General features: G+C 47.4%; 137 protein-coding genes across 137 annotated transcripts; 69 read left to right on the top strand and 68 right to left on the bottom strand.

Annotated features, from left to right (window-relative positions):
- Positions 1-6,083: 6,083 nt before the first annotated feature.
- On the bottom strand, positions 6,084-6,257 carry P170DRAFT_351010 (uncharacterized protein; the record flags this gene model as incomplete). The annotated part of the gene is made up of 1 exon (XM_024843831.1): positions 6,084-6,257. A coding segment is annotated over one exon (174 nt), but the record flags the coding sequence as incomplete, so codon positions are not given.
- A 31,971-nt stretch (positions 6,258-38,228) lies between these two features.
- Positions 38,229-39,460, bottom strand: P170DRAFT_422603 (uncharacterized protein; the record flags this gene model as incomplete). Its single annotated transcript, XM_024847448.1, has 5 exons — positions 38,229-38,384; positions 38,436-38,463; positions 38,502-38,855; positions 38,910-39,129; positions 39,418-39,460. The coding sequence occupies 5 exons, from the start codon at positions 39,458-39,460 to the stop codon at positions 38,229-38,231; spliced, it is 801 nt and encodes a 266-aa protein (XP_024706909.1).
- Positions 39,461-47,774: 8,314 nt separating this feature from the next.
- Positions 47,775-48,867, bottom strand: P170DRAFT_443783 (hemolysin III family protein; the record flags this gene model as incomplete). Its single annotated transcript, XM_024850583.1, has 3 exons — positions 47,775-47,933; positions 47,992-48,219; positions 48,307-48,867. 3 exons carry the CDS (start codon positions 48,865-48,867, stop codon positions 47,775-47,777), a joined length of 948 nt encoding a protein of 315 aa, XP_024706908.1.
- Positions 48,868-50,383: 1,516 nt separating this feature from the next.
- Positions 50,384-53,412, top strand: P170DRAFT_352002 (uncharacterized protein; the record flags this gene model as incomplete). Its single annotated transcript, XM_024843902.1, has 5 exons — positions 50,384-50,626; positions 50,710-51,158; positions 51,239-52,333; positions 52,386-52,671; positions 52,780-53,412. The coding sequence occupies 5 exons, from the start codon at positions 50,384-50,386 to the stop codon at positions 53,410-53,412; spliced, it is 2,706 nt and encodes a 901-aa protein (XP_024706907.1).
- A 32-nt stretch (positions 53,413-53,444) lies between these two features.
- Positions 53,445-54,442, bottom strand: P170DRAFT_433514 (uncharacterized protein). The gene has a single exon (XM_024848507.1). The coding sequence runs from the start codon at positions 54,331-54,333 to the stop codon at positions 53,503-53,505; it is 831 nt and encodes a 276-aa protein (XP_024706906.1). The 5' UTR covers positions 54,334-54,442; the 3' UTR covers positions 53,445-53,502.
- Positions 54,443-54,863: 421 nt separating this feature from the next.
- On the top strand, positions 54,864-55,976 carry P170DRAFT_349784 (uncharacterized protein; the record flags this gene model as incomplete). The annotated part of the gene is made up of 2 exons (XM_024843759.1): positions 54,864-55,140; positions 55,267-55,976. The coding sequence occupies 2 exons, from the start codon at positions 54,864-54,866 to the stop codon at positions 55,974-55,976; spliced, it is 987 nt and encodes a 328-aa protein (XP_024706905.1).
- Positions 55,977-58,523: 2,547 nt separating this feature from the next.
- P170DRAFT_433512 (uncharacterized protein) lies at positions 58,524-62,817 on the bottom strand. Its single transcript, XM_024848506.1, has one exon. The coding sequence runs from the start codon at positions 62,658-62,660 to the stop codon at positions 58,650-58,652; it is 4,011 nt and encodes a 1,336-aa protein (XP_024706904.1). The 5' UTR covers positions 62,661-62,817; the 3' UTR covers positions 58,524-58,649.
- Positions 62,818-63,114: 297 nt separating this feature from the next.
- On the top strand, positions 63,115-64,671 carry P170DRAFT_422597 (uncharacterized protein; the record flags this gene model as incomplete). The annotated part of the gene is made up of 3 exons (XM_024847447.1): positions 63,115-63,177; positions 63,958-64,111; positions 64,286-64,671. 3 exons carry the CDS (start codon positions 63,115-63,117, stop codon positions 64,669-64,671), a joined length of 603 nt encoding a protein of 200 aa, XP_024706903.1.
- A 2,866-nt stretch (positions 64,672-67,537) lies between these two features.
- On the top strand, positions 67,538-67,735 carry P170DRAFT_352433 (uncharacterized protein; the record flags this gene model as incomplete). Its single annotated transcript, XM_024843923.1, has 1 exon — positions 67,538-67,735. A coding segment is annotated over one exon (198 nt), but the record flags the coding sequence as incomplete, so codon positions are not given.
- An 8,242-nt stretch (positions 67,736-75,977) lies between these two features.
- Positions 75,978-76,136, bottom strand: P170DRAFT_351444 (uncharacterized protein; the record flags this gene model as incomplete). The annotated part of the gene is made up of 1 exon (XM_024843869.1): positions 75,978-76,136. A coding segment is annotated over one exon (159 nt), but the record flags the coding sequence as incomplete, so codon positions are not given.
- Positions 76,137-87,798: 11,662 nt separating this feature from the next.
- Positions 87,799-88,347, top strand: P170DRAFT_471531 (uncharacterized protein; the record flags this gene model as incomplete). The annotated part of the gene is made up of 4 exons (XM_024852850.1): positions 87,799-87,844; positions 87,923-87,990; positions 88,057-88,148; positions 88,218-88,347. The coding sequence occupies 4 exons, from the start codon at positions 87,799-87,801 to the stop codon at positions 88,345-88,347; spliced, it is 336 nt and encodes a 111-aa protein (XP_024706900.1).
- A 347-nt stretch (positions 88,348-88,694) lies between these two features.
- On the top strand, positions 88,695-90,363 carry P170DRAFT_443778 (uncharacterized protein; the record flags this gene model as incomplete). Its single annotated transcript, XM_024850582.1, has 4 exons — positions 88,695-89,006; positions 89,066-89,189; positions 89,221-89,850; positions 89,942-90,363. 4 exons carry the CDS (start codon positions 88,695-88,697, stop codon positions 90,361-90,363), a joined length of 1,488 nt encoding a protein of 495 aa, XP_024706899.1.
- On the bottom strand, positions 90,361-92,280 carry P170DRAFT_433511 (uncharacterized protein). The gene has a single exon (XM_024848505.1). The coding sequence runs from the start codon at positions 92,256-92,258 to the stop codon at positions 90,468-90,470; it is 1,791 nt and encodes a 596-aa protein (XP_024706898.1). The 5' UTR covers positions 92,259-92,280; the 3' UTR covers positions 90,361-90,467.
- A 1,764-nt stretch (positions 92,281-94,044) lies between these two features.
- P170DRAFT_320658 (flavin monoamine oxidase family protein) lies at positions 94,045-95,711 on the top strand (the record flags this gene model as incomplete). Its single annotated transcript, XM_024843310.1, has 5 exons — positions 94,045-94,220; positions 94,310-94,489; positions 94,530-94,673; positions 94,717-94,761; positions 94,811-95,711. Coding segments are annotated over 5 exons (1,446 nt in total), but the record flags the coding sequence as incomplete, so codon positions are not given.
- Positions 95,712-96,075: 364 nt separating this feature from the next.
- On the top strand, positions 96,076-97,125 carry P170DRAFT_422593 (translin family protein; the record flags this gene model as incomplete). Its single annotated transcript, XM_024847446.1, has 2 exons — positions 96,076-96,281; positions 96,489-97,125. 2 exons carry the CDS (start codon positions 96,076-96,078, stop codon positions 97,123-97,125), a joined length of 843 nt encoding a protein of 280 aa, XP_024706896.1.
- Positions 97,126-97,157: 32 nt separating this feature from the next.
- P170DRAFT_81418 (uncharacterized protein) lies at positions 97,158-97,474 on the bottom strand. Its single transcript, XM_024855397.1, has one exon. The coding sequence runs from the start codon at positions 97,345-97,347 to the stop codon at positions 97,189-97,191; it is 159 nt and encodes a 52-aa protein (XP_024706895.1). The 5' UTR covers positions 97,348-97,474; the 3' UTR covers positions 97,158-97,188.
- On the bottom strand, positions 97,415-98,160 carry P170DRAFT_376163 (RPEL repeat-containing protein; the record flags this gene model as incomplete). Its single annotated transcript, XM_024845355.1, has 3 exons — positions 97,992-98,160; positions 97,727-97,827; positions 97,415-97,587 (listed from the first exon to the last, which is right to left on the bottom strand). Coding segments are annotated over exons 1-3 (417 nt in total), but the record flags the coding sequence as incomplete, so codon positions are not given.
- Positions 98,161-99,170: 1,010 nt separating this feature from the next.
- P170DRAFT_376160 (uncharacterized protein) lies at positions 99,171-100,909 on the bottom strand (the record flags this gene model as incomplete). The annotated part of the gene is made up of 4 exons (XM_024845354.1): positions 100,839-100,909; positions 100,444-100,659; positions 99,354-100,379; positions 99,171-99,304 (listed from the first exon to the last, which is right to left on the bottom strand). Coding segments are annotated over exons 2-4 (1,281 nt in total), but the record flags the coding sequence as incomplete, so codon positions are not given.
- Positions 100,910-101,259: 350 nt separating this feature from the next.
- Positions 101,260-102,272, bottom strand: P170DRAFT_471524 (sulfurtransferase; the record flags this gene model as incomplete). Its single annotated transcript, XM_024852849.1, has 2 exons — positions 101,260-101,314; positions 101,371-102,272. 2 exons carry the CDS (start codon positions 102,270-102,272, stop codon positions 101,260-101,262), a joined length of 957 nt encoding a protein of 318 aa, XP_024706892.1.
- A 282-nt stretch (positions 102,273-102,554) lies between these two features.
- Positions 102,555-103,221, top strand: P170DRAFT_376156 (anaphase promoting complex subunit 11). The gene is made up of 4 exons (XM_024845353.1): positions 102,555-102,790; positions 102,844-102,875; positions 102,930-102,993; positions 103,041-103,221. The coding sequence occupies exons 1-4, from the start codon at positions 102,649-102,651 to the stop codon at positions 103,070-103,072; spliced, it is 270 nt and encodes an 89-aa protein (XP_024706891.1). The 5' UTR covers positions 102,555-102,648; the 3' UTR covers positions 103,073-103,221.
- A 53-nt stretch (positions 103,222-103,274) lies between these two features.
- Positions 103,275-104,634, top strand: P170DRAFT_433507 (uncharacterized protein). Its single transcript, XM_024848504.1, has one exon. The coding sequence runs from the start codon at positions 103,319-103,321 to the stop codon at positions 104,519-104,521; it is 1,203 nt and encodes a 400-aa protein (XP_024706890.1). The 5' UTR covers positions 103,275-103,318; the 3' UTR covers positions 104,522-104,634.
- Positions 104,618-108,698, bottom strand: P170DRAFT_453254 (putative kinesin family protein (BimC)). The gene is made up of 4 exons (XM_024851351.1): positions 108,151-108,698; positions 107,457-108,103; positions 105,907-107,410; positions 104,618-105,858 (listed from the first exon to the last, which is right to left on the bottom strand). Exons 1-4 carry the CDS (start codon positions 108,613-108,615, stop codon positions 104,914-104,916), a joined length of 3,561 nt encoding a protein of 1,186 aa, XP_024706889.1. The 5' UTR covers positions 108,616-108,698; the 3' UTR covers positions 104,618-104,913.
- Positions 108,699-108,877: 179 nt separating this feature from the next.
- Positions 108,878-114,398, top strand: P170DRAFT_376149 (isoleucine--tRNA ligase ISM1). Its single transcript, XM_024845352.1, has 4 exons — positions 108,878-109,101; positions 109,157-110,601; positions 111,106-111,185; positions 111,289-114,398. Exons 1-4 carry the CDS (start codon positions 109,038-109,040, stop codon positions 114,314-114,316), a joined length of 4,617 nt encoding a protein of 1,538 aa, XP_024706888.1. The 5' UTR covers positions 108,878-109,037; the 3' UTR covers positions 114,317-114,398.
- Positions 114,399-114,565: 167 nt separating this feature from the next.
- On the top strand, positions 114,566-116,386 carry P170DRAFT_433502 (opsin family protein). The gene is made up of 5 exons (XM_024848503.1): positions 114,566-114,946; positions 115,000-115,066; positions 115,130-115,617; positions 115,694-115,828; positions 115,895-116,386. Exons 1-5 carry the CDS (start codon positions 114,792-114,794, stop codon positions 115,974-115,976), a joined length of 927 nt encoding a protein of 308 aa, XP_024706887.1. The 5' UTR covers positions 114,566-114,791; the 3' UTR covers positions 115,977-116,386.
- Positions 116,387-117,007: 621 nt separating this feature from the next.
- Positions 117,008-118,746, bottom strand: P170DRAFT_376142 (uncharacterized protein; the record flags this gene model as incomplete). Its single annotated transcript, XM_024845351.1, has 4 exons — positions 118,411-118,746; positions 117,865-118,337; positions 117,515-117,786; positions 117,008-117,419 (listed from the first exon to the last, which is right to left on the bottom strand). Coding segments are annotated over exons 1-4 (1,281 nt in total), but the record flags the coding sequence as incomplete, so codon positions are not given.
- A 338-nt stretch (positions 118,747-119,084) lies between these two features.
- On the bottom strand, positions 119,085-121,304 carry P170DRAFT_461788 (cytochrome P450). Its single transcript, XM_024852063.1, has 4 exons — positions 120,808-121,304; positions 120,714-120,748; positions 119,849-120,667; positions 119,085-119,797 (listed from the first exon to the last, which is right to left on the bottom strand). The coding sequence occupies exons 1-4, from the start codon at positions 121,199-121,201 to the stop codon at positions 119,276-119,278; spliced, it is 1,770 nt and encodes a 589-aa protein (XP_024706885.1). The 5' UTR covers positions 121,202-121,304; the 3' UTR covers positions 119,085-119,275.
- A 1,337-nt stretch (positions 121,305-122,641) lies between these two features.
- Positions 122,642-123,500, bottom strand: P170DRAFT_433499 (40S ribosomal protein uS5). The gene is made up of 2 exons (XM_024848502.1): positions 123,216-123,500; positions 122,642-123,038 (listed from the first exon to the last, which is right to left on the bottom strand). The coding sequence occupies exons 1-2, from the start codon at positions 123,480-123,482 to the stop codon at positions 122,712-122,714; spliced, it is 594 nt and encodes a 197-aa protein (XP_024706884.1). The 5' UTR covers positions 123,483-123,500; the 3' UTR covers positions 122,642-122,711.
- Positions 123,501-123,778: 278 nt separating this feature from the next.
- P170DRAFT_461786 (Mpv17/PMP22 family protein) lies at positions 123,779-124,928 on the top strand. Its single transcript, XM_024852062.1, has 5 exons — positions 123,779-123,911; positions 123,983-124,037; positions 124,095-124,200; positions 124,276-124,581; positions 124,632-124,928. Exons 1-5 carry the CDS (start codon positions 123,901-123,903, stop codon positions 124,673-124,675), a joined length of 522 nt encoding a protein of 173 aa, XP_024706883.1. The 5' UTR covers positions 123,779-123,900; the 3' UTR covers positions 124,676-124,928.
- A 389-nt stretch (positions 124,929-125,317) lies between these two features.
- On the top strand, positions 125,318-126,832 carry P170DRAFT_376130 (eukaryotic translation initiation factor 4E). Its single transcript, XM_024845350.1, has 3 exons — positions 125,318-125,704; positions 125,760-125,831; positions 125,891-126,832. Exons 1-3 carry the CDS (start codon positions 125,516-125,518, stop codon positions 126,359-126,361), a joined length of 732 nt encoding a protein of 243 aa, XP_024706882.1. The 5' UTR covers positions 125,318-125,515; the 3' UTR covers positions 126,362-126,832.
- A 107-nt stretch (positions 126,833-126,939) lies between these two features.
- On the bottom strand, positions 126,940-127,695 carry P170DRAFT_81226 (uncharacterized protein). The gene has a single exon (XM_024855396.1). The coding sequence runs from the start codon at positions 127,631-127,633 to the stop codon at positions 127,184-127,186; it is 450 nt and encodes a 149-aa protein (XP_024706881.1). The 5' UTR covers positions 127,634-127,695; the 3' UTR covers positions 126,940-127,183.
- A 4,314-nt stretch (positions 127,696-132,009) lies between these two features.
- P170DRAFT_471511 (peptide MFS transporter) lies at positions 132,010-133,934 on the top strand (the record flags this gene model as incomplete). The annotated part of the gene is made up of 4 exons (XM_024852848.1): positions 132,010-132,044; positions 132,144-132,457; positions 132,511-132,728; positions 132,780-133,934. The coding sequence occupies 4 exons, from the start codon at positions 132,010-132,012 to the stop codon at positions 133,932-133,934; spliced, it is 1,722 nt and encodes a 573-aa protein (XP_024706880.1).
- Positions 133,935-135,800: 1,866 nt separating this feature from the next.
- On the top strand, positions 135,801-136,648 carry P170DRAFT_422579 (uncharacterized protein; the record flags this gene model as incomplete). The annotated part of the gene is made up of 3 exons (XM_024847445.1): positions 135,801-135,849; positions 135,945-136,414; positions 136,472-136,648. 3 exons carry the CDS (start codon positions 135,801-135,803, stop codon positions 136,646-136,648), a joined length of 696 nt encoding a protein of 231 aa, XP_024706879.1.
- Positions 136,649-137,310: 662 nt separating this feature from the next.
- Positions 137,311-138,056, top strand: P170DRAFT_461781 (uncharacterized protein; the record flags this gene model as incomplete). Its single annotated transcript, XM_024852061.1, has 3 exons — positions 137,311-137,400; positions 137,527-137,799; positions 137,857-138,056. The coding sequence occupies 3 exons, from the start codon at positions 137,311-137,313 to the stop codon at positions 137,917-137,919; spliced, it is 426 nt and encodes a 141-aa protein (XP_024706878.1). The 3' UTR covers positions 137,920-138,056.
- A 61-nt stretch (positions 138,057-138,117) lies between these two features.
- On the bottom strand, positions 138,118-138,951 carry P170DRAFT_461780 (uncharacterized protein; the record flags this gene model as incomplete). The annotated part of the gene is made up of 4 exons (XM_024852060.1): positions 138,118-138,414; positions 138,494-138,612; positions 138,660-138,770; positions 138,915-138,951. 4 exons carry the CDS (start codon positions 138,949-138,951, stop codon positions 138,118-138,120), a joined length of 564 nt encoding a protein of 187 aa, XP_024706877.1.
- Positions 138,952-139,614: 663 nt separating this feature from the next.
- On the top strand, positions 139,615-141,064 carry P170DRAFT_400511 (o-methyltransferase; the record flags this gene model as incomplete). The annotated part of the gene is made up of 5 exons (XM_024846331.1): positions 139,615-139,800; positions 139,864-139,987; positions 140,054-140,177; positions 140,227-140,678; positions 140,741-141,064. The coding sequence occupies 5 exons, from the start codon at positions 139,615-139,617 to the stop codon at positions 141,055-141,057; spliced, it is 1,203 nt and encodes a 400-aa protein (XP_024706876.1). The 3' UTR covers positions 141,058-141,064.
- A 159-nt stretch (positions 141,065-141,223) lies between these two features.
- Positions 141,224-142,242, bottom strand: P170DRAFT_352188 (oxidase ustYa family protein; the record flags this gene model as incomplete). Its single annotated transcript, XM_024843910.1, has 4 exons — positions 141,224-141,553; positions 141,616-141,734; positions 141,810-141,932; positions 141,987-142,242. 4 exons carry the CDS (start codon positions 142,240-142,242, stop codon positions 141,224-141,226), a joined length of 828 nt encoding a protein of 275 aa, XP_024706875.1.
- A 532-nt stretch (positions 142,243-142,774) lies between these two features.
- P170DRAFT_471506 (uncharacterized protein) lies at positions 142,775-143,095 on the top strand (the record flags this gene model as incomplete). The annotated part of the gene is made up of 3 exons (XM_024852847.1): positions 142,775-142,841; positions 142,896-142,970; positions 143,019-143,095. The coding sequence occupies 3 exons, from the start codon at positions 142,775-142,777 to the stop codon at positions 143,093-143,095; spliced, it is 219 nt and encodes a 72-aa protein (XP_024706874.1).
- Positions 143,096-143,307: 212 nt separating this feature from the next.
- P170DRAFT_506552 (uncharacterized protein) lies at positions 143,308-144,206 on the top strand (the record flags this gene model as incomplete). The annotated part of the gene is made up of 3 exons (XM_024854403.1): positions 143,308-143,515; positions 143,575-143,804; positions 143,877-144,206. The coding sequence occupies 3 exons, from the start codon at positions 143,308-143,310 to the stop codon at positions 144,204-144,206; spliced, it is 768 nt and encodes a 255-aa protein (XP_024706873.1).
- A 50-nt stretch (positions 144,207-144,256) lies between these two features.
- P170DRAFT_453242 (monocarboxylate permease-like protein) lies at positions 144,257-145,662 on the bottom strand (the record flags this gene model as incomplete). The annotated part of the gene is made up of 3 exons (XM_024851350.1): positions 144,257-145,011; positions 145,071-145,444; positions 145,490-145,662. 3 exons carry the CDS (start codon positions 145,660-145,662, stop codon positions 144,257-144,259), a joined length of 1,302 nt encoding a protein of 433 aa, XP_024706872.1.
- A 417-nt stretch (positions 145,663-146,079) lies between these two features.
- P170DRAFT_443758 (uncharacterized protein) lies at positions 146,080-147,240 on the top strand (the record flags this gene model as incomplete). Its single annotated transcript, XM_024850581.1, has 5 exons — positions 146,080-146,232; positions 146,295-146,667; positions 146,732-146,849; positions 146,922-147,106; positions 147,137-147,240. 5 exons carry the CDS (start codon positions 146,080-146,082, stop codon positions 147,238-147,240), a joined length of 933 nt encoding a protein of 310 aa, XP_024706871.1.
- Positions 147,241-147,939: 699 nt separating this feature from the next.
- On the bottom strand, positions 147,940-149,292 carry P170DRAFT_433493 (endonuclease/exonuclease/phosphatase family protein). The gene has a single exon (XM_024848501.1). The coding sequence runs from the start codon at positions 149,098-149,100 to the stop codon at positions 148,072-148,074; it is 1,029 nt and encodes a 342-aa protein (XP_024706870.1). The 5' UTR covers positions 149,101-149,292; the 3' UTR covers positions 147,940-148,071.
- A 1,776-nt stretch (positions 149,293-151,068) lies between these two features.
- P170DRAFT_471501 (syntaxin) lies at positions 151,069-152,320 on the top strand (the record flags this gene model as incomplete). Its single annotated transcript, XM_024852846.1, has 5 exons — positions 151,069-151,074; positions 151,197-151,332; positions 151,400-151,872; positions 151,921-152,200; positions 152,253-152,320. 5 exons carry the CDS (start codon positions 151,069-151,071, stop codon positions 152,318-152,320), a joined length of 963 nt encoding a protein of 320 aa, XP_024706869.1.
- A 711-nt stretch (positions 152,321-153,031) lies between these two features.
- On the bottom strand, positions 153,032-153,608 carry P170DRAFT_471500 (BolA family protein; the record flags this gene model as incomplete). Its single annotated transcript, XM_024852845.1, has 3 exons — positions 153,032-153,206; positions 153,350-153,456; positions 153,561-153,608. The coding sequence occupies 3 exons, from the start codon at positions 153,606-153,608 to the stop codon at positions 153,032-153,034; spliced, it is 330 nt and encodes a 109-aa protein (XP_024706868.1).
- Positions 153,609-154,847: 1,239 nt separating this feature from the next.
- On the top strand, positions 154,848-156,645 carry P170DRAFT_349603 (MFS transporter; the record flags this gene model as incomplete). Its single annotated transcript, XM_024843749.1, has 8 exons — positions 154,848-154,985; positions 155,039-155,121; positions 155,170-155,267; positions 155,318-155,438; positions 155,485-155,869; positions 155,918-156,048; positions 156,112-156,445; positions 156,502-156,645. Coding segments are annotated over 8 exons (1,434 nt in total), but the record flags the coding sequence as incomplete, so codon positions are not given.
- Positions 156,646-156,947: 302 nt separating this feature from the next.
- On the top strand, positions 156,948-159,412 carry P170DRAFT_400492 (acyl-CoA synthetase; the record flags this gene model as incomplete). Its single annotated transcript, XM_024846330.1, has 5 exons — positions 156,948-157,299; positions 157,357-157,658; positions 157,705-158,609; positions 158,657-158,883; positions 158,934-159,412. The coding sequence occupies 5 exons, from the start codon at positions 156,948-156,950 to the stop codon at positions 158,972-158,974; spliced, it is 1,827 nt and encodes a 608-aa protein (XP_024706866.1). The 3' UTR covers positions 158,975-159,412.
- Positions 159,413-159,765: 353 nt separating this feature from the next.
- P170DRAFT_348549 (glycoside hydrolase family 7 protein) lies at positions 159,766-161,049 on the top strand (the record flags this gene model as incomplete). Its single annotated transcript, XM_024843685.1, has 1 exon — positions 159,766-161,049. The coding sequence occupies one exon, from the start codon at positions 159,766-159,768 to the stop codon at positions 161,047-161,049; it is 1,284 nt and encodes a 427-aa protein (XP_024706865.1).
- Positions 161,050-161,944: 895 nt separating this feature from the next.
- P170DRAFT_348801 (uncharacterized protein) lies at positions 161,945-165,856 on the top strand (the record flags this gene model as incomplete). The annotated part of the gene is made up of 5 exons (XM_024843698.1): positions 161,945-163,438; positions 163,499-163,895; positions 163,971-164,647; positions 164,846-165,294; positions 165,526-165,856. Coding segments are annotated over 5 exons (3,348 nt in total), but the record flags the coding sequence as incomplete, so codon positions are not given.
- A 1,104-nt stretch (positions 165,857-166,960) lies between these two features.
- On the top strand, positions 166,961-168,298 carry P170DRAFT_443752 (putative salicylate synthetase; the record flags this gene model as incomplete). Its single annotated transcript, XM_024850580.1, has 1 exon — positions 166,961-168,298. One exon carries the CDS (start codon positions 166,961-166,963, stop codon positions 168,296-168,298), a length of 1,338 nt encoding a protein of 445 aa, XP_024706863.1.
- Positions 168,299-168,785: 487 nt separating this feature from the next.
- P170DRAFT_471495 (uncharacterized protein) lies at positions 168,786-170,549 on the bottom strand (the record flags this gene model as incomplete). Its single annotated transcript, XM_024852844.1, has 4 exons — positions 168,786-169,846; positions 169,910-170,108; positions 170,165-170,224; positions 170,280-170,549. 4 exons carry the CDS (start codon positions 170,547-170,549, stop codon positions 168,786-168,788), a joined length of 1,590 nt encoding a protein of 529 aa, XP_024706862.1.
- Positions 170,550-171,237: 688 nt separating this feature from the next.
- P170DRAFT_400484 (uncharacterized protein) lies at positions 171,238-172,318 on the bottom strand (the record flags this gene model as incomplete). Its single annotated transcript, XM_024846329.1, has 4 exons — positions 171,238-171,816; positions 171,867-171,923; positions 171,979-172,204; positions 172,275-172,318. The coding sequence occupies 4 exons, from the start codon at positions 172,316-172,318 to the stop codon at positions 171,238-171,240; spliced, it is 906 nt and encodes a 301-aa protein (XP_024706861.1).
- Positions 172,319-172,866: 548 nt separating this feature from the next.
- Positions 172,867-174,180, top strand: P170DRAFT_461770 (uncharacterized protein; the record flags this gene model as incomplete). Its single annotated transcript, XM_024852059.1, has 2 exons — positions 172,867-173,040; positions 173,103-174,180. The coding sequence occupies 2 exons, from the start codon at positions 172,867-172,869 to the stop codon at positions 173,712-173,714; spliced, it is 786 nt and encodes a 261-aa protein (XP_024706860.1). The 3' UTR covers positions 173,715-174,180.
- P170DRAFT_506542 (uncharacterized protein) lies at positions 173,537-174,634 on the bottom strand. Its single transcript, XM_024854402.1, has 2 exons — positions 174,196-174,634; positions 173,537-174,138 (listed from the first exon to the last, which is right to left on the bottom strand). The coding sequence occupies exons 1-2, from the start codon at positions 174,476-174,478 to the stop codon at positions 173,819-173,821; spliced, it is 603 nt and encodes a 200-aa protein (XP_024706859.1). The 5' UTR covers positions 174,479-174,634; the 3' UTR covers positions 173,537-173,818.
- A 512-nt stretch (positions 174,635-175,146) lies between these two features.
- P170DRAFT_433488 (uncharacterized protein) lies at positions 175,147-176,226 on the bottom strand. Its single transcript, XM_024848500.1, has 2 exons — positions 175,776-176,226; positions 175,147-175,704 (listed from the first exon to the last, which is right to left on the bottom strand). The coding sequence occupies exons 1-2, from the start codon at positions 176,219-176,221 to the stop codon at positions 175,194-175,196; spliced, it is 957 nt and encodes a 318-aa protein (XP_024706858.1). The 5' UTR covers positions 176,222-176,226; the 3' UTR covers positions 175,147-175,193.
- Positions 176,227-176,457: 231 nt separating this feature from the next.
- On the bottom strand, positions 176,458-177,692 carry P170DRAFT_351023 (glycoside hydrolase family 131 protein; the record flags this gene model as incomplete). The annotated part of the gene is made up of 4 exons (XM_024843833.1): positions 176,458-176,719; positions 176,771-177,351; positions 177,406-177,539; positions 177,587-177,692. 4 exons carry the CDS (start codon positions 177,690-177,692, stop codon positions 176,458-176,460), a joined length of 1,083 nt encoding a protein of 360 aa, XP_024706857.1.
- An 839-nt stretch (positions 177,693-178,531) lies between these two features.
- P170DRAFT_351036 (type I polyketide synthase) lies at positions 178,532-186,502 on the bottom strand (the record flags this gene model as incomplete). The annotated part of the gene is made up of 7 exons (XM_024843835.1): positions 178,532-179,413; positions 179,492-179,785; positions 179,848-181,011; positions 181,102-184,508; positions 184,571-185,108; positions 185,181-185,706; positions 185,763-186,502. The coding sequence occupies 7 exons, from the start codon at positions 186,500-186,502 to the stop codon at positions 178,532-178,534; spliced, it is 7,551 nt and encodes a 2,516-aa protein (XP_024706856.1).
- A 639-nt stretch (positions 186,503-187,141) lies between these two features.
- On the top strand, positions 187,142-188,002 carry P170DRAFT_443747 (uncharacterized protein; the record flags this gene model as incomplete). The annotated part of the gene is made up of 2 exons (XM_024850579.1): positions 187,142-187,187; positions 187,323-188,002. 2 exons carry the CDS (start codon positions 187,142-187,144, stop codon positions 188,000-188,002), a joined length of 726 nt encoding a protein of 241 aa, XP_024706855.1.
- Positions 188,003-188,905: 903 nt separating this feature from the next.
- P170DRAFT_461768 (exoribonuclease II) lies at positions 188,906-192,426 on the bottom strand. Its single transcript, XM_024852058.1, has 3 exons — positions 192,225-192,426; positions 191,818-192,164; positions 188,906-191,746 (listed from the first exon to the last, which is right to left on the bottom strand). Exons 1-3 carry the CDS (start codon positions 192,405-192,407, stop codon positions 189,133-189,135), a joined length of 3,144 nt encoding a protein of 1,047 aa, XP_024706854.1. The 5' UTR covers positions 192,408-192,426; the 3' UTR covers positions 188,906-189,132.
- Positions 192,427-193,109: 683 nt separating this feature from the next.
- Positions 193,110-194,720, bottom strand: P170DRAFT_422559 (uncharacterized protein; the record flags this gene model as incomplete). Its single annotated transcript, XM_024847444.1, has 4 exons — positions 193,110-193,693; positions 193,757-194,366; positions 194,436-194,531; positions 194,676-194,720. 4 exons carry the CDS (start codon positions 194,718-194,720, stop codon positions 193,110-193,112), a joined length of 1,335 nt encoding a protein of 444 aa, XP_024706853.1.
- Positions 194,721-195,860: 1,140 nt separating this feature from the next.
- Positions 195,861-198,126, top strand: P170DRAFT_471485 (Hsp70 family protein; the record flags this gene model as incomplete). Its single annotated transcript, XM_024852843.1, has 10 exons — positions 195,861-195,909; positions 195,970-196,568; positions 196,628-196,672; positions 196,725-196,791; positions 196,848-197,094; positions 197,152-197,242; positions 197,307-197,416; positions 197,471-197,666; positions 197,731-197,866; positions 197,918-198,126. 10 exons carry the CDS (start codon positions 195,861-195,863, stop codon positions 198,124-198,126), a joined length of 1,749 nt encoding a protein of 582 aa, XP_024706852.1.
- A 461-nt stretch (positions 198,127-198,587) lies between these two features.
- P170DRAFT_376090 (FAD-binding oxidoreductase) lies at positions 198,588-200,596 on the top strand. Its single transcript, XM_024845349.1, has 7 exons — positions 198,588-199,142; positions 199,218-199,331; positions 199,391-199,476; positions 199,530-199,784; positions 199,842-199,870; positions 199,954-200,149; positions 200,234-200,596. The coding sequence occupies exons 1-7, from the start codon at positions 198,626-198,628 to the stop codon at positions 200,546-200,548; spliced, it is 1,512 nt and encodes a 503-aa protein (XP_024706851.1). The 5' UTR covers positions 198,588-198,625; the 3' UTR covers positions 200,549-200,596.
- A 1,706-nt stretch (positions 200,597-202,302) lies between these two features.
- Positions 202,303-203,042, top strand: P170DRAFT_422556 (uncharacterized protein; the record flags this gene model as incomplete). Its single annotated transcript, XM_024847443.1, has 3 exons — positions 202,303-202,461; positions 202,560-202,888; positions 202,952-203,042. The coding sequence occupies 3 exons, from the start codon at positions 202,303-202,305 to the stop codon at positions 203,040-203,042; spliced, it is 579 nt and encodes a 192-aa protein (XP_024706850.1).
- Positions 203,043-203,507: 465 nt separating this feature from the next.
- On the bottom strand, positions 203,508-207,352 carry P170DRAFT_443743 (cystathionine gamma-synthase; the record flags this gene model as incomplete). The annotated part of the gene is made up of 3 exons (XM_024850578.1): positions 203,508-203,786; positions 206,172-207,134; positions 207,191-207,352. The coding sequence occupies 3 exons, from the start codon at positions 207,350-207,352 to the stop codon at positions 203,508-203,510; spliced, it is 1,404 nt and encodes a 467-aa protein (XP_024706849.1).
- Positions 207,353-207,462: 110 nt separating this feature from the next.
- On the bottom strand, positions 207,463-211,579 carry P170DRAFT_80734 (uncharacterized protein). Its single transcript, XM_024855395.1, has 4 exons — positions 208,371-211,579; positions 208,109-208,306; positions 208,006-208,057; positions 207,463-207,957 (listed from the first exon to the last, which is right to left on the bottom strand). The coding sequence occupies exons 1-4, from the start codon at positions 211,159-211,161 to the stop codon at positions 207,573-207,575; spliced, it is 3,426 nt and encodes a 1,141-aa protein (XP_024706848.1). The 5' UTR covers positions 211,162-211,579; the 3' UTR covers positions 207,463-207,572.
- A 3,906-nt stretch (positions 211,580-215,485) lies between these two features.
- Positions 215,486-219,956, top strand: P170DRAFT_453230 (uncharacterized protein). The gene is made up of 3 exons (XM_024851349.1): positions 215,486-216,526; positions 216,592-217,975; positions 218,062-219,956. The coding sequence occupies exons 1-3, from the start codon at positions 215,964-215,966 to the stop codon at positions 219,631-219,633; spliced, it is 3,519 nt and encodes a 1,172-aa protein (XP_024706847.1). The 5' UTR covers positions 215,486-215,963; the 3' UTR covers positions 219,634-219,956.
- A 376-nt stretch (positions 219,957-220,332) lies between these two features.
- P170DRAFT_433480 (phosphatidylinositol-3-phosphate-binding ubiquitin-protein ligase) lies at positions 220,333-222,548 on the top strand. Its single transcript, XM_024848499.1, has 2 exons — positions 220,333-221,573; positions 221,643-222,548. The coding sequence occupies exons 1-2, from the start codon at positions 220,647-220,649 to the stop codon at positions 222,255-222,257; spliced, it is 1,542 nt and encodes a 513-aa protein (XP_024706846.1). The 5' UTR covers positions 220,333-220,646; the 3' UTR covers positions 222,258-222,548.
- A 542-nt stretch (positions 222,549-223,090) lies between these two features.
- Positions 223,091-225,966, top strand: P170DRAFT_353064 (putative C6 transcription factor (War1); the record flags this gene model as incomplete). Its single annotated transcript, XM_024843958.1, has 4 exons — positions 223,091-224,475; positions 224,527-224,807; positions 224,854-225,395; positions 225,448-225,966. The coding sequence occupies 4 exons, from the start codon at positions 223,091-223,093 to the stop codon at positions 225,964-225,966; spliced, it is 2,727 nt and encodes a 908-aa protein (XP_024706845.1).
- A 1,110-nt stretch (positions 225,967-227,076) lies between these two features.
- Positions 227,077-229,620, bottom strand: P170DRAFT_376073 (putative MFS transporter Fmp42; the record flags this gene model as incomplete). Its single annotated transcript, XM_024845348.1, has 3 exons — positions 228,854-229,620; positions 228,641-228,803; positions 227,077-228,595 (listed from the first exon to the last, which is right to left on the bottom strand). Coding segments are annotated over exons 1-3 (2,091 nt in total), but the record flags the coding sequence as incomplete, so codon positions are not given.
- A 2,658-nt stretch (positions 229,621-232,278) lies between these two features.
- P170DRAFT_487586 (Zn(II)2Cys6 transcription factor) lies at positions 232,279-234,773 on the top strand (the record flags this gene model as incomplete). Its single annotated transcript, XM_024853958.1, has 8 exons — positions 232,279-232,315; positions 232,415-232,609; positions 232,693-233,009; positions 233,094-233,361; positions 233,418-233,876; positions 233,934-234,037; positions 234,088-234,187; positions 234,362-234,773. Coding segments are annotated over 8 exons (1,614 nt in total), but the record flags the coding sequence as incomplete, so codon positions are not given.
- Positions 234,774-242,396: 7,623 nt separating this feature from the next.
- Positions 242,397-244,311, bottom strand: P170DRAFT_422549 (uncharacterized protein; the record flags this gene model as incomplete). The annotated part of the gene is made up of 3 exons (XM_024847442.1): positions 242,397-243,129; positions 243,178-243,688; positions 243,762-244,311. The coding sequence occupies 3 exons, from the start codon at positions 244,309-244,311 to the stop codon at positions 242,397-242,399; spliced, it is 1,794 nt and encodes a 597-aa protein (XP_024706842.1).
- Positions 244,312-245,145: 834 nt separating this feature from the next.
- P170DRAFT_376064 (putative acetamidase) lies at positions 245,146-247,164 on the bottom strand. The gene is made up of 4 exons (XM_024845347.1): positions 247,076-247,164; positions 246,605-247,008; positions 246,073-246,543; positions 245,146-246,022 (listed from the first exon to the last, which is right to left on the bottom strand). The coding sequence occupies exons 1-4, from the start codon at positions 247,114-247,116 to the stop codon at positions 245,199-245,201; spliced, it is 1,740 nt and encodes a 579-aa protein (XP_024706841.1). The 5' UTR covers positions 247,117-247,164; the 3' UTR covers positions 245,146-245,198.
- A 7,385-nt stretch (positions 247,165-254,549) lies between these two features.
- Positions 254,550-256,659, top strand: P170DRAFT_351552 (peptidase S41 family protein; the record flags this gene model as incomplete). Its single annotated transcript, XM_024843874.1, has 4 exons — positions 254,550-254,718; positions 254,772-255,026; positions 255,076-256,091; positions 256,147-256,659. The coding sequence occupies 4 exons, from the start codon at positions 254,550-254,552 to the stop codon at positions 256,657-256,659; spliced, it is 1,953 nt and encodes a 650-aa protein (XP_024706840.1).
- A 474-nt stretch (positions 256,660-257,133) lies between these two features.
- P170DRAFT_453224 (uncharacterized protein) lies at positions 257,134-258,123 on the bottom strand. The gene is made up of 2 exons (XM_024851348.1): positions 257,619-258,123; positions 257,134-257,538 (listed from the first exon to the last, which is right to left on the bottom strand). Exons 1-2 carry the CDS (start codon positions 258,070-258,072, stop codon positions 257,315-257,317), a joined length of 678 nt encoding a protein of 225 aa, XP_024706839.1. The 5' UTR covers positions 258,073-258,123; the 3' UTR covers positions 257,134-257,314.
- Positions 258,124-258,267: 144 nt separating this feature from the next.
- Positions 258,268-259,435, top strand: P170DRAFT_433472 (NAD-dependent epimerase/dehydratase family protein). The gene has a single exon (XM_024848498.1). It carries the CDS (start codon positions 258,482-258,484, stop codon positions 259,382-259,384), a length of 903 nt encoding a protein of 300 aa, XP_024706838.1. The 5' UTR covers positions 258,268-258,481; the 3' UTR covers positions 259,385-259,435.
- Positions 259,436-260,563: 1,128 nt separating this feature from the next.
- crmD (putative copper transporter crmD) lies at positions 260,564-261,178 on the top strand (the record flags this gene model as incomplete). Its single annotated transcript, XM_024847441.1, has 1 exon — positions 260,564-261,178. The coding sequence occupies one exon, from the start codon at positions 260,564-260,566 to the stop codon at positions 261,176-261,178; it is 615 nt and encodes a 204-aa protein (XP_024706837.1).
- Positions 261,179-261,666: 488 nt separating this feature from the next.
- Positions 261,667-263,498, top strand: P170DRAFT_349878 (putative rhamnogalacturonase; the record flags this gene model as incomplete). Its single annotated transcript, XM_024843768.1, has 3 exons — positions 261,667-261,868; positions 261,944-262,521; positions 262,605-263,498. 3 exons carry the CDS (start codon positions 261,667-261,669, stop codon positions 263,496-263,498), a joined length of 1,674 nt encoding a protein of 557 aa, XP_024706836.1.
- Positions 263,499-263,897: 399 nt separating this feature from the next.
- Positions 263,898-264,977, top strand: P170DRAFT_487573 (SDR family oxidoreductase; the record flags this gene model as incomplete). The annotated part of the gene is made up of 3 exons (XM_024853957.1): positions 263,898-264,442; positions 264,504-264,853; positions 264,930-264,977. Exons 1-3 carry the CDS (start codon positions 264,001-264,003, stop codon positions 264,975-264,977), a joined length of 840 nt encoding a protein of 279 aa, XP_024706835.1. The 5' UTR covers positions 263,898-264,000.
- A 12-nt stretch (positions 264,978-264,989) lies between these two features.
- On the bottom strand, positions 264,990-265,983 carry P170DRAFT_80589 (uncharacterized protein). The gene has a single exon (XM_024855394.1). It carries the CDS (start codon positions 265,731-265,733, stop codon positions 265,173-265,175), a length of 561 nt encoding a protein of 186 aa, XP_024706834.1. The 5' UTR covers positions 265,734-265,983; the 3' UTR covers positions 264,990-265,172.
- Positions 265,984-266,830: 847 nt separating this feature from the next.
- Positions 266,831-268,739, top strand: P170DRAFT_376057 (sugar porter family MFS transporter). The gene is made up of 7 exons (XM_024845346.1): positions 266,831-266,876; positions 266,925-266,976; positions 267,026-267,101; positions 267,149-267,335; positions 267,396-267,922; positions 267,970-268,260; positions 268,316-268,739. Exons 1-7 carry the CDS (start codon positions 266,852-266,854, stop codon positions 268,694-268,696), a joined length of 1,539 nt encoding a protein of 512 aa, XP_024706833.1. The 5' UTR covers positions 266,831-266,851; the 3' UTR covers positions 268,697-268,739.
- A 177-nt stretch (positions 268,740-268,916) lies between these two features.
- Positions 268,917-269,706, bottom strand: P170DRAFT_471464 (GNAT family N-acetyltransferase; the record flags this gene model as incomplete). Its single annotated transcript, XM_024852842.1, has 2 exons — positions 268,917-269,167; positions 269,253-269,706. 2 exons carry the CDS (start codon positions 269,704-269,706, stop codon positions 268,917-268,919), a joined length of 705 nt encoding a protein of 234 aa, XP_024706832.1.
- A 1,076-nt stretch (positions 269,707-270,782) lies between these two features.
- P170DRAFT_487561 (uncharacterized protein) lies at positions 270,783-272,299 on the top strand (the record flags this gene model as incomplete). Its single annotated transcript, XM_024853956.1, has 3 exons — positions 270,783-271,665; positions 271,748-272,058; positions 272,219-272,299. 3 exons carry the CDS (start codon positions 270,783-270,785, stop codon positions 272,297-272,299), a joined length of 1,275 nt encoding a protein of 424 aa, XP_024706831.1.
- P170DRAFT_433470 (uncharacterized protein) lies at positions 272,254-273,975 on the bottom strand. The gene has a single exon (XM_024848497.1). It carries the CDS (start codon positions 273,560-273,562, stop codon positions 272,321-272,323), a length of 1,242 nt encoding a protein of 413 aa, XP_024706830.1. The 5' UTR covers positions 273,563-273,975; the 3' UTR covers positions 272,254-272,320.
- Positions 273,976-275,516: 1,541 nt separating this feature from the next.
- On the top strand, positions 275,517-276,337 carry P170DRAFT_461755 (glycoside hydrolase family 75 protein; the record flags this gene model as incomplete). Its single annotated transcript, XM_024852057.1, has 3 exons — positions 275,517-275,612; positions 275,663-276,022; positions 276,080-276,337. 3 exons carry the CDS (start codon positions 275,517-275,519, stop codon positions 276,335-276,337), a joined length of 714 nt encoding a protein of 237 aa, XP_024706829.1.
- Positions 276,338-276,385: 48 nt separating this feature from the next.
- Positions 276,386-278,234, bottom strand: ugd2 (putative UDP-glucose dehydrogenase Ugd1; the record flags this gene model as incomplete). The annotated part of the gene is made up of 4 exons (XM_024845345.1): positions 276,386-277,350; positions 277,399-277,533; positions 277,593-277,930; positions 278,003-278,234. 4 exons carry the CDS (start codon positions 278,232-278,234, stop codon positions 276,415-276,417), a joined length of 1,641 nt encoding a protein of 546 aa, XP_024706828.1. The 3' UTR covers positions 276,386-276,414.
- A 2,994-nt stretch (positions 278,235-281,228) lies between these two features.
- Positions 281,229-283,131, top strand: P170DRAFT_461753 (putative amino acid transporter). Its single transcript, XM_024852056.1, has 4 exons — positions 281,229-281,693; positions 281,739-281,919; positions 281,969-282,432; positions 282,492-283,131. The coding sequence occupies exons 1-4, from the start codon at positions 281,283-281,285 to the stop codon at positions 283,047-283,049; spliced, it is 1,614 nt and encodes a 537-aa protein (XP_024706827.1). The 5' UTR covers positions 281,229-281,282; the 3' UTR covers positions 283,050-283,131.
- An 87-nt stretch (positions 283,132-283,218) lies between these two features.
- P170DRAFT_471458 (uncharacterized protein) lies at positions 283,219-283,677 on the bottom strand (the record flags this gene model as incomplete). Its single annotated transcript, XM_024852841.1, has 1 exon — positions 283,219-283,677. The coding sequence occupies one exon, from the start codon at positions 283,675-283,677 to the stop codon at positions 283,219-283,221; it is 459 nt and encodes a 152-aa protein (XP_024706826.1).
- Positions 283,678-283,970: 293 nt separating this feature from the next.
- Positions 283,971-286,220, bottom strand: P170DRAFT_400433 (uncharacterized protein). The gene is made up of 4 exons (XM_024846328.1): positions 285,912-286,220; positions 285,124-285,854; positions 284,676-285,074; positions 283,971-284,619 (listed from the first exon to the last, which is right to left on the bottom strand). Exons 1-4 carry the CDS (start codon positions 286,069-286,071, stop codon positions 283,987-283,989), a joined length of 1,923 nt encoding a protein of 640 aa, XP_024706825.1. The 5' UTR covers positions 286,072-286,220; the 3' UTR covers positions 283,971-283,986.
- Positions 286,221-287,310: 1,090 nt separating this feature from the next.
- Positions 287,311-289,735, bottom strand: P170DRAFT_352162 (uncharacterized protein; the record flags this gene model as incomplete). The annotated part of the gene is made up of 4 exons (XM_024843907.1): positions 287,311-287,665; positions 287,728-287,779; positions 287,837-288,034; positions 288,091-289,735. 4 exons carry the CDS (start codon positions 289,733-289,735, stop codon positions 287,311-287,313), a joined length of 2,250 nt encoding a protein of 749 aa, XP_024706824.1.
- Positions 289,736-291,989: 2,254 nt separating this feature from the next.
- P170DRAFT_443720 (uncharacterized protein) lies at positions 291,990-293,203 on the top strand (the record flags this gene model as incomplete). The annotated part of the gene is made up of 4 exons (XM_024850577.1): positions 291,990-292,072; positions 292,124-292,586; positions 292,640-292,834; positions 292,904-293,203. 4 exons carry the CDS (start codon positions 291,990-291,992, stop codon positions 293,201-293,203), a joined length of 1,041 nt encoding a protein of 346 aa, XP_024706823.1.
- Positions 293,204-296,285: 3,082 nt separating this feature from the next.
- On the top strand, positions 296,286-297,971 carry P170DRAFT_376043 (acyl-CoA dehydrogenase family protein). Its single transcript, XM_024845344.1, has 3 exons — positions 296,286-296,648; positions 296,702-297,678; positions 297,746-297,971. The coding sequence occupies exons 1-3, from the start codon at positions 296,462-296,464 to the stop codon at positions 297,905-297,907; spliced, it is 1,326 nt and encodes a 441-aa protein (XP_024706822.1). The 5' UTR covers positions 296,286-296,461; the 3' UTR covers positions 297,908-297,971.
- A 1,067-nt stretch (positions 297,972-299,038) lies between these two features.
- Positions 299,039-302,486, top strand: GbpA. The gene is made up of 3 exons (XM_024845343.1): positions 299,039-299,502; positions 299,563-301,212; positions 301,278-302,486. Exons 1-3 carry the CDS (start codon positions 299,055-299,057, stop codon positions 302,066-302,068), a joined length of 2,889 nt encoding a protein of 962 aa, XP_024706821.1. The 5' UTR covers positions 299,039-299,054; the 3' UTR covers positions 302,069-302,486.
- Positions 302,122-302,497, bottom strand: P170DRAFT_80549 (uncharacterized protein). The gene has a single exon (XM_024855393.1). It carries the CDS (start codon positions 302,382-302,384, stop codon positions 302,175-302,177), a length of 210 nt encoding a protein of 69 aa, XP_024706820.1. The 5' UTR covers positions 302,385-302,497; the 3' UTR covers positions 302,122-302,174.
- Positions 302,498-302,635: 138 nt separating this feature from the next.
- Positions 302,636-304,260, bottom strand: P170DRAFT_506516 (Zn(II)2Cys6 transcription factor; the record flags this gene model as incomplete). The annotated part of the gene is made up of 3 exons (XM_024854401.1): positions 303,658-304,260; positions 303,537-303,577; positions 302,636-303,487 (listed from the first exon to the last, which is right to left on the bottom strand). The coding sequence occupies exons 1-3, from the start codon at positions 304,229-304,231 to the stop codon at positions 302,636-302,638; spliced, it is 1,467 nt and encodes a 488-aa protein (XP_024706819.1). The 5' UTR covers positions 304,232-304,260.
- Positions 304,261-304,667: 407 nt separating this feature from the next.
- P170DRAFT_487532 (MFS transporter) lies at positions 304,668-306,271 on the top strand. The gene is made up of 5 exons (XM_024853955.1): positions 304,668-304,862; positions 304,915-304,929; positions 304,978-305,379; positions 305,433-305,789; positions 305,865-306,271. Exons 1-5 carry the CDS (start codon positions 304,677-304,679, stop codon positions 306,198-306,200), a joined length of 1,296 nt encoding a protein of 431 aa, XP_024706818.1. The 5' UTR covers positions 304,668-304,676; the 3' UTR covers positions 306,201-306,271.
- A 3,766-nt stretch (positions 306,272-310,037) lies between these two features.
- Positions 310,038-310,988, bottom strand: P170DRAFT_443715 (ankyrin repeat protein; the record flags this gene model as incomplete). Its single annotated transcript, XM_024850576.1, has 1 exon — positions 310,038-310,988. The coding sequence occupies one exon, from the start codon at positions 310,986-310,988 to the stop codon at positions 310,038-310,040; it is 951 nt and encodes a 316-aa protein (XP_024706817.1).
- Positions 310,989-311,726: 738 nt separating this feature from the next.
- Positions 311,727-313,537, top strand: P170DRAFT_471448 (serine/threonine protein kinase; the record flags this gene model as incomplete). The annotated part of the gene is made up of 4 exons (XM_024852840.1): positions 311,727-311,736; positions 311,785-312,462; positions 312,549-312,776; positions 312,834-313,537. 4 exons carry the CDS (start codon positions 311,727-311,729, stop codon positions 313,535-313,537), a joined length of 1,620 nt encoding a protein of 539 aa, XP_024706816.1.
- Positions 313,538-313,880: 343 nt separating this feature from the next.
- On the bottom strand, positions 313,881-315,554 carry P170DRAFT_376027 (FAD/NAD(P)-binding domain-containing protein; the record flags this gene model as incomplete). Its single annotated transcript, XM_024845342.1, has 6 exons — positions 313,881-313,950; positions 314,013-314,340; positions 314,395-314,541; positions 314,592-314,730; positions 314,778-315,423; positions 315,495-315,554. 6 exons carry the CDS (start codon positions 315,552-315,554, stop codon positions 313,882-313,884), a joined length of 1,389 nt encoding a protein of 462 aa, XP_024706815.1.
- Positions 315,555-315,785: 231 nt separating this feature from the next.
- P170DRAFT_461745 (FAD binding domain protein) lies at positions 315,786-319,181 on the top strand (the record flags this gene model as incomplete). Its single annotated transcript, XM_024852055.1, has 10 exons — positions 315,786-315,794; positions 315,843-316,018; positions 316,084-316,444; positions 316,509-316,565; positions 316,615-316,769; positions 317,131-317,205; positions 317,269-317,443; positions 317,520-317,883; positions 317,946-318,256; positions 318,312-319,181. 10 exons carry the CDS (start codon positions 315,786-315,788, stop codon positions 319,179-319,181), a joined length of 2,553 nt encoding a protein of 850 aa, XP_024706814.1.
- Positions 319,182-319,329: 148 nt separating this feature from the next.
- P170DRAFT_471444 (HET domain protein) lies at positions 319,330-322,051 on the bottom strand (the record flags this gene model as incomplete). Its single annotated transcript, XM_024852839.1, has 2 exons — positions 319,330-319,383; positions 319,559-322,051. The coding sequence occupies 2 exons, from the start codon at positions 322,049-322,051 to the stop codon at positions 319,330-319,332; spliced, it is 2,547 nt and encodes an 848-aa protein (XP_024706813.1).
- Positions 322,052-325,198: 3,147 nt separating this feature from the next.
- Positions 325,199-326,969, top strand: P170DRAFT_348571 (MDR family MFS transporter; the record flags this gene model as incomplete). The annotated part of the gene is made up of 5 exons (XM_024843687.1): positions 325,199-325,306; positions 325,362-325,455; positions 325,507-325,784; positions 325,841-326,278; positions 326,331-326,969. The coding sequence occupies 5 exons, from the start codon at positions 325,199-325,201 to the stop codon at positions 326,967-326,969; spliced, it is 1,557 nt and encodes a 518-aa protein (XP_024706812.1).
- Positions 326,970-327,536: 567 nt separating this feature from the next.
- On the bottom strand, positions 327,537-328,778 carry P170DRAFT_349503 (NAD(P)-binding protein; the record flags this gene model as incomplete). The annotated part of the gene is made up of 5 exons (XM_024843741.1): positions 327,537-327,838; positions 327,892-327,991; positions 328,047-328,219; positions 328,270-328,450; positions 328,512-328,778. The coding sequence occupies 5 exons, from the start codon at positions 328,776-328,778 to the stop codon at positions 327,537-327,539; spliced, it is 1,023 nt and encodes a 340-aa protein (XP_024706811.1).
- Positions 328,779-329,209: 431 nt separating this feature from the next.
- Positions 329,210-330,376, top strand: P170DRAFT_453209 (uncharacterized protein). Its single transcript, XM_024851347.1, has 2 exons — positions 329,210-330,000; positions 330,061-330,376. The coding sequence occupies exons 1-2, from the start codon at positions 329,263-329,265 to the stop codon at positions 330,124-330,126; spliced, it is 804 nt and encodes a 267-aa protein (XP_024706810.1). The 5' UTR covers positions 329,210-329,262; the 3' UTR covers positions 330,127-330,376.
- Positions 330,377-331,577: 1,201 nt separating this feature from the next.
- P170DRAFT_487503 (nucleoside-diphosphate-sugar epimerase family protein) lies at positions 331,578-332,583 on the bottom strand (the record flags this gene model as incomplete). Its single annotated transcript, XM_024853954.1, has 2 exons — positions 332,302-332,583; positions 331,578-332,228 (listed from the first exon to the last, which is right to left on the bottom strand). Exons 1-2 carry the CDS (start codon positions 332,551-332,553, stop codon positions 331,578-331,580), a joined length of 903 nt encoding a protein of 300 aa, XP_024706809.1. The 5' UTR covers positions 332,554-332,583.
- Positions 332,584-333,839: 1,256 nt separating this feature from the next.
- P170DRAFT_349090 (MFS transporter) lies at positions 333,840-335,470 on the top strand (the record flags this gene model as incomplete). The annotated part of the gene is made up of 5 exons (XM_024843718.1): positions 333,840-334,002; positions 334,116-334,730; positions 334,795-335,031; positions 335,083-335,166; positions 335,244-335,470. 5 exons carry the CDS (start codon positions 333,840-333,842, stop codon positions 335,468-335,470), a joined length of 1,326 nt encoding a protein of 441 aa, XP_024706808.1.
- A 1,155-nt stretch (positions 335,471-336,625) lies between these two features.
- On the top strand, positions 336,626-338,056 carry P170DRAFT_422515 (glycoside hydrolase family 5 protein; the record flags this gene model as incomplete). The annotated part of the gene is made up of 1 exon (XM_024847440.1): positions 336,626-338,056. The coding sequence occupies one exon, from the start codon at positions 336,626-336,628 to the stop codon at positions 338,054-338,056; it is 1,431 nt and encodes a 476-aa protein (XP_024706807.1).
- A 590-nt stretch (positions 338,057-338,646) lies between these two features.
- Positions 338,647-339,889, bottom strand: P170DRAFT_443704 (lignocellulolytic auxiliary activity family 14 protein; the record flags this gene model as incomplete). Its single annotated transcript, XM_024850575.1, has 7 exons — positions 338,647-338,678; positions 338,751-338,825; positions 338,881-339,046; positions 339,114-339,198; positions 339,267-339,756; positions 339,808-339,812; positions 339,852-339,889. 7 exons carry the CDS (start codon positions 339,887-339,889, stop codon positions 338,647-338,649), a joined length of 891 nt encoding a protein of 296 aa, XP_024706806.1.
- A 522-nt stretch (positions 339,890-340,411) lies between these two features.
- P170DRAFT_506509 (uncharacterized protein) lies at positions 340,412-341,188 on the bottom strand. Its single transcript, XM_024854400.1, has 2 exons — positions 340,732-341,188; positions 340,412-340,662 (listed from the first exon to the last, which is right to left on the bottom strand). Exons 1-2 carry the CDS (start codon positions 340,962-340,964, stop codon positions 340,557-340,559), a joined length of 339 nt encoding a protein of 112 aa, XP_024706805.1. The 5' UTR covers positions 340,965-341,188; the 3' UTR covers positions 340,412-340,556.
- Positions 341,189-342,721: 1,533 nt separating this feature from the next.
- Positions 342,722-343,517, top strand: P170DRAFT_471435 (uncharacterized protein; the record flags this gene model as incomplete). The annotated part of the gene is made up of 2 exons (XM_024852838.1): positions 342,722-343,301; positions 343,369-343,517. The coding sequence occupies 2 exons, from the start codon at positions 342,722-342,724 to the stop codon at positions 343,515-343,517; spliced, it is 729 nt and encodes a 242-aa protein (XP_024706804.1).
- A 206-nt stretch (positions 343,518-343,723) lies between these two features.
- P170DRAFT_376014 (xanthine dehydrogenase) lies at positions 343,724-348,456 on the bottom strand (the record flags this gene model as incomplete). The annotated part of the gene is made up of 5 exons (XM_024845341.1): positions 347,950-348,456; positions 347,769-347,862; positions 345,557-347,704; positions 344,326-345,505; positions 343,724-344,257 (listed from the first exon to the last, which is right to left on the bottom strand). The coding sequence occupies exons 1-5, from the start codon at positions 348,200-348,202 to the stop codon at positions 343,724-343,726; spliced, it is 4,209 nt and encodes a 1,402-aa protein (XP_024706803.1). The 5' UTR covers positions 348,203-348,456.
- Positions 348,457-348,611: 155 nt separating this feature from the next.
- Positions 348,612-353,221, bottom strand: P170DRAFT_376010 (MFS transporter/fungal specific transcription factor domain-containing protein). Its single transcript, XM_024845340.1, has 10 exons — positions 353,158-353,221; positions 353,074-353,114; positions 352,789-352,954; positions 352,658-352,742; positions 351,765-352,613; positions 351,549-351,718; positions 351,327-351,343; positions 351,136-351,304; positions 350,655-351,050; positions 348,612-350,589 (listed from the first exon to the last, which is right to left on the bottom strand). The coding sequence occupies exons 1-10, from the start codon at positions 353,204-353,206 to the stop codon at positions 348,680-348,682; spliced, it is 3,852 nt and encodes a 1,283-aa protein (XP_024706802.1). The 5' UTR covers positions 353,207-353,221; the 3' UTR covers positions 348,612-348,679.
- Positions 353,222-353,673: 452 nt separating this feature from the next.
- On the top strand, positions 353,674-357,406 carry P170DRAFT_453206 (Clavaminate synthase-like protein; the record flags this gene model as incomplete). The annotated part of the gene is made up of 10 exons (XM_024851346.1): positions 353,674-353,918; positions 353,977-354,455; positions 354,539-354,866; positions 355,458-355,551; positions 355,602-355,653; positions 355,720-356,036; positions 356,106-356,252; positions 356,321-356,709; positions 356,782-357,091; positions 357,169-357,406. Exons 1-10 carry the CDS (start codon positions 353,693-353,695, stop codon positions 357,404-357,406), a joined length of 2,580 nt encoding a protein of 859 aa, XP_024706801.1. The 5' UTR covers positions 353,674-353,692.
- Positions 357,407-357,618: 212 nt separating this feature from the next.
- On the bottom strand, positions 357,619-359,775 carry P170DRAFT_349731 (glutamine--tRNA ligase; the record flags this gene model as incomplete). Its single annotated transcript, XM_024843757.1, has 6 exons — positions 357,619-357,705; positions 357,753-358,591; positions 358,638-358,868; positions 358,912-359,187; positions 359,234-359,329; positions 359,400-359,775. 6 exons carry the CDS (start codon positions 359,773-359,775, stop codon positions 357,619-357,621), a joined length of 1,905 nt encoding a protein of 634 aa, XP_024706800.1.
- Positions 359,776-360,526: 751 nt separating this feature from the next.
- On the bottom strand, positions 360,527-362,020 carry P170DRAFT_453203 (O-methyltransferase; the record flags this gene model as incomplete). Its single annotated transcript, XM_024851345.1, has 5 exons — positions 361,745-362,020; positions 361,564-361,690; positions 361,391-361,514; positions 360,893-361,344; positions 360,527-360,840 (listed from the first exon to the last, which is right to left on the bottom strand). Exons 1-5 carry the CDS (start codon positions 361,928-361,930, stop codon positions 360,527-360,529), a joined length of 1,203 nt encoding a protein of 400 aa, XP_024706799.1. The 5' UTR covers positions 361,931-362,020.
- Positions 362,021-363,161: 1,141 nt separating this feature from the next.
- On the top strand, positions 363,162-364,690 carry P170DRAFT_400388 (uncharacterized protein; the record flags this gene model as incomplete). Its single annotated transcript, XM_024846326.1, has 5 exons — positions 363,162-363,305; positions 363,361-363,742; positions 363,797-363,914; positions 364,081-364,131; positions 364,222-364,690. 5 exons carry the CDS (start codon positions 363,162-363,164, stop codon positions 364,610-364,612), a joined length of 1,086 nt encoding a protein of 361 aa, XP_024706798.1. The 3' UTR covers positions 364,613-364,690.
- A 352-nt stretch (positions 364,691-365,042) lies between these two features.
- Positions 365,043-366,495, top strand: P170DRAFT_443697 (putative protein kinase; the record flags this gene model as incomplete). Its single annotated transcript, XM_024850574.1, has 6 exons — positions 365,043-365,269; positions 365,324-365,670; positions 365,716-365,780; positions 365,878-366,036; positions 366,091-366,259; positions 366,314-366,495. The coding sequence occupies 6 exons, from the start codon at positions 365,043-365,045 to the stop codon at positions 366,493-366,495; spliced, it is 1,149 nt and encodes a 382-aa protein (XP_024706797.1).
- A 1,257-nt stretch (positions 366,496-367,752) lies between these two features.
- Positions 367,753-369,085, top strand: P170DRAFT_443696 (Gfo/Idh/MocA family protein; the record flags this gene model as incomplete). Its single annotated transcript, XM_024850573.1, has 4 exons — positions 367,753-367,774; positions 367,840-367,860; positions 367,929-368,459; positions 368,565-369,085. 4 exons carry the CDS (start codon positions 367,753-367,755, stop codon positions 369,083-369,085), a joined length of 1,095 nt encoding a protein of 364 aa, XP_024706796.1.
- A 301-nt stretch (positions 369,086-369,386) lies between these two features.
- On the top strand, positions 369,387-370,629 carry P170DRAFT_506502 (uncharacterized protein; the record flags this gene model as incomplete). The annotated part of the gene is made up of 3 exons (XM_024854399.1): positions 369,387-369,684; positions 369,790-370,191; positions 370,268-370,629. Coding segments are annotated over exons 1-3 (999 nt in total), but the record flags the coding sequence as incomplete, so codon positions are not given.
- Positions 370,630-370,684: 55 nt separating this feature from the next.
- Positions 370,685-371,277, bottom strand: P170DRAFT_422501 (uncharacterized protein; the record flags this gene model as incomplete). Its single annotated transcript, XM_024847439.1, has 2 exons — positions 370,685-371,194; positions 371,254-371,277. 2 exons carry the CDS (start codon positions 371,275-371,277, stop codon positions 370,685-370,687), a joined length of 534 nt encoding a protein of 177 aa, XP_024706794.1.
- Positions 371,278-372,499: 1,222 nt separating this feature from the next.
- Positions 372,500-373,886, bottom strand: P170DRAFT_80390 (uncharacterized protein). The gene is made up of 2 exons (XM_024855392.1): positions 373,404-373,886; positions 372,500-373,182 (listed from the first exon to the last, which is right to left on the bottom strand). Exons 1-2 carry the CDS (start codon positions 373,672-373,674, stop codon positions 372,557-372,559), a joined length of 897 nt encoding a protein of 298 aa, XP_024706793.1. The 5' UTR covers positions 373,675-373,886; the 3' UTR covers positions 372,500-372,556.
- A 3,281-nt stretch (positions 373,887-377,167) lies between these two features.
- Positions 377,168-378,974, bottom strand: P170DRAFT_453201 (DUF3433 domain-containing protein; the record flags this gene model as incomplete). Its single annotated transcript, XM_024851344.1, has 2 exons — positions 377,168-378,762; positions 378,959-378,974. The coding sequence occupies 2 exons, from the start codon at positions 378,972-378,974 to the stop codon at positions 377,168-377,170; spliced, it is 1,611 nt and encodes a 536-aa protein (XP_024706792.1).
- A 743-nt stretch (positions 378,975-379,717) lies between these two features.
- On the bottom strand, positions 379,718-381,694 carry P170DRAFT_471421 (MFS general substrate transporter; the record flags this gene model as incomplete). The annotated part of the gene is made up of 6 exons (XM_024852837.1): positions 379,718-380,411; positions 380,492-380,881; positions 380,955-381,161; positions 381,216-381,339; positions 381,388-381,521; positions 381,591-381,694. 6 exons carry the CDS (start codon positions 381,692-381,694, stop codon positions 379,718-379,720), a joined length of 1,653 nt encoding a protein of 550 aa, XP_024706791.1.
- A 2,074-nt stretch (positions 381,695-383,768) lies between these two features.
- P170DRAFT_422498 (uncharacterized protein) lies at positions 383,769-384,640 on the bottom strand (the record flags this gene model as incomplete). Its single annotated transcript, XM_024847438.1, has 5 exons — positions 383,769-384,277; positions 384,326-384,403; positions 384,458-384,476; positions 384,545-384,572; positions 384,627-384,640. 5 exons carry the CDS (start codon positions 384,638-384,640, stop codon positions 383,769-383,771), a joined length of 648 nt encoding a protein of 215 aa, XP_024706790.1.
- A 1,800-nt stretch (positions 384,641-386,440) lies between these two features.
- On the top strand, positions 386,441-394,943 carry P170DRAFT_453200 (polyketide synthase module; the record flags this gene model as incomplete). Its single annotated transcript, XM_024851343.1, has 12 exons — positions 386,441-387,402; positions 387,586-387,704; positions 387,746-388,287; positions 388,346-388,466; positions 388,519-388,678; positions 388,726-389,731; positions 389,793-391,130; positions 391,184-391,516; positions 391,576-391,637; positions 391,707-391,795; positions 391,851-393,613; positions 393,671-394,943. The coding sequence occupies 12 exons, from the start codon at positions 386,441-386,443 to the stop codon at positions 394,826-394,828; spliced, it is 7,653 nt and encodes a 2,550-aa protein (XP_024706789.1). The 3' UTR covers positions 394,829-394,943.
- A 202-nt stretch (positions 394,944-395,145) lies between these two features.
- On the bottom strand, positions 395,146-396,291 carry P170DRAFT_352901 (phosphatidylserine decarboxylase; the record flags this gene model as incomplete). Its single annotated transcript, XM_024843945.1, has 1 exon — positions 395,146-396,291. One exon carries the CDS (start codon positions 396,289-396,291, stop codon positions 395,146-395,148), a length of 1,146 nt encoding a protein of 381 aa, XP_024706788.1.
- An 834-nt stretch (positions 396,292-397,125) lies between these two features.
- Positions 397,126-398,031, bottom strand: P170DRAFT_461733 (alpha/beta hydrolase; the record flags this gene model as incomplete). Its single annotated transcript, XM_024852054.1, has 1 exon — positions 397,126-398,031. The coding sequence occupies one exon, from the start codon at positions 398,029-398,031 to the stop codon at positions 397,126-397,128; it is 906 nt and encodes a 301-aa protein (XP_024706787.1).
- Positions 398,032-399,011: 980 nt separating this feature from the next.
- P170DRAFT_487416 (2,3-butanediol dehydrogenase) lies at positions 399,012-400,332 on the top strand (the record flags this gene model as incomplete). The annotated part of the gene is made up of 3 exons (XM_024853953.1): positions 399,012-399,733; positions 399,783-399,901; positions 399,950-400,332. Coding segments are annotated over 3 exons (975 nt in total), but the record flags the coding sequence as incomplete, so codon positions are not given.
- An 844-nt stretch (positions 400,333-401,176) lies between these two features.
- Positions 401,177-403,280, top strand: P170DRAFT_400377 (flavin-containing monooxygenase; the record flags this gene model as incomplete). Its single annotated transcript, XM_024846325.1, has 4 exons — positions 401,177-401,468; positions 401,520-401,937; positions 401,999-402,605; positions 402,657-403,280. 4 exons carry the CDS (start codon positions 401,177-401,179, stop codon positions 403,278-403,280), a joined length of 1,941 nt encoding a protein of 646 aa, XP_024706785.1.
- A 274-nt stretch (positions 403,281-403,554) lies between these two features.
- On the top strand, positions 403,555-406,007 carry P170DRAFT_471414 (Zn(II)2Cys6 transcription factor; the record flags this gene model as incomplete). The annotated part of the gene is made up of 6 exons (XM_024852836.1): positions 403,555-403,627; positions 403,654-403,771; positions 403,825-404,963; positions 405,015-405,147; positions 405,224-405,547; positions 405,605-406,007. 6 exons carry the CDS (start codon positions 403,555-403,557, stop codon positions 406,005-406,007), a joined length of 2,190 nt encoding a protein of 729 aa, XP_024706784.1.
- Positions 406,008-406,628: 621 nt separating this feature from the next.
- P170DRAFT_453197 (uncharacterized protein) lies at positions 406,629-407,744 on the bottom strand (the record flags this gene model as incomplete). The annotated part of the gene is made up of 3 exons (XM_024851342.1): positions 406,629-407,012; positions 407,087-407,315; positions 407,374-407,744. 3 exons carry the CDS (start codon positions 407,742-407,744, stop codon positions 406,821-406,823), a joined length of 792 nt encoding a protein of 263 aa, XP_024706783.1. The 3' UTR covers positions 406,629-406,820.
- On the top strand, positions 407,580-408,428 carry P170DRAFT_506493 (uncharacterized protein). Its single transcript, XM_024854398.1, has 2 exons — positions 407,580-408,066; positions 408,144-408,428. Exons 1-2 carry the CDS (start codon positions 407,870-407,872, stop codon positions 408,355-408,357), a joined length of 411 nt encoding a protein of 136 aa, XP_024706782.1. The 5' UTR covers positions 407,580-407,869; the 3' UTR covers positions 408,358-408,428.
- Positions 408,429-409,677: 1,249 nt separating this feature from the next.
- P170DRAFT_422490 (amidase family protein) lies at positions 409,678-411,774 on the bottom strand (the record flags this gene model as incomplete). The annotated part of the gene is made up of 3 exons (XM_024847437.1): positions 409,678-409,876; positions 409,925-411,726; positions 411,769-411,774. The coding sequence occupies 3 exons, from the start codon at positions 411,772-411,774 to the stop codon at positions 409,678-409,680; spliced, it is 2,007 nt and encodes a 668-aa protein (XP_024706781.1).
- A 1,611-nt stretch (positions 411,775-413,385) lies between these two features.
- Positions 413,386-417,201, bottom strand: P170DRAFT_348526 (sensor histidine kinase/response regulator; the record flags this gene model as incomplete). Its single annotated transcript, XM_024843682.1, has 5 exons — positions 413,386-413,624; positions 413,678-413,786; positions 413,835-414,066; positions 414,128-417,058; positions 417,110-417,201. 5 exons carry the CDS (start codon positions 417,199-417,201, stop codon positions 413,386-413,388), a joined length of 3,603 nt encoding a protein of 1,200 aa, XP_024706780.1.
- A 2,499-nt stretch (positions 417,202-419,700) lies between these two features.
- Positions 419,701-420,831, top strand: P170DRAFT_422488 (uncharacterized protein; the record flags this gene model as incomplete). Its single annotated transcript, XM_024847436.1, has 3 exons — positions 419,701-419,978; positions 420,037-420,737; positions 420,809-420,831. 3 exons carry the CDS (start codon positions 419,701-419,703, stop codon positions 420,829-420,831), a joined length of 1,002 nt encoding a protein of 333 aa, XP_024706779.1.
- Positions 420,832-421,524: 693 nt separating this feature from the next.
- P170DRAFT_400370 (nonribosomal peptide synthetase) lies at positions 421,525-439,517 on the top strand. Its single transcript, XM_024846324.1, has 3 exons — positions 421,525-422,148; positions 422,188-432,642; positions 432,766-439,517. Exons 1-3 carry the CDS (start codon positions 421,822-421,824, stop codon positions 439,411-439,413), a joined length of 17,430 nt encoding a protein of 5,809 aa, XP_024706778.1. The 5' UTR covers positions 421,525-421,821; the 3' UTR covers positions 439,414-439,517.
- Positions 439,518-441,028: 1,511 nt separating this feature from the next.
- Positions 441,029-444,270, top strand: P170DRAFT_80243 (Pfs, NB-ARC and Ankyrin domain protein). The gene is made up of 3 exons (XM_024855391.1): positions 441,029-441,060; positions 441,135-441,426; positions 441,576-444,270. The coding sequence occupies exons 2-3, from the start codon at positions 441,306-441,308 to the stop codon at positions 444,038-444,040; spliced, it is 2,586 nt and encodes an 861-aa protein (XP_024706777.1). The 5' UTR covers positions 441,029-441,060; positions 441,135-441,305; the 3' UTR covers positions 444,041-444,270.
- A 1,073-nt stretch (positions 444,271-445,343) lies between these two features.
- P170DRAFT_422485 (uncharacterized protein) lies at positions 445,344-446,238 on the bottom strand (the record flags this gene model as incomplete). Its single annotated transcript, XM_024847435.1, has 5 exons — positions 445,344-445,376; positions 445,445-445,714; positions 445,759-445,831; positions 445,875-446,097; positions 446,184-446,238. 5 exons carry the CDS (start codon positions 446,236-446,238, stop codon positions 445,344-445,346), a joined length of 654 nt encoding a protein of 217 aa, XP_024706776.1.
- A 675-nt stretch (positions 446,239-446,913) lies between these two features.
- On the bottom strand, positions 446,914-448,098 carry P170DRAFT_443680 (kinase-like protein; the record flags this gene model as incomplete). The annotated part of the gene is made up of 4 exons (XM_024850572.1): positions 446,914-447,129; positions 447,181-447,521; positions 447,575-447,900; positions 447,956-448,098. 4 exons carry the CDS (start codon positions 448,096-448,098, stop codon positions 446,914-446,916), a joined length of 1,026 nt encoding a protein of 341 aa, XP_024706775.1.
- A 3,932-nt stretch (positions 448,099-452,030) lies between these two features.
- Positions 452,031-452,923, bottom strand: P170DRAFT_422482 (lytic polysaccharide monooxygenase auxiliary activity family 9 protein; the record flags this gene model as incomplete). Its single annotated transcript, XM_024847434.1, has 3 exons — positions 452,031-452,220; positions 452,285-452,528; positions 452,596-452,923. 3 exons carry the CDS (start codon positions 452,921-452,923, stop codon positions 452,031-452,033), a joined length of 762 nt encoding a protein of 253 aa, XP_024706774.1.
- Between the last annotated feature and the right edge of the window lie 2,141 nt (positions 452,924-455,064).

The raw sequence follows: 455,064 nt of genomic DNA, 5'->3' as shown, positions 1-455,064 counted from the left end.
ATATAAGTGCGATGATAATTATTTTTAAGAAAACTATAAATGCAGGTATCTTTTTTTCCTCTATAATAGTTAATAGTATAAAAGTAAAATTTTCATGTCTCTTAAATACCCTTTTTTTTTATTGTCAGATGACCGGGGTCACAACTGTCAAACGTCGAAGGTAGGCTAGGATCGAATAGGAAGGTGGTAGTCACCTGATCTTAGAGCAGTACCTTATAGAATGATAGCTCAAAGGTTTCTATTATTCAACTTTAATTGAATTGATAAGAAAAGGTGAAATTGATTAATGAATGAATAAATCAATAAGTGAATTGAATAGATGAAATCAACTTGTCAAATTGAAACAATAAAATCAACTTGTCAAAAAGAATGAAAATATGCAGGGGATCGACTGCATATTTATAGACATTTGAAATAAATCAAACATTGCAAACATAAAAGAATAAACTTTTAATTTCCAAATTAGGAAATAGATAATAACTGGTTTTCTAATTATCATATGATTCTTGCGATCAGATATTTCCTAAATAGGAAACAGTTAGGTATTCCTTAATTAGGAAGTAGTCAGATGTTTCCTAATTTAGGTGTTTCCTAATTTAGGTGTTTCCTAATTATGAAGTAGTCAGGTGTTTCCTAAATAGGAAGGTAAGCTAGTCCAAAATAGGAAATTCTTTAGAAATCTGATCTTTTTAATTTTCACTCACTTTGAGCTCAGTTTGACCTCACTTTTCCCATACAATTTGGTGGTGGAAGTGAGAGTTCAATAAAGTGAAAGTAAAGTCGTAGTGAATTTCGATTATAGGGGTAAATCAGGTGATTCCGGTGAATCATATGATGTCAGGTGACCCCATTTTACAATAATACCCTCTGCATTACAAAGTAGACCTTGCCATGACCCTGATATTGGGTCCCTCCTACCGACTCGCGACCCGGACTTGGACAGTTCCGGGTCTAAGCTTTATAACCTACACTAACTCTTAGGGTTATAAAATTTTGTTAAAGTTACCTTGATTATAACCTTAATTATTTTAAATTATATAATTCTTTTATACTTTTTTGATTAGGATGGATAAGTTTACTAATATAATAATATTAAGCATGCCCTTGTTTGGGCCTAAAATAAATATTATAATATATTATATAAAAAGTTAATAAAATAAATATATAAAGATATAAAAATATATTTTAAATATATAATATAATTATACTATATCCTGTAAAACTTAAATATTATCTATATTTGTCCTCTAAAATATCTGAAAAAAGCTATATTAAATGAAATTATTATTATTATAATTATTATTATACTGTTTATATTTTATCTATATAGCAATTTACTCTTTTATTTAGCTAATATTAAGACTATTGGAGTATAATTCCTATAAAATAAGATTTAGGAAAAAGAATTTCTTTTTAACTGTTTGCCTAATTACTCTATGGGTCACCCTAATTACTTTAAAGGTCACCCTGACTACCCTAAGGGTGACCCTGACTACCCTAAGGGTAATTTTAATTACCCTAAGGATTATTTTAACTACCCTTAGGATTATCCTAACTATTTTAAAGATTATTTAATTAGTTTAAAAATTTAAATAAAAAGTAGGTCTTAAATATAATTTATTAAATAAATAATTAAATAATTTAAAATTAATATATATTTTTATCTTTAAGTCTCTTCTCCTAATCCTAAAAGAAAATCTTAATAAGTCTTTTTTTTATATATAATTTTAATATATCTTAATTATTTAATATATTCCTCTCCTCTAGATATAATGCGCCACTATCAGATTTCTTTAAATATATTATTAATTTTATACTTTAGCTTTTCTCCTGTTACGGGACGAGAAGAAGCTTCTGTTCTAAACGTGCCTTGGACAAGAAGGAATAGCTGGAGAGCTATTCCTTGCGTCCGTACGAATCTTTTCATTATGTGGTACGCTAGTGCTAGTGGCCGCGAGGCCTTAGGCACTAAAAGATACCTTAGGTAAAGCTTTTATATCTAAGGGTAGTCCTATAATAATAGCCCTCCTTTTCTAATATTTTTATACTATAAGGTGTGCTGTCTTTATACAAGATAATTAAATTAACTTATAAGTATAAAATAAATCTAATATAGTAGTCCTTTCCTTAATACTATTATTTATACAAGTCAGTCTCTTTTAACAGTACTGGCTGTCTAAAAGGAGCTTTATTATATAAGCCGCATGATAAATATTATAAGAGCAGCCAGGCTAGTCTCCTAAGATTATATATATTATATAATATTTTATATAAGAGGGGCCTCCCCCCCCCCTATTATATTATTTTTTTTTATTAGGGTTATTATTCTTTTTTTTTTTAAGTCTAAAATATCTAATCTCCTCGTATAAATCCCTTCTCGCTAATTTAACTATATCTAACAAAGAAGCCTATGAGGGCAATACTTTTATTTTAATTTATTATAATTTATTTATAATTACTGTTAATTCCGCTGGCCGTAATTCTCTCTTCTAAATTATTTATAAATAATGTCTGGGGGTAATAAGTAATTAATAGTTTTCTTATTATCTTTAACAAATCACATACTCTTTTTTATATATAACTAGTAAATTACGTGCTATAGTCTAATATAATTATTTTTAGGAGACTATATTATCTGAGAATTATGTTTATTAAAGCTTATATTATTACTTCTGAAGTAATTTCTTTTATTATATATAATATAATTCCCTTTATAAGTTTGTTTATAACTATTAAAAGATTTATATGAGACTTACTCTTAAGTAAATTAATAATAAAGTCTATTATTATCTCTTATTATAATTAATTAGGTACTAAAAGAGGCTTCAGTAGACTATATTTCTATTCTTGTTATAACTTTATATAATTACAGGTATTATAGTTTTATATAAACCGCCTAACATTATAGGATATATTTGGCCAATAATATTACTTACTAAAATTAAGATATATCTACTCACACCCTAGATACCCCACGATTAAGGGATCATGATTTACCTAAATAAATTATATATAAAGTAATTTATAAACTAGCACCCACTAGCGTCCCTAAAAATAAATAAACCTTCCATCTGTTATACACTCACTGGGGGAAACCTTAAAACCTAATTATAAAGGGAATTTATAGCTACCCAGCCATACAAGATCTTATAAAGCTTAATATTTAGAGTCTTATATAAATACTTATCCCTAATTATTAGTTAAATTATTCCTTAGTTCTTAAGGATCTTACTTCTATAAAATTTATACAGAGGCTGCTTCAAATATTCTTATTTTAAACCTTTTTTACCCTCCTAGTATTTCGTAGAAAATCTATATTATATAAGAGAATATCTAAGAATTATAATTATTAAACATATTTTATTCACGCTAAGAGAAAGCATTTATTCTTTAATTCTTAGTTTTTTCCCGGTAAATTAGTTTAAAGTTAAACTTACTTAAAAATAAGCTTTACTATACATATCTCTTAGTTAATTTACATAACTTAAAGAAATACTATAAATTCTTATAATCTATTATTATTTTAAACTCTAATATAGAATATAACTTAATATCCTATACTTTAAAATAACATATAACTATTAAAAGCTCCTTATCATAAATCTTATAATTATACTCTATTAAAATATTTCACTTAGAGAAATACACGCAGGGATATAATTCTCTATTCTTATTTATCTATAATAACATGCTCCCTATATTATAGCCTAAGGAATCTATTTTTATAATTATTATATATTCTAGATTAAAAGGCTAGAGTACTAGTTCTGTTATAAATTTCTTCTTTAAGATTTAGAAGTTTATTTCACATTCTAAAGTCTAAAGAAAGAGCTAGTCTTTCCTAATCAGATCTATAAGGGGTTATATAATATCTGAGAATTTTGAAATAAACTATTAGTAAAAATTTATAAACCCTAGAAAGCTTTAGACCTTTTTAACTAACTTAAGGCTCTCTTATAAAATAATTATTTTAATTTTTTTAGGGTCTATCTTGACCCCTTCCCCTGCTTATATAATAAATCCTAAATAGAGAATTTCTTTTTATTTAAACTTGCACTTCTAAATATCTAGAAAGAGTCCCGCATCCTTAAGTTTCTGTAGTACTTTTTATATATATTTATAATATTTTTTAAGACTGCTATCTATATATATAAGTATATTATTAATATAGACTAAATAAAATTCATTAAGATATTCACGGAGCACCTAGTTAATATATTTTTAAAAAATATTAGAGGTGTTTATTAATTTAAAAGATATTACTAACTATTTATATAATCTATATTATATATAAAATATAATTATCTATTTTTATCCTTCCGCGATACGGATCTTATAAAAAGCAAATAAAATATCTAATTTAATAAACTACTTTACTTTCTTAATCTAGTTTAATATCTCATAAATTAAAAACAAGGGGTACTAGTCTTTTTTAATAATTATATTAAAAGCTTAATAATTTACACAGAACCAAAGTCCTCCTCTTAATTTTTATACAAATAATACTAAGGCTACTACAAATAAATAATTTACTTAAATAAAATTCTTCTCTAGTAATTTAATAAGTTCTAAATAAAGGACTATTAATTCTTCTCAAAACATATTATATAAAAATCCCTAGAGAACTTCTGGCTCTTTTTTATTCTATTATATAAGCTTAATCTTATAATTAACCCCTTTTCCTTTATATAATAATAGTTTTTCCGCGTTCTCTAGTTAGAACAATAGTAAAAAGTCCTTATAATAATTAAAAAATAATATATATAAATTAATAGTTTTCTTAAGATACAAAGCTTTTTAAATATCAGCTAATAAAATTATAAATACTTCTGTTTCTTTTTTAATCCTTTAACACATGTACTTCTTAACTTCGGAACTAAATACCAGTTAAATATCTAGTTTTGTATATTATAAGTATAATAAATCTTTTAATCTTATTCTAGTTATATGGAGAAATAACTATTCTTATCTAAGTTTAAAAATTTTATTATAACAAATTAACTAGCTCTTGCCTAAAATTAAATTATAACCTAAATTATTAGATATTATATAAAAATAAGTTCTTTTTTTATAATATTACTTAATATCTATCCTTGTTTATATAATAAAGTAAATTATAAATTTATTACCTAAAATATTTTTTATTAATCTTAAATAAATATTAATAGCAGCTAGTTTATTCTTTTATGCGAAGATTTTACTAATAATATTATAAGTAAGATATCCTGAGTTAACTAGTGTATAAGTAATTATAGTTAAATTAAGGATTATTTTTATTATAAAAAATAGTAAAATTATATATTTTTATTTAAAATAGTTTTATTCTTCTTTTATTTTAACAGGTATTTTCTGCTTATATATATAATTTTATATTAGGCTTATTTTTTTCCCGAGTTTAAACTTTTATTTAAGAAGGTAATTTATTCTTCTTATTTTTAATAAGTAATAACTATAACTGTTACTTTTATTAATTATATAGCAGATTTAAAAGAATAATTCTAAATAAGATATTTATTTTATTTATAGCAGAAATAGCTATTAGCTTTTTGTCTTTTTTATAACTTAGTAAGTAATATTTATTATGTTTCTCTTTAAGTACTATTAATTTTTATATATAGGAGATATTATCCTTATTAGGCTATTATAACTTAAATAGGTACCTAGTCTATTAGTTCTAGGCTAGATTTTTATCAGATCAGGATAATTCAAGCTTTATATCTTTTAATTAAAAAGGATATTCTGGCCAGATCATAATTTACTTAGTATAATTAATTATAATAATCTTTATATATAAGCTTTTAGGAGATTCCGACTAGCCCTTTAATAAGTTCTTAGTTAATAGTAATATTTAATATAACTTTTTTCTATTTATCTAACCAGCTATAGCCTCCTACTTATAATAAGGCTTTATTAAAATTATCTAAAAATTCTTTTAATTTTATTTTCTCTTACTTCATCATATTTACTTAATTTAAGGCTTTTTATTGTATATTAGAGTCCCTAAATATTTTATCTATTATTATAATTATTTTGTTTAATATAACTGTTTTAGGATTCTGGGCTTTTATCTAAGGGAGCATCTATTATATAGTTTGTCCGCGTAATTTATTATAAATATAAAAGACCTGTTCTAGTCCCGACGGGTAATAATTACTATTACTAACTAGTTTTGTACGTATGTTTAGTTTAAACAGTTTGTAGTTATATTTATCTTTTTTATTAAATAATTCCACGTCGGGATACCTGGCGCGAGGTTTATAGTATAGCTTATATAATTATAGTAGTAGGCTTCTAGTTTTTTTGTTATTTAAGACAGGGGTTATATTATTACTTTGCAGCTTATTTAATTATTCTTTAAAATTTAACTTCTGTTTTGCTATCTCTGTATAAAGGTTTATTAACTTTTATAATAGGAGTTAAATATTATTATTTATTAATATAAATACTGCGGTCAGTTATAATTCTTCTGGTTCTATTTATTTTATTATTATTTCCTAGTATTTTCTTTTAATTCCTTTCTATTCTGTTCGTATACCTAGTCGAACTCTGTCTAGGACTTTTATTATAATAAGCTATTCTTAATATTACAGGACGAGAAAAAGCTTCTATTCTAAATATACTTTAGATAAAAAAGAATAGCTGGAGAGCTATTCCTTGTGTCTGTATGAATCTTTTTATTATGTGGTACGCTAGTGCTAGTAGCCGCGAGGCCTTAGGCACCAAGAGGTGCCTTAGGCAGAGCTTTTATATCTGGGGGCAGTCCCATAACATCTCCCCTATTCTATTAGGAAGTTAATAAATCTTTTATAAGTTTTTAAAAGCTTTTAAATATCTTATATATATTTATCTTAACCAGATCAGAATATATATTTTATATTTCTTAAAAATGAGTAATAAATTTATGACTTAGTAGCTTTAGACCGACTTTAAAAAAAAGAAATAGATAACTTAAAATAAGAAATATATAAAATATTAAAAATATTTTGATTAGGTCACTTTAAATAAGAATAAAAAGTTAAAAATGATATACTAGTAATATTAAAAAGTTCTTAATTACCCTGGTTAGGCTTATAATAGAATGATTTCAATAAATAAATATTATAATAAAGTAACTTATCAGAAAGCCGCTTTAGCTAAAAAATAAAAGCTAAATATTAAACTTACATTAAAGCATTCTATATATTTAGGATTTTATTATCATCTTTATTATATTAGTTTTTCTATATTTAGGCTTAAAATACACCTATATAAAAATTTAATATATATATTTAATAGTAAAAACTTATAAAACTTCTTATTATATTATATCTTTTATTTTTTTTTCTTTAAATATCCTAAATTCTGTAATTTTATTTTTTATACCCGGCTTGCACCATTAATACTAAATATTTTATCTGCTAAGATTATATATTAGCAGATTTATAAATTAATTTATAAAAAATTAAAAAATTATTTTTTAAATATTTCTTTCTAATACTAAATTATTATTTATCCTTAATTACTGGACTTCTCTATTTAAGTAGGCATTTATAACTATCACTAAGTACTTTATTGTCAAATGGGGTCACCTGACATCACCTGATTCATCAAAATCACCTGATCTAACCCCACAACCGAAATTATTCAAAATTTACTACAACTTTACTGTCACTTCATTGAACTCTCACTTCCACCACCAAATTGTATAGGAAAAGTGAGGTGAAACTGAGCTCAATGTAAGCGGAAAATGAAAAAGAAAAATTTCTAAAAAATTTCCTATTTTGGACTAGCTTACCTTCCTCTTTGGGAAATCACCGGTCGCTAGAATCCTATAAAAGTCAGAAAACATAAGTCGATGAATTTCCTATTTAGGAAATTAAAAGTTTATTTCAACCACTGCGATCAATGGCTTTGTTCAGATAATCAATATAAAGGGTCCAGAATATCTTGCCTATTCATTTTATAAGCCATAAAGTGAATATTGCTACCCTGGTCATTCTGATATCATTTAAATGATTTTATTATGATTTATGTGTTAAATCTCGATTGTTCTAATTATTCTGATCATGAAATCCTGATCATTTGATCATTTAAATGATTAAATATTGATCTAATGATGATCTATGAGGTTGATCTTGAAGGCCTAGATTAATGATATGACTCACAGGTAAAGGCCTAGAAGAATTTGATGATTTCATGTTTGTAATATTTGCTTAGGGCCAAATTAAATTAGCCCTGATTTTATTGTCTATAAATATGCAGTTAATAACCTGCATTAATTCATTTTTTTCAACAAGTTGATTTTACCGTTTCAATTTGACAAGTTGATTTCATCTATTCAATTTACTCATTGATTCATTCATTCATTAATCAATTTCACCTATCTACATGCATAGTGAATGGTAGGACCTCTGGTCTATCATCAGATCTAGGTGGTCCAGGTGAACTGTTTACTTCATCTGACTGATCGATTTCCTTTATTCTATCTAGTCATTTAAAATTTCTATTCAACCCACGTGACCTACCTACCCCATCTGATAGTTATAAGCCCAGATTAGCATTTCATCTGACAATAATTTAAGTAAACTAGCTCAGTTACTAAGTATAGATCAGAATTTCAGCAAACCATATCCCATCTAAATTAAGATAATAACACCTATATCGCACGATTCGAAGAAGGCCTAAAAAATAAAGTTTAAGAAAAATTAATCTAGATAAAGAGACCAGACATACTTAGCAAGATAATTAAGTAAGTAATTAAGATTAACAACCAGCTCTATGACTTTAATATTCAAAAAAAAGAAAATTAATCTAGACTTTAATTCTAGGGAAACTTAAAAATAAACAGTTACTGTGTTAATAATAAATAATCAGTATAACTAAGAAGCTAAGGATACAGTAATCCTTATAAGCTATAACTAATAAAGTTAGATACTACTAATAAACAACAGCAGAACGTACCGAAAGACAAGATCAAACATTAACAAAAAGAATAGTTATGCTTTAACTGCGGAAAAGTAAGATATATATCTTAATAATACAAGGCTCTAAAAAAGCAGAGTAATAATAAAAACAAGAAAAATAATTAAAAAGAACTCCGAGCCACAAAAGAATTCAACAAACTAATTATTAATATCCAAGGAGCATATAATATAAGCAAGTTACTAGCATTCGCGCTATAGATAGCTCAAACACTATACGACGAAAAGATACTCAATAAACTAAATAGACTTAAGAAAAATAACTAACGTGCAAGATTAGCACATAATACCCACGAACTATTAAATAATATAGAAGAGGCTAGAGTTTTAAACTCACTATAACTATTTATAAAGGAAGCAGGGAAGCTTCTTAATATAATATATTATAATAATAATTAAGTAAAAAAATAACTCCAAGACCTACATATATCAAACAGTAATAATTATAATTAGCCTATTAAGTAACAGACAAATAAATCTCTTAAATCTATTAACAATAAGCCAGATCCAGTAGACTATAACTTAACTATAGTATCAAGAAGTTTTAATCCTTTAGACAAACAATACGGGACTTAGTAGATTAGCTGTAATCCCAATACAAAGAGACTCCCTAAAATACCTAAGATATCTAATAAAAACCTTTACAGAATTATACCTAATCAGGACAGCACTAGCAGTACTAATACGGAAAATAATTAAGCAAGCAAAAATACCTCTAATTATAACTAAGCAAAAAATAAAGCCTCTAGTCCGGGAGATAATATTATAGCCAATCAGCATATTACCTAATTAATACAGGAAATCGAAAAAGAACAGTAGATAAACTAACTAATCTAAGAACTAAAGAAAAATCCAACATAATTTACCAGGGAATTATAAAGTATCTTTATATAATATTTATATTAGAAAATAGATTATTAAAACCCACAGATTGAAAACTAGTTAATATATAATTTAAAATATATAAGATATAAAATCTCATGCAACATATATAACTAGTAAAACTATAACTATAATTAGGCTATAGTATTATAAAGCAAGATTATTAAATATATTTAGTCACCACACGCATGCAGAAGAGACAATTATAAATATCTATATTATAAGTTATACCTAAAATATTATTATGTTCCATAGATTATATATTATAATAACAACTATAACTACCCAGCACACAAAATATTAAAAATAATTACTTAGAAATATCAGAACTCAGAAAAACGCGAATGCCCTTATAAAAAACTAAAATATACTTATATTAAATACTTAGCTTACCCGAGGCACAATACATAATACTAGAAAGGATGTTACAAAAACTATTATCTAATTTATTATAATACTAAATTAGGATAATACTTTCCACAACAGTTACAAAGATTACAAAAACCTTATTAAATAATAAGTTTATCAGCCATAACACAGAAAGGACTGCATCTAAAGTTAATAACTAAGGTTTTAAACTAAAACACTCGAGTTATAGTAGACTCTAGAGCAACAGGCAACTTTATAGACCCAAGATTTCAAAAGAGACTAAAGATCTTAAAAATTATAAAAATAAGGCTAGAGCTTATTTCAGGACTAAATAACAAGTTATTAAAAAATAGCCTCACAGTTAAATTAGGACTAATACCCATGGTTATAAAAGATTATTTTAAGTAAATAAATTTCGACATAACACCTTTAGGACAGTACAATATAATATTAGGGATTTTATAGCTTAAGAATTATAACCCGGAAATTAATTAAAAAATAAAAAATCTTTAATTTATATAATATAAATATCTACAACAAAACTAAATAATAAAAGCATCTAAGACTAAACAGCATACTCAGGACAAGAATTACCAAGTCGACACTAAGAGATTACAGGATAAACCTATAAATATACTAACTAATAATAACAAGCACGATGTTACAAACACAGTTATAACAGTAACTAATTCTACTAACAAAGAATAATTAATATAATTATCTGGTTAGACACCAGACATAAAAAAATAATATACTTAAATAATAATTATTATTAAATATTACGCAGGCTCTCACGAAAAAATCAACTTATAATAAATAATTAACACTACAGAACTAGCAGCTAACAAAGAACCAAGATTACCACGTAAATACAAGAGATTTTAGGAATTTTTCGAACAACCAAAAAAACCTAAGTTACTAGAGTATAACAAACACAACTACTATATCCTACTTAAAGATAAGGACAAAGTTACATATAAAAAAATTTACCTAATATTAAAAAAAAATTACAAGTCCTACAACAGTATATTAATAAATAATTAGCAAAAGAATACATTTAATTATTAACATTACCAGCAGGACACAGAGTCCTATTTATGCTAAAGAAGAATAATAGCCTATAATTATATATTAATTATTAACTATTAAATAAACAAACAATTAAAGATCAACACCTATTACCGCTTATTTCAGAAATTCAAGACAAAATTAGAGAAATAAAATAATTTACCAAGTTTAATATCACTAACACATATAACAGGTTACAAATCGCAAAAGAAGATAAATAAAAGACAGCTTTCAGAACAAAATATAAATATTTCGAGTATATAATTATATTATTTAGGTTAACCAATGCATTAGCATCATTCTAATAATTTATTAATAAAGTTCTTAGAAAATTACTTGACACGTTTATCATCACATATTTAAATAATATCCTAGTATTCTCAAATATTAAGGAAGAACATATCCGACATATAAAACAAGTACTACAGAAGCTACACATTACTAAATTATAATTAAAACTTAAGAAGTGTGAATTCCATATTTATAAAATAAAGTTCCTTGGACATTAGATATCTACTAAAAGGGCACAAATAAAAAAAAACAAAATACAGATAATCAGGGATTAGCCTACACCGAGAAGTCTGAAAGAAGTTTAGCAGTTTACAGAATTAATTAACTATTACTAATAATTTATTGACAGTTACGCAAGCATCATAACACTAATATTCAACCTAATAAAAAAAACAGAAAAATTTAAATAGACATCACAGCCATAGGGAGCTTTCGAAGAAGCTAAAAAAAGAATTACTATTACACTAATTCTTATATAACATAATCTAAATAAACCAACTATAATTAAGACTAACACATCAGATTATACTATCAGAATAAGATTAACACAACTAGACAAAAATAACAAAATAAAACCAGTTATATTTCACTTACGAAAGCTTATTCAAGCAGAGATAAATTATAACATCTATAATAAAGAATTACTAGCTATAATAACAGCATTCAAAATATAAAAAGTCTACTTAGAGGGAGCTCAGCATTAGATCCTAGTAAAAACAGACTATAAGAACCTCACATTCTTTACTACGACCAAGGAATTAACCAAAAAACAAGCAAGATAATCAGAGAAACTATTATAGTTCAACTTTAAAATTAAGTATTATAAAGGAACAGAAAATAAACAAGTAAATACACTTAATTAATAACTAGATTACAAGATCACTAATCAGATTATAGAACCAGTAATCCTTAAAAGAAACAAAAATAATTTATTATTATATAACAAATAATATTTAATCTTAGCAATAATCAGCATCAGCGACAACCTAATTAGTAAAATTATTAAAGTAACCAAAAGTAACACATTAATTTAAGAAATCCTGGCTAATTTAAAAAATAGCAACAAAATAACCACAGACAAGAATAGGATAGTATATATATATAGACTTATTTATATACCTGAGTATATAAGAAGTAAAATTATTATAGCATATTATAATAATCCACTACACGGTTACTTCGGAACAGAAAAAACCACTAAATAAATCTTAAGAAACTATTACTTTCTTAATATTAAATAAAAGGTTCAGGAATACATCAAGAAATATAAGACTTATATTAAGGATAAGCTAGTAAGATACTAGCCTTATAAAAAAATATAGTTAACAAACACACTTTCGAGACTATAGAAGTAAATCATAATAGATTTCGTGGGACCTCTATCTAAATCTTAAAAATAAGATATAATTATTATCATTACAGACAAACTAATAAAGTACATATACTTTATGCCTAGTAAAGCTATAATAATAACTAATAATATAACTTATTTATTAATTACGCATATTATTACGCAACATAAAATACCATAATAAATCACTTCAGATAAAGACAAGCTTTTCACATCAAAGTTTTAGCAATTAATTACAGACCTAATAAAGATTAGTCACGCACTAACTACGGTATATCACCCATAAGGAAATGGTCAAACAGAATAAATAAACTAAACAATAGAATAATACCTAAAATACTATATAAATTACTAACAAGACAATTAGACAGGACTATTACCCATGGTATTATTTACATACAATAACGCGATACACTCGACAACAGAAGTTATACTATTTTACGCAAACTACGGTTACAATCTTATCCTGACTAGAGAACCAAGAAAGAAGGCATTAATTATAATAAAAATAAAAAAAACACTTAACGCGCTTAAATATTTTTATACATAAATATCACGAGACATCAATTTCTTTAACCTTAAAGTAATAATTTATTACAATAAACACCATAAAAAAAGACCTAACCTTAAAAAGGGGAAAAAAGTATTCCTACTTCGTAGAAACATTAAAACCAAGCGACTAAGTCAGAAACTTGACTACCAAAAGATTAGACTATTCAAAATTAACAAGAAAATCGGAAAAATTAATTATCACTTAAAGCTACTAGAATTAATAAAAATATATCTAATATTTCATATCTTATTATTAAAACCCACACCAGAAAACGCCCAGATCACAGAAAATTTGGAAATTATAAATAACACAGAACAAGAATACGAAATTAAGAAAATCCTGTAACACAAAAAAGTCAGAAAAAAGCTATACTACTTAGTAAAGTAGAAAAATTATAATATCTCAGAAAATACTTAAGAACCTATCAAGAACCTAATAAGATACTACTAACTAATTCAGTAATACTATCAGCAGTAGAATCAAAGTTCGCCCAGAAGGAAAAATTATTTATTAACTAATATAATATAGTATTATTAGATATTATAATAAATTAAAATATTTTATACTTATTAATAGTACACTTTAACTTACAGAGATCCTCAGCAGTCAGAGGATCCTCCTTATCTAATATATTTATCACGAGAGAGTTATGATCTAATATTTTCCTATTATATTCTTTTAGAAATTTATAATATTTTCGCAATTATTTTAGTTTAGTAAATAGTTATTTTATTTACTCTTTAGCTTATTTAATTTTAGTAAATAATTAGTCTTTATCGCGTTTTAGATAATCCTATTCTTATTTATTATAAAATCACTTTTTATATTTCTAACTATAACAAGTGCACACGGCACAGTTCTAACTTTTTAAATCTATAAAACAAGACAGACCACGGGAAAAATACCAGGAGTAAAAAAGTTTAACTTAGATATTATTACAAGTAATATAATTAGCCTGTTAATAACACTCTTTATAATAATCACACTGAGGCATGGTGGAAGGGCATAATAAAAAAAAAGGGATAGTGACTCACCCAGGAAAAGTAAAAAAGAGACAGCTATCTTATTTATTCTTTAGGGACAAAGGACCTAAAAAAGAAGAGTAATATTATAAACCCCTGCTATATCAGAAGCCGCAGGGTAAAAAATAATAAGTTAACAGCAACCTAAGACCCGTGATACTATAAAAAAGGATTTAGTCACGTGATATAATATACTAATACTATATAATATATTATATACTATTAGGTATGTTGCGACTAAATGGTACAGGGAGGACTAGATAATATATTAGATAATATATTTAAGGAGGACTATATAAAGATATTTATTTATTTACTTATTAGATAATTCTTATTTAGTTCTTTATATTTAATATAATTATTATCTTTAATAGTTATCTTTCAATAACTGCTAGTATAATTCGTCCATACTTTATCATAGAAAGATATACATACTAATCTGGCTCTACTTCTTCTTTAACTGTTTAGAATCTTTTAATTATTAAGTTAGTTCACTGGAACCTCTGGGAGGTTCATCCGAGACACCATTAATTACTTCAGAGCTTAGAGCTCTTAGGCAAGTATCACCTGTTCCCAGGAATAGTTAGACTATTCGCTGGAAGGCTCGAACTATAACCAATCTAGCAGTCAGCACAGCTTAAGCGGATCCTAGGGTTTGACATTAAGCTCAGTTTCACCTCACTTTTCCCATATAATTTGGTGGTGGAAGTGAGAGTTCAATAAAGTGAGAGTAAAGTTGTAGTAAATTTTGAATAATTTCAGTTGTGGGGTGAAATCAGGTGATTCTGATGAATCAGGTGATGTCAGGTGACCCCAATTGACAAGAGCTAAAGCTAATTCTAATTTAAGATATTATTATTTAATAAAATTTTATATTTTTAATATTTATATATATAAAGAAACTCTAGCAGGCCTTTAATACTTTTTACTCTTAATATAATTAAAGGTATTTTACCTTAAGCTAGAAGCAATAGTGGTAGATTGATTATTTTTTTTATACTTTTAAGCGTTTTTACTAATTTATAATACTTTTATATAAAATAAAGAATATTATTATTTATTAGGTTTTTAAAGTCTATAATAAACTATTTAATTACTTTAAAAAGTCAATTAACCAGCTTTAATAGAAAAAAGTTATTTAAAAGCAGATAATACTTATATCCTTTAAAGTAATAAAGCTTAAACTCTTAACTTATTATAAAAACACTAACTAAATCAATAGTTATATTTATATAATTAATATAAATTTTTTTTATAAGATAAACTTAAGTTCTTCTCAACTTCCGACTGGGATCTAAATCCAGAATCTAAAGTTAATTACTAAGTAGCCTATCGCCAGAGCCTTAAATCCTTTTTTAAAAAGTACTCTAAGAGTTTTACTAAAAATTATTAGAAATTAGATATTTTAATAATAAGCTTAATATTAAATAAATTTAATTTAACTTATACATTAGATAAATTATAATAATCTTAAATTATATAATTAATATAATTAGACAAACTTATAAAGTATCTTAGCAGTAATAAATATTCTTTAAGCTCTATTAGAGAAAGTAATTATTAATCCTTTTTTTAAATATAGTTTTAAATGCCTAGCCTCTGACCTGGTAGAGAGATTATTAAAATAAATTTTTTATAATAATAAGAGTTATTCGCGATATATTTTCTATCTTAACCAGTAGTATAAAAATAGAGTAGCTTTTTAATTTTATATAAAATATTTATTATTATTATTAAGGATCTCTTTAATTTTAAATAATTTTAGACTTTATAATATATATATATATATCACAGTTTAAGATTTATAAAGAGTAGTAAATAATACTTTCTAAATATCTTTTAATTTAAAAGATATAGGCTGCAAAAGAAGAGAGAATATAGTAATAATTTATTATTAATTTAATTAATAATAATAAAAAGGATAAAAAACTTATAATATAATTTTAGATTACCTTATAAGCTGTTTAGGGTCTATTTATAAATATACTTAATAAAAGATATTTAAGTAATATAGCTCATGATATAAAAGATAATAAAAAGGAAAATAATAATTAAAAATTTAAAAAAATATTTTTACTAAAAATACAGCACTAAATATCAGGCAAAGTCTATAAGTATTTAAAATTATTAAATAAATATAAAATATTTAATATTGTCAGATGAAATGCTAATCTGTGCTTATAACTATCAGATGGGGTAGGTAGGTCATGTGGGTTGAATAGAAATTTCAAATGACTAGATAGAATAAAGGAAATTGATCAGTCAGATGAAGTAAACAGTTTACCTGGACTACCTAGATCTGATGATAGACCAGAGGTCCTATCATTCACTATGCATGTAGATAGGTGAAATTGATTAATGAATGAATAAATTAATAAGTAAATTAAATAGATAAAATCAACTTGTCAAATTGAAACGGTAAAATCAACTTATCGAAAAGAATAAATCAATACAGGTCATTGACTGTATATTTATAGATAATAAAATTAGGGCTAATTTAATTTGGCCCTAAGCAAATATTATAAACATAAAATCATCAAATCCTTTTAGGCCTTTACCTGTGAGTTATATTATTAATCTAGGCCTTTAAGATTAACCTCATAGATTATTATTAGATTAATATTTAATTATTTAAATAATTAAATGATCAGGATTTTATGATCAGAATAATTAGAATAATTAAGATTCAACATATAAATTATAATAAAATTATTTAAATGATATTAGAATGACCAGAGTAGCAATATTCACTTTATAGCTTATAAAATAAATAGGTAAGATATTCTGGATCCTTTATATTAATCATCTGAACAAAGCCATTGATCACAGTGGTTGAAATAAACTTTTAATTTCCTAAATAAGAAATTCATCAACTTATGTTTTCTGACTTCTATAGGATTCTAGCGACCAGTGATTTCCCAAAGAGAAAGGTAAGCTAGTCCAAAATAGGAAATTCTTCAGAAATTTTTCTTTTTTATTTTCCGCTTATATTAAGCTCAGTTTCACCTTACTTTTCCCATACAATTTGGTGGTGGAAGTGAGAGTTCAATGAAGTGACAGTAAAGTTGTAGTAAATTTTAAATAATTTCGGTTATAAGATTAGATCAGGTGATTCTGATGAATCAGGTGATGTCAGGTGACCCTAATTAACACACTCCTTCAGTTTAAATTAATAAAAGTATTAATTAAAACTATAAATGTTTAATAATTAATCATTATTCAATAAGATGTTGAATATTAACCATATTCAGTTGTTCGGTAAATTTTGCATATTCCTGCTTAGTCAGGCATTTAGTAAGGCCGTCTGCAATCATTTGATTAGTAGGGACCCATTTTAATTCAATGGATTTCTTCTGGATTTCTTAACTGAGCCAATGATTACTAATATCCACATGTTTTAATTTAGTTTTATAAATTAAATTAGGCTTAGTAAGCAGGTTAATTGTTTGACAATTATCACAATAAATATATAGTTTTTCTTCAGGGTTAAACCCTATAGCAGTAAATAAGCATTTCCACCATAGAAAATGCTTACTAGCCGTAGTTAGGGCTAATAATTCTGCTTCAGTAGTAGATAGGATAATCGTTTTTTGCTTTCTAGCTGACCAATCAATAGGTCCGCTAAATAAGCAGCATATAAAGCCTTCAGATGACTTTCTTTACAATAAGTCTGCATAGGCTACATTACTAGCCATTTTGAAAATAGGTAGTGATTTCAATTAATCTATTAAATTAAGACTATATTAAATTGAATTGAATCGTGTTCCATAAATAAATAAAATCAGGTGATTTACTGCATTTATATGGTTTAAATAAGGTTTAGCCATGTATTCTGCAAGAATTTCGCAACTTTTTGCAATATCTGGCCTAGAAATAACTACAGGATATAAAACTAAGCCAATTTTCTTTTAATAATCCACATAATAGGGCTTAGTAAGCGGCTGCCCTATAGATTCGCTTAAATTACCAGATAGTAAAGGTCTTTTAGGTGAATTCTGATTAGCTAATTCAAAGCGGTGAGCAACTTTTTCAATATAATCCGCTTAATTAAGCCAAATTGTTCGATTTTGCTGATTTCAAATAACCTTTATATTTAGGAATTGGTAAATTTCACCTAAATCCTTTAGATTATATATCGAAAATAATTAATCTTTCAATTCGTTAATTTTCGATTGATGATTTTAATTATATAGTAGAATAATATCATCCACATAAATCATCAAAATCATATAATCATTCGTAAATAGGCAGGGATCTTCAGGCACTAATTTTAGGCCTAATTTTTTTAGAGTATTCCCTATTTCTTGTTGCCATAGTAATGGAGATCGGCGTAGTCCATATAAAGCTCGTTTTAGCTTAAAAACCTTATTTCGTTAACTAAATCCGGGAGGCGGTAAAACATAAATGAATTCATTTAATTCACTATTTAGAAATACATTCACTACATCCCATTAAGCTGTTTCAAGGTCAAAAGCAGCAATTAGGGCTATAATAGTCCTAAATATTCGCGTGGCTAGGGTAATGGCCCTAGAATCGAGATCATTGATTAATTAAAGATCTCCACGGACGCATATTCTTACTTTAAATTTTGATAATTAACCTTAATCAGTAAACTTGTATTTCCATACCCACTTCAATAGTAGGATCTTTTGAATTAAATTATCCGTTTTAGGGATAGCTTCCCAGGTGTTCATTTTTATCAATTAATCATATTCAATTTTGCATGCATTTAGCCATTCATCGCGAAAGGGTGAATTTATTATTTCATTCTAATTAGTTGGCTCAATAGGCAAATCATTTCGATACAATTTATTATTGCTAATTTGAGCCATAGAGAATATATGATTTAATGCAAAGTTTCGAGGCATTTTTAAAGGTCCTGGGTCAGGTGATTCTGACCTATTCCTTTTTAGGGATAATAGCTCATGAAAATTATCATAATCATCAAAATTGAATAGCGAATTATCAATAATGACTTCGGGTGATTAAGAATATAGAATAGGAGGTTAATCTCCTAAAATCTTATCATTTTAAGTATTCGATTAAATTAAATCATTTTGGTCATTTTAATTATTTAATTTAATAATTCGATTTTCATGTTCGGGTTCATAGTAAATAGGATTATATTTACTAGACAGTTCTGATTCACCTTGTTCGGGTTCAGAATAGATATCATCAATAATTTCATCCTTGGTAAACCCTAATTCAGTGGTTTCAGGTAAATCAATCAAAATTAAAGAGATTAAATCATTAATTTCTTCGAAACTAAGTGGTTCGGGGTTTTCTAACCCAATTAGGTCTAGTTCAAATGTTTAAACATTTTGTTCATTTTTATAGACCTTTGTTTCATCAAAGATACAATCACGTGCCGAAATAACCTTATTTTAACCGGGTATCTATATTTTCCATATATTTAGGGCAACGTACCCTATCAGGTAGCTAATCAGAGCTCTCGGTTTGAGCTTATTAAGCTTAGGGATATTTAAAATCCTTATATAGGCTCGGCAACTATACCGCTTTAGGTTAGAGAGGTTTGGCAATAGTGTTATATATAATAGAGGCTGATCAAGATGTTTGAAGAAGGTTTCATACAGGGTGCTCCACTTTAGTGAATAAGTGGGAGTGCGATTTAATATATATATCGCTGCATTCAATAATTCTGGCCATAAATATGGCAGTAATCCTGAATCAATAAATAAAATCCGCATTTTTTGCATGATTAAGGCACCTAAACATTCTGCAAATGGGTTCTGCTCGGGTTACCCAATCAGGCTAGTACTGCAGATCACTCCTTCAGATCTCGCGTAATCATAGAAATAAGCTAGATTTCTATCTTGATCTGAATGAAATCGTTTGATAGTCACGTGATATTAACATTTAATAAATTAAATCATTTCAATGATTGAATTGCTCACATGATCTTTCAATAAAATTGCCTTAGCCATATAAAACTTTGAATAGGGGCAATATATATGGCTAATATATCGTTTTTAGTAGATTCCCTGATTCAAATAAATAAGGTCCCAATAAATAGTTTCGAATGGTTTGGTCCCTAATTAAATCAGAATTCGAGAAATTTGACATTTTAATATTAATAATCAACAAATCGGGCAATAATCTTCAGTTTTAGTCGATTTATCATTGATTTTCACTCCATTTACTGCTGAATCAAGATGTTTTAGGGCTTCAGAGCTTAGGTGCCCTAATCTTGAATGCCATAGTTCAGCTGTTCCATGGGAGATAACTGGTTCATTCGAATTTCTTGCTGAATAGGCCTCTAATTCATTCACTTCAATATTCGGTAGTGAATTCGGTAGTGAATTCGGACAGTGAATATGATCATCTTTAGGAGTTAATTCAGGTGACCATTAGATATGATCATTAGTACTCCATTTGATCAAATGAATGCCTGCAATTTCGAGGACTTCACAAATCGGGCGGTGATTAGGGCTTTCTAGGCACATAGCCCTAGAATTAAGGTAAATACCCGATTGCCTTGCCTTTGAGGCAGATAAAACATTGATGTGAAATTGTAGAATATAGGCGCAATGATGTAATTCGAATGTTGTTTTATCTTTATAGGGGTTTGAAGGTTTTAAATTCACTGTTCTAAAATCTTCAATTAATGTCTGCGTATTCCCTATAGAGATCGACGTAGGTGATTCATAATAATCACTGAATAGGGATCAATTATTGCAGATATGGGTATCTGCCGCAGTATCGAATGCCTAATTAGGACTAGCGTGTTTTTCAATTAGTCCTATTGAATTTGAAGCCATTGCAATTAAATTAGTTTAAAATTTATTATTTTAATTTATTACTTGATTTATTGATTTCAAGCGATTTTTCGTGGCTTCAAGCGCTGCGCGAAATTTGGGGTTCCTAGAGACTCTATTAAATCGTTCAATAGCCTCAGAATCACGTGACCAATTTTCTGGTTTCTTCAAAGAATCATTAATATAGAAACATTGGTCAAATTTATAATGGCCTCCATTAGGGTCTGATTGACAGGGGCAATTTCGTTCCTTTTTAGGAGTTCTAGGGTTAAACCTAGGGCTTGGGGTATTTTCCAAGACGTCTCCTTTAAAGATTGCCTGAGCAATTCGGCTGGGTTGGTTTAAGCATTTGAATATTAGGAACATCTTCACGTGATCTCTGAATCATTTAGTCATATTAAAAAATGATAGTATTTCATCACATAATTTAATTTTATTATTTAATTTTTCACTCCAATAATTTGCAAATATTAAATAAGACCCATAAATGGCTTCAATAAAGTCATATTAAACTCGGTATAGATTATTTATTTTGCTTATTTCAAGCAATTTTGCTTCAGTATAGACGTTTTCCTATAGTGAAATATATAAATCAATTAAATATTTATTCTGCAGATTTTTAAGCATATGATATTGCTTAATAATATCGCGTTTTCTTGATTCATTGGTGGGAGCTAGTTTTGTTTGAAGGATCCGCAGCACGTGATATAGGGTTTCTTTATCAGATACTAGAACCCTATTAGCTGATAATATCAAGTTCTTAATCAGGAGTAGAATTAGGGCTAAGCCCTCATCCACGTGATGATATTCTTGAAGCGCTAATTCATAATTGTGTAGAAGGTCTCAATAAAGCGCTCGATCGTTTTAGGTTAGATTAATAATTAATCTAGCATTCCTATCAAGGTCACATGGTTCCGGGTGACTAGGCCGTACAGGTTGATTAGGCATAGTTATGTGACTGGGATTAATGAATTCCTAAATATGTTTGCTTTTAGCAATTGTTTTGATCGTGTTAAACTAGTGTATCCAGTCATGTGACTGGTTTAATTGAAAATTAAGCTTCGTATCTATGTTAGTAAGCTTAAATAATCAATAAAGTGATTCAAATCATTTGACCTTTGTATTACCTTGCTTTCACCTCACTTTTATTATATAAATCAGTAGTAAAAGTGAAAGTTCAATAAAGTGAAAGTAAACTAGGTAAGTAGGGGTCAATTAAATCAGACAGGTAGATAATTCACTGTAATAGTGAATAGACAAGTAATTGATTAATTCGCGTGTGTGTGAATTTAATCAATAAATCAATGAAATAATTCAAATCAATCAAACACTTCAGATAGGTGAAATAAAAGACTTGAAGTGAGTACACGGGTTGAATAAATTAAATCAATATAATAGACAGTTCACTGCAATAGTGATTAAATGATCAATTCACGTGTAGGTTGAATTTAATTAAGCAAACAAATGATTAATTCAGGTGTAGGTATGAATTTAATCAAACGTATGTGAATTCAATCAGACAAATAAATGATTAATTCACGTGTATGCATTAATAGTAGGAACAAAGGGCTAGACCGGGCTCATAACTGTCAGATGAAATGCTAATCTGTGCTTATAACTATCAGATGGGGTAGGTAGGTTACATGGGTTAAATAGAAATTTCAAATGACTAGATAGAATAAAGGAAATTGATCAGTCAGATAAAGTAAACAGTTCACCTGGACTACCTAGATCTGATGATAGACCAGAGGTCCTATTATTCACTATGTATGTAGATAGGTGAAATTGATTAATGAATGAATAAATTAATGAGTAAATTAAATAGATAAAATCAACTTGTTAAATTGAAACAGTAAAATTAACTTGTTGAAAAGAATGAATTAATACAGGTTATTGACTGTATATTTATAGATAATAAAATTAGGGCTAATTTAATTTGGCCCTAAGCAAATATTGTAAACATGAAATCATTAAATCCTTCTAGGCCTTTACCTGTGAGTTATATTATTAATCTAGGCCTTTAAGATCAACCTCATAGATTATTATTAGATTAATATTTAATTATTTAAATGATTAAATGATCAGGATTTCATGATTAGAATAATTAGAATAATTGAGATTCAACACATAAATTATAATGAAATTATTTAAATGATATCAGAATGACCAGGGTAGCAATATTTACTTTATGGCTTATAAAATGAATAGGCGAGATATTCTGGACTCTTTGTATTGATTATCTGAATAAAGCCATTGATTGCAGTGGTTGAAATAAACTTTTAATTTCCTAAATAGGAAATTTATCGACTTATGTTTTCTGACTTCCATAGGATTCTAGTGACCGGTGATTTCCTAAAGAGGAAGGTAAGCTAGTCCAAAATAGGAAATTCTTCAGAAATTTTTCTTTTTTATTTTCCGCTTATATTAAGCTCAGTTTCACCTCATTTTTCCCATACAATTTGGTGGTGGAAGTGAGAGTTCAATGAAGTAACAGTAAAGTTGTAGTAAATTTTGAATAATTTCGGTTGTGGGGTTAGATCAGGTGATTCTGATGAATCAGGTGATGTCAGGTGACCCCAATTGACAAATATATAATTAAAAAATAATTATACATTCTTAGTTAATTTATTAATTTTAATTTATTTTAATTTAATTTATTTCATATTACTAAATTAAGAAACTACTCCTCTGAATACTATAAATAAGATACTTAAAAATATAGCTAAAATCTATATAATTTATACTCTGTGTAACTTACCTAAGTTTACTATATTTAATAACCCTAAGAGTAGATTCGCGACCCTTAAGATAGATTTATAACTTTTATAAACCTATCCTGACCTTACTTTAAGGTCTAATATTATAACCTTAAAACCTATATAGTCCGGGTTGCGGTCTGGGTCATCAGAGTCACCCGCGGGTCGTGGCGAGGTCTATTACAAAGACAGATTTGCAATTAACAAAATCTTACAGCAGACCGGAACAACTTGAACTATAAATAGATAGATATAACTATAAATAGATAGATATATTATTATTAATAAGTGTATGCCTCAACCGCAGTAGAATAAATCCTATTCCTTATCTAATTAGCGCCCGTAGAACTAAGCCATAAGATTATTCATGGCCCACTACGGGCTTTAACTAGGCTGCGGCAGCATCGGACGGATCATATGATAATATCATATCATATTGTATTGCAGCTGACATCAATATAACTATAATATTTAGATTTTCTGTCTGATATAACTATGATATTTAACTTAAGTTATTAGATAATTATCTGATATCTATCTAATAATAAATATTATAAACTATCTAAGACTTTTAACCCGAACGAGTTAGCATAAGTTATATATTTTTTATAGTATTTTTGGAGTATTTAATATATAATTAATTTTATATTTACTAGCGCGAATTAATATCTTATAATCTTTTTTATTAATTAATATATTTTGTTACTTTTTATTATAATAATAAATATTTAATTATTTAAGATTATATTACAGGTTATTAAACTTAAATCTATTTAATTACTTTAGTTTTTTCTAAATCTTCCCTAATTACCCCTGTGTATATTCTTTAGTTAGTATCTTAGAAAATAAAAGATTATTATTATTATTTTTTTAAGGCTTAATAGTATTATAAGGCTGTTTATGCTGTAATTATTTATCCTGGGTTATAATAAGTATAAAAGTTGCTTACTTAACTATATAGTTATTATCTAAGTTATTATATAAATTATCTAATATATCCTCGGCTTGGTAGCCCTCTTCTTTATTATTACTAATTAGTTTAATATTATTAAGCGACAGAGTTAGCTTCTATATTTAATTAAGTATAATAATCTTACTGCTAGAGAGATACTCTTTGATTATTTTAAGTTTGGTTTATTAAAGCTCGAACTTTAATATAAATAAATAAAGTATTAAAGATTAGATTATTTCAGGTTTAAACTATCCTTAGTAATAATAACAGACATCATAAGCATAATTAAAAAGCTACTTAATACTAGCACCACTAGCAGGTGTTACTAGAATATCCTATGCTATTACTATAAGTATTAGATACTTATATTTATATTCTTTCCAGAATACCCTTAGCTTATCTTTAATAAAATCTATTAAATAACTTAGCTAAAAAGCTTTATAATAAAGTAAGGGAGTATACAAACCCTTTATAAAATATTATATAATTTTATCCTTTAACTGGTTAACTTTATCTTATAAAATAGTATATGAGTCTATTATAAAATTAAGCTCTTCTTCGTCAGGTTCTTGAGTGATTTAGGCTTAAGAGGGCTTGTTTTAAGGGATAATATATTATTAATATTAATTAAATTCCTTTTATAATTTATTCTAATAAATTAATATTTAATAAATATTTTTTTTGTTTTTTTTTTCCAGTTATTATCTTTAAAGAACTAAAGTTTCTTTAAAGAACACAGAATAGTTATAATTATATAAACTATATTAAATAATTTAGTATCAGTTACTTTATAATACTTTAAGAATTTCTATTTTGCTACCTGTAATACTTAAAATATTCTTTTTTTTAAGAAATAGTCTTATGTTCTAGTAACTTCTTAATATTATTAATATAGCCAAAGAGCTTATTATAAATACTAAAAATAGAATAAATAATAATATTTTAAGTTTTTAATAAGATTTTAATATAATAAAAGAAAGGTTTTATGATTAAAAGAAGATATTTTATTTAATATTATTCCTCTAGATCGAGCTAAAATTAAATATACTAGTAGGTTAAATAGTACTAGCCGAAAACTTCTTATAGCCTCTTAGCATATTCTAGTATTAGGAAAGTAGAATTCTAGTATATATAAATATCTTAGATAGGTAAAAGCTTTAACTTTATTATTTAAAGCGCCCGAAAAGTCTCTTGGTGTTAAAAACTAGTATTAATAAATATAGTAAGCTCTCGAATCTAGAATATTTTAGTAATTATAATCCTATAATATAATATGATATACTTATCTTTTTTAATATAGCTATAATATTTCCTGAAGAATGACACGGAGCAGCTTATAATAATTTTATATATTTATTTAATTATTCTGATTTAGCCTCTGTATTCTTTGGGTTTACTTTAATTTTTTTAAGAAGGTCCTTTAGGCTAAGCTATATAATATATATAATGTATAGTACCCGGAAGATAGAGGTATTATAAAGAGTCTGGGACTAAACTATCTTTTAAATGCTTTTAATTATTATATTATTGTTTAATATATTATTAGTTATAATTAATAATACTTGATCGGTAATATTATGCTCCTGGAGGATTCAGATAATAATCTTACTTAATTAAGTTTTAGTATATAATCTCTATATATACTTAAATCTAAAAAAAACTTTATAGTAATTTTAATCCTGGTTAAGAAAGTATTTAATAATTATTATAAATATCTGACTAAAAGGAGAGATCCAGTAATCTAGTGTAATAAAAAAATAATTTTTAGATAAAAGCTTATTAAGAATACTCTGCTGCTGTTTTTGGACTTTATTATTTAAAAGCTATCTTATATTACAGGCAGATAAAATATTAAACTCTAAGTTAATAAGTCTAATATATTATAATAGCTCTTTGAACTCCGGGTGCTTAATAGTATGGAATAAAAAATAAATAATTATAATAAATTTAAGGATCTTTTTCTGGAGAGTAATCTGGCTAAATTCTGTGCTTATTAATTAATATAGCTAAATAGAAATAAAAAATATTAGTATATAATATAAATTAGATCTAGAGATAGACTTACCATCTCTTATAATAAATAATTAATACCTTACTTTATAGTCTTCTGTGGCTTAATATAAATTATACTAGTAAAATAGGCCTTTATCAGAGATAAACCAGCACGGTTAACCCCTAGGTAAATAATTATATTCTAACAGTATTTATACATAATCTTAGGCTTGCTAATCTTAATATTTATAATTTAATTAAATAACTTTTAAATATCAGATTTTTTAAAGTTACTATTCTAGTAAACAGACTTCTGAAGTTCTTTTTTAGTACTAAACTTAATTATTAACTATTATTCTACAAAGTACTTTTATAGTTCGTCTATTATTTAATTATTTTTATTATTATTATAAAGTATATAAGTCTACTGGCAGGATTTGCAAACAACACGCGTAAGTAAATTAAGTATATAAAGATATTAAGGCGGAGAGCGGAATTTAAAAAAAAAAGTTAATTATATTATAATCTAATTATTTGTCGTGTCTAGAAAACTATCTAATTATAGAATATTTGGATTAATAAATAAATTAGTATATTAAGATACTATATATTAGCTCGAGGATGCTTGGGAATAAGATATAATAGATATAAAACTAAATAAAAATAATAAAATAATTAGATTCACGAGTAGGAGCCTTATAAGGAATTTAGCTATAAAATAAAACAGGGTTATAGGCAAATATTTGCGTGATTTTAACATATTAAAGATAATACTTAATAGTAATTAGGTATAATTAAGCAGAAGTGGATATTTATTAATTAATCTATTTAATATCTAACTAATATCGGATGATATTGTCCAATATCGTCTGATATATATTAGATATCGGATAATTATCTCGCGATTATTTAAACTGAGGAAAATATTTAAGTCCGCGAGTTATAAACTTTAAATATAAATTATGCTTTACTTTTATATATAAATATATTAAATAAAATAACTCTATAATAAGACAAAGCCCTCATAAATCTGTGGGTATTATTTTAACTATTAAAACTATAATATTTATAGATTCGGATATTATATTAAAGCTTTATAGGAAAGCGTACTATATTACCTATATATTAAATATATATTTCTATCTAACAACCACCTATTAATTAATAATTGTAAAATTACAAGCGATAATAATATGCTTATTATCTAAATAAAATATATAATTATTATATAACTGATATTAGCTTCTGAATATAATATTGTATTTTATTATTTTTAATAATAAGTAAGAGAAATAAAGAATAAGTATTATTATAACTAAATATATAAATATTTAGTTGTAATATAATAATTAATTAACTTTATAACTATCACCTGATTGTTTAGGATAGGATAAATTAGCGAGTTTTATACTAGTGCGGATATTTATACAATATCTATTAATATTATCTGATGTCTGTTAGATATCGTATATACGATAATGATATTGGAAAAAATCCAATATCATATCGGTTGCCAACTACGATATTGAAAAAATGTTGATGTCGTATGACCTGCCGCAGCCTAGCTTTAACTCTCTTAAAGATTAATAAAGTAAGAGAAGTTATAAAGTTAGATCTAGTTATACAAGAGAAGCTCCTTAAAAGACCTTTAAGAGATCCTATAATTATAACCTTATAGGAAGGATTATTATATATACTTAAGAAACTGGCTACTATAGCCCTTAGGCTATTCACCAGTACCTAAAAAATATAAATAGAATATTATATATTCTTTATTATATCTGCTATTTAAAAGTAATCTTAGCTTTAGAATCTTTTTAGACTTCTGGTAGATTATATATAATTAATAGGTGTCAGATGAAATGCCAACCTGGGCTCATCACTGTCAGATGGGGTAGGTAGGTCACCAGGGTTGAATAGAAATTTCAAATGGCTAGATAGAATAAAGGAAATCAATCAGTCATATGAAGTAAACAGTTCACCTGGACCACCTAGATCTGAAATAAATAGACCAGAGGTCCTACCATTCGCTATGCATGTAGATAGGTGAAATTGATTAAATAAATAAATAAAATTTAATTAAATGAATTAAGTGGATAAATTAACTTAATAAAAAGAATAAATTAATACAGGTTATTAACTGTATATTTATAAATAATTAAATGAGGGCTAATTTAATCTGGCCCTAAATAAATATTATAAATATAAAATTATTAAATCTTTCTAGGTCTTCACCTGTAAGTTATATTATTAATCTAGGCCTTTAAAATTAACCTCTTAGATTATTATTAAATTAATTAAATAATTAAATAATTAAGATTTCATGATTAAAATAATTAGAATAATCAAGATTTAACATATAAATTATAATAAAATTATTTAAATAATATCAGAATAACCAGGGTAGCAATATTTACTTTATAATTTATAAAAATGAATAAGTAAGACATTCTGGACCCTTTGTATTTGTTATGGGACTGCCCCCAGATATAAAAGCTCTGCCTAAGGCACCTCTTGGTGCCTAAGGCCTCGCGGCCACTAGTACTAGTATACTATATAATAAAAAGATTTGTACGGATGTAAGGAATAGCTCTCTAGCTATTCTTTCTTGTTTAAAGTATATTTAGAATAGAAGCTTCTTCTCATCCTGTAATATTAGGAATAGCTTACTATAATAAAAGTCCTAGATAGAGCTTGACTAGACGTATAAACAGAATAGAAAGGAATTAAAAGAAAATATTAGAAAATAATAATAAAATAAATAAAACTAGAAAAACTATAACTAATTATAATATTTATATTAATAAATAATAATACCTAACTTTTATTATAAAAGTTAATAAATTTTTATACGGAGATAGCAAGACAGAAGTTAAACTTTAAAAAATAATTAAATAAGTTATAAAATAATAATATAACCCCTGTCTTAAATAATAAAAAGACCGGAAGTCTACTACTGTAATTATATAAGCTATATTATAAATCTCGCGCCAGGTATCCTGATATAGAATTATTTAATAGAGAAAATAAATATAACTACAAATTATTTAAACTAAATATACGTACAAAATTAATTATTAATAATAACTACTACCCGTCGGGACTAGAACAGGTTTTCTATATTTATAATAAATTACGCGGATAAGCTGTATAATAAATATTTTTCTAAATAAAAGCTTAGAATCCTGAAATAATTATATTAAATAAAATAATTATAATAATAAATAGAGTATTTAGGGACTCTAATATATAATAAAAAGCCTTAAATTAAGTAAATATAATAAAGTAAGAGAAAATAAAATTAAAAAAATTTTTAAATAATTTTAATAAAGTCTTATTATAAGCAGGAGGCTACAGCTAGTTAAATAAATAAAAAAAAGTTATATTAGATATTACTATTAACTAAGAATTTATTAAGGGGCTAGTCGGAATCCCTTAAAAGCCTATGTATGAAGGTTACTATAATTAATTATACTAAGTAAACTATGATCTGGCCAGGATATCCTTCTTAATTAAGAGATATAAAGCCCGAACTATCCTGATTTAATAAAAATCTAGCCTAGAACTAATAGATTAGGTATTTACTTAAGTTATAACAGTCTAATAAGGATAATATCTCCTATATATAAAGATTAATAGCGCTCAGAAAAAAATATAATAAATATTACTTATTAAACTATAGAGGAGACAGGAAGCTAATAATTATTTTTATTATAAATAAAATAAATATTTTATCCGGAATTATTCTCTTAAGTCTACTATATAACTAATAAAAGTAGTAGCCACAGCTACTATTTATTAAAAATAAGAAGAATAAATTATCTTCTTAAATAAAAGCTTAAACTCGGGAAAAGAACAAGCCTAATATAAAATTATATATATAGGCAAAAAACACCTGTTAAAATAAGAGAAGAATAGAACTATTTTAAATAAAAATATATAATTTTATTATCTTTTATAATAAAAGTAATTCTTAATTTGATTATAACTACTTATACGCTAGTTAATTTAGGATATTTTACTTATGGTATTATTAGTGAAACCTTTATACAAAAAAATAGGCTAGTTATTATTAATATTTATTTAAGACTAGTAAAAGGTGTCTTAGATAATAAATTTATAATTTACTTTATTATATAAATAAGGATAGATATTAGATAATATTATAAAAAAAAAGCCTACTTTTATATAATATCTAATAATTTACGTTATAATCTAATCTTAGGCAAGAGCTGGCTAACCTGTTATAATAAAGTTCTTAAATTTAAACAGGGATAGTTATTTTTTTATATAACTGGAATAAAGTTAAAAGATCTATTATATTTATAATATATAAAACTAGATATTTAACTAGCATCTAGTTCTAAAGTTAAAAAGTATATATATTAAAGGATTAAAAAAGGAACAGAAGTATTTATAATTTTATTAATTAATATTTAAAAAATTTTATATTTTAAAAAAACTATTAATCTATATATATTATTTTTTAATTATTATAAGGACTTTTTACTATTATTCTGACTAGAGAACGCGGAAAAACTACTACTATATAAAAAAAAAAAGGATTAACTATAAGATTAAGCTTATATAATAGAATAAAAAAGAGTTAGAAGTTCCCTAGGGATTTTTATATAATATATTTTAAGAAAAATTAATAATCCTTTATTTAAAACTTATTAAATTATTAAAAAAAAACTTTATTTAAGTAAGCTATTTATCCATAATAGCCCTAGTACTATTCATATAAAAGCTAGGGGGAGGATTTTAGTTCTATATAAATTATTAAGCCCTTAATATAATTATTAAGAAAGATTAGTATCCCTTATTTTTAATTTATAAAACATTAAACCAGATTAAAAAAGTAAAATAATTTACTAAGTTAAATATTTTATCTGCTTTTTATAAGATCTGCATCGCGGAAGGATAAGAATAAATAACTATATTTTATATATAATATAGATTATATAAATAGCTAGTAATACCTTTTGGGTTAGTAAACACCCCTAGTATTTTTTAAAGGTATATTAACTAGGCGCTTTATAAATATTTTAATAAATTTTATTTAGTTTATATTAATAATATACTTATATACATAAATAGTAGTCTTAAAAAGCATCATAAACACATATAAAAATATTATAAAAACTTAAAAATATAAGACTTTTCTTAGATATTTAAAAATACAAGTTTAAATAGAAAAAAACTCTTTACTTAGGATTTATTATATAAGTAGAGAAAAGGATTAAAATAGACCCTAAAAAAATTAAAGTAATTATTTTATAAAAAAGTCCTAAGTTAGTTAAAGAGATCTGAAGCTTTCTAGGGTTTATAAATTTTTACTAATAGTTTATTTTAAAATTCCTAGATATTATACGGCCTCTTATAGACCTAACTAAAAAAAACTAGCCTTTTTTTTAGACTCTAGAGTATAAAATAAACTTTTAGATCTTAAAAAAAAAATTTATAGTAAAACTCGTATTCTAGCCTTTTAACCCAGAATATATAATAATTATAAAAATAGATTTCTTAGGCTATAATATGGGGGGTATATTATTATAAATAAATAAGAATAAAGAATTATATCCCTGCGTGTATTTCTTTAAGTAAAATATTTTAGTAAAATATAATTATAAAATTTATAATAAAAAGCTTCTAATAATTATATATTACTTTAAAGTATAGGATGCTAAGTTATATTTTGTACTAGAGTTTAAAGTAATAATAGATTATAAGAATTTATAATATTTTTTTAAGTTATGTAAATTAACTGAAAGATATATATAATAAAGTTTATTTTTAAATAAGTTTAATTTTAAATTAATTTACTAGAAAAGAACTAAAAATTAGAAAGTAAATACCCTCTCCTAATATAAATAAGATATACTTAATAATTATAATTCTTAGATATTCTCTTATATAATATAGATCTTTTATAAAATATTAGGAGGGTAAAAAAAACTTAAAATAAAAATACTTAAAATAGCTTTTATATAAACTTTATAGGAGTAAGATCTTTAAGAACTAGGGAATAACTTAATTAATAATTAGGAATAAATATTTACATAAGATTTTCAATACTAAGCTTTATAAAATCTTATATAGCTAGGTAGTTATAAATTTTTTTTATAATTAGGCTTTAAGGTTTCCCCCAGTGAGTATATAATAAATAAAAGGTTTGTTTACTTTCGGGAATACTAGTAAATACTAGATTATAAATTATTTTATATATAACTTATCTAGGTAAATTATGATCCCTTAATTACAGGATACTTAGGGTATAAGCAGATATATCTTAATCTTAGCAGATAATATTATTAACTAAATATATTCTATAATATTAGGTGGTTTATATAAAACTGTAACGCCTATAATTATATAAAATTATAGTAAAAATAAAAATATGGTCTGTTAAAGCCCCTTCTAGCGCCTAATTAATTATAATAAAAAATAATAATAGACTTTATTACTAATTTACCTGAGAATAAGTCTTATATAAACCTCCTGGTGGTCACAGACAGATTTATAAAAGAAATTATATTATATATAATAAAGGAAATTATTTCAGAAATAATAGCGCGAGTTTTAATAAAAATAGTTTTTAGATAATATAATCTCCTGAGAATAATTATATTAGATTATAATATATAATTTACTAGTTATATATAAAAAAAAGTATATAACTTGTTAAAGATAACAAGAAAACTGTTAATTATCTATTATTCCTAGACTGATGGAGCTACTGAGCGTGCGAATAATACTATTAAAATATATTTATAAATTTATATTAATTATAATTAAAAAAACTAGGTTGACCTACTATCTATGGCTAAATTAATTATTAATAATTATATAAGTATAATTACTAGGTTCTCCCTTTTTTTTCTAAGCTATGGCTATGAATTAAATATAATATATATAGAGATTATTTAAAGCTTAGACTCTAATATTATAGCTTTAAGCCTAATAAAATAAGAAGATACTATTATACAAAAAATCTAAAATATATTAAATAAAGCTTAGGCTACTATCGCGTATACTTAATAAAATATAAAAAAATAAATAAATTAATCCTATCAGGCAGTATTATTATATAAGATTAATAATAAAGTCTGGCTAAATCTAAAAAATATTAGTATAAAATGCTCTAATAAAAAACTGGACTAAAAAAACACAAAATATATAATTATAAAATTAGTAGGCTTATATACTGTATAATTAGATATATTAAAGGGTATTCACCTAGTTTTTTATGTTAATTTACTCCACCTAATATTAAATAATCTACTCCTATCTTAAGAATAGGATAATCTATAACCACCTGCTATTATAATAAATAGTTAAGAGGAATATAAAATTAATAAAATCCTTAATAAATAAAATATACAAAGATAAAGGAAAAACTAATAATAATATTTTATAAAATAAACAGGCTATACTAAACTAACTTAAGAATTTATAATAATAATAAATAATATTAAAGCTATAGCCAGATAATAATACTAAATTATAATTATATTTAATTAATTATTATATAGCTTACAGATATTAGTTTTTAGATAAAAATATTTTTAATTTTTAGTTAATTTAAAAGAAGGGCTTACCCCGCCTTAATAATTATAAAAAAAAAAAAAAAGAAAAGACAGAAATAATAATATTATTATATAGCTTTTAATTATTATTTAACTCCTTAATAATATTTCTGGGGAGGGCGATAATTATTATAAGCTTATATTAATCCTCCCCCAGAGTATAATAATTATAACACGCTTTATAGTCTCAGAACTTATACCTAGTATAAGTCCTACCTTATTATTCTAGTAATCGTATAGTATACCAGAACTTTATATAGTTATTATATGAATAGGCAGTTAATATCACTAGCCCACGAGATATAATAAGAAGGGTGTTAATATAGAATAGACGGCTAGTATATAATTACTTTAGTTATTAATATATTATATAGTAATTATACCTGTCTCTCTTACTTACGTAGTAAAGATAGATCTAACCTGTATTTTAAACTTATAACAGGGAAACTGCTATATATACTGCTAGTCCTTTATATAATAAAGCTATAATAAAACCTTATTGTCCCGCGTGGTTAGATAAACAGTGACCTAATAGTCAGATAGGCCGGTATTATTATTATATATAATTTATTTATAAATAGTTTAGAAGAAAGAATTATGGCTAGTAAAATTAATAATAATTATAAATAAATTATAATAGACTAGAATAAGAGTATTACCCTTATAGGCTTTTTTATTAGATATAATTAAATTAGCGAAAAGAGATTTGTATAAGGAGATTAGATATCTTAGATTTAAAGAAAAAAAAATAATAATTTTAATAAAAAAAAAATAATATGATAGGAGGGGAAGGCCCTTCTTATATAGGATATTATATAATATATATGACCTTAGGAGACTAGCCTGGCTGCTCTTATAATACTTATTATATAGTTTATATAATAAAGCTTCTTTTAAACAGCTAGTGCTGTTAAAAGAGACTAATTTATATAAATAATAGTATTAAGAAAGGGATTATTATGTTAGGTTTATCTTATACTTATAGATTAATCTAGTTATCCTGTATAAAGATGGCACATCTCATAGTATAAGGATGTTAGAAAAGGAGGAAGGAGGGGTTATTATTATAAAACTACCCCTAGATATAAAAGCTCTATTTAAGGCATCTCTTAGTGCTTAAGGCCTCGCGGCCACTAGTACTAGTGTATTATATAATAAAAAGATTTATACAGATGCAAGGAATAGCTCTCTAGCTATTCCTTTTTATCCAAGGCATGTTTAGAACAGAAGCTTCTTCTTGTCCCATAACAGTATTAATCATCTGAATAAAAACATTAATTACAGTGGTTAAAATAAACTTTTAATTTCCTAGATAGGAAATTCATCGAATTATATTTTCTGATTTTCATAGGATTCTAGCGACCAGTGGTTTCCTAAATAAGAAGATAAGCTAGTCTAAAATAGGAAATTCTTTAGAAATTTTTCTTTTTTATTTTCTGCTTATATTAAGCTTAGTTTTACCTTGCTTTTCCCATACAATTTGGTGGTGGAAGTGAGAGTTCAATAAAGTGAGAGTAAAGTTGTAGTGAATTTTGAATAATTTCAGTTGTGGGGCGAAATCAGGTGATTCTGATGAATCAGGTGATGTCAGGTGACCCCAATTGACAATAGGTTTTATTTTATTACTTTTAAATATATTATTACTTATAAAGCCTTCCTAAACTATTTTTAACTAATTAATATTATATCTTAAATTAAATTTTCTTTTTTTATTCCTATAATGTTCTGAAGCTAATCTTCATAGTTTATTAATAGTTTCTTATACTTTATTTTTAATAATTTTTATAATCTCTTCCTGAACTATTCTGATATTTTAATAAATTTTAAAAAGGATATTTATATTAGTAAGACTATTACATACTAAAATTATTATAAACTATTTCCTAGCTAGATATCTTAGCATAACTTAATTACCTATCTGAATAGCTGCCAGATAGAGTCCGAATAAGTAACTTATTTCCCATTATATGAGTATTAATGCAGCTGATGCATAAATATATTAAAGGTGATAAAATAATCAAGATTAATAATACTAAGTATTAGAAAAATAACTCGGCCTTAGCTACTATAGAATTCCTCTCCGCGAATCATTATAAAAATACATGTGATTTTACAGATTAAATTAAATAACTGCTAACTTAATTATAGTTTTACTAATTATATCCAAAAACACATGAATAATATAAGGGCCTTAAAGATTGGAAAACTAGAACTTAATATTTATATTTAAAGGCTATGGATGTCCTTAATATAACTCCCTTACACAAGTGCATCTTATGTAAGACAGATAAATTATAAAAATTATATTTTTAATCTATTAAATGCCATAATTTAAAATACTTTTTTATTTTATTATAGTCAGAGTATGCCTTAGGATATCGGAAGCATACAAATGTTTGCTTTGTATTTAGGATATTTATGGTGCCAGAGATACATTCCTTTTCTTATAATGTAATTAGCAGCGCACCAGTCTTTATCTTGCAAGCTGGCGGATATAAAATTATATTATTTATATATATGTAGTAATTCGCATCCTAACTTTATATCAGGCCGCAAAATATTATTAGGAAGCTGCTGGTCCAGGTATCAGATAAGGATTATCCGGCTTACTTGATACTGATTAACCCGGTATTTAGACATATTAAGATATTTCTGATCTAATTTTTTTCCTTAATTAGGCTTATAAGGCCTTTTTGTGTTTAATACCGCCGCGACTTACTTTTAGAGTGTGATCCTTGCGATCTCTGTATTGTAGGTAAAAATAAAAAGACTGATAGAAGATAAAGGCAATGTTCTCAAGGTTGTTGTAGACCTAATACGTTGGGATTAAAACCATCTCGGCCTAATTATGAGTTTACCACTGTCAAGGGTCTTATCTCCAACCATCTCCTGAAAGCGTCCGGACAGACGGCCGTCTCCAATAGAGAATCACCGCTAATCTTCTGGAGTGGATTGCAAACACGGTAAAGAAGTAGCCGGGCCGCGTCGGTATAGACATCTTCGCCAGATGCTACTAGTCTGATGAGCATGGTTTGTCCGATAGAATGACCTCGCATAGTGCTCTTGGGATACTTTTCAATACAAGGTTCATAATTCGATTCGGGTCCAAACCACATTCCACACTTTTGGCTCCTGGTGGGAGGTTGAACCGTCAAGGAAAAAGTAATTCGTATTCCAACCAACTTCTTGCACGTGAACGGAGGTAATGGGAGGAGTTTATATTCGGGTTCGCCGGGGATCGAAACTCTCGATGAGCTTCTTGAGCTTCTCGACGAGATCCTCGTTCTGTGCCGCGGGACCTGCGTCCTGGGTTCCTGTACGAACAGAATGTTGAACCCCTGCATAATTAAGGCTTCGATGCTCTGCTCTCAAATCACCGGGCCTTGGTATTGCCTGATGATTTATGAGATTTTGAGATCTATTCTTCCTGGCTGAGTCTAACCCGCTGAGTCAGTACAGAAGAATCAGGTGTGAGGAACTATGAATTTTACCTTCTGATCGTACAGAAGGCTATATTCGCGTCTCATTCAAAGCTCGGTCTCGCTTTGGCTCAAAGTGCGCAATGTAAACAAATCCGCATTCTCCTTCATAACACCATCGAGATACTGTTTCAAATTTATGTGTCACTCGCGTGTTTGTCGAGGCGTATTGTCCACAGTATCATCTTTCACGACTGGGTGCGTGTCAATATATCTGATTTCATCCACGGCCAATACACCTCTTCGGCATATAATGACAGCTTGTGAACAAGATTTATTAGCTTGAAAATCCCGTAGTATGTGCGTGTACTGGCGCTGAGGCTTTCGACGGGTCCGTCCACATACTATCACAAAGTGTTAGTACGGTATGAGAATCTTGTATGGCTCCTACTCACGATTCTGTCTTGCCCTTCAAAGCAACCTCTAAAGGCAATATATAAATTCCAGTCATGTCCTATTACTGTCCATCCGATGCCTGGTAAGAGCTCCTATCTGATTTCTCCCCGTGGAGATCCCGTAACCGTGACAACTTCTCCAGCCCAGCAGCCAACCAGATAGCAAGTTGCACCAGTGCCTCCGTGTTACCGCCATTTGATTGTTTCACTTCAATGCCTGAAAAGAGAGCAACACGCTTTGTAAAGGGGTCTGTGGTCTGGCTGACTGTTTGATCTGGAAAAGCGTTCCAAAAGTTGTTGTAGGTTTCCTTCACTTGCGGGTCTCGGACGGAAAATGCAAATGTGTAATCAACCTTCTTGCTGACTGCATTCTTGTGCGGTAGGCGTGGGAGAAGACAGGGGTCGATATTCTTTGTTTGTCTGTTCTTTAGTTAATAGCGAGCCTCCTGCCATAGACTGACATTTGACACTAACACGTTTTTCACTTGAAGAATACGGCGCTTGACGCCTCTTTGGAGGACTGCCTGGATTACTCCAGAGCCCCAAGCATTCTCATCCTGCCCATGTTCCTCAGCCTCGGCAGCCTCATTATATATTTCCGTGACGTCCTGCCATAAGGCATAAAGTTCCTCCGGTGTCGAATTGGCGGCGTCGTAAAACGCGGCGTCTGGAATATCTATGGCTTCGTCAGGGGCTTCGGTACGGATTTTATCATAAAATTATACGAAGCCATGTTAGTAACTGCGCCAGCTATTATTTTGAGGAGCAGTCTAGGATCACCTTAAGCGGAGCCAGAATCAGCTTGAAGCCGAAATCAAGGCCAAGAGCTTGCCGAAGGAAACGGACTGAATCAGGAAGTGGTACGTTTTTGGGCCGACTGCAGTGAATGGATGGGCTTGACAGAGGGAGTTCGTTGAGCAAGTCTCGCACGGGGCTTCGTTGTCGTGAGGTTCCAGATGAGCTCTGAATGGAAGGATCGAACCTTGTGCGATCAGTAAGATCAGTGAGCGAGCTAGTTGTGTCATCATGAATCTTGCGTTTCCGGGACGTTGATGTTCCCCTGTGTGACATCTTTCGTCGCTTCGTTTGATAGCCACCGTCGATGTTGGCTGGTGGAGTTGCGGGAGGGGTTGGGTTCTGTTCCAGAACCCCGCTGAGCCAGGAATCGTTGTCTTTTCGCTTCATTCAAGTCTCGTACAAAAGGTGCCTAAGGACGATAATCCCGCGTTCGTTGTCCGGGATTATTCAGTTGCTGAGGAATCCAGGTACTAGAATCATGTGGAATGGCTTGGTCGACGCCATCGTGGTCATGATGCGAACATGTCCGTTCGGCGGTAACTCTCAGCAGAAATCCCGACCACTCCCAGCTAGTTCCATCGAAGGGGCAGAGAGGGCTGAAAAGGAAAGCAAAGCCACTGAACGTGGCGGCAGTACGTGGCTTGATAAGCAAGCAAAACAGAAGTCGAGAGACTGACTCTACTTCTGACGAAAGTTGCAAGAAAAGACCACCTCAGCTAGACAGGTATGGCGGGTGAATTTTAGAGGGCTTCAGGGCGTTCAGGTGAACGACGGAAGACAGGACGGCACGCGCGCTAAACTAAACGAGTCGCAAAGAATGGGTAAACTGTCTACATTCACAGCCGCGAATCGTTGGTGGTCACCCACCCAACTACTAACTGGCCGGCCGGTGGCTTTAACACGGCCAGAAGCCGGGTGTGTGCCGCCTGGGTGAGCTAGCGGGTGAGGCCGCTTTACCGTCGCCCAACCGGGGTGAACTGGGGGTAAGTGCGGCGTCAGCCCATCCAACTTGCCTTAATTTCCACTGACTTGTTATTTTGGATCAATATTGGTTACTAACGACCACCTCTTCAAACACCGGTACGCTAAGCAGGAAGACGTCGCCACTAAAATTGCGCAAAAATATCGCTGCCTGGAATAGCTTCGAGTACAGTACAAAATAATCAATGTGGCTAGACTGCGGCACTATCGGCCGAACGATCGATAATTATCATCGGATTATTATCAACCTAACAACGATCCAATCGGTAGTCCGGTCATCGGACTACCGATCGATAGCAAAAAGAATTATTATTAAATACGATATTTTATAGAGTACAATCTCTGTTAATCATAAATATTATAAAAATGCCAAGATCTAGCACTTAATTTAGAAGGCCTGAGTTATATATTTTTTAGTAATATTTTCGGCGTTTCCGCCGTGTGATATCCAATCCAGAAATAATAAACAAGCACATCTTAGTGTTTAGATTACTTTAATAATAGTTTCTTTAATTTCAGTATTACAAATATTATATAAAGGCTGTAGCATTCTAGCTAAGGTCCAGTTAGTGTTTATATTATTCGCTGTATTTGCTCTGTTTGTCTTTCTTCCCCCGCCTATTGTTACGGGACGAGAAGAAGCTTCTGTTCTAAACATGCCTTGGACAAGAAGGAATAGCTGGAGAGCTATTCCTTGCGTCCGTATGAATCTTTTTATTATATAATATACTAGTACTAGTGGCCGTGAGGCCTTAGGCACCAAGAGATGCCTTAGATAGAACTTTTATATTTAGGGGTAGTTCTATAATAATAGCCCCCCCCTTCTTTCTTTCCTAATATTCTTATACTATAAGGTGTGCTATTTTCGTACAGGATGGCTAGATTAATTTATAAGTATAGGATAAATCTAATACAGCAGTCCCTTTCTTAATATTATTATTTATATAAGTTAGTCTTTTCTAGCAGTACTAGCTATTTAAAAGAAGCTTTATTATATAAACTATATAATAGATATTATAAGAACGGCTAGGCTAGTCTCCTAGGGTTATATTTACTATATAATATCTTATATAAGAAAGGCCTCCCCCCCTATTATATTATTTTTTTTTATTAAGATTATTGTTTTTTTTTTTAAGTTTAAGATATTTAATCTTCTTATATAAATCTTTTCTTACTAATTTAACTATATTTAATAAAAAAACTTATAAAGGTAATATTCTTGTTCCGGTCTATTATAATTTATTTATAATTATTATTAATTCTGCTGGCCGTAATTCTCTTTTCTAGATTATTTATAAATAAATTATATATAATAATAATACCAGCCTGCCTAATTATTAGGTTATTATCTGTTTAACCGCGCGAGGTAATAAGGTTTTATTATAGTTTTATTATATAGAGGATTAGTAGTATATATAGCAGTTTCCCTGTTATAAGTTTAAGATACAGGTTAAATTTATCTTTATTATATAGGTAAGAGAGACAGGTATAATTATTATATAATATACTAATAATTAGAGTAGTTATATATTAGTTATCTATTTTATATTAATATCTTTTTTATCGCGTCTTATAAGCTAGTAATATTAACTGTTTATTTATATAATAATTATATAAAGTTCCAGTACACTGTATAATTACTAAGATAATAGGGTGGGGCTTATGCTAGGTACAAGTTCTGAGACTATAAGGCATACTATAATTATTATATTCTAGAGAAGGATTAGTATAAGCCTATAGTAATTATTGCCTTTTCTAAAAATATTATTATTAAAAAGTTAAATAATAACTAAAAGCTATATAATAATAATATTATTTTTATTTTATTTTTTTTTTTTATAATTATTAGGGCGGGGTAGACCTTTTTTTTAAATTAATTAAAAATTAAAAATATTTCTGTCCGGGAATTAATATTTATAAGCTGTATAGTAATTAGTTAAATATAATTATAATTTAATATTATTATTTGGCTGCGGCTTTAGTATTATTTATTATTATTATAGGTTTCTAAGTTAGTTTAGTGTAGCCTGTTTATTTTATAAGATATTATTATTAATTTTTCTTTTATTTTTATATATTTTATTTATTAAGGATTTTATTAATTTTATATTTCTTTTAATTATTTATTATAATAATAGATAGTTATGGGTCGTCCTGTTCTTAAAATAAAAGTAGATTATTTAATACTAGGTAAAGTAAATTAATATAGAAAATTAGGTGAATACCCTTTAATATATTTAGTTATATAATATATAAGCCTACTAGTTTTATAATTATATATTTTATATTTTTTTAGTCTAGTTTCTTATTAGAGTATTCTATACTAATATTTTTTAGGTTTAGCTAGACTTTATTATTAACCTTATATAATAATATTATTTAATAAGATTAATTTACTTATTTCTTTGTATTTTACTAGATATACGCGATAATAGCTTAAGCTTTATTTAATATATTCTGGATTTTTTATATAATAGTATCTTTTTATCTTATTAAGCTTAAAGCTATAATATTAAAGTCCGAGCTTTAAGCAGTCTTTATATATATTATATTTAATTTATAGCTGTGGCTCAGAAAGAAAGGGGAGAATCTAATAATTATACTTATATAATTATTAATAGTTAATTTAGCTATAGGCAGTAGGTTAACCCAGTTCTTTTAGTTATAATTAGTGTAAGTTTATAAATATACTTTAATAGTATTATTCGCGTGTTTAATAGCTTTATTAGTCTAGGGGTAATAAGTAGTTAATAGTTTTCTTATTATTTTTAACAAGTCACATATTTTTTTTTATATATAACTAGTAAACTATATACTATAGTCTAATATAATTATTTTTAGGAGATTATATTATCTGAGAATTATTTTTATTAAAGCTTATATTATTATTTTTAAAATAATTTTTTTTATTATATATAATATAATTTTTTTTATAAGTTTATCTATAACTACCAGGAGATTTATATAAGACTTATTTTTAAGTAAATTAATAATAAAATTTATTATTATCTTTTATTATAATTAGTTAGGCGCTAGAAGGGGCTTCAGCAGACTATATTTTTATTTTTATTATATTTTATATAACTATAGGTATTATAGTTTCGCATAAACTATCTAATATTATAAAATATATTTAATTAATAATATTACCTACTAAGATTAAGATATATCTACTTACGCCTTAGATACCCTGTGATTAAGAGATTATAATTTATTTAAATAAGTCACGTACAGAATAATTTATAATCTAGTATTTATTAATGTCCTTAAAAGTAGATAAACCTTTTATTTATTATATATTTACTAGGGGAAATCTTAAAGCCTAATTATAAAAAAAATTTATAGCTATCTAGTTATATAAGATTTTATAAGGCTTGGTATTTAAGGTCTTATATAAATATTTATCCTTAATTATTAATTAAATTATTCCCTAGTTTTTAGGGATTTTACTCCTGTAAAGTTTATATAAGAGCTATTTTAAATATTCTTATTTTAAGCTTTCTTTGCCCTCCTAGTATTTTATAAAAAATCTGTATTATATAAGAGAATATTTAAGAATTATAATTATTAAGTATATTTTATTTATATTAGAAGAAGGTGTTTGCTCTCTAGTTCTTAGTTTTTTTTTAGTAGATTAATTTAAAGTTAAATTTATTTAAAAATAGCCTTTACTGTATATATCTTTTAGTTAATTTGTGTAACTTAAAAAAATATTATAAATTTTTGTAGTCTGTTATTATTTTAAATTTTAGTATAGAATATAATTTAGTATTTTATATTTTAAAATAATATACAACTGCTAGAAGCTTTTTATTATAAATCTTATAATTATACTCCGCTAGAGTATTTTACTTAAAAAAATATATATAAGAATATAATTTTTTATTTTTATTTATTTGTGATAATATACCCCCTATATTATAGCCTGAGGAATCTATTTTTATAATTATTATATATTTTAGATTAAAAGGCCGGAGTACTAGTTTTATTATAAATTTTTTTTTTAAAATCTAGAAGTTTATTTTATACTCTAAAATCTAAAAAAAGGGCTAATTTTTCTTAGTTAGATCTGTAAGAGGCTGTATAATATCTAAAAATTTTAAAATAAACTATTAGTAGAAATTTACAAACCCTAGAAAGCTTTAGACCTTTTTAACTAATTTAAGGTTTTTTTATAAAGTAATTACTTTAATTTTTTTAAAGTTTATCTTGATCTTTTCCCCTGCTTATATAATAAATTTTAAATAAAAAATTTTTTTCTGTTTAAACTTATACTTCTAAATATCTAAGAAAAGTCCTGCATCCTTAAGTTTTTATAATACTTTTTATATATATTTATAATATTTTTTAAGACTACTATCTGTGTATATAAGCATATTATTTATATAGGCTAAATAAAATTTATTAAAGTATTTACGGAGTGCCTAGTTGATATATCTTTAAAAAATATTAAGAGTGTTTATTAATCTAAAAAGTATTATTAACTATTTATATAATTTATATTATATATAAAATATAGTTATTTATTCTTGTCCTTCCGCGATGCAGATTTTATAAAAAGCAGATAAAATATCTAATTTAATAAATTATTTTATTTTCTTAATCTAGTTTAATATTTTATAAATTAAAAACAAGAAATACCAGTCTTTCTTAATAATTATATTAAAAACTTAATAATCTATATAGAACTAAAGTCCTTCCCCTAGTTTTTATATAAATAATATTAAGGCTGCCGCGAATAAATAACTTACTTAAATAAAGTTTTTTTTTAATAGTTTAGTAAGTTTTAAATAAAAGATTATTAATTTTTTTTAAAATATATTATATAAAAATCCCTAAGGAACTTCTAGCTCTTTTTTATTCTATTATATAAGCTTAATCTTATAGTTAACCTTTTTTTCTTTATATAATAATAGTTTTTCTATATTCTCTGGTCAGAATAATAGTAAAAAGTCCTTATAATAATTAAAGAGTAATATATATAAATTAATAATTTTTTTAAAATATAAAGCCTTTTAGATATTAGCTAATAAAATTATAAATACTTTTATTTTTTTTTTAATCCTCTAACATATATACTTTTTAACTTCGGAACTAGATACCAGTTAAATATCTAGTTTTATATATTATAAATATAATAGATCTTTTAATCTTATTCCAGTTATACAGAGAAATAGCTATCTCTGTTTAAATTTAAAAACTTTATTATAACAGGTTAGCTAGCTCTTACTTAGAATCAGGTTATAACCTAAGTTATCAGGTATTATATAAAAATAGGCTCCTTTTTTATAATATTACTTAATATCTATTCTTATTTATATAACAAAGTAAATTATAAATTTATTATCTAAGACATCTTTTACTAATCTTAAATAAATATTAATAGCAGCTAGCCTATTTCTTTATATAAAGATTTTGCTAATAATATTATAAATAAAATATCCTAAGTTAACTAGTATACAAATAATTATAGTTAGATTAAGGATTACTTTTATTATAAAAAATAATAAAATTATATATTTTTATTTAAAATAATTTTATTTTTTTTTATTTTAACAGGTATTTTTTATCTATATATATAATTTTATACTAGATTTGTTTTTTTCCCGAGTCTAAGCTTTTATCTAAGAAGATAACTTATTCTTTTTATTTTTAATAAGTAATAGCTGCGGTTATTACTCTTATTAATTATATAATAAGCTTAAAAAAATAATTTTAGATAAAATGTTTATTTTATTTATAGCAGAGATAGCTACTAGTTTCTTATTTTTTTTATAATTTAATAAGTAATATTTATTATATTTTTCTCTAAGCGCTATTAATCTTTATATATAAGAGATATTATTCTTATTAGGCTATTATAACTTAAGTAGGTATCTAGTCTATTAATTCTGGGCTAGATTTTTGTCAGATTAGAGTAATTCGGGCTTTATATTTTTTAATTAAGAAGAATATCCTAGCTAGATTATAATTTATTTAGCATAATTAATTATAATAATCTTTATATATAGGCTCTTAAGGGATTCTGACTAGCCTTTTAATAAATTTTTAATTAATAATAATATTTAGTATAATTTTTTTTTATTTATCTGACCAGCTATAGCCTCCTGCTTATAATAAGATCTTATTAAAATTATTTAAGAATTTTTTTAATTTTATTTTTTTTTATTTTATTATATTTATTTAATTTAAGGCTTTTTATTATATATTAGGGTCCCTAAATACTTTATTTATTATTATAATTATTTTATTTAATATAATTACTTTAGAATTCTAGGCTTCTACTTAAAAGAATATCTATTATATAGCTTGTCCGTATAATTTATTATAAATATAAAAAACTTATTCTGGTCCCGACAGATAGCAGGTATTATTAATAACTAGTTTTATATATATATTTAGTTTAAACAGTTCATAATTACATTTATTTTTTTTATTAAATAGTTTTATATCAGGATACCTAGCATAAGATCTATAGTACAGCTTATATAATCACAGTAGTAGGCTTCTGGTCTTTTTATTATTTAAAACAAAGGTTATATTACTGCTTCACAGCTTATTTAATTATTTTTTAAAGTTTAACTTCTGTCTTACTATTTCTGTATAAAAATTTATTAACTCTTATAACAGAAGTTAGGTATTATTATTTATTAATATAGATACTATAATTAGTTATAGTTCTTCCGGTTTTATTTATTCTATTATTATTTCCTAGTATTTTCTTTTAATTCCTTTCTATTCTATTTATACACCTAGTCGAGCTCTGTCTAGGATTTTTATTATAATAAACTATTCCTAATATTACAGGATAAGAAAAAGCTTCTATTCTAAATATGCCTTAAATAAAAAAGAATAGCTGGAGAGCTATTCCTTACATCCGTACGAATCTTTTTATTATGTGGTATGCTAGTGCTAGTGGCCGCGAGGCCTTAGGCACCAAGAGGTGCCTTAGGCAGAGCTTTTATATCTGGGGGCAGTCCCATAACACCTATATATTATAATCGCTCCTACTGTAGCGATACCATTCCTACTCTCAAGCTTAGTATTCTCGTTAGTTATCACGCAAAAGATCTTTTCTAGACTAGTTACATCTGGCTTAATAAATTGCTAGGCGTTCTGGGCTATTGTAATTATCTAGAAACGCGTTCATCGGGGTGAGGCTGGCCGGGGAAGAAGCTTCTAAATCCGTTGAATCCAGTGTTGGCGATAACAGCAGTGGAGTTTGGTTTTAGCGCTAAAGATACTGACATCCGTCTGATCACAACGGCATGCGGCGTGCAATGGGATATAACTGCTCTCAGTAAAGCCTAGGGCAACCCGGGTTCATAACTATCATGTTACGAGGACCCATTCGCTTGATGAATTGAAGGAGGTTGATTTTATATCTAAAAAAACGACGAAAGTCGGCTTCTAATACCTGTTTTTAGTCACAGGCAACAAAGAAACCTGTAGGTAGGAGCTGTGCTGCCTTGTACTAGTGCTGATCACGCTATACATGAATCCGTTTAGGATATTCGACTTTGACAATACTTGAAGAAACCCACACTAGGAGAACAGATTTCAAATAGATGAGCAAGTAAGGTTTGTCTGCGCATAGTCGTAGGCATCTAGATACCCCATCAACTGGACTATAGCGGCGCATACCACTAGGATGTGAAAAATCGAATGGGAGCCCCATAAGTCGAATTTGCCCGGATATTGACTTTCAGGAAACCTGGTCTTTAGAACCGTGTGTTAAGATTAATTTCTCTCTTATGTGAGAATTTAGGAGACTTACTGCATAAAACGCAGTCCCAGATAGAAGACAGCCTGCTTTTGCCATAGTGTAGGGGAAAGCTTTTCTCATCATCTTTGACATGCCGAATACATTAAGTCCATGGACCAAGGGAGCAATACCGGACAAGCCAGTCGCCACGAACATCAATGCTCGGAAGAGGCGATATTTTGAGCCCTGAAGCTTGGGATGCATTGTCATGAAGATGGTTAAAGTCCCGAAAACTCCAATCTATTAACCGAGGGAAGAAGAGTGTTAGACTCAAGTACCAGGTCTGGGATAAGAAAAACAAAACTGTGTATATGAATATTAACTAACCATAGACCAGTAGATATTGCGTGGCAAAGGTTCACACCAGAAAACCATGTATATTCCCAATATAAGATCGCCTAGTATGAAAATTACTATACCCAGCATGTCCAGTCGCAGGCAGAAATGTTCAACGTGTTTAGAGTGGTTCATCAAGGTATGGTACGTCGCCGACAATGATAGACACGTGACGGCCGTCAACATAAAGATGGAGAAAGCAATAAAATCGGCGCCAGTAAACCCGGAATATCTGCTAGTAAAGTACTGCTGGATGTACCACTCGCCGAGTAGGAAAAAGATGGCTGGGATGAGGTGGGAATAAATGTTGACTGACTCGTTGTGGATATACGACCAACTGGAGAATGAAGCGTGAGCCGAGCCTGAGATAGGCCGATAGCCACGGAGAATCCACGGGTTGCATTCACGTCGGAACCATTCCGGCATCTCATCGAACGAGAGAAGAACTGGGTACCCTGCGTTACCAGCCTTGTATGCGGTGGTGGTACTAATGGATTCCATTCCCTCTGGGGACTGCAGGGGCGGAACTCGAAGACGGGGAGCGGATTCCATTTACTGACGTGCCTGATGATAATGTTATGTGGAAAAGCCAGACTTTGAGAGTAAGTGAAAATAAAAGATGAAAGGGGTGTGTCTCTTGCTTTTTTTTTTTGCACCACTGCCCTTTTATTAAGCGCCAGCCTCGTTAGCTGCCCTGTACAGAGCCCCACATGCAGCAGTCAGGCACGACATCCAGGAAGAGGGCTCCAGAGACGGTCAGGGTACCGTGTAGCCTATAAAATACATGTCAGTGTTCCCTGGCAAGAGCCGGAGTCCCGTATTGGTCTTTTCAGTTTACTCCATGACCCTAGAGCTGTCCACTGTCCTAGCACATGATTGCACCACTCTAACAACCTAGCCATGCTGATTTTACTATTGCTGACCGCACATTACGCAGTCCCGACAGAACATGCAGGAACCAACCAGATCAGGTTGTTCAAGCCAGGATGTTTAGCCTCAAATTATGCAATTGGTCCTCGCGACAAAAGCGGGGAACCCGTACGTGTCCTGTCCAGCACTTTCACAGGGACTCGTCTGTGCCTGTGCTATTCTCTAAATCCTTTCACCAGAAATTAGCTGACTGCGTACGTGCAGTGCGCCTGCTAGTGGCTGCGAGAAATTCTGGTTAGCCTAAGTGGCAACTAAGATATAGCTAAGTAGGTTGAGTATATTACTTACTCTGTAGGCAAAGGTTAGAAAAATATTGAGTAAGAACCTGCCTCTCCTGTGGTATATTTATTACTATATTCTTTATTTAAGTAATGACTATCATTACCTATAGTTAAGTTAATCTCGTACTAAAAAGGTACAGTACAGGTTTGCGGAGGTCACGCGAAATAACGATGTACCGCTTGCAGGGGAATTGGCGCAGCTAATGTGGGTGGGCTGGCGACCCCTGTTGTCTCCTCTTCCTGATGGGCCTCAATTGGGTGTGCGCAGTTGGGGGTTCGAAGTCGTACCCCAAGACCATCCTTCCCCTCTTCTATATTTTCTTTTAGTGTGACCCGACCGTACCTATCCCAGCCAATAGAACATCGCTGTGCTCCATCTGACACTAGGTAGGCACTAAAGCCCTCCTCGCGGCTGCCTCGGGTTTGAGGTGGAGGGGCGACTTTTACAATGATTTGTGTGATACAAAAGTACCTGGCGCCCAAGAGGGACTGATGGTAAATATCCGGGACCATTCATTAGTTCTGGCACATGCTCGGCTCGGCTGTAACCGCCAGGTTGTAGCGAAAGGTCCACAGGGCGTGTCAGGAAGCACACCACGTCCCTATTGGGCAACTAATTCCTAATATACGCGTACTGCGTACAGCTGACTACATCGGGGCGCAAAACCTGCAGGAGGAGAGAGAATCCTAACAGGATTGGAGGCCAAGCACGCTAAGTCGCTTTTGATATTGCACAGCCTGATCCGACCCAGCCTGGTCTGATCAATACACAGCACACTTTTCATTGATCGACCCATGTTCTTCCAGCCGAAGGATCCCAGTGGAATCCTCAACGCCATCAGTTTAGATGTGCAACTATGGATGACGACACTGATTCTCAAGGCCTGCTGCAATACGTGCTTGGATTATTCGCTCGAAAGCGACCACAAAGGTCGGCGAAGCAGGCGTCACTGGGGTCACGGAAACGCGAGGCCTGGCTACGGACGGATGCATTTCTGCAGCGCGATGATATTAGCGAAGCTGACCCAGAGAGTGTTTCAAGGACTTTGCGCGCATTTGAACATCTCGTTCAAGACGACTCCGATGGAGGGAGAGATTTTGTAGGTATCTTTCACATATAGTAAACCCAGTGTTTCGGTCTGATGGCCTTTCACTTCCTGCCTACTAACGATAATTCGCGGAGCAGAACTTCCAACAAGCCCGACATGAGCGGTATCCGAAGCTTCGCCGCATGATCGAGGGTCCGAATCGCCATCTAAATGACGACCCAGACACTGTCATTCGCGTTAGTAAACGGAGACGAGAATATGACGACGCCATTCAGGAACTTTTACATTTGGACCAGGAGAGAAAGAAGCGCCGAGTTCTGCCTCGTGAAGAGCCAACTCTTGAGTCCAACCTCAAAGACCCTGATGCCGAATTTGCCGTGCTGATGAGAAGACATCTGGTATCCTTGGACAATGCGTTGCGAAGACAATGGGTATGCGTTTGCCAGAAGTGCTCAGGTTTGAGCGTGAGATTGTCGCTGCCACGACACAGAAAAGATCTTGAGGCTGAAGCGAGTTTCGAAGTATTCTTCGGCGTGCGGTCCGTGCCTGCAACTGCATTGCAAGAAGCTAAAATCACGGTCAAGTAAGCTCTCGAAGCTTTATGTGCTGACTTTTATTCTGCTAACACTTTCGGCGCAGAGACCTTCAAAACTGCACATTGAGACGCTCATCTGAGCCTATAATTAGCCACCCACCTGACTTTGCCCACATATGCCAAAGCGTCACAGAGTCCCTCGATCAGCGAAATTGCTTGCATTTCACTCTTGAAAACGGGGTATTTCAGAGGCTTCGCCCGCAACCAAAGACATTTGGTAGCGACCGCATGTCTCAGACAGTATCCTTGTCGGCATTTTTCAATCGCCAGCAAGAATTACTTCGTGGTGAATCGGTGCTGCCACTCAAGGGGAAGCGAGTCTTGGCTGTTACACTGGCATCTGCACTACTTCCCTTCTTGGAGACGCCATGGCTGCAGTTTTCCTTCAATCACTCGAAGATCCAGTTTTTTGAGCCACGGCAGGGCGGAGAACTCCCCAACATCACAAAACCTTTCCTAACACTGGAGCACGTTCCAATGATGTCAAACCGCAGTACACACACCGGAGACAGCTCTGGAGCCACAAAACACATGGTTCATCCCAACGCCAGTGTGCTAGCTCTGGGCATACTATTGTGCGAGCTTCACTATTGTACACCTGTGGAGCTGATGGCAAAGGACCCGCATGTCGTCAGGAAGGTCAACGATGATTTTTATACCTGTCTCGATAAGCTTCAGACTCTGGAAGACGACGCTGGCGTGGACTACTATCTCGCTACGAAGGCATGCCTCACTGGGGAGTACTATCCCCTTGGACAGCACGCTGACTTCGAGGATGTCAGCGTTCAGCGGCTTTTCTACCAAAACGTCGTCAAACGGCTTGAGACCGTGATATTCAAGGCATGGGGTATTCGATTAGAGGACTTGGGTTCATTCGATTCTCGACAAAATGAATCCTGCTGGGGCTCTATCGGCCGAGAAGTTGTCCGCCTCCATACAGGCAAGATAGATTCCTCTAATGCAAACAATACAGCAAGGGCAGCTCTGCCTCGTTCAATGTCTGACGCCGTGCCCGTGAGCCACGCATCCCTTCACTCAGATATCACGCTACGAATATCGGCACAGCGTTCTTCAGGATCACAAGCTCATAGACAACTCGCCGAGCCTTCACAGAAGAGCTTGCACTTTTTTGATGCAAGTCGACAGACGGGTCCTGTACAAGAGTGAGGTATTTCGTATTGGCGACAAGACTTCGTCGTACTAATGACTTGCCAGGAATCCACTCTCGGAAAAATGGATGAACAATCTGCTGTCCTCGATTCATGCCTATGTTGACCCCGATTTCGACCTTGCGGAACCGGTGCGAATAGCGATCTTGGACTCTGGACTCGACCCTGAAAATCCATTCCTGGTTGCGGACCAGCAACGGACTAACCCACAAATCAAGGACGCACGAAGTTTTGTATATGGAACAGAACCGCACGACATTCAAGACGAGATCGGGCACGGAACTCATGCTCTTGGCCTTCTTCTCAAAGTTGCCCCAGGCGCTGAGATCTATGTCGCCAGAATTGCGCGACGAGAGACTCTGGATCCCAATACCTACGATGGCATTGCAAAGGCAAGTCTGTCTATATACCATAGCATACTTTTTGAGCTAACCTAAAAGCCTGTTCAGGCCATCGATCACGCAGTCAACGAATGGAAAGTGGACATTATATCAATATCATTCGGCATTCGTGAATATCACGAGCTCATGAGCACAGCTGTCTCGAACGCACTGAATAAGCAGACTCTGTTATTCGCGGCAGCATCGAATGATGGAGCAAATCTTGGCAGAGCTTTTCCAGCTCAATATCCCAGCGTCTTTTGTATACACTCAACCGATGGAAATGGCAATCCCTCCAAATTCAACCCTACAGCAAGCGAAACGGACGTCAACTTCAGTCTACTTGGGGAGGATGTCTCTTCTCTCTGGCCGGCTGGTATGGACGGATACGACGAGATCGTCAATGTTATGTCAGGAACATCGGTCGCAACACCGATCGCCGCTGGCCTTGCCGCATCGGTCCTATCTTTTGTCCGGCAGCAGGATCAGCACATAACTGTAGAAGGTGAAAGGCTGGGACAGTGGCTGAAAAGGAACAATTCCATGGATGCGGTCTTCAAGCGTATGGTTAAACGTAGGCGGGGGGTAGGCTACGACTACATCACACCTCATGTGCTCTTCGATATGGGTTCGACAAGGGAGGATGTTTACGGACGAATCAAGGATATCAAAAGGAACATGTACAAATACTAGAAGAAGCCTAAGCATGGCTAACTCAACCTATAATCACACAAGGTTCATTGATAACTATCTCAGCTGTAGTCCAAGATTCGTTTGGCAGGATTAAGCGGGAACGCAATATACGTTGCCATTGTCGGTCACATCTGGAACAGCCTCAGCAGTCCTGATATCAGCTCCATCCACGTCCTCAACCAAAACACAATCCTCGTCATCTTTTGTCGCGCCAACTGTCATAAATGCGCCCTTATTGAACTCTTCGAGCTTCAGTCTGCGCCCAAACCTGAGCCTCTTCACGCGGAACGCAAATACAAATTCCGATTGGCGATTGGACTCCGTCGCATCATCATTCGCACTAGTCCATTGGCCTCTTGGCCCAAAGATCGTGCCCAGCGTGTTCACGTCGATGCCGAGGTTCCCCCTAACCGTCGTGCTCTGTGAAGTCGAGTATTTGATCTTGGCGCCCTTGACGAGCTTCATGCCCGTAACGACGAAAAGCTCGCTGACGAGTGCGAACTTCTGCCTAGGCTCTCTCAGCCATGTCTGCACGGCTGGTGCTTTGATAGCCTCTTCCACGTATTCCTGAGTCGGCTCAAACGCCAACGTCGTCACCGTGTCGAACGCAAACATATTTGCCGTTTTGTTTGAATGCCCAACGTGCACCTCAGGACCAAAGGGTAGTCCACCAGTAGCCAGCTGCAGGAACTGTGCATAGACACCCAAACCGAGCCCCGTCTCGGTTGAAACAGTCTTCTTCCAGTCGGTCTCCACGACAGGTGGGAGTGCATTAGCTACAGTAACAACGCGCCCTCTGTTCAGAGGGTATTGCGGTGCTGACGTGGAGCGGATTATAGACCCAAGACATAGCGGGCCACTTGGTGGTGGAGATATGAAATCGGACGTCGGACACAGGAAATATGTCTTGGTAAAGGACATGGCTTCAAAATTCAGGTTCAGATACCGGACTCTTTGGACCAAGTGAAATGATCGAAAGACCAGAAGAAGAGTGTGTTCAGAGAGGCTAGGTTCCTCCAACGTAACCGGCGTATTTTCTAGTGCATGTCCACGGCGACATCGAATCCCGCACGGGCGCTTACTTCTCCTCTCTTCTGTCAGACTGCCACACCGGCCCCAAGCTGGCAGGCCAATCGAGTCGTGCCAGTTGATTAACCTGGCCGCCAGGTAAACTAGCGCAGCCGGGCCTCTGATTGCGAGCGGATAGCGTGCTTTAGGCTCGTAGCCCGGCACCGAAGACACATTCTGCTTTCGCATTCTCCGACACTTGCAATTTGTGCGATAATTTTATCGCCTCAGTGGAGATTTGCTTACCCAGGACCTTTAGACCGTCATTTCCATGCAGAGAACAGGATCGGATTCCTGGATATTTGCCACACTCAGAAGGTCTCGCGACCGCCCGCACTGCGCCGCTCATCATGGAAAGCCACGAGTGCGCCGAAGACGAGTTTATGGAAGATGTCTTCCTCCAAGAGGATCTTAGCCCGACCATTGCAGAGCATGCGACACAATGCCAGTCTCTTTTCCACAAGTGCATAGTCATACCAGAAATTGTGCCAGACCCTACTATCATGGACGACCAGCTGGCCCGCTTTGCGCTATGGGCATCAAATATGGATGTCTACGGGCCGCCCAATGTCTCGCTGGACTACAGACTCCGGTTCAGCCCCGTGGCTGCGGATATCATACATCAGCTCCTGGATATTATCTACGATACCCTGCTGTCTTGTAAGTACTTTCCGCACCACATTCGGATGGTTTGAAGATCAAGGCTAACGGGGGTCTCGACAATAGTGAAGCCAATCGACGACCGACCACCACAAATCTCGAGCAGGAAGAGACAACGCATTTCAGTAAATGGCAATTCTGGATTCACGAGGAGATCCGATGACGATACAAGCGATTCAGAGAGTGATATCGATCCAGCAGAAGAGAACATGCTAAAGATCACCGAGACAATCGGCGGAACATTGACGCGGCTCTTCCGTCTATCCAACGCCGTCCGAAAATCCGCTAAAACCAATCGAGCTCGCAAGATCGAAAGGTATAGAGACGACGAAGAGGCAAACAAGGCAATAGATGAGTTGCGACTCTATACTAAATGCTATATTGAATTCCGATTCCCAGAGGCGCCGGAGGCGCTCCGCTCAGCCCTGGTCGAAGCCAACGCGCTGCGACTTCGACGGCTGTATTATCAGCGCTCCCATAGAAGGCGCATTGATCTAAGTATTCAGATCCCGGAACCGACTCCAGCCGTTGTCCAACTCCCCAAAATGACGGTGAATGCGCCAGCTGTGCGGTTTGCGCCGAGCGCGCTGCCAAAGCCTGCGAGGACCAACACAATGCTGGCCCCAGTGCCAGCGCCAGCAACGAATGCGACTACCGCCCGACAAACTGCGGTTGCGGAATTCTACGCTAAATCCACAACGGAGATTCCCCGGGCTAAATCTGTTCTTGTGAACGACAAGTTGCCGTTTCCTCCGATACCGCCGACGCCGCAGTGTCCATACTGCGGTGTCATTGTTGAGTTCAAGAACAGTGCAAGGTCACTACTGTGGCAGTAAGCGGGCAATTTCTGTCTTCATGGGAATATGTGGCTAACATTCACCAGAAATCATGTCATTGGGGACCTAGAGCCCTTCATTTGTGTTTTTTCACACTGCCTGCAAGGAGATCACCACGGGCACGGAACCGGTCCGCTCACATTCGAAACGTCGAAAGCCTGGGTCGGTCACATGCAGACTGCTCACGGACATACCTGGGAGTGCAGGTCCCCTTCTCATGATCCAATCGTCTTTGACCAAGAGATCCTGTACCAGGAGCATTCCATCAAGGAGCACGGCGTGCCTGAAGCGCACGCTGGGACCCTCAGCAATGCCGCAAGGAGGTCAGTTCTCGATAAGGTTCTGGAGTGTCCATTTGGCGACGATTTCCAACCCTCGGGAAAGGCCGAATCCAGCACTGTCTTCTCGAGTGAGGCTCTCCAGTCACACGTCGCCGGTCATATGAAGGAAATTGCTCTGCTTACACTGCAAAAACTACCCAGCGATGATGATGAAAACGTGGAGGACGTCGATAGCGATCAACCGTTAGAAGATGATGGGCCGGGCGGTCCTTATGGGATTACACGTGCGTCCATGAACAGCGTACTGGACGACGAGGGACTGAATTTCCAAGACGACGACGCTGAGGCTGCGGATGGCAATTTAGGACACCGCGAAGAGGACATCACTGCACGGGTGACCGAACTCGCTATAGAGGACAAAGGCGACTTGGGGATGACAAAGTTTCACCACGCGATGCAGGCCGGCGATCTGGGGTTGGTTGAGTCCTTGCTTCAGAGCGGCGCAAGTGCAAATTTGAGGGACGAAAATGGCCAAACGCCACTGCATTACGCTGCGGAGATGGGCTTCATCGACTGTATAGATGTCTTGCTCAAGCACGGCGTGGATTCGCATATTATTGACAGCTCTGGATTTTCCCCATTTCTCTGGGCTGTGGTGGCAGGCCAAGAAGGCGCCACTACGGAATTGATTTCCATGGACGCTGATGTCAATTCATTCAGCGCAGATGGAAAGTCTGCGCTCGCTTGGGCAGCTAGCCTGGGATGGTCTCCAATTGCTGAAATGCTTGTTAAACAGGGTGCCAGCATATATGATACCCGAACCACTCAGCAGACTTTGCCTTTGGAAGAAGCGACAGCTTCTGGCAACCTTGCCACTGTTCAATTGCTACTCGAATGTGGCGCGGATCCGCATCATCGTGATCGCGATGGTTGGTCTGCGATACATTGGGCAGCAGAGGAAGGCTATCTGGAGGTTGTGCGTTTGTTGCTGATCGCTGATGCCAACCCTAATGCTGTTAGCTCTTACGGTACGTCCCCGTTGCACTGTGCTGCAAATGGAGGGCATGTTTCCATTGTGAGCTTGCTCCTCCTACACCAAGCCGACCCACTCAAGTCAACATGCCACGGTTGGACTGCACTACACCATGCTGCCTTCATGGGACACTCCCAGGTCGTCAAGCGCCTCTTAGAAGACAGCCGTATACGGTCTACTGCCTCTCAGCAAGACAACCACGGCTGGTCCGCTCTTCATTTGGCCATCCACAGTCAAGATGTAGCCACCGTCCATATCCTGCTCGACGAATCCGTCATTGCAGAGCCTCAGACCCTATTCGACGAAAGCGGCCTCACTGCAGAAGATTGGCTGGATCGCGAGCCGACAAGCCATTCCCAGAAAGCCATCAGCAACTTAGCGTTCAGCAAGTCGCGCTGTTGCCGGGCCGTCACAAGCCTTCGCCAAGCTGTTACCATGGGCAACGTTCCTATGATCAAACTTCTTATCAAATTAGGTCACGACATCAATGGCATAAACTCTGGAAGGAGGACTGCGCTCTACTATGCCGCAAAGAAGGGCATGCTTTCCATCATGGATCTGCTTCTTGACCTGGGTGCGGATCCCAACATTATCCCCACAGGGCGAAAGAACTGGGAAGAATTTATTTCGGCTGGTGACGTTTTACTGCGGCTCAACCGAGCAGGATACTTAAAGCGAGATACCGACCATGAGGTCGAGCGCCAGATTCGTCATTTGCTTAGAATGCAAAGTCAGCCGTCTGTGCCGAATCAACCAGCCGGGTTCATATCGGATGAGTCGACTTTACCAATGCCGGACCAATCTGTCTCCCATGGGCCAGACCGGCTGTCCTCATCTATTCTAGTTTCTTCTACGCCACCTTCTACAGATCATTCATCTTCAAGTAAACTGACACATTCGCCGGCGCCTACACACCAGATAAATGACAATAAGCGTAAGGCAAGGTCAGGCCCGACAAATTGGTGGAAACGGCTCATGGGTAGAAGATAGCGACCTCAGTCCTTAAATACGAGAGTGAAGAGCAACAGAATGGTTACGGGCTGTTCTGGCCTTGAATTTTGACGAGGTTGGGAATGTGACATGGCCCAGTCTAACTAAAGCAGCAGCTTCGATTCAGTAGATTCAAAACCTACGGATTGGATGTCCTCTGAGCAGAAAAAAGGCACATACCTCTGCACTCATGATGCCTGTGAATGATAGGTCAACGGTACTTTAGATGCTTTCCGTGTAAATGAATTCCATTCGACTAGAAACGTTTTTAACATTAATGCCAAGGGCAATACGTAAAGCGCAATTATGAACACAGGCTCAAATTTTCCTCGTGACTTAGCTCTGCCACTGCGATTATTGCGCAATGCTTTATGAACTACTGGTAAGGATGCGATCCATCATATGTCCGATATCCGGCAGGGACTGTAGATGCTGTTCTACTCTTTGCCTCGGTAAGCCCCTAGATGATGCCAAACCATACTGCTTCCCAATGATTAGGCACTCCACAAAAGTCTTGCAAGCCCGCTTATGAAGCGACCCCGGAGGTTCCTTTGCTATCAGCGCCCCTATTTCTTCCATTATGGCCTCACCAATCAGCCACCGGTGAGCGCTGGCATTCTCCCGGCAAAGAATCAAGCATGCTGCTGGGGGTATGTCGAGAAAGCGGTCTTGTCCCTTCTCATGGGCCTGTCGTGCGAATTGGAAAATACTGGTCAGAAAGAGACGTAATTTGGTAGAGTCGCGACTTTCGCTCATGATGAATAGCTCATTAGCGCATGCTTGGTTCGCATCGCTAAACAATTCAACCTCGTAGATGCTGCCGATGTATCCTTCGAAGAACTCCGAGACGACCCGGGAGAAATACCCGATCGGCTCTGGTTCCTGTTTGTCGATTATGGCGAAGTGGCCTGTTATGAGTAGGGTCGTCCGATGTACGTTCTCTTCCCGGTTCCCATTCCGAACACAGCCATCGAAGTCGCTCAAAAACTCGCGGATACCGAAGTGGAAGAACTCCAATGCGCCCCTGTCGCAGCCGATGGCGGCCCAATCTGAAATTGCCGCAGCTGTAATAGCATCTCCTTCTCTCCATCCGTGCCGGACTGCCGTGAGTTTCGTTTCCATGCCGGTGAAGACCGTGATGGCCAGAAGTGCCTGAAGATCTCTGGGTGCGACCTTCTGCAAGATCTGCGTCGACAAGTCGCCCATGGCCTTCAGCTTCTTCGGTTTCCTGGCAACAACTATCCCCAAAAAGAACGTATTGTACAGTTTCGTCCATGCTCGCAGTTCGTCCGTTTTGTTCTCCTGGACGAGCTCCTGCAGTACCGACAGACTGTCCCAGCGGTTCAACGCCACAAATTTGAGATAAAGGGACATCAATTCGAGAACGAGGGGAAAGCGAAGAGAAAGGCCCAGCCCTTTCATGACCAGGCCGACAAATCGCGATGAACGCTTGAAGCGTGCGAGGAAGACCTGGTCCTGGAGCCCAAGTAGCTCTTTCACCCGCTCGTCCATTGGATCCGTAGGTCCCCTCAGGGAAGGAACTCCCAGCAAAGCAGGCAGTTTGTCCACCCGTGCCCCGTGCTCAAGTAATTCCTGCGTCATTTCTCTCGAATTCGCCAGAATGGCTCGCATCAACGGAGTGTCCGTGTCGCCATACTCCGCCGTGGCCTCCAGACGGGCCCCGTGTTCGAGTAGCACAGAAACGACGTCCCTGTGCTGTCCGGTGACCGCGATATGAAGTGCCGTCAACATGCTTCGATCTTTGAAATTGACACGCGCACCATGGTCAAGCAGCAGTTTCACCAATTCTCGGTGCCCTTGGTTGACGGCCCAGGAGAGCGGCATCCGGCCATAGTTGTCCTTGCGCGAAATGAGGCGGGGATGCTTGCTAATTAAAAGCTTGGCCCAGGGTACATTGCCGAAGTATGAGGCAAGATCCAAGAGTGTAAAGGAGGGAGGGCTTCCGCCGTTTTTCTCCTGCTCCCAGTAGGCTTCCCACCATTCCTCCCGGATCGGTGAGTCGTCTCGGAAGAACGGACGTGAGAGCTCGGACGGTATATCGATCACATGAATAGCGTGGTGGAAATGCACTGGCCAGTACTGACTGGCATAAGATAAGAAGGGATTATGGCCAGACATTTCATGAATCTTTCCGGAATTTCTGTATCCGCGTTCGACGTGTGCTAAACAGGTCTGCATGAGAGTCCTGTGTGTATCCTGGCTCATATAGAACATGCTGATCCCTTTGATGTTGACTTGATCGCTCTGAAAGAATTCCTTCGCCGATTCGTGAACCAGGTTTACGATACCTCCTTCGACCTTCACGAGCAACCCGCCGAACCTGAGCCGATTCCTGGTCACCTGCGTTGCTGAAAGAGTGCCAGCCGCCTTAATCCCTGCGGCCACGGTCAATTCTTCTAGTGTGAGGGGCCTGGCTGCAAGAACAACCCATTGAAGAATGGGGACCAATGCTTCCTTGTCGTTAATCTGCTGAAGAAGCCGCTGATAAATTCCACCCAGGCCTTTGGGAACATGGCGGAGAACCTCATTTATCCTACTCCAACTCCTGCCCTGAAGCTCATTGGCAACGAATCCAACCCACAGAAAGGTCCCATCAGCGCCAGCTAGCAAGGTCTGCTGAACCTGCGCGACCATCTCTTCAGAAAGATTTTGCTCGGATGCCAGTTCCGCCACTTTAGCGAAGATGTACCTCTCGACATCATGTGAAACTCCCGTGTCGGAAGTGTCTAACTGGATCTGATGATATTGACCGAATTTGCTCTCCAAAACTGCCGGCTGGGGTCGGGAGAGGATAATGAGCTTCAGTCGTGGCCTTGCCTTTTCCCCAGACTTCGACAAGTAATTCCTAACAGCATCAAGAAGCTGCTTGAGTGATTCCTTTTCGCATTCATCCAGGCCGTCTAGAACACAGACTACCTGGGAAGACGTGCTCTGCTGAAGTAGGGTCAGGAAGACCCTCCACAACGAGACAAAACTGGAAATCGTATATTTGGTTGTTTCTGTCCCCTCGAAGGAGTTCTTAATTTCTTTAGCCAGATGCGGATGGAGATCAATCCATTGATGCAGGATGCCTCTCATGATGGTCAAAGCGGTGTTCCGATTCTTGTCGCGGTTACTGCAGAAGTAGTACAAAAGGACATTATCGGCGGCGTCAACCACAGGCTGTAGCACCTCGGTAATATAAATCGCCAGCATGGTCTTTCCTTTTCCAGGGCCACCCGAGATCCAGAGGAGTGGGTGATTCGCATCTGCTAGCCACTCTTGATAGTGGGGATGCTGTATGAGCCATTCGCAGGTGCCGTCAACCCTGCGTCCTTTCAATGCAATGAGGGACTTCCGATCAACCTCGGGTCTTGTCAGAAGCAAAGCATCAAGAACAGGCGCTGCCTCGATATACGACGTTTTCGCCAGAGGCATCGTCTTAGACACCGTGGGTATAAAAGAGAGGACCTCTTGCGCGTATGCTGCCGCAGCCGCTGCGGCGTAGGCGTGCCAGAGCCCGGACCTATGCGAATCTGCATAGTTGTAAATTCCTCGGATGATCAAATACTTGGCGGTACCCCTCAGTCCGGCTGCGTCCGTATCGAAACAGAGAATATCATGTTTGTGTGCGAACTTGTCCCGGGTCGCTCCGTCGCGCATCAAGTGATAGCTGGAGGCAATCAGGCCATAATGAACTATGGGGTCCTGTACCTCGCGAGGCTGCCGGGATCGGATCATATCCGGATTGCAATGATTGCATCCGCTTTCTTCGGATTCGAAGGTTACATGATCATAATTCGGCTCGAAGACGATGTCTTGCTCTGGGCCAGGATGGGCAAAGGTGACGGGATCTTTCTGCACGATCTCGGAGACGTACTGGGCTACCTTACTTTCACCAAAAATTGCGGCTGTCTCGGCCTTCCCCATAGCTGTGAGAAGCAATGGTGTCGGCTGATCTGACACTCTGCCGCGAACAAACTGATCTTCTATTCGCTCCCCGTTCATGTCATACTGGACGACACCTGACCACTCAGCTTTCGACTTGCTGACCACAACATCACCAAGACGAATATCCTCCTTCGTACCTGGCACTCCTCCCGCAATGCCGACCATGAGATTGAACCGGACAGATGGGTAGTCTGTGTGCAACTGTGTGGCCACGTCGGCTATCGATGTTTTCCCACACACCCCGGGATTCGGATACGCCACAACGACATTGTGACCTTGAAGACTCCCCAGAATGTAGTTATTGTTGCCATCTGGATTCTGATCCGGCAGTAGATTGTCATGGACGCGATCAAGCGTTGCTTTGGCTGCGGCGACCTCTATAGGCCGTGCGCAAACCCACCCGACTGCGTAGTCATCACCGAACGCCATCTCCGGCTTGGGCGCAGGTCAAGAAATGAGAGACTCCAGGAACGTCGGTGCCGAGGCGTTATGTTAGGTATGTCGAAGCTGCCTGAACTGTCTATGTATTATTGGGAACGAGGTCGACTTTCTGGAACATTACACAAAGTATTATGGGCGAGCAAAGCAATTGATCAAATTAGGATTACGTCAACAAACATACGCCGGATGACAGGATAGACAGGCTTTTTAATTTGCATTCCCCTTTAGCCTGTGTGTGAGCAACTTTCTTGAGCCCACTCACAGCTTAACCCCTTAATTTCCATTAGACCAGAGAAACATGCTCAGCCTGGAACCTACCCAATCAAACCCTTAAAAACCCTGGTCTGTTTATGCAAGCTGTCGCAGTGGAGGGATTTGGAGAACGGCTCGAGCGCGCACTAGTACCCGTGATGGTGCCTGATAGGATCCTTGTCGCGCCATGATGGTGCTTCTGGCGCTAAATGACGGGCTCTCAATGGCCCTGGCCTTGTCCTTGCCATTGCTGGTATGATCGCGCACCCTCCATGATCCTTCTTGATAGGCGGTACTATTCACTGTCACTCGTTTCCAGCAGTCTATACTTTTCATCCTTCTTATAATAAGGTATTTTATTGTAATCTCCCTTATTTTCCTTACTGAAAGAAAGCTGGCCTTTCGGAGAAAGTCCAACGCCGTTATTAAATCTCAAAATCACCCATTAACTTTGTCTAAGCGCAAGACGCTGGACAGCGTTAGATATAATACCATTTCTTCCCTGCTAGTCATTATCTCACTGTATTTTATCATTTTTATTAGCATAGGTAGCGTTGGCGTTGGCAGGTGGCTTGAGGCAAACTAACCTGGACTGATACAGAATAATAAACTGACACCATTCTGGGCTGGAGCCTTTTTTGCTGTCTCCGTTTTCGTGAATAGCGGAATGTCTCTTCTAAATACGAATAACGCTGTTCTGCAACAAGATACCTTCCTCTTAAATTTAGGTATTCTTATCCTCGCTGGCAACACGTTCAACCCATGTTTCCTGAGGTGTATTATCTGGATTATACGATTGATACTGCCTGATAGGCCTGCATGGAGATCATGGCGGGTGACCCTTGATTTTATTCTCGACCACCTTAGAAGGGTCTATACAAACCTGTATCCTACTCGGCATACATGGTACCTTCTCGGTGCTATCATTATTCGGAATAATGTTAGCTGGATGGCGTTTGAAGTATTGTCTATCGGGAATAAGGGGATTGAATCTCTTACCACCTAATATCGGGTACTGGATGGACTATTTCAGACATTAGCTATCCGCCGAGGAGGTTTCTCCGTCGTTGACATCGCGATTCTGCGACAAGGTCTTCTCTTTCTCCACGTTATAATGATGTATATCCCCGCATTTCCTATGCTAGTGACGATGCGCAATACCAACGTCTACCAGGAACGCTCGCTCGGTATCTATGCCCACGACGAAAGCCCCCAGGCACCAGAGCATGCTATTCGCCTGGGAAACACCATAATAGACTTATTATAGCATTATTCAGGCCGGCCTGTCCTTACGGAGTCCTCACGCTTCTAGTTTGTGCTCCAAAAATTACGCTCACAGTTGAGCTACGATATCTGGTTAGTCGTGCTGGTGGTGCTTTCAATCACAATTGCCGAGTATGACCACTATCAAGAAAGCTCGGTCGCATTCGGTACATTCAATATTATCTTCGAGGTTTTTTCTGCTTATGGCCGCGTGGGTGTGAGCATGGAAATCCCAGGGACGAACTACTCGTTCTGTGGATCGTGGCCTACGATCAGCAAGTCAATATTAGCTGCTGCTATTCTGTACGGATGGCATCGAGAATCACCTGTTGCTATTGATAAGGCAATAATGTTGCCCAGTGAGTCATTAGCGTGGGCCGAGGAAGAGAACGCTGCGTTACAGAGGGAGATATCCAGGGCACCACGTATGGCAAGTATGGCGAATATGCCGAACGAGGGATCGGCGTGGGTCGATAATGATTAACAGAATATCTGTCGCCGGGAGACGCACACGGCTTTCCCTATAATAAATATACCTCTTAAATCGGTTTAAATCCGCGTTCGATACTGCCAGAGCCATAATTTCTAACGGCACTTAGCGGGATATATTTTATTAAATGGGAAAATGCTACTCCCGTGGTAATCAGAATCCAACAGGTGTGTGTGCTATCTCTGGCGATAATTTTGACTAACAAATACTTATTTAATATGGGATGGTTACTGGTTTTCGTTATTACATATAGCCCTATCTAGGTACCCCCGCTTTAAATATCCTCATGCTCTGATCGAGCAAAATACGACTAACTGCTCGGAGTCACTCGTGGGGTAGACATATGTAGGTTGGCGGGGCGCTTCGTCGTAGTCTGAGCATGTATGCCAGCTCCAGAGTAAGTATTAGGATTCTGCCATCCCCTTCGGGTTAACTAGCTCCGTAACCTGGTCAGTGTATTAGTAAATCTCCCTTTCCACTAACGTAATCCACAAGCGAGCCGCGGATACAACCGAACCGCGGATCCTTCGCCATGGCCATTACTATTTGAAGCTATTCAATCACAAACTCCATTAAATTTACTGAATAAATATATGAAAATTCAGCTATTTACTAGGACAGCTCCGAATTGTATGTCCAACTGTTCCACAGCCACTGCAGCGTGGCAAAGCCCGTTGACGAGGTACAGGAGTAGTTTGCTCAGGCTGCTCATTAAGCTGCGTATTTAGCTGCTGAACGCGATTTTGGCCTTCCTGTACAGATAAAAGGGTATCATTCCCTAGTAGAGCACGCCTTCTTGCTTTCTTTTTATATTTTCGCTCATTTTCGGCTCGTAAAGTCTTGATTTCTTGCTGTAAAAGGAGGTTGGTTTGCATCGCCATTTGAGCAGCCTTTTCAAGATGTTGAATATGAGCAATTGGGCTACTAGAAAGCTTTTGTTTAGCACTAAGACTGTTCTGTAAGCTGCGTATCTCTCGATCTAACTGGCGAGTATTCTGTGGAGTCTGGAAAGCAGAGGAAATTGACCCTTCAACTAGTGACGGTGCAGGTGTAGGTGTATGTAGTTGAAAGGTAAGCTTTGAAAGAACTCGTTCTTGATTAAGTGGCTTAAGCCCTGCTCCTGCGAAACCACTGCAGATATTTGTAGAAGTAAAGACTTGAGCCCGTGCGTCTGGATATAGTGATAAAAAGTCCTCTTTATCAATATGGTTGTTACCCGCAATTATACGCCCTTCAAGCAGTTTTCCGTATGCGCGTTTAAGCGGGCCAAAAACACCCACATCAAGCGGTTGAAGAAGGTGCGAAGCGTGAGCAGGCATATAAAGATATATTATTGTATTTTGTTTGCAAAAATTGTCGAATTCAGCAGTCAAATGACTACTATGGCCATCCAGAATGAGCAGGCGTTTTGCCCTAGTCATATAACGCCTAGAGGAGGGTTCAAAGACATTCTTTAGCTAAAGAAGACCTATTTCATCGGTAGTCCAGCCATTTTGGCTTGTTGTAATCCACTAGTCTCCGGCAAGTTTAGGTTCTTGAAACCATGCGGCCTGTTGATTGCCTGCTTTAAGTATAATGACTGGTGGTATATGTACGCCGCTTGAGCTGACTGTTTCGATGATTGTAACCTATTCACGATTACCCTGGATAACCCTGCGTGGCCGCTCACTACGCTCTACTGCAGTAATAACTTTAGCAGCTGAGTAGAGCCCCATTGCAAAGCCAGTTTTATTAAAATTCCAGATATCGTCTTCGTGTATGCCGTGTTCTTGGATAGTCTCGTGGACAGTTTGAAACTATGGTATTATAATCTTCGGATCTTCTTGTTTTGCGCGTTGATATGTAATCCGTCTGTTGTATCGTGTACGTAGTTGAGGATGGCGTTTAGTAAAATTATATGACCAGTTAACTCCAATTATTGCCGTAGGGATTTGAAGACGCGAACGAAGTAATATCTCTGCTATTTCACGTAGGAATTCGGGGCGAATTGGAAATCCTCGTGTATCTGCATCTAGTAATCGCTTAACAAGGATTTCTTCTTCAAATTGAGAAAGTTTATGGCCATTGGCGCGCGTTTCTGATCGTGGTTTTACACCGCGGAGTTGATCGCGTAGAGTATTTTCAGGGATCATAAAAACCTGTGCAGCGCGTAATATAGATTTAATTTGACCCTTTTGATAAGCTGAAATAGCTATCTGAATACGCGATTCTTTAGAAGGAGGCATATTGCATTCAGTGTTGAAGATATGACGCGTTGAATAAAGGGGGTGGAATGCTGATTGAGGATCCGCGGTTCGGTTGTATCCGCGGCTCGCTTGTGGATTACGTTAACTAACCCCGTTCTGACCCTGGAGCCTTGGGCAGGACTTCCCGTGCTGTATTTTCTACCCAGAGCACTATAAATGGCGCCTCTCGGCTTCCTGATAGCAGGCTTGAACTTCACACGAGAGGCGGATTGCGCGTAGCCGAACAAAAACAGGGACCATGTTTGGTTTGCCGCTACTCTTTTCTCCACCTTAAGAGTACTACTACTTTGATGGATGCTGCATATTTTCCACCACACGGGCTTTCGTTTACAGGACAACTCACGCTTCCCAACTTTGTTGCCCTCATTCAGTTGGCCGTTGCAGGGTCTTATGTTGGCTTCCGCATGGACTAGGTGGCAAGAATTTATTGGTGGATTCATACCGAACCCCCTCACAGGGATATATGTAGTGCTATTTAGCGCAGGGCCTCACCAAGCCTGCCCTCGCCTGCTGTAATCTGTTGTTAAGCGAGTTTATGAAGCTAATTCGAGATAGAAGATTTCAAAGAGTATGATCACTGCTCATTCAGTCCATCACTTACTAACTGCCAAAGACTCATTCGATCTCCAGAATTTTATTTTTTTATTGGACATGATCGGCGGAAGTTGACAATCCACGCCGGGCTTGCCCATAACCTATCGGCCCCGCTGGATGCTCTCATGAACAATGGTTGCATGAAAGAAGCGGTATCCCAAACTGCCACTATAACTGACGTGGAAGAGGAAACTTTCGTTACATCATTTATAATATAATTGGTTTATCAACCTTTGCTCAAGCCATGCGATCAAGGTATTATCTCCGTAAGTATTCCATATTTACACAGTATGCAGTATTAAAATGTATATAGTGTTAATTAGGCTATATTTCTAACTAGCTACTATGAAACCCAGTTTAGAGTTGGCATCGGTGCGGATTCGGGCGGTGGAAGGCCATCTCGGGACCGCCCGCAGCGGGTTTCGGGCTCAAAATCGGGAACCCGCAACCGTTGCGGGTTGGGGCGGGTTCGGTGCGGTTTTTACTAAGAAATTTGCAGCCTAGCCTATTTTAGTATGTGTAGCAAGATCTCTATAATACTAAACTAACTATAGTTAAATTCGGTATAGCTTTAGTATAGATTTAATATAAATTATAAACCTGTTTTTAGATATAGATTTATTGCCTGATTAATTAAAAAAAATTATATATTATAATTTATTTTAATAGATTTTCGGAGATAAAAATAAAATATATAATATATTTTATATTAAATTATTTATTTTTATAATAAAAATTATAATTTCTTCTATAATTAGCAAGATTAATTAATTATACTAAATATTATTATAATATATATCTAATATATATATATCTTATAAGTATTTCCTGACTAGTAGCCTAGTAAACCTCTTATTTAATCTTTTAATATATATAAGATAACTTATTACTTTATAAAAAACTAAGAAAGCGAGCTAATAAGTAATTAAATTATAGTTTAATTATTTTATTATCTAAATTATCTTACTCTTATTCTTTAATACTAACTTAGTCTTTCTTATTAAGGATTTTATTTTATTATACTAAGAGATATAACAGGCCACAGATTATTATATAATCCTACTTAATTAATTATATATTTTTATTAATATCAGAAAAATAGTAATATTTATTATTAATAATTTATATAAATAATTAAAATAAAATCCTCTATTTTATTATATTAATAACTGTTTTTAATTGCTGGTAGACTAAAATCTGCTAGAAATATTACTAATTAATTAAATTATAGTATATATATATAATTTTTTTATTAATTATAATATTATTTAACTTTCTTTTTTATTACCCTTATCTTTTGTAAATGGCCTCTTTTATAAAAGTTTTTTATAAAAGCTATTATTTATAAAAGCACCCCCCTCCCCTCCCTTTCACCCTAGTAAGTAGTAATTAGACTATAGTTTAATTATACTTTATTAAATTTATTATTTATCTTTAATCTTTTTTAACTTTTATTTAAATCTTTTATTCCTCTACTTAGTTAATTAAACTATAATTTAATTAATTTTAATTTTAATTATTATTTACAGACTATAATACTTACTAAATAGAAGAAAACCCTTAAAAAAGAAAAAAAAAAAAATAAGCTAATATTATACAAGATAATAAAATATAATACTAATTAAAAGACTAGTTTTTTAATATACTAGTTCTTAATATATATCTATTAATTATAAAATAGTCTAGTAATCTTTATTAGCATTAACTAAATAAAAAATTTATAAACTAATTATAAAAATCCTTCCGAGCAGATATTCGCTGCTAAAATATTAAAAATTATTTAAAATATATTATTATAAATATAAAATATAACTTTAATAAGCTCTTAAAAATCCTTTATGCTTTTTATAAGAATTCTAATAAAAAAAATAATAAAATATTATTAAAAGCTATTAATAATCAGATAACTACTTATATATAGAATCTTACTATAATTTAATTATAAAAAAAACTAACTTTCTTAAAATAAAATATTTTTTTTAATTAAGTCTGAATTAGAATACCCTGCAGTTATTAATACTGGAATTTATATACTTTTAATTATCTTATGTAATAGCTAGCACCAGATAATAATAATAAAATAAATACTAAAATAATAAAAATTATATAATTCTATAGGAGTTAAAGACCTGTGTGATAATCTAATCCTAATATTAATTAATTAAATAGATAATTATTAATTATACTATAATTTAATTATCTTATTAAACTAATTATAGGATTATCTCTAAATATATAATATTTATAATATTAATAAGCTTAATTTTTTACTCCTTTAAGTACTTATTAAAAATATAATATACCCTTATCAGGCAAATAATAAAAAATATTTTATTTATAATCTTATTTTATTACTTAAGAGTAAATTAAAATAAGAATAAAATAATCTACTTAATAAAAAGTAACTTTAAATCTAGTACTAGCAGAATTATAATATTATAACTAACTTAGTTACCTATATTTATATAATTCTTAGAAATAATACTTTCCGCCCGAAATTTTTATAATTCTATTTAACACAGTATAGTAAAGTAATATTTTCCTAGATATTAACTAATAAAATTATAACTTTTAAAATTAATTAAGTAAAAGTTTAATAAAACTTACTAGGAGAATAAAAAAAAACTAATTATAATTAAATTTAGCTTAATAAGTTTTATAAATTTAAACTTTTTTATAAAATAGTATTTTTATAAATAAAAACTAATATTTTATATTATAACTAGTTAGAGATTATCAAGCTCAAGACTTAATTAAAAGATAATTATACTATATATTATCTGCTTTTTTTTTTAATATAAAATAATTATTAGCACGCTAATAGCCGTCTAAAAAAAACTATATAATTAATAAATAATTTATATAAAGAAGTCTAATATTTCCTAAAGCTGGGAAAGCCTTTTTATATAACTAGTAAAGAAAATAATCCTTTAATAAGAAAATTTAAGTATTATTATTCTAGATTCTTGTTCAAATTATTAAATAATTAATATATTATAATATTTAACCAGATATCTGCTAATACCTATTTAGAACTTCTTATATAATAAATACCTAAGAAAATTAATTATAGTTTAATTAAAATATTAAATAATAATAGACATGGCTAGGCAGTCTTAGAGAAGAATATAATTTAAATTATAAAAAGTTTCTTAAGATATATTATAATATAAGTTAAATATTAGATGAATATAGCATTTTATCTTGTAATTTTTATAGGTTATAAGCCCGGAGATTTAATTAACTAAGTTTTTTATTCAGATCCCTAGAATCCTTAGAACCTTTATTTAGGGCCCCTAAAACAGATTTTAAAGTAATTAATTATCTTTAAGATAAACAAAACATCTTAACGAAATAGTTATAGTATCTAGAAAGTATATTGTATCTTAACTTATATTAATAAAGAATTACTAGGATTAGATTAAAGATCTTAATATAGAACTATAAATTAAAGGTATATTTTATATAGTTAGTAATAAGTTCCCTTGCTTTGAGGCCCCGGTATTAATTTTAAAAAGACTAGTACTATTTAATATGGTCTAAAGAGCCTAGAATAGGCTTTTTAAATAAAAAAATAATAATACTAAAGTAATAAATATTATTTTCGCTTTATTATTTAAAGCTATCTACTATAAGTTTATTTATTTTTATATCGCTATAGACCTCGTGAAGGCCCTGTCTAGAAAATATAAAATTATATATAATATTTAATTTTTTAAAGAGTTTTAATTAGCAATAATAATAACTTATCTATAATATAAAAATATAAATAAGTATATTAAGAAGATATCCTCAGCGCTAGATTATTTTAATAAAAGTCTAAAGAAAGAAGTCATCTTTAATAAATTAGTTTATATTTAGTTTCTTCTTTGTAATTTAGGAAAAACATAATAAATCTTTTTAATTTTTTATTTTAACTCGTGCTTTAATAAAGATATTATGATTTATACTAAGATATCTTAGGTCCTGATTCAGGAAGAAATGCGTGTGAAATTTAACTAGGAATTAGTAAATCTTATTAAGATTAGAACTAGTAAAAAGCTTAGTAAAGATAAGGATAAAAATTAAAAAAATAAAAAAAAAAAGAAGAACTCTAAGAATTAAAAGAATAATAATAATCTAAAATTATCTCTAGAGTACTCTTACTGCAAGAAATTAAGCTATAAAAAAAAGAATTATTAAAAAAAATACCCTAAGAAAGTCCTTTAATAAGTAAAAGACTAATAAGAAAAAAGAAAGTAGTAAAGAAAAGAGATAAAGTCCTCTAATGTTTTACTTAATAATAATATTATATATATAGCTTTTGAGAGAGGTGGCCCTGGTAATTTAGAAGAAAAGGTAATTAAAATTAATATTAAAAAAATTTATTATATAAGCTAAAATAACTGGATTATTAATTTAGGGTTAACTTGTTACTTTATTAATAATCCTAGTAATTTTATTATAGGGACCGCGCAGCTATCCCACTGTGGGATTTATATAGTAACGGGTTATTTAATTTATTTAATACTTACTAAAAATGTTAAGTTGCTTTTTAAATATCTTATAAAAATTTAAAAAATAATCTTTATTAGTGTTTTTTATCTTCTAAAGATAAAAGTTAATTTAGTAGGAATTATTAAGATAAACTAGAAAGATCTTAGTATTAATTTCTTCCTAAATAAAGTTATTTTTATAAAAATATTAAATAAATTAGTTATTAGATACAGAGATATTCAGAAAGACACTTATATTATAAAATTAGTTAAGGGTTATAATTTAAATTAGATCTTATTTTAGTAAAATAAGACCTCTTTTATAAAATAAATAGTTAAAATTTAGTACGCGAATTATTAATTAAAACCTTACTATATTCAAACAATAAAGAAAACTCGTGTTAATTTCAGAATATAGTACTGTTGACTTACTTATTTTTTAATTAGAAATATAAAATATTTAAATAAGATAATTAATAGGTTAAATATTAAGGGTTTTATTATACTAAAACACACCTATGAGCCCTGCCAGAAGGCCTTAATAATAATAAAAAATAAATAAGAAATAATCACTCCAGCAAAGAGATGTAAAAATTATGTTTTTATAGATTTAGAGGATAATTATTTTAATATATTATTTATTTATAAAAATAGAGCAAAGTATTAGATCTTATTTTATAATTAATATAATAGATTTGCTTCGGTTAAATTCTTAAAGATAAAAGATTAAGTATATTTAATAATTTAGGTATATACTAATTTTGAAAAAACCGCAGGATACTTAATTTAATATTTTTATTCTAATAATAATAAAGAATTTACTAATCATAAAATATTAAAATAAGTAAAAAAATAAAAGATTAAGTAGGAATTTACTTCTGTATATATTTATAGCTAGAATTTACTTATTAAGCGCCTTTTAAAAACTATTTTTATAAAGGTCCGCGTTATTTTAATTAATAATAATTTACTCTGTTATTTATGAGCTAAGATAATAAAAATAATTATTTTTATTTATAATATCTCGCCCGTGCGCGATAAAGAATTAACTTTATATAAAATTAAAAATAATTAGAGGCCTAATATTAAAGGATTAAAAATTATTAATTATAAGATTATAATTATTATTCTCCCTGAGGTCCGGTCTCGTGAGAAAGTAATAAAAATTAACTTTAAAGTATTTAACGCGAGACTTATTAAATATATATCTTTAGGCAAATAATATATTATCTAGATTCTTTTAATAAAGGAGTTAAAGCAGGTCTGTAATGTATAATTTAATAAAGGATTAGATCTAGACTTATATAGAATACCTGATAATAATTATAAAAGTTAAAAGGTACTTTTATTAATTAATTTATTATTCTAAAACCCCTATAAAATTAAATTAGATAATAATTTTAAAAATAAACTTATTTAATACTTTTTTCCTAAACTAATACTTATTAATTATATTTTTTTTATCTCTGAACTACCAGTGGCAAACTAGCTGCTAATTATTTATTTTTTTTATAATAATATCTTCTTGACTAGTAATTATTATAGAGATTATAATAAAATAATTAAATCTTTTTTATTTAATAAAGCTATTGCCTTTCTATATACAGATAAATAATAAAAAGTTATAAAGTCGGAATTTAACAGCCTAGTTAAGTAAGAATTATAAAAACTTGTAAATCTGCCCCCTGGTTATAAAGCACTTTATAATTATTAGATTTATAAGCTAAAATTAGATATTAATAATTAAATTTTATATTTTAAAGCTAGATAGGTTACTTAAAGCTTTATATAAAAATATAGAGTTAATTTTTGGGATATTTTTTCACTTATAATATATTTAATAACTATCTAATTATTCTTTACCTTAATAACAGCTATAAATTTTAAATATTTTTAAAGAGATATCCCGCTTATATTCCTGTAAAATAATTTCTTTAATAATAAGATTATTTATATAAAACAGCTAAAAGGATTTAAAAATAATTTTAAATATATTTATTAATTATTTTAACTGCTTTATAGCTTAAAACAAGCTGCACGGGCGTGGTATCTTACTTTATAATAAAATTTAGCTAAAATAAGCTTCTTCTTAACCTCTGTGGATAAGTATCTTTTTATTAATATGAATAGGATCTTCTTAATTATTTATATTAATAATATCTTAATGGCTAGTAATTATAAGGCTGTTAAAGGGATAATAGCGGTTATCTGAGATATTTTTAATAGTGCTTATTTTTAGGAAGCTGCTTATTATCTAGAAGTAAAGATAGAAAGAAACAGAGAGAAAAGAATACTTAAATTAATTTAATCTATATATATATAGTATGTTCTTAATGATTTTGACCACAATTTAAATAAGATCTTATTTATTTTAGCCCGCGAAAATATTAAATTAACTAAATTAATTACAGAGAAACTGAATTTTAATTTTTTAAAGTAATATTAAAAGTTATTTAGCTTAATTATATATATTATTTTCTAGACTCGCCCTGATATTTTATTTAAAACCAGATAACTTATGTGATTTACTTTAAATCCTGATAACTTATATACAAGAAACTTAATTTACTTTTTCTGATTTTTCTGATTAATAATTAATTACGGTATTATTTTTTGCTTATAAATTAAAGATAAAAAGATAGAAATAGTAGAATAATTAGGAATAGTAGAAGAATATGTGGATACAGATTTTGCTAGTAATCTTAATATACGGAGATCTATTACTAGCTTTATTTTTATATTAATTAGTAAACCTATTTCTTGGACCTTAAAGCTATAGATTATAATAAGCTTATCTATATATAAGGCTAAATATATTATAATTAGTATAGCAGGCAGGGAAGTAATTTAGATTATTTAGATATTTAAATTAATTAGTTTTAGTAACGTGAGGCTAATAATTATTTATACTAACTTAGAACCTGCTTTAAAACTTATAAAGAACGCCTAAATATATGCCTGAAGTAAATATATTAATATTTAACTTACTAGATTCGCGAGGTGATTTAACGTGGTAATATTAAACTTTAATACTTAACTATAGATAGAATAATCGCGGATATATTAATAAAGGCGCTCTTGCGTGTTAAATTTGAATAATATATTAAATTAATAGGTGTTAAATAATTATAGCTAAATAAGAATATTTAAATAGAATACTTTAGTTTTAAGATAACTATTATTTTAAGAGGGTGTGTGGGAACTCCTGGTATCCTAGATAGGTATACTAGAATATTCCCGCTAAAATAAGGTCATCTGTAGTAATTTACCGGAGATCTCCTAAATTAAATAGGAACCCCCAGTAAGATTATGAGATATAAAATAGGGTCCTCTAGTGTATTTAGATCTTCTCTTTATTATTATCTTAATCATCAGAAATTGAATGTTTTATTTAAGACAAATACGGTGTCTTACCTCGTAATTCCTACAAATATACTTGTGAAGATAGTAGGCCCGACAAAGTATTAAATAAATTAAATTTTATCAGGTTTTATAATTAAGAAAAAGAAGAAGAATATTTTTTTTATAATATTAGTATTACTGATTAAATATATTTAAAGAAAATAGAATTATTCTTGTTATTAGGGATTTATATTAATATATTATATAATTTTTGAATTTAATAACTTATAATTAGCTATAATTAAACTATAGTTAAATTTATATATATCTTTTTTATAGTCTTTAATAGACTAGATTCTTAAAGCGTAGATTTATTATTATATTAAATATATTAAACTTTATTATCTAAAGATTAGATTTTAAGCTTATGTAAAAATGCTTTAACTAAAAGCTAGATAATATAAGCTAGATAAGAAAAATAATAATAAGATTTAAGATTTTTTTAAAAAATAAAATTAAATACTATTTCTTAAAGAAAGTTATTATTTTTAAAAGAAAATTTAAGTTATTAAAATAAATGTTAAAATATAGTCTGGTTATTACTTATATTATTAGTAATTATCTTAAGAAGTCGTGATTAAAGTTAATATTTATATAAAATCTTAAAAATAATTTTAAATAAATAAGATCTAGTATATTCTCCGGAAAGAGGGGGAAATCCTAAGAAAATCTTAAAATATTTAAAATTAGAGATAATAAAATATTCTGTAATAACTATAAATAACTTTTGATTAGGACTAGTCTAATAATTAATAATAATTAATATTTTTCTTTTAGAGGGAAAACAGTTAAATAATAATTTATAAAAAGTAGTAAAAACTTTAATTAGTTAATCTTTTATATGCTTTTAATTCGGAATTATAATATTTAAGGAAATTAAAATTATTTTTAATATTTATTTAAACTAAATATATTTAATTATTAAAAACAGAAGTTAACAAGTAATAATATAATAAAGGACTTGATTAGTAGACTTATGATAAAAGTATATATTTAGTTAAAAAATATAAAAAGTAAAGTTAGTAATTAAATTATAGTTTAATTATAAAAATAAATTAATACTTACTTTGTTTTTTATGTATTTTATAATTATTTTTTTAAATTTCCGTGATATGTTAGATATACTATATTATAATATTAATATATAAGTTTTTATTATTAATATTCTTTTATAATCAAAAGATAGATAACTAAATAAGAAATAATAATATATATAACGGATTTTTAGCTTATTATTTTTTAAAATAGTTATTTTATTAAAGTATTTTTATTCTAGTAATTATTTTACTGTTAACTAGTTTTTTAAATCTTATAATTATTTTCTATATATTATTTTTTTTTAATAGCTAAAAAAGATTTCCTGGAAAATCAGAAAGAATATATTAAAATAATTATTATTTATTAGAAATTAGATTACTTTATGTTGTCCTTTTGCTTATGAAAGAATTTAAAATTAAAAAGGTACTTTTAAAGAAGATAGTTGCGGATTAATATTAGATAAAACTTGTGATAAAAAAGGAATTAGTAAAATAAGAATTTTAGTAAATAAAAGGGGATTAAAGATAAATTAAAATAATATATTATTAAATTTAAAAGGAATAAGAAATTATATTATATAAAAAAAAAAGAGATATTAAAAAATAAAATATAAAAAAAAATATTATTTAATTTTTTAGATAAGTATAAATTTAACTATAACTAGATTACTAAGTATAAAAGAATCTTAACTAATTAAAGCTTTATTCTTAATTATTTTTATTATTATTATTATTATTATTATCTTTATTATTCTTTTTATTATTCTTTTTATTATTATTTTTATTATTCTCTTTATTATCTTTTCTTTCTACTATCGCCACTAGTAAGATTACTTTAATCAAAATTATTTAAGTTAAAATATATATTAGAATCTGAAGTACTACTTTTAGACAGATTATAATCATGTTAGATAATAAATTAAATATTATCTAGATATAGAACTAAATATTTATTATAGATTATTAAATAAGCCTTATATATATTTATATGTTTAAAGACCTTCTTAGTTATATTAGAATATTTATTCTGGTAAACTTATAAAGCTTTAATTATTTTTATAATTCTTTTAATAAAGCCCTTAATCTTGTGGTATAAAAGATAAGAATTATTTATTTTTTAGAGTTATTTTAGATATTTTAGCTTAGTTATAATATTTATTAGTAAGAATTAATTAAATTATAATTAGATTAAACTTTAAGCTAGTGACTTATTGTCAGATGAAATGCTAATCTGTGCTTATAACTATCAGATGGGGTAGGTAGGTCACGTGGGTTGAATAGAAATTTCAAATGACTAGATAGAATAAAGGAAATCGATCAGTCAGATGAAGTAAACAGTTCACCTGGACCACCTAGATCTGATGATAGACCAGAGGTCCTACCATTCACTATGCATGTAGATAGATGAAATTGATTAATGAATGAATGAATTAATGAGTAAATTGAATAGATGAAATCAACTTGTCAAATTAAAACAGTAAAATTAACTTGTCGAAAAGAATGAATCAATGCAGGTCATTGACTGCATATTTATAGACAATAAAATCAGGGCTAATTCAATTTGGCCCTAAGCAAATATTGCAAACATGAAATCATTAAATCTTTCTAGGCCTTTACCTGTAAATCATATTATTAATCTAGGCCTTTAAGATCAACCTCATAGATTATTATTAGATTAATATTTAATCATTTAAATGATTAAATGATCAGGATTTTATGATCAGAACAATTAGAACAATCGAGATTCAACATATAAATCATAATAAAATCATTTAAATGATATTAGAATGACCAGGGTAGCAATATTCACTTTATGGCTTATAAAATGAATAGGCGAGACATTCTGGACCCTTTGTATTGATCATCTGAACAAAGCCATTGATCGCAGTGGTTGAAATAAACTTTTAATTTCCTAAATAGGAAATTCATCGACTTATGTTTTCTGACTTCCATAGGATTCTAGCGACCGGTGATTTCCCAAAGAGGAAGGTAAGCTAGTCCAAAATAGGAAATTCTTCAGAAATTTTTCTTTTTCATTTTCCGCTCATATTGAGCTCAGTTTCACCTCACTTTTCCCATACAATTTGGTGGTGGAAGTGAGAGTTCAATGAAGTGACAGTAAAGTTGTAGTAAATTTTGAATAATTTCGGTTGTGGGGTTAGATCAGGTGATTTTGATAAATCAGGTGATGTCAGGTGACCCCATTTGACAGTAGATAAAGTAGCTAAATAATTTAATAATATTAAATAGCTAAAATTATCTATCTTACTATTATAAAAGGAGGATACGAAGTCAGAGTACTAATTTTATAATATAATTAATTAGCCTGGTAAATAACTAAGAAGATAAGAGAGAAAATAGATACTTACTAAGTAATAATTTCTAGGGATAAATTAACCTTAGAAATAGGGAGTAAATTAAAGTAAAAGTAATATATTAACTTTAGAAAGGCAGTATATAAATATAATAAGATATTATTAGTTTATAAAATCCACCTTTGTGTGGGTCGAACCCAAAAAACCTAATAAACCTAATAATAACCCAAAAAACCCAGCAATAACCTAGTAATAACCCAAAAAACCTAAAAAAAAACCTAATTCTTATCCTAACTTCCCTTTCAGGTCCCCAAAAAATTTCAACCTACCTTACTATAAGAACCTCGCAGGGGTAACTAGTTATTTTTATCTTAACTTTTATCCGGGAGGCGGCCCTCTAATAAAAATATTAAATAAAAATATATTATTTTTCTTATATTTTTATTTTTTCTCTAACCTAGATTTCTATAATTAAATAGACTCTCTTCCTTTAAATTAAATTACCTTGCAATGCTTTTCGCAAAAAATAATAAGCTTTTAAAATAATATTTTTTAGCCCAGAAGGATCTACTAAGTATTATATATAAACTTATAATAAATATATATTTCTATAATTACTAGCTAGAATATAAAATTTTTATGTTAAGCTCTCCTAACCTACTTAATCTTAATATTTAAATAGGTAATTAACTATAAACTTGGTCTAGCCTAAAAAGATATAAAGTTATTTCATGAATTTTCAAAAGATTCATATTATGAATATATGGTGATAGTTAGTATAACCTAGAACAAATATAAAAAACAGTATAATATTTTAATAACTAAGCAGCTTTATAACTAAAATTATACAAAGATTAGGTTAAATTAAATTAAATTAGGTTTTATTGGGGCCCCAGTATTGGGTCCGGGTTGGGTCTGGGTTAGAGAAGTTTAACCCGGACCCAGGCTGGGTTGGGTTTTGGGTCGAGATCTTCGACCCAAGTTGGGTTATGCGGAAGTCTAACTAATTGCATAAAGATTATTATAGGCGTTAATCTAGCTATAATAATCAGAGAATTTTTAACAGCCTACTTTAAGCGCCTTTTATATAGTTACCTTTTAAGGAATCTATTTCCGCTTTAATTAGCTAATAAAAAAGTTAAAATGATTAAATAGCTTATTATAAATTTTAAAGATTTAATATATTATAATGTCTTTAATTTTAGAGATAGCTGTAGTCTATTAATAAAAGGGCTAAATAATATAAAGAAGGTAGTTAATCTGCTATTACTCTTCTGTATTAAGTCTAAAGTAAGGATAGTTATACTTATTATAATATTTATTATATACCTTTGAGAGCCGCTTAATACGCTAAAATATAAAAAAAGTTAAACTTTACCGCATTTTAATATCTTAGATAGGGAGAAGCTTTAATTCTTTATTTTAAAGATTTAAGAATGTTTTTTAGCGCTGAGGACTAGTGTTAATACTTATAGCTAGGCTATAAATTTAATATTACTAATTAGATAACCCTCTAAAGGTAAAAGAAAAAAATATAATACTAACTTTTATAATAGTATAAATAATACTATATTTTTAAAGCTGTCTTAATAATATATCCTATTTAGCTAACCACTACCGGTCTATGCTATCATTCCTTGGGTTAAGCTTTATTACCCCGAGGAGATCCTTTAGACTAAGTTAAATAATATATACTAAATAAGGGATTCTAATAATTAAGATATTATTTAGAAGATTTAAGGCTTGCATCAACGTTTGCATATTTTTAATTAAAATATTATTATTTAATATATTATTAGTTATAACTGCAAGCATCTAATCCATTATCCAATGCTCTTATAAGTATTTAAATAGAATCTGGCTTAGATTATTACCGGAGTACTTTCTATATAAGGGTTTAAAGCTTAGAAGGATCTCCTAGTACTTCTAGTTTTAATTAATAAAGTAACTAGTAATTACTATAAATGCCTGTTCAAAGGGAGATATCTAATAATTAAAAATAATTAAAAGCTTTGTATCTGGGGGGAGATCTAATAAAATATAATATTAATCTTTTTATATAATTTTTTAAAGATCATATCGAGCAGTTTAAGAAGTAAGAAGTATAGGGCTTAATATAGTTAGCCGAGCTATTAATATAAGGTTAGTAAGGTCTTTATACCTTAAGATCTAAAAAGAAAGGTTTAATTTAATAATAAATTTAATCTAATATTATTTCTATTGCTCCTTACTAAAAAATAGCTTCAAACGCGATGTGCTTTCGGCCTAAATTAGAAGAGTAAATTATTAATTTACTATTTAAATAGTAAAGGGCTTATATATACTATATATTTAATTAATTGTTATAAAGTCTTTTGCCTTACAGTATTATTTATAGCTTTAATACATTTTTCAGCCTTAAAGTAGTAATTTATAGAATTAGTCCTGTTCGTAATTTACCCTAGATATAGAATGGTTTTACTATATTTTTGGTATATAACTATTGCCTCGCCCGTAATATAATTAGCTATTTAATTAAAATATTACTAAACCTTAGCGGAGTATTTTATATCCTATTATATCTTTTTTTAATATAATCCTATTATTATTACAGCCTTAGTCTGTAGCCACTAGATCATAAAGTCATTTTTATTTATTTTAGTATACTTAATCCAGTGTTTCTTCCGATTACAACTAAAATGCTTAAATATAGGAGGGAGAATAAAAGGAGGTATAAACTTAAAAATTAATATAAGATATTAAGTTTGTTAAGAAGATAAATTCCTTACTATTAAAAAGATCTTATTTAATTTAAGATTAATAATAATATTTATAGGATCACTCTGATAGAAAGAAAATAGCCTAATATTAGAAAATTAGCTAAATTCAGATATAGTTGAAGAGGAGAGAAGTGTGTAGCTAAAAAAGTTAAATAAAAAGTATTTTACCTTAAATAAATAAGTAATTACAACTGGAGGAAGTCAGTAATAATTAGGATAAATTTAGCTAAAAGATATAGCTAATATATTATAATTAATATAAAAATCTATAATAGGCGCTCTTTTAATTAGTTAATCCTATAAGAAACTTTTATACTCCTATAAGAAATCCCCTGGGACCTTATAGTCCTATTAATTTTTGATTAAAATAATGTCCCTTACTTTTAGGTTAATTAAGAATATTTTATTTATACTTTAAAATACCATTTCTATAATAGGCTAGGGTCTGACACATACTATATAGCTATAGCCTTATTTTCTATTATTACCTTTTAGTAGAAAGGCTGCCTCTTATTTTCTATAGAAATTAACTATATTTTTACATCCTAAAGATTATTGTAAATAGCATTATACTCTATCTTCTTATATTATAAATATACTAATCTTTAATATAAGATAGGGATTAAATAGTATGCTACTATAAATATTTCTAATTTGCTAAAATTTTAAATAAAACAGTACGGGTATTTAATAAAAAGATCTTATTAGAGATAAGTTATACAGTATTATATAAAATATATATTTTTTACTCTATATACTTTATCTACCGCTTTATCCTCTAAACTGGCCACCCAGTGGTTAAAATATTTTGATAAGAGGAAAATCTCTTATTTCTACTATTTTATTAGTTATATATAATCAGATTTTAGTAAATTTTGTAAGGAATATAGCCGAATCAAAGGATGTATTAAAGATATATTAAAATATTGTTTAATAATAATAAGAAATTTAAATAAGTTATTATTTTATCTATTCTTTTCGGGAAAATTATGCAAAATAATAAGTTTAATAGGACTTATAGGAGTCCTATGGGAGTCTTATAGGCGAATAATGAGACTTAGTCCTATAAGACTAATGGGACTAAGGTCATGGTCCCGTGGGAGTGGGACTAAATTTTTACTAGTCCCGTGGGAGATGTCAATGTCTAGATAAAGGGGAGACTGTTAGTTAAAATACAGTTTATTAAAGTTATTTACTTAAGATACTCAGTCTTCCGCTCATCTTATGCTTAATAATCATCTTAGGCTACTTAGGGCGTGCTCAGGTCTACTCAGTAAGTAAAAAGCGGCGAGGGATGAGCACTAAAACAGAAAGGGAAGGCTATTGACCCGGCTAGAAAATCAAGTACATATGTATCCTTTAATCCCGAAAAGTTGGTAGTTGTACACATTTTGATAAGGAAATTTCCATTTCGTCTTACCATCCCTGAAACTCGGCTGTGGAATATGTTCTACGTGTCATGACGCAAGCTGTGACTAGGCTGCGGCAGCATCGGACAGATCGTACGATAATATCATATTGTATCGTATCGCAGCCGACATCAATATAACTACAATATTTAGATTTTCTGTCTGATATAACTATAATATTTAACTTAAGCTGTTAGATAATTATCTAATATTTATTTAATAATAAATATTACAAACTGTCCAAGACTTCTAACCCGAACAAGTTAGTATAGGTTATATATTTTCCATAGTATTTTTAGAGTATTTAATATATAATTAATTCTATATTTACTAGCGCGAATTAGTGTCCTACAATCTTTTCTATTAATTAATATACTTTATCACTCTTTATTACAATAATAAATATTTAATTATTTAAGATTATATTACAGGTTATTAAACTTAAATCTGTTTAATTATTTTAGTTTTTTCTGAATCCTCCCCAGTTACTCTTATATATATTCTTTAGTTAGTATTTTAAGAAGCAGGAAATTATTATTATTATTTTCTTAAAACTTAATAACATTATAAGACTGCTTATACCATAGTTACTTGCCCTAGGTTATAATAAGTATAAGAATTACCTGCTTAACTATATAGTTATTATTTAAGTTATTATATAAATTATCTAATATATCTTTGGTTTAGTAGCCCTCTTCTTTATTATTACTAATTAGCTTGATATTATTAAGCAACAGAGTTAGCTTTTATATTTAATCAAATATAATAATCTTATTACTAGAAAGATACTCTTTAATTATCTTAAGTTCGGTTTATTAAAACTTAAACTTTAATATAAATAAATAAAGTATTAAAGATCAGATTATTTTAGATTTAAGTTATCTCTAGTAATAGTAATAAACATCACGAGTATAGTTAAAGAGCCGCTTAATATTAATATCACTAGTAGGTATTACTAGAATATCCCGTGCTATTACTGTAAGCACTAGATATTTATACTTATATTTTTTCTAAAATACTCTTAGCTTATCTTTAATAAGACTTATTAAATAATTTAATTAAAAAGCTTTATAATAAAGCAGGGGAATATATAAATTTTTTATAAAATATTATATAATTTTATTTTCCGGCTGGTCAACTTTACCTTATAAAGTAGTATACAAGTCTATTATAAGATTAAGCTTTTTTTTATTAGGTTTTTGAGTGATTTAGGCTTAAGAAAGCTTATTTCAGGGGATAATATATTATTAATATTAGTTAAATTTTTTTTATAATTTATTTTAATAAATTAATATTTAATAAATATTTTTTTTTATTTTTTTTTTTAATTATTGCCTTTAAAGAACCAAAGTTTTTTTAAAGAATATAAAATAGTTATAATTATATAGATTATACTAAATGATTCGGTATTAGTTATTTTATAATACTTTAAGAGTTTCTGTTTCGCTGCCTGTAATACTTAAAATATTTTTTTTTAAGGAATAGTCTTATATTTTAATAACTCTTTAATATTATTAAGATGGCTAAAGAGCTTATTATAAATATTAAAGATAGAATAAATAATAATATTTTAAATTTTTAATAAAATCTTAATATAATAAAAAAAAGGTTTTATGATTAAAAGAAGATACTTTACTTGGCGCTATTCCTCTAAATTAAGCTAAAATTAAATATACTAATAGATTAAATAGTACTGGCTGAAAACTCCTTATAACCTCTTAGTATATTCTAGTATTAGGAAAGTAGAATTCTAGCATGTGTAAATATCTTAGATAGGTAAAAGCTTTAACTTTATTATTTAAAGCGCCCAGAAAATCTCTTAGCGCTAAGGACTAGTATTAATAAATATAATAAGCTTTTAAATCTAGAATATTTTAGTAATTATAACCCTATAATATAATATAATATACTTATTTTCTTTAATATAGCTATGATATTTCCTGAAGAATAACACGGAACAGCTTATAGTGATTTTATATATTTATTTAATTATTTTAATTCGGCCTTTATATTCTTTAGATTTGCTTTAATCTTTCTAAGAAGGTTCTTTAGACTAAGCTGTATAATATATATAATATATAATACCCAGAAGATAGAGGTATTATAAAGAGTTTAGGATTAAATTATCTCTTGAATATCTTTGATTATTATATTATTATTTAATATATTATTAATTATAATTAATAATACTTAGTCAGTAATATTATGCTCCTAGAGAATTTAGATAATAGTCTTATTTAATTAAGTCCTAGTATATAATCCCTATATATGCTTAAATTTAAGAAGAATTTTATAGTAATTTTAGTCCTGGTTAAAAAAATATCTAATAATTATTATAAATACTTGATTAAAAGGAGAGATCTAATAATTTAATATAATAAAAAGATAGTTTTTAAATAAAAGCTTACTAAGAATACTCTGCTGCTATTTTTAGACTTTATTATTTAAAAGCTATTTTATATTATAGATAAACAGGATATTAAGCTTTGAGTTAGTAAGTCTAATATATTATAGTAATTTTTTAAACTCCGGGTGCTTAATAATACGGAATAAGAAATAAGTAATTATAATAAACTTAAGGATCTTCTTCTGGAGAATAGTCTAGCTAAATTCCGTGCTTATTAATTAATATAACTAAATAGAGATAAAGAATATTAATATATAATATAGATTAAATCTAGAAATAGACTTACTATCTTTTATAATAAATAATTAATATCTTGCTTTGTAGTCTTCTATAGCTTAATATAAATTATACTAGTAAGATAGGCCTTTATCAGAGATAAACTAATATAATTAACCTCTGGGTAAATAATTATATTCTAATAATATTTATATATAATCTTAGGCTTGCTAGTCTTGATATTTATAATTTAATTAAATAATTTCTAAATATTAGACTTTTTAAGGTTATTATTTTAGTAAACAGACTTCTAAAGTTCTTTCTTAGTGCTAAACTTAGACTTCCGCAAAACCCAACTTGGGTCGAAAGTCTCGACCCAAAACCCAACCCAGCCTGGGTCCGGGTTGAACTTCTCTAACCCGGACCCAACCCGGACCCAATATTGGGGCCCCAATAAAACCCAATATAACCCAATTCGACCCAATATTTGCATAAAAACTAGTATAAAATGATTATAAATTATGCACTGGTATTATTTAATACAGTTTATATTAGCTTTTTATATAGATAATAGCCTTTTATATTAAATTATATATATTTATAATAGCTGTTTATCAGTATATATTATATAAATATTATAATAAATACTAAATAAGGAAAGTGGGGTATATTTTCAGAATAATTTTAAAGATATATATTTCTCTTAGTATAGATATACTACATTTTCTATATATTATAGTAATATTAATAATATTACTATTTTATATATTTTAGCTAATATAATATATTAATATATTATTATAACTATATAATACAATTTAGATACTAATATTACTATGAATAATATAGTAAAAACGACTCTAAAACATATGTATTTTTGCATAATTTATGTTTGCATTGTTTGTAACCCAAGTTGGGGCCCCGGACCCAGGCTGGGTTACCCAACTTTAACCCGGACCCAACACTGGGTCGGAGTCTTCGACCCAAAACCCAACCCAGCCCGGGTTGGGTCCGGGTTGGGTCCGGGTTATGTTGGGTTGTGCGGAAGTCTAGCTAAACTTAATTATTAATTATTATTCTATAAAGTATTTCCGTGGTTTATCTATTATTCGATTATTTTTATTATTATTATAAAGTATATAAGTCTGCTAGCAGGATTTATAAATAACATGTATAAGTAAATCAGGTGCATAAGAATATTAAAACAGAGGGCGGAATTCAAAAAAAGAAGTTAATTATATTATAATCTAATTACTTATTATATTTAGAAAACTATCTGATTATAGAATATCTGGATTAATAAATAAATTAGTATATTAAAACACTATATATTGGCTCGAGAATACTTAAAAATAAGACATAATAGATATAAGACTAGATAAGGATAATAAAATAATTAGATTTATAAATAGGAGCCTTACAGGGAATTTAGTTATAAAATAAAACAGGATTATAAGTAAATATTTGCGTGATTTCAATGTGCTAAAAATAATACTTAATAGTAATTAGGTATAATTAAGCAGAAATAGATATTTATTAATTAATTTATTTAATATCTAACTAATATCAGATAATATCATCCGATATCATCCGATGTATGTTAGATATCAGACAATTATCCCGCGATCACTTAAACTAAAAAAAAATATTTAAGTCCGCGAGCTACAAACTTTAAATATAAATTATACTTTACTTTTATATATAAATATACTAAATAAAATAACTCTACGATAAGATAAAGCCCTTATAAATCCATAGGTATTATTTTAATTATTAAAACTATAATATTTATAGATTCAGATATTATATTAAAACTTCGTAGGAAAGCGTACTATATTATTTATATATTAAATATATATTTCTACCTAATAACCACTCATTAACTAATAATTGTAAAATTACAAGCAATAATAATATACTTATTATCTAAGTAAAATATATAATTATTATATAACTAATATTAGCTTCTAAATATAATATTATATTTTATTATTTTTAATAATAAGTAAGAAAAATAAAAAATAAGTACTATTATAATTAAATATATAAATATTCAGTTATAATATAATAATTAGTCAGCTTTATAACTATCACCCGATTATTCAGGATAGGATAAATTAGCGAGTTTTATGCTAGTGCGGATATTTATATAATATCTATCAATATCGTCCGATGTCTGTTAGATATCATATATACAACAACGATATTGGAAAAAATCCAATATCGTATCAGTTGCCGACTACGATATTGAAAAAATGTTGATGTCGTACGACCTGCCGCAGCCTAGCTGTGACAGCGGAAACTTTGGTATGTGTATATTGCAAACCTTTGGCAACTGCTAATAAATCCACCAGAGTGCACGTTGGAAGCCTCTAACCGTACCAGCAAGCTTTTTCGATAACTGCAATAAACATCCAGTCAATTATATACTCCCGGAGAACTACGAGAGAAAGGTTTACTTTTTCGATTGCGAAAGCATTGAATTCCAGAATGAGTCCTTATAAATCTTCTCGACACAGGACACACACCCGTTCATCGCAGGCGGGTTCGTCTGGACGGGCTGGGACTATCTCGGCGAGCCGTATCACCACACGCAGGCGCGCAGCAGCTCGTACGGAATTATGAGATTGTCGCCACGGGGATTGGATATCCAGCTGATATGACGGCCTTTACGTCTAAGGAGCGACGCGCTTGCAATGGTCCGTGCTCGTGATAGTGGGATCCTTACTGTTCGGGCTGGGAGTGAGGATCTGGGCTCATCTACACTCACGGTCGAGGCACTGAGTGAGAGCTCGCATATACCGGTCTAATCGATGGACTAGATCAGGGTCATTGAATGGATTTATTAAAGACCGTGCTAGCAGTACGCTCTATGGTCTAAACAACGACACAATTATATTGCCATTTTACCAGAATCAAGTGGTCTTACCTTAGTAGTCTCCGCTGAGCATCTATAGACCCTTGAGATATAAGGATGAGAACAAAGAACGACAGGTGTAACCCCGTCCGCGGTTCTCAGCCTCTTCATGACCGCTCTGTGTCCTCCGTCAAATTACCTTTTTCTTTTCTATTCCTTTTTGTGTTTCTTTTTTCTTTTAAAAGCCATAACTATCCTGACTACCTGACTACCTTTCCCATCTCCGTACATCCAAACACCATGCCTCCCACCAAGACCACCCCCACTCCAATCCACCAACTCACCATAAACCCAATCTTCAACACCCTCTCACCACGCGAACAGCTCTACGCACACCATCTCGCGCGCAGCATGGCATGGCACGGAAGCAGAATTATCATGCGCCAAGTATCGCCCGAAAGCCCTGACATCGTCGACTTCATCATGGACCTGTATCATGCGTGTGACGGGAACTGGGATACTTTGACAATCCAGTGTAATGTCACGTCTCAAGAGGTTGTATGTTTTTTGGAGTATGCTGCGGCTTTTCTATGTAATTTGGGGAATTATTATGTGAGTTTTCTGAGCAAGAAAGGGGTTAATGTGAAGTGTTGACAGTGGCTACTGGCTAGGGAGAGGGTGATCAGAAGTTTGTTCCTGAGTTGAGCGTCGAGGCGCTTGAGCGGATTGCAAGTATTTCCTCGAAGACTAGGGATGGTTTGAAGAGAATTATAGGGCCATTGTTAGCTGTTCCGCGTGGGATATCCTGGTCCGAAAACGCAGTCAGGGTATTATCCTAGCTCGGAGCCTATTTCTCAAGAAGAGATTGATATGGTGTCGGAGGTTATGAGAAAGCACTCCATTGGACCAGAGAACACTCGGATTCAGAAACTGGTCGACGCTGGTAAACCCGTCTATCAGGTGCTGCAAGCCTCCGTGGAAACTGGCTTACGCGAACTCGCGGATGGGGTATTTCTCATCCGAGGCGATCACTCCGAGGAATTGTCTAAGGTTTGCACCGTTTTAGCAAAAGCAAAAGAGTACGCAGTGAACAAAAAGCAGAGTCAGGTATTGGACTGTTATGTCGAATGCTTTCGCACGGGCAGCTTAGAAGCATTCCAGGAGTCGAAGAAAATATGGGTGACGGACAAATCTGCAAGAGTGGAGCACTTGATTGGGTTCGTCGAAGCATACCGTGATCCAGCCGGCATTAGAGCAGAGTGGGAAGCTATGGTTGGAATCGCTGATCCGAATGAGACGGCGAGGTTGAAGCTGTTTGTCGAACATTCAACTGCTTTTATACGACAGCTCCCATGGGCAGTTGAGGGCGTGAATGATGGGAAAGGACCATTCGAGAAGGATCTCTTCGAGGCTCCAGATTCACAAGTGTTCATGGTTAACTCCCACCTATCCCCATGTATGGTTAATGCTGATTCTCTTAGCACTCGCCGTATGCGGTAGCGTCGTCTTCGAAGCCGCTAATCTCCCTAGTGTAAGCCTCTCGACAGCCCATGGAGCCCAACTAACTAGCCAGTACGAATCCATCCGAGAAGCCTGCGGCTTCAAGAACATCGTCCTGGCGAATCGTCTCAGCGCCAACAATAACACCAGCCAACCACCCTGGATCGACCTGTCACAGCTGAACCACTTCAAGCGCACCTCGCACATCGTCCGATTCCTCACCACGGCGATCCACGAGCTGTTAGGCCACGGAACGGGGAAACTTCTGAGTGAAACAGAACCAGGAGTCTATAACTTCGACAAACAGAACCCGCCCATCAGTCCGCTGACTGGGAAGGCTATAACCTCGCACTACCGCCCAGGTCAGACGTGGACAAGCGTGTTCGGGAAGTTGGCGGGAACTGTAGAGGAGTATCGTGCAATCTTGATTTCAGAGTATCTGATGGATAATAAGGAGTTGTTGGGTTAGAACCAAGTATAGTATGGTCTGCACGGGATTATTGATCTCAGATACAACTATCGATTGACATGCCTACCCTCCATCGACCACATGTCCTCTACAGGACCTCGCCTCTAAGCACCCACGTAGTGAATCTTCGGCTGCGCAGGCGTCTCCATATCCTTCCCCAGGAAGTAATCCACATGGTGAGACTGCAGATATCCCTTCAAAGTCATAGCGTTGCGATAGGCCGGGTTATGCGCCAACGTATACAACCGGATCTCACTCGGCTGGTCCGTCGTGAAGATGATCAACTCATCATTCGCATCGTTGGTCATGATAACCTCCTCGCGCCAATCGCCCAGAATATCCCCAACAAAGCCCGGATACCTCCCACCCATGCTCTTCGCGCCGAAACTCCCCGCCGTCACCAGTCGCGGCACACCCCCCGACTCGCTGGGGTTCTCCCAGTCCCATTTCTCGATCTTACCGTCGTTCAGCAATTCCAGCAGCTCGTCGCCGTCCCACCACACTCCCAGATGAGGCCACGGCGCCAGGGCCGCATCGTCCGTCGTCAGCTCGTTCGACGCCGCGTTATACACCCCCGAGAACGACCAGACTTCATACCCCGGATGCGTCGGATCAATGTCCCCTGCCATGCCGCGCGCCACGTCGCCCGTCTCGTCCTCGTAGTGCTCCCAGATCATCTCCCCGGTGCCGGCGTCGTAGTAGTACTCCATCAGTCCGTCGGGGTTGTCCTGCTGGATGCCATACCCCTGCAGTCCGTCCCGAGTCGGGTCCATCTTCGCGATATGGAACCGGTCCCCGTGAACGACCTGGTCCGGCATCTTGTACAGGATCTTGCCTTCGCCGCTAATCACGAAGCCGATCTCCGCGACGTCGTCTTTCCCGTCGCCGTTCACGTCCAGAATGCGTGTGTTGTGCCCGTCTGCCCCGTCGGTCGCGTTGTCGCGCAGGATCCATTCCTCAGTGACCGACTCCCCGTCAAACGTCCACGCCCCCTGCATCCTCATGAACTTCTTATCCTCCCTCCGCACCTTCATAAACGCCACCAAGTGCGGCGTCCTCCCGTCCAGATACCCGACCCCGAACCGCGCCCCCAGCGGCCCATGCTCGATATAGTCGTCTGGGATCTGGCTCTTCGCTCTGAGCTTGCCCGTGCGGCCATCCAAAATCGCAACAAACTGCACATCGTCGTCATCGTGGCTGAACGTCTCCCCATCGCCAAAAGTAACCCCATTGGCAATCCGAATCGCGACCTCCGCGTACCCATCACTATCAAAGTCATACACCGTCACCCCATCCCAGTTCCCGGTGGAGATAGCCGTGGACCCAGGCGAGATATTATTCTGATTCTCGCTGTTCGGACCCAGATCGACTTCCCAGAGAAAGGTCCCGTTGCTGGAATACGCCTCCACGCTCTGCCGCTCGTTGTGTCGGTCCACCACGAAATCGTACTCCCCGTCGCCGTCTAGATCGCCGACCCAGACGTATTTCATGCTGCCGGTGGAGCGGACGGGGATGCGGATGATGGGTTCTGTTGCGGAGTCCGCCGGGAGGGTGAAGGAGGCGCTGCGGGATTGTTCTTTATCGGAGACCACGGGGCGGATGAAGTAGGTGTTGGAGGAGGTGAGGGTGGCGTTGGTGTCGAGGTAGTTTGTGCCGTTGGTGAGGGGGTCGGTGTTCAGTTGGGTTGGGGAGCCGGAGTCTGTGGAGCGGTAGATGTTGAAGCCGATGTCGTCTGGGTCCAGGCCGAGGAGCCGCCAGGTGATCAGGACGTCGTCGTCGCTGGAGCGGACGGCGACGACGCCGCGGCCGAGGTTCTCCATCGGACGGGTGTCTTGGGCGAGGGCGGCGAGGTTGGTGAGGGCCATGAGGGCCGCGAGACCGGTGGATGCTCTCATCGTGTCTGTTGGCTCAATGCGAGTGAGCTCTGACTTGAGTTGTAGCGGAGGGGTGGACGGGGGGTTTATATAGCCTGTCTGTCTCGTCTTATGGTTGAGGTGTGTTCTATCACCCTTGCTGTACTCTGCGTACCGTCGCCACTCATCCGCTGCATGCCTCACGCCATGACTCCTTGTATAGACATCCTCTTGTCCGAGCAGGAACCGTGACATCCAACGAGCACAACAGGATGATCATCATTTCCCGGGCGAGAGGATGGATTGTGGCATGACACCAAACGAAGTCCGGACGCAGCTGTCGATCTACATCGTAGCTATCCAAAAGTAGATGTGAAAGCATACGAATCCTCCGACTCGGTGCACATTTACGCCGAGCGCGAGGCCAGATGACAGAACCGGTAAACGATCAGCCAGAAGTAGTAGATGCCATAGTTGGATACCAGGCACATCCACGCGTTGACAACAGACATGACATCCTGCCGTGCCGTTCAAGCTACTGCCCAGAGCTCCTTGTCCGAGTTCGCCAACGCTCACGGCCTAGTCATGCAGGCCTGCAAGTTCATTCAGGCATTGATCGGCATCATGGTTTCTTGCATCTGCCCGGCCACCGTGGAAGAGTCAAGTTGCTCCATTTCTCCGACGATGAGTGCAGAATACCCCTTTCTCCGCATCCTCAACCCAACTAGAGCTGAGCTGACGAATGACTGCTCCTTCGCGCGACTAGTCTGCATCGTTCATGCGCCTGCGTGTCCGCCCCAGAATAAATTAATATAAAGTCTTGGCTGAGCGGAGGGTCGGACGAACAGCGCCGGAGATCGGGGGAGCATGGATGAGTCTGGTTGGAGACAAGAGGAGGGTTCGTCTGACTCTGGTATGCTTGGTTCAGCAAGTGTGGATGTTTGGTTGTACTTTACTGGTATATTCCAAAGTCAAGTCATGCTCCGGCATGTTCCTGCAGAAATGCGCACAGTGAATGCAATGTGACTACAGATCCGAGGACCAGGCTCAGTGCGACCTGGCGAGCTTGTGGTACACCAGGCGACCTGACGACCTGGCGAATTGGCGACCTGGCGACCTGGCGACCTGGCGACCTGGGCAGCTCCAGCACTAGTACAAATTCCGGATATCATTAATGGATCAATAGAGTAGTACCATTGATCCAAACTCGAGTCAGACATCTGGACTGTATTCCCTCGTGCTTGAGTAGACTCGTGCAACATGGCATGCTTTCGGAGATTTTATACTCCAAGGGATGATGACCATTACGGTTTCACGATATGGCCTGGGCTAGACTATGGGTCATGGGTTCTCATCAGTTGTTGTCGATGGAGCTTGCAGAGTTACCACGTTGAGTATAAATGAGGGTATACTTTCTTAAATGTATCCTATTCCAAGCAGTGGAATATTTTTAGTTCTATCAATTAAGTTCCTCGCTGCAGACAATTCAACATATTTCAAATCAATCGACATGTCTCTGTCTCAAGATCCCTCCGACAGCTGCTTCACCCGAGACCGCGCAGCCCAATACTTTGTCGGCCACAAAGTGCTCAACGCCCTCAAATCCACTCTCGACAAAGACAGAAACGCCAAAGACTACAAGAAGCTCAAGCACTTCCTCGGCAATACTGGCCTTCCCATCCCCGCCCTGAACGATGCCACTCCCTTGAATCTCCCCCCACCGCCAGACAAAGTCGCGCAGCCCAGACAGCCACTGGCCGATCTGCCCAGCGAGACTCTCTTGCACGTTGGCATCGTGGGGGCAGGGATCTCGGGTCTTTTTCTGGCTATGCTGCTTGACTCGTTGTATCCGCTGATCACGTATGAGATTGTCGAGTCGAGTGACAGGATCGGGGGGAGAGCGTTCACGTATTGGTTTCCGAGGGACGCCATCTCGGCGTGGGTTTGGGGGGAGTATTATGATGTCGGGGCGATGCGGTTTCCAGATGTATGTCTTCTGTATTTGTTTGATGGTATATGTTGACAGTTATAGATTCCTGTCATGGATCGGTTGGTCTTTACTCTTGAGATTAACCAGCATTCTGACTCCATAGGGTTTTCCGACTCTTCCGACACCTCGATATTACCGAAGACAACGGACTGCTCATCCCCTATTATCTTCAGGGCCAGAACTGCCCCCAGAGATACAACGGCATCAGCTACGTCCCCCGACCAGACGGACCCAAGGATCCGTTCCATTTCAGCGTGTCGAACCATGGCTTGGTCCCTGATGCGTAAGTCTCCGCCATGTATAGTTCTTTCTGACTCGATCAGAACCGTGAACGAGGGAACTGAAACCATCCTTGACGATGCGTTCGGCTACTACAAGCACCAACTCCGTCGAAACTTCGAACAAGGACTGCACGCCCTCATGAGAGTCGACCAATTCACCACCCGCGACTACATCCGCCAAGTCATGTATGCACTCCTCCAGCTACCACGTCTATACTAAACTCAGCAGGAATTACGACTTCTACTCCGTCCAATACCTCGAAACCACATCCAGGTCAGTCCAGCCCAGCAATCAAAACCACCTAATCTAACTTACCCAACAGCGCCACCGGCCGCTACGAGCAAGCCTTCACCGAAAGCGTCCTGGACAGCTTCGTCTTCGACTTCCCCGACTCGCGTCCCACCAGCTGGTTCTGCATCAAAGGCGGCGCCTCCATCATCACCGACAAACTGACCGACCGCATCCGCCACAAACCACTCCTCCAGACGCGAGTCACAGCCATCGAACACAACCCTCACTCTGCCTCCCCCATGACCCTCAAACTCACCACCCCCGACCACCCCGACCACCCCGACCACCCCGACCTGCACACCAAATCCTACGACGCCGTCTTCGCCACCCCAACCCTCCCCTGCCTGCAGCGCATCGATCTCTCGCGCGCCGGCCTCTCCCGCGCCCAGACCGACGCCATCCGCGCCATCCACTACGACTCCTCCACCAAGGTCGCCGTCGAATTCGCCTCCCCCTGGTGGATCTCCCTCTGCGGCATCTCGCGCGGCGGGTACGCAGCCACCGACCTGCCCCTGCGCACCTGCATCTACCCATCCTACGTGACCGAGGACATCCGACCCGCCACCCTGCTCTGCTCATACACCTTCGCACGAGACGCCCAGCGCATCGCCCCGCTAACCCAGGACCCATCCCAACTCAAATCCCTCGTCCTGCACGACCTCGCCCTCCTGCATTACCAGTCCGCGGGGCTGTCCTTCGCCGAGATAAAAGCCCTCCTCGCGCGGGAGTTCATGGCCATGCATGCGTACGACTGGGCCCGGGACCCGAACGCGTCTGGCGCCTTTGCGCTGTACGGGCCGGGTCAGTTTGCGAATTATTATCCGGAGTTGGTGAGCCCTGCGGCTGGCGGGAGGCTGTTTCTAGTCGGGGAGGCGTGCAGTGCGCATCATGCGTGGATTGCCGGGTCCCTGGATAGTGCGTATCGCGCGTTGAGTCAGTTCTTGAGAGCGGTGAAGTGGGAGCGCTGGGTGGATGTTGAGGGGGTGTTGGAGACGCTGGAGGAGAGGTGGGGTGGGTTGAGGGAGATTCAGCCGGAGGCGTTGGAGTGGGAGGCGATTTTGATGAAGGCGGGGGAGGGTAGATAGTTCTGACTGTCGTATTTATCTATCCGTTTCACTTGAATTGTTTGAAGTATAAAGCTTCCTGTATCTGTATGGGATGTACTAGTTGTCCGATCTTATCAGATAACAATCACCCCGAAACAGCTAGCTCCGCTCGATGACGCCGCTTTTTCCTTTTCCTCCCCTCTCAGCTCCCCTCCCTCCTCTCTATCACCCCTCTTGCTATAATTCCCCCATGGCCGGCACCAAACGCTCCTGGGAAGGCAAACCACTCCGCGACGACGGCACCCGCTCCCAAACCGCTCTCACCATGGCCGACGAGCCCGCGACCCCGATCCTGTCCATGTTCGGCACTTTTCGCGACGAGCTGGACGAGCACCATGATCGACGCGAACGACTGATTAAGATATCGAGGGATATCACGGGGTTGAGTAAGAAGATGTGCGTCTCTTCCTCCATTAAGTTCTAGCGACAGGGTCTAAAGACGACTGGCTAATTCGTGCTCGCACTCGCAATCAATAGTATCTTCGCTCTTCAGCGGTTCGTTCCCCCTCCCTCTCCATCCCTCCAACTCAACCCAAACCGCCCAAATAATACAACCCACCCCCTAACTTAACAAAACTCACACGAAAAACTGACCCAAAATAGAATCCGCACCCTCCCAACTCCCACTCTCCCCGCCTCAATCTCCAAAGAAACCACCCCCCGCTTCAGCCAAATCAACGACCTCTTCGCGTCCGCCGTCCCCGACCTCACCGCCCTAAAAGCCCACCGCTACCAGCGCCAAATCTCCCCCGGCGTGCAGGAGTTCATCGAAGCCCTGTCTTTCCACCACTACCTGACACGCCAGAGCTTGATCACCCTGGCTGAGGTCCGCGGGGCTGTTCCGGAGGGGATTCTAGTCACGGAGGAGGATTATCTGATGGGGGTTTTTGATTTGACGGGGGAGATGATGAGGTTTGCGGTTATGGCGTTGTCTTCGGGGTCTCAATCTCAGGGACAAGGAGAGGGAGAGAAGGGAGAAGAAGAGACGGCAGGCCCGGCTCTAACCGCCTCGCAGGCCGGCATCGTGGTTGATCTACGGGCTTTGCGGGCGCTAGTTGAAGGGCTGAGTGTGCCGCGGCGGCATTTCATGTTCAAGGATCTGGGGAAGAAGACGGACGTGATGCAGAACAGTGTGGAGAAGGTGGAGCGCGCGGCGTATGGGATTCTGGTGCGAGGGAGCGAGCGGCCGAAGGGGTGGATGCCGGATTTGTCTGCGCAGGTGGAAATGGAGAGTTATTGATCTCCTTCCAGGGGTTTGAATTTCATAAAAAGGTCCATGTCCATGTCCATAAGTCAGATCACATCATATACCGTGTCTGTCTGTCTTCTGTCCTGTTGCTAAACTCAATAACCGCATCAAGCATAAAACAACCATACCCACCAAATAAAAGCAAACCCTCAACCAACCCGCGCATAGCCTAAAAACAAACCAACCAAACCAAAAGCAAAAAACGCCCATCATACAACCCTACAACCCTACAGCCCGATCCCGAGCCCAAGCCTGAGACCAAGACAGAGTGAAGCTAAAAACTCGGCTTCCGCGGATCCTCCGCCTCATCCAAGATGCCCTGCGAGATGAGCTCCTCTGGCTGCGGCCGGCTCTGGATCTTATGGTCCAGCTGGTCGGCGATCATGTGCTTTTCGAGCTCGCGGGCGTGCGCCTGTAGCGCGGGGGCGGCGTTCGTCGAGGGGAGGATGTTTCCTTCATTCAATCATTTATTCACCATTAGTTCTAATTCCGTTAAGAGTAATGGTATAGGTAGGTACGTAGATAGTAGGTCCATAAGACCTTGAAACGGGTAAGGTAAGGGAAGAGAAGAGAAAAGGAAAGGGAAACAAACGCTCCACCAACTCCTCCCTCTCAGGCCGATGCTCGAGATGCTTCTTCAAACTATCCGTCGTGCGCTGGCGCGCGAGTTCCTGCCGCGCGGCTTGGATCGATCTATCCCCGTCATCATCACTGTTAGCATCAATGTCATAGCATAGCATAGCAAATCAACAAGCTCAACCTCATCCCATATCTAGATCTAGACCCAGACCTAGACCCACAGCACCAAACCAAACCAAAGCAAGAGGAGAGAAGACAGGAAGAGAGGAAGAACGCACGGCGCAACATTCGTATCCAGCAGAATATGCTTCTCCTTGAGGTCCTGGGCCTCGGGACGGTTCTGGAGATGTCTCTCGAGGGAGTTGCGGCGCTCGGTGGGCGAGGCGCGGAGAGAGGTTTCGTCGACGGCGGGGGTGACCATTTTTCGTTTTTTCTCTTTTTCTTTCTTTGAGTTGGTTGTGGGAAGGTCAAGAGGGTTGAGGTTATTGCTCAGTGTGAGGAGGAGGTATGGTTGGTTTGGGTTTAGAGTGAAAGTAGAGTAGTATGTTCTGCTAGTAGAACTATGGATGTAGATATAGTTGGTATGTAGTATGTAGGTAGGGGTAGAGTGGTAGAGTGGTAGAGTGAAGCTGAGAAGGAAGGAAACTCGGACTTAATGTACGACAGTGAATAAGAGATAAATAACATGATGTACAGAGAGCCGGTCAAGTGATCGTGCGGAGACACGGGACTGGGTGCCTCATCAGCGGGGCAACGGTGGACGTCATGCCGCGGTGGCGTTGTAGTCATCTGAATTTATGCACTTCATTACCTGTCATTATCTGATTTATGGAAACTCAAGCTTGGCGTCATGCATTCAGTATCAAAAAGCTATCGGATATCGCATACCATACAAAGATCTCACGCAGATAAACGACAAATAAGTGATATCCTATTTTGCCTCCACTATTTCCTCGCATCAATCAAATATGCCAACAAATCACGCAATAAAACTGCCGTCGGTTTTTTTTCGTTTTTCGTTTTCTGGTACAAGCACGCCGGAAGATCAAAAGCTAGCTGGTTTAAAGCAAGCCGGTCCGAACGTTGGTGAGGTCCACCGGCAAGTGGAAGAAGTGGAAGTGAAGGAAAGAGAATGAACAGCCTGTCTCCATGCGACGGATGGACAAGCCTGTCGGTCTCCAGAAATCGACTCCATTCCGACCTAAGTTCTCATCGGAGGTCGTCGTGTTGGACCGAAACCGTGCCATATCCGATTCGCACTCATCTTCGTATCCGTACCTCTGTCCAGACCCATTCACCTCATCCGTTAAGCACAGTTTGGCTGTGGTCTGACCAGTAGGCAGCCCGGGAACGGCAAAAAATTCCTTTTCTTTTCTCTGCTTCGAGTAGCAACCGCAGGGGTTTGTTGGATTTCGCAAGTCACGCCCGTCGAGTGTTGCATCGACGTGCACCGGAATCCGATCAAGGAACCCAGAGTTTTCCACGGCCTCGGCCTCCACGAGAGCCACGACCGCCGCCGCCTCCTCCGCCGCGGCGACCGTTCTGGTGTCGAGACGCTCCTGCGATGCCGCGGGCTGCTCCAGACTGCGTGCTGAGATCGACCGTGGCCTGCTGCTTGGCGGGTCCGTTGAGGGATCGACTGAAGGAATTCGGATCGATGGGTTGCGTGGGAATCTCCATGGTGGCTTCTACTGGTGCCGCGGCCGGCTTAGATGCCGTCGATGCAGCTGCTGCCGCCGCTGCGGCTTTGCGAGTATTCCCGGACCGCGACGGTCCACCTCTCGATGCCCCTTTGCCACGTCCACCGCGCGGCACAAAAACCAGTTCGTCTTCGTCGCTCTCGTCCTCGTATGACAACAAGGACTTCGGTTCGGCAGGTTGAGTGGACTGGGTTTTCTCGACGTATTTGCAGCGGTTCTTGTACTCGCGCTCCTCATACTGGATGGACGTGCGCAATTGGTGGATGTTCTTGACCCCGATGCCAAACTTCTGCGCCCAGATCTGCGTAGGGCGGTCGTTGGTGACCAGGATGCAGCTCTTGGCCGCATTGGACGCATCGGGACCGCTGTGAAGTCGCCACAGAAGAGCGCTGAGCAGCGGTCGCAGCACCGGGGGAACCGTCGGGATGGTCGATCCGGACGCAGACCGGCGATGTCCATTGACACGCTTGGCCTTGGAATCCTTCGATCCCTTCGATCCGGCTCCGTTTTCGACCATGTGGGAATTGGCGCACTCGGGGCTCGTCCGGGAGCTCCTGGAAGACGGGCGCGATGCAGGGGCACTGTGGGTACCGTTGGACGTGATGGAGACGGCATCGGACTCCTTTTTGAAATTCAGCTTGCTGAGAAGCATTTGCGACAGATCGTCTTGGTTTTTGACCCCGTTCTTCTTCTGGTCTTTGCTTTTCTCCGGGCGCTTCGCGGGCAGCGCCTGGCCCGCTGGCGCCACTCCGTCCAGCGCCTCCGGCTCCTCCTCGAACTCCGGCAGAAAGTACTTCTCGGCCTCCTCCCAACTTTCGTATTGTTCCATCGGACCCTGCAGGGCGACTCGCTCGGCCATCACATTATCTTTTCCGGAAGTCACTCGATCGAGAAAGCGGACGGCCTCGCGGGCATTGATGGCGACTTGGGATCCCGCTCGCTTCAGGGCGTGCAGGCGTTCAAGGGCTAGCGTCAAGCGATCCTAGTCAGCGTCAAAGAATCCCACATTCCCAGCCAAAAGTATCCTTACTGTAGAGAGGAACGACCAAGGTGATGGCGCCATTGGTCGTCCATTTTTTTATCTCGCTGATATTCGTGGTCAACGCCGTCTCATCCACTGCACAGTGGAAGACCTTGCGTCCAGTCGACATGACTCGAAAAGCGGTCGACGCGGACCAAGCGACTCGAAGAATAGGAAATTCGAAAACGGCGCAGGTATCCTACACCAAACAGCTAAATTTGACGACTGCGCCCGAGCCGCACGGCGATGTTAGCGGGAAACAGATCCACGAAGGAGGTTTGGGTTGATGGAGGCGGATGGATCGATGTGGGGGCAAGCCAGTGGTATGAGAAGCATAGGTCGGATTAGGCACCCAGCCAGCAGACAAAGAGCTGAAACGAAGGAAGGGAATCTGATCGACTCACAATGGGACCCTGGCTCAAAAATAGAAATCATCTGCAGCATCTTCGGAATTCTGGACCGTCGTGGAGGAATGACGAGCGGAGATATAAAGGCAGAGTGAAGCGATCCAACAGCGGATCAACTCGACGCCGCGGGCTTTTTCTGACTAAGCTATCGTCACGGGTTCTCCGCAAAGCTCACGTTCTTCTCACTTCCACTCACGTTCTACTCACGCATTGATGGACAGTCAAGAATACAGGGTTGTCTATGGAGATTGGTCTGTACTACATTCTATATCAAACAGAACCCCGACCAGCCCAGCCCTCTAGGTGTGCGTTACCGTCACACCGGCCCACAAGAAGCAAGGAATACGAACGCTAGGTTATACAAGTGCTCGAACAACATCGGGTCATTCATCAGTCTCTCCTTACTGCCGGGTGACCCTTAGGTTACCTTCTTAATCAGACCGTCGGACGGCTTGACACGCTGTGCCCATTCCCTAGAAAAAAGTAAGCAATCTGAATATCACTCGCTTCGCCTCGGCAAATCACTTACGTCCAGCTTCCATCGTATACTCTCCGAAGACTGGGGTCACCGTATTCGGCTTCCTTGAGTGCGGTCTCAATAATGCTGGCCGTGACTCCGGTGCCACAAGAACTGATAATCGACTTGGAGGCATCGACCTCCCGTTCTTCAAAGACCTTGCGTAACTCGGGCCCCGAGCGATAAGTCTTCGTCTCCGGGTCCAGCAATTCCTGAAATGGCAGGCTCTTGGACCCCGGGATATGTCCTGAAGATAGTCCCGGGCGCGGTTCAGGATCGGTTCCCGCCCAGCGGCCGTACGATCGTGCGTCCAGGATCTCCACCTCCTTGGCCCCTTCTTTTCTGTGTTCCTTGGCAATCTCTTTCAATTCCAAGTAGGGAATCACCAGCTTCGAGTCGTAGGTCGGTAGAGGATAGGCGGTTCGTTCAACCTGCTGAGGCTCGCCGGTCTCGGTCGGGTATCCTTCACGAACCCATAGCCTGTAGTTGTTCAGAATGTGGACTTTAGGGTGTCCAAAGACCCGCAAGGTCCATCCGACGCGGGGCGCACTGAAGATTCCCAGCTCTTCCGTATCGTAAACCACCACCTCGTCGTCTCGGCGGATGCCCAGTTCTCCCATCGCATCGGCGAACGTCTCGGCGGTGGGAAGCATGTGGGGGTACGGCGACTCGGGATCCTTGATCGCATCGAGGTCAAAGAAGCGAGCCTGGGGGATACGGTGCTTCCGGAAGATGTCGATACCCTTGCGACCCTCGGGGTCATTGGGCATGAACCAAGCGGCGCAGACGGGAACGACGCGCGGAGAAGTCGAGATCTTCGTCGGCGGGTTCTTCTTCAGAGCCTCGCTCAGTTCCCCGGGCGAAACCAAGTAGGAGGAGAACGAAACCTGGCGAGTTTGCTGGGAGAGCGACATCGTTGGGCGAACCAGGCGAAAGGGCGATGAGACAGAGTTACGAAAGGCCGCGAAAGCCATGGTCAGAAAGGAGAAGTGCTGGGAAGAATAGAGACACAACCCAATATTTACATTCCGAAAAGAACAATGTCGTCAGATTGTGTCATCCGGTGACGGAGATTAAGGGGGGTTGGAGAGTGGAAGATGCAGTTGAGAGTGTGTGGGGGGAAGGAGTGACGGCAATGCGGAGTCGGTCGTCGCCTGAGGTTCTCCGCCGAAAACGAAGACTCGTCAGTAAACAACGCTTATCTCTCCCTCTTTACTCCTCTCGCCAACCTCCTCCTTCTTCCGGAACTAGACCCAATTTCACCCGCTAATCCAGCATTACAAATTTACAATGAAGGTCACCATCAAAGAATGGAACGCCGTCGCAACCTGGCGCTGGGATATGCCCGACGACGAGGTCTGCGGTATCTGTCGCGTTCAGTTTGACGGCACTTGTCCGACCTGCAAATTTCCAGGCGACGACTGTTCTCTGCGTAAGTCGCGTTGCGAGGATTGAGCTAAGGATACTAACCAATTATGTCTTCAGTCCTTGGCAAATGCGGCCACTCTTTCCATATGGTGCGATAGTGGATCTGCATGTGCTCATCAACGATTACTGATTATTGATAATAGCACTGTCTGATGACTTGGATTCAACAGGAGTCATCTAAAGGGCTCTGTCCGATGTGCAGACAAAGTAAGACAGATTCTTGGATTTATTTAACATCCTACTAATGTCTGCAGAATTCGAATGGAAACAAAACGAGGAACAATGATCATTGCAGACTTCAAACTGACATAATGGCAACCAATGGCGTTGAAAGGCTCCAGAACACGATACCCTTCTATTCATGGCTTATTCTTTGATAATTCTGTTGTGTATATATTCTTGAATGAATTCCTGTATACCAGGCAGTCACCTGACCCTATCGATAAGCGCAGGTGATCTCCAGCTCCGCTCCATCGTCCGGCATCAAACATCGCCATCCACTCATCTCAATCATGTAGCTACACATCTGGACATGTCTCTGCCAAAACACATCACATCTCCCTCCCTATCCTCCTCTCCATCCAGGCAATCCATCCGACGCTCCGACGCTCCGTCCCGCCCCCAAAGCATCATCGACCGACCTCCCACAGCCCAACAGACACATCCTCTCGACCCAAACCTCGCCCACGGCGCTCCAACCGATAATCCCTCGCAAACGGAACCCCAGCCCTTCCAAGCCGACGGACACCATGACTTCCCACCCCCATCGCAGCAGCAACCCCCCTTCCAGCCGTTCTTCACTGTAATCGAAGACGCCAACACCTCCGAATACTACCACCCCACGGTGCACTACATCTTCTCCGACGACGACACAGACATCGTCACAGAGGCGACGCTGCGCTCGCTCGAAACCGACCAAGATCCGCTCTCTAACGGCGGACCCAAGGGGAAATCGAAACCAGCGCGTCCCGGCACCACCCGAGACGGACAAGATGAGGTCGTCTACGACGAGGACGACGAATTCGCCAGTCCCAGGAAGGACCCGCTCCTCCCGCCGCCTATCCCAGGGGTGCGCGATAACTACATCATTCTGGACATGGAGACCGCGGCGTCCGAGGACCCGCATCATGCGGTGACCGCCTCTGCGTCGAATCGCGACTCGTTGGGTCTTGCGTTCCAGACGCAGACGCAGACACAGACACAGACACATACTGGAGTCCAATCCCAGCAGCATCAGCAGCATACAAACCCCCCAACCCAAACCCATCCTCAGACCCAACCACCCGACCGCAAAACCTCCCACCCCTCCCAATTCACAGTAACATCCGCACACAGCCTCACACCCGCGTGGCAAGTCCTGCACACGGACGTAATCCCCGCCCCGACGTTCGAAAACCACACATCCAACGAGCCTGTCAACGGGGGCCTGATGCTCAAGATCCAAGGAACGGCCGGTCTGCCGATGACCGTGCTGGGCAAGGAGCGGGACAAGGAGCGAAGTAGCCAGCGGCTGGAGGACATGATGGATCAGTTCTCGAAGCGGCTGGGGGAGCTGAGGCAGGTGATTGAGGCCGGGGGGCAGGGGAATTACGGGGTTGAGGAGGCGGAGGAACGGAAGGGTTCTGCTGCGTTGGGGACGGAGTTTGTGCCGGATCAGGAGGCTCTCGGGGGGAACTTGGATGGGGGTGCGCCGGGGAATACTGATGGGATGGAGAATGAAGGGCAGGGGTCGTGAAGCTGTCCTTACTTGGTTACTTGGCCATTATTCAGATCATCCAACTGGAGTACTGCAATTGGTGCGGTAATGAAACTATTCAACATGGATATGGAAGAATAAACAAGCCAACAAATCCGAAGTTTCCTTAACCCCAAAAGTAGACGATTCTAAAACGATAAAACAAAACCAGGTATCTTAATGGGTCCCGGGACAAAAGCAAATCAAACAAAACTCCAAGCACCAAGACAATCGGCAGTATCAGAATCAGACCCAAGCCAGGGAAATGAAACAAAACCTCAAGCGACTGGAACGCTTCGAACTCCGATCTCGTATGGAACGCCCATGAAGTGCCGAGAATGACATATCGGGTATATGTAAGAGAAATAACGAACAAGAACAAGCGGTGACGCTCAGGTAGACGGGCTGCCTCGGAGGCGTCGACTGCCCGAAATGCCCGCCGGAGGGACATTCTCTCTCCCCTCCATCATGCCGGCCATTTTCTTAGAAAGCATTTTATGCGGGAGCTTAGCCTCAGTGGGGGCATGGCTCGAGCGGCGCCGTTTCGTCGGCTGGTCGTCCAGGTCGTCGATGTCCGAGCTGTCAGCCATGGAGGACGACTTCCGTTTCCCGGACGGCGGGTCGCTGGGCGAGTTCTCGTCGATACTAGACACGCGTGGTTTCACGGCGACGTTTGCATCGACTTCCCTAAGGCCGGTGTTGGAAGGAGTCACGGTTGTGGGAGGTGGCTGAGTCCCTACCTCGTCCGCGGCGTCGTTGTAAACGAAGCCTTTGGAAGACGAAATTCCAGTGGAGACGTCCGGAGACAGCGGCTCCTCGCCGTTAAACGGGAGCACGGTCAGGTCGGTTGCCATTCTCATCCGGGATCTCAGAGTATCGTGTGCCTCGGTGCGAGGCAGCACCGAGGGATATTCGTACTGCCGCTTCTGGGGAGTAACACCAGTAGGGACGTAATCCTCGAGCGGGCGCTGGAGGATGTTGGCGCGCAGTGTCTGCAGGGGTCTGCGGACTTCCTCTGACAAGGGAGCGGTGGATTCTTCAAGGTCGAGATGCTGCTGCGTCGCATCCTCCTGGAGCTGGTTGACACGGTCACCAAGGCCGGATATCTGGTCGTGCATCGACGAGTATGAGTCGTGGACGTTGGACGCCATGTTCTCCAGACTGGTGATGTGTGCATCGCGAAACTGGCCGTTCTGAGACCGGGCCTTGTCCACGAAGTCGTCCAGGGCTTCCATCTGCTTATCCATGTTGTTCATCTGAGCATCAACAATGCGCACGGTTTCCTCGTGCACCGACTCGGTCGCTTTTTGGATGGAAATATTCCGTTGGTCGAACACCTAAGAAATTAGCACTGGCCAGAACGGGGGTGGGATAGAGATACTTACCTCCCAATCATTCTGCATCTTCGTCTTGATCTCGTCCCGGGAAGCGTTCACGTCCTTGGCAAATTGCTCCGATTTGAACACCCACTCGTCGACCTGTCGATCGTAATGCGCTGTCGTATGCTCCAAAGTGTCGCCAGAAGAAGAAATCTCTTTTCGTACATCTTCCACCTTGCCCTTCAAGCGACCCTGTTGCCGTTGCCGCGAATCCTCGATGAGGGTCTTGATTTGCGATAGCAACACGTCTCGCTCCGCCTCCGCAGTGGCTTGTTCTTCCTCCAAGGTGTGCGCGAGTTGAGACGAGGCTCGGCGATTCGCCTCGACCGTTCTGAGGTTGGCTTCTTGGATCTCAAGTCTCAACCGGTTGATTTCCGTCTTTTGCCCATTCAGGTGTCCCACCATGTTCTCGAACATGGCCTTGAACTCCTGGCCCAGAGTACTGTAGGACCCATGCAGTTGAGCATGGAAGTCGGTGAATTCGCCGATGACCTCTTTGGAGATGCGAGCGGCCGCAGCTGAAAGACCGTTCAGACCCTCGCCGACCTTCGACTTGACCTCTTCTCGCAGGTCCTTGATTTCTTCCAAAACTTCGTTCATTTCGTCATGTGCGCCATGGGTCTGAGACCTTGCCTCTTCTTCCGCCTTTTCGAATGAGGATGTGCGCTGCAGCAGTTCGGATTGGTTTTGTTGAATGTTGCTCAGCTCGTCGGCCACGAAGCCGTTGATCTTCTCTGCCATGGTTTTCAGAAGCTCGGAATGTTGAGATTGGAAGTTCTGGACACTCATATCAACTTTCTGAGTAACATCCGATACTTCAGACGTTGAGGTTTGCCATGTTGCCATATTGGCATTTTCCAAGTCCGCCTTCCGTTGGATCTTTGCATGCAGCCCGTCCACGTCCCCGACGGTACTATCCAATGTCGACAGCAAACCCGTGCCGGCATCGTAGAGTTGCTCCTCCGTTTCCTGGTGCGCCTTTCGCAGCATTTCCTCCTCCTCGAGCAGGGTTTTGGTATCCTTCAGAACGATCTCGGTCTTGTCTAGGACGTCCTCCGTTTCTTGAAGTGAAACGCGAGTCTCCTCGTTGTCCTTCTTCAGGTTGTTGAAATTGCTGGTCAAGGTAAACAGTTCCTGGACCTTGTGGCGAAGGTTTGCTTCCATAGATTCAATCTTTGCGCGCTGCTCTTCGTTCACGATGCGTCGCGAATCGTTTTCCATGGTCAGGTTCTCGTATGCGTCGACGGTCATGTACACTCCGTTGCGGTGTCTTGTCGCAATCAGCTCTCCTTTCAGCTTCTCGATTTCCAGCGTGAATTCGCGCAAGAGAGTCTTTTTCGACATGTAGTTGATCTGCGGCTTGTTGCGGATATTCTTCGCCCTGAAAGCGTAGTCGAGTGTCGAGATCGTTTCCTCCAAGTTACTTCGGGATGGGGAGACAGTGGCAATGATACACGTTTTTGTGCGTCCTCCAAGAGAATCCTGCAGCAATCGAGTGAGTTTCGACTCCCTGGCCTTGTCAGAATCATCCATTGCATAAAAGCAGTACAACATACCTGTATGGGATATGAGGACTTTTATCGACCAAGGCGTTGATCACGCGACCAAGCGTGAGCAGACTCTTGTTGATCAATCCAGCTTCCGCTGCCCGTTTGTTTTCTGCGCCGCTGCGCTGAATGTTCTCGCTTCCGGCAAGATCGACCAAATTGAGCTTTCCTGAGCTGATGTACTCCTCGCCCGATTCCGACGTTCGCTTGGTCTGAACAGTGATGGTAAATACCGTGTGACTCCGGGAACTCAAGTCATTGCACTTGGTCGCTGCCACCTGGCGCTTATGACTACCTAGTTGCAGCAACTCAATACCCGAAGTCGCCGAGTGGATAAATGTTTCCTCCATTCCTTGCACGAGCGTGCTGCTGTTTTGACCTTTCTTCGTCTCATTTTCAAAGATTTTCAACTTCGGGTTTTCCTCGGCGGAGAGCAGGTCGCGGAGCTCTTCGTTGTACAATTCGATAAACGAACACTTGACGGTGCTCTCGGTTTCTTCGAGCTTGTTGAATAACGAGTAAAACACGCGCGGGATGATACCAGCGTGATCGGATAGAATGCCTAATGTGTCGGTCATGTCTCCGGACATGGTGTACGTTTTTCCAGTGCCTGTTTGTCCGTATGCGAAAATTGTGCAGTTGTATCCAGCCAGCATCTGTGCGCATTAGCAAGAGCATACCAACTTGACTGAAGAAATCTCACCTCGTTGACAATAGGAAGGACAATATCCTCATACACCGTCACCTGGTCGGCAGCCGCGGAAAAAACCTTGTCGAACGTATATGTCTTGTCCGACAGGGCATTCGGGCCCATTGACAGCTCCACGTTCTTGCACTTCACTCCTTCTGTCGACACGACGACTCCGCTGTTTTCCTTGAGTTCGCGGTCATTGCGACCTCGACATCGCACGACCACATGGATGCTAGTATCCTCGTTGATCTCGCGCTCGTAGTCCCTCTCCCTCTTTTTCGCAGTAATGCTGGTCGGTTCGCCAGGAGATTTAAGCGCGCGCGACGTCGCCGTCGACGCCCTGGTCGGAATGGCCGGTGACTTGGAAGGCGGCTTCTCTCCGACCGCAGAGCCGAATCTCCGGGTTGTGGGCTGGCTGCGGGTGGTGGTGGTTCTCCTGGTCGGCAGGCCAGACGTAGGCCGTTGGGGGCCGGCCATGGTGATAATGAGATTCAACGGACGGTTCCGATAAATCAGGGTCGAGAATAGTTCAGGCGCATTTACCCATCAATCGGTGCGGGACAAGACGCAAGGTGGGCAGGGGGTGTCGAGTTGTTGACGGGCGTTCGATGTTGTTCTCGGCAGGCCCAAAAGGGAAAACGTAAACAAACCGGTGGTGCACGTGCCGTCATGTGGTCCGGGCGTCAGGAGGTCATTCCCGCCGCTCACATGATCCCATGCGCTCATCGCCTGCGTCCCTCCTGACTTCCCTGCATCATCAATCCCGTCCAGAGTGCTGCTTCATCTCTTCTCACATATCTGTGGCTACATCCTGATCGGTATTGTTCATATTCATGGAGTAATCATCTTCCTTTGCCCGTCATTCAGCTCCAGGATGAGAACGGGCCGTAGTTAGCATCATGACCGCCACCAGATCCTCGACGCAGATCCAGATTTTCCCGGGGAAAGGACTGGGGTTTATAAGCATGTCTACACTGTCTGATCCAGCTCATTCACGGACTTTGCTAATGCTTTCCAGCCCTCGGTGCATCTCTCCATAATGTCCTCAGCCGCGTCAAGTCCCATCCCCAGACCTACCCCGCAATCGACATAGCGTACTCCCCGTCGGATCCCATTCAGAAGCCCGTAACGCTGCAGCTGCCGTCCAACGGTCTCCGTCTGCGGTTTGACGGTCCGGATCAACGGCTGCGCCTGATCGAAGTGCTGGACTTTTCGAAGATCACCCTTGTCTATAAGAGTCAAGAGGTGCTGAAAGGGGTCAAGCCCCAGGAACAGCCGGTGTCGCAGCAAGGACCCAGTTTCCGACATGTCTACAATCGTCTGTTCGGTCCCTCATACCCTGGCGAATACGTTCCTCCTACTACCCAGTCGCCCTATGGCACATACGTGCTCTCGTACCCCGGGGTTTCGGTTTCATTCCCTCTCCAGCATTCCGCCTGGTCCGACCAGTGCGACTTTGTAGCGTTGCTGTCCTCGTCCGCAGCGTTGCCGGCAACTTCGATGGCTATATTCCAGGGCGCCTCGTGGCCTGAAGCTCGGAACAAGCTGTTTACTCAGCAGCCGCAGTATCCTCGCTTTCCTGCATTGGCCGGGAAGAGTAGAGATGCGGTGCCGGACGAGGTGGAGGAATTCATCATTCTAGGTGCGGGCAAACTGGAAGCCGTCCGTCGGTCGACGCCGTCTACCTCTATCAGCCTGGCCGAAACCACTCCGCAGGACCTCATTGCGGAGTTTGGCCCGCCAGATGCCATATACCGTAAAAATGATCGACGAATTTCCATCCATCGTGCCGCTGGCGGTAGCAGTGGCGATGATCCTCTGCGCATGAGCCCTTCTGCAGGTAGAGGAATCGATGTCACGGACACCGATCATTCCTCCAACAGTGGTACTGACGACTCCGATGACGAGTTCTCCCAAATCCACAACCTGGACCCTCTATCACTTCCCACGGAATGTTTTTTCAACTACTTCCATCATGGCTTCGATGCTTTTATCTCGTATCCTACTACTCCCGGGCCTGCGTTTCCCGGGTCCGCTCTTGCGGATCCATCTCCCCCGTCCCCATCATCTAATCTGGTCGTGACCAAAATCATCTTGCACGGCAATGTGCCCGGGTCGTATCCTTTCAACCGCCACCGGCGCAGTCGCTGGAAGGTCGACTTAACTCCCTCCAATCAAGTCATCACCTCCGAAACCCGCTACGACGAAATCTCCGAGCGACTCCGCGGTGTTTGGAAAGGCTATTATGCCAGCGCTGCGGAGGAGCGAGCTTTGCAAAGGCCCATGGTGCTGAACCGCGGCTGGGGCGACAGTCCTGAGAGTAGCGTGGAGTTTCTGGGCGGGTGGGAAGAGAGTACAGGCAAGGGTCAGCGAACCGGCCACGATAACCATGACGGGGGACTGGGTAATACGGAGTTATTTGGGTTTCCGGGTCTGCTTTTCGAGGTTCTGAAGAACGGGGCCGTCAGCTGCTTGACCATATATTGACGCACACTTGGTAGATTGACGGCGTTAGGGATCCTTGTAGCAATTTCTTAGGCTTTAGTTTGTATATGCCATGTGAATAATACTCTACCAGCATTCGGTTGTATGACTGCCATTAATGAGATGGTGCTAGGCTGAGATTTCTTCTAGAAGAAGCTATGTTTATACTCAATGCCACTTTATAATTTCCAGCGGAATTAACTCAAGTCGTATGTTTAATTTTCTAATTTATGTCAAGAACTCACTCCCGTATTCTTTCCTGTATTCTTTTTTTTTTTTTTTTCCCTCCCGACCTCTGCTTGATGATATATTTTCCAATATATAGATTTAGGTCCACAGGCACAATTTCATCATGCTGCAACGTACCACCTACCAGCCACAAAATCCTTACCAAAACCTGTTATTTAGGACGCTAACTCTAATTCTCCATATTTCTACCACGATTCAACACCATCAAATGCAGCTTCTCAAGTCGTGCCTCAGTCTCTGACTGTAAGTTACGCGGTATTCCCTTACCAGGCCACGTGCCAAGACACCGCCAATTCCCCGGCGGAACGTGTAACGTGACCGACTCTTGTCCTTCGTTTCGTTTCGTTCATTTTCAGCTTCAAATCCGCATCTACGAATCCGCCTACGCAATTGAACCCCACCCAACCCCGGAGGCAGGATATGCTTCAGCGGTAGTATGCCGGAACTGCCGCGGTCGCTCACTCGGTCCTGGTCGTCGACGCTCAAGCTCCCCAAGTCGACTTTCCCCGCTCGCGTGACGCCGGCCGATCAGTCGAAATACCTGCGCCGATGCACCGACGACCTCTACGCCTGGCAGCGCCGTGAGAGGCCTGCCGACCGTCCCTTCGTGCTGCACGACGGCCCGCCCTATGCGAATGGTGACCTCCACGTCGGCCATGCCCTCAATAAGATCCTGAAAGACATCATCTGTCGCGTGCAGCTGGGCCTGGGCAAGGGAGTCCGATACGTTCCCGGGTGGGATTGTCATGGGTTGCCGATCGAATTGAAGGCGCTGGAGGCGCAGAAAGAGTCAGGGAAAGAGAGTGGACCGGTCACTGCCGCCGTCATTCGAAAGGCGGCGCGGAAGCTGGCGGGCAAGGCTGTGAAGGATCAGATGAAAGGGTTCCGCGGGTTTGCGGTCATGGGAGATTGGGAGAACCATTGGAAGACGATGGATAAGGCGTTTGAGAAGAGACAACTGGGAATCTTTCGCGAGATGGTTGAGAAAGGCTTGATTTACCGACGATTCAAGCCTGTGTATTGGTCGCCGTCTACCGGGACGGCACTTGCAGAGGCGGAGTTGGAGTATAAGGAGGATCATACCTCTACTGCTGCTTTGGTCAAATTCCCCTTGGTTTCCATCCCGCCGCATCTCGCTCAGAACCCTCTGCTGCAGGTCAAGGACCTCAGCGCTGTGATTTGGACTACTACTCCTTGGACTCTGCCTGCCAACGCTGTCATCGCGGTTCATCCGGATCTCGAGTACACCATTGTTCAGTCGGAAACGCACGGCCATCTTCTCATCGCGCAATCTCGGATCGAATATCTTCAAAACATTCTGAAAGAGGATCTGTCTGTCATCGTCCCGGCTATTCATGGCTCGGAGCTGGCCGATCGCACTACGTACCGACCTTTGTTCAAGGGCCCGGATGCAGACGCGCAGCCGATCATCACCGCGGACTTTGTCACTGCCGACTCGGGTTCGGGTCTGGTGCACTGCGCCCCCGGACATGGAATGGATGATTACGAAGCCTGTGTCTCGCGTGGCATCCCTGCGTTCGCCCCTGTGGACGACCAGGGCAGATTCACTGACCAAGCAATGCCTAGCGACCCTGAGAGGCTGAGCGGAAAGAGCGTCTTGAATGAAGGCAATACCGCAGCCCTGGAATATGTTCAATCCGAAGGTCATTTAATTGCTAAGCACCAATACGAGCACAAATACCCCTACGACTGGCGATCGAAACTCCCCATTATCATCCGGGCTACCGAACAGTGGTTTGCCGATGTGGCTGACATCCGCGGCAGCGCCGTCAAGGCCCTGGATGATGTCAACTTCGTGCCCTCCTCTGGCCGACAGCGGTTGGAAAACTTTGTCAAAAACCGGAGTGAGTGGTGTATCTCGCGTCAGCGTGCTTGGGGTGTGCCTATTCCTGCGCTGTACCATCAAGGCACGGGCGAGGCGGTCCTCACCAAGGACACCGTCTCCCATATCATGGCCGTGATCGAGCAGCGAGGGGTGGACGCCTGGTGGACCGACGATGCGGACGATTTGGCTTGGATCCCCCCGGCCTTGCAAGATGCATCTGGGCCCGGCTATCGTCGCGGAACCGACACGATGGATGTCTGGTTCGACAGCGGTACCAGCTGGGCGGAGATCGAAACGCCTTACAGCAACGGATACCCCTCGGACGTCTACCTGGAAGGCAGTGACCAACACCGGGGATGGTTTCAATCCGGCCTGCTCACGTTCATCGCGCACCAACTTGCTTCCGGGAAGTCTGATGACGCCCCTCGTGCACCGTTCAAGCATCTCATTACTCACGGATTCACGCTCGACGAAGAAGGCCGCAAGATGAGTAAATCCATCGGCAATGTCATCGACCCGCAGTCAATTATGGACGGAACGCTTTTGCCGCCCCTCAAGCCGAAGAAAGGCAAGGGCAACAAGCAGGCCGAAAGCAAGGGGCCGGTCTACGATGCGCTGGGCCCGGACGCCCTCCGCATGTGGGTGGCTAGCAGCGACTACACGCGGGACGTGGTTATTGGGAAACAGGTTCTTCAGACGGTCAACACCAGCCTGCACAAGTACCGTGTGACGTTTAAGCTTCTGCTGGGCGCGCTCTCGGATTTCCGCCTCGACGACCGTCTTCCCTATGACCAGCTGCAGCATGTCGACCGCATCGCGCTGATGCATCTGTCTCAGACGGTCCTCGCTTGCCAAAAGGCCTGCGAGAATTTCGAATTCTACAAGGCCGTGAATGCCGTTAACCGATGGGCCAACCAGGAGTTCTCCGCTTTCTACATGGAGGCTATCAAGGACCGCCTGTACACCCACGGCGAAAACAGCCCCAGCCGACGTGCAGCGCAGACCACGCTGTTCCACATCTACCACCACCTCCAAGAGATCCTGGCTCCGATCACCCCCATGCTTGTGGAGGAGACTTGGGAGCACACGCCGGACGCCATCAAGACGCACTGCGAGCATCCTCTGCGGCGCGTCGTGGCCGCTCCCGAGTCGGAATGGCAAAATCCCACGCTCGAGGCCGACTACCAGGACCTCGTCGCGGTGCACGGCGCCATCAAAACCGCCCAGGAAACTGCGCGCGCCAAGAAGGAAATGGGATCCTCGTTGCAGTCATTCGTCCACATCGTGCTCCCCGAGGGTGTCAGTGATTCTGTGTTCCAGCGGAATCAGGCTGAGCTGCCGGACCAGTTCGTGGTATCAGCCGTGACCCTGGGAGCTCCTGGGGAGTCCATACTACCGGCCATCGCCGATGCGCAATGGCACTACAGCGAGGAGTACCAGCTCCTTGGAGGACAGAAGGGCACCGTCCATGTCTTCACCCCGCAGGCAGGGAAGTGTCCCCGATGCTGGCGCTACGTCGTCCCCGAACCGGCGGAAGAGACGGTGTGTGATCGCTGCGACGATGTCGTTCAGCAACTGGACGCCGCGAAATCCTCCTAAACCCGTTCGCATATCATGTAATATAGTGTATCATCCATAGAATTATTTAGGTATCCAGTAAATAAGAGCCACTCCACCGATCGTTGCGGCCGTCCCCATCGCTCATCCTCCGTGGCAATAACCTCACGTCCCACAAACCAGTTGGAGTCGCAGCGCGGTGTAACGAGAACCACGAAAGCCGGCCACGTCCCAAACTCTCCGACCAAACGAAAGGCAGGAATATTGTCCGTTGGCATCAGGACGGGTTGCGTCGCCCGCATTGGCTGCATCTCGGACCCGGTCTTCGATGACGACACCGTCGAGGTCAGCATGACGATTGTCTCTCGTAACGTTGCGTCCTCCTTTATAGGGAGGCTGTCCAGGCTCATTTTATTCGAACTATTAACTGTTCAGAATACTGTTGCCAACCTTGAGAGTATATTCTGATCGTTGTGTCTATCCGTTGATCCTATCCCACTCTTTCAGCTTCATCCTCATGGCTGTTCTCGATATGATCGAAGCCCTTCAGTCCGAGCCGGTGCCCGTGCCGGCTCCATCTCCTACTTCGCCAGTATCCCCCATTCCTACGGTCATTCCGGGAGGTACTCCCATCCTGCAGGAGATTCACGATGCCGGAAAGCGCACATTATGGCACGTCTTACCCTTACCATGCAGTTGTATAGATCATATCTAACCAACCACAGGGTCGTCACCGTCCTCATGGCTCTCTCCTCTGTCGTATTCTACATCCTCGCTGGCCGCTCCCCCGTGGTACGTCCTCCATCCATCCTTCCCCCATCCCACTCCATCATCATCACTAACAATCCAACCCAGCCCAAACGCGTCTTCCACACCCTCGTCTCCCTCAGCACCACCATCTCCTTCCTGATCTACCTCGCCCTCGCCACCGGCGAAGGCATCACCTGGAAACACGACCTCATCCGACACACCCACAAGCACGTCCCCGACACCTCCACCGACTGGTACCGCCAGGTGCTGTGGCTGCGCTACGTGAACTGGTTCCTGACCGACCCGCTGACCCTGATCAACCTGTCGCTGCTGTCGGGCCTGCCCGGCGCACACCTCCTCGTCGCCGTCGCCGCCGACTTCGCCATGCTCGGCTCCGGCCTGCTGGGTACTTACGCGGGCCATACCGCGCGCAGATGGGTCTGGTTCACGATCAGCGCGCTGGCCTACCTGACGGTCGTGTACCAGGTGGGTGTGAATGGCAGGAAGGCGGCGAGAAGAAAGGACGTGCAGACGAAGCGGTTCTTTGGTGCGATTTCGGGCGTCGCGTTGTTGGTGAAGGCGTTGTATCCGATGTATGTCTCCCCCTTTTTTTCTATCTGGTTCCTGTGAGAAAGATATTGGATGAACTGTACTGACGGTGTACGATAGTGCCCTTGCTGCCGGCGCCCTCGCGCTCAAAGTCAACGTCGACTCCGAGAGCATCATCTTCGCGGTCTACGATATCATCCAGCAGGGTATCCTCGGCTACTGGCTTTTAATTGCGCATGATAGATCGCCTGGAGTGTAAGCCTTCCTCCCCAGTGTCCATTCCAATTTAGTTATTTGCGAAGATGCTGACTTTCCTTGCAGAGCCCTCTACGTCGACGGCTTCTGGTCCAATGGTCTTGGTAACGAGGGGACTATTCGTGTGGGTGATGAAGAGGGGGCTTAATTTCTAATTGGATTAGTTGAAGCGGAGTGGAGTTCTGGCTGGAGAGCACGACAGGAGAGGAGACGAAGGGTCGATGATGCGGTGTGGTGTGGTGTGATGTGACGTGTGGTATGAGTATGACGTCATGACATCATCCACTGGGACTGTGGATGCGAGGCGGAGAATTGAAGTGGTGGGGATGAAATAGTTATGAAAATGGATCTGAGCTGGTTCTGGTTTGGTTCTTTTGCCGGGGGTTGGATTTGTGCATGAGGTTTGATTGACTTGGTTGGGTTGGATAGTTGGGTGAGTGAAAGTGGGTGGGTTGAGTAAGTAATGCTGGTTGAGTTTGGTGTACATTATTCAGTTTGCCTGGTTACTCGGTAGTTAGGTGGTATTTGCTTTTATTTCGATTTTGAATAATGGATGAGAATTCTTTTTTCTTTTTGTTGTACTGCAAGCTATCAGAGCGACTAAAGTATAAGGTAAGGAGTAGATCTTCCAGCTATGGTGGAACCCGAGTAAGCTTTATAACTACTTCAATTCCTCAGGCATGCCCTCTTCATATTAGACGAACCTCGATCTCGAAATTCTCTCCTAGATTCTACACTCCCCAGGACAGAGGCCATTTAATTCCGAATGTGTAATAGATTCAAACTACTGACCTAAGTCAAATGAATCCGATCCCAGATAAATACAGAACGTCTGCAACTGCAGTTGTTAACCATACTCCAGCCATGCCTAACGCCGTAAATCAACTTTTGGATATGAACCCGTGCTATGAGCAGAGCCAGCCATGCGAGTCGCAGAATCAATCAGTCGGATAAAGTCGCTCTGGCTTGTCATACCGTCATCCTTCACACGCTCTTTCTTCTTTCCTTTGCGGTCTTGGTAGCTTCAGTTTCAGTCTCAGCCTCGGTGTTGGCATCAGTATCAGCATCACCTTCAGCTTCATCTTCGGCGTCAGCGTTGACATCAGTATCGCCAACCTTAGCATCAGCTCCTCCATCTTCGTCTTCAACCCTCTCCACCAAATTCCTCGGAATCTCCACCTTCAAACTCTCCGGCCCCCTGTACCTAATCTCACCCACCTTCTTCCCCCCCTCCAACCTCACAACCTTCAAATCACCATACATACTCGTCATCCTGCCCGCCAGCGCCGCCTCGTGAATCTCGCGCGGAAACACCACCGACACCTTCGCCATGGGCGCAGAGAGATAGAAGCCCGCGTCGACGCAGAAATCGACGAAGTGGATGCTCTTGAGACGCTTGGGGTCGAACCAGTGCAGGAAGGGGTCGGCGTCCACCACGAAGCCGGTCAGCTTGAGGGTCTTGATCGAGAGACGCTGTCGGCAGCGGCCGATGGCGAGGGCGCAGATCTTCGCTTTCTCCATCACGATCTTGTCGAGGTATTCGCCGCAGCCGATTTTGCGGTGCAGCGTGCCGGTCGAGAGGGCGGTGCCGCTGTGGGTGTGGCTGGTTAGCTTTGGATGGGGAGGTGGGAAGTGAAAGGAGAGGATTTCGAATGGAATGAGGTGAGGTAGAAGAAGAAGACTTACTAGTAAACAGGCTCGCCATAGGTCATCTTGCTCATCGTCCACCCACCCTTGATATAGGGCCACTGTTCGACCCAGGGACGACGAATGCGCGCCTTCAGCGCCATGCCCAGCTCCAGCTCCTCCAGCTCCACATTCAACCACGCAACCTGCCAGATCTCCTTCTGATAGGACTGCATCATGCCGGTGATTTTCAACGACCGCAGCTTACGGAACTGGGCCAATGGCTCAAGTTCCCTGGCCGGGAGAATATCAAACTCTGCTCTCTGCACGATCTCCTCGCTTTCTGCGTCTGCGTCTGCGTCGGCATCCGCTTCTGCTTCTGCATTTCTGGCTGCCGCCTCCTTCTCCACATCCACAGGGAGAAACACATCCAAGCCGAGACTCCGCCGTCCCTTGTCCAGACATGCCCAGGTGTCTCCGCCGCGGAAGTTCAGCAGCGGGTGGGTGGGCGTTGCCTGGTTGGCGGGGATGCGAGCACGCTTGGTCTCTGGGTCCGCGGGCTCGGACATCTTGCCGCTCAGCATGTTGAAGGTTGAGCGGAGGATGGAGCTTGAGCGACGGGGTTTCGAAGGGGATAGGGCACGGGATTGCGAACGGCCTCTGCGGAGGTCGAAGGCGTTAGGGGGAGGGAACGGACTGGATGCTCTTGATGCGAAGGATCTCAGGGCGTCGCTGGTGCTGAAGCGTCGGCGGCGCTTGTCGTCTGGAGATGAGGATTGGGGTTGGAGCTGGGGTTGATGGTTATGGTGATGATGGTGTGAGATGCTGGGCTGTTCAGAGCCGATGTTGAAGGGGAATCTGGAGAGGAGGGAGGGATGGGAGTCTAGAGGTGGAGGATAGATTCAGTATCAGGAAGGAGGGAGATGGGAAGAGGGGAATGGGGAATTCAGACTCACGCGCATCAATACTGTCACTGATGGGCTGGTTGTATTCCTCAGCGTCTTTCCAGAACGCCTCACCCATGAGAGTAGCTCTCCAGTGAGCAGGGTAGTCCTCCATCTTCAGTTCGTTTTTGGGCATCGCGCAGAGGATGGCAGATAGTGAGTGAGAGCGCAAGGAAGTGCGACAGATTGAAGGAGGAGGAGAAGTTTTCCTGAGGCAGTCTGCAGGTCTTAATAAAATAGGCAAAGAAAGGTGAAGTGAAGGCTGTTTCCAGGTTGTTACATTCACCAGCTTGAATGAATTCTAAGGTGAATGGCTTTGAAAGAAAGACATCATGAACTATACAAGACGTAGATACCATACAATCAATTTTGGTCTATTCTATGGAGCAGTTTCTTAGTGCCAACACAGGCACTGTGAGTCTATTCAGCATGAGTCAGTAGTATGAACAGTAGAACAAATCAAGATATATGCACACAGGATGAAGTCACATTATAAGCTGTGGTAACTAGCAGAGAAATCAGCATTTTCGTAAACAAAGCATTAAAAGACAAACAGGTAACATGTTATAAAGCTTTCAGTTTCTCATACATTGCTAACTCTAGTGGACCTCCAAGAAAAGATAAAGTTGGGGTAATAGGAGCTATCGTCTCTTAGTCAACTACAATCCAGTCATGCGCCAAATAAACTCAATTAGAATGATAGCTGTGATATGAGAAGTATAGCGCTGTATCCAACAGCTCTCATGATGACGTGCTGTACCTCATCGGGTAGCAAAGAAGACTTCAAATAAAGAAAACGAAGACATGAACGGAAGACAAGCAAAGGCATCAAAGGCACGAACTACACGACACATTATCTGAAAGGCGAACAAAGAAGTCACCGTCTACAAAGACGCAAAGGAACATTCTCTTCCATTCCCAACGTCAGAACCGAAATCCCCCCTTCCAAAACCCTCTCTGCATTCCGCCGGCCCTCGTCGCTATTGTCAGACAGCTCAATCCGATACTGCTTGACGATAACAGCCAACGCAGCCACAAACTCCACCTGGGCGAATTTCTTCCCGAGACAGGCCCTCACTCCATCGCTGAATGGGGCATACGCGCCGCGAACCGGTCGATGGATGGTTGGGAACTCTAACCCGGCAGCAACGAGACCCGGTGTATCGACGTTCTTGGCTAGGAAGCTTTCCTTGTTGTTTATGTCCCACCGTTGGGGGTTGAACTGTCTAGCGTCGGGGCCCCAGTATTCTTCGGATAGGTGGAGGACATTAACATTGACATTGACGTTGGTTTTGGCGGGTAGTATGTAGTCTTCGCCGCGGTAGGTGATGGTGCTAGGCGAGTAGCCTGTCCATTTTGGAATGGTTACGACGGGTGGGTAGAGACGGAGAGTTTCCAGCTGTTCGTTGCTCATTAGAACATGACTAGATCAAGAAGGGCTGCGACGTACCATCACGCATAGAGGAGTGACAAGTTTGGGAAACAGTCTCTCATAATCCCAGGCGCTGATCTCAGAAGGCTCATCCCGCGTAGCTTCGACAACATCTGCGTAAAGCCAGTCCTGCACATCCGGGTGAAGAGCCAAAAGCAGAATCGCATATCGGAAGGTCGTTGCGGTCGTTTCGTGTCCAGCGATCGCGAAGATGAACATGTTTCCCATAATCTCAAGATCAGTCAGGCCTTGGTCACCCCCATCCTGGTCTCCACGCTTCTGAGACAAAAGCATGCCATCGACTAGATTTCCCGCGCTGTCGTCCGAATATTCCACTCCGGCCTTCGCCCTGGTAACCAGCTTATGCAGATAAGTGTCGAGATCTCGATACGCCGCTATCTTTTCTCTAACAAACGACGGAACAAGTTGTCGCGGCAGCTGCCGGGGTATCATCTTATACGCCAGAAGGACAGTGACGATCTTCGTACTGACATATGCTATCGCAGTGCTAAACGTGAAGTCGAATCCTGCTGGCGGAGTAGTGGAGTCTTCGAAGATGTTCTCTGGATCGCGGTCTCGACCGTGCTGCACCGGTTTGAAAGGAATCGGGACCCCGAAGCCAGCTCTCGATAGTATATTCAGAGTCAGCTTGAGGCCGTCTTCTCTGGTCCGCTCTACCACGAAGCTCTGCTTGGTATTCGCTGGCGATTTCTCCTGCCAGTGCTCGAGCATCTGAATCGTTTGGTGGATCGCCTCTTTCCAGACCAGCGCGTTGTTCTTTTCATTGAACGTGGTCGCCGTGTGACGGCGGTGATGCTGCCACTCTCTGCCCTCAACCTGGAAATCATCAGCTAAATCCTAGACTTTCACGAACACCGCTTACCGTGACTACATTCGGACCGTACAATTCCAAAAGCCCTTCCCATCGCAATCAGCATCCAAACCACATCCAGTACACGAGAACAACAAAAACTAACCATACTGATGCGTCGACTTCGGAAACTCCCCCCTGTTACTAAAAATCTGAAAAGCAACCGACGCATCGGAGACATTACAAACCACACCTCTCGGGGTGACTCGCAAAAAGACGCCTCCTAACCGTCTGGCCATGCGATCCTTGGCCGTCCAGCGACTGATCAGTTTCGCCTCGTTCAGGCGATCGGCCAACCACCCCGGAAGCCAGCGGCTGATGGCATACCGAACCGACCGGAATCCATACAGCAGAATCATCAAAAGATCGGTATCGGAGAACGGAACCACCACGTAGGGTAGCTTCAGCGGGCGGACGAGACGGGTATACGTGACTAGGCGTCGGATGTAGCCAACCACGTACAAGGCCAATAGGCCCAGAAAGAGCGAATAGACGATCATATCTAGAGTCGCGATAATAGCACAAGTTCTTAAGCTGTGGATTAGTCCAAAATCAAGTCATGGTGGTCGGGACCGATTGCCTTTCAATGGGGCCCGACGCCGATCTGCAGCAGAGAGAGAGAGAGCTGAGCTGAGGACATGCTCGACCCCTCCCTTACATGGGGAACCCTGGTCAAATCTTGGAATGGCTTTCCATTTCCAACCAGACGATCGGAGGCGCCGAGCTTCGCCCAATCCGGGGAGATCCTTTCTCGGTTAGACATTCGACTTCCGAGTGGCTGTCAGCCTGCAGAATTTTGCTTGCGGGGTCATGGACTGCTTCGGTAGCATTTGGGCATTTTTGCTCTCTTCGGAAGGATCCAATAGCATTCTTTTCACATAAAAATGACAATAAATAAATAAAAGTCTTGATTTCTGTCAATTATGTTGTGTGGACTGGACTGTGGGGACCGCATGGAGTATGTAGCTTATTTCTACCGGACGAAAATATATATTCTAGAAGACAGTCCCACAGATGCGCAGAAAGCCACTGCACCAAGCTTTAGAAAAGGGTTGAAAAAGGGTTAAACTGAATTAAAGGGACACATTCGTATTAAAGATACTAAGACGAATTAAAACATTCCTCACTCATAACTACCTTCCCTTTAGAATATCCTATGAGTTGGAATCAAACTGCGAAACTGATGAAACTGATGCATTTCATTGGCCACCGATCAGCAGTGCTCCGTGCGTCGGAAGACCCACATGCCCCGTGCGGACCTTTTGATATAAAATATTGATTATGGATGGAATATGTATGTGATTGTAATTCTGTTCTTTGGTTGGTTTTGTATTTTATTCTCATTGATCGAAAATTGAGTCAGTGCAGAGTGACTGACGGGCCGGAAGCGGGACTAGTGGACTGCCTGAATTACGGCGAGTATCTTAAGGTGCTGGTGCTGTTACAATGAGATATTGCCAGAGGCAAGGATTTCTGGGACATTTGCTGATTGCCAACTTCTACATCTAATCTACCGCCTGTAGAACCCTCCGCAAAAGACTGGCGAGAAGTGTATTGGCTGGACGCTAATTAAACCGTGCTTCTCTCGATCATTACATCCGTAGACACCATCGTTACCGTGAAAGCGTGAAAAGTGTCGAATTCGCTGGGATCCTACAGCCGAAGGAAAAAGAAAAAAGTAGAAGATAACCCCGTAGGAAAATGGTTGGATTCAAAAACAATCATGCAAATTTATTCCCATCACTGCACTATTTTTTTAGTACTTCTTGCCCTGACGCAGAACGTCACCGAACTCCTCCAGAGGGCTGCGGATGAGCTTGGTCTCCTTCCACAGGTTGGGGGTGAGGAAGCCGTAGGTGTTGACGACGGCAACGAAGGTGGCCTTGAGGGTGTTCTCAAGGGTCTTGGTCGAACCGGACGACGAGGTGTAGGCGTCCTGGACACCAGCAAGCTGGAGTAGACGCTTGACGGCGGGGGAGGCAACAAGGCCGGTACCACGGGGAGCGGGGATCAGCTGTTCATGGTCAGTGTCTGGTCGCAAGGCCAACTTCTCAGAAGTCGCAGGAATTCGTAACATACACGGACGGAGACGGAACCACACTTGGCGCTCTGCTTGACGGGCAGAGAGTGAGGCTCACCAAGGTTGGAACCCCAGTAACCTCTACGGACGGGGAGAACGGCCAGCTTGGCGATGGTGATGGCGGCACGGATGGCGGTCGCGACTTCCTTGGAGGTCTTGATACCGAGACCGATGTGACCCTCGGAGTCACCGATGACAACGACGGCCTTAAAGCGGGTACGCTGACCGGCACGGGTCTGCTTCTGGACGGGCTTGATCTGTAGGGTGATAATAACCGTCAGCCACTGCCATTCAGACCCTGATATATTCCAGCCTCCAATTCCATGTCGAATTTTCTTCCCAGACCTGCGCAAGTCCTGGTCTTCAACCTGTCCATTGCGCATTCTGTTTCCCAAAGATATCCGTCGCTTTCCAGGCTGCTATCGTTTCCGTACCTTCATGACCTCATCCTTCAGCTTGGGGAGGAAGAAGTCCACAATCTGGTACTCCTTCACGGGCAGGGAGTGCAGGTAGATCTGCTCCATGCTGGTGATCTTGCCGGCCTTCACGAGACGGCCGAGCTTGGTGACGGGCTGCCATTCCTTCTCCTCCTGCTTGGCGCCTCCGCGACGTCCACGGCGTCCACGGCCACGGCCACGGTCACCACCACGGTCACCGCGCGAGCCAAATCCTCCACGTCCACGGGGAGCGGCGTCAGCCATGTTGATCTGTATGGCGATTGGGGGAGTTGAACGGAAGGGTTGAGGGTTGTCGACGTCGAGGTTGACTTTTTCGCTCGCTATCCACAACTGTTTGGGGGAGCGAAATTTCGCGGGCGGGTGCGCTAAGCGAGGTTGAACCCTATGCCCTAGGCCGCCCTCCCGTTTTGGGCCGCCCTGCCGCGGACCCACGTCATGTGACGGCCGCCGCCAATGACGAGCGCGCCTTGGCTTGTTTGGGTTCGTTGCTCTTATCGGCGGTCTGGGGTCTTCTATCACTCGAAGTACTCCGTACACCACCGGCCTTCATCTCCATCCCGTCCATCCTCCACTCCGCTGCCATTGTCTCGCCTGGGCCAATCCCATCAATTGTCATCAATTAGACTTAGACGATTCCCTCATATAATTTATTTCGCTCAAGATGTTGCGTTGGTACGTCAATGTTCAATCTTATCCGCCCTCATACCCTGTCTGAAGCTCGAGCTAACGTCACTGCCATCCAGGTACCAGGCTAGACTGGCAAAGCAGCCCATTCTCACCGCTAGCGTTACCAGTTTCGTACGATCTCTCTCGTCCCTCAACATTCTCGACGATCTCCATACTCATTCGGTCTAGATTCTTTTCGGAAGCGGAGATGTTCTGGCTCAACAGGCTGTCGATCGCAAGGGCTGGGAGAAGCATGATCTAGCACGGACGGGCCGATTGGCTATCTACGGAGGAGGTAAGCACATCCCTCTATAATTAAGATCCTTTAAGTGTCCTCGATGGCTTCCGAATATCAATTGACTTGTAACAGCCATCTTCGGTCCTGCTGCCACGACGTGGTTCGGCTTTCTCCAGCGTCACGTGGTTCTCAAAGGCACCAAGAGCACCATCGTTGCCCGCGTCGTTGCCGATCAAGCTGTCTTCACGCCCATCAACCTGTCCTGCTTGCTGTCTTCTCTGGCTATCATGGAGGGGACCGACCCGGTCGAGAAGTGGCGCAACGCCTTCCTGCCCACGTATAAGGCAAACCTGTGCGTCTGGCCGATGGTCCAGGGTGTCAATTTTGCCCTGGTTCCGATGGAGTACCGGGTATTGGTGGTCAACTTGGTCAGCTTGGGTACGTATCTTGAGCGCAAGGTTTAGTGAAGTATGCTGACAAGTCAATAGGCTGGAACTGCCTTCTTAGCATGATCACCAGCGAAGAAAAATAATCCAGCTTACTCGTGTTTGTTCAAGACCTGCATTTAGTGATACCCTGATTGTACAACTGGCACATGTCGGCATCTGTTTTCGATTTCTTTGGGTTCATAGAGGTCTTCCGCTGTGCTTCCTTTTACGTTCTTTTGGACATCACCTGGCGCTTCAGCTTTAGACGTTTCGGTAACATATAGACATTTGGGACTATATAGAGTCAGTGGGGGATCTGGTGTTGTCTCTTTATTTCGTTTATATTTTTCAAATTCTATACTCAATATTTATTTATTTTGCCTGGGTTTGTTTGCAGTGGATGCACAGGTGTTACCTAGACCGTTGTTAATTATTATTATATTTATTATTCCTACTATGTTTTATTTGACAAGGGATCATTCTGTCTTCATTGTTGAATAATAGTTCTGACTTTAAATACTAAATCCTGTTGTTCTGGTTATTTCATTCTGTTAGGGCTTGAGGCGGCCAAAGGCGGCGGCCCGAACAGGAAAAGTTTGGTCGCCCATCGAGCTCGCGGCGGTCCCGAACGCTTCAAAACTTCAGATTGTCTCTCGCCGCAGAATCCTGAAGTCTCCGTCACCACACCTCGTCGTGATTTCTGCCTGGAGCAGATACCTGCCTCGCTCAAGACCTTGCGCTCTACCCGCTCCTTGTCAACCCTCGTCTCTTGGGTTGCTCCTTCCTCGCCGACGGTCGATTTTGTCACAAATTTGCCGCTCCCACCAAGACTTTTTTCTTCGCCCCTCCGATAATCCACTCGGACTTTCTATCACCGCAGTCTCTTCCGCTCTATCTCGATCGCTTGAAATCAACCTTGACCTCACTCGAAACACACATTCAAAATGGCCGCTGTCGCAGAAAACCCTCCTCTACCGGTGAACGAGAACACCGCTCCCACACCTGCCACCGAACAGACTGAGAAGCCCAATGGAGACTCCGTCACGGTGTTCCACGATGCCGATAACTTCAACGTGAAGCATCCCTTGATGCACGACTGGACTCTTTGGTTCACGAAGCCTCCCAGTGGCAAGGTATGTCGTTGGTCGCGTTACGAGCGATCGACCGAGTTGCTAACTTTTCTTTTAGGGCGACAACTGGAACGATCTTCTGAAGGAGGTTGTGACCTTCAACTCTGTCGAGGAATTCTGGGGAATCTACGTATGGTTTTTCGCATTACCCGTTTTGATCATTTCAAATTTGGCTTACCAGGTCTCTAGAACAACATCACGCCAACCTCCGAATTGGGCCTCAAGGCCGACTATCACCTCTTCAAGAAGGGAATCCGACCCGAGTGGGAAGACCCCCAGAACAAGCACGGTGGCAAGTGGTCGTACTCATTCAAGGACAAGCGCTCCGTCCCTATCGATGAGCTGTGGCTTCACGCGCAATTGGCCGCTATCGGCGAGACTCTCGAGAACGACGGTGACAGCGAAGTGATGGGTGTCGTGGTGAACGTTCGTAAGGGTTTCTACCGTGTCGGTCTGTGGACGCGAACTGTCGGCAAGAGCCTTCCTGGCGACAAGGCCGGTACCCGTACCCCCGCCCAGGGCAAGGAGGTCCTTGAGTCTATCGGCAGACGGTTCAAGGAGGTTCTCCGTCTCAAGGAGAGCGACGTCGTTGAGTTCTCGGGACACACGGACAGTGCCCACAGCGGCAGCACACGGGCCAAGGCCAAGTACACCGTCTAAAGCGCATCATCAGCACTGCGCCTTTGGATTTACGATTTACTGCGGATATACTCCGTTCTCTTACCATGCGATGATAAGAAATCTTGTGATGGGCAAGTCACAAACGAGAAAACTACATGAGGGAAAGCAGATTTGGGCTGGACATGACTTTGGCCAATATTCTGCAGCGATGACCAATCGTAGAAACCGACGGCATGTATCTCTCAATATGTTATCTGACGAGGTTTATACCAATTTCGATTCACGTTCCGTTTCCTTTTTCCGGGGTTCGTTTAAGGAATTAAAAAAGAAAAAAAAAGAATGAGATCACCTTCACGATATGTATTCATGCTATGGCTTAGGACTTTACTGGTTTTATTTTTTCCTGTTTCTTCCTACTTCTTTCCTATTTTTTTTCTTATCTTTTTGCTTTTGATTTCTTTATGTGATACACTTATACATAGTGAATAGTTCGATGAAATGGAAGTTCCCATTAAAAAATGTCTCGTCGTAGGGTGGCCCCATACTAGTCTTACGAAATGGAAGTTCCCAGTAGAAATTCCCTCCATGTAGATGATTCTACTACCGCATCTGGCTATCGTCATTCACTGCTCATGATGGCTCCCAGTGCATCACCCTCTTCCCACTCTCCTTCTCTTCCTTATTTAAACTTCTCCTCTTCAACCTTCTCCTCTTCTCCATCCATCTCTTCTCCATCTGCCTTCAACCTCTACCCTTCCCCTCCCAAGTGCAACTTTTTTGTCTCTTTCGCTCTGGTCGCCCATGATCTTTTGGTTCCTGTTTCAGCCTGATTATGTCTCATTTGAATTATATTCTACACTGTCACAGTCCTGTTTTCTTCAACCCCATCTTCCATCCTGCTATGGTCCCCTGGGCGAGTAACTCGATTCGTTCGTGTGGCCGTCTGGTTTGCTGTGACCATAGCTTTTCTCTACATGGTTCATCCCCCCACTTGTTCAGTTTCCAATCTGCCACGTCTCTGTCTTTCTCAGCTTCGTCTTTCATCCTCTGATGGTCCCCTGAGCGTGAGACTCGACTTCGTGTCTTGTCAACGCTTGGTTCGCTGTGACCATAGATCTCCTCTCTCTCTTGGTATGGTCCCACCTTGCAGATCGATCTCGCGTCGTATGTGCTCGGTACGCTGTGACTATACCTCCCTCTGCCATGGTCCCCCGGACGTTCAAATCGACTTCGCATCGAGCGGACATCTGGTTTGCTGCGACCATGGTCTCTTCTCTTCTTTGGGTATGGTCCCACTTTGCACACAGACATCGCGTCGTGTGTGCTCGGTACGCTGTGACTATACCCCCCATCTTCTACGAACTGGTTCCCAGGACCGCATGGTCGGGCGGTTGGGTCGGGCCTGGGTCAATACTAACAAACCGACTTCTCAGAAACATCTTCACGGATACAAGGCTCCACGGTAGGGTTGGTTGGGAGGGCCTTGGGACTTTGCTTACATACTAACCTGTAGAACTAACCAGGCCTATGGTTGGGTGGTTGGGTCGGGCCTGGGATAATACTAACAAACTGACTCTCTAGATCTCTCTCCTCACAGATACAGGCTCCATGGTCGGGTTGGTTGGGAGGGCCTTGGGACTTTTGCTCACATACTAACCTGTAGAACTAACCAGGCCTATGGTTGGGTGGCTGGGTCGGGCCTGGGACTTAGCTAACAAGCTGAATCTGCAGAACAATCCACACACTGACTCCCCTGAACTACTATCCTTACGCACTGACTCTCCAGATCTACCTTCGCAGAAACAGGCTCCATGGTCGGGTTGGTTGGGAGGGCCTGGGACTTTTGCTTACATACTAACCTGTAGAACTGACCTATCCTATCTTCGGCCCTATGGTTGGGCGGTTGGGTTGGGCCTGGGGTAACTCTTCTTCTGCTGACAACTGCTTTGACTAACCAACACTATAGCTTGCTTCCTGTTCTTTCCCCTAGCTTGCTAGGTAAGTGAGCTGTCGCAACAACTCTCGGAGTTACGCCTCAGCTTCCAGTGCTCCATGGTAGGGTGGTTGGGAGGGCCTGGGTCTTTTGCTCATATACTAACCTGTAGAACTAACCTAACCTATCTTCGGCCCCATGGTAGGGTGGTTGGGTTGGGCCTGGGGTAAGACTTTGTCTACTGACAACCCCCTGAACTAACCTACAGTATAGCTTTGGCTCCTCTTCCCGCTCTTCTTCCTGGGCTGTCGCAACAACTCTCAGAGTTATGCATCAGCCCTAGGGCCCTATGGTCGGGTGGTTGGATTGGGCCCGGGATAATGTTCCCATAATGAACAAAAGGTCAGTGCATTTGAATGACTCAGAGTGTCGAGTTGATTTGCTAATGCGTTCAGGAACTTGGACGGGGTGACGTAGGTTTATCGTAATGGGTCAGTCACGCTTCCTGCAACTATTTTGAAGCTTTTTGCTAATTATTTATTGCTTTGGGCTAGGAACGACCGAGACCGATAATAATAGGCAAGTGATGCTCTGTCAAACTGTATCAGCTGATGACTGATTCTCATCTTGGGTCTAAGATGTTTTCCTGCATTGGATCAGCATGGCAGAGGGATACCACAGGGCATTGAGTTGCTTGGGCAGAGAGAACATGGGGAAGAAAACCATATGCAATGGGTCTGAATGCATTGCAGTTCTGCATAAATCTAATGGATGTTGTAGTGAATTCTTATACTCGAATTTCCGTTCTGAAATATAATGTAGGAGCACGTGAAACTGGTTGCCTTTCCGGAAGTCCCCTGACCAGCGAGCAGGTGATCTAAGGTCTTTCTATGGGGCAGGAACGTCAACCCGGGGGCATCATTTGCATTTACCGGACTGTCAATTTTGAGAAATCAATCAATCTAGACCATCAATCCTTGTTTCATCCCACCATTTGTTGATTGCAAGCTTAGATCGCACTCATGGATCCCTCAAGCAGAAGACAACATCAATATCTCCCATGACGAGGGGCAGAACTAAACCATTCAATTTCTTGGACAAAGCACGAGCTAACATTTCAGCTACTGCATCAAGTCCGATATCGCTGGCCCTATTTCTGGACTACCATGCCCCATCGCCATGCGTTTGACAGAACTGGTTGAACTGTTGTGCATTGGTAAGGACTTGTGCAATTCATGATTGCCAAACGTTATGCCCCTGTCCGTAAGAATATACGGAGTCTTTCTATTTACTGCGTAGATGAAAGTCGCTGACATCCACTCGCATGCAGGACAATTCCAAACACCGAGACCCCCGATATATCCGCCTTAAAGGCAGATGCTCCACTTGCTTACGCCCTTCGTAGACGCCACCTTCACGATGAATAGAGTTGTGGAGACTGACTCACCATGCCGGTTGACAACTCGATGATTGCCATGGGTTGCACAGTCTATAGGGATAGGGGTCAAGGGCCCTGAAAATTGTCCAGAAGGTGGTAACACAAGGTCCCCTTTGGAAGCATCCGCCCAACGACTAGACCTGGCCTGACGACGAGGGATGTAGTCCGGACAAGGCTGAGAGATAATCGGCGCCATGGCCTGCTCGCCTGACAAACCTTATTGGCCATTGCCGTCATTCTACGGAGTAGAGACGTGTACCCCGTATAGTCCAGCTCCTTCGGAGCTTCGGAGGATGTCCGCGTATGGCTGGAGATCGATCACGACATTCATCGTCACCGGACTAGATATTAAGGGCATCTCGCCCCCTCCATCCCAAGCCGTCCTTGACGACTTATCCAAGCAGTTTGATAGGCGATGGCGTTCTTCCAAGACGCCGAGCTCGTCGGTACGCCAGCCAAGAAAGTCAAGAGGGCCCAGATTGGCCAACGCTATCACGCGCTCCCTATTCCGTCCGTCTTGGTACACGCGAAATGCTGGGCATAACATTTTGGACCGTCCGGGGTAGGAGGCGACCTCGTCTATAAGATAAGAGGCATACCCCCTCCCATCTTTGGGCGAAAGAATGCTTCGCGCGATCCTTAGGTCGTCACACACCTTGGCAAGACACGGCAGATCCGGAGCTGAGCGGGCCAAAAGAAGATGGCGACAGCAAAGGACAATCGGAATGATCGGGCCAAATAGCCCTATCAGGCATAGGTGAGAGACCTGGACTCCAATTCTCCAACATGTTTGGCACCTTGGGAGGGCGGCGGTGACGAATCGTCGGGGGCATGCGAAGTCGGAGCTGGGCGGCCTGGGAGATAAGGCGTCAAGACTCCGGCGTACTTAATGTGGCCGGCCGCTGCTCCGATCGGTCGGCTCGACTCTTTCGTGTCTTTGCCAAGACCCTTTCACCATTGACTCATGCGAGTTCAGTCTTTTTGCTGACCTCCTTCCAAGTGATCCGTGTGATCCAAGTGACCGGCGACATGGAGGGTCGGTCTTATTGCCGTGAGACATGATCCTTCCTGGCTCTCAGATGATCTCGATACTACCTTACGACCCCTCCCTCTCCAGCCGCATGCGGTGCTGGCGGCCTGAACCGGTCGGAATTCCGATGGAACTCCACCACCCTTGTTTGCGATAATCAATGGCCTTTGATCCTACGACCAGCCTCATCCCTGGCGGGGAGTTCACCGAAGTCAACTTATCAACTCGCCGACGATGATTGGATACTACGGGGTCACCAATATCGGGCCATTGATTGGGATTGGGATTGGGTTTGACCCTCTCCGCATTCCGGGGTAGCGACGTTGTATTGGAATTGGGCCGTGGGTATCCTCGACCGGGACAATCACGGCAATTTTTGCCTTTGGGATTGGGTCTGACTCGACTATCATTACTCCATGGACAGTGATATTCGGTCGGATATCTCAGGAAAGCTTGGATGGTGGAAACAACCGTCCTAACCGAGGGGAATATCCGCGGGGAGAACCGACGCTGGCGACGTTCACGGACACCCTTGCGGATGGAAGAACCGTGCCATTCGACTCCAGGATTCGCTGCATCGCCTCCGATACTCTAACGGACCACTCTGTACGAATAAGAGCGACGGTGCTTATCTGCCCTGCTCTGAAGCCGTGAACAGCTAAATGGAAAAGTGTTACCTAACGGGTTCCATTTTTTCCGGAAGCAGTGGTGCCGGTGGCGACGCTTGATTTGATTGCACACCGGACTAATCTCTGCCTGCCGAGGAGTCGCCATCTGCTAATTTAGCAGAAAAAAAAAAGATAGGACAAACTCCGGGCTTTGGTCTGGCGACCACGCGACCCCAACCCGATCGGGCAGTTCTCCCAGACTCACCGGCGTCCTCCGACTGGCCGTTTCCAGAATGCCTCCCCGGACCCAATCACGTTGCTGCTCGGCCGATGCTTAACAACGCTTGTCATATCTTTGCTTTTGGCCCTCGACGCCCCCGGGGTTACATCCGTGGATACGACGGGCCTCCTTCGCGCCACGCCATTGGGTTCTTTGGCCTTTTGGTCTCTGGCCTAGGTCTAACGGATGGGCCCTTCCCATGTTTCTCGCGATAAGACGGTCCCGCATCGGCTACCATGGCCCATGTCTCTCCCACCGTGAGTAATACCTGCTGGTTATAAGGTGAGGGCCATGTCCGTTTCTTTCTGGCTCTCTCGTGCGCATCTTCTGTGAGGAATTTCCCAGTCCAAGTTCTCGCTCTCGTGGGGGTTATTTCCTGGCTTGTCCACCTCAGCAACATGTCTGTCAGAGATCAAGAGGTTGAGATTTCTCAGTGAGTTGCCCTCCCTTGTGAAATCCTTTCTTTTCTGTCTTTATCATTTCTGCCTTTCTGGCTCAATACCGCCCGTGAGTCATCCGCTAATTTTGACAGACCGCAACAAGCCCCCGTTGCAGACGAGAAGTATGCCGACGCCAACGAGAAGGCTCTGTCTGCTACCCCCGACGGCGAGGAGCCGACCGACGAGGAGTCCAGGACTCTGCGCCATGTTGCCGAAAACCTGCCCGTCTCGGCCTGGCTGGTTGCCATTGTCGAATTGAGTGAACGTTTCACCTACTACGGAATGTCCGGTCTCTTCCAGAACTATATCAACCTTCCTCTGGACGGTAGTCAAGGACGTGGTGCGCTCGGTATGGGTCACCAGGGTGCTACTGGTCTGACCACGTTTTTCCAATTCTGGTGCTATGGTAGGCTTCCACTCGTGTTCCGCACGCGCCATCTGATATACTGACTCGTCCAGTTACCCCCATTATCGGTGCCATCGTTGCCGATCAGTATCTCGGCAAATATAAAACCATCGTTCTCTTCTGTATCGTCTACCTGGTTGGATTGCTTATCTTGGTCTGCACGTCGATTCCCGCTGCGCTGGCCAACGGTGCTGGTCTGGGAGGGTTCATCGTTGCCATCCTGATTATCGGTCTGGGAACTGGTGGTATCAAGAGTAACGTCGCTCCTCTGGTAAGCAGTCCATGTTGATCTATGTGCCGGCGATGATGCTCATGATTTTAGATTGCCGATCAATACAAGCGAAAGAAGATGGCCATGTCTACCACCAAGAAAGGGGAGCGGGTCATCATCGACCCCTCGCTGACCATCCAGCGTATCTACATGATCTTCTACGGCTGTATCAACTTAGGATCGCTCTCGCTTCTGGCCACCCCCTACATGGAGCGGGATGTCGGCTTCTGGTCCGGATATCTGCTCTGCCTGTGCATGTTCGCGGTCGGTACCACGGTGCTCATTGTCGGCCGCAAGTACTACGTCGTCCGCCCCCCTCAGGGATCTATCATCACCGATGCCTTCAAGGCGCTGTGGATCATGGTGATCAACCGCAACATGGACGCCCCCAAGCCCACCTGGCAGGCCGAGAACGGCAACTCGCGCGTTGTTCCGTGGGACGACCACTTCATCGACGAGCTCAAGCGTGCCCTGGTTGCCTGCCGTGTTTTCGCCTTCTACCCCGTCTACTGGGTCGTCTACGGCCAGTTCTCGAGTAACTTCGTCACCCAGGCCGGCCAGATGAACGGCCACGGCATCCCCAACGATCTGATGCAGAACTTCGATCCCATCTCCATCATCGTCTTCATCCCCTTGCTCGAGACCCTCGTGTATCCCCTGCTGCGTCGCTTGCGCATCCGCTTCCGTCCCATTACCCGTATCTCCCTGGGTTTCGTTGTCGCCTCTCTGGCCATGATGTACGCCGCCATCGTCCAGCATCTCATCTACGTCGCCGGTCCTTGCTACGGACAGCCTGGCTGCGATCTCTCCATCGTTGATGGCCAGACCACCGGTAACGACGTCCACATCGCCATCCAGACCCCGGCGTACGTGTTCATCGGTGTGTCCGAGATCTTCGCCTCCGTGTCCGGTCTCGAGTACGCCTACACCAAGGCGCCCCCGTCGATGAAGTCGTTTGTGCAGTCGATGTACCTGCTCACCAACGCGTTCGGATCTGCCATCGCCGAGGCCCTGACCCCGGCCGCCTTCGACCCGGCCATCATGTGGATGTTCGTCGGTCTGGCCGGTGCTTCGTTCCTCGCGGGTATCATCTTCTGGCTGGTGTTCCACCACCTCAACGCCCAGGAAGACGAGATGAACGCCCTGGATGCGGAGGACTCGGAGTCTCCGGAAGATTGGCATCACGATAAGAAGCAGGAGAACTAACCTGCTTCAAAAATATGACGATCAGCAATAATACCCTGCTTGATTCGTCTGGTTTTTTTCTTTTTACGTTGTATCATAATATCAATAATTTTGGATTTACGCGACGGAAGACGGAAGAGATGTGAATATGAGGGGAGATCCGCGTACGGCAACCTGCTGAGCAGATTGACGCGGTGATGAGATAGATGTATATACATGAATTACGTTCGTTATATGAATAAGAACTGATAATAATCTTGGTTGCACTTCGTACGGAGCATTTGGAAGGTAGTTTCCAGTTAGACCAGGTTCGGAGTATCATGTTCATTTCGAGGTACGGAGTGGATATCTGATCAGTAATCTTTAATTACTACGGAGTAACTCTCTCCGAACAAGAGGAACTAAATAAACTAAAATAAAGAATAAATAACAGAACTGACTCAGACTACTCCATGCCATAACTGTCTACTTCGAATGAAAATACCAAACGAACCTACGGAGTACACCTATTATTTGTTTGGGAGACCACCACAAAAAAAAAAAAAAAAAAAAAAAAAAAAAAAAAAGAAACCAACCACCGACCTAATCCCGAATAACAAACCCTCTGCAATCCGAAACCCCCTCGCGGACTGAATCCGACAGAGACAGAATCAAAACGGAGGGCTCCGCAGTCCGACGGAGCGAGAAAAAGAATCCAGTGCGGTACCTACATTAGCTCGGGGCTAGTGGCTCAAACCCACACAACCCAATTTCCAATTTCCATTTCCATTTTCCACTTTCCAGCCCTCGTCTTTTTCGCCTCCGGTGGGATAGCTAGTACCTGCTTTGCTGGGTAAGTGGTTTGGACTAGACTAGATTAGACTTGGTGGATTCAGGACTTGTCGGACCTGCAGCATAACTCCGGAGAGTGCTTGACTACGACTAGGGTTGGGGTTCTGGTTCAACGGTGATCCACTTTGTGTGTTTTTATGACACATGGATTTGCTTCACCGGGTATACATTATACTGGGGAGAATTGATTGAATGGATGGAGGAGTAAGGATTTGGTTCTTTGCATGAAGCTACGGGGGAAGGTGTCTGGAATATTTATCGAGTGGGCTGTTGGCTACTATAAAACAGTCGGTGTGCAATCTTATACGGCTGTGAGAAAGAACTGATCTTTATATCTGACTGACATGGAGTCTATTCTGGGCGAAAATTAGCAGATGTGCGTGAGTTACCCGCGCAGTATGAAAAGCCCTACTACTACTACTACTACTACTACTACTACTACGTGTCGGATCAGGTACTCCGGGGTAGACTCAGAATTGCTTTAGGGATCTATTGGTTTATTTGATTCTCGAGATCACAGATAATAAGAACTGGTCTTGGAGAAAAATCCCCACAGCCAGCGCTACAAGGACTACCAATTGTGATCGTTCCCTGTGTCTTTCATATTTTCTATTGATTCAGCCCCCGGAAGTTAGGAGAGTGTCCCTATCTATAAAAAGGCTAAAATCACATAGGAAGAGGGGAACCATGCAGTTAGGATTGATGGAAGCTCGGTGATCAGTCGGATCTTTCTTGGTAGGATGACACTAATCTCAATATGGATTAGTGCATCTGGTGACAGTAGTAGATGCTGCACGCCAGCCACCTTCATCCATCACAATTCATGCATTCACTGATTTCATCCCATGTGCTTTTCTGTTTCATCTATGGCAGGTGAATTCACTAGCCAGTGAACTACCTGAGTTAGCATGCAAAATCCTGCATGAACATGAGTGGTCAACGCGCAAGGGGTATCTCAGTCGCCCAAGCGCGGTAAGCACCGTTTCTTTACAACAACAACAGGCCATATCTTCAACTCGAACCCGGTTGATCCCCATTTATGAATCTACGCCAATTATGGAGGCTGCAAGGAAGACACCCCGCCAATACATCAGGTTCCCACACTGTGTGTTGTGCGGTGAACAATTCAGTCTGATGACGAGCTTTCGCTGTGGTATGCCTGGTTCAAACCGGTTCTTTCCTTCTACTGATGCTGTGTAGTTGTCTCGGCAGATCGACACCAGGATCCCGTCCTCAATGGCCCAGCACATTTTCAAAAAAAACGTCAGGGAGTTTACCTGCCACGTCTTGATGTGGTGATTCGTGATAATCCACAACCAAGATCTGAAAATGCTCCTTCGGTCCACAATATTTGCTGGAAAGCACTTGCGGATCAACCGAGTATCGATCTGCTACGCCATCTAGGTCTCGCCATGACGCCACTGGTTTGGACCGGGCTTCCACAGAGTATCCACCAGCTCGCTCTGCCCGGCACAATCGAACCGTTGTCGTTAGAAGTCGACCGGCGCGATGGTGGAAATACTGCATTATCTGAGCTGCTGGAGAGATGTGGACGGCTCCCGGCTGAGCTTATTGCAATGATCTGGGACTTGATCCCTCCTTGTACTGTTCGCTGCTTGCTTGCGCTTTCGTCTGCCAAAAGTATCTGGTCAACCCTGCCTCTTGTTGCGGTAGTGCAACACTGTGTCTGCATGGAGATCTGTCGGTCTATTTCACCCGTGCTCTAGACGGGACGTAAATTTGCGGCATTCGCCAAGGGAACACGCTCTATGGGCATGAAAGCACCTCTTCTGTCAGCATATCGGTTCCCCAGTCTATCGTGGCCTTCATCTTTGTACTTGGAGCTTTCGGGCTTCGAAGGATCAGTTTTCTCGCTGAAGGCGAAGCCCATCCCGGGAGCATAGGGAATTCAAGAGTGAAAGGTCCTGAATTCATCGGAGTGATTGAATCTCAGGCGGAAGTTCCACTCTCTGTGGCCCTTGAATGGGATGTACGATACTCTCGTCGGGAAAGTAGAGACCTCAAGCTGATCATAACCAGGCATTCAAAATCTCCCGCGTCTCCTGTCACAACAAATCGAACTTTGGACACGATTTCCTATTGGAAACTCCGCTGCCGTTGACTCAATTGTATCCTTTCTCTGCCAAGTCCTTTCACAACTGGCCTCGACGTCTCGACTTCGCAACAAGCCCTCAGAGATTCATAGCATATATTCCGTTCCATGAGAATAACTTCAGCCTATACGGTCTCACAGCGTTTTGCTCCAAAAGAGGATTTGTGGGCTTGGGAGCTCACTTTCGTTCCTGCTCGCATTCACCCAAGTCATATTGGTATGGAAGACAAACCGGCTGTCCTGTTCATGTTCAATTTGGACATTCAGAGACCCTGAGCATGGTTTCGGTGTATTGGCACCAGAGTGATCGATTGTCGAGACCTTACCTTGCAGTATGTTGTCTTATATACGGCAGTATTCCGATACTGATTAGAAACCTAGGTCACCACAAGCAAGGAGAGAACATTGGCTCTTGGACCCCCTTTTTCGCCTAATAGTCTGATCATACAAACAATGTTTAGTTCGGCGGACGGTGAAATTTTGGGCTTATGGTATGAGAAACTTCCCAGCGTTCCGGGCCATCACTTCACTAGCCTGAGTGCTGTAAGTCGCCGGCGCAAGTCGCCTCCTGAGCCGACAGTGCCCCATAGTCATACCCCTAGGACTCCACCGCATTACTACGAACAAATTTCCCCATCCGGCTGCTTCGCTTCCTGGGTCTCTTTGCAGAATATCTCAAGCCTGAAAACATGCTACATGGGATCCCGCTGCACAGGCATGCTGATCGTACACAACGATGATACCAGGAGCGTCCTCGACCAATGGTACGAGGATACAAACGCCAAGCCTCACATAAAAGCCCTCTCCTATCAGCGCGATAATGTGCTGCGGTTCCATCTGACGCGAGACGGATATCAGTTTTTGAGTCGGGTGGAGTCTCTACCTGCGGCAAGTTCTTCTCCCGTATCGACCGGTGAAATCTTCGTGGATGTGGCGTATGGTGTGAGTGCACGAGTTACTCCCTATCTCGTATTTTTAGGCGGCTAATCGAGCGTGTAGGATGATATTATCTGGCTGTTTTCGCAATGGCACGATCGCATCTGCCGTGGGTCGGATTTGTAGGGTTTATGCCACACGAATTCGGGGGTGTCTGGAGGTCGGAAGTTTACTTCTACTCGCCTACGGCCGGAGGAATCATACTACAAAAGGGGCCTGAGCAAATGTATTAGATTTCTACCCAGCCGCACCACTTGCTAAACTGAATGAAAGATCTTTGCTCAGGTGATTCTTATCCGTCCCAACACCATATCCAAACTAAAATCACACAACTCCCACTCCGCCCTGATTCGTATCATGGCCCGAAAACCCCCTAGCATTACTCACTCTACGCCCCTCCGCCCATTCCGATAGAGCGGCATAGTCCCGACACACGCGCTCGCTGCCCCATCCAGTGACGCCGCCCAGCTTGGTATCAACAGGCTCGAGCGTGGAATCCGATGCGCAGATGAGACTTTGCCGCAGATAATCGAAGCAATGCCGCATGTGCGCAGCTATATGGTCACCCTGGCGGTCCGGCGCCCCGTGTACAGCGCTGTAGTAGTTCTGATGGATAGACCACTTGCCATATGTCAAGTTCAAGTGTCAGATGTTAGTCGCCGTTCATCGACAAGACCGCATCTATAAGTATCATTCGTACCAGACAATGCAGTTGGTGCGCCACAGATAAAGTGTAGATATTCTGGCTCCCGGGGGGATAGCGCACCGAGCTCTGGCCGACTGTTTGTTTGTTTCCGAGCACGGGATACGGGTTAATGGCTATGAACGTTTGTATGATAACAGGGAGGAGGGAATCAGGAACGTACCGGGGAGTAGCGAGTCCCATGCTGCAACTGTGGTATTGTCGGTTTGGGGATCCGCGCCGAAGGTCTTGTTGTAGAGGAAGATCTGCTTGTGGGTGGGCAGTGGGATGAGGGCTGTCGGAATCAAGTTAGTAGATTGTCTCTCTGCTATGGGGGATTGCAGCACTTGCGGTTGGAGTATGATGTGCGACAGTCACAGGGAAGAGGTTGGGTTCATGCAAGAGCGCCCATGCTGGCGGATAATGCGATGGCGAGCACCAGCAAGAGCAGATAGACCCAGGATCTCCATGCGCATGGTCTTGAATGAGACGAAGCCAGAGATAGCCGGTCGTCCGGGTTCCCAGTCAGAGGCTGGTATCGGACTTCAAACTTGAAGAGCTTCATGAGTTGAGATGGCGGGGGGATTTGCTCGATGATTTGGGTCCTAATCATGAAATCACGGCATTCAGCTATAACAAAGAAGAATGATGGACAGAATTGGCAGGGATGTCTATTTGGGACGACAATTCCTCCATCTTGGGTTGTACAAATGCGGAGACTGATGCACAGGTTGACTGGGCGTCGGAATCATCGTAGACGATCCTATTGGGCCGAATAGTAGGAAGGACAGAATGGTGTACGACTCTAATGCCCGAGTTTTGACGAGGGGAACCTGGGGCAGTGCAATATCAAAACGGAGCATGATAGGCCACCCGGAGACAAAGAGTCCCTGGGGACGTTCAAGGGCAGGGTAGCAATCATCACGATGCCGTTCAACATGGTAAGCGTATGGTCGAGCTGACCTGTGGGACATGGAATATTCCGTGTGGCACCAAAAGCGATCTTTCTTTGTTTGAATACACCGCTTTGAAGTAAGCAGGTATATATGCCAGTCTCACATGGCATTCGGAGATCCCATACGACTTCACCTTCTAATTGTTGCAATCCCGAATAGCATCTCCCTCTCCATACCTTTGCAATGGCTTCGGAAATCACAATTGACAATACCAGGCCGGCTGATTTGATAGCCAGACTACAGGACCTCGCTCCTCGGCTCGAGAATGAAGATGACTATGACGCGAAGAAGGAAGCTCTGCAGATAACCAAAGCACTCACGGCTCAGTTGGAGCAGCCAGGGAATGTAGCGGTGGATATGATATTCTCCGTATGTCCTGCGCATTCCACTCCTACCAACCTTCCACAAAGAACAGCACTGATCCTTACGGAGCCTATGATTGCTGTCACCGCGCGGACTGCGATCGATTTGAATCTCTACGAACATATCCTTCTAGAAGGGCCTGTTACGTCCGCGCGATTAGCGGTCCTGTCTGGTGCCGACGAGCTTCTGATAAGTATTACTCCCCGACAAGACAAGAAAAGTTGAATCCCGACTGCACCGCCTAATACCAAGCATCTAGTACGGATCCTGCGCGTCCTATCAGCCGTGCACTTCGTTGAAGAAGCTGCTCCCCGAACATGGAAAGCCACGCGTATCACCGCCGCCATGGCAGTGAAGGAAATCGCCGCTGGCCATCGCATGGTGTTCGTTCCCAAGATCTCTCCATGTCTGATAGTCTCTTACTCTTCCCAGCTCCCAAATGATCCTCCCCGCCGTACAAACTGCCCCAGCATTCTTCGCCGAACAGGGCTATTCCTGCCCAACCGATCCCCGAGACGGACTCCTGCAAGTTGCCCACAACGCCAAAGGATCCACCGTCTTCGAGTACATGGCCTCCCGCCCGTCCCTGCTGCGGGACTTTAACCTGTTCATGGGCAACACGATGGGCGCCCGGAAGTACTGGGTTGATTGGTACCCTGTGCAGACTCGGATTCTGGACGGGGCAGACCCCAGCGGGGCGTTGATTGTGGATGTCGGCGCTGGAAAGGGCCACGATTTGGTGGCGTTTGATGAGAAGTTCCCTGGTGCAGGTCGTCTGGTGTTGGAGGATTTAGCGGCTGTTGTGGAGGGACTGGGGGTTGAGGACTTGGATGAGAAGATTGAGAGGGTTGCGTATGACTTTTTTACAGAGCAGCCTGTTAAAGGTATTCCCTTGTTTGTGTTTTCAATGGGTTGGTGATGGTATTGATAAAGTCTCGTGATATAGGTGCAAGGGTCTACTTCTACCACCATATCCTCCACGACTGGTCCGATGAATACTGTCTCAAGATCCTCGAGAACGTCACAGCGGTCATGACGCCAGGGTATTCGAAACTTCTGGTGCATGAGATGATTGTTCCCGAGCAGGGGGCGTCTCTGTTTGAGGGGCTTTTGGATATGACCGTCATGGCTTTTAATGCAGGAATGGAACGGACCAAACAACAGTGGCGTGTGCTGCTTGAGGCAGCTGGACTTCAGGTGGTTTCGTTCTGGGATTCAATCGATGAAGGCGGGGACGGGATCATCGAGGCAATGAAGGTTTGAGTATGACTGGGTTGGGTTTGATCAGGCCAGGTAAAGGCTTATGATATGAAGTCTGGGAGTATACCTTTGCCTATAACTGACATTCCACATGCACCATGCATACATTAGTATTCCGAAAATCCTTTAAAGTCCAACCAGACCCTCCCAGATGTCCAATCCCCCTATTTCACCCCTCCCCAGTCTGCCCCGGCCTATCCAGCAAATCCACCCGAAAGAGATCAAACGCTCGTTCACCGGCCCAGCGATCCAGACGCTCCCAATCGACGCAACAGTGCAGATCGCGATCGAAATTCGTGGGGTAGAACTGTGCCGGGTCGTCATACTGTGCCGTGTTATTGATCCATCGGAAGGTCACTAGAGACAGATCCGGCTGACACATAAGAGACTCGCGAATATACTCGATACAGTGGTCGACGTGTTTGGACTCGCGGGCCATGGCGGTCTCGTCTAGGTCTGCGTGGTAGTACTCTCTGTATATCATGTGCTTGATCTTTTTCTATTCCCGAGGAGGGGGTTAGTTGACGAGGTATATTGCAGAGCAAAGACGGGGCGACATACCAGACAGTGCAGTGAATGATAGACACTCAAAGATGCAATTCCCTCAGTGTAGTCCTCGGTGTAGATTGAGGTCAAGTTTTTCTCGCGCAGGTACGCCGCTGGTACGCGTATATTGTCGTCTGAATTGCGCAGTGCAGGTTAATATACCCTATCGCTACATTCAGCATATCGGGAGGACGGTAGTGCAGCCTCACTTTTCAGAAGATCATGCCATGCATCATCCATCTCTGGGCGTGGTGGCCCGGCGAACGGATTATCTACTATCTTCGTCGGGAAGCGTCGGTACTCCCATTGCAGACCTTCTCTGGCCGGTAGTACTGACAAAGGTCAAAACCAGGCGTTTGAGAATACGCACAGAGAAGGCAACACACCTGAGGGTGAGGCGGAGTTCGTTTTCCTCTCATCTTTATCTGAGGCGCTGAAAGGAATTCCGGGGAACAGAACTGCCCAAAGAAGAAGAGAATAGGCAATTATGATGGAACCGTGAATCAGCCATGGCGTGAGCATCTCCCATGAATGTTTATTCCGCGCTTGAAAGCGCTTCAGAAATGGATTCCTCGAGCTCTCGGAGGAGGTCGATTGCTCTTCTTCCGTCCCCAAAGATGCAGGATCTTCCTTCTGTTCCATGCTCACGTTGACCTGTGACGCCGATATTCAACGGACGGCCCGTGAGATCCAACTGAGAAGAATAGCCTGTCATCCTTGTCCCCCTCTGGCCACGATCTCGACTCAGATAGACCCGCCACTTTCAGTACTTTTGGCACAAAGGCCCATTCGAGTTCAAAGAGACCGCCATGTGGTTTCACAAGGCCCCGACTGGAGATTATAAGCCCCCGGATCTGCTCGGGAGGTACAGCAAAAAGCGGGGAGATGCATCGGCTGCCCCGAATTACTGTGGCACAACCAGAAAATATAGTGGAATAGGAAGCAATAAGCGGGGAGAAGGCCATTTGACAAGCCCATTCGTCTGACTGTCGGATGGTTTGTATCATCCCGGCGTGCCGTGCATTGTCTTTCTGCGCTGCGCCGTATTGAGAGCTGAGCGCATGGTGTGGTTGCTCCAGCTCAAGCCGGCGACGACGAGAGGATATTTGACGCCTGTCGTATCCCCGGATACTCTGCCAGATACAGAGGTCACTAGCCTTGCGCACATCCAACGATGAAGGGCTACATGGCTTTGGCAGTGGTCGTCATTGCCAGTATCGTGGGTGCCGTCCCTTTGCCCCGTATGGCCACCGTATCATATCGTCGGGGTAGAGCCTGAACTGACTCGGGTATAGGCGGTCCTGTTGATGACGACGAGGCCGTGGTCTATCCGGCCAGAGTTGATCAGTCTTGGGTTGATGTTGAAATCCGTAAGTAGGATTCAACCTGGCAGGGGATGTCGAATCTAACAGTGGTAGGGTCTCCTCCGGATGCCGACGACGCTGTTGTTTACCCTGCTAGAGTGGATCAATCCTGGGTCGATGCGAAGGTGTAGGCGCCGGAGTGAATGGTCTGCCATATGTAGCATGAAATATTGTCTGGTTCGACTAGTATCCTTCAGAGAATTCATATATAAAGGCCACTCTTCATCGTGTAGATGCCAGCTGTCTGACCCGACTTCGTGATAAAGCAACGTCCCAGGGATACCACTATTGAAGTAGAAGCTCGATCCGCAAGAAACGATCAGAAGAAAAGTCCTTCTTGATAATGCCAATCTATCGTCTCCTCCGTCGCGATCCCACTGAGATTGAGAACGAGAGTGACAACCAACAAAGACAGTCTGACAACCCAAGGGCAAGAGTCATAATCATCCTGTGCAGCATAATTGCCGCGCTGCTCTGTCTCAACGGGCTTCTTTTTCTTTACTTCTCCCGGAGATCTGGATCACATAATAGCAGCTGTCGGTCATCCTATGGTACGACTATCTGCCCATTGCGCAGCCACGCTCTCTCCTCCACCACTGACATCCCACAGCGCATCTTGAACGCAACCTCTCGATCCAAATCTACCAGTCCACCCCGTACGTCTCCGACAACCTCAGCTCCGTCGCCCACCTCTGGGAGTCCCTCAGCGGCGACCCGGGCGTCGTTGCTCTCCCGCAGGCCTTCGTATCGGAAACGCATCTGCCGCGTGCCATGCGTTTCCCATGGGACCATGACAAAGGCGTGTATCTGCTGCAGGGGTTTCACAATCTGCACTGCTTAGTTCGTTTCCCCCTTTTGCCTTTTCCCTTTTTCTTTTTCTTTTTCTCCCCGTTAACGCTAGACCCATCATAGCGAACCCTCTTCCGATACGCCTGGACCTCAGAACAACGCCTCCCCCAACGTATCGCCTTCAGCCACATCCTGCACTGCCTGGACCAGCTGCGCCAGGACGTCCTCTGTAATGCGGACGACACGCCGCGATACGCAGGCTTCCAGAGCCCGCCGGGGACAGGGGCGGGCCAGGTGCGACTATGCAGGGACTGGGAGCAGCTGGAGCGATGGGCGGTGGAACGAAGCGCGTGCTTTCGCCACGAGGACGAGACGCCGGGGAGGTTGGTTGATCGGTTTAAGTTCTGTCCGGGGGGCGAGGGGCTCTGGTCTACGCGCGGGGACGCGGATTGACCTCTGTATGCAATGATGCAATGCATGACTATGGCTACCTGGTCTACTAGCTAGATCACTTTCTTGAACCCAGGCCCGATTTTACACACTCTGCTGGCGGTCATGCTAATGAAGGACGCTGTAAGTAGCGCTCCACACCATGTAATCAGCCCCGTCCACCCGCCTCGTCCGTTCACGATTGCTCCTGCGATCGGGTTGCTTCCTAGCACGCCGCATCCGACAACAGCCAAGGTCATTCCCAGTCGGGCGCCGATCTTGCTCCTGTCCGCTGAGAGACTCACCACACCTGCAGCTGGGAGGCCCATGAATGCCCCGGCGCAGATTCCATAGATGACGGAGTAGACCACGAGGCCGGGGGCGTTCTCGATTGCGAGGAGGGAGAACGTGAGAACCGCGCCCACCAGCGCGACGAGGGTTTGGACATTAATCGACCCGATCCGGTCAGCGTAGAAGGGAATAACCACACGACCGAGGAGGGAGCTCGCGTTGATGATCACGAGCAGGTAGGTCGCTAGGACCGGCGAGATGCTGGTTTCTTGGCGGGCGTAGAGTTCGATGTAGTAGAAGATGATGTAGAAGCCCATGAACCCGAATATCAGACCGAGATTGAACAGTAGGTACGGCGCGTCCGTGAACGTGGTTCGATCGAGCAGATTGTATTGCCGGGTCGGGGGAGATTTGGACTTCATCAAACACACGGGGAAGAGGGAGGTCGCTAGGACGATGAACCCGATCACTCGAGTGGCCCAGCCGAAGCCGATCCGGGGCTGGAGACGCGCGAAGATAATCGGGTATATCACGCCACCTAAAGGATGATCGTTAGAGATCTTGAGATGAGGGCTACCGCCGACCTCTGCGCCATACCGATCGCACTCCCCGCTGAGGACACGCCCATTGCCAGCGCGGTATTCCGGTGAAAGTACTGCGAGACCACCGCCGGAGCAGGCACGTAAAGGCAACCAAAGCCCAGACCCATCGTGAGGGCCTGCGCGAGAAAGACCTGCCAGTACTGAGAGCAGAGACTGGTCATGAACATCCCGAGGATCGCCAGCAGGGATCCGAGGATGAGTAAAGAGCGTAGAAAGCCTGCGTCGACGACGGGCCCCACGAAGGCGGACAGGATAAACATGAGAAACGCCTGGGTCGATCCAATCCACGATATGTCGGACGGGGACTTTGCGCTCAGCAGATCGAGTTCGTAGAAGGTTTGGAACGCTCCGAAGGCATTCATGAGTCCCCTGCCGATGGTTAGTTACAGCCTGATGGGGGATTGAAGCTGCTACCAGGTGTTGAGATTCAGGCAAAAGGCTCCCAAGGCCTGCAGCCAGGCGAAATAATCCTCGACAGGGGGCGACGGAGATGGCGATTCAACGTTGGCTTTTTCGGTTCCTGTTCCGCCATTCTCGTCAGGTTTGACAGACACGGGCTCTGGTGTTTCAGAAGTGATCTGCTCCATAAGCACAATTTGCTATGCAATACTGAAGAGTGAGAAGGGTTGCAGGGGAAAGGAAAAGGGGAGAGGGGCAACTGGAAGAAAGTAAGTGGCCCAGATTGAGGGTGTGGCCCTGAGACACCTTAGAGGTCCTTTGTGCTGCTGAGGTTACACCATTTCTCACCCTCATCAGACGGGACCAGCTCAGGATAATAAATAATATCGAATAAGCCCATTGTGATCGCTTTACCTCTGGCTCATGGTACAAATATCCAAGGCCTCCCAAAGCCGTTCAATGGCAGTCTCGATCCTGGATGCCTCGCAAGCTCTACCGCTGTACATTATTTGCTGAATATAATCTCCAAAACAAGCCAGAGCCCTTATTTCTCTCGATTGAGTCTACTCTGGTTCTTTTTTCTTGTTGAACGCTCAGTCGCCTACATGGCCAGCTCTAGAAACCTAGGAACTGCCGTGTTGGCTGTTGCTTGGACATTCAATGGACTCGCCACGATGGTCATTGCAGTCAGATATTACGTCCGATCAAAGATCATTAAAAAGCTCACGGTGGACGACGGACTAATTTTGTTCGCCCTAGTAAGTGCAGGCATGGCCAGGCCCGGTGGATATTAACCTCCAGCTGACCAAGGATCACCCAGGGTCTGGGACTGGGGAATTCGATTTGTTTGACAATATCCGCTAGTCATGGTCTGGGATCCCATGTGAATGAACTATACGCAGACCAAATCATGTACTCGATCAAATGGGTATACATCTGCGAGTTCTTCTCCATTCTCTCGCCGTGCATCGGTCGCATAGCGTACGCATTCCTGCTGCTGAGCCTTGTTCCGCCAATTCCATGGCGCTCTCGTCTGCTCTGGAGCATCATCTGTCTTCAGTTCGTGATCGACTGTGGGACCGTGGTTGTCAGTTTCGCACAATGTACGCCGATGAGGAGGTATTGGGACCACAGCGTGCCGGGCAGCTGCTGGCCGCCTAACGTGCAGCGGAATACAGGATACTTCCAGAGTTGTAAGTCATCCATTTATCCACAGACCTGCCCAGCTGAACTGCGGGAGAATTGACGAAACCGAAGCTGTATGCTGTGCTGTTGATTTCGTTCTCGCGATCTTTCCCGCCAGCATGTTCTGGAAGCTGAACATGGAATGGAAGAAGAAATTCTCGCTCTCGTTCCTGATGGGCCTGGGCATCTTGTGAGTGCGATCAGTTGCCAGTATTCGCGAAACGGTTCTCAACTCTTCACTAATCAATGGATTGCATCCAAGTGCGATGATTGCATCCGTCGTGAAAACCATCCAGCTCAGAGCAATCGCCGTGACAGACGATCAGACACACGCCATGGCCAATCTGGCCATCTGGTGGACACTGGAAGCGTACCTAGTTATTCTCGCCGCCTCTATTCCCACATTGCGCCCGATCGTCACAGCACCGCGCCATGCATCGAGCGTCGGTGACAACGCAGGGCCATGTGCCTCGAAAGGGCTACATGCAGTGGGTAGCTCGTTCCTTCCGCGGGGCCACAACGCAGGCCTTGATAGTATAAGTGAATTCCAGCTTTTGGATAGGGATCATCGCAGGCCGTGAAATGAGTTGTGCGTCTGTTGCGAAGGCAGCCAGCCGAAAGAAGGCATAAGTCAAAGCAGGAGGATGACAGCTGTGACGAGATGATTGATCTGACTATCCAAGCACTAGAGCGACAACCGATGGACACCATTCTGCGGGTCACTTCTTAATTGACACTGTTGTTGTCGTTGTCGTCAGAGCCGTCAATGTCAATCCAGGCTCCTTGCTTTCTAATCCAAGCTATCATGGGTAAAGCTATCTAGAAAGGGCTTTCATCCAGCATCCGAGGTATTATATCATCTTGTAAAGGATTCAGAACGGAAATAAGAAGGCGGAATAATTGATCCATGGTCGACTGCTGACCTGCAGGTGACTCTTTTGTTGTGTCCATGATATTCGTGGTTCTCGCTTTCAATGCAAATCTGCTTAAGAGAATCACGAACCAGATCAGGGAGGATTTTGGAAAGAAAATGCAGGTGGCAAGACGGATGATAAAGCTCATGAAAGTCCAGCCAATCGAAGCATCTTTGAGATATCCAATCTCAAAGAGAGGTGGGGTGGAAGAAGAAGTCATCCAACAGCGATGGAAATAAGTCCGCGAAATGATCCGAATATGCGCTGTGAAAGCAGATGTTTGACTACTTGGGTGGTGCTGATGGCTTGGGTATACCAGTTTGAATTTGTGGATCATCTATTGTAGTATCTTTCAGTATATCATACTCTCGGTCTCCTTTCTGAACTATATGGCAGACTTTCCCCTTGCACCTCCTGTTACTTGTGACCATCACCGATGATACACATGCTCCATTTCGACTCGGAGAAATCCTCGATCACTTCACATCTATTCTACACCTACAAACGAAGCTCACTCTTCAGATCAAACACCACCTTCACCCCCAAATGATCCGTAACCCACGCCCTCTCAAACCCAAGCCCCAACAACCGATCCCTCGCCTCCCTCTCCTCCTCAGGAACCACCACACCCGCCCCAACCCTCTCAAAACTCCGCACCTTCAACCCCCCGCAATAAAACGCCTTATCCATCCGCGAACACCCGAACTTCTGCCTCTGCTCCGGCAACGCCTGCTGTCCCCACGTATACCCCTCGTCTGCATTCTCCTGCCCCCCAAGCTCCAAATACGCATCTTTAAGACCATTATCCGCATGCAGAGACAAATCGGACGGCTGGATTGCGTTAAAATCACCCATCACCACAGCCCCAATGATCCCGTCTCCACGCATCTGCCTCGCAATCACCCCCATCTGAGCCGGTCGCAGCGGCGGCTCCATAGCTAGTGATTCTAGATGCGTGTTACATAGACGGAGTTTCTTGCCTGAGCCAGTGCCGAGGTTAATCTCGACGAAGAGAGCGTCGCGTTCCATTTTGGTCTGGGCGTAATGCACGCGGAAGCAGGAGGTGATGGCTACGCGTTTGTCGACGAGTGTTAGGGTCCCGTAGAGTCCGGATCCCCAGTTCGAGGTGTCGATGTCTGTCATGTGGAATGTTTCGCGGATCCAGGGGTTCTGGCTGATGGTGAGGAGGTCGGAGGCTAGACATTCTTGCAGCTGGATTATGGTTGCTGTGTTTTCTGGGTCTGATGTCTGGTTCGTGAGATGCTGCAGATGAGATAAGGCGGTGGTCATTCTGAGTTCTGGAAACGGGAGCATGAAGTCGATGTTCCAGCTGTAGAGGGCTAGACTGGTAATATCCCTGGAATTGACAGAGGAGATTCTAGGCTCTGAGGCGTGCCATTGTTTGGATCCGTCGGACCAGGAATAGTATGCCTGAGGCCATGGGACATCTAGACTCCAGGGGACGGAGTCGGGTTGTTTCTTGAGGGCCGCGGCTTGCTGGAGGGCTTTTTGGAAGAGGTGGTCCATTTGGTACGTCGGGTTTGGTTTCTTTGTTGTGTGGGATGCGATGTTGAAGTCTGAGTATCTGTCCCGTGGATGTAGGAAGTCTAAGGCCGAACCCCACTTTGAGTCGGAGTGAGGGCATGTCACGGGACCAGAGCTTCCATCGCATATCCTGTCTTATTGACACGAGTGATTTTATCATTCAGATTGGATTCATGGATAGAAATACTTGTGTAGATGTATATTTCTAAGTAGTCGCATGCACGGCCTGAGGCGTGGCACGTGGATGCCCGTTTGCCGAGGCAGCCGTAAGGATCTACACCTCTAGAAATGGATCGGTTCATCATGTATTTGAAGCTATTCAAAGCAATATATTGGGTCTATCTTATCATGGATTCGATATTGATGGCGTGACATTTTTTATTTTCACCAATGCGTCATTTGGGTCTCAATATTCGGGAGACACAGAGGGACAATAGAGTGGGCCTAACGGGTGGGAAATATATTTAACTCCACCCAGGGCTGCCAGCTCATTTCGGGCTAATTGGCATCTGCAATGGCAATTTCGATGAATCAGGAGATTAATATTATATTTATATCTCTGAGCAGAGGAATTATCACCGAGACAATAACTTCATACTCCGTAGTGTCGGTGACGGTTATTCCATTGTGTCTGCCTCAGGCTCAAGCTGACAAAGATTGTGGCAGTGCAATGAGGCTCGCAGGCAGAAATTTCATTCTCGTGCATTTACGAAAACCGTTGCTAATTTTAAATCGGGTTCGAATTTAACCCTACCGGATGGATCTACTGCACTCCAGTCGTATCCGTACAGAGAATGGAGCAGCTGAGCATCTTGCATTACAGTTCTCGCCATTCAGGGTCTGGTGGAGCTGTTCGGTGGACAAGACGTTGACGAGACGGTGAGCGTACGAAGCAGCCAATAACCGCGCGGGATCTCCTGCGGTCTGGAATGTTTCGAGAGCCTTTGGGTCTGGAGGCGAAGGAAGCCGACCGGTCGTTAGGTCTTACGTCGGGGCGTGGCTGTGGGGGCACGAACTGCAGTACGCAGTCGGTATGTTATTCGATTGAGTATTCTGCAGAGGACTGAGAGAATCAATTCATCATAATAGATGGAGTTGATCATTCGAGCTGCAGGCCATGACGTGCAGACTCGGCGGCGGTCGGATGATTGGTGAACCACTCAGGAATTGGCCGGAAAAGGCAACCTGATTCTATTACCTAGAGGATTAGTGCGTCCACTTGGATGAAGTGTTGTGTTACTATGCGGATATTAGCATTTAGCATACTGGCGATATTCGAGAATTGCCCTGCCTGACAGGCAACGGGAATCTATATCCTAGAATTAAGAAAAGTCAAATAGCCGGAAGAATTGAGAATTAAGATATTCAAGAGTCTGTAAGACACTGACTGAAACTATTGCCAGGACAGTTCGGCCGTTTCAAAAGCTGCGAAAAGGGGACTCGACGATCGGTCTGTGCAGCAGCCCCTAATCTCTAGTCCGCAATCATAATTTTCGTGAGATTCGCCCCTGAAATGAGAGGATCAGAAAAATCAAAACACGAAGAAAAATAACCCAACCTAACTCTCACGAATTCACTCCAGTCACTCATTCCCTTCAAGTGCGGGCCAACCACAGCCAGCAGCTCAAGCCTTCCTGCTCAGCCGCGTGTCTCACCCGCCGCTCGTCTCTTTTCCCTCCACCTTGCCTCGTTCCTGCTTCTTACTTTCCTTCACGTCCCGGGTTTCTTCATCCTCACGTTTCGCTTCGTCGCGCCCGTTTTTTCTTCCGTCCCTTCTCTCGCGCGACTTTGGTCTTCCGCTCGGCTCGTTTCCCGTACGACCCGACCTGTCATCCATCCACTCCGGTCCTGTCCACTCCGACCACGATCGTCCATCTCGACCTTCTGGCGACTCGCCGCAATTCCAACACAAACCCTTGAATATTTGAGAATTCGAATCCAATCATCATCATGAGTGTACGTTTGACGCAATTTGCATCCACTGGCTAGCTCCAGACCCCTCCCCGTTCCTCCCTCCACCCCTCCTTACCCGCCGGGCGCGCAAGCTTCGCATCCCACTAATCAGTCCTTTTGCATAGTATCAGAACCTCGAAGGCGGCCAAGGCGGCGGCTACGGCTCCTACAACCCCTACGGCCAGGAGCAGCAGCCCAATCCGTATGGCAACCAAGGCTACGGCCAGGCCGGTGCGATGGAGCAAGGAAACGGATCCTACGGTATGTGCGCTCTTTTCCCGGTGGACACAGCGAAGGGAGATGAATGGACTGACGCATCTGTCAACAGAGATGGGCTCCTATGGCCAACAACAACCCGCCGATCCCACCACCCTGCTGAACAAGTGCCGAGAGATCAACGAGGGTATCGCCGACATCCGATCCAAGCGTGAGGGCCAGCTGGTCGCTGCCCAGAACGGCATGCTCGACTCGAGCAACGTCAAGGAGGATCAGGTTTCCCGTCAGACTCTGGACTACATCGAGGACGAGATCAACAATGGCTTCCGCTACCTGCGTGATCTGATGAAGAAGATCAAGGGCACCCCCGGCTCCGGAGATAGCCGCGTGCAGACCCAGATCGACGTCGCCAGCCGTAACCTGCGCCGGGAAATCGAGCAGTACCAGAAGACCCAGCAGGAATTCCAGAGGCGCTTGCGCGAGCAAGTGCGCCGACGATACGAGATCGCCAACCCGGAGGCTACCCCCGAGGAATTGGACGCCGGTGTGGAGAATGTGTTGATGGGCCAGGAGCAGATGTTCCAGGTATGCACTTTCCTTCGAGTTGACTGAGTCGATGCTAATCCGCGATAGGTTTCTGGAAGCCGAACTGGACAGGCCAACGACGCCCGCAAGGCCGCCTTGGAGCGATCGGCCGCCATCCGGAAGATTGAGCAGGATATGACGGAGCTGGGTCGGTTGTACCAGGAAGTGGCGGAGCTTGTGCACCAGCAGGAGCCGGCCATCGAGCAGATCAACCACGACGCCGAAGGCGTTGCCGAGAACGTCGGCCAGGCCAACACCCAGATCAGCCATGCCATTGACAGTGCCCGCCGCGCCAGAAAGTGGAAGTGGTATGCACTGCTCATCGTCAGTAAGTCGGATTCCATCTCCAGCTCGTACCAGACAACGGCTAATCGCAATAGTTCTCATCATCGCCATCGTCGTTGGTGTCGCTGTCGGTGTCACCCAAGCCAACAAGTCGTCCTCGTAAAGCGCTCTCGCCTGGGGTTGAATTACGTACTCCCGACTACGATCCACCGTTCTTCGATTTTTGCGATTCCCATTGTTCGTCGTTTGCTTTGCCTTGCTCCCGCAACAAGGTCGGAATGAATGTTTTGTTATCGATTCCCGCGTCTCTTATGGTCTACGCTTGACTGCTGTTGTTTCTTGGACCACGGTAAGCCGAGTCGCTCGATATCCGTTCGCTATCGTTGATTGTTTCCTTTGTACTTTTATTAGCTTGTTCTTGTTATACCACCTCGTCTTTCTGTTTGAATCAAAAAGCTCGTCCTCGAATGCTTTCTGCCCGCGTTTCTTTCTCGATTCACTGATTGGTCGTGTATAGTTCTGCATCTTGTCTACGTGATGGTCTGCTGCTCTGCTGCTCTTGGCTAGGATGCTGATGCTACACATGTATATATTAGAGTCTTCGATTCCTTCTTGGCGCTAGATCTATGTAATAATCGTTTAATAATAATGCTTGAGAATAGTCCCAGATAGATCGCGTATACAGGGATATGGACAAGAATAACTGTCAGCCAAGCATCATCCCACTACATGTAGATCTTTACGGAAGCTTGTCTTGAGTGGGAGTGGAGTGGAGCCTGTACACATCACATGCAGACCACCGTTTCGCTCTGCCATCTCCCATTTGATAATACGATATAATATGATATAATATAATACAGTAAAGTAAGTAAATCTACGCCTCCTGACTCCTCTTCTTCTCCCTCTCTTCCTCCTCCGGCGTCCTCGTCCGTAGCTGTAGAGCATGGATCCCTCCCTCGCGACTCATCTCTTCTTTTAGAAGTCCGTACACGATCCGGTGGCGCGCGGGTTGCATCTTCGATTGGAAGGAGGGGGAGGTTATTGTTACGCTGTAAGAGTTGTAGTTAGTTGGGAGTATGGTTGGTTGGTTGGGTTTGTGGGGGAGGGGAGGGGGTTTGGGAATGGAGATTTATGCGACAGGGCAAGGCAAGGTAAGGTAAGAGGAGATGGATGTAGGTAAAGGAAGACGAACTGGAAATGCGTCTCCTTCGACGTCGACCCGATCATTGGTTCGTGGTGCGCGTGCTTGTGGGAGTCGTTGCGGATGATGAGGGAGGAGGGCGAGAGCGCGGTTGTTAACTATTTATTCATTATTCATTGGTTAGGACATTTCAGGGAAGGGCGGGGCACGTCAGGTCAGGTCAGGTCAGGTCCCGGGAGTAGGTAGGGAGTAGGGGACATACCTTCTCGCGAATCGTATCCTCCATCGGGGTGTTGGACGTGGAAGCCATTCTGGTCTGGAGCTGCGAGACGAGCGGAGTCGAGAGGATGCGGCGAGAGAGCAGGCCTGGGCTTGCTGCGGTGCGGAGGAGCATTTGGTTTATAGAAGGAGGGGGAGGGACCTGAGGAGGTCGGTCGGAGGGAGGACGAAAGGTGTTCGAGATTCAAGAGGTGAAGGGAGAGATATCTGATGGAGATGCGAACGAACTACTGCAGCTGACCGGCCGGCCGGGGGAATTAATGACTTGCCGGTTTGGGATTACGGGTGCCTTGGTGCCTGGGTGGAGTGGGCGATGAGTCAGGGCTTAGTCAGTGTTTTGGTTGGGCAATCCAATCTGAGGAAGGGGGTTACTCATCTGGATGGATTCTTATGGATTTCTTGATGATGTCGCGACTGGTGCAGGCAGAGTAGGATGTTATGATGGCAATATTCGTTGTGCTGGTGAAGGGTCTATGCTGCTGGTCTAGATTGTATGTTGCGTCTCTGCTAACTGCTGAAGGTCTGTGTTCAATGCATCCCTCGCGCGTCAATCGGAAGATGCACCGGCATGCTTGTTCCCTGAACATCTTAAGGACTGTGCCGTTGGACAAGAAATTGCTGGATACATAATCCTTCGGGCTTGTTGAACATGGCTTGGTTGTACCGATATTCACATCCTAATGGCTCAATTCGCGTCCCTTATTAGCAGGATTCCAACTTGTCGCATCGCTACCCCTTGCCCTATACACAGCGCATTCGACTTTATCCAGTGCGAGGTGGAATATACCTATATATCCTTATTAAAATCACTACATGGGTTCACTTCCTCAATATCGTAACACATTGGGTCACCAAGCGCCCTGGACAAGTATGTTTATCGTGTTCTATGCAAGGGCGCGTTACGTAGGTGTGGCTTCCGAGTCTGCTGAGATACACAGCATATCTATCCCTTGCTTGACAGATACTTGGTAGGAAATTCAGCCGGTCAAATGGACTTATAATTGCCGTAGTCTTGTAGTATCTGGTTGTGTTACGGAGCTCGCCTCCACGGTTAATTTCTAATATTGATTCCGACACCATCCAATAGAAAGACCACCAAAATGGCACCAAGGGAAGAAGAGGAACCTTTCTTGATGGGCCCGCTAGATGAACCCGTAAAGCCAAACGAGCAAGGCTCGACCGAAGGGAAATCAAAAACCCTCATTGTCTACGGAACCTTTTTCGGTGTGTTAATACCGCCGGCAGCTGATGGCACTCTAACATACAAGCAGGCGCCTTTCTAGCGAGTGCCGATGAATCACTTATGCTCTCCACGTTTAGCTCTGTCGCGTCGGGCTTTAATCTGCTGTCCGAGGGCTCGTGGCTATTGGTGGCGTATAATTTAGGGTATTGCATGGCCTTGCCGGTAGTGAGTATTCTTAACTCTCCCGGTTGGGATAGCTCTGATGTATTTCTTGACAGTATGGCCGTTTAAGCAGCGTGTACAGTCGTAAGAACATTCTTTTGTTCTCGTATGGTTTATTCATGCTGGCCAGTCTTGCTTGGTAGGTTGTACACGATGTTTATCCAGGGCTGATATTAACTTTGTATAGCGGTGCCAGTCCGTCATTCTACTGGTTAGTTTTAGCAAGAGCGGTCGCAGGGCTCAGTGGTGCAGGAATGGTTTTGCTCGTCTCGATCGTGATCAGCGGTAAGTTTTAGTCCATGGATCTAATTGGATATCCGTCTAATTAAGCGCAGATGTTATGCCGCCAGAAGACGTGGCAGTCTATCGAAGCTATGAGAACTTGACCTGCATGGTAGGCCGCAGCTTCGGAGCTCCTATCGGCGGGTTTCTTCTAGACACCGTCGGTTGGAGATGGTGAGTGATCCACACCCAGAATATGGGCGTCATCTGACCGAGGAAGGTCATTTTATGGCCAAATCCCACTGGCGTTGATCTGCACGTTGTTTGTAGCTCTCACCCTGCCGAGGTCGATGGGTAAAGCAGCTTCGTCACAGAAGATACCAGCATCAGATGATGGAATTTGGCAGATTGACTTTGCCGGGCTGTTTAGTCTTGCTTGTACGATTCTGTCGCTTTTATTCCTGCTCCAGACAGCTGGGGCGCAGACAGTCGATCATCCCGAGTGGGTGCATATCGCTATGCTCGTATTCGTGGTCTCGCTCGTCGCATTCATCGCGATAGAGTGTCTGTGGGCACGAGAACCTTTAATCCCAATGGACCTGATGGGAAAGGCCTTTGGCGTCTATTGCCTTGGGCAGGTATTGCTAGTGATGGGCCGTTCTGGGGTGGGTTTATCGCATCCGGCACGTTTGAGAAGCGCTAAGTTGTGACAGGTTTTGAGCAATCTTGCACCGTACTTCATTCGCGTTGAGAATACATCGGACCTCGAGGCGGCATCGCTGACCGTCTTTTGGCTCTTGGGGTTGTCTGTTGGGGGAATAGTCTCTGGTCATATTATCAAGAGGTATGTCAAGAATCAAACGGCTCAGTAACCCTAGACGATTACTTACAAGTCATGATAATCTAGAACACAAAGATACAAGAACATGACTCTCATAGCACTGGGATTCTGTATAATGGTGAACCTGGCCATCTCCGTTCAATGGCGGGACGGCTGTACCATCTGGGAGGCCCTGATACTATTCCCTCTGGGCGCCACATTGGGTATTTTCTACTCGACGCAGTTCATTGGCATGTCCGCTAGTTTGCCTAAGAACCGACAAGCGGCGTGCTTTGGAGCGTTTTTCTTATGCCAGCAGCTTGGGTTTATTACCGGGCCTGCTGCTGGTTTGGCTCTGGTGCAAGCTATCTTTGACCACAGTCTCGAGAATAACTTGCTGGATAGTCCGAGGAAAGAGCTGGTTAGTTTGGCTGATCCTGGAGATTGGCCCTCTATGGTCTAGCTGACATCAAGTAGGTCATTGGGAAGATTCTCGATGATTCCCGATTCTCCAAGAGACTGCCTGAGCCGATGCAAGAGGTTGTACGAGCTAGCTATCTCTATGCCTTTCAATTTGCACCCTGTAAGTTATCTACCCTGGGAAGTTGGATGTGTGGTTGATGATTGCAGTATTTTCTGCGGCATTTATTATGTTTGCCTTTGTGACAGTTGTGATATTGAGGGAACAGAAACTGAGTTAGGACAACGTAGCGTAGATTAGGGCATTGGCAGTCATGCTCGCGAGACCGAGAAATGCCGAGAATCCGCCGACGCCGCAAACCTCCGAAGTGCGGATGACATCAATCTTCATCTTCATCTTTGGATAGTCCACTGCTTCTTCTCGTGTACTCTCCCAACTTCATTCCCCAGAGTCAATTCATAGATCAAGTCATGTTGAATGAACTACGATAGCCTCATTAGCCATGCAAGGGCGCACTCTTAGCTCAGCCCTTTCGCGGGGTTTCTCGCGTCGCGCCGTCCAGACCATCTTCGCCTCGAAACTCTGCTTCAATCGCTCGCAATTGGCAACCCATTCTTTCTACCGGTCGCTATCATCTCTACCGAATCTTCCCCTCTTTCGCGCCCTCCAGAACCACGACCGATCCAGCCTTGCCGTCGTGCACAGCGCGTCGTCGCGTTCCTTCACCTACGGGAATTTGGTCGCCGATGTGCTTCGTGCGCAAAAGCAGCTGCGCGAGTCCGCCGGCGGTGATCAGCATGCCCTGTCCGGGGAGAGAGTCGCGTTTCTTGCGGAGAATAGCTACGACTACGTAGGTACTGTTTCTCTGTTGCAGATGTCTGCCTGGTATGGCCTGCTGATTATGATTCCAGTGACGCTTCTCTCGATCCTTGCGAACGATGCCATCGCCCTTCCCCTCTCCCCGGCCTTCCCGATCGGTGAATTGAAGTATATTATGGATAATTCACAAGCTAAAGTGCTTATTGCGACTGAGAAGTACGCGGACAAAGCGCAGAATATTGTGAAGGCGGGGTTGGATCGCGAGCCTACCCTGAACGTGCGGGAGAAAATCACGGCGGGAGCGAAGATCTCGGAAGACGTGACATTGGAGGATTATAAACAGGCACCTCAGGGCGGAATGATGCTGTATACTTCCGGCACAACCAATAGACCGGTAGGTGGTGATTACGCGAGACACGGCCTATGCTGACAATGACCAGAAAGGCGTGCTGATTCCCCAATCTGCGCTCACCGCGCAAGCTGCTTCGTTACTCGAGGCGTGGAAATACACCCCAGAGGACCGGCTTCTCCATCTTCTTCCCTTACATCATATCCACGGAACCGTGAATGCCATCGTGGCGCCTGTTCTCGCCGGGTCGTCGATTGAATTCATGTTTCCGTTCAATACGGATGCTGTGTGGAAGAGACTTGCAGCTCCATTCTTACCGGGCAATGAATTGAGCAAGATCACCTTCCTAACGGCTGTCCCGACCATCTACAACCGCTTACTAGCTTCGTTCCCTGGCCTTTCGCCGCAGCTCCAAGAAGCCGCGAGGAAGGGAATTTCCCCCGAAAACCTCCGCCTCAACATCTCTGGATCGGCGGCTCTCCCGACCCCGACGAAGCAAGCATGGCAAGATCTAAGCAACGGCAACGTTCTCCTAGAGCGTTATGGCATGACAGAAGTGGGAATGGCGATCAGCTGCGGTCTCGACTTCGGTGACCGTGTAGATGGCAGCGTTGGCTGGCCGTTACCGTCTGTGGAGGCCAGGCTTGTAGACACGGACACGAATCAGATCATCAAGCCTGGCGAGGATTTGGATGAACACGGACGCGAAAGAGAAGGCGAAATCCAGCTGCGCGGCCCGACCATATTTCGCGAGTACTGGGCCAACGAGAAAGCCACGCAAGAGGCCTTCGTCGATAGCCAGGACGGCAAAGGTCCATGGTTCAAGACTGGGGATGTGGCTACGCGTCGGGTTATCGAGGATGCCGGTAAGGGAACAAGCGGAGAGTGGGCGCGAGGCCCAATGTACTTCATCCAAGGCCGGCAAAGCGTGGACATCATCAAGGTTGGTGGTGAGAAGGTCAGCGCACTTGAGGTCGAGAGGGAGTTGCTTTCGCTGTATGTTTTCACCCTTTTGCATGTCGTACTCGTACTAATGTGTTTAGCCCGCAAATTGCCGAAGCTGCTGTTGTTGGCCTTCCGTCTGAACAATGGGGCCAAAGAGTCGCTGCCATCGTTGTCTTGAAGGCTGATGGTCCCACTGGTCGCAATGGCAAACCATGGGGTCCGATGGATATGCGCCGAGCACTGAAAGACCGACTAGCAGCTTATAAGATGCCACAGGAAATGAAGATTCTCGATACGCCGATCCCGAGAAATGCTATGGGAAAGGGTGAGTCCATTGCACCAGTGATGTGTTCAATGCTAACATCTCCTGTCTAGTAAATAAAAAGACACTCGTGAAAGAGGTCTTTGAGATATAGACAACACCTTGGAACATCTGTACTATAATATTTGTATGAATAAATTTTGGAATCATAGGCTTGGTCGATGCTCAGGCTAATAGCAAAACGAATCTCCACTCAACCACAATCTGACAGACCGCAGACTGACAGATGAGCGTCCTTCTGAAACATGGAACGAATCTTTTCAATTCCAACATTCGATGCAAACTGTGCTTCAGCTAAAGACTGGCCGATCTCCGTGTTCTTCGGCCAACAGCCCATCGGGAAAAGATCCTCGACTACCGAATTGGACACGGACTAGACATCCTCTCCAAGACTTCCAAGAAATGCGAAACAAAACCCCACATTCATTTTTCCGGTCTGCAGGTGTCTTCTGATGATGATCCCTACACTGCCGGGCATTTATTCACATTCTTCATACTCTACCCCGGCTTTGGCCCGTGGCGAGCTTTCCCGCCCTGTTGATCTCAATCTATAGTCCTGCAGATGAAACATTTCCAGACTCAGAATGCTTCAGTACGGACCGCCGGTCCGATGTAATTTGCCGGCATTGCGCTATCCCCACGAGCTGTCAGAGGTAGTATATTGCGATGTCGCTGTTGATTGGCCTGACCCTGATTTCCAACGGTTAAACTAATCTGTCATGTCACATCGAAATTTCCGAAGATTGACAGATCATGAGCCTAATGGCAGGTTATCTCAATTTCGGTTGGGTTATAAAGAACTGGTACCCCCTGAAATGCATACAAGCATTGTCTTGCCTCACAGGACAATCTCTATCAATTGGCAGGAACCACTTCATGAGCATCATGGCGCGGACTTTCGCCCTTCTCGCCCTTCTCCCTTTGATTACGGCGCAACAAATCGGCACCATCCCCGAAGTGCATCCTCAGCTGACCACCTACCATTGTACACGTCACAATGGCTGCGTGCAACAGAACACTTCTCTTGTGCTTGACGCCGCCACACACCCCATCCACAAAGCCGGAACCAACACTTCCTGCACCAACGCCTCCGGCCTCGACCCCTCCATCTGCCCCGATAAAGAGACCTGCAGCCAGAACTGCGTCGTCGAAGGCATCACCGACTACAGCAACTATGGCGTGCAGACCAGCGGCTCGCGCATGACCCTGCGCCAGTACCTGCGTGATGCCACCACCAACCAAACCCGCTCGGTGTCGCCGCGCGTCTACCTCCTCGCCGAGGACGGCGAGTCCTACCATACGCCCTCTCTCCTGAACCAGGAATTCGCCTTCGAGGTCGACGTCTCCACCCTGGTCTGCGGCATGAACGGCGCCCTCTACTTCTCCGACATGCTGCCCTCCGGCGGCCGTAGCGCCCTCAATCCCGCCGGCGCCACCTACGGCACCGGATACTGCGACGCCCAATGCTACTCCACCCCGTGGATCAACGGCGAAGCCAACACCGCCGACCGCGGCTCCTGCTGCAACGAGATGGACATCTGGGAAGCCAACGCCCGCGCCACCGGCTTCACGCCCCACTCGTGCAACACCACCCGTCTATACGAGTGCACCGGCGCAGAATGCGGCGACTCCGGCGTCTGCGACAAGCCCGGCTGCGGATTCAACCCGTACGCACTTGGCGCTAAATCCTTCTACGGCTACGGACCCGACACGACCGTCGACACCACGCGCCCATTCACCGTTGTCACGCAGTTCCTCACCGCAGCAAACACCTCGACCAGCCCGCTGTCTGAGATCCGTCGCCTCTACATCCAATCCGGCCGCGTCATCCAGAACGCCGTCGTCCACGTCAACGACCGGGAGATCGACTCCCTAACGCAGCCCTTCTGCTCCGAGACCGCCTCATCGTTCACCCGCCTCGGCGGCATGAAGCAGATGGGCGAGGCCCTGGCCCGTGGGATGACTCTCGCTTTTAGTATCTGGAACGATTCCGGCTCGTTCATGCAGTGGTTGGATGGCGGGGATGCGGGACCGTGTAATGCCACCGAGGGAGATCCCAAGTTGATTGAGAAGTTGTATCCTGATACGAGGGTGACTTTTGCGAATGTGCGGTGGGGAGATATTGGAGCTACATTTGGGGGGAGAACGGGGTTGGGAGGAAGGGTTTAGGCGGCGAGGAGGGTTTTATCTAGATGAGATGAGTGTATCAAGAGAAAGAATAATATTATGAAGACTCCAGCCATTTAGTAGAAGGGGTTCATGCTTTCTACTGCCTTGGTGTATCAATATTGTTCAAGTTCCAATTCGAAACAGTCGGTCTCTGATAATGATCAGTTTCTCATTTAATTAGGTAGGACCTAAAGTAAGCAAATAACGTAGGGAATAATCTAAAAACGCAACAATTACCCGAAGCAAGCGAAAAAAGATGAAGCAATTCATAAAAATAGGATAAATTAGCATGAATTGCCCTGCTCTAGACGGGACTGCTGAGCTGCTTCCTCTTTCGAAACGAGGGAGGCACCTGACATCCGCCTGAAAGACACTGGCACACACCGTCGCCATCTCACTTCAGTCGATAAACCAAGTCTTTGGTTCTGTTCCCTGCCACATAAAACCAAACAAGTTCAGGGTTTTATTATGCTCAGGCCAACTGGGGCATGGTGCAACTCAGAGGGCAGGATGTCCCTCTTATTGCATTGGGTATTGCCGCATGAGACTAATGCCAGTTGATCACCTGAAAGGATTTTCTTTTTCTCGCCATGGCTGCTAGAATACCATTCTACATTCTGCGTTTTGCATTTCTGGATACTTGCCACTGGGTGAGGCCTTCCAGCCAGATCGCTTCAGGAATTCTTTGTTTGCAACTTGCGTTTGACAGTACAATGAACTCCACAGCCTCGTTTGACCATTCCAAAAACTATGGGACTTAGATCGGCCAGCTTACTGGTAGTGCGGAATTTCATAATCATCATGGTAAGCTCAAATACCAAGCGACCGTGAGGATTTACTAACAACTGCCTTTTTTCTTTTGTTAGGACCATCTGATGCCACCCGAAACGAAGCATGCCTACGCGATCTGCGACTAACCAATCCTCGCGACGACAAGACTCGCATCGAGAGTATGAAAGGAGGACTGTTACAGGATTCGTTTTGCTGGGTGTTGAGCAACGAAGAGTTCAATAAATGGCGAGACAATCAACATGGTAATCCCAATGACCGGCTGCTGTGGATTCGAGCCGATCCGGGCAAAGGGAAGACCATGCTCATCTGTGGCATCATTGACGAGTTGACAGCAAGTCCTGGAGAGAGCGTGATCTCATATTTCTTATGTCAAGCGAGTGAGCCTCACCTCAATAATGCCGTCGCTGTCCTGCGCGGCCTGATCTTTTCGCTGGTGGAGCAACAGCCGACTCTTGTTTCTCATATCCGACCACGGTATGATCGTGAAGGAAAAGACCTTTTCGAGGACATGAATGCTTTTCAGGCTCTAGCAGCAATGTTTGAAAGTATTTTAGAAGACGCGAGTTTGCTGAGCACCATACTGATCATCGATGCCTTGGACGAATGCGCCACGGACCTGGTACGGCTTCTTGGGTTGGTACAGCGGCTGACAGCAAACCCCCGTGTCAAATGGGTGGTCTCGAGTCGCAACTGGCCTATCATTGAGAGTCATCTGACAGTGTCGTACTGCTCAGCGCTGTCTCTTGAGCTGAACGAGAAAGCTGTGGCCGACGCAGTGAGAAGATACATCAAGGTCAAGGTGAATTTTCTCGCAGAGCGTAACTGCTACAGCCAAGACACCAGAGACTTTGCACAAAGCTATTTGGTATCAAACGCAAACAATACCTTCCTGTGGGCAGCTTTGGTATGCGATCAACTCGAAGAAGCGCACGACTCGAAAGTGCAATCTATCTTGGAATCATCACCACCGAGTCTGGGTAAACTATACCAACGTATGATGTGTGACATCCAAGCTTCAACGAATGCAGAGCTCTGTCGCGGGGTTCTTGCCATAGCATGCACCGCATATCGACCTCTGACGATAGAAGAACTCTCGGCGCTTGCAGATCCACCTTTACAAAACTCGGCCGACTTTCAGATAACGCGGATTGTCAAGCTTTGTGGCTCATTCTTGACACTTCGCGAGAACGCCATCTTGTTTGTGCATCACTCGGCAAAGGACTTCTTGACAAATCCGGACACGGGATTGCCATCTGCAGTGAAGACGAAAAATCGCGAGATATTCTGCCGATCAATTGAAGTGATGAATTCGACTCTTCAGCGCAACATATACAGTATCAAGCACCCTGGGTGCCAGATTGAGGACGTCCCGACACCCACTTCAGATCCATTGCGACGCGCACGATATGCCTGTGTGTATTGGATTGACCATCTGCTGCAAACAATTTATCCAGATGACGAAGAGTTCTTAATGGACGCTGGCGCAACGGTGCTCTTTTTAAGGCAGAAATTACTTTACTGGCTCGAAGCTCTTAGCCTTTCCCGACAGTTTGCAGCAGCACTTTTGGGGATGCCAAAACTTGAGGAGTTCCTTGAGGTCAGTACCTGCAACATGGGGAATTAATTGTGCTCACTTGGATTCTGACAACACAATTAGCATAGACCGTGTCCGCAAAGATTGTCGGAGCTCGTTAAAGACATTTGCCGGTTTGTTCGCTATCATCGGGTTGCGATTGAGAATAGTCCACTTCAGCTTTATAGCTCAGCACTCATCTTCAGTCCGAGCAAAAGCGCGGTCAAGGTCTGTTACCAGGCCAAAAGAGCAGCCTGGACTATCACAGAGCCGGTCATATCGGAGTCCTGGAGTCCATGCCTTCATACCATCGAGCCTAGAGTTGAGATTGCCTGCATTGGTTGGTCACCGGATGGAATTCGAGTGCTGTGTATGAGCACCGATCTGACTGTCAGTCATTGGGACTCCAGAACTGGACATTGCATATCAACTATCGCACTTGAGAGACATGCTAGCTATAGGAAAATATCGGAAGGATCACGTAGCAAAGCGTTATTTAACAAGACCCACCATCAAGTTGCCGCGATATGTTACGAACCCCCAAGGGGATATTTAGTCGACAACAAGATTCTCATCTGGGACTATACCACCGGGAAATGTGTTCGAGCAATTCAGGAGTATCCAAAAGTCTATCATCTGGAGATTCACTGGTCGGGGGATGGAAGGCAACTCGCATCGCTGTCGAACAGGGAGATCAGGATTTGGGATCAAGATGGAACCGCTCACCCGTGTATGCAGAATATAGAGGGCCTTCGTGATTTTGATATGCTTTTTATTTCTCACGATGGCAATCGTCTCCGCCTGGGGTCGTACCTTCTCGACATAATTTGGGATCGAGCTGCAAGAAAATACCGTGCAACAGAACGACGACCGGATCCAGCAACGGGAGGCTGGCCCCCCTTCCATTTCTCTGGCCCCCGACCTGTTTGTGCCCCTGATGGACGCACACTCGCCATCGTTCGCTCCAACCGAACCACTGAAATTGACATCGAAAACCTGGATACTGGGAAGGTCCATCGATGTTTGCGAGGGAACATCGGTGCGATCACGACAGTTTCCTGGTCGCCTGATGGGAATCGTCTGGCATCAGGATCAGAAGAAGCTTCCATTCTCATCTGGAACACCCGAACTGGGCAGTGCCTCGACCGATTTGATGGCCATTTCAAATCAATCCAGCGCCTCTTTTGGGATCCCCAAGGGGGTCGACTCACATCATATTGCTCTGGGGACATTGTCAGGATCTGGAGCACATCTTCTCCTACGGAGTTACCGGTTAGAAGTCTGACCTCCTCCCTTTTCTACGAAGTTCTTCGGCTATGGAATTCATCTCTACGTGAACCTTCCTATCCCGATCTCCAGAGGCCCCATGGACGGGTCACTTCAATTTGTTGCTCGCCTGACAGAAGCAGGCTCATATCATTTCACTCACAGGGCATTGATTCTGACAGGATCAGAGTCTGGCATTTCAATACTGGCCGCCACATTTGCACCCTTGCCGGGGCTTTTAAGTGGCCTACGTTTATTGCCTGGTCGCAGGACGGAAGACTAGCAACCCTCTCGCACGGAAAGGCTCAGATATGGAATACAGTTTCAGGAGACGCTCTTGTTGAGTATGAAAATTTACTGGGTAGTCTGTTTCGCTTTCTGCCTCAAGTCATAGCTTGGTCGCCGGACGGGGCCCAAATCGCATGTATAAGTTACGATGTTTTCCGAGACATCCACATTTGGAATCCAGCCAACGGACGGTGTCTTAAGCAGCTTAAACACCCTCGCCATACTACAGTAATTGCCTGGTCCAACGATGGTCGTCGCCTTGCGTCGTCCTCCCAGTTGAGTGAGACAGTTAGAGTCTGGGACCTAGCCACGGAGCAGTACATTCAGTTTGACCAGCCAAAAATTGGGGACCGGTCGGGAGAGATTCAGTTCCTGGTATGGTCGCATGACAATACTCGCGTTGCATCAGGACATTGCGATCATGCTACCATTCACGACTCAACGACAGGAGTACATCTTGGAACCTTGGAGTACCCAGAGATATTTGGAAGAATATTGTCAAGGACTTCTGAGAGCAAATTCCTTTTTGATATCTGGAATTCAATCAATTCCAACAGCTCAGAGACCATTGAGCCGTCCGTTGGTGTTGTTAGGCTTGATAGGATTGACGAGGCTCATCTTCATACGAGCCAAGGCATACTGAATATGGAGTCTATCTATCAGGCTAGGGATAGCGCTATGGAGTGCCGTATTTTGCCATGCCTCCCATACGGAATAACAGATGATTATTCCTGGATCACCTGGAAAGGAGACAAGCTGCTATTTTTGCCTTGGGAATATCAGCCCAGGGACTTAGATTGTTTCTGCGTGTCAGGAACAAATGTGGCTGTTGGCTGTGAGTCCGGCCATGTCTTGTTTCTTTCATTCGCGGATAATCCATTGTCATGAGTCGATGTCGTCTCTGCGTCCTTTCTTCGCCGATGTAGAGGTTGTTCATTGTTCCTCTAATGTGTGCGGACGACAAGCCGCCCTTTCTGTATATAATGCTTTTAGTGAATTCTATAAACTGATTGAATTATATGTGAATCCAGAATTGTGGATAGTTCGGCATGTTGAAACGCAGTTTTGCAAAATTATTAGCTGGCATTTTTCTACAGTCGAAGTGGTATACTACAGCTCCAAAGAATAAAGTAGATCGAAGCCGAAAGTCTTGGGGCATTTTTTATCACTTGCAGCCTGTGCTTCATACTCCCTGCAGTAATGAAATGTTTGGGCCTCAGGCCTTCGCATGCTTGATCTAGTTTAGTCTACATGACCCACAATTGGTTTTAACCAGTCAGCGGTCTTCGAGATCTTTATCAATTCAAACACTTCCGTCAACACGAAATCACCCGGAACAGGTATATATACCATAAGGCCTATAGAGCCTCAGGGAACGGTCACCATAGCTACCAGTAGGTATCAGTGACGGACCGGGATTAAAAGGAAAAGAAGAATTCCATGTATTCTGTTATCTGGTACTTACTGGTACCCTACGTGTCTACGTACGGCATCTCCCCTGCGTACAGGTATGAATATGGGGTTTGTTTAGCTATGTTATGCAAGCATGCGCACGACCACGTATCTGCAGAATACGTGGCAGACAACTTTGGAAGAGTCGAGGGACTTTAGGAGCGGTAGCTGGAAAGAGAACAAGTCAGCGTCGAACACCGCTAAGTTTCGCGCAGGGCGGTAAACCTTTCCACTCATGCATCATCCCGGAGTGTTGTGGGGACTGTCAGGGGACAATGTTCTGACAGGATAGGAACGCCATAAAGGCTCTGCATCAGAGAAGTGACGTGACATCATTCTGCAGATGAACGTGCTCGGGCCTCGCATTTTCAGCGAAGGAACAAACGTCGGTGACAGGGAGCAGCAATTTCAGGGGCTGATAGATATAAAGGGTGTCATCATTTTCCGGGAGATAACTTGGGAGAAGGAAAGTTCAGATTTGCAATTGGTCTGTAACAGTACTGTTCGCGGTTTACTGGCACTGTCTTCAGCTTCTCTACTATGGCCCAATTCAAGAGCCCAATTGCCCTGCCAGGTCCCAAAGACTGCCTTGAAACGGTTGTCGGTTTGCTCGCTCGCCACCGGGAGAGTGATTACTGGACGTACGAGCACAAAGATACCTGGTACGTCGGTATCCGCAACCAGGTATCTCTCGTGGTTGACTGCGTCGGTAAGAAAGCCACCATCATTGATCGAGATGGGAAAGAGGAATCTCAAGACGTCAGCGAGCCCTTGAACGACGTCGCCAGAAAGTTCATTGCGCAGTATACGGTGCCCGGGGTGAAGATCTTCGGTCAGGTCGCGTTCAACTATCATGCTCACATTGCCGGCCAAGCATACAACCCGGGCACATGGCCTCTTCTGCTCCTGGTTGTTCCTTCCGTTCAAGTCACTGTTAGCAGGGACAGGATCATGGTTGCTGGATTTAAGGAGGAGGAGGCCGATTCCCTGGTCGACTTGATCCATGGACATATCAACAGCCCCGATATCGTCATTCCGGAATCTCGTTCCACCGTCGATGTGCAAACCGGGGCAGAGAACTATAAGTCCCGCGTGGCGCAGTCAATAGAGGAGATAAAGCAGGGGAAATACACGAAAGCAATCCCCTCTCGGATGGTAAACCTGCCAGACAGAGTCGATATGCCAGCAACTCTGTTCCACGGCCGACGGGCCAACACTCCCGCGCGAACATTTTCCTTCAAGCACCGCAACATTCAAGCAACAGGCTTCAGCCCAGAGGTCCTAGTCTCAATCGACTGTGACACCATCTTCACAGAAGCCCTAGCTGGCACGCAGCTTGCCGAAGGCGCAGACATGGAACCCACACGACACAAGCTCCTGAACGACCCGAAAGAGGTGAACGAGCACGTCATCGCCATCAGAGGCTCGATGCGCCGTCTAGGCCTGATCTGCCCGGCCGATAGCATCGCCGTGAAGAACTTCATGACTGTCATGCCCCGCGGGAACGTCCAACATCTCTTCTCCCATGTATGCGGGCAGCTGACGCCCGGGAAGGACGGATGGGATGCGCTGCCGGGCCTCGTGGCTAACATCACGGTGCCCGGTCTCCCGGGCCAGAGTAATATGGATGCCATCCGGTGCTTTGAGCATCAGCCTCGCGATCTTTACTGTGGTGCTGCTCTCATTCTGGACCATGAGGCAGGCTTCTTCGACGCCACTCTTGTCCTTCGGACTGTGTTCCAGGACCAGACTCGGCAGTGGCTGCAGGCTGGGGCTGGGGTTACGGCGTATTCGAATCCAGAGAGGGAGTTTATGGAGACGTGTGAGAAGCTTGGGAGTGTCGTTCCGCATGTCATTGCGGAGGTTGTTAAGGGATAGTTGGATGTGGTTTTGCTGGATAAAAGTCCGGTACTCGGGGAGCTAGATGCCTTAGGTGTCTCGTTGGAGCCTGAGGCCTTAAACTGCCCAATCGAGTTAGTCTATACCACCAACAGCAGGCTTTAGTCTTCGAGACCTTTCCTCAATTCAAGCATTCCATCATTTCTTTTCCTCGCTTTCTCTTGATTTCACTAATTCAGACTCTACCGTCTTAGATCAAGAGATTCTGTCAAAAAGCATTCTGTAGAATGCAAACCTGAGGCAGATCCAAATTCATGGATTTTCTCTGGTCTCGACGGGAAGTAAAATCTCATGATAGAAGTGAATCATGCCATAACTAAGTGAATTATGCTATAAAGATCCAGATTCCGTTTACCGTTCGTCTGATGTTATTTTGGACGAACATTCTGGAAGCTGGAATAATCTAGGTACATCTCACCACCCATCAAGCTTGCTCGACGATACCATTATCTGCAATCCGATAGAATTACCTCCCACTGAAGCGGACATCATGTATCTTGCCCGAGTTGTTTCCCACCTGGAAGCCGCTGTTAGGCCCCGAGAACACCACACTGTTCGTGTAGGTAGAGGTACAATGGATGGCTTTGACCACTGTATCACTCAGCAGTTTGTCCCGACCCGCAGCAGCCTCTTTCAGCAGCTGGAGTGATTCGTCATTGGTGCTCAGCTCAGACACTTCACTCGCGCACATTCGACGCTGTTCTTCTTGACTTTCCGGGAAGAGGTCAATCAACCCGTCCACCAACTCGCTGATATCCTCGATCAGGCGCATGAAGCTCTTCTCTTCATACAGAGTCCATTCGCTCTGCTCCAGCGTGATCTCGCCCTGTCGCTTTATGGCCAGATTTTGCATCTTCAGGTGAAGAGATGCTGAGACATTGTCTAGCTCTTGAGCTGGATCCAGCGCCGGGGCGGCCGTTTTCCCAGCTCGTTTCTTAAACCGCTTCGAAGCTGACTCGGCGTCTTCGAACAGCTCCATAATCTGCTCTAAAAGACTTTGCACCTGCTCTTTATCCTCAGGCGCAAGGTCCGCTGTCTTCAGTGACTTCACGTCGTTTAGGTTCGCCAAACCGACTGCGTGGCCCCAACGGGTCAGTCGAAGACGCACCACGTCCAGTTTCAACAAGCTGGTCTGGAAGCTCGCGCCAAAATTCCCGCCCAACTGAATATGTCCGAAACTTCGAACCGCGTCATTCAGGAGCTGGGATTGCTCGTTAAGCTTCTCCATCGTTTCTTTCTGCATTTCTGTCATGGCGTCTTGCTTCGACTCTAGCTCATCGTTCTGCTTGATGATTCTTCCAGTGTCGGATTGAATGGCGGCCGTTCGCTTGTCGAATACTCTGGTCTGAGACACCAGGAACTCGACGTTCCCGTTCATGTTTTGAACTACCTCGTCTATAACTTCCACGGTCCGGAGAGTAGACAGCCCGACCGCCTGGGCGAGCTCGTTCACGGCTTCTGCCATGTTCGAGATAGCGCCCGCAAGGGCTTCATCCGATCCGTCGATCAAGCTGCTGAACCACTTTTCTGGAGAAGTCAGCTACGGACCCGATAGATATCTTTGAGTCGGTGGGAGAACGCAATACTTACTGAATCTCTTCCGCGCCGCATATTCCTGCGCGACGGAGCAGATTATCAGCATGCCCGAGAAGACGCGCGAGACGCAGCGCTGAAAGGGCTGTTGCTGTGGGGTTCTGTTCTCGATTATCGAGAGTCTGTCGAAGAATCGATGCGTGAAGTCGAAAAAGCCCATGACTTTGTCATAATCCGCGGACACGGTGGCAAAGGACTAGACGGCTATCAGCTGGCACGGCTCTCTGAACTGGGTGGCTTTCGAGTACGCACCTCCATGACTTGCCCAAAGGCCGTGAAAATCAAGCAGGCCGGCATCGCGGGAGGAAATGCCTGAATTACATCAATTATTATCATCAAGAATGCATATATTCAAGACGCAGCGCACCGATGTCGAACTCCCAACCACATTGACCGTGTTAACCACCTTCTCGATCAACCACATATTGTTTTTGAATGCCGTGCGCACTTTTTCAACTTTTGACCGATCGTGACGAAATTCCTTGAATTCAAGGGACAGTCCTTCGGTACTTTGCATGATATCGTTTATGTCGTGCGACTTGGCCAGTCGGAGACTCCTTTTGGTCCGTTTTTCGTAGTCCTCGACCGCCTGCTGCCATAGCTGGGCCAGGTCGGAATCCTGAGTTGCCATTCCCATGGCTGCTGTTAGTTTCGAGTGAGCTTGATGGATAGGAAGCGACAAAAATGAGTTGAGTGCTGAAATAACGCTTGCAGTTGATGCGAGCCTTGTCCTTCGCTTTGGTAGCTGAGAGAACGCAATATGTGACAAGGCAAACTCTGGGCCTTCACCTCGCAACCTCAATTTCCAACCAATAGAGACCCAACAGGTGTTGCAACATGCAATCGTCCACCTTACTCACATTGAAGTCGAGGAATCAGCTCTATCATCTGCGTTCGGAGGTGTCGGGCGGGGGTTGCGTCTTGCTGCAGGATGCATGGCCTTTAGTCTAAATGATTGGCGACAGCCTGCAGCCTCTCAGCCAGGTGGCCCAACCACTTCGGATTATGATTTCATAGCCTTGGCTTGTGCAATTACGTGGATTGTAATTCCCCGCTTCTACTGTGCTTCATGGACTTTCTGCTTCGGTTCCGTGATGTGCGGTAGGAGGATAGATGGATATCTGCGGGAATAGTTCCGGTCAAAAAACATCTCTGTTCTTGAATATTCCCAAACAGGATGGTGTGTATATAATACTAGAGTGGGAAAAAAATGCCCTTCAAAACATTTGTAATCTCATCTTGATTGAACATGCTAACAAATATGTCACCAACACTTGACTTATACTTATCATTCTCCTAGAGTCCCTCGATTCATACACCCCAAATCAACCATTTCTAAAGCTAAATCCCTTCAACTGCCCCGCGTTCTGCCCAAGCTGCAAGCCCGAATTATGGGACCCAGAAAATGTAGCATTCGACACGTTCTGCGCGCCCTTTTCCTCCTCCGGAATCACAATCTTCGACATCCACTGAACAATCACGCGCACCACCTTCTTAAAATCCTTATCATCGTCGGCATCATACTGACTCAAACGCAGCTGGTTCCGGGCCAGCTTCTCAGGCGGAGGAGCCTCAGGACATCGGGCCAGATCTTCATCGACGATCTTGACGTCTTTCCCGCCTGCTTTCGTTTTCACGCCGGCGTAGAAGCCCTCGATCTCGAACTCGGCGCCGTCTTGCTTGAGGGCGGAGAAGGCGGGTGGGATGGAAATTAGCTGGTGGGCTTTTTCTTTGAGGTCAGACCCGGCGGGGATTTCTGAGTCGGGAATGTTGGCGAACTGGAAGTACTTCGTGGCTGCGGATAGAGAGCTATCTTGGAAGTGAGGTGTTCCGAGCAGGAGGATGCCCTGGACGTAGCCGATGAGCTCGCGTTTCTTGGGGTGTTGCGCTGCTCGGACGAGGGCCTGGATACTCTCAGTTGGAGGATTAGAAGTAGGGATGGAAAAGTACGTACGTTCTCCACAACTGTGCCACCGAGACCGTGTGCAACGAAGATTAGGGCTCGTTCTTCCTATTTAATTCTCAGCATATTCGATCACAAGGGCTGGTTTGGGACTATGTCTCACCTTGTCTTTCTCGAGCCGATGATCCATCACCTCGTTAATCAAGTCGCCAGAGATATCGTTGATTTCGGCATCCTCGTCGAAGAACGAACTGATGGTCGCGTCATACTCAAAGGAGAGAATACATCCGTCACCCGCCTTTGCGGCAAGGAGCTTCTCAGGCCAGAAGAGACCGGCCTCGGAAGTCCACGGTGCTTGGTCGCCTAGGAGGCCGTGGACAAGCACGATGCTGCAGTACAGTGACACTCATGGTTAGAACTGAGCATAGGAATGGGTGTAAGGACAAGGGACAGTCTCACTCAGCTTTGGCATTAGCTGGCTCGCGAACAACACGGATAGACATTCTGAAGACAGGATGTTTGCGATGCTGGAAGCATCATGCGAGGAGGTGATCTTTCGGATGCCTTATATAAGGATTGATGCGAAAGGGTGATCGAATAGAGAAATAGCACGTACACGACATACTGCACACCGAATGACTTGACTGCGTCAGGAAGACTGGTGGCAGTTGGGCTATTGGGTACAAGTGGCGAAGCGGGGTTTGGACGTCAAAGCAGCTATTTGATGCAGCTGTACAGGATCTACAGTGACAGGTCAGAATTGGGAAGAAATCGGTGTGGGAGGATTTCAGTACCTTGGGGGACGTTGTATCCGGGATTGGTGGTGTCCGATAATTTCCGATGTCAGCTGGTCCTAGGACGGATTATAGGAGGCAATTATGAAAATATAGGTGATGTGGTGTGAATCTTTGGGGTGCTATACAACTTATGAGTTGAAACGGTTGTGATTGGTCCATTTAGGATCTATAGGCGACCATTCGGACCGATGTTAACCCGGCGGGTCCCATCTTTTCCATCGTCGGCGTCTCCATCCATTCTTCTCTCACCCACTATGGCAGTAACCGAGTCACCGGTGGATTTTGGGTTGCCGGGTGATACCATCCCCGAACGATGCGGTGTGAGGGAGATTAGGGACGTTACTCGCATTCTCGAAGATGCAGGCATCCCCTGCTGTATGGCAGGGGCTTCAGCGTTGGTCTGGTTTGGGGCCTGGCGCGTGCGATGTGTAAGACGTCCCATTCTCATTACACATCCAAGAACAGCATCCCGGTGAGTGACTGATTCCAGGACTTTGAGATATGTGTTCCTACGGAGAAAGTCAGCCAAGCTGTGGAGCTGCTGAAATCAGACCCCCATGACAAGGTCTATCAGCCCTGGAAGCCGGAGAATTTCCAACCCGGTGCTCTAACACATACCTTTCCGCGGTTTAAACTCCGAGGTGTTTCTCTGCGTTTTCAAATCCTCCCCTCGGATGATTGTGCCTTCAATATCTATGATGTGGACCGCAGTCCGTCTGGTCTTCCGTATCCTAAACTGGAATCATATGCCCAGAGTCTCCTAGACACTCAGAGGAGAGTGGATCTTACTGATCTGATTGACGGGATGAATCTCACTGAAGAATGGGGGGAAGAGCATCTAAACCTGGATAAAATGACCGACGTGGCCTATGCGAAGCAAAAGAATGCGAAGATCCTAGCATCGATGTTGCCTGGTGAAGACCCGTTTGATTATCCAGGAGTCCCGGCTCACGCAAGACCGCTGCGAGAAATATGGCAAGAGATTGACAGGGGGAAGCAAAAGCGGATTTCGCTGGAACTTCCGGTTGAGTATTTTGCAACGAGATTCTTTGCCTACGGTCAAGGGGATCCTCGGTTAGATACGACTAGGCCACACGTCTAGTGGCCAATACGTGCTCAAGCCCTGCTTTCGTTGAAACAGGTCTATATGCCTAATGCGACCTCCGCAAGTTTAATAGGCTTGTACATTGACCTTCGTGGGGGCTTTCACGCAACTCCGAAGGCATGCTTCATGCGCCGAACACGATTTGCATCCGACTGGTTACGCCGACTATATGCGTTGATAAACGCCTGCCGGTGCTCCGCGTTCAACTGTTGCCTGACAGCATGAACCTGAGTGGCCATGTTTCTACCAAGGAACTCTAGATCCACGAAGTCACTGTCGGCGGTCCGGGCAAAGAATGCACCCAGCTTGGCTATCAGGATGCCCTTAATATTCAGGACCATAAATTCTCGCTGGCCAGACGAGGATCTGGCAGTGATAGGCTCTGATGCAGTTGAAATATCCTCAGGCGCTCCAAGAGAACCTTTCGACTTGTCAGCGAGATAATTGAGAGATTTGAACCCTTCTGCTTCGTGCTTACCTTGAAGAATAAGATCAACTGCCACAATATGCTGCGGGGGGCTTTCGTTGCCACCACCCACAGTAACGAACACCCTCATTACGCCAGCTACGGGGCCGGCGGGACAACGAATCCTAGAAATCAATTCAAAGCAATATTCTCCGGACAGAATCCAACTATCAAACCTTTCCTGGACGAATGACTTCAAGAAGTCTCTGCATATCACATCCAACAGCGATATCGACGTCCTGTGTAGTCCGTGTGCTCCCGCGCAGACGGAGAGAAAATCCCCCCATGACAGCATAAAAGACTTGATTATCTACCAGCATCGTGGTGACATAGTCTGCTGCCGCGAACAGATGTGGTTCAGTTGCTGAATTTGCCGCCGCGATCAAGTTCAGCATCTCGTGGGGAGCATATGTGTTGCCTGGTTGTTGGAATGGTCGTTCACGAAGATTGTAGGCCATGTTATCGACAGAGGAGCAGGGAGCAGAGTCCTGGACTTCTTTCTACAACAAAAAAAGAATCAAAAACATACAACAGCCGGGATTCGCTGGTGGTCACCCACCCAACTACTAACCGGCCGGCGTGAGGCTTAAGTACGGCTGAGCGGACGGGAAGCCCTGTTCTCCTCACCCTGTGGTCGTATGTGCTAGTTTAGGCCTTTGGGAGATATATCAGCGACTGCATTGACCGAGACCGACATAAATAAGGCCTGGAAGAACTCACTGGGTTGGGGTCACCTTTGGATTTCTCATTGGAATGGGCTCTGGAAAGAAGGCGCCAGTAGCTCCTTGCCAACCATCAAATATAATAACAGTACTTTGAAACACTAACCGTGCCACGTAGCCGCGCAGCTTAATCCTTGCCCTCATGAGCCTGTTCATAGGTCGTGGAATATCAAGGACAGGGGACCTGATGAACGTTGGTTGGCGTACGCCATTCCGGGCGGGGCCCCACGGGAGACGCACCCTTATTATCTCGTATTATCATTATTATCATTGGAGTACAAGCAACAGTCAACCATCTCCCTCGGCGATCGGGGTGCTCAACAGCCAGCGCGTAAAAAGATCCAGAATCTCCGTATCTTTCTTCTCAAAGCTGTATAGTCTAGACTGTCGAATGGACATAACTCCTTTGTCCATGCATGCGTACAGCATACGCCCGTGTTGTGGCCCGACGAGAGACACCACCAGAATGGGGAATCGCGTCTCTCGGGGGAATACCGGCGGTCGATTCTGCATGTCTTTCTCTCTGAAAACCCCTTCGTGCCAGAGTTCCGCTTCCTGTTCCGAAATATCTGGCTGGCTGGCGCGTGATTTCATGACATTAATCAGGAACGTCAGCTCGACCAAGGTAATGGTGTCTTCGTGAACGTCGCAATTTAGGCGAACGGACGCGACGATATGAGGAAACTTGGGAAGGCCGTTTTCCTCCTCCGGCCATTGCCAGGCAAATCCCTCGTATAGTCTCTGCTGACCGATGATCTTGCCGCCCAGTCCGTTTTTGAGAAGCAGAGGATCTGGGAAACTAAGCATATCACCCGTTAACTTGGAGACCTTCTGAAAGGTTGACTGCCATTAAAAGGGCGTTGGAAATACGTGATCTGTTCCCATCCAACATCACAAACAAGGCTCAACCTGGTCATTGTTTCTCCCTCACGAGGTGGCTTGGGGAAACCAACTCGTGAGAAGTGGCTCAGCCAGCCGGAAAGATACCTTTCGACATTGGTGGCACAATTTAACGGACTCCACGGAAGCCCTGCCGGCCCTTGGCCTCTGGTTGACGGCGCATATTCGATGAACCCCGGTTCCTCTTTGACTGGATGCGTATCAAGCACGGTTTGAGGTAGAGGGCAGAAGAGCACAGGGGGGCTGGCACACATATAACTACCTGGCTTATGGTCCAGAGGGAAAGTGTCCCACTTGACTTTGATTTGACTAAGGTCCGAGGCAGTAATTTTGCCGATGTCCCAGTTGGTTTTTGTTTGGATTACTGAGTCCCAAAGAGCCAGCAGAGCCCGACGAGCACGATCGCTGGATGGCATTTTGGGTGCTGACGGTGGAGTAGAGATGATGGAAACCTCGAATTCTCCGAGGTGGAGGAAAAGCGGGGCCACTTGGCAGAAAACGATTTGGCCGGGCTACTAGAAACACTACTAGTTGACATTTAATACTTCTTCCATTCCTCTCCCATCCTCTATTCTTACAACCTCTTGCATCGCCCTCAGACTCCCAAGGTAATGTCCCTGGGATATGAAAAATTCTGTAATGAAAAGACTTACTAACGAGTAAAGTCTCGTGCATGCACCCCAGAACGAGAGATGAGAGATTTCAAAAGTGATCCGATGTCAGCCAGAAGCTCCGATGCAGTCGTCGGGCTTGGGAGGGAGGCCGAAGAAGTAGTCGTGCTTGCAGGGGTAGTTTCAGTAGGAACTGGTGTAGGGACAGCAGAGGTCGTCACAGCAGCCGAGGCGGACGATGCTGCAGCACTGGTGCCTGTCGGCTCAGCGGTGGAGACAGCTTCGAAGGTGGTAGATGCGCTGCTGCCAACACTGCTCGTGGCCGCAGCGGCCACTTCCTGTGTCGTCGCGGACACAGCAGATGTTTGAGTCGTCGAAGCTTCGGAAGAAGCATCAGAATTCGAGTCAGAGGACCTACCAGATCCGATCTTGGTAGTAATAGGACCCTCCTCCACATACACCCCCGACCAGAAGAAGTCCTCCTGCTCATCACTGGAACTACTGCCCGGCAGCCTCAACACACCGACATGCCAGTCCGCAGAGTTGGACGAGGCATCTGCACTAACGGGCTTGACGACCTGGGTCAACGCGTCCGAGCCATTGCTGGCCCAGAGCCCGACCTTTTGGGCGTCAAAGTCAATGTCATATGCAAAGTTATACCAGTGGCCGGCCTCGAGCTGGACCGACCACTGCGTTTCGCCCCCTGCGTTCCACCGAAGAGTGTTGTCTTTGCCGCCGGAGCTACCGTACTGCAGCTCGGTGAAGTGGCTTTCGAAAAACGCGATCTGGTGCTCGAAAGACGGGCTCGGCGCGTTGGTGGTCTTCGTGGACAACGAGAAATGGTAGTAGAGATGACCGGAGCCCAGGTCGGAGGAGGTCTGGGGGATCAGTTCGGTGCGCTCCATGGTTTGGCCGTTCCAAGTGGCGGTTCCATCCTACAGACACGATTGTTAGAGTCAGTTCGAATGATAGATGGAGGAGAGACATACGATGCTGGTCCGTAGTCCCTTGGCATCGCTGGCAGCAGGGTTCTTGAGATCGCTCGACAGCTCTAAGTATTCGGAGGTCTTGCCGTCGCCGTGAATGTACCATTGATAGGCTCCAACTTGGTTGGACCAGGACCCTATACGGTCAGTATGTTCTCGTTATTGATGAAGAAACCCCACGTACAGTCATCCAAGTCGGCGACAGAGTCGGAAGAATTGAAGACTCCACTCCACAGCACCGAACCAGCCAGTGCGGAAGTGGGAAAAAGAAGGGGAACGAATGGCTTCATTTCAAGGGAAGGGAACGTGTGAAAGAAAGAAAGCAGAAAGAAAGACAGTATGGCCGGCACAGCTGGCGAGAAATTCCATGGTGGCCTTCAGCGGTTAAATAGAGGCAGTCGGAGATGAGCAAGTGAAACCGACGGTTTCATATTGACCGGCAACACTCTATCTGACGGATGATGCTATCGGTATCCACTTGGAGCATCCTCTAAGGGGTCTACCTTACTCCGTCCGTCTTGTCTTTGAAACACTGACATGGTGCTAATCATCTAGCGCCGTTAATTCCATGAGGACGGTCGGAGTCCATCCCGGGTGTATTACCAAGATCACATTGGGGTCGCGATTGACGCTATAATTAGCGGTGTCCACCCATCAAGCTAATTCGCAAACGCTTGTCTCCTTCGCTATTCTCCACTCCGGTCATCCTTTCCCATCCAACGTCACACTCGCCGTTTCTCCCGGGCGAGGTGGCTTGAAGCCAACTCGAACGCAAGGACCGGGAAGAATTGGTTTCTATCGTCGAATGTAAACGGAGGATACGGAAGAAGCATATGCCCCAAGTGGCGATGCAGGAAGTGTCTGAGCTGGTAGCTTGGATAAGTATAGATCCGGTTCAACGTGTATAGGGCGCCTCTGAGTTCTGAGGCTCGGGCGTTGGCTAGCAGGAGATATATTGGAAATTTATCATTGGAGGTATAGGTAGTTGTAGCCTGTCCAAGTTGGCTTTAGATATAATTAGATAAGATATTTCGGTAAACACAATTTAATTCAACATTAATTATCAAGTTTGACTATCGTTCAAATGCACAAATCAAACCAATTAAACAAAAAAAAATAAAGAAATATACTAACCCTCATTCATCAACCCCCACTCCTCCTTGACCTTGACCGACAAAATGCCCGACTTCTTCAAAATCAACCTCGCCAGCACCGGCAACGAATCACTCGCCAAGATCTCCAAGATCTGCAAACTCGCCTCCAGCTCCCTCGTAATCCAATTCCGCACCTCAATCGCCACCAACGAATCCAACCCATACACCGAGATCGGCACCGACGGATCCAGCTCCTCCGCCGGCCTCATCAAGATACTCGACAACTTCTTGATCACCGCATCCACGACTAAGCTCTCTGCGCCGTCGAGCGCCCTCGCAGCCCGAACCGCCACCGCGGGCGAAACCTCCGCAGCGATATGTTTCGACGCGGTATTCGACGCGGCTGTTTCCATGAGTCGCGACAGACGGGTGAGGTTCGAGAACCGCGCGTCTTTCACCCAGTGAGGGAGCTCCGCGACAGGGGTCGATTTGATGAAGTCGAAGCCGATAACGCAGTGTCCTTCGCTGGACGTGCGGATCTCGTTCCGGATTGCCGCCGCCACGATGCAGCGGATCTCGGTGGCCGTGATGGCGGACGTGCCGAGCTGCGCGGATACCTGTTCCAGCTTCTGCTGGTCTTCGCTGAGGTAGCCGACGCCGCGGACGATGGGTAGGTCGAGGGTTGTGCAGGGAAGCCCGGAGGCGTGCGGGTACTGCGCCATGGCTGCCATGAAGCCGCCGCTGGCGGCGTATTGGGCTTGGCCCATGTTGCCGATGAAGCTGGCGCCGGAGGAGAGGTTGATGAAGAAGTCGAGGGTGGAGGTGGCGAGGAGGGTTTGCAGGTTCATGATGCCGTGGACTCGAGGTTTGATGACAGCCATGTAGTCGTCGTAGGTCATTTTTTCGAACAGGATGTCCTGGGGAAGTTAGTGCGTGAGATAGGTAGGTGGGATCAACGGGGGACGTACGCGGAGAACCATGGCTCCGTAGATGACGCCTCGAACAGGCGGCATTTGGCCAAGGACATGGCCTAGCTTTTCTGTGACGTCTGTCTGGTTGGATATGTCGCAGCGACATACTTCGACTGCCACTCCGTTGGCGGTCAGATCTTGTAATGTCTGCTTGGCGTTGTCACTTGATGCGCCGCTCCTAGAAACAAGGATGAGATGCGTTGCGCCTTTGCTTGGGAGCCAGCTAGCTAGGTCGAGACCGATTCCGCTTGTTCCTCCGACGACTATGTACGAGGCTTTTGGCTGGAGGATAGCACCGGGACGTCTGGCTGGGTGGACCTATTGTTGCAATATTGTTAGCATTAGGACAGATCAGAATGGTAATTAAGGTGATATCATACCTTCACCATAGCAGGGGCGTCGTCTTCGTTATCCACCATCTGAACAACCATCTTCCCAATAACCTGACCACCCTGCAAGGCACGGAAGCCAGACTCAATCTCCGAGATTGGGAGCGTGGTAATAGGCCATTGCACTCGCGCCTTGCTTCGAACAAACAGATCCATGGAATTGCGCAACAGCCTGTTGAACATCTTCGGTCGCTTCTCCCGGACCACGTTCATATCCACCGAGGCAAACGACACGTTCCTATCAAAGGGCGCCATTTCGAGTCTGGAGTTCTGCACGATATCCCTCTTCCCCATCTCGATGAACCGACCGAACGGCGCAACACATTTGAAGGTTGCCTGCAGTGCATCCCCGTCCAGGGAGTTCAAGGCCACATCGACACCCTCGCCGTCCGTGGCGTGAAGAATCCCCCGGGCAAACGAGGTATCTCGGCTGAAGTAGATCTGGTCATCGGCTAGGTTGTACGTCTCCATCAGGAATTCCTTCTTCTGCTGGCTGCCGACGGTGGCGAAGATTCTGGCCCCAATGGACTGTGCTATGATGATGGCTGCTTGTCCGACTCCTCCGGCGGCAGCATGGATGAGGATGCTTTCCCATTCCTTTAGCCGTCCGAGCTCTATCAGTGAGTAGTATGCTGTGCTGAAGACTGTGGAAACGGAAGCTGCTACCTCTAGCGAGACATTCTTTGGTACAGTCCATGCGCAGTAGGCCGGGCATCGTGCGATAGCCGCCAGACATCCTGGAGACATAGCAAACACTCGATCTCCTACTTGGAAGTCGGTGACCTTCGACCCAACAGCGGTGATGGTTCCACTGCACTCCTGACCCAGCATGCCCTCCTGGAGCTGGCCCATGGCGACAAGCACATCTCTAAAGTTCAGACCCACATGCGAGACGCGGACTTCAATATAATCCTCTGGCAATTGGGCTTCGAGAGACTGATCATCGGTGAAATACAGCTCATCCAACATCCGGCTATGGCCGGTGGTGAGTCGCAACGGCCGCTCCGGCTGCTGGAATGGTTGTAGCTGTGGTGGCGCCTCCTGTGTTTCTTGCTGGATGCTCAAATTGAGCATATCGTTATCCACAAGTCGCGATACACAAATACGCCCTTGGCGAACAGTGAATTCCATGTCGGCCTCTGTAAGCTGTGACTTCTGACAGAATACGCCGCTAAACACTTTGCCGATGTGGCTGGTGGCTTCCGTGTTCGACATGTTTAGCTGCTCACCCAAATCCAGCGTGACGAATGGCAGCCCAGTTTCTGATCTCACTGTTCGAGCAAGACCTATCACCATGTTCTCGGCGAGTGATCGTGAGTCCTTGTTGTTGTGCTGGATGACCCACAACAGTCCTCGAGCTCCACTGACGAGATTCTGGATTTTCTTGAAGTGGCTAGGGTCCAACTGCGAGAGAATGGGTTGGTCCATATCACCAATGAAAACACACCATTTTCCAGTGACGTTTGCCTGGGTGAGTTTTGTTTCGACGGGCAACACACCCGTAGACTCTCTTAATGATTGTTTCAAGTCCCGCTTGAGATTGGACTCTTTCTGCGAACCATCCTCGATAATCACGATGTCGCCGTCATTCTCCGGGCCGTTCTTCAAGCCCTTCGCCGTAGATACCATGATGCTGCTGCTTCTATCATCGGAGTCCGGGTAGTCATCGAGCTGGATGTCAATTCCGGAGAAGTCATTCGCCGCCAAAACACTGTTCCATCCATTGAGATCGAGAAGCGGTCCGTCAACGCGAGTTGGATCTTGACTCAGCCACCACCCAGGCAACGATGCGAACGGGAAAAGTCTGGCTTTGAAAGATGTCTCCTCGATCAGAATCAACTTACCCCCAGGCTTCAGTAGCATCCTCACATGTTCGACTGTCTTGTTGATCTCCGGAGTCGCATGGAGCACGTTACACGCAACAACCAAGTCGTATGAATGAGCCTGATAACCCTGCTTCGTCGGGTCGGAGGATATATCGAGCGTTTGGTACGTCATGAGATGGTCCCACGCCTCGAACTTGACTTTGGCCTTTTCGAAAAAGCCGGGCGAGATGTCGGTGTAGGTATACTGGCTGAAGCGAGGTGTTGTTCCGGATTTCCCTCCCCCGAGTGCTTCCAGAATGGGCACTGTGGCACCGCCGGTTCCGGCGCCGATCTCGACAATGTTTAGGTTTGGGTTCTGATGTCCCATCTGGTTGATACACACCGAGACCTGGGAATATGATTGCCGCATGTTATCGATCTCTTGATAGTATCTGTTCAACAAGTCGTCTTCGAGCATACAGGTCAACGGGTCCACTTCTCCGCGCAGAATCCCCGGAAGTGACTCTCCGATTTGATACAGGAGGGCCCCTGATCCGTTCATGTTTCTAACGTATTCAATTGTCTGTTGTGACAATGGCTCCGCGAGACGGGCTGTACGGCAGGCCTTCTGGACCCAGCGGTAGAATTTCAGGTAGTGGTTTTCGAGGTTGCGTACTTCCTCATCCGAAACACGGTTCAGAGCGTTTCGAAGGTAGTGCTCAGCCAGCCGGTCTAAGAGTCGCATTCTCTGGACTCCGTGCGGATCTCCTTTGCTTCCCTCGAGCAAGGACTTGTAGTCTTTCGTAGTGAGGAAGTCAAGACACGGCTCCCAGTGAAGCTTATAGCACATGGCGTTGGGCTCCTTTGCCCATGTTCTACCGCCGTCGTTGGTCATAGGTACCATGACCACCCCATCGATTTCAATAGCTGCATTTTCAGGGTCTTCGGGCTGCATCACTAAGATTCGGTTACCCCGTGGTCGGTGGGTTGAAGAGGGTAGAGGAGGTCGTGCATAGAGCTGAAACTGGGTGCCTGCAGAGAAAGGTCGCGCGAGAGATATAGTGAACTGCGAGATCCGGGATGGAACGTACGTTACATCCATTTGTCCGTTCTGGTATCCAAGGAGTGTCCACAATATTTGGAGACAATGATCGAGTGTGACAGGATGAATGATGCAATCCGTTTCATACTCATTCGGCATACACGGTTTGGTGTCTGGCACGCTAAAGGTAGCTCTTGCTTTCAAGTCGTCGCTAACAAACACGTCAGACAGGCCTCGGAAAAGCCACCCATACTCAACACCGCTGCTCCCAACATTGCTGTATAGAGTCTCGGATTCAACAGGCACAGTGCATGCAGTCTGTATGTCTGATAATTGCCGTGATATCTCCTCTGAAATGGCCGCCTCTCGCCGGTTTCCGTCAACCGGGTTCGCATCCTTATGTTCTTGGCCTTTCACAAACCCGTGGAAATGTTGCTCCCAGCCACGCGTTTCAACCCACGAGAAGGCTTTAAACTCATGCCAACCATCCAGAGACCTACTAGAGGATTCATTCACACGTCTCAAGGTAAACATAGTTTCGACCGATGCTCCCTCAGGGATGGTCAAGGCACGAGAGATCGACACGTCTCGAAGCTCGATCTTCTCCAATATGATGTGATGCAGTTCGGCCTGCTTGACTATTGCTTCAATCGCCATAGACAGGAATGCCGTCAACGGGTAAACATTGCTCCCCAGGACCTTGTGCTGACGAATCCATGGGAAGTCATCCAATCGAAGAATATTTCTCCAGCGGGGCTCGAGATCAATGTTTTCCATGCAGAGGGAGCCGAGGAGGTCGTTGCGCGGAGATGGCCTATAGTACAGATTATGCGCCAATCGGGACATGTGAAAGTATCGCTCTGAATGATTCCATGGGTATTTGGGCATATTTGTTAACAGCGTTGGCTTTTGTGCACGGTCCGTATCGGGGAAATTGACGGCTCCCAGATCAACTGGAAAGCCGCGCGTGAAGAGGGCGCCCACGAATTGCTGGGCAGCCTCGACTGCATCAACCTTGCGCTTCAATGTTGGTAGATACTCGATCGTCCTGCTTGAGAAGCTATGCGAAGAAATTTGCTTGATTGGCGTCTGAAGAGCGCAATGCGGGCCAATTTCAATCAGCGTATTGACTTTAGGATTCTCCGTGAGAAGGCTCTGGAGAGCTTGAACAAACTCCACCCGGGAAACAAGATTATCCACCCAATATGACGCATTGAGGTTTGGTGCAGACATTTTCCGGCCGTGAACTGCTGAATGAAAGGGAATGTCAGAGTCTTTTGGAGCTACCTTGCCCATCAGGAGACGATATTGCTGAGCAACCTGCTTCATATGGTGAGAATGGTAGGCCACATCTACCTGCAGCCGGCGGGTAAACATTTGCTCTTTATCCAGAACACCCTGTAGTTCGACGATGGCCTCCTCATCTCCGGATACCGTGACGCTGGATCCACTATTTACACACGCGATGACGGCATGTTTGTTCAAAAGCGCATCGATAAATGGCTGTACCTCCGTGGCGCTGGCGCCCACCGCTAACATAGCTCCTTGGGTCTTTGAATTTTGCGTTAAAAAGCTGGAGGCAAGGCCACGAGCGTATGCGATCTGAACGCATTCTTCTAGAGTCAGATTCTTGGCTGCGTATGCTGCCGCTATCTCGCCGCTAGAATGCCCTGTCACAGCACTAGGGTTGATCCTCCATGAACGGAGCAAATCGACCAATGCTAGTTGAACAGCTGTGCATGCTGGCTGGCTCATGTGGGCTTTGGAGAGCGAGCTAGTAGCGGGATCGTCGAGAACTAACTCATCTGTAATCCAATGTTAGAATTGACTTCAAAAGTGGCTCACGGGCATTGTTTCTGGGCCATACCGATCATTGAGAAAGCAGCTCCAAGATCCGCGAGGCAAGCATCCACAGCTCGCATTGTCTGTCTGAACACTGGATAGTTCGCTATCAACTCCTTGCCCATCCCAAGCCATTGAGCCCCCTGGCCAGTGAAGACAAACGCCAGGACAGGATCTTGCGCCGCTCGATGTGGTTCGGGGTTACTGGTTAAGAATCCGACTAATTCTTTGTCTACCGATGCGGACACTGCAAGCCTCCATTGAAAGAAGCTTCGTCTTTGGCCGAGTGTATATGCGATGTTACCCAATAATTGATTGTCGAATATTGCCGGGTGCTTCACAAGGTACGCATTAAGATCACTTGCCCGCTGCGCAAGCGCTTGTTTGTCATGGCCTGTGAGAACGAATAGCTTTCGTGGCAGGGGGTCTGACTTGATGGTTCCGTCGCCTTTGCTACGGGAGCCAGCCCGCAGAATGACATGGGCGTTTGATCCTCCGAAACCGAAGTTGTTCACACTGGCGTAGGGCTTGCCTCGAGGCCACGGGACCAACTTCTTGGGTACCTGTTTCAACGAGTAAGTATGATTCTGCTCTAGTTGCAAGTTGCTACTGCCTGAACGAGCACCTTTCCTTACCTTCATATTCCACTTTGCCAAGGGAATGTCCCCGTTTGCCTTGTCGAAATTGCAGTTCGGTAGCACAAATCCCCTTTCTAACATCATGGCCGTTTTAATTATCGAAACAACTCCACTAGCGCCCTCTAGATGGCCGAGATTTGATTTGACCGAGCCAATGAACAACGGCTGGCGAGGTGTCCGACCTTTGCCGAAAATTGTATGCAGCGCCGTCGCTTCGATTGGATCTCCCACTTGGGTTCCTGTGCCATGCGCTTCGACGTATCCTGCCAGTGCAGGGTCGACGCCCGCCTCTTCGTAGGCCGAGCGCATGAGCGATACTTGCGCTGCGCCGTTGGGCATGGTGATTCCTCTTGTTCGGCCGTCTTGATTTGTTCCGGTGTTCACGATGATAGCTCTCACAGCGTCTCCTGCCTTTTGCGCGACATCGAGTGGTTTCAACACGATGCAACCAACACCTTCGCCACGTCCGAATCCATTTCCTCGTTCGTCAAATGCATATGTACGTCCTTCTTCGGAGAGTAGTCTAGGTAGAGAAAGGGTATCAGTATCTAATGGCATTGTAAATATGACAATTCTTACCTTGCGCGCGTCATGGATATGAAACCTTCCGGGAACAAGTTCAGGTGACATCCGGCTACAATAGCAGTGGAGCATTCTCCCGCGCGAAGACTTTGACAGGCCAAATGCACAGCAGTCAAGCTGGAGGAGCACGCAGTATCTATCGTGAGACTAGGCCCCTGAAGATCAAAATAGTATGAAATGCGATTCGACTGCAGCGAAGCAGCGGTGCCCGTTGCCGCATACATAGGACTTGCCTCCGTGTCCTTAAAATTGTTCATATCGTACTCCGGGATCGAGGCGCCCGCAAAAACGCCAATCTTGCGCCCCGCGATCGAATGGTTCGGTATGCCTGCATTCTCAAGCGCTTCGTATGTACATTCGAGGGCCAGCCGTTGTTGGGGGTCGAGAGATCGTGCTTCTTGGAGAGTGATGTTGAAGAACGGCGCATCGAACAGGCCGACATCCTCTTTCAGAAAGTGGCCACCTTTCGTGCTGATTGATCCGGCACGATCAGGATTGGGGTGATAGAACGCGGAGGCATTGAATCGGGACTCGGGGATTGGTGACCACGCGCTTCTACCACGAGAGCACAATTCCCAGAAATCTTCCGGGCTGGAGACATCGCCGGGCAAGCGACAGGCCATGCCGACAATGGCCAATTGCTCCAGTCCTGCATTTTGATTGCCTCCATTCACGTTCGTACTCCCATTGTCATTATTATCTGTATTATTAGAGGCGGATTGATGCTGAGAATGCATCGTCTGGTTTTGATCGGTTTCAGTCAAGGGGTCGAGAGATCCGTCTGGAGATTCTGCTTTCGTTAACATCGCAATGCCGAAAGAAAGGGTAAATAAAAACAAAAGAATGAATGAAAAAGATATATATAGTACGCGAGATCTAGCAGAATGATCCCACGAGACGCAAAAATTCGCAATGTATCCTCTCGACGCACAGCGATGGCGTGGTATGTAAAGCACACGAGGATGAAAATATTACGAGGTCTAGCCCCCTTTCATTGTCTACCGATCTTAATCGCTCGGCAGATCAGGCGGTCGATGTGCATTCTGTAGCTCTGGCAAAGTCCTGGCGTGCCTTGCATATCCCTTCGTGGCCGCTTTGAACTCAACCGGCCGTCAAGTACGTAACCCCATCCCTAGATCCCAGGTGGGGACGAATCGGTTGTTGTGAATCTTCAAAGTCCTGGATTACTCTTTTCGTTTGATTGACTGAACTGGTCATCATAACGCTTGGTGATAAACCCAGATTCTTGTGTTTCAAAAGGCATGAGGCGAGCCGACACCGTCAGAGCCTAAGGTTATACAAAATCTTTGATCGAATCGCTTCATTTACTTCAGATCGAGTCAGAACGTGGACTGAATTTCCGATAGCTCGTCGCCATGAAGTTCTTGTGCTTACCTGGAGGCTATTGCAACAGAAAGGTACGTTCGTCTGGATTCAAGTCTACTAAATTGACCATCTCTGACCTGGTGTCCCGGGCTCAGACCTTCGAAGCACAACTCGGTATGTCAGTCTTTCAGTCATTAGTGAATCCATAACTGACCGAAGAGCGTTAACCAGGACCTCTCTCGCAATGCCTGAACGCTAGCGAAAAGGCCGATTTCCACTTCACCCAAGGGGACCTCGCCGTGAAAATACCCCTCGTCGAATTCGAAGGCTTCTTCGGTCCCCCACCCAACTACACCTTCGTCGACGTGAACCTCGGCACAACCGCATTCAGCATCCGCGAGTTCCCCAAACGCGAAACCCCCGAGGAGACCATGCGTCTAGTCGTCAACATGCTCAATGACCCCCGGCCGTCGAACATCCCCGAAGTCATGGATCGGCTGATCGGGATCCTGGACTCGGAGGGCGACATTGACGGCGTGATCGGGTACTCGGAGGGGGCGGTTATGGCGACGACGCTGTTGCTGGAGGAGGCGCGACGACAGCGCGACTCAGGCCGCCAGCCGATGATTAAATGCGCGGTCTTGATCTGTGGATGGCCGCCGATGGACCCGGTGACGGGACAGACGATGTTGACGGATCAGTTCGACGAAGTCATCGACATCCCGTCCTGTCACGTGGTGGGTGGCCAGGACCCCTTCCTCGATGCCTCCATGGCGCTGTATAATTTCTGGGACCCCGACCAGGCGCACATCTTCGATCATGGTGGTGGTCATGCCGTTCCGCGAGAGCTGGGCACTTGTCAGGAAATCGCGGAGATTATTCGGGGGTTGATTTCGGGGGAAAGTTCCTAGGTTAAGTTTGCATAGTATTCACGTTCTCTATTCTCTTAGTACTATCTTCTCTATTCTTTATTCTGACCAGCCTATGCTTCTGCTGCGATCTTAATCCCATGCACATCCCAGTCCTCCGTACAGCAATCGCAAATCAATGAAGGGGGGACGTTGAAACCAATCCCTGCCACTAAACCCCTAAAATATACCTCCAGGTATCCGGCTGTGCAACCCAAACCAGCCACGAAACCTACACCAGCGCACAGCAGCCAAGTGGAAACAAGCTTCCAGGGTACGACTCACTCGCATAGACAATTCCTTTGTTTGTCCCGACCAATGTTGCACCGCCCCCTTGCATGCAGCACGCAAGTAGTACCAAACGATCCTTGCGTCCCGAATACGAGGACCGCAGGTCCACCGGCGAATGTGGCGAATGAGAGGGCCTGGAAACGAATGAAACATTCCGCGCACCTGGATAAGTGGAATCGATGGTGTTGGGCTAATCAGGGTGATGATTCGGGGTTTCGTGGCGTTTGTTCGCACATTCTGCCGCGGTTGGAGGTTGCCTCTTGCTTTGCGATCGTCTTCGGTTCTCGGTTGTCTGGATTTGCTGTTTTATGTACTCTGAACTGACTCTGACTGGGTCCTATTGCCCGTCCCTGGCGTAGATTATCAGGTTCAGTCGCTCGAGTTCATCAAAGGCTGGGGCAGCCATGCGACTGCAGCGATCGGAATAACCCATGTTTAAACTTGGTGACGCATGGGAAAACTCACAGGTCTCTGCGCTAGGATTAATAAAGACACCTGTTCTTTCAAGGTATCTCACCCCATGTAGTCGACAGTCCTCCTAGCTTGGGATGCGCGCGTGCGTTTAATTTCCTCCTTTGCGCTGCAGATCCGGGAACCGTTGCTGGACAGATTGTGGAGTCGATGGAAATAAGAAATCTATAGTACATGAAACTAACCAGAGTGGATATGGTACATGAGAGGGTTCGTATTTAACGCCTGGTTGATGCTTATTTTGTGTCCTCAAGGAGAGGTTGGCAAGCCCCTGCTGCGAAGGGTTGATGCAGCCATAACGCCCGACCGGAATTGACAATCATAGCATGTGAGGGATGCCGGGTCCATCGAAAGAAAAAAAATATATACGCTCAGCGCCATTCGCCGACTCGTTCGAACGGTTTGACCACCCGCGTAGCTTCCATGATCACGAGCAGACGGGATAGATCGACCTGGATAATCTTGGCTTCCACCACGCTGAGGATGTCGATATCGGCGAGCTCGGCTGGCGCAAGGATCTGACAGCGGAGCCCGAGAGATGTGATTACGCCCGCGAACACCTGTCCAGATTGCGGTCCTACAGTTGGGTTGGCAGTGAAAGGCTTGTGAACCAAACACTTGAAGCTCTCGGGCAGCTTGCACTCCACGAAATAGAAGGCCCGGAAGAGCAGCATGCAGCCCCAGAACTGCTTGGATCCCCGGTCAATGTTCCGGAGGCGGTTACGCTTCCAGCGGGAACGGTCGATGTAATTATCCACGTATTCCCGGGAAAATGGGAGGATAGACTCATCTGCCGTGGCATCGAAGCGACGACCGTGCTTATTCTCAAACCGCAGTGCAGCTTCTATCTGATAGTGGGCTAACAAGTCGGTGTATCGTCGGAGCGGGCTAGTTGATTTGACATAGGCGTCCAGCCCTAGGGGGACGTGGTGAGATGGCGAAGACGAGGACATTCCCTTGGGTGCAGCCAATTGAAACCAGCTCTGTCCACCAAATTTATTGATGTTGTTATTCGTTAGATGGGGATATTCGGGGTGGTAGTGTGTCCCATCGTAGATGACCGGGATGTTGCGCTCGGCACACCATGTGGCAGAGACCCAGCAGGCCAGATTCATTAACAAAGAGACCAAGTCACGCTTTGAGAGATCCGGGACTTCGTGGGGATCCACGTCTCGTTGATGCAGACGAATGACAGGGTCACCCAAGGTATAGTGACCCTCATTCACACGCATATTATATGGTGCCAACGGTTTCAAGCCTGCAGTCATTGAGACCGGGGTGTCAATCGGGGTGGGCCACTCCATGGCGCCGTTCTTGCGCCTGTGTTCCCGAAAAGCGAGCATCAGGTTCCTTAAAGTATGGAAATTATCCTCGTCCTCGGGGGAAAGAGTTTCTCGCATATTCTTGCGGGGGGGCTCGTTTTGGAATCCGCCTCCGACTTCCAATGTCCGAACATGGCCCTTTCCATCAGGCTCGAACAAGTCCCTTAGTTTGTGGTGCGTGATATATATGACATTTCTGACTGTACCATTGGAAACATCTGTTTCCAGAACCTCGCCCTTGAGGTTCATTTTGGCGCTGAAGGTGAGGGCCGGACGGTTAGGAGCCAAACTAAAGTGCGCCCGAGTGAGTGACTCGGGCAGCATTGGATAGGTTCGTTCGGGGGTATAAAGGGTCTGAACACGAGATGCCGCGTATTCCATGATGCTGTGATTCGAGTCAATGAACGCCGACGGGTTTGCGATATGGGTACGAATCCAGAAGGTATCATCAGAACCCGGAATGCGCTCCAGAGAAACACCGTCGTCGATCTCCTGGGCGTCCGGGTTATCTATACAGTACACTGGCAAGTCCCCCCAATCGGTTCTCGCATTCTGCATGGTGTCTTCGACACCATCAGACTTCAACTTTTTGCAAGCTTCTTGAACATCTGCCCAAGCCGCATCAGAGCTCGGCGAAATTCCATGGCCGGGCAGAGCTACACTTTGATCCAGTAGTCGAAGGTTCTCCCATGGGGCTATCGCTCCTATTTCTTGCAGGAATAGCGGAGCAGTTGCTGCCGTTAGATCTAGACCATCATACATCCCCGTGGAACGCATGATATGTGACCCAGTAGATCGCAAAACTCCAGAGTTCATTTGTCCTGTTGGAAGGGCCCATAACTGGAGGAATTCAATAATGATACGATCATTGGAATTGAACTGCTCGGTCGACACTTGGCGGAAGGCCATCGGTTTCCCCTCCTCGCCAGGCTGGAATCGAGTTGCCGTTGGACCAACGGAGCCCATTATCGTTGGTGAGCGCACTTTCCTGCTGAGACGTATGAGACGCTGGGCCTTCTGAATAAACTGCAGCATTGGGGCTTCTATCGGAACCGCAAGAGCCTTGTTGGATCTAAGCCTAATAAGGTACTCTTGATGGGCACGCACCCAAGCAGTCACAGTTTCTAGGGTTTGAGCAACGCGCTTCGGCTGAACCAAGTAATGGTCTGAGAACAGCGAGCTCCGATCCTGCGCGATTATGAATTGATTTCGACAAGCGACCCGATGAACAGCACAAAGTGTTGCATCAGTCAACTGGTCCTTCTCGACACCCAATGCCCTGCACGCCAGCTCCTCGAGAGTGAACTCCATTTTATCGTTCTCATCCGCCACGGTATCATGCATGTTGACCAACTGATTCGAATAGGTCTGGAAGACTTCCTGAACCTGCTCATCAAATGCATTGACCATCCGCAATAGCGGTGCCCCAACGGGTCTCGGCACGCCGCCCTCGATGGTGGATTGCAGGTGTCGACTCAATTGTGCAATGTTGTCAGGGAAATGCGGATACAACGGAGTCACCAACTCCCGGGGGGCAAACCCCTTTATCACATATTCAATATCACGGTCGTCAGCAACGCGCCATTTGCCCCGGAGCGTATAAAACTGCTGCTGCTTGAACATTGATCGGACATAGACGGCGAAACTCAGCATACCGTCGGGACTGCATCAAAAACACAAGGTCAGTAAGGTTCCGTAGAAAAAAGAAAACCAAAGCTCAAAAGAGCCACGTACAGTGATAAAGCCACCAAATCTCCCGGTTCCAGGAAGTCCCCCACGCCATCTCCCTCATCAGCAAGATTGTCGAATTCCAAGGCGTCCTCGTCGGCTGCTTGCAGCGCATCACCATCCATATCGTCGGATCCCTTTTGATCATTCATCATATTGCCAATCCAAGGAGAGGACACCTCGCCGGCATTCGAGGTTTGCGGACCCCGGACCGGATCCAGCGCATTCGAGTGTGTGTCCTGCCATTTGCGCAGATAATCTCGGATGTCTTTATTCTCCTCGAACTCGGTTTTCAGGCGGATGTCGTCGATGGAGGCCAAGGGTTTGGGGCTGTCCGAACTTGTAGGAGAATTCTGCACCGCGGTCAGCTAGTTCATTCATTAAAGTTATCCGGTAGCTCTGAACCAACTCACATTCGTCGCCTCGCTGCTCAGGTACCTCCGAGATGTCGCTCTCGATGAAAGCAACCGCGTACACGCACATAACGAGAAGGGGCTAGCTCGACGGATCGAAAGGACGGAGCTGCCATGTCGCATTGAGAGACTAAGCCCAGCCACTCCAGGAGGGTTTCGACTCCTCAACAGATTGAAGGACATTGTCGAGCATCGTACATGCCCCAGAGTGGAGTGCAGGGAAAATCAAGAAGATGACATCGCCAACGCGCGGAGACCGTAAAATCTGGCCATTCTGCCGGCAGCCCCTGCATCACCGCCTTGGCGGTCAGTTGGCCGTGCAGATTTATCACATGATCGGCTTCCCCAAATGGACTAGCGGGCCATGCTATTTTGGGAATTCATGCCTTATTGCCTTGTCGCCTTATGGCCCTGCTGCCTTGTTGCCTGGCCATTGAGCATGGCGATGGGCGTGAATAGTCGACATTATTGAGGCTATAACGGCTCGCAGCTAATGTTTTTATATATCTTTTCGATCGTGGCATTTCAAGGACCTGTGAGTCCCTCGCTGCACACGGGATCAACAGCAGAAAGCAGGGCTCCCAGGGAAATAGAACAGTCGCCGGATATTTCCTGGTGATCTACAGAGGTTTCATGAAGACAGCTACTGAACCAGAAGTGATGATTTTATTCCAAGACCATATCTCAAAACAGCCAACAAGCGACAGTTCTGGACATTGGATGTCACATAACAATCAACGAGACAAAAACATAAACCCGAAACGAATCAGCAGAACGACAGTTACTGCATGTAGCAGAAGAGCGAAAGAAGAAAACGAAGCAAAGGCATAAAACCAGAAAGAAAAGGGGAAAGGTCTATCAAGGACGACATCTATCATGCTAGCCTTACTCCGCTTGCTTGGGCTCAACATCCTTCGAGACTACGATCTGGCCTCGACACACCACGGAATTCGGGTGGCCATCCTCATCCACCGGGTCGGGCGTGCAATCATCGTCCAACATCTCCTGGGTCACGGGCTCGAACCCAAATTGCAGCTGCCAGACAAGCGGCGCCAGAAGCAGTACTGCCCGGCGGCCATTCGGGTTGTCCATACAAGCGAAGAAGCTTTGCGGTTCCAGCTGGTAGAATTGGCTGTTTTCGTCGGAGAGGCCAACCTGGTGGATGTCGTGATGGAATTCATAGCCGCACTCGTCAACCCAGAACATGACCGACTTTTTGGCTGCGTCACGATATATTCTCACCATCCATCTAAACCGCTCAGCCTTCTTTCGGTCGTCCACGTCCTTCTTGATCAAGGGATATAACAGACTAGACTTGCTCAGCATCTTGGTAGCAAGATGCCTGGCAATTCTCCGTCGAAGCCTCAAACTCCGCACCCCTACCGAGCTATCTCTGGTCTGGATTGGCCGCAACTTGTTCATAAGGTGGACGGTTTGTTCTCGCCAGTGATGGGCCTGAGGTCTGTCGACTATGGCACTGGATTAGCACGCCATCTTTCTTTTCCAATGTCTTTGTGAGATCGCACACTTACCCTTTATGAGCTTCTGCCACAGATGGTAGAGGTCTATTCCCAGCGTTGGGGCTAGATCATCGGCTTCACCCGAGCTATCGTCACCTAAATCCATGTAGAAAAATGGGTTCTTCATGATAGTCTCGATGATATCCTTGGAAATCAATGCTCGAGCAAGATATTCCGGCATAAGATCCCGAATATTATCTGGGAGAGCACTGGCTAGCTCATCCCAGTCTTTGTACAGACACCAGCCTTCAAGACCATCCATGATTGCCTGCTTCTCACTCGCCAAGATTGTCCGTTCGACGACCTCCTTCTCTCCCACGCAGTGATTGTAAACCCATTGCTCAGCTGCATATTGAATGCAAGCCCTCTCGCAATCATTGTGGAGATTCCAGATCCCCAAATGACAGCATGGCTCTTCTTCCTGCCGTCCCGCTGCCACGACGCTTGGCATCATTCCCGGCGGGTCGGAGTCATACGCGGAAAACTGTTCGTCTGAGCTCTCCTCGTCGTTCGCATGATGGCAGTCTGGATCGTGTTTCTCTGTCGTGGTCTGGGGACTTTGGTCCGAGACACGACTGGCAGCAGGGAGGTCGGGATTCAAACGAGAGGAACGCCGTCTGCCCTACATTCGAGCGAACAAAAGAAAATTAGCTGAGGCTGGATGATTCACACAGACAAGCTAGGGACAGACCGATTCAACTTGGGAAGGTTTTTCATAGTCTTCACCCGACTTTGGAGCCATCGTTGCCTTGGGCGTTGATTGCTCGGGCTTTCTCTGAGATCCAAACTGTCACTGAGTGTACATACAACTTTGCTGATGTTGGGTCAAGGGAATGAGGAGATGAAAAGTCTGCCAGAAACAGAAACGAAGGTTTGAAAGCCACATCTGAATGGGGGAGACGGTGAAATGTTTTGTTTTGGTTGATGTTACCTTGACTCGTGAGGTTGCACCAGCACTTGCCCTGCGTTTTCCCATGTTTCACCACCACGGTCAGATCGGCGATTCAGGGGGATTGGACGAAGGCAATATGGGGAGTCACAGATCGACTAGAAGACAGAACGTCAAGGGAAAAGAGAAAAGCAGGAGAGGTAGGCGATGCAGAAAAGTCGAGATACAGAGTAATCTTTATAGCATCACGGTAGGCGAATACTCCGAGGAGACTGCCGACTTCGCCTAGCAAGGCGCCCTCAAAACAAAGCAGTGCTATTTTTGTGCAGAGTCTTGAATTCCTGCAACTTCGCTCTTTCAAGGTTTTCATCAAGGCACCCTTCTCCCGTGTTTCGCCGACTGTCCACATTTCTTTGTCCCTTCCCACCAGTGGCGACACCAGCGACCATCAACGATTTGCTAGGATGCAGTTGATAGACCCTTGGCTTGGGTCACCAACAGGCCATTCCTGCATTGGGCAGAAAGAGCGGTGGGCAGTGAGCAGAAGGGAAGAGAAATCAGAGTCAAGGCAGCCGGATCGCGAGGCTCTGCCCCGTCACACCTCCTTCTGGATGTCTCGGGATCCGCAGCTGATCTGGTGCCTTCTGTTTTTCCAGAGCCTGCGACTGGCTGATACCTCGTGAAAAAGGGGCGCAGACTGAATCTCCCAGATCGTTGATTCCGTACAGTGAAAAGAAAGGAATTCAGGAGCCATCATGAGGGATTTGGCTAAAGGTAGGGGGAGGAGAGAGAGGAAAGAGGGAGACGAGAATCGATGCACACCTAGCAAGCAGGCCGAAAATAATGACTGTCAGCAAGAAAGGAGAGATGGATTAGGGGCTGCTGTAGCATGTCTTGGTCGTTGGGCGCTTCCTCCATCGACAGTCCAAACGCCAGGATCGCATTTCTGAGTCAGTGGCAACGTCGGAGGAAATATGGATCATGCGGCAATGCGAGAGTACGAAGAAGACAGTGTCTATCGGAGTCTATAGGACTGCTCCATTCTCTCTTCCTCTCGCGCTCCGACGTCTACCAAACAGCATAAAAGGGGGTCGTGTTCCCAGCTCACAGTCCGGTCCTCAGCAAGTCTCTGTAGACTGAAATTCATACTGATCTGTTCCAATATCCTCTGTCTCTTTACAACTACAATTCACTCACGCTCTCCGTTGTTTCTTGTCTTTTACAAACATGAACACTTCCATCGTGGTAGCAATAGACTTTGGCTTGACCTACACCGGTGCTGTTCTATCCAACTTTCACACATATCCGAAGGGGGCTAACTGATTTCTACGAATAGGAGCGGCCTTCATCTACCCATCTGTTCCCTTCCAATCCGATGACATCCGCGTTGTCCGCCGTTGGCCCTCCTACCGGGGAATTAGAACACATGAAAAAGCCCCCAGCGCTATCGCCTACCCCGCATACAATCCCCAGAACCGAGAGCGGCGCTGGGGATTTCAGATCCGACCGGGAATGACGGCATCCGCCTGGACCAAATTCCAGCTCGATGACGAGGCCAGCGAAGAACTCCTGCCGCTTCGTACGGGGCCGTGGGCAAGGGCCGGCGGTGCATTTTGGCTGCCAAACGACAAGTCCCCCATCCAGGTCACTGCGGACTTTCTGGCCGAGATTTATCGGTACGTGATGAGAGAGTTGCAGACCTATGTCACCAGGATGACGCGAGGAAACCGCGCCCCGATTCCTGTCGAATTCTGGTTTTCGGTCCCCAATCTGTGGCCCGAGCAAGCAAAGCAAAGGATGAGGCAAGCGGCCATCATGGCGGGGTTTGGAACCGGGCTTCGTGGTCAAGCTGCAAATCTGTGCTTCGTGAACGAGGCCCAGGCTGACATGGCTTATGTGATCTCCTGTTCATCCTCAATGACCTTCCCCCTCTTGGTAAGCCATCGCGCTCCGCTGTCTCGTCTATTATGCTTTTACTTACTCCAACCCGCCAGCCCCAGGAATCAGTCCTTATTTGTGATTGTGGTGGCGGGACTACGGTAAGTACACCAGATGAAAAGCGAACGGAGAACTAACACGCCAGTATCACAGGATGTCTCAAGTTTTCTCATTACGGGAATCGAGCCGTACTCCTACGAAGAAACAACTGCAGCTTCAAGTACAGTATATCTGGGGGAGGCATGCTAGTGTCCAGCAGAGCTGACATTTGACCAGGAGTCTTGTGCGGTGCCACAACCGTGCAGCGCGCCCTGTACGCACTCATGATAGAGCGGTTCGGTAATGCCTTTTTAAACGTGCCACTGTCATCAAGGGCCCCGGGCAGCAGCTTTATGGTTTCATTTGAGGAGCAGATGGCCGGATTTACTGGTCAGGAGAGCTCGGATATGAAGCTCCCACTGCCCATGAGTTCTCATCGAACAAACTCAGTATGGTACAGGAACGGTTGGGCTCTACTTTCCGTGTAAGTCACTTGTCTCAACGTTCATATAAATAGTTTGAATTCTGATGGTGGTGTCAGGGAGGATATGAAAAGGTTGTACCAACCCACTTTGGAAACGATTTGCCGCTTGTTGAACCGTCAGATGGCGGCCGCACCTAGGAATATTAATGTGAGTCAGTGGATTGAGTTGGCTATTCACCAATTCCGAGTGATGAGTACTAACCAGGTAGCAGAGAATATTTCTCGTCGGAGGGTTCTCTCTCTGCCCATACGTTTTGGAGACGATTTCCGACTGTTTTCTAGCTCCCAATGGCAAGACCATCGTTCACCAACCGGAGAACCCGTAAGACTTCAATCCATTCATTCTTGAGAATCTTGCTCATCTGCGATTCCATAGGCAATTGGCTACCGTACGGGGCTCCGTCCTTTGGGGCACGGGGGTTCTCCGACCTGCAACCCTAGTCACCGAGTGCCATTTTGGCATTGAGCCATGCATGGCAATCTGTGATTTCGAAAATGCGAATTTTACATTCTTGGACGCATTTTCCAGCGGAAGGTCCGTCACGAACGACATAAACTGGCTCGTTCACAAGGTGAGCTCATCGGCCGTGGCAGACTTTTGGCACGCCCAGCAGCGCTTATCTTCCTTTCTTCCAGGGATACCGCTACACGGCCAACGAGTGCGGCTATGATGACGTAACTCTGGTCTACAAGCACGGCGACTTTCCCACCAAGGCCATCAACATATACTCATCCACCCTGGATGCAGCGCCCGCTGGACTCAACCACAGAGGTCTGTCAATGAAGTGATGCAGACTATGTTGATTTTGCTAATATTCAGCAGGCGTGAGCTTAGCGGTCCCCGTCCTGTGTAATTTATCGGAACTCAACCTGGACTTGACCCCTCGTCGAGAGGTCAACGGGTGCTTATTCCACCTGGTGGAATGCAAAGTGCGCATGACGCTGGGAGACAATGATGGGCTCTTACATTTTGACGTATCGTCCCAGGGCATGTTGCTGAATGACCCCAGCATCGGCCTCCGCTTAGGGTAACGAGGTCACAGGACTGGACATGACCAAGTATGCGTTCGGGGAGATTGTTTAGTAGTATGTTTTTTCTTCTTCGGAGTTATCGGTAATTACAGATTGAGACCATCTTTTTTTTTTTTTTTTTTTTTTTTTTGGTGCAGTGCCCTCATTGCTGATGTATCGCCATGCTTCCCACGCGTTTGTGCATAGATATCGGCGCGCAGTTAGACAGGTGGGACCACATTCTCCCCTCGGTTCTGTAGCCTTGTGAATTCACGGTGTATTTTTTGTCAGTTCAGAAGCATCCATGGATTGCTACAACCGTTCCACTGTTCTTCCTATGCATGAATGGAACTTGCCGGTAGAATACCGGAAGTTCCATCTAGTCCACCTCGTCATTCACCACCTGCAATCACCTGACCTCGTCTATAAAGGGCTCTTCCCAGATGCAGCTCTTCTTCGTTGATCCATCATCCTGCACCAATCCTCACTCATCTGAACTGCTCCCCTTTCTTCTCACACCATGGCTCCAACTCTCTTCGGGCTCAAGCCCATTGCTTTCTACTTGCTGTTCTACATTGCTTCCTTTGTTCTTCTTGCTCCCTTTGCCACTGCTGATATCTGTTCCAAGCTCGAGGCCCTGAATATCACTGTTGAGAAGCGCATCACGGCTAACTATGACTCCACCCTCAAGAACTACTGGTCTGCGGCCTGCGGTGATCTTCGTCCGCTCTGCGTGGTGACTCCCGGTAGCGCGCTCGAGATGTCTCATGTCGTCAAAGAGCTTCAGGACACTGACGATCTGTTTGCTGTTAAATCGGGCGGTCACAATGCGAACGAGGGCTTTTCAAGCATCAAAGATGGGCTTCTGATTTCTACCAAGAAGCTGAATAAGGTGATTTACAATCCAGATGATAAAACGGCTACCATTGGACCTGGTCTTGCTTGGGAAGACGCGCAGAAGGGACTCGCGGGGACGGGCAGAGCTCTTGTGGGCGCCAGGATGGGAGGCGTGGGAGTTGGAGGGTGCATGCTTGGTGGTATGTCGATCTTTCTGATACCTGGTTCTGTTCAGGACTTGAGGGTTCCATGGACTGACTAACAAATGATAACAGGTGGTTGGAGCTTCTTGAGCGACCAGTATGGCTTTGCCGCCAACAATGTGGTCAATTTCGAAGTGGTCCTGGCGAACGGAACCATCGTGAATGCCAACAAGGACAAGAATTCTGGTATGCATTCATCCCCATCTTCAATTTCGAAATTCAAGCGTAACATGTCCTGTCTGTAGATCTCTTCGGTGCTCTCAAAGGCGGCGGCAGCAACTACGGCATCGTCACCTCCTTCAAGCTGCAAACGCACCCCCAGAACCACAAGGTCTGTATTTCCTCACCGCACCTCAGTAAGAACCTCACTGATTCATCCCACAGGTCTGGGGCGGAACATGGACGTTCCCCAGCCACGAGAAAACTCCCGAGATTCTCAAAGCCATTCGCGATTTCGCTGAGCACAACCCGGACGACAAGGCCGCCATGATCCCCACCACTGCGTATTCGGCTACGGTCAAATCCTGGACCTTCTTCGTCTTCTACGATGGGCCCCAGCCATCCAAGGGCGTTTTTGATAACTTCACGTCCCTCAAGCCCCAGGACAGCACCAAGACATGGGATTCGTATCACGATCTGGTAAGTTAAAGCTTCACGGACGATGGGAGAATCAAGAGCTGACGTGCATCCTTGTAGTTGAAATTTATGGACATTGGAATCCTCAGGTACGTAATACATTCTACCTAACCTCCATGACTTCCTATCTAGCCGTCCCCAATCGTCTCATTTACCCTGCTAACCCACACAGGAATCAACGCTACACAATCTCCACCGAAACGCTTCCGGTGCCCAACGCCGCCGCCGGCGCAAAGGTCCTGTCGATGATTCAGAAGCACTGGTTCAACATCACTGACTCTGTCATCGACGTGCCGGGCGTCATCGGGTCTCTGGCCCTTCAGCCCTTGTCTCGAAAGGTCGCCCAAAAAGCCAAGGAGCGCGGAGGTGTACGTTACCATACCCATGCCTTCCCCATCCCACAATTTCTCTCAACATCTATAATAAAGAGAAACATCACTAACGCAGAAAAGGACCTCTACAACTTCCCCACCGACCAAGACTACTTCATCATGGGCCTTGACTTCTCATACTGGAACGCCACCGACGACAAGAGGATCAAAGAGGCAGATGAGGCCCTCCTTCGCGGCTACGAGGAGATCATTGACGACTTCGTTGACGACAAGCTCCTTCCCGACGTGTATCGGCCGTTGTTCCTGAGCCAGGCGAGGGGCGACCAGGATTACTGGGGCCGACTGAAGTCTAAGTCTACCGAGCACGCGAACGCAGTGCGAGAGAGGTACGATCCGGATGATTTCTTCCAGCGACGCGCGAGCGGTGGGTTTTAGTTTTAGGTCGATCTGGGCGCAATGTCTGGATTTTCGATCTTATCCTATCCTGGCTTTGGTTGCGTTGACTTGTCTTGTGATGTTTCGTGAAGCATTCATCTTGATCTTTGTTTTTGAATTGAGCTGGAATGTCTTGCTTTGGACTTTTGATTCTGAAGCATCCAGTCTCTAAATTCTAGCTACTTCTGAAATTGAATCAATTTTCTGGTTCTGAAAATCTCGTATAGAACCCATCCTCCCACGTCTCCAACAGGAACCCAACAACCTTCCATCTCCTCTCCTTCAACCCCCAGTACCAAATACCCACAGAAAGACACAGCCACACTCCCTGCGATGCACGATCCACGATCCACAATGTAAGTAAACGTAAAAGCCCTTCAGCTCGACAAAAACCAAGCCCCCAACCAAACAACCACCCAACCCACAAATACCAACCAAACCAAACCAACCCAAACCACGCCAAGAGAACAATCTACTACCCCTTGTATCAGATCCAACTCCCCTCGTCTATCCGTTGGCTGAGGTTGCAGCGCGGAAGCCAGCGCGTCTGCGTCCAGCCGCCGCGGTGGAGTCCAGTCCATCCGAACCCTGTCTTGGCTTGCCCGGTTAGCCCTAACTCCCGTCGCAGGCGGGTATCCCAGTAGGAGCGTGCCGTAAGTAAGTCTGTTGTGGAAGCGCCGCGCTAATACGTTTTTCGCCTATTTTCTTTCGTCCGTTGTTTATTTATGGCGATTTGGAGGCGCTTGGCTCTGCAGTCCTTCCTTGGGATTGCCTAGATTAGACGAAACGAAACACGGAGGCGAGGCGTGAGGCGTGAGGCGGGATGTAGCCGCTGTCTTACTATAGCTACGGCCATGACTATGGCTATGACTGGTGTGCTGGGCAGGAGGCTCATGCTAAGTGCGTTTAAGGTCCAGCGACTAATAAATAAAATCGCCAGTCCAGACTACCTACCCTACTCTATTCTGGGATCTGATCGACGCCCTATGTTTGAAGGACGGGCCTGGCGCTTATGTCGATCGGTGCATGGTGATGGTTGGATGATAGGGATTCTCACTATTTGCTTGGAGAAGCTGAAGAGCTAAGGTAGGAGCTGCCAGTTACTGTCTCCAGATATCTAATTTAGGGAGATCGTTTTTGACCTATTTGATTTGGTGACGGGTTTGCTTGGTGGATAGAGTAGCTTGCTCTTGCTGAGCTCTATTTTAGGATGAGTATGTGACTAGCATGACTGGATGAATGAATGGATGGATGGATGTATGATGGATGGATGATGGATTGGTCTAGAGCATTCAATCTAGACCTGTCTGTCGTTCCATGCTATGCTATATTTATCAATTCTTTGTTTTGAACTCGGTCTGGTCTGGTCCGTCTGTCAGTGGTGTATATAAAGGGGATTGTGCTGAAGAATTGTCTCATTAGATTCATTCATTGCATTGCTTTCTTTCATTCGTACTAATCACTTCGATTTCTCTTTGTCGTCTTTTCTTTCTCTTTCAATTGTTTGATTGTTCGATTGACGCTCCTTAGTTCAGGTTCTGGTTTTTCTGGACATTGATAATTCTTAATATCCTCGCTTTCTCACTTACTCACTTGCTTACTCTCCTTGGCCTGGTTTGCCGGTTTCTTTTCTTATATCATATCATATCATATCATATCATATCTGGCAGTATATACACTACACCTTTTATCCACTAATCTGTCAGTCAACCACACTCCCTTTTATATCCTGCGTCCACCATACATCTGCCAGAATGCCCAAATATGGAGCCCTCGGCGCAACCTTCCAAATCGCCCGCATCGTCCAAGCCTGCTGCCTCATCGCCATCATCGGCCTCACCGCCAACTTCATCGCCGAGATCGTCGACAACGACGCCACCCCGCCGGGGATATTTATCGGCACGATTACCATTGTATGTTCATCCTTCCATTCCAACCCATATCACAAGACAATAGAAAACAAGAAAAGAAAGAAAAGACAGCTAACTAAAAGTGACCAACAAAAAAAAAGACCTGCATCGCAACCATCTACTGCATCATCACAACAATCCTCTTCCTCGACGACATCCTCCCCTTCCTGGCCTCCGCGATCGCCGACTCCCTCGTCCTGATCGCCGTGATCGTGGTAGCCGTCATCATCGGAAAGCCGCTCTCGTACCTGCAGTGCGAGGAGATCGCGAAGGTCGCGAGCGAGGGGTCCTCGGCGTATGCGTTCGCCACGCATCTGGATAGCTATTTGAAGAGTCTGAATGGGAAGGTCGAGTATGGGAGTTTGATTGGCGCGTCGAAGGCGGTTTGTCTCGAGGCGAAGAGTATTTGGGGGTTGAGTATTGGGTTGTGGTATGTTCTATTTTCCTTCTTTCTTGGGGGGAGGGTTTTGCTGACTGTGGACTGTCTGTCTAGTATTATGTTCTTTTTCTCCGGGGTGTGCTGCGTTTGTCTGTGGAAGCAGAAGAGGGCGGCGAATGCTGGGGCTGAGAAGTTGGATGGTTGATCACCTGGTGTGATAGACTGTGGTTGGTGTCTAAGGTGATGGCAGGCTGGAAGAAGTATGATCATTCCCCCTCTGGTTGGGAACGACGTGGAATCCAGGATGGTTGCATGGATGAGCTGAAGAGGAACGGATGTAATGATTTCTGAAGTGGTTCGTTTTCTTTGTCTTGCGTTGTCCATTTATGTGTTGGCTTTCTGCTCATGTTTTTGTTTTTTTGTCTGCTGTTCTTCTCGCATGCTTTTGTTCATGGTATAAGTAATAGACCAATACCACAGCGCATAATCGGTGTTCCATGGATATCCATCTCTTCTCGTAGGAATATATAACTCCATCAACACGATCAACCCACACCTAAGCACCAGTCAGTTCCCACCAATACAGCCAGCCATCCAAAAAAGAAAACACATACCTCAATTCCAGCCCCCATCTTCAACCACCCTCCTTAAGGGCATGGAACCAAACCAATCATCCCGAACTAACAGGCGGAATAACCGCAACCTCACCCCCGGTCGGAATCACCAGTCCATCCCCGTCAACATCAACATCCACATACTCATCTCCCAAGCTCACCGAACAACTACTCAGCACCTTCTCCTTGATCCCCGGATACTTTGATTCCAGGACGTCGAAGAGCTGAGACAGCGGGAGCGGGGCTGGGAGGCGTTCGGTCGGTTTTCCTGTGTAGGCGGAGGCGGTGGAGAAGTAGTGGATTTGGAAGGTGGACATTCTTGTCTCTCTTTCTTTCTTTCTGTGAACTGTGCTTTTTGGATTACGTTGGCTGTTGGAGGAAGGACTGGGTTTGGGTGAGGTGGGAATGTCTGGAGAAAGAAGTATTTATGAACGTGGAGGGGAGGTGGGGGTCTTGGCATTGACCAAACACGAGGATAAGCCGCCGCAAGGCTTATCATTCCTCTACGGGAGGTGGAACCCGATTTGAATCGGTGAAAAATGACTGTTCAAAGGTAAGTATTCGTATGTGCAAATACATACAGGACATACAGGAATCAAGGTGCCCTTTTGTCTGCTGCATTCCTCCGCCGGTTCATCCGTTTTTCCCTTTGCCGCGTCACAATCCCCGTCATTCTATGACTTTCCCTTGATCCCAAACTCACTCCGCCCCATCATCGCCATTATCATTCCCATTTTCACCTTCGCCATTGTCATTCTCTCCTCCGCTGTCATCACCAGCCCCCTCTCCGTTGTCCCCATCTTCGTCATGTGGATTGTTATCGTCATCTTGGGCTTTGTCGAGACCGAGATCAGGCTCGGGAGACTCCATCTCTTTCAGTCGGGCATTAGCTTGCGTATAGATGTTTAACGCCTCGTCGCGACTGGCGCGACTGATGAACCTCTTTATGTTAGATAGCCGCTTACTCCGGAGCTGCTTTTTGAGTTTCTGCTCCTTTCTGCGGACTAGGACTAACTCCCGTTGGAGATCGTCATTTGTGCTGGACAGGTGGAGATACTCTTCGTCTCGTCGTTCGAGCTTGTCTTTAGTAGTTGATCCGATAGAGGCCGTCCGTAGTTTCTTGTTCCCGGACATCCCCTCCAGCATTTCGCCCGCTAACGACTTCGATACCAACCGAGTTCTAGTACCCTTCTGCAGTTCTCTGACCTCAGTCTCGTCCCGCTTGCGAATCTTCCCATCTTCACTGCGTAGAGGTTGCCATAGCATCTGGTCTCTTTTGCGGTCTTGGCCCCTCCGGTTGTAACGGCGAGACTGCTGGAAAAGCTTTTTAGCCCCGAGCCAATTCGGGATATTATCCTTCAAAATCTATTTCTGAAGTTTGCGCGGTTTTCGGCTAAAGGCGTGCTCATGATAGGCGGCTTGTAGATCGCTGTTGGATTGGAAAAGATCGGGGTAATTATTAGCTTGATAACTCCTGTGTGTCCAGGCCATAACTGCATGTAGCTGTTCAACGGTATCGATATCCTTATTCTTTCGGGGTAGGTCATTGACTGGAGGAGAAATATCACTCGCCGAACTTGTTGCTGTCCGGGCCCTTTTTGACTCTTTATTGGATAATCCTGCCTCCCAGAGGTTTGAATCGGACAATCCTTGCTTCTAACAAGTTATAAATTGATCTGGGGTTCTTGCTCGGCCGTTATTTCCATTGTTCGTCGATGGCTCACGGAACCACGGTTGCTCCACAGCATGGCGTTGTACTTCCTCTTGGTCAGTACGGGGCAGGCGGATCTTTAGAGCAGCCATTCTCTAGATTCGAAGACGACGGGTCTGTTCTTCATTATTTATGGCGGCTGCCACCCATCTCGCGAATATGAGATTTCGCTCTGCCGCTGATATGATCTTAGGTTGAGTCTTGTTTTTTTTTTTCCGGTCTGAGTCGCTACTGTTGTATGATCGGGTTCAGTTTGTATTTCTGTATTAACCTCCCTGTCTGTTCTGACCGTCCTGACTCTACGGTGAGTCCATGTCCAGTCTGGAGGAGATTGGTCTCTCGGTAGAATTGGCTTCTGTTCAGGCTTCTCGGTCTTGATAGGTGGAGGGGAGTCGCCTCCGGTTAAATTGATCATTTCTGCTGGCCGGAGAGTCGATGAGTCCGTTGCTCCCTCCATGTTGCAACAGATAGAGCAGGTAAGAGGTAAAGAAAAAACACAAGGAAACAAGCTGAACGGAATGTGGCCAAGGAAATAAATGGTCAATCGCAGATGAGAAAAGACGAATCAAACGAAATAGCCGTAATGAAATGATGGTCCCACGGACGAGAGAAGAGAAAAGGAAATATAGAGATAAAAAAAGTGAGAGAAGAGCCTCCGTAAACTAGGTAACATGGTCCAGGTGAATACAAAAGAAATTACTACCCCCCCACTAATTCATTCACTGTTCTCCCGCTTCACCAACCCCGATAGGCGTTAATTTAGTCAGTTGGCTTACATTGACAATGGCTTTGTTGTTTATATTGAACTTTCTTTCGCAAGTTAAGATGCAATCATTAAAGTCAATATCTTAGCCTATCACATGCTCTAGCTGCCATCAGCTCTAACCAACTCTAATCATATCATCCATTCATATCATATCAACAGATCAAATTATGTACGAGCCCCAACCAAGGCCCGGAATGCCTGCACCAAATCCGCCCGCAGATCCTCCCAGTTCTCCAGCCCCACGCTGACGCGCAGCAGACGCGTATCGACCGAGGGATCCGACATGGTCCGCCACTCGATGAGGGACTCGACGCCGCCCAGGCTGGTGGCATGTTGGAAGAAGGCCAGCGTGCTGGGGAGCTTGCGCGCATAGTCCTCTTGCTTGGTCATGATCGAGAAGACCGGTCCGAACCCGTTGGGCATCTGCCTGAGTAGCCACGGGAAGTCGTCTTTCTGCAGGCTGGCGTGGAAGACTTGCTGCAGAGCGGCCTGCGTTACAGCCTCGTCACTGCCGGCTGCGGGATTTGGCGCCCGCAGCGCGCTGTCGAGCCAGGACACGAGATTCGTGGCGTTCTGGCTCTGCCGCTGCACGCGAATCTCGAGGGTCCGAAGGCTCCGCACGCCCAGCCAGCCCTCCATATTCCCCATCACGCTACCCAGGTATACCCGGTCCGCGGACAACTGTCGTGCCCAGTCCTTGCGCTGCGTGGCCAGGACGCCGCACAGCATGTCACTGTGTCCACCCAAGTATTTCGTTCCGGAATGCATCACGAGGTCCGCGCCCCACAGGAAAGGATCCTGGAGGCCCGGCGGGGCGAAGGTGCTGTCGACGATAAGGTAGGCGCCGCGGGAGTGGGCCTTCTTCGCGTATTCTTCGATGTTGAAAGCGGTTCCTTCGGGGTTGATCGGGGTTTCAAGAAGGATGACATCGCCGGCCAGCAATTCCTCCGCGGGACAGTTCAAATCCAGCTTTTCAAGCCCGGTGATCCGGCTGAACAGCGCAATCACTCCGTGGCATCCGTGATAGCCATTGCCGATAGCAATGCGACGCGGGTTCAACAGAACAAGAGCTGCATGTAACGCAGACAGGCCCGACGAGTAGCTGATCGCATCACCATTCAGCAAGGACGACAGGATCGTTTCAAACCGCGTATAGTTCGGCGCGGTCGCTCGGGAGTAGATATGCTTTGTCTTGTCTTGGCCATACTAATGCCCAGAAAGGTTAGCACTCGGAATGATCCCAACTAGATCCCGATGCTTACCCCCGTGAGCTCCTTAGCCGGCACAAGGTCGTCTGGATTGTCGGCATACCGGAAGGTAGTGGAAAGGTGGAGAGGAGGGGCCACGTCGGTGACCACATTCACCGGGTCATCGGCGTGAAGAGAGCGCGTCGAGGCGCCAACATTTTGATCGAGGGGAGCCATTCCGGATACAAAGGCAGGTCGAGAAGAAAGAAAGAAAAAAAGTGAGCAAGAGAAAGGAAGGATGAGTCAAGAAGATGCCGCTTTCCAGGTCGCGCAATCGGGGCGGGGAAGGCCCACGTGACGGTGGGCCTTCCCGGCTATCGGCGGAGGGAACTCATTCGTGACGCTTCACGAACCGATCCTGGAGCGGCCGCCTGGAAGTTGGTGCGGTCTTATCTCGTCAGTGGCATGACGCGTATGTGGGGCTGGAAAACATACCGGCTTCGGAATCAAAGGCAATTGAGATATCATCATGCTCAATTGGATACTCCGGCATGTCCAGACACAGGAAATCAGAGGCAGGGTCGTTGTCGTTCTTCGGCAGCGCGAATTTGGCATCAACGATCTTCACCCCGAATTTTCCGGCCCGACCGAAATTCTCCAGCATGTCGGTTCCCTTGAGGACGAAGTTCATGCACTTGCCGTAGTGGAAGTCGTTCAGGTAGGCCAGCAGCTGTACGACCTTCTCCTGCTGCACAATCTGGATTCGGGCCATGTTGGCCTCCCACTTCTTTGTAATGGGAACCACCATGCGGCGCCGGGATATCGTAAAGGACGAGGCCACACTGTTACAATTAGTCGCGATTTCACTCAGCCGAGTAGAACGGTCCTACCTGTCAAAGAGCACCTTGAAACCAGTGACAGCCGCTTGGAAGGCATGAAGATCTAGTCATTGCATTAGTTGCCGATGTGATCAATGGCCGCGGATTAAGCTACCTTTTACTGTCGCAAAGTCGAACCGTCGCACCGTGGGTTTGGTCGTGGCGAGTTTCATGAAATTGGCTAACGAGTCGGGCATATCAGGGGACGTGAGGTTGTCCGCCAGCGAAAGGGTCAGATCCTGCTGCCCAGGGCGGAAAAGGCTGAGGCCGGTTCGGTTGTTGATGTCAAGTCCAAGTTTCAGCTCGCCAGGACCTTCGAAATTAGCCACCGTAAGATAGAAAAAAAGAAAGAAAGAAAGAAAGAAGAATGAACCTACCAAGGTTGAGACGATCGGTAGCAGATCCCCATTCCGTCGCTACGAACGCTCGCAGGTGTTCCGACAGAATCGTGGGCCCGTACCCATGATCAACGAGTCGATGCTCCTGATCAATCACGGAGACACTGCCCGCCGGGAACTGAAGATGCGTTTTAGTGGGTTTGCCAGTATGTCGGTCGGCAGGCTGTTCGATGGAATAGGCACGAATCGGGATGTCCGATGTCTTCACCTCCGTTTCCTGCGGCATCGTTCCCAGAAGAATCGAATGAATCGCACTGCGCTCTTCGTCATCTTGGAAGGTCATCAGCATCGAGCGTGTCCTGCCATCCTCCTTCACCTTGATCAGAAGCGCAGGGGCCCCGTCTTCGCCCCGGAGCAAGCCAAACACGATCGGTTCTTTGAAGCCGAGGAGGTGCCGGATGTTGCTAAGCGTCTTGATCTTGGGGCTGGTCAGCACGGTGATCCGGTGACCCTGGTGAATGCTTCGCTGGCCAGTGCCTTCGGTCACCGTTATCGAACGCTCGAACAGACGAAGGCGACAGCGCTCCACGGGCTCGGCGGGGAAGGCCTTCTGTGATCCCGGATCCATGTAGTGAAACATTTTCAAAGTGCTCTCGAAGACCACGGATTCCCCGGCTTCCGGCTGGAGACTATCCTCCGTTTTCATGGTGTACTGCACAATGTTCCAGAGTGTCTTGAAATCTTCCTCCTGGAAGCTGACGTCCAATTCAAAGCCACGGGGCAGCTTGACCCGCATGGAGTGCGATCGAACCTGCCAATCCACACTTTCCCAGGTGGGTCCCTTTTTGCGATCGGACTGGATCATGACGTTGACCAGCTCGCTTTGGCTGGTGATGGCAGCAAAGACGTACCAGTCACCTCGATCGCGGACGATGGACAAAACACAGGGGATGGAGAACTGCTGGTCGGCATCATCGTCGCTCGAGCTCACGTAAACGTCGACAAACATACTCCCGTAGCTGAAAAATCGGGTCGTATCGCCTAGGGGCATCAGATGCACCAGATCCGGAGATTTTCCAGATTGGTCGATCAACATGGACCGACTCGCGGTTCCCGAGAGCACGGCGGAGACGTCTGGCGCGAAGAAGGGGTATCGCACCCAGATGCTCATGTCACCACGGCTAGCGGCCTCCCCATCGGTGCCGATCGTAGAGATGATATTGTTCCGCTTGATCGACATGGCCAGCGAGCGCAAATGGTTCAAGAGCGCTTGATGTAAAGCCAGAAGATCGGCCAGTAGTCGGTCGCCGGTCGTGCTCGCGACCGCCAGCAAGGCCTCAACGCCCATGGCACCGTATCGAGTCGTTTCCGGGTGTTTGCTGACGATGTTTTCGAGAATCCACAATGATTTTCCAAGATCCACCACGGCCTGTCTGGCCTCGTCTGGAGAGGTACGCCGAGCCGGCCTCCCGCTGGAGCTCGACGGGCGGGAAGCGCGTGCGTACACTTCTAGTCTCTTCTTCCCCCGCAAAAACCACCACACGGCTGCCCGCATCCACTCGGCCAGAGACGTTTCCATCAAGGGTTTGACGCTCTCGGCAGACCGCCAGATGAGATCTTCATACTGTGCCACGTAGGCTTTCAGTTCAGTGAACGCGGTGTCGCCAATCTGGTTGGCAACAGCCCGCAGAGACATCTTGGGCGGTTGCGCGTTACTCTTAGGGGACGACTCAAGAATTTCCCGGGTGCTGAGTTGTTGGCTTAGGCGATCCAGCGGAGAATCGCTTGGGATGGAGGGGAGTGATTTTGTAGGAGAGCGGTTTTGCGCATTCGTTCCTGCGCCGATGCCCGGCGGCAGCGCGCTGAATTGACTCCCCTGCACATCGCTCACGGGGCTTCGCAGAGAATTCGACGGCGGCGTTGTCTCGGTCTCTGACAGCGGAGGTGTATCGTAGGCCGAACTAGGACTATCCGGTCTGTCGTCGGCGGCCTGTCGCTGTCCGGGGTTCTCCTTACTGGGCGATGTTGGTCCATCGTATCGATGCTGTTGTAGAGCACGGCCTTCTTCGGCCTGCATTTTGTCACGCACCCGCTGGGCAAACGAATTGGATTCCGGGGAGGCTCGGAAGGACAACCGGGAGCCTTTGTCGCCCAGATTCAGCGACATCAGGAAGTCCGAGTCCTGGGCATTCTGAATGAGCAATGGCTTGGGCTTCGTGGTATCCTGATCCGCATCGTCGTTGACATCTTTGCGATGCCGCGTCTTTTGCCGGGTGATTCCGCGATGACCGTCTCCAAACGAAGTGTCCAACTGAAGCTGGGGTAATGAAGGCGCCGCGTCGGTAGAGCCCCCGCTGGGCCCGCGAGTGTGTCGACTGTTACGATGAAGGGATATCTCCATAGTGGGAACTTCGGATTCATCACCACCCTCGCCGATCAAGTCCGGCCCCTTGTCGCTGAACTTGACCCTCAACGCCTTCCCATTGCGCTTCTTCGGGGGTTTAGGGAAGTTTACAGAGGAGTAGACATCGGTGGCGGACGCAGGATGCGTGGTGGGGGAGGTATTCGAGAGTTCCTGGGACGAGGGGAATCGTTGGGACACGTCTAGACGGGGCGTTGGCAGCCCTCGGGAGCCTGCAGCTGCGGGCGGCGCTCCATAAGATACGGACTTGGAGCGGGCAGGGGCCAGAAACGCTTCAATCTGCTGATCATCGGGGCCTTTGTTGCGTCGGTCCTTGGAAAACAACTTCTCCCTCCAATGGGCCTTTTTCGGCGGCTTCCGCTCGGTATTATTATTATCAATAAAGGAAAAGGGGTCGTCGGCAGACATCTTGACCGTTATTAAAGAAAATAATTTCTGAGAAAGGGGTGATACGCTGCTCTAGAGCATTGCAGTACGGGGCCGACAAGGATGCTCAGTATGCTGGGCGCCGGACGGAAGAATTGCCCCCGTACTTTTCCCCCGCGCTATCGTGACTTCGCGAACGCTCGGGCGGGCTAAGTGGATGCGACACGGTGGTTCGGGGAGGCGAAATTGATCGAGTCGGACGAGAGCACTGACACGCCGGCCCAGAACAGTATAGTCAAGGGACAGGAAGAAAGCTTGTCGGAAGGAGAATCAGGAGAAAGAGAAAGGAGGGGGGAGAAGAGGGAGGGGGAGCCGTTGAGGATGAGCGCAGAGAGAAGGTTTATCTGGAGGTAAAGGAGAGAGCGGGGAGGAAGCGAGAGCGAGAGACGGCGAGGAAATAGGACGCCGGCACTAGTTTAGATGATCGTAAGGAAATAAATTGCCCAAGGTGAAATCGGAGTCCCTTTGGTTGTTTGGTGGAGCAGGCAACGAGCGATCTACCAAGACCAATCAATTAGACGACCATTCAGAGACGGCGGCTATGAGGAAGGGGGCATGCGAACGACTTCAGGGGGAACAGTGGGAATTTTAGGTAGGGATCTAAACAGACCTAAGACCAAAGCAGGTCGGATAGACAACTGCACGCGAGAATCGTTAAAATCAATTCCCACTCCCCAATGGAGGCGAAGGGCCGGTGGGGATGGGCGAAGGTAAAATACCTGGAGCAGGAACGACAGGCAACAAATGGAGTGCCAAGCTGGGCCAGCAGCTGTGGAGGTTCAGTTGGATTCTCGGGATGAGAAGAAAAAAGAAAATTAAAACGAAAAAAGAAAAGGGACGGAAGCGAAGGAAAAGGACGAGGCAAAGGAAAGCTGCAGGAGGGAGGGAGAGGAAGGAGGATGGAAGTGGACGTGGTACGACGTATTAAACGTCGCCGACCGAGGGACGGCTTGGGTCGACGTGGTTCTCCGCAACAATCAAATAAGACAAATAATCTACTGCGTACCCGTGGTGGTAATGAGAATAATAATATTTCGAATCATGCGAATGGAATTCCTCCGTCGACTGCCAATCGAGTGTCCTTAATAATAAGTTCCTAACCCCCGTTCATCACCCGTATCAACAGTCCACGGAGTACAGTGAGCCTCTACTGAGATAGCAGAAATTACCTAGATCAATTAGGGTCTCCGGCACGTGGACAATAATAATATTAAGAAATGAACAAATTAACAAATCAGCCTGCTCTAATCAATGCTAGTGAATATACTCGGTATGTTTCAGAGACCCGAAAGACAGTTACTGCAGCACCTGACTTGTCTGACTACCTACGCAGTACATACTCGACCGATATCTATAGATAGCACCCGCGCAAACAACGGCCTGATCGTTTGCATGTTTCCTCCAACCTTGCACCGCCTCCTTCTGACTGCGAGGGCGCTACCGGCCAGGCATTTAACGCTTATCGACCGGCAAGAATGGCGGGATACGGTCCAAGGGCAATCATGAGGGTTCAGACTGGAAGTGAGTCTGAGAAGTCTGGACTTCTTAGATAGTGTTCGCTACCTAGGTACGGTAGTGAATAGTGGATGGCCGGGTGAAACAGACTCGTGCGACATCCAACCATCGGATTCGTCCGCTACACTCGGTCCAGAGAAGACAGAGGAAGTTCATTGTTGACGGGCGACTGAATACCTGCTAAATATAAACCAAAATACCGTGCTCGCAGTGTCAATGAATCCATTATTCGGTCGGATCCGTGCCTGAACCAATGAATGGTGAAACCCGCCCCACCCGCGGCGTTCCAACCCTCATGGTGAAACGGCGCTAGGCCGGTCCGGGCCAACCCTGCGGATTGAGGGTGGGCCGCTGACGACTCGCCTTTCGTCTCTGCTTTACAGAACACTTTGGTGGCGCTGGTATACTCTCGCATCCGTGGATCTCTGCCAGTAGCAGAAGGTACGTGGTTCTTAATGCTGGTGGTAAACATTCCACCGACGTAACTGCCTCTCTCTCTCCCTCAATGACAATTGATAACTTGATCACCGGTCGCAGTCGAAGGGCCCGCCATTGTCCGGCTCTTCATGTCTGTCTCACTCCCCCAAAATTACCAGTAAAAAGGATTCAATCCACCGGGTGAAACCCCGTGACGTGGGAGACGCTGGATGGCCAACCCCCGCCGCCCGACGGAGTAGGGAGACGAATCCCGCGCCAGTGAACCAGCCGATGATGCCATGATCTTCTCGATCGGTGCTGGCGGGCTGGGAGTTCAAAAAGGGGGGAAGGGTCCGTTCCGATGTGAAGGGAACGACCGGGAATTTTTAGTCGGCGTCGAATCGAGCGTCGTTTCAGGATATCTACGAGCAGTCGGCAGCTCCACGCTGCGCCGGTGCTGGTGTCCCAATTTCCCCGTACTTGAAACATGGACGCTGGATCTTGGATGGTTGGAGTTCTGACACCAAAGCTTGACGGCAGCTTTATTTCCCATCCCTGGGAGCGATGCACCGCTGATCTCTACTCCATCCAGAGTCAGTCCCTGGGCCATGGTCCGGCATCTTCAGTTCTCGGGCCAAATTCCCAGCAGTCGCTAGGACCCTACCATATCTGAGTCAGAGGAACCTGGGTTAACTAACTAACTACTCCGGAAGGATGATACTGCGTAATTCGAGCCAAGAAACTGCCGGGCTGGTCCGGCTTTCCTCTTTCATCGATCCCGCGGCATTGCCAGAATCCGCAGCGCATCGGAGGCGCGCATGGGGCAGGCTGGTGCACGCATAAGGCATGTCATCGCGGGGTCTAGATTCGGGGATCCGAAATAGAGTGTCCAAGCCAAGTCATTCCCTGCAAGTTTGCCGGCCAACCAGGTAAGGAGTTCGTGGTTCCGAGTATTAATATCTACCGAGCTACTCCGTAGAGGTATAGGAGTTGGAGTATGTGCGGTTTCCGGCCTCCGCCTCTATCCGAACCATTCGGTCGATCGGTTAATGCCGAAGCTGAAGATTTCTGAGAAAATGATCTCATTAACTTCTTCTAGGGAGGAGTTGGAAACTACAGGAGTAGGGGGTAGAAACTATAGTATCGTCGCCCCTGCAGCGTAGTGTTGGCCACTCGATTGCAATACTCGGACTCCTACTCGGCAAGGTGATTTCGAATATATAGATAATGTATAATGGGATGTATAATTATTGAAAATAATGAAGAAGGGGGGTCGTTATCCAATCCATGAAATCATTGTGCTTGCTTGGCTTCATCCATACCTGCAAGGGAAGGCTAATGATGATTTAGAACCAAACGGACATGCAGATTCGCAGCTGTCCACCAAGCTCAGGAGATATCGCTCGATCGCATTCGATCCACACTCCGATTTCCTGGAAGATCAACTCAATGATTTGACGATCTGTCTGAAACGGCCTACTAGTAAACAAACAAGCACCGTCGAGATATGCCTGTCGCGTCGCAAATATATATCCGCGCGGGGAAACCATTAACAGATGCAAATATTGAATTTGCCAACAACCCTGTCCATTGTTGATCAAACTACTCCAGCAACTACATCAACCAAATCAAAACAAGCCTTGCGTCGACCCAGTTGATGGCATCTTACCCACCTGCCATGATATCTCTGGGAGTCCGCTGGTCGCACAGCGCAAACTCTCGTCGCGACGGAGGGATTTCCTAGCGAGAGTTGGGGTCGTATTGCATCTGACTGGATGAAGATACGAGACGGACCGACTTACATGCATCCTTCTGCGCTGCCCTTCGACCCTTTGGTGTTTTGGTGTTTACATGGTCGGTACTTCACGCCAAAAGGGATGGTTATAGGCGATTCCCTCCGTACATACCACAGCGCAGTCGATCTAGGTAGAGTTTTCTTCTCTGCGTAGGAGCAGGATTTGTGTTTTGATTAGGAGAGAGAAAAGATGATTGCCGGACCAACAACTATAGTGTGAGCGCTAGTCGATCTGCCGTTGGGTCGCTTTATCACGTCTGCCTGGAGGATGAGACATACGTTTGGGGGTCAACGACGATAGAGCCGGTCGCGATAGAATGTCCTAATCATCACGACGGTGTAGAGTGTAGAGTGTACTCCGTAGAGTATAGACCTCATCCAGCCACATGAATGGATCATACGAGGTGGATGACAGCATAAGAATAGTGACATGGCTGAGACATCCCCAACGCCCGTCGAGTTGGTGTTTGGCGTTTCCAAGTTTAGCAGCCGGACAAAGTGAGCAAACATGGCGCAGTCTTAGCTCCCTGCGATCTCGCATCGTCTCTTCTCGTGTCCTTTTCTTTTTTTTGTGTGTGTTATTCCTCCTCCTATTGTCTGGCTGACCTCCGATCCACCAATAAACCCACTCCCGTTCTGGCCCAAAGAGCCCGAATCCCTCGCTCTCTCGCTTTCTCGCCCTCTCCTTTCCGACCTCCCCGTGTTTACCGCCGCTGCGCCTTCCATCACCTCCCCGCCATCCCTCTCCCTCCGAAGTGATGGTTCGCATCCCCTACGTTTCCATTTCGGGGTAGGCTGAGGAGTGTTTTACTCCCTTTTTCGCTTTCCTTGCCGTTGGTCCATTTCACGACCCGACGGCCTTCGCTCTCTCTTGCTCTTCTCCCTTCGCCCCGACCGCCCTCCCGAGGATCGCGTCTTCTACCTGGCGGCCTTCATCCGATTCGACCGTCCGATCGAACAGTTTCTGGAATCGACCCGTGCACAACGTGGATTGAATCGCTTGAAGAGGGGGCTGACCTCCCCGCGGAGGTCATCCGATCGATACTGCGCGGCCGTGATGGGTGTTCACGACGCGCGATGGCATGGCATTCCGGACTCGTCGACTGAAGCTTCGGAAGGGGACCGGAAATGGAGCTGGAGCTTGCGATCATCGCGACGGCGTCGACCGGTATCGTTGGGCTATGGAGTGGCGTGGATGTGGATGCTGGTGGTGATGGTTTTGGTGGCTCCGACCTCCGCCGTGATGCTGGATTTTGAGAACTGCCTAGGAAAATCCGTCATCGAATCGAGCCCGCTTCAGCTGCAGTTCGTCCCGCTGGATGTGGCAGTCCACTTCGACCTGACAAATCCACTGCATAATCTGAACGTGACGGTCTACGGCAACGTTTCTGGGACTGCCGATCGGCGGACTTCGTACCCATCTGCTGATGATCCCCAATGGACCAATCCCAACGAGACCGTGGGCAAGATCCTGGATCTGGATACCACGAACAACAAATATTCCACCTTGTTGACGTCCGTCAACGTCGTCAGCTTTTCTCCCTATCACGATGCGTCTCGGTTTTGCGACTCCGTCACTCAAGGCGGGTGCCCGATGACGCCGGCCTTTAACGTGAACGCGTGAGTGATTCTTCCCTCTTCCCTCTTCCTCTTCTGGATCGATACTGATAGGTGCATTGTGTTAGGAGCGACCTGAGTGCCTTGCGAGCTATCTCCTTCCAGCATGACATGCTTTCGTCGTACCACTTCTCCACTCTGTCGTCAACCCTGACAATCAAATCCGGCGATGCAGATGCTACGATACTGGGATGCGTGTCGGTCGATGTCACCCCCGACCTGGGATCGTCTCTGAAGAGCGCTTTGGCATATGTGCCCCTGGTGATTCTTATCCTAGTTGGGGTCGCGACTGTCACGGCGGCGATCTTCAGCCCTTGGGGCACGACGGACCCTTTCCACTGGACCAGCAATTACGGCCGCGACGAGGATGTGCTGCGACTGGTGACGCCCGGGTTTGGGGATTGTCTTCAATACCTTCAGTTTGCGGTGCTGACGGGCGCACTATCCTTGAACTACCCCGGCTATTATCAACCCGTAGTGAGCCAAGTGGCTTGGTCGGCGCTCATGTTCAACCAGAGCTTCTTGGACCCTGGCAAAGAGCGCAACCCTGTCTCGGACGGGGTCTACAATGTGAATGCTACCGACGGCCTGGACCGAATGGAGCATTTTGTTGGCATGTCGTCGCCGCGTGACCTGTGGCCCAGCATGATGGTGTGGCTGCTCGTCATCGTGGTCATCATCATGCTTCTCATTCAGCTGGCCTTTGCATTTCGCTGGCTCCACCGGGAGATCGCGAGTATCCCCGAGGAAGATCTCCGGGCGAAGAATATGCCGTTCACTGTGGGCAATGTGATCCGGATCGTCTTTAATTACATGTTTCTCCCGCTCATCTCGCTTTCTTTCTACCAACTGGTCATCGCCGGCAAATCCCCTGCCTATTGTGTGGCGCTTGCGGTTGTAGTCATCCTGATAATGGTTGCCTTTTCAATCTGGACGATCCGGCTGATTGCGAACACGCGCCCCAAGTCTTACCTCTTCGATGATCTGCCTACCGTGCTGCTGTATGGTCCTTTGTACAACACCTTCTGCGACGATGCAGCTGCCTATGCGGTGGTTCCGATCTTTATTTCGTTCGCCCGCGGCGTGGCCATCGGTGCCCTGCAACCGTCTGGAATCGCCCAGATTGTGCTCCTCGCCATTTGCGAAGTCGTGTCACTTCTCACCCTTCTCGCCTTTCGCCCTTTTGCGTCACCCACCTCCATGAACCTATACCATGCTTGCTTCACCGTGGTTCGATTCCTCACCATCCTACTCAGCGTCGTTTTTGTTCCCTCCTTGCAGGTCCCGCAGGTTGCGCGCGGGTGGATCGGATACGTGATCCTCCTGCTTCACGCCTTGGTCCTCGTCTTTGGGTTTTTCCTGAATGCCTTACAAACCTTGATCGAAGTTATCGCGCGACTGGCTGGCGCTGGTGGAAATGAAGGTGGCGTTACTCGTGGCGGTCTTACAAAGGTATGTAACTTTTCTTTCCTGATATGCTTTTCCCTTTCCTCCAAGCGATGCTACAAATATTGAGCCGGGCTAATGATCTCTGCTAGGTCTTTGGTATGCGCCAACTCTCACGACGGGTGCCCCGGCGGGATGCTGGAACCCGTCAAAGTATGGGCTCCGAGGCTGCGATGCTGGCACACACGGACGATCGATTGTCCTCTCAATTCGACGGATCACGACCGAGGAGTCTATCGGGTAGTTCGGCCCTGCTGCTTAATCGGGCCACTGCCAGCGACGGTAGGGCCAGTGCGTTTTACGAGTCTGGCAGTGCCCATGGCGGAACGCACAGTCGGGCCAACAGCAGCGGCATCTTTGCACCGTCGACGCCCGGCGGCCACACGACATTTCAGGGCGCAGGCTACCAGACGACCGGTAGCAACTCTCCGAAGAGCGGACCTATATTCGCCATGCATCCGCAGGATCCCTATTATCGGCCTCCCAGGCCTCGTCGGAAGGCGACCGAAGGGAGCATGGGCGAGAAAAGTAGTCGCGGCCAGCGGGTGGCCAGCTATGCCGACGATGATGATGTAATCGAAGGCCCGTCGATTTCTGGAAGAGCCACCCCGGTGCCAGCTTATATTCCGGCGCCCAAGGATGATTTGGATTATGATGATCCCCGACAGTCACAAAAGGACTACGCGGTCCGCGAGGTCGACTTTTACTACCGTGTGCGCGGCCCTCCGCTCTCCCAGTCTGGCACACGCAAGTTGAAAACGGGCCCGGCAGACCCCACGGGGCCTGTCTCGTCTGCTACGGGATTTTTCAGGAACCTGTTCCTCGGCAAGACCAAGGAGAAAGGCAAAGGATTCGAAGTTGTCCGTAGCTCCAGGGCCCCGCCACCCGGTTCGTTCCCCGAGGGAGAAGAGTATCATGAACCGTACTCAGACGAGCCGAGAGACCAGGCCGCCGCTGGTGCCGCTGGTGCCGGGGCTAGTGCTGCCGGGGCTGCCGGTGGACATAAGCGTCAGTCCTCAGAGGGTGAGCCGCTCTATCGAAGCTCCGAAGATGATGATTCAGAGTATTCGGAGGAAGAGCACCGCCGACCGGCAAATGATGCTCCACTTAGTTTACCGCAGGTTGATGCGGGCGGTGCTATCGAGCTTCCGAGCCGCTTGGGTTCGCGCCGTAGCTCCAGACCCCCTTCGCTGGTGTTAGAGACGCCTGGAAATCCCGGACAGCGACACGGGTCCGCCCGCTCAATCGACCTCGGGGACGAGCATATGTCTCAGAAATCCCTCCCGGCGGTAAACGAAGTCGCGATGGGAGGTTCTCGAGAACTAAATGAGCACGGAGAGCCCGTCTTCCCTCCGAACCAACTCCATCCATCCTCGTCGGGCACCGGCCGGCTGCCCTTCAGTGCCAATAGCTCCCCGTCCCGAGACCGCAACTTCTCGATTGCGTCCACGACGGCGTCCACCTCTTCGAGCCGGCACCATGCGCACGAGGGACACGGTCAGGGACGGGTTGAACGCCCGTCGAGCATGGGGTACGTTGCCCAACACCGCACCCGCGACTATATCCACGAGGCCAGTCCGGACGAGCCCTCCTTTACGGGCAGTGCGGCCGAGCTTGTCGACGAACCACACCAGCATCACCAGCATCCCGAGGGACCACGATGAACCTTTCTTGGTCCGACAGCGTGATTGATTTCCTGCGCTTCCCTTTCCCTTTCCCATTCGATTTTGTATTCTGATATCAAACTTACGAATTTCCTTTCTAATCGGAAAAGATGTGCGCCTTGGCGTTTGTGATATATGTTTGGATCTTGTTGCATATGTACTTGTACATACCGTCCGACGGCCGACTTATGGCTCGTCTTAGTTATAGGTTTATAATCGATCATCCTGGCATGAGGGTGGATAAGAGAGGATGGATGATGTAGACTTATTTACTCGGTATACTTTGTAGACTTGTATACTAGAGCTGAGACCAACACGTGAGTGGCCGTGGGAGTAGCGATTGAGGTCATTAAGAAGGATTCGTGAGTTCTGTGTGAATAGAATGCGAGACTTCATCCATTCAGAGGAGATATAATCCATTCACGAGAAAGGGGAGATCAGCCTTCGGAGTCACGCGGGGCATCTCCGGCGCTGGCTGGACCGCCTTTTCAAGCGGCAAATCCTCGGTCAGACCAGCTGCTCGCACGACCAAACCAATTGCACTAGTCTCGCTGCATCAGCCCCTCGTTGCGAAAGTAAAACAGTCGACTGTTTGTGCGAGAGGGAGGCCTCTGGCTGGCTGTCACGAGACCCGAGTTGATCGATCCATCGTGACGCGCCTTTTCTCTCTCTCTCTCTCTCTCTCTCTCTTTCCTTCGATTTGCCATCGCCCCTTTGATAAGGCCGGGTCTTGTCCTCTTTCGACAGAGTGACTGCGCCATTTTATCTCCTCGTTTCTTCTGATTTGCTACATCGTTACTCTTTTCCATCTCCCCCCTATCTCGCAGTCCCCTAAATACCCTAATTCCGTCCGGTTTGACCCCCCAGGCGATTTCGACCCAATTCACCGATCCGCCCTGGCACCACCACGCCACCCAGTCAATGACGGTCCGTCCTCCAAACGCCGGAGATTGATCTCCTCTACAGCCCTAGGAAAAAGATCTCTCACTGCGACCGATCCAATTTCCGGGTTCATGTCGTCCTTGTCGAGTTCCGTCTCCTCAGCCTCGTCCAATCCAGCCGCCACTCACGCCTCGGCTTTCTCCGCCCCCGAACGTACCGCGACCAGACCCCATGCGAATTCATACGGCGGCATAGGGGCCGGCGAGGCCGGCCCTTCTGCCCCTTCGGACAGACGTGCGGAGAGAAGGCGGTCTACCCTTTCTGGCTCCGACAGGAAGAGAAGGCTGGTGCAAGACGGAGATGCTTGGTTGAGACGTGCGGCATCTGGGGATGATGCCCTGGAGGCCGGACCCAGTAGGAGACCGTCGGATTTGAATAGCAGGTCTATTTCGAGCGGATCGTCGCATCCCAGGCGAGATCCTGCCATGCCCGGCGCTTCTTACGCCACGGCCATCGATCTGTCGTCGTCTTCACCACCCCAGCACCACCCCCATCCTCCGACCGGCGAGCGGTGGAGTTCGTGGGCTCGCACGGGAAGCAACTATCTGGAGTATATACGCCCGCGCTGGCAGCCTGACACGGAGGTGACGGAATGTCCCATCTGCGGCATCCCTTTCAGTTTCTGGTACCGAAAACACCACTGTCGAAAGTGTGGGCGGGTGGTTTGCTCGTCATGCTCACCGCATCGGATCACCATTCCGCGACAGTTCATTGTGCGGCCGCCAGACTCTCGTCGCCCATCAGTGGCGCCCTTGGTCCCCCCTCGCGCAGCTCAGCTCTTTGATCCGGACACAAACGCCAACGCCAACGCTGCCATCAACCCGGCGCTGGGAGGCGGCGAGGAGGTGCGCCTTTGCAACCCGTGCGTGCCCGATCCTAACCCGGACCCCCCACGTGGATATACCACCGTGCGACCTTACCCAGGTCAACCGAACCAATCTCGACATCGATCCTACCATTCGCTGTCGATTCCCAGCAGATCGTCGTACGGTTCAACTGTAAGTACTTGATTTTGGTGGCAGTTTCGGTGGCGAGACCGGAAATAGAACTCGAACTAACAGAGGCAGCATGACAACTTCTCTTCGCGACCGAGCCGCAGAACCGTCGGGTCGAATGACTATTCGTCTACTCTTGCCAGCTTAGGAGGCTCGCTTGGGTCTCGATTCTCGGAGCGTCCGGTGGACTACGGGTCCATGTCCGGGCGTTACCCTCCGTCGATGGGCGTACCTGCACATGTTGTTTACCCTCCGCAAAGCTCTAGGCCACCGTCGTCGTTTGACACACGATCCGCTGCACACGATCGTCGCCGCGTCCACGAGCGCGATCTCTGTCCGATCTGCGATCACGAACTTCCTCCCTTAGGCGCCAACGGGAACGAGGATATACGAGAAGCCCACATCCGGGAATGTATCGACAGTCACGGTCGACAGCCGGGCTCGCCCTCGCAAAGCGGCAGTCCGGTCTCGCAGCCCGTCCTCCCGGTGCGCATGATCGCTTTTACGGCGACGGAGAAAGACTGCCTAGGCCATGACGGTTCCACGCAGGAATGCACCATCTGCATGGAGGACTACGAGGTCGGGCAGGCGCTGGTACGGCTCGAGTGCCTCTGCAAGTTCCACAAGCGGTGCATCGTCGAATGGTTTGAGCGGAAGAAGGAGTGTCCTGTGCATAAGGTGTCATGATTTGCTCTGGGCGATGGCTATCTGCTTTCACCCTGCTTTCTGCTGTCTGTTTTCTCTTTTGGCTACTCTCACTGGATATTGAGTACATGGCGTTGAACGCGGCAGGCTTCCGCGCTGGTTTCCTATCAGACAGCGAGACTGTTTTGCTTAGAATCGGTCCAACTTAGCGGTGTTTTCATGGCGTCTGCGTTGACGCGGGATCTGCCCATATGTCTGCGAGCTATTTGGGAGGAGATTCTCTACTCTGTTCGGTATTTCCGCTAGCACTACAATATTAACTAAATGTTTACCACAGTCCAGTGTAGAACTAAGTGTATCGGCCTATAGTTATGTGTAAGGCTGCCACGCCCAAACAGGAAGGTGGTCAGGCCGCGAAGGATCCGGCGGTCACCTGCTTTTCTCCCTCGTTTCTTTTCTTTTTCTCTCTCTCTCTTTTGCCTGCGTTGATTGCCGACGATGCGCCTCCCTGGAATCCCGAGCTAAATCGATGCCAATTCTCCGCTTCCACTGGCCGCTACGGACCCGTCAGATTCAGAACCCGCTTTTCCTGCCTTTCGCTGCGTGGCCAAACCTCCGGATCACCGCGTCTGATCGGTCATCGGTCCCCGACCGACCGTCTTTCCGACCGGCACGTCACTTCTGCTGTTCCTGTGACCCTCCTGCCCACACGGCCATCGCGCCATCTTCAGGTAAGCCGAAGGAATCGGATCTCCTATCCTCTAACCCCCGCTCGGCTGGCTGGCCTGTCTCTTGGCTTGGTATGCAGCGTCGGGGGACAGTTAACGACGCCGGATCAGCCCAGCCCAAGCTGACATCTCCGCCCCCCGCAGCCGATGGAGATTGATCCGCGCCTGCGCGCCGGCTCCGACAGCCACTCCGCTGAAACGCCCGCCCTGTCGCACTCGCACTCGCATCCCCATGCGCCAGCCCATTCCTACGCCTCCTCCCCGGCCACGAGACACCCCGACCTCAGCGCCTCCTCGTCCCGCACCACCAGCGAATATCCCGACCCGCCGTCCCACTTCTGCGGCGAACATGTCCACTCCGCCGCCGCCTCGGCTACCACGAATGATGTGAGCTACTACGGTGCGTCGTCTGCCCATTCGTTGTACCAGGGAGGCTCGAGCGCCGACGTGGTGGATCCGAACGACCCCTATGCGGATTTGAAGCGCCCGCGCGCCTGCGAGGCGTGTCGGCAGCTGAAGGTGCGCTGTGAGCCGGACATGAATAATCCGAATGGCTCGTGTAAGCGCTGTGCCAAGGCGAGGAGGTCGTGTGTTGTGACGGTGCCGACGCGGAAGCGCCAGAAGAAGACGGATAGTCGCGTTGCGGAGTTGGAGAGGAAGATCGATGCTCTGACGGCCAGTTTGCAGGCGTCGCATGGTCAGGATCCGTTGGTGCAGCAGCAGCAGCAGCACCAGCACCAGCACCAGACGCCGCCGGTGGAACCCCCGCGCGAGGAACATGCGGGGAGGAGGTGGTTAGGGCCGACGGCGCAGGCGGCTGGATCGACGACCGAGGATCCGCAGATGGTTTTGTCCGGGGCGAAACGGCAGTATAGCGGGGAGATCAAGGATTCTCGGAATGAGTCGATTCTTGGACGCGAGACAACAAGTCCTGGCTCAGAGCATGCGGACGGGAGACACTGGCGATTTCCGGAGAAGCCTGCGCCCAAGTCGCAGACAAGTGACTTCGTGGATGTGATTGACCGGGGCCTCGTCAGCGTTGAAGTTGCTTCGGACGCATTCAATCGTTACGTGGACCGAATGGCCAATAACATTCCCATGGTGGTATTCCCTTCCGGAACCACAATGACTGAAGTCCGCCGATCGAAACCCATCCTACTCCATGCTATTGTCGCCGCTGCCATCGGTGCAATCCAGCCCGATCTACACCTCCCCTTGGTCAACGACTTCTACAAAGTCATCGCAGACCGCATCATCGTGCGCGGTGAAAAGTCGCTCGAGATCATGCAGGCTCTGCTCGTCACTTGCAACTGGTACGCCCCGCCGGATAACTTCGAAGAGCTGAAGTTCTACCAGCTCAGCCATCTGGCTTTGACCGTGGGCATTGACATCGGCATGTATCGGAAATTCGCGGCGCGGAATAAACATTTCAGTCTGGTGAAGGACCTGATGGCCAAGAAGACGTCGTCGCAGGATCTGGATTCCCCGGAGGCGCGACGTGCTTGGTTGGGTTGTTATTTTGTTGCGGTGCAGTAAGTTCTCCTGTGTTTTATTAGGGGAAAGATTGGTTCTGACGGTCCTAGGGTGTCTACTTCGTTAAGGCGGCCCATTCTGGTCCGTTGGAGCTCCTACATGGATGAGTGTGTGGAGGTTCTCGAGAAATCACCCGATGCCTCGCCAACGGATAAATCGATGATCCACTGGGCCAAACTGGCCCATATTATAGAGGAGATCAACATGCAGTTTGTGGGTGATGACGCAACGGCCACCGGTGCCTTTGTCGACCCAAAATTCCAGTATACGCTGAAGGTTTTCGAAAAGCAACTTGAGCAGTGGCGCAGGGAAGCGCGACCTTATTATTCCCGTATGTCTCTTGGCTCTGATTTTGAGGATGGTGCTAACTCGTACAGCCATGCTAAAACAAGCAGAATGTATTGTCGATCTCTACATGCATGAAGGCGCCATGCACATGGAGCTAAATGAGGAGCAGAATACGGCTGAGGATTATTCGAGCCCGACCAGTGCTGCTCACATGAATGCGCTGAGTGCTTGTCTCACCTCTATACACCAGGCGCTGGACACGATCTGCTCAATTGATGTCAAGGACCTAGTTTCTTTACCGGTCGTTGCTCTGGCTCGAACTTCTTTTGCCGTCGTCGCTCTTATTAAGTTATTTTCATTGGTGTCTGCTCCGGAAACGCGCATTGGACAGGTCATCGACCCGTCTAGTTTGAGAGTGGAATACTACATGGACAAGGTGATTCAACACTACAACCACGCAGGCAACCTTCCAGGCGGCCGTACTCCCAACAAATTCTCCGTGGTCCTCCGCATGCTTCGCAGCTGGTTTGTGAAGCGAAAGGACCAAATCCCCGCTCTGCAAGAGGCGATGAGCGGGAAACGCAGCGTTGTACTATCTCAAGATGGACCAGACCATGAACCCAGCCAACCCGTAAGTCCTGTGCATCTTAACATTACACTAAACCACATCCTAACGAAAACAGCCCAAACCCGGCCCAACTCCCCTTCATCTCCTCAGCGAAGTCGCCATGGGCGAACCCAAGAACCCCTCTCAACTCTCCTACGCCCGCGGCCAAACCCAAACCCAATCCCCATTAACCTCTCAAACCCCTGACTCCCTCCCTCACTCCACCCTCCTCTCCAACACCTCCCAATCTCAACCCCTCGACCCAGCAGCCACAACCACCCCCTCCTCCGACCCCTGGCCCCAATATCCCTCCGCCACACCTCGACAATACTATCCCCCCTTCACCTCTCCGTACCAAAATCTCCCCTCCTCATCAACATACCCGGACCCCAACGCCGATAATCTCGTCATGTCCGGTCCGTCGGCTCCCACACCGGGTTTCTTTCTGCCCGAGCTGGGCCTACAGGTCGGTGGGGATCCGGATAATTTGTTCGCGCTGGAGAATATGTTTGGGTATGGGGTGTTGAACTTTCCGATGGATTTTGGGGATGGGACTGCTGGTGGTGGTAGTGGCGAGGGGATGGGGTTTTATTGATTTGATACTTCGTATCTGTATCTGTTGTTGATGTTGGTTTGGATGTAATAGATTGTATATATATAAGATGGAGAGATGTGGTGAAGTAGGGGATAGGACTGTGTCACGGTAATTGTATATTCTGGTGTGGAGAGTATATAGAGTGTTATGTTGATTCGGTGTAGATAGTTATTAGATGTAGTATATATGTATACCTGGGATAGGAATTGAACATCTTCTATCTTCTTCAATTCAATTCGATCCAAGAGTTATGTTACCCTTTAGAATCACATACCTCTTGATTCAATAGACCGTCAATTCCAATCAGTAACGAGGATCAAATAGTAGGTGAGGTAGGTAGTAAGTGAGTAAAATATATAACCTATTCCTAATGAAAAGACAGACCAACACCAAAAAAAAAAGAAAAAAGAAAAAAAAAAAACATTATGATAAACCCATTAGCTGAGAATGCACATAAAAGCCGACCCTACTAACCCCTAAATACCTTATACTTACTCTATCTATTCCCGTTGAAATTACATATAGGTAGTCCAGAACATAGCCCCTACCTCTACCCCTACCCCTACTCCTAGTTCCTAAGACGATATAATAATCATTAACCATCTCTGAAGATAAACCCGAAACCAGTCAGTATCTTGATCTAACCACAACATCTCTACCTATCTAAACCACACCGGACAAGAAAGTAATACTACCGTACGAATATACCCAGCTCAGTCCTTCTCGAAGTACCCATGTACAGCAACTCTGGATAAAGAAAAACTTTCCCTTCATCGTCCTTACCCAATCAACCCTACTCACGCGTGAAGTTACGAATCGATGGGTTGGAGCATGAATATACCAGAGCTCGGCTTCTACTGCCCCTCACGACAGAATCAAATGCCGGTGTCTATTTCACAGGAAGGACCGAGTCTTCATAACAGTAGGCTCACGTCGATTGTTTAGGTACCCTCTCAGAACTCGAGTATTGAATAATGAGAACGTTGATATCCCTAAAATCAAGTGATACAGACTGCTACGTATACAGAGGAACCGCTTAAGTAAACAAAATAATAAACCAACTCACTTATACTAGAACAACCAAGACAAGCAGGCTGTAATCTATAACGAATTCGTAGTCCCATAAGAAGGCATCTCTCCGTGATGGTTGGCCGGCGAGATACGCCGATTCAGCAGCGGTTCCTGTTCCCAATCTCTTGCGGTAATACCATTAGGAAGTACCCCGTTTTCCAAATCCGCGTGTTGCTCTAACCCTGTGACTGGACCACCGGGAGAGAGAGCCATCGTGCGAGCCTTCCACCATACGAACAAGACCAACGCGGAACCAATCAAGAAGGTCAACGCCGTGAGAACAGTATTAACAGGGATTGGATTCCTGTGGAACGTCTTGAAAGTGAGCGCGTCGAGCCCTGCCTGGGCAAAGTTCCCCAGCCCAGCAAGACAGATGATAAGCCCGTAGACTTTGCCGAAAGTCTGAAAGCCGAATACTTTGGCCGCGTAGTCTGAAACGAGAGTGTAGTAGAAAGGGCGGTAGATGACGAATAGCACGATGTGCGAGTACCCGGCCTGCAGGCTGTCTGGGATACACCCGAGGATGCCGATGATTGTGGCCGTGGTGGCCAGGACGAGAAGGACGAAAGGCGTACTGGCGGTATCGATAATGGTCCCAATAAAGGGGATGGAGAGGAGACCACCGATGGGAAGCAGGAAGTCGAACGATTCATTGAGGCGGCGGGCGGCATCGTGCGAGCCAAACAGGTATTCGTACTGTGAGCGCAGGGAGGCGACGAAGTAGTTGATGCGGAGCATCTGGAGGACTGTGAAGAGTGTGATCAGCACGAACCAAGGGGACCGGATCTGTTCGAAAGCGGAGCGGCCGTGCATGGCACCCCAGACGCCACCGGCGGTGTGCGTTTCGCCCTGCTGCTGCTGCTGCTGACGGGCCGGCGGGAGACCGTTAGCGTCATCATGATTAGTACCGAGGACCGGATCGGGGATGGCCGAGGCGTCGTCGCCGCCGTCAGTGAGGAGGTCTTGGATCTTGCTGACGATGCTTCGGCGACGGACGCGACGGTCGTTGCGTTGGCGTTCACCCTCGTTGGCGTCTTGGATGCCGGCATCCACCCGGTCGTTCAGCTCCGCGGAGATGTGTATCGTAGCTTGCTGGACGAGTTCTCCGGCAGTCTTGTACGAGGTGGCCGGCATGATAGTTAATTGCACAGCTAATATGAAGAGTGGCACGATCAAGTATGCCAGGAAGAATTTCTGCGATGTGAAACTCCCATCGCTTGCCTCATTCATCAAACGGAAGATTAAGAACAGTGCGCTGGAGGCGTCAAAGGCACCCGTCAGCGACGATAGTATAAGCCCCGAGCGTGTAGAAAACGTATTGGATAGCTGAAACGAGGAAATGAACATAAATGGACCGCCCAGGGACAACGCGAGATAACCAGGAATGTAGGCATCGAAAGGCAGAGCAGGGGCGAGACTAAGCAGTAGAGATCCAATAACGAGAAAAGCGCATCCCAATATGCCACATACACGCGGGCCATAGCTGTCCAAAATGGTGCCTACGGGCAGGGCAGAAACGTTGGTTACGACAGCCGCAATCGTGAACATGAGATTCAGACTGTTTGGTCAGTAGCAGGCCGACCTGATAGAGAAGGGAACCAACCGAATTTCCTGCCCGTAGCATACCGCTTGGCCCTCGTCCAGCTCATCGGGAGAGCACTGATCGCGATAGACGCCTTCTTTGATAAACACCGGCTTGATCGCGGCGAATCCAAAGACAATCCCCGCCGAGAAAAAGCAGTATAGTACCGCAATGCAAACCTGCACTGTCGGAAAGTTAGTCCGGGACCAGATTACCCAGGCCATGCGGACTTACAGATTCGTCGGGTGCGCCCAACCTCAAAGGCTCCTGTGGTTTCCAAGCCTTCCCATTCCTGGGGTTTGGCCTCCGGAACCAGCGGGGCTCTCTGGGGCTGGTCCTCTTGGTCTTGCGCAGGCAAATCTAGCGCCTCTCTCCGCACAGAGATTCTGTCGGCATTGGCCTCGTCTACCGCGGGCTCGTTCCAGCCGGGCCCAGCGTACGGGTTGAAATTCAAACGGTGCCGGAACGAGTGATGGCTATAGGTCGAGGGGAAGGACGACGACAAGGAGGCATCGGGGAGGTCGTGGTATGCTAGATCATCGTCATCAGACTCATCTCCAGGAGACTGTTCTCGAGGCCGACGACGGAAAGAAGCTGGGTTCTGCACCCACGACTCCAGGTAGGAGAGCCGGTTGAGAGACATGCTAGCGGGGGTAAATGTTCAATCACAGAATAGAAATGTCAAGAGGGAACCTGCCGGAGCGATACCGTGCGAACAGGATCCCCGAGCAGGTCAGAGAAGCCTGCAACCGCGGCAAGGAAAGGCCTAGGCTCCAACTAGGAGTCCCCTGGTATTCTTACAAGGTACTGGTGCGGGGAAGGAAGGTGCAGGAGTAGTATATAGATGAAAGGGAATAATGACGTAGATGGAATTGGGTCGATCACGAGCTAGGATAAGAATGCTAGATAGTAGAGGTACGGGGATGGCATGGCATCAGCAGACACGATGGAGGACGGCCATTCTTCGATGGAGAGAATGCTTGATGGCTGACAGAAAAGCGGGTGGCTGGGAGTTGCAGGAAAGCGCCACGAAGCGTAGCGAAACGCCCGAATCGTCGGCGCGGAGAGTCACGTGACCCTGCAGCTCTCCCCGCAGCAGAGTCACGCTTGACTCAGCGGTCCCTGGCGGCCTGGGAATCTTGGCAGCCAATCCGCCATCCTCGACGCGATCAAATCACCGATGGCGATGCCCTCGTCGCCGGTGGGTAACTCGGTGGGCCGGGGGATCATTCTTCGTCCTGTTCTTTTCTTTTTCTGTTTCCTTTTATTTCACTTTCGGAGCCTTTGATTCAAGGACCACCAGCGTCCACCTCCCTCTCCAGTCAGCCCATCCGCTCTCCAGAGCTCCAGAGAGATGACGACCACCCTTGCGTCCCCTCCAAAGTCCAACGCCACAACGACAAGAGACGAGTCCGTCGTGACTAAGCTTCCATACAAATGGCTGGAAAGATCCCCATCTTCAACTTTGGCTCCATCCCGAACGGACTCTCTCCGATGCTGGACCAATGGCACAGGGTCACTCGTCTTTAGCTTATCGGCCCATAGCTGACTCGTGGACTGTTGTGCCATTGGACAGAGGCTCTAATATGCTCAACAATTGTGATCCACTCATGACCTCGAGTCGATGTTCTGCAGCCTCCGAAGCCGAGTCCGACGTCTTCACTCCGGCGCGTGGAGTGATGACCATTCTGTCGGTGTTTGTCCGCCGTTGGCTAGAAGAGAGCTGCCAATAATGTCATCTTCCCACCGGCACGACATCAGAAACACGCTGGGGCTTGGCTTCGTGGTTTGGCAAAAGCTCCCTGCCTTTTTTTTTTTTTTTTTTTTTTTTTCTTTTCTGTCTCCGCCGCTTTGCCTCTTTGTTCCCTTCTCTCCGCTTCTACTCCTAATCGGATTTGGGGATCACCTCAGAATGTAGTTGACTGCCAGACATTGCCAAGGCTCTTGCTCGACTCCCACAATCGATATTCTAGTTCATGACTACAAGCCAGAAAGCCAAGATACTTCACCTCCTAGTGATGTTGCATGCCAAAAGAAACGCTAAGGCACGCCGACAAGGACACTCAAGACTTGAAAAGAGACTAGGTTCTCACGCTACTCCGAGTACATCACATGGGACCTTAGCGGGTCCGGGTGAAGTGAAAGATGACCTATGAGAAGGTGGACTTGGCCATTAATAAAGCAGGTTTCAAGACAGATCAACTTTGACTAGCAAGGGGGGCCGGCCGGCCGCAATGGACAACCACGGGTTTACCACCTCGACGCGCATAAAAGCGGATGTGCATGGGACAAGAGAAAAATAAAAAATAAAAAAAAAAAATAAGAGCGAGAGATCGATTGAGAAGGGGAAAGTTCATGGGCCGGTCTTCCCCTCCATTGCCCGAAAAGCTCAACACGAACAAGGAAACGTGTGAACCGCTAAGGCCCCCCCTAGGGGGTGTTTTAGTGTCAGGCTCTAATCAGTCACGGACGATGCATGAAAAAACAAAAATAAAATCACACCCAATTATGACATGCCCAAGGGAGTTAAGCGTGAAGAGCCGGCCCGGCGACCGTCTCATGGAGGCTTACCGGAATGTCCATTCAGGCCTTCAATGCCACCCTAGGAAGGAAAAGCACACAATGGACACTGGAAGGGGGGATGAGAAATGCCGGTGCCCAAATCCAATGAGAACGCCCAGGTTAGCATGGCCTCACATTTAACTCATGCAAATTTGCCACTTCTGGAAGGGATCAGAGGGCGGGTCTGTCAATCGCACGCGCTCGTCGGACACGAAGAGAAATAACACCCAGGGTTCCGTATCCCTGAAGCTTGAGTCGATTGGCTATCCTATTTCAAGAATGGGGATGGGATGAGCGATTATCAAGAGTGGCTCCGACTCTAAGCTGCCACCATATCCTATCGTGGTCCGATGTAACAGCCCTGCCTCAGTTCCTCTAGCTGCCTCTTGTCTCCAGTCTCTAGCCCCTGGAGTCTGAAAGTCTGGATTGCCGCCAAGAATTACGATCTTCTGGCTGTCTTCATCATGTCTATCAGTGGTGCTTTTTCTTATTTTTTCTGGGTTTTCAGTTCTGTTGATTTTTGATTTTTTAATTTTTCCCTGTTAGCTTGATCAATAGGATTTTTATTTTGATTTTCCTTTTGATTTTTCCATTTCCATTTCCACTTTTCTTTTCTTTTTTTATTAGAGTCGAAAGTCTCCTCCGATGCTAGTCTGCCACTGATCAATCCCTCTTAACCTCCACCCTGGATGAACCATCCGTCCGGTTGGGCATTTTAACCGTTTAACATTATTTCGTTCGATTGCCTTCGCCATTGTTGTCACCCAAGCGGTCACTTTTAGCTGCATATTAGTCGGGGTTGATTCTCCTCCTCTGACCTTTCCTTCCTTTTTCCCTTTTCTCTTACTTCACGTTTCCCTCTTATCCTGTTTCTGGGCTTGGACCTCCCGTTTATCACCGCGTCACCTCGAAAAGCCGTTGCATCGATCCATCATTGGCGTTGATGTCCTCATCGATGATCCATGGCTGTTAGGATTGACAGCAGCGGACGTACTTGACGACACCGTGATGAGGGGATGGTAAGTAGTAAACGACTCTTTTCGCTGTCTGTTCAAGCGGTATAGTCAGCATCTTATCTAATACCCTTCTTTTCCTCTCGTCCTAGTCTCACTTGCCGTCAGCGCCATCTGAAATGTAATCCCCATCAACACCCATCCCGAATCCCCCCTTTTACCCCCGCCATCATCCTCTTTTTTTTTTTGACGTTTAACCTCCCTGACATCTAGGATCTAGGTGACAAAACTGGAACTGAATGCTTACGCTGCCAACGATCGGGAAGGCAGTGCATTCCTGCGCCCGCGAAGCCGGAAGAGGTCACATTTCGACACGGCCAGAATCCGTCCTTACGGCAAAAGGGCCCTCCTCGTTACGGGGAGAGCGACTTGTCTTTTCCAGATGATCAAATCTGGGTTCATACGCCTTCAGAAGGTTTGTTCCCCCCCGCCTGGTTTGTGTCGTGGATGGATTTTACTTGGTTTGTGCATCTCCGCGGGCCCGCTGATACTAGACAGTTGCCTTTGAGGACGAGACAGATCGGACAGCTGCCGACTACCACGTTGTTTCATCCGCAGCATCGCCTTCATATTTGAGAGAAGCGTCTGAAAGTCAGTCGTCAGCTTCTATGCCCCCTCATTCCCGGCTCGCTCTCTCGCGAGCGGCTGTCTCGCCCGTTGACCCGGGCGCATCGAGGGGACCGACAGCAGCTGAATCACGGTTGCCCGTGCTAAATCATCTCTATTCATCCGAAATTCTCGGTGATAATCAAAAGCTGAATAATTTTAACGAAGCCTTTCTGTTAAGACATTTCAGGAATACCCTAGGTGCATGGGTATGGCCTCTCCCTTTTGTTTCCCCTGGCCAGGAATCCAAGGCAGGAAGAAGAAGGAACGGAAAAGATAGCTGACTCCAGCAGATGGATGTATGTGATCACGAGAGGCATTTTTCTACCACGGTCGTCGAACGAGCCACGTCGTGTGCTCTCTTGCTATATGCCTGTCTTGCCATCGCCGCTCGTCATCTCTCACACACCACCAACACCATCCCATCAAATGCGGCAGACGGATACCACGAACGTTGTATCGCAATTCTTCTCCCGGTCCTCGAAAACAGTGATTTCAAAATCAGCATCGAGATCCTTCTCGCTTCAACCGTCATACTTCGATTCTTCGAGCAATTATCTTGTGGGTCCCCATTTTTCCTTTCATAGCTGTGGTGGCACAATTCTAACAAAGACCAGCACATACTCCATCCAGTGATCTCCAACGACACCTACTTGCAGGTTCAGTGTATATCAGTTCACACGTCGACTGCGCCATCTCCGGCGGCCTGGCAGAGGCCTCGTTCTGGGTTTTCGTCAAACAAGACATCCAATTTGCCCTCCTGTACCGAAATCCGCTTCGATTGACCATCAGTCCGTTTGAAGAGAAACTACGACAGCGATGGGAGCAGACCACCGTGCAGAGTGACCGAGACTGGTCCCATAAAGCGATCTGGTTGCTAGCAGAAACGATAAACTACTGCTACGGAGCCACACATCCGCTCCATATGGACACGATCGATGGAGAGGCGCTAAAACGGAAGATTTGTGCCTGGGAGGCTGAAAAGCCGGACGGTTTTAAGCCGTTGCATTTTTCACCGGCCAACCCGAGTATCGGCAGGCCGTTTCCTCTTGTTTGGTTTACGAGTTCAGCTCACGGTGAGTTTGGGTTGTTGGTTCGGAATCCGTCCCGGGAGTCATACTAACGTCGAGCAGCGACGGCGGTACAGCACATCTGTATGACTAAAGCATTGATTCACCAACATGAACTACAAACGAGGGGACCGGCAGAACTCGGCCTCGAAGCGAATCAGATATCGGTGCGTTGACCTTACACCATAAGAGCGAATGCATGCTGACGACATCCCAGGACGAGGTGATAAAAAACTTAGGCATCATTTTCGGCATTGCTTTATCTGCCGAGGACGATCCACCCGTGCGCATAATGGCCTGCCACGCCCTCTGTGCCTGTAAGCAAAAGGAACCCCTGCTTTTTCTCGCTAATAACCTTATTTTCCCCTTTTTGCTTTTAATTTCCACGATAAAGTTTGCGGTTCATTTATTATTTTTTCCGAGCAGCAGAAAAGCTTAACTTCCCCAACGGACTGCAAGCGCTAATTTTTTCTCGGGTCACGAAATTATAGGTGGTTCCTGCATTCGCGATCCTCTGGCACAAAACACCCTACTCGATCTCCTCCGTCGCACAGAGGCCGACAACGGCTGGCCTTGGAGTTTTGCCATGCAGAAGTTCAGTCAGGATTGGCACACACCACGATGACGATCCCTGCCTCACTCTACCCGCCCTACCTTCCCATCTACGACCAGATCAATTGATTTAATTTATTTGTTATTTTTTCTTCGTCGGGGACTTTCCTTGCATAAAGGCAAAAAGGCAACCGTGGCACGGAGAGACACAGAGACAGAGACAGAGAGGCAGGATGAACGAACCCACGTACCCCGTCAGCCCCAGTCTGGAGCATACCTCGACCTATCCTACCCGATATGGAGGTTACCCCGATCCAACCAGAAGAGCAGATCGATCAGCAGTTCGAGAACCGGGCAAAAAAGAAAATAGGAAAAAAGCAAATAAAAACGCGAATACATGACCCAATGTCCAATCATCAACCTGGAAAAAAAATATGAATTCAACCAGGATCAGCCCAACGTCAGATTTACCCCATCCAGACATGCCATGTCCTCAACCCTGGGAACGACGGGGAGGGCAGTGCATCGTCAACATGGTCGTTTGGGACCGACGGACGGGGCAAAAAAGAAAAATCTCCAGCTCCAATTAGAGTCTCCGCGGATTGAGGATCCGCAGCAAATCATCAGCGATCCATGATGAATCGTGGCTAGAATCTAGCGGTCTGGTCTGGTCTGGTGCTGGTACACTAAATAGTCTAGATTCCTTAGTCTGCTCCGTCCGGAGGGCTTCAGACAGAAATTGCAGCCAGATCAACGAAATGAAAAAATGGAATAAAAATAACAGCGAGTCCACGAAGGGCGGGGAGAGCCGACGATCGTCGCAACGGGACTGGGAGTTGGCATTAGTTCGGACGAATGTTTTCCTTCTGTCAGGAAGGAAAAGTGATGATAAAAGATCCCACATCGAGTTCGCCATGTGGGGCTGTCCCACCTCCGACCTGATGGGGCCGGTTCGTGTCGTGTGGGGCTGGACAAGCCTGACGTCCTTCGCTGTTTGTTTGGCGCCAACTTGAAACGCAGTTGTCAGTCGGTGGTGTCAGAGTCCTTTTACTCCGTAGTTTACTGGGAGTACTACATACTGGCATTTACTACGGAATAACCATATGATGTAAAAAGTACTTTGTATCTCTACATCTGCGTCAAATAAACATCAGTAAGGTACAACCTAACCTAATTGTAAACCTAATCCCACCGATAATCTAATTACTAAAGACCAGACAGAACGACCGAAGAACACCGAGGAAGGAAGATCGCCTGGCTCAAAAATGGTAATTAACCCCGTCATCTAATCCATTTAACCAGCATCCATCGCATGCATCACATCACCACCACCAACTAACTAACTCCAGAGTCCAGAGTAAACAACTCAATTACAAACCCAACCAAACGGCAAAACCCCAAAAACAAAACACTCGGTATTTAATATTAAAGGAGCATGGTAGCCTACACATCTCGATGCAACTATACCCTCTAGTCTGAATGTCATCCCTAAGAATAGCAGCCCCAGCAAGTTTTCTCCTCCGTCCGTTTACCAATCCAGGTTTAGGCCTTGTGTGCTGCTGGGTCTGTCACTTTAGTTCGTGAGTTAGTTAGGGTTAGTTGTCTAGTGGGAGTGGGTGGGACGCGGTTGGAAATGGGTATTTTAGAATTAGCAACGGGAAAACCCCCACAGGATGCCCAATGTCGGTAGAGATTCCGGTTGTACTTTGTCCATAGCCTGGGATAGTGGTAGTTACTATGGAGGAGAGTTTGGGTTCTATGTTTAGTTGGGAAGTTCTTTCGTATCCGTACTTTTTTATGGAGGACGAATTCATGGATGTTGCCCGATGCTAGATCCAGATAGTCCTACGGATCTACTCCGTCGGAGGAAAGCATATACCAGCAGTTCCCAGCCCAGTCAGTCCCTGCCTGCTCCGTCTGCTTGATCCATACAGAGTAGTCCGACCTCGTCTCGTGCAAGTGCCATGCAACACCAACAGAGTAAAGACCAGCAAAGCGATGGACAGTTCATCGGCGGTCTTCCGTCCTCCTGTCCGTCTGCACTCCATACTAATGTCGACTTGATTTTGGTCCCGGTCCTGCCTTCTCCATGTCAGTTTCAGAGTCCTCTAGCTAGATGGATGTGCATCGAATATCATTAGGTAAATGGCGGTAAAGTTCTTCAGGCTCGGGATGGAATGCCGGTTCCATGGGACGGAAAGAGCAGATTTGCAGTTCGGATGGGTATGTCTGTGATCCGTCGTTGCAGGTCTGCTTATCATGGTAGATCTTGTTGTGGAATCGGGGTTGTCCGTATGGAGTATGCTGTTCCGCTCTGTTAGACCTCGCAGTGACTTGTCTGTTAAGGCAGGTTGATAGTGGCAGGTAAGTGTAGTGTGAATATGAAGCATGAGACATGTTTTTGTGGCGTCTGACTGACATGCAAAGGATACAATATACGTAGGAGGATCAAGATCCCAGATCTAAGACAGGAATGCGCATGACATGCCACGCCATGACATGCTCTGCATCCACGATGATGTGATCCCACGATGCCAATAGCAACGCGATGCATACACTAACAGCCAGATCATCCTACGCAGTACCGAAGACCCTTCCCGAGATCCTAATTGATAGACACCGATAAATGACAGTGAGACAATCCGGAACTACCTAACCACTACGGAGGCCCGAAACTAACCACATCTGCATCCTGATCCTTCACGGCTGCCCCAGCCTCCAGTATGTAGACTGGAGACTGGAGACTGGACAGATATACCAACTTGGTATCCTCCGTCCGCAGCAAGATATTCGACTCCGTAATGTGGACAATGTGGACACTGGCCCTGCTAACCACGCGTCCCGATAAGCTTGTTTCTCTCTGTTAGTGTTAGTGCTCGCTGCGTCGGTCCCCCTGCGGCCGATTGCTGGTGATTTTGCCTTTCCTGTCAACTCGGACATCTGCCAGGGTCGTTGGCTGTGGGGACTGGCTGTCGATGACTTGGTGGCACATCCGACTGCTACTCCGCCGTCTCGCTTCCGATGCCCGGAGATATGTAGAAGCGGTATGTGCTCCGCTCCGCTCTGGAGATTCGCAGTCCAGATTCCACACAGCAAGGCGACCGGACGGAGAGTCTAGCTAAACTGAGCTGAGCTGCGCTGCGATAATCCGTTCCTTCACGGACGATTGAGGAACCAGAACCAGATTAATATCGCCGACGGTTTCAAGGGTCCAAGACATTCATCAATCCACGGCGGTTCAGGTCCCGATCCGATCTGGCGAGCGCTTCCGATGCCATCGGGTGGAGCGAGTGGCGTGGCAAACTAAACCGAACCAGCCACTTTGCTCGGCCGTTCCAAGCGTCAGCCCAGGCATCCGGAAGGGATCTTGTGTACGGATATATCCGACCCAGGTACTGAGGGAGCAGGAGTGAGCGTGTGTCGCTACATGGATCTATCCTGCCTCGGATCTTGGCCCGCAGCCACTTTACTTTCTGGACGCCTCCGTATGGTTATTCTAATTATGATTAGGGATAAGACTAGCGCCTGTGGCAGCGGGGCGGAGGACCTGCCGACTCTGGAGTGGATGTGACTGGTAAGACGCGCTGCAGCTGGTAGGCTAGCGGGAGAAACTCGGCGAAATCGTGCTGGTTCGGCCTAAGATTCTTTTCGGCCTTGATTTGTTTCTATTTGATTTGTCGTTGCTTGACTTTTCTCTGGAGGGGTGGCTGGTGTGACATGCCATGGCATGGCGGTGTTACGTACCTGCTCAGGGGGTGGATATGCTGTGTTTGGCTGGGTGAGGGGTTGTTTTTCTTGGGATATGAGGTGGGTATGATGGGATATGTGTATATCATTATGATTCTCAGATTAAAGGAGGTCTGCTGACATTAAATGTGTGTATTCGCGGCAATTGACAAAATAGCAGCATAATGCATAATTGACCTATTCTGACATCCAAGAAGCTAAAGCTAAGCAAAAGCCTAGAACTAGAAGTCAGCTTTTATTTATTGTTGTATGTAGAAGTAATAAGTCATGAAATATCGGTATGTTTAATTTGCTAACCAAGTGTATTAGGAAGCGCTGTAGGTGCATTGCTAGTCCCAATTCCAGAATAAATATTATGCTGCATAAAGTATAGTGCTGCAGTTATCACCTGCACCGCTCCCTATATACATGTGTATAGATATGATGTGATATTATATTCAACCTCTCGATCCTGGTGCAAATAGATTCTACTGTATTTCCCTTTCTGTCTATCCGATTTTGGATTCTTATATGTACTACTTGAAGTCGTGAATACTAATGATTGAGCCAGTACTTTAATTTATGTGACGATTTACCTCAAGCATGGAGCAAACCCTTATTCTAGTCCACAGCGGGGGTTTCTTCTTCAAAAGGCATCTCAAAAAGGTGATCGGAATGTCTTGAAGGCTTTGATCAGACATGGCATTCAAATCAATCCCAACGCTACCAATGGCGATTCCCTGCTTTGGGCCACAATCCATGGAAACATTCTACTCATCCAGGTACTATTGGAAGAGGGGACATGTATTGATACAAGGGATTCGGATAATGGCGAAAGTCCACTCTCATATGCTGTGGTGGAACGATGGGAATTGATCTCATCTACAATGTCAGAATCGGAGCGCCACGACCTTATTTCAGATGAAGCTATCCAAGGACGTCATGCTGTGGCTAAATCATTGATACAAAATGGTGCTAATATTGAAACACGAGACTGCCAAGGTCGAACACCGCTGATGAAAGCAGCCAAACAAGGAGATGAGTCTATAGTCAAGCTCTTGCTGAACAAAGGAGCAATGCCGAGAACAAGGGACAATCTCGGCCAGACATCACTTTTCTATGCCATCGAAGGGGGCAATGAAAGCATTATCCAACTACTCTGCGAGATGGACCCTGGTCTTCTAACTTGCCGCGATGACTTCGGCCGCAGCCCTCTTCTTCTAGCTGCGGAGACTCGCTGCAACATAATTCTTCAAGATGATGAGAATCACGATCGTTGCAAGGTTGTCGCCAGAGAATTGAAAATTGTTCTGCCTACTATACGTGACCCGCGATATAGCTTGTCACAACGTGATGGCGGAGACTTATTTCTGTGGGCTTCAGCCAACGGACATTTGCCCGTAATTGAATTCTTGCTGGAGCATCAGATCAGTCACTCATGCCAAGACAGCCTTGGAAGAACGCCCTTAATTCTCGCAGCCAAAAACAATCATCCCGAATTGGTCGAAGTTCTTTTGAATAGCGGCATTGGTCTAGGCCTGCAAGATAGGGAAGGATACAGCCCCCTTTCAAGGGCTTTCTGGGCTGGCAACGAAGTCACAATTCTGCTACTACTCAAGCACGGCGCAGATCCGAATGAATCAATAAAATGTTTACCAGAGCAAAAAACCATCAAGCCCTTTGAAAACCGTTGCTCTCCCAAAAGCCCGTTGTTCTTGGCTGCTCGTGGAGGATATGAAAGATGTGTCAGCTTTCTTCTGCAAATTGGCGCTGACCCAGGTTTCTACACTCGGCGGAACTATGGAATATCTAGCAGCTCGGCAAGATCCCATCTGCCCGAGGAGACTGTCAGCCCCTTATCAGTTGCCGCAGAACGGGGGTACTTCCACATTGTTGAGATGTTACTGGATAGTGCCGTCAATGCTCATGTATGCCATGCCAGTCTTCTTGCAGCAGTGAAGGCTAAACGTGATACAATTGTCTGCCTTATCTTGCAAAAGAAATTTCGGGATTATTCATTTATCGTGGAACATGGGGAGGCCCTGTTGTTTCACGCATCCTTTATAGGTTATACCAATGTGGTCGAGAGCTTGTTGGAAAAAGGTATGGATCCGAATACACATCTTAAGGATGTTGTGCCCACATTATCTGAAAGGGAGAAAGAGAGTAGATGCCAGAGAACAGGCAAAACAATCTGCTCGGGTACAGCATTAGGTTTTGCTGCACAAGAAGGCCATTATGAAGTTGTTCAAGTCTTGCTATCAAAGAATGCCGACCCAAACATTGCGTCGCGTTTCAATGATATTGAGTCACCTTTAAGCAACGCAATCAAAAACAGTCATACGACAGTCGCAGAACTTTTGCTACGCCACGGAGCCGAGCTCCACGATGATGGTTTGATACTTCTTCTGGAAACAGCCGCAGCAGGTAATTACCATGCAGTCGAATTCCTGCTAGCTCAAGAAGCTTTGCAACAACTGAAGCTTTTTCAACAAGAATTGGATCGTTCGCTGTCTGAATCAGTCCGAGTACAGCACATCGATGATGCCCGGTTTCTGATGCAACATGGAGCCAATCCCAATCGGACCAGCCAGAGTGGCGAGGATGTATTGTTCTTGGCAGCTAAAAATGGATGGCTTGATATGACGAAGCTTTTGCTGAAGCACGGCGCGAGTGCTAGGTCTGCGGATCACCTTGGCCGTACGGCTCTATTCCGTGCAGCCTTGTTTGGGAAAGTTGATGTAGCGAGATTGCTTTTGGCCGAAGGAAATGCAGATCCGCAAGCAATGACATGCGCAGGACGTACTCCTCTCTCTGTCGCGCATGATGAGAGTAGAAATGTCTACAGGTTGTTCCAAGCTATGTTGAAACAAAGTGTTTTAACACACCCTCCAACCCAACATCTTGTCTCTCAAATATCCAAGAAGGAGGTTTGCTTATGTAGTTTTCGTCAAGAACTGCTTCATAACAACCATCGGGGCAGTTCAGTCTACCCACAGTCCCGAACAGAGCCAATCTTTATAGCAAATCAACCTTCGTAGGTCAAATCGTCGACTACCTACATCAGCATGAGGCAGTGGAACTGATAGTAGAACTTGAATCCCATGCTTCTAGTTTTGATTTTGCTGTTCCCCTTTTCAGAAGGATATAAAGTTGAAAATGAAAAGGTGGTTTAGATTCCTATCTGATATGTGTCCTCCATTTCACTCAGAGTGACCAAACCAAAAAAGCCTAAATAAACGGATGTACATTATTATGCCTATAAAAAGCCGCCAGAGCAAAAATAGAAAAGTCCAATAACAACACAAAACACTAATTGGACCAAGAGCCAATAAGTATACCAATATCAGACAAGTAAAAAAGCACCAGAAACAAAAGTCCCTCAATCCAGGTATTTATTTCCACTGATTGGTTTTAAAGAGATGAGTCTAGGACAGAGAAATTCGACGGTTCCTGGTGTGTTCTTGGAGTGACGAGTACAACAAGCTGCTCTTGTTCTGTGCCAGAGTCTCTGCTTTTGTTCATTGTCTAACCAATGTTATTTGAAGGTGCTAAAAGGGTTGGACTGCAGGTCTTTTCATGGTGAAACCCGGCATGGTCAGGGTTTCGACCACTAGTACTTTCTTGGTTTTAATTAGTCAATTTGTTTACTTTTCTTTTACTAGTTTTTAAGTTATATCCTGTTGCCAAAGCAGATAGCTTTTTTATTGGTTGTTTGATGGGGATCAATTATCGTTGATTTGTTTGGTCCCAGGAGTCACAGTATAGTCCCAGATCCAATATTCAAAACCACAAAGTATGTATGAATAAAATATTATCAAGGTAAATAGGCCATAATACTTGCCGAAAAATGAAAATACATAGATTTTGAGTATGTACCAACCAAGTAGGGTATAATTATTGGACATCAATTTAATCCTGGCTGTAACTATCTTCATTTGGGCTGATTGAGTAAATCGTGACTCGTTATTCGTGTATGCCATGTAAGACTGCATGGGGCTGGCAGTGGTAGTCAATCGTTGTGCTGGGGTTCAGAGACTGGCCCTTTGGAAATTCTTCCAAAGGTGAGGACAGGCGGGTTGATTAGTGCACTTGAATTGGATGCACCTAATCCACTTCAGAGTAAGAAGATCTTTACCCCAACGCTAGGAATCGGTTTTCGAGGGGTGTCAGAGACTGCAAACATTCTGCCATCATGTTACCCGCCACTCGCTGGGGTTGTTGAGATGACCAGATGTGTCAGTTGCCTCAGAAAGACATGAATGCCATCTCAATCTCGAACAAAAGGTTCCGACCGGCTTCGTCACAAGCCGAGTCGTACCACAGAACCATCTTGAGCATAGTGCGGAGCTCGGCCCAAGTGGAGATGTGGTGATCTCGCAAGGTTTGCCCGAGGACTTGCACAAACCATTCTCTTTCCGGCCGATTATCCGAGGCAATCCCACCCAGGGTCAAGACCCATAAGATCAACGCGAGAGCTTGGGGATTAGCCCAGGTGGAACTCGACCTCCAAGTGCCTACGGTTCCCCTCAGGAACAGGGACAATTGGGCCAGTGGCGAGCTCTGCGCTGGGAGAGGGAAAACGACGCCTACGCTGTAAACGATGGCAGCAAGGCGAGTCGCTTCGTAGACAATTCCTTGATCGGGGTATGACGGGTATCCTTCGATCTGGCTGGCCGGAGGGAGAGCCTGGAGGGTATATTGGATCAAGTTACGTTGGTCGGCGATCAAAGCATCGTCGCACTTCATCGTCTTTCGCAGGATTGCATCAACGTTGTTCATGTACAACCGCATGGCGTAGAATAGGTTCAGTAATTCTTCCGTGAGGCCAAGCTGCCGTAAATGACCATAGTGCCGCTCAACGTCCATTGCGTCGTAGCCGAGTAAAGTCTGCAAAGGCACATTCCTTCTGTCGTCACAGAGGGGGATGTACGAGAAGGTCGGCGGGACAAGATAGGTGGTAGCAGTCACAATGTCAGAACTGAAAAGTGTCAGTCAGGTTCCCGAGCCCTCAATGCAGGTTCCTTACAAGGATAGTACCGGGGCCAATCCAGGGAGAGTGATTTGCTCCAGGCCGCCACGTAGCTTGACCATTTGAACCAATCCCGCCACGTGAATAATATTCGGCGGCAGGCTTCCGTAGACATCTAACCACTGCAATCGGCGCATCGGCGCGTGGAATGGAGTCCGCCGCTGTCGACGCTTGTCATCTTCGTCTGCCACGTTATGTGCCATGCAGATAACGCTGAGGATGACGGCATCGCACACGGCCCGACCCGGAATGCTAACTTGGTGGTTGATCATTTTGATGGTCTCGAATTCACAGAGTTGAAGCAGCTGCTGATCTCGAGGTCGGAAGGCGCCCTCTGGAATCCAGCCATTGATCCACTGCACTCTCTGGTGCGAGAGAGAGCCGAAAAGAAAAGCCGTGAATAACGTCGGATCATTTAGCGAGAGGGGAAACCAGTTCGAACTCGCCAGTACGCTGGAGTCATCGCTGCCATGGCCAGGCGTGAGCCCAGGCCACAAAACATTCAGACCTACAAAATGGTTAACCATTGGATGGGTGGCGGAGTTGTCGCTTGACAAGGTCGAACGCACAATATCGCTCACATGCATTGACCAGATCGGGCGCGTATTTAGAGGGAGAAGTGTGGAACGGATCCAACACGTTGGCACCGAGGGTCTCCACGTAATCGCCCGGCGGGGGCGGGCTGGGGCTGTTGGATAAGGACATGGATCCGCGGACCATTTGGTTCTGGTCATAATTGCGATCGAATTGGCCAACAACGACGTCGTTGTGTACGGGACAGGCACGCGCTATCGGGGTGGTTTGTCGCCCATTCTTCCGTTCGGCGGATCGGACGAGCGAGTTGCTGACGGGGGCATTGGATTCGGACGAGTGGGACGAAGAGCGTCTGGATGGCGAAGAAGAGGGAAATAAGGATTCCTCCGCATCGAGATCAACGGCCTTCTCATGGGGTCCATTGAACTGGGTATCGGCGGGATCCGATCGATCCTTGGTCTGGTCGGAGATCCATTGCCCTACGTGGGCGCGAACGAGGTGGCGGATGCGGACTCGTTCAGTCTCGGAGGAGGGTCTCGCATTCACGAAATGAATCACGTCCCTTTTGCGCCCGGCGGCAGCTTTGTTCGGCGGCATGTCAAGTTTCTTATCCGGTCATCACCGTCACCATCAAGCGTTTAAGTATGGAGAGCGAACAACGGAAGGAGTCGATGCCTGGACCAGCATCATGCGGTCCGAACGGGCGAGCGAAGTCAAACGGCAGGGAATTCAGAAGGTATTTGCGCGATCGATCGAAGAACCGGGAAGCGAAGTGGCGGAGGGAAAGAATTGACGGATTCGCGCGAGAGGGACCGGGAAGCTTCCGAGCGCAGGAGACGGGGGAAAAGCAAGGCCAATTGTCGGTGGTCGCCGAGTCCAGGGAGCGATGGTAAACGAAGGAGGCAGGAGGGCGAACGCGAGATGAGAGAAATGCGGCTGATAAAGTTGGGAGGGCAAGAACAGGCAGGAACCCGAACGAGGAAAGAGAACGACGTCGGAGGCGCCGGCCTCCCCGTGACCCGCGCGTCTGCATGATCGACGCCGAAGCTTATCACCGCGAAGACAGCTCCAGATTCTTCGGATGTTATCCTTCGCCATGGATCGGCTGCCGTGGCTGAAGCCTGATTGCGGACTCGCCGGTTTGGCAAGTCGGGGTTTTGCTTTTCTCTCCGTTATTTTTTCTCTTTTCGCGTCATTCAGTCCGGTGTTTCTCTCTTCCTGGCCGGTGAGGAACACTCCATCGTCTCCGGACTCCTGATGATGCCGGCATTACGGAGTATACGAAGCCTGGTTCAGCCAAGTCGAGCTGTCAGAAAAGTGTTTGTTTGTTTATTTTCGGCTAACTTTCCCCGGAATGGCGTCACATGCAGCATGTGACGCCGGTTTATGCTTTCCTTCCCACCGTCTTATGAAACGACGCAATATCTACCAATCGTTGATTTCTGTTCATCTACCAGCAAGAACCTATCGGACATGCCGAGCGACTAATCCAGCTCGATCAATGGGTACTTTCCTCCCTCCCCGGTCTCCGCATCGTAATACTGCTCCAGTGCCCCCTCGACAGCCGCCATATACCCCAGAACCTTCTCTTCCTGCCATCGTCGTCCCACCACCTGCACCGCGGTCGGGAGTCCCGCCATCTTGGCCGCGTCGTAGTGCTTCCAGGCTCCGCGCGCGACGGCGTGGTCGCTGCCAAGCTGCTTCAGCACCATCTTGTACGGCGCCGGGAGGGCGTCTTTCTTGGCGTCGACATGCGACACGGGCAGCACGCCCGCCGAGTAATCGAGCAGGTTCCACAGGAAAGTGTATCCGCATGATGACACGGCGTCGCGCATCGCCCGATGAGGCAGCGCCGGGGTGGCGTTGGCCGGACACAGGATGAAGTCGTACTGCTGGGACTCGGTGTCCCACCATGCATGCCAGGTCGCACGGAAGGCTTCGCGTTTGGCCACCAGCTTCCACAGGTCCGCTGCGGACTTCGGACTGAACGCGCGGATCAGCGCCGCCCAGGTCGGGTCTCGTCGGATGTATTGCACGTAGAGGGAGTACAGGTAGCGAAGGAAACGAGGAAGTTTGGCAATGCGCGTCAGCTGATCGGCTCCGGGATCGGACGGCTCAAAATTGTGCCGGTGTGAGTTGAAGGTGACACAGCCATCGGAGTTGAGGAGCTGCGACGCCAGGTTCAGGCCGGTGAAGGGGTCCGCAGTCGCTGGGGGCGTGATCTCCGAGACGGTATGTCCGGCGGCAGTAAGAGCAGCGACAGTCGTGGACACGGCGCGTTGAATGGCCGGAGTCGGAGGGACCACCCCTAAAAGATCAGCATCTCATCTCCAGCCTGAAACCAGGAATCATTCTCACCATCAGTACTCATCAAGCCAATGCGCAACTTCCCACTCTTCGCCTCCCTCTCCTCTTCCTCTCTCCACGCGATCGGATGCACCGAATAGTCATACGTCCAAGGCTGCATCCCCACGATCGCCTTCGTGAAATACGTCAGATCATTCAACGTCCTCGCCATGGGGCTAAACACGCTCGCGACCCCTTCCTGGCCCGCCATACTCGTGTTCACGCCCGCCTTGGGCCACCGTCCCGTGCTGCACCGCAGCGAGTAGATGCCACTCCACGCCGCAGGCACGCGAACGGACCCTGCAACGTCCGATCCGATTCCAATGCGACCTCCTAGCGCCAGCAACGCGCCTTCTCCGCCTGTCGACCCGCCCGGAGAGTACTCAGGGACATGGGGGTTGCGACACGCGCCCCATAGCGCATTGGCGGATTCAAAAGACAGCAGGGTTACGGGGAGAGCTGTCTTGGCGTATGGTATGGCCCCTGTCACATCAATAAAATCAGCATGCCATCCTCCCTCTCACGAATAAACAATGAATCTCACCCGCATCCTTCAACAACCTCACCATAGCCCCATCCTCGGCATACGGCTTTCCCGCTAGTTTAGTATACCCGAGCGTCGTATCAAACCCCTTCACCTGAATCGAATCCTTCAAGGAGACGGGCACGCCAGCCAGCGGGCCCTTCAGGTTGACCTCTGATTCAGCCCAAGTCTCTGCCTCCGGGAGGAGCAGCTCCGTGATGCAGTTCGTCCTTTCGTGCGCGCGCACGGCTACCTTGCCGTATGTTTCGAGGACGTCGAGCGCAGGGAGGCTCCCATTTTGGACCTCTTGCACAAGGGACTGGATGGATTGGGTGAGGAGTGATTTATCGTGGCTTGTGAGGGAGTCGTGGTAGCGAGGAGGAAGGGAGGCGAAGCGAGCGGCGCGCTCGTTCTGCTTGAGGGCTCTAGACGGGATTAGCACTCGCCAGATGGCTGGGTGGATGGATGCAGGGATGGATGAGAGAGACTGACCGCACGCGCCGATACGTAAAGTAATCGAATGGCGGAAGCATGATGATTTAATTGCAGTGATCAACCCAGACCAACCACCTAGCCAGGATGTCAAGCAGCGAAGGTGAGAACAAAGACCGGTCGAGGCGAGCAGCTCCCTTTTATTGCGGGGAAGGAACCAAGCAAGCAAACGGCCCCGTGCGGAGTAAAGCGATAAGACCCGCTGATAAGCGCTCTCTGGACTTGCGGAGTATATATTGCTGCTGGTGAACCTTGGACAGTCTCTCGATTGACAGGAAGAATATTGAGGCGCTTAATCGAGTTTACTGTTTCTCTTCACTTCATTCACCCCTTGTTCAAGCAGAACAAAACATGGTTGGATGCTGTATCACCGTCGACGTGTACGGCACGTGATCCTGCATTTGCCGAGAGCCGGGAGCCGGGCCCCTTTGGGCAGGTCCATGCGGCGGACTTTAGTCCGCTCGTCTTATCTTGACTGCGTGAGACTGATCAGATATCAAATCATTAGTCTCTCTGAGAGTATCAGTTGGAGATACCCAGAAAGAATGTACCTTGTCTCTCAGGCAGCTATTTTCCAATAAAGGGATGTAGCTGTCACTACGTGGATGTCTAGTCATATTAGGCTTCAAAGGGCAGTTCTACTTAAAGCTACAGATTACCCTCGATAAGAGTCCAAAAAAGAAAATCAGCCAATTTGAAATGGGCTAGCCTAAAACAAATATACAAGAACGTGCAGGGTATTTCCATCATAAATCCCATCCCAAACAACCGAAACGCCGCCAATGAGACCAGCTCATCGATCTTAATGCCGTCCAGCACCATGCTCTTCTAAAAAGGACAAGATAGTACGCAGTATGCAGTATCCCTTCAGTCACCTATCCAGACTTCGTTCCCATCCACCTGTTCAAACCAAGAGTGACGAACTCAACGCAAGTCTGACCAACATCACAGGTAGCGAAAGGTAATGAAATGCTAAGAATCACCCCCCTCATCATCCTTATCCCTATGATCGCGCAACCAGTCATGGGATATGAAGTACCACAGAACGACGGCCACAGCGACGATCAACAACACGATCAAGATGACAGTGACCACGCCGCAGATGATCGAACGGCGGCTTTTTCGGCGTTGGCTGAGGATCCATGTATCCCTGTTACTTGTTAGATCAAGGGATCGAGGGTATAAGATGGATGGGGTTGGTTATGAGATGTGTTTGGGTGGTGGAAGGGGTGTTCGCTTTTAAAGGTAGGGGCAGAGGGACATGTGTAAATGGGACGATGTAGAGGGTATATATGGACATGTAGAGATGAAGGAAGGCATACGAGATATAACCTCCATCTTTATTATGTGAAGACTTTGCTTCCTCGTCGAGGTGGATGGCGCGTGAGAAGCGGCGCCAGAAGGCGGGGTCCCGAACGAGTGCCATGCTCTGGATGGATTGTGAAGACGTGATGTAAATTTGTGATGATGTTTGATGATTATATTTGATTTTTCGAATAGTCACTTCATTTGCTTGTGGAATGAAAGAAACGAAGACAGTGAAATGAGATATGGTGTCTCGGTGGTGTATTTGGTCTAGCAAGGACGGAGTGGCTGGCTACTCGACGCGCCTTGCTAGTAAAATTCCGAGAAAAATGCGAAAGCAAAAGAGAGAATGAGAAGTGAAGACGTGATGAAATCTGGCTAGCTACTTGAGAGTCAGTATTGCAAGTGCAAGACCGTGCTGCACTGTGTCGTAAGTCGATTCGATGTCGAGTGGCGAAAGTCAAAGAGAAACTCGCGACACCCCTCTGGCGACACCGAGTTAATAATAAAACTCGATCATTCCATTTGGTCATGGTAGCGAGCTCGAGTCGTCCATATCGGATTCCAAACCGCCGGCTGGGAATGACAATCCGATCTGGAATGCAGGGTTTTGACCAACCATCTGCCGGAGAATAGGGTCCCGTTGCCGGGCAATCTAAGCCATGGGAATGTAAACAATATATTAGGACTGCACGCGAGTTGAGTGAATTGAGAATTGGTAGGCTACATCGATTTCGAGGATGATGATGATGATGAAAGAGCTGTGATTGCGGGATCCCTTGCTTGTATTCTCTCGACTCGGGCCGCAGTTCATGCAAGGTCACCAAGATTCTATTGATAGATTCTTCTGGTACGACGAAGATAATAATAAGAATATACAAATAAAATGTCGCGTGATGTTCGTTTAGGTTTCCTCCAAGTTTTAAGCAGCACCGCTATATACAGCCTTAAGATCACCACCCAGTTCTACATCGATCTATAGTTGCTCAATAGCACTAATGAATCCCGATTAACTAAAAAGCCATCTATATCATGCCACCTTCCCAGTAACTTTGACCCCGATTTAATATCTAGTTTCCAATCCCCAAACTTAACACTTCCGAACAACATTCCAATTCACCCTCGCCTAATTCTTCAATATCCGCTCCTCAGCCCCATTCAACGCCACATCCACCATGACCCTAATCGACGGGCCCAGCCCAAACACTAACGTCCTTTAATTCATCTGTTGAGAACGCGCCATCCCCGGACGCAGGATATACGTTTCAATAATCTTGCCATGCTTTTGCCCGTAGGATAAGAGTTGGTTTCAGCCTCGCCCTAGATATCGTCAATTATTTACATTCCGTATCTGGACTTTGAGCTTCGGGTCTCCCGAGGGGATTCCGCGCTGCGATGGCGCCACGATGAATGTGATGGCTGGGTTTTGGAGACATTAGTCGACGGCTTCGCGGCCGATGAAGCGTGTTGACAATGTGAGAATGATTTTCATGGTGAACTTGGGTTAATTGCTTGGGTTTTGTTGGGTTGTTCTCCTTGGGGTTGTCTTCGTGCGTAGTATATATATCGAGGGATCAGACATATCGGCGTTAATGACGGCATGGTTGAGGGCGGAAGTGTCTTGCGGATGATCTTGCACGGCTCAGAGTGTTATCGACTCATAGCTAAGCTTCGGGGCCAATTAGAGCAATGAAGTTTACCTTTTGTTAGTACAGACTAGAGCTGGTCGTGTTGGGTTGCTGCCTGAGGCGCCAAAAAATCCATCCCGACGCGGTTGTGGGGGCTTTTTTTTTTTCTCCTCCAAAAGCTACGGAAAGCTTCGTAAAGCTTCAAGGTTTCAGTTTTAACTCCGAGTGAGTTTAATGGAGCGGTACTCCTTCTACTGGGAGAAGTGCGTTCAAGCCGAAAAGCCATTGTCAATCGAATCAAGTGTACCTAATCTACTCTATCCATGCTAAATCCTAATAACCATTTCCAATTATTCCATCGAAATCTGTTTCCAAGCAAACTTCAAACAAATATAGCGAGCGAATAAGGTAACTATTCTTAACATTCAGTTAGCAACGGAGCAAAACCATCGCATGCAAGATATTCATCTTGATAACAAAAAGCAAACCCAGAAGATTCAGAGACCCGTCTTGAAAAGGTATGGTTTTTTCCACATGTTTTCAATTTCAGAGAACAAAAGGGATAAAAGGTATCATCACTAAATTGGGCAAGCCAAAGCAGAAAAACAACACAATAAACGTACCATTATCATGGCGGGATAGACCCCATTGACTACCTCCGCATTTGAGTATAGCCAGCGAGGTCCATCCCAGCCAACCCTGCCTATTGCCGGGGGTTCATCCCGACGAATAGCAGGGTTCGTTATAGCGACCGACCGACCGACCGGCGTCGGCTAGGCGGGGCCGTCTCGGTCTTCAGGATCGGCAGGAACAGCTGGGCCGAATTGCAAGGATCCGGAGGCTAATGGTCGACGCAGACCAGAAGGCGGATTGGCGATTGTCGGACGGCCATTTTTCAGGTCGAGAGGTGTATGCAGGTCGAAGGTTGTTTTGCGAACGGGCAATTTATAGTTTTTCGGTGGAGAGGCAGAGTAGGGCCGTGGGTGAGAAGCCCTACTTCTCCCTGCCTTGTTTTCGAGGTTTGCATTCTGGACACGTGATCTTCAGCAAATGCCTGAGGCAGGAGTGACGTCGGTGACGGATTGGGATTAGCGGCATTTGTTGAGATATGTCGACACCTGAGGCAATGACCTCCCAAACGGCTCCAGAACTCTCCCTCCGTCAAGGGGCACCTCCCCGCGGACACAAGGTTCCGACGAATAGCCTAGGCCTGAGCATTCGTCATTTCGAGACTTTCTGCTTGCTATCGAGGTCACACAGACTCCAGCCATGTGGTCAGCGGCTTTACACCGATCTCTGCAGACCTTCGGTGATTTGGTTAGCCGCTTGTGCATTGATCTAGAGTTGACGCGCCTGTGTTCGCGATGATCTCATCAATACAAGGATCAATCGGGATTGGATTTAACTTCGCAGGTTTGATTGGTGCCCTCCTGGGAACCATTGTACCACTCTGCGTTGAATCATGTGGCTTTCGAATAGATCCCGGGCCTCGCGAACCAGCGACGCGGGTGTCGATGAACGCGTTATCCTCTATTTCTCTAGACCTGTGCCTGGGGAATTCGGCATCTGCCCCATGGTGGCGCTGAATTATGGTCTAGATCTTTCTGAATCGCCGTGAGGAGATACCACGAGATATCTAGTTGACGTCGTACTCGCAGGCAGATGATGTCGCCACTCCTTGTATGCCCTCCCTGATATCATTTTCCGATGCACGAATCGGCGACCAACCCTGGAGAACAGACAGATCTCTGATTCATTGGATCCTCCCGATCGGATAGATGTGGTTGACGCCCTCGTCACAGTTTCCTTGTCGCGGTGAACCCCGTCATTATCCTGTTCATTTTGTAATGGTGGCCGGAGGCTTGGTTTTGTGATAGCATACATGTCGTTCCATCTTAGCTTTTACTTTGCTTCTGCTTTTTTTGCTAGAAATCGAGAATTGTGAGCCGGATGGCCAACCCTGCCAACCATTTGCCGTTATATATTTCGCCACGCGGTATACACAAACTGGAATCAACTGCAAATTGACACAAACTTTATATTCTAAATAACCAGCTCTCAATGGCCTAGTTGATAGCATAAATAGAATCTACAGAGCTACAGGAAAAATTGGCCAAGGCTGTCAAAGGTCCCGACGTGAGGAAAGATGACTACGGAGACATGGCATTCATCTACAGGCACAAGGGAGGATATGGCTGGGCTGGTATCTTTTATTTGGAGCGTCTATCTGGTAAATGATACATTCTGACAGTCCATCCGCGTGAAGTTCGAGGCGTCAGAGTGATTCCACGAGACATTCAACCCCACTGGTATTTGTCTTTTCAGGATTTGATTAAAGGATTGGCATTCTTCCAAGTCGCAGTATAAATACAATTCGAAGGAATGGGTATTGGACACGTAAACGGCGAGGAAATATAAACTTGAAACACTAGAGTGAAGGACACAGGCCCAGAGGCCCAGGAGTCAATGGATAAATCTTCCAAACCCTATCCCACCCCTGGGTTATAACTGTGGTCCTTCACTAGCGCTGCTCCATATGTCAGAATGGCTGTCTTGCTTTTACCAGAGCGTGAGAAAAGGCTGGATAGACGAGACGATCACGATCCTATAGGGGGTAATGTAAATTGGTATTCCAGGTAGGTAGAGTGCTCGTTCTAGGATCGAGTGTTTGAGACCTGCAAGAGTGTAGGGTGGCTTTGGGGATGGTAGACACGCAAAGGTATCAGCAAATGGCAGCCATGGAGCAGTACAGAGGTGAGCCATATAGTGCTATGGGAAAGGGCATAACCGAAGGACGTATGAAAACGAAGTCCTGATGGTTCAGGGACATCGCAATGAGCCCGAGATACAACCCAGGGAACCTTCCTCCTAGCACTGACTCACCGTGAAAGACAAACAAACGCTATTGGGGATACTCGGTCCGTTGCCAAAAGAAGTTAAAAAATTTCAGATTGATCACTAAACAGCCTGAAGCAGGCTTCTGCGGTCAGCAGCATGTCATCCCCTGAATCTGGATGTAATCATGTCCATACTCATTCAGCTGCGCCATAGGCTGCAGGTGACTGATGATCAACCTGTCAAGGTTCACGATCCCCCTTACTCTCTCAGTTCCTTCAGAAGAGGACGAGGCGCTTATGTCGACTGATTGGAGGATCTGGCATGTGTACAATTGAAATGTTCTGGGTTATGCATTAGAGAAGATTGTTAGATTTTAATTTTATCGTGACGCATGGCCTATACTCCGTAGCTTGTCTAGGTGTCGATGGGTATCGCCTGTGCAGACAGGGCATATAGGGTATTCTGGTGGCAGCGCAAAGATCGTCAATGTTGTATACTCCGTAGAGCAGGGAACAAATGCAATTAGGCGAACAAGGCTATGTCATGAGTGGACCATTCAGGTACACCGACAAGTCCCCAGCAAAGCAGCACCGCCTGGCAGGATTTCCGGCCCCACTACGGTAGATTAGCCAAGCCTTCGGCCCCCAACGGCAGAGTGGAATAACTTCAGTGCTTGACAGCCATGATAGACTTGACATTCGTAAACGGAAACGAAAGCTGAATGACGGAACAAATACTCCGAGTCAAAGCATGTTGTGGTGGCACTGGCCTGATTATTTTGTGGCAGGGATTTGTTCTTTTTGCTAAGACGACTGCCCCTGACATTGGGATCATGTCGATACATACTGCATCTGGCAGCGGAACTACAACTAAGGATTCGTGCTAGAAGCCACTAGCCGACTAGGCTATGAATCCAGAATGCCAGCAGCCTTACAATTAATCCCTCGAGCAACCACCGGTCTCTCCAGAGCCTCCAAGTGTGATTGACTGGCTCAAAAATCTTGCATCATTTAACTATGGGGAACACTGACTCACTAGTCACTACGGAGTACGCAGTAGTCACCGAGCCTCTTGATCTCCACTAGAAAACAATTGTCCGTCTGCGATTAACAGCTTTGATCCACAGGGAACTAGAGATGTTATTGGCTCTTTTCCTGATGATGAAATTCAGATCCTTTTTCTCCCCACGCAAGGCGCGGACTTCATCGGACCCATTGCACCATGTGGACTCTCGTTCTTCCCTCATGCTTGCCCAGCCGTTGTTCCACAGTCAATGGGGCAATGCACCAATCCCTAGACCTGAATTGTCTCTGCCTGTCGGCGATCACTCTACTCCCTTGGCGGCTTTCACTGTAAACTCCATATCGATCTACATCCGCCAATCCAGGTGCCCAGCGTCTCTCGAAGGATGAGTCTCCACAATACCCTTCACAGCCTCGAGGCTAATGGATCGAAGAAACCGGAAACGGGATATAAGGCCCCCATGATACGCTGACAAGGGAGATTTTTCCCAATCAATCCAAAATTTCTCGTCAATCGTTGCAGGACATCGCAATGTTCTGGAAACCTTCCGCTCTTTTAGCCCTCACTGAGGCGCTTTCAGTCATTGCTGCCCCTGGCGCTGCCACCAAAGAGCCATGTGCCTTGGTGTCGCAACAAGTCAAGAAAGCCGCGTCTCAGAACTCAAGTAAGTACAGGGAAGAATGGTGATAAGTACAGCAGCTGACCGTAATAAAGCTCTGCCTCGCGTCTCACCGGACTTGGCTCATCAATGTCTTCTGTCCATGCCATTTGACAGTCGCCGCGCTGCGGCCTATATTACTGAGGTTAAGAAGGTTCTGCAGTGGCATTCAACCCTCGACACTCTGAAGAGTATGATCCATTTCTCATCCTTGGTATAACCAAACTAACCAACGCCTCAATAGACCCTCCCTCAGGATATCTGTCTCCCGCCGTCGATTTGCTGGGTGGTCTCGACTTCATCCGCCAGAAGGCCTTAAAGAAAGAGTTTAGCAGCCAGTTCGAATTTGACACGGCGCTCCAGCGCCTGTTGTCATCAGCTAACGACGGTCATCTGGGACTCGAAACCTGTTCTCAGCAGATCTTCCTCTTCGAGAACGCCAACCCAATCGTGTCCGTCTCTTCGGATGGATTGGAAATCCCCGAGATTTACGACTTCCGTGAGTTGACCCCATCTGCTGCCAGGTCTCTTATTAATATCCGGCCCAGAGGATATCCATTTGCTTTCCAATCGCTCCGACCTTGTTTCCCCGATTGCATCGATCGACGACAAGGATGCTCAGAAGTATATCGAGGAGCTGTCGCACCTCCTGCTCTACCAAGACCCCGATGCTCGGTGGAACATGGCCTTCGACTCGCTGACCCGAGTCCCGACGACCAATGCATTTCTCGGAGCTTGGACTGGGAACCAGGGATTCTGGCAAGGTCGTGCCGTGCATGAGATTAAATTCGCTAATGGAACCGAGAAAAAGGTGCCTGTCATTGCTGTGCCCCAGCTCAAGTTTGGATTCAACTACACCGACAGTCGCACTCTTTTCAAAGACTACTGCCTCCCGTCCCCTTCTTCCGACGACGACGAAGAGGAAGAAACGACGACCTCGCCGATCAGGCCTGCTTCGCCGTACCTGCCAAAGGCGATCGTGCGGGATGAATATAACTTGATCTCTGGCTATTTCCCGGAGGACAAGGAATGGGACGATCTGGCGGTGCTGCTGGTCCCATCCTTCGCTACCGGCGACACCAGCCCCGAGGAGCCGTTGGCGTTTGCAAACAACGCGACCAAGTTCCTTCACGAGGCCAAGAAGGCCGGCAAGAAGAAGATCATCATCGATCTGTCCAACAACGCCGGAGGCACCGTTGTGAGCGGACTCGACCTATTCAAGGCCTTCTTCCCGGAGAAGGACATCTACAGCGCGTCTCGCCTCCGTGCACACGAAGGATTCAACCTTATTGGAAAGGCTCTCCGCAACCTCAAGCGAGGGACTATCCTTTACGAAGAGAGCAACTTTAGTCTCCAGTCGTTTGTCAAGCCCGATCAAAAGCACGGTTTCGAGTCCTGGAAGAACCTCTACGGACCCCATGAGCTCCTCGGGTCGAATCTGACCAGCCTTGTCTCCGTCATGAACTTCACCGAGGGTTCAGACTGGGATTTCCCTATCCGTGGTTACGGACTCGTCAAGCAGAATGAGACCGAGGCTCCTTTTGCTCCGGAGGACATTCTTCTTGTACGTCCCCTCCCCCTACCCTATCCACTCCACTTGCTAACCCCCTCATCAACAGCTAACCGACGGCCTCTGCACCTCCACCTGCACTATCTTCGCCGAGCTGATGAAGAACACCGCCGGCGTCAAGAGCATCACCTTTGGAGGACGCCCCCAGCAAGGCCCCATGCAAGCTATCGGCGGCTCCAAGGGCTGCCAGGTCGCCACCTCCTTCAACATCAACGCTTTACGGGACGTCGCCGACCAGGTCGCGAACCTGGCTGACGCAGAGGGCAAGCCCGTGCTTACGCGCCAGGAGCATGCCCGCCTCAACGCTACCCTCCCCGGTGACATGCCTCTCAACCCAGACGGCAAGATCAGCTTTAACTTGAGGAATTCATACCGTGAGGGTGATGATGAGATGCCGCTGCAGTTCCTGTATGAGCCTGCTGATTGTCGGCTGTTCTATACCCCTGAGAACATTCTGCATCCGGATACTACTTGGATCTCGGCGGCAAAGGCGTTCTGGGGGAATGGGACTTGTGTGACGGGTTCTTACTCGACTGTTAATCAGACTGAGTGGTCTGCGTAATTTCGGACAGATGGGGTGGATGGTGTGCGCTAGTGGCTGCTGAGTTGAGTGATGTTACCTTCTTGAACTATCCTTAACTTATACCTTTAAGGTTTGGATTCAGATGGATTAGAACTTGGTCGTTTTATACCATTCTCGAATGTAGACTTGCCGTAGACGATTCATTCCCAGGAACAAACTTCGCATATATAGCTTAGCAACCAATTCAACCTGAAGACCCATTCAGCCTCACAATTGTACATACATCAAGCTATGCAACTTCAGATTATTTGGGATTGAGAATCATGAGTAGCACACACTAGATAGATTTTAGAGAAGCACGTTTGACCAAATAAATAAATTTCGTTTCCCAGTAACATCAGAACCGTTCAGTAAATCCTCGCAAAATGGCCCTTTTACGCAGTGTGTCTAGACTTACACCCCAGCGCCATCCTACCTTAACAGGATGCATTTAAACGCAATCGAAAGCAGTATCTCAAACCCAACACGAAGGGAAAAAAAGTCTATTAACTATACCAATCTAACCACCGATAAGTCCCCTCCATTTTTCCTTCAACAAGAGACCCGGGTAATATCCACCAAACCAACCCCCCCCGGAACTACCCACGACCAACCCATCAACATACAAACAAAGATTACTCCGAGGTATGCCCTACTATCGCGTCTGGCGATACATCTTCCGAATCAAGTCTCCGAAATGCTCAACCTCCGCGCGCACCCACGGCATGGCGTGGTGGTAATCGATCTCGTAGAGCTGCGCTTTCGACGGGTCGTAGTACGTTGTGAACTGGTGCTGGCCCAGCGGAAGGAACATGTCTTTGAGGCCGTGGACGTGAAGCGTGGGGAGGGTCACGAGGGCGGAGGTGCTTGATTTTCCGTCTGTCATCGTTAGTATAACGCATGTCATCTGGGAGAGAAGAAGGAAAGGAAAGAAGGGATGTAAGACAGGGGCAGCATACCCGACTCCATCGGCATCCCCCCACCCATACACAGCACCCCGAACCGTATATCCCGTCCCGGCACCGTCTTCCTCTCCCCCCGTTGCACATCCAACAGCACGCCCCCCGCCGGCCTCGTGCCCTGGCTGAACCCCATCACGCCGACCCACGTGCCCCCGGGCCCCTTGGCGTCCATGAGCCGGTAGATGCGCTCGATGCCGTCCTCCTCGCCGTCGCCGAAGCCGCTGCCATCGGAGACCTCGAGGCCGGAGGGGTCGGTGGTGAACCAGGAGCGGAAGGGCCCGTCGTTGCGGAATGCGGGGAGCACGCCGGGGCCCGGGCCGCGCTCGAACGGGCCGTCGAAGAAGACGAACTCGAATTCGGAGAGGAGCTCAGACAGCTGCGCGGATTGGATCGAGAAGATGGTCGAGTTGGACCCGCCGCCGTGGAAGCAGGCGATTCGTGGTCGGGACATGTTGTCGAGGGATGGGTTTAGGGTTGAGGAGGTCCCGTGAAGGAGGTGATGATTGTCAAGTGAAAATGAGGGGTTCGGGTTTGCTGGATTTGGTGCGTTTGCTCCGTTTGGCTGGGTCACATGATGATAAGCCCTAACTGGATATGAGGTTGTACAGCTCACATTCCCAGGGTATCTCGGAGATCGCTGCGAGATGCAGCCTATTTAGTGGCTATTTATCCAGTATTTACCCAGAGCTTCTTCCGCAGGGATTCTCTACCGGCCTACTAGCCGACCCGTGGAACGGAGCTGTCTCTTCCCCACATCTTCAATCCGAATCGAATCCACTTGTCTCCATCCGGAGATATAAAGACCCCGCCTCCCTCTCCAGATATTCCCCAAAATCACCCACTCAACATACAAATCCGACATGAGAATCCTCATCACCGGCGGCTCCGGCAAAGCTGGCCAGAGTCTCATCACCCACCTCCTCTCCCAGAACCACTCTCTCCTCAACCTCGACCTTGCGCCCCTCCCCGACCCCCTCTCATCCAAAGTCCACACCATCCGCATCGACCTCACCGACGCCGGCCAAGTCTTCTCCGCCATGCACTCGCACTTCACCTTCTCCGAGCCCTTCCACGAACCCACCACCGCCGTCCCAGACGCCGTGATTCACCTCGCCGGCTACGCCCGCAACATGATGGTCCCCGACAACGAGACCTTCCGCGGAAACGTCCTCTCGACGTATAACATCCTCGAAGCGGCGTGTCGCGCGGGGGTAAAGAAGATCTTGCTCGCGGGGTCGATCTGCACATATGGTGTTACGTATGCGGATGGAGATGTGGACTTTCCCAGTTTCCCGGTGACCGAGACCACGGATACGCATCCGATGGATGTGTATGGGATGTCGAAGGTAGCGAGCGAGAATGTCGCGAGGAGCTTTGCCAGACGGTTTAAGAACAATGTCTATGTGTTTAGGCTAGGGGCGATTATTACGGAGGATGAGTTTCAAGGGAAGTTTCGCGCGTATGTGGATCGGCCCGGGGATTTCAAGGTGCATGGGTGGTCGTATACGGATGCCGGGGATATGGGGAGGATGTTTGAGGCCGGGTTGAGGACGGATGGGCTGGGGTTTCAGGTTTTTAATGCGGTTAATGATGAGATTACGAATGATTGTGAGACGGGGGAGTTTTTGCGGAAGCATTGTCCGAATGTCCCGGTTACGAGGGAGTTGGTGGGGAGGGAGGCGCCGATCAGTAATGCGAAGATGAGGGAGTTGTTGGGGTTTAGGCAGGCGGTATCGTGGCGGGACAGGTTTGTGAGGGAGTAGATATCGGGTTCGGTGTGTATATAGTTGTTTCCTTGTGGGGGTGGTGATGCCGGGTTTTCATTTGTATATAAGGTACGGAATGATTTGCAAATATTGACTGATGACCATTTCATATCAAGCTCCTATCTAGGATGGATGGAAACTGTAGACGAGGAATATCAAGATATCACAAGGGAATTGAGGTGCATAAGTCCTATCTCACCAGTGTTGAAGAAAGAGGTAGAGACATCAAATTACTGCCTTCAAACCAAGTTGCCGTGTTATCAAGTCAACAGTCAACAGTAGAGAGTAGGTATAAATGTAACATCCTGGAAGAACACCAGAGCCTGATATCGTGAAATTATGAGCGATGTGAATGCGAACCACAGACCAAGTAGACTTACTCTCTTAAGACATGACAGATGTATATGACATTCAAAATGCGAAGCCGAAATAAAAACGTAACAGTCATGATTCAGAACTGATAATTCTGAGTGAAATACATTATCCTTCGCCTTCATGGTTAGCAAATTGACCTAAAATGTCAGGGAGAAGGGAGCGCCAATACCTCTGTCCATCATATCGAGGTCTACCGACAGAGATGAAAGAGAAAATAGTGGTTGGGACCGGATTTGGCGAGAAAAAAGATATTTTGTTTCGTGAGTATCGGAAGGGAATCATGGCAGCATGAGCTTAGTTTTTTTTAAGCCGTGATAATATGGGGAAAGTCCAAAGGAAGCACTATTGAACGGACATTCCTCACTTAAGCCTGTGCTTTTATGAATTTCTCGATCAATTGAAATTGTGGTGATAAAAGGCATGCAGGTGGCGAGCAGATTTGCGGGAATTGCTACTACCGGGATATGATCTACATGAAGACGGTGAAGCATCTTTGAGGTGCGATAGCAATAAATAAAAGTACGAAAATACATTAAATATCGGACAAGCGAGAATATGACCTGATTCGGGATGGTGATATTCTGGTCTCGATTATATGGTCGCGTATGGTTGGCCGCGAATATCCTCAAATGTGCTCAATCCCGCGCATGTGCGTTCTGCACATCCCTTACTTGCCCTGTGCTTTGACATCGCAGTTTAATCATGCGAAAGATTGCGGTTAGTAAAGACCCGATGTTTTGCGCATGTTTAAATTGCTTTAAACTACTCCTTACCTCTGAACGATTTCGACTGCTAATCACCATGGACCCGAACATGAACATGAACATGGACATGGACATGCACCATCACCACCAGCCTTCCACCACCGCCCACGCCAGCTCCACCACCACTCCGAACGCGCACCATGAATCATCCATGTCAATGGAAATGTCGATGCCGACCGTCTTCACCGCCACTACGCAAGTCACGATCCTCTTCACAGGCTGGACCACTAACTCCGTCCCATCATACGTCCTCACCCTACTCGTCTTGTTCGTCCTCGCCATCCTCAACCGGTTCCTCACAGCCTGGAAATCTCAACTTGAACGATCATGGAACCTGAATCAACAAGGCCAGGGGCCTAAGACCGTGACGCTTAGTGCCGTCCCTCGTCGAACTGGTTCCAGAATCGCGAAGGAGCGGTTGAGTCCGTTGCCGAGATATATGCGTATCGATGAGGAAAGTCATACCGATCACCATTGTGGCCATGATGATAATGATACTGGAGATAATGGGAGTGCATCTTTGCTGGGTAGACTTCGGAAATACACTCCGGCCGTGGAAAGGTGGCAAGCGAGTCGCAAATGGAGCGTTCGGCGAGATGGGCTTTTTTCAGTCCTCGAATGTGTCAAGGCGGGAATTGGGTACTTCCTGTGAGGCTTTCTCTTCTATTTCTCTCCATGCTGATTAGAGTAATTTGGCTAACGATGGACCAGAATGCTCGCCGTCATGACCTTCAACGTGGGCGTCTTCTGCGCTGTTCTGGGCGGGATATTCGTTGGGGAATTAATATTGGGTCGATATTTGGGTACAGCGCCGGGGTGGGAAGACGGAGCATGTCATGGGGGATAGCTGGACTTTCTTTGAGGTACACTAGCTCGATTTCTAGACCGGGGAAATCAATTCTTGCTGCTATTCGTTAATGACACGATCGAACCATCCCCACGCCAAGCCCGTTCCTGACGAACCGTCAATTTCTTCCACCACTGGCATCTCACTGACATGTCTCCACCCCCGCAAATTCGCGATAATGCATGCCGAGTCGGGCCATTGTTGTTCGTCTCGACCGATCCTGGCGAACATAAATAGTGCGGGGATTCCGGGGTTGATCGTTGCCAGTGTTCATTGCAGGATAGGTGTTAACGATGCATATTTCCGCATTGAGTGCTCTAGGCCTCTTCGGGGCTGTTGCTCAGGCAAAGCCGTTCCTTCAGCGCATTAATGACACCGCACATGTTATTGGAAATGATCTCTGGAATGTGACGATTGGGCGACAGTACGGTGTGAAGCTGTTCTACAAGGATACGGATCTAGTGGGTGATGCATGGGGGCATTACGTTAGCTACAGTACTTCCCCTTCCCCTTCTCCAGCACTCCCCTACCTCTGAACCAAGAACCCCCAGCACTAACTGCGACGCAAAGATGGCGCACAATCCGACCTCAACTGGACCTCCGCCAGCATCCACCGCCGCGGCGCCGACTACCTCGACATAAAATTCACCGCCCGCGAAGGCGACTTCCACTGGGTGATCTTCGACCAGCTGGCCGGCGCCTACCAGTACTTCGTGAACCACGACCTGCCGACGCTCGGTGAATTCCGCTCCCTCTGGCGTCTCGACAACACTTCGTTCCCGAACGGCCGCACAAATATTAAAGATGCGCCGCTCCCGGATCTCGCTGAGTATCCGGCCTCTGAGAAAGTGCAGGACGAGACGTGGCAGCGTGCTGACGGGAGCTTTATCACGAAGTATGACTTTAGTGCGTGGGTGCGGGAGTTGGATTTCTACGGCGTCTATGGAGAGAGGTTTGGGTCGTGGTATATTAATCCCGGCAAGGATTATTATAATGGGAATCACCTGAAGCAGGAGCTGACGGTGCATCGAGAGAGCGCGACGGGGGATGCGGTGCAGTTGAATATGATTCATGGGACGCACTTTCAGGTCTCAGCGGTGGATGAGTTTCCGGATGGGAAGATGTGGGGGCCGTGGTTGTGGTATTTGGTATGTCTTCCTTTCCTTGTGTTTGACAGGGCCTTGCTTGCGATATCCGCGGGAGACTGAGTGAGGATGGCTGACATGAACAGAACGACGGCTCCAAACCCGACGCTGAAGCCCGTGCGAAAAAAGAGGCTCAGGCTTGGCCATACAAATGGTTCAAGGACGAAGCATATCACACCCGTGGCTCTATCTCCGGACGCCTGGTTCTCTCTGACGGACGACCTGCCGCTGGAGCGTCTGTGTTCCTGGGCGACAACAACCCCAGCAAGACAGCGCTGGACATGGGCTCGGATTATTACTATACCGGACAGACTGACAGCAAGGGGTGGTTCACATTCAGGAACGTGCGTGCGGGTGACTACGGTCTGCAGGCGTGGTCAGACGGGGGCAAGCTGCGCGACGTGATGACGACGTTCTCGCTGAATGATGTGACGGTGAAGAAGGATAAGCAGACGCAGCTGCACAAGTTGGAGTGGAAGGTGTCCCCTCGGAAGAAGATCTTCCAGGTGGGTGATTTTGATCGCAAGTCGTTGGGCTTCAAGCACGGTGGGGCACCGTATCAACATGGTCTTGTGGCGGAGTGTCCGGAGGATCTGGTCTATACTGTTGGCGAGAGTGAGACCTCAGACTGGTGCTTCGGGCAGTCGGCTAAGGGGACTTGGAGTATTAAGTTCCCCGTGGATAAGAAACAGGCGAATGCGTCTGCGGTGTTGACTGTGTCTTTGGCGGGGTATTCGTCCGGTACTAAGTCCAGAATATTGCTGAATGGAGACGCGGATATTCCGATCGGGAATTTGACGACTCTGCCGAACGATCCTGGCTTGTATCGGTCTGCAACTACCGCGGGAGAGTGGCGGTTGTTCGAGTTTGACGTGCCAGAGGGAAAGCTGCGCGAGGGATGGAATACGGTGGACTTTGAGGTGACGGAGTCGACGAAGTGGAGGGGTTTCATGTGGGATAGTATCGTGTTGGAAGCGTGAGATAGATCTTCCGGGTAGATGAGATATTATATACGCTGATATTTTTAGTTCATTCCCCCTTCGCCTATTTTAACTGATCTGACCGCTAGAATGGTTGTGTAACCTACGAGTCATGTTGGTGGCACACTTCCGTCCAAGCTCTTTGTGTCACAAATTATAGCGAATGGGTGTTTGCTCTGGAGCTTGTCATATCTATGTCTGGGGGTTGGTTTGTTGGCTATCTGAAGCATCTGATTGGGTGTACCCAGGGATTATTCGCTAGTTTCAAGCCGCACAGATAATCAGGAACCCATGACAAGGATATTTCCAGCCTTCCAGTCCCTGGGTGGGCTGAGGGCAAGTTGCTGATAGCCCAAACAAAGACAGAGCGTGGAGAGAACTGCGAGAGGACAAAAGAGACAAATTCCCCTTTCCTCGCGCCTCCACGACCGCCCTTTCATAGATCCATCCACAGGCTTTTCTTCGCCACACCAGACTGGACTACAGGGGTTTACACCTCAAGATGACTACCAACCCACGAACCATCCTCATTACCGGCTGCTCGGCCCATGGGATCGGAGCAGCTCTGGCCCTGAACCTCGCCAGACGAGGTCACTTTATCTTCGCCACAGCCCGATCTCCCACAAAAGTCCCCGAGAGCCTGACCTCCCTAGAAAATGTGCAGGTGTTGCCTCTAGACGTTACAGACCCAATCACGATTGCAGACGCCGTGCGTGCGGTCACTGACCACGGCCGTGGTCTTGATATTCTGGTCAACAATGCCGGCGCAGGATATACCATGCCTATCCTGGAATCGGACCTAGATCAAGCCATGAACCTGTACGACACACATGTATTGGGATTGCTGCGACTGGTGCAAGCATGCAGTGATCTGCTCGTTACTTCCAAGGGGCGTATCATTAACGTGAGCAGTGCGGCGGCTGCTGTCAATACTCCTTGGCTTGGTGCGTTTTGCTTGATGTTTGGTTCGACCAGAGTCTTCAAATCCGACTAACAATTACTTAGGTGTCTATTCCTCCTCTAAAGCAGCCGTCACACAACTGTCCGAAACTCTCCGCCTGGAAATGGTCCCTTTCGGCGTCTCCGTGGTCTGCATCATGGCAGGCAACGTCACCTCCGCGTTTCACGCCAACGAGCCCGGGGTGGTCTTGTCGCCGACTTCGCGGTACGCGGCCGCCCGACAAGCAATCTCCAACAGGGCGACCGGACGAGACGGCCTCGAGAAGTGCTCAGCAGACGAGTTCGCTGCCTCGATTGTTGACGAAGTACTGGGCACCGCTGGCGGGGTGGTTTGGAGGGGACCGTACAGTGCTACAGTCAGGTTTCTCGCTCGGTGGTGTCCCACGGTGTTGTTGGTTCGTCTCTCATTTCTTCTCCGTCCTCCGAGTTGGCTTCGATATGTTCTGCTTGTGAGACTGACTGAATCTGTAGGATTGCATGGTGAGCAATGGACAGGGGTTGGATTTGCTGGCAAAGTAGGTAGAAGGAGAGGTTTCAATGATAGCGGAGATACGTAGACAGCAAAAGACAGCGTGGAATCTGGAAATATTACAGGTTAATGGAATTCTGATGAATTAATCGACTAACTTGGACTGAAATCGAACACAGTTCTGAATTTATCTTCACACCTTTGTCCCGTTATGAGAGATAGTGGGAAGGCAAATCACTGATTAATCAGTTGAAATCCTTTACCTGAAAATATGCGCTCAACCTGGAGGATAGACAAAGGATCACCTTCTCAGGACAACCCTGACGAAAACAGGACCCTCTACAGTACTGACTGGCTGTAGAATGACGCCATGTAGTCTTCAGACCGTGTATCGCCCCGCAGGAAATGCATCGAAGTGGGTATATCCCACCCCCAGCGGGCCAAGCAACCTCTTCAGAGCCAACAGGCCCAATTCCAAGACCAGAGCTGAGAATTGGCATCTGGCCTGTTTCACTCGGTACACCACCAGCAGAGCCCATGCAGCCCGGACAAGACATTTCCGACCGGGCGATGATCCAGTCGGCCGCCCAAGACAGATCGTCGCCTGCCGGTCGACGCGACCGAGTGGAATCCACCACGGAATGGGACTCGGGTAGTTCAAGCTCATCAGTGACATCAAGCGTACATCGATCGCCAGGATCGGAAGAGATGATCACTCTTGGTATGTGCCTGACTCCGATGCCACTGCCAATGCCGATACGGAGCCCGAGGCGAGGCTTTTCGGCGAGGGATCGGAGGGCGTTCATCGGATGGGATTCGGACCGGCTGACGATGGCGTTTTTGAGGCGTGATAAGCGCGTTGAGGCGTCGACTCTCAGACTGGGTTTCTCACCACCGACGTCGAAGGCGTCATGCTAATTTAGCTAGCTGGGAGGGAAGAGCCGAGGGCTTACCGACGATATCGGACATCGGGCAGGATTGTGCGGACGACGACCGACTGCGGTCTACGGAGTATCCAGCGAAAAGAATCGAAGTGAAACAGACCGCAGGAACTGGGTACTCCGGAGTCCTCGAATGGACCTGATAGCGTACACGTCATGGTCTGGTCCCAGCGAGCAAAATGCGGGAGGGAGTCCGGGGATGCCAAAGTGCACGGGCAGGCCGTCGGGATGTCAGGGTCCAGACACCTCGGCGAGCTCGCTTAAATGCAATTATCCCGACCAGGGGAATTAACCCGATGGACAGGGTCCATGATTCAGCCATGTTTTGCTGGGCCATTCCTTGGTTCAGCGCGTTGGAAAGGAGAAAACATATGGATTGAGGGCTGCTGATTGGTGGAAAAAAGTGAGACGGCTTTGTCAGCAGGCGGCTGATGCCTCAGGCGGCAGTCACTGACATCGCCAGCCCTCATTGCCTCCAGGACTTCCTTCTGTGTTGACGACTCGAGTACCACGCTCGCTCAATCAAAGGATTGCTGACTTGACAATGCTCCGTAAACCGTTCCTCTACTTCAAACAGTCCACATGGAAATCTCGGTTAATTACATTCACCCGACCAACACCGAACTGGGAAAATCTCCGTCCCAAATCAACCGACTGGATCGCTCGCCGCAGCCTCCCCACTCATGACGCATTGGCGCTGCTCCCCCAGAGTCCTTGATTTGCTCGTTCCCCATCTCTCCATGTCTCCCCGGACCTCCACATTCCCTCCAGGCCGATCCTTGCTCGTTCCAGTGGTGCCGCCGGCCGAACGCCATGCGTGTCTTGCACCACCCCGGAATCCGGCTGCTCTCAAACGGCGCCATGCCAAGTTGCGCCATGCGACGCCGCATGAGCGTTCATCGTATATAAGGTCGTCCCGTTGGAGCTCCTGGCGCCGACTTTTTCGATCAGCCGAGTTGTGTGAGCTGAGCTGAGCTGCCACCATGTTTCGGATCACGAATATCTACGGTATGCTCGCTTTGATCTATTATGGTTGTCTGTACTGATGGAATGCAGTTCTCGCCGCCTTTGGCACCATCGGCGGTGCTCTCTTCGGTTTCGATGTCAGGTACGTTTGATGTTCATGGCCTCTGGCTGGAAAATGCTAACCCGCGCAGTTCCATGAGTGCCTGGATCGGCACGCCGCAGTACCTCGAATACTTCAACCATCCCGACTCGAATCTGCAGGGTGGTGTAAGTTCCTCCCTGCCCTCTGTATCTTCCGCTCTAATAAAGAAAAGATTACCGCATCCATGTCTGCCGGCTCCTTCGCCGGTGCCATCGGTGCCGGTTGGCTATCTGACCACCTCGGTCGGCGCATGTCCCTCATGGTAGCCTGTTTGATCTGGATCATCGGAGCAGTTATTCAGTGTAGTGCGCATAGCGTGGCGCATCTAGTGGCCGGCCGTGTCATCAGCGGTCTTTCCGGTACGGAAGAGGCGTCAACCCCCTGTCCACGTGGCTTGCGCTAACCCTATCCCATCCCAGTCGGTGTCACCTCGTCCCAGGTCTGCGTCTACCTCGCCGAGTTGGCCCCCGCCCGTATTCGCGGTCGCATCGTTGGTATCCAACAATGGGCTATCGAGTGGGGTATCCTCATCATGTACTTGATTTCCTACGGCTGTGGACAGGGCATTTCTGGTGCCGCGTCGTTCCGTGTTGCTTGGGGTATCCAGGCCGTCCCGGGTCTGGTCCTGCTAGTTGCGTTGCTGTTTTTCCCTGAGTCGCCGCGTTGGTTGGCTGGAAAGGAGCGCTGGGAGGAGGCTCACGATACCCTTGCCATGCTGCATGGTGGCGGCGACCGCAACGACCCCGTCGTGCAGGTCGAGTTCGAGGAGGTCAAGGAGGCCGTCCGCGTGGCGCACGAGTCGAAGGACGTTACCTTCCTGGCTCTCTTCGGGCCGAAGATGTGGCAGCGAACCCTGTGTGGTGTCAGCGTGCAGGTCTGGCAGCAGCTTCTGGGAGGAAACGTCGCCATGTACTACGTCGTGTACATTTTCCAGATGGCCAATATGGTGAGTCCATCGATCCGATCTGATTAAGACCTAGCTAACACATCCAGTCCGGTGACACGGCCCTCTACTCCTCCATCATCCAATACGTTATCTTCCTGGTCACCACCGGCGTCATCCTCCCCTTCATCGACCGTATGGGTCGTCGACCCCTCCTCCTCACCGGATCCATCGCCTGCATGGCCCTCCACTTCGCCACGGCCGGCACCATGGCCACGTACGGCAACCCCGTCGACTCGATTGACGGCAACGAGAACCTGCGCTGGCAGATCCAAGGCGCCCCCGGAAAGGCTGTCATCGCGCTGTCCTACATCTTCACCGGTGTTTACGGTTTCACCTGGGTATGTCCTCCCTTTCTACCACACATAACCTACGCAAGCTAACTAACTCCCACAGGCCCCCGCCGCATGGGTCTACGCCTCGGAAGTCTTCCCGTTGAAATACCGCGCCAAGGGCGTTGGTCTCTCCGCCGCCGGAAACTGGATCTTCAACTTCGCACTGGCGTACTTCGTCGCGCCCGCCTTCACCAACATCAAATGGAAGACGTACATCATCTTCGGCGTCTTCTGCACCGTGATGACCTTCCACGTGTTCTTCCTGTATCCGGAGACATCGCAGCGCTCGCTCGAGGATATTGACTTGATGTTCGAGTCGAATGTCAAGGCGTGGCGGTCCTCTGAGGTGAAGGATAAGTTTGGGGAGGAGATTGAGCGCCATCGGAAGCAGAGTGTTGCTGAGGAGAAGGCTGCTGAGGCGTCGCATCAGGAGATGGCGTGATTTGCCTTGCGATTGAATGTTCGAGATGAGTGATGATGTGAAGGGGCGTTTGAATGGCTGCCTCTTGTATAGTGTAATACATTAGTATGATGTTGATGATTATAATTTTTATTGTATGTGGGATCTGCTTTCGTAGGTCTGGTTGTTCTGGACATTTGGAATTACATGATAATGAATGTAGGTCGAATAGCTGTAGTGAAACCCGACGATCGAACTACTCTCAATGAGCAGCAACATCCCGAACCATGAAATATGTCGCATACTTGCCGGCACCGCCAAACTGGGACAGATCCTGGACCACGCGGTCAGCCTCCCTAAATCCAAGCCTTGCATAGATCCCCCGACCAGCCTCAAAAGCGATGGTAGTGACCGGAAGTGCGATCTGATCCGCGAGTCTGATTCCGCTCTGGACTAGTGCCGTACCGATTCCTTGCCCTTTCCTCTCGGGATGAACGGCCAAGTAGTCGAGTTCTAGCAGTTGTTAGTCTTTTATCAAACAAGGTGATAAAAAAAAAAAAAAGAAGGGAAAGGAAAAGGGCCGCTAGACACCACCTACGCATAAATGCCTTCTCCGCAAAGACTTTGCGCCTTACCGCATCAATCTCGTCGTCCATCGCACCCATATCACTTCTGGGTCTCCACCACGCCGATTTCGCCTGCTCTTGGAACCGCCTTTCTTCGTCCGGACTGACACCTGGGACCTGCGCCTCAGCCCACACCACGCTGTTATCTATAGCGACCGCCCTGTCCGCGGGGAGTATCCAGCGCGCGTATCCCACGACCGCACCGGTGACAGGGTCGATGGCCTTTTGGTGACGGAGACACTGGTGATTTTGTAGCAGGTTGCGAGGCAGCCGCAGCGTGGACTGCTCGATTAGAAAGTCTAGTTGAATCTCTGTCGGCCACAGCATGGCCCATGCGCTATCTTCCCAGAACGCGGCCATGTTGTTCCGCGCGAGGGCGGCGGCGTCGGAGACGTTGCAGGGTGAGATTTTCCAGGGCTCGGTCATTTTCCAATGAATGAGAGGCTTGTGAATGTGGATTTCAGAGGGTTGTAGAGGTCGGAAAGTTAAATAAATGTTGGCAGGCTCTTCTGTAGCTCGATATGATAGTGGGGCGATAAGCCGTGGAGATGGTGCCGGTGCTGGATGAGCTTCTTAGTCTGGAAGGTGGACACGCTAGTCGGAAGGAAATCGGCTTAGCATAATGAGCGAAGAGTGTTTAGAAATATTGGTATTCTGTTCCTCAGTTTACGTGTTGGAAATGATAATAGGGCGTAAGTGTAGAATTGAAGAGACCGCAGGCTCAAGAACGCGTTCAAAATGAAGGGCCGACGCCTATTGTCCTGAACATCCTGCATTTGAGGGCGGCTCCAAATGATAAACTTGCAGTTGAATATGCAAGGCAGGTTCTGCTTGAGGAATTATCAACACGCCTTGACCTACTTAAGTTCTGCTGATATCAGAATTGGAAGGCAAATGTCCAAGTTGAGCTGCCGTAAAGATCAATGACATGTTACAAATTACGAATTAAGAGATTATTTCATTGCATACCCAGATGCCGTAAAAAGGTCTATTTCCTTCAGGGTGAAATGAATGGACACATGTCGGATACGCCGTTTGGAATGATATCATCTAAACTTCAAGGATTTCAATCTCTGGATGACCGCATGACTCCTGTCATCAGGTTATTGATTGTTTCATCCTCTTGCTAGATGATTCATGCGTTCTTGTTCTAAATGAGATCATTGCTGAAGATCCTGGGAGTGTATATCCCGAGTCTTGTTACTCACGAACCTTAATCAACAAGGTTATAGATCGGCGATTAAAGCTGGCAAATATAGCACTGACTTGAGAAACTAGGTTTAAGGAACAAGTTCCCGCTGTCGCATGGCCTGGATGTTCATGCTTGTAACTTGCCGTTTGACAAGTTACGTCATATTCATATCTATAGTCCTTATGATCTCCCTATTTCCTAATCGGGTATCACCTGGGCTTCATAGATGTTATAAATACTCTAGCAGATTTGCAATCATCAGGCTAACACAACACACTCGAACATCAAATCATTTCACATAATCACAACCATGTCTTCCACCGAATCCATCACCACCACCACTACAATCCCCCCTCCCAAGCCTCCCAACCAGCCCTCCCTCAAATCCCTCCGCTCCGCCATCCCTCCCCACTGCTTCACATCCTCCCTCCCCCGCTCAACCCTCTACCTCGCGCGAGACCTCATCTACACCCTCGCCCTCCTCCACCTAACAACCTACATCCCCTCCCTCTCCTCCCCCACCCTCCGCATCCTCTCCTGGACCGCCTACACCTTCATCCAAGGCCTCGTCGGCACCGGCCTCTGGATCCTCGCTCACGAATGCGGCCACGACGCCTTCTCGCCGTACCCGCGCGTCAACGACGCTGTCGGCTGGTTCCTGCACTCTGTCCTCCTCGTGCCGTATTTCTCGTGGAAGATCATCCACGGAAGACATCATCGCTACACGGGGCATATGACCCGGGACACGGCGTTTGTGCCCCTCACCGAGGATGAATTCATGGATAGGAATGGACTCAAGGGGATGAGTGATTTTTATCATCTAGTCGAGGAGACGCCTCTGGCTAGTGCGGTGGGGTATTTGGTGGCGCATCAGGTTGTTGCGTGGCCGATGTATTTGCTTTTTTACGTTAGTGGGGGGAGGGAGAGTTTGGATCGTTCGTCTGGTGATGGTGATGGTGATGGGGTGGGGAAGGGAGAGGGAGATGGGAAGGGTGGAGAGAAGGCGAAATCGCATTCGCACTTCAATCCCTCCAGTGGGCTCTTCGCGAAGTCGCAATGGCTGCATGTCATCCTTTCTGATCTGGGGTTGATCGCGATGCTGTCGTTCCTGGCCTACGCGGGGACGAAGGTCGGGTGGACGAGGCTGGGATTGTTGTATGGGGTGCCGTATCTGTGGGTGCATCATTGGCTGGGTATGTTCTTCTTCCTTCGATTCCTACCTAGGTCTCTCGACCGAAGCATGGTAAATCTTTTAGAAAGGCTGACAGGAAACAGTCGCAATAACCTACCTCCACCACACCCACCCCTCGATCCCGCACTACAGTCCCTCCAAATGGTCCTTTGTGAACGGCGCCTTGTGCACCGTCGATCGTCACTACGGGCTCATTGGACATCATTTCTTCCATGAGATCATCGACTACCATGTTGTGCATCACCTGTTCCCGAAGATCCCGTTTTATCATGTCAAGGAGGCGACGGAGGCGGTGATGCCACTGCTTGGGGATCGGTATGTGAGTAGTAAGGACGAGGGGTATGTGAGGGGCTTCGTGAGGACTTTTGGGGATAGTTGGTTTGTGAAGGAGAAGGTTGGAGAGGGGGGGGAGAAGGGGGTGTATTGGTGGGTTGATACGAAGAGTAACTAGGGTTTCTTCCGTGGGGGGAGTCATCGTGGAGTTCGGGTTGTTTTTATTTCTTTTCTCTCTATCTGTTGTAGATTGTGTTGACGCTGTATATCTGTTCTATTAGTTCGTCGAACAGCAAATCTGTAGCAAAACATACGGTCGGAAACCGGCATTCATTTCTTTCAAATCCCCTCCGCTATCATGATAATCTCCCCAAGCAAGTAATCTAATAATCCTCCCCCGTCGACCCAAAAATGTGTTCTCCCCTCTCTAACACCTCAATCTCATCACCCACACTAACAACTAACCCCGTTCCCCTTCTCTCCGCCTCCTTCAGCCCCGCGTCTTCCGGCACGCAATGCATGCCCAGATACCCCAGCGCAGCGGCATTCCCCGTCTCGACAGTCCGATGCGCCACCAGCGTCGTGCTGGGCTGAGGCTTCCCGCGCTTCCGTCCCGCAGGCGCAGTGTCGGTATCGAACTCCCCGGTGTCCGGGTTCACATTTGGCATGGTGCATCGCGAGGTTCGACACACAACCGATAGAGTTGGAGATATCGGGTGGTCCTCTGCACACTGGTTATCACGAGGGACAATGCGATACCTCTTCCACGCCTCCTCATCGTACGCCGCAGCACCGGTTACCCAAATATTGGCACGAAAGCGGAGCGCATTGAGTGGTTGGTTTTCACGCGGCAGAAGCGCCGAGACGGCGTGCACGGAAGATAAACTGTTAATGTTGATTGGCTGTTGGTCCGTGTAGCCGTGGACAGCTCGCGATCCGATATGTTCCAGAGGAGCGAGATTTCTGGTAGTGGGCACCAGAGTGTCCGGTGTGCATTTTAGCAACGCAAGGGGCTTGGAGGGTGGGATGCGAAGGAAGCTTTTCAGTTTGGGCAACGCGGTCGCGATGCTGGGGATTCGGGAAATGTCGAGGCCTTGGGCGGCGCGCGCGTGGATTCCAAATGTTTGGAAAGTGAGGTTGTAGGATGAAACCTGTGCTGGGGTGGGGTTGAGAGGGACGATGAATGATATTTCTGGAGTTGGGTGGATCTTTTGTCCTTTGTGAAGAAAGGTGTCGAGGCGATCAATCCAGCTCAAGGAATGAGAGTCGGCGTCTGGGTCTGGGAAAGTGACGACCATACATCCACCTGCTTGGACGAGGGGATCATCTGGGTTACTTGATTCATCCGGAAGCCATAGCTGAGTTTGGATCAGAGACATGGTTGGCTTGGTGCGCTGGCTGATGAATCGCCATTCGCGATCGGATCCGGGAGCATCAGATTCCGTAGCAAGGGCAAAACAGCGATCGTACAGGAACCCAGTCTTGGTGAGAAAAGCGCGATCGAGCTCGATCGCTCCGCATGATTTGATGGGATGGATGTAGATGGATTTGATGCGGACCGGCTGGCTTGTCGCCGGGGTAGTGTCCTCTGGGATGGCGTACTGCGCATCGTACTGATCCGTCATGTTACTGATCGACGGGTCAAGGCCTTGAAGCCGCAGATGTTTCAACTGTTTGCGAATGGTAGATGCATTGCTCGATTGGAGTGCAATGGTCAAGACGGAGCCCAATAAGACGAGTAGAGCGGTGGAGCCGTATAGAATGATCGAGGGCGTTAGTCTATCTAGTAGACCTTCCAGCAGTTGTAGGATCATTTTTCTAGAGATGGAATTTGGGTTTAGGCTATATGAAGTCACCCAATAGCTGTGGTGTATATGTCGATGCTTGGATTATTTTTGACTGCGAATGATAAGCGACGAATTGATCGCGATGGACCAACACGTCCACGAACACAGTTAAATACCCAACAACGCTGAATCAAGCGTGAAATCAGACGCAAAAGCGATTACTGTGCTATGGACTCGATGAGGGTGGTGGCAGTCGGATGAAGCTGGCGAGAGGAGACGAAAGATGAAGTTGAGCTGGAAAGATGCGAGGGGAATCACGCGTTTGCGCCTCAGGCAGCCATGCATCCGTTCAGGAAGTTTGCGGGAGTGGGGCCTGAGGCTGCATTTTACTGGCCTGTGAGACCATCGAGACCGGTCAGATGCCATAGCCGAACAGCCCTTGCAGATTACACCTCTTTTGGCGCTGAGGCCTGACCATCTGCTTGATGATGTTTTATGTCCTGATCCACATAATGTTGACACACGAGGGCTGACCATCGCCTTAACTAGGGTGTTTGTTCTAGTCGTCCATGGCTCCATAATCCCGCTCTTGTTCCAGAGTATATATATCTTGGTTTAGGAAGTCATTCTTAAAATCCACTTGCTAACTTCAACAGGACACTATAACCAAGTCATACTACCGGACCCAAATATGCCCTATCAATCGCCAGGAACAATTTAGGGCGTTAAATATATTTTCAGGGTCAAGCGAGGCATGATTCTATACTCCCCTGGTTGTATTTGATACAGATAGAGGTGACAGGACTGTATTTCTTCGGCGCAAGAGGCATAGGGTAAGATATTTTTTCTAATGGTCAGATCTCTCAAATCTAACACAAGAAGCATCTGTACCAAGCAATAGTCCTTAGGGATCTAACCGAGTTACTCCGAGTCTGCCGGGTTACTCAAGTGCTACTCTAAGCTAACCCTAGGTACTCTACTCTAGCTACTGACCTATCGGCTGCTATTATATTCCGATAGAGACTGAGCACAATTCCCGCCAATGATATTGATAACCTAGCTCATAAAAGGGAAGAATGACCGTAGCTTTCAATTAACTAGACGTCGGATGAAACATATTATTCTACCGGAGTCTACTAATTTCTCGCTTCTGAGAACTTGGACTCAGGAAGGATCATCTGATGGTTTCTAAAAGGAATCGCCATACGGTCCGTTTTAACGTCCACGACTGACAGTTACCCGACCTGCAGTCTATTTTTAGTCTTTTATACCTTTCAGGATCACGAATGTCTATTTCGCGTCCCATCCAGGCCCGGTAATTATATCACTCCCGATCCCCGAACTGACATTCTCCACCGACACGAAGTCTCCCAAACCACCCCCAAACCCCTAAACAATAAACCTCCACGCGAAGACCATATTCCAGAACCGTTAAAACCCTCCATCCAATACGAGCTGACTCAGCCCCCCCCCTTTCCAACACTCGCACCACCCTACTTCTTTCGTCGCGATCGCCCCCAAACCCCCAGTTTCAAGGTTCGTCAAGCTCAGGGCTGAAACCGATTCGGGTATCGAGTCGCATTATGATCGCCCGGTGGGTCGCTCTCCGCAGTGCTTATTGGCCGTGGTCCTGAAGGTATCCATATCCCCGATTTGGCATGGAGTGTCAGATGCTTAGGATGGCTTGTTGTTTGGGGGTAAGGGCTCGAGGGACAGGTATAAATAGGGTTGTCGTTCGGCTGTTGAAGGGGGTACTCAGACTCAGTTTTTAATTGGAATTCACTGTTTCAATATGCACTACGCTACTCTTGCTGCTTTGCTCTCCGCCGGGCTGGTCTCGGCCTACGATGTGCCTGACAACTTGAGGCAGATTTATGACAACCATAAGGTATTTTCCCATCTGCGTCTACACTTAATGGACGAAGACTAACGATCCAGTCTGGAAAATGCAACAACAAACTCGCCGGCGGCTTCACCGACGGCATCAGTGGTGAAAGCACCTTCGCCTACTGCGGCGACATCGACGGCGCCATCTTCCTGCACAGCTCGGGCAACGGCGGCCAGTACGATAATATGGATGTGGATTGCGACGGAGCAAATAATACCGGCGGCGACTGCGCCAATGATCCCTCTGGTCAGGGCCAGACTGCGTTCATGGACTCCTTGAATCAGTATGGTATCGACGATCTGGATGCGAATGTTCATCCGTATGTTGTGTTTGGGAACTCGGATTTTGATCCCCAGGAGTATGGTATGGAGCCGCTGAGTGTGATGGCTGTTGTTTGTGGGGATCAGTTGGTATGTTCTTTCTGCTTGACTAGGTGTAGTGTGAGATAAGAGACTGACTAGATGCAGTTCTATGGTATCTGGGGTGATACCAACGGCGCGGATTCTACCGGTGAAGCGTCCATCTCGCTGGCTCAGCTGTGCTATCCTGATGATGGTCTTACCGGTGACAATGGCCATGGCGAGGACGATGTGCTGTATATCGGATTTACAGGCAAGAACGCTGTCCCTGGCGACGAGGCCGACTGGACCACCGACGACACCGAGGCCTTCGAAGAAAGTATCAAGGAGCTGGGTGACAAGCTGGTCGCAGGTCTCCAGGACTAAATGTCTAAATCTCGTGTATCATATCTGTCATCTATCGTCTCCTATATTAGAATATCGTACATATACAAGTCGTTTCGCTAATGCATCTCCCTGACTCCCATCTGGAGCATGTCAAACCCCCACTGCTGCATCTGGAACCGATCAAACCCTCCTCTCAGATCCAGCAGAGCCGTCGGCTTCTGCATCTGATGCGCAATCCCCTGCCATCGCACACTGTCATGGCTGAACTCGCTCCAGTCCGTATGCACCACCACAGCATGACATCCCAAGCACGCCGTCTCCACGGAGTCAGCCACGCCGACCAATTCACTCCTGACCCCAGCATACCCAAGCCCACTCTCGATCCTGCGCTGCTCAACACGCGGATCGAAAATATTCACCCTGACCCCCTTCGCCGTCAACCCTCTCACCAACTCCATTCCCGCACTCACATCATCTGCATTCTCCTTCGCTCCGACTCCCAACACCGCCACCCTCCTCTCCCCTCCCTCTCCCTCCCCAATCCGCCTCACCAGCCTATCTACCACCCACCCCCTCTGAAACCCATTCATCCGCACCACACTCCCCCAATACTCCGCCACGTCAGGAACCCCCAGCTCCCTCGCCAAATACACCAAACACATCACATCCGTCTGCAGCACGCCCAGCCCGAACCCCGCTCGCTGGCTCAGCCCCAGCACCCGCATGACGTGGTCCATGTCTGCGTGCGTCGACTCGCACAGCACGCTCAGCGAGTTCAGGCTGCTGATCTGCTGCGCGAGGAACGCGTTTGCCGCGATCTTCGCCAGCTCCGACGACCATGCGTCCATCGTTAGGATTCGTTCTTCAGGGATGAAAGGCGTGTAGAGGCGTTTCAAAGCAGTCAGGGCTTCCGGTGACATGTCGGAGGTGTAGATGTGGCCGATTACGATCCGTGGTGGGTAGAGCAGGTCGCGGAGGGCGGAGCCGGGGACGACGAAGTCGGGGTTGGAGAGGACGTCGAAGGAGGCGGTGGGAGAGGAGGTTTCTTTGAGCTGGGGGTTGTTAGGGTGGATATATGGATGGATGGAGGGGGAACGTACGACTTTCTTGATTCGCGGGATGATTCCGCATGGGGCGGTGGTTTTTTGAACGATGATTTTGTGACCGGTTGAGACTTGGGCGATGGCTAGGAGGGCGGATTCGAGATGCGAGAGGTCGACCTTTGTTTCGTCGACCTGGTTCTTAGTCAGTGGCTGGTTCAGTTGTAGGAGGGATCAGTCAGAAGGGTGTATACATCACTACCAACTCTCGTCTCGAGACACAAGAAGACCATATCAGCTGGCGTAACTCCCGCGTGCACATTCGTCGAGAAAGTCACATTATGTAACTTCCGAGCCCTGGGGAGCTGTGACACGAACTCGCCGAACTCCTCTGACTCGGGCTCGAGTTGTGTCTGTGCCTGCATCTGCGGCGATGCGATCTCAGCATCTTCGAACAGGAGCTCTTCCACCCCTGGCTCGGAAATCGGGACTCGATCGGAGTTCCACGCGGAGATGAGTCGCTCGTCGCTGTCGACTATGAAGAACTGGACATGCGGGTTCTGCGATGCCAGGACAAGACCCGTCAATGCGCCTGCGTATGCATCAGCTTTCCGCATCTTACCACCACTGATGCCAGCTTGAGGATTGGGATGGATGAACTCACCTACATAGCCCGCGCCAATAACACACGCGCACTGCACATTCTCAACCTTACTCGGCCTGGTCACCGGTATCGGCTGTAACTGGATCTCCTCGACGCTGTCGGAATACGTATGTCCCTTGACCACGACACGGGGAGAATCTTTGTAGTCCTGCTCAATGGCCTTGTATTTTCGTCGCGAGAAGAAGATCGTCAGGCCGGCTAATACGAGCAGGAACGGGATGAAGGGCATCATGTCGGGGTTGACGGAGGGGCTGGATAGATGAAGGTGTCCTGGGTGGTCTGTCCGCGACGAGCTATTCTATTCTAATCGTTCGCGGTGGGTTTGTGGATCGGATGAGCTGATTGATGGAAGTGCTCACGGACGGCGATCCACTCTGTTATGGATGTGGTTAACTCAGAGGGTCAGTCTGGAGACTAACAGCCTGAGCAGGCAATTTGCGTTAGACTAGCTATAGTCGACTAGACTTGAATAAGTCGGATGAACGACTTGAAAAAGCGGTCTGAGTATATCGCCCTCAAACCAGCCACCTCATCGCCTCAAATCCTCGCGTTCCCTCCATATTAATGTCTCCCCTGGCAGGAGGAAACGCGTCAGTTATAAAGCCAACAGCCAGGCTACGGTGTACGGAGTCGTAGAATAAAGGATTGTCTGTGGACGAATGGTTCGTCGGGGCTACGTGGTCGAGTCTTGGCGGCTTTGTGTCGCCGTTGTGGATGCGGTGGAGATCGTCGGACGACTAGTCGGTGGGTTTGACGTGGTCTTGTTTGGTTCTGGTATTGGGCTTTCTTGAACACATACGGAGGAGGCCAAGTTCATTTTGAGGGAGTAGAATGTATCTTCTTGTTGGGTTGGCCGATATTTATAGTTTCGTCGTCTGTCGGCGCAAGAGCTTCGTCAAGCCTGTGGGTTTGTTCATTTGCAGATCAGACCAGACACCTGCAGCTTACCCTGTATAACTAGGCTATTTTGGGAATCCTAACGGTCAGTCGATTGCAGCTCCACAGCTGCAGATGCTGCATGGCCGTATTTTTGGGATCTTTGAGTGAGGCGTTCGTTTCATTGGATCGGTGTTGCCAAGTGAAGTTATTTGGCGTATCCGATTTCCCGTCTGATTCATCGTTTTCCGAGTCCAGAAACATGTTCGCTGAAATCTGCGTTTCTCATGCGTGTGGATCATCAGTCGAGTAAGGAATTGAATTGGTAGGCTGTAGACTCGAGACAGGCAAGGTCATCGGTGATTCATAGTTAGATGGTCTCATTTATTTCTGGGGGCCGGTCAGAAATGATGGACAAAATTCCAGATTTGTGTGGATCCCTTGCTTTTCCTCGAATGCTCTCTGTGAATGCTAGTTCCCTCTATCTGCGTTAATCTGACAGGTAATCGCTTTGTTGATGTTGATGTCATTGTGCTGTGTTGACGATCATGTTTTGTGTATAGCAGCCGGCTTTATAAGAAGGCATGACGCTTGTGGTTCTATGCCGTGCCTGTGTCCCTGGAAGAAAACACCCAGTATGCGCATAAAACCGATATTTAGCGATGCGGCGTTATGTGATCTCTGGGAGAAACGGGGACAATCCAAAGCATTAAAAGGGGCAGCATGGAAAGGCGGTGAGTCCGACATCATACTGCCCAGCCTGCCAAGCCCAGTGTTGCGGCCTTACTGCCTCACTGCCTTGCTGCGTTGTTGCCTTAGTGTCTGGTTATTCTGGAAGCCACGCTTCACCGGAGTTGTTATCAAAAAGTTTGAAAAGGTTAGTCAGCATTTCTGAACGGTATTTGATCCTTATATCAAACATAACATCATGCTTCTTGGTTGAAATAGTGGCCAATCTAGCAGAACGTCCCCTGAAAATAATGAGGTTAAGGAAATGCAACTGGAGTGCTCATGCATGGGCAGGCAAACATCGAATGACCACAGGGATGGAAGAAGAGCACTTTGCGATCGGGATTCTTTCTTCCGCTTCTCTATATCACAGCTAAAGAAGATTCTAAAAGAATGGGTTATAGCCGCTCTACAGAAATATCGTTAAGTCCCGATGTAGGGATCGGACGACCCGAATTGCGCGTACGATCAAACCCCAATTAACCCAAGGAGGTGTGGAGAGGAAAGGAGTGTAAGAAAATATTCCGACCGAGATAAATCTCGAAGCGAGTTGTCCACATGTTCGCGCTATCACCTTCCAAAGCAGGGTCCATGAGCCCATGCTCCACGTGTAGACCGGGCCATGAATTCATCCTTCGAGCACGAACACCCCAGTTCCCCAATCAAATACAAGAATGGATGGAGGACAAGGTGGCGAATGGTACGATGTGACCATGCACGATAAGAGACGTAGTAGGCCAAATCGAGCTGTATCAATGGTTGTAGATGCACGTTGCCGCATATTGGGGCATTAGAATGGCCAGCTCTTAGCCAAAGATATCAGCTAAATATCCGACCATACCCGATAATATGCGATGAAATATAGGCCGCATAAAAGGAATGAATAATTATGAGAATCTCATTAGATAGTCCAAAGACGCCACCAGTTATGTGGCTGATGACAGGCTGAAAGGGGGATGGCTGCTGATACTTTCTTATCTGGGTTACATCTGCGTTGGATCGGGGAAATTAATTTCTCATGATGCAACTTGAAGTCTTGGGACTGTTTGCTTGGCTCTTGAAGTCTTACGTTTGATGGTTTGGGGGTTGGACTTAGGGTTTGGATCTGCTCTTCTCGGGGAGTGTCAGAACGGGATGTAGAGACGACCCCTGTGCGTCGGAACTCATGTAAGAAGGCTTCCTGAAACAGATATTCCACAATATACTTTGTAGATATTAAGGATTAAAAAGAGAGATTGGAAGCAAACAAAATTCACCAGCTACGGACAATCGGAGAAACCGTGTTATCGCCAGGCAAATGTAACATGGACACAGACCTCCTCCCCTATTCAAGAATCTCAAGATTCGCCATCAGTTACATTCCAGGATTCTTGTTGGCTCGTCAGGGGCGCAAAGATCCCTCAGCTAGTCGCTGATAACGAATAACGCTCCGCAATTGGCAGATGCGGAGTTTCTAGAAGATGGCGGTTATCTCCAGCCTTTGATAGCCCGCAACGCTAAGCTGCGGACAAGACCTCTTATCGCATGACAAGCTAGCCAAGGAAGGCTTCTTGCCACGAGCTGCTCTTGTATATGATTTAATCCCCTGAATGTTCGCTGTCGCCGTTGAACTCCCCTAACCCCCTCCCCGTCCTTCCTACTCCATCCATACCTGCCTACTGGACAGACAGTCACCATGGCTGCTTTCGACTCCTCGAGTCACAAAACGACTGACAAAACCATCGAGCCGAGTACTTCTGGCTGGGTGGCTGATGTCGATCATGGCGCTGAAACGGAGCTGCATCGGACGCTGTCCACGCGGCATATCACCATGATCGCGCTGGGTTCATCGATTGGTATGGGTCTCTGGTTGGGCAGTGGTACGTCGCTGGCCAACGGAGGTCCCGCTGCCATCTTCATCGGTTATATTCTGTCTGGTACTATGATCTGGTCGGTCAGTCACTCCATTGGAGAAATGGCTGTCATGTATCCTCTTCCGTCGGCGTTCGTGCAGTGGACGTCGATGTTTGTCGACCCGTCGGCTGCGTTCGCGCTGGGATGGTCGTACTGGTTTAATTATTTTATTGTCATTGCCAATGAGCTGCAGGTTAGTTTTATCGTTGGAATCACCTAGGCTCTGCTAACTGTTCAGGCTGTCAACACTGTCTTGACCTTCTGGACCGATAAAGTGCATGTCGCTGCGTGGATCAGTATCTTCTGGGTGGTAATCATCGTGATCAACGTGGTCGGAGTCAAGTTCTTCGGTGAGATCGAGGTTGTCTCGTCGACCATCAAGTTCTCATGGATCATCGTGGTCATCATCTCCCTCATCGGTAAGTCCGTCCTGCTCACAGATAGATGGCTAGCCCTGACTCCACCCAGTTGTATCCGCAGGAGGCGCTCCCGCCGAAGGACCCATCGGCTTCCGATACTGGAACTCCGAGCCCTTCACCAACGGCTTCAAGGGTTTCCTCTCCGTCATGCCCACTTGTATCTTCGCGATGTCCGGGTCCGAGAACTGCGCCCTCGTTGCCGCCGAAACTACCAACCCGCGCAAGTCCGTCCCTCGCGCCGTCGGCTCCATGTGGCTGCGTCTCTCGCTGTTCTACGTCCTCGGTTCGCTCATGATCACTATCACTGTCGACCCCAACAACCAGGACCTCTTCGGTGCTTCGGGTGTCAACGCTTCCCCGTTCGTCATTGCCTACCGCAACGCAGGTCTAGCCCCTCTCGCTCACATCATGAACGCCGTCATCTTCATCTCCGTCGTCTCGACGGGCAGTATCTCCGGGTATGGTGGCGCCCGTACGCTCATGGGCATGGCCCATCTGAACATCGCTCCTAAGGTATGTCCTCCTTCTAACACCTCCTACCCGCCCCATCTCCAGATACTAACAAAGACTAGATCCTGGGCAAAGCCGACAAAGGCGGCCGACCGCTCGCCGGCCTCGGCATTACACTCCTCATCGGCGGCGGCCTCGCCTACCTAAACGTCAACAACAGCGGCGCCGAAGTCTTCACCTGGTTCTCGAACCTGACATCCCTCTTCACGCTCTTCGGCTGGGGCATGATCTGCCTCTCACATATCCGGATGCGGTACGCGTGGAAAATCCAAGGCCGGGACGTCAACGAGCTACCTTGGAAATCGTGGACGTATCCGTACGGCGCGTACTGGGGTCTGCTATGGTGTATTTTGCTGATCATTGCGGAGTTCTATTTGAGCTTGTGGCCGCTGGGTGGGAGTCCGAATGCGAAGGACTTCTTTGCTAATTTTGTGAGTGTGGTGGCGATTGTGGTGATTTATTTGGGGGCGAGGATTTATTATCGGGGGGCTTGGTGGATTGATGCGAGTACGATTGATCTGGATGGGTTGAGGAGGTTCTATTCGGATAGTGATTTGGAGGCGAAGGGGGCGAAGAGAGGTGGCGTCTGGGGTAAGGTGGTTGGTGCTATTACGGACTAGGTGTCGGCTATGGGTTATGTTTATCATTGTTGTGAATAGTCTATAAGGAGGAGGCTTCCTCGATATGGTGGTTCAAGCTGCGAATATTAATACATTTTAAGACAAAACGAGACGCTCTATCCTTTCGACATGCAGAATCACAGCACTATCATCCATTAATCAATTAAATTTACACTCTCGTTTCTCCTGAGCCAGCCACAGCTCCCTTATCCCTAGATCCAATCCCAGCCGCAACATCCCTAGCATCCATACCAAAAATATCTATGTCCAAGTCATCCGAGCTTGACGGAATTGAGTCAAGGTCATCGTCGTCTAAGTCAAACTCGCTATCAAACTCGGAAGAGCCCTCATCAGAAGAAGGCTCGAAATCTTCGTCTTCGGAGTCGTCTTCGGAATCCGACGGGAACGCGCCATTCGGGAGCTCTGAGAGGTCGAGGATTGTTTTCAGAAGATTGGGGAAGTGTTCGTCGTCGAAGAGATGCCAGATAGTTGGGGATTCATGTGGTTGAGGTTGTAGTTCTTGGGTAGTGTTGTTTTCGAGGGACCTGGGCGTGGAGGCTTTTGAGGGAGAGTTGGGCGCGGTTGATTGGATGTCGCCGTTAAGTAGAGGGTTTGTTGAAGATGCCATTATGGTTTGTATAGAGGTTTCTAGTTTGCAGAGGGAGCATGAAATCGGACGACAGATAGATCTTAAGGCTATGGCCAAGGTGCAAACTAGGTCGGATGTCGCGTTTGAATACTGGGAGGTCGGTGATGCAAGGGGTGCATAACGGAGGCGGGCCAGCGCGTCTTGCAGGGAGATCTCGCGGATATTTACGCAGATAGCTTCCATAGGTGAAGGATTCAAGGATATGGGAGCATTGTAAAGTGGCCTTCCTTTATTTGTTGCGACAAGGATCAAGATAGCTGCCGAAACAGCCACGGGCTTTATTATTCCCTACGGATCAAGCACAGTCAAGATATCACCATACTCCCCAAACCACCAAACAAGAATGCCTTGATCAGGCAATAACGACCAAGATCCCGCCCCACTGTGGTCCACCAGTTCACAGTCAGTCACTCCGCTTCGGATATCCAGAACGCGCTTAATACCGCGGGGAGACCATCCAAGTTTAACACCCAGTCGGATACGGCCTTCCTCTGTGGTATTTTGGTCCCAACGGACCTGTCCCAGCGCCTCTACACGCCCATCGTGATAAGAAAGTAAAAGCCCCAAACAATGTCGGCTAAGATTACCTGACCTCCTGAAGACTTGGACTCTTTCCACGCCTTCTAACGGCGCGCTTGTCAGATACCACTGCGGGACTGGGCCCCTTGCATGAGAGGGAGTTTGTGGTAGTTCCAAAGGGGAACTCATAAGTGGCTCTACTGGAGCTGGAGTGCGATGTAATTCATTACATGTCACACCAAGCTCTAGAATCTGCTCGTACCCCGGTTCGAGCCCGTCATGGATTATTCCGGTAACAGCACCGTCGCCTTCCCTGACTAAGGAGTGGTATTGGTAGTGGTGGGACTCTTTAGGTGGAATCTGAGGCCCGAAGGTAATCGTCTTTCCGAGAGAAGATTGTAGCTTTGAGGGTCAGCATACAGGGCGATACAAAAAGTGAAGGGCAAAGGTGTACATACAACGAGAATGGGATGGGCTTCCGCATTCCCCTTCTTCTTCCGAATCCACGCACCGAAGATATTTTCGTTTCGGCTGAAGGGGTAGTAGATCCAGTATTTTTCGGGGCTGTGGATCCAGGCAGTCACTTCATCATATTTCGATGGAATGATCGAATCAATGAACTCTGTGAACTTCTTCGATTTCCCCGAGAACCCGTGAATGCCGAGCATCCGTCCACCGGCACAGCAAATTAACAGGCCTTGAAGTTCTGAGTCGAACTGTACATGCTCTAAGACACCGTTCATGCCCTCTTGGTAGAAATTCCACGGATTAAACTTCGGAAGAACGGGAGAGGACCATAACCTGAGTCCCGAAGATGAGTTATTCGGCAGCAGCTTAATTCCAGTTACAAAGATGGCCTAAGATGTGTCAGTGTCTGTGTGTAATTCGGTCCTAAGGAACTTATACATTGCGTTTTACTTTGATCTCACAATGGGGGTCCTTGACTTCGAGGATCCGGTACCTTCGAGATCCATCCGGTGATGCTTCTGAGTCGGAGCTTGTGAACTGTATCCCTCGAATACCCACGGAATCGACGGAAAGAACAACCGTCTTCACCTCATGAGGTAAGTTGATGCGGTACTGCGTAGTCTCAGTTGATTGTGACAGCGGCTCAGTGCTAAGGTTTGCCAGGTATGAATTGCCTTGATAGTTCACCTTGGACACCCAGAGATCTTGTTGAAGGTTGAGCCGTTCAGAGCCGGGTCCAGGGCCCGCCCGCACCAGGCTCATCAATCGACGGGTTTGGCCAAGGACAATTAAGAACCAACAGGGTGTGATGCGCTCGGCGATCATGAGGGTAAGCTCAGTGGGTAGGCGGTTGAGTAGGTCCTGGCGAAAGGTGCCCTGCAAGAGATTCCTCGCATGCCTTGACAGAAGACCTTCCATCGTCGTCGCTACTTCGCTGGAGTCTACATCTTGAATCGGCTCATCGAGGTGCTCCAGATCATCCAAGATTGTTGTTGCGTCCTCAAGCCGGCGAAACTCTTTTTCGGTAGGTACGTCAGAGCGCCCATAACTAGGCTTGAAAATGTCGAAGCAGGCGCGGTGATACCAGACGCCAGGGATCGGGTCACAGTCCAAACAGACATCACAGTCCGAGTCACAGTCGGGAGCTGTAAACAAGTGGTTGTTCAAATCTGGGTTCTGTTAGATGCATACTCGATGGAATTATAATGGTGGGTGGAACCATGTACCAAGAATAGCCGACCCAGGTTCTGGCTGTTGTCTGCACAGAAGACAAAACGACTTCCCGATATGAATTTTATCCTCATTTTCCTCGTCTCCCTCGTCATCATCAGATTCCCTGAGTTCATATTCATCAGAGCTTCCGATCTCGTCTTCATCGGAGTTCATGATCTAAAGTGGTGCCCGGCCGTTAGGCTTGGCTGTGTGAAACTGCGTCGATCGCTGGTGGTTCCAATACCGTGCAATATTTATGCGAGGGGGCTGGGCGCCAGGGTCAAAGTTAATTCAAGAGAATTGTAGAAGTGAACTTGTTAGTGGGAGTGCGAGTAGGCAAAGTAAAGTGGGAAAATCCAATGGAAGGTTGCGAGGATAACAAAGAAATAAATAGTAATTGCGTTCGGGCTAAATGTGGCTGACTAAGCTACTTCGTGTGCTAACTATGAACAGGCGCTTACTTTCCCCACGTATGGGGTTCGTGCACTAATATCAGCCTCTTAGGTGGGGGTGTAGTTATCGTGGGTAGAAAAGGTTGGCACAGTTCGAGGTTTCTTAGTTCAATCTGCCTGCGCTGAGCGTTGTCGATCAGTGAAGCTCCAGATTAGTTTATTTCTTTAAAAAATATCTATGCCAGGCTTGGCATAAATTCGGTTAATTACCAGGTAGATAATAGCTATAACATAATGCAGTGTCCTAATGGCAGCTATTACGGCAGTGCAGGACTACCGAAGGTTCTTTCAGATTATCTAGGGTCTTCACAGACTAATTAAGATAGGCCTTTGCCGGTATGGGTCCAGCAGAAGGCAGTAAGTGGGCAGCGGAAGGCAACAGTAGGCAGAAAGAATGCACATTAGTAACAGGTTTCAGAAAACGCTCACCTATTCGAAAACTCCACGATAAAAAGGGTTAGGGCGGTTGGAAGTCCTACTACTCCGGAGTAGCCTGAAGCTCTGTGATCTATGGGGCATATTTCTGACCAGACCAAATTAATGCTTGACTATTTAAAACTATATAAAGCAAATCTCTTCTCAACTACCTCAATGGATACAAGTTGGCCACGGTTTCGCTGCCATGCCATGTCATTGTGGGCTGTTGCGAAACTTGTAAACCCTTCCCATAAACGACTAATTATGTATGATTGTTTGACAGATTGCCGGATGGTCAATACAGTGTGGATTTGTCGCCACATACCACTGCATAACATTCCACTGTATGTAGTAATATAAAATCATGATATATTACCATTACCAGCACAACAATCCCTTGGGCGCATCGCCAACAGACCCGGGTAAACACTCAACGAACTGTTCTCGGACTAAACACGAGAATGTTAGCTTCACCTCAAACCCAAGAAACAATACACCCTAGACTTCCAGAGAAGAATCAAGGTTGTCGGAACATGGGAGAAAACTAACCTGTCGGCTGCCCAAACATAACCACCATATCATCATGCTCAGTCGGATACTCCATCTCGTCCAAACAGACAAACCCATACCAAGAGACCTCTGGATCTGCCACCGGCGCAGCATACTTTGCTTCTTTTATTCGGACTCCCCATTCGCCTCTCTGATCCAGCCTTTCGAACTCGTCCATGTTTTTCACCCCGAAGCTGACGCACTTCCACAGTCGGAACTGGTGGAAGAAGGCGACGATTTGTATCTTCGTGCCGCGTTGCACGACTTGGATGCGTGTGATGTTGGCGTCCCAGTGTTTCATGGTGGAGATGAGTTTGCGGCGTCGGGAGATGTAGAAGTGGGTTGCGACACTAGGTGGGATAATGATTGTTAGTCTAGGTGCGATGAAGAGTGGAGGGAGGGTGATGCGCACGTATCAAAGATGACTTTGAAGCCTGTGATGGATTCTTGGAATTTTTGCAGGTCTAAAGAAGACGAAAGTTAGTTCTATTGAAAGAGGACTGGGAGGTGATGCTTCTCACCAGGGAGGGATTCGAATTTGATTCTTCGTATCGTGGGTTTGTGTTGAACCGCTTCGAGCACATCAGAGACCTTGGCTTCGAGGTCGCTGCTGGCAAGCCCTCGAGCGATAGTCATAGTGAGGTCCTCCTGGGGTAATCGATGGAGGTGGAGGATGGTGTTGTCCAAGACTGATAGTCCGATGGCTAACTGTCCCGGTCCTGTGTTCAACAAGCGTTAGGTTGATCTGCGAATTTTTAACTCTTTTTCGACTCACCTATGTTGATGCGATCTGTAATCGAACCCCAGTCGGATTCAACCACAACTCGCAGGCTCTCTGACAGGATGGTTTTGCCGTATGGGTTTATCGTGGTGTCCGGCTCGTGTGCCTGCTCGATCACTGACGCCAGACTCTCTCCGAACTCAAGATGCCGCGCGCCCTGACCTCCTGACTCTCGGGGTTGACGCTCTAGGATTACGTATGAGGTGATCGGGTATGTTTTGGGGGACGTTTCACCGGGGCTGGGAACTATGTCGACGAGCAGCGAGTGCAATAAAGTGCGCGACTCGGGGTGATCAAAGTATAGGAAGACCGAACGCATTTGACCGTCTTCGAAGATCTGCAGGAACAGGCCGGGAGAGCCATCCCCTGCGTCCAAGAGTGTATACAGCACAGGGGTGCTGTTTCCGAGAGTGTGAGATACCTGGTGCATTTTCTTCATGTGTGGAGGTGTCGAGATAAAGAGGCGGAGTCCACGGTGAGCTCGACGACTGTTGGGTCCTGTAGTCACTGTGCCTGTTTTCTTCAACAGGCGGACGCGGCATTGGCCGATTGGCTTTGCTGGAAACTCGATAGGCTTGTCATGGTTGATATAATGACAAGACTTGATAGCATCGTCGAAGACAATCTCCTCGTCCTCCCCAGCAACCATGTCTTTGTCAGCTAAGACAAGATGATTGACCATTTCCCAGATGTGTTTGAAGTTGTCCTCAGCAAATTTGACTTCCAAAAGTAGACCATGACGAAGCTTGACGAGCATCGACAGTCTGCTCACATCCCATTCGATGGACTTCCATGTTGGCCCTTGTTTCCGATCGGATTGAATGGTGGTGTGAACCAAGGGTGTTTGGCTAGCGATCACACCCAAGGTTTGCCAGCTGGACCGAGTTCTGACAATTGACAACATACAAGGAAAGGTATGTGCAAGTGAGTATTCCTCCTGTGCAAAAAGTGTAACATGGACGAACTCGCTGCCGTAGCAGAAGAGGTCGTCAGTGTCGCCATATGCGAGGGGAATGCTCCATGCTGCCAGTCGTTGATCGTCAAGAATGGCTGCATCGTAGGCCGTGACTGGTGGGTAGGAAACCCAAAGAGATCTGTCAATGTCAAGTAAAGAAGCCAAGCCCGTGCCTCCTAGAAGTGCAGCTTCTAACCGCTGCTTGTACGGGCGCAGATACCGAAGGACGCAGCGGTACTGATCGAGCAGAGCACCTCGGGGAGTAGTTTTGACGCGAGGGTCGTGGGCCATGATTTTGAAATCGTCTTGATCGATTATTTCATGGCAGATCCACCAGGCTTTACCAAGGTCAGTCACCCCTTGCCCTCCATCTGCTGAGAAAAAATCTTCTTCTTCTCCCGGCACAAAGTTTGATCCACCCGAGGCTTGGGCACGCATTAGAGCAGCTCTCCCTTGAATTGCCCACCAGATGGCTGCTCTCAGCCATTCATCCAGTGTAATTTCTTCAACTGCTTTAATAGTCTCGACATATGGCTGAAAGAGAGCATTAAAGTGCTCTTGGATTGCTGTGTTGGTAGCCGTGTCACTCGAATTGGCGCTTCTCTCCGAGGGCCGAAAAGGGGATGTAGTTTTGGGGCGCGGCTCAATCCAAAGGGGTCGGGGGACGGTAGTCGGTGAGGGCATCGCAAGCGGTTGGGACGTGGATCGGACGGGCGGAGGGAGGGCTCTGTACTGGGTTGCAGGATGATCATCATAACCCGCAGATGAAGTCAATAGTGGCACTGTGGTGAGGCTGTATGAAAACTCACGAACTACTCGGACAGCCTCAGCCTGGTGCAGGACGGGCAGTTCATTTGGTCTATAGGCGGGCGGCTGCTCAGGACTAGCTCTCCCTCTGTCACTTGGAGCGGTTGCTCCCAGAAAGTCTCTGACCTGCTCTTCTGCATCTGGTAGCTGAGCGCTCTCCTGGCTATCAGATCGGCGAATCCAGTCAGTAAATCGTGGCTTGATTACCCGTTTGTCCATGTTGGCCTTCTGTCTTCAAAGAATTAGGGATTGGTGACAAGGGAAGTAGGACACGATGGAATAAAATTCTATCTCGAGTTGTAGGATGTATTTATATCAGTCGTATAGCTGAGAGAGGGGAGAATATCTTTGTCATAGATGCTCACATAGAGTAGTCGCTCTCATGTCTCAGTATGAAGCGTTCTAATTGCCGAGCCCTACCGTCAGACCTTCCACGCCAATATCATGTCTCACTCTATATGGCAGGGATATATCCCAGGGTAGCTTTATCTATCTAGCTGTGTGGCCAGTGGACGGCACGGCGTGGAAGCCCATAGGCCCTTTAGTTCATGTCCTCTCCGCATTAAATTGCAGATATTTTAAGATTGCCCTAGTTTAGACGGGTGTAATATTTCGACAACATCGACTACATTAGTACGTGTATTGCTTAGATGGCCGTACGCGCTATCATGGCGCTCGGGAAGACAGATGGGGGGACGATCCAAATTCCATCTCACTTTTCCCATCTTTTGAAAAATGGGAACATGGTCATCGTAAGCAAGGCCTACGGCGCAAAATTGAAATGTTGCAGCCAGCATCGGATCCTGGTTACTGAACCACTACCGAAATGCCCCGTCTTATGGCGCAACACCCCAAGACTAGGCCTTTCTGTTTCGCCACGAATCCGGCATAGTAGCCCTCATTTGTGGAATTTACTGTATGATCATGGCGCTATCTGACCAACCCGTACCGCACAATAACACAACTATCCCAGAGCTTTATCCTCGGATATGCACCACTAGGGTGTAGGGCGTACCTAGCAGTAAAATTTACATAGGCGCCGGTAGACTGGGCCTGATCTAAATATAGTGTGCACGGTGACCTCCTATGTCAAAAAAGAATCAGTGACGTAGAAGATGGCCCGTCGGAGACATTATCGCGGAAGCGACCTCCGATGCCTTGATTACTTGACATTTCCATCCCATAGACTTTGCCTTCTCAATCCGTCGCCGTTTGAGACTTGGAGCCGGGCAAGGACGCAGAGGTGACATTGAATATGATGCTCCACGAGGTATGTTTCATCCTGGAACCCTTGTCACATTTGCCGGCTCATTGGTGGGTGTGGTTTGTCGTTCTCCACTGAACCAGCCAGCCATCAACTATCTTGATCCACTACTTGCCACGGGTCCACGGTTTAAGCCGACGTTGCGAGCGAGCTAGAACGGTAAGGGCCCTACCAGGGCACACTTGGGTTCGATCACTATTATTAGAGCTCAGTCAACCTTTTTTTGTCGTGGAATTTGTAGCGTTACATTGTTCCTACTATTTTGGGAGACATGAATTTAAATGCCATGAAAACAATGTATAAATGCGCAACCCGAGCCGAGGCATCCAAACATTGTAGAATATTTTGAATCCTGCAGGAATTCAGACTAATCCATACGATCGACAACGTCTATTGAACTCTCTCGCAGTGAAAAGGCGACCAATTTGAGACATCCCAGCTGAACTAGTCCTTTCTGACATTCTTGCTTAGTGCGTGAAAATTCTAACACTCGGGGAAGCATCTTTTCGGCTATCGTTGTCGCATTCCCGGCTCTGTCCTACTCTTTTTTTTTTTTTTTTTTTTTTTTTTTTAAATGATACTACATAGAAGTTAGAGATTGCAACTTGTTCGAATATCCGAGAAGCCGATTTTGAAACCCCGAAAAAAAAAATGTCTCTCCCTGTGGCCAGGAAGTCGGCGATCCATGGTTCAATGCTTCCAGACCCACCGATTAACGGATTTCCTTTTTCTTCGTCTTTGTGCCAGGTTTAAATATTCAACGGCCTCCTGTTGATCAAGAGCGACTTCACACCAGCTCGCGCAAAAGGGAGCGTTTCCTCAGCAGTCGACTTTCCACCGGGCAGCCGTCTATAGAAACATATCGTCATGTTTAAACCCAGAACAACAGGAGAGTGGTTATTCTGCGGTGTTCTCATAATCCAGGCCGTAATTGTCTTGAGCTTGGAAACGTACGTCCAACCGTTCAACATATCCCATACCACATTGTCTGACTATCCCAGATTCACTCTTGTGCAATGGTCATCATGGGTGCATCCCAACATAATCCAGGTAACCATTTCGTACATCACGCCCCTCAACCTGGGCATTCTCATGTTTGCTTGTGTTTATTTAACCGCCCTCGGTCTCGACGCAATTTACCATAAAAATGATGTACTTCTTTTGGCGATTTGCGCGAGTAACACCTGCGGCCTGGTCTACTCGGCCATGCAGTATAGAAACATTCGACAAACCATCCATCGTCTGCCTCTATCATTTGACGGTCTTAATCAGCCGTTTGTGGATTTAGATCGGGATATTTGGCCCGCAGTAAAGCCGGCCCAGCTCGCGGCACCGATAATCATCGGACTTTGTACACTCTTATTATGGCCTTTGGCATATCAGCTGCATTGTCAGTTCGCGTGGGAGCTCTACAGATCTATCCATGGGAACACGAATATGAAGCAGCGATTTCGAGCCTACGAAGTAGGGCACTCTTCCTCCGTTGGCAAATACCCGATAGCTAACACTGTCATCAGATTTACATTGTTCTCCTCAAAGTCGATTTCTACTTCATCGTCGGCTTCATTCTGCAGTACAACCTCATCGATGTCCATTTTGACGAGCCTGAGTACTCTCTCACCATGGCTCTTATACCGGTCACCCTGATTGTCATGGTGTCAGGGATATACTTCGCTCGATCGGAGCGGATGATTCCCATGCTTTGTGTCACCGTAAGTAAACTACTTCCCTGCAAGCAGGCTCTTGAATTGTTAATAACAACCTACCTCTCCCTACAACAGGCCTGCTACCTCGGAATGATCGCCTATCTTCTAAGCCGAATCATCATCCTATGTGGGAATGGCCTTCGCGCAAGAACGGCTGGCAAGGATATGATGATACTGTTTGCTTCTGTTGCGCTGGCCCTCACAACTCTCACTATTGTGTCTGTGATCCGATGCATGCTAAACTTTGATCGAGGGTTGAAACATGTGCTGAAGCCGAAGGCTCTATCACCTCGTGGATCATATGTATCGCAGCATCTGTCGGAGCATCCGCCTTCGCCTGTTCATTCGGCACATTCGAGGATGTCAATCGATTAGAATTGGCTTTTCAATGTTTGTCTTACTTCTTTTTCCTTTTTAGATATAGATACATCGCCATGCCATTTTTAAATCAGGCGTTCTGTTTAATGTTTAATTGGATTCAAATTCGAACCACAAGAGATAGATTGATTTCATTTTGCCGATTTTAGAAATTGGAGACGTCTGGCTTTATCTGTTCCTTACAGATATATTAGCTCTGTTGTCAGCCAAACTGATTTACTAACTTCCTACTGGGAACAATATGTAAGGTTTTCCTTAAGAAGGCCCTAGGAGAAACCCAGAAATTAAAAATTTTACGTTCCCGTGGGAATTTTCCCAGCAGCTTATTAGCCCAATTAAACGGCTACACAAAAAGATGGGAACAGGTAACCGTTCCAGCAAACAAACCATATTTGAAATAAAGAACCCTCGCCACCTGTTTCTTCACTAACGCTGCTGACACTTCTTTCAGATCAGGGGTCCTCCATTGCCTCGTGGTGATTCCCCATGTAGTGAGAGGCAAGACTGCCGAGTAGGTCCACTGGCCCCGATTTTCCTCACTGGGACCCACTAGATCTAAATCGCCAAGTCACGAATCAAACATCGTGCTATATTTGTTTCGGTGTCCACGGTCGGGGCTAGTCCCTCTTTAACCATAACTGGAGGCAACTGGATTTACTGGCCAGGAAAGATCGTCCTTTCTGGGTAGGCGCTAAACCCGTTTACAGTGACAAGTTTGAGGTCCTCGGAGAAAGCTGGATACCCACTAGTTCAATGAGGAATATCCATCGGGCAACCTGATATGGTCTGATAATTTGGCAATTTTTGATACCTGTCTTCTTCCTCCAAGCAGTTAAATGAACGAAGCGAGGACGCTCAGATAAAAAAACAAACAAGAACACTGCGATCGAAAAGACGAAACGCCGACACAATGCACATCCACAGACCCCGAGGTGCTGCTTTCAGGCCACACAAAGAATGGCTCGTAAAATGCGCCGGACGACATCACGCTTCTTCTTGTTGTTCCCGAGATTCTGGAGCGACGGGTCTGGCTTCACCAGAGTGACACTGGAAACGACATTAATGTTGCTTGGCGACGAGGATTCGGGATCTAGATGTAGCTGTCAGACGGTGTTCGACTCCAGTGCGTGGCAAGAGAATCGCTCGTACCGTAGCTAGGTGGAGATGCCTCTTTGTCCGCTTGTTTGTATTTCATCAAATCGTTGTATTCCTCCCACGACAAATAGGTTCCCGCGCCCTTCAGGGAGTATTCGGCGATGAGCTCATACGGTAGGGTTACTGATGTGCAGTAGTCCTCTGAGATTGATTAGCTTGGCTGTGGATATGAAATTCACAGGAACTTGACTTACTATGATTTTCTCCCCCGTAAGATGTTCCGCGCACGATGAACTCGACGCCATTTGGGCTTTTGACTTTCTCCGAGACTACAAACATCGTGGCTGGAGAAAAGGATGTCTAGGCAGGCGTGTTTCCGTCAATGGGGAGGGAAAGGTAGCGAGCACCATTGCGCAGGCAGCAGTTCCTAGTTATATATTTTGACCTATACTCCATTCTTGACGTAATATCTGCGTAGAAGAGGACATTCCGCCGGAGGAGTGTGCACGTTCTCCGGGGTCATTCAAGGTTTTATATCCCATCGGCGTGTCTTTCCTGGCCACTGACATCACGAGGCGGAGGCACGCTCCACCACACCTGATTGTCTGGCCACTTTGACCTAGAAGTTAATTCTTGAAATGACAGGTGATGGCTACGATGTTGCATTGCGAGAGATAATATTGACGGTAGACCATTTGAAAGGCGGAAGTACCAAATGCCGAGCATGCCCGACAGATTTCCGCAGAGACCCGTCATTAAAGACAATGTAGGGGTTCAGGGCCAAATCGAATTGGAAAGTAGCCTTGCGCATGGTGGAAAAGACGGGAACACAGAATAAGCGCGAGAGCCGAGAGGGCTAGATCGTAGAAGAATGAAATATCGCAACAGAATATTGTCACAGGGAGATGTCTCGGATCACCAAATCAACCAAGCGGAACACCAGGCCGCCGATGATCAAATGAGCACACCATGCTTCTCCCCTATGCTCGGCTCTGGTCAGAGTCTAGTCAGTATTCATGGTGCGAGGACATTGACATGGGAAAGGGTTCAAATACCATCGTGAATGGGATCAATACCTGCGATGTATTGACCAGTAAATAGGTCCGGTGGTTTGCATATTTGAGGTGTTGGTATTTCCACTTGAGCCAAAGAGAATTATCCAGAGAGCAGCGATGAGTAGGAGGTGGAGATGCATTGCGGTGACTTGGTAAAGAGGGGCGAGCAATGTTGTTATGAGCCGTTTTCTCTTAGATCGTGAACTTTATGTTAAAGTGTGCGGGGGATGAGGGAGGAGCAAAACAATTTAAATCTTTCCATCATTCAACACCCCTGTAGTAAAGCATGCCAATAGATTGGCCTAGGCTGGATCACAAATTCTTGTTAACAAATCGGCGTCAAGAGTCAAAGGACACTTTCATCCGGGCCAAGTAGGATGAAGAAAGGTAAAAACGTAGGCTCTCGGCGGATCCGACCTTCAGCCTTAATTTCCTTATTGTGTTTAAAAGGTTTTCCTAGGCTTGAGGGCCAACTTCTCCATTGTATTGATAAGGTTTCTTCGGGGACACCGAAGCAGGTAAAGAGCACTGAACAAGTGTTGGTGACATGTGATGATATATATATATCTGCTGTTGACTCCTGGAACTCGGATTGCTTATCAAGCGAGAAATATTTCGCAAAATTCGCTGCACTCAGTCATTGCTCTTGGGGTCATGAGGAACTCGAACTTTCTAAATTTGAAATAAACCCCGATACCTACTCCTAGTTTACGCATGAAGAAGTATGGCATCCCATCCATCCGCCGAGACCCGACCGACTATACTCTCTATTGCCTATTTAGGAAGGAGAGCTGACACGATCGCACTTTTGGCCTTAATAATCATGCATTAACAAGTCCCGATTTTAAGTCGGACCTCCATTGACTTTCCACACTCCATATTAACACCTTACGAGTATACCAAACTCCATCCCGCATCATACACACCAAGTCGTCGGCCTACCTGCCGCGCCGGATAAAGACGTGATCGACGCAGCCGAGATCCGAAGCCGAAATGCGGGGAAGCTATACGGAGCAAGGGGGAGCATATCACGACAACATGAAACGACGACTGTCGCAATGCATCCTTCCCCACAAGACCTGTGATCGAGGACAGCAGACCCACGATGAACTTCGACCTGCCACCAGATGTCACCCGGTTTCTCGAGTCCTTAGACTCGTTCATCAATGCGGAGATCCTGCCTCTTCAGCATGCAGATGACAACGATCGCTTCTTTGACCATCGTCGTGAATTCGCGCGGACGGACTGGGGAAATGGCGGGCTTCCGAAGCCGGAGTGGGAGGACCTTTTGAGTATGTATCCTCTCGAATCGGTCGCGTCAGGTCAAGTGTCTAATTCCTCTCAGCGAAAGCCCGCACCCTCGCAGACAAAGCAGGCTTCTATCGTTTCGCCCTGCCGAGCATCTACGGCGGCCAGTCCCATCCCCAAACTAATCTCTGCATGGCAGCCATCCGCTACTATCTTGCATCTCACCCGACCTACGGCGGCGGACTGGGACTAGCAAACGACCTACAGAACGAACACAGCGTGGTGGGCAACTTTCCGGACATCCTGATGATCCACCATTTCGGATCGGAGGAACAGCGACGCCTGATCCCGCTGCGTCTGGAAGGAAAGTTCCGAGCGACCTTTGGACTGACCGAGCCTGGCCATGGAAGCGACGCGACATTCATGGAAACGGTCGCACGACGCGTCCCGGGCGGGTTTGAGATCTCGGGATCGAAGAAGTGGCAGACAGGTGCGCATGCTTGTACGCATTTCATTATTTTCGCGCGCACCTCGGGGAAAGAGGGCTCTGGTCGCGGCATCACGGCGTTCTTGGTCCCGAGGGAGACGCAGGGCGTGAGGGTCGTGAGTTACGAGTGGACGATGAATATGCCGACCGATCATGCGACGGTCGTTCTGGATGGGGCTTTCGTGGCAGAAGAGGCTGTGCTGGGAGCTGTGGATGAGGGGCTGGCGATCGCGCAGACGTTCGTGCATGAGAATAGACTGCGACAGGCGGCTAGCTCGTGTGGTGCGGCCAGGTTCTGTCTTGATCGCAGCGTCGAGCGAGCGAAAAGCAGGCGGATCTGGGGCGGAAAGAGTCTCTCGGAAAATCAGGCGATTCAGTTCCCGGTCGTGGAGTTGGCGACGCAGGTTGAGATGCTCAGGCTGCTGATTCTCAAGACGGGAGTGGATATGGATCGGGTCGCAGGGGAGGCGGAGAGAGAGGGGAAGAGGCCCTGGGTGGAGATCGAGAGGCAGCTGAGCCATCAGGTCGCGATGTGTAATTTTTGGGCTAATAGATTGGTTTGCCAGGCGGCGGATCGGGCGATTCAGGTATTTTCCGGTCTTTCTCACTCTGTTCATTGGGGCAGCTGGCGAGAGGCGGTGCTAACGCGGGCAGATCCACGGGGGAGATGGCTACTCGCGCCATTACCCATTCGAACACATTTATCGCCATTTCAGACGGTATCGCATTACGGAGGGGTCGGAGGAAATTCAGGTGAGGAAGATTGCGGGGTTTTTGTTCGGATTTAGAGAGAGCGACAGGCAGCAGAAGCTGTGAATTCCCTCAAGTGGATAGGAGTCCCGGGGCGTCTTGGCTGGCAGGAGGGGCTGGTCGCTCTCTGGTGATGCTAACAGATTGTGACTCATATTGCGGTGAGAAGTGGGCATCGGCCTGCTTTTACCTGGGAATAGGAAAATAGCAGATCCGAGGAAAGCGACGAGGCGAGACTGATTCTAGCGAGGCGATGACTGATCACCGACTGTTTAGAGGAAGAGTGAGGTCATCGTCTTCCGAACAATGCATTGTGCAGCGCCAGTGCAACCTAATCATAACTAGTAGCTAGTTAATGCCTCATTAATGGCATTAATGACATTCAGGGGGTTAATAATCAGGGCCACCAGACGCCCTGGCTGTCATGTCCAATGGAATCCGGGGATGACACCAGAACACATTGCAGCCGATGATAGGGCAGCCATGCCCAACCACACAATGAACAACAGCACATCCGTGCCTGACTAACTCTTCGCCTAATGCGCTGGGTAAAAATAGATCCACGCTGCTGGAGTCCCTGGCAGAGCAGCCTGCTCGGTCCGGCTCTGCCCTGATCTGAAACGACTGGCACAGACCCGTTTCATCGGGGCCCTGTCCATCGTGGCAGCGTTTCAGACTCGAGGCCTCACTAGCTGCCCAGATCAGGCAAGTAAAATCATGTGAATTTCTGGATCATGATCGAATCATGGTCTACGCTCCTCGACCTAATTCACTAGTCACCAACGGTGCGAGCCGGCTTGGTTAGGCGGATATGGCGGCCCACAAGTAGCGGTGAAATAGCATCACGCCTACCTGTCGCCTCGTCATAGGCCTACCCTAATCCAATCCGGCGAAATTCCCCCCTCTGATGATGGTCGCCCATTTCGTGCCTCACGAGGAAACGATGCTGTTGCCGGCCTTCTCAGTGCCGTGGCTCAATCGGTGGTTTGGTCCGTCATTGCCAGCTGGATGGAATACGCGTCGATAAATAATGGATGGTCGGAACTCGACTTGGGAGAGGATAGAAATTCTCCTATCTATTATTCTCCCTTACTTGGACGTACATTAACATCCACCTGAAAGCTCAAAGCTCTTGACTCTCTGTTGTTCTCTTTCTTCCCCCGCCTTCGGAGAAAGAAAGACAAGAACAGCCCGCCACTTCACCGTCTCCCTTATGCTCTCTGTTCTCCTTGATTTCCTTGCGCAATTTTGTCCTTGTCGCCGCTGTCAGAGCATGGATTGCTCCATCGCCAGACAATCCCGCTTCCCATTCTTCTTTCCCAGTATCTGGTCGTCTCGACGGTCGCAACCGGATTCGACCGCCTCGGCGTCGACGCAGACGCAGACTCAGACTCAGACTCAGACTCCGACGCCTGCAGCCCAGGCAGTCCCTAAAATGGGGCTCAGCTCGACGTTACAGAGACGTTCGACTGAGCGTGAGCGGTCAAATCGCGATGCCGCCAGAAAGGATGTCACGGACGGCATCGAGAGGCTCGTCGGTTTAGACAACGTGAAGCGCCAATTGAATGGCGTGCAGAGTTATGTGCAGATTTGTCGTCGACATGGCCGCGATCCTCGCAGCGAGTGGTACAATATCGCCATGCAGGGTAACCCCGGTACAGGTATGCTTTGGCTATGAACTTCCCCAGCAGTCCCTTGAGGGCGGTTGCTAACGAGACCAGGCAAGAGCATCGTCGCCCGGATATACGCCAAGATGCTCTATTCGATCGGTATCGCGGATGCAGAAACCGTGAAGGAGACCTCGGGCTTGGAACTGGCTTCCAAGGGCCCTGAGGGAACCCAGAAACTCATCCAGGAGATCGTCGACGCCGCTCCCTCTGCTCAGACCGCCGGTGTCATGATTGTCGACAACCCCCAAATGCTCGATACCTCGACCGACAATGCGTCTGCCGAGCAGACTCTCTCCTACATGGTCGAGGCCATGGCGCGGCCTACCAGCCGTGTCGTTGTCGTCTTCACCGGCTATCCGGACCACATTGCAGCGTTCCTGCGCGATCACCCTCGCATCCAGCGTCTCACCTGCAGCACGCTAAACTTCTCCGATTTTGAACGCCCCGAACTGTTGCAGCTACTGGGCCGTCGTATCACCGAGGAGTACCAGGGTCGCATGCAGGTCGAGGGGGGTCTCGAAGGCCCCTACATGCAGGTTGCCGCTCGTCGGCTGGCTCGAGGACACGGCAAGAAGGGCTTCACCAACGCCCATGCTGTTCGCGATCTCGTCGCCAACGTCGCCCGTCGTCAGGCTCAGTATCTGACCGACCAGACGGACGGCATGGACGAGGTCGACTACTTCTTCTTCTCTCGACAGGATCTCCTGGGTCCTAGTCCTGCGGATATCCGCATGCAGAGCGACGCCTGGCAGCAACTGCAGGGCCTCGTCGGACAAGAGGCCGTCAAGGCCACCGTGCGAGAAGTGTTTGACACGCTCGAGGAAAACTACACACGGGAGCTGCGCAACCAGCGCCGACTCCCCGTGCGGTTGAATCGCGTCTTCGCGGGCCCCCAGGGCACTGGCAAGTCCACGGCCGCGAAGCTGTATGTGCAGGTGTTGGCTGATCTGGGACTGCTGAACGAGGGAGAAGGTATTCTCTCCGCCTTTGGCTTCCATGAACACAAGCTGACAAGCACAGTGCCGGTCAAATCGCTCTTCGCGCTCGACAGCTCCCCCTCCGAGACGCTCATCATCGAAGTCGACAGCCTCGACGGCACCACCGTCGCTATCCCCCCTCGCTATTCTCAGGACGTGCTGGACACCCTGACGACCCAGTTGACTTCGCCTCGCGTCTGCACCGTGCTCATCGGTTCCACCTCCGCCGTCGAGTCGCTCCTCTCGCAGCTCAGCAAATCCACGGTAGGCAAATTCGAAGGCCAAGTCGTGCAATTCCACCGTCTTACCCGCGAGCAAATGGAGCAGCTCTTCCAGTCCAAGGTCGAGGACAATGATATCGACTCTACCCCTGAGGCCTTCCAGGCGGCCATGGATATTCTCGATAACGCGCGCATGCGTCGGGACTTTGACAATGCGCGTGCCATCGAGAGGCTCGTCGCGGTCGCTAATCATAACTTTGAAGAGCGACGCGCCAGGTCCTCCGAGCCAGTCGAGCGTGTCCTCCAGGCTGAGGACTTCCAGCCTGACTTGGTCGGCGGTCATACCGCATTGGCGTTCCGCGATGAGCTGCGCTACTCCATCGTCCCAGACGATATCATCTCCGTGTTGAAGAGATATCACAACGAGATGAAGGCCGCGTGGATCCAGGGCGTCGAGCCCAGCGCGAGAATCCCCTACGCTCTCGTCTTCAAGGGTGCTCCTGGTAAGTCTCCTCTCCTCCCCTCTTCCCCCTTGTCCCCTAGTGAACACCCACTAACCACTCCATAGGAACCGGCAAACGCACCGTCGCCCAGCACCTCGCCATCCTCTACTACAAGATGGGCGTTCTCGAGACCAGCGACATCGTCGAATGCTCCATCAGCGACCTCGTCCATTTCGTCGGCCAATCGCCTCGCGCGCGCTCCCAACTCGACCTCAGCCGCGGCAAGGTGCTCTTCATCGAAGACGCCCACCGCCTCGGCGACAGCGAGTCCACGCTCGCAGCCATGGACGAGCTCGTGTACCTGCTGCCCAAACACGCCGGCCAAACCGTCGTCATTCTGGCCGGCCCCGCCGCCGAAATGGACCATCTCCTCGCCAACCGTCCCCGGCTGGCTAGCCTCTTCCAGGAGGAAATCGTCTTCCGGAACCCCACGCCTCGCGAGTGTCTTCGTCTCCTGGACAGAAAGCTCGATGAGCAGGGTGTGCGAGGCCCGAGGACCTTCTTGATCGATCCGAAGGATCCAACCCATCGCGAGTTTACCCGCGCTGTCCAGATCCTGTCTATGTTCCCGTGCTGGAGCAATGAGCGGGACATGGATGTCTTGGTGCGCTGGATGGTCTCCGCGTGTATCAAGGATGTGCCGCTCGAGAACAACAACAATGAGAAGAGCGGCACTGCTCCGACCGATGTCAAGTTGGTCTTGACGGATGAACAGGCCATGAGCTGCATGATCAGGCTGTTTAATCTGAAGAGAGACCGCTTGCGGTTCAACCAGGATCCGAAGGCTAGGACCTTGCCGCGTATCCTCTCGCAGCCGAGATCTACCGAGAGAGGTGGTGTCAGGTTCCCTGTCTAGGGTGTATACTAACTAGCTCACTTCTCGCGAACTTGTGTTTGTGTTTGTGCTTTGTGATTCATGACTGATGATGGCGTTGTGGATGTGTGATTCTTTCTTATGTTTGCTATTTTTTATGTTGGACTGATGTCTCACCCAAGTCACTCTTTGACAATTTCCTTTGTATATGGTTTTGGTTTTTGACTGATGGCTTTGCATTCCGGATTTTGTTCTCAGATTGTTTAACTTGTGGTTTTTTAACGTTCTTCTGATCTGGATGTTCGTTGATCGAATACTCCACTCTCACTCTTTTCAAAGCCTTTCCTTTGTCTTTCATTTGTCCTGTTCGGCATTAGCATGGATGTTATGGCTTATTCTTGATTCTACTTCTTTATACTATATCAGACTGTCGAGAACCAGACTCGCGAACTAAATATTTATGACTAGCGGATTTGATATTATATTGCAATTATTATGTTATTTATTCTTATGTGCATCTCATCTCTTCAACTATTCACTGAATATGAATCAGACAAATTGCTTTCCAAAGCCTCCCCTCCCATCCTTATGGTTCCACCTAACTAGCAATCAAAGCAAAAGAACCGGAAACTCAACCCCCCTTATCCCCAACCGTAGGCTCTGTCCTTCCCGTCCATATTCAGAACCAGATCCATCACCCTCCCTCCCCCTCCACCACGCCCTTAAAAACCCCAAACTCTTCGTAAAGATATCGCTGCGCCACCGCTCATGCGTCTTCTTCAACTTCGTCGCAATAGCACCCCGATGCTCCTTCTGCACCGCGCAAAGTCCCACAATCACCACCGGCCAGCAGATGAATCCATCCGAGGGGGATTCCGGGAGATAAGACAGGTAGGTGATGAATTGTGTGACGAGAGATTGGATATACGGGTGCTTTATGGGGGTGGATGGGGCGACGGTGTACCGGAGGTAGATGAGACATGCGAGGCGGTAGAATTCGAATGTGATGCCGTCGCTGAGGGTTTCGGTATTCATGTCGGGGGTGGGTGAGAATGGGGGCTGGGTTGTTTGGAGTTGGGTTTCGGTGGCGAGGAGTTTGGAGCGGGTTTTGGGGTCGAGATCTCCGTCTGTATTTTGGCTATTCGGAGTGGTGGAGGAGAGTTGAGAGAGGAGTTTGGAGACCCGATAGACAACGAATAAGGCCTTTTGGGATGTCCCGAGGATGGCGCCCCCTTGCAGGTATTCCATTAGGCCTGGGGTGTCGAAGATCTGGCTCCCTTGGTGTAGGGAGAGGAGGGAGGAGTGGGAAAATGAGGTGAGAGAGAAGAGATAGCAGAACATTTCGAGGAGGAACTTGCGCAGTTCTGAGTTTCCAGGGACCGTGTGTAGACGCTGGGTGATTAGCGTGGCGGCGGCGTTGAGGTGTGGGATGAGGCGCTCTTGGGAGGTGTAGTTTTGAGTCTGTTTAGGTTAACCTACTGTTGTGCTATTCAAAAGGATGGCTGTATACCTCGTGTAAACAGAAGAGCAAGACGGCTAACAAATTGTGATCTGGAGTCAGGGTTACGGTCAGCACGTGCCTATCCCGTATAGACCCCTGGGTACAGCAAACAACGCGAGGGACAACCCACCTGAGACATCACCCGTAGGTCCCTGCATTCCAACGGCGTCTCTTAGCCCCTCCACCGCATTGCCATAAAACTCCACCGCCGCCGCCTGAACCCGCACATCGAACGGGTCATACTTGACCAAGTCCCCCGCCGCAACCATCAACACACAGTTCAAAATCAGTGGACTCTCCATCGTCTCGGGGAACAAATGCCCCAGGATCCGCGTGCGCCCCGTTCCAATGCGACTCGTCAGCCAGGTTGGTCCGAAATGCGAGAAATGAGTCAACAGGCGGCGCACGAGATCGTCACTTGGCGTTGCGAACACAGTCACCATGCCTGCCAACTCGGGCGGCAGACGACATCCCCCGTCTGCTAGGTTCTGACGACGTCTGGGCCGTCGAGTCTGAGGGGCCGTGCCTTTGTCGCTAGGGGACCCTCCCGGCCATGTGCAGGCGAGATTATTGCGCTGGCAGCCATTGCACACGGGGTGGGTTTCGTCGCATTTCTTCTTTCGTCGGCGGCATGAGCCGCAGCCTGTTTTGGAGCGGTGCTGGAGCCCCGAAGACTCGGAATGTAAACGTGGCAGTGGCGGCATGGCGGGGAGAACTTTTCGGGGGATGATTGCTGGTGAGTGGCGGAGGATCGCGAAGGGAAGCTGGAGATGCGGATGTTCCAGCGCGGCTGCTTATCGGGCCTGATGGGGTTTAGTGTATTTGTTATTAAGGCTTAGCGTGCTGGCTAAATAACCGGTTAAAGCAATTCGTGGGTCTGATTGGATTCTCCACTCTCATCCATTGTGGCATCACTCGCGCGGAATATCGCTGGATACACAATTCACAGAGTATCTGCGGAGTTCATTCTGGGCAATGGGTCCGTCCAGATTTGTGGCCTATGACTGAGATGTAATCATCTTTTTTACGAGCTAATTCTAGCTCCAGTGCACATGGGTCCTCGGCAGGTCGGATATATATTTGTTAGTACTCCCACGGAAACCTCTAGTCAAATGCTTTCATTTGACGAGGACATACCAAATTGCGAGCATGGGGATTGAAGCTCAAGAAGACATCCCTGACACTGGGTCAGCCACAAGGCTTCCCGAAACACCATGCGGAATTGACCCTACAGCTGCATCGCAGAAATGGAACCACCCGCGATCAAACATTTTCCGCGTCGGGACCACGTTCTGGTCTTTTCTCGTTATGGGAGCAAACGATGCTGCTTACGGTGTAAGTGCCTTTTGACAATCGGTCCTGGAAAGACAGACAGCTAATAAAATAGGCCCTGATTCCATACGTTAGCAATCCACCCTTCTCCAAGCCGAACGCGATCTAACAGCAACAGCTCGAAGAATACTACAACATCAGCTATATGGTTGTCTCTTGTGTTTTCCTCTCCCCCCTAGTGGGCTACGTTATCGCCGCCCTCGTCAATAACAAGCTTCACGAAACGGTAGGACAACGCGGTATCTCGCTCATCGCTCCGCCGTTCCGACTCGTCGCGTATATCCTCAGCTGCGTCCATCCGCCGTACCCTGTCCTTGTGGTTGCGTATATTTTCGCAGGAGTTGCGAACGGACTGGCAGAGGCAGCCTGGAATACATACCTCGGGAACATGGAGAATTCAAATGAGATATTGGGTCTGCTGCACGGTGTCTACGGACTCGGGGCAGTGATCAGTCCCTTGATCGCGACGAATATGATCACCAAGGCAGATGCGCCGTGGTATTACTTTTACTTTTTTATGGTATTCCCTCCTTCTTATTCCGATGACCAACCATAAGTGCTAACATGACACAGATTGGAATCTCCGTCATAGAAGGAATCGCCTGTCCCGTTTTCTTCTGGCAGTTCACGGGCGCAGCATTCAGGAAGGCCCATGCCGGAGCGGACGACGCAACCGGCGCAGGCCTGAAAGACGCGTTGTTCAAGCGCCCGGCTGCTCGGGTATCATGGATCTGTTCTTTCCTGCTCCTTCTCTACGTGGGCGTCGAGGTCTCGATTGGTGGGTGGATCGTCACCCTCATGAGAGATGTGCGAAATGCAGGTGCTTTTCCGAGCGGCATGACGGCCACGGGCTTTTGGTTGGGTATTACGTGTGGGAGGATGTTGTTGGGGTTTGTTACTGCGAGGATTGGGGAGAGAGTGGCTACTCCGGTATGTTTGGCGCCCTTCTAGTTCTTTTGGTTGCCTTGGTGGCATCTGTGGTGTGAGAGGTGCTAATTTAAGTAGATCTACATCGCTTGCTCTATCGCCTTCTCGTTAGTTCTTTGGCTGGTGCCCAATTTCTACGCATCCGCCGTAGCTGTCTCCATCGAGGGCTTCTTTCTAGGTCCCTTGTTTCCAGCTGTCGTGGTCGTTATGACAAAACTACTACCAAAGCATATGCATGTGACATGTATAGGATTCGTTGCTGCGTTTGGAGGTGCCGGTGCCGCGGTGCTGCCCTTCGTGGCGGGTGGCATTGCGCAGGGGTCAGAGGTGAAGTCTCTATTGCCGTTTATCTTTGCGGTGTCGGTGGGGATTTTGATTCTGTGGATGGGACTGCCGAGGTCGAAGAAGTCTTGATTAGAGTGACTGCTGTGAGATTGAAAGACCGAGCAAAGCGCGCAGTTCAGATTAGGTTAAGTGAAAACTGTCAGAAATTAGGAGTCAAAAATAGGAAGAGAAGATGACGAATTCTTCATGATTCACGCATGCCTGAGAGTGGTTTTATATTTTGGCACCAAATATTTAAATTATGCATGAGTCTTTGTGTTTCCAGAAAGGGGAGATTACTTGACCAGGATGTCTAGCCAACTGTGAAAGCAAGTCCAACATTATTCTTCGTAAGCAAAAAAGAGGAAAGAAATTATTTTTGTGGTCATTGCACCGTCTCTCATATGCCCATCATGATGTTATACTCAGCAGACGATTGAGAATCGTCAGTTTCAGACGACATGAGTAGCTTTTGAACTCTGACTCCTCTCTCCCCAAGCTCTTTAGCCAGAGAAATCGGCGTGGCACCTTGAGTGTCCCGCACATGAAGTGCAGCTCCGTGTTCAAGCAACATTTCCACTATGTCCTCGCTGTTCTCTTGGACCGCAACGAAAAGAGCCGACTGGCCTTTGCTGTTTTTCGTATTCACCTTTGCTCCGTATCGCAAAAGTATGCGGGTCAGAGAATGAGAGGATTTCTTCACAGCCATCATCAACGGTGTTCGACCGCGATCTAACTTCACGTTCGGGTCAGCACCATGGGTTAATAATAACTCGACCGTTGTGATGGATCCATAATCAACGGCCTCTTTGAGAGGTGTGTTTCCATAGCTGTCTCGGGCGTCGACGGCAGCGCCGTGCTCTAACATCAGCAGGGCAAGGTCATCATGGTGGTAGTGAACTGCTAGCATGAGTGGTGTTCGACTTGAATTATCTCTTCGTTCGAGGGCAGTTGGACCGCTGGCAAGGATGACTTCGGCTGCGGCCCTGTGGCCGTTTTTACACGTCCACGACAGAGCAGTCTTGCCGCTGATATCTTGCGACTGAAGGAGGCCAAATCGGTCCCTCGATATCAAGAGTCCTAGGGCATAGGCGTGTCCGTTCTTAGCAGCCCAGTGTAGCGCTGTTTGTTTCAGAATATCCCGTTCATGAAGAAGTCGCTCGCCCCCTTTCTCGAAAAGCAGTTTTATCATTTCATGACGGCCGTCTCGGGCCGCCCAGGAAAGTATCGTCAGTCCTTGGTTGTCCTTTGTGTTGAATGAGATACCCTTCGATAGGAGAAACTCGACCATGGGTTGCGAACCGTTGCTCACGGCCCATGAGAGCGCCGTTCGGCCGTTGTTGTCTCTGTCTTCCAACGAGAGGCCTTGGACAGAGAGCAGCCACTGGATGGTGGCTCGATGTCCGTTGACCGAGGCTAGAAGCAATGACGTCATACCCTTGTTGTCTCGAGATGTGAAACCAGCGCCATTGTCCGACAAGAGCTGCAAGACGCCTTTTTGGCCATTCGCAGCGGCCCACAGTGCTGCTGTTCGGCCTTGAGTGTCTGCCAACTGCAACGACGAGCGGGCCCGTATTAATACACGGATAATATGGACTTGGCCATGTCCGGCGGCCCATGACAACGCAGTCCGTCCGTTACAATCAACTCCGTTAGGATTGGATCCGGTTTCAAGCAAAAGCCTCGCTGTGGATTCATGGCCGCTTGAGGCAGCCCATGACAGACCCGTTCGACCTTCACGGTCACTCTCGTCTGGACTTGCGCCCGCAGTAATCAACATTTGGATAATCTGGTCGTGACCATGGCACGAAGCCCGAACGAGTGGTGTGCCACTCATCGACTCGTCAATGACATCCCTTCGGGGGCTGGTCTGGAAAAACCGCAAGACAGGAGATAAAAATGAATTGTGCGTCCAGGATGGGATGTTCAAAAGTGCACCGTGCGCTAAAAGTAGTGTTATCAGATCTTCGTGTCCATTTGCGGCCGCCCATGAGAGCGCACTTCGGCCGGCTCGATCTTGCATGTTGATGAGAGCCCCGGCTTTCAATAGCTCTTGCACGGTTTCACTATGCCCCCCTCGGGCGGCGAATATCAGTGGGGTTCGGCCGTTGTAATCCTGGGATTCCACGCTTGCGCCCTCGCCCAATAATGTGCAAACAATCTGTAAGTGGCCATTCTCGGCGGCAAATGACAATGGTGTTCTCCCAAAGGCATCCTGTGCGTCTAGGAATGAATCAGTCCAGAAAATGACATCGGTGACTCTCTGATAGACCGATCTTCCGAGTGCTTGTTGCTTCTGGAGCAAAAGCTCCACTGTTCGCGACAAGCCGAAAAAGGCGGCAAGATGTAGACCAGTAAAGCGAAGTGATGCTGGTCCTAGGTATTCTGGGTATTTTGCGGATGACATAATCGCCTGCCCGGATCGTTGAACCACTTGATTGTAGGTCAGAAGGGCGATTATATCGTCTGTACGGTCAATGGTTGATCGACTGGCGTGGTATCCCCATTTCCTCGTAGCATATTGATAGATACTACCGGGCTGACAACTCCTGTCAATTGGTGTTGTGGGTGCACGTTGTGATCTCGCAGTGTTCACCAGACATTTCAAACAGATGGTTGTTATCTTGCTCTCCCCGTCTGGAAATAACCCTGATCTTCTTTCAGAAACGTAATTTCGCGCCGTTGGATGAATGAAATCTATCAAACCGGCCTCCTCGTTGACTGAAACGAGTCCAGCACATAGTGAAATGACCTGCGCAGCTGTAAGCTGCTGGCCAATGATGCCCGCTTCCGACGATTGTAATTTCAATAGATACCGAGCGTCCGAAAGAGGCAAAGACATGTTGGTAAAGCTTAGCCATAGAAGAATGGTGTTTGCGATCTCAGCCTCCTCGGCAGTCTGTCCTCGTACAAGGTTAACAAGGTCTCTGTAAACATCATCGTATTCTCGCGGTCGACAGATGTCCATGTCCAACTGATCTTGAACATCTTGCGCGGAGGTGAATTTGGATAAGAGGTTCATATAGAGGCATGTCATTAGGAACCTGTTTACAGTTAGATTCTCTAATCACATGTATCAAGCCAGTGGGAGGACTAACTGCTCATTGCAACCTTCTGCCAGTGTCTTGATCTGTTGTTGGAGATGCGTATCATGACGTAGGAAATCGGGGAGCCGCAATTGGTGCATATCGAAATAGGCATGGATATCGGCTTCTCTGGGCCGTACGTGAAGTGAAATAGGATTCTCGAAGATGCTGGTGAGATCATCATCAACATCTGCAGTAATAAGAATGTTTGCGTTTGTAGTATGCTGGAGGGTAAAGAGAGATCTTAAGAGCTTGTGTTGATCACGTTGTTGCATATTCGTTTCAGACAGTCCGTCAATGACAATGAACACTCTCGAGCCTTCGCCGGCAACTGCGGACAGGAGCTGGAAGATTTCACTGTACCCGGTTGGAGTCCCGCTCGATCTGTGTGACTGATATAGTTCCATGACATTCTGTGGAACATGACTTTGGCTGAGAACCAACTGCGTCAAAATGCTTGACAGGATCTGAGTCGGTGTACGCTCGTATTGCCTTTGGTATCCACAGTATATGAAGGCGAGCGCTACTTGTGGATTACCTGAAAACCGAGCCTGAACATTGTGGACCATCGAAGAAGTTGTTGTGGTTTTACCGGAGCCTGAGCGCCCTGACACAAGAAGAACTCGTTGTGACCTCTGGACCCATTCGTTGAATTCATGGCAGTCTGCAAGACTGTTGCCCGATCCTTGCGCAGTGGTGCCTTTGAGATGTCGTTGATGTGGGCCGTAATTGGCTGGGCTAAGCCAGGCACCAACTTGCTGGAGAGCGGCATGATCTCTCCTCGTTGGAGAATAGTCGCTAAAGATTCGTTAGTTATTGCCAAAAAGCGCTCATGGAATACTTACTTCGTCATTTCACGCGGGGAAACATTGCGAAGCATCTCCTTTGCGTAGGTGGCCGCAGTTGCAGAGGCATACTTCTGCCATTCGTCATGTTTGTGAGAATCACAGTAGTCGGCAATCCCTCGAACAACAAGACAGGGTAGCTCAGAGAGAGCACCAATGGTCTCAGTGTCAAAGCAACAGCCGCCTAGTGTCCCAGCTAGATGATCCCTTGTCAATGCGTTCTGAATTATTGAATCGCCCGACAGGATTGTTCCTAGGTGAGCAACTGTTCGCCCAGATTGCCCTTCCCCTGTTCTTGGGTCTCGATTCGTTAGATATTCAAGATCACAGCCACCCTCCGAACAGGATAGACCGGGTTGTCGGTGGACATAGCCTGGATCGAAAAGGAGATCACGATGTCGTCCAGGAAATGCATAGTCCTGAGGTAAGTTGTCTGATCTGCGGTTCGTGCTGATTGGACCATCACGCATATTCCAGTTGGCGTTCACTTGCTGGACAGCACGCAGAATCCCACCTGGTGGAGGTTGAACAGTCCTAGTCTGTTGGACTCGATTATGGCCATCTGTCCCTTGGCTATATTGTACGACACCTGGATGTGAGGCAGTGGGCTTGCTAACGATGATGTCACCTAGTCGAATATCGCCCTGATCCGTCCTTGTGGGCACACCTCCAGCGGTTCCAACTAGAAGCCCGGAACCGAGGTTCGGGAATGTAGCTTTCATCGAGGAGATAGCTGATGCAGACTGTGGATTGCCAACCTGGGCTAGTCCGGCTATGACCACGTTGTGTCCAGCGATATCTCCAAGGTTATAGACGTTGCGGTCGGTCGCGCCTTGCTCTAGAGATTGGTGGACATGGTCCAGCATGGCCACAGCTGCATCGAGTTCAATTCCAACTCGACATATCCAGGCCACCAAATAATCATTGTGGGTCAGTCTCTTCGTCATTGTGATAAAAATGATGGCGGGTCCTCAGACCCTTTCGCTAAAGATAGATGGCCTACGAAGCATAGAGAGCGTTGTCTTCATTGAGATCATCCGTTTGACTAGATAAAAAGAGGTCAAACCTGCTTGGAGGACATGATTGTCACTGCTCTTCGTGGTAGGAATAATTAGTAGTAGTCTTCATGATGGTTGTCCACTGCGAGGCGCCAAGACACAATTAGCCGGGAGGCGGTGGCAGAATCCGGTTACCTAAGCAGATCAGGTGATAACTGACTCCGAGATTTCGTAGTGAAGAGTCTTCATGTAGGAAAAAGGGAACGGTGTGGGTAAAGAGAGAGGAGGGTTTCAAGTATGAATGACGCGAGAGTGACACGAGAGCGAGGCTGCATCGCAGATTTGCTGCCTATCTTTGGACACGTATAGGAAGATTACGTCATCTGGTCATATCACATGACCTGTTGATCGGAAAACCTTCGGTCCGGATTGATTTCTCTTTTGTTTACTAGACCAACTCCAGTACTCCACTCTGTAGACAGGCTCGCTCTTGGGCTGACGAGCTACTCTTGGTGGCTCCACTCTGACATGGCTGCCGTCCGGTCCATGTTCAGTCAAGGAACAATTCTTAGGACTGTTTCAAGCCATGTCCAACCAACAACAAAATGTGTCTTCCACGCGCGGGCCGCGTTGTTGATGTCTTGGCAACTTAGGAACCCAAGACGGTTTACTACTCGTTTTCCAAGAATGTTGAACAGTAAGCAATCGGCCTTGAAAAATATATTTCTCACTCATCTTTCTGTAGAGCTTCCCCTGGATCGGCCGCTTTTTTCATATTCCTCTGGACGATTCTTGTACAACGAACCAGCCCGTCTTCGAGAACGACATGTTGAGTTCAATGCCTCTGCACTCGAGGAGGCTATTACCATGCATGTTGGTCATGGCAATGTCAAAAGTCTTGTCAAGATCAGCGAAGGGGGTTTCAACCGTGTCCTATTAGCCACCATGGAAGATGGTTTCCAGGCTATAGTGAAGATCCCATTCTGGATATCCGTGCCGAATACGTATGCCACTGCCAGCGAAGTGGCAACTTTAACGTTCCTTCGTGCCAAAGGAATACCTGTTCCTGAAGTCTACGCCTGGTCCTCTACGACTGAGAACCCTGTGGGGGTCGAGTATATCATCATGGAATATGCGTCGGGAGTCGGCGCCGACACTCGTTGGTTTAAAAATACGAAGCACCAAAAGCATGCGTTGGTCACAGGAATTGTCAACTTTGAGAAAACCCTGTTCGAAATCCCATTCGGAGCCGTTGGGAGCCTGTATTTCAAGAGCGATCTCCCACCCAAGCTTCAGAGTCCACTATATAGGGCGGGCACGCCAGACGAAGCCGGCGATTCGCAGATTTACTGCATTGGGCCCATCACGGACTACATGTTTTGGTATGGGCAGCGAGCCGAGATGGAGCTAGACCGAGGACCATGTATGTTTTGTCCTCTTCGTCATTTCTCATCTCTTCTTTTCTTGTTACTCTCTCTCTACGCGAAACTAAACTGAACCTTCTCACAGGGAATGATCCAAAAGACTATCTTATCGCAACCGCCGAAAAAGAAATACAATGGATCACCAAATTTGGCAAGCCCGTCGAGAGTGACTTTCCGCACAACACCGTTTTCCCCGGAATCAGGTCTCCCCAAGACTATCTAGTGCTTCTCGAGAAGTACTTGTCCATCGCGCCGCACCTTCTTCCGCGAACCCAGGAGAGTAGTTTAAGCCGGTTCACCTTACGCCATCCAGGTATATTGACTATCCTGACCATTGAATCATGCTATCCGTTCAACTAACTACGGACAGACCTTACACCCAGCAATGTCTTCATCTGCCCGGATACATTGAACGTCAAATGTATTATTGATTGGCAACATACCGTCATCACTCCATTACTCCTAGCTTCCGGATATCCCAAAATGTTCGAAAACCCAGACCCAGAGCCCCCAACCGGTTTAGTACCGCCCAAGTACCCACCAGGGTACGACACGATGAACCCCGAGGAAAAGTCGGAGGTTGATGAGCTCATTAGACGCCAAAGCTTCTTCTATCTTTACCGCGTGTTCAACGGTGGCTTGAACAAAATACACCTCGAGGCCTTGCGAAACCCTCTTATTCTACAAAGGCAGCATGTTGTTGATCTCGCAGGGCGCCAGTGGTCCGGTAACCTCATCTCGCTACGTGGGGCGCTCATGCGTATTCGTGATTTCTGGCAACATCTTCCCGTTGATGATAAACCTTCTACCTGCCCAATCGAATTCTCAGAACAGGAGTCTGATGACCAGACGGAAAACGAGCCAATGTGGTATAATCTGAATGCACTTGTCAGCCATTGGCGCGATGAGCTTGGTGGGCTGTCAGAGGAAGGCTGGCTTCCTTCTGACAAGTATGACTCTGCGGTTAAGAGGAACGAATCGTTGAAGGCCGAATTCGCTGAAGGCGGAAGCCCAGATGAACTGGAGAAGATTAGACGAGGTTGGCCGTTTCAGGATCACGAGGAGTTCTTCTGAGGGAATGTCATTTGCGGATCTCTGACCGTTGCATCTCAGGGTCAGCCAAAGCGTCAAGGCTATCTCTACCATCTTAAAGTATATAAACGAGGCCTTGGCGACATCACATCAGTCTCAACTCCACTCATTCGACTTATGTAACTGAATATGCCCAGATGTCTCGACAATCAGGTTGCCCTATCTTTGTTTCTACCTCCGGCGACACGAATATATTTACATAGACTTTATTTTATGTTTGTTTCGCCATAGCGGTATATAGTTCAACCGAAAATAAGGGAGACATTTAGCTAATTAACCAATCAACCCCGTGTCCCATCGAGAAACTCTCGTATCAAACAAAACACTTACAACCGTGAAGTCCTGTCTACTGTATCCATAGCACCCAAGACCCCATCGCCCCAATTCTCATCCACCTGTTTACAATAGGTCAGCCATAACTCAAGCACCGAAAGGAATCAAGATGAAAAGAACTTACATCTGCAATGTGATCATACCCCAACAACTTCGGCGCTAGGCCCGGATCCCTCCACGCCAGCGCCTCCCCTTCTGGCGTCGGCACCATCTGCATCTTCCGGTCGCGTTCCTGCTGCTCCGGCCCGTCGTGCAGATGGTAAAGGTACTGCTGCGTGTTTCCGCGCTCGACTACCATCTTCGTGCGCTGCTTGCGGCATTTTTCGAATACGGATAGAGCGTGGCGCTTGGCTGATAGGAAATCGGCAGAGGTCTTGGATGTCCCCGGGGCGTTGGGGAGTCGTGAGAGACATTCTCCGAGGACCGCGCCGTCTTCGAAGGCCATGCCGGCTCTGTTGGGAGATTAGATTAGTCGAGGATAGGATTTAGGGAGGAAGGAGTAGTACCCAGAGGCTAAATAGGGTAGCGTAGCGTGGACGGCGTCGCCGAGCATGGTCCAGGCTCCGGAGGGATGGGCCCAGTCGTAGTCGCCGTAGCGAATGCAAAGGCGCCATTTATGGACCGACTGGCAGAGCTTCAGCAGTTTTTCGATTCTATTGAATTAGTGAATGAGCCCTGGATTGATGCAGTTGGGCAGAATTACCGTGGATCCCATCCTTCGAACAAGGCGCACATCTCTTCTACGTTGCCTGCAACTGTCGTGGCGAGCGACTCCTCGGGAATATCATCTGGTACGAGAAGCACCATGTTAAAGAGATCACCACCCCGGAGAACATAATTCACTGTGCTCGTCAGCGCCTACCTCGCGCATCCAGACCGGGACACATACCAGCATGAGCATCAGGCCCCAACCAATAATTCACCTGGGGATCCGTAACGAAACTCTCCAGCTCCGGATCCTTTAGCATCTCCTCTGTCGATAGGAGCAATCGGTATGCCAAATCCCCCGTCTTAATCGGCGGATCTTCTCTCCCCAGCAAGACTTCTGTTAACTTGCCAAACACCCCATCTGCACCGATCAACAGATCAGCTGTCCATTCCCTCCCGTCCGAAGCAATGGCCGTAGCCGACTCTCCGCCTGGAGCCACCTTCACATCGTCGATGCGCGCATTGCATGTCATTTTTGCACCAACCTCCAGTGCCCGCTCAACTAGACACCGGTGGAGGTCCGCGCGGTGAAAGTCTCGATACCATGTCCCCGGGTATTGGCTCTCCGACGCATGGAAGTCCAGCGACGAAATGTGATTTCCCTTCCATCCGACAAAGTTGCAGACCCGCGGGAAAGTCATGTAGGGGGTTAACGTGTCGCCGAGACCCCAATGCTGAAGGACGCGGGAGGAGTTGGGAAGGACTTGGATGCCAGCGCCGATTTCTTTGATTTCGGGCGCGGATTCGAGGATATGCACGTCGTGGCCGGCGAGACAGCAGCTGATTGCGGTGCCTAGGCCGGCAAGTCCTGCTCCAACGATTACGATCTGCGGATGTGAGTTTGAGCTGCTGGCGCAGTGTGTGCGGGGAGAGGAGGGGAGGAGTATGGAGTGCATACCTGCAATCGAGCGGACTCGTCGCGGACCTCTTTCTCCTTGACGTGGATGGGTGGCGCCATTGTGTCGTCTGTTGTGGCAAATAGATTCAGCTCTGGATTCGATTCTACGACGATTCAACAACGCTCGTCTCTCTGAATTTATCTTCCAAGTACCTGGTCCCTGCCCTGCGTGCCAAAAATGGGGGTTAGCCGCTTATCAGGATGGGGGATACGGACATATCGTATATCTACCACGAGAAGTCGGAGAGATGTCCAGAGTATCGTAAGATCAAGCTACACTTCTCTGTCACAATGTCTCGAGTAAGTGGCTCTCGCAGAGTATGACGCGGATGCTGGCTAACCGAGCAGTTCTCTCTGACCGGTCGCACTGCGCTCGTTACGGGCGGTGCTCGAGGCTGCGGCCTGGCGTTTGCGAGAGGGCTAGCTGAAGCTGGGGCCGATGTAGCGGTGTTTGATATTATTGAGCCTGCCGAGGGGTTTCTTTCTATGGAGAAGGATTACGGTGTTCGCACGGCGTTCTACAAGTTGGTCCTCATTGATCTGATCTACCATTTAAGTTCCTCGCTAAGGAAACGTACGTATCATGCAGAGTCGACGTATCCTCGCAGGAATCCCTCGAAAATGCCTTCAAAACATTCCAATCCGACTTCTCCAACGCGCTCGATATATGTGTTCCCTGCGCCGGGATCAACCGGCATCTGACCTTCCTTGAATTCACGTACAAAGATCACCAAGACCTGCTATCGGTAAATGTGATGGGGTTGTTTTTCACAGCCCAGCTAGCAGCGAAGCAAATGATCGCAAACGGAACGAAACACGGAAGTATTGTTCTTGTCGCGAGCATGGCGAGCCACGTTGCGGTGAGAGATCAGATGTGCAGCGCATACTGTGGATCCAAGGGCGCAGTCCGGGCGATGTGTCCGGCTATTGCGAAGGAAATGGCGCCTTATGTGAGCTGTCACCTTTCCCAGGCTTTTCCCGGCGATCGATGGCAAGTTAACAGAGGATGGACAGGGAATCCGCGTAAACTCGATATCCCCAGGATACGTGCGCACCGAGATGACCGCGTCGGTAAGTTTCCCTTCCAGACTGACGTCATGAGCCATTTTGACCGGGTTAGTTCCCCCATCTTGTCGAGAAATGGAAAGCCGACGCGATGAACGGCCGGATCGCCGAACCCGACGATATAATGGGGGCGTGCGTGTTTCTGGCCAGCGACGCCAGCGCCTACATGACCGGGGCAGATGTTGTCGTGGATGGGGGGGTGACAAAGTGGTAGGCTAGTCGGACAGGGGTCATATCGCATGTTATCTATCCAGGTGGATTATCAATCAAGTTGCTATTGCAGGGCTGGTTATCTGTGGGGTAGTTAGCGTGGGAGCTTCTGAGAGGTGAAGAGTGCATCCACTTCTGCACGCAAGGCCGGCCAAAGGTGGGGGTGAGGGGAATCTCTTGCTAGCTTTGGTTCTCCAACGGATGATTGAGTTACGGAGGAGCGGTTAGCCGGGGTTGTTTTACTCCAACTATGGTTCGACTTTAGGTCTGGTTTTAAATAAAATCTTCCTTGACTCTTGATGTCGTTTTTCTTGTCAATGGCAGTCTGTTGCACTGAATCGTAAACAAACATGTCTCCAAGCTCAGAAAATGGCTTCCACGAGGAGTCTACAACTGTCGTTGTCGTCGGTGCAGGACCATCGGGGTTAATGCTAGCGTGAGTGTTCCCTGGCCTTCTCGCTATTCCCGAAGAATGAAAACCAGGCTAATGAGAGTAAAGATGCAACCTCGTCCGCTACGGCATCAACACTGTCCTCCTTGACGACCGCCCCGACAAAACCTCCACCGGAAAAGCTGATGGCATGCAACCGAAGACCATCGAGACGTTTCGTCAATTGCGACTAGCAGATCCACTGCTCAAGAATGCAGCGAGGGTCTATGATATTGCGTTCTGGGTATCTCACCTTGTCCCTCGATGTTGGTCGTTGTTAGGGCAAGGGCTAGACTGACTGGTGACTTGCCAAACCCTAGGAATCAACGCCAGACTCGTCCCTCCATCGAACCGGTCGCAAAACGCATTATCCGGACCATCTTGTCGGCGCTGCGGATCCGTACATTCTTCTGGCGCATCAGGGGATGATCGAGGATATTTTGATTCAGGACATGGAGGATAGAGGGGTGGGTGTGCGACGCAGCAGCCCGTTTGTTAGATGCGACCGGTTACCAAGTGGGAGGCTTCGTGTGGAATATGAGAACGCGGCCAATGGATCGAGGAAGACCATTCTGTCAGATTATCTGGTTGGATGCGACGGCGCCCGATCGCAAGTTCGGGAATTCATTCCCGATGCCCAGTTGGAGGGCGATATGACGAATGCCTCATGGGGTGTTCTTGATGGTATACTTCCCCATTATTCCCACATATTGTCGAATAGGATCTGATGGTCGACGAATCAACAGGAGTGATAGAGACAGACTTCCCCGACCTCTGGAGCAAGGTTGCTGTGCGATCTCATACTGCAGGGTCGATTCTGTGGATCCCCCGCGAGCGAAACATGACCCGACTGTATGTGCAGTTATCCTCGACAGACGGAGAGCGCGTCGACAGGAAGTTGGCAACGGCAGAATATGTCATGAAGCGCGCAGAGGAGGCGATGCATCCGTTCTCTCTGAAGTGGAAGACCATTGAATGGTTCGGGAACTACGTCGTTGGGCAGCGTGTCGCGAGAAAGTTCAGCGATGCGGATGGGAAGATCTTCATCGCGGGCGATGTGAGTACATTCCGGTGTCTGATCCTTTCGCGTATAGGCACTAACAAAGGGATAGGCAGGACACGTCCACTCGGCCTTGGCAGCCCAGGGCGCTAACACAAGCATGCACGACTCCTTCAACCTGGCCTGGAAATTGAACTTTGTGGTTCGCGGTCTCGCATCACCGTTTCTCCTTTCGACCTACGAAGAAGAGCGACGCAAGATTGCTAACGACCTGATCAATTTCGACGCTGGACACTGCGAAGCCTTTGCGCAAGGTGATGAAGCACTCGCTCAGAACTTCGACGATAATATCCGATTTATCTCTGGCATTGGGGCGGAGTATAACTCCGGAATGCTAACGGCGCAAGGAATAGGGAAGGGGAGATTAAAGCCCGGTGCTTTGATGATTCCCGCAAAGGTGACCAGATATATCGACGCAAACCCAGTGGATATCCAGATCGATATACCGATGCTGGGACAATTTAGGGTGTACCTCTTCCTTCCTGATGTGAAACTAGGAATGAGATTCTTGGACAACGTTTGTCAAATGGGAACGGCTCTGGGTGGTGCTGCCGCAAACGCGCAACAATCCTATGCAACAAAGCCCCGAGGATATGCCCCGTCCGATGAGTTCTTGCAACCACAACGATACACTCCCGTTTCGGATTTCGTAACATATGCTCTCGTGACGAGGTCGGAGAAGACCCAATTCGAGATAGCTGATCTTCCGGAGAGTTTGCAGAAGAGTCGCTGGACTCTATATCTGGACAATGGAGACACGGTCGGCTGTACGGATAAATGGATGGGGCAGCTCGGTGTTGGAAAGGCAGGGGTTGTGATAGTCAGGCCGGATGGTTATGCCGGTGCAATTGGTTCCTGGGATGTTGAAGCAGGAGATCAAGCGAAGGATTGGATAGATAAATACTTTCAGGCCTTTTCATAGAGGCTTTGACATGATTTATCATGCGAGTTGATTATATTATACAATAACATGTTTAGTGCGAATGACGAAGACATATGTTCATCCCTAGTACCAAAGGATATATATCCACACCTAGCTCTGGTATGATCAAGCGTGGATTCCCTACCCATTAACTTTTCTTCAAAGATTTGTTCAACTCCCCATACGCCTTGTCCAGCTCATTCTGTGAGATCAAGTACCTGGCTTTGTGAAACTCCACACATGCGATCAAAAGATGGTCATCGGGTGGGCTCTCGCGGAACCAGGCTGTGGTCGCGGGCCATCGCGATAAGCGTCCACGGGCGCAAGGAGAAATGAGGCCTCAAGCTAATGCGGAAGAGGCACATTGTGCGTTACACCATGGCGCATGGCGCTTTGTGCCCCCATTTAATAGCAAAGAGTGGGGATTCTGGGTGCGGAAAGCGGTCGTATATGATGCCCGGAGAATCCTTCTCATCGGACAGGTTGGATTCCGGCCTCGACCCGAGAAAGTTCGCTTCATCATAGCCCTTAACATCCTGGATGTTGCTAATGGCATTGTCTGCCCTGATCAGCGGCGCTGAGATATCCAATTTGCGGTCATGTCCGATAACGATAATCTCAGTAGCCCACTCATCCGGCTTTGTGGCACTCTGCCTGCCTGCCTCGTTAACAGCACCGACGTATCGACAAGGGAGCTTCCTGATTTTGTGATCCATTTTAACTGTCTGGACTAGCAGGGCAGGGCCCTCCGGCCTGTGCCGCAGGATGAGGCACGTCCTCCAATTCTGCAGAGCCATCTTAATCTTCGTGTTTGGGGCAAGCTCATTGCCGATCGCCGATAGTTTGTTCTCCCTGATGTCCTCGATTGAAACCTTCCGATAACGCCAAATGCCTTCCACACAACCATCATCGCTGATCTTCAAATGGTAATCATTTCGTTTCCGTTGGTCCCCTTCCACGTCCTCGGCGACATCAACATGCAAATCGTCGAGTGTCGCAGGGCACCATGAATATGGGCCGCTGTCGCGCATAGTCGGTTTCCCATGAAAAAGACAGGCATGTGGGATACGACTAACATGCGATAGGATATCCTCTGTGATCGCAGCCTCCGAACGGCGAAGGTCACAGTCGGGAACCTCGGCGAGCAAAGCATGGATTTTGGTTCGGTCGCGAACCAGAGCTGTTGTTCGTGAATGGAGGATTGCGACTAGATCGCCGATATGCTGGATCGGCTCTCTAATACGCCTGATCAAGCATGTTGCTAGCCAGTATGCGCGAGAAGCAGTGACAGGACGTGAAGCTAGAATCTCTGTGTCGAGGTCCTTCGCAACAGGGAAGCCCGTCTCCCCGTCTTTGAAGAGGACCAGTGTCTTGTGCGATGCACGAAGCTCCAGCGCCGTCCAGGCTCGGGAGAACCAAGTGGATAGGACAAATGCAATGCATGGGCTTCCATCCTCCCTCCAATCGATGTTCGCCAGATACTGGTCGTGGATCACTGTACAGGCTGCACGCGTGTAGTTTCGGTGCATGGATTGTAGGGCCTTGGTACGCCCCGGGTATATTGAGGGTACCGAAATGACATCCCACCAGATGGCATCACAGCCCTGTTGCCTGGCAAGGCCCGTGAAGAAGTCAAGTAAACACTGGTTGACAAAGCCTGGTACATTTGGTCCCGCGCCTGTGCCATCTGACCAGACGTGTGATAGGGCCATATACTTGGTATCCCAATCTGTCAGACACCATTCCGGTCCACGGAAGTCCCACGCCATGCATTTGCCGAGCTCCAGTGCATCGTCAAGGTGCTGGACGGGGATCTCTCGCAATTCACATCTCGAGAGAGAGCACTTATGCATCTGCTGCAGACGACTGGTATCCATCTGTGCCAACTGGCACTTATTAGGGGTGCAACGTGCATGGTTCATCGGGTCTGAGTCCCGGCCTGAGGCCGGAAGCGCTAGGGTGTCACTATGCTTCATGATCGTGCGTAATAGCTCAGGCATATCCGAATCCTTGCGCGGGCTGAGGTCGATCAGATTCCAAATTCTCTGCTTACAAATTCTTAGGGACTGGATTTGATCATTGGCATGCTGGATAGCTGGTATGATGCTAGCGTCGGGTAGGAATCCGTTATCCCAATTGCCAAAATTCTTGGGTCCAATTCCCATATCAGTCTGCGCGGTGAGCATCCAATATATCAGGTCGCAAACGGTGTACAGCTCAATCCTGTCTCTGGCGTCTGCTTTGATTTCTTTGTCCGGGTTGCTGCATTCTTCCTGGCCATTGTCGCTTTCCTGGGTGTCATCATTTTCCTGGAGGGCATTCCTTTCCCGTTTCTCATCATAAAATTTCCTTTCATTTTGTCTCATCGTTTCTGCCCAGGATTTGACGAAGAAGCAACAGCCAGAAACAGCCATGGCGAGCTGCGCATGGGCTTTGTTGAGTTTATCCCGCCCTGAACAGGATGCCTGACAAGACATCAGCACCAATGCCCACTCCCGGAAGTTCGCCCAGTTACAGGGTGGTGCGACATCTTCCATCTGTGATTTCATCTCGAGGCAGCGCCTCCTTAAGCAGCAGCGTATCTTGCAGAAAAGGCTAAACTGCATCAGGGATTGCAGAAGGTCCTCAACATTTTCTTTTCCCTTAGGTGTCTTCTCCCACAGCCCGTCACGGAGATGGAGATTGGAACAACGATCCGAATCAAGCTCTGGATCGAGAAGACAAAGATCACGATCGAAGACTAAGTTTGAGCTGTCGGATAAGGAACTGGACTGGTCGTAGCCACGATCAACCAGCATTCGAAAGAACTCGAAGGCATCGGTGATATCCGCTTGTGCAATCTCGGGTTCGGGGAGTATTTCGGTGGCCATATTTAAAGCTAGAGTTCAATGGACTTCTATGATCTTCTATGAGTGAGCCCCGAGTCTGGGCTTAGCTGAAAAGTCGCAGCTGATAGACAGATGGCCCATATGTTCATCGCGCGCGGCCGTGCTCTCCTCTTGCTGTTGAGGGGGGTTGCAGTTGGCGCAGCGTCATGATTTAGTGTGACACTGTCTGGCGCTAAGTTTTGTGTTTGAACCCTGGGCGAGGTTGGTCCAAGTATCGGATGCCAGGTAACAGCCTTGTAAAAAACTGTGAGAGCTCTCCTAATACCTTCGGAGGCTTTCTGAAACCATATCAGCATTATTCTTTTATGGACCATGTGAGGCCCTTCTACGACGGCCGTTTATATGACCCTTTTTTTGAGGTCAAGCAGTAAAATCTCCACTGTCATAATTAGAGTCATATAGTAGCAGAAAAGCCCGGACATTGTTAGAATACCTAGCACGATGTTACAAAACTTTCGATAATTCAGGGTAATCCACTGCCAGGGCACGTAATTAAGGCCGTACAGTATCACAAACCACCTTTAGGCAACGCAATACTGGTTAAGGCTCATGATTCAAATAGCCTCGACACCACTGTACTAATTCCTGACATCGCGCCAACTCTATACCCCTGCCGCGGACACCTAACCAATGGTTAACTACAGAACGTAGTAAACAGGGCTAGCTAACTAACAAGATACTTTCTTTAGGAAGGGGTTGGGCCTCAGCGCGGTCAGAAAGAAGGTCCGTGTGGTCAGAGAACAAGAGGTTAGTAGAGCTCGGCGTTGTCCAGATTGTCCAAAGTATAGGTCTGAGCACACCGAGCTATGAGCCCAGCAAACCACATATGTCCATGAAGAAAGTACCTTTGGAAATATTTTATTTGCTATCAAACATTAAATATACCGTCGGTGAGTACGTGACATCCCTATTAGAAATCAAGATCGAATATAATATCAGAGTGTTATTGAAGACGGTAGGGCTGAACCTGGGCAAGGGGTTGAGCAAGGGGTCTCCACTCCCACCATCCAAACTAACAGCTAGTTGGCCTTTAGTTCATTATACCATGTTCTCACGCCACCTACAAACTGTTGCTGCCTTCTCTTTCCCCAATAATATTCACCCGACACGACTAGCCACCCCATCTGCCCCTCTCACAGTCGACTCAGTGAACCGAACTTTTCAACTCGGGGCTTTTCCCACCAAAGTCAAAACGTAAGAACCTAGAATTCTGTGTGTAGAAAGGAATGAATGGAATATATGATCTGTCACCTATTCGAAACGTTTATCAAGCCGTCTTCAAAAGAATATCGCCTTGAATGTTTAAAATTTAGTCATGATGCAGTCCAAGAAATGCTTTCTGATCGAGTTGGCTCGAGAGATAGTCAATGGCTCTACGATAAACAGTGACTGCTCATGTTAGTGACTTCACCACCTTGCGCATTACGATCCGCTCTTACTGGTACTGCAAGCCTATCAAACCAAGGATAATAAAACGTAGAATCTTGCAGAGGAAAAAGGTTACTATCCAAACTCTCATCAATCATGTGTCAAGAAGCCTTATCTTTAAAGTATGACTGCTGTTCCGGAGACGATAACTATCTTTCAATATAGATATTCGGGAGCCTAGACTGATACACTATAATTTTTCTAGATTTCTGCCACATATCTCCCCACTGAGAATAGCAAGCTGACTCCTCTAATACTCTTATTAATACCAGTAACATATGATAAACAATCTCTGGTAATAGAAGTACTCTCAATCATATTGCCGAAGTGATCTACTTCAAAACACATTTCAAGAAAAAGGAAAAAGCAAAATATGGTTCTGTACTTGTATCGTGACTGCCTATCACTGAACCGTGGCAACAGTTCAGAGTAGTAGCTTATAAAACAACCAACACTTAATACCAAACCCCTGTGGGTCCTTTTTGATATGGGTTACTATTGCCTCTTTAGCCTCGGCCTCTTTGGAAGATCTCAGCTACCTAAATACAGTCTCAATTAAAGAATACAAAGTTAAAAGTTGAGCAATATACCGCCTGCACGAATTTGCGCCCCGCTAAAAGCTGTGCATGCACATCTGTGGTGTTGTGGGTTCGGAAACCGAGGCTCGCTGGCTTACATATGACTAGAACGCAACAGCAGTTCCAACCATCACCTAGCAACATTAATATTGAGCGCCAGATAATCCAATGGGATCTTGCAATTTCTTACGTCAAATGGAAGCGCTCATTTGTCAGTCTAGCAAATGCTCAATGTGACCAGTTTCCACAGCGCTGTGGACTACCAAGGCCTTGGATCGGCAATGAATAGAAACAGAAAAAGGTTAGTATTTCAGCTAGAAAACAGGGCAGATAATATTTCAGCCAAAACTTAGGTAGGACATGGATTATTTCAACAAAATAGCCTAAGTGGATATAAGCCCCTGAGATCGCTCAACCGACACGAACAGCCTCAATCACTGATGTGATTCTGTTGGAAATGTTCAGTATATCCAGTACATCAATTACTGATGTTGACACATTATTCTCAAGCTTTCCGACAGGGCCAACAGCTCCTTGATCCGTTATTCGAGATCAATTGCACAGTAGAGATACACAGATGGCCAGAAGCACTCGTTCGGGGTACAAATCCGACAACCTCCTGGCCAGCTGGGTCTGAGGACATTAACTGTGGATCCTCTCTGTTCGACATGTCCGGTCGAGACGAAATTCGGGGCCATTGTCTTGGAATTACTCAGCAGGCATCTGACTCGGGCTTATTATAAGTCCCGGTATTAGTTGGCCTTTCGTAGGATTCACCCGAGTGGTTCGCCTATAGTTATCACTTTGCGTGTGCTGAATAATAGTTGAGTCGTCGGAGTTGAGAATAATGCCGGTCGGGATAATCGCTGCTAACAAGCTTGGTAATTCTAAACGCGTGCAATTTATAAGTGAAGTTATATGACCCTGTAAATACGATGAAGGCTCTTATATCCCATCTGCGTAGTGTGGCCTTTTGGAAAAGGGGCCTTCAACCTTTGTCTTTCCTTTGCCCTTATTCTTGAAAATACTATTCTCGTCTTAGCCCACTGTTTGACATCCCAGAAGGGCTTGACAACTCAACATGGCGGTTGAAGAGAAGCATTCACATATCCAGGAAGACCAAATGGACGACAATGAGGGGACTCACGCTTTCTACCCAATCGGCCCTAGGCTCATTCTAATCACAGTCAGTTTGATGCTGGCAGTCTTTTGTGTCGCTCTGGACAACACGGTATGGCATACAGCTCGTTTGCCGGCGTTAAAAGTTATTAATACTGTTGCGCTAGATTATGGCAGTCGCGATCCCACGCATTACGGATGACTTCCACGCACTTAACGATGTGGGCTGGTATGCCTCATCCTATTTATTGACAACGTGCTGTATGTGAAGTCCTAAAGGTAATTCGACAACATTATTGACCATTCCTACAGCGTTTCAATTACTTTATGGAAAGTTCTACACATTGTTCAGCATCAAATGGGTTTACTTAACAGCCTTGTTTATCTTCGAACTGGGCTCTTTGATCTGCGGCGTTGCGCCAAACTCGACTGCTCTAATTGTTGGACGCGCAGTTGCTGGGCTGGGAAGCGCTGGCATATTCACCGGAGCACTAGTCACTCTAGCGCATACAGTCGAGCTGGCCAAAAGACCAATGTTTTTTGGGGTGCTTGGTGGCATGTATGGCATCGCTTCGGTTGCTGGACCTTTGGTGCGTTCTCTCCTTCATTGAATCCTTCCAGTGCGGCACTTCTAATACACTACTAGTTGGGTGGTGCGTTTACAGACCATGCTACCTGGAGATGGTGCTTTTACATCAACCTTCCTTTGGGGGGGATCACAGCAATTGGACTTCTTACTTTGCTCAAGCTACCCACCAAAACAAAGACTCAAAGTGCGCCCATGAATACCTTTCTCAAATTGGATCCACTGGGGACGACAATCTTCGTCCCCGCGATTGTCTGTCTGCTACTTGCTCTTCAGTGGGGAGGAGTGAGATACGACTGGTCGAACGGCCGCATCATCGCTTTGTTCGTGGTTTTCGGAATCGCCATTCTCGCATTCATCTTGCTTCAAATCGTACTTGGGGACAAGGCCACCGTGCCCACTGATATTTCCCGCCAACGGACTATTGCATCTGCGTCTTTCTTCGGGCTGTGTATCGGCGGCTCTTTCTTCATTATGATCTATTATATCCCTATCTGGGTGCGTGACCTTTGTTCTATTTATTTCATACAGCTTGCTAACCCACACCTAGTTCCAAGCTATCCGTGGAGTCAGTGCTGTCCATTCCGGTATCAACTCCCTGCCTATGATCCTGGCAAATGTCGTTGGCATTCTATTAGCCGGCGCATTGACCACCCGTTTTGGATACTACGCCCCATTCTTTATCGCCAGCAGCGTAATCATGTCCATTGGGGCGGGCCTAATTACAACATGGACAGTTGATGTGTCTCAGTCCAGATGGGTCGGGTTTCTGTTCCTGTATGGAATGGGGGTGGGTTTCGGATTCCAACAGGGTGGCGTTGCTGCACAGGCCGTCCTCCCCTTGTCCAAGGTATCAATCGGCACCTCGACTGTCATGTTCTTGCAGATGCTTGGTGGGTCAGTGTTTGTGTCCGTTGCACAGAACATCTTTACTAAGCGGCTTATCACCAACCTTGCCGCCTTGAATATTCCGGACTTTTCCCCTTCGGAGGTCGTTAATGGCGGAGCAACAAGCCTTAGATCCATCGTCAGTGACTCAGATCTCCCGGATGTGCTTGTGGCATATAACGATGCACTCGTGGAGGTGTTTCAACTCGGTCTTATCTTGGCTTGTTTGAGTATCATTGGTGCCCTGGGCGTTGAATGGAAGAACATGAAAGCGAAAAAGGCGGATGTCGCTGCTGCTTAGTGGCATTGATTCGATTGGGTATCATGGGAAATTACTTATATAATCTTTCTTTCTTCGAGGCACGGTGGATGCTCAAGGAACATAGGCACATAGAGTAATACATTACCATTTGTATTCCTATGTAAACTTCGACAGGTTTTCAATCCGGGTGCTGTAACCGCCCAAAGTCTGTACATGCAGGGGACATTTCACCACAGCAGCATTTACCTAGGCAATGCTAGTTACTAGGACAAAAAGCACAAATATACACCGACTGTTCATACGTGCCATACTGTGGGTTCCTCCGTGAGGACTGTTGACTAGTTAGACAGGTGGAGCTGAATACATGTGTAGGGTGATAGTAGAGATTGAATTGCTTCAGTATGAGGCTGTGCAACCTCCTCTTTTTCCGGAACTGTGGATCCGATATAAATTGCCTAGCAGATATCGAACGGCTTTCCGCAGTTGAATAAATTTGTTCTATTGTAGGGATAATAATGTGGTGCAGAAAGTCTCTTCTATCGACAAAACTCTTATATTCTGTTGCAAGGGAATAGATTCGCCACAGTAATTGAATGGTTCCGATCGCTAAACACCGGAAATACCATCACCAATACTTTCCTCCAAACTAACCCAGCCTGGCCGATTGAAGAAGGTCTTAAGCAGCTCCTCTGCCCTTTTAGAAGGCACGACATCGCTCAAATCCTGGGCCTCATTTTCAGGGGCAGGGGGAATCAGGGAACTATCTGGACGAAGCTTCCGTAGGACCCTGATGATATCTGTCCAGTTTTGGGGGGCAGCAAAGGCGAAGATTCGCTCGAAGTTTACCGAAGGCGAGAGAAGGGCGGCGACGTGTAGCCTCGCAGCATCCGTGACATCAACATACCACTCTATAAACTTGATTAGGTATCTCCCTCGCTGCTGTAGTTCATCTTGTACTCACGTGGAGGAATGAATCCAAGTACTGCCCAATCTCCTTTGACCACATTCCTGATTAGTGATTGTGTCGAACCGCGTATTTCGGGTGCAAGGATCTTGCCGAACTGCATGATTCCATCAGTAAACTGCCAACCCAGAGATGATATGGGGGTAACGAACGGTGATGCCCGGCAACACCGTGTTTAAAATAAATGGGCGATCATTCTCTTCAACCCACTTAAACGCCGCGCGCTCGGCTTCCGTTTTAGAAGCCCCGTATACAAGGTATCCCTTGGCCTGCGGAGGGATATTTTCATCCCAAGCCGCATAAACGACAGCATCATTCCACGTATCTGAGAGGTTGTTAGAACTGAAATTCGGAAGAGTCGTGGATAGCGCATACCCGTGGTAATCACAATTCCTTCTTTATTGGGGTTTGGCATGTACGCAGCGGTTGAAGATGAGGTCATCACAACCCTCTTAACTGTAGGCTGCTGCGAAGCGGCCTCCAAAATGCTCACTGTCGCCTTGACTGCGTTCGGAATAGAGACATTTGGGTCGGGATTCAGCGATACATCAGCTGCCTGGGAGATATCAGCTAATGATCGCATGTTTCTCTAGGTCGTTCACGGAAATTGTACGCACAACGTGGATAATTCCTGCCATCCCATTGACTGCTCTCTCCCATTGATCCTGACTAATAAGGTCTGAGACAATGCAAGTCTCGAACTTCCCTTTGCCATATTTTTCGTCGAAGAGTGCATTCAGCCAAGGTTTAGACTCTCGAACAGTACCACGAACCAAGTAGCCCAAGCTCAATAGTTGATCGACCACGTGCGAACCGATGAAGCCGTTGGCCCCAGTGACGAGGATGCTAGAACCTTCAGGGATTCTGGCCTTGGTATTCGGCATTATGTTCGTAATCAAAGTGTATCCAGATAGCAAAATGAAAATAGGTCTGGGATTGTACCACAAAGATGAGATAAAAGGCCCCTAATTACGAGGACCATTTTTAAATACGCAGGAGGCGCACTGTGGCAGTTTCTTATGCATTAATAATGGTTTCTGTATGGAGTACTCCGGATATGATTTTGTTCTGGAGAAGCGACTATATTAATCATCACGGGTGGTAAAATAAGCCCGAGGGACGATCCGCGGTGCTGCAAAAAAGAAACCATAAGAAGAAAAATCCAAATAAAGTTAGAATAATAGTAATCATGACGCCACCGGACGCGAGACGGTCACTTCGACAGCCTGACTAACCGTGGAGCCGACGGATCCGTCGCTATCGTTGACGTTGCCATCGGCCTGTTTTAACCCCGAGCTATGGACTCTTAAAAATCATTTTTACAACCCCTCTCGCTCCTCCATTCGCACTGTACAGAAATATTTCATCATGGCGCCGGGAAACGGCCCTCAACTTCGCGACAATGTCTCCCGGGTTAAGCAGTCCTCGCCCGCAGGAAAGTCCATCTTCGTGGGTCTTCGTGCTGCAGACGTGTTCTGGCAGTACAACTTGCTCTATCGAGGTTGGGGTATCCGGTTGATCGAGAAACTCGGCGGTCATTCTGTGCATTCCTCTCTGGTCCTCAATCCTCTGACCGTCACCGGGCTGCAGCCCTATTATGGGTTGGTAACTCTTCTATCGCTGGGCAGTAGCGTCAAGCAAATAGTGCACATTATCCTTGTCTCCGAACAGGCAATGGATGTTGGCTCCGGTTGTACCATTGGCTTCTTTAATACCATTTTCAACACTATCAACACGCTTCTGTCTCTCTGGGCAGTGGCCTCCCCGGCTGCATCCAGCCTCGAATCGACAAGCTTGCTTGATACATTTTCATCTCCATTGATTGCTGTCGGATCGACTGCCTATGCCATCGGTCTTTTGGCCGAAGCAACATCGGAGTTCCAACGCAAGGCGTTCAAACAAGACCCTAAGAATAAAGGAAAGCCTTATGGCGGTGGTCTCTTCTCTCTTGCCATCAATATCAATTACGGAGCCTATACCACTTGGCGAGGCGCTTACGCCCTGATCTGTGGAGGTATCCTTTGGGGCGCAACGACCTTCGGTTTCTTCTTCCGTGATTTTGCTACCCGGGGAGTGCCCGTCTTGGACGAGTACATGTCTCAAAGGGTGAGTCTCGCGGATCAATCTCCAATATTCATAGTAACTAACGAAGAAATGTTTCAATAGTACGGTGATGCGTATCGAGAGATCAAAGCTCGCGTTCGATACTCGTTGATCCCTGGTATATACTAGGGCCTGGGGCTGTTAGGCAAGGGAGGATGTATTGAGGCGAATTAGTGGTTCGCTGGCTAGATGAGTCGTTAATCTATTGCCATATCTGATACTGCGGTATATGCACGCAAGCTCTGAGACCGTGGAGAATTTTGGTGTCCCGGAGGCCACACTGCATAATGAGGCCACCGCGTTGCTACGTACTTGAATGCAACGTCTCACTTGTTCTGGGTGGGAGCAAGCAACCCACTCGAGAACAGGCTAAAAATTGGTTTAACTCTAAATCCCAGTGGGGCGGAGAAAGTCAAGTCATCATCATCTGCTCGGCCTTGAAATAGTTCCCGAAGCCTTCGTGCTTAATCATGATGCAATTACCAATTCTCTACTCGAAACAATGTACTATATTTCCGAACCCTTCATTACCTCTATGACAATGTCCCTTATTCTATATTCTTACACGTACCAGCCGGTACCCCTTGGTGATCATCCCACAATTTCACTTATCGCCACTTAACTTGGAAATACAGTCGGATTTGTTGTCCTTGAAACGAAGTAGCTGGGATGTCTGCCTCCGTACCCGTTATCCTTTGTGGTGCTATGAAAGAAGTAGCTGCCCTTATAAGTAAAAAGTTGCTACCAGAGTACAACGGTCCGTCAAGTGCGCTCCGAATGACGAGTCTAGCTATGCAATCGATCTAACTGGGTGAACATTCTAGTCGTCTACGCAGGATACAACATTGCGCGTTCCAGACAAGAGGTTCCCCTCATTATCGCCGGAGATCCTCCGTCACCTTCATCTCTCCACACGCAACTGGGCTGCAATGATTTTTCAATCCCGCCCTACGCCATCATAACGGGTGGTGGTTACGGTGACCAAACTTTCGAGGAGCTGTATCAAAGCTGTATCACGGCATGTGGCTCGACGGAGAACTTGCCAGTCTCATTCTTCCGGACAAGCAATGAGCTGACGGATCGGTTGGCGGCTGAGCGAAAGGGCCCAGCGCATTCGTCGTCTAAGTATCCTGAGGCAATCACGGAAAGGCTGAAAACCAAGCTTAAAGAAGCAGGAATTGCGCCAGGGATGCTTCAGAATACGGTTGAGAATCGGGGGAAAGTGCTTTTCTTCTAAGTCGGATATTCATCGAGGTCTCCTATTATTTCACGCGAAGTTTGAACCAGGATCGTGCCAGCAGTCTGTGCGACAATGCCTGGTAGAGAAGCTGGCAGTGATATCCCATGCGTCGATTGATGGTAGCATTAACCGCCTCGCTGAAAAGGAGGCTTGGGTTCAGTGTCATTGTTAGTGGTGCTTATCCAGAAAGTGTAGACATCTCGTGTTATGAATTCATTTACTAGCAGCTCGAGATGTAGTCAATGTATTATATTGCTAGAAATTATGATTATCTCCTGAACTCCAAACAGCATATTTGTGCTATACATTATACATATTATAATCTGCCTGTCTTGAATAGTCACCTCTTCACGAACTGACTCTCTGTATCCAACCAGGTTCCGAAATCTTTGACATCAGGGTGAATTCTCCGAACCTCTTCGACATCGGCTCCATATCCCTCATCATGGAACCACTTGAACATATATCCCATGTCCTTGATCATCGCCATAATCCCAGCGGAAAATAGCCTGAATGTAGTAGGGAGTGCTTGGCCTGTTTTCTTCTCAAAGATACTCCCGAATTGGTCGTATGTCAGCTCGTCACCTGCCAAAGAGATGGCATGCCCCTGATACGACTCTGCGTGCAGGAATCCTTCCGCCGCAACAGCGCCAATGTCACTGACACCGACCATTTGAAGTGGCTTCCCCTTTAGACTAGTCTTAAAAGATGTCGCAAAGACCTTGCCAAAGAAGTCCGGCGTGAGGTTCTCATAGAAAGCAGTCGGCCGTAAGATGGTCCACTGCATACTCGTATCCTTCGCGCTTGACATCAGGTGTTTCTCAATGTTATGCTTGTGGACGAAGTGCGGGATTTGGGTTGGCGTGTTTATAGATTTTGCGCCGCCGCGGTCAACCGAGCTGTAGACGAACTGCTTGACCCCATTTTTGAGTGCAGCGTCGACGAGCGATTTGCCTTGGCCCTCCTCGGATGCGCTGTTTCCAATCGCAACCTAGGATATTAATAGCCTCTGTTAGCATTTTCCATTATTTCAACCAGGAATAGGTCAGATCGATTATGCGTACTTGAACACTGAAGACACCCCAAATGGGTACCGAAGTTAGCTCTTGGGCCTTTTTGAAGAGCTCTGCTGGGTGGTCCAGATCGCCTTGCACCAACGTGATCTTCGAAGACTCCTTTGATAGTTTTTGAGAAGAGGCAGACTGGGTGTCGCGGGTGACAGCCAAAATCTGGAAAGGGGCGTCCTTTTTCAAGAGACTTTTGATCAAGGAGCCACCCTGCTTGCCAGTGGCTCCTGTAACAAGGATGGCGGACATTGCTACTCCGTAGGGAACGCGAGCTTAGAGAGACCGTCGGGTTTAGGGAATTGGGGAGGTGGAAGGGCGGCTCCACCCTTTTTATGTTTCTATCCCTCTCCAAGAACTGAGCTGGATTCGTGCATTTGGATCCTAAGCTTCGAGACCAGGGTAGAATTCGTATTTGTGAACACTGCCGCCTGCGGCTAGAGCAAGGGGGCTCGGTGCTTATTTTAACCCCGAAGAGGCGGTTTTTGGTAATCAAGTTATCATCAAGGACCCACCACCTTCAGATTGCCACTATGCAGTTTCTAAGTGATTTGCCAACAGTGGGGTAACTCTGCCATGAAGGGTGCAAGAAGCTTTTGGCGCAGTGTGAAATCTCGCTCCTATTCGGGCCTGTGCAACAGAGATTTTAGGCCGAATAGATGGCGATTCTAAATCTCAGTAGAGCCCTGAGAAAGATTAATACAACGGCCAGCAAGCTTCGCCCATCGCACATTCACTACAGTTAGCTTTCCTTTAGTAAACCCTCCGGCAGAGAATAGACAATTTTCACCGGCCAAGCCAAAGGCCCCGGGCAAACCTGTGCTCTCCTTTCGAGTTTCAGTTCATGAGAGAGGGTACGGGAAGTCAGTAAAAGTCCCTCGATATTTGAGCAGATGCGAAGAGTAACTCGGAATTATATTTAATCTGTCATCTCGTTTTGCCTGTCCTCGAGAACCTCACTCAACTCAACTACCCCCTTTCACCACCCGTTGGATAGTTCTTATTTACTTCCTTGCCTTCAATTCAACTTCATCACCGGAGGTAAAATTCAGGGTAGTAATTGTTTACGATTGAGTTACACCTCATCACGGGTCAGGTTTGGGTCCAACAGTAGCCAGAGTGCGGGAGAATGCTTTGTTATAAAAGCTGTCAACTTTCAGTCCCCTTACAGTTCAAGACCCCCATCTATCGATATGCAACTCCGCAATCCGGCTTTTGGGGATCGATGGGGGTGATACATAATTTTCCGTCTTGGGCGACACTCCCCGATAGTTACAAGGCTCTGAGTGGGGCTTTATTGCGGAGTGTCGGCGATGCACAGTACACGTACACTTGCAGCATTCGCAATAAAACCAGTCCGTTTTGCACACCGATTTTCACTTAACATAACCTATGCTAGCCCTGGCACTATGAGCTATCAGAGACTAATTATGAATATCGGCCGGACTTTCTCTCCGGATCGTCGGCCAGACTAAATAAAGGGACGAGCTCCCTGGAGTGTCTTTGCACTCCGCGGAAAGCCAATCAGTTTTTCGAAGATGGAAGGAAAGTCAGAACAGAATGTCTCTATCCAAGATCCGGAAACACAGGAAACGGAAGAGCAGCCTCCTTCAAATTTGCCTCCGACCGAGAAAATCACTCACGAGGTCATTGGAAAGATTTTGAGCACCAATTTCGCATATTTTATGGGAGGGCTAAATGGTATCATCCCCAAAACAAAGCTTCACCTTGGATCTGAATGGCACTTGGCCGTCCTGTTACTCCAATACCTGATCAGTGTAGCCTCGCTAACCAATATGGTGGTCACAAAATAGATGCTGCGGTTGGCGTTTTGATACCATATATCCAACCAGCGTACCACGTCAACCTTCTCCAGGTGTCGTTGATCTACCTTGTCAACTTCGTCGGGTGGATTACGGCATCGTTTATCAACATCCATGTCTCATCACGCCTTGGAACCGGTGGGACGCTTGTGGTAGGGGCTATAGTCCAGTGCATCGGATACGCGCTGATGTGCTGGTTTGCGCCTTTTCCTCTGTTTGTAATCGCATTCTTTTTTACCGGTTGCGGCGTGGGCCTCCAAGATGCTCAGGCGAATATCTTCACCGTCAGTCTTCCGAATCCTCATCGGTGGCTGGGAATTCTGCATGCCATATACGGCGTTGGTACCGTAATTGCACCGTTGGTCGCAAACGCTATGGCCTCAACCACCTCCTATTGGTACCGATACTACCTCGTCGCCCTTGGTGTCGGTGTGATAAATATCCTCTTTCTAGCCTGGGCATTTCGCAGAGGCTTGTTTCGCCCGAATGTGCGCAACGCCAAAGATACAGCCGGAAGCGAGTTACAAGCAACGTTGTCAAATGGCACCGTGTGGCTTTTCAATCTGTTCTTCTTTCTCTATGTTGGGGCTGAAGTTACTGCTGGAGGTATCTTGCTGAAAGGTCCCATGCTTCTGTTACCATACTGTGCTTGTGCTGATATGCTACATAGGATGGCTGGTTCAGTTCCTTGTGTCGGTTAGAAATGGTGATCCTGAGAAAGTTGGCTACATTGCCACAGCCTACTGGGCGGGACTCACCTTGGGACGTCTGACTCTTGCGGACGTTACACATCGATTTGGAGAGCGGCGCATGGTCTTCATATACATTGCACTGGCAATAGCCTTGCAAATCATGTTTTGGCTGATTCCCCATATCATTGCCAATGCCGTAGTGATCTGTCTTCTCGGTTTGTCAAAATTCCAATGCAGCAATGGACTGGGGTCGCTAATATTTTTAGGCTATTTCATCGGACCGTTCTACCCTGTTGGGCTATACGTCCTTACTGAGACTGTTCCAGCGAATGTGCAAAACGGCGCAATAGGTGCGTGGCTATGATAATTCCCGTTGCTTCTTCATTCCACAGACAGCGTCTAATGATTCCTACTGATGCGCCTCCAGGATTTGCCGCGAGTGTTGGACAAGCAGGTTCTGCTGCTTTCCCATTCCTAACTGGGGCAATAGCCTCCAAGGCGGGCGTCTTTGTCCTCCAGCCGGTCATGATAGCTTTGCTTGTTGGAATCTGTTTGTTATGGGGTCTGATTAACAAGGAAACGATGCTTCCGGCCGGACGTCGACTTTTAGCCCTTTTTTCAAAGGACGAACGCGAAAGACAGCCCTCTAGCTAATAGGAGTGCTGGGTATGTGAATGATACAAAGCCGACCACAGAAAAGTGTCAACCTTAGCAATGTATTGATTGGTATTGTTGCTTCAATGTCTACAAATTCCATATTGTGACCCAAAGCACAATCACACTACACAGATATTGTGGCGGTGCTCTCATTGTCCGCTAGGCTCTCAGTAATCTGTGCACCTATTCTATGTAAGCTTCACAAAGGTAAAAGGTTATATTAATAGATAGTAACTATTAAAGATTGCCTCATAGTTATCATTGAGTACTATGTTCCTGGAACTATGAATATACTGTCTTACCGTGCTCTAAAACAGACTCCTCCGCAATATGCTAATGCAGAGACTCATATCCCATTCCACGCCAATCCCCAACGCTTTCCCCTTCAGATATCCTTGACCCACCTACAAATTTAATAGTCTTATTTTCGGAATATTCAGACTAGTCTGAGTCTTATCTTTGTTTTTCGAAATTATAGACACTTGCCATTTTACCCCCACCAACCTGTGCAACCTGTGAGCGGGGACAAAGTGCCAAGTACGACCCGTAAGTTGGGGATTCATAGCGACATTTTCCCACCCCGCGTTTTCTTTCCGGTTAAAAAAGACCCGGATAAAGTTCCATAGAAGCACGTACCATCACATCAGTAAACGCTCATAGAAGACTTCGCCTCCGGGGTCACTGCGTTCGACATGAATGGCGCTTATCTATCCGTTATCATACAGTTTTTATAGTAACTTGGAAAATATATCTACCGCATATGACAACCACGTTCCTAAATACCACCCGTGACAACACAAAGCTCCACAGCATCGATCGCCCAGGTGGCTAAATTGAACCCTGGAAGAATCCCAGGTGGTTAAAGTCTGAAGATGGTAGCTGAAATTATCCATAACGAACCGATCTCCCTGATCATTGTCCAAAATGGTAATGCCACACTAACCCATGTCGCATTTCTCCGCATCGCGGGGAGTGTCGGACATGCTGTCGCGGAATGTCGGTCATGCGCATATGAGACGTGTCAAAGCTGGCCCAAAATGGTTCAACAGGGGAATTCCTAAACGTATATCAAGGGCTCCAAGGGCCACCTGGAATTCAACAAACAACAAGCCGGTACAAACATCTCAATTGATCCTTGTTTTCACCATCAAAATGACAGGCTTTCTTCGTGTGGAAGGGACCAAAATTGTCTCAGATGATGGCAAGCCAGTTGTGCTTCGTGGAGCTGCCACCGGAGGTCACCTTAACATGGAAAACTTCATCACGGGCTACCCAGGGCACGAAACCCAACATAAGGAAGCCATGCTGAAATTCATGGGTCAGGAGAAGTATGACTTTTTCTGGGACCGATTCTATGACTATTTCTGGACCGACAAGGACTCGGAGTTTTATGCGGCTTGCAATCTCAACTGTCTCCGAATCCCGTTCAATCATCGCCACTTCCTCGATGACAACGACCTGACCAAAGTCAATCCCAATGGTTTCAAGCTTCTTGACCGGGTAGTGGACAGCTGTGCTCGGTTCGGTATCTACACCGTCTTGGACCTCCACACTGCACCCTGCGGACAGAACCAGGATTGGCATTCCGACAACGCAACCCACGCTGCTCAATTCTGGGACTATGGGCATTTACAAGATACCATCATCAATCTCTGGAAACACATCGCAGCCCACTACAAGGAAAACCCCTGGGTGGCTGGATACAACCCTCTGAATGAGCCAGCAGACCCGAAGCATACCCGACTCATCGACTTCTACACTCGCATTGAAAAGGAGATACGGTCCGTTGATGACAAGCATATTCTCTTCCTCGATGGAAACACATATGCTGCTGATTTCAACCACTTCCCTGCGAAGCCTTTCCCAAACTCCGTTTACTCGATCCATGATTATTCGAAATTCGGGTTCCCCGCTTGCGAGGAAAGATACACCAGCGCCGAGACACAGAAAGCCAAGCTTCTTGCCTCGTACGAACGCAAGATTTCGCACATGAAACAGGTCGGAGTGCCCGTGTGGAACGGCGAATGGGGCCCAGTTTATTCGTCTGCCATGCGTCACGACACCGATATTGAGGCGACCAATGCATCTCGCTACCTTGTTTTGCGCGACCAGCTGGAAATCTACAAGAAGGGAGATCCTTCGGGGGACAATACTCCAATCTCATGGTCGATCTGGCTCTATAAGGACATTGGGTACCAGGGATTGACCTTTGTCTCCCCAGACTCGAAATGGTATCGTCATCTCCAGCCCTGGCTTGTCAAGAAGCAGTCGCTTGGTCTTGATCGATGGGGACGCAACGCCGATCCTGAAATTGAAAAGATCTATACCGCCGTCAAGGATCATTTCGAAGCGGCTATTCCTCCAGAACACAGAGAATCACTCTACCCGCCTACATGGAGAACAAGGGATTGGGTGGATCGGGTTCTTCGGGATATTCTATTGTCTGAGTATTTGGCATCGGAGTTTGCGGAGTATTTCCGCGACCTATCGTTCGAGGAATTGGATGAACTCGCTGGTTCATTCAAGTTCGAGAATGTCGAGCACCGTGATGAGTTGATCCAGCATCTCAAGAATTGGATTTAGAGAATTCAAGGTTACATTATTGAGTGAATAGTTGCAGAGTTTTGTTGTTGGTTGACCATCAACCACCCAGCTAGTTGGATTTTGTCTCAGATGTCCCGCTCAGATACTTTCTTTCTTCAATCAACTTCTTCGCTCATTTTCTAATCAAATACACTCATCTTTCTCGCTTTCCGATTCTCCCGTAGATAATTGTGCAATGGACTGTGAGCATCAAATACTATCATCACCTGCATCGGAACGGGTAAGATATATTATGAGCTCCACACAAATCAAATTTCTGTTTTCCCCTGGCTACTATAATGGCAAAAGACTTTGGATTTTATTATTCTACCAATAACTGGAGCCGCTATCTATTAGTCTCAGGTTTATGAGGCTTTTAGCACAGTCGGTGCAAAATTACCGCAACTTGTTTGAATTATGCTCCTGCTAGAGGTTTCTTGAGGCGAGAGGGATCGAACGTGGCGAGTTCACTTAGATCACTATTATTCCTATGTTACAATACATGGGTATTGAAGAGATATAACCAACTATTTAAAGCGATGGCAGGATATAGATCTACATCGCAAGCTCTTCCGGCATGGCAGAGTCTCCTAGTTATAAGAAAGAATGTCGTGCTGAGGGCCTAGATATGGTCGTTCACAGCAGTTAGTAAACAGAATAACGCGAATATCGACTCTAGAATTTGTAAACTTACCAGCCTGCCAACCCCAGCTCTCACTGTAAGTTGGAGTAGATCCATCCGGGGCTTGAACATTGTCACCCGATTTTTCTAGGTCAACAAACCGTTAGTGCCGGAATATAAATACCTGGTCTCGAATACGTACGGTTCCATGCAATCATTTGCTTTGCGCCCTTCGCACACTTGGATGCATCGTCTGCGCAATATATGGGCGGCTGTGCGGACCCGACTTTCTTGGAAGATTTTGATCCGGTGACGTTGCATTTAAATCCTTGCATGTACATGTTTGGTTGTCCGCAGCCGATGGGTACCTAGGCGGGTAAAAGGAATCGGTCAGTGCCTTAAGCAATACAGAAGAGTTGATATATAAAAGCTTACCCAAAGCCACGCACAAGTGCATCCATCGGGCGGGCATGCAGGGAGGTCAGGAACCTCGTATGTCGCCAGGCGCTTCCAGGGAGAGCTTGAGAGGTGGAATAGTTAGCCTAGGTAAGCGACCCCGGTAAGGAAGAACGGAACGAGGAAGCCTACTGCTCAAGGACGGAAAAAACAGCGAGATTCTCCATCGTGACCTTGGAAATGTCCGACTCGTAGCTGATCGCGAATGCCGTCCCAGCCGCCATAGTGTGGTTGTTTGTATGCATAGCGCCGTCATCCTGGATACACTCAGCAGGATCACCGGCACCTTTCCATTTTTCTGGATGATCGTGACCATCTGGCCAGTCGGTTGCAAATTGACCATCGTAGGCGAGGGTCGTCAGTGCTCGACTATGAGCCAGCTCGACCGTGAAGCTTCCGTTCGCTGGGAGCGCCAGCATGTCACCATCTGCTGGAAGAGCCGCGTCGCATCCACGTTCGTGTTGGAACCACCAGTCTGATTTCTCCAGCTGATACAGCGGGGCAACGGCAGTATTGGTGTTTTGGTCCTCACTGCCGGACGTGCCATCTAGGCAGTACATGCCTTTGGCCCACGCAGCGACATGTGCATTAGCGACCGCTCCGAGACCGAGGAAAAGGATCGCTCGGGCATGGCAGAAAAAATTGAAGAAATTGAACGAACGAATGATAACACGTAGGCTGGCCAGCAGCTAATGCTTGAATGCGAAATGAACGCACAAAGGAGAGGAATTAACGAATATCGGGTCAAGGGGCATCCTGACACGCTGTATTTAGCTGGACGCTGTATATATATGCTGCAAACCTGCGGATACGACCCCGTAGCGACCCGGTAGTAGGTAAGCTCTAGCTAAACGTAATACATTTTGGCCCGACTTCCTATACGAGAAAATGGTGTTTGTGCCGAGAGAAAGTAAGATTAGAGGACCCTTTTTTTCATCCTTCGTATTAATGGCAGCCAATAAAGAAGTGCACCCCATAGGTGGATCATCATGGAGGAATGTTGAGTAATCTGGAAATACCGCGACGTATTTGGCTTAGTTCTGCTCCTACGAGGGGTTTTTTAGGGCTGAAAGAACGGGGAGTATTAAGCCTACCCATAGCACTGTACATATAAAGATGCTCCCCAAACGGTTCCCTTTGGTTTTGAACGAAAGGCCTAAAGCGTATTTGACTCTTTGTTTGTCGTATCCCATCATGGCTGAAGTTCTGAGTAATCTTAGATGGAATTTCCTCTTACTTGAAGCTACCCTGTGCATTCGTATTGAAGTATTGGGAATCAAAGTGTAATAGAGAATCTCAATAGCGAGGTATAGCAAAGAAACCACGAAGCGGAGACTATATGGTGTTCTGGGCTGTCCATAGATCGAAAATAGTATAACCCGTCTTCATAGCTGTGCTGGCCATTTCAATATCATGGAGGTCCTATTGATCGGAATAGACAAGAGACAGCTCAGCATGCCCATAGTCCTCTAAGTCCGGACTCTTCATGTCCAGAACAATCTTTTCGTCTGATACGGTCCCGATAAACCTATTTAATTGCCTATGTTAGTGCTGCTGCATACCCGCATAATGTACGACGGAAGAGTCACGAACTCACCAGTAGTACTTGTCTTCGTCGACGTAAAGCTCAATGTGATCATCCTCCAGGGTAGTAATGGTGCCAGCCTGGGTGTAATTCTCCTTCGAAACCCCCTCGTAGCTCACAGTCCACTGTCCAGTTATCACAGCAGGTGATCCTTGTTCGAGAGCGCCACTGATTGTAAGGGTGATGACTTCATCCTCGGTCGCGTAGTCGGTGTTGGTGTTCAATTTGCCTTGGTAAACAAGCATTTTGGAGGGAATAGGGGCAGCAGACGCAACTGAAAACAAGGAGGTAGATTGAGTTGCGATGTGCTTGAAGTCTGGGGAGATTAAAGTATCTGATCGATACGGCAAAATGACGAGGGACGGTAGGGTATTTATATTTTCAAGTCGCAGCTGGAATCTGGGTGCCTATATGGCGGTATTCTGTTCGCATCATCGGTGCTTCTCTCAGGTCACACAAACCAGCATGTAGGAAATGTCTCAGGTGCATAGGAAAAAGGAAAAAAGAACAAAGCAGAGAGGGGCAAAAGCAAGAAGAGGGGCAATCTCTACGTGGCCTAGTGATTTTCAATAGTGGGGTAGTCCAAGCCTGCCCAGAATCTGCAAGACGACAAGGCAAACATGATCATACATCGCGTACTATTGTATATGTTGTTGGCGAGTCAGCAGGAGGATTAGAGCATAGGTCCTCATTTGAGATGGGCGTATTAGGATATAGACATTGCTGTTGTACCGAGTTTAATGGGATTATATCGTTTGTCATGCCTGTTCCCAAACAAATGGCGGGGATCTGTACAGCCATTGGATTTTGAAATGATCGCTTAGTTCAGTCGCCTAGTACCAAGGCCAAGATCAGCTAAAATATCCTTCGCAAATGCGACAAATCAAAAAGAGTGGGAAAGCAGAGACGGTGCCCGATGGCATTGCCCAGACAGCAATGTTAGTTTGCTCAAATGCACTAACTCGTCCCCCATTAAGAAGGCATAAAACCTCATTTTTTTAATGCCTCACAAACCATACTGCATATGATAGGCGCTGAAGATCCTCAATGCCACTCCGAAGGAACATCAGGGTTGGGCCCCTAGCTCATGCGAGATTATCTAACTCATGGGAGGTAAAACAGTGTACTGAAAGCTACCAACTTAGTATTCTGGATTTAATATGTGCAGGCCCCTCTATGATTTTCAAACACGGCTTATCGCCTGAACTGGATTATTACCCCCAAAGTTTACTTACCGCGAACCTGAATCAAATATATAAAATTACGGTTATAAATAGGAAATAGAAGACCAAAATTCAGGAAACAGCCTAAATGAAGTCATGAATATCTCAACAGACCCGACCGCTGGGAAAGCTAGTCTTTGTTCCTGGTCCCAGGGATCCTCTACCACGGCCCTCGCTCCTATTGGGGACAGCTGGGCCGAGTTAGGAGTATATTGCTCATGTTCATAGCGTTTAGAAATTCCGTTCGCTACCATAGATGAGACTTCTGCTACAACTTCCCCGCCAGTTTCTGGTTCTAGTCATCGTAACACTGTTCATTTAACCTCGCACCGTGTTAACAGGGAAAAAAATCCCTGCTGAACGAATTCACTTGTCCTTTTTTGCACTACATTAAGTAGTTACAACGCCCCTCTGTTTAAGATGTCGATGTTCCCTGAGAATACGTTCACGGGGTTCGACTGGAATAAGATAAGGGACGAGCGAGAATTTAAGTAAGAACAGTAAGTGGACAAATATGCATGTAATTCTGAGCATTATTGAACTATCGCCAATGACTTTTATAGTGAAGGAGCAGAATTCTTCATGATCATCGGCAATGGAGGAGCTGGCAAAAGAACGTTGGCCCGGTCTCTGTCGGGGAAAGACGAATGTGTCTGGGCCGGTAGATTCGATCCCCAAAGGGCGCTAGACATTGAATACAATCCTGACAATTGACAGATGGAATATACTCCAATATTGCGACAGGTGCCATCGGCCAGAAACACTGCCTTTTTATCATCATGCCAGACATCGCCTGGGAGATTAGGAGCGGTTACGGGTGGCCTATGAGACGGATTCTGAATTTTCTGGATGCTTTCACCTTCCGCGGAATTCTATACCTGACATCTATGGAAAGCAACGAATTCTCAGCCCTCGAAAGGTTGGTTCTCAGGAGTCTATATGCATATCGTGGTGGGCGGTCCACGCCGAAGGTTACTATCGTAACTACCAAGTGGGATTGCATGGATGAAAGTGGGATTGCTGAGAAGCTGCAGTGTGTCAACAATTGGAAATTTGATGAGTCGGTTAAGGATTTGCTGATGGACGGGCCTCGCATTTATCATCATGGTCTTGTGCAGCAGAGTGGCACATACAGGACACTTCACCTTACAATGGACGATGCGGCTAGAAGGTTGCTAGCCCGGACTATGATTCTGGAGCACTACTTCGAGCCGTCAGGTCTGATTGCTTATCGTCTGCCGCACACTCAAATTGGATCTCTTCTTCAGCAGATAAAATCTGCAAACAAGCAGAAGGAATCTGATTATCCAACTGAAGCATGCAAAGACGATAGCAGACTGAATTGCAATGAATTACGAGGTATGCTCTTATCCCGAATGGAGAGAAATAGCAGGACGATTCATGTTAGTGACTTAATTCATTATAGATGCCATTCAAGAAATCCTCGATGAACATACTATGGAACAACATCAAGGCACGGATCGAGATTGTAGCGAAGAATGTCAATTCGCAGCCATATCCAGAGGCATTGAAGCGTTAACCCTTGGCGATGTTCAAGACCTTGAAGGTGTTTGATGGATTTCTGACGGATCCCTGGAGCTTTTATGCCTGCGGTTAAGAGTTTCAGGACACATTAATGTTTTGTTCGTGGGGTTTGCAGTTCAGCGTTTGCCATTCATTTCTTATCTCGATCGTTCACACCCTTTAGCTTCAACAAACCACTTCAATCAACCATCTTTGCTCATTTCAACCTAGAAAATAATAGACAGACCAAGCCAAACCTAAGCAACCGTAACGAAAAACCCCTTCTCCCCCTCCCTCCTCATGACCCTCGCCTTCCCCAACAACCCATCCCCAACCGCCAACCTCAACCTCTCGCTCGTCGCCGGACTATCCAACACCAACGGCTCAACCACCCCATTCATCCCCCTCGCGGCCTTCAACGCATCCCTCAACGCAAACAACACTGTCGAGCCCAGGAAAAGCGGCGGCTCTCCAATACCCTTACTCGACTGAATCGATCGAAGGTTCTTCCACTCCACATCCCGCAGAAAGCTCACGTGGAACTCCTGCGGTATGTCGCTAAATCCAGGGATTTTGTAGTTCCCTGGTCCTCGGGTCGCGAGTTGCCCGGCGCCCGTCCAGAGGGATTCTTCCATCGTGAAGAGCCCCTGGCCTTGTACGAAGGCGCCTTCCACTTGGCCGTAGTCGATCGCAGGGTTGATGGAGCGGCCGACGTCCATTTTTATGCGTGTGTACAGGACCGTGTGGTCGCCTGTTAGGAGGTCGAGTTCGACTTCGGTGCATGCGACTCCCTATATTATCTCTTCGTCAGCATGTTGAGGGTCAAATGGGATAGGAAGAGTACTGGAAGGAGACACACCTGAGTGAAGTAGAAATACATCGGCTTGACCGTCTCGGGATTGTAATTCCCCCATTCATATCCGATCGTTGGCATTTTCCAGAACCCCGTAGCGGAGAGGTTGACGCGGTCCAGGTACGCCGCATGAGCCAGCGTGTGCATGTCTGCGTCTTTGCCGAATTTCTCCCTGTACGGCGCCAGACGCTCGTTCAGCTGGTCGCAGGCGTGCTGCACTGCCATGCCGTTGAGGTCGCTGCCCGAGGAGGCGGCGGTCGGCGAGGCGTTTGCTGATTGATAGGAAGAGGTGTCCGGTGTGTAGATGGTTTCGAACGGGACTTGCAGAGCCTGCGCCGCTACTTGGGCGACCTTGGTGAAGAGGCCCTGTCCCATCTCGGTGCCACCGTGGTGCAGGAGGATCGAGCCGTCGGTGTAGATTCGCACAGAGGCCGTAGCCTGGTTGAGATGTATGGCTGTGGCGAAGGAGATGCCGAATTTCGTGGGGATCAGGCTGATTCCACGCTTGCGGTGTTTGTGGCTGGCGTTGAACTTGGCGATGGAGGCTTTGCGGTTGTCGTAGTCCGATTCGGCTCGGACTTGGTCCAGCAGGATGGGGACGTGCCAGTCGGTGTCGATGGTTTGGAGGAAGGGCGTGCGCTGCCCCGGTTGGTAGAGGTTTATGCGGCGTAGATCGTCGATGTCGATGGAGAGACCTTCGGCGATGGCGGACATGTAGCTCTCCGCGATGAACATCGCCTGGGGGCCACCGAAGCCGCGGAATGCCGTGTTGCTGTGCGTGTTTGTCTTGCACACCCAGGCGCGGATGTGCACGTTGGGGATATGGTAGCAGTTGTCGAGATGTGTGCAGCAGCGGTCCATTACCGCGCCGCTCATGTCGAGCGAGTAGCCTGCGTTGTTGTAGCAGTCGGCGGATAGAGCCATGAGGCGGCCCTCGTTGGTGACGCCGACCTTCCAGCGACATTGGATGGGATGGCGCTGGCCGGATGTCATCATGTCTTCGTCGCGGTTTAGCATGGCGCGCATGGGTCGACGGGCTTTTTTGGCTGCGATGGCCAGGAGACAGGCGAGTTGGACACTGCGCGATTCTTTGCCGCCGAATGCACCGCCCATACGCTTGACGCGGGCGTTGATGCGATGGGAGGGAGTGCCGGTGACATGCGAAACAAATTCTTGGGTTTCCAATCTGTTACAGCTTTGTTAGTACCGGAGTCTTCATGAGATATGGGGGACATACGTATTCTGCGTGGACGACCAAACCTCCATCGACCCGTCCTCGACATGAGGAATCACCATCGCCGCATTCGTCTCGAGATAGAAATGCTCTTGGCCCCCAATTCTTGTCGTCCCCGTGAATACACGATCACACTTCGCAAACACACCATCCATCTGCTCCGGCAGAGCTCCCTTCCTCAGCTCCTTCCCATGCTTGAAGAAGCTCTTCGCCTTAATGGCCTCATCAATCGTCAATATCGCCGGAAGATCCTCGTACACCACCTTGACAGCCCGTGCAGCAGCCTGCGCCTGCAATGCCGTCTCGGCATAGACCATGCCAATAGGCTGACCATGCGAAAACACCTCATCTTCCGCGAAGAAAGGCTCGTCGCGAACCACAGAGCCCCATCTGTTCTTGTTCGCGGGAATGCTGTGTTTGTCAATATATCCTGCTGCGAGACCAGGACCGATAGCAGGGGTCCAGTCCACGGAGACGACCTTCGCATGGGCACGCTGAGATAGCACCATGGCACCAAACATCTCTCGGCTCTGCGGCGGCATGTCGTCGATGTATTCGGCCTCGCCAGTTGTGTGCTTAAGGCCTGATAGATGCGGGAGCTGCTTGCCGACGACGCTTTGCTCGTAGGGGTTAAAGTCGTCGCGGGTCCCCGATGAGACCTTTCTGTGGATCTCGTCTATGCTCTCTGGAGTGCCAAGATGGAAGTCGGAGATGGCTTCGTGCCAGAATCGGAAGAAGAGGCTGAGAGTTAGGGTGCGTCGGTAGGTCGCCATTCCGCCGGGGACGCTGTAGGGGAGGTTGAAATCTGCAGATAAAGCGTCGAGTGCTTGGTCCAGAACCTTCTCGTCGCCCCATTTCTTGCCGATCAAAGACTGACTTGCGCGGTTGGCGAGAACCGTGGTCGGTGCCATTCCGCCGAATGCCAGTGCGGCGTCGGTGACGTGGAAGTTGTCGTCCAGACGTACGCGGAATGCGCCTGTTACGATGGCGATGTCGTCGTCCTTACGCTTGGCTTGCTTGTATGACTTTGTTAATTCTTTGACACCTGGTGGAGGCAGCGGGATTCGGATCTCTGTGATGACGCTGCTGGCTGGGAGTGATGTCTTGCGGTATCCGAGGAACATGTTCTTCATTGGGAGCGCTTGTTCGCTGTCGACAGTTCGCGCGATGACGGTGGCGTTTGTGGCCAGTAGGACTGGATTCATGTCAGAGATTGGGGACGCAGTAGCAATGTTTCCTGCTAGACTCGCTGCATTGCGGATCTGTCTTCCAGCGAAATAGCGCAACACCTTAGCGATAGCCTCAAGGACTGATGCACGTTCCCCAAGTGAGGGTGTAAGTCGGTGACATTCCGCCTCGATGTCACTCAGGCTTGCATTGCCACCGACAACCAGCTCCGTGACAACTGAGTCTTTCGTCGTGGTTGAAATCTTTGCCAGCTCCTCGACGTCCCCGACGAATATCGACAAAGGGAACTCAGTCCCTTTGAAGCGGATATCCACTTGCACCTCACTTGCTCCGCCGACTAATCGAGCAGATGGGTACTGGGATAGGATCTGGAGTGTTTGCTGGATCGTCACCGGCCTCACCCATACCTTCTCTTCCGTCCCATAGGCCAGCATCGAGGGAGTGAACTTCGACAGGCCAGGAGGATATATCAGCTCTGTCTTTGGCATGTATGGGATGAACTCAAACTGCGGGATCGACGATTTCCGCGACCCCGGACCAGACTCTAGACTGGAGAAATCCGTCTCTTCAGCTCGACTCTCGTCTGTCTTAGTCCCGGAGCTGCTGGAACACGGCGAAGAAGGCGAGTCGCGACAACACCCCCCTGGTCGTCCACATGAGGTGCTGGACTTCCTCTCCTCTTTAAGAGTGGCCGCTTCAAGGCCAGCGGTCACTTCTTTGTCGAGCTGCGAGGATGCACTCTTCGCTGTGTAATTCACCCTCCCTCCTAAGTCCTCTTGTACAAACGTCTTCGCGGCCTGCAGGATCGGCTTATACCCGGTGCATCGACACAGGTTTCCATCAAGGTGCCCTTTCATTTCGATCTCGTCTTCCGAGAGCACGAATGTGTCGGTAGAAGGGTCGTAGGCGTTTCGGATGACGGCGTAGAGCGACATTACGATTCCGGGGGTGCAGAAGCCACATCTTGATTTTTAGTTAGCTGTTAATGCTGCAGAGGATGCATGAACAGGATATGGGTAGAGCATACTGTGACCCATGCAGCTTGCCCAGTCTCTCCTGCAACGGATGCGGATTGTCGACGTTTCCGAGTCCTTCGATCGTGATGATATGCTTTCCTACCACTGTCATGCCGTTAACACTCTTTCCCACAGAAAAATACCCAGCATTTCCCATCAGGAACTGAACAGAAAGGAGAACGGGATATCAACCTCCAACAAGCGGGTACAAGCACGCATTCACAGCCAAATGCCTAATCCCCCTGCCCGCATCCCTTGTCTGCAAAACCACCGTACACGCACCACACCCGCCCTCTCCACAGCCCAGCTTCGTGCCTTTCAGTCCATGCTGCGAGCGTATAAAGTCGAGCAGCGTCCAGTGCGGGTTCGCGTTCTCCAGGCTTATAGCCGTCCCGTTGAGGTAGAACGACAGCGTCGAGGGATGAGTCTCTAGGAGAGCGTTCATTTTGGATGATACATTTCACGATAATTTCCACTTGACACACTCAGTGAAAAGAATAGAGCAGATTCCTCTTGAAAAATGAACATCCCCCGTGGCGAACTCCTTCCCCTCTCTTCTTTCTGCATGCTCAAAAGTGGGGTCGGCCTTGCGGTTCAGGCATTCCATCCCACTTTTCGCCTGCAGGCGATATGTCATACCTGGATGTTATTCGTGTTTGATTAGCGACCCAGTCACCATTGGAATGTCTGCCGGAGATCCGGTTTCATTCTCTTGAAAAGCGTCCGATAGGTCCAGCGCATCTCGGGTCTTTATGTCTGGCTTCTACGGACGCGCATTGGTGGCCTTGCGCTCATCGGGCTGGCCTCGTATTACCAACCGCTTGTCTTAGTTGGGAATTCATTCATGCAGAGTACCGAGGTAGGTAGGCGTGGTGGCGATATACGATACATGGTTTGAGTACACATAGAAACACACTAACGACTACCGACCCCCTAAATTAACCAACACCTTCATCGCATCGTGCACCACTCCCCACCGCACCACTGCTAGCTGCTGCGCCATCGCCATCACCAGTCCCCTCGTTTCGTATTTTCCGCCGAGACTGCCCAGCTCGTCGCCTTCGCAGCTGGTCATCGCGACGATTAGCGACGATACGTCTGTTGTTACTCGTCCCTGTCCTTGGTCCTGGCCCTGGCCGCTGAGCGGGAAGTGGAAGGCCCAACAGGCTAATGTCCCCAGGTATAAACACCACGGGAAGTGGAATGCGTCTGGGGCCTCCCACTCGTGGATACTTAGTATCGCGTCTTGAAGTAAATGAGCCGCATGGCGAGCTGCCGTCACGGACGCAGAAGTCTGCAGCCAGCGAGGCAAGATACTCAGCGATCTCGCGCGGTCGGAGTCCGTGACGCCGCGGCTGAGAATATGCGTCGCGCCCGCTGCGATCTGTAGATCCAGTAGTTCAACGTTGAGCGCGATGTGCGCGGCGCGGTAGAGCGCATGGGCCGAGGATTTGAGTGCCGGGAGACGCCGGAGGTCAGGGTCGGTATTCAGACCTGTCCCAGGGGTGGATGCTTGCGGCTGAGACGAGAGTTTGCTCGACAGACAGTCCGCGTCGAAGTCTATCTTCCATAGATCGTAGGATCGACCCATTCGACGTGTCCAGGCGCCCAGGCGTTCTGGTGTCTCGCGGATGGTCGTTTGATCGCGGCGTTTGAGGTCCGAAGATACGGACATCAGACCGTGCAGGATTAGGACTCTGGCCAGGGGGTTCAGGTCTCGAGGGCGAGGTGCTGACCCTGGTGTTATGTACCCCTTGAGCACGGAGAGGAATGAATGTTCTGGGTCTCTGGGGCCGGCGCGCATCCATTCCTCTGCAGTAGGGGCTTCCCAGACACTGGCGCTGCAGGGCAGGGAGCACCGGATTTCGAACGCAGACATGCATAGCGACTGCGAGAAGAGGACCGCGTGCTGCGTGTCCCACATGAAGCAGTGCATGACGACGCGTTTTCGCTGCTCGGCTTCCATGGCGGATCGCCAGGTCTGAGCGACATCGTCGGTGTCTGAGTCTTGCTCGATGCCTGACGCGGAGAAGTCGCTGGTCCCGGTGTGTCGGATGTTGCAGGCTCCACTGCGTCGGATGAGTTTGATAAGGACGCAGTGGAAGAGCTGGGCCATTTCGCGTTGTTTAGGACCTGCGCGCATCTTGCCGAAACAGTCGATTAGGAGCATCGTCTGCAGGACCCAGAGAGAGGGCGACGGCGAGAATGCCTCGTTGCAGAAGAGCTGTGTGCGCAGGTGCTCGTGTAGGCTGACGGCGAGCTGGTGGGCTTCGCGCGTGCTGTAAGTGGCTCCCATGCAGAGGATGGAGGCCATGAAGACGGGTTGCACGGCTGTTGGACTGAAGGTGGGTTGGTGGATAAGTGGGTAGACAGTGTTGAAGCGCGTGAAGAACAGGTCGCTGTAGCTTTGAATGGAGGAGAGGCTGAGAAGAGTGTCGGATTGCGCGAGGAGGAGTGCATCGTGGTTCACCAGACCCAGTATTCCTTGTCGGACGTCCTCTGTGAGACGCGGGAGATGCGGTGCTGGACTGGCATCGAGAATACTGGGGCCCATCCAGTCCATGTCCAGTGCGTTCAGGGTCAGATTGACGTCGCGATTGCGCTCGACGTAGGAGGCTGCCTGTAGAAGGACCGACGATCCGTCCAGGTCCAGCAGTTTGTCTGCGTCGGGGACATCCAAACTTGCTGGGGGTGTGTCTAATGCGTCTGCGAAGGTCATCATGTCAGGCCCCAAAGGGAGATCGAGCTGATGGAAGGCGTCGTCGAGCGAGGCGACGTCGAACAGCCAGTTGTAGTTGTGCGTGGCGGCGAAGGGCATGTTGAAGTCGGTTGCTATTCAGACTCCCTGTCAGCTCACTATTCATGACTATCGCATATTCACTCTCTACAGGACTCACCAGTATCCAAACCAAACCCATCGCCCAACCCCTGCGGCTCCAGCCCTAAACTCCACGGTCCATCTGCCGCATCAAACTGCCCCGGTATAGGCTCGACAAACGGCTCGAACGGTCCTCCCGGCATCATCGGCGCCAGTAGCGAATCTGTCTCGTCCAGAGACAGCGAGGGAGGATCGCTCGCCGACCCAGGAGGCGAGACGGGCGCTCCATGCGGATGCTCAGTGTCGTCCGACAACGACGCCGTAGTATGCGAAGGCCGTCGACCCTGTCGCTTCGCCGGTCTCGTCACGATGGATCCATCGCCGGCGCGACGAGTTCTCTTGCGAGTCTCGAGCACGCCGAGACCAGGACCCCCGGCCTCTTCGTCGCGTTTGGCGTGACGCATCATGTGTCGTGCTGCAGTAGTACCCATTAGGATCGTCATTACCCCGGAATAGCAGAAACGTACATAGCAGATCCGGACGGTGAAAATGCACAGAACAGCGCTCGCAGGTATAGCCATTCCTCGCCTGTTCGTGGTTCAAGGCATGGCGACGCAGATGCTCTGCGCGAGTGAATGTTTTCTGGCAGTTGGGCCACTGACACGCGTGGGTTTTCATGGTGCAGACATTACGAAGCAGATGCAGAGGCAATGATTCATATACAGCGGTCTAACGAACCCCTCATGAAAACAAGGAGTGCAGGAGATCCTCTTATAACCCCAACTCGATCAGCCACGATAAGCCGTGCAACGCATCCACGAATTGGAGACGCCGTGCGATGCGGAGAACTCGCTTTTAGTGGCTTTAGTTCGTCCAGATGACGATCGCTGACTCTTTGACTGTTCTTATTGGATGTTCCTATCAACGGACTACCGCTATCTGCCAGCCTATAGAAAATATCTCCAATCGGCACTGTCTTCCCCCGCTGATAATTGCCGCGTGTCGACGTCTTCGCCGCGCCGGTGCGTTCCCTGCTCGTGGTCTCGTCGTCGGTTTTCTAGGCGCATCCAGATGGCGAGGCCGGTCGCGAAGACGATGCAGACGCCGTTGCAGCAGCAGGTCGCCAGGAGGGTGGGAATGTATCTATTCTGTTAGAATTTTACGATGTGTTTGTGTCGGGCATACTGACTTGGGCGCGTATTCCGTGCGAAACGTCGCGGCGCTTAGGACCCCTGCCAGATTCCCCAGTCCCACGAAGAATCCGGTATTTGCTGCTCGTGAGTTCTCGTGGACGTTGTTATTGTTGTGCCAGGCGTGGACGAGACACGAGGGAATATATGCGCCCGCAGCCATCAGGAAGCAGGCGAAATACGCGACGCCTTTGTTCGCGAGGACATCGATGGTCGCGAGGATGATCATTCCAACGAGCGACAATATCAGCGAAAATACAATGTGGAATCCTCTTTCGCGAAAGTAGTCCGACGACTTGGCCACGCAGAGCAGGATGACCGCCCCTACGAGATTCGGCGCAACCGTCCACAGATTCGTCTTCACCGTCGAAAAGCCCAGTCGCTGCACGATCAGTGGGAAGAAGTTCATCGCGGTCGCGTAGGCGACCGGATACGTGAAGGTGATGATGCACCAGATGGGAAACTTCCAGTCCTTCCATGTCTGGAATGCCGACTTCAAGTCTAATCCTGTCTCGACCTCGGAGGATGTATCGCGCAGAAGACGTGCCGTGGCGGCCTTTTGCTCGCGCTCGTTCAAGAACCACGCGGTTTGCGGTCGGTCGGGGAGCCACCAGAATCCGATAATTCCTGTCAATAGCGTCATGGACCCTTCAATGATGAAGAGCCACTGCCAGCCGTGAACTGCTGGGTAGTTGATTTGGAAGACGCCGAAGGAGATCAGCCCGCTGAAGGCAGAGGCCAGCACGGCGAAGGACTGCATGATGGCCAGTCGGAAGCCCATTTCGCCGCGGGTGTAGAAGAGCGTGAAGTAGAAGGTGGCGCCGGCGAAGAATCCGGCCTCGAAGATGCTGTTGTGGTTAGTTGGTTCTGGGATAGAGGATGAGATGCTCACCCCAGGATGATGCGAATGGCCAGCATTCCTCCGAAGTTTTTGGCAGCGCATTGGCAGAGCGCGAGAACGCCCCAGATCACCGTCACTAAAGAGTCAGTCTACTGGAGCAATGCTAGGTAGTATAGACACACTGAAGGACAGCATGATCCGCCCGGAATAGCGCTTTAGTAGCAGATTCCATGGCAGGTCGCACAGGCCAAAGGGAATGTAGAACAGCAAGACAATCAACGAATACTCGTTGCCCTTCAAGCTGAGGTCGTCGTCCATTCCGTCCGTTTTTGCATTGGCCAAGTTGCTCTATTCTGGTTAGTTCTGCTCCATATCGTGAGTTGTAAACCTACCCGGTCCATGCAGTCGAAGAAATACATCTATAGAACACAGTCAGCATTAGCATCGCAGGAATAAACAAGACATACCAAGCACAGCAACGGCAGCAGGAAGAGGTCCACCTTGCGCACTGCAGCTGTCAGCGCGATCGACATACAGCGCTCCATTCATACCGTAGCTCTTCTCGGCAGTCAAGTCAATATCCTCAACCACCTCGCCCATCTTGGCCTCGGGCTCGTACGTCTGATCAGGGTGTTTCTCAGTCATGGTGGCTACGTGACGAGGGCTCGAAGTCGGTATGGTGTACCCCTATATGTATCCCTTGCATATCCCTGCTTCCCATTTGGACTGGTCTATCTGCTCTGCCGTGTATACGGCTCAGGTCTGATCTGTCCCATGCCCACGGAGGTTTATCGCCAACCACGTTGGATCGTCCTTATCAGATACATCCTGATATCGATACCACGCTATCAGTCGACGGCCTACTCACCATCCCCCATCTTTGACCTCCCCACTCTTGCCTCTCCTCATCCTGATTCCTCCTAGCTCGTCTTGTCTACTCCAAGTACTCCATCGGCCTTCTTTCCGAGACATCTTACCCCAGATCGTAGATACCGTGGATAAAGATCCCGCATATCCTAACACCAACACAACAGTACCAACCACCATCATCTTCTGATTGCAACTGTATCCATTCAAACAATCACCATGTCCAAGGCCTTCGCTCCCCCCATCCTCGACTTCTCCCCCTTCTACGGCGACGACTCCGCCGCCAAAGCCCACCTCGTCGACCAGATCCGCGAATGCTGCCTCTACAACGGCTTCTTCCAGATCACGAACCACCGCGTTCCCCTAGACCTGCAGAAACGCGTCATGAAATGCGCCCAGCGCTTCTTCGAGCTCCCTTTGGACGAGAAAATGGCCATTGACAAGAGTACCTCCTCCCCCCTTCGCCCCTCTCTACCCAACCCTACGTCAAACTAACCCACCAGACAAAAACTCCTTCAACCGCGGCTACGAACTCCTGCGCTCGCAAATGCTCGAAATCGGCACCGGCCCCGAACTCAAAGAAGGCCTGTACATCGGCGAAGAAATCCCCCTCGACCATCCCTACTACCTGCAGCAAAAGCTCAACTCCGGCCCTAACCAATGGCCCGCCAGCGTCCCCGACGCCGCGGAGTTCCAGGCTACTTCCATGGAATACTACCACGCGGTGATGGACCTGGCGAAGGATATTCTCGGCATCTTGGCCCTCACCCTGCACGTGGACAGCGACTACTTCCAGCCCCTGACAGACGGCGCGGTCGCCACCATGCGGTATCTGCATTATCCGGCGCAGCCGAAGGATCAGGATGAGAAGTTGAATCGGGGGATTGGAGCGCATACGGACTTTGGGTGTGTGACGCTGCTCTTGCAGGATGAGGTGGACGGGTTGCAGGTTTTGGATGTTCCGAGTGGGGAGTGGTTGGATGTATGTTTTTTTCCCTTCTATTCTATCATTCTCTCGAGTTGGATGTAGTTGGGTCTGGTTGGAGTTGCTAATGGATACAACAGGTGCAACCTGTCCCCGGCGCCTACGTTGTCAATCTCGGCGACCTGTTCATGCGCATGGCCAACGACAGGTACAAGTCGAACATCCACCGCGTCATCAACAAGTCTGGGAAGGAGCGCTACTCCATTCCCTTCTTCTTCAGTGGGAACCCTGACTATCTGTGTGAGTGTCTGCCGAACTGTCGCGAGGAGGGCCAGGAGGCGAAGTACCCTCCCATCACGGTCGAGAATATGGTCAAGGGAGCGTATAAGCAGAGCTATGGCCGTGCGGAACAGTATAAGCGAGATATGAAGATGAAGGAGGATAGGAAGTTGGAGATGGGGCCGGCGAGTGCTGCTGTGGGGGCTTAGCTAGTTGTATTGGGATGAGTTAGTTGATGAAGTGGGTGTATGGTTATGATTATTGTGCAATGTATTTTGATTTATGAAACTGCCTTTACAAATCCTTCTGTTGGCCTCGTAGTTAATCTCTAGTTAATACACACCGCTTTCTTCAGACTCATTCTATAATTTCAATCTTCATCACTGATGAATAACACACCGCCCTTTATCAACCCCCTTAAATCCCGCTAAACATGACCTACCCCAGACAGCAACACCCTCCTATCTCAGTGATGCAACGATCAGCACTCAGAAGTGGAGGATCCATCAGCGTCCATCCATTATCAGCTTCCCCCACTCTTGGCTCGCCATGACACTTGGCCCTGCACTCCGCGATCCAAACACTAGCCCTAACGGCCCGTTCGGGATGCTATTTGAGCATCGCCAGTCCAGACACCTCAGGACCAGGAACCCAAGCAGCTCCTTGCACAGCGAAAGGTAGCCAATATGGACGCCATTCACCCAAACGAGAAGCCAAACACTGAGACTCAACCTGGCCCTCTCCCCGAGGAGCTAGGAAAGGTGACTCCCGTCGACGCAGAAGTCGAGCAGTTTTACGGGCACTCAACCAGCGACGCGTACCGGCTGAAGTCGGAGCTCGTCGGCAGATGCATGGAGGAGATCGGCATGGGATGGTATCGTGCTTTTCCTCCGTGTCAGCAACTCGATGATGCTGACAGGTTAGGTTCCAATGGAAGTTATTTGTCGTCACGGGGTTCGGGTGGATTGTTGATAATGTATGCTGTCCTTCTCTCGTCTCATCTGTCGGTGAGGCGTGCCAGCTAACTCATCTTGATCCTTAGCTCGCATCTCAAGGTCTCCCTAGCGTCCAGCCGCCCATTCGTCAGGAGTTCGCCGGTATCTCGCAGGTCAGCTATAGCTCCGTCGCTTACTATGTCGGTATGATCTTCGGTGCCTCGTTCTGGGGCGTATCAAGTGACTTGATCGGGAGACGGCCTGCATTTATGACCACGTTGTTGATTGCGGGTGTGTTTCTTTGTGGAGCTGCTGGAACGATGAATTTCGTGGCGTTCAGTGCCCTTTGGGCTGTTATTGGGACCGCAGCGGGTGGAAATGTCCCGGTTGATTCGATGATCTTTTTGGAGTTTGTGCCGGGGAGGTGAGTCTCTTTCCCTTTTCCACATCTTGATCCTGGGTAGGAAAGAAGTGTGTTGGCTAATAATAGTAGCCATCAATGGCTCCTCACTGCTCTCTCGGCATGGTGGAATCTCGGCCAGTTGGTTGTCTCGCTGATTGCGTGGGTGTTTCTGGCGAATTATAGTTGTTCGACGGACGCTACGCCAGAGACTTGTCAGAGGGGTGATAATATGGGATGGTATGTTTCTTTCCTTACCTTGTTCTCTTCGTACCTGTCCTCCTCGTTAATGCGTGATGTGGCCTTAGGAGATACACACTCATCACACTCGGCGCCCTCGCTCTCGCTTTCACCTTCATCCGGATATTCGTCTTCACACTCCCCGAAACACCGCGGTATCTGCTCTCGCAGGGAAAAGACCAGGCTGCCGTCGACGCAGTCAACTATGTTGCCCGGCAGAACGGGAAAGAGGAGCCTTTGACGATTGGCATGTTGAGGGAGATTGATGCACGCTTGGGTGGTGGTAGCAGTGGTGGTGATGGTGAGACTGCAGAGTCAGGCGGCGCCGGTCTCTCGACGCGCGACATCCTGCGCGAGAATATGAAAGACTTCAACGGCGAGCATTACCGCGCCTTGTTCGCGACGAGGAGTCTGGCTCTGCACACGGTGATTATTTGGGCTGTTTGGTTGACTATCGGTTAGTTCCTTGCCCTTCCCTCCTCCTTTTCTCTCTGTTCTCTTCTAACAAATGCAATGCAATGGTGGATAGGAATCGCATACCCCCTCTACTTCAATTTCCTCCCCTCCTACCTCGCCACCAAATTCACCGATAACTCGTCTCTCTCCCTCACGTACAGAAACTACTGTATCCAGTCGGCCGTCGGGCTTGTTGGGCCCATCTCTGCTGCGTTTCTGGTCAACACGTTCCTCGGCCGACGCTGGATGATGGGCATCTCGGCGATTGTGACGGGCGTGTTTCTGTTCGCTTATGTGGGCGTTAATACACCCACGGCGAGTCTGGCGTTTACGTGTGTTACGGGGTTGTTGGGGAACTTTGGTGAGTTTGCCATCACTTCTATGTACCTTATTCCTGGGGGTGGGGATGGGATGTGCGCAAAGAGCAATTGTGCCTGGGAGAAAGGAGAAGGCTAACGAGAACAGAGTATGCCGTTATGTACGCCTTCACGCCCGAGTCGTTCCCTGCGCCCCATCGAGGGACGGGCACCGGGACGGCGGCGTCACTGTTGAGGCTGGGTGGGTTGGCGGCCAGTCTGATCTCGTCCCATACGGGGTTCACGACGGCGCCGATTTATGTGAGTGCGGCGCTGTGGGTGGCGGTGGGGGTATTATCCTTCGGACTGCCGTTTGAGACGCATGGGCATGCTGCGATTTAGTTTTGTTATCTTAGGCCAGGTTGGGTTGGGCTGTTGGAGTGTGAGTATCTAGGCGGGTCGTGGTCTGGAGGCGAGGATGTAGGCTGCATGCAATGGATGTATTCTTATTAACCTTCCTCGATTCAGTAACTCGTAAACAACTCATGCTCGTAGAATTTTCGATCGCCGCTCAATCATGCAAGACAAACTCGTCGACTTCAGTAGATATCGTCCTAATTGGCGACCTTGCCGGTATCCTGCTTCAATGACACAATGCGGTTGAGCACCACCTTGTCCTCGGTCGAGTCCGAGTCCACGGCCTAGAAATATTAGTATGTCATCATCACAGGAAGAAAACATGACTTACAAAGTAGGCAACACGCATCGCCTGGAAGCGGACACTCTCCGGTCCACTCTTGCCCTTCTCTCCAGCAGCCGCTGGCCAAGGAGCCCGGCGGCGCACTTCGTCGAATCCGGCCTCCACCAGAGCCTCGGGGTAGACCGTCTCGCTCTTCTCGTTGATGTCGTTCAAGAAGCCACCCTCCACGGAGGTCGGGTCGTCGGACTTGAACAGCGGGTCGTGCACGCGAGCTTCCACCTTGCGCGATCCCTCCGGCACCCAGTGAATGAAGGTCTTGGGCTTCTTGCCGTCCCGGTCGAGCACCGCACGCACCTCGGTGACCTTGCCGTTGGCGTCCTTGGTAAAGGTGGTCGCCTTGATGGGCAGGGAAGCCTTGAAGAGACCAACCGTCTTGCCCGGCGCCAGACGGAAGTAGTCCTTGCTGTCGGTTTCACGGAAGTCGCCCCGCTCGATGTAAACCGTCTTGGTCCAGGGGAGCTTGTGGGATCCCATGGCAGGGTCCTTGGGGGCAAAAGGAATGTCCAACTCCAGCTCCTTGGGGTCGACGGTGTCCAGGTCTTCAATGACAACGGGGAGCGGGTCCAGGACAAGCATCAGACGAGGAACGCGCGTCTCGAGATACGAGCGCACCGACTGCTCGAAACGAGAGATCTGGATGAGGGTCTGAGCGGTCGTAACGCCGAGCTCGTTGATGAAGGACAGAATAGCCTCCGGGGGAATACCCCGACGACGCAGAGCGATGACGGTGTATAGTCGGGGGTCGTCCCAGCCGCGCACATAGTTGCCGTCTACCAGCTTCTTGAGGGCTCGCTTGCTCATCACGGTTCCGCTGACGTTCATGCGGCCTGCCCAGTTAGCCATTGTCCATTTATGAGATGCTTCCAACCTCACCATATTCACGCTGCATAGGCTCATACACGCCCAGCGACGTGTTCAGCCACTCGTAGCTCTCCCGAGACAGAATGAATTCCGTCGTGCACAGACTGTGCGTGATGCCCTCGAAGCTATCGCAGAGACAGTGAGCGAAGTCGTAGGTCGGGTAGATCTGCCACCGATCTCCCGTCCGGTGGTGAGGCTTCTTCAGCACTCGGTATGCCGCCAGATCCCACATTTGGGGGTTGCCTAAAATGTCAGTCGAGTCTTAGCCAAATATCAAGGTTCTCACCATTCTCAATATCCTGCTTCATGCGCAGGAAGGCCGTCTGAGGCTCGTATTTTCCGTCGCGCATGTCGCGGAACTTCTGCAGGTTGGTCGCAACGTCCTGCGCGGCGTGCTCGCAACGGAATCGCGTGCCATTCTTTTCTCCGCCGCGCTGCTCCTTGATCTGGACATCGCTGCAGTGGCAGACGTAGGCCTTTTCGAGGTTGATCAGCTTCTCGGCCAGCTCGTACAGCTTGTCGAAGTTGTCGCTGGAGTGCGTGATCGTGTGAGGTTTGAATCCTGATCCATCAGCATGTATCACCCCGGGGAAGCTCTGGTTTCATACCCAGCCATTGAATGATATCCTCGATCGCCAGGAAGTATTTCTCTTCCTCCGCCTCCGGGTTCGTATCATCGAATCTAACCATTAGCTCGCGTTCGACTCTTGGCAGTGCAATCAATACCTCAGAATCTGCGACAGTCAGCTCCGTTCCATCCTCGGACCCATTAACCTACAGTCTGTCCTCCGTGATACCGCGCAAATCCAAAGTTGATCGCAATGGCCTTGCAGTGTCCCAAATGCAGATATCCGTTCGGCTCGGGGGGGAATCGCGTCACGACGGGCTTGACCGGGCGTTCACGGTGCACACCGGCCAGCCAGCCCTGCTTGAACATGGCATCAGGGTCGAGCTGCTCCTCGGGAGCTTTGGCGGGCTTCGGGGCGGCAGGCTTCGGCGGGGCAGCGGCTTTGTCGGCGGCGGCTTTCGTCTGGGCGGCCTTTTTGGCACGCTTCTGCAATCGCTTCTTCAGCTCGCCCTTGGAGACCATCTCCCCGGTCTCCTCGTCGAGCTGAAGCTTGGCGGTGTTCTCGGCCAGCGCGTCGGCCATGGTGGGCGATTGTGGGTGTTGAGGGTGTTCAAAGGGAATGCGACTGAATGATGAAGAAAGTGGGATGTTTCTTTCTCTCGTTCTGCGTCGACGGAGGGGCGAAGGCGGTGACTCACTCGCCAGCCAATCATCCTGCGTTCGGAGATAAGGCCGATCAGTCTGCCACGTGACACCGGTCGAGCCTTAGCTATGAGGCATCTAATACCGGGTCTTGACCATTTGGTTGTCATTGCTTCAATTGCGAGCATTCTCCCTCCCATAATCACCCCTGATTCCTCTCTTGAAGCCAACGCTGGAGTCTTCGAGTCAAGATGATGGATTACCCGATCGGGTAACCCGATGGCGGGGATGAAGGCGGTGGCCAAGCATCCGGCAGAACCTTGCCGCCTGAGGCATCTATAGCCTAACCCCTTTTGGGTCTCTCAGGTGTCTCCCTTCCTTGTGCTCTTCGGCCAGGACGTCCAGTTCTCGACTCTTGAGGTTTATCATTGCTTTTCTAAACAGTCGTCTCTAGACATTGTCTTTCACATCCCCTTCTGAACAAAACTGTCACTCTAAAATGTTCTTTATTACTGGCTTCATGGTGAATATATATATCTGCAAATCCAGCCTCTTTCTGATACAGTACTTCTAGTAGACACCGACGATTGGGCTCTGTCATGCTGGCTTTCAAATATCCCAACAATTATGACCTATTACGCCAAGCGAGTAGCACCTATAGAGATAACATTTAATGCCACAGGGTTGTCAATCATTGAGGCTCGGCTTCAATGATCCCCTGTCCGTCACCCGGAGGAGACCAGAACTTGACCACCTTGAAGCCAGCTTTATCCAAGAGCTGCGCCCACCGATCTGCCGTTCGCTCCATACTGTTGCAGAAGATCATCATCTCCCAGTCCCACATGGCCTGCAGCATTGCGCAGTCCTTGTCCGCCAGAACGAACTCTTCGATGATCAGCTTGGAGTATCCCTTCTTCATGGCAGCATGGAGCTGGGTCAAGATCTGTTGGCTTTCTTCGTCCGACCAGTCGTGCAGGATGAATTTCATGTAGTATGTTCGGGCACCTATTGGACAATTAGCTTGGTTTAGCTGACTAGAGGGGATTCAACGGCATACCTTGCACAGGTTGCGGCTTGAACAGATCAAAGGGCTGTCGTTCGATCATCGGATCCTCGATCGTGCTCTCTTCAAGAACGTGCGGAAGGTCCTCCAGAACAAGTCGTCCAGGTGCCTGGGGAAACTTTTCCTTCAAGGCCACGAGATCATGGCCTCGTCCGCCGGCGACGTCGACAAAGAGCACATCCTTCTCGTCGCCCTGGAACCCGTCGATGATGCGTTCTTGCACCGGGAACCATTCCAGCCAGCTCGGCCGACTTCCTCGATCTCCCTCCATGAATGTGTTACAGCTGTTCAGGTAGTCCGGGTTCTTCGGCAGCCAGTCCCAGATGACTTCATCCATCTTCTCGGCGTATTGCAGCGGGCCGTTCGTGGCGCCTTCGGGATTGCGGAAGTTGGTGTTGCGGAGGAATTCGGGAATCTTGGCTAGTGTAGGCATGCCGACGTCGAAGCTAGCATAATTAGCAAAGTGCGAGGCTATGGTATGGAGATACATACATAAATTTGAGCAGTCCGATGCTCAGTCGGTCGGTCATTTGCTTGGTCATGATCGTGGGCGCGTATACCCGAGTCTCGTGCTCGGCAACGTATCCAATGCCAGCCAGGATGCGCAGTACGCGCTCTACATGGAGTCAGTTCCATTCATGTCCCAGTTCTTCAAATGATCTCACCCGTCAGAATTGGACTGGCATTTTTGACTGCAGCCAGTTGCTCAAGGGCCATGGGCGCATTTCTGTCCGTCAGCGTCTGGAAGATACCCAGGTCGATTCCGATTCGCACGCATAGCGCATGAGTGGGCTATCGTTGACAGGTCAGAAGGAAATGATGAACAATTATATGCGGCTTGAATACCGAGTATGCAAGGTTGTACACATCGTCCTGAGGCTTCTGGAACGCTCTCACAAGACCCTGCGCCGCCTTGAGGGCAGCCAAACGGTCCTCTTCGCGATTGCTGCTCTTCAGCGCATCTGCAGCTTGTGTGATCTGACCGATAAGGTCACCGACCTGTTCCGTTCCAGCAATGGTGTTCGTCGACATCTTGAGGGGCGAGTTAATTCAGGGAGAATTGGATAGCCAAAACAAAGGAACACGGAGACAGGACCACGACAACCCCGAACGACCAAAGCCCGGTAAAAAGGCCAGACCTCGCCTAACACTTTCCCCTGGAATCGGCCGTGGCGGGGAAAGATAGCGACAAAGAACGCTTCCCACATGGTCCAACGCCCGAGCCAATGGTTTGACAATCCTGAATGAGACCTGCCCTGACTTCCAAGCTCCTCCCTATTAGATCCACATACTGTTCCAGGCAAGAGACATGGGAGTGGGTCTGGTGGAATTAAAATGGGCAAGCCGGACGGCCAGTGGTGGTATCCATGGCAGGGTTAAAGGCGACGATCCCGCCGTTAGCTGCGGCCCGGCTACTCCGCGGCGACTAACAATGGAGCCACTGGCTTTAGTGCCAGTTTCGAGACACTTGAATGGCAATTCATCCGCAAGAGAGACGACGGTGGCGTCTGGGCATGCAATTTTCTACGCGACGGCTGGCCTGTACCCTGTATGCAGCTCAGATTATGACAGGTCAAGGAGAACAGGAGATTGGGGTCACTGCCACCGCCTCATAGTGCTGGTTTCGATGTCATTTGTGGTAGGCACATCTGACCCTTCTACCGAGTAGGACGGCATTTCTTGGGTCTCATATTTGAAGCCTCATGTCTCCACGCCATTTGGAGGAAGATAGAATGAAGACAGAAAAAGAATCAAAAACGACAACAGAAAAAGAAAAAGTAAAAGGCCCAGGAGCAACTGGGATTACGACAGCAATAGTCACCTGTATTCACTCTGCTTCCATCGGCTAGAAGAGCGAGTCTCCACCACTATGAGTCGCCTGAATCGAGTCTGGGCGCCGTTCTCTCGGCCCCAATAGTGGATACCAAAAGTCTCGTCGACAGGAACCAGGATCAAGATCCCTCCATCGCTGTTTTACGGACCACTGCTCTCTGTCGGCTCTTAAGCGCTGATCCTATTGCGACCACTCCACTGCCAAGACACTGCACTGATTTAGACTGTCTGAAGGCATTCTTATCCTCCATTTCTTTTGCATTTCAGCCTGAAGATGTTGCACGCAAGATGAGAGTCTACCGATGCATCCGGCACTCATACTAATTTTTGGTGTTCTTTTTTTTCCACGTTTAGGTTTCCCTGGACTCCATTCCTCACGAGTCAGTTGAGTACAACCAGGCAAGCCCCAGACCTTGGGGTTCAAGCTAGAATGGAGGATCAGAGGATAAGTCTGACTGGTGTGTCTTGGGGATTTGGAAGCGTCTCAATCATCGTCGTTTTCATCAGGGTGTATACCAGGACTCTATACACCCGTCGAGCGGGATGGGATGACTTCTTCATTGCGCTTTCGCTGGTAAGGTGATACCTGACCTCTCCTAGGTTGCAATTCTAACGCGAGCATTGAATAGGCCAGCGCAATTGTCTGCTCCGCTCTGGTGCAAGTCGGGGTTTCATACGGATTGGGCATGCATATGAACGATATCCCTGACCCAGAGTCGCAGATCCAGGCATACAAGTACACGGTGATCGCTCCCAACTTCTCTGTGGTCAGCACCACGACGGGGAAGATTTCGGTTGCGATCTTTTTACTGCGTCTGATGGGCCCGACGGCTTCGGCGTGGCGACGATGGTTTCTTTACATTCTAACAGTCATCTCCATTGGAATGAACATTCTCGCCATCATTGTGATCATGGGGTTCTGTAGGCCACCGGAGAAGATTTGGCGTCCGGAGACACCGGGGTCTTGCTTCAGTTTGGAATTACAGCTTGTTGCTGGAACTGCTCAGGCTGGTAAGCATTATGCACATGTGATAATAGGCGACAACCAGTGTTGACGATATCTAGCATTTAATGCCGCGGCTGATTTGGCACTGGCAATCTTTCCGGCATCCATCTTTTGGAGGGTGCAGCTGGCTCTGCGTCTGAAACTGGCCGTTATTGCAGTAATGGGAGCGGGTGTCTTGTGAGTATGACAGGAACACGATATTGCGAGGTACTAACATGGTGTGAAGTGCTGCAGCTGCGACGTTGACAAAGGCAATTTTGTTGAAGAACCTTCCGGCTCACGCAGATATAACCTGTCCGTTTTGATTTCCCCAATGGTTTACCAGAGACTGACACTCAACCAGGGTCTTGGGCTCCGATCTCAATATGGTACACGTAAGTAAGCCCACCCAATGGTCACTCCATGATCTAACCTTCTCTTGATGTCTATAGAATAGAGGTATTTCCCTCACCAGAGCTCTAAGCCTCGCCCCATTCTGATAAAGTCAGATGTACGTCATCATAATATGCGCCACCCTCCCGACGCTTCGCCAATCCTACTTCGCCGTCCTCAATCGCTCTACCCACGCATCCTCATCCTATAATAAATTCGAGCATTCCGCCAGATCCGACCAGAAGAAGCCTATCCCGCAGCCTCGACGACCGGTCGACGCATCCCTTTTTGAAACACATATGACGAATTTCCAGGAGGAGCCGACCCATCAACATAGTTCCAGCCAGGAGAATATCCTGCCAGGGGAGGCTATTGATCTCAGTACGATTAAGAAGACAACCGAGGTCCATGTGTATCAGGAAAGTAGATCGGATAGCAGCCATGCGAATCCGTACTTTCCGAGGGAGAATCCGTTTCGGTCGTCAAACCAAAGTAATAGGTAGTAAGGATAAAGCTTTTACAGGATGGGAGTTTTGTCTGGGTTCTTGAAATGGCTGCGTGACTTGTGCTTCACAATTTTCTGTCCTTCGTTGAAATGCAAATTAGACACTGCAGCAGACGGATGACCGCACACTTTCATCAAGGTTGATTAGGGGTGGGTGTTTCTGAAAAAGGATGGAACCGGCCCACTCTGTACAATATAGGCACTCATGTAAAAATCTGTATACCCCTCCGGATTCTGTGTGTGATTGCATTAGCTTGTTGACAGGTCATCGTCTCCCTAGTAACCAGCCACGTGGTTCGCGTGTCACCCTTGCGCTGATCGAGGATGGTTGCAACTTTGGCCAAAAATAGGAACTATTTGTTCTTTGCTTTAAACATCTATGCTATGACATTCACAACCAAATGTGGTTCGCGCCAAACGTGTGAAAAATGTCCCTTTTACGGTTCATGCGGTCAGCCCCTTACAAAGTAAAGCCTGTCCCTGCATATGCCCTTCGACGCTCCCAGCCGATCGAAGAGGAGCGCATACCACATTATGACCCCAAACACTTTTATCCCATGCAACTGCATACAACGTTGGCCAACCGTTATCAAGTGGCTGCTAAACTTGGGTGGGGCACTAGCTCGACCGTCTGGTTGGCTAAGGATCTCCACCAGTAAGTCCCGTCGCTACAAATGTACTACCTCTGAATGCTGCTAATTTTATCCAGGTGGTGCTGGCTTCCTTCACGTTATGTAGCCATCAAGGTCAATACGAACAATTACGCGTCCCAAGAGTGTGCCGAAAAGGAGCTGCGAGTAACAGAGCATATCACCCGAGCAAATCCAGCCGACCAAGGCAGGTATTTTGTGCGCACTTTGCTGGATTCATTTACCCTACAAGGTCCACATGGCCACCATATTTGCATGGTGTTCGACCCCTTCTATGAGCCTCTCTGGATGCTAAAAGAGCGCTTCGAAGGACGCGTTTTTCCTCCGGATGCTCTCAGGACCATTGTTCGAATGATTGTAATGGGCCTTCACTATCTTCACACGCAGGCTCGCGTCATCCATACAGGTTAGTCAAATAGCCGAGCAACCTCTATCATCTTTGAATTCTAAGCCAAGGCAGATCTCAAATCCGATAACATCATAATGGCCCTTCGAGATCAGTCCCTACTCGACACGGTGATCCAGGACGAGCTAGACCATCCATCGCCGCAAAAGACATGCGATGACCGATCCATATACCTCTCACGCAACAACTTTGGGCTTCCACACCCAGAGCCTGGGAAGGCCAGTCATTACAGACTTTGGGCTTTCCGTTTACGGAGAGAAGGCTCCTTATACTCATCCTATCCAGCCTAATGGGTTCCAAGCCCCAGAGGTCATCCTTAGAGCAAGTTGGGACTATAGTGTTGATATATGGAATTTGGGCGCTTTAGTGAGGTTCCACAGGACTTATGTTTCCTCCTCAGACTTCTAACACATCGACTAGGTCTGGGAATTACTCTGTGGGTCCGGCCCTTTTGATTACGCCACATCGTCTTCAGATTCGTCGTACAGCGAGAAAAAGCACCTGGCGTCTATTATCTCCTCAATTGGCCCACCGCCAACGGATATGCTTAAGCGAGAACGTCGAGCTCCGCGGTATTTCAGTGACGATGGTATTCGCTGATATTTCGATTTCCTCTAGAACATGCTTGCTGATTATCGAACAGGGCAGTTCAAATTCCCCGATCTAATTACTCAAACGCGAGGACTTGACCAACTGCTCACTGTCATTGATGGCGAAGAGAAGCGAATGTTTGTGAAATTTATTACGAGGCTGCTGCAGTGGCAGCCAAAGGATCGAGCAACGGTGGAGGAGCTACTGTCGGATCCCTGGCTACAGCAGGAATGATGTGTGGGACGCGTAGAAAATGATACCCTTTCTTCTTCTTCTTTTGTTGAAAGCTGCTCACCTTGCTCAACCGACCTAACCGATCACTCCCCTCTATTGACAACGAACTAAAGTACGGAGAAACGACCCACACCAACTGCCGATCAAATAAAAGCAGAACCCGACGTCTTCCGGCGAGTTCATGGCACTACTTCCATCGCGGCTTGGCGTCGTGCCATACGGATTGCAGGATTGTCTATCAGTTAGGGCTGTCCGGAGATTATCCGAAACTGCGGGAAGGCATGGGCTGTTCGTGTCTTGATAGGACTTCTCAACGGCCTGAAGGATGGGATGATCCATGGGTTGGTAGACCATAGCAGCTTTCCCTATGCGGTTTTTGGCAAAAGATATTCTTTCAGTCTTCCAACCCACTAATAGAACGGAGCATAGTGGTAAATCACTCCCTTGCTTACCTTTTGCGTTAGTTAAGAAACTGTGATTTCACGTCTGCAAACCCAGAATTTTATACTGCGACTTTTTATACAGAGTACAGCTCTGCTCAGTCGTTTTTTACTTAATTCAGAAGAGAAATATTCTAGTTAAAGGATGCTGTATCCTAGACCACACTCCCGAGAACATATCACATGCATTTCGATACAAAAAAGTGGTTTTACGTTTGCTTTTCTAATTTCAAGAAACATATTGGGATTAACAGTATATATACTCCCTCAAGAACAAGAAAAAAATAATATCTATTCGAATGCCCTAATGTCACTCTAGACTCATCCCCTGCCCATTTCACAGTTGCGTTCTGTGAAATGCGACAGCCGGAGCTTCCATGGTGTCTAAAATATTGGAAGGTCTTCAAATGGTGCTCACCATGATGCGTTAACTTCACTCCCAATGTCAAATGTCTTTAGTCAAGAGCCATCTCTTCAAGCAGAGCGCTATTAGCGCAGTTAGTGAGCTCCGAATCACCGACTCGCTCAGTCATCCGAAGTTCTTGTTAACGTTCAAGACATTCAGGAATACCGGATATTGGATGCTTCAAGATCGAAAAGTCCGATTTATATCCCAAAAGGAATGTTGTTTATCTTATCTCTCATTGCTACTACCTTTGATTCAATGTCAAGCGAACCCAATGATAGCGCCCTAGCGAGCAATGACGTGATGCGCTAGCATCAGCAAAATTGATTAAATAACCCCTCCTTATAAATATAAGCCACCTAAATGTTGATCTGAGACCTCTCAGTAACATGAGCCAAGCCAATGCTCAAGATGGTGAATTGGGGAATTATCTGTAAGTGCCGGTCAGGAGCATCACCTGTGATACATGTTTGTCTCTAACCCTAAGTTCTCCATTAGCAACCGGCAACAACGCCACCAGTCTGTCTCTCCATCCGTCCTGTTTCAACAAAACCCAGAAGAACAATGGCACTGACCCCGGAATTCAGAATTTGCCAAAGACCTTCTAATTGACCCATCCACCCGAGGAGTCCACGACATTACCCACACCCTCACGGCCGTCGCATCCTCAACCTCATTGGAAAAAGCTCGTAGCTTTCTTTCAGCAATGAATGCTCCTTCGACAACCACAGCTTACGGATCCTACAATTCCCTCTTCGCCGACCCCTCCGTCGGAATTGTATACATAACCACTCCGCATTCGGAGCATTTCCAGAATGCCCGCGCGGCCTTGTTGGCGGGGAAGCACGTCTTGCTTGAGAAGTCGTTCACGGTGAACGCAGCGCAGGCGAAGACTCTTGTCGCGCTCGCAAGAGAGAAGGGCCTCTTTCTCATGGAAGCTATGTGGACGCGTTTTTTCCCGCTTATGCAGCATGTTAGGCAGCTGGTCCGGGATGGAGCGATCGGTTCTGTGCAGCGGGTGGTTGCGGATCGCAATTTAGGGAGGGATGTTGAGAGGCTGTATGGGACGGAGCATCGGCTGGTAAACCCTGCGCTGGCAGGTGGTGCTTTGTTGGACTGTGAGTATTCTTTGATCTTACAATATCCTCGAGCTTTCTCCAAGACGCGTTGGTTCTGGAGACTAGCTGTGATCACGGAACGCTAATTTTCTCTATCAACTACAGTGGCTGTATACCCTCTTACCTGGATTTTCCAGTTCCTCTATCACGACTCTTTGTCTAGTGATGGCACGAAGTCGCGACCCCTGGTCTCCAGCTCTGTCATTAAGTATGCTGCAACGGGCGTGGACGAGACCGCTACGGTTGTCGTTACCTTTCCCGACAGCAAAGCACAAGGTGTAGCGACCGCCAGTTTAAGAGTTACTTCGGACCCTACCGATCCAGGGGTCCGCATTTTCGGCCATAAAGGGCAGATCCAGATATTCGGGCCTGCGGCGCGACCACTCAGCATTGCAGTTGTTGACTATGCGGCAGCCGATACCCGGGCAGTCGAGAGGAAAGACTTCGACATTCCTGTCGGGCATGGGTTATTCTGGGAGGCAGATGCTTGTGCTCGCGCCTTGGCCGGTGGTGAGAGAGAGTCGGACGTTATTCCGCTGGACGAGACAGTGTTGATAATGGAAGTTCTGGATCAAGTTCGAGAACAGAATAGATTGAGATATCCTGATGATATTGAATCGTCTTAGACCTTCTTTCATGGACTTGATATCGTTCTCGTAACGAGTATATGCGCATTATTTTCAACTCACAGCAGAGGACACATCTCTAGGCCATAGTCCATTTATATGCTTCTGTCATATACTGCGCCGCGACCATTCTCACACAACCATGGCGTTCAAATGCAGCGGAGCAAAATAAACCTCGTCGGGATGAAAAATCCGAAACTTAAGTATGAGTCACGCTGACGCCGACGAGGCTTTAATCGGAATTGTCTCCCGCTGCGTTGGCTCATAATTGGCACCATCAGTTAATATCTAGCACATGAGTTTGTGTCCGACAACAACGCAAGAAATTCAAACACGCTGCATGAGAACGTGCTAAACCACAGACATGGACGATTTCAACGACATTGAAGATACCGGGAGCACAGGTGATCTGGACGCGACAGACCAGCTTCCGGTCTTCAGCGACGGTGAGGATACTCTTCCGTTGTGTTATATCTGCGAGGAATCTTGCGATTCCTTTGATGCTACGGGATTAACCACAGGAGTTTACCCCGCGGACAGCGTGGTCACTGATAAACAGCTTTGGGCTAAAACTGCGTGGAATCGCCATTATCGCCTGAGCATGTACACTTTTTTCTTTCCTTCCCCCTGCCCTGCCGAGCGAGCACGTACCTAACAAGATGCTTAAGACTAACCATCATTCACTGACGTGTAATAATAATTAGTCCTCTTCCACTCACGAAAGCGTATCTGTCGTCTTTCCGGAATATCGTGCATGAACGATAATGACATTGACTTCCACACACGCCAGGCTCCCTGGGATAAGACTACAGTGATCGTGCGACCTGAAAGTGGCTCAAGCAGACGTCAAGACCTCCTCGCAACGGCCCTCCAGTTTGAAGCTAAAGTTCAGGGCACGAAAGACAGACTCATGTGTCTTCTTGTCCACGCTCGCTGCTGGCAATTACTTTGCACGCACAGGGCCTGGTCTCTCTCTGAGGGCGACATAAAGGTCCTGATGCGAGCTCTCCTTCGGAAAGGTCCCCTGTCCCGGGACCCGCGTCTATACTCAGTTTATGGTTTAAATGTGGGGTGCTCTTCTTTGCCTTGCACTTTTGATGATGGAGGTGATTTATGGCCCCCGAATTCCAACATCTGTTATGCAGACCTACATGCTCACCCTCAGATTCTGTGGCAATTTAGACCCTTTTCGGTGCAAGCGCGTGGAGGTTATCATTCGTCGCGCTCGTCAAAGAGCAGGCAGGAGGTTTAAGAGTACCCAAAAACATCAAGAACCAATTCACTTGAATCTTCTTCCTCTAGAGGTCTTACTCTTGATCGCCGGTTTCCTCTCGCCCGCAGATGCCGCTGTTGTCCAGAAAGCAGTGGGGCTTTACTTAGGTGATTCATATTGGCGGTCAAAAGTCCCAGAGATTTTCCATGAAGTTCGAGAAATTTCCAGTGAGACGCTAGACTGGGGGTTTTTATGCTGTGAGCTGAATCAATTGGAGGCTGCGGAGGACGATGACTTGGATAGTCGCCGTTATGTCATTGGAAAATTGGACAAGATTGCCGACTGCATTGTTAATGATTCGAACAATACATGAATAATCATACACGTTAATGAGACCTTTTGGTGTGTTCAAGTCGTTTGATCACTACCTCAGCGTCATTCATCACCTCAAATCCTTGTCTTTGCCTGTGCAATGGACTGATATGTCCTTCTAGCTTGTTGTATGTATAGAATTTGACCTCAGTCCCGATAGCCACCGCCCCGAACAGTTTGCTACTTCCTATTTCCCCTCTAGCCGCCGCTTGGACGTGCCCGCGAAGGTATTTCTTGAGCTGTATCTCAGCACCCTTCCAGCCTGGTGCACCACGACTTGGCGCCTTCTTGGTCGTAGAGACCAAGAAGGGCCGACGAACGAGCCGGCCTCCCCGGCGACTGGTCCACTCGCTCACAGTAAAGTCCGTATAGCCACTTGGGTTCTTCGACTGTGGCTCTATTGCGAATGACGCAACAGGAAACGTTGAGGTGAGAATTACGCTCCACATGGCTCCTACGCGGTCTTCAGGCGCCGCAGCAGTGACACGGCCGTACTCGCCGAGGAAGGTATTTAGAATGTCGTACTATTTTGCTTTCAATCAGAGCTATTCCCTCACGCAGGCATACTAGAAATATCTCTTACAGGCGTGGTTGCAGTGTTCGCCATTTTGGAAGAAGCTAGATACGCTATACCATTATGAATATACGACCCCATATGGTCTCTAACAACATGTCTGGCTACTTACATTGGATGTTCTTTCAAAGTGACACTGATATCTGCTTTCTTCGCACTCCCACTCAACGACCAAGAGGCAAAATGTACGTACGCCTGGCCCATCTTCTACAAAGCCCAGCCGCATCCTCCCCATGATCGTGCCTTCCGGTTCGGAATGGCTCTGGGTGCTATGTGACCTAGGTATTTTCTCAATGGGGAACGTGCAACCGAAGGCAGGCGCGACGGCCTTCAAGTCACTCCGACTCACTACCGAGAAGGAAATCATTACAAGAGCAGGGTACCTATCTCATGAACCGCATCTCCTGACTGGGGTGGTCATTCGAGAATGCGATACCCGTGGTATATTCTGTATAAGGCTGAAGGCTTCAACGGCCTTCTGTTTGACAATTAACCAGCCTCGTAGATATCGGGTAGGAAGAATGCAGCAAGGCTTGGGTTATCAAGCAAGTCTCAAAAGCCAAAATAAATTCAAGATTTATTTGAAAGCATCTACATCCTCCGATAGTCAATATACCAACTTAGTATCGAGAAAAAACCACAATTACCGGTAGGAGCGAGGACTCTGCCATTTCTCCGGCTTAACTGAAGCCGGGGAGAAAATTATCTCTCTCGATCACTCACAAGGAGTTGGACCGACTCATAACGGCTCGTCAAACACCGATTAGCAGCTCGCTCCTTTAGAATCACTTGCGAATCATGACTCACTAGGTGCTTCAAAGGCGAAAGGAAAAATAGCGGCTTACTACATGTCAGGGTCAAAAGCCCGTTCGGCGTCAGAGCAAGACCAGAAAGGCTCAAGATTCTATATCACAAGATACAGACCTTTAGTGTAGAATGCCCCCTCACTGAAGTGAACGTTGCATGATACAGCAATGACGATTATTATGTTGTATTCGTCCTTTGAGTTGAGCTTTACAAAAGACTGCATTTGCCGTTCATAGAGAGGCTTGGCAGGGCGATAACTACAGCTTAAGCTATGGGTCGGGCTTGAAATAGCTTACCACTATCAAGATGAAAGACATAAATACAAAATTAAATACTGTACACGAGTTGGTCCAAGGGGGCGATGCACAAATGATAAATGTGTTGACAGTTAGGTCACATTAAATTGAAGCAATCACTTAGTCCCATAAAGGCTAAGCAAACATCTCGACATCCAATGTTCGACCTGGCAGTCGTGCTTCGGTATATTTGGGAATTCATCTGGGTTTTAGTTCGTCTCTATTAACTCCACGCGGTGGCTATACCTCCCATTTGGATCAGTCACACGGCTCGTATGTTCCCCCAAAGGCTTCATCATGGTCGATTGACCTCCGCGTTCCATCTGATTATCAAATTGATCTTTTGGGTGGTCTGGGCCCAAAGCATAGGCCTTCCTCAGATTTCGGTTCTGTCTCAACAGCCAGAGCGCCCACGCTAGCGAGGCCAGTGCAATCACGCCCAGCGGGACACCCACACCCGCGCCGACAGCAGTCACCTTCCCGGAGCTATCACTCTTTTCAGAGATATAGGTGGGCGTCGTTCGAGAGGTCTGAATCCCGGTGGACGTCGGTGTTGAATCGTATGTTGTCGTTGATGTTTCTTCTTCCATCGAGACCTGGGAGACATTGACTTGGGCAGCATTGTAGTCGTCCGGGCCAGTGGGCATGAGGCCCTCAAGCGCCGCTACCCCGACTATGGCTTTCCCAATGGGCACCGTAAATGGATCTTTATTCCCGGGACATGTTTTTCGTTCTAAGTCGAGGTCCCATTCTGGTTGTCCGCAGCAGTAGAGGTCCCCATTGTTTCCGCTCTGGAGGAACGCAATAGTGTAATAATAATCAGATGTGTTGCCATCTGTCGAATTGTAAATTGTGCAAACCTACGGTCAGTAAACAGTAAATAGTTCCGAAGGATAATAACTTCTCAATGATGATTAATTGATGCAACAGAAGGAAATAGTAGGGGAAAGAGGAAGAAGAAAAAGAGAAGGAGGGAATGAGGGACGAAGAAAGGACGAAAAAAGGAAATGAAAACAGATAAAGTTTGGAAGAATAGAAAAACTGGGAAGAACATACAAAAGCTCTCTTCACACAGCTGCGGGCAATCGTCCCCCCAATCCGGGTCCGTACAACTGTCTCTCGACAGATTGGATCCGTTAAGATGGAAGCAGTATCCATTGTCCAGGCAGATCGCGTCTTCTGAACAGCAAGATGTATTCATCTCTGAGGTACAAGGCACATCATTACTTTCATCCCCGTTGGGGAAATAACAAGTGCGATTAGCTGCCATGCCTTGGGACACGAAAAGCCCTTGCAAAGAAAGCATGAGAAGCGTTGGCCAGCTCATCGTGCTCAACACCTAACAGCGGATCCTTTCTAAGAGGTCTGGCTGAATATCCGCAGGGGCAAACTGAAAATTCAATAGGGTGCGGATATTTAAGAAGCCGACCCAAGATCTTGACCCCAAAGAAGCGGGATTCTATGAAGGAAGGCGACGGGAAAGGGTCATGTCGACTGACAGAGCTCAAGGAAAGAAGAACAACAAGACGGGTGGGGACTGACCTCTAATACTCCCTGCGGAAAGAATAGAGCCGCTTCAGGTGGACTCCTACTTTGGTTGCGCTGGGCAAACATGACATCTCCTGCCTGTTAGCCCAGAGCTACACATGTCACGGCAGAGTAATCCGCACGAGGCGACACACTAAGTGGATTACGGATCAGCCATGATCACACCGTAGCATAGGGGATGAGGGTCTCATTGGACGGACGAAAATGGCAGTGTTTATCTTCTGGTGTCGATTCTTGGCTGTTTCAGTCAGGGCTCTCCTGTGGGCGGCTGGCTGCGATTGCTTTTGTCAACCTGGTGGTGGGTCAGATATCCTCACGATTGATATAGATGTTTATAGAGGATTTGATTCGGTAGAATAAAGGGGATAAAATCTCCGTGTCTAACGGGTCACGGTATCCCAAAACAACATTTGAAAGCAGTCAGTAGCAGGCTGAGCTCTCGGTAGGCTTCACCCTGGCGTGCCCCCCCGTATGACTGCATTGGCGATTCTCCGTCCAAACCCCGACGCCTGACAAACAAGCAGGGATTCCCCTGTTAATGAGATATTAACCGCAACTGGTTGTGGGGGCCTCGTATCCCCGCGGCCCCTGAATACCGCCATCATAACAAGCTCAGACCTGTGAATCCTTCATCTTATAATTATCAGCATCTATTTTCGGTGTCTATTGTCCTGAACCATTCTCTTCCAGCGACCTGTTCATCTCCAATCTCGTCATGTTGGAAGAATAACGACCACCCTCCATGAGTATGCGCGAAAAGTCCAGAGCGTAAAAGCCATTCTTGGCAGAACCCGAAGCGTCATTAGTCTGTTAACATGCAGGCAATTCGGGAGGTCGCGAGTCATGAACATCGAATCAAACTTGCAGTGGGGATAAAGACGGTGGCCCGAAGGCCCGAACCAGGGACCCGGGGGCAAGGCTGAGAATCAAGTGGAGCCGGCCCTATCCAAACCATTGGCCGGGGGGAGATTGGAACTGCGCCGCCAACAAGGCTATGTCGTATCCGAGGCGCGCACCAACAGTCGGGGGTCTGTGAGTGAAAGCGGGCAGATGGGGAAAACGCCACTAATATCACAATATGCACGAGGCTTTCAGTCGCACATTCAATCACAAACCTACGCGGGATTGGAGATCGGGTGCTGGCGGGAACGACAGATTCCCAAGGCGGATATTTGCGAGACCGGTTTGCAGGATTAGCTGCCGGAAGCCTTGAGAGGGTGCATTGTAGCATGCTTTCATTATCACCATGGAGGCCATTGCAAATCTATCCGAGAAAGGGGCAGACAAGATCGCTTCACTCCTGCATGTTCATTCGGCGCTTGGGCTTTTCTTTAATTCAGTTGGCTTGCTTAGTAAAGACTGACATGATTTGATAGTCAATATAGTAAGAAATTTTCATTTAGCAATCAATTCTAATGTATAAAAAACCAGCGGAAAGTTCAAGTTTGGGGGGGGGACAAGTAAAATGTGCAACTAGAAAGGCCCGTAGAAAAGCATAAAGAATCCAGGACGACAGGTATGAGACCCTCAGACGGCCCATGATTTTAAGACGATAGTCCAAAATACTTTATCCCAAAGCTGGTGCGATCCCTCTCAGTTCGCTGTTCCAGCACCGGACTCGGAGAAAAGTCGGAAAAGTTAGGCTCTTCTTTTTTTTTTTTTTTTTTTTTTTTTTTTTTTCCGGACTGTCATATGGTATTGGAATAACTAGCGTTATTGAAGAGTTTGGGGAGAGCTTTAGGAAAGTACATTCAGTTCCAGCGTCAATACTGCGTAGACGGAGGACTGTAAGAAGAAAATGATAACAATGACTACCGAAACAAATAAACATAGCATCTAGTTCTATTAGCTGATTCTATTTACAATCGGCTGGAGATAGCCCCCCGCGTTTTGTACTGTATGAGGAATTAAGAGATTTGACTGCGCGAAGGAATGTCGCCCGGCAACTCCCGACGGTCGGGCCCTTGAATCCTCTCGCCACGACCCTGTCGGGATATCATTCATGCCAGCTGTGTCCTGCTTAAGTCGTGTGCGCAGGAAGTGTACTTCAATTACTCCGTGGGCGGCGGTGGTTGCAATGGACACAACTTCTCCATATCGCCCAAAGAAAGAAAAAACTAACATAGTTCGGACGCGAGCCGGATGCAACTGCTGCCGCAGGGGACAAGTTAAAGTAGTTCACTCCTAATGTTAATTGCCTGAATTTTTGTATGGACCCAGATCATGAAAGTCTCGGCCAGTTTTACTCTGGCCTTGCTATGCGCAAGAGGGAGAATAGAATTCAAAGGTATTGTTCTGCAACGAGTCAAGGAGTGGAGGTCAAGGGCAGAAACACGGGGAAAGCGTCGTGTTTTAACACACCAACATATAACTTAGATCAATTCCGGTTAATATTCGGGCTTTGTAATTGATTCTAGATAATCTGCTGCCTAGGTCGACAAAACACAGCCGATTTCTTCCCACGCGTCAACGTCTCCCTGACGGATCGATAGGTGTCTGCGATCAGCCCGTTACTAACCTTGGCTCAATCCACACAATTCCCACTCATGCACCTTTCCGGTAGAGGAGAGAACTGGTTTAGGTGAATACAAAATAGAGTATTATATTGAAGATATATTTTATGAATTATGCACGCAAATGATGGCAAATCGAGGGCTTCTATGCTATAACATCATTTATGTAGAATGGGTCCTAATTAGCACCTGAGAATGTCGATTTCGATGACGAAAAGAACACGGCGTAGGGAGTTTTTTTTTTTTTCCTGTGTACAAGAATTCCTAAATCATAAAGTTCCAATCCGTATCATTGAAGAGCAGTATCTACTTATGAATTACTCTACTCATCCAATGAAACGAAACCTGGCCAGGAACATAGTAAACAGCTGGACTACAGCTTCTGAATAGCACCTGGTGCATACTACCATGCAATTTTTAAAACCACAAACTCTTTCCTTGTCGAAAGTCTGCCTGTCATTCTCCATTAGTGAAGTGACCACTATCGGCTGCGCGTACAACCCATCCCTTGTTGCGAGGATCCGCAGTCGCGGCTTCGGGTTGAACCCTTTCGGCTTTTTTTCCCCGAGGGAGTTGAACCTTGCGGACTTGGCGCGGTTCGAGTTGAACCCCTTTCACCCAACAAACCGTGAAAAAGGGGACATCTCCTCGTGTCTTCTCAGAATTGAGATTAAATTATATATAGGTCAAACGCCAAAATCCCGTAACATATATATACATACAAAAATTTTAACCTGCCACTGGGACCAAAAACCCATCCTAAGGATCAGGGGTATAACCCTCCCCATGAATATATTTGCTTACCCGAGGCTCCTGGTCAACAGCGCAACGAATCTTCCCATCCCGACACTGGAACCAGCCCAGCGAGTATCGTTTGTTCTTCATAACCAGCATTTCGCGAATCTGCTTGCTCGTGTACATCTCGGTACCCGCAAAGTCATCCAGCAGACGCGATTCGTGAATGAAGGCCAGAATCGACGCGATGGTGGCAGGCTGCCGAGGCATAAATGGACGTCTGCTACGACGGAAGTAGACCGCCAGAGCAGAGCAAATATGAATAAAAACGATGATGATAGAAAGAATCGCGGAGATCGAGAACGTCCGGTACGTTTCGGTCGCCGTGGACAGTGATGTGAGGGTTACGGTGAGCACGTCGCCGAGGATCGTCCCAAATCCTACCATGGCGACGAGATAGTGGCCGTTCCAGAGCGCTTTGCAGGGCAGGATGCCGTAGGGTGTGCCTTGGTAGTCCAGGGTCAATGTTCTGTCCGGTCGTTCGTTTCCTTTGGAGAGTCGGTAGTATGGCTCCATCAACTTCAGGTTGAAGTCGAGTGTGGCCCACACCTGTCGGATGATGGAAGAGATGAGAACAGGCAGCCAGGGTAATGTAGTAGTGATGACGTTTAGAGAGGTGAAGCACACGACGGGGATCCAGGGGAGACAGCCCCCGAGAAAGACGATGAAGGAGATCATCCAAATAGGTCGCAGGATGATAGGCAGAGGACTTTCGGGCTCGCGCGGCTTCGAGGAATCCGGGGCGATCTTTTCCTTGATTTCGCCTTCGCCCTGCAGCCCAAGCCGAAAGTTTCTCAAAATGTATCGTCGATCCTTGAGTTTCTCATGGATGTCATCGTGAATGTTATTATCCATAGTCTCAAAGTCTGCCAGAATCGGTGACTGCGCTGCCATGGCCGCAATGCCAGCCAGGCCGCGCGGGTCAGTATACAAGCCCGATTTCCGCTGCAGGTGGAATAGAAGCACCACGGCCAGGATTGCGCCAACTCCCATAGTGACAGTTGCCGCACGAGACCAGCCGTATTCAAGACGGAGAAAGTACCTGTACTCGCCATCACAGTAGGTTGGGTAGTCTTGATGGCATTTGGGATTTTCCACGGTCCGGATACTCGTACTCTGCAGCGCCGGGGCCGCAGTTGCGGCAAATATAGTCCCCATGGAGGAGATAAGGACACCCCAGTGGCGATTACGGAACGCCTGATACGGAACAAAGTAGGCGAACATGGTGATATAGTCGAGGTTAATGGTTCGTTCACCCGTATTCCCAGTGGGTCCCGAAAGTTGGTAATAAGGCTCCATGCGTTGGACTCCATAGTCGGCTACCTGCCACATAACGCCATATGCGACAGTGACAATCGTGGGAACATATTTCCAGCAAATGAACAGGCCGATTGGAATCTCAGCCTCCGTATTATAATGAATCAGGCCATTGCCTTTTTTCTCATTAATCCGGGACTTTTGGAGGAGTAGTTCTTGGGCGGTAGCCAGTGCCGCCGACAAGATGGCCAAGAGGATAATGTAGAATGGCCGCACAGAAAACGGTTTCCAATCTGGCATCCCTGCATTTAACGGATTGGTTGTTGTATATGTATCCCCAGGAGACTGGGGAGAGACAGGTTCATTGATCTCTTTTGCCATCGCTAGCTCAGGGCCATGATAGCTCGTCGATACATTCGCTCGCTCATCACCGCTGAATTCATCGAGCTCGTGGTGTAATGAATGTGTTGATTTGGATGAAGTTGGAGCGATGTGGACCTTGAGCCGTTGCCATATTGACCTTGAGCGCATCTGCTCACGATTCAAGCTAGATGAGCGAGGGTGTTGAGACACTCCCAGATATTTGGCGTCCACAGTTGCACCTCCCATCATTTCCTTGCAAAACTTTCGCCTGGGACAGGCTGGAAACAACCTTTGATGAACTGCAGCGAGACCAAATCCAAGTGCCAAGAAACCCAAGACGGGAACATGAAACTATTGGAACGATTGAATATAGACCGACCCGAGAAGTCTTCGATACGCTATATCGCAGCAAAATCCAAGAAAGCAGAACGAAATGAAAAACAAGAGAAAGAAAAAAGAGAGACGGTGGTGTTCGACAAAATCAAACTGCTTAGCAAGAGAAAGCTTCTCAGCCTCAACTGTGCAAAGGCTTAATACCGCTTCTACATCTCCGACCCGACAGGAGATCCATATCAGACCCATAAAAATATCTCCGACCCGGTCGAGGCAGTGCAATGATCCACGCGGGGGCCAAATCTGACAGCCCATATTCGAGTCGAAAGATTTGGCCCCATTATAAGAACGAAGTGCATTCCAGCTCAGGCTAGCTTGAGTCGAGTTAAGATGTTTAGCTACCTGGACTAATCCCCGTACGGATCCGCCTCGAACAGCTGTTAACCCTTGCGACCCAAAGGACGATCCTTCGGAGGGACCACTTTATATTGCTCTATCCTACTACGTATAACCGAATTGTTAGATGAAAAATTTGCCAATTCATCTGGCCCCGGGCCATTTCTAACCCGCCGATCTTGGTTTCACAATGCGAATCTGATGCTTTTTCCATATCATCGCGATAACCAATACTTGCGCTAGAGCAAAGCCTCCCACCATTTTCATCTGCAGGTTATACGCCTCCGCGAAGGTCCGACGGACGTCGATCTGCACCGCCTCCGGAAACTTATCAATAGCTTGTGCCGTGTCCTTCACCGCATCGATCTGTTCGGGGGCTAGAAAAGAAGCGAGGCCATCGGTGAGATGAGTGTTCAGCATCGTCGTGGCGATGGCGACTCCCAATGCACCACCGACCTGCCGACCCTGAGTTGCCGTCCCCATCGCAATTAGTTGGTCTGGTTCGTCGACGGACTCAGGGACAAGCATGTACAGTGCTGACCCGGTGATTCCAATCCCTAACCCAAACATCGCGAAGTACCCGAACTGGCCGAGCCAAAGATCCACGGTGGTGGGAATCTCGGACATCAGGAAGAACCCGACGCTCTGGAGAACCCACCCAGCCCCGAGCGTATAGACAAATGGGACCTTGAATTTGGTCATCAAGGTTGAGCTTATTATTCCTCCGACAGGATTGCTGAGTGAGTATGCGAGCAACTTTACGCCGGCCCCGAGTGGAGAGCTTTTGTTGACTGTTTGGTACCGTTGGGGAAGCTCAATGACGGATACCACGAGAGCTGGACCTGTTAAGAACCATCCTCTGAGCGGAGCCGTATATGCATTAGTACGAGTTTTTCGGTGTCTTGACTTTCAGCGTCATGGCAGAGATGCGAGACTCACAAGACACATCCCATAAATACCCGACTCTTGGTAAGTCGCCAGGGCAGGATAGGATGAATCGCCCAGGACCGTCGACTGAGGAACCATATCCATGCCAGAAACGCAACCCAGAGCGCGCCTGAAACGACAAAAAAGCTAATGATTACGCCTGATGACCATGTGAAATCGACGGTGCCCTCTTGGAGTGCAGCCACCAGAAGCATCGATGCTGCTAAAATGAGGAATGCGCCTAGGAAGTCCACCTGCCGAAGGAATATCCCCTGATTCTTCAGGAATGATTTCATCCATGTCCCTGCCGGGTTGGTAGCACTTCTTAGCGGTGGAGGGTGAGGGTAGTGGTACGGCATTGCGATAAGGATGCATAACCATGCGACGGCGCCGGCTGGAACGCTGTGAGGTTAAATAGGGGTGTCAGTATGCATGTGCATGATGCGACGCTGGTTATCCTGTGAGATTGGCCTACTTCAATAGAAAGATCCAGCGCCAGCCGCCCGCGTTATTGATTGCACCACCGCAAATCGGGCCCAGCACCAACCCGAGTGATATCATAACACCCGCTAAGGCGGCGATGGTCCCATATCTCGACGGGTGCATCAAGCGCAAAAAGCCAAAGGTACTTAAGGCAAAGACACCAGCCGCACCGATGCCTTGAAAGGCGCGACATATTATTCTGTATTGCCAATCAGTCTGGTCTCATGGCTATGGTGATGGGCGCAAGACAAACAGTTCATTCAGGTTTTGGACTGCTCCGCATCCGCCCGAGAACGCGACAAAGAATGCCAAAGAAGTGAGTAAAGATGCGCGCACGCCGAAAATATCTCCGCATCTCGACCAGATCATGAGGAAGCCTGACCGAAAGTCAGTATCGCTCTACAGGCGGAATGCGTGAAACGTACCCGAGTAGGTGAGTATATACGCGTTGGGGATCCAAGGAGTCTGGTCAAATCCATGCAGTTCGTTTCCGAGGGTGATCAATGAGGTGCTGACAATGCTGATCTCGAGCGTGGGCAGAAAAATGCAGATAGCCAGACTTGAATGAGATAAAGTGATCTTGTCAGCTGGGATGTGCGTAAGAATTGACAGGCAAAAGGCAGCTCACCCAGCACCGGCAACCCATAATCGCACACCGTGAAGGAAGAACTCAGGCTGTTTCTCTGTGGAGCATGTTGACTCCTTCTCTTCGAGCTCCGTGAAGCCGTTCATCGTAGCTTATTTACCGTGGCAAAGAGGCGTTTGAACTTCTTAGTTGAGGAAAGGTGCAACGGGTCTACCTTGTCTATCTCAGTCAAATAGAACACGGATCGATTCGATTCTTCAAGGATCGTAGCAAGCAACACTGACGGTGATCCTTCGTAACGTGACCCATTCAGGACGATCGAATCCAAGCTTCCCAGCTCTATTGACGTGTGTCGAGCTGTAGAGGTACCTCGGCAGCCTAGAACCCTGGGATCGACACGGCTACGAACTCAGACAAAATCGCGCATGCAAAAGCTTCAGCCAAAGCCAAAATAGCATCTACCAAGTCTGCTCGACCCGCGGTCGACCATGTAACGGCTCCGAGTGGAAACCCGCCGCCATTCTATCCGAACTGCCAGCAAATCTGACTTTGCCTATTGTCGATCATGTGGGGCAAGCGATATGCTTTCTGCTTTCATATACTTTAGCTTCCTAGATCAACAAATAAAGCTTTGCCTCCGATAGCTGTGGCTGCTATTGTTTGTGTAACCTTTGAGGTCCGGGTGCTTCTGCAATTTCGCCACTCCCACCGCCGGGGGGTATGATGGCGATGGCCACTACACTAGCTATGATTAGGACAATTAACTTCGATCGCGTGAGAAGGGTCCATGGTAATCTTCCGCGCAAAGGATATACGGTGGTGGAGCTGCTATACATGATACCTTGCAGACACGCTCCTTTCGTGATTGATTGTGTTAGAGTTACACTGTCATTACTCTGCGGCAAAGGCCGTGGTGGCAGCTGAACATGGATAGATAGTGGCGGTCACAATGAAAGGCGGGGCTCTAGAGCACGACAAGCCATTGACATAGAACGAACTGTAAAAGTTTAGAAGCTCAAGCGGAAATAGCAGCAAATGTTTTAGTGGATGATATGATGGCGTGTCTAGCTACACAAGGTGAACGAAAGCGATAGAACTTCTCAGGACTGTTGAAACCTGTGCTTCATATTGCTGATTATCAAATGGGGTCACCTGACATCACCTGATTCATCAGAATCACCTGATTTAGCCCCACAACCAAAATTATTCAAAATTCACTACAACTTTACTTTCACTTTATTGAACTCTCACTTCCACCACCAAATTGTATGAGAAAAGTGAGGTGAAACTGAGCTCAATGTGAGCGGAAAATGAAAAAGAAAAATCTCTGAAGAATTTCCTATTTTGGACTAGCTTATCTTCCTAATTAGAAAATTACCGGTCGCTAAAATCCTATAGAAGTCAGAAAACATAATTCGATGAATTTCCTATTAAGGAAATTAAAAGTTTATTTTAACCACTGCGATCAATAGCTTTGTTTAGATGATTAATATAAAGGGTCTAGAATGTCTCGCCTATTCATTTTATAAGCCATAAAGTAAATATTGCTACCCTGGTTATTCTGATATTATTTAAATGATTTTATTATAATTTATGTGTTGAATCTCGATTGTTCTGATTATTCTGATCATGAAATCTTAATCATTTAATTATTTAAATAATTAAATATTAATTTAATAATGATCTATGAGGTTAATCTTAAAGGCCTAGATTAATAATATGACTCACAGGTGAAGGCCTAGAAAGATCTGATAATTTCATATTTGCGATATTTACTTAGGGCCAGATTAAATTAGCCCTGATTCAATTGTCTATAAATATGCAGTCAATGACCTGCATTAATTCATTCTTTTTATCAAGTTAATTTACCCACTTAATTCATTTAATTGAATTTCATTTATTCATTCAATCAATTTCATCTATCTACATGCATAGCGAATGGTAGGACCTCTGGTCTATCTATTTCAGATCTAGGTGGTCCAGGTGAACTGTTTACTTCATCTGACTGATCGATTTCCTTTATTCTATCAAGCCATTTGAAATTTCTATTCAACCCACGTGACCTACCTACCCCATCTGACAGTTATGAGCCCGGGTTAGCATTTCATCTGACACTGATAAAACTCATCATAGATAATTGACAATTTCCACTGACTGTAGAATCTTATCCCCCCTTGCCCTATGTCCTCTCGGCTCGCCCCATCCCGTCACCGGCCAACGTTAAACAACACCGGCACGTAGAATTGCCCGATCAATGGCTTTCACCATGCCGATAGTATCATCTGCCGAGGTGGGAATTTCATGGCCCTTACCATGGACATACATGGATCTTCTATCCGGGTTGCAGATTCCCAAACCACATTCTGCATTAGCCCGGCCCTCGCAGTCATCACAGCTTCCCCAGATATGCGCCGTAGGAATCTTCAAATCTTCGGCGGAGAGCTGAAGTTCTGCCGTCTCGCCCAGCCCAAGAGACTTTAGCTGGTCAGGGCCAATGGCGTTGGAGAAGAAAACTCCCATTTTGACAGGCACGTCTTGCTGCTGTTGACGCCAAAGCAGCCACAATATAGCAAGACTGGCCCCCGCGCTGAACCCGATCACACCGTCGAAAGGGCCTTCGTTGGCAACGTAATCATCCAGCCCTTCCACGGCGTGTCTCCATGACGCGGCATCCGATGGCTCAGAGTAGGAAAATGCTTGCTCGTCCGCGGACAGACTGCCCTTGAGCGCTGGACGATGTTAAAGAAAATTCAGGCTCAACCGAAATTTCTACATACCGGGATGAGCCTCGCATGGGAAACAACCTTCGACAAAGTCGTAGGTATGTCGGCCTCCGAGCTCGTATCGGACAGCAGCTAAGTCTCTTCGTCAGATAACAGTGACAGTCATGATAGATGGCTGTGGCTTACCAATCTGCTGTTGCAGAAGCTGTGGAACTCAGGGAGTTAGCCCATATTGCCTCTTTTCGTCTGTGGGTTGGATCCATAAAAGCTCACCCGGGAATTGCTTCCAGTACCGTGTAGACTATTCTCGGTTGTCAGTCTATAGGGAAATTTCAGATGTGCAGGGTGTACTAACCAGAAGAACCGCATGTTGGAATGGTCAAAGTTCGATGTAGGGACGTGAGATTAACAATGAATAGCAGATTTGAAACCGATGGATTCAGATGAAAAGAAGTACGAGCACTGAGCAACTTATGAATCCGAGCCTTGACAGTGTGGGCCTTTGCACTGGAGAAACGGCCACCACTAGGGAAGGTCTTCTGATAGCTATTCTCAGTGATGTAATTTAATCTAGACCAAGATAAACAGTCCGTGAGCTCAGAGATCGACAAGCTTCAAGGGCAGAAAATAACGCACTGTCGTAATCTATGGTATTGGTGGTTTGCACGTCATTGACAGAGCTCGGTCCCTCAGATCGTCAAGTGACATTCACATATCGAAGGCTTGCCTTCTGGATCGGAGTCCGAGGGTCACAACAGTTCCGTTGCTATGGATGATCTATCCCATACACATCGTGTCGTTGCCTCCACGGTCAATGGTCAAGTGCTCATTGAAGACCGAATCTATGCAGATCATTTCCCTCACAGACCAGGAATATCGTGGTCCTTCAATGATTGCGGATGCTAGGAACATAGAACTTATCTTTATGGGTCAGTAAAACGATGGCGAGATAACAAACCTTCCATATAATGGACTCGTCCTATCGGAAGTTTCCGTACCTAGAGATCATGACTATTGTATGACCGATAGTCCCGCCACCACATAATCCGATAGGGCTTAGCACCTCTATCATCCCACTCGGTTTAGAGCCCATTCACTCGGAATGAAATTAAATAGTAAATTTTCGTTGTTCAAAGGGCATGGAAGTGGCGTCGAGACCATCTTCCTAAATTGGGTATTTGCGCATGGTCGAGGTTTAAAAGCGATAGAAAAGGACTATATTTCCGTGATATCTGATTGAACTTACAGGGACAAATTCCTCGCAGTCTGAACTCTGTAGAAAGCGCAGCTACTAATGTGTTGTCAGCATAGTAGAAGGGTTTAGACTGTAATCCTAGCGACATGGCGTGAAGTATATTTTGAGAAGGGCCGGTGCCAACCACGGTTGAAAGCCAAAATTGGAAAAGCTTCTTCGACACTTTGTGAAGTGAAGGCGTATACATTCTCTGGGATCGGATCTCGCCAAAAAGTATCCTAAGCCCATCCGAGGCAGACGCAAAGTATGATGACCGCCAAAAAAAGATGGAACAAAAGACCCCTCGTCGCCCTGCTGACATAACCACCCAGCTTTTCTCCACTTTCCCACTTTTCCACTCTTCAACTCCTCTTCACCTCCACAACACGAGCTTGATCGCACTTGACTCGACACCAAGCTCCCATTCCCTACTCCACCATCGTGGAGGTTATTTCATCCATCTGAATGGGCTCTGTTTTGCCGGGTTTGCCTCCACATCCACATGTATCTAGCGATCGGCGTTGTTGACAGCGTCTGGACAGTGGCGCAACGCGCCGTTCCAGGAGCTTGGTCGAGAATGCGACGATCATTTGGCGCGTTTGTGTCCACAAATGGGTCTGATCGGGAGCTTGTAAAGGAATGGACACGGATCGGACTCGGAGACTGCAGCACTATCTGCAATGGACCGAACGGATTGGTGGAATCTGGCCCGTTGCAGCAGCGATCAGCCATCGGTCAATGAAGCTCGGGTTTAGATCCAACGACTTTGAATTCTCAAAGGCATGATGATGAAAGCGCGCTTATCACCGAGGTCGTGTGCAGCCGGAGAGAAGACCATATAGAAAGGGCTCTTCTGCCGGCCGGCCACGGAGTCTCTTGGAGCAGAAAGAATTTCAACAATCTTTTTCTGACAGTTATTTCCCTAACACCACACTATGTCTGAATTTCAGCAAGACCCTCTCCCGGCACTGGCCGTTGTAGGTCTGTCACTCAAGTTCCCAGAGGAAGCGGTGTCTCCTGATGCATTCTGGAATATGATCATCGAAGGGAGGTGCGCATCCAAGGAGTTTCCGCCAGACCGTTTCAACATTGACGCCCATTACAACCCGGACCCAAACCGCTTAGACTCGGTGTCTAACCGCGGGGGTCACTTTCTCACCGAAGATCCCAGCCTTTTTGATGCCCCTTTTTTCTCCATAACTGCGGCTGAGGCCAGTGCGATGGATCCGCAGCAACGACTGGCCCTTGAAACATCATACCGCGCTCTCGAAGATGCGGGACTCACCATGGAACGGGTGGCCCGCTCAAGAACATCGGTCTTCACCGGGGCGTCCACCAATGATTATCAGGCGATGCTTACCCACGACCCGCTGAACGTCCCCAAGTTTACTGCTACGGGAACCTCCCCGAATATGCTTTCAGGTCGTGTGAGCTGGTTCTTTAACCTCGCCGGCCCCAGCGTCACCGTTGACACTGCCTGCTCGAGTGGCCTGGCGGCCATTGACCTGGCATGCAAATCGATTTGGAGCGGTGATGCATCTATGGGAATCGCCCTCGGGGTGAACGCAATTCTCAGCCTTGAAACCACCCTCAGTCTAAGTAACCTAGGTCTTCTGTCTAAAGACAGTCGGTGCTTCAGCTTCGATAGCCGTGGAAATGGCTTCGCTCGTGGTGAGGGCATCGGCGCCATTGTGATCCGACCTCTGGGGGATGCCATCCGAGACGGTGATTGTATTAGATCTGTCATACGGTCTACTGCGATGAATCAGGATGGAAAGACCCCGGGTATCACGTTGCCGAGCATTGAAATGCAAGAACAGCTCATTCGTGAAACCTATCATAAGGCTGGTCTTGATTTGGACTCTACTCGCTATTTTGAAGCGCATGGAACGGGTATGTGCGTGCTCTACGTCGAATGTCTCCATGCTGACTCAGATCAAAGGAACGGCGGTGGGCGACCCAATTGAGAGCAAGGCCATTGGCTCTGTCTTTCGATCCGTTCGCTCGGCGGACGATCCCTTGTATCTGTAAGGACTCATTAATATTTCCTGATCCCTTCATTGTTTTAACGTTGCACCAGGGGATCTGTGAAATCCAATATCGGTCATCTTGAAGGGGGTAGTGGAATAGCAGGGGTTTTGAAAGCAATCCTTGCTTTGGAGAAGGGATTCATCCCACCCAATAGCGAGAACTATGAAAGTCTGAATCCCCGCATCGATGACGACTTTCTGAACATCAAGGTATGGAAGACACTGAAAGTATTTACTTGCAAGTACTAATGCCCATCCAGATAGCGAAGCGTCCAGTGCCATGGCCTACTGACGGTCTTCGCAGGGCGTCAGTCAGCTCATTCGGCTTTGGGGGGACCAACGCACACATTGTGCTTGACGACGCTTATAACTACCTTCAATCCCGTAATCTCACAGGAAGCCACAATACCGTTCGCAAGCCTGGCTTCCCGCAGGGGGTCGAGGCCCGTGATTCCAGTATTACAAAGCCCGCAAATGCTGTATCAAAGCTTCTAGTGTGGTCCTCATGGGATGAAAAGGGCATTCAACGTCTGCAGGACACATGGAAACCATTTCTATCCGAAATCCAATCCGATAACCGTGCTTCATTTCTGCATGACCTAGCGCACACTCTGGCCAGTCGACGAACTCACCACCCTTGGAAGACCTTCGCCATCGCCGGTTCATCGGATGATTTCACCACGATTGCAGATAAATTTGCCCCTGCAGAACGGTCGCTTACCTCGCCAAATATGGCGTTGGTATTTTCGGGGGTAGGCGAGCACCCTATGCCTTCTCTTCGCGTTGCACGCTAACGAGGATGAAATATAGCAAGGAGCACAGTGGTTTGCCATGGGCCGGGAGCTGCTCCACTCCACTCCCCTATTTCTACAGAGCATTCAAGCAGCATCGGCATATTTGACTTCCCTGGGCTGTGAATGGGATCTTCTTGGTAAGTATCGTGCTTTATAATGATTGAAATAACTTCTAAACAACCTTTATAGATGAGTTCCAAAAGTCACAGGCCGAATCGCGTGTCAACAAGCCCGAGTTTAGTCAAACCATGTGTACTGCCCTTCAGGTCGCCCTGGTTGATTGTCTGACTGCGTGGAATATTGTTCCTCACGCGGTGGTGGGCCATTCCTCTGGGGAAATTGCTGCTGCGTAAGTTATCGCTATCATTCTCAATATAGCCCACTGACTTTGTTTAGTTATTCTGCCAACGCGATCACTCGAGAGTCGGCTTGGAAGATAGCTTATCAACGAGGAAGATTGAGCGGCAGACTTGAGACCAGCAGCCCGAGACAGGGTTCAATGTTGGCAGTTGCTCTTTCTGCCAAAGATGTAACACCTTACTTGGATGCGGTGAAACTCCAAGAGAAGGAGGCAAACTTGAATATTGCCTGCGTCAATAGTCCGACGAGCGTCACGATCTCTGGATACGAGATCCTGATAGATGCTCTTAAAGAGCAGTTCGATGAGGCAAACGTGTTTGCTCGAAAGTTAAAGGTAGGCGTTGGTTATCATTCAGCGCAGATGCAAGAAATTGCGGAAGAGTATGAAGAGGCCCTTGGTGTCTTAGAAAAGCCTTCTGCGACGGAGAAGCATGTGCCCCAGATGGTCTCGTCTGTTACTGGCACCTGGATAGATTCCAAGGCACTTCGTATTCCGCGTTATTGGGTACGAAATATGGTCTCACCTGTCCTATTCTCTGACGCCTTATCAACGATCTGCTCTGGTTCATCGACCGACCCGACCAAGAAACTGGATTACAGTCATCGCAGGCGGAAGCCGATCCACCACTTGATTGAGGTGGGCCCTCATGCCGTACTCCAGGGCGCCTGCAAAGACATTCTCAAGTCTGTGGAGAAGGAAAAATCAGTTGCCTACGTTTCTGTATTGGTGCGCAACGTTTCAGCCTCTGAGACAGCGCTCTCTGCAGTTGGTAAACTCTGGTGTGCTGGGTATCCGGTCGACCTCACTTCCGTCAACATGGACCCCGTCAGACGTCCGCAGACATTGGGAAATCTTCCTCAGTATCCATTTGACCACTCCAGGTCTTACTGGCATCACAACCTGATAAGCAGAGGAGTCCGTCATCGTCGGTTCGGTCGAAATGACTTGCTTGGAACTCCCGTGCCACTCTGGAATCCATTGGAGGCGCAATGGCGAAACATCATCCGACCGTCTGAAATCCCGTGGGTTTCAGACCATAAGGTACGCCCCATTAAGCTCTCCGATCTAACTTGGAAGACAGGTTCTCTAACTATTTTGACAGGTTAATGGTACGATTTTGTACCCTGGAACGGGAATGCTAGTTATGGCTATCGAAGGCGCAAAGCAAATGGCCGAGCCGGACAAGGCCATCAGCGGTTTCAATATCACAGAAACCAGTTTCAGTGCCGCAGTTCGAATCCCACCCAATAAAGATGCCGTTGAGACAAGCTTTTATATGCGGCCCATCCAGGATGCCGCTTCGAAAAGCCCGAGTTCGTTCAACTTCCGACTTTGCAGTTATGAAGATGAGAACTGGATAGAATGCTGTGCTGGGTCTATTCAGATCGTGTATAGCACGGCCGATCAGTCCTCGCCTCAGAGCGACGACGAACGGATCTCTCGAGAATTGCTCAATTATCAAGCTAAAGGCTACTCTGATCTTCAACACAGGGCCATCTCTGGAATGGACAATGCCGGGATATACGAATTTGCATGCAAGTGTGGACTCGGCTATGGCGAATCCTTCCAGTTGATTAGCAACTTGTCGTTCCACCGCGACGATGATTACCAGGTTGTTGGCCAAATCCGCCGCGGCGAGAAGGGCAATGAAACAATCCATCCGACAACCCTGGACGCAATCATTCAGCAGGCTCTCTGGACGCTGTCGAAATCTGGAACAGAGATGTTTCCCACGGTCGTTCCTAGGAGACTGAAAAAGATGTGGATCTCGCACGAACGGCTTGCTCAGACCCCCAGATCGGAGCTTCTCCGAGCACACGCCACCCGCTTTGATGACCCTCACCACGGTATTATTGGTGACATCCGTGCATTCAATGACAAGCTACAAGAAGTTCTAGTAGATGTCATTGGACTTCAAATGAATGTGGTCAGTGACACAATTACTGAGGATGTCAAAGAAGACACCTTGCAAGACTACAGATGTCACCAGCTCGAATGGAAGCCGGATCCGCAGCTGCTTACCAACAATGAGGTGGTCGATCTCTGCACCAATTCAGTGCAAGACAACTATAACCTGGGTGATGTATCCGAAGAGTTTGCATTTACAATCTTTGTGCGAGTTTTCAAAACACTATCAGAATTGCGCAACCAAGAATACACTCCCTCGCAACCACATCTGAGGAAGTACGTTGACTGGATGATCGAGCAAGAGAGGCGATTTAACGATGGCGAAGTCGTGTTCGCCCGGGAGCCCTGGATAAGTCGGTTCAAGGACCCTGTGTTCATTGAACAGGCAGAAGAGCGTACATCCAAGGCGAATTCCCGAGGATATGTCATTGCTAATGTGTCGCGACATCTTCCACAACTTCTTAGCGGCGAGATAAATCCGTTGACTTTCCTGTTCGAGGGAAACCAGCTGAAGGACTTTTACTTTGAATCTGTACGTTGCGTCATCCCAATTTCTTTAGCTTTTGCTAACCTCTGCCCCGCCAGCTTTATGACACGGTCGGGGTCCACCGACTTGGCGCATACCTGGACATTCTATCTAATCAGAACAACTCCCTGCGGGTGATTGAGGTTGGCGCCGGCACTGGATCCTTCACTGACATCATCATGCGATTTCTTGGTCGCACCGATGATGAATCCAGCGAGCGGAGATATGCCCGCTGGGACTTCACTGACATCTCCCGCTCGTTCTTCAGTGAAGCCCAGGACCTGTTCCGGGCTGAAGGAGATCGTGTTCAATTCAACTCACTTGACATTGAGCAGGACCCTGGCAATCAAGGTTTTGAGTGTGGGACATACGATATGGTTGTCGCATCGCTGGTATGCCAGGAGATTCCGCGTTGCTTGAGACATGAGATAACAACTGACGAATAATTTAGGTACTCCACGCCACGCATGATCTCAAGAAGACGTTGATCAATGCTCGCAGGCTATTGAAGCCGTAAGTATCTATTATCTCCTCTTGCTCCTCCAAAGCTCAAGATATGTTAATTAATGACTTCCTTCGCAGAGGTGGAAAGCTTGTCCTGAATGAGCTTACGGCCCATGACATTCTTCGAACATCATTTATCTTTGGACTGCTCGAAGGGTGGTGGTTGAGTATGTGCCTTTTGGATTAGCCCAATCTACGCCGGCTTTTTACTAATGGTTACAGGTTCCGAATCTTACCGCAAGTTCGGTCCATGTGTGAACGACGCTCGTTGGAATGACTTGCTTCGGGAAACAGGATTCTCCGGACTGGATGTAGCTCTCCGGGACTACGATGACTCGCGTTGTTGGGAATGCAGCGTTTTGGTTGCAACTGCTGTCGAGGAGACGAAGCCAGTGAAGTGCAATTCTGATATCGAGATTTATTACAGCAAAGCCTCGCCCAGACAGACCAGTTCAGCTGAGATTCTGGCAGCTCATTGTCAGCCGCTCACCAAGACATCAGTCAGCTGTTTGCCTATTGAGGACGTTCCGGCGGAAGCCTCGGGAACACCATCCTTGCGGATCTTCCTGGTTGACCTGGAACGCCCGACACTGCCTGAAATGGAGACTCAACTATTCTTCACGTTGCAGCATTTACTGTGCTCAAGCGCTGATGTGTTGTGGATCAACTCTGGTGGTGGTTTGTTGACGTCGAGTCCTCAGCATAGAGTGGTGGATGGGTTGTTGCGAGCGGTCTCCGCTGAGAATGATAAGCATTGCTATGTACTGTCACTGGACCAAGTTGGTGAGGTACAGAATCTGGTCCACCAAACAACCAAAGTGATCAATTTGCTACTCCAGGCCTCGGCAAACAACAAAGACATCGATACGGAGTATCTCGAGGATCACGGCGTGCTTCATATTCCCCGATTGGTGGCTCCGCCTTCATTGAATGAGGAAATGTCCTCTCGAACAAGTTCGACGCACAGCAAGGTACAGAGCTTCGATTGCGGTGTCCCCCTTAAGCTCGACAGTGCCAACTCCAACCTACTTGGTGGGTTCCAATTCATAGAAGATGAGCTTGCAAGTCAGCCTTTGGGACCGGATGAGATCGAAGTCAAGGTTCAGTGTACTGGTGTTAACTTCCGCGACGTGCTCATTGCAGTCGGACAACTGAAGTCACCCCACACTGGATTTGAATGCTCTGGTGTCGTTTCTCGCATAGGAGATGCATGCAAGCGTTTCCAGGTCGGCGACGCCGTTGCGTTACTCTACACGGGCTGCTTTTCGACTTTTATCCGCGTCAAAGAAGCTGAGGCTGTGGTCAAGACCGGGCCTGTTGCGTTCGGCGACGCTGCTGCTGTTCCTGTCAACTTTGCCACTGCCTTCATTGCGATCCACGACGTCGCTCGTATGCGCCCCAACGAGTCGATCTTAGTTCATGCCGGCGCAGGTGGCACTGGGCAGGCCGCAATCCAACTCGCACAGAACCTTGGTGCAGAGGTTTTTGCAACGGTGGGGTCTCAAAAGAAGAAACAATTTCTCATGGACACGTACGGCCTTCCAGAGTCGCACATTTTCTCAAGCCGCTCTACACTATTTGCTCCCGCTATCAAGCAGCGCACCCATGGTAGGGGTATCGATGTGATTTTCAACTCCTTAGCAGGCGAAAGCCTGAAGGCTTCCTGGGAGTGCGTCGCGTCGTATGGTCGCTTCATAGAAATTGGGATCAAAGATATTCTAGCCAACGACTGCCTTCCAATGGGCCAATTCCTCCACAATGTCTCGTTCAGTGCGGTGAATCTGGCTTCGATGATGAATGACCGACCAGACAAATGTGCGACGGCGCTGGATTCTGTGTTCAAGATGATGGCAGAAGGCAAGCTTCAGCCAGCACGAGAAGTGCAGCTTTACGGTATTGGCGACATGGAGTCGGCCTTCCGTTCAATGCAGAGTGGAAAGCATATTGGCAAAATAGTTATTGAGATGCGAAAGGATCAAGTCAAGGTAGGACACCCCATTCTATTTGCTCTATCCTCTCTGAAACGGCACTAACCTTCTTAGACCGTCTTGAACACTCACCCCAGCACGTCCCTAGATTTCAATGGCACGTATATCATCTCGGGTGGGCTCGGAGGCCTCGGACGTACAATTTCCACCTGGCTGGTTGACCGGGGTGCGCGCAATTTGCTGCTCCTCTCACGCTCCGGGGCCCGCAGTCCCAAATCCGCTGAGCTATTGCAAGAGCTTTCCGCCAAGGGCGCAAATGTCATGATACCGCGCTGCGACGTGGCAGATGAGAAATCCCTGGCCAGAGTCTTATCCGAGTGCCAGGAACGCATGCCCCCGTTCAAGGGATGCATCCAAGCCGCGATGGTGTTGCGGGATTCCAGTTTCGGGTCGATGACCCACCAGGCTTGGCAGGAAGCAGCATCCCCCAAAATCCAGGGCACGTGGAACCTTCACCAGCAGCTTCCCCCCGGCATGGACTTCTTCGTTATGTTGTCGTCCATCACCGGCCTTGTCGGAAGCAAAGGCCAGGCCAACTATGCTGCGGGCAACAGTTTCCAAGACGCCCTGGCGCGCCATCGTGTCGGGCTCGGAGAAAAAGCGACATCCTTGGATCTGGGTGCCGTTGGTTTCACTGGTGCCATTGTCGAAGACGCAAAACTAGCGGATAAGTTCTTGAACAATTCGCCCTTCGTCGTCATCACTGAGCCGGAGATGCATGGCGTGCTGGATATTTACTGTGACCCACACGCGGGGCCCTACACAGCATCCACCTGTCAGACTGCTCTCCGACTGGCACCCCGGGTGGAGAAGATCAACTATGACGTCGATTACTGGATTGACAAGCCGCTCTTCCAACGGCTAGTTCCGCGGAACGGAGCGGGTAGCAACACCGGCTCTTCAGCGGAAAGTGCCAATGTCGCTGCTATGTTGGGAGAGGCGCAGTCACTTGCAGAGGCCAGCGCGGCGGTTATTCAAGCACTTACGGCCAAGCTTTCTAAGGCGCTTTCGATCGCTATGCCTGAGCTCGATGCTAACAAGCCTCTGCACCAATATGGTGTGGACTCGTTGGTGGCGGTGGAACTGCGGAGCTGGTTTACCAAGGAGGTGCAGGCAGATATCGCCGTTTTCGATATCTTGGGGAGCTCGACGATCTCTTCGGTTGGACAATTGGCGACTAGTAAGAGTAAGCTGAAGGGTGAAAAGTGGTGAGTTCCGGGCTTTTCTTTAAACAGAAAACATCTTATGAGGATTATAACCAGGAGCCTGTGATATAAAGTTACATGTTATTTGTTGATAGTAGCAGGAGTTTAGAGAATTAATTGTTAGAACCTTTTCAAATATTTACTTTATGCATCATCCCTAAACATATAGTTGAGTGCTTACATCTACGGAGACTGGGCCGGTCTGGTCCCTGACCCTGTGGTCTCGCCGCTCGTGCTCCTATAAAACATTGCACATGAAAGAAAAGGAAAAGAAAGGAAAAGACAACAACGGAGGCCGTCAAGGCTTTTCAACGGACCATTATCTTAATATGCCATAGACCTTCCGATCCTCTCGCCCATTTTGAGCGGTTGATCAGGATCAACAAAAGTTTCCACATGACTCGACTGCTGAAAGACCAGCACGACATCAGACCCACCGAACTGAAAAAACGACATCTCATCTCCTTTGCGTAGCTCATCGCCCTCACGAACTGTAAACCTCACAGAAGACACCTGGCTCATCCCAACAGGTAGAACTGCGACCAGGCCCACCGGGGTATCAAGCACAACGAGGCCGCGCGTCTGACACCATTGGAAGCCTTCTCCATCGACAGCGATCAACGAGCTTCCCGTAGGCTTGCTCTTCCTTCGTGATTCCAATGATCCCTCCGCTGGAGTGACCTCCAGAAAGACCTGTCCTTGGATTGTCTTCGCCTCTAGGACCTGCCCGGATACCGGCGCATGCTGTCTGTGATAATTGGTAGTCGTTAAGAAGAAGTGCATGAATGTTCCCCCTTTGAATTCGTCCGCGTATTGGCTGTCCTGGAGGAGCTCGGTCATCTCCCAGGGGATTCCTTTGAAGGTAACGCGTCCAGTATCGTCCACTGGCCAGGAGCCCGCAAATCCGCAGTCCACAGGGCTCACGATGGTGGGCGGGGTTTCTTTTTCGGCTATCGGGCGACGATCAGGTTTGATTTGTCGCGCGAAGAACTCGTTGAAGCTCTTCCAGCCGCCTTCGGGCTCGATGTAGTCTTCAAGTCGATAGTGTGGTGATCCTCTGAACGTTTGCAACGACTGTTCGGTGAGGGAGTCTGGTGTGTCGAGAAAGAGACCTAGGCATTTTGCGTAGACTATCATCCACTGAGAGAGCCAGGACAAAGGCGCTCTTGCCGTGGAGGGGTGGATTGGACTTTGCAGTTTGTATATGGGCTTTTGGTTGAAAATGAAGTGAATGAGCATTAGCCTCTCGAGGACCTCGCCTGAGGTGCTGTTTTCCACAGGCACCCATGTTAAGAGGTTGCTTAGGAATGTGTAAAACCCGTTGAGAGAGGTGATGCCGTGTCTCTTGGTTGCAATTGGGGCCTCAATCTGGGCGTTTGCCACGGCCTTTTTAAAGGCATTTTCCCAGTACTTGTCCTGGGCAATTGCAGCCGAGAGAATAGCAACGATGCTCACTGGTTTGTCATGCATCATCGGACGTGACGAATCTCGGGGCGAAAAAGGAGGGGGAAAAATGAAAAGGAACAATGGAAAAGGAAAATGAAAATGAGGAGAAGAGAAGAAAGGAACGAGGAGGAGAGAGATCAAATTGTAGGAGAAATCAAATGAAATAGATTGAAAATGATACTTGGGAGTGCATACTGCCAGTCAACCGAAAGAGGGTCGAAGCCAGGAAGGTAGAAGTCAATGTATAAATAGCTAGGAATCAATGGAATCTTCTCATTCAAGACATGATTTGTTCATCAACGTGTTAGAAGTGTCCTATCACAAAATGATCACCGTCTTCATGACAAGCGGTGTACTCATTACTCTGCACCGAACAAAGTTTACCCGCTGCAAGGAGACCCAAGCCATTTACGCTAGACAGATGGCTCTGAAATGCAGACAACACGTTTCGTCTGGAACTTGAAACACTGCCTGGCTCGTCTAGCGATCTTCAAACCTTAATACAAGCATTACAACCGCTCGGGAGCGCCGGGTGCGGGAGCTTTTCCTTACTTTCTATCAAACACACAGCGAGAGTTATCAAAATGCCGAAAAAGGAAATAGTCTAGAAGAATAACCTGTGCCAGCCAAACCCTGTTCGGAGTGCACTTTCATCAACAGTGGTAAGTATTTGAGAGAGAATATGGGACCATGATATCATAATCTGGAGCATAATCGTCGACGACAAAGGGAATATCTGGGATAGGCTCTCTCGTATTTCCTAGTGGATAAGGACCCCGGCGGGGTTTGGACATGATTCATAGGAGGCAAGGCATCGACCAGGTTCCGTCCTGAGATTGTAAAGAGAGTAACCCTGAGTTAATCGACAGATGGAACTTCGACCTTCTCCTTCAAGAAGTTCACCACGTCATCAATCTCATCTGGTACCTTGTACCAGTGTCCGAAGTCCTCATATGACTTCCACGTCACATCCATCCCAAAATAATCAGACAGGACACATCCCATTCGGTGTCCGAGATTGACTGATACTTTTGGGTCTGCAGATCCATGACCTAGGAATATCGGGGTTTGCAAATGGACCACATCCTCCAAGCTAGTGCCTCCTTCGTGTTGCAAGGGTGGTAAATCGAGGACATCCCGAACATGATTCAGGGCCCTGATAAAAGCAGGAATTTCGCCGTCATCCTCATCATCATGAGCAAAGGGGTCATTATCATCCTGGCCATCATCTTCGACGTCCAAGTTCCACGACTCAACAATCTCGCTCTCAAAAGGCAGCCACCCACTCATGCCCACGAAACCCCCAAGTCGTCCGGAAAAGCCTCCCAGGAGACCAAAGATGGATGCCGCACAACCTTGACTCAGGCCACCGATCACAATACGACTGTATACATCTTCAGTGGTGGAGTTCGATTCTTTGAATAACCGTGCCTCATCATCAACCAATGTTCTCAGGAAGCGGTTAGTTTCCTCTAACCCATCAACCTGTAGCTCAGTTCGAGTGTTGGGATTCTTGAGAGAATAGTTATCGAACCACTGACGTATTGGAATTCGTTTAAGCACCGTGGAGCGACGCTTTTTAGCCGTAGGGAAGATAAACTTGACGGTTGGAAGACGCCGCGCAATGTCGGTGGATTCAAGAAAGACCGAACCGAACTGTTCAGCGTTGCTGCCGCGGCCGTGCAGGAGAATAAACGTATGGGTGTGTTGGTTGCTCCTGGGCGGAATGATCAGAGGAGTGGGGAATGGCTTGGACGAAGCCATGGTGGAGATTGATTGTTTTTTTTGTTTTTTTTTTTTTTTTTTTTTTTTTTTTTTTTTTTGGAGAATGTGGAAGACAGGGCGAGTGGGCTCAGGCTCAGGCTTAGGCTGCCACGCTAAGGAATGCTAGTCCTTGCATTCGATCTGTCTCACCTTGGCGCTCGATCACCCACAGGGAAGAAATTGCACGAAAAACGAAAGCATGGGCATTGGTTGAGCGTTTTCCAGCGAGGAAATACCTGTATAATAACTCTGAAAGGCTCGGTCAGGTATGTGAAACGAAGTTACTTGTTTTAGCAAATGAATGTCTTCTACGCTTAGCGCAGGCGGAAAAGTGGAAAATCGATAGCCACCCACATGTACGATGGCATTTTTGTCCTCCCAAGACTATCCGTCTGGGCAGGGACTGCGTTGTGCATGTAGATTAGTAGACAGGTAGCCTTGTCGATGTACACTTGAACACAATAACCAACCCTCATGTGTCTGAGCATGTATTGAATATATAAAATTGTTCTTCGATGGCTTTACTTCTGTCGTCATCTTTTAGTGAAGAGACATGTTCATATGCGATATCTTAGTTTTGACTTTCCAAAAAGAGCCTTTATTCATTTATAGTAAAGTCAAGTTTCCATGCTGAGTCTGCCTTGGAAGGATTCCCTCTGGAATCATTGAAGCATGACGGAAGTCTCGAGAGTAATGATGTGAGATACAGCATTACATCGGGGTACAAAGTACTACGCTTTTGGAAAATAATCATCCGACCAAGGTCATATTCTCAAGCTCGCAGGTTATGACCGCCGGCTTTCCGCTTAGATGGGTACATTTGCTGATTCAAATCATTCTTAGACTTCCACTGGGCACAACGCTTTCGGTCTTGGTTATTTGAGCTGTATCATTGCACCCCCAAGGGAGAGTAACACGCCAAACCCACCAAGCTACCCTACTTTCTTCACACCGCCAGTATGGCGAAGCTCGAAAGCACTGTCAAGGCATTCCGCTATTATGGAAACAAGGATATCAGGCTGGAGAGCATTCCACAAGAAGGTGCTCTAAAGGAGGGAGAGATCCGTCTTGCCCCAGCGTGGTGCGGTATTTGTGGCACTGACGTTCATGAATATCTCCATGGACCGGTGGTCCCACCAACCGAGCAAAATCCCCATCCTTTAACAGGTGACAAGATGCCTATTACCCTTGGCCATGAATTTTCTGGCACAGTTACAGAAATTCATCCATCCGTTACCCGGTTGAAGGTTGGCAGTACAGTCGCTGTCGAAGGCCTGCTTACGGACGAAAAGTGTTATGCTTGCTCTATCAAGAAGCGTAATATTTGTGACCAGCCCGCGTTTCTGGGATTGTCAGCCAACCCTGGCGGACTCTGTGAGAGTATCGTGATCCCCGAATCCGTCTGCCATGTCCTCCCACCTGGTGTGTTCCTCGAAGCTGGTGCCTTGATTGAGCCACTCTCTGTTGCCTGGCATGCGGTGACAAACTCGGGTATCCGAGCGGGTCAGTCAGCGATCGTCTTTGGTGCTGGTCCCATTGGTCTTGCTGTGATGATCTGCCTGAAGGCGAAAGGCATCACACAGACTCTGGCCTCGGAGCCATCCCAGGCGCGACATAAACAAGCGGCTATGTTTGGTGCCACTCATACCTTCGATCCCACCCACCACGATGTCGTTGCTCGTGCTAAGGAGGTTTGCCAAGGGTTAGTTGATCCCCGCTCTTTCCTATCCGCTGGTAATAATCTTTGTTAGCGTCGGTCCTGACTTTGCCTTTGACGCCTCCGGAGTTCAAGCCACAATTACCGAAGGCGTGAAGGCCATTCGGAAATATGGCATGTACTACAATATTGCCCTATGGAGCAAGCCTGTGAGTTATTCAAGATTCTAGTATACACATTAAGGTCTCACGAGTCCCCAAGCTATTGTCGACATGCATGAGCTTCTCTATTACGGCAAAACCATCAAATCGGACCTCTCCTTCTCTCAGGGAGACTTCGAGTCTGTGCTGGACGCCATTTACCGGGGTGCTATTACGGGAAAGGACATTGAGTAAATGATTACCTCTCGCATTGAGCTGGAGGATCTTGAAGAGAACGGTATCCATGAGCTCATCAAGAACAAGGAAAGGCATGTCAAGATTCTCATCCGAGTCGACAAGTCGCAGCCTCTTCCGTGAGTCTATCCACGATGGCCTCGTCATACGAGACTCAAACATAGGCAGACTCAAGACGACCTGGTCCCAGCGGGAAGAGGACTTCATCGTCGGCATTTTGACGTAGAAGAATTGAATAGTGCTACGCGATTGAACTTTCATTATCAATGGATTTAGTCTTCTTTTCCTTAGCGATGCGTTCTCTGCTGAACACCGGGGGCTTCTGAAACGTAGTGTGATATTTCACGTAGTTTTCTACATACAATCGCCCCTAGTTGACTTCGAAATCCCAATGTGTGACGTCATAGACAACAGGGCGAGAGTGTGGAGCCCCTTAGTGGGATTAGCAACTGTGGTTTGGACTGGAGTTGTTTCTTTCGATCCCCCCTGCTGCGAGAGGGGCAATTTTTCCCGACTGCATCCTTGTTCTTAGATTCCGAAGCGATATTGTTTCCTGTGTCTAGCGACAAATGTCAATTCGCGGGGATGCTTTTCCAAGGAGTACTGTCAATCCAATCAATACCTGAATTCCGAAGTCATGTACGCTTGTAGAGCCGTAGGCTCTCATGAAGTTCATTCTCTTTTGTCAAAACCATGATTCGAAACTTGTCCCTGGCAGTCTCTTCATCTGGGCTTTTTCAAGAATTCCGTATCTTCCCCAGATGGCAGAAATTGGGCTGTCAAGCGTGGATAGAAACATGTAGATTTGCCAAGAATCGTCGACACTCCGCATGTGTTTCGTTTGCCAATAACGCGCTCTGATCGGCTCAAATGGAAGCTAGAACATGGGAAGCTAACATGTCATACACTGTGTCAGGTGTTGTTTGTGTCATCTGGGCCCGGAAAATCGGTACTTAGTACTGCTGTCTGATCGGACTTTTGGTAGCTCATTTTCCAATTTTCCGCCTCCTGATTGTTTTATATGCGTTCGCACAAGCAGTAGAGAGCCATTATAACAATCAATCTGGTTTCTACACCAAACAAGCCCTATAATATGACTGTTGTGAACGGCACAGGGGCTACGACCCAGAGCGACATCGACAACGTGAAGAATGCGCCGTTTACTTACAAAAATGCTTTTACAAAGCCGCCGCTTTCCGACGATTTCATGTATGACTTTAAGTACGATTTTCCTCTTCCAACCATCGGAAGCGCAGATATCTTGGACTTTAGCGCCGAGGATGAGAAGCACAAGAACGCTACTGCTGAGCAATTTCTGAAGGACTTGGAGCGAATTATCGAGAGACATGACTCCAAGGCCTTTGCCGAACTGTTCTTAGACAACGGTGAGTTAGAAGTTTTTTTTTTGCATATGTGAACAACGGAGCTGACCTAAGAAGGGGTCTGGAGAGACAAGCTGGTGTTCAGTTGGGATTATCGATCATTCAATACTCCAGGCCGTATCCAGCGAGCGGCTTCCGACCTGTTTCCGCGTACACCTGTCCGCAATTTCGAGCTCATTGACCCCATGCCTTCGGTTGAGAGACCTTATCCAGACCTTTCCTGGCTTCAGGTCATGTTCTCTTTCCATACCGACCTTGTTAGTGCCAGTGGCGCCCTGAACCTCGTCAATACCAAGTCGGGCTACAGGATTTGGTCTCTCCACACCGTCATCGAAGGCCTCAACGGTCACCCTGAGGTCCCAGCTGGGGACGACCATATGACTGGCGACAAGTCGTGGTATAGCCAACGAGCCGAGGACGACAACTTGGAAGGGGTTGAGCCTGATGTTATTGTCATCGGCGGCGGTCAATGGTGAGCGAGCTGTTGCAGGTGTATGACTTAACTGGTCGCAATTATGCTAATATTGTACCAGTGGCCTTGCCATTGCTGCGCGCCTCAAGGCGTTGGACGTCACTGCCCTGGTGGTTGAGCGCAACCAACGTATTGGTGACAACTGGCGGAATCGATATGAATATCTCTCTCTTCATCTTCCTCACTGGGGTGACCATTTCCCCTACTTTCCCTTCCCTGAGCACTGGCCCACCTACACTCCGGCTGGTAAGATGGCCGACTGGCACGAGTGGTATGCGAGTGCGCTTGAACTGACATGCTGGACGAACTCCAATGTCATTTCCACCGAGAAGAACACCAACGGAGGTTGGTACGTCACCGTACAACGGGGTACTGGCGGTGGAAAGTACACACGCATCTTCCACCCCAAACACGTTGTCCTGGCCATTTCGCTTGCTGGTGTGCCATTTGTTCCGGATATTCCCGGTATTAATAGCTTCCGGGGCTCGGTGAAACATTCGACGCATCGCCACTCTTCCCGTGAGTGGGTTGGCAAGAAGGCCTTGGTAGTTGGGACATCCTCATCGGGATTTGATACTGCGTACGACTTCGCTCGGAGGGGTATCGACGTCACTCTTCTCCAGAGGTCTCCCACATATCTTATGTCATTGGATGAGTCCGTCCCAAGAGTATGTTCTCTAACCAGTGACCAGTTTCACAAAAGGCTAAGACCTGCGCAGATGATCGCGCCTGTATACAACCCCGAAGGCAAGAAACGGGCGGACATTGACACCTCCGATAGAGTTGCCTACGCTCTTCCTACTGGCCCCGCTGAGGAGCTGTTCCGTCGAACGGCGAAGGACATCTGGGACGCAGATGCCGAATTAATTTCAAAGATGGAAAAAGCCGGCTTCAAGGTGTGGAGAGGCCAGCGAGACACAGGTCCTCACACCCTTGCCAATACGCGAAACGGTGGCTTCTACTTCGAAGCTAGTGCTTGTGGTGCTATTATAGACGGCAAAATTAAGATTGAGCAGGGATACCCTATTCGCCTCACTGAAGACCACGTTGTGTTGAATGGCGAGCGGGCCCAAAGATATGACCTGGTCATCTTGGCTACGGGGTTCTCTAGCACAGTTGAGTCTGTTCGTCAGATCTTCGGCGATGAGATTGCTGGCCAGTGCAAGCCAATCTGGGGTATAGATGAGGAGGGGGAGTTCAATGGTGCCTGGAAGCTGAGTGGCGTTGATAACCTCTGGTTCATGGTGGGCTCCCTGCAACACAGTCGGTACCATTCTAAGAAGTTGTCTCTCCGGATCAAGGGGATCCTGAAGGGTATTGCGCCTAAGCCGTACCTTGATTAATTACAGTGGATGTTTGGTTGAGATTGTGTTCCAGTCTATGATATGTTGTTCTGTTGGGTGACAATCTTAACACGTAGGATCATGTTAGTGGCGACCAGTAATCTACACCACAACGAAAGAGTGAAATGAATACGAAAACGACGCGAGCATTCAGTCCTAGCAAGCCTTATTTTGGGGTGATCTGCAACCGGAAAAAGATATTCCGCAACAGCTCTTACATGCTCTAGTGGCTCCTCCATCTTTCCCTTGAAAAAAGCCGTGGACGTCCCCCGTCATGCTAAAGCCATCAACCCCCTTCGCGCCCTTTTGCGCCGAGGTGATTGTGAACGAGGAAATTCTGGCCGATAGTGGGTCGCCAACTAATAAGTCACAGAGCCAATTAGTATGCTCGATATATTGGAGCGGATAATAACTTCCGATGACCCGCTCGCCACCTCTGCTCAATCGCCCTGCACCCCGCGAACACCACGACACTGGGCGATGGCGGGGTCGTTCGCATCTAGAGACAATCTGTTGCTCTCGTTGCCCTGATCTCCAGTCGCAGGCTGCTTTCGACCGATTTCCTCGACCGAGAGCGCTCGTTCCGGATGACAAGCAAACTGGAACCCCAAAAACGAGACCGGCACACCAGCCGCGCCAGCTTCGCATGTCATCAATGCAAGAAGTCAAAGAGACGATGCGACATTTCGAAACAAGTCTTCGGGTCGACGAAATCCTGCAGCACCTGTCGTGAGAGAAACGAAAAATGTGACTTGCGCTCACATGGGGACGACAAGCGAAAACAGCGCCAGGGAGTCAAGCCGCTCCAGGCTAGCGTCGCAATGCTTGAGCGCGAGCTTGCAATCCTGTCAGCTCAGCAAGCCTCGGGCTCTGATGGAGCCCCCTTGCAGATGAGATATTCTTGTCTAAGCTCGCGTGCTGGCTCGGATGCGGACTTACCACCCGAAGCATCAACATTCAGCTTTGATCCTAAGCAGCCATCTCACTCCAGTTCGGGAGTCCTCGAAATTCCTGGTATAGATGGCTGTTTCGGTTCTTTCGGAGCTTCGGGGAGCTCAGTAAGCTCGAGAGAACATGTGGAGAACTCGAAAGACCCCCCAGAATTTCCGATTGGCATGGACGAAGTGACCCCTCCGTCGGGAGATCTAGACCAAGATAAATATGGAAATGAACACTATTTCGGAGCGTCAAGCATGTTGCCATATGGCGATAGGCAGTCTTCATCGCCCAAGCATCTTAGCGATGTCAAGCGTCACCTTGCACAGAAAGAAGACATCTCGCCCTCCTCCCTTGAGGACTTTATAGAGCCAGAACCCATTGTTTCTCACCTTCCGGAGCTTTTCTGGACGTACCAAGCATCGCACCTTTTGATCATAGACCGCGACATCTTTCTACGACATCGCGAACTTGCTCGAAGCGGTAACGGAATCGGTGACCGAAATTACTACACCCCATGTCTGCTCTATTCGATGTTAGCGCTAGCCTCTCTTATAAGCACTGACAGAGGCGTGAAGCGGTACGCCTCAGCTGGAGGGACTCCGGGCGATCTTTTTAATGCACGGGCGAGGGCCTTGTTCGATCTGGAAATGGAATGTCCAACCGTGACAACTGCTCAAGCTGCCATTCTGATTGAATCACGATATGGCACCTTTGTCGACAGCTCGCTTGGGTGGACCTTCAGCGGTACGTGCTCTGTTCAGATTGTCAACTTCGTCATCTGCTGATTCTGTCAAGGAATTGCACTCCGAGTTGTGACCAAGCTTGGTCTGCATCTCGATTGTTCCAGGATGGTGGCGAGCAAAAGGATCACTGAGGAGGAGGCTAGATATCGATCGGTCGCTTTTTGGGGTTCCTACATCGAGGACAGGTCTGTCATTAACCCTCACTGCTATTGGAGACCGTGGTTTCGTTCTTTCCCCAAGCTAACGTCCACTCTACCGCAGACTCTACAGCGCCTACTGCCAACGACCGATGATGCTGATGGACTGGGACATCACAATCGGTCCCCCTCAATCCCAGCCTTTGAACGCGCCGTATATATCCTGTCATCTTCTTCCACACACCGTGTCTTTGAGTCAAATATGCGGGAGGACTTTGCTTGGTCTCTATGCCCAGCGACATCTCCACAGCGCCAAAGACGGACTTAAGAAGATCGCCTTCGAAATTCACGGACAGCTATGGAATTGGCAACAAAGCCTGCCAGACGATCTAATTTGGTCCACAGCAGATAGCTCGACACTAACTCCACCATCGGTGTTGGTCTTACAGTGAGTGCCGAAAAATACGGAACTGCATAACAAGACCGACCTTCTGACTGGTTCCAGCATGCAATTCTACTACAATCTCATCCTTGTCCATCGCCCTCTACTTGGATTCTCGAAAGCCCGAGAAGAGCTTTCCCAGGCGCCTGATTCCTCTCTGACAACTTCTACAATTACCTGCGCCATATCTGCTGCCAATATCGCGAAGCTGGTTCGTGACTACCGTGAGCTGTATGATATCAGGCAAATAACTCCCAATGGGGTCCATATGACCTTCATCGCCGCAACTATCCATCTCATCAACTTCCGGCTTACAAGTCACGATTCACATGGTCAGCTCTTTTGGGACTGTGTGAAGGCTTTGTCTGAGATGGCTGACTCTTACCCAATGGCCGAAAAGGCTGGTCTTGTTTTAAACAGTCTCATCGAGCGTTTTAAGCCTCTTGAGGGGCCGTCGTCGCAATAAGCTAAGAGCCCGGGCCAGTCAGCACTTGGGAGTGAAGGATCTCAAAGGATCTCAGATCAACCCAGCAACGCTAGAAGTGGTGACCCAACAGCGGAAACTGGCTCTACAGCCTCACCAACTGTTAATATTACATCTCGAACAGGCCCACAGCTTTCGTTGTGGACAGGCCCGGATACATACTCTGGCGTGCCATTCTATTCAGACACACCTCTTGAGATTCCCCAGCCGACGGACATCCAAGGATTTACGGATGCCGCGGGTGAGATCGACTTCTGCCAGCAAACTTCAAATGGTGGCGTTGTTGAGGGATTTGATTACTCGGATATCCCGACAGAGCTTCATTCGTTCAGTGATCCGTCTGTAGACCCGTCCGCAGGTGGGGACCCCTCATTGCTGAATATCGGAGCAGACCGGGATATATTGATTACACTGAGTCTAGACGTTAGAGACTTGTTTCATACATTCTACGGGAAAGCCGTTGGATTGTATTAGCCAGCCCTGGCCTCTGCATGCCATCCTCATTCCATACATCCTTTTGGTGTGCCAACGCAACAAAGTAGCTTGTCCATAGACTTACCAATAGTATGAGACAATGTAGAAAGCTCTAGACCTATATTCAATGTTCGGCTTTATGAAACAAAACCCTTAACGGGGCGAGCATATGAAAGACTCACTCGGTATGATGGATTTACAAAGAATAGAAACGAAGGAACGAGCACATATTAAACCGTTCCAAGACCCATTGACCCATGAGGATGTTATAGAACCCTGAAAACACCTTAACGCAAGCACCGCCAATCCATGATCCAAACATTAAGTCCGGGCCAGCCCTCTAGACGTATCACCAATCGGACCGCCCAGGAACCACTGTGCAAAGGTCTTGAACCCATCTGCATTCAAAAACGTAAAGTCATAGGAACTAGTGCGCCGCATCAACAGCTCCTGGCCATCAAAGTATGCCTCAATGACACGCGGATGCCGTCGATTCATAGAAAACAGTAGAACCTGGCATCATGATTAGCCTTTTTTATTTTATTTTTTCTGTTTGGTTGAGAATGCTTCGAATGAGGTACAATTACCGGCGCTACCATATGATTGACAAACACCTTCTGCTTCAGTTGACCCAGCATGATCCGGATGACAGTCAGTATTTCCCCACGGAGTAGATGACTATCATCTGCGTCAAGGTCGTTGTGCATGATGCATTTAATATGTGGCTTCGAAGCCTTAGCAACATGAATGATCGATAACGTGCCAAATTCAGGCGGAAAGGTCCGGTAGAGATCCCCAAAATTGTAATCGCCGATCCTGGGGAACCGATAAGTAGCGAACGTTTGAACAAGGGGTGGTGGCACCAAAGGCTTACTGGTTGCTTGACCACGTTCGTTGAACCTCCGGGAGGTCGATCATCAGCTTGCGAACGTATGACGAAAGGTAAAGGTAAATCAGTCGCCCGCGTTCGCTGGACAGGGTTAGACTGTCGGTGCTGTATTCTCGGTCGACATATTCTTCCGTTGGCTCTGGCATGTTCTCGGGAGCCAAGGCCATGAAAAACGTTGGTGCGAGCGAGTCATCGCCCTCAAGGCTCAAGGGTAGAGTCCGGACTCTGCACCGCTTCAGCACGCCTTGGTCCAGGGTATGCATATCCGTCTTTTCAAGGGCGTTGATGTCCCTTTCCATGACGGTGAGCGCTTTGCGGAGATTATACCGATCACGAGACTCGGTGACGGATTCCATTGTCACGGTTGATGTATGGACTGGCTTTCCGCCCTGGATAGGATCATGAGAAAGCCTGCAGTCTTAAATGCTTGTAACCAGCCCGATGGTGTCGCTTGAAGGGGTGTGGCTAACGCTCTGGATGGATGATCGTCGACGACGGAAATCTCCTGGCGTTGCCCCGCGACGGGTTCGGAGCCACTCGCAGCGGTGATATAATAGAGGTCAAGCCGGTACTCAGACAGACGAAGGAGCCGCAGATTCGTATACAAGAGAGCCACCGGATTGTTGCCAGCTTACTGACAGACTTCAAATCGTCTTTCCCTACATGTCGAAGCAAGCCGTAAGTGAAAATTTCACTATCATCAACCCCTCAACCCTGAGGCGCGTTCTCTGCAAAGCTGACTCAGTACCTGGCAGTCGTCTTATTATATCACAAGATAGGCAGGAGATCTATATCTCTGTCGCTGAGCACAATGCTGATTACATCAACTATCTCCAGACAGGAGATATCCGCAACAGTCCTTTCGTGGTGATACGCCAATTTGGTCCCTGGAGCACTAACAGTGCCACTGCCATGGCCGAACTGGGTCCTATTCTTCTAGCTATCAGCATAAATGCTCAGCATTATTAGGGGGATGGGTTTGTTGTTAAGTCTCGTCGGTGCCCTTTCTTTGTGCATCTATCCTCTCAATTATATGAATTCTATCATTTAGCTTAGGTTCAGTTTTGCCTTCCTATCTTCCTGGCTCGGGGGTATTGTTTCGGGCTTGCCTTACTGCGAATAATAAGCCTCATCCCAGTAACATGATTAAGGGCAGACCGGCCAGCTTTTAATGGAGTCAGTTAGAAGCTACAGGAACCCTCTCATTGAAACAGAAGTTGTACACAAGGGCGGCATGCGATAGAACTCTCCGAGCCCATATAGGCTTTGACAGAAATCAGACGGAATGAAGAGATAGATTACAGGCTTTCCACTGTCTATGGACTTTTAGTAATCATGTGCATCCACTTGTCTTCTGCCCGCAATTTGATCATGTACATAGTACTCTCTACAGAGCACAACAAATTGCTCGAATTCATCGCGGGAGGGGACTGTTCATATAATCACTTTACTATACTGGCGGGTGGCGGTGCTCTTGTAGCGCTCCCTTTACTGTCACGCTCTCAGGGGTTTCTTCGGCTGACAATGCAAAGACTGGGATTCAAACCACCTCAGTACTCAGCCATTGATCTCGGGTGAACAGCAAGCAGGTAAGGAAATATAGAGCGTATCCTCATAGCACATACACAACAGCGACAACAGCAAAAGAAAAAACAAACAAGGAAAATCAAACTCATTCATTACTTTTCAGAGGATAGAAGAGAAGTCGAAAGACAAGTCAATTGGCTCACAAGACTCGGTACTTAAGCTATTATACTAAGGATTACTAGCATATTTGAATTAAGGATTGATAACCTCTAAGTTTAATTTCCCCCCTCATTCTTTTACCTATACGGGATCTAGAAGATTAACATTGGTGTGACCTGACAGACCCTGAAGCACCAGAATTTGCCAAGACTTTCTTTTTTCCGGACGCATAAAGCGATGATTCATCTGGGTGTTTACTGTTTTTCCCCTCGGCTCTGGGTGGAAGTTGTGATTTAGAGGAAGACTGGTTGGTTTGCGTATCATCTGAAAAGAAGATAATTTATATACATCGGGTCAAGCGCAAATAGAGTTCCATTCAGTCTGAATTGAAACAAAATCAATCCTGTGAACGAGACCCTTATCATCTACTGTGTCGAGCGTTCACGCCAGGAATTACCGCGCAATCGCAGTTGACTGCGGACGTATGTGGATATACGAGCCGGGCAATGCTGTGCATGGAAAGACTGTTGAGCTGTTTTTGTTGTCCGAAAAGTCTGGGGATTTGGAATAGATCCTCCTTGATTATCTTAGAGTATAGCCTGTCTAAACCTCAAATGCCGTCCGTCCCGTTTTCACCGTCTGCAGAATCCCTGCCTCGGCCATTTTCTCCACCATATTAAACAACATGAGATCACAGCCTCGTCGAGCAATCATATTAACACTGACAGGCAACTGCTCTGTAACCATTGTGATAGGAGACTGGTAGTCAACCTGGCCTATCGGGATGGTATAATCGGCGCATCTGCATGCCATCAGTAAACGTCCGAACCCGACGAAATGAACAACCTACCCAAACATCGGACAAATGCTGGCACACGGCAGGGCCCCCTGTCCAGTCAGAGTTACATATGTCGCATTCGGCCCGTCGTTTAGTTCCTTCTCGCGAAAGCTGGGGACACCTCCTGTGCCAATGTCGCACAGTAACAGCGACTCCGAACATGACTCCGGCGTCTCGTACAGCACATTCTTCTCGAACCAATCTACCGCTGTCGCTTTACTCACCAAAGCCTTGTTGTATGCCTCTTGTGTGACGAGGCTAGCATTGAACTGCGACCATAAGGCGCGCCACTGCGCCTCGACGGGTGGGAATCGTCCGTCATATCGGGCTTCCCATTCCGAGATGAGTGGACCAGCGACATCAACATGCTGAGACCAGGAACCTAGCATGATAGAGGCATTCATGATCGATTCCCAGGGGCTTGTCGTGTTCGAGTAGATAGATGCGTTGTCGACCATCCTGGTCAAATTAAAATGGTGAACATCCAGGCTGAACAACGCCGACATCTTAGAAATGAACGTATCCAGGATCACCTGCGCAGCGGGATTCTTCATCGGGAAATGCTCGTCGGGATATAAAACGCGCGACGGGAACTTCATAGTGTCGGGGACATTCAGCGGCGAAAGGCCAGTGACAGCCGAATTCTGATGCATCTCTTGGGTATACCACGTCTTTGCGAATCGCGCCCATGCGACCGGATTACGCGAGAACACGCCCGCCGTGTCTTGCGCCCGGTTTAGGGGAACAGCACCATCGAAAGAAATCATCCCTTGGCTGGGCCGATTTCCATACGTGCCCGATACCGCTGCAGGCAGACGCATCGACGCACCTGTATCGCTACCTATAGCTGCATCCAGCCAGTCGTATGCTGCTACCGAGCAGCCGCCCCCGGAAGAGGATGCAGAGCAAGTCAGGTACCCATCGCCGCGCGAGTTAAAGGGATGGTGCTCGTCCATCCATTCCCACGGGTCTGCGCCGGAGGCGAATTGCGCGAGCTTGTACTTTCCGACAAGGACGGCGCCGAAATCAACCAATCTCTGGATAGATGGTGCTGTGGCGTTGGCAATTGGAGTAATAGAGACCCAGGCCTGACTACCGACTGGCGTCTGTAGCCCGCGGACATCGAAGAGATCTTTAACAGCTACTCGGACTCCAGCCAGTGGACGCTGGTCTGCCCAGGAGTAGATGCGACTAGGGACGGGGATTATCGGGCCCCATAATCTCGAGCTCATGGACTGGAGCGGAAAGAAAGTTCCCACTCCATCATTGGATGGGTACATGCCAGTGATGAAGCTGCGAAAGCTATCGATATATAACCGATAGGTAGTGAGAAGGGTGATGCTGTCGTCGGAGATAATGGCTGTATAGGGGCCAGATGGTAGAGGTCTATCCGAAGTGTCACAAATAGAGACAAAGCCCGACGGAACAGGGTCAAAGATAATTGAATCAATAAATACTGTGTCGACTGCACGATTGGCGAGGTATTCTATGGCCGTCTGGTCCAGACTGCTATGAGGAAAGGAGGATGACAGGTAAATGTTTGCCAAAAAGCCGTGGGAGATAACATCGTCACCTTCAAGGTAGCTGCCAATAGTGGCTTCAAGGAGCTCGCCAGTGATATGGGTTTGGTTGGCGACGATGGCTGTTACTGGAATCAATTTATCATCCTCCTTCTGGTCTGAGTAGTGTAGAACTCTGCGAGAATGTTTGGAATCAGCGAAATATGTCGTATTTCCCGATTCATAGATGATCCCTTGGGGTGCTCTCTCGAGCGCCTTGATAGACCTGTGGGTTGTTTGAACTGCAGTGGCACCCTGCGTTAAGGCCAGCGCTGTGATGAAGATTTATCGGCACACTTTCATGGTTAGATTTCTGTGACAGGTGGATTATAGACGACGATGTAGTACTAATATCGCCCAGAGTAATGCATACCCATACGTGACTGCGCGGGCCATTGCCATTAATCTCGTTACTATGCAAGGGGTATGATATTTCTGCACTTTTCTTCAGTGCAGAACTTTAAACTTTCTCGGGAGCTGAACCCCTTTCCTTCTGTTTCCAAGGGTTGTATGGACGCGTACTCGGAGGTACAAGCCCCTTGCAAGGATAGCGAAGGGAGAGGAGTAGTAATGCTCATATCCATGGCCCAATATATTGGGATATTTCATGAATCGATGTTGGACACAGTATCTAATAGGCCCTCTTGTACGAAACTTATGTCCGGTCAGATAAGATCGATCAAACTGGGATATCATACACATACCGCTATTTCAGCTTAGCCTGGAGAATACTTATCCCTGCATATGTAGTATAACTGCTTTTATTACTTACTCTAACTTTCTTTAGAGGGTTCAATGAATCAATCACTACTATTACTACGATGAATCAAAATGATCGATAGACCACAAAAGATATAAACACACTAATCAAAATTCTACAGTCAGTTTTGGCTTCTCTTCTGGTTGATACTTACTACAGCCCTGGAGCCTGAGATATGACGAAGGTATTGAAATCCAGCCACTGAAGACTTCGAAAAGTTAAGCGCAAGAGGAGGGAATGTTTAGTCTTTGAGGTGCATCAGCGCAGAAATGGCGGTGTGAAACAGACCAGGGTGAATGTTTTCAGGGAGAAAAATGGCGGTAAAGTTTCGTAAACGTAGGCGACAAATGAGCAATGCAGAGGTCCAATACAGAAGCTATATCTGTGTAAGATCGGCTTCGATAGTGCATATTTGATGCCTGTGTAGCGGGAATGTCATGTAGACAAATGAATACTTATGCTGAATGAAGTAGGGAATGGACGAAACTATCTTCATCCTCTCTTATATAACCTTGGATACTATTTATTGTATTGCTCACACTTGTGGCTCCTATTAGGTCTGCTGCCAACATCACCACATTTTCGCAGCACTGCGTAACTAGTCCGTGTATTCATGACAGTGAAAGCAAGTGTGCAAGTGAGTTATGAATAGACTTACTTCGTAAGGAAATAATTTCTAATGCTGTGGGCATCAGCATTATCCTAAAGGATGGCTTGGTTGTGGAGTGATGCTGGCTTTGAGCTAAACATTCAACCCTCGCAAAAATTAAAATATTATTCTACTAGTAACTCCCTTTCTATTTTATATATATATAAATCAGGAACCTGATGTTGGCACCTATCTTTCAATTTTGGATCACTTTGTTCACCACCAGAACTAGTTAACTATCTCTTATTGCAATGAGTAATCAATATATTACTCTTTTACTTCATTTTCATATAATCAGTAATTGACGTAATTCATTGTCTATTATATTTGGATTTTCGCGACAAGAAATGGCTGAGACCTTGCCTTGCGCCACGGCTGATCGCAAAGGGAAGAAGAAAAAGGTAATAAGATTAATCCACACAGTAAAGTGTTGCACCGTATATCGTTAGTTCGAGAATAATTCAAAATAAATTCATAATTTCGGGCATAAATAACATCACTTCGTTTATTCACGTTCGTCATCCGTAGAATGTGCAAATTTATGAAGCATCTCTCTAAGCTGCTTCAATGGCACGGGCTTGGTTAGAAACACATTAACCCCGCTATCATTTGCCTCTTGTTGCTTTTCAGAAGATAAAACTGATGTAAGAATTACTATCGAAGCAGGTGGGCGCCCGCTTTTTCTTTCGAAGTGTCGCATGGCCCGGCTAGCGGACAGGCCATCCATGACAGGCATGGAGATATCTATGCCCAATTAGTACGGTGAATCCACATGTATGACTGGGAAGAAGGCTTACCCATAACAACTACTTTGAAGGCATTCTTTTCGAACTTTTCGAGTGCCTCCTTCCCATTTTTAGCGGTTTGATATCTAAAATTCGCGTTTTTCACGCATGTCTCGATAATCTGCAGATTTGATTAACATACGTCTTGGGCAGCACTCCATACACGTACCTTCAGATTGACAGGATTATCCTCTACAAGAAGCACTTCAGAAGACTCTTCCGGTTTGCACTCATCCCCTTGATCCGGGGATTTAAATTCACTTTGCTGCTTGCTCGGGAAATCAATCTCTGTCCCCAGATGATTAGCCAAGAGGGATATCTTTTTGGCTTGGTTTTCGTTTCCCTTTCCTCCTTGGTTCAAGCAATGCTCGAAAGCAGTTGCCAGTGACCTTGGGCTCACACTGTATAATTGTCAGTAAGCAGACATCGAGAAACGTCTATACCTGCGGAGGGGAGACTCACGGTTGAGCCAAAAAGACTGCACGATCCTCGTCATTCTCTTTGACCACTTTCCAGCTGCTGGCCTGTGCACTGAGAACAATTAGAGGGTATGTGCTCCTTGACTCAATGGGCCTCCGGACATCTGACTCCACGGAGTCTTGGGCCATTGTTCGGTACTCATGATCCGTCACGATGATGAAGTCCGCTGGTCCCGATTCAAGCGCTTTCATATCGAGAACCTTCAAGCCGAACCATTCACTCACCATGTGGTTGAGACTGGACAGAATGTCGTTGAACGTGTCTGATCCTATATGCAAGTCCCCGCGTTGGAGGCTGCGAGTGAAGAATGAAACTGTCTTGCCATTCAACCTCTGCCTCAGAGGCTGATATGGAGAGTCAATGGCAGATCGAGGGGACGAAACATCCACCGGTATGATAACGTCCACGTCAGTTCCCTTATCAACCTCACTTCTAAATTCGATCTTTCCCCCAAGAGACTTGACAATCTGGTGGACCAAGTGAAGACCCACACCGAGGCCAGGCGATTCGGTATCTTCTTGGACAAAGGCCATGCAGAGGTGATTGACAAGAAAGTCTCGAGACATACCCCGTCCCGAGTCACTAACAATAAGTCGTACTGCGGGAACTGTTTCATGTGTGTTCACGTTCATGGTATCCCTCTTCATTAATAATCGGATATAGCCGCTTGCGGTGTATTTCAAGGCATTGCCGAAAAGATTCATGATCACTCGGCGCCAGGCGCCAGCATAAACCGGATAATGCCAGCTATCCTGCCATTCGATGTCCACAATGGTAATCATACGACCATCTCCCTTTCCTGTCTCGAGTAATGCAGATCCCCGGCGACCAGTGTCCCTGGCGGTCTCGGGTGCAGAGTTGACCTCACGACTGTGGAACTCGGCACCTGCCAGGAGTCCTTCTATAACTTCCTGCGCTAGCGAAGCTAGGTCCTCACCCTGGAGGATTCCTGGAACCGCTATTTTTGGCTGAGAGATGCTGGTGTTTCCACCGTCACCCTTCTCTGCTAGAGCTGACGCAGCCGGTGTAGTGAGGGTGTTGATCTTGGCGTAGTCAAGTAAGTGATTGAGTGTATCCAGCAAAGTCCGTCCACAGCTATAAACAGTGTCCACAAGACCCTTTTGTGCATAAGTAGAGACTGTCTCTTGTAGTAACTCGACGGTTCCTAAAATACCGTGAAGTGGGGACCGCAGCTCGTGGGAGATTGACGAGATGAAGTCACCTTTGGCCCGGTCAGCGGCCTCCACATCCATACGGGATACTTCAGCCATGACGCTATTACTGAACGCAGCCATATACGTTAAATCCTTCGGCTCAGACAATATCCGGCCGGGATCGTTGGCCCATACCAAGTTGACTGTAAACCACCGACCGCGTTGGAAATCCCAGACCGGGTAGATGGCAATGCATCGTGCATCAGGCAGAACCTTATGCAAGTACTTGATTTCCATCATTTCGATCTCGAGGTTTTGCTCTTTTGGTGATACAGCCTTGACAACCCGGTCCTTGGCGTCGTACGCTTGACTGACATCGTCTGCCAGCCCTTCGAAGCTGACCGCGATCGAACCGTCTCTTTCAATGTGGAATATCTTTCCTCTCGGGTAGCGATCAATCAGATGATTCACAAAGCTACCAGGGATCGATATATAATGGCTTTCGCCTTGGCCTTTTGTTTTGCTGGAGTCCGAGGAGGTCGCGTACCCTAGTACCAGTGTTCTCGAATCCTTGCCCTCTTCCTCGAAGCCGTTATCTTTTTGGCCATTAACGTGATCATCACCGCTGGACACCTTTCCAGTAGATACTTGAGTCTGACTATTGTCGTTATCAGTGATTGAGCCAATCATCAGTCGTCTAGTGTATACGCTGGCATCGAGGAACAGAGCACCTTCCACATCCAATGCTTGATTCATCAGGCATGAGGCCCGATTGAGTGCCGATTGGACATTGGATGGCGCAAGCTTCCTTTTCAGTTGCTTGGTAGTCGGTGTAAGTGCAGGGGGCTGTTCATCGTCTTCAGTTGTGGCTTCTGGTTCTTTCTCGTCGTCGTCCTGCGATTTGAATTTTCTTATAGGGGATCGACTCTCGCTTGCGTCAACCTTTTTCGTTCTTTCCGTAGCTCTATGTTTATCACCAGATGCTTTAGGGAGTCTTCCTCGGTCATCCGAGTTTCGGTCTTCTCCCGCCTCATCAGCGATCTGAACCTGTTCCAGCTTTTCGCTGACTTGATCGAGGTCGTCTTGCTTTCTGTCTGACGCAGTGGCACCGTCAATGCCCTCGCTCAAGTCTGCTTTGCCACGCACAAAGAGACCCAGCGCTCGTACCATCTTTTCTTCGCGATGTTCCTCGCGCATTGCACGCCGCGAAATGAGGTACTCCATAATTGTAACACTCACTTCATGCAATAGATCTATCGACTCGTCGGAGACCCTATAACGTGGTTTATCATCCAATACCACAACGCTTCCAATCACATAGTTCTCAGGCGACCTGATTGGGACCGAGATGTAAAATCGGTGAGAGGGCGAGCCAGCCACAATAGGGGCCGATTTGAATCGATCATCCTCCCAGAGGTCGGGTACTATGAAGCTATCTTTACGTTGACTTGTAAAGCTATCCATCGCTAATTTGCACATTGGTATTTCGTCCCGAGGGAGCTGCTGGACTCCACGCCAGAGCGCATCTGAACTCTCGCCACTCTTTTGACTCCGGAGGCCGAGTTTGCGTGTCGATTCGGCGACGACGTATTGCGTTGTGCGGTCGAAGAGGGAGATGAGGACTCGTTTCGTGTCTAGTCGGAGGCTCGCTAGTTGGGCGAAAACGGTTAGGACGTTGTCGCGTGAGACGTTCGGCGAGTACCCAGTTGATTGCTGCGCGTATTTCTCGGATTGTGAGAAACCCCAGTACGGTAGGTAACTGCTTGGATGTTAGTGATTGCTGTTTTCACAGGAATTGCAGCATCCATACAGGTGCATCTCCCGCTCGCGGGCAGCTTCAATGTTGTAGGCATATTTTCGTGGCCCCGTATCCGGCCCATTGCTTGATGTGGAAGAAGCCATGGAAGGCTCTCTCGGGGGGAGGTTGTACAGATCAACAGCGATGCGAATGGAGAAATAATGAAGAAAGTGACAGTGTTGCAAACGGTAGCACGAACACCGCAGTGGCCATGACCAAGGCCATGCCATGAATGGCAACCCCTTTCGTTTTCTTCTTGGACGCAAGACCCGCGGGATAATAACGTCATATCGTACCTGATCTATGTCTGGATCCACATGGTGGCAGCCGCCTGGAGAGCCTCTGACGTCATAGTTCGCCCAGTGCCTGGATATACCTACGGCCTAGTGTCAAAAGGCTAAACTTCTAACATCTACCACTTTTAGTACGTAGCAACATGCTGGGGAAGATGGAGCTTCGATAAGACTTCTTTCGATCTCTAGAAGAGTGGGCCTTCTTCCTTGCAGATAGGGAGACAAGTGGCTGAGAGATGGAGCCCATAATTCTGCGTTTTATAGAAGCATCACACCATTCTCCTACAAGTGCTGCACAATTCACTTATCGCTATGGGCCGATTCAGCATAGATAGGAGTGTCATAATACCCACCTTGTTTATCAGCATCTGGCACCTTCTCACACCGTACTTGTACAATTTCTTTATGGGCAGGAGCAGATCCTGTCCACAGAGCACCACCATATTGCCTCTGTTGTGTAATAAGATCATTCTCTCTAAGAATTGCTGCAACAGCCGTTCTGTTGTCTCCGCGAGAAGCAATCTATAACGCATTGCCACTCCCCACGCTCTGAACGTTAGCCCGAATATATTGCTGCCACTATGTCTTTTGATTATATATATCATCGTGGTGACTAGGAGCTAGGAACTAAGCACTCGAAATCGGGGCAGGGCGGTAAGACGACCGATGATTTAATTTCTGGCTATAACATAGGTGGCAAAAGGCAGGACACCTACAAATATAGTTGATGTTATGGCCGCCTCTGCTTTGCTTGAGTAACTGAGTAGCCACCTAGACGGTTGAATGGATTGGATGAATCCGGTGGCTGCCGAGTTGAGCCGAGCGAAACCCGTCGCCCATTGGCCGGAAAAGATGCCGAGGCTGCGGGTGCCCCACAGCCGGAAGCTCGGCGTCGGAGCCTCGGCATTTCTTACCGACAGCGGGTCCATCTTCCTGGGAAAAGCCAATAATAACTTCTTACCTACATAGTGGAGTCATGCTTGTTCTGCGGAGGACTCCGTAGTCTGTTGGATCCTGTCTCAGTGCCTGGATTCCCGATTGTGCATGCTGCAATCTCATTGGCATTCCCCATGAATTTGCGAAGAATCGCCGACAGGATACCAATTTAGAACAAAGGACGGCCTTCAATGTCCCTGGCAACGTACCGAGTAAACACAGGAAGTAGAGGAATGTTTCGAGGCAAGGGCGGGTAAGGCAGCGTTTGCTCAAGACCAATATGGTCTAACACGGAAGCTCTTCCAGGTTCTGTTGGAGGTAGTGTCTTGGACGTAGCAGCGGGTTGTGAGAATTTGCGATGATCTGCAATGATGGCACAAGTGGGATCGGGAATCCTCGGCCAAATGTCCTTGCATATACATATCCCTAGTAGGGGTGTTGATGTCGATCGCATTCCTTGACCGTGGTAGTATGCAAAATGTTTGATTCACAATTGGATTTGCATCTCCGAGCAAAAAGGGCTAAGGAATTGATTGACAACAACTAAATCGACATATCAGGAACTTGGGAGCTGTAGGTTATTTTTAGACCATGACAGATACTACTATGCCTAGTCGTAACGGTATACAAGAGGAAGAACGGAGTGCCTGGGATCTACGAGCTGCATGAGATCACGACGTTTTGAATAATTCTAATCAATTCAAACAAGAAACGTCACGGAATCAGCGGCTGAAATCTGGATATCCGTGAATTTTTGACCCGTGCAACTTGCTCCGGTACGCCGGCTGATCGGCCGAACCCGCTTTCTCCTGCCCCTTGCCGGTCACGGAAGAACTTGACCCCTTGCACTATACAAGGGATAAGGGAAGTCGAACATGGCAAGACCGTGGTGCTGGTGAGAATGCCAGACCACGAGATTATCGGATGGCTGCAGGGGACGACAGACCGCCAGACACGGAGAGTGATTAAAGACTTGTCAGAGAAAAACGGTGTCAGATTTGAGAGCATCTGTCGATCGTGGTCGCGAAAGGGAGTGAAAGGGGCTGTTACGTATCCACGTTAGGTGACCAACCATGCCGATGTTGGCGACTGTGTACCTGATCGTCAGAGGGAAGTGGTAGCACGTATCCTACTAGTTCGGGTAGACCGCATTCCTGTGGACATATGCTTTGACTTGGCTAGTTGCGTACCCACCTACATGCCGAGGGACATATACTCATGGCCTGTCCAATAAAGATAAAGTAGGTAGGCACGACCACACACAGAATGAGAGTGCATTAGATATTAACTGTTTACCTGACTGCTGTCTCTTCTCTGTCCGCCCTTTCGGAGGGTCCAATCTCTGCATATCAATAATTTCTTCACGGTTCAGTCATGCATCAGGAGGTCATTATACACGATATCCGGCGCCACGGCTGTGATCCGGCGGATTTACGATCGGAGTTGGTCTCAGGTCTTTTAGAGACGAACTCAGCGAAGTATATCCCGTCGTTACTACTATGGGACGAGAAGGGCCAGGGACATTTCGAGGCTATAACCTCGTCTCATGATTATTACCCATATCGAGCAGAGCTGGATTTGCTAAACAAAGAGAGCGAGACTATTGTCGAGACAGTGGAATCGGGAACGGTTATTATTGAACTCGGAGCCGGGTAAGTATCTCTTGAGCGGTGCATAGATTCTATCACGCTGACCACGTTGTGAAAAAAGCAATTGCAAGAAAAGCGGCGTCTTGCTCCAGGCATTGCATCGGCAGAAGAAGTCAATCGCCTACTTCGCGCTGGATGTAGCTGCCGATTCGTTGAATCACAGCCTTTCCCAGATGACACGAATGCTGGGGAATTCCAAGTATATCTCATGCCAAGGATTACTCGGCAGCTATGAAGACTGTATGTCACTTCTTGAGGAGGAAGAGCAGCGACTGTTCCGAAACCACAGACCTTTGTTTCTTTGGCTGGGAAACAGTATCACCAATATGGCCTGGGAGACATCCGTGAACAGTCTCCGCCGACTGCTACAGTACCCCAAGAGCCAGCTACTAGCATCTATTGATGGAAACGAAAATACCGAAGCCATTCAGCTTGCGTACGATCTGCCTGATGGAAAAATTCGACGGTTTGTGCGCAACGGGCTCAACCATGCCAATAGACTGCTAGGGGAAGACGTTTTCAGCGAGAGCGATTGGGACTTTGAGAGCAAGTTTGATGCGGTTGCCAAGGAACAACGCCTATACCATGTGGCGAAGCGGGACCTTTCATTGAAGGTAGATGGAAATTTTCTCTCCATTGCGAAGGGTGAAAAGATACATGCGATTACGAGCGCCAAGTGGACCGCTGTTGAAGTCGATCAATTATGTGCTGCTGCTGGCGTGGTCGTCAAATCCACATGGATTGACCCATTTGATAATTTTGGTGCGTGGAATTGCTCAATTTGCCCTTCGCGGGAAAAGAAAAAAGTAAACAACCAAAGCTAACTATACTAGGTTGCTACATGTTGCAACGGTAATCTCGAGATGGAGAAATGTGCTGAGGCGACATTATTTTGTTAGATTGCGTCTATCATAGAACCGGGTAGAAATGAGACTGAAAACTCTTAATTGCAAATCACTTCTGAAAAACACCATATATCACGGATGGAGTTGGCAATCGGACTGCAGAATCGGCTCAAATGGCCTTCCCGGGTCACTTACTGGGCCTTCTTAGTGGCTGTAAAGGATGAGGATGGTTCCCAAGTCTTGCTTCAAGAAGTATTACTAAATCTGGGAATCAAAAGGGCTGCTGTTCTGTGGAGTAGACTAATGTCTGGATCATATTGGCCCGGGGAAGACTCTGAGAGAGTATGGGGTGAGACATGAAAGAGAAGCCAAGGGATATGTGATGCCCCTCCGTTAGCGTTCAGCTAGCCACCAAAGCCGAGTCAAACGCATGTGGCACGCCTTATCCCATCGCTCTGAGGCGAGGTGAACAAGGCTGACAGCTTGCTGTTGCTCTCGGGACAAAATCGTGACCAGATTCCACACGTCTTCATTATTACTCTCGCCCTTGCCTGAAGTTGATACCAGAGAGTATTCTCCTGTAGGCATGCATCAGTACCCGCCACTCCTCACAGACAGCAAATTTCGATCGGTGAACCTTCGGCCCCCCTTACTGGCAAGAATGTAGGGATCGTCTGTGATGCATGGTCAGGAACGTGCGGTGTGAAGAAGAAAAATAGAGAAAAAAGTAAACAGCCTGTGAGGATCAGAAGGAAAGTCGGATAATAAGAGTGATTATTTATAAGCCGGAGGAACGTGGCTGGTAAAGCAGATCTCTGATTATTGGATACTTGAGTTCGCTGTTCAGTTAGCCACTGGATACGACAAAGCGTGTGCACTTTGAACTGTGCGCGAGAGAGATTTCGGTAGGTAACACCCACCGCCCTAACAAACGCAGCATCAGAAACAGCATTATTCAAATCGACAACAACAGAAGCAGCTATCTATAGAAGGAATTAACCATGCCTGCGGAAAACCACTTTGCGACTGGCGGCCTAGCACCACCCGAGTCGCAATTGCAACTAGCCAGTGCAGAGCCACCGGCTGCGGTTGAGTCCTGCCTGCACCACTTGATTGACAGGCGCTGTGAAGACCGGCCCGATGCGCCCGCAGTGTGCGCCTGGAATGGCGATTTTACCTATGGGCAACTCGGCACCTTAGCCAGGCTGTTTGGTGCGTTACTAGCTGCCGGAGGTGTTGGGCCGGAGGTGTTCGTGCCTATTTACTTCGAAAAGTCGCGTTGGACGATTGTTGCGATATTAGGTGTTTTGCAGGCCGGAGGCGCATTCGTGCTGCTGGACCCGTCACATCCAATGGAACGGCTTGAGTGGATGTGCCGAACAGTGAATGCGCATTTGGTGGTAGCCTCATCGCACAATGCGACAAAGGCCAGCAGTCTCGCCCCTAGGGTGGTAGTGCTGGATGACAAACAACAACCAGACTATACCAAGGTGTCACCTGAGACAGCGAGTCGTGTAAAATCGAACAACGCCGCATACGTGATATTTACGTCCGGAAGCACCGGGACTCCCAAAGGCGCAGTGATAGAACATCGGTCGATTTCATCATCGAGTGTCGCACATGGTCCCAGAGTAAATATTACCTCTGCGTCGAGAGCATTGCAATTTGCTTCTTACGCCTTCGATGCCTGCCTGCTGGAGAGCCTGACTGTGCTGGTACACGGAGGATGTGTTTGTATTCCATCGGAGACGGAGCGACGAAGCGACCTGACCGGCGCGATAGCCCGTCTGCGAGTCAATTGGGCTTCGATTACGCCGTCCATGGCTCACTCGATGGAGCCAGAGACACTGCCATCACTCGAAACACTTGTTTTGATAGGTGAAGCAATGAGCAAGGAGGATATCAAGCAATGGGCCTCACACGTGCAGTTATTCAATGGCTATGGCCCAACCGAGTGCACCATTTTAGCCTGCACTCATGCCATGTCAGAGGCGGAGGATCTTCCGATCAAGATTGGACACGCAGTGGGCGGTAGCTGCTGGATTGTGGACGAGAATGATATCGAGCGCGTTCGTGCAGTTGGTCAAGCAGGCGAGCTCCTGATTGAAGGGCCGATTGTCGGCCGAGGATATATAGGAGACCCGAGCAAGACTGCTGCCGCCTTCGTCGACCGCCCCGAATGGCTGAGGAAGATATGGCCGGACGCCCATGGTAAAGTATACAAGACCGGCGATCTAGCCCGCTGCTTCCCGGATGGAACTATCGAATGCTTAGGCCGCAAGGACAGTCAGTTGAAGGTACATGGACAACGAATGGAGGCCGCCGAGATCGAATACCACCTGCGTCGACATCTGGGTAATATGGACGTCGCTGTGGAGGTGGTCAAACCGAGAGATGACGCTGAATCGCCAATTCTAGCCGCCTTTGTTGTTCAGGAGCCCAAAGCCCTCGGCGATACTCAAAAGTCCAACCTCGAGGCTCACCTCACCATGCAGAATGAGGATTTTGGTGTACTAGCGCATACAGTGAAGGGTAAATTGCGACAGGCCCTGCCTTCATACATGGTCCCCACAGCCGTTTTAACGCTGTCCCGCATGCCTTTGAGTACAAGTGGAAAATTAGACCGCCGGAGCCTGCGCGAACTCGGAGGTTCGCGATCCCGCAGAGAGCTGCAGAAGTTGAGCTTTGCGGCGACGATCAAGGCGCCACCGAGAGATCGCATGGAGGAATCAATCCAAGGGCTGTGGGCTGAGGTTCTCCACTTGCCCGTGGAATCTATCGGTGTTGAAGATAGTTTCTGGAGCCTGGGAGGAAGCTCTATCCGCGCAATGAAGCTGGCCGGGGTCGCTCGCCAGCGCGGACTGAAACTGATGGTTGAAGACATCTGGGGTGCCGGCACGCTGGAGGAAATGGCGGCAAATGCGAGTACCAAGGATGTGTCAGCAAAGGAAGTGCCTGTCTTTGCCCTCTGCGAGAATCAAAACGAACGGATGGAGCTGATGAATACCTTAAGCGAGTATGGGATTAAGCAGGACGACATCGAGGACATTTATCCTTGTACCCGGCTGCAGGAAGGCCTTTTTTCGTTGACAGCCAAATCATTCGGGGCGTATACCATGTCAATGGAATTTGAGCTCCCGGGCAACATCAATATCGATCGATTCCGTCGGGCTTGGGAAACGACAGTCGAGGCCAACCCAATCCTGCGCACGCGAATTGTGCCCGGAAATGCTGCAACTCTTTGGCAGGCTGTCATTCGGGATATCATTCCATGGGACTCCCGAGACCCGGCCGATGAAATCCCAACACATTGGAAGAATTGGCACCTAGGGCAAAGGTTGATCCGACTGGCCTTGAGTAACTCCACAAACTCAGGTGCTCCTCACCTATTCACGCTCGTGATTCACCACGCCTTGACCGACGGCTGGGGCCTCCCCTTGGTGCTGCAGCAGGTGGAAGCTGCCTACAAAGGCCAGAGCTTGACTTCAAGACCGTTCAGTCCCTTTGTCCAATACTTGACACGTGGAGACCAAGCAGATTTGGATCGACACTGGAAAGAGAACTTAGTGAATTTGAACGCGGCCATCTTTCCCAAATTGCCGTCGCCCGGCTACACTCCGAAGCCGACGACGACAACGACGTGTACTATACCGATGCAATCCGGCACAGACATGGGATATATTACACTGGCTGCTCGACTCAAGTTGGCATGGGGTATTCTCCTCTCCCATTATACTGATAGCTGGGATGTACTATTTGGGGTAACTGTTGCTGGCCGTGGTGCGCCAGTAGAAGGAATAGAATCCATGACTGGGCCCACTATTGCCACCATTCCCCTGAGGCTACTGCTCGAGCCGCAGGCAACAGTTATCGAGACCTTGGAGAAAATCCACACACACTCGCTTCAGACTATGTCCGTGGAGCAAGCCGGGCTTCAGCGCATCAGCCGCTTAGGCGCCGAGCCTGCCGCAGCCTGCCAGTTCCAAAGTCTCCTAGTCATCCAGCCGGATGAAAGCGACAACGAGAGGCCGCCCATGTTTGCCAAATGTTGCGAAATTACCCAGCAAGCGGAAAACTGCTCCCATGGTGTCACAGTAGTCGCTAAGCCATCGTCAACTTCGGTGGAGCTGAGCATCACCTATGACCCGCTGATGATCACCGACGTGCAGATGACGCGACTTACACATCAATTCGAGCATATCCACCACCAAATTCAGCGGGCCCCCACCGTTCGATTGCAAGAGATTGGAAGCGTCAGTGCATCCGACATGGCGGAGTTGCGGAAATGGAATGGTCGAGCTCCTAGACAAGTCGAGGAGTGCGCACATGAGCTTATCTATCAGCGGACACTAATCCAGCCTGAAGCATCGGCTGTGTGTGCATGGGATGGGGGGTTCTCATATCAAGAACTTGAAGACCATGCTTCGAATCTAGCCAGGCACCTATCGGCCCGTGGTGTAGGTGCGGAGGTATTTGTTCCATTGTATTTCGAGAAATCGCGATGGACCACCGTCGCGATGTTAGCGGTGCTGAAAGCTGGTGGTGCGTTCGTCTTACTCGATGCGTCTCATCCGTTGGACCGACTGCAAAATATCTGTCGCGATACAAGAGGGTCCCTTGTGATTTGCTCGGAGGCCAAAGCCTCTTTTGCGAGCGAACTGGGCCTATCTGAGATTGTCATTCTCGGCCCTAATCAAGTTCAGTTTCTGGAAAGGGGACCTGCCATGGAACCCTGTAACGTCATGCCGAGCAATGCGATGTATGTGGTGTTTACGTCGGGATCAACGGGCAAACCTAAAGGGGCCGTTATCACACATGGTGGCTGGTGCACTATTGTGCAGGCAAACTACCCCAAAGCAGGCCTTGGACAAGGGTCCCGGGTTTTGCAGTTCGCTGCATATGCCTTTGACATGAGTGTGTGGGACAATCTCGTGACGCTAGTAGCAGGTGGCTGCGTATGCGTGCCATCCGACCAAGACCGCCTGTCAAACCTCACAGGCGCTATTGCTGCACTCAGGGCCAATTGGGCCACGATCACGCCGTCAATCGCACGCATCCTAAGCCCACAGACCTCCCCCACTCTAAAGCATCTCGCTCTAGGTGGGGAGCCCATGACGGCAGCTGATGTCCAGAAATGGTCACCGTACCTGCACCTCATGAACTCATATGGCCCCGCCGAATGTGCGATGCAGGTATCTTTGAAGGAGAACCTGTTAGATCCCAGCCAATCGACAAACATTGGTACGTTTCACGGTGCTGTCGGATGGGTTGTTGACCCACAAAATGCGGGACGCCTGCGCCCCATCGGTGCTGTGGGAGAGCTGCTGATAGAGGGTCCGAGTATTGCGCGAGAATACCTGGACAACCCACAAAGAACAGCTGAGGCATTTCTGGAGAATCCTCCGTGGATGCACGAATTCCGGGACGAAGCATGTCGTTTATACAAGACCGGAGATCTCGTGCAGTACACAGCCGACGGAGAGTTAGTAATTGTCGGACGCAAAGACACACAGGTGAAGCTACGTGGACAGCGAGTAGAGATGGGAGAGGTTGAGTATCACCTACGCCGATCTTTTCCGGATGCCCAAGGCGTAGTTACAGACCTCCTTTACCCACACGACGGGCGAGCTGCTCTCCTGGCTGGGTTCGTCTTGCGCACCCCGATCCTAGGTCACACCAACCTTATTGCGGACAGCGATGCCAATTTCCGCAAAGAAGCCGGCCTTGCGCTTTCTGCAATGAGCCAGGCTCTTCCGCCATATATGGTTCCGGCCGTTTTGATACCTCTAAACCGCCTGCCCCTGTCACCAACGGGGAAAGTTAATCGGCGCGAACTGTGCTCGCAGGCGGCGTTATTATCCCGTGAACAGCTTGAGCAACTCATAATGGAAGGGAAGACCGACATCCGAGACCCAGAGACCCACACACAGTGCGAATTACGGCGGCTTTATGCAGATGTTCTGTCGATCCCCGAGGACAAGATTGGGATTGAGGACGACTTCTTTCGACGGGGAGGCGATTCACTATCGGCCATAAAATTGGTCGCTGGTGCTCAGAAATTGGGCTATGCTTTTACCGTGGCTGATGTTTTTACCAGGCCCCGAATAGTCGATCTGGTGGCGGGGATGAGCATCGTTAATGGGGCACCCTCCGATGACATTGTACCACTCAGTCTTGTGCCATCGCTGGAAGTGCAGGAACAGGTTGTATCATCCCTGCTGGCCCAGAGCGATCTCACCCGAGATCAGATCGAAGATGTGTATCCGACCACGCCGATGCAAGAAGGCCTGATGGCACTAAGTTTGAAATCACCTGGGAAATACGTGGCAACATTCGTGTATGACCTGGAGGAAGGAATCAATCTGAACCAGTTGAGAGAAGCCGTTAACAGCACTGTCTCAGCGAATCCCATTTTGCGTACACGACTCACTCAGACCCCCGAGGGTACCTTCCAGGTCGTGATCCGAGAAGCTGCTCGGTGGATGATCCACGCCACGCAACAGGAGTGCGATGAGGCCCGCGCGCAAATCCCCGTTATGGGTCCAAACAAACAGCTACTGCGTCTGGACTTGATAACTGACCGTCCACAGCTCGTGGTCACCATTCACCATGCGCTGTATGATGGCTGGTCTCTTCCTCTTCTCTGGGATCAGATCGAAGCAGCATACCGTGGACATGCTCTACAGCCCCGGCCATTTTCACCCTTCATCCGCTTTCTGCAGCGAGAAAGTGACGCGACCTCGTTCTGGCAATCCCAATTTGAAGGGCTGGATGCGGGCGTTTTCCCGCCTCTTCCATCCTCAACCTACCAACCTAAGCCAAGTCATGCAATCCATCGACTTCTCCCAATGCCACCATACATCCACACGGATGTAATGATGACGACCGCAATCCAGCTCGCATGGGCAGTCATCATGTCCTACTACACGGACTCCAACGACGTTGTATTTGGCCTCACGCTCAGTGGACGAAACGCACCTGTTGTCGGTATTGATGAATTCACGGGGCCGACGCTTACTGCAGTACCATTCCGCACCAAATTGCATCTGGACCGGCCCATTCAGCAAGTGCTACGTGAAATCAAGAACAGGCTGACTGCCATGATGCCTTATGAACAAACGGGTCTGCGTGATATTCGGTCTGTCAGCGAGGATGCTGTCAAAGCCAGTGAATTTCAGAGCCAGTTGGGGATTCAACCACCTGGCCTATCCAGGAGCGGCACCTTAGCTACCGAAGTGGAAGGGAATGCCGAAGGATATGGAGACTTCACGAGCTATGGCATTGTCATGGTATGCCACCTGGCTGCAGAGAAGGAACAGCCGCTAGATGTCATCGCCCAGTACGACCCGAACATGTTAGACCCGTCCCAGGCCAATCGAATCGTGGTGCAATTTGAACATGTTCTTGTTCAGATCCTGTCCTGTCCCGACATGCGGATTGGCGATATCTCACCAGTCAGTGGAGAGGATTGGCGTCAACTGGAGCGCTGGAATGCCAAGCTTCCACCATCATCTGAGCAGTGTCTGCATGACTTAGTCTTGGATCACAGCCTCTCGCGCCCGGACACACCAGCAATCTCAGCTTGGGACGGGGAACTAACCTTCCGAGAGCTGGGCTCTTTGTCCCAGGAGTTTGCGTTAGCCCTTAGAAGCAAAGGTCTTCAGCAGGGCACAATCGTTCCCTTGTGTATGACCAGGTCCAGATGGTGTATTTTGAGCATGATGGCTGTTCTCCGTTCTGGGGCGACCCTCGTCTGCATGGATCCTACGCTACCGGCGGAGCGGCTGCAGAATATTTTGGATCAAACTCAGCCACAGATTGTCATTGCCTCCCACGACACGAAGTACAAGTTTGATGGAAGTCCTGTCACGGTGGTCACTTTCCCGTCTGCGGATCAAAGCGCGATCCCGGACTTGGCATCCGATCCAGAGCCGGTCATAGACCCTAGCACCCCTGCATTCATTGTTTTCACATCGGGGTCGACTGGGCAGCCGAAGGGGATAGTGATGGAGCATCGAAACCTCTCGACAAGCATCCAAGCTCACTCCGCCTCGCTCGGTGTATCGCGGGACAGTCGTGTACTTCATTTTGCGTCTTACGCCTTTGATGCCAGCATCTACGAGGTTTTCACCACTTTGGCAACTGGAGGATGCCTGTGCATTCCGTCTGAGTCGGATAGAATGAATGCCATTGAGGAATTCATCAAGGATAAACAGGTCGACGTGGCTATCCTAGCCCCCTCGGTACTAGCGACGCTAGACCCCGATCAGGTGCCCAGCGTGAGAACAGTCACAGTCGGAGGCGAAGCGCTCACACGGCACGTTGCCGGCCACTGGGCGTCACGAGTGACACTGATAAACGGTTACGGACCAGCCGAAACCACCATCTGTGCGGCTGGCCGAGTTGAAGCCAGCTGGAAACCCGGGACCATTGGGCCCATGTTGGGGGGCGTGGCATGGGTGACTGTGCCAACAGATCCGCAGCGATTAGCCCCACTGGGTGCGATAGGGGAACTAATTATCGAAGGCCCTGTGGTGACTAGAGGGTACCTGAACCGTCCCGACTTGACTAGGGAGGGATATATCGACGCCCCAGAGTGGCTGGTTCGGTGGCGAAATGGCAAGCCCGGCCGTGTGTATAGATCAGGCGATCTGGTTGAGCTGAATACCGAAGGAGCCATTCGCTTCGTTGGCCGCAAAGATACCCAAGTGAAACTACGCGGGCAGCGTATTGAGCTGGCAGAAGTCGAATACCATGTGAACCGCTGGACGGCAAGCGAAGATGTGATTGTCGACATTGCGGCAGTAGACGGATCATCGATATTGTTCGCCTGCATGGTTGATCGTCTTTCAGAACAAAAGTCCGTGGCAACCGGGTTATTGCTCCCCCCAACGCAAGGGTTCCTGAATACTGTTCAGGCCGCTGAGGCAGCGGTGCGTGGGTCCGTTCCAGCGTATATGGTCCCTGCGGTCTTTCTGCCTGTTGCCAATATTCCCCGAACTGCCGGGGGCAAGGTAGATCGTCGTTGCCTTCGTGACGCTGTCGCAGGCCTGTCACCTGCAGACCTTCAAATGTACAAGGCGGGATCGCGCCACGAGCACCGACCACCATCCAACGCACGAGAAGAGGCTATTCGGTGTGTTCTGGCGCGCGTCTTGAATAAAGATCCAGATGTGATCGGAATGGATGACAGTTTCTTCCATCTTGGAGGGGACTCCATCACCGCCATGCGGATGATATCACAGTTAAGACGCGTCGGCATCACCACCACCGTGGAGGACATTTTCAAACAGGGCACAATCGGCAAACTAGCTCCGACGGTTAGCGACAATAGTAATGCTCCCTCCCATTCCTCGGGTGATGCCACTTTGAACATGTCTTTCCGCCTTTCCCCTATCCAACAGCTATTCTTTGATCGTACCCGGACGCAGGTTAACCATTTCGACCACGGTTTCATGTTTGAGCTACAGAAAACCGTTTCATCAGATCAGGTAAATGAGGCCGTCAGATGGATCGTAAAGATTCACGGTATGCTCCGGGCACGCTTTTCCAGTGATGATACAGGAACATGGCACCAAACGATTACCACGGACGTGGACACGTCCTACCGATATAGGACGCACCAGAAAACATCATGCGCAGAGGCTGAAGTCATTTTCAAGAACAGCCAGGAAACCCTTCAGATTCAACATGGTCCCCTGATCGCCGTTGACCTGATAAACATGAACGGGGGCAAGCAATGGCTATCATTGATCGCCCATCGCCTGGTGGCCGATATGAGATCGTCACAGGTTATTATGCACCAATTGGAGCAGCTACTAACGTCCCTGCCTGTCTCCCCGCCCCCCAGTATACAATACCCAACGTGGTGCCAATTTCTAGACCAGTATACTGCTGCCAATCCAGAAGTCATGGGCCAGGAAGCTCCCGAGGCTCAGATGGACTATTGGGAACTGACCAACGCGGGCAATGTGAACGCAGACGCCGATGAATATGGGATCTTCTTTAACGAGGAGGATACCATGCGTTTGCTCGGGCAGGCTAATGAGAGTTTTCAAACACGGCCGGGCGAGATTATCCACGCGGCACTAATATTTGCGTTTGCCAAATCTTTTCCAGACAGATCTACACCGGTTTTCTTCGTTCAAGACCATGATCGGGACCCCTGGGCTGAAGACCTTGACGTGACTGGAACCGTTGGGGTCCTGGATAGTATTTACCCTTGCGACGTCCAGGTCGACAGCAATCACAGCTTGACAGACGTCGTGCGCTGCACGAAGGACACTCGACGCGACGTTCAGCTCAATGGGCGGTTCTTTTTATCTGCGCAGCATCATCAAATAATCAACATGGAGGTTGTTTTCAACTACCGTGACAATCACCCGCATATGGAAAAACCTGGCTCTCTGTTCGGGCGTGCTCATATGCCCTCTTCAGCACTGCTGAACAAGGGTCCTAAGTTGGTTCGCTTTGCCCCAATTGAGATCCTTGCCGAAGTGGTGAACGCTCAATTGCGGGTTCATTTTAAATATAGCCGGTCCATGAAGAAGGCACCGGCGATACTCGGATGGGCAGATCAGTCACTCGCGGTACTCTCCAGCCTCGCACGCCAATTGCCGACTCTGACTCGTCAGATTACGCGGTCTGACCTCCCGCTGCTGCACCTGAAAGACGAACAATTTGAACGGTTCCGAACGCAAACCATAGACCCTCTCGCCCGGACAGGACATGTCGTGGTGGATGCGTATCCCTGCTCACCCATTCAACACGGCATGTTGGTCAGCCAGGCCAAAAAAGCGAACGATTATGTAAACCGCGCCGTCTTCACCGTCCAGAGTCGGCAGGGAGAACCAGTCGACGTTAATCGACTCGCGGACGCGTGGCAGAAGGTTGTCCAAAAACACCCAATTCTGCGGACGATCTTCGTAGACAGCCCTCGCGGTGATGGTACCGTGGACCAGGTTGTTCTCGACAGCGTTCAACTTGATGTCATCAGCCATGTTTCAGCGAAGACAGATGATCCACTACAAGAATTATGTCACCACCAGAGTGCCCCTTTCCCCGTCCTTTGCCCACCACATCGACTGACAGTTTGTCAGTCGGCCACAGGTACTGTTGCCTGCTGCTGGGAGGTACACCATGCGCTGGTGGATGGCATCTCCTCTGCTGTGGTGTTTCGCGACCTTCTGCAGGCATATGATGGCTTCTGGTCTCCTGACTCGGACCGGGTGTACAGAGACTATATGGCTCACCTACAACGACAGTCACCTACCCCATGTCAGCAGTACTGGGACGAATACACGGAAAACCTCCATCCATGCTTCTTCCCGAAACTGGATATTGATGATGAGCACGGCCTGGATACTCACCCCGCCCATTTTACTCGCTCTCTGGCTGGGGCTCCGGCCCTTCATGCTTTCTGCCAGCTTCACGAGCTCACCATGGCCACGGTCTTCCAAATCGCCTGGGGATTAGTGCTTCGGGCGTATACCAAATCTGACGACGTGTGCTATGGATATATGACTTCTGGTCGAGACACTCCAATTCAGGGCATCGAGGACGCTGTGGGGCCGTTCATTAACTTGCTGGTACGGCGGGTGAACTTTCATGAGAGCCAAAGTGCCATCGCAACGTTACGACAATCACAGGAGGACTTCACACAGTGTCTGCCGTACCAGTACTGGCCGCTAGCTGCAATTACCCATCGTCATGGCAGTCTGCTCTTCAATTCCGTCATGTCGGTTCACAGTGGCATGCCACACCATCTCGTTCCAGATTCTTCCTTGATCTTCCACGAGCAGGGAGGGCATAATGCAACAGAGGTAAGTATTTTTCTTCCTCTTCTTTTCGTTCCTTTTTGTGTTTCCCTTCCTTTGCTGTTGGTATCTAACACGCGAGTTGTTTGTTCGTTGTCACTAATCTCAATCATCGCGATTGTTGCATAGTATGATCTGGCCTTGCATATCGAAACAGGGAAAGATCATGTCGACGTGGTTTTGGATTATAGCCAGATGCTGCTTACCGAATCCCAGGCGTCGTTCGTCCTCGATGCATTTGAACAGGCAGTGCAGGGGCTCATCACTCAGAGCAAGGAACCGGTCAAGTCGGTGTGTCTCCTGGGAGGCGACTCCCGCAAGGCTGTGTGGGAATGGAACCGGGAGTATCCCAACCCGGTGGAGCGATGCGTGGGCGATATGATTCTTGATCATTCTCGCATAAAACCAGAGACCCCAGCCGTCTGCGCCTGGGATGGCAATTTCACCTACGCAGAACTAGCAGCCCACTCAGCGAATTTGAGCAATCGACTCCAGACATTGCATGGAGTGGTCCCGGAGACCTTTGTTCCGATATACGCGGTCAAGTCTCGTTGGGTTGCTGTAGCAATCACGGCGGTGATCCGATCAGGTGGCGCCTTCATTCTGCTAGATCCCAGTCACCCCTTGGAACGCTTACGTACCATTTGCACAAATAGTCGGGCAACCTTGGTACTATCTCGGCCTCAGGAGAAGGAGATAGCCGCTAAACTGATGGACCGCGTGGTTACTTACGGGGAAGAGAAGCCCGACACGGAAGGCACCAAAGAGGTCGATGGTTGTCGAGCGAATGCGGTCCAGTTAACCCCAGATAACACGCTGTACGGTATCTTCACGTCCGGCTCAACAGGACAGCCAAAGGGGGTGATCATCCAGCATCGTGCCTTCGCCACGAGTGCCGTCACACAAGCGGGGACTTTGCGCATCGGACCACAGTCGCGTGTGCTGCAATTTGCATCATTCGCGTTTGATGTTGCGGTGGGCGAAATACTTACAACCTTGATTCAGGGCGGCTGCTTGTGTATCCCCTCGGAGGAACAGCGGCAACAGGCATTGCCCCGTGCCGCATACGAGTTGCAGGCGAACTGGGCCTTCTTCACTCCATCTGTGGCACGCGTCTTGCGTCCTACCGATTTCCCAACGCTGCGTTGTTTGGTCTTAGCAGGCGAAGCGGTAGGGAACAAGGAGATACAGATGTGGTCCCCCAGATTGCACTTGATCCTTGGTTATGGTCCATCGGAATGCGCCGTCTGGTGTTCTGGGACTGTCGACAAATGCCATCCCGAGACAGATGAACGCAGCTTGGGTCGCTGGTTTGGCTGCCGCATCTGGATCGTAGACCAGGACGACCCAGACGTTCTCGTTCCCCTCGGTGCCGCGGGTGAGCTGGTGATTGATGGTCCCATCATCGGACGAGGATATCTGAACGACCCGGTCACCACCAATGCCGCTTTTCTAGACGGTCCCCGAGCATGGGGTGAAACACAGAGTGGCCGTATATACAGAACAGGGGATTTGGCACGATATAAAGCAGATGGTACACTGCAGTTCGTCGCCCGCAAGGACCTCCAGGTCAAGCTTCGTGGGCAGCGATTCGAGTTGGCGGACGTAGAACATAATCTTCGACAGGTATTTGACGACACCCATGACACCTTTGCCGAGGTGACTACCACATCCAACAACACAAAGCTCCTGGTGGCATTTGTTTATGCATCATCGGCATCCCACTCTGCCGAGTCCGACAAAGAGGGCCTGCTTGGGGCACCCACCAGAGAATTTCGCACGGCCACTGAAGCCGCCGAGGCGCAGCTGCGCACAAAGATGCCGGGATATATGGTTCCAACGCTGTTTCTCCCATTGCAGGGGGTGCCATTGACAAACAATGGCAAGCTGGACCGCCGTCAATTGCGAAACGCAGTGACCAGTCTATCCCTGGATGACGTGCAGGCTTACTCTGCTCCTGTCACTGCTCGCACCCAGCCGTCCACCCCGGCGGAACGACAGCTACAGAAAATCTGGTCGGAGGTATTGGTGCGCCCTGCGGAAACGATTGGGGTAGAAGACAATTTCTTCCGCCTCGGTGGGGACTCGCTTCGCGCCATGACTCTAATCCCCGGCGCTCGAGAAGCGGGCTATACTATCACCATGGCGGACGTGTTCAACAATCCCAGACTCAGTGACTTGGCCAAAATTGCGCGACAAGTCGCTGGCGAAACAACGGCCCCGCTGGAGCCATTCGCACTCATTGCAGATTCCACGGATCTGATTGACATCGCGGCACAACGTTGCGGTGCATCTCCGGGTCAGATCGAGGATATTTACCCATGCACGCCCTTGCAGGAAGGTCTCATGGCCTTATCAACCAAGTCTGCCGACCGCTACAAGGTCACTTTCCGGTACCAACTTGATTCCCAAGTCAACCTCGAGCAGTTCCAGTCCGCCTGGATCGCCATTGCTGCGCTCAACCCGATCCTTCGTACCCGCATGATACAATCAGACTACCATCCTGGCACGTTTCAGGTAGTTCTGGTCGAATCGCCCCATTTCTACCAGTTTGACAACCCAGGGGCGTACGAGGAACACATCCAGGACTGTGAGATGGTACTTGGACGGCAATTAGCAGACTTCTCCCTGATAAAGTCGGCATATACTGGCCGCGTGCAGTTCTGTTTGACCTTACATCACTCCCTGTATGATGGATGGACAATTCCGTCTCTCTGGGACCAAGTCCATACCTACTACAGCGTTTCCCATATGCCGCAGCTGCCGTGCCCATTCAATCGATTCATCGATTATGTCCAGCGTCAGTCAGAATCTGCGGCTGAGTATTGGCGTAGTGAATTCTCCGAACTTTCCGCCTCAATTTGGCCTGCTCTACCCTCGGCCCGCCATACGCCAATGGCTAATGCCTCCCTACACCACACAATCACTGGCCTCCAGCTCGACGGTGGCTCGGGATATACTGCCACAACTCTTATCCAACTGGCCTGGGCCATGGTGATGTCCTGCCAGACCGACTCTGACGACGTGGTATACGGAGTCACTTTGAATGGCCGCAGCGCACCGCTGGTGGGCATCGAGGAAATGGCCGGACCCACCATTGCCAGTTTCCCGTTGCGTGTCCGGTTGGGCCTCGACTCTGACACAGTAGAAGACGCATTATCTGCAATCCAACAACAGGGTGCAAAGCGGATACCCTACCAGCAATTCGGGCTCCAAAACATCCGAAATCTAAGCTCCGAGGCCGGCCAGGCATGTCAGTTTCAATCTCAACTGGGCATCCAGCCCGCGTCAACTGCGTCGCAGAAAGCCGGCGGTCTCGTCGAGGAGCTCCACAGTGAGCATGGCGATTACGCCGCGTTTGCCGAGTACGCTTTCGTAATAATCTGCCATTTGGACGACACCGACACATCCTCCATCCAGGTGGTCGTGAATTACGACCCCCAGGTAGTTTCATCTATGACAGCGAGCAGAATCCTAGGACAGTTCTCCCACCTGCTTCAGGAGCTGCCTAGGAACTTGGAAACCCCGCTGAACCAGATTGACGCCCTTAGCCCCGACGACCGGCATCAGCTATCCAGCTGGAACCGCAAACTCCCATCGCCATTGTCCGCCTGTTTGCACGATCTGGTTATTTCCCGTGCCATCGCAGCTCCTGGTGCTCCAGCCATCTCCGCATGGGATGGCAATCTCACCTACGAACAATTGATCGCTGTCTCGGGACAGCTGGCGGGTCAATTACGCCTGTTCGGGGTGCAGCGTGGCAGTCTGGTCCCGGTTTGCTTCGAGAAATCCAAATGGGCGGCGATCACCATGCTGGCGGTTCTCCGAGCCGGCGGTGCATGCGTTCCCTTGGATCCCGGTCATCCCGCCGACCATATTGAGAAGATTATTCGCCGTGCGAATGCTAAGGTTGTTTTGACGTCCCCAGAGACCCGCCTGCGAATCCCTGCAGATTGTGGTGCCACAGTCACAGCGATTCCTCTGCAGGGGCTAGCAGCCCACGCGACCGCAGAACCTTGGCCGCAGCCCTCTCCCAACGATGCTTCATTCGTTATCTTCACGTCTGGCAGCACAGGTGAGCCTAAAGGAATCCTGATGGAGCACGTGAACCTCTGCACGAGTATCCGAGACCATAGCCCACCGATGTTGATCAGCCCATCGACCCGTGCGCTTCATTTTGCTTCGTACGCCTTTGACGCCAGCATCTATGAGCTGTTCTCAATGCTATGTAACGGCGCTTGCGTTTGCATTCCCTCGGATTCGGACCGCCTCAGTAATCTGGCGGCCTTCATCCGCGACGCAAAGGTTAATTACGCCATCTTTACTCCGTCGATCTTGAACCGGCTGCTCCGACCAGAGCTGGTGCCTAGTCTTCGGACCGTTACTTTCGGGGGTGAGGCGGTGACTCAGGATGTCGTTGACACCTGGGCGCCCCATGTGACGTTGATCAATGGATATGGGCCCGCAGAAGCAACGATTTGCGCCGCTGGCCCTATTGATGTGGGATCGTGGACTGCCGGCACGATAGGGCCCGTTACCGGAGGTCTTGGATGGGTCACCATGCCTTCGGATGTCTCTCGTCTCGCCCCAGTAGGTGCTGTGGGTGAGCTGGTGATTGAGGGCCCTGTCGTCACTCGAGGCTATCTAAACGATGCCGAACGCACGGCTGATGCCTATATCAGTCCCCCTGGTTGGCTGAGCCAGATCCGGGGAGATAACCAAGCCGGTCGGCTGTATCGCACCGGTGACCTAGTCCAGTACACAGATGACGGAGGAATCAGATTTGTTGGCCGAAAAGACACCCAGATCAAGTTGCGCGGCCAGCGCGTTGAGCTATCCCATGTCGAACACCAGGTGAGACTGTGCTTCCTACAGGCGGCCGAAATCGTCGCAGAAGTTGTCATGCGCAAGGGAAATCCGACCTTGGTCGCGTTCATCGCTCAAATGGCACCTGACGACGAAGAGCCCGACGGCTCTGAGGGCGCCAACGATGGCAAGAACAAGTTGTTTCTTAAACCCAGTACATCGTTCCGGGCCCAGGTTCAGTCAGCTGTTACGCGCCTAAAAACATTGTTGCCCGTGTATCTGGTTCCTGGACTATTCTTGCATCTTGCTCGGGTGCCTCGAACAAGCAGTGATAAATTGGATCGACGACGTCTCCGAGACCAGGCCGCCAGTCTGTCGAGCGAACAAATTCAGGACCTCTCAACGCAGTCTGGAAGCTCATCTGCGATGTCGCATCCACCGCAAACCGCGCGGGAACGCTTGTTTCAGCAGCTCTGGGGAGCAGTCCTTGACATCCCCGTAGATAGCATCGGGGCCCGAGATGACTTTTTCGAACTGGGCGGGGACTCCATCATGGCCATGAAATTAACTAGTCACCTGCGACAACAGGGACTCACCCTGAATGTGTCTGATATCTTTGCCTGGCCGGTGCTTGCTGAGCAGGCTTCTGGTGCGAAGGAATGCACGGATCAAGCGTATGTGGAATCGTACCATCCGGGGTCGTTGCTCGGGATTGATGATCTTCAAAGCTTTGCTATCCGTGAGTTGGACTGTTCCTTCCCGGGGTTGGAGATCGAAGACATCCTCCCTACCACCGATTTCCAGCGTGGGTTCTTGGAGCACCAGGAAATCTACTACCTGCAGCTTCACCTTCCGATGGAAATCAACGTGGCGCGCCTAGAGCAGGCTTGCCATGCCATAATAGAACGGCATCCCATGCTCCGCTCTGTTTTCGTCCCCCATGACCACAGCTATTTGCAAATTCAATTCCGCCGTATCCACTTTCGACTCACCCAATTCCCTTGCGATGATGATCTTGCATCCGTTGTCGAGCGTCTCTCTGTGGAAAATGCCGCGAGGGGGGTCGCCAAAGGGGTTCCATACTTCCAAGCTTCTCTCATCTCGCGATCTCAGTCCGAGTCAGTTCTGCTGCTGCGTGCCAGTCATGCCCAATTCGATGGAGAATCCATGCCCCTGATAGTCCAGGACCTCATTTCGGTGTATGAGGGAACGGCGCTCGAAAAGGCGCCACCATCATTTGGGCTGTACTTGCGACATCGCCAGTCGCATGCCAATCCGCAGACGTTCAAATTCTGGCAGCAGTATCTCCAGGGAGCTGCACTGACCTCCCTCCCTCTATCCGGCTCGGACAGCGATGAGAAGTTCACTTTCCGTCAATATATTCCCCTTCCAACGCCACCTCGCGGAATCACTCTGTCTTCCCTTGTCAAGGCTGCCTGGGCTGTGGTCTTAGCACAGGTCACAGGCCAACGAGACGTCGTCGTCAGTCACGTCCTAAACGGTCGTGACACACCTGTGGCCGGCGTCCACGCTATTTCAGGCCCCTGCGTCACTGTCTCTCCTATCCGCATCACGATCCCGTCGTCAGACCACGTGCTCGACCTCCTACGGCACGTTCAGGCTCAATACACGCGCTCCTTGCCATATGCCGGGATTGACTTCCAGGCCATCCGTCAGCACTCGACTTCGTGGCCCGCGAATACGGCTTTTAGCCACTTCCTGACCCATCAGAACGGCGCCTCCTCCCTGAGTTTCAAAATCCAGGGTCACGACTGCACGTTCAATTCTCGCGTAATGGGCGGTAAACCCGCGTTCCATGTCGTGACGCTCCCTTTGCAGGATCAGCTAATTGTACATCTGAGTATTTCAGGTCGGTTGGGGTCTATGGAAGATATGAAGAACTTGTCGAATCGATACTGCGCAGCTATCACGGATCTTGGCCGCGGAGTGTTCCCGTCATTGTCGGAATGAATGTTCTTGTCATGTTAGGACCTAGCGGGTATAGACTCATCCTATGGGGACGACGCGACTGAAGCTATTATGACATCTAAGTGATTTGGTGTTCAGAGATGAAGTTTCCCACCAGAAACGATGAGCTAGTTGCAGGAAAGATGGAGTTCTTCGGTTCGTGTCGGTGGTTGTTGTGGGACGCGGCCGATCACGGGGCCGTGATCACGTGAGTTCTTGTTCTCCCGGCGCTGGATACACAGATATCTTCATTTTGGATTTGTGTTTGTTGAAGTAATACCAAATCGAGAATTTCAGTAGTGCAACCGCTTTAGGCACTTTACTAGCTATTAGGTTACCTATGCTCCTGCACAGGCTTCGATAGAGTAGTTAAAGCTGTTCAGCATTACCCGCAACCTCGCATTATATATTTCCATTGAACCAGCTCAACAAGAGTGAAGCAAGAGGCGAAAAACACCTCGAACACCGTAAAGAAAAAAAAAAAAAAAAGATGGGGAAAAATTGAAAAACGGAAGCGAATACATAGAAAAGGCCATAGTTCGTATGCCTACGAGCTGAAAGAGCAAACATACTGGTAGCTCAAACTCGTAGTTGGATGTGTGGATGGACTGTGGGTCTTGCCGGTGCCTGAGGTATCACTGCCAACTGCCAAGTATTTTGTGTCCGCTTCCCCCACTTGGACCTTTCTCTGTACATAAACGCCTACCAGATAATCAAAATTCAAATTATCCAACAACTCCGTTTACACGTACTGTTGCAAGTTAAGTCTGCAACTGCCTTAGTCACTGCAGAAACCCGTCCGCATTCCTGCATGCCCATCATGCAATTTGTGTCATCTGGTGATTTGGTTTCCAGAGGACCACGAGAGATACTGACCCGCCATTCAATCAGCACAGCAGATAGGGACAGACGCTCGAGGAAAAATGGCTTAGTGCTTACATGCTGTAATGATTCATTTATCTTGAATGACACCTAGACAATGTTGACCTGGACGGCTGCGCCACCCTGCGTCCCTGTAGGTGAGGCGAGGCGAGGCGGATCACCTGACTGTTGTCGTGTCAAGCGGAGAGCATTCATTTGCCAAAGTCTAGCGCTGTCCTCACTTCCAACAGCACCTTGCGGCCTCTCTGAAAAATGGCAAACTTGCCCCCTCCTTCAACCCGGACGGCCTTTCGGATTGCTATTCTTTGCCTCCTTTCCTTGGAAGCCGAAGTCGTCAAGCCCCTATTTGACCGTGTGTACGATGCAAGCTTGGGCAGCCATTATGGGAACATGCCGGGGGACCCAAACCGCTACACACTGGGGAGGCTCGGGCACTACGACATCGTCTTGGTACATATGGCTGATGCCGGGAAGGCAATTGCTTCCAGTGTGGCGAGCCATATCAAACTCAGCTACCCGGCGATCGAGCTAGCCTTTTTGATCGGTATCTGTGGGGGTGTGCCCTTTGTGGGTGATTCCGAGTCAACTCGGGGAAGAACAGATGTATTCCTCGGCGATGTGATCGTCAGCAATGGGATCGTCCAGTACGACCTAGGAAAGCGTCTGCCCCACGGATTCGTTCGCAAAGATACACTCGAGGCCAATCTGGCTAGGCCGAGTCAAGAAATTAGGTCATTCCTCTCCCAGATAAAAGCATGGCACGATTGCGTGAGCGATAGACAGGCTCGATACTTCGCAGATATTCGAAGGCTGATGGAGGTACCCTGTCCGGGTGGGGAAAGGGATGTATTGTTTACAGCGGACTACGAGCACAAAGACAGAAACTGCGAATGTCAGGTAGATGTCTGCACTGACCAAGGAATTATTGCTCGTCGGCAGGAATCTCGGATCTCGACACCGTTCGTACACTTCGGACTACTTGCATCCGGCGACACAGGATCATTGGATTTGAAATGGAAGGGGCAGGAATATGGGAAAATCTCCAGTGTCTCTTGGTCAAAGGTGTAAGTGATTATGCCGACAGCCATAAGAATGACCAATGGCAATATTATGCGGCGGCGAGTGCAGCGGCTTGTATGCGCGCCCTGATTGATGAGACTCCAATTTCAACTGTGTCACCATTGACGGTTTCAGGTGAGATCATCTTGATAGTTTCTTTTACATGCTCTCTATAGCCACTGGTCGTTATGTCAGATTACTGAATAATGAGTTTGTAACTACAGATGCCGATGCTTCCGACCGTGCGAATCTACGGAAGAGGCCAGCAGAGGACACAGAGATTGCGGATCAAATAGAAGAAAGGGCCTCTATCGACATTTTATCATTTCCACAGGCCCAGTACCGCTTGGAAGAGATAGCAGAAGCACACCAGGAGACGTGTAAATGGATATTGGAGCGAGAGGAGTATCAAGCCTGGATGAATGGGGTTGATTTGGCAACCCACGGCGGCTTTTTCTGGATGAAGGCAAAGCCCGGAGCCGGGAAATCCACGATGATGAAGTATATCTTGTCGAACATCAACAAACAACAAACCGATACTTTGAGCTTGTCTTACTTCTTTCATGCTCAAGGGGTTGGCCTGGAGAGGTCGACGATAGGCATGTATCGCTCGCTCTTGCATCAGCTGCTTACATCCAAATCCGTTCCGTCCAGTGCGAAGAATGCCTATCTTAGCTTTGTAGCTGGGATGCAAACTGAAGGGGTGAGTGTGAAATGGAGACTAAGAGACCTCAAGAACATCCTTCTGTCAACGATAAAATCTCTGGTTGGCCACCGCATTATCTTGTTGATTGATGCCCTTGACGAGTGTAACCAAACGGAGATAGGTGACATGATATCATTTGTTCAAAAGATGGCACTCTCTGCTAACGCCGCTGGTGTGAAATTGAGTATCTGTTTGGCAAGCCGACATTATCCACAAATCAGGATCGAGCAGGGTACCGAGTTCATACTGGAGTACCAAGAGGAACATCAATGTGACATGAGAAAGTATGTCGGGAAGAAGTTGATGGGAGGAAGATCGAAGAAGGTTGATGAAATCAGAGAAGAGATTTGCCGACGAGCAGCGGGCGTTTTCCTATGGGTCGCGCTTGTGGTGCGTTCGCTGAACGAGGCCTTTCATAGCGGCAAAGTTCATGCAGTGCGTCAGCGGCTGAACGAGATTCCCGACGGACTTGACGAGCTATTTACTGATATTCTAACACGAGACACCAACGATGTCTGTGAGTTGATTATCTGTTTGCAGCTGGTTCTCTTTGCCCAGCGTCCCTTATCTCGAGAAGAGCTGTACTTTGCGGTCATGTTTGCGACTGCCGAGATAGGCCAAAGAGACATCGACTGGCCCCTCGACGACTTTGTAGGGAGTTTCATCCTGAATATATCTAAAGGTCTTGTGGAGATCACCAGGTCTAAAGCACGAACGGTTCACTTCATCCACGAATCTGTGCGAGACTTTTTGCTCCGGGGAGATGGTTTCAATAAATTGCAGATGGGACTCCAAGAAAATACAGTCGGTAACTCCCATGACAGAATCGCACAAGTCTGCTTTCAGTATATAGCCCAGATTGACGAAGGCGAGACTGATGAAGGGGGAAGTGAAGCCACCCTGGAAACTTTGAGCAACCTACCACGCGCGTCAAAGAAAGAATTCATAAGGGCTAACTTCCCATTTCTTGATTACGCGATCCGCAGTCTGCTCTATCATAGCAATGTCGCTGAAGCTAGCGGTGCTTCGCAAGCTGACCTTCTTCAAGAGCTTTGTGCTTCCTTTGATCATTTCAAGAAGATACACAACGCTGTTGAGCCCTACAAGAGTCGTCAATATGGTTGGAATGCCAGTTTTCTGTACTTTTTGGCAGAGAAGGGCCTGAAATACCTCGTTAGGCGAGAACTCCTTCGCGCTCCATTTGACTGGCGAGAAACCGGAAAATATGGCAGTCCAATTGGTGTCGCCCTTTATCTCGGCAACATGGGAACGATTCGGGCTTTGTTAGGTTGCGATATTGACAGGGCTGTCTCTAGCGATGATGCCTTGTTCAAACCAGAAATGATCAGTCGTATGCAGCAATACTTGATGGATACTAGCCGGCTAAGCCGACCTCCACCGAATTCAAAGCTCTCATCCCTCGTGACATATGCGATCGAGGGGAACCATGAATCCGTGCTTGCTCTTCTTTGTAAGACTGGTCAAGTGGATCTCGGAAAACCCCTGAATAATGGATGGGTGCCATTACTCTGGGCGGTCGAACGTGGGAAGAAAAATGCTGTTCAGGCGCTTCTGAAGTCTGGTCGGGTCAACGTCGAAAATGATTATCATGGAAGTCTTTCAGCCTTGAAAACAGCATTTATGAAAGGCAAAGAGGATACCGCCATTGCTCTACTTGACCATGATGTGAGCCCTCATTGGGTGGATCCTTTGAATGGGAAGTCGTCCATTCATTGGGCAGTGAGCGGAAATAATGAAGCTTCACTAAAAAGACTAATTGGACTGGGGTGTGATATTTCTCATTTGGACCACTTCGGGCGAGATCCGTTATCCTACGCAATCGAGAATGGTCAAGTTGGAATAGTGCGGATTTTGATCGATCGGATGTTGGTTGATTTCAATGGGGAAAAGAGCCATGGACGGAAAAGCCTTATTGTACGCAGTCAAGAACAACAGACCCGAAAGCTTGCAAATTTTGGTTAGCCACGGTATAGTGGACACTGTGGTAAAAGATGACTGTGGACGGGACGCCTTATCATACGCCTCTGAGAAAGGGAGCGTCGAAATGGTGCGAATTTTGATCGACAGCGGTGTGGTGGACATCGACAGAAAGGATTACTTGGGACGAACCCCTTTCGCGTGGGCTGCAGATCCCCATTTAATTGAACCGCATCTGACTCAAAACCAGACGGCTGTGATGTATTTACTACGAAATACAGGTCAGATTGATATGAATTCCAGAGACAATGATCAATACACACCACTGCTCAGGGCAATCTTTCGGAACGAGATATCAGTGGTCGAGTGGCTCCTCATATTCTCAGACACCGATGTCAACTGCAGGGATTCGAATGGTCGAACACCCCTCGCATTTGCTGCCGAGTTAGGAAAGATGGATATCTTACGTATGCTGTTGCGAAGCGGCAAAGCGGATGTTAACTCTCAAGATATCAACGGCCGAACGCCCTTGTCATGGGCTGTGTGCCCTGGTTTTCCGTACTCTTCTGGCACGTTGTTAAGAGGCTCCCATTCTCGATATGGCAGGCGAGAACCTGGTAATACATTGGCTATAACCAAAGAGCTGATTGGACGTGGAAAAGCTGATGCCAACATGGCCGATTTCTCCAACCACCTACCACTGTGGTGGGCCCAGCTCTGGGGGTTTTATGAGCCCTACGATACTGCAGATGAGGTTAGTCAGATCGTTGCGGAACATACCATGACGGAATATAATCCAATGGCTCACCCGATTCGTTCGGAAGACAAGAGCACGGTTGTTGCCGCAGTACAAAGGATATACAGCCTGTTAGTCTCTGGGTACAGCGGCGAAGATGTTGCGGGATTGGACGTGGAGCGATTTTTCGATTTTACTTTCCTATGAAGTTATACAGACAGAGATCGATGTTCTCGTCGTCTATCTCACCGCTTGAGGGAATTTACCGAACTCGGCGTAATAATTCTGCGGTGTCCTACCAGTGAACAACCCATAAGCGATATGGCTCATGATGACCCCCTTTCTATTTGAAACATTTCAACTGGGCCATTTTTCAAGGAGACGGTGACTTGGAAGTGTAAAGAAAGATGAATACATAGTCAGCCTGGCCATCATGCACATCTCATAAGAATTATTTGTCTTGTCATAGGACGGAGATATTGAATTTCGGGCTTTACTTCTAACTGCGCCCCCTATGCTTCTAGGGATCGAGTCACCTGGACAGGGTAGATTGGGCATGATTCTCGGGAGTTCGGCTTTCTAAATTCCCTATTCAGTCAAGCTTAAACTATCTCATACAACTAGATCTTCGATTTGTAGTAGGACCTGCATCAAGTCAGTGTGTATTCATCGAGAACGACAAATGGATTTATGCACTGGGTTGTGTGATATACCTTTTCAATGAACCTGACTTCAACAATAATCCCATCCTGACCAACCCGATCCCACTTCCCACCAAAAACATTATCCTCTCCATCATCCAGACACCAGAAACACGCCACAGTGATTGCTGTATAACGCAGGCTAACCAGACATGGAAGTCTCTCTTGAGCCATAGCTACGAGATGGTGCTTGATGAAGAATTCTCCCCGACGCCTATCCTTGTCTTGCATTTCATTTGCGACATTCAGCTCAGGCCAAGGAATATTCGTCTTTCCATCTGCCTGGATAAATGAATGCCACAAGGCCAGCTCAAGAAGACACACACCCAAGCATCATCTAGGACATTCGGCCCAATTGTCCATCCACTTTGAGTCCAGAATTCTAGTGTCAGTAGTGTACTAATCGAGTATTTCAGGATTTTACAGTAGTTCTAAAACATACTAGGTCGGTGCAGCGATCACAAACAGCACACAGCGCAACAACGATCTAATCGAAGGCGGCTTGGCAGCGATGGTGTCACGTAGAAAGGGGTCACCCTCGAAGGGCAATTTTTCGGCGTGGGAAGCTTTATTGGGGTCGTGAGCAAGAAGGGTACCCTTTCGCAAAACATTGCAAATGTGGTGTAACTCATACTTTGTTATGAACTCATCGGCGTTTATCAATACTTGATACTCGTTCCAGTTTCAGTATCTCCTGCATTACAGTCAATATATAGGCCAAGGCCTAACTCAAATGGACAGAAGGTCTTACTGGTTTTCCTCTGCTTCCCGTAGGGGCTCCTGCGTGATGGCTTCCATATTGCCATATCCGCTCAATTCTGTCAATTGAGACGCGTACTTGAAAGATTCCTCCCGACGAGAGTCTGTAATGGAGAATAAGATTGAGGCCGACATTGCCTCCTAAATGCTCAGCCCCACACGTGACCTGGGCTGGCCTTCTCCTAGAAAGCGTCTAAATCCGTAAGCTGGCTGAAACGCCAAGCTGCACGATCGCGAGGCTACAATTAAATCGACCTTTTTACTGGCAAGATTGGCTCCAGCCATTAGCGGGTGCAGGCTTGACCGCAGTCTTGACTAGCGCCCAGGTCGATTAACACGCTACTAAGAGACACGACGTAGAGCTGTCTGACAGATCCACGAGTCTATCCTGGAATGCCAGCATATTAAACAAGATTCAAAGAGAGCTATACTCAATATAAAAGTTATGGGGGTTGAAAAAGAGTTACAATGGCGCTGTGAGCGACTGCGGCGTTCTTGTGGGATGGCATTGCATATATTTGTCATGTTAAGGGCGCTAATCCATCTCCAAAAGCATTCACATTAATGATTCATTCCTGACAGCGGGACATTAATTCGAGTGCGTGGTTGGCAGTAATCCGTCTGGATGGCAAAATCGCATCAATCCTTGGATCACTTGGAGTAGAGGTTTGAGGGCTGCATCATGCACTTGTTCTCCGAGTTTCTGTTCAAGTCGCGATATCTCACCATCTTAAAGGGTTAGCAGTAGCTCTGAATGGTGTGTCCATTTGCTTACCGTTTCCAGTGTCTAAATGACGGCTGGATCTCATCTTCATCGATTGCCACTTCGACTCCCACTCAGATGGTAATTTCTCCACAAAGCCAATCATTTGTAAAACTAGAACTTCGTCCTCGCCAAGGTACCAGAATGGATATGCTGTGAGTAAAAAAGAGTAGATCTGCGATTTTCGCCGTTAGCGCCTGGCGACAAGGGTGTTTTGCTGACATACCATGCAGCCCGTGCGCCAGAGATCGACGCGATAATCAAACCGGTCTGTAAAAATTGTCTTCGGGACCTTCAATGTACCCGGCTGAGCCAGCCTTTCAGGCTCCTCTCCTTGAATAAAACTCTCTCCAATATCAAGCAGCCGAATTTCTTCGTCGTCTTCGTCGATCCACTCGACCCAGTCTGCTGCCCGGACCAGCTGCGACGGTAACCTATTTTCTAAAGGTGTGCCATCAATGCGAGCTAGCGTTTCAATTTCAGGGTGCCCAAGAACACCAAAAAGTTCTTCTTCAGTTACGTTTGACAAATGCGAGCAACTGAATGCAATGTTCCGGCCACTGATGTCTGACGCGAAGTGAGTATAGCGACCAAATAAGGGAAGAGGAAAGATGCCTCACCCCCATGACACATGCCGGAACTGTGAATGAACTGGACAGCCCTCAAGAGCTGCGTAGACATCTTCAGTACAGTATCCGGGCAGAGCTTGTCGTTACCCTCATGATAATCTTCAAGGACCTTGTCAACAGAAGGGCCTAGTAATTTAAATACAAGGCATAGGTGAACTCCATTAGGTCCTTCGTGAGTAAACGAATCAAGCAGTTGCACAATATAATTTGAGGAAAGATTTCCTTCCGAATGTCTCTCGATGTACTTGAAATTTTGCAGCTCTCTCGATCCCCGCGCATTCGCCGTCATGATCTTCAACGAGACCCATTTTTTTGGGCTGGGTAACCCTTAGTCACAGGTAAGCAAGAAACAAACCTAGTCAATAGACGGACCGATTGTCTTTCGCAAGCCATACGGTTGAAAAACCGCCCCATCCTAACTTGTGATATATCTTGTAGCGGCCGTTTTCAAATGTGTCTCCAAGATTGAGGGGATGATAGAGAAGATTACTTTGGTAAAATAGAGCCAAATCCATGTTCGAGTTCATGGGAACGGGGGCAAGGGATGGATGGCGGAGGGAAATCCAAATGTGCACGGATCCTTCTTTCTTGGCTTGCGGGTCATGCAAACACAACAAACGTCGCAAGTTAATGACTCCACCAGCGACACTTTGGCCCTGCAAGGTATGGCTTAGAGGGTAGGTAGTTGACTGGAAACCCGTCAGCATGAAGTTGTTGCCTAGATGCTTATTCAGTTGTGATTGGAACCACATAAACACGTTTGCTAGTCTTTCTCCAGTGACCATTTTCACCTAAGCTTTGGTAGTATATTTAGAGATCTTTCGCAATTGAAACAGCGAAGCATCATAGCACAACACGGACTACCGGAACTGAATGCGATGCTACTACTGAAAATCTAGGGGTGTTTCTGAGACGCAAGGTAGTCGTTATACTTTTGTTCACGTGAAACCTATGCTTTGGAGAGCAGTAGCAGCGAGAAAGCTGAGCTGGAGATACCTTGCAAGGTTCCAGGCAAGGAATGGCTAGTTAAATACATGGCTCTGCAAATATCAGGTTGGTAAATTGCTTCATTTATGACTGCTACACTCTGAAGAAGTAGTAATCTCTAGATCTGGTTGAATCTACTCTTCAAGTCCGATTGACAGGCCGGAGACCCCTATTCACATGCAAAATCGCCACAGCTAGCGCCAAACTGTAGGCAGATGGCACATATTCTGTATTTCTGGATACCAGAACCACATTCTATGCCTCCATTGTTTCGCGCCAGGTGAAGAGTGCAGACCTCACAGACGTTGACTGACTTGTTTGATCTCTCAAGGACATAGGACTGACCTTCTGCCACCTGGTCCTTACTACTCAATTGCATGCCAGAACTAATCAGAAGTTCTCGCATCGAAGTATTTCCCGTCGACTGCATCCACCAGGAGAGACTGCGTCCAAAACGATCCCGGGGTTCCTCCTTCAGGGGACGGTGTGCGAGAATCTTCCGGACAATGTTCTCATGGCCGTGCTGAACCGCGGCACACAAGGGGGTGAGGCCAAATCGATCCGAGCGATGAACGTCGCTTCCACGGGAGATCAGCTGCCCAAAAATATCCTCATCCCCGGTGACTGCAGTATAGAAGATTGCAGTTCTCCCTAGTATGTCCATATGGTCCAATTCAATCCCAGGTGTCTGTAACAGTCGCGTAGATACAGCTCGGTGACCATGATAGATTGCCCAAATGAGCGCATTGCGCCCAAGCGGCCATCAGTTTCGTTAACGGATACGCCTCGTTCTATCATGACCTGGATTGCAGCATCTTTGCCGGTATGCGCGGCATAACATAGAGGCGGCATGTTGATTGGGCCTTCTTTCCTGTCGCTGCCGGGATATTTGAGGAGCAGCTTTAGGACTTTCAAGTTCCTGGAGGATAACGCCATCGCCATACTGTTCGATCCTTCGGTCATCAGTGAATCAGGCTTGGCCTTCAAGAGCATCTCCAAAATAAGTAGCAGGTTGTGCTCCCCAGTGTGGCGCAGATCTTCGACCAATTCATGCTTCGGCATCAATGCGTGTTCCAATGGGGTCATCTTGAGGAGGCCAGGAAGGTCGAATCTGGCATTGTGATCTAGAAGCAGCTTTACCATATTCAAATTGCGGAGTGCCGCGGCATGAGCGAGTGCTCCAATGCCATAAGGGCCTTCGGCATCAACGTTAGCTCCCTGCTCTAGCAACAACTTCATGAGGCCGACATTATCGTTTGCCGAAGCGATAACCAGCGCAGTGCGACCCATATGTTCATCTCGAGCGTCAATGTCGCATCCCGCTTCAAGCAGCCGCTTCATGATGTTCCTCTGCGCAGACTTCTCTTCTGTTCCAGGTGCTGGGGACTTGGCTACCACAACCAACGGGCCATTGCCGTGAGAATCGCTAATGTCGACTTTGGCGTTGTACTTCTGCAGTAGAAGATCTACTACCTTGGCGTGCAACTTCCGAGCGGCCAAAACTAATGGGGTATGGCCATCAATGTTGACGGCCTCAATATTGGCCTCACTCTGCCCCAAAAGATCGACAATCTCCAGATGCCCGTCACAGGCGGCCCAAAGGATCGGGGTCATTCCACCTCTTTCGGTGTCTTTTTCGTTCACATCTTCGCCGTGCTCCAGCAACATGCGAACAATCGCCGTATTGCCGTCTTCCACGGCCAACGACAGGGGTGTACGTCCCTCCACTAGCTCCAATATCTTCGATCGAATTGGTTCCTCGGCGGGAACAACAGAGTTGAAAGCAGTATGGTAATGCAACGTTTCTTGAATTTGCTGCATAAAATCACTATCATAGGTCATACACTTCAGAAAAGCTCTGTGCTCCAGAAAGTCCCGAACAGCGTCTTCGTTGCCAAATTGGCAGGCTACCGCCAGAGCGATACGGCCGTTTTTATCCTCGCAGTTGGTCTGGATCTGGCCGTTTCTTGATCCGGCGACACGAAGCTTGGTATCGAACTGTCGCAAAAAGTCGACACTTTCTGGAGAAGACATGGTAATGAAGTGTGTTGGAAATGGGAATGAGGAATCCGGTTGGAAAGGTATGCTGATAGTTGGGTTGATAAGTGCTCAGCGTTATGATTATAGTGCCATAGTGGTGAAATTGACTCTGTCTATGTAGAAGGATCCAGAAGCAAGGGGTTTTCCTGGGCAGGCAACAAGAGCTTGGAGCCTGTTGTGTTGATATGCAAGAAAATTCCCGTTATTTCGTTCTCGTCTGCTACAAACTGGTCATTGGATGAAAGGGTTCGTTGCCTAGATGAATATAGAGGTCGCTGCCTTGTGCGATGGTGACCACAGGCAGCACAAAAGTTCTTGACAGTTCCACCAGAAATCTAGGCCACCGAGCAGATCGAATGCTCATTTCTAGGTGTACCAGTTGCTGCCTGGAATCAAATTTTACTACCCTATAGGGTCCAGCCTTTCTCCACTCAATTAAACATTTCATCTTGGGTCGGCCATTGGATTAAGAGAGTGGAAAGAAGGGAGTGTGATTTTCGCCATGGCCCTATGCATGAGTTGCCCATAAAGTGGCCTCCCAAATATACGTTTAGGAGTGCCCTATGTTCAATTTCATGATTTAGTTCCGATTGGACTTGCTATTTGGGTAGTGGAAAGTTGTGTGTTGACCCGTCCGTCTCCGTCTCGCGTTTTGTTACCGTTCATTGGCTCCATCCTTCCCCCTGGTTAAGGTTCTATCCGTGCCGCCCGGCAGAGCCCCCTTTCCTGTGTCATCCGACTGGTCAGTTGCCATTTACAGTTTATGCTTCCTTCTACTTCATCTCTCACATCGAGTCTCATTGTGGCGTCGATGGATTTGTTAGTCCCAGGCCATGTTGTATTGTTCCATAGACGATGCCATTTCTGAGGCATGCCTCGAATAGATCGGGTTTGCCATTATTGTCCCCTCGTGACTTTAAGTTCGGATTTGCTGTACATGTACTTCAAGTGAAGATTCAATTTGCTGATAATCGTTCACCTCGCTGCTGGGTCCTTCCCACCCGTAATAATCAGGGACCAGAAAGTATGCACAGAAAATCAAAGGTGAAAAGCCTTCAACCTAGTAGAAAGTAAGGTGCAAGAGTAAGACTACGTCATGCTTTGAAGTGTACTACAAATTGCCATATTGCAGATGAATGGATGAATTGTTTAACTAGACAGCACGAGTAATATACAATCGCTACCAGATATGAGAGTCAAAGGGGCATTGAGCTTCCCTTGACCACAAAACCACCAAACATCTTGATTTATATTTCACATCCCCTCAAGTATGGATAGTACAAATTCCCCCAGTGTCTCTCCTCTTTCTTTCTTCCCACACACCTCACTCTGTCCCGTTAGATCGTCGGAAACTCAAATTGACACGTTGCCGAGGCGTCGGTGGCTAAGACAAGAGGGTATCTTAACAGTGCTGGTCGGCTTAGTTCGAGCTGCCCCAGACAGCATCGCCGATTGGGGTATCCTGAATGTAGGCCTTGAGCTCATCGGCGGAGTTCATCCAGAGGTTGGCACCGTTGAACAGCTTCATGTTATCGTTGTAGAGGCCCGGGATCTCGTAGGTCTCACTAGGCGAGCCGTTGCCGGAGCCGGAGACCTTGACTTGAGCGCAGCTGCAGGAATAGATTAGCGTGTATGGACATGGAATTGGATTGGCGTGCCATGGTTCAAGCTGACCTGTAGAAAAACTCCGCCTCGTTTTCATGCGCACCGTGCAGGCCAACGTGCTCGGCGCGAACCAGGTACTCGCCGGCCGGGGTATCCTCCGGGATCTGGAACTCCAACTCCGAGCTGCCATAGGTACACCACGCATCGGTGGTCAGATCACCGCTTTCATTGCACAGGGTTTTCTCCCAGATCTTGAACCAATCGCCATCGCCCTCATACTCCTTGACGTTACCGGAGGGTGCCTTGGACATATCTAGATGCGGAAGAGAACACGTTAATGATTGCGCTTTATGTCTGAACGATATATTGGGTGGCCATACAAACTTGACCGGGACCAGGGTGAGCGATGCTGCCATCGTAGAACAGCTTCATGGCAATTTTATCGCCAGCAGCGACGTCGGCGACCTCGGTCTTGGCAGCATTGCTAAACGAACCCAAGTTGCAGCGAAAATCGTTGTCCTTGGGGGTCAGGTTGTCGAAGGTGTTAGAAAACTTGGTGGGCATGTAATTCTCGGTGCGAGTGGTCTGACGAATATACTGCCAGTCTTCGGACGCCACGCCATTCAAGACCAGCTTGCTGAAGATGTAGTGGGCCGAGGCGGACTGGGCCAACGCAGCGGTAATGGCAACAGCGGCAGAGTACTTCATCTTGGTGGATTGAAAAGAAATAGTTATTTAGACTTCAAGAAAGAAATGATTGCGAAAATGTGTCAAAGGCCTACACCTGGTAGAGCTGGGAGAGAATGTGAAAAGAATGAAAGAATGGACTGTGAGCGATCGATACAAGAAATGTCTCAAACACCTGAAGAGATGTCCGGGAATTTATACATCCGTCCAGCCCTCAACAGCCACAGTCCATCGACCTGAGGCAAGCCGAGCTGAGGTCTAGATCCAATGTCCACGACCTACGGAGTACCTCGCTCGATATTCCCGGACCTATCTCGCCTCTCACCCACTTGCCCGCTGCGATTTTGCTCTTGGTATAAGGCTACGATCAAAATGCCCCGTCGCTGTTTTGAACTGAGACTAGACGACGTCCGCACTCCCTGCTAAAACCCCTATCCACCTGCCAAATTCCTATAATGCGGAACAACTTCCGTTGCAACAACGAACAGGAGGCAGCGCTACCGCTGCTGATCCTGGTGGAGCTTAGAAAGACTTCTGTAACTGCTGCCAAGACGAAGCCACAGCCCCTAGTGCCTGAAATCGGCGTCGAGGTGAAGCACTGTGGTTCTCTTGCACGTTCCGACGGAATAATTCAGAAGATAATATACATGGCCGGGCTGCATTATATAAGAGGATGACTGACAGTGGTTGATTTAGATACCGAGGTTATATGAATGCTCTAAGAATAGAAAAGCCTATATTGTCGTCAACGTATGTTGGAGACCGGAATCACCAAGGGTAGCCAGATCGTGAAGGATCGTCCATGGTCGAATAGCAAGCATAACAGGGGCTTTTAGTCGCGATCCTGGAGCATCCTTTAATGTATATGTCAAACAAATTCGGTTCCACGAACCTAGCAACGTTTCTTGGGCAGACCGAGACTGCGAGCTAGGTAGATGTGAAGGCGGCCGTAACCGCCCCTAGTTCAGCAAGGAATCAACGGGCGGGACGTTGATGGGGCTGATCCTTGCAATAGAGCCATCCCCGGCATTGAGAGCGGCAAGTGTTATTGAAGGATTCATGTCGCTGTGCTAGCTGCCTACAAACGTAGTCACTTTCCTGCATCAGTCCATTATTCCGCCGGGGGATATTTCAGGGCGCGTAAAATACCCTCAAGATGTTTTCTGAGGGGCCTAGACGTGACTGTGACAGATCCTATCACTCTAATCTTCTTTACGGAGTACTACTTCCGGGCTCTAAGTTCTCTTTTCGTACGGAGCATACCGCAATGTGAGCTGAAGCCAAGTGGATCCTAGGAGTGGCCCGTCTGCGGTCAGACCGTCAGACATTCGATAGGCTTCGAGTCTAGTTGAAGGCCTGGCCCGATTGGTCACTTTGAGCGCCTACATGGGTCTATATTAGCAAATGAAATGGTGCATTCTCTACTCCCTACTCGGTTAACTATGCTCAAAGAATATAGGGAACTGAGTAGAGAGGGTGCCTTCTTTTCTCCCCCAAAGCTGCGGTAGAGATAACCCGCCGTGAATGCGCAGGACTTGGCTGTGTGACCATTCTCTGAATATCCTGGAATGTTCAGTATTCTCTGGTGTCTGATCCTCGCGACCGTTCACCGATGGCCTTGTTTGGTGCTATTGTTATGGAGTAGGTCCCTGGCCTGGCTCCACATTCGGCGATCTCGACCAGCCCTAAAAGTAGGAATGTGGAAATTCTTGAAATTCTCTTTTTCTTTCTGGAATTTAAAATGTCAAGTTTTTCTTCTTGCAACTGAAAAAAACAAAAAAAGAAAAAAAAAAAAAAAAAGGAATAAGGAAAATGTGTAGTTTATCTTACTAGCCACTCGCAGAATTTTAGTGGATTTTTACCGTGTTGTTTATTTCATGAAAAAAACTTTCAATTTCAAAGTTTTATGAAAAATTGAAATTTCAAAACCTGATCCCCCCTACCAAAAAGACCGAGCTGCCAACTTACCGAGGATAAAATTAATACAGAGGGTCTGGGCTGCTTCAATGGGTTTAGCCGTTTCACATATAGCAGAAGGGTTCTCTTTTCCGAGCCAACCTGGGCTGACAGGCTATCCCTGGGGGTGCGTAGTTTGGTTATGGCATACCAAACATACTTGGCATTCTTAGCATCCCTTAAACAGCATGTGGAAATTTCCAACA

Source organism: Aspergillus steynii, assembly GCF_002849105.1.
Source record: "Aspergillus steynii IBT 23096 chromosome Unknown P170scaffold_2, whole genome shotgun sequence".
NCBI lineage: Eukaryota > Fungi > Ascomycota > Eurotiomycetes > Eurotiales > Aspergillaceae > Aspergillus > Aspergillus steynii.
Note: the sequence above shows the minus strand (reverse complement) of the source record. Positions and strands in the feature narration are given on the sequence as shown.

What these genes read in the sequence shown, in the direction of transcription:
- P170DRAFT_433514 (XM_024848507.1), bottom strand. Translation starts at nt 54,333, where the DNA reads ATGTCCTTTACCAAGACATATTTCCTGTGTCCGACGTCCGATTTCATA.
- P170DRAFT_433512 (XM_024848506.1), bottom strand. Translation starts at nt 62,660, where the DNA reads ATGGCGTTCGGTGATGACTACGCAGTCGGGTGGGTTTGCGCACGGCCT.
- P170DRAFT_433511 (XM_024848505.1), bottom strand. Translation starts at nt 92,258, where the DNA reads ATGAGAGCATCCACCGGTCTCGCGGCCCTCATGGCCCTCACCAACCTC.
- P170DRAFT_81418 (XM_024855397.1), bottom strand. Translation starts at nt 97,347, where the DNA reads ATGATGGGCGTTTTTTGCTTTTGGTTTGGTTGGTTTGTTTTTAGGCTA.
- P170DRAFT_376156 (XM_024845353.1), top strand. Translation starts at nt 102,649, where the DNA reads ATGAAGGTCACCATCAAAGAATGGAACGCCGTCGCAACCTGGCGCTGG. An exon ending in GCGGCCACTCTTTCCATATG is followed by an intron (nt 102,876 to 102,929) that starts GTGCGATAGTGG and finishes TATTGATAATAG; the next exon opens with CACTGTCTGATGACTTGGAT. An exon ending in CTGTCCGATGTGCAGACAAA is followed by an intron (nt 102,994 to 103,040) that starts GTAAGACAGATT and finishes TAATGTCTGCAG; the next exon opens with AATTCGAATGGAAACAAAAC.
- P170DRAFT_433507 (XM_024848504.1), top strand. Translation starts at nt 103,319, where the DNA reads ATGTCTCTGCCAAAACACATCACATCTCCCTCCCTATCCTCCTCTCCA.
- P170DRAFT_453254 (XM_024851351.1), bottom strand. Translation starts at nt 108,615, where the DNA reads ATGGCCGGCCCCCAACGGCCTACGTCTGGCCTGCCGACCAGGAGAACC. An exon ending in AGTCCTCATATCCCATACAG is followed by an intron (nt 107,411 to 107,456) that starts GTATGTTGTACT and finishes TGACAAGGCCAG; the next exon opens with GGAGTCGAAACTCACTCGAT. An exon ending in AGATGCAGAATGATTGGGAG is followed by an intron (nt 105,859 to 105,906) that starts GTAAGTATCTCT and finishes CTAATTTCTTAG; the next exon opens with GTGTTCGACCAACGGAATAT.
- P170DRAFT_376149 (XM_024845352.1), top strand. Translation starts at nt 109,038, where the DNA reads ATGACCGCCACCAGATCCTCGACGCAGATCCAGATTTTCCCGGGGAAA. An exon ending in GAAAGGACTGGGGTTTATAA is followed by an intron (nt 109,102 to 109,156) that starts GCATGTCTACAC and finishes AATGCTTTCCAG; the next exon opens with CCCTCGGTGCATCTCTCCAT. An exon ending in TCCCCGGCGGAACGTGTAAC is followed by an intron (nt 111,186 to 111,288) that starts GTGACCGACTCT and finishes CCCCGGAGGCAG; the next exon opens with GATATGCTTCAGCGGTAGTA.
- P170DRAFT_433502 (XM_024848503.1), top strand. Translation starts at nt 114,792, where the DNA reads ATGGCTGTTCTCGATATGATCGAAGCCCTTCAGTCCGAGCCGGTGCCC. An exon ending in GCCGGAAAGCGCACATTATG is followed by an intron (nt 114,947 to 114,999) that starts GCACGTCTTACC and finishes AACCAACCACAG; the next exon opens with GGTCGTCACCGTCCTCATGG. An exon ending in GTGAAGGCGTTGTATCCGAT is followed by an intron (nt 115,618 to 115,693) that starts GTATGTCTCCCC and finishes GGTGTACGATAG; the next exon opens with TGCCCTTGCTGCCGGCGCCC.
- P170DRAFT_461788 (XM_024852063.1), bottom strand. Translation starts at nt 121,201, where the DNA reads ATGATCGTCTATTCGCTCTTTCTGGGCCTATTGGCCTTGTACGTGGTT. An exon ending in ACGGTCCGAATGTAGTCACG is followed by an intron (nt 120,668 to 120,713) that starts GTAAGCGGTGTT and finishes GATGATTTCCAG; the next exon opens with GTTGAGGGCAGAGAGTGGCA. An exon ending in TCACTCCTCTATGCGTGATG is followed by an intron (nt 119,798 to 119,848) that starts GTACGTCGCAGC and finishes AGCAACGAACAG; the next exon opens with CTGGAAACTCTCCGTCTCTA.
- P170DRAFT_433499 (XM_024848502.1), bottom strand. Translation starts at nt 123,482, where the DNA reads ATGGCTGACGCCGCTCCCCGTGGACGTGGAGGATTTGGCTCGCGCGGT. An exon ending in TGAAGGATGAGGTCATGAAG is followed by an intron (nt 123,039 to 123,215) that starts GTACGGAAACGA and finishes ATCACCCTACAG; the next exon opens with ATCAAGCCCGTCCAGAAGCA.
- P170DRAFT_461786 (XM_024852062.1), top strand. An exon ending in CCGCTAGCGTTACCAGTTTC is followed by an intron (nt 124,038 to 124,094) that starts GTACGATCTCTC and finishes CATTCGGTCTAG; the next exon opens with ATTCTTTTCGGAAGCGGAGA. An exon ending in ATTGGCTATCTACGGAGGAG is followed by an intron (nt 124,201 to 124,275) that starts GTAAGCACATCC and finishes GACTTGTAACAG; the next exon opens with CCATCTTCGGTCCTGCTGCC.
- P170DRAFT_376130 (XM_024845350.1), top strand. Translation starts at nt 125,516, where the DNA reads ATGGCCGCTGTCGCAGAAAACCCTCCTCTACCGGTGAACGAGAACACC. An exon ending in CGAAGCCTCCCAGTGGCAAG is followed by an intron (nt 125,705 to 125,759) that starts GTATGTCGTTGG and finishes CTTTTCTTTTAG; the next exon opens with GGCGACAACTGGAACGATCT. An exon ending in AGGAATTCTGGGGAATCTAC is followed by an intron (nt 125,832 to 125,890) that starts GTATGGTTTTTC and finishes CCAGGTCTCTAG; the next exon opens with AACAACATCACGCCAACCTC.
- P170DRAFT_81226 (XM_024855396.1), bottom strand. Translation starts at nt 127,633, where the DNA reads ATGTCTGTGTGCAAAGTGGGACCATACCCAAAGAAGAGAAGAGACCAT.
- P170DRAFT_433493 (XM_024848501.1), bottom strand. Translation starts at nt 149,100, where the DNA reads ATGGACCACCTCTTCCAAAAAGCCCTCCAGCAAGCCGCGGCCCTCAAG.
- P170DRAFT_506542 (XM_024854402.1), bottom strand. Translation starts at nt 174,478, where the DNA reads ATGCTGTCATGGGGGGATTTTCTCTCCGTCTGCGCGGGAGCACACGGA. An exon ending in AGTTGATCTTATTCTTCAAG is followed by an intron (nt 174,139 to 174,195) that starts GTAAGCACGAAG and finishes ACAAGTCGAAAG; the next exon opens with GTTCTCTTGGAGCGCCTGAG.
- P170DRAFT_433488 (XM_024848500.1), bottom strand. Translation starts at nt 176,221, where the DNA reads ATGCCATCCAGCGATCGTGCTCGTCGGGCTCTGCTGGCTCTTTGGGAC. An exon ending in GTTGGATGGGAACAGATCAC is followed by an intron (nt 175,705 to 175,775) that starts GTATTTCCAACG and finishes TGATATGCTTAG; the next exon opens with TTTCCCAGATCCTCTGCTTC.
- P170DRAFT_461768 (XM_024852058.1), bottom strand. Translation starts at nt 192,407, where the DNA reads ATGTCCTTCAATCTGTTGAGGAGTCGAAACCCTCCTGGAGTGGCTGGG. An exon ending in TGAGCAGCGAGGCGACGAAT is followed by an intron (nt 192,165 to 192,224) that starts GTGAGTTGGTTC and finishes ACCGCGGTGCAG; the next exon opens with AATTCTCCTACAAGTTCGGA. An exon ending in GATTTGGTGGCTTTATCACT is followed by an intron (nt 191,747 to 191,817) that starts GTACGTGGCTCT and finishes TTTTTGATGCAG; the next exon opens with TCCCGACGGTATGCTGAGTT.
- P170DRAFT_376090 (XM_024845349.1), top strand. Translation starts at nt 198,626, where the DNA reads ATGGCTCCAACTCTCTTCGGGCTCAAGCCCATTGCTTTCTACTTGCTG. An exon ending in GGGATTCGTATCACGATCTG is followed by an intron (nt 199,785 to 199,841) that starts GTAAGTTAAAGC and finishes GCATCCTTGTAG; the next exon opens with TTGAAATTTATGGACATTGG. An exon ending in ATGGACATTGGAATCCTCAG is followed by an intron (nt 199,871 to 199,953) that starts GTACGTAATACA and finishes TAACCCACACAG; the next exon opens with GAATCAACGCTACACAATCT.
- P170DRAFT_80734 (XM_024855395.1), bottom strand. Translation starts at nt 211,161, where the DNA reads ATGTCTGCCGACGACCCCTTTTCCTTTATTGATAATAATAATACCGAG. An exon ending in CGACTTTGCGACAGTAAAAG is followed by an intron (nt 208,058 to 208,108) that starts GTAGCTTAATCC and finishes TGCAATGACTAG; the next exon opens with ATCTTCATGCCTTCCAAGCG. An exon ending in TTCAAGGTGCTCTTTGACAG is followed by an intron (nt 207,958 to 208,005) that starts GTAGGACCGTTC and finishes TAATTGTAACAG; the next exon opens with TGTGGCCTCGTCCTTTACGA.
- P170DRAFT_453230 (XM_024851349.1), top strand. Translation starts at nt 215,964, where the DNA reads ATGGGTGTTCACGACGCGCGATGGCATGGCATTCCGGACTCGTCGACT. An exon ending in CCGGCCTTTAACGTGAACGC is followed by an intron (nt 216,527 to 216,591) that starts GTGAGTGATTCT and finishes GCATTGTGTTAG; the next exon opens with GAGCGACCTGAGTGCCTTGC. An exon ending in CTCGTGGCGGTCTTACAAAG is followed by an intron (nt 217,976 to 218,061) that starts GTATGTAACTTT and finishes GATCTCTGCTAG; the next exon opens with GTCTTTGGTATGCGCCAACT.
- P170DRAFT_433480 (XM_024848499.1), top strand. Translation starts at nt 220,647, where the DNA reads ATGTCGTCCTTGTCGAGTTCCGTCTCCTCAGCCTCGTCCAATCCAGCC. An exon ending in GATCGTCGTACGGTTCAACT is followed by an intron (nt 221,574 to 221,642) that starts GTAAGTACTTGA and finishes TAACAGAGGCAG; the next exon opens with CATGACAACTTCTCTTCGCG.
- P170DRAFT_376064 (XM_024845347.1), bottom strand. Translation starts at nt 247,116, where the DNA reads ATGCTTCCGCCATTCGATTACTTTACGTATCGGCGCGTGCG. An exon ending in TTTACGTATCGGCGCGTGCG is followed by an intron (nt 247,009 to 247,075) that starts GTCAGTCTCTCT and finishes AATCCCGTCTAG; the next exon opens with AGCCCTCAAGCAGAACGAGC. An exon ending in TGGCTTGATGAGTACTGATG is followed by an intron (nt 246,023 to 246,072) that starts GTGAGAATGATT and finishes CTGATCTTTTAG; the next exon opens with GGGTGGTCCCTCCGACTCCG.
- P170DRAFT_453224 (XM_024851348.1), bottom strand. Translation starts at nt 258,072, where the DNA reads ATGTCCCGACCACGAATCGCCTGCTTCCACGGCGGCGGGTCCAACTCG. An exon ending in GGGGATGCCGATGGAGTCGG is followed by an intron (nt 257,539 to 257,618) that starts GTATGCTGCCCC and finishes TAACGATGACAG; the next exon opens with ACGGAAAATCAAGCACCTCC.
- P170DRAFT_433472 (XM_024848498.1), top strand. Translation starts at nt 258,482, where the DNA reads ATGAGAATCCTCATCACCGGCGGCTCCGGCAAAGCTGGCCAGAGTCTC.
- P170DRAFT_80589 (XM_024855394.1), bottom strand. Translation starts at nt 265,733, where the DNA reads ATGAACGCCCTCCGATCCCTCGCCGAAAAGCCTCGCCTCGGGCTCCGT.
- P170DRAFT_376057 (XM_024845346.1), top strand. Translation starts at nt 266,852, where the DNA reads ATGTTTCGGATCACGAATATCTACG. An exon ending in TCGGATCACGAATATCTACG is followed by an intron (nt 266,877 to 266,924) that starts GTATGCTCGCTT and finishes GATGGAATGCAG; the next exon opens with TTCTCGCCGCCTTTGGCACC. An exon ending in ACTCGAATCTGCAGGGTGGT is followed by an intron (nt 267,102 to 267,148) that starts GTAAGTTCCTCC and finishes AATAAAGAAAAG; the next exon opens with ATTACCGCATCCATGTCTGC.
- P170DRAFT_433470 (XM_024848497.1), bottom strand. Translation starts at nt 273,562, where the DNA reads ATGACGGATCAGTACGATGCGCAGTACGCCATCCCAGAGGACACTACC.
- P170DRAFT_461753 (XM_024852056.1), top strand. Translation starts at nt 281,283, where the DNA reads ATGGCTGCTTTCGACTCCTCGAGTCACAAAACGACTGACAAAACCATC. An exon ending in GGTCATCATCTCCCTCATCG is followed by an intron (nt 281,920 to 281,968) that starts GTAAGTCCGTCC and finishes GACTCCACCCAG; the next exon opens with TTGTATCCGCAGGAGGCGCT. An exon ending in ATCTGAACATCGCTCCTAAG is followed by an intron (nt 282,433 to 282,491) that starts GTATGTCCTCCT and finishes AACAAAGACTAG; the next exon opens with ATCCTGGGCAAAGCCGACAA.
- P170DRAFT_400433 (XM_024846328.1), bottom strand. Translation starts at nt 286,071, where the DNA reads ATGAACTCCGATGAAGACGAGATCGGAAGCTCTGATGAATATGAACTC. An exon ending in ACCTGGGTCGGCTATTCTTG is followed by an intron (nt 285,855 to 285,911) that starts GTACATGGTTCC and finishes AACAGAACCCAG; the next exon opens with ATTTGAACAACCACTTGTTT. An exon ending in AGATCAAAGTAAAACGCAAT is followed by an intron (nt 285,075 to 285,123) that starts GTATAAGTTCCT and finishes GACACATCTTAG; the next exon opens with GCCATCTTTGTAACTGGAAT.
- P170DRAFT_376043 (XM_024845344.1), top strand. Translation starts at nt 296,462, where the DNA reads ATGAACTTCGACCTGCCACCAGATGTCACCCGGTTTCTCGAGTCCTTA. An exon ending in GGAGTGGGAGGACCTTTTGA is followed by an intron (nt 296,649 to 296,701) that starts GTATGTATCCTC and finishes AATTCCTCTCAG; the next exon opens with CGAAAGCCCGCACCCTCGCA. An exon ending in CGGCGGATCGGGCGATTCAG is followed by an intron (nt 297,679 to 297,745) that starts GTATTTTCCGGT and finishes TAACGCGGGCAG; the next exon opens with ATCCACGGGGGAGATGGCTA.
- GbpA (XM_024845343.1), top strand. Translation starts at nt 299,055, where the DNA reads ATGCTCTCTGTTCTCCTTGATTTCCTTGCGCAATTTTGTCCTTGTCGC. An exon ending in GCAGGGTAACCCCGGTACAG is followed by an intron (nt 299,503 to 299,562) that starts GTATGCTTTGGC and finishes TAACGAGACCAG; the next exon opens with GCAAGAGCATCGTCGCCCGG. An exon ending in CGTCTTCAAGGGTGCTCCTG is followed by an intron (nt 301,213 to 301,277) that starts GTAAGTCTCCTC and finishes ACCACTCCATAG; the next exon opens with GAACCGGCAAACGCACCGTC.
- P170DRAFT_80549 (XM_024855393.1), bottom strand. Translation starts at nt 302,384, where the DNA reads ATGAAAGACAAAGGAAAGGCTTTGAAAAGAGTGAGAGTGGAGTATTCG.
- P170DRAFT_487532 (XM_024853955.1), top strand. Translation starts at nt 304,677, where the DNA reads ATGGGGATTGAAGCTCAAGAAGACATCCCTGACACTGGGTCAGCCACA. An exon ending in ATTACTTTTACTTTTTTATG is followed by an intron (nt 305,380 to 305,432) that starts GTATTCCCTCCT and finishes AACATGACACAG; the next exon opens with ATTGGAATCTCCGTCATAGA. An exon ending in GGGAGAGAGTGGCTACTCCG is followed by an intron (nt 305,790 to 305,864) that starts GTATGTTTGGCG and finishes TAATTTAAGTAG; the next exon opens with ATCTACATCGCTTGCTCTAT.
- P170DRAFT_453209 (XM_024851347.1), top strand. Translation starts at nt 329,263, where the DNA reads ATGGCGCCGGGAAACGGCCCTCAACTTCGCGACAATGTCTCCCGGGTT. An exon ending in ACGAGTACATGTCTCAAAGG is followed by an intron (nt 330,001 to 330,060) that starts GTGAGTCTCGCG and finishes ATGTTTCAATAG; the next exon opens with TACGGTGATGCGTATCGAGA.
- P170DRAFT_506509 (XM_024854400.1), bottom strand. Translation starts at nt 340,964, where the DNA reads ATGCTTGTTTACCAAGGCAAATTGAACACCAACACCGACTACGCGACC. An exon ending in GACGAAGACAAGTACTACTG is followed by an intron (nt 340,663 to 340,731) that starts GTGAGTTCGTGA and finishes GCAATTAAATAG; the next exon opens with GTTTATCGGGACCGTATCAG.
- P170DRAFT_376010 (XM_024845340.1), bottom strand. Translation starts at nt 353,206, where the DNA reads ATGGGCGAGGTGGTTGAGGATATTGACTTGACTGCCGAGAAGAGCTAC. An exon ending in GACTGCCGAGAAGAGCTACG is followed by an intron (nt 353,115 to 353,157) that starts GTATGAATGGAG and finishes TGACAGCTGCAG; the next exon opens with TGCGCAAGGTGGACCTCTTC. An exon ending in CGCACGGAATACGCGCCCAA is followed by an intron (nt 351,719 to 351,764) that starts GTCAGTATGCCC and finishes CTAACAGAATAG; the next exon opens with ATACATTCCCACCCTCCTGG.
- P170DRAFT_80390 (XM_024855392.1), bottom strand. Translation starts at nt 373,674, where the DNA reads ATGAGCTGGCCAACGCTTCTCATGCTTTCTTTGCAAGGGCTTTTCGTG. An exon ending in GCTGTGTGAAGAGAGCTTTT is followed by an intron (nt 373,183 to 373,403) that starts GTATGTTCTTCC and finishes ACAATTCGACAG; the next exon opens with ATGGCAACACATCTGATTAT.
- P170DRAFT_506493 (XM_024854398.1), top strand. Translation starts at nt 407,870, where the DNA reads ATGATCGTCGACGACGGAAATCTCCTGGCGTTGCCCCGCGACGGGTTC. An exon ending in CCTACATGTCGAAGCAAGCC is followed by an intron (nt 408,067 to 408,143) that starts GTAAGTGAAAAT and finishes AGTACCTGGCAG; the next exon opens with TCGTCTTATTATATCACAAG.
- P170DRAFT_400370 (XM_024846324.1), top strand. Translation starts at nt 421,822, where the DNA reads ATGCCTGCGGAAAACCACTTTGCGACTGGCGGCCTAGCACCACCCGAG. An exon ending in TGCAGGCCGGAGGCGCATTC is followed by an intron (nt 422,149 to 422,187) that starts GTGCTGCTGGAC and finishes GAACGGCTTGAG; the next exon opens with TGGATGTGCCGAACAGTGAA. An exon ending in GAGGGCATAATGCAACAGAG is followed by an intron (nt 432,643 to 432,765) that starts GTAAGTATTTTT and finishes ATTGTTGCATAG; the next exon opens with TATGATCTGGCCTTGCATAT.
- P170DRAFT_80243 (XM_024855391.1), top strand. Translation starts at nt 441,306, where the DNA reads ATGGAAGGGGCAGGAATATGGGAAAATCTCCAGTGTCTCTTGGTCAAA. An exon ending in GGCGGCGAGTGCAGCGGCTT is followed by an intron (nt 441,427 to 441,575) that starts GTATGCGCGCCC and finishes TTGTAACTACAG; the next exon opens with ATGCCGATGCTTCCGACCGT.